The 549,405-nt window shown below is 42.1% G+C and overlaps 9 protein-coding genes and 1 long non-coding RNA gene across 29 annotated transcripts; 3 read left to right on the top strand and 7 right to left on the bottom strand.

Annotated features, from left to right (window-relative positions):
• Positions 1-44,221: 44,221 nt before the first annotated feature.
• adam9 (ADAM metallopeptidase domain 9) lies at positions 44,222-134,203 on the bottom strand. 3 transcript variants are annotated; one of them, XM_024418380.2, is made up of 23 exons: positions 133,767-134,202; positions 124,104-124,207; positions 120,366-120,424; positions 103,647-103,725; positions 88,192-88,268; positions 79,150-79,366; positions 78,986-79,051; positions 75,751-75,822; positions 73,708-73,877; positions 73,270-73,351; positions 65,023-65,156; positions 64,597-64,768; positions 63,582-63,674; positions 59,033-59,228; positions 58,711-58,816; positions 58,397-58,580; positions 58,036-58,116; positions 57,835-57,940; positions 57,333-57,474; positions 55,592-55,670; positions 48,294-48,323; positions 46,963-47,030; positions 44,222-46,868 (listed from the first exon to the last, which is right to left on the bottom strand). In XM_024418380.2, exons 1-23 carry the CDS (start codon positions 133,849-133,851, stop codon positions 46,808-46,810), a joined length of 2,463 nt encoding a protein of 820 aa, XP_024274148.1. In that variant the 5' UTR covers positions 133,852-134,202; the 3' UTR covers positions 44,222-46,807. The 3 variants fall into 3 exon arrangements, with proteins under 3 accessions (XP_024274148.1, XP_024274149.1, XP_024274150.1); XM_024418381.2 differs by lacking the exon at positions 48,294-48,323 and having other exon boundaries at positions 133,767-134,203; XM_024418382.2 differs by lacking the exon at positions 124,104-124,207.
• A 518-nt stretch (positions 134,204-134,721) lies between these two features.
• LOC112248923 lies at positions 134,722-141,095 on the top strand. Its single transcript, XR_002953290.2, has 4 exons — positions 134,722-134,821; positions 138,367-138,482; positions 138,582-138,698; positions 140,907-141,095. It is a non-coding gene; the product is annotated as an uncharacterized LOC112248923 (long non-coding RNA).
• Positions 141,096-141,831: 736 nt separating this feature from the next.
• On the top strand, positions 141,832-156,938 carry nudt18 (nudix (nucleoside diphosphate linked moiety X)-type motif 18). 5 transcript variants are annotated; one of them, XM_024418378.2, is made up of 4 exons: positions 141,832-141,984; positions 154,811-154,872; positions 154,979-155,192; positions 155,516-156,938. In XM_024418378.2, the coding sequence occupies exons 3-4, from the start codon at positions 154,991-154,993 to the stop codon at positions 156,115-156,117; spliced, it is 804 nt and encodes a 267-aa protein (XP_024274146.1). In that variant the 5' UTR covers positions 141,832-141,984; positions 154,811-154,872; positions 154,979-154,990; the 3' UTR covers positions 156,118-156,938. The 5 variants fall into 5 exon arrangements, with proteins under 5 accessions (XP_024274146.1, XP_024274144.1, XP_024274142.1 ...); XM_024418374.2 differs by lacking the exon at positions 154,811-154,872 and adding an exon at positions 145,847-146,030 and having other exon boundaries at positions 141,833-141,984; XM_024418377.2 differs by lacking the exon at positions 141,832-141,984 and adding an exon at positions 145,898-146,030.
• On the bottom strand, positions 156,852-169,497 carry fhip2b (FHF complex subunit HOOK interacting protein 2B). The gene is made up of 17 exons (XM_024418373.1): positions 169,323-169,497; positions 168,264-168,342; positions 167,900-168,069; positions 167,710-167,814; positions 166,245-166,364; positions 165,786-166,001; positions 165,477-165,673; positions 162,786-162,903; positions 162,607-162,683; positions 161,304-161,496; positions 160,915-161,087; positions 160,546-160,686; positions 160,234-160,324; positions 159,975-160,118; positions 159,603-159,743; positions 159,401-159,501; positions 156,852-157,783 (listed from the first exon to the last, which is right to left on the bottom strand). The coding sequence occupies exons 1-17, from the start codon at positions 169,371-169,373 to the stop codon at positions 157,657-157,659; spliced, it is 2,244 nt and encodes a 747-aa protein (XP_024274141.1). The 5' UTR covers positions 169,374-169,497; the 3' UTR covers positions 156,852-157,656.
• A 702-nt stretch (positions 169,498-170,199) lies between these two features.
• On the bottom strand, positions 170,200-276,215 carry si:dkey-220o5.5 (actin filament-associated protein 1-like 2). Of its 5 annotated transcripts, none has more exons than XM_024418371.2 (17): positions 275,714-276,213; positions 239,694-239,808; positions 225,600-225,728; positions 212,927-213,010; positions 212,708-212,790; positions 199,509-199,605; positions 198,908-199,137; positions 197,679-197,855; positions 197,010-197,102; positions 196,780-196,870; positions 186,621-186,832; positions 184,547-184,656; positions 184,211-184,331; positions 183,659-183,743; positions 172,401-172,567; positions 171,368-171,478; positions 170,200-171,198 (listed from the first exon to the last, which is right to left on the bottom strand). In XM_024418371.2, exons 4-17 carry the CDS (start codon positions 212,991-212,993, stop codon positions 171,172-171,174), a joined length of 1,671 nt encoding a protein of 556 aa, XP_024274139.1. In that variant the 5' UTR covers positions 212,994-213,010; positions 225,600-225,728; positions 239,694-239,808; positions 275,714-276,213; the 3' UTR covers positions 170,200-171,171. The 5 variants fall into 5 exon arrangements, with proteins under 5 accessions (XP_024274139.1, XP_024274140.1, XP_024274137.1 ...); XM_024418372.2 differs by having other exon boundaries at positions 239,694-239,805; XM_024418369.2 differs by lacking the exon at positions 239,694-239,808 and having other exon boundaries at positions 275,714-276,215.
• Positions 276,216-277,139: 924 nt separating this feature from the next.
• Positions 277,140-357,188, bottom strand: LOC112248918 (dematin). 7 transcript variants are annotated; one of them, XM_024418364.2, is made up of 18 exons: positions 356,959-357,187; positions 318,919-318,977; positions 317,361-317,504; positions 310,296-310,348; positions 308,139-308,219; positions 307,627-307,764; positions 306,737-306,781; positions 298,645-298,789; positions 298,493-298,537; positions 298,193-298,342; positions 296,944-297,083; positions 296,703-296,808; positions 289,076-289,140; positions 286,343-286,391; positions 281,403-281,410; positions 281,163-281,228; positions 280,709-280,789; positions 277,140-279,882 (listed from the first exon to the last, which is right to left on the bottom strand). In XM_024418364.2, exons 3-18 carry the CDS (start codon positions 317,371-317,373, stop codon positions 279,769-279,771), a joined length of 1,299 nt encoding a protein of 432 aa, XP_024274132.1. In that variant the 5' UTR covers positions 317,374-317,504; positions 318,919-318,977; positions 356,959-357,187; the 3' UTR covers positions 277,140-279,768. The 7 variants fall into 7 exon arrangements, with proteins under 7 accessions (XP_024274132.1, XP_024274130.1, XP_024274131.1 ...); XM_024418362.2 differs by having other exon boundaries at positions 307,609-307,764; positions 356,959-357,185; XM_024418363.2 differs by lacking the exon at positions 356,959-357,187 and adding an exon at positions 334,793-335,013 and having other exon boundaries at positions 307,609-307,764.
• A 16,974-nt stretch (positions 357,189-374,162) lies between these two features.
• On the bottom strand, positions 374,163-379,858 carry rsph14 (radial spoke head 14 homolog). The gene is made up of 6 exons (XM_024419504.2): positions 379,449-379,858; positions 378,761-378,863; positions 377,813-377,931; positions 376,753-376,978; positions 376,263-376,399; positions 374,163-374,716 (listed from the first exon to the last, which is right to left on the bottom strand). The coding sequence occupies exons 1-6, from the start codon at positions 379,645-379,647 to the stop codon at positions 374,478-374,480; spliced, it is 1,023 nt and encodes a 340-aa protein (XP_024275272.1). The 5' UTR covers positions 379,648-379,858; the 3' UTR covers positions 374,163-374,477.
• A 1,985-nt stretch (positions 379,859-381,843) lies between these two features.
• dok2 (docking protein 2) lies at positions 381,844-397,560 on the top strand. The gene is made up of 5 exons (XM_024418360.2): positions 381,844-381,998; positions 387,722-388,030; positions 388,757-388,868; positions 395,567-395,742; positions 396,153-397,560. Exons 1-5 carry the CDS (start codon positions 381,939-381,941, stop codon positions 397,143-397,145), a joined length of 1,650 nt encoding a protein of 549 aa, XP_024274128.1. The 5' UTR covers positions 381,844-381,938; the 3' UTR covers positions 397,146-397,560.
• A 1,689-nt stretch (positions 397,561-399,249) lies between these two features.
• Positions 399,250-403,208, bottom strand: kazald3 (Kazal-type serine peptidase inhibitor domain 3). Its single transcript, XM_024418359.2, has 4 exons — positions 402,288-403,208; positions 401,550-401,710; positions 401,154-401,301; positions 399,250-401,020 (listed from the first exon to the last, which is right to left on the bottom strand). The coding sequence occupies exons 1-4, from the start codon at positions 402,808-402,810 to the stop codon at positions 400,932-400,934; spliced, it is 921 nt and encodes a 306-aa protein (XP_024274127.1). The 5' UTR covers positions 402,811-403,208; the 3' UTR covers positions 399,250-400,931.
• Positions 403,209-452,374: 49,166 nt separating this feature from the next.
• Positions 452,375-522,742, bottom strand: grin1b (glutamate receptor, ionotropic, N-methyl D-aspartate 1b). Of its 4 annotated transcripts, XM_024418357.2 has the most exons (21): positions 522,060-522,742; positions 517,483-517,617; positions 516,011-516,187; positions 479,530-479,592; positions 478,769-478,866; positions 478,271-478,392; positions 477,467-477,641; positions 476,138-476,282; positions 475,765-475,851; positions 471,234-471,372; positions 470,973-471,100; positions 470,217-470,381; positions 469,964-470,082; positions 467,636-467,748; positions 467,217-467,365; positions 462,998-463,155; positions 462,607-462,768; positions 462,224-462,333; positions 461,758-461,903; positions 457,928-458,038; positions 452,375-453,734 (listed from the first exon to the last, which is right to left on the bottom strand). In XM_024418357.2, the coding sequence occupies exons 1-21, from the start codon at positions 522,306-522,308 to the stop codon at positions 453,669-453,671; spliced, it is 2,817 nt and encodes a 938-aa protein (XP_024274125.1). In that variant the 5' UTR covers positions 522,309-522,742; the 3' UTR covers positions 452,375-453,668. The 4 variants fall into 4 exon arrangements, with proteins under 4 accessions (XP_024274125.1, XP_024274123.1, XP_024274124.1 ...); XM_024418355.2 differs by lacking the exon at positions 457,928-458,038; XM_024418356.2 differs by lacking the exons at positions 457,928-458,038; positions 479,530-479,592.
• Positions 522,743-549,405: the final 26,663 nt, after the last annotated feature.

Genomic DNA, 549,405 nt, shown 5'->3' with positions numbered 1-549,405 from the left:
GTTCTCAAAGATGATCTTAATTCAACTATCTTATTGACATAATTAAAACCAGATGTAAAGTATTTAACTTAACACTGAAAACGTTTTACCACCCTGAAAGTAATTCAATTAAATAAAAAGGTTTATCCACATTTTTTTTGGAGTGGCAGCGGCCCGCCACTGCTAAATTAATATCGGGAAACACTGGTAATTTTGTCAAAATGAAATGTTAATACTTTCTTGGCAACAGGGCAATTTCTCAAGCAATAATTTTGCTAGCACTGTCTGGGAGTGGTCTGAGTGATGAGGGGAAAACAAAATATTAGCAGACAGGTTTGGAAATCGTATTGGTCTATTAAAGGGGAATTTCACCCTGGGGGAATCAGGGCTTGTTTTCAAAATGCTGAGGCATTTCTAGGTCAGTGAGTTGCTCAGGAGCAGTGGCAATTCGTCATTCAGTGCAGGTACCCCACCTGGTTTGAGCCCTACCTGTTTAGCAAATAAATAAATAAACAAAGCAGCATTTTTTGGCATTAATTTGTGTTACATATCTGTTTGCAAACATTAAAGAAAAAGACTAATACTCCTAGAGTTAATAAAGCTGCATACAAACATGGTCTCTGAGTAAGGCAGCTCCAAAATGCAGGTGTTTCAGCTTAGCTCAGTGCTTTCTGTGGTAGAGTGACAGGCAGCAAAAGCACAGAGCGTAGGCGTTGGTAATCTTCTCTAGTTGCATAGTGATTGAATCAGTGTTCTCACTCAAGGGGACACTACATCACACTACACTACATTGTATGGTAATCATACAAGCCACCCCCCACTACAGTTTAGTGACTTGAAAGGTTGTAAATTCCTGGAAGGAACCCTCTCCCCCTTTGGACATGTAGTATTGAGAGATTTTTCCCAGCTGTCAGGTTAACATTAAATATTGTGAAACATATGTGATTAAACATGAAACTATTTTTGAAAAAATGTAATATGAAATTAACTTTCTAAATGAGAGTATGGCTTTTCATATAAAGATTAACTAGTCAGTGGCCATGTTCATGTGAGCATAGACATTACGTCGGTGTCAAGGAACCGTCCTTTTCTTCTCCAGAATATAAAACCACCAGTGACGAAATAAAAAATGTATGCCAAAAGAGACTCAACCATTCGAGACATCTGGCTTGCCTAAGACCACGCAAACCACGGTGTAAACTAAGGTTGCAAATGGTTAAACTCCGATTTTTCGAACAGTACAGAATAAGAGCAATTCTTAAATGTATAATTACTAGTCTGCGGCTAGAAATGACGTAAATCTCGAATGAGAATACTGACAACCGCCGAAGCATCTATTCTAGGAGTACATTTCGAATTCTAACCACCTACAACAACGACAGACTGACTTCTGGGGGAACACAACCAGACTTTCCTTCGACTCTCTCCAGCAGATGGACCGGCGAACACAGCGAGAGACAACAAGACATACTCGTAAATATGTAAATTGCAACTAAAATTTTCAAATGAGTGGTTGTTCATGTAAAGTATTAGCAATTTCTATGAGTGTAGTTATAAGCTAGAAGTTTCCCGCTCTTGAGGTCCACACCCCCTTCCCTTTGTCTACCAAGCTCTCATATCAGCTTAGCACACTAGAGACTTTTCTATCATTGTTAGTAATCAATATCTGTTATGTAATTGTGTGTGATTATTTAGTTAGTAAATAAATAATTAAGCCAATGTATATGGCTGATTCATTATGGAAACTAGGGTTCGTGCAGATATCTGAATGTCATACAATTCTTGGTTGAGACTGATAAAAGGTAAAGAATAATTAATGACTGATCGATGACTGAAATGTAAGAGTTAATTCGGAAGACGTAACTCCTTAAACTTAATCCGTGGAGCACCAGGTTATTAATGAGTTAATTGTTGCATATTATAATTCAATCAGGTAGTCAATTAAACGCTATTTTATCAAATCGATTACTTAATGTCATCACATTAAGGATACTAAAGACAACACCACATAAGCCTAATAAAATACTTCAAAACAGTAGGCTAACTGCATATCGGTCTCTCACTGTGTGGTGACTTAAGTCCCTCTTTGCCATGCAAATGAACTGAATCCCAAAAACACATTTCCACTGCATTTCAGCCCTGTCCCAAAAGGACTAGCTGACATGTCAGTGATTCTCTCTTTAACACAGGTGTGAGTGTTGACGAGGACAAGGCTGGAGATCACTCTGTCATGCTGATTGAGTTTGAATAACAGACTGGAAGCTTCAAAAGGAGGGTGGTGCTTGGAATCATTGTTCTTCCTCTGTCAACCATAGGTACCTGCAAGGAAACACGTGCAGTCATCATTACTTTGCACAAAAAAGGCTTCACAGGCAAGGATATTGCTGCCAGTAAGATTGCACTTAAATTAACCAATTATTGGATCACCAAGAACTTCAAGGAGAGTGGTTCAATTGTTGTGATGAAGGCTTCAGGGCGCCCAAGAAAGTCCAGCAAGCTCCAGGACCGTCTCCTAAAGTTGATTCAGCTGCAGATCGGGGCACCACCAGTACAGAGCTTGCTCAGGAATGGCAGCAGGCAGGTGTGAGAGCATCTGCATGCACAGTGAGGCGAAGACTTTGAGGATGGCCTGGTGTCAAGAAGGGCAGCAAAGAAGCCACTTCTCTCCAGGAAAAACATCAGGGACAGACTAATATTCTGCAAAAGGTACAGGGATTGGACTGCAGTCATTCTCTCTGATGAATCCCCTTTCCGATTGTTTGGGGCATCCGGAAAAAAGCTTGTCCGGAGAAGACAAGGCGAGCGCTACCATCAGTCCTGTGTCATGCCAACAGTAAAGCATCCTGAGACCATTCGTGTGTGGGGTTGCTTCTCAGCCAAGGGACTGGGCTCACTCAAAATTTTGCCTAAGAACACAGCAATGAATAAAAGAATGGTACCAACACATCCTCCGAGAGCAACTCCTCCCAACCATCCAGGAACAGTTTGGTGACGAACAATGCCTTTTCCAGCATGATGGAGCACCTTGCCATAAGGTAAAAGTGATAACTAAGTGGCTCAGGGAACAAAACATCGATATTTTGGATCCATTGCCAGGAAACTCCCCAGAACTTAATCCCATTGAGAACTTGGTCAATCCTCAACAGGCAGGTGGACAAACAAAACCCCACCAATTCTGACAAACTCCAAGCATTGATTATGCAAGAATGGGCTGCCATCAGTTACAATATGTCCCAGAAGTTCATTGACAGCATGCCAGGGCAGATTGCAGAGGTCTTGAAAAAGAAGGGTCAACACTACAAATATTGACTATTTGCATCAACTTCATGTAATTGTCAATAAAAGCCTTTGACACTTATGAAATGCTTGTAATTATACTTCAGTATTTGATAGTAACATCTGACAACAATAAAAGACACTGACATGCTGACCAGACTGGACACTTCGCATGCGCGAGCGTTGAAAAATAAATGTAGAAATCCATGTTATTCAATTAATGCGCCAATGAGCGTCTGCATTGCCAAGGGCTAAAATAGGAAGGACTTCTATTTGACGCAGATCGCGCTGCAAGTCCTGCCTCTCCCATCTCCTCATTGGTTTATAGAGGCAGGTACCCTGATTGAAAGACAAACTGTTTTTCCAGTTGTCGTGGTAATAGTGAAAGTTTATGTAAATATGAAAGTATAGATGCCAATCACCATATAAGTTCAAAGACGAAAAAAGCCTGGAAGGAGGTGAGGACTAGAAACGATTTGGTTGACCATTATGTGTGGATTAATTGTTGGAGTAGAGGACCTTGTGCATTTCAGGTAAAACAACCTAATGTTTTTTCTCAGGACAAATTAGCTAGCAACAGCAAGCTAGCTAAATAGGACAAATTAGCTAGCATGTGCAAGCTAGCTAGCTAAATTGCCATACATGTTTAATGTTTTTCGACCTGTCCACAAATGAAATGTAATTGGTTTAGAGTTTGTTTTGATATTTTAACCTGCGTGTCGTGATCGCGTTTGGTGTGGGGGGACAAAATACATTTATGCACGAGGGTGCACGCGCGCAGCCGGTTTGGGTTCCGTGTGAGGCAGCAGACTTTGTGAAAGTTAATATTTGGGTAATTCTCAAAACTTTAGGCCACGACTGTACAGTTAAGGCGTCATCTTATCTGAACTAACACTTCTGAATTTCTGTCGGTGTGCATTTTTAAAGTGATGAACAAAGGCCCATCTTGTCGCAGCTCGTTTGCTTGCACTTGCTTATACTTATACCATTTAACACGGCTCTAAGATCAAACAAATTTACTGAACATAAATGTAATGTTTGTGTATTGTTCAAAAGTCATGCCAGCATTCGTTATTATTGAAGGAAAATGCAGTTCTTATCGAGTTATACAAATCCAAAAGGAGCCAGTAAAAAAACATTTAAACTAAATCAGCCATGGTTTTTAAAAAGAGAGTAAATGAGGCTGAATAACTTTGATACCAGACAAGGCTCCGCTGAAAGCCAGGTGTAGCGGTGGTAAGGATTCACACCTTGGGGCTGAAAGAAAAGCTCCACTGTCAGGACAGCTTTCTGTAGGCCTTAACAGTTTGTGGGCACCCTTTGTCATCATTATTGTGCAATTAATGTATTGTTTAGTGTTGTGTTGTGTCTTTTCTTGGCATGCATCTAAAATACAGGTTGAGTGTGGCACCATGATTTACATGCTAAAATCACCACTGCCCAGGAGGAACCCTATGACAGCTTCCGGTGTATTGGTTGGAGGGGGGGGGGGCAGCATTTCGCTTAGTGTGATCAGTATCACATAGAGCCTATGTTACTGTGCATGGTATATGGTTGTCCTTGTTTGATAGGGCAATTGGATGTCTTTCAGTGACATTGCTAAACACACAAGCTGACACATTTCTCCAGGCTCTGAAAAACTACAACTGGGGTGGGGCATTGCGTCAAGCTCTGGCCCCTTCCCTCCCCAAGGCAGAATTTTTTTAATGGGGGCGTACACTAACAATCTTTTGGGCTAAACTGAAACTGAGCAGACAATGGCTTCAAGTGATTCCTCTAAACAAGGGTTGACAGTGGTTATGATTATGCAAATGGATGCATTCCAAAATCATGAAATTATAGGCATGACGCAAGAAAGGATTCCAAACAAACAATTATTGGCTATGCAGCAAGCTAAGTTTAGTAGCTAACAGTGAGTGAGGAGAAACAATACAACAATTTAACTGTTGTAAATCTCAAACTGATACTACTATAAAAAAAAATATATGCCTGTTAAACATGGCTGTAGCTAGATACTAACTACCTACTTACCTAGGTACATTTGTAGGGTCTGTTCACTGTGCAAAGGTTCAGGTTATGCCATATTTCTTCCTATTAGGCTACATATTGTTCTAAATGCAATCTCTGTGCCTACGTACTTTCACTAGTCTACCCTAATGTTGTTATGCTTGCTCAGTCTTACAGACTACAACGTGTGGTGCATGGGATTCTTTCTGGAGTGGATTCTTGGGAGAGAAACATAATTCCTTTTCCTGCATGTGTCATTGTAGCAAAACTGTATCCTGTGAACTGTATCCCTCTTGATGGACTGGACATGCTGGACTTCAAGCAGAAGATGACTCGAGAGGACCTGAATGTCAGCTTGATCATGACAACACTCCAACAGCTTTACAAGTGTTCCCTGAACATAATGTGTTTCTTTGGAATAGCAATTTCATCATGACCACCTCTCCCCGTCATCTGCTGACAGATGTTATCAGTTATCTTAGCTACAGCTGTGATTTAACACCAGATGTGATTTAACCAAAGATTTACTGGCGATGCAGTCTTGGTCCTCGGCGTAGACTGACGGATTACTTCATGAAGCAACAAAAAAGCTTTTTAATAATTGAGCATTTTCTAAAATTCAAAATGGACACCCTGCAACTGGACACGGACATTGAGACTCCAGTTTCCACTAATCGAAGACAAAGACTGCGTCGCCAAGCTAAGGATGGTAGAAAATTCTCTGTGCTACAACAAACAGGGCCTATCCTGTAACTCCCAGTATTTTTTGAGTCATTAAATATTATACACTCCTGTATTTTAGATTGCCAAATCAACATTTGGATATATCTGAAACCAACATCTTGTTGATGGTACAGCTCACATAAATACACTGCTCAAAAAAATAAAGGGAACACTAAAATAACACATCCTAGATCTGAATGAATGAAATATTCTTATTACATACTTTTTTCTTTACATAGTTGAATGTGCTGACAACAAAATCACACACAAATCATCAATGGAAACCAAATTTATCAACCCATGGAGGTCTGGATTTGGAGTCACACTGAAATTTAAAGTGGAAAACCACACTACAGGCTGATCCAACTTTGATGTAATGTCCTTAAAACAAGTCAAAATGAGGCTCAGTAGTGTGTGTGGCCTCCACGTGCCTGTATGACCTCCCTACAGCGCCTGGGCATGCTCCTGATGAGGTGGTGGATGGTCTCCTGAGGGATCTCCTCCCAGACCTGGACTAAAGCATCCGCCAACTCCTGGACAGTCTGTGGTGCAACGTGGCGTTGGTGGATGGAGCGAGACATGATGTCTCAGATGTGCTCAATTGGATTCAGGTCTGGGGAACGGGTGGGCCAGTCCATAGCATCAATGCCTTCCTCTTGTAGGAAGGCATTGATGCCTTCCTCTTGTAGGAAGGCATTGATGCCTTCCTCTTGTAGGAACTGCTGACACACTCCAGCAACATGAGGTCTTGAATTAGGAGGAACCCAGGGCCAACCGCACCAGCATCATGATCTCACAAGGGGTCTGAGGAGCTCATCTTGGTACCTAATATGAGGATTCTGTGTTATGCACTATAGCCCGTTACCATATATGTGATTGAATATTATCTGCTGTTGGCTTGTGTGGATGTATGTATGTGTTTTGCAACATAGCTGACTTGAAACATTGTCAACAGTTTCAGGGCCATGGGCCTTTCTCATGATGGAAAAATACAGAATAACATGACAGGAACTGTGCAATGAGTTGGGGGGGGGAACATTCAGAACGTAGTGTTTGCAAGAACGAACTGTCTTCTGTTAGATAACAGGAGCCAGGTGCGAGATAACGGTATCAAGCATGAGCGCATAGATTTTCTTCACAGCAACAGTTACATCTATCAACTGAAGCGCTTAGGGGGCTGGGACCAGCCTCTGCGCCAACAATCAACAATAGGCTGGGTGAGTTTAAACCACGCCCAGTCTCTACTCTGACAGGCCGGCTCGGAAGCAGGAACTATTTCTGTCAGGGTATATTTATAATATCTTTGTCAAGAACAAGTCAGTTCTCTGTTTGCCCTGCGAGGTGGGACAGAGAGCCCGTATATACGAAAATTGCATTTACCACTTATTGCTTAGCTAATAAAAAACACATTGTATACAATCTGTGACTCATTGTCATATTTGTCCTGATACCAGATTTGAATTGACGCAACTCCAACACTAATGGCAATCAGGCTACCTCTGGCGAGCACATGGAGGGCTGTGCGGCCCCCCAAAGAAATGCCACTCCACACCATGACTGACCCACCGCCAAACCGGTCATGCTGGAGGATGTTGCAGGCAGCAGAACGTTCTCCACGGCGTCTCCAGACTCTGCCACGTTTGTCACATGTGCTCAGTGTGAACCTGCTTTCATCTGTGAAGAGCACAGGGCGCCAGTGGCGAATTTGCCAATCTTGGTGTTCTCTGGCAAATGCCAGGGCTGTAAGCACAACCCCCACCTGTGGACGTCGGGCCCTCATACCACCCTCATGGAGTCGGTTTCTGACCGTTTGAGCAGACACATGCATATTTGTGGCCTGCTGGAGGTCATTTTGCAGTGCTCCTCCTGCTCCTCCTTGCACAAAGGCAGAGGTAGCAGTCCTGCTGCTGGGTTGTTGCCCTCCTACGGCCTCCTCCACGTCTCCTGATGTACTGGCCTGTCTCCTGGTAGCGCCTCCATGCTCTGGACACTACGCTGACAGACACAGCAAACCTTCTTGCCACAGCTCGCATTGATGTGTCATCCTGGATGAGCTGCACTACCTGAGCCACTTGTGTGGGCTGTAGACTCCGTCTCATGCTACCACTAGAGTGAAAGCACCGCCAGCATTCAAGTGACCAAAACATCAGCCAGGAAGCATAGGAACTGAGAAGTGGTCTGTGGTCACCACCTGCAGAACCACTCCTTTATTGGGGGTGTCTTGCAATTGTAATTGCCTATAATTTCCACCTGTTGTCTATTCCATTTGCACATGTGAAATTTATTGTCAATCAGTGTTGCTTCCTAAGTAGACAGTTTGATTTCACAGAAGTGTGATTGACTTTGAGTTACATTGTGTTGTTTAAGTGTTCCCTTGATTTTTTTGAGAAGTGTATATTCTGTCAATCGATAAAGGCAGACACATTGAGGTTTGATCAAAAATAACCATATTTATTTTATGGTGCTTTATCCAGCTTCGGTACACTGGCAATGGTGTTTGACTTGGTGGGCTGTGGAAGCCGAGTGCTTAGGGGGAATGGTCTTGTCCCGTCTGTGGTGTACAGCCAGCTGGTAAGACTGCCGAAAGTGGTGTAGGGCTCGTAGATCTTAACCACAAACTGTTTGGACCTCTCGCAGAAGATTCGCTGGTAATGCACGTCCACTGGAAAGACATGGTTGTGTTGGTACCGTTTTACACTTTTTCTGGAAGGGACGTAGGGCAACACACCATTGTTGGTAAAGGTGTCAACCGATTGGGAGCGTTTAGGGACAATGAGGGACATTGGCAGCTACTTTTGAGAGGAAAGATCATTCAACAAAGTGAATGGGCTGGGGGCTGCAGAAGGTGTGAAAAGTCTTAGTAGTGCAGTTCTTAAACCGTATGTATTTATTAACTTATTTTTGGATAAAAAACGTTCCCGTTTTAAACAAGATATTTTGTCACGGAAAGATGCGACTATGCATATAATTGACAGCTTTGGAAAGAAAACACTGACGTTTCTAAAACTGCAAAGATATTATCTGTGAGTGCCACAGAACTGATGCTACAGGCGAAACCAAGATGACATTTCCTGTTTGAAATTCCCCAGATTTTGAAAGCGCTGTGTTCCAATGTCTCCTTATATGGCTGTGAATGCGCCAGGAATGAGCCTACACTTTGTCGTTTCCCCAAGGTGTCTGCAGCATTGTGACGTATTTGTAGGCATATCATTGGAAGATTGACCATAAGAGACTACATTAACCAGGTGCCCGCTTGGTGTCCTCCGTCGAAATTATTGCGTAATCTCCAGCTGCGTGCATTTTTCCATTTGCTTCAGAGGAGAAACCCAACTGCCACGAATGATTTATCATCTAATAGATATGTGGAAAAACACCTTGAGGATTGATTCTAAACAACGTTTGCCATGTTTCTGTCGATATTATGGAGTTAATTTGGAAAAAAGTTTGGCGTTGTAATGACTGAATTTTCGGGGGGTTTTCTTCGCCAAACGTGATGAACAAAATGGAGCAATTTCTCCTACACAAATAATCTTTTTGGAAAAACTGAACATTTGCTATCTAACTGAGAGTCTCCTCATTGAAAACATCCGAAGTTCTTCAAAGGTAAATTATTTTATTTGAATGCTTTTCTTGTTTTTGTGAAAATGTTGCCTGCTTAATGCTATGCTAGCTAGCAATACTCTTACACAAATGCTTGTGTAGCTATGGTTGAAAAGCATATTTTGAAAATCTAAGATGACAGTGTTGTTAATTTAAGCCCACCCAACACGCAGACGTCCCATCTAGCCATCAGCAAATGCAAATGCGCTACGTCAAATGCTAATAGCACTCGTTAAAACTCAAACGTTCATTAAAACACACACATGCAGGGTACTGAATTAAAGCTACACTCGTTGTGAATCTAGCCAACAAGTCAGATTATTAAAATGCTTTTCGGCGAAAGCATGAGAAGCTATTATCTGATAGCATGCAACACCCCGAAATACCTGAAGGCGACGTAAACAAAATAATTAGCGTAGCCGGCGCTACACAAATAGCAGAAATAAAATATAATACATTCATTACCTTTGACGAGCTTCTTTGTTGGCACTCCTATGTGTCCCATAAACATCACTATTGGGTCTTTTTTTCGATTAAATCGGTCCATATATACCCAAAATATCCATCTATGGAAACTGTGTGATCCAGAAAAAAAAACACTGTTTCAAAACGCCAAGTCATTTTTTTAAATGAAAAAAGTCGACGATAAACTTTCACAAAACACTTCGAAATACTTTTGTAATCCAACTTTAGGTATTAGTAAACATTAATAATCTATCAAATTGATCACGGGGCGATGTGTATTCAATAGCTCCACGTCTTCAAATCATGTTCGGAAATCTCTCTTCCAAAACTTCCTGTCGGAGACCGGAAGGAATGGGGTCTCTCTAACTCGTTTGACCAAGAAACAACGCCCAGGCAATTGACAAGACTGGCGACATCGTGTGGAAGCTGTAGGACTTGCAATCTCAGCCCCATTTAATTTGCTGTCCCATAGACAATACATGCAAGTGGCGCATTGATATTTTTTCCAGTTTTCGGTGATCAGTTTTTCTTGCGCTTTTCGATGAAACACACGCTCTGTTATAGTCACAGCCGTGATTTAACCAGTTTTAGAAACGTCAGAGTGTTTTCTATCCACACATAATAATCATATGCATATACTATATTCCTGGCATGAGTAGCAGGACGCTGAAATGTTGCGCGATTTTTAACAGAATGTTCGAAAAAGTAAGGGTTAGGCTTAACATGATTTATCCTGTTTATGGCTGCGATCCCTGTACAGGGATCAACATCAGGGGAAATTTCAGAGTTACAACTAAAAATACAACTTCGTAACATTAAACATTCTTGAAAATGCAAGTGCCTTGCACCCTTCAAAAGATTAGAATCTTGGCAATCAAACTACGTTTTCCAATTTAAAATAGCTATTACAGTGAACAAATACCATGCTTTTGTTTGAGAAGAGCAATCAAAAACAGAAACATTTTCCGCCATGACAGTTTTTACACATTCACTTCTGAAGGTAAAATGACTTACATTCTGATATCTTGCTCTTATTTCTCTTCCTGAGGGTCCCAGTGATCAAATGAAGTGCTGTTTTCTTTGATAAAATCCATTTTTATAGCCTAAATCGAAACATTTTGTAAACCGTTTGTGCCGTGAATTCCATCTCTATCAATTTTTTACGGAGCATTCGACGTGATTACACACCGTAAACAATCGTTTATCTAGTCATGGTTGGTTTCAGTGCATTCCTCTGGATGTTTGCAACACAGCCAAACTCCAGTGTTTTTTTGCGGGGAGTATTGACCGAAGTGAACTGATTTGAAGACAACGAGCAATGACTACCTTACGCACCAATTATTTTAGCGAAGCTTCATTGATTGACTGTATTTCTGCCCAATGACCACTGATCTTCTTGAAATCTAGCTGGGTAGATAGCCAATGAGGTGAGGTAAACATCAGTATGTAATGGTTTTGGGTTGGACCACCATTCCTTGTTTGTAATCGCAAGCGTAAGGAACTCCATTCTCGCCTTGACGATCAGAGGAGTTGCTGTAAGGCTTTTTACGTGCAGCTGTATTTCGGAAAGTTGTATTTTCAACGATTTCATTGAAGATATCATGGCGAATAAATCAGGAAAAGCGAAGTCAAAGTCTAAAGTGAAAGTGAAAAAGTGAGACAGATTTTTTGTTTGAGGAATCTTGGAGTGTTAGGATTCAAACAAACTGAGGAGCTGTTTCTGCAAGGACAGGACGTACTTCTGGACGGGTAAGTGCTAATGCCGTTTTCTGAAATATAAAAAAATATATAAAAATTGCAATGAAATGTGTGGTTTGTTTGTGTGTGTTGGTTTGTTTGGGTGTGTGTGTATATATATATATATTTTTTTTTCTTCCCCATGTCAGATTATATTTTCCATTTTTTTTTCAAATGGAATGGAGTAGAACAGCAAACCTGCTACTCCTCTCCATTTACATATGAAATAGCCATTGGGTGCTGTTGGGGGAGGGCAGGCCCACAACAATGGCCAGAATTGAATGGAACAGCACTTTACCTTAGTGACTGTTCCCTCTGCTCTATACAATACATATGTTTATTTTATGTGATGATAAAAGGCTCATACAATACAAACATTTTTTTATGTTTTCTTTCACAGTGATAGTGACTCCGACTGGGAGCCCCCGGTGCCAAGCTGCCCGCACTACCTCTGCCCCCAGTGATGTTCATATGCCACAGTTCATTACTGCAGGCATGACTGTGCCGCAGGGCCAAAAGGGCACAGCATGGAGGCGTCGTTGTGTTCCGTTTGCCTCTGCTATGGGACATGGCACAGGCAGCAAAATATTGAGTCGGCACTGTTTTTAAAAAATATTTATTTTCTAATAATTTTTTTGTGTGTGTTAGAATTGCTTTTTGATATGTTGTATATAGTTATTTGCACTGTTGTATATAGTTATAGGTCATTTCACCAATTCGGCCACTTGGGTACATTTGGGCAACTTGTGTGGGACACCTGGGTGACTTCATGCTAAATGTCATGTAGCTCACCCATTCCTGATGTTATCAATCGAAACTTTGACAACTACATTTGCTCTCGTGTTATCCATCAAAATTATCTCCAGCATCCTATTCTAGTACATGTGAAAGATGCTACAACAATAAAAAACAGAACGTATGCTCTTTTCTTTCACCAGATCTACTGTGTTATATTCTCCTACATTCAATTAACATTTCCACAAACTTCAGAATGTTTACATTCAAATGATACCAAGAATATGCATATCCTTGCCTCTGGGGCTGAGCTACAGGCAGTTAGATTAGGGTATGTCTTTAGGCGGAAATTGAGAACAAAGGGATGCAGCCATAACAGGTTAATATCAAACTTGTATGCCATCTGTACATACGAATAAAATGGTTACATTAAGAGCCTAGCTGGTTAGCCACAGAAAAAGTGAGCAGCCTTCCCGCTAGCCATGATTGGCTGAGATGAGTGGGCTGGACATGCCGAGAGTTAAGTTTGGATTGGTCTGACACATAGCACGCATCTGTCTATTGGCGCTGGTCAGTATGTTTAGGTAATCGTGTCAAACGCAGCTTTAAAATAAGAAATTCCACATTGTAAAACTGCATAAACCTAATGTCAAGTTAAAGTGTAATGTTAGCTAGCTAAGGTTAGCTTACTGGCTCGCTATCTAACATTATGTGTATGCTCTCCACTTTCTGGAGAACTCTCCACTTTCTGGAGAACCGAGTTTTGAAAGTGGAATTCTAGTATGATAGCTAAGGAGATGGAAAAAACAACAGTCTGGATAACATCGTAAAACTAAGGCAACCATGCATGGCATCACACAGGAGAGGCGTCCAACCATGATGTATACTGGTAAGATTCAGATATTTCACGTTTCTAATTTTGACAGAGTGGTTTAATTTCAAGTGTACTGTTAACAAATTAACATTAGCTGGCTGGGTCGCTAGCTAACGTTGTGTATGATCATATTCTTTGCATCTCAGACACATTTGCTTCTCTAGTTATAGCCATAGAATCTGGTTGGTTAGCTACCTGTATTCATGCAGGGTAGTAACGTCATGAGTTGTGATTTTGGTCCATTGTTTAGCTAGCTAGCTACATATCTTAACAAATTTTGACAAAGTATCTTAATTTCAAGTTACAGTGTACTGTTAAGCTAGCTAGCTAACATTAGCTGGCTGGCTTGCTAACTAACGTTACGTCATGCATTGGGATTCCTTGTTTACCTAGCTAGCTATCTATCTAGCTAAAGTTCTTAACAAAAGACTCACGTCTTAGTGTGCCAGAGCGCAGAATAACTGATGCCTTTTTGAAAGCGCAACACCCGTTGAATATGTCTGGTGTCAGTGAACTTCGTCAACAAAGCATTTTTCAATTGTTGCCAACAGCAGTTACAGTCACCAACGCTCTGGATAACATGAAAAAAGCCTAACCAGCTCTGCTAGGGCGAGTAAAACGGTCAGAGTGGGGTGTTCTCTCATACGTGTCTGGACGTAGCTAGCCAATGTCAGCCAGTTAGCTTAGGTGCTTGACTGTCGTTGTGAGGTCAGAGCTCTTAGAACAACCCTACTTATTGGCCAGAGCGTCCAGTGTGCGCTCTGAATGCGAAACCACAGATAAAGTGAGTAATGTTCAGTGAGCTTTTCTTTCTCTCTCTTAGATGTCTGGAAGTAGCTGGCAAGTTTGTACAGAACTGGGATCAACCCTCAAAGAGATGAGTGTGGCTAAGGCTTAAGAGGGTGTGAACAATGCTGAATGGGTGTAGACAAAGAGGGGCTCTCCTCTCCAATAGTAGTACCAAAACATTGAAAGACGGTTCTCTCAATAACGAGTTGATCAGCTTTCAAAGCATAATTTCTTTCCCATTGTTTCCTCAAATGTAGTGTATGATAACCATTTTGTAGCTCTGAGTTTCTACTTTTATCCAATATAGAAAAACTGAAATTCAAATGTTGCTACATAAGACCGAATACAGGTGGTGAGTCACATATGCTGGGCTAATTATTGTCGATATGTTAAAGCTGTATCTACTACCCCCCAGAGACAGAAAGATCCCACTCTGTAGGAGCTGGATTCCCTGAGAACACCCCACTCCTCCGGGGGTAAAGGGCCTTACCTTATGAACACTCTTGGGGTCCTCTAGCCATGAATAGTACATCTCCTCCACATAATTGGAGCTTGTTCCATTGAGGAAAGGCTCGGCAGCCACAGGCGCGGTGTAGCACCTAAATGGCTGAAAAGTCCTTGGTACAGCCACACGCCTCTGCTGTGAAAAGTTCTGAGCAGTCTGAGAGGCTGTCAGCGGCCGCAGCCGGGCAGCGCAAGTCCTTAAGCGATGCATCGCAGTCCTTTAGCACACAACTCGCCTGTCTCTCCAAAACAATCACAGAGTGGGATGGAGACTCCTTTCACTTCAACCAAACTGCAGTCAAATGATCCACAGGAAAACTTTTTCCAGGGGGCCTTTGGTTTTCACTTGTCAGCGGTGTTTGTTTCCTAACCTGCAAAAGATTGAGAGGTTGTGTGATTATATAGGCAATGTGTAATGAGTTAACAGAGTGAAATGGACAGCCTGATGCATAAAAGAAACAGGGTAAAGCAAACATGTCACAGCCAGCACCTGCATATACACAGAGTAATGACAACTGTCAATATTAAATTGCATTATTGGTTTTAAGGGAATGAAAGTACTATTTAATGAGTGTCATCATTGATCCTCCAGGGATATGAATACTGCATGCACAATGTTGAACTGTGTTATGTTTGCTTTACTGATCAAAGAGATGACTGAGCGCTCTGGTTAATGCGAGTGTTGGCAATGTTAGTCTAGTATGTGTTTTTGTAGCATCAGAATCTTCATTACTCATGACAACATACACAGGTTGGGCTCAACTATGCCGGTGCAGCTGGATGTGAACTGTTGGGCATTTGCAATAATACATGGCCAATTTAAGCAGTGAGTTGTGTAAAAATAGTAATATGCGGGTGGGCTATGAAGGACACAGGGATTCTTATGTTTATCTGATCGCTAAAGTGTGTTATTCTAGACAGAAACTGATATATGTTTGTCTTATCATAAGCAGGATAAATTGATGGAAGGGTAATCAGTCAGTGTAACATTTATCTGCCTGCTTATTTTCATCATAAAATTGAGGCAACTACTCCCACCTCAAATTAAATACAGGAACCTGCTCACATGAGTGACAAGCTAGCTGCATGCTTAGCTAGCTAGCTACTTCTTGACAAGTTAGATATCATGTTAGCTAGTATGGAAATAGCTTGAGAGAACATGTTGTGTAAACAAAAAAAGGTAGTTAAGAACCCATTTTAACAATATATATGTGGTCTTCCTGTATCTACAAGAACATGTATCCCTTCCTGAAGCTACACCTATGTTTTGAGCATATCCATACTTGTAACCTAACATAGCAGGACCACTGTGAAGCAGGCGAGAATAACTAGGTACTTCCGGGTCATGGATTTTTAGAATCCTTCAGAATAAAATTCTTGACCTGTGTACTTAGTAAATTAATAATTAGGGTGAAAATTATGGAAAATGTGCACAATTATCGATATATTTTATACTAGTTATCATAAAGAATAATTTAAAGTATATGATAAGCGATAAATATTTTTTTAAGTATTTTTTTTGGTGTGAAAATTGTGCATATAGGCTCTGTATTTAAATATAATTAAATACAAAAATTCTACAAAAAAATAACTTGTTGATGCCTTTGAATTCATTTTTAGAAACACAGGTTTTGCCAGTCTGTGGCTTCAGGCTAATGTGATGGTGCCTGGAGAGCCGGCCAGCAGCGGAGAATATCCTCTCCACACTTGCAGAGCCACTGGGGATGTGTAACACCATTTTTGACAGTCTTGCCAGGCTGGACAAAGATGAAGATTATTTTTCTATAGGTAGGCCTAAAAGAGATTTTTAGGCAAAATAACTAAATCAAAACAGAAATCTCCTTGAACGTGGGAATACGCCAGGCCTAATGGGCCAAAATCAATAATGGCCTATTGTATAGATAATAGAACAAAACATTTGTTTATAAAAATAGTTGCTACAATGACAATTATCTACCCACCTAATATATTTTAGCATGCGCAGGTAGTAAGTACACCATCATACTTTTGGGATAAGTGTCTTTTCAGATCCCACAATGATTCTTTAGTTGTGGACTCTCTTGCTCTTTTGTCCTCAACTTTGTAAGGTCGCCTGGATATAACACCTGTGTGTTTTATCAGTTTCTTTATGAAAATATTTAGCGAACTCCATGACTGTGGCTAAAGCAATCTAATTCCACCAGCATGCGTTTCCAACCCCTAGCTCTGCACAAGGTGAAGGTAAATTGGCAAAAATATTTACAATCTGACAGCTAAGATCGCTCAATTACAGTATGAAAGAAAAACATTTAACTTGGAACAACTACCCCACCTAGTGTCCATTTAAAAGCACAACTAATGATGGAATTGAACTCACCCCTAGGTGGCCCATAAAGGGTGGGAAATCAGCTGAAAAGCAGTTAATTTGGCAAAATGGACTCTGAATATATGGTTTGTTGCTGTTGCATTTTATTGTGTTGTAACATGCGGTTGGCTACCTGCAAGGCCTGGGAAAGGATAAGATAGTTGGTTGTGGGTGATTGGTGTTGGCCTATGTATTATAGCCAAATGAAGAGTTTCTACTAGAGGTCGACCGATTAAATCGGAATGGCCGATTAATTAGGGCCGATCAAGTTCTCATAACAATCGGAAATCTGTATTTTTGGAAACTGATTTGGCCGTTTAAAAAAAAAAATCTTTATTTAACTAGGCAAGTCAGTTAAGAACACATTCTTATTTTCAATGACGGCCTAGGAACAGTGGGTTAACTGCCTCGTTCAGGGGCAGAATGACAGATTTCCACACAGTCAGCTCGGGGGATTCAATCTTGCAACCTTTAACGGTTAACGAGTCCAACGCTCTAACCATCTGTCTCTCATTGCACTCCACGAGGAGACTGCTTGTTATGCGAATGCAATAAGCCAAGGTAAGTTGCTAGCTAGCATTGAACTTATCTTATAAAAATCAATCAATCATAATCACTAGTTAAACTAGTAATATCGTCAACCATGTGTAGTATCTAGCGTGTCCTGCGTTGCATATAATTGATGTGGTGTGTATCGTTGCTCCAATGTGTACCTAACCATAAACATCAATGCCTTTAAAATCAATACATAGAAGTATATATTTTTAAACCTGCATATTTAGCTAAAAGAAATCAAGGTTAGCAGGCAATATAAACCAGGTGAAATTGTGTCACTTCTCTTGCGTTCATTGCACGCAGAGTCAGTGTATATGCAAAAGTTTGGGCCGCCTAATTTGCCAGAATTTTACGTAATTATGACATAACATTGAAGGTTGTGCAATGTAACAGGAATATTTAGACTTATGGATGCCACCCATTAGATAAAATACGGAACGGTTCTGTATTTCACTGAAAGAATAAACGTCTTGTTTTTGAGATGATAGTTTCCAGAATTGACCACATTAATGACCTAAGGCTTGTATTTCTGTGTGTTATCATGTTATAACTAAGTCTATGATTTGATAGAGCAGTCTGACTGAGCGATGGAAGGCAGCAGCAGGCCCGTAAGCATTCATTCAAACAGCACTTTTGTGCGTTTGCCAGCAGCTGTTTATGACTTCAAGCCTATCAACTCCCGAGATTAGGCTTGTGTAACCGATGTGAAATGGCAATCTAGTTAGCGAGGTCCACGCTAATAGCGTTTAAAACGTCACTCGCACTGAGAATTGGAGTGGTTGTTCCCCTTGCTCTGCAAGGGTCGCAGCTTTTGTGGAGCGATGGGTAGCGCTGCTTCGAGGGTGGCTGTTGTCGTTGTGTTCCTGGTTTGAGCCCAGGGAGGAGCGAGGAGAGGGACAGAAGCTATACTGTTACACTGGCAATACCAAAGTGCCTAATAAGAACATCCAATAGTCAAAGGTTAATGAAATACATATGGTATAGAGAGAAATAGTCCTATAATTCCTATAATAACTTCAACCTAAATCTTCTCACCTGGGAATATTGAAGACTCATGTTAAAAGGAACCACCACTTTATATGTTCTCATGTTCAGAGCAAGGAACTTAAACGTTAGCTTTCTTACATGGCACATATTGCACTTTTACTTTCTTCTCCAACACTTTGTTTTTGCATTATTTAAACCAAATGTTTCATTATTTATTTGAGGCTAAATTGATTTTATTGATGTATTATATTAAGTTAAATAAGTGTTAATTCAGTATTGTTGTAATTGTCATTATTACAAATAAAATATATATTTTTTAATAAATTGGCCGATTAATCTGTATCGTTTTTTTTTTGGTCCTCAAATAATCGGTATCGGCGTTGAAAAATCATAATCGGTCGACCTCTAGTTTCCACTCTATAAATTGATGTGTTTCGGTAAAAAAGTGTGTTTCTTAAACATAAAGACAAAAATGTCTATACCTTTCAGCTCTTTAATACTAGGGTTGGGCATCGTAACACCATCAAGGGATTTACACTATTACCAGCTTAGTACACAAGGGGGCGCCCAAAAAATGCCAACAAGCCCGTTGGGCATATATTACCAGAATGCTAACAAAATTAGCACAATAGCGAATTTCCAAGGAGGCTGTTAGTTTGATATGCTAACGAGGGAATCCAGCTCATAAAGTTATACCTATAAGTAGAAGCTATTTAAATGTAATTTTTTGGTAATTTTGGACATTTACAAGCGAATGTGAATGAGAGATAATATGCAAACGAACAATGATTTGACGCATTAATGGCTCTCCAGCAGCATGTCTACAACCTGTGTCTAATGTTTAGGTCTATCAAAGAAAGCTACATTTCCTAATGTTTTGCTTAAAGTTAATCTTGCAATTTACCTGAGAAAGATAGGCTGGCTACACCGAGAAAAATAACAGAAAGGTAGCTACACATCATTCAGAGCCCCGTCTGCTGATAGAATGCAATTTGTGAATAGTTGTGAATTGAGTTTAGAAGTACAACTGAAGCACAAACTTAGTCTGATGCCGAGCAGAAATTGCAAACACTTAAAATCAACATTTACAAAACTCAGCAAGACAATTCTGCATTAACACGACTCCACCCCACAGGGCCGACATCCCCGTTATTTGCAAGAGGAAGTGACGCAGGTACAGAGGACAAAGAGCCGGATGCCTGGTCAGGACCTGGAGAAGGCGAGTGGGACAGCTGCCATTACCGTCAATACTACTCGCCAACGTGCAATCATTGGACAATAAATTAGACAAGGTACGAAAACGATTATCCTACCAACGGGACATCAAAAACTAATATCCTATGTGTCACGGTATCGTGGCTGAATGACAACATGGATATTCAGCTATCAGGAGACACTGCACCGGGAAGATAGAACAGCACACTCCGGTAAGACAGGGTGGGAGAGGGGTGGTCTGTGCATATTTGTAAACAACAGCTGGTGCACGAAATCTAAGGAAGTCTCTAGATGTTGCTCGCCTGAAGTAGAGTATATTGTGATAAATTGCCAGCCACACTACTTGCCTAGAGAGTGCTCAGCTATACTTTTCGTGGCTGTTTATTTACCACCACAAACAGATGCTGGCACGAAGACTGCTTATTTCCTTATACAGCTGACTGAATGCAAACAGGAAACCACTCAGAGGCAGAGCTCCTAGTGGCCGGAGACTTTAATGCAGAGGAACTTAAATCAGTTCTACCAAATTTCCATAACATGTTAAATGTGCAACCAGAGGGGAAAAAAAATTCTAGATCACCTGTACTCCACACAGAGATGCGTACAAAGCTCTTCCACACCCTCCATTTGGTAAATCCGACCTCAACTCTATCCTCCAGATTCCTGCTTACAAGCAAAAATGAAAGCAGGAAGCACCCGTGACGGTCTATAAAAAAAGTGGTCAGATGAAGCAGATGCTAAACGACAGGACTGTTTTTGCCATCACAGACTGGAACATGTTCCGGGATTCTTCCGATGGCATTGAAGAGTACACCACATCAGTCACTGGCTTTATCAATAAATGCGTTGAGGACATCGTCCCCACAGTGACTGTACGCAAATACCCCAACCAAAAGCCATGGATTACAGTTATCATTCGGACTGAGCTAAAGGGTAGAGCTGCCGCTTTCAAGGTGAAGGACTCTAACCCGGAAGCTTACAAGAAATCCTGCTATGCCCTGCGACGAACCACCAAACAGGCAAAGCGTCAATACAGGGCTAAGATTGAATCATACTACACCGGCTCCGACGCTCATCTTGTGGCAGGGCTTGCAAACTATTACATACTACAAAGGGAAGCATAGCCGAGAGCCACCCAGTGACAAACATACCAGATGAGCTAAATCACTTCTATGCTCGATTCAAGGAAAGAAACACTGAGGCATGCATGAGCATCAGCTGTTCCGAAAGACTATGTGATCACGCTCTCCATAGCTAACGTGAGTAAGACCTTAAAACAGATCAACATACACAAGGCTGCGGGACCAGACTACCAGGACGTATGCTCCGGGCATGTGCTGACCAAATTGCAGGTGTCTTCACTGACATTTTCAACATATCCCTGATTGAGTCTGTAATACCAACATGTTTCAAGCAGACCACTATAGTCCCTGTGCCCAGGAACACAAAGGTAACCTGCATAAATGACTACAGACCCGTAGCACTCACGTCTGTAGCCATGAAGAGCTTTGAAAGGCTGGTAATGGCTCACATCAACACCATTATCCCAGAAACCCTAGACTTCACCCCAAATTGCATTACAGACAAACAGATCCACAGATGATGCAATCTCTATTGCACTCCACACTGCCTTTTCCCACCTTGCCAAAAGGAACACTTACGTGAGAATGCTATTCATTGACTACAGCTCAGCGTTCAACACCATAGTGCCCTCAAAGTTCATCACTAAGCTAAGGATCTTGGGACTAAACACCTCCCTCTGCAACTGGATCCTGGACTTCCTGACGGGCCAACCCCAGGTGGTGAGGGTAGGTAGCAACACATCTGCCATGCTGATCCTCAACACTGGAGCGTGCTCAGTCCCCTTCTGTACTCCCTGTTCACCCACGACTGCATGGCCAGGGACAACTAACACCATCAAGTTTGCAGACGACACAGCAGTGGTAGGCCTAATCACCGACAATGAGACAACCTATAGGGAGGAAGTCAGAGACCTGGCCGGGTGATGCCAGAATAACAACCTATCCCTCAATGTAATGAAGACTAAGGAGAGGATTGAAGACTACAGGAAAAGGAGGACCGAGCACACCCCCATTCTCATCGACGGGGCTGTAGTGGAGCAGGTTGAGAGCTTCATGTTCCTTGGTGTCCACATCAACAACAAACTAGAATGATCCAAAAATACCAAGACAGTCGTGAAGAGGGCACGACAAAGCCTATTCCCCTCAGGAAACTAAAAAGATTTGGCATGGAACTTGAGATCCTCAAAACGTTTTACAGCTGGAACGCTGTAAAAGACTCCTGAACAGGTAATCAAATGGCTACCCGGACTATTTGCATTGTGTTCACTAAGGTCTACCCGTTGTACTCGGCGCACGTGACAAATAGACATTGATAAGTTTAACTTGATATACATGGAGACTTGATCAAGCTAGACCGATTGACTACCTCCTTGTCTCTCTCGAATCAAAATGTTTAAAAAAAAATATTGATAGGAGAGCATGCAATCTGATCATCTAATTGGCCTTCACATAACTCACAGAAATTCCACGCGGACGGGGATATCGGACATTTAAGGAAAGTCTACTGGAGGACAATTTATTCTTAACTAGGACAAAATCATTTATAACTGCATTTTTTTCGGTACAATATAAACTCAGCAAAAAATAAATGTCCCCTTTTCAGGACCCTGTCTTTCAAAGAGTTTGTAAACATTCAAATAACTTTACAGATCTTCATTGCAAAGGGTTTTAAAACACTGTTTCCCATGCTTGTTCAATGAACCATAAACAATTAATGAACATGCACCTGTGGAATGGTCTTTAAGACACCAACAGCTTACAGACGGTAGGCAATTAAGGTCTCAGTTACGAAAACATATGACACTAAAAGAGGCCTTTCTACTGTGCTCAGATCAGTGCTCAGATCAGTGCTCAGATTGTCCACAATAGGCTGAGAGAGGCTGGACTGAGGGCTTGTAGGCCTGTTGTAGTAAGGCAGGTCTTCACCAGACATCACCGGAAACAACGTCACCTATGGGAACAAACGCCAGACAAGACTGGCAAAAAGCACTCCTCACTGATGAGTTGCGGTTTTGTCTCGCCAGGGGTGATGGCCAGATTCGCGTTTATCATCGAAGGAATGAGCGTTACACCGAGGCCTGTACTCTGGAGCGGGATCGATTTGAAGGTGGAGGGTCTGTCATAGTCTGGGGTAGTGTGTCACAGCATCATTGGACTGAGCTTGTTGTCATTGCAGGCAATCTCAACGCTGTGCATTACAGGGAAGACATTCTCCTTCCTCATGTGGTACACTTCCTGCAGGCTCATCCTGACATGACCCTCCAGCATGACAATGCCACCAGCCATACTGCTCGTTCTGTGCATGATTTCCTGCAAGACAGGAATGACAGTGTTCCGCCATGGCCAGTGAAGAGTCCGGATCTCAATCCCATTGAGCACGTCTGGGACCTGTTGGATCGGAGTGTGAGGGCTAGGGCCATTCCCCCCAGAAATATACGGGAACTTGCACGTGCCTTGGTGGAAGAGTGGGGTAACATCTCACAGCAAGAACTGGCAAATCTGGTGCGATCCTTGAGGAGATGCACTGCAGTACTTAATGCAGCTGGTGGCCACACCAGATACTGACTGTTACCCCCCTTTGTTCAGGGACACATTACATTTCAGTTAGTCACATGTCTGTGCCACTTGTTAAATTGATGTCTCAGTTGTTGAATCTTATGTTCATACAAATACTTACACATGTTAAATTTGCTGAAAATAAATGCAGTTGACAGTGAGAGGATGTTACTTTTTTTTGCTGAGTTTATGTTCAGCAAATCCCCTTGTTTGGGGGTACCTTTAAATGTACCTTCAGAGGTCATTCAATTCAATATTCATCATATTACGCACTGGATCTTTAAAAAATACAACTTTTGCATTACCCTGCAGTTTACCTATAAAATGGTGAAGTAGACATACTTGGTATTCTTATCACAAAATATATAAATGAGCGCTCCACAATGAATTTCAATAAACAAGATCCTGCAACCATGGAGAGTTAAATACCTGTCTATTTATGGAAAAATTACACGGATTAACTCCATAGTCATATCATAACTCGGATTACTCACTTATGGCGCTGCCTACTCCTGATGATTCGTTTTCCAATCACACAAGTAAAAAATATTTCGCTTCAACTGGGATGCTAAACCAGACAAGAGCGTGTCTATCTATAATGAATATGAAATGGGTGGGTTGAGATTATTAAATATAAAAGCAATAAACCTCTAAAAGCTTCACTTATACAAAAGTTTTACCTGAACCCAAAATGGTTCTCAAGTAGATTACTGAGAGAAATAATCCATTGTTTAAAAATTGCCCTTTCGTGCCGCTTACCACATCTCATTTTCGATTAATTGAAAATGAAACCTTTACAAAATATCTCCTTTTCAAACAAGCATTGAAGAGCTTGTTACAATTTCACCCCCCTGAAAAGATAACAAATATTATAGTTGAACTCAAATGTGCTGGTTGAAAAAAAACTATTTATGGAAAAGATGTTTGAAAAAACTATTCTGTTTTTAAACGATATTGTAAATTGGAATGGTAGAGTTGTCTTTTATGGAGTTACCGGAATTGTATGTGACGGTCTGCTCAATCCAAGATAACCAATTGATTAGAGGATTACTCGAAACATGGAGGAGTTCGTGGCAGTGGGAGGATGTAGGGAACTGGTCTGTGTGATTCAAGGATCAAAACTGACGGAGGAATACAAATAGCATAAATAGGACGGTTGAGGTGCAACACTAATAAAAATGATATTTTATAACAAATGCACTTTCTCCAGCGGTGGAAAGCGGTCAGAGTTTCTCTGTTAATTGAGCGATTCTTGCTATAATATGGACTTGGTCTTTAACCAAATTGGGCTCTCTTCTGTATTCCACCTCTACCCTACAACACAACTGCTTGGCCCAACCACAATAAGGAAAGAAATTCCACAAATAACATTTAATAGAGAAATGAAAACAATGAAATGACATACGAATGAATCATGTAGTAACCAAAAAAAAAAGTGTTAAACAAATCAAAATATATTTTATTTATGTGATTCTTTCAAGTAGCCACCCTTTGCCTTGATGACAGCTTAGCACACACTTGGCATTCTCTCAACCAGCCTCATGAGGTAGTCACCTGGAATGCATTTCAATTAACAAGTGTGCCTTGTTAAAAGTTAATTTGTGGAATTTCTTTCCTTCTTAATGCGTTTGAGCCCATCCGTTGTGATGTGACAAAGTAGGGTTAGTATACAGAAGATAGTGCTATTTGGTAAAAGACCAAGTCCATGTTATGGCAGGAACAGCTCAAATAAGCAAAGAGAAATGACAGTCCATCATTACTTTGAGGCATGGTCAGTCAATGTGAAAAATGTCAAGAACTTTGAAAGTTTCTTCAAGTGCAGTCGCAAAAGCCATCAAACGCCAGCTATTATGAAACTGGGTCTCATGATGAAACTGGACCGCCACAGAAAAGACCCAGAGTTACCTCTGCTGCAGAGGATCAGTTCATTAGAGTTACCAGCCTCAGCAATTGCAACCCAAATAAATGCTTCAGAGTTCAACTAACAGACACATCTCAACATCAACTGTTCAAAGAACAGATTCTCCCTGGTCTGATGAGTCCAAATTTTAGATTTTTGGTTCCAACCACCGTGTCTTTGAGAGATGCACTGTAGCTGAACAGGTGATCTTTGCATGTGTGGTTCCAACCATGAAGCATGGAGGAGGTGGTGTAATGGTGACACTGATTTATTTAGAATTCAAGGCACACTTATCCAGCCTGGATACCACAACATTCTACAGCAATACGCCATCCCATCTGGTTTTTGCACTTGGTGGGACTATCATTTGTTTTTCAACAGGACAATGACCCGAAATACACCCCTAGGCTGTGTTAGGGCTATTTGACCAAGGAGAGTGATGGAGTGCTGCATCAGATGACCTGGTCTTCACAATCAACCGACCTCAAACCAATTGAGATGGTTTGGGATGAGTTGGACTGCAGAGGGAAGGAAAAGCAGCCAACAAGTGCTCAGCATGTGTGGGAACTCCTTCAAGACGGTTGAAAACTGACTTCCTCATAAAGCTGGTTGAGAGGATGCCAAGAGTGTGCAAAGCTGTCAAGGCAAAGGGTGGCTACTTTGAAAACACTCAAATATATTTAGATGTGTTAAACACTTATGGGTTACTACAGGGATCCATGTGTTATTTCATAGTTTTGATGTCTTCACTATTATTCTACAATGTAAAAAAATTAATTTAAAAAACTCTTGAATGAACAGTTGTCTAAACTTTTGAGAGCTATTGTATATTTATGTACTATTATAGACAATTGTATGCTGCTTTTGTTGTTAAGGGGAGTGAGGTGTTTCCACAAGTATAGGGTATAAAAGGATGCATCTGTTCAATTTGTTTTTCTTTATATGTCCAATAAAAATATTAGGGATGCACGATAAAAAAAATAAGTTTTTATATATATTTTTTAATCGGTGAACATATTGGAATTGGCCGATAATAGCTAAAAATGCCAAAATCGGTATCGGCCGATTTTTAAAAACAGATGTCCCAGCTGCCATGTATATAACGTTGGTACATGACGTAATAACAGCACGTAAAATTTTGCGTTGCACATGCACAGCATTCCTAACCAAGTCCACACACTGTCTGCTGTGTGGATCGCGCAGTCATTTGGAGAAAAAAAAATTCAGCAAGACAACTCAAAGGCGAAATCCATTAAAGCCAACATAATGGAATTCATGCCCTTGACAATCAACCGTTCTCTGTCGTAGGTGATGTTGGTTTTCGCCAACTGGTCGAGCACCGGTACACACTACCAACTGGGCTATTTTTCAGATGTTGCCCTACCGGAGTTAAACAGTAACTGTGTCACTGCTATTAGCTTCACAACATATATACTACGGAACGCTGTTTGCGTCTTTGTGTGTCAAAAAAGATAAAGTAGCACTGTCAAAGCTGTGCAAAAACATCTGCAAACAAGCAAACACCGCCCACAAACCATGTGTTTACAATACCGCGTTGGTAATAAAGCATAATTTGTTCGATCGCAACTTCTGGGGTAGCTATTTTTAGCTTGGTACCTAGCTAGCACCAACACAACCAGCCTGAAAACAATGACCTACAGAAACTGCAGTAATTTTCATTATTCTTAGCAATGATTTAGGAATCCTTGTGAGTAAGTATTAGCTAGGTTGCCACTTATCGCTCACCTATTGAAATTTAACTTCAGTTCATGAAAATAAATAGCTGGCCAGCTACTTAACCCTGTTGCCCAAAGCTAATGTTATAAGAAGCCAGCTAGCTTCATCTGGCTAGTGAGGGTTAATGAACCGAGTTAAGTGTTGTGAAGCTAGCCACAATGAGGAATTTGCGGTTAGCCTTCAAATGCAATTCTTGAGGTGGAGTAACTCTGCAAGATCACGGTCAAACCTGTTTTTAATTTTCTTTATGGGGGCATGTTTGTTAACAATACCACTGAAAATATAAAAGGTCCAAGCTGATAATATAACATTTAACAGAGGCCAGTTCATGAAGGAAGGCTTGCTCATTAAAGTTTGACAAATCAGAACAGGTTGTTTCACTGAGCAGCCATTACGAACACAGGCTGTAAAACAGTGATCACTAAAGTCATTACAGAAAACAGATTATTGTTTTAATCAGATTAACTGATTATTTGTGAGGATAACATCGAGGTGAGTAGCCTTTTCTGAGTGTTTGGAGTCAACCAGTGCTCCAACCAGTGCTCCCGCACATTGGCTAACCGGGCTATCGGGCTATGTCCCACCACCCGCCAACCCCTCTTTTTACGCTACTGCTACTCTCTGTTCATCATATATGCATAGTCACATTAACCATACCTACATGCACATACTACCTCAATAAGCCTGACTAACCGGTGTCTGTATGTAGCCTTGCTACTGTTATTTTCAAATGTCTTTTTACTGTTGTTTTATTTCTTTACTTACATCCACACCCACCTTTTTGTCACACATTTGGTTAGAGTCTGTAAGTAAGCATTTCACTGTAAGGTCTACACCTGTTGTATTCAGCACACGTGACAAATAAACTTTGATTTGATTGGTAATAATCTGAGAAATATTCAGGGAGTCCCATTGCTTTAAGACTTGGTCAGGTGGTTTAAGCATGTCCCAGTTTAAGTCACCAAGCAGGACAAATTCAGACTTAGTGTAAGGGGCCAGGATAGAGCTTAGGGCAGATAAAGTACAGGCCAGTGCTGATGGAGGACGATAGCACCCAGCAACAGATAAGTTATTTGAAAGTTTAATGCAGAAAACCAGCTAATCACATTTTTAGTGTACAGACTTGGTTGAGACAACCGAGCACTGAAGGTGATCCTTTGTAAAGATTGCCACTCACCCACATTTGGAATATCTGTCTTGCCGAAAAAGGTTATAACCAGAAAGGTTAACATCAGTATTCAAAACACTCGTCTCAGTAATGACCAACACATCTGGATTGGAGCTGTGAACACACTTTCAATTGATCTATTTTAAGTAATAAGCTTCTAGTGTTAACGTGCAGGCCCAAAATGAAAAACATACAGAACAGTGTAATACAAATGGGCTAAATAACAATGGGATTTAAAATGTATAATAATAGCAATATTATACATGTTTTGTTATTTTAATTACTGTTAACCATAACTCCAGTAATCTTTCATTTTAATTCTGTTAAAAAATATGTCAATGTTATAATATTATTTGTGATATGACTATTCACTTTGATAGTTAAACATTTCAAGTCTGCTAACATTTCCTAATAAAATGTTATGTCGGCCATTTGTATATCTTTTTTAATAATCTTTGCGTGACTTATATTTTGAAGGGAAATCGCCAAGGTCAGCGCTTTATTCTTGCAAGGTCTTGCTATGACCTCTGAGAAGCCAGCAAGAATAAGCAAGTGTAGAATGACGCCTACGCAGAGTCCCTACTTCCGTTTTTCAGTGGAAACGGAAGTTGTAAAATACTTAAGAGATATTAGAGAAATGAGATAGATATCACATTGGATATGACAGGAGGAACATAACGCCTCAGCTAGCAGACTGTTGATCAATCGCGTTCACATTGTCATGCTGCGTCAGAACATCGTCACGCACTCACTTCTCAAAGTCAGGCTATGGATCAAGAAACCTGCCCATTTTTCTCAAAAGTAGGTAATGTCACGCCCAATTGACTGCCATTCCCTCCTTGAACGAGAGCTCGCCTAGTCTCGGAATCTCCCAGAATGCACTGCTCAGCACGTGGCCGACGCATGGGCAAAGTAGACAACGGGGCGGGGGCTTGTATGATTAAAATTAAGTTTCCCTATCTCCTCAAATGTATCTCTGACAGCAACCCTGAAAACCGGATGTTAGCGCTTTTGTGGAACCGCATAGGTTACCATACTTCAAACATTCTCCCCTTCATCGCCCAATGCGAACCCGCCCAAGTTCTTTTCTGAGGAGCCTACTGGTTCTCTAAACGAAATCCCGGTTAAAAATAGGACCAACATGTACCAGTCGTCCTGCAAAACGTCAATCACTTTATCCTTTAGACGTTGGTTTCCAAAAATATTTCTAGCTAACAAGCTAGAAACTGCTTTATTCTCACAACTGTTGGTCTGTAACTTCATATGAGTTATATAGTCTACTAGATAACTTGACTAAACTATTAAACAAAGGGGAAGGACCTGCTTCAATTACATTCTCACTCACACCAGATAGCTAGCTTGCTAACTATCCAGCTACTACGCTAGCTAACCAACGTCGTTACCTAGCAAGGTTGTAGCCACTAACTATTACCGTTAGTTATCTACTATGACTGACCACAACACATAACGTGTGAATGTTTCTAATTAAAAGATAATTGGAAAATGTGGAAAAAAAATATGACTTTGCTAGGCTCTTTTGATTCGCTAGTTTAGCTAACGTTAGCTAGCTAGCCAACTCCTCGAGAAACGCTAACGTTAGTTAAGCTAACGTCCTTTATGGCAGTGACTGCCGGGCCGACAATGTTCCTCTTTCAAGCAACAAAAGCACTTAATTCAAATATCCAGACGTTTAAAGATTTAAATCACGGCTCACCAACTCTGTTCTGCCGCGTTGCCCTCTGTCTTAATGGAAATGACAGCGAGTAGCAACACCAAAAGCAACTGCGGTGTGAGAGTCGAGACACCTATGTGAAGCTAGCCACAATGAGGATTGGCCACAGTTGTGCAATTTGCGGTTTGCCTTCAAAATAAAAGTTCCTCTAAGAAAGTGATGCAAATGATTAGAAAAAGTGGAGTCATTCCATATTTGGACTAGAATATGCTGAACAAGGTTGGAGTGTTATATAAATTCAACAAAATATAATTAGTTAATTTGACAAAATAAATCACACTGTGGCTGTGACTTCAGATTTGCATTGTGGGCATACTATTTCACTGCACAACCTTACCTATGGATTGTGACTCAATGAAAATAGTTATAATTATACTCAGTGACACCCACAGAACACAACTGTGAACAATTTACACAAACATCAGCGTTGTAGCTCTTATTGTCTTACTGTTGATGTGGGAAAATATACTCCCCAGTCAGAATTATGTTCATTTGACATTCATTTTGCACTGTACAGCATTACCTATGGATTGTGGATGAATGAAATGGGGTATCAGTGCCTGGTTTCCTCCAAATGTGACGATTGGCAGTCAGACAAAAGAGTTCCATCTTGGTTTCATCAGACCAGAGAATCTTGTTTCTCATGGTCAGTCCTTTTCTCCAAGCGGGCTGTCACGTGCCTTTTACTGAGGAGTGGCTTCAGTCTGGCCACTTTACTGTAAAGACCTGATTGGTGGAGTGCTGCAGAGATGGTTGAACATCTGGAATATTTTTTTGGTACCCTTCTCCAGATCTGTGCCTCTACAAAATTATGTCTCAGAGCTCTAAAGACAATTCCTTCAACCTCATGCATGGCTTGGTTTTTGCTCTGACATGCACTGTCAACTGTGGGATCTTATATATCAATTGAATTTACCACAGGTGGACTCCAATCAAGTTGTAGTAACATCCCAATGATAATCAATGGAAGAAGGATGCACCTGTGCTCAATTTCGAGTCTCATAGCAAAGGGTCTGAATACTTATGTAAATAAGGTATTTATGTTGTTTATTTTTCCCAAAAATCAAAAAACCTGTTTTCGCTCTGTCATTATGGGGTATTGTGTGTAGATTGAAGAGGACATTTTTTTTATTTAATCCATTTTAGAATAAGGCTCTAACGTAACAAAATATGTAAAAAGGGAAGGGGTCTGAATACTTTCTGAAAGCACTGTACATAACTGACTGTACCATCAGTGTCAATCTCGAAAAAGTTGTAAATTACTGGAGGCCTGTGCTACACAATGCTACAACCATTAACACTATAAATCCCCAACATGTAAGCTAACATTGACCGAAACCAACTAGCCTAGGGCTAGCTAGAGCCCAGCCAAGCTAAATTCAGTAAGCATCAAGTATGAGGATTCTGTGTTATGCACTATAGCCCGTTACCATATATGTGATTGAATATTATCTGCTGTTGGCTTGTGTGGATGTATGTATGTGTTATGCAACATAGCTGACTTGAAACATTGTCAACAGTTTCAGGGCCATGGGCCTTTCTCATGATGGAAAAATACAGAATAACATGAAGACAGGAACTGTGCAATGAGTTGGGGGGGGAACATTCAGAACGTAGTGTTGTGAGAACAAACTGTCTTCTGTTAGATAACAGGAGCCAGGTGCGAGATAACGGTATCGAGCATGAGCGCATAGATATTCTTCACAGCAACAGTTACATCTATCAACTGAAGCGCTTAGGGGGCTGGGACCAGCCTCTGCGCCAACAATCAACAATAGGCTGGGTGAGTTTAAACCACGCCCAGTCTCAACTCTGACAGGCCGGCTCGGAAGCAGGAACTATTTCTGTCAGGGTATATTTATAATATCTTTGTCAAGAACAAGTCAGTTCTCTGTTTGCCCTGCGAGGTGGGACAGAGAGCCCGTATATACGAAAATTGCATTTACCACTTATTGCTTAGCTAATAAAAAATACATTGTATACAATCGGTGACTCGTTGTCATATTTATCCTGATACCAGATTCGAATTGGCGCAACTCTAACACAAGCTAGCGAACTGTTAAACGTTATTTCTGTACAAATATCAACACTTTACCACATTTTATTGTCACATCGCAAATATGAGCTAAAACAATGTTTAAAAAAGGACAAAAAGTTCAGACGCCAGCAGTCTAAGGCACTGCATCTCAGTGCTAGAGGCGTCACTACAGACACCCTGGTTTGAATCCAGGCTGAATCACAACCGGCCGTGATTGGGAGTCCCATGGGGCGGCGCACAATTGGCACAGCGACGTACGGGTTTGGTCGGTGTAGGCCGTCATTGTAAATAAGAATTTGTTCTTAACTGACTTGCCTAGTTAAATAAAGGTGGGACATTTAAAAAAATATTTTCTTACATATAAACCATTATCAACCTAGCACACCTCCATTAATTACAATGGGGAAAATACCAACAAGTTTTTCACTCGATTAAAACTCTCTCCAATGGCCTTCAAACATCACCAAACTTAAGGACTATGTAATTAACCATGTTACCTCAATATTTTGAGAGTCATATTGCACTTTTGTACATTACAAACCTGAATTAACAGAATAAAATGATGAGAGAGAAAAGTTAGTGTTTAGTAGTAGGCATTCTCCAAGATTGAAGAAGAACCTCCAAGCAAAGCAGTATTGCCAACTCCACAGTAAGGAAAGTAGCTACTGTCTGTCCTAAAAGTCACTAAATGACATCACATAATTTGCATAATTGGCCATGTGTATGTAATTGTAATGGAAGCTGTAGGAGAGAGGAATAATGTCGTGGGAGAGACAAAAAGTGAGTAAAATACACCCTAAATATGTTTAGAACTGCAAATGAACTTTCTTCTGTCGATTCTTGTTTTATTTAATGTCACAATTCCAACCCTCTGGCCCTAATTCAGGTTAATTTTTTTAAATTTTTTTATGTAAGGCAGGGCGGGATCAGACAGTGGCAGCTTCCCGGGTGCGTGAGGGTGGGGCCCATGGCAGCACCTGCTGCTCGTTGAGAAGAGTAAGAACAATACGTGCTTTCACGTCAGAGTCTCCAAAAGTCTCCAATAAACACCAGAAAAAGTCGCTAGATTTTTCGCTAGTCACTTTTTTGAAAATGTGTCGCTAGAGGGGTCTGAATACTCGCTAAGTTGGCAACACTGCCTCCAAGACCTCACAATCTCACTAAAGCTCCCATTTGACGTCACAGCTCCCCCTAGTGGCACTAATCATATACATTATACCTAGGAGGCCTAGAAAATGATACAAGGGATGGCCCCATAAAATAACAAAAATATAACAAAAATATGACAAACATTCAGTGCAGATACATTCTCCATAATGTCCATCCTAGTATTCTAATTTCTATACTGCCAAAGTAATACGTTTATGTGGGGAGCTGGGGGCCACCAAAGCCTGTGAGCTCCACCACCTTGCGGGGGCTGCTAGGAGGGGTGTTACACAAGTGGTGACACCCACAGTTAACACAAATATTAGCGTGTTTAGTATTATCCATTTGGTTCAAATTCAATTATGGACTTTTATTTTATAGGTGCATTGCAAATCCCACTATTGGGGTTAATCCTTATTGTGGCTATTTTAACATAGTGCTACACAACGTCAAGTGGAGTTGACTTCGGATTTGTAGTCCACCAACACTTGAGCCAGACCAGAAATGGCCAAAAATTGGGATTTGAGTTGCAGAGTCACTGAAAGAGCCTTTTCGTGAGAGTAGTGATTAAACAATGCAATTTCACACTCAATTCATGCAAATACAGTACCACTCAAAAGTTTGGACAACCCTACTCATTCAAGTTTTTAAAAATGTGTTTTTACTATTTTCAACATTGTAGAATAATAGTGAAGGCATCACAACTATGAAATAAAACATATGGAATCTTGTAGTAATCCAAAAAGTGTTAAACAAATCAAAATATATTTTATATTTAAGATTATTCAAAGTAGACACCCTATGCCTTGATGACAGCTTTGCACACTCTTGGAATTCCCTCAACCAGCTTCATGAGGAATGCTTTTCCAACAGTCTTGAAGGAGTTTCCACATATGCTGAGCACTTGTTGGCTGCTTTTCCTTCCCTGCGGTCCAACTCATCCCAAACCATCTCAATTGGGTTGAGGTCGGGTGATTGTGGAGGCCAGGTCATCTGATGCAGCACTCCATCACTCTCAATCTTGGTCAAATAGTCCTTACACAGCCTAGGGGTGTATTTCGGGTCATTGTCCTGTTGAAAAACAAATGAAAGTCCCAACAAGCGCAAAAACCAGATGGGATGGCGTATCACTGCAGAATGCTGTGGTAGCCATGCTGGTTAAGTGTGCCTTGAATTCTAAATAAATCAGTGTCACCAGCAAAGCACCCCCACACCATCACACCTCCCCCTCCATGCTTCACGGTAGGAACCACACATGTGGAGATCATCCATTCACCTACTCTCTGTCTCACAAAGACATGGCTGCTGGAACCAAACATTTAATCAGACCAAAGGACAGATTTCCACCGGTCTCGTGTTTCTTGGCCCAAGCAAGACTCTTCTTATTATTGGTGTCCTTTAGTAGTGGTTTCTTTGCAGCAATTTGGCCATGAAGACCTGATTCTCGCAGTCTCCTCTGAACAGTTGATGAAAACTTAACTAATTGAAGCATTTATTTGGGCTGCAATCTCAGTTGGAGTAAACTCTAATGAACATCCTCTGCAGAAGAGGTAACTCTGGGTCTTACATTCCTGTGGTGGTCCTCATGAGAGCCAGTATCATCATCGCGCTTGATGGTTTTTGCGACTGCACTTGAAGAAACTTTCAAAGTCCTTGACATTTTCCAGATTGACTGACCTTCATGTCTTAAAGTAATGATGGACTGTCATTTCTCTTTGCTTATTTGAGCTGTTCTTGCCATAATATGGACTCGGTCTTTTATCAAATGGGGCTATCTTCTGTAAACCACCCCCACCTTGTCACAACACAACTGTTTGGCTCAAACGCATTAAAATGAACTTTTAACAAGACACACCTGTTAATTGAAATGCATTCCATGACTATCTCATGAAGCTGGTTGAGAGAATGCCAAGAGTCTGCTGTGATAACATGCGTCTTGGTGAGAGGTGTAGGAGTCAGGCGCAGGAGAGCAGGGATGTCTGAGAAGCGTGTTTAATAATATAGTCCACCAATCCAAAACGGCACAGACAAAAATCCCAAAACTACGCTCTCGAATACTCAGAAACTCGTGCAAACGCACGGAGGAACAAACACAGTTCCGACACTTTACATACACGTGCGTAATAGCGAACAAACATCAAATACAATCGAGCGCAATACACACAAGTCAAATCCTGCACGAATTACGGCAGGTAACAGGTGCCCTATATACCCACAGAAATCAAAGCAATTGAAAACCAGGTGTGAAAAGGAACACAGACAAAACAACCAGAAAAAGAAAAAAGGATCGGTAGCGGCTAGTAGACCGGCGACGCCGAGCGCCGCCCGAACAGGGAGAGGAGTTACCTTCGGTAGAAGTCGTGACATCTGCAAAGGTGGCTACTTTGAATAATCTCAAATATAAAATATATTTTGATTTGTTTAACTTTTTTTGCTTACTACATGATTCCATATGTGTTATTTCATAGTTTGAATGTCTTCACTATTATTGTATAATGTAGAAAATGGTTTTAAAAAATCATGAAAAACCCTGGAATGAATAGGTGTGTCTAAACTTTTGACTGGCACTGTATGTACAAAAAGTATTTCAGAAGATTTTGTGCTTTTTTGTGTGGCTTAATTCGTGTGAAAATACACACTTTTTTGTGTGTGTCACGTCCTGACCTTAGTTCCTTTTGTATGTTTCTATTTTAGGTTGGTCAGGGCGTGAGTTGGGGTGGGCATTCTATGTTTTTGTTCTATGTTTGGTATTTCTATGTGTTTGGCCTGGTATGGTTCCCAATCAGAGGCAGCTGTCAATCGTTGTCTCTGATTGAGAACCATACTTAGGTAGCCTGTGTTCCCCATTTTGGTTGGGTGTTTAATTTTCTGTTTAGTGTTTTCTGCACATTACAGGACTGTTTCGTTTTTTTTTTTTTAAAGTTTATTCACATTGTTGTTTTGTATTTCAGTGTTCAGTTAATAAAATCATGAACACGTACGACGCTGCGCTTTGGTCCACACCGCAACCGGACCAAGCAGTGTGGTAACCAGGAGCAGAGGGTTCTGGACTCCTGGACTTGGGAGGAGATTTTGGACGGTAGGGGACCCTGGGCACAGGCTGGGGAATATCGCCGCCCCCGGGAAGAGCTGGAGGCAGCCAAAGCCTGAGCGGCGGCATTATGAGGAGTTAGCACGGTAGCGCAACAGGGGAGAGAGGCAGCCCCAAAAATGTATTGGGGGGAGGGCACACGGTCTAAGTCAGGTAGGAGACCTGAGCCAACTCCCCGTGCCTACTGTGGCGAGAGGTGGACCGGGCAGGCACCGTGTTATGCTGTGAGGCGCACGGTGTCCCCAGTACGCAGGCATAGCCCGGTGTGCTACATCGCAGCGCCTCGTATCGGCCGGGCTAGAGTGGGCATCGAGCCAGGAGAAATGAAGCTGGCTCAGCGTATCTGGTCTCCAGTGCGTCTCCTCGGCCCGGGGTATATGGCACCAGCCCTAAGCACGGTGTCCCCGGTTCGCCAGCACAGCCCAGTGTGGTCTGTTCCACCCCGCCGCACTTGCCGAGCTACAGGGTATCCAGCCAGGACAGGTTATTTTTATTTTTTTACACCTTTATTTTATCTTTATTTAACTAGGCAAGTCAGTTAAGAACACATTCTTATTTTCAATGACGGCCTAGGAACGGTGGGTTAACTGCCTCGTTCAGGGGCAGAAAGACAGATGTTCACCTTGTCAACTCGGGGGATCCAATCTTGCAACCTTACATTTAACTAGTCCAACGCAATAACGACCTGCCTCTCTCTCATTGCACTCCACAAGGAGACTGCCTGTTGCGCAAATGCAGTAAGCCAAGTTAAGTTGCTAGCTAGCATTAAACTAATCTTATAAAAAACAATCATAATCACTAGTTAACGGCACATGGTTGATGATATTACTAGATATTATCTATTTGAAATATCCAATAAATGTCGTTCCACTTCATGATTGTGTCCCACTTGTTGTTGATTCTTCACAAAAAAATACAGTTTTTTATCTTTATGTTTGAAGCCTGAAATGTGGCAAAAGGTCGCAAAGTTCAGGGGGGCCGAATACTTTCGCAAGGCACTGTAGGTTGGAATAATACTGTGAAATTAGCATAATTCACTTTTAGTGTAAGAACTGAAAGACCACCTGAAATTACATCTTGCTTGGCTGGGTGTTTTTTTGTATTTATTTTTTACCATTAACAAAGAGTTATCCCAATACGTTGCATGGACTCACTCTGTGTGCAATAATAACGTTTAACATGATTTTTGAATGACTACCTAATCTCTGTACCCCACACATACAGATAATTGTACCTGAGTCGAGCAGTGAATTTCAAATACAGATTCAACCACAAAGACCAGGGAGGTTTTCCTATGCTTCGCCAAGAAGGGCAGCTATTGGTAGATTGGTCAAAAAAAAGAAAAACAGACATTTAATATCCCTTTGAGCATTGTGAAGTTATAAATTACACCTTGGATGGTGTATCAATACACACAGTTACTACAATGACACAGGTGTCCATTTCCTATTTTTTATATACAGTTGAAGTCAGAAGTTTTACATTCACCTTCGCCAAATACATTTGAACTCAGTTTTTCACAATTCCTGACATTTAATCAGAGTAAAAATTCTCTGTCTTAGGTCAGTTAGGATCACCACTTTATTTTAAGAATGTGTCATGTCAGAATAATAGTAGACAGAATGATTTATTTCAGCTTTTATTTCTTTCATCACATTCCCAGTGGGTCAGAAGTTTACATGCACTCAATTCGTATTTGGCAGTGTTGCCTTCAAATTGTTTAACTTGGGTCAAACGTTTCAGGTATTCTTCCACAAGCTTCCCACAATAAGTTGGGGGAATTTTGGCCCATTCCTCCTGACAGAGCTGGTGGAACTGAGTCACATTTGTAAGCCTCCTTGCACGCACACACTTAAGTTCTGCCCACAGATTTTCTATAGGGTTGAGGTCAGGGCTTTGTGATGGCCACTCCAATACTTTGACTTTGTTGTCCTTAAGCCATTTTGCCACAACTTTGGAAGTATGATTGAGGTCATTGTCCATTTGGAAGACACATTTGCAACCAAGTTTTAACTTCCTGATGTCTTGAGAATTTGCTTCAATATATCCACATAATTTTCCCTCCTCATGATGTCATATATTTTGTGAAGTGCACCAGTCTCTTCTGCAGCAAAGCACCCCCACAACATGATGCTGCCACCCCCGTGCTTCATGGTTGGGATGGTGTTCCTCGGCTTGCAAGCCTCCCCCTTTTTCCTCCAAACATAATGATGGTCATTATGGCCAAACAGTTCTATTTTTGTTTCATCAGACCAGAGGACATTTCTCCAAAAAGTCAGATTTTTGACCCCATGTACAGTTGCAAACCGTAGTCTGTTTTTTTTATGGCGGTTTTGGAGCAGTGGCTTCTTCCTTGCTGAGAGGCCTTTCAGGTTATGTCGATATAGGACTCGTTTTACTGTGGATATTGATACTTTTGTACCGGTTTCCTCCAGCATCTTCACAAGGTTGTTTGCTGTTGTTCTGGGATTGATTTGCACTTTTCGCACCAAAGTACATTCATCTCTAGGAGACAGAATACGTCTCCTTCCTGAGCGGCATGACGGCTGCGTGGTCCCATGGTGTTTATACTTGTGTACTATTATTTGTACAGGTGAACGTGGTACCTTCAGGCATTTGGAAATATCTCCCAAGTATGAACCAGACTTGTGGAGGTCTACCATTTTTTTCTGAGGTCTTGGCTGATTTCTTTGGATTTTTCCATGATGTCAAGCAGAGGCACTGAGTTTGAAGGTAGGCATTGAAATACATGCACAGGTACACCTCCAATTGACTCAAATTATGACAATTAGCCTATCAGAAGCTTCTAAAGCTATGACATTTTCTATCATTTTCCAAGCTGTTTAAAGGCAGTCAATTTAGTGTATGTAAACTTTTGACCCACTGGAATTGTGATATAATTCACTGTAAGTGAAATAATCTGTCTGTAAACAATTGTTGGAAAAATTATCTGTGTCATGCACAAAGTAGATGTCCTAACTGACTTGCCAAAACTATAGTTTGTTAACAAGGAATTTGTGGAGTGGTTGAAAAACTAGTTTTAATGACTCCAACCTAAGTGTATGTAAACTTCCGACTTCAACTGTATTTATTTAATTTTATCATAATGCACTTTTAGTGTAAGAGCTGTTTGAAAAGACCGCATGAAATTACAACTTGCTTGGGTGGGTGTTGTTTTTTTTTTACCATTAACAAATAGATTTCCCAATAGGGCACAGACGACCGGTTCCAGTAAGATAATTCTCAATGTAATCACCCGTTGTGATAATAAATATTAACGATAGCGATATTACTGTGCCACAAACATTTCATTTTATCCCGAGATTGCAAGATTATTTGCATGTTGATGTAGTGCCCATCGGTTATGAATGTTTCAGCCTCTGTTGAGAATTCATGTTCTTACCATCAGATGCTGGTGCAAAGAGCACCAAAAAACGACGCTAACCATGAGCGTTGTGGTCTGCATCGTTCAATCACAGAGCAGATACAAGTCACGTGATCCGCGAGCGAATGCATACGTGTGCGTCACTTGCATCTAACCCGTGATCGGATACAGCAGCTATTGCACTGTATAATGTGCTCGCCAACAGATCACGTGACTTGCATCTGCACTGTGACTGGACAACAAAGATCTCAATGCAGTGTGAGAGGAGTCGTTTGTTTGCCTCCTAACTCCGATAATGTACACTACACAGTTTTGTTGTACCCTATTTTTAAAGGCGATTTCTAATCATTTGAATTAATGATTCACCCCAGAGACTCGGAAGAGAAAAGGTTGAGAACCCCAGGTCTATGGTCCAGAAGACTACAGATACTGTGGAACTACTTTGTGAAAAGCAGAGCGTAAGATTCATATGAGAAAACTATCATTGCACACAGCTATATTACAGTGCCTTCAGAAAGTATTCACCCCCTTGACTTTTCCATATTTTTGCTGTGTTACAGCCTAAATTTAAAATGGATTCAATTGAGATGTTTTGTCAACGGCATACACACAATACCCCATAATGTCAAAGTGGAATTTCACTATGTTGAAAGTATTCGCCCCTTTTATGGTAAGCTTCAGGAGAAATAAAGCTTAACAAGTCACATAATAAGTTGCATGGATTCACTCTGTGTGCAATAATAATGTTTAACATGAGTGTTGAATGACTACCTCATCTCTGTACCCCACACATACAGATAATTGTACCTTATTTGAAAAACAGTTTAAACAAAGACCAGGGAGGTTTTCAAATGCGTCGCAAAGAAGGGCACCCATTGGTAGATGGGGGGGGCGACATTTAATATCCCGTTGAGCAATTATTAATGACACTTTGGATGGTGTATCAATATACCCAGTTACTACAAAGATACAGGCGTCCTTTTCCTAACTCCGCTGCCGGAGAGGAAGGAAATGGCTCAGGGATTTCACGATGAGGCAAAAATGAAATTGTTGCAAAACTGCAAACCCAGCCTACAGTGCCTTCAGAAAGTATTCACACCCCTTGACTTTTCCAGCATTTTGTTGCGTTACAGCCTACATTTTAAATGGATTAAATGTAGATTTGTGTCACTTATCTACACATAATACCCCACAATGTCAAAGGGGAAATAAGTTTTTAGAAATGTTTACAAATTAATAAAAAATGAAAAGCTGAAATGTCTTGAGTCAATAAGTATTCAACCCCTTTTTTATGGCAAGCCTAAATAATTTCAGTAAAATGTGCTTAAGAAGTCACACAATACGTTGCATGGACTCACTGTGTGCAATAATAGTGTTTAATTAACATGATTTTTAAATGACTACCCCATCTCTGTACCCCACACATACAACTATCAGTAAGGTCCCTCAGTCAAGCATTGAATTTCAAGCACAGATTTAAGACCATGGAGGTTTTCCAATGGTTCACAAAGAAGGGCACCCATTGGTAGATGGGTAAAAAAAAAGAAGCAGCCATTGAATATTCCTTTGCGCATGGTGAAGTTATTAATTACACTTTGTATGGTGTATCAATACACTCAGTCACAACAAAGATACAGGCGTCCCTCTTCACTCAGTTGCCGGACAGGAAGGAAACCGCTCTGGGATTTCACCATGAGGCCAATGGTGACTTAAAAAGATACCGAGTTTAATGGCTTTGATAGAAAACTGAGGACGGATCAACAACATTGTAGTAACTCCACAATATTCACCTAATTGACAGAGTGGAAAGGAAACCTATACAGAGTATAAATATTCCAAAACATGCATCTTGTTTGTAACAAGGTACTGAAGTAATATTTTCCTGAATACAAAGTGTGATGTTTGGGGCAAATCCAAAACATTACCGACTACCACTCTATATTTTCAAGCATAGTGGTGGCTGCATCATGTTATGGGTATGGTTGTAATCTGAATGGAACTAAACACAGGCAAAATCCTAGAGGAAATCCTGGTTCAGTTTGCTTTCCACCAGACACTAGGAGACAAATGAACCTTTCAGCAGGACAATAACCTAAAACATGGCCAAATCTACACTGGAGTTGCTTACCAAAAAGACAGTGAATATCCCCGAGTGGCCGAGTTACAGTTTTGACTTTAATCTACTTGAATATCTATGGCAAGACCTGAAAATGATTGTATAGCAATGATCAACAACACATTTGACAGAGCTTGAATAATTTTGAAAAGAATAATGGTAAAATGTTTCACAATCCAGGTGTGGAAAGCTCTTAGAGACTTATCCAGGAAGTGAGCTGTAATCACTGCCAAAGGTGCTTCTACAAAGTATTGACTCAGGGGTGTCAATACTTACACTACATTCCACAATCATGGGCAATAATATGGAGTTGGTACCCCCTTTGCTGCTACAACAGCCTCCACTCTCCTGGGAAGGCTTTCCACTAGTTGGAACATTTCTGCAGGGACTTGCTTCCATTCAGCCAAAAGAACATTAGTGGGGTCGGGCACTGATGTTCGGCGATTAGGCCTGGCTCGCAGTTGGCATTCCAATTCATTCCAAAGGCCTTCGATGGGGTTGAGGTCAGGGCTCTGTCCAGGCCAGACAAGTTCTTCCACATCGATCTCAACAAACCATTTATGTATGGACTTCGCTTTGTGCACGAAGGCATTGTCATGCTGAAACAGGAAAGGCCTTTCCCCAAACGGTTGCCACAAAGTTGGATGCACAGAATCGTCTAGAATGCCATTGTATGCTGAGGCGCTAAGATTTCCCTTCACAGGAACTAAGAGGCCTAGCCCGAACCATGAAAAACTGCACCCAGACCATCACCTCCACCAAACCTTACAAGTTGGCACTACGCATTGGAGCAGAGTTCTCCTGGCATCCGCCAAACCCTGATTCGTCCGTCAGTCTACCAGATGGTGAAGCGTGATTCATCATTCAAAGAACGCGTTTCCACTGCTCCAGAGTCCAATGGCGGCAAGCTCAACACCACTCCAACTGACGTTTGGCATTGCACATGGTGATCTTAGGCTTGCATGCCATGGAAACCCATTTCTTGAAGCTCCCGACAAACAGTTATTGTGCTGATGTTGCTTCCAGAGGCAGTTTGCAACTCGGAAGCGAGTGTTGCAACCGAGGACAGGCGATTTTTACGCGCTACAGCACCCGGCGGTCCTGTTCAGTGAGCTTGTGTGGCCTACAGTACCACTTCGCTGCTGAGCTGTTGTTACTCCTAGACGTTTCCACTTCACAATAACAGCAGTTATAGTTAACCGGGGCCGCTCTAGCAGGGCAGAAATTTGACGAACTGACTTGTTGGAAAGGTGGCATCCTATGACGGTGCCAGGTTGAAAGTCACTGAGCTCTTCAGTAAGGCCATTCTTCTCGCAATTTTTGTCTATGGAGATTGCATGGCTGTGTGCTCGATTTTATACACCCGTCAGCAATGGCTGAACTAGCCGAATCTAGTAATTATTAGGGGTGTCCACATACTTATGTATTTAGACCGCTTCACTTTTTCCACATTTTGTTACGCTACAGCCTTGTTCTAAAATGTATAGTTCCCCCTCCCCCTCATAAATCCAGACAAAAATACCCCCATAATGACAAAGCAAAAAACAGGTTTTTAGACATTTTTTTCAAATGTTTATAAAAACATCTGATAAACCATTTACAAAAGTATTCAGACCCTTTCCTTTGTACTTTGAACACCTTTGGCAGCGATTATAGCCTGGAGACTTTTTGTCCTTACGGAAGGTTCTCCCATCTCCACAGAGGAACTCTGGAGCTCTTTCAAAGTGACCATTTGGGTTCTTGGTCACCTCCCTGACCAAGGCCCTTCTTTCCCGATTGTTCAGTTTGGCCGGGCGGCCAGTGTAAGGAAGAGTGTTGGTGGTTCCAAACTTCTTCCATTTAAGAATGATGGAGGCCACTGTGCTCTTGGGGACCTTCAATGCTGCAGACATTTTTTTGGTCCTCTTCCCCAGATCTGTGTCTTGACACAATCCTGTCTCGAAGCTCTACGGACAATTTCATCGTCCTCATTGCTTGGTTTTTGCTCTGACAACTGTGGGACCTTGTATAGACAGGTGTGCGCCTTTCCAAATCATGTCCAATCAATTGCATTTGACACAGATGGACTCTAATCAAGTTGTAGAAACATTAAGGATGTTCAATGGAAACAATTTCAATACTCATAGCAAAGGGTCTGAATACTTACGTAAATATCATTTATATTTTTTTAATATATACATACATTTGCTAAAATATCAAAAACCTGTTTTCACTTTGTCATTATGGGGTATTGTGTAGATGGGTGAGAAAAACATGTAATACATTTTGAATTCAGGCTGTAACATCATCTGGAATAAGGGGCATGAATACTTTCTGAAGGCACAGTATATGGGGAAATCTTGTTTGATATCATGGAATAACCACACACATTCAGCAGAGTGAGAAGGCACAAGGGCCTTCTCAGTCATTAATATCATAGACATGCTTTTAGTACAAAGCTTAAAACACAATGTTATACATTTAAATGATGGCTGCATTTATGTGAGTATGTGGATTTTTATTTCATATGCATTACAAAAATCACCACCACCAATTAGTCCAATCAAGGCAGTCATGACTTTCTTTGAATCACATGGTGTCAGACATTTTCACTATTGCCAGCTATCACATCATCATAATCATATACAGAGAACCTGGAAGATTTAGGAAATGCAGTTCTATCAGGCCAATCAAATCATTTTCACATTCTGCAAACATAAAACATGAAATGTCAACCACATACGTACATGATCCTCAAACAAACTTCTGTTAAAAGTCTACTTCAGCATGTAGCCTACACATGACACATGATGACATTTGTTCTTGAAGAAGTCAGTCTTTATTGTGGCAAAGGAAGTTGGTTGTTGTATGCACCATTAAAGAGGTGGGAGGATTGCCATATTGCTATAGGATGCCTCAGTAACGTTTATGCAGGCAGTGTCTTTCAAATGTCTGAGACAGGATGCTTCTAAAGCCACTTGACCTGCCTCCTTCCAGTCATTGGAAAATCATCATGTCCGAATATACAGTAAACACATTTCAGAATGTTCACCAGTTTTCAATGCATAGGCCATTGACCTCGATATAGTTTCTCAAAATGCATACATGGCATGATCACATGAAAGGTTACATAGCCCTTAAATATTGACTTATTTTATGTAATATTTTTTTCAAACAAATCAGGGATACAACAAAACCAGTCAAATAAAATGGACACACATTAAAGTGGCAATCAGCAGCTGAAACAATTAAGCGAACAATGGGTATATATCATTAATTCATAAGTCAAAAAATGTGTGTAGCTTGGGTCTAAGGAAATTCCATAGCGACAGCTTGCGAGATAAGTCATGTACTAATGAGTAGTACATTTTGGGGCTCCCAAGTGGCGCAGCGGTCTAAGTACATTTTGGGGCTCCCGAGTGGCGCAGTGGTCTAAGTACATTTTGGGGCTCCCGAGTGGCGCAGTGGTCTAATCCACTGCATCTCAGTATGAGAGGTCACTACAGACCCTGGTTCGATTCCAGGCTGTATCGCAATCGGCCGTGATTGGGAGTCCCATAGGGCAGCGCACAATTGGCCCAGCATTGTCCGGGTTAGGGTTTGTCCAGGGTAGACCGTCATTGTAAATAAGAATTTGTTCTTAACTGACTTGCCTCGTGATTGGTCACTGTTTGCATCGCAGAAAAGTGAATAAACTATTAAATCCAGTTTTTAGATGCTACCTCCCACCTCCTCAAATCAAAACCAATTCTGGATTCTATATTGCGTTCTCATTTTGTGTGAACACATGTCTGTGTTTCACACCTGTCTGTCAAGCTAATCAGCCACGGAATATAGGCACCCTGCGGGAAGTTGAGGAAATTTGCACGCACAAAGCGACAACAAAACATTGGCATCCATATTAGATTTTGATTTGGGGAGGAGGGGGGGGGGTAAGCATCTAAAAATGCAATTTGATAGTTTCTTCACTGCTCGGCGATGCAAACGGCAACCTATGAATCAGACCCGTCTACCGATTATGGATGTCATTTCGGACGCCGTCACGCATGCTACTAGCATGTACGTTCATTGGACCATGGATTATCTCACAAGCTGTCGCAACGGAATGCCCTTAGACCCGGCTTATTAATCAAATTATTAATAAAGGTGTCTAAATTTGGGCAATCCATTTTGGGGGGTAATGGCTAAATTGGAAAATATAAGTATCCTATAAAATGTATTGAATAGAAGAACTGTAACCAAGGGACAGGCTATGAATATCTGTATTGGGTCACCAAAGGCAGAAACCATTTATCCGTCAAAAGGTCCAGGTATAATCTCGCTCATTATCCAATAGGTCCACGATATTGTCTTAATTTCCAAAAGGTGAAAAATGAAGATGGATATCCAGCATGGTTTTCAAGCTAAATTAACAGCAACATAAGATTAAGGTTGTAAGAGCAACATTATTGTATTGTATGGGACACACTTATAAGACAACTAATTCAAACCAGATTTAATACTGCAAAACTTTAAATATCTGAGGGTTATCAAGTGATGAAAGGCTGCATATTACCATTAACCAAGTGAAAATTTAAAAAAAGTTATGTTAAACTCATGTGGCCTGAATCTGATAAAAGCATCTGAGTCGTCAAAACTGTCATCAGGGAATAAAGAACACAAATCATCATACAGTAGGACCAAAGAGAGGGTAAACTGCAGGCAGTATGATCCAAACCAGGTACATTTCTGCAGTATCAGTTAAGCCGGCGCATGGATTTACATTCCCACCAGCACCATCAGATTTGTCTAAAATGTTAATTAAAATGTTTTACTTAACCAACACAAACTCCCCACTATGATCATCAAGGGCTTGTGTGTCATCATCTTGACATTCCTATGACAGTTGCTCAAGGTGAAGTGAAGTGCAATTGGTAGCAGCGGTCTTATGTAGCCAAACATCATCTCTGCTTCTTGCAACAACAACAAAAAAGACACCTTGGAGTGGATCAGAAACTGGTCCGGTTCGTTTTACAACTCTGTATTGCAGGTGTGCCTCAAGTGACTGCATTTCCTGTGTGGATTTTGGCTGTCCGCGTTTCCATGGGCTAGACTGGGGGTGGGGGCGCAGGTCTTTGAGGCACAAGTTGTGTTGCAGCAGGTGTTGGTCTAAGAGAAAAATAAACAAACATTTGTCAATTGAGGGCTGACACTTACATCATATAAAAAGGTAGGCCTAGTAAGTAGTAAGTACAATCTTTACTTTGAGTAGGGAGGAGGTGGTCTGACAGCATAAGACGGCACAGAGACGGTCCTGCTCGTCTGCACAACCTGCAATGAACAAATATCACACTCAGTGGAAGGTAACACCAAAACAACTTCAGCATAACAATTGTGAGCCTATGTATCGGGTGCAGGTAATGGCAGCTGTGGGTGGGTGTGAGGGTTAGGAATCATAATTGAGGAAAGATTGTAATGCAGGGATGAATACATGAGTAAACTCACTAAATAGTAGGACTCTCCAAACTAACATTCAATAAACATTCAATAAATGCAACACCCTCAAAACACCTATTATTTGTCTATTTCAAGTTTACTAACATATTTGACTCTTATGTGAACAAAAAACTCCATTCTACCAAGATGAACAGAAAGTCTGCAATTGAAGTGAATAAATGTCTATATCCTGCTTTGAATTTGCACTGAAAATGTGCAGCTATTTTCCACCACAGACAGAAGAGGTGTAAGAGAGACAAAAGGTAACGGAACAGAAAACCAATAAACACAAAGCAACTTGCTGTGATCTAACCACCAAACCTGGGTCAAATATAAAAGTCAAATACTTCCAAATGAGGTGCGCTTGTTTTGGCTTTGACTGTACACTTTTGGGACTATTCCATTGGTATAATTGTACCAGGCAAACTAAATAATGTGCAGCTCAAGCACTTTAAATGATTTTTAATGTATTTTTAAAGATGTTCTATATTTTATTATACAGAGGAGAGATAGTGGGAAAGATAGATGTAGTGTGTGTCACAAAGGCATTGTGCCAGATTCGAACCCATGCACATGTGCAAACGGGTGTTGGTGGCAGCGGCACTAACTGCTAGATCACCCCAAACATGATAACTGAAAGTATTTTACATTTGTACGTGACCCAGGTCTGCTTACAACATTGATTAGTATGGGAGTAAATTACTCAGGTTAGGATAGAATAGGACAGCATGCGCCCTACAGCAGAACAGCGGCAATTCAAAATTCCTCAGTTGAAAAGGCTATACTGAGCCACGTTGCATTACTGCTGTGTTTCTGCCACTCCAGTGGGCTGAGAGAGAATCCTCTATTTAAGTTGGGTACAGTAGATGCCAAAACATTTAGCATGTATAGTTACATAAGCACATTCATCATTTTAAACTTTTCTATAGAAGAAAAGCCCAGAATAACACAGAAAACCCAGAATATTTGAGTGGTGTTCAAATATTTGTGTTGTGTCTTATTCAGCAGAGCCCCAAAGATTGGTAGAAAAGAAGAATAAAAGGGAATACAGAAGCAATGCCCCACAGACCCTCTTAAGAGCAAATGTGATTATTTTACCTCCTCTGGTGGTAATAACTGAGCTTGGTGCTTTACATGGGGAAAGAAGAAGGAGCCTCGTCATTACCAAACAAAGAATCCATCAATCAGTCTGCGTCACAAATGGCACCCCATTTAGTGCATAAAATTTGACCAGGGCCCATAGGACTCAACCAAAAGTTGTGTGTGTAGGGACCCTGATCAAAAGTAGTGCACTATGGAATAGGAATTAGGGTACTATTTGGGACTCAGATTAGGTCTATGACTTTCAAGACAGTGAAATATCACCAAGACCTGGTCACACACTCAAGTGACTAAAAACATAAATAGTGGTTCCAGTAAACATGCCTCAACTTAACATAATGTTGCAACAATGGACTCCGTACATGGTAAAAGAGGTCGCTTTCAGCAGGGGTAGGAATCGGTTCAGGGAACAGAATCGAAAAACGGAACAACGTTTTTTTTCAAGTAACAGAACCAGAACCGAGGACGAAAGCGATCTATTCTGTTACAGAACAGAACTGTTATTTTAAAAGAATGGGAATCAGGTAATAACGTTTTTTCACGTTCTGCAACAAAGTGCCTATGCAAAGCCCTCACTGTCATTAAGAAATTTATTCCAGTGTCTTCGAAAACTCTAGCAGCATTATGGTGTAATGTAATCACATCAAATATGTCACGTGCGCCGAATACAACATGTGTAGGTAGACCTTACCGTGAAATGCTTACTTACAAGCCCTTAACCAACAAAGTAGAGTTTTCTTAAAAGTAAGGTAGTATGTACATATAGGTAGGGGTAAAGGGACTATGCATAGATACGAAACAGCGAGTAGCATCAGCGTAAAGGGGGGGTGTGTAAGCAAATAGTCTGGGTAGCCATTTGATTAACTGTTTAGCAGTCGTATGGCTTGGTGGTAGAAGCCGTTGAGCCTTTTGGACCTAGACTTGGCGCTCCGCTACTGCTTGCCATGAGGTAGCAGAGGACAGTCTGACTTGGGTGGCTGGAGTCTGACAACTTTTAAGGCCTTCCTCAGATCGCCTGAAATAGAGGTCCTGGATGGCAGTCCTGGATGGCAGCTTGGCCCCAAATCAAATCAAATTTATTTGTCACATACACATGGTTAGCAGATGTTAATGCGAGTGTAGCGAAATGCTTGTGCTTCTAGTTCCGACAATGCAGTAATAACGAGCAAGTAATCTAACTAACAATTCCAAAAAAAACTACTGTCATACACAGTGTAAGGGGATAAAGAATATGTACATAAGGATATATGAATGAGTGATGGTACAGAGCAGCATAGGCAAGATACAGTAGATGATATCGAGTACAGTATATACATATGAGATAAGTATGTAAACCAAGTGGCATAGTTAAAGTGGCTAGTGATACATGTATTACATAAGGATGCAGTCGATGATGTAGAGTACAGTATCAACGTATGCATGAGATGAACAATGTAGGGTAAGTAACATTATATAAGGTAGCATTGTTTAAAGTGGCTAGTGATATATTTACAACATTTCCCATCAATTCCCATGATTAAAGTGGCTGGAGTAGAGTCAGTGTCATTGACAGTGTGTTGGCAGTAGCCACTCAATGTTAGTGGTGGCTGTTTAACAGTCTGATGGCCTTGAGATAGAAGCTGTTTTTCAGTCTCTCGGTCCCAGCTTTGATGCACCTGTACTGACCTCGCCTTCTGGATGGCAGCGGGGTGAACAGGCAGTGGCTCGGGTGGTTGATGTCCTTGATGATCTTTATGGCCTTCCTGTAGCATCGGGTGGTGTAGGTGTCCTGGAGGGCAGGTAGTTTGCCCCCGGTGATGCGTTGTGCAGACCTCACTACCCTCTGGAGAGCCTTACGGTTGAGGGCGGTGCAGTTGCCATACCAGGCGGTGATACAGCCCGCCAGGATGCTCTCGATTGTGCATCTGTAGAAGTTTGTGAGTGCTTTTGGTGACAAGCCGAATTTCTTCAGCCTCCTGAGGTTGAAGAGGCGCTGCTGCGCCTTCCTCACGATGCTGTCTGTGTGAGTGGACCAATTCAGTTTGTCTGTGATGTGTATGCCGAGGAACTTAAAACTTGCTACCCTCTCCACTACTGTTCCATCGATGTGGATGGGGGGTGTTCCCTCTGCTGTTTCCTGAAGTCCACAATCATCTCCTTAGTTTTGTTGACGTTGAGTGTGAGGTTATTTTCCTGACACCACACTCCGAGGGCCCTCACCTCCTCCCTGTAGGCCGTCTCGTCGTTGTTGGTAATCAAGCCTACCACTGTTGTGTCGTCCGCAAACTTGATGATTGAGTTGGAGGCGTGCATGGCCACGCAGTCGTGGGTGAACAGGGAGTACAGGAGGGCTCAGAACGCACCCTTGTGGGGCCCCAGTGTTGAGGATCAGCGGGGAGGAGATGTTGTTGCCTACCCTCACCACCTGGGGGCGGCCCGTCAGGAAGTCCAGTACCCAGTTGCACAGGGCGGGGTCGAGACCCAGGGTCTCGAGCTTGATGACGAGCTTGGAGGGTACTATGGTGTTGAATGCCGAGCTGTAGTCGATGAACAGCATTCTCACATAGGTATTCCTCTTGTCCAGATGGGTTAGGGCAGTGTGCAGTGTGGTTGAGATTGCATCGTCTGTGGACCTATTTGGGCGGTAAGCAAATTGGAGTGGGTCAAGGGTGTCAGGTAGGGTGGAGGTGATATGGTCCTTGACTAGTCTCTCAAAGCACTTCATGATGACGGATGTGAGTGCTACGGGGCGGTAGTCGTTTAGCTCAGTTACCTTAGCTTTCTTGGGAACAGGAACAATGGTGGCCCTCTTGAAGCATGTGGGAACAGCAGACTGGTATAGGGATTGATTGAATATGTTCGTAAACACACCGGCCAGCTGGTCTGCGCATGCTCTGAGGGCGCGGCTGGGGATGCCGTCTGGGCCTGCAGCCTTGCGAGGGTTAACACGTTTAAATGTCTTACTCACTTCGGCTGCAGTGAAGGAGAGACCGCATGTTTCCGTTGCAGGCCGTGTCAGTGGCACTGTATTGTCCTCAAAGCGGGCAAAAAAGTTATTTAGTCTGCCTGGGAGCAAGACATCCTGGTCCGTGACTGGGCTGGGTTTCTTCCTGTAGTCCGTGATTGACTGTAGACCCTGCCACATACCTCTTGTGTCTGAGCCGTTGAATTGAGATTCTACTTTGTCTCTGTACTGGCGCTTAGCTTGTTTGATAGCCTTGCGGAGGGAATAGCTGCACTGTTTGTATTCAGTCATGTTACCAGACACCTTGCCCTGATTAAAAGCAGTGGTTCGTGCCTTCAGTTTCACACGAATGCTGCCATCAATCCACGGTTTCTGGTTAGGGAATGTTTTAATCGTTGCTATGGGAACGACATCTTCAACGCACGTTCTAATGAACTCGCACACCGTATCAGCATATTCGTCAATGTTGTTGTCTGACGCAATCGAAACATCTCCCAGTCCACGTGATGGAAGCAGTCTTGGAGTGTGGAGTCAGCTTGGTCGGACCAGCGTTGGACAGACCTCAGCGTGGGAGCTTCTTGTTTTAGTTTCTGTCTGTAGGCAGGGATCAACAAAATGGAGTCGTGGTCAGCTTTTCCGAAAGGGGGCGGGGCAGGGCCTTATATGCGTCGCGGAAGTTAGAGTAACAATGATCCAGGGTCTTTCCACCCCTGGTTGCGCAATCGATATGCTGATAAAATTTAGGGAGTCTTGTTTTCAGATTAGCCTTGTTAAAATCCCCAGCTACAATGAATGCAGCCTCCGGATAAATCGTTTCCAGTTTGCAGAGAGTTAAATAAAGTTCGTTCAGAGCCATCGATGTGTCTGCTTGGGGGGGATATATACGGCTGTGATTATAATCGAAGAGAATTCTCTTGGTAGATAATGCGGTCTACATTTGATTGTGAGGAATTCTAAATCAGGTGAACAGAAGGATTTGAGTTCCTGTATGTTTCTTTCATCACACCATGTCACGTTAGTCATAAGGCATACGCCCCCGCCCCTCTTCTTACCAGAAAGATGTTTGTTTCTATTGGCGCGATGCGTGGAGAAACCCGTTGGCTGCACCGCTTCGGATTGCGTCTCTCCAGTTAGCCATGTTTCCGTGAAGCAGAGAACGTTACAGTCTCTGATGTCCCTCTGGAATGCTACCCTTGCTCGGATTTCATCAACCTTGTTGTCAAGAGACTGGACATTGGCAAGAAGAATGCTAGGGAGTGGTGCACGATGTGCCCGTCTCTGGAGTCTGACCAGAAGACCGCTTCGTTTCCCTCTTTTTCTGAGTCGTTTTTTTTTTTTTTTGGTCGCTGCATGTGATCCACTCGGTTACACTGGTTGTAAGGCAGAACACAGGATCCGCATCGCGAAAAACATATTCTTGGTCGTACTGATGGTGAGTTGACGCTGATCTTATATTCAGTAGTTCTTCTCGGCTGTATGTAAAGAAACCTAAGATGACCTGGGGTACTAGTGTAAGAAATAACACGTAAAAAAACAAAAAACTGCATAGTTTCCTAGGAACGCGAAGCGAGGCGGCCATCTCTGTCGGCGCCGGAAGTACAAGTGATGTACTGGGCCGTACGCACTACCCTCTGTAGCGCCTTGCGGTCGGATGCCGAGCAGTTTCCATACCAAGCGGTGATGCCACCAATGAGGATCTTTTCAGTCTCACAACTGTCTTGGTGTGTTTGGACCATGATAGTTTGTTAGTGATGTGGACACTAAGGAACTTGAAGCGCTTGACCCGTTCCACTACAGCCCCGTCGATATAAATGGGGCATGCTCGGCCCTCCTTTTCCTGTAGTTCACAAACAGCTTCGTCTTGCTCACATTGAGGGAGAGGTTGTTGTCCTGGCACCACACTGCCAAGTCTCTGACCTCCTCCCTGTAGGCTGATCGGTGATCAGGCGTACCACTGTTGTTGGCAAACTTGGTTTTGGAGTTGTGCGTGGCCACGCAGTCGTGGGTGAACAGGGAGTACAGGAAGAGACTAAGCACGCACCCGAGGGGCCCCCATGTTGAGGATCAGCGTAGCAGATGTGTTGTTGCCTTCCCTTACCACCTGGGGGCAGCCTGGCAGGAAGTACAGGATCCAGTTGCAGAGGGAGGTGTTTAGTCTCAATGTCCTTAGCTTAGTGATGAGATTTGAGGGCACTATGGTGTTGAATGCTGAGCTGTAGTCAACGAACAGCATTCTCCAGATAGGAAAGAGCAGTGTGGCGTGCAATAGAGAATGCATCATCTGCGGACCGGTTGGAGCGGTATGCAAATTCTAGTGGGTCTAGGGCTTCTGGGATGATGGTGTTGATGTGAGCCATGACCAGCCTTTCAAACAATGTTGACCTGTTTAAAGGTCTTACATTGGCTACAGAGAGCATGATCACACAGTCATCCGGAACTGCTGGGGATCTCATGCTTGGTTCAGTGTTGCTTGCCTCGGAGCACAGAAGGCACTTAGCTTGTCTGGTAGGCTCGCAGCACTGGGCAGCTCGCGGCTGGGTTTCCCTTTATAATCCGTAATAGTTTGCAAGCCCTGCTACATAAGACAAGCATCACAGGTGGTATAGTAGGATTCAATCTTCCTCCTGTATTGACGCTTTGCCTGTTTGATGGTTCGTCGTGGGGGCATAGCGGGATTTCTTATCAGCGCCCAGATTAGTGTCCCAGATTAGCGGCAGCTCTTGCCTTTAGCTTGGTGTGGATGTTGCCTGTAATCCATGGCTTCTGGTTGGGATATGTACGTACGGTCACTGTGGGGACGATGTCGTCGATGCACTTATTGATGAAGCCGGTGACTGATGTGGTATACTCCTCAATGCCTCCCAATGAATCCCAGAATACATTCCAGTCCGTTCTACCAAAACAGTCCTGTAGTTTAGTGTCCGCATCATCTGACCGCTTCCGTATTGACCGAGTCACTGGTACTTTCTGCTTGAGTTTTTGTTGTAAACAGGAATCAGGAGGATATAATTATGTTAAGATTTGCCAAATGAAGGGTGAGCGAGAGCTTTGTACGCATCTCCATGTACATATCTTCTCCTCTTGTTGCACGTGACATGCTGTTAGAAACGGATTGAGGTTTTCCTGCATTGAAGTCCTCAGCCACTAGGAGCATTCTTGTTAGCTTATGGCCTTATACAGCTCGTTGAGTACGGTCTTAGTGCCTGCATCAGTTTGTGGTGGTAAATAGCCAGCTATGAAAAATAGATAAACTCTCTTAGTATATAGTGTGGTCTACAGTTTATCATGAGACTTCCTTAATATTAGAGATTGCGAACCAGCTGTTATTGACAAATACACAGACTACCCCTAGTCTTTCCAGAGGTAGCTGTTCTGTCTTGGCGATGCATGGAAAACCCAGCCAACTGTATATTATCCATGTCCTCACTCAGTCAAGACTTGTTGAAACATAAGATATTACAGTTATTAATGTCCCGTTCGTAGGATAGTCTCAAATGGAGCTCATGCAGTTTACTCTCCAGTGATTGCACGTTCACTGTTGGACAGTAGGTAAAGGCGGATTATCCACTCGCGGACAAATTCTCACCAAGCACCCAGATCTGCGGCCCGTGTATCGGCGTCTCCTCTTCATGTGAATGACGGATTTGGGCCTGGTCCAGAAGGAGCAGTAAACCTTTCACCTTTGATTCATTAATGGAACTGAGAGTCATGATCAAGGGCTAGCTCTAGTCCAACATTAGTTAAGCCAACGCTCTGAAGTTCAAAGACATTCAAAGTTCCTTCATAGAAGCCGCTCTCTCCGTAGGTATAATTCCGTGGGTCTAATTCAGACTTGGCATGTCATAACATCAAGATGCCCAGCGCTTCATACACAGAGCGCTCCTCGCCAGCAAAATTTCAGTCACACCCTATGCAAAACACTTGTCTGTCCAATGCATGTACATAGCTTTCCCGCTCCATAGCAAGCTGATCTATCCATTGGTGAAATAATTGAATGTCGAACTAAGTGAACAAACAAAAAAATTATTTAAAAAAGGAACGATATAAACATACTTTTTTGGTGTTTAAACCGTTTCAAAATGGAACAAAAAAAGAATGGTACTGTTCAGAACAAAATGATTGGAAAATTATTTTGGTTGCAACCTCTGCTTTTCAGACAACCTGGTGCATAGCCCGTTTAATGTTTCTCAGTCAAAGACAGACAGATGATGAGATACAGGGCGAGAATCTACTAGACTCAACTCTGTCATTTATGGGTTAGTGAATTATTTTTTACATTTTTGTGGTTTTAAAGATTACATTCATGCCACCATGAAACTTTCATGGGGAAAGTTTGGTGACTGAGACTCACTCTGTCTTTGACACTGGTGTTGGGGTTGGCTCTCGGAGGAGGGCCTCGGCTAGTGTTGGCTTGAGGTCTGCTGTCGGCCCTGTGCACAGGAGGTAAAAAACAAACAAGTATTTCCTATTATCAAGTTTTGTGTTAATTTCAGATACAAATGCAAGATATAGATCTGTCATTCTCAGTAGCTAGGTTTCCATCCGATTGGCAACAGATTTTCATGCAAATATTCTAGAATCTGCATAAAGAAAATATGAGCATTTTCCCACCAGTGGTATGTTTCCACTAAATAGACTTGTTGCGGATAAAAATCAGTGTGTGATGAAGAAGTTCACACATATTTTACTTTCACACTCAGGTTTTCTTGTACAGAATAAACATTTAAAGTTCAATGTGTTTCCAACGCGTTTTCAACTGTACTGATAGTTTTGTAACAAAATCTATTGCATTAAATAGCAAATGTGCCTACTCTGGTCTTGGCACCTGCGCTCTAGTCAACAGCTTGCAGATACAGTGCGGGTATGCTGTGAGGGTTGGCTAGTCTACATGACAAGATTATTATGGATAAGAGCGAGAATATTTTTATTTGTCAAACGGCAGTCAAGCATCGGTCACCATGTCACCAGTAGAAGACCCTCAATATTTGTAGGAAAGCGGCATTAAGCTCATCACCGTGCCACCATGTCGAACGAACAAATCATCTGTCGGCATTAATAAAATTATACCGAAACTTCCTGTTTCCATCACAGCTGTCGTGATTATGTTTTTAAACGACATGACTTTACTCGCTTAAAAATTGGATGGAAACGTGGTTAGTGACATCAAGTCTGACAAGCGGTAGATCTGTTCTATGTGTAATATTTGTATGCTTGGCCTTGCTTCCCCATATCTTTCGTATTTGTTTCTTTGTAGCATCAACTTCAAAAACTAAAAATATATTCTTTGTTATTGAACACATATATCACAGTGGTTTAGATGGTACAATGATTCTCTACACTTGCTTGTTGTGTCACGTAAGCTGGAATCAGGCAGAAACTTCAGAATTGTTGAAACCAGTAATCGTCAGAGCTAAATTCTACATATTGCGTCTTTAAAATAAGTCAAGGGCAATCATGAAATAAATATGGTGTATATGGCAAAAATTCAGAGTATAGAATAGAATAACATTTGGGACGCTGTTAATGGAATTTATATGTTTAAATGAACGATTAGAATATTCCACCCTGAAACCATATACTTGTATGAAATTGATTAGGATCATAAAATTATTATTAATGATATGTGTAGTTTTAGTCAGAATTAGGGTAAAACAACATAATTGTACAAAATGTCTCTATAGTATCTTAAACAGACTGTCTGAGCAAAGTTCAGTGCCGACCTTGGCTAGGGGCCACAGAGATTTGGGAGAGGGCAGGGAGTACTTCTCACGGCCTCCCCAATCTTGGGGGAGGACAGGGAGTGCTTCTCACGGTCTCCATAATATATGTCGGCTGGGTAGGGAGACAGTATGTGCGTAGGATACCTTCTGTTTGTGTGTGAAAGTATGTGCGTAAGTATAAAATGAATGGTTTTGTACAACGAACTGGCGCTCTCGTGAATATTTTTTTTTGCTATCATAGCTGGGCCTCCGTCTGTTTCATTCAACCAGTATCTTACAAATCCCTGGGTCGCAGACCGAGTAGTTTAATTGAATTGGGTTATGAAAATTGAGAACATATTTCTCATAAACAGACAGTTGAAGTGGACTCACTCGTAGCCCTGGGATCTTTTCCTCCTGCAGAAGCGCCTCTGCAACTCATTCCTCCTGAAGAAGACGAAGAGGCCCAGCGCCATCAGAGGCAGTACCAGAAAGAAGAAAACCAGCAGCCCATCCCTTGTGGCGGTGTCTTTGTCTGTAGGGGGTAGGAACCAACAGTCAGGGGTAGGGACCAGCAGTCCTAGTCAACCTGTCTAACAATACTGTACTTGAATGTATCCTGGGAAATAACATAAACTGACAAGGTCTTGCATCTCAACTGGCTTCAAGTAGCGTCTTATTGTCCTCTGTGAAAAATCTATTTTTAATCTGGACAGGTAAGACTAAATGAGTAAATTCTCAAAGGCCATATTGCTTACACCCATTTGGTATCCAAAACACACAGATGTCTTCAGATTATAGCAGGTAGATTAGGAGAAGAAGAATATTCTTTGGACTATGATTCAGATGCGCCCATGGAGTCTGCTCTGAGAGGGCCTTTGTGCTGGTCACTCACCGTTCCACGTAGGGCCGCTGTCCACGCTGCCGCCGTAACCTTTAGCTTCGCAGTAGGGCGGTGCCCAGCCGTTCTCACAGTGGCAGTTCCTGTTGCTGTTACACACCTAAAAGCGGAAAAGGCAAGCGTATTAGACAAAGCCCAGACACCTGTAGGACACACCCCGGGAGACGATTAATTTAGTAGTAGTAAATGACCTACCCCGTGACTGTGGCATTTCTTCTGGATATCACAGTCGTAGTTGAGCACATCGGCGCTCCGACAGTCGTAATTCAAACAGACCTGTGGAGCGATAACGTGAGAAGTCGCTTAGCTAAACGCTCCTACGAGAATGGAGAACGGCGTACCTAATTCTGTACGCAGACCCAAATAACTGCAACTGGGCTTTGCAACTACTGTATCGCCTGGAAATGGTCTCTAACAAAGATAAGACTATGGAATTGAATGGAATGTATTTGGGTGAAAAAAATTATACAATGTACAATGGCTCCCCAGAGGATAGCTCCTAAAACCAACCCATTTCCAAAGTGGTCCTGCAACTGGTTCGACTGGCACCTCTTACCTTGTTCTCCCCACACTTGGTCCCCTCGTTCACCATGCCAGGGTCTGGAACGTCCGAACCCAGCAGAAAGTCAACACCCCAGCACTTGATTCCAGCGATGGGCGTCTGGATGATGGAGGGCTCTATGCCAAAGACGGTGACTGACTGGACGTTCTCACACTGTAGCTTCCCACACATGGCATTCCTATACAGAGTGACAGACAGGTGCACACACAAGTACACATTTTCCTCATGCCGTCATCATACATTGTTGACAACTGTATTTGCTGACGATTATACATTGACAAGAATGCAAGTCACAGAATTTGTCTGACCTGCTCTCACACTTCTTGTAGCCATTGTTCTGGTAGCCGCAGTTTCCAAAACGATCCCCCTTGGAGTTGACATCTTTGAAACACACCTCTGGGGCAGCCTTTGCCTCTGTACAACAAGTGGGAAATGGATGAATTTACAGTACAGTGTCCATTGATTTATTTGCACTGATTTGTCTATAAATATTGTACTACCAGGAGAAAGAGAGTAGGAACAGCAGGGAGAACAATTGTACCACTAGAGGGCACTCATATGCAATTGTTCTGGACATTGTGATTTAGAAGGCAGCAGAATTCCTCTTATGCAGAGCAAAGGGGAACTCACTTGGGCCAAAGATTGCCCGGCATTGTCCATCGTAGTGCTGGCACTTCCCATTGTAGCAGTAGGCCTTATCCACTTTGCAGGGGTGGCCATTCTGCTTGAAGACGTCGCTTGGACACAGTGCAGATGAGCCGTTGCAGTACTCCGAGAGGTCGCACTCATCATTGCTACCTCTACACACTGAGCCCCCTGGCAAATACTAAGAGAGTAAAGGCATCACATGAACAGTGTGAATATCAGACCTGGGTTCAAACAGTTCAAACTAACTTCAGTACTTTAGCTGGGCTTGACTGAGTTTGCCTGCTGCAATGAAAGTAAATGAAATAGTTGCAAAACTGCAAACCCAGCCTACAGTGCCATCAGAAAGTATTCACACCCCTTGACTTTCCCCACATTTTGTTGTGTTACAGCCTGAATTTTAAATTGATTAAATGTAGATTTGTGTCACTGATCTACACATAATACCCCACAATGTCAAAGGGGAAATGTGTTATTAGAAAGGTTTACAAATGATTAAAAATGAAAAGCTGAAATGTCTTGAGTCAATAAGTATTCAACCCCTTTCTTATGGCAAGCCTAAATAAGTTGAGGAGTAAAAATGTGCATAAGTCACATAATACGTTGCATGGACTCACTGTGTGCAATAATAGTGTTTAATTAACATGATTTTTAAATGACTACCCCACACAACTATCTGTAATGTCCCTCAGTCAAGCAGTGAATTTCAAGCACAGAATCAAGACCAGGGAGGTTTTCTAATGGTTCACATAGAAGGGTAGATGGGTAAAAAAAAGAAGCAGCCATTGAATATCCCTTTGCGCATGGTGAAGTTATTAATTACACTTTGTATGGTGTATCAATACACTCAGTCATTACAAAGATACAGGCTTCCTTCCTAACTCAGTTGCTGGAGAGGAAGGAAACCACTCAGGAATTTCACCATGAGGCGAATGGTGACTTAAAAACAGTTACCGAGTTTAATCGCTGTGATAGGAGAACACTGAGGATGAAGCAACAACATTGTAGTAACTCCACAACATTAACCTAAATAAAAGTGAAAAGAAGGAAGCCTGTACAGAATACAAGTATTACAAAACATGCATCCTGTTTCAATAAGGGACTAAAGTAATACTGAATTATTTTTAGCAAAGAAATTAACTGTTTCTCCTGAATATGAAGCATTATGCTTGGGGCAAATCCAATACAACACGTCACGGAGTACCAGCCTTCATATTTTCACGCATGGTGTTGGCTGCATCATGTTATGGGTATGTTAGTCATCGGCAAGGGCAAGGGAGTTTTTTTTAATATACAAATAAACGGAACAGAGCTAAGCACAGGCAAAATCCTTTCCAACAGACACTGGGAGACACATTCACCTTTCAGCATGACAATTACCCAAAACACAAGGCCAGATATTCCCCCGGAGTTGCTTACTAAGACAACATTGAATGTTCCTGAGTGGCCTAGTTACAGTTTTGACTTAAATTGGCTTAAAAATCTATGGCAAGATTTGAAAATGGCAATGATCAACACCAACTTGAAAGAGCTTGATTTTTTTTTAAAAAGAATAATGGACAACTATTATAAACTCAACAAAAAAAGAAACGTAAATTTTTCAGGACCCTGTCTTTGAAAGATAATTCGTAAAAATCCAAATAACTTCACAGATATTCATTGCAAAGGGTTTAAACACTGTTTCCCATGCTTGTTCAATTAACCATAAACAATGAATGAACATGCACCTGTGGAACGATTGTTAAGACACTAACAGCTTACAGACGGTAGGCAATTAAGGTCACAGTTATGAAAACTTAGGACATTAAAGAGGCCTTTCTACGGACTGTGAAAAACACCAAAAGAAAGATAACCAGGGTCCCTGCTCATCAGCGTGAACGTGCCTTAGGCATGCTGCAAGGAGGCATGAGGACTGCAGATGTGGCCAGGGCAATTAATTGCAATGTCCGTACTGTGAGACGCCTAAGACCGCCTTACAGGGAGACAGGACGGATAGCTGATCATCCTCGCAGTGGCAGACCACGTGTAACAACACCTGCACAGGATCGGTACATCCAAACATCACACCTGCGGGACAGGTACAGGATGGCAACAGCAACTGCCCGAGTTACACCAGGAACGCACAATCCCTCCATCAGTGCTCAGACTGTCCGCAATAGGCTGAGAGAGGCTGGACTGAGGGCTTGTAGGCCTGTTGTAAGGCAGGTCCTCAACAGAAGTCATCGGCAACAACGTAGCCTATGGGCACAAACCCACCGTCGCTGGACCAGACAGGACTGGCAAAAAGTGCTCTTCACTGACGAGTTGCGGTTTTGTCTCACCAGGTGTGATGGTCGGAGTCACGCTTATCGTCGAAGGAATGAGCGTTACACTGAGGCCTGTACTCCGGAGCAGGATCGATTTGGAGGCGGAGGGTCCGTCATGGTCTGGGGCGGTGTCTCACAGCATCTTCGTCATTGCAGGCAATCTCAACGCTGTGCGTTACATGGAAGACAGCCTCCTCCCTCATGTGGTACTCATCTTGACATAACCCTCCAGCATGACAATGCCACCAGCCATACTTCTCGTTCTGTGCGTGATTTCCTGCAAGACAGGAACGTCAGTGTTCTGCCATGGCCAGCGAAGAGCCAGGATCTCAATCCCATTTAGCACGTCTGAGACCTGTTGGATCGGAGGGTGAGGGCTATGGCCATTCCCCCCCAGATACTGACTGTTACTTTTGATTTTCACCCCCCTCTTTGTTCAGGGACACATTATTCCATTTCTGCTTGTCACATGTCTGTGGAACTTGCAGTTGACAGTGAGAGGACATTTATTTTTTTGTTTAGTTTACAATCCAGGTGTGCAAAGCTCTTAGAGACTTACCCAGAAAGACTCACAGCTGTAATCGTCAAAGGTGATTCTAACATGTATTGACTCAGGGGGTTGAATACTTACCTAATCTAGGTACAGGTGCATTCATGAAGTATTCAGACCCCTCCCCCCTTTCCACATTTTGTTACTAATAGCAGTATTCAAAAAAATAAATACATCTACATTAAATCTACACACAATACCCCATAATTACAAAGCCATATTTACATAAGTACTCAGACCCTTTGCTATAAAATATGAAATTGAGCTCAGGTACATTCTGTTTCCATTGATCATCCTTGAGATGTTTCTACAACTTGATTGGAGTCTACCTGTGGTAAATTCGATTGATTGGACATGATTTGGAAAGGCACACACTTGTCTATATAAGGTCCCACAGTTGACAGTGCATGTTGGAGCAAAAACCTAGCCAAAAACCTAGCCATAATGTCGAAGGAACTGTCCGTAGACAGGATTGTGTCGAGGCGGAGATCTGGGGAAGGGTACCAAAAAATGTCTGTAGCATTGAAGGCCAAGAAAACAGTAGCCTCAATCATTCTTAAATGGAAGAAGTTTGGAACAGCCGAGACTCTTCCTAGAGCTGGTTGCCCGCCCAAACTGAGTAATCGGGGGAGAAGGGCCTTGGTCAGGAAGGTGAACAAGAACCCAATGGTCACTGACAGAGCTCCAGAATTCCTCTGTGGAGATTGGAGGACAACCATCTCTGCAGCACTCCACCAATCAGACATATATTTAATTAAGCCCTGAGCGCTCTGGAGCAGGTTCTCAGACTGGGGGGAAGGTTCACCTTCCCTCAGGCCAATGATCCTAAGCACAGTGCCAAAACAACGTAGGAGTGGCTTCGGGACAAGTCTCTGAATTTCCTTGAGTGGCCCAGCCAGAGCCCGGACTTGAACCCAATCGAACATCTCTGGAGAGACCTGAAAATAGCTGTGCAGCGACGCTCACCATCCAACCTGACAGAACTTGAGAGGATCTGCAGAGAAGAATGGGAGAAACTCCCCAAATACAGGTGTGCTAAGCTTGTAGCGTCATACCCAAGAAGACTCAAGGGTGTAATTGCTGCCTAAGGTGCTTCAACAAAGTACTACTGGCTCTGAATACTTATGTAAATGTGATATTTCTTTTATACACACATATTATATATATATATAAAAAATGTTTTTGCTCCATCATTATGGGGTATTGTGTGTAGATTGATGAGGGAAAAATAAATGTAACCAATTACAGAAAAGCTTTAATGTAACAAAATGTGGAAAAGGTCAAGGGGTCTGAATACTTTCAGAATAAACTGTATATTAGTGTTTTATTTTCCATAATTAAAAAGTTTGACATTTTCTTCCACTTTGACAGAGTATTTTGTGTAGATCGTAGACATCGTAAATCAATTTTAATCGCACTTTGTAACAACAAAAGGTGGAAAAGTCGAGAGGCATGAATACTTTTTGAAGGCACTGTATTTAGCAAATTAGGTAGACGAAAGCAAACGCTAAAAGTATTTGAAAAAGCTTAATCGTATTTAATTATCGAAGTATCTGGTGAATATTGCTGCTGTTCAAATGCCTGTCCCTAAGTTGTAGTTCATGTAAAAAAAAAATGGTTGACTTGGTTTTTAATACCAAATAACATAGACAGCAGTGCTACACTAAATGGAAGTTACCTGACAATTTTTACAGCACTCTCCATAAGCACACTGTGCTCCACCCTTGAGCTTGCAGGTCTTGGCTTCACAGCACGGGTCCTTCTCACATTCCTGTAGGGGGAGAAACAAACACCATCAACAATCAGTGAGCAGGAGGCCACCATCACAGACTATTACGGCATTCTTCAAAAACTGCTGTAGTCCGAAACGGCACCCTACTCCCTATATCAGGGATCGTCAACTGGCGGCAGTAGTTCTGAATGGGGTTAAGGAGAAAAAGAGCTAAATGTGGCCTTAATTAGCTGGCTTGCTTAGCTATCTAGCTTCTCTAGGCTACTCCAGTCAATTCAGGCACTGTTATATGGGATGGTAAATAACATTGTGGCTGCTACAAGTTAGCTAGTCTTGGCTGTAGCCGATTATCATCTCACGCTCTATGTCTCACTCTCTATATGTTTTTTAAAGTAGTCAAATGTCCCATATTCCTAGCACGCCTTGTGACTTTACAAACTTGTTGAATACATTATGCAGTATGTTTTGTTTGTGTTTTAGATGATGTTGTGACCAGTAGAAATTAATGGTAAATAATGTATTGTGTCATTTTGGAGTAACTTTTGCATAAGAACATATTTCTGAAAACTTCTATATTAATGTGGATGCTACCATGATTACAGATAATCATGAATGAATCTTGAATAATGATGAGTGAAAAAGTTTGAGGTCATACCACCAAGATATGCGAATCTCTAACCATTCCCAATAACAGGGGAGGTTAGGATTTTTGGAGAGTATGATATTAATCCCTCTAACTTTCTCACTCATCATTCATGATTATCTGTAATCATGGTAGCACTTTAGAGCCCTGTCTATGGGCCTATCATCATATCAGGGTTGGAGTATATTCAATTTTAATTTAGTCAATTCAGGAAGTAAATGGAAGTTACAATTCCTATTTTTCAGTTTACTTCCTGAATTGACTTACCTGAAATGGAAATGATACCAACGTTGCACCATATCACTTTGTAACGGTCACCTTGTCTGAGCCACAGTCACACTCCTCTCCCATGTCCACCAGTTTGTTGCCACAGTAGGGGGCGCTGTAGCCCTCTTCCGGACGCGGGATGTTAAGCAGGCAGCTTCCCCCCGTGTTCAGGATCATCTTCTCAAAGTCGTCGGCGCTGCAGCTGCTGAAGTTCCGCGAGCCACTGAGAGGGAGTAAGAGACAGAAGAAGCTGGGTTAGTACCAGGATATGTGATGGTGTAGAGTGAAGTTTCCCCGAGACGACACTGATGCATTTTCCCCACTAATGGTTAAAGCTAGGATTGGGGCTGGGGAAGCTGATCCCAGATATGTTCTTTGGGGAAACTTTGCACCACAGCAATATTTGACCCTCCTTATGTAAGGACAGATCAGATGGGAAAAGTGGTGAAATTAGTCTGAGGGTCGAGGAAAACTCACGTGGCGCCCGAGTTCATAATACAACTGGTGACCCCGCAGTGGCAGTTACGCTCGTTGTCGTGGTTCATGCCCAGGTTGTGGCCCAGCTCGTGGGCCACGATGGACGCAAAGGACGGGATGTTGTTGTTGGTGAACTGAAGGCAGAGAAAGACAAAGAACACTCATTAGAAATCAAATGAGGGCTATAGGTTTAAACAGCGTGGACACACAATTGATACATCCCAAATGGCACCCTATTCCCTATATAGTGCACTAAATTTGACCAGGCTCTGGTCAAAAGTAGTGCACTACATAGGGAAAAGGGTGCCATTTGCGACACACACCCTGCCCATCTTCACTCTAATCGCGTGTAAGACCAGTTCAACTTGACTTGGGTGTTAAGGGCTGTCCACACCAAGGATGATAACTATAACAATAACGAGTGAACAAGAGTGTTCACACTACAACGGTAACTACAAAATCAGTTGAGAACGATAACGAGAGCCAACGTTTGGATCACTTTCAGAGATTCTTTCCCTGTCCCTCCGACGATAAAACATTGACATCCAATCAAAAACGCATTCTATTGAAGTGTTCTTGGTTGTAGGTGCGCGAGGATGCTCGAAGAGGAGAGAGTGGAGTCAATAGTGGATCTTTGATTCTTGCACGTTGACAGGTTAATATTTTTAGCACTAATAATCTTCTTAATTTGGCTACACAACTATAGCCTCTATCTTCCAGCGGTTACAGTGCGCAATAGACTAACGTAACCTCACCCCATTCCGTACAAATGTGCGTAACTCCGACATTCAAACGAGGCTGCATTGAAAACTAAAATGGGACTGTAGTGACTGTGTTGGCATCGAAATCCGGGGTGTGAACTACGTTTCGATTCAACGTTGATTGACATGGTAATGGACTAACAGTATTGGAGAAAAGATGAGAAAACTGACCCCTCTGACACTGTACGTTACATTGTGACGTGTCACTACGTAACGTACAGCTCGCATTTGCAACTCATTTTGTGCCGTACAGCCTCTTTCCACCAGGGGTAGCCGTTCTCTCGCAGTTTAAAATCATGCTTAACCATATACACTTGTAAGAAAACTTCGTTATTCATGATTTTTGTCTAAATTAATATAATTATTGCTAATATTAAACTAATATTTCATGACAAGGGGGCCAATTGCATTTTTTTGCACGTCATTACTGCGAGCCATCATGGCACTCAAAAGCCGGAACAGCTGCAGTTCACTTGTGAGGCTAACGTTTGCGCAGCCATAAATCCCTCTTCAAATTCGACACACACCTTCAAAACAGGTCCGTGATGAAACATTACATAAACTCTTGATGTTTTATTTACATTTTAAAGTTGATTAGTTGGACAAATCGGGTGAAAAAAACCCGTTTCTTCACACAACATATTTCCCCCTTTCAAGATCACTTCGTAGCATTCGCTCCCCACCCGACATTTTTAGCTCATTGCCTTCTTGAATTATGCAGAGATGGGCATCATGAAGGTCTCGTCATTCATTTTGTTGGAAAGGTGAGAAATTGTGCTTTACAATGGCATTGATATTACAGTTGATCTGGAAGTATTACGTTTTTTGGGGCGCAAAAATAAGGTCAATTGTACGGACCAAGGCAATGTGCAAAAGTGAGTGAGTTTACGTTATAAGCTACGGCCGCAAGCCTCTTTAGTATGTGCACGTTATTCGAATATACGAACTGATGTGAGTATGAATTTCTGTGGCCCAAAAATAGGCCTATTTTAACATTGAAAATGTTTTTCTCCATTAAATTGAAATATCCATATGACATTGTTACTTACAAGGATATACCATGACATTTATAATGATTAATTTAATAAAACAAACTTTTAAATGTAGTTTTTAAAGACATGCGCCCCATTAAAAAGCCTGGTAGCCGTCCGGTAGCCTTCAAGTGTGTAGCTTGTTGTTTATCTTGGCCAATCAAAGCAGCAAAGAGTCTCAATGTGTAATAAGTGTAGTGAGAGTTCACTAATGCAATGCCAGACGGAATAAAATTACGGAGTTAAAAGTTAGCGAAATGAGAAAGAGTAGACTACAACGAGCAAACCTTCAGGTAGGCAGCTGTTTTATTTGAATGGGGTTAAGGTCTCCATTGGCTACTCCAGTTAATATAGGCACTGTTATATGGGATGATAAATGACATTGTCTGCTACAAGTTAGCGGGTCTTGGCTGTAGCGTCTCACTCTCTGCCTCCGTCTGCTCGCTCCCATCTCACTGGGCACCTTTGCAGCAATAGTGTACCAGGTTTTTCCTCACGTAGCAATGCTCAGGTTAAAAACATCCATTTAAAAAAAAAAAAACATGTATTTTGAAGATCAGGATATCCAACAAAAAATCATGATACTATTCGAATTGTGAAATTATTTACAATCCTCATCCCTACTCCGTTCTCGTGAAATTCCAGGAAAAGCTATAGGCTACAAAAGCCTTAGGATGTTTATTTCATGTATTTTTTTATTCTAGTCCTAATAGCCTTCACATGGAGAGATGCAGGCTTGCTGCTGTTAATTGCTGAATGTAGGCCAAATGAACTGTCGGGGATCACTTTTGGCAAGGGATAACATTTTTGCAATGGAAATGGTTGCACAGACAGAGATGAGCAGAGTGAAAAAGAGCCAAACAAATTGACAACCAGCAGAAAAATTGAAATCACTTGCAAACCACTTGAGCAACGAGGAAAGCAATAACGTAAAAAAAAGGTGGAGACTTTCCTATAGTGTGGATGCTCGCCAACGTTTTATAGTTAAATTATACCTATCATCCTTAGTGTGGATGCTCGCTAACGTTTTATAGTTAAATTATACCTATCATCCTTAGTGTGGATGCTCGCCAACGTTTTATAGTTAAATTATACCTATCATCCTTAGTGTGGATGCTCGCTAACGTTTTATAGTTAAATTATACCTATCATCCTTAGTGTGGATGCTCGCTAACGTTTTATAGTTAAATTATACCTATCATCCTTAGTGTGGATGCTCGCTAACGTTTTATAGTTAAATTATACCTAATCATTATAGTTATCATCCTTAGTGTGGATGCCTGCAAAAAATAAAGGCGTCAGTTTCTATATGATGAAAGGCTGTTTAGTATCTATCGAACAAGAAGAAACTACGCAGAGACATGCACGGAGTGTGAGGTGAGGATATTAAAGGAATACTACACTCAAAAACTATATCTGTTAGTATTTTGGTCATTAGTCCACTGTTAATGCAATCCCCCAAAATGTTGCATGTCAGCAGTTAAGATGGAGCACTTTCAGTACAGAGAAATAACAGGTATGATGATGTGTTTTACATGACATGATGCATTTGGGAGTAATCAGTGGAGTCCCAAGGGAGGAACTGTTAACTCGAAACACAACGACAAGGTTCCAGTTTAACAAACTTTACTATACCATATGAACACACTACAAGGTAGCCATCGCACTTCAGGCTAGGTCCATCAACAGCAAGACTTCCCGCGCAGGTGCACACTTGACAGAGTGATGGCACCATAATAACAGAAATATAGGGATACTTAAAACATGAACTAAACAATCTCCCACTTTTCTTTAAAGACAAATAAAACATGATTAAATGTCCAAGATTATTCAAGTTCCCCATTACAAATCCGTTGTGTGACAAAGTTTTTATTTGTTTTACTCAAGCTGCCACTTTCCATTACTGAGAGCTTGTAGTAGCACAAGACTGGATTGTCCTTTTTTAGTCAGACAGTGGTCGACCATAGCATCCGCTGGATTCTCTGTGCTTGAATAAGTTCCTTGATGCTGCTAATCTCAAGATTAAGTCTTTTCTCTGTGACAGACTTGGTTAACTTCACAGCATCAAATAATGAGTAGTTGTCAGTGACACAAACTACAGGTAGAATGTGCCGTTTTGTCTCATCAGTGGTAAGCTCTGAGAAGAGAGCTACCCTCACCACCTGGGGCCCCAGGTGGTGAGGGTAGGCAACAACATCTCCACCCCGCTGATCCTCAACACTGGGGCCCCACAAGGGTGCGTTCTGAGCCCTCTCCTGTACTCCCTGTTCACCCTCCAACTCGATCATCAAGTTTGCGGACGACACAACAGTGGTAGGCTTGATTACCAACAACGACGAGACGGCCTACAGGGAGGAGGTGAGGGCCCTCGGAGTGTGGTGTCAGGAAAATAACCTCACACTCAACGTCAACAAAACTAAGGAGATGATTGTGGACTTCAGGAAACAGCAGAGGGAACACCCCCCTATCCACATCGATGGAACAGTAGTGGAGAGGGTAGCAAGTTTTAAGTTCCTCGGCATACACATCACAGACAAACTGAATTGGTCCACTCACACAGACAGCATCGTGAAGAAGGCGCAGCAGCGCCTCTTCAACCTCAGGAGGCTGAAGAAATTCGGCTTGTCACCAAAAGCACTCACAAACTTCTACAGATGCACAATCGAGAGCATCCTGGCGGGCTGTATCACCGCCTGGTACGGCAACTGCTCCGCCCTCAACCGTAAGGCTCTCCAGAGGGTAGTGAGGTCTGCACAACGCATCACCGGGGGCAAACTACCTGCCCTCCAGGACACCTACACCACCCGATGTTACAGGAAGGCCATAAAGATCATCAAGGACATCAACCACCCGAGCCACTGCCTGTTCACCCCGCTATCATCCAGAAGGCGAGGTCAGTACAGGTGCATCAAAGCTGGGACCGAGAGACTGAAAAACAGCTTCTATCTCAAGGCCATCAGACTGTTAAACAGCCACCACTAACATTGAGTGGCTGCTGCCAACACACTGACACTGACACTGACTCAACTCCAGCCACTTTAATAATGGGAATTGATGGGAAATGATGTAAATATATCACTAGCCACTTTAAACAATGCTACCCTATATAATGTTACTTACCCTACATTATTCATCTCATATGCATACGTATATACTGTACTCTATATCATCGACTGCATCCTTATGTAATACATGTATCACTAGCCACTTTAACTATGCCACTTTGTTTACATACTCATCTCATATGTATATACTGTACTCGATACCATCTACTGTATCTTGCCTATGCTGCTCTGTACCATCACTCATTCATATATCCTTATGTACATATTCTTTATCCCCTTACACTGTGTATAAGACAGTAGTTTTGGAATTGTTAGTTAGATTACTTGTTGGTTATTACTGCATTGCCGGAACTAGAAGCACAAGCATTTCGCTACACTCGCATTAACATCTGCTAACCATGTGTATGTGACAAATAAAATTTGATTTGATTTGAAAGATAACATTGTCAATTCCATCCGCAAGAGCAAGAGTTTCTCCAGCAAGTGTGCTTCGGACAACCCTTCTTATCCTTCTTGACTGCCAAAAGAGGTGAGAATCTTCCTCCTTCACCCATTAACATGATTAGATGTCCACCTTGTGTGCCCTCCATCTGTAAGGTTCCCTAGGGAAGCATCACTGAAGACAACTCGTTTCAAAGTCACCTTTTCCAACAAGCTGAAACTTTAAAGTCACTTGTTGTAATTTCAGTTTACGAACAACTTTGTTTGTCTCATGAATGGTTTGTACAGTGGCGTGTTTTGTGTTAGATGCCAAGTTGCAACCATCAAATATCAGGTCTACTGTGTCTAGCAACCCATAGGACAATTTCTATCTTTGACCTCAATTGATCAGCTTCAATTCCACAGAGAGGGGAATTCCTTTGTACGGCTCTTGAAGAATCTGTGGATGGGTTGAAGATTCTTGATATAGCTCTCCTGGTGCATCAGTATTGCTCCATCAACTGTAATAAACTCTATGCCAACACAACAAAAGTGCTCCTCACGGCCGACCTGGAAAACAGCTTTGAGGTGTGGAGTCACAGTTGTAGCAAAGGTCTGTGAGCTACCCCTGATAAAGTCATCAACATGACAGGCAAGTACTCCAGTCACATTGCAGTCTTGATCAAGCCAATAGAAGACAGCAGGATCCACTTGTGACATTTTTCCACCTCTATTCAGCATTGTTGCCTTGACTTTGTTGTACCAGTAGAGTGATGCATCTGCCAGGCCATACACACACGTTTTTAGTTTCCACAGTGTTCCTTCGCTCTTAGCTTCAGGCGGAGGTTGGATGTGAATGTCCCTTGACAGCTCTGTTCCCTGCAAAAATGCAGATTTGATGTCTATGGGAATTAAGTTTACATTTTTTCTGGCAGATCACTGTCATCAGCAAATCGGAGTGACTCTGAGGCGCATGTCGGTGACTCTTTTGGGAGTTCTTTAGCAGCCAGCTCCTCAAAACCTCTAGCCACTAGACATGCTTTAGGCACTATTCCAGTTAAGGATTCTTTAAGGGTACACATCCACCTTGTTGAGACACATTTTTGGCCAATGTCTTTGACTTCCTCAAACACTCCAATTTTTCCTCCAATTACTAAGCTCATCTAGCTTTGCTGAGTCAAATGACACGTCCTTTGTTTCAAGAACATCATCATTTGAATGTCATTCTGTTTTTCTCTATTTTAAATTGGTTCAATTCTGAGATTATCTACAAGTGACAGGTCAGCTGACCCTGTTTTACCAGAAAGTGTAGCTGGCTCAGAGTACTGCATGTTGTACCAGTTCTGGTGTTTTCCTTTTGCTTTTCCTGCTCGTCCAATGGTGGTTGCTGTATGTGGAATACCACTTTCTCTGTCCATGTATTTAACAGTTTGTCCAGTTTTCAGATTGGAACAACCATGTTGTCTTAACACGTGGCTGTTGTTGAATGTTTTCCTCATTTGAACGCTCAACAATATTATCTGTGGCATGGTTGAAGGGCTCTGCTCCATTTCCTGTGGCAGTTTCAGTGTCCATATCATTGGACGTGACATCTGGTAGGTTTGTGTCTGTTACGGTGTCCTTTTTGTCATTTTCATTAGGAGACTGATTCTCAGCAACAGCCCCTCTATCTTGTTGATCATTTACTTTCCGCAATCTTGAGTGATGCACCCTGACAATGGTGCGTCCGTGCCTCACAAATATACCCACACCATCTTGGCCAATGACTACTCCCGGTCCTTTCCACACTTGGTTTCCAGTTTCATACTTCTCATATTTACATGGACTCTGTGTGATGTCTTTGTCTAAAATGTTTACACAATTGTGGCCTGAGGTAGTAAGTTCAAGAGTCACTGGTTGTTTAAACATCACTGCCTTGTCATTTTTTATGTCTAGTACAGCCAATCTGTTCTTGAGGGAAGCTTTGCATAATAGTAAGGGGATATCTGTAGGGACCACCTCTGTTTCAATGTGACACTTAGTCTGAACAAATTTGCTGGTATCGTAGCTCTCTTGGTAGAATGGACAATTCCCCCATCTCCAAATTTGAAAGCTCTGTTGCTTGGTGTGTCAATCATATTGTGTACTTCTTTCATATTTAGTTCACTGACATAGCTATCAAGCCATTTTGCACCACACACTGTCCGTGTACATGCAGTATCAATCACAGCAGATTCTAAAGATTCAACTATAAAAATCTCAGTATCAGAAGCAGATTCGTTTGAAAACAGTGTAATGTTACACTGCTCTATCTCTTGTGTTTACACTGCTCTTCCTCTGTTAGTTTAACTTGTTCATTTTTATGAGGACAGTCTTTAACCCAATGATAAGTGCTTTGACAAATAGCACATTTTGAGCTTCCATATTTGTTCAGCGGATTTGTGCCGGGCAATGGCGCCCTCTTCTGGTTGTCTTGAGAACGTGACTTGTTGGTGCCTTTTCTCTGCTGCTCAGTGTAATATGCTGCATCACTCACTTGCATTCCATCTGTTATTGGCGCGACAGACGTCTTCACCAAAAACAATTTTTAGTACCGACTTCATTGATGCAAAAGTCAGCACAGTACAGTCAAAGCCAACTGTTTCTCCCTACCATATAGACAGGCCGTATCTAGCAACTTGAAAACTAACACCGCATCCGGGAGAACCATGTCGTACTTGCGCATCCTATTGTACCTCTGTTCGAAATCAATGATGTAGTCTGTCATTGCAACCGAAATATCTCTCGTAACACTGTCAATGTTTGAATATGCCTCGTAGGCACGGTCTTTCTCTTCTTTAAGAAATACAGAATCCAGTGCTCTGGATTCGCACTCCAGGCTAGGTCCATCAACAGCAAGACTTCCCGCGCAGGCGCACACTTGACAGAGTGATAGCCCCGTAATAACAGAAATATAGGGATACTTAAAACATGAACTTAACAGCAACTTACTGCGTTGATCCCTCCCCCGTGACTCCGCGAGCAGACAGTGCTGACAAAGGCCATCCCAGCAGTGCCCCCAAAGCTCTTCTTCCTGGAGAGACAAAACATACAGAGAGACTATGTAGCGAGAGACATAATAAACCCAGTGAAAAATTACTATTTTGTCTCTCCTGGGCCCATGTTCATCAAGTGTCTCAGAGTAAGCTGCCCATGTAATCTTACTTATTATGATCGTAAAGGCAAGACTGGTCCTAGATCAGCACTCTGACTCAGAGAAGCTGAATATGAACCCTGTATTCTATGAAGTTAAAGGATAACTACACTCAAAAATGATTAATACCATTTTTTTTTTTATGTCAGTAGTTAAGTTGAAGCACTTTCAGTAGAGAGCAAAAACTATGATGATGTATAATGCCTCATATGATGCAAAACTGTACAGGGACTCACAGAATGAGCTGGGCGCTGTCGTGGCGTCGCCGTGGCACCAGCTCCTTCTCCCTCCACTGCACAAAGCGGCTGAGCACCTCCCCGGCGCTGCCCTCAATGCTGATGGGGTTCCTGCTGGTCCAGATGTCCAGGCCCACCAACACCACACGGATGTTTAGCTCCATGTACATCTGCATGTTACAGAGAAATGGGAAGAGTGTCACAAATTGAGGCAGATCTATAGACACATCTAGGGTGTCATTTTCGTGCAAAAAAATACTGTGTCATGACGTGGCCATCCCCCTCACCACCCCTCTCTCCCTCCCAGATTCCTGGAGGAGACTCTCCTCAGGGCCAGGTAGTATAGAGAGAGAGTTTCACAGTAGAACAAAGGAACTTCTTCTACGTCACAGAACTTGAGAACTGAACCAAATCCATGTTTTGGAGAATGTGTAAACGGTCGGTGGAGAAGACAGCTACGACCGGTCTGTTTCGTTTCATGTTGTGATCTCATGGAAAACGATACAGCCACATTACCATAACTCTGTTTATACAGGAGCCTCCGTTATGAGGTTCGCATCTAATTATTGTATAAAATGAATGAGTAAAGATGAAACTATTTGAAATTATGTAACGTGATTTTAAAACGTTAATGTGAGAGAATTGTATTCCCTTTAAAGTTAACTAAGTCATTGGCCCGCCCCATGAGCACAGACATTGATCTGGCGTCATGGGACAGCCCTTTTCTACTGTTTTCCGAATAAATCCTCTTTAGACCATGCGTACCTCGGTAAGCTGAGGGGGCGAAGGTTTGAGTAGAGACCACAAAAAACTTCAGTAGAAGCTAAGGTTGTAATGGTTGTTGAATTCCTAACCAAACCATGTGGAGCATTGGCTACACTGGTGGAAATCGTTAAACTCAGACTATTGATACCGACAGAATAAGAGCAAATCTTCGATACTAATTACTAGTCTGCAGCTTGGAATTATGTACCATGGAATGCGAAGATCGACAACCGCCGAAACATCTATTCTATAAGAACATTTCTGAATGGGACTCTGAAGAATCCATTCTAACCACGAAAGACTTCTTGGAAGCAGATGGAGAGAGGAGCGGATGAACTTTCCAACAGAAAGACGGACGATTCCAACAGAGATCTCTGACGACACACTGAGCGTAAATATATATTGATTGCAATGATTCCCGAATGAGTGAGCGTTCATGTACAAAGGGTTAGCATTTCAATTTTTAATTATCAACTTTGTAGTGACTCGTCTTTCCCGCCCTTCTCAGTCCACACCCACTTCCCTTTGTCCATCAAGCCGTCATATCAGCTTAGCCCACTAGAGAACCACCCCTATCATTTCCTTTGAACTATATCTACTGTTTGTTTATGCATTTATGTGATTATTTAGTTAGTAAATAAATGATTAAGACAATTTATGTATGAATGATTCATAGTAAAGGCTGGGTTCGTGCAGATAACCAACAATTTACGACGTTTGGAATGAGACCAACGTGAGGTAAAGAATAATTAATTAATTAGAAGACATATCTGAAGTTATATTAGGAAAATTATAACTTTGTAATCTGAAGATTTTCCTTGGTCCCCCGACTTTCTAGTTAATTACATTTACATGATTAGTTTAATCACATAATATTTGATAAAATAACAGTCTTCACTTTAATGATGCCAAAGACATGACAACTGTTAACATTTATCTTGTAGTGTGATCAAGAATTAAAATGATATTTTTTTTTACTATACTAGCATTTATTAAACTTAATAGTTAAAAAAAATAGATATCCCCTCTATATAATGCAGATTGTTAAAGAAAAGTTTCAATCACACTGCCAGATTATAATGAGGTTTATATTATGTTTTGCACTATGCACAATTCCTATGCAATATGAAACAATCTATGAAGAAATCATTGCTGTATATTCTTGGAATTGGCTTGTTTGGTATTGCAAACGTTGACTGCAACTCATACCATACTGTGTCGGAGGGTATTTGACCCTGATTGAGCACTTGTAGTATGCATACTTTTTTGTATACTTACACTGTCAACGTAGTTTGCAAGATGAATCATCTCGTCTCGCACTGCAGTCTCATTCCCGTGCATGTAGGTGAACTGTAGAGGGAAAGGACAGAAGTAAGCATTGGCTAGAGTTTCCTTTAGGCCTCATTCAAAACGTTTAAAACAGACTGGACCAAAAGTTCTTAAGCCCAATGGATGTTTCAATTAGCCTGGGCATCATGTTTGTGCAATCATGCCACTCCTTGTCATATCTTTGGCATTTGGCAGAGAGTGTAATGATAGCAAAAATAGGTCTGATACCAAAGCTAGAATTCACACAGGCCATCAAGAAATGAATTTAAGGGTTTTTTCTTGATCAAAAAGGGGATTAGGTGGTGGACGTGGTAATGGGTGCGGTCGGCCAGTCGCTGCAACTGAATTTGCTCCGGGCCCTTGGCAAGAAAACTTAAGGCCCCCACCTTGGCGAAGTTGAGAAACGCTCGCATTTTTAAGCCAATTCACTGAAATTTTACACATTTCTCCATGGAGCTGAGAAAATATTGCAGTTTTAAAGCTAATTGCTGTGTTCTGATGCGCAAACATTTTAAATTCTCCCCGTCTAGCTTTAATTTTGGTGATAGTTCTCAAATAAACTCTGCAAAAAAAGAAACGTCCTCACTGTCAACTGCGTTTATCTTCAGCAAACTTAACATGTGTAAATATTTGTATGAACAAAACAAGATTCAGCAACTGAGGCATAAACTGAACAAGTTCAGTCCTCATGGACTGCACCAGATTTGCCAAGTTTTGCTGTGAGATGTTACCCCACTCTTCCACCAAGGCACCAGCAAGTTCCCAGACATTTCTGGGGGGGAATGGCCCTAGCCCTCACCCTCCAATCCAACAGGTCCCAGACGTGCCAAATGGGATTGAGATCCGGGCTCTTTGATGGCCATGGCAGAACACTGACATTCCTGTCTTGCAGGAAATCACGCACAGAATGAGCAGTATGGTAGGTGGCATTGTCATGCTGGAGGGTCATGTCAGGATGATCCTGCAGGAAGTGTACCACATGAGGGAGGAGGATGTCTTCCATGTAACGCACAGCGTTGAGATTGCCTGCAATGACAACAAGCTCAGTCCGATGATACTGTGACACACCGCCCCAAACCATGACGGACTCTCCACCTCCAAATCGATCTCGCTCCAGAGTACAGGCCTCGGTGTAACGCTCATTCCTCCGACGATAAGCGCGGCTCCGACCATCACCCTGGTGAGACAAAACCGCAACTCATGGGTGAAGAGCACTTTTTGACAGTTCTGTCTGGTCCAGCAACAGTGGGTTTGTGCCCATAGGCGATGTTGTTGCCGATGACTTCTGTTGAGGACCTGCCTTACAACAGGCCTACAAGCCCCCCGTCCAGCCTCTCTCAGCCTATTGCGGACAGTCTGAGCACTGATGGAGGGATTGTGCGTTCCTGGTACAACTCAGGCAGTTGTTGTTGCCATCCTGTACCTGTCCCGCAAGTGTGATGTTTGGATGTACCGATGCTGTGCAGGTGATGTTACACGTGGTCTGCCACTGCGAGGATGGTCAGATGTCCGTCCTGTCTCCCTTTAGCACTGAATGGACATTGCAATGTATTGCCCTGGCCACATCTGCAGTCCTCATGCCTCCTTGCAGCATGCCTAAAGCACATTCAGGCTGATGAGCAGGGACCCTGGTTATCTTTCTTTTGGTGTTTTTCAGAGTCAGTAGAAAGGCCTCTTTAGTGTCCTAAGTTTTCATAACTGTGACCTTAATTGCCTACCGTCTGTAAGCTGTTAGTGTCTTAACAATCGTTCCACAAGTGCATGTTCATTAATTGTTTATGGTTCATTGAACAAGCATGGGAAACAGTGTTTAAACCCTTTACAATGAAGATCTGTGAAGTTATTTGGATTTTTACGAATGATCTTTCAAAGTTAATTGTATATTTAAAAAAAATACAGATCTCATACTACCCCCTTCACAGAACAGAGCAAAATGGCTCTAACCAGATAAGAGGAGCCGTATCTCAGACTGGCCAATAAAAAGCGAAGATTAAAAAATGTGCAAAAGAACACAGACACTGGACAGAAGAACTCTGCCGAGAAGGCCAACATCCCAGAGTAACCTCTTCACTGTTAACATGGAGACTGGTGTTTTGCGGGTACTATTTAATGAAGCTGCCAGTTGAAGACTTGTGAGGCGTCTGTTTCTCAAACTAGACACTAATGTACTTGTCCTCTTGCTCAGTTGTGCACCGGGGCCTCCCACTCCTCTTTCTATTCTGGTTAGATTCAGTTTGCGCTGCTCTGTGAAGGGCGTAGTACAGTACGAGATCTTCCCTTCTTGGCAATTTCTTGCATGGAATAGCCTTCATTTTCCAGAACAAGAATAGAAGAACGAGTTACAGAAGAAAGTTATTTGTTTCTGGCCATTTTGAGCCTGTAATCGAAAACACAAATGCTGATCCTCCAGACTCTCAACTAGTCTAAAGAAGGCCAGTTTTATTGCTTCTTTAATTAGGACAACAGTTTTCAGCAGAGCTACTATAAGTGCAAATATTTTTTCTAATGCTCAATTAGCCTTTACATTTAAAAAAAAACTTGGATTAGCTAACACAACGTGCCATTGGAACACAGGAGAGATGGTTGCTGATAAAGGCCCATGTACACCTATGTATATATTCCATTAAAAAAAAAAATCAGCTGTTTCCAGCTACAATAGGCATTTACAACATTAACAATGTCTACACTGTATTTCTGATCAATTTGATGTTATTTTAATAGACATTTCTTTTGCCTTTCTTTCAAAACAAGGACATTAAGTGACCCCAAACTTTTGAACGGTAGGGTACATTATCTTATCAACATAATGTCAGATTTGAGTAGTTTAAGTTTACACTGAAATCGTTCTTCCATAAAAATAAAATACAAATAAATTGTTTTGTTTTACACTGTATTGATTAAGCCAGCCCAAAAACACAAGTATGTGTAACTGCAGTCCAATACGGCGACCGAAGTTTGGGCGAGTGGGTGTATGGAAAGCGAATCAGCTAATTGGACAAATTTGTTGTTACTCAAGACGGTTTTGTGGTGTAAGATGTGGAATTTAAAAAAAAACACTTCTCAATCAAAACCGCTTTAAACACAACCACATCCACTGCTTTCCAAAATGTACTGTTGAGGGAAGAGATTTTAAATGATGCAAAAAACACAGTCTAGGTTTATCAGTTGTTGGACATTCACTCACCCTCTCATGATCCACCACCAGGAGCAGCTCTACATAGTGTGGCTGGAGAAGCACTGCCCGCTTTCTCTGAAGGGAGAGAAAGCACATACAGTACCATAAGCAGAAAATCAGCACTAAGGCACAGGCACACTTAGCACGCACACATACACACTGTGGTAACTCACCCTGAGGAGGTGGCTGACAGGCTGTTTGTGTGTGTCAGAGTGGGTGTGATGCTCTGAGTGGTCCTGTTCAGATGGGGCTAGTTGTTCCGTGTGTGGAGTGCCACACACCAGCGGCTCCGACACCACGTCCTCCAGCCGGTACACTAGGTGCTGGAAGTCCGAGGAAGACACCAATGGCTCAATCCCATAGCTGGAGTTGTCCATGAGGAGCACCCCTCTGAAGGTTCAAACACAAAAGGCTGATCACACCAGAGTCATAAGGGGTCAATATTATTCATTATAAACTAAATGCTGATTGGTTAAAAGGCTGTGGGATATCAGATCGTATACCATGGGTATGACAAAACATGTATTTTTACTCTTCAAATTATGTTGGTAACAATATTATAATAGCAATAAGGCACCTCAGGGTTTGTGGTATATAGGCAATTTACAACGGCTAAGGACTGTTTCAAGGTACTCTGTGTTGCATCCTGCACAAGAACAGCCCTTGGCCGTGATATATTGCCCATATACCACACTCCCTCGGGCCTTATTGCTTAATTACACCATGGCATTGTTAAATACTCATTTCTGATTGGCTTGAATGGCATTCGAGTGTCCATTTTTTCCCTATAATGCATGGTATATCAGCATGGTAGAGAATTCAATGGCGATAGTTAATTGTTACATGTTCAATGTTTGAGCTGTTTTTGAATGCAAAAGTCAAAATGAAAACATTGGCATTGTTTAAGTAGATGTTCATAATAGCAAACAAGGACTGATATTTGGTTAGCAAAACTAGCAAGTATGTTTCTTTGGTTACCAGGGCAACTACTGCAGCTATATAGTAATCTCTCAAGCAACTTCAGTGGATGTTAACAAGTCTGGGTAGTCCCTCCCCGTTTCAGTTAGTTTAGTAGGGGAATGGCACATACATTTAGAACAGAATAATTGGCCATTTTAAGAGGAAGGATGGTACAGGTTCTTTCCTAAAGATAATCAACTAACGGTCATTTAACTAAAATACTAAATGTTCCACACCCACAAAATATTGCATAAACTGGCTTGTCCCTGCTGTGATACGAAAGCATGAAAGCATGATCATATGGTGTGTGTGAGGTAGGTGAAAAAGACACAAAAAAAACAGCTTGAAAACTGAGCCTGTTAATTACAATTTAGGCCAGGCACTACAAACTGAAATTACATTTTTGCCTCTACCTATACATTATGAGATTTGTTGGTATTCTGGTCCATTAATATTAGTATTTTCAAAAAAGTACACATTAAAAAAAGGTCAAACACTTGATGAAAATGTATATTTTCTTTAGTTAATCATACTATCACCAACAGTGTAATGAATGTTAAACATTTTAAAATGGACATCAACTCAGCAAAAAAAGAAACGTCCCCTTTTCAGGATCCCGTCTTTCAAAGATAATTCGTAAAATTCCAAATAACTTCAAAGATTCTTGAAATCTTCGGGACTGACTGACGTTCATGTCTTAAAAGTAGTGATGGACTGTCGTTTCTCTTTGCTTATTTGAGCTGTTCTTGCATTAATATGGACTTGGTCCTAAACCAAATAGGGAGATATTCTGTATACCAACCCTACCTTGTCACAACACAACTGATTGGTTCAAACGCATTGAGGAAAGACATTCCACAAATGAACTTAACAAGGCACACCTGTTAAATGAAATGCATTCCAGGTGACTACCGCATGAAGCTGGTTGAGAGAAAGTCAAAAGTGTGCAAAGCTGTCATCAAGGCAAAGGGTGGCTACTTTGAAGAATCTCAAATATTTGATTTGATTTGTTTAACACTTTTTGGTTACTACAGGATTCCATGTGTTATTCTCATAGTATGATGTCTTCAATATTATTATTACAGTAGAAAAAAGCCTTGAATGAGTATGTGTGTCCAAGTTGCAACTGATACACCACACACACAAAAGTTTGGGGTCATTTAGAAAAGTCCTTGTTTTTGAAAGAAAAGCAATTTTTTTGTAAATGACTATTGTAGCTGGAAACGGCACATTTTTTATGAAATATCTACATAGGAGTACAGAGGCTCATTACCAGCAACCAGCACTCCTGTGTTCCAATGGCACGTTGTGCTAGCTAATCTAAATTTATAATTTTAAAAGGCTAATTGATCATTAGAAAACCCTTTTGCAATTATGTTGGCACAGCTGAAAACTGTTGTGCTGATTAAAGCAGCAATAAACTGGTCTTCTTTAGACTAGTTGAGTATCTGGAGCATCAGCATTTGTGGGTTCGATTACAGGCTCATAATGTCCAAAAACAAAGACTTTCTTCTGAAACTCGTCAGTCTATTCTTGTTCTGAGAAATGAAGGCTATTCCAAGCGAGAAATTGCCAAGAAACTGAAGATCTCGTACAACGCTCTGTACTACTCCCTTCACAGAACAGCGCAAACTGGCTCTAAACAGAATAGAAAGAGGAGTGGGAGGACTCGGTGTACAACTGAGCAAGAGGACAAGTACATTAGTGTCTAGTTTGAGAAACAGACACCTCACAAGTCCTCAACTGGCAGCTTCATTAAGTAATACACACAAAACACCAGTCTCAACGTCAACAGTGAGGAGGCGACTCCGGGATGCTGGCCTTCTAGGCAGAGTTCCTCTGTCCAGTGTCTGTGTTCTTTTGCCCATCGAAATCTTTGCTTTTTATTGGCCAGTCTGATATATGGCTTTTTCTTTGTAACTCTGCCTAGAAGGCCAGCATCCCGGAGTAGCCTATTCACTGTTGACGTTGAGACAACATTAACAATGTCTATATTTATTTTATTATATTATTTTTATGGACAAGGACATTTCTAAGTGACCCCAAACTTTTGAACGGTAGTTTATATATTCTTGGATTAAATTGTTGTTTTTCTTCTCATCAATCTACACACAATACTCCATAATGACAAAAGCAAAAACAGGTAATTATTTTGTGCAAATTATTATATAAAAATATAATTTAAAAAAGAATAACATTTACATAAGTATTCAGAGCCTTGACTCTGTACTTTGTTGAAGCACCCTTGGCAGTGATTACAGCCTCGACTCTTCTTGGGTAGAACGTTGCAAGATTGGCACAATTGTGGAGTTTCTACCATTCTTCTCTGCAGATCCTCTCAAGCTCTGTCAGGTTGGATGGGGAGCATCGCTGCACAGCTATTTTCAAGTCTCTCCAGAGATGTCCGATCGGGTTCAAGTCCGGGCTCTGGCTGGGCCACTCAAGAACATTCAGAGACTTGTCCTGAAGCCACTCCTATATTTTCTTGGCTGTGTGCTTAGGGTCGTTGTCCTGTTGGAAGGTGAACCTTCGCCTCAGGATGAGGTCCTGAGTGCTCTGGAGCAGATTTTCATCAAGGATCTCTTTGTACGTTGCTCTGTTCATCTTTGCCTCGATCCTGACCTGTCCCTGAAAAACATGTTGCTTCCCCGTAAGGATGGTGCAAGGTTTCATCCAGACGTGACGCTTGGCATTCAGGCCAAATAGTTCAATCTTGGTTTCATCAGACCAAAGAATCTTGTTTCTCATGGTCTGAAAGTCCTTTAGGTGCCTTTTGTCTGCTTTAATTACACTAGTAGCTAGCGCATCTTGATCATGTGTTGTTCCTTCTCTCTTACTCGAAGCAATCAGTAACAAGGCAAAAATTCAGATTGAGGCCTTCAATCAAACTGAGGACAGAAATGTGCGCACCAGGTCATGGCTTCTTGCATGCTTGGCTTTGAGATGTAAGTCAACAATACATTTTGGAAAAATAATATGAATTGCCATATTACGCTTAACTCATTGTCAGGAAGAAGAGACAACTAGTAGACAACTGGCTCATAATGATGAGGTCCCCAGTCTAGACTGAAGATCATAGTTAGTTGATTTGTTTGAATCAATTGTGTTGAGGCTTGGCTGGAGAAAAATCTTGTATACTCTCTAGGAACAGTTGGCCACACATTTAAAGGTAGATTTAGTAGGCCTAAATCCCAGTTTATGCTAGGTACATTGTTTGTTTATATAGCATTCATACAAGGCAGAAAGATTGTTTCCTTGCTGAAAAATATGTAGAAAGCCAGTTTCAGTGAGAAGCATAGCAACATCAAGGCAACTTTGTAACAGGTGTCCCCGTTTTTCCAAAGCCAAACCCGCCCATTATCTGCTGAGATGCAAAAATATAAAATGTTTTCAGTAACTGATTTCAGTACCCTAATGTTTTTTCTGATTGTTTCTCAAGGACTTCCAAAGTTCACCCAAAAAGGCAATAGTTCTAAACTGGGTTTGATTTTGTCAATTTGGTTAATTCTCTTGTAAACATCCATTGGTTGAAAGCTCATTGCTCAGTTATCACTTAGAATGTTTAAAGGAACTACAGAATTTACATGAGCTAAGGTCAACGTTCCCATAAAGTGGTGGGGAGAAGTCTACCGTCTCCAGAAGCGTCTTCACCATTCATTTTGTGTATTCAGGTTCACGTAAACATTTAGTATTGATAGTTATAACTGATTTCAGGATTGTATATCGATTCGCTCTCCTTAAATATTTGTCATCTAATATATTAGTTTGAGTCTCTGAATTGTTTACTCAAACTTTTCAGGGCATAAAAACTACAATCGGTGTCCTGAATTAGCCTAGTGTGCATGTGCGCCCAGCTAGATCTCATTTTCCCCGGTTTTCCCCTGACTAAATTAGCTGGTTAGCTGAAAGTTTAAATCCTCATTGCCAAACTTAACTTCAAAACTCCTTTGCTAGTTATACAATCGTGTAAGTAAAACAATTGCTGGAAAGAAACTTAAATTATTTATTGTTTTATTGAATAGTCATGAATGGTTCGAGCTATCTGTTGTGTCATAAGACAACAGTTGCTACTTAACACAGATCCAAGTTCAGTGTTGAGATACACTGGTGTCATCAGCGTAGGGTTAGCTGGGCATTTCTGACTTGTCTTGGAACTGTGGCAACGGGCAGCCTCTCCCCCGCTTGGCTCAATGGGACATGTAGTGATTTTGCCAACACAGCCAGATATGTACAATCGTGTACCCTTAATCTTTTTTAAACTGACTATCGTATTTGTTAATTAAATCATTGTTGATTAAATCATTAGTATAATGAGTCATTCAAGACTGGGTTGGGGTTCGTTCCTTGTTCCTTTTCAATCATTGGTGAAATTAGCATTCTGACAATATATTTAAATTATTCAAAAACCTTTATTAATGCAATTGCAGACAGAAGTTGACAACAGGAACATACGCATGTTTCCGAGTAAGTTCTGAATAAAATAAAAGGTCAAGTTATTTTATTAAACCCGAAGTCCAGCCCTAGCGATGTCACTGGGGTCTTATAACCCCTCCCCTTCTATTAATACAACATAAGCATAATCAATTATTATAAAACATCAAACATATGGATAGCCCCTATCATGAACCCTAGGTGAACCTCTTTCAAATGTCACGAGTTAATTGACATGATAAAACTCTAGAGAGCCAAAGACTACAATAAACGGCTAAATTGCTTCTGTGAAAGGGTCCACAGAGCTACTCCTCACCACTCTACGACGTTCACATTTCTCTCATGAAAATGTTTGCTCGTAAAAAGATCAAGCAAACAATTTATTTGGGAAGAATCCAGTCTTTGCTCTTTTCTTCATTAGCATGCTGATGATTTAAAGATTTATTTGTATCTGTTGAGACATTGAATCCATGGATCCCGAGTGACCCTTCGGTCTAAGGCACTGCATCTCAGTGCTTGAGGCGTCACTACAGACACCTGGATTCGAACCAGGGTATCACAACCGGTCGTGATTGGGAGTCCCATAGGGCGGCGCACAACTGGCACAGCATCGCCCGGGTTTGGCCGGGGTAGGCAGTCATTGTAATTAAGAATTTGTTCTTAACTAATTTGCCTAATTAAATAAAGATTAAATTAGATTTACTCTGTTTAGTTCTCTATGAGAAGCAAGTTCATTTAAAGGAAAGGTTCATCCATTTTGAATGTTATATTGTTTTTGTGCATCTGAGTGATGTTCTATCGATTCCCTGGGTCATTTCATGTGTATCCGAGTTATTGGCAGTCAAGCAGGCAGAAATCCGTCTCTCACTACACTGGAAATTAAAACCTCTTGAAGCCTAGGGGGCAATATTTTTATGTTTGGAAAAATAACGTTCCCAAAGTAAACAGCCTATTTCTCATGACCAGATGCTAGAATATGCATATAATTGACAGATTAGGATTGAACACACTCTAAAGTTTCCAAAACTGTAAAAATATGGTCTGTGGGTATAACAGAACTGATATTGCAAGCGAAAGCCTGAGGATAATCCAATCAGGAAGAGCCTCTTATTTTGAAACGTCTGTGTTCCTATGCGTGCCTGTCCTCCATTTAAAGGGATATCAACCAGATTCCCTTTTATGTGGCTTCCCTAAGGTGTCAGTCTTTAGACATAGTTTCAGGCTTTTATTTTGAAAAAATGAGCGTGAAGGATCACATTGCGTAAGTGGAGAGGTGGGGGCTCTCAGAGTGAGTTGGTGCGCAATTGAGTAAACTGGCCATTGTTCCTCCCGCTGTTATGGAAAAAGCTACACACTCGGTTGATATATTATCGAATATATATTTTAAAAACTACCTGAGGAATGATTATAAAAAATGTTTGACATATTTCTGTGGACATTATGAAGACTATTTGGAATTTCCGTCTGCGTTGTCGTGACCGCTCTTTCCTGTGGATTTCTGAACGTAACGCGACAAACAAATGTCGGTATTTTGGGTAAAAAAATAATCTTTATGGAACAAATGGAACATTTGCTGTGGAACTGGGAGTCTCGTGAGTGAAAACATCCGAAGATCAAAAGGTAAACGGTTAATTTGATTGCTTTTCTGATTTTCGTGACCAAGCTTCGTGATACTTAGTGTACATAATGCTATGCCAGGCTATCGATAAAATTACAAACGCTTGGATTGCTTTCGCCGTAAAGCATAATTTCACAATCTGAGACGACAGGGTGATTAACAAAAGGCTAAGCTGTGTTTCAAAATATTGCACTTGATTTCATGAATATGAATATTTTCTAGTAATATTATTTGACTGTTGCGCTATGCTATTCAGCGGTTGCAGACGGAAATTATCCCGCTACAGGGATTGGTAGCGGCCGGTTACGACAGAGCCTGGGCGCGAACCCAGTCTCTGATGACACAGCCGGTGCTGCAGTACAGCGCCCTTAACCACTGCGCCACCAGGGAGGCCCCAATGTTGTATTTTTGTTGAAAAAATTAGTACTAATGTTGGGTTTTTGAGCTAACGCCCAATAGACTCCCATTCATGCCTTGAAGCTCCTTGTCCCAGAATGCACGGCGTGGCCCATTGACGTAGCATGGCAACGTTTCCGATCTCCTCAAACGTATATCTGATGTTGCGAATGTTAGACTCCACTCGGCACATTGATATACTGATTGAACATGGTGAGATTGTAGACTCACAAATTAATAGCGCAGTTTGTTTCGCTGATTTTACCACTAGCTAGATACTTTACATTTTGATATTGTCTTTGGTATTATTGTGTGTAGCTACATTTGCTAGCAAGCTAGTCACCTAGCCAGCCCATAGAGAGAGCATTGCAGATTTTGTAGTCAACCTGAGCTGCAGATTTCCACAATGATTTTCCATGTTGCTACCAACCTTATTATAAAAACGGCAAAAATGAAACTTTTGTTCAACACTCCTTCCGTGGTCTCCAACTGCTCTTAAACGCTAGTAAAACCAAATGCATGCTTTTCAACCGTTCGCTGCCTGCACCCGCACGCCCGACTAGCATCACCACCCTGGATGGTTCCGACCTAGAATATGTGGACATCTATAAGTACCTAGGTGTCTGGCTAGACTGTAAACTCTCCTTCCAGACTCATATCAAACATCTCCAATCTAAAATCAAATCTAGAGTCGGCTTTCTATTCCGCAACGAAGCCTCCTTCACTCACGCCGCCAAACTTACCCTAGTAAAACTGACTATCCTACCGATCCTCGACTTCGGCGATGTCATCTACAAAATAGCTTCCAATACTCTGCTCAGCAAACTGGATGCAGTTTATCACAGTGCCATCCGTTTTGTTACTAAAGCACCTTATACCACCCACCACTGCGACCTGTATGCTCTAGTCGGCTGGCCCTCGCTACATATTCGTCGCCAGACCCACTGGCTCCAGGTCATCTACAAGTCCATGCTAGGTAAAGCTCTGCCTTATCTCAGTTCACTGGTCACGATGGCAACACCCACCCGTAGCACGCGCTCCAGCAGGTGTATCTCACTGATCATCCCTAAAGCCAACACCTCATTAGGCCGCCTTTTGTTCCAGTTCACTGCTGCCTGTGACTGGAACGAATTGGAAAAATCAATGAAGTTGGAGACTTTTAGCTCCCTCACCAACTTCAAACATCTGCTATCTGAGCAGCTAACCGATCGCTGAAGCTGTACATAGTCCATCGGTAAATAGCCCACCCAATTTACCTACCTCATCCCCATACTGTTTAGATTTATTTACTTTTCTGCTCTTTTGCACACCAGTATCTCTACCTGTACATGACCATCTGATCATTTATCACTCCAGTGTTAATCTGCAAAATTGTAATTATTCACCTACCTCCTCATGCCTTTTGCACACAATGTATATAGACTTTTTTTCCCTACTGTGTTATTGACTTGTTAATTGTTTACTCCATGTGTAACTCTGTGTTGTCTGTTCACACTGCAATGCTTTATCTTGGCCAGGTCGCAGTTGTAAATGAGAACTTGTTCTCAACTAGCCTACCTGGTTAAATAAAAGGTGAAATAAAAATAAATTAAATAAATTGTTAATACACAAAGTAACCAAAAACCTGATCTAATTGGCATATCCATAATGAGTTTGCAGCAAATCTTCAGCAAACAGAATGTTTGGCACAAATTTGCCGCAACAGTTTGCCACAAAACTCATATTTTTACATGCAAATTAGCTTACCCCAAATTTGCGGCAAATTGGCAAAAGACTGGCCAGAAACCTGTTTTTTTTTGGTAAGGGTTACCTTAGTCCAAAGCAGATACTCATGGCCACAGATGATCCCTCCACGCCCTCCACATAGCCCCGATAGTGACAGTGATCCTGCGGAAGGGATAAAAGAGAATGGCGGCTCAGTAATGTCTTAAAGTGTCAAACAACCACATGTATCAAGAGATGCTATAGGGGAGATGCTAGAAGGCAAAGATGACACCCGGGCCCCTACATGAGGTAATGTCAACCTGGCAAGGCCATTGTCAGTGTTACAATTGACTCAAATTGCATTGCAAGTTATATCATCGTGTTAGCCACAGTCAATTTAAGAGCCTAATTTCTTGTGACAGAAAATGTGAAATCTTTGGGTGAGGTGATGAATCTTTATTTGGTGCAGCATCAGGCAAGCGTGTCACTCAATGTTGACGATTCAAGATGGGGCTTGACGTGGAGGTAAAGATTTGGTCCTGAGTTCATGTCGAGGTTTGCAAATAAATGAGGCCTACTTCTAACCCATGCACATATTGCAGAGCAATGTCCTTTCAAAGTTAGAAATTATTTTAAAAAGTCCACTGAAATGGTTTCACGTGAATTGACAGTATTGTAGGGGTTAATTGAGGTCCAATTTAAATAACACCATTAAACATGTTTGGCGTTTGTCTGTAATCTCCCCCTGGCTATCTATAGGGAAATGCTGTGTCCTATCCCTTTAAGCATTCTTGGCAGCACCCTGCTCTCTTACAATAGCATTAGCTAATTGTCTTAGCCTTGATGCCCAACATGTAGAGAATTAGAACTCTGGGAGCTCACTGAAACAAAGTAAAGTAACAAAGGTTCAGAGAGTTTCCTCTGAGTATAGGGCAATCGGATGGTATGGTAGACCCATCAATAATTCTGTCCATATAATCTTAAAGGCAAAACAGATCCTAGATCTTACACAGACACTTTAGGGATATACACATGACCAAATGTATCAAGACACATTACAAAATCATGGGCATTAACATAGAGTTGGTCCCCCCTTTGCTGCTATAACAGCCTCCACTCTTCTGGAAAGGGTTTCCAATAGATATTGGAACATTGCATGGTTTCTAGGCTAATGGTGTTGATGTGAGCCATTACCAGCCTTGCAAAGCAATTCATGGCTTCGGACGTGAGTGCTACGGGTCTGTAGTCATTTTGGCAGGTTGCCTTTGTGTTCTTGGGCACAGGGACTATGGTGGTCTGCTTGAAACATGTTGGTATTACAGACTCAAATCAGGGACATGTTGAAAATGTCAGTGAAGACACTTGCCAGTTAGTCAGCACATGCCCGGAGCACACGTCCTGGTAAGCCGTCTGGCCCTGCAGCCTTGTATGTGGACCTGTTTAAAGGTCTTACTCACGTCTGCTACGGAGAGCGTGATCACACAGTCGTCCGAAACAGCTGATTCTCTCATGCATGCCTCAGTGTTGCTTGCCTCGAAGCAAGCATAGAAGTGATTTAGCTCATCTGGTAGGCTCGTGTCACTGGGCAGCTCACGGCTGTTCTTCCCTTTGTAGTATGTAATAGTTTGCAAGCCCTGTCACATCCGACAAGCGTCGGAGCCGGTGTAGTATGATTCAATCTTAGCCCTGTATTGACACTTTGCCTGTTTGATGGTTCATTGCAGGGCATAGCGGGATTTCTTGTGAGCTTCCGAGTTAGAGTCCCGCACCTTGAAAGCGGCAGCTCTACCCTTTAGCTCAGTGCGAATGGCTTCTGGTTGGGGTATTTACATACAGTCACTGTGGGGACAATGTCCTCGATGCACTTATTGGTAAAGCCAGTGACTGATGTGGTGTACTCCTCAATGCCATCGGAAGAATCCCGGAACATGTTCCAGTCTGTGATAGCAAAACAGTCCTGTAGTTTAGCATCTGCTTCATCTGATCACTTTTCTATAGACCGAGTTACTGGTGTTTCCTGCTTTAATTTTTGCTTGAAAGCAGAAATCAGGAGGATAGAGTTGTGGTTGGATTTACCAAATGGAGGGCGAGGGAGAGCTTTGTATGTGTCTCTGTGTGTGGAGTACAGGTAATCTAGAATTTCTCCCCCTCTGGTAGCACATTTAACATGTTGATAGAGATTTGGTAGAACTGATTTAAGTGAATAACTGATGAATTTACAAACGCTCAACATCCTGTTAAAATATGGTTGTGTCAGTAAAAAGCGTAATTCAATTGTTGCCAACATCAGTCACCAAAGCTCTGGATAACATGAAAACAGCCTAACCAGCTTTGCTAGGGTGAGTAAAATGGTCAGAGTGAGGTTCTCTCATTTGTGTCTGGAAGTAGCTAGCAAGCTAGCCAATGTTAGCTTGGGTGCTTGACTGCCATTGTGAGGTCAGAACATTCGGATCAACCCTACTCATCGGCCAGAGTGTCCGGTGTGCATGCTCAACGCTCCGAGAGCGAAGCGCTTTGGATTTACGAACGGACAATATGACAGCACAGTTGCAGTCACCAACGCTCTGGATAACATAACAGCCTAACCAGCTCTGTAAGGGCGAGTAATGTTAAATGTGAGCTGTTCGAGCATTTGCATCTGGAAGTAGCTAGCAGGTTAGCTTGGGTGCTGTTAGTACAGAACGCTCAGATAAACCTTTAAAAAGAAGGGTGGGGCTAAAACTTAAGAGGGTGTGAACGATGCTGAATGGGTGTAGACAAAGAAAGGCTCTCCAGTAGTAGTACCAAAACATTCAAAGGCCGTTTTCTCAAAAGTGAGTTTACAAGTTTATCAACTTTCAAACCAAAATTATCTTCCCATTGTTCCTCAACTGTAGTGTATGATATTCAATTTCCTAGCTCTCTCTCTACTTTTATCCAAAGTAAAAAACTATTTCAAAATTTGGTTACATAAGACCGATTTGAGCCGGATGGTCACATTTCTTACTTCCTGTGACTCGCTCCGTGTAAGGTTTGTTAAAATAACAAAACAATACGAAGGTTAACAAATCACACGTAGAGCAGAATTTTCCCTCTCAATTCTTTGACTTCATTTAAAAATGTTCTCATTTGTATCGCATTTTCACTAACAAATGTTAAGACTATCAAAAAGATTGAGAGCTGAAATACTAGAATTGGGGTGCCCAATCAAAAACACATTTTGACCAATGGGTAAAATAATATGGTCGTTGTGTCGATAATCCTCTAAGACTAATGGTCCAAACCTCATGTATTGAGCATAATCCGTATTTCAGAGGAAAAAAAGAATAATGCACCATGTCAGCTGTGTTGGATTCTGTGCAAGAATTAAAGGCTACCTGACAAGCTCACTTTCCCGTTACACTAATCTTTCTTCTTGAATCCGCAGGACAAACTATAAAAAGGTAAGATGGATATCGATTGAGACATTACTTGTTGCATTTTAGTATATGCTTTTCATATTAGAAATTCCTGTAATTCTTAGATTTCTCACAAAAACAAGAGTATCTGAAATTTCAACGGAGCACTGAGCGTATACCAAGCTTCTTAATTAATTCAGCTTGTGTCATGCACATTTCGACCCACAAAAACAACTTTGACCACAAAATGTAAAATCCTCAAAAGTTGTTTCAAGAAACTTGCACTGTCAGAGCTTGGTGTTTATTATCAGATGGTTAAGAAATTAGGTGACGAAATCTGACTTTTTGGATATAATGTTAATGATACAGTATGTTAGAGAAAGACCCCACTGAAAAATATGAATAATCATATTTGTCTTGGTAAAATGTATAACATAAGGAAGTGAAGTTACCACCAAAGTGTGTTTTCACCCACTCTGGGTAGACATCATACTATAGCACACTGACAGTATCCAACACAAACATCTATTTCTTGATCCTGATCAACCTTGTCCTACTATTTCGCCCCAGATCCAGTGACGAGAAAATACCCCCTTAAAATTCATGACTCTGGTTTGCCGACAACTTCGAAATCAGACTCATTTTTGTGGCACAAAAAAAAGTCAGTCGTAGAGCAGGGAAGACATTGCTAATTTCTTATGTGCATAGTTATGGAATATGTGAGCTATATCAAGGGAAGGGATCCAAGTTAAAGCATTACAGGAAAATCCCCTCTTTTCCAGACATCCTCCATTGACTTCTTCCCAGTAATACCAAAACAAAAAGTCCTCCAGCATGGCTGAGGAAAATGTATTGTATAATAAAAATAGTATATCAGAATATAGTAAGTATAGGCCACATTCACATTTTGTTCACAGGAGTGTCATTTTTAAACTGCCAAAGTGAAAAGCTCCTTATTTAGCACTATACACCATTTGTCTAAATCTCTGCACTTTGACATGTTTAAACAGAAAGGACTGAAAAATATCCTCAAAAAAACTCTAGTCGTATGTTGCAACTGAGAATGTCACATTGCGCCATGGCCCTGCCCAGTGTCTGTGAGAAGGTTCTCCAGGTGTTGATAATAGGAACAGCCTTCTACAACAGACAGAATATGGCAATTTTTGTCATTCTAGGCTCTTGCTAACATTTTCACGACAGTCTGCACAATTAGATTATATCGCTCATCTGCCGATGCCCTTATGGCTCAGGAATCATAATTTGGTTGCATTTGAAATGTAGGCAATGGCATTCATGGAGGCATCAAACAGACCAGTTCCAACATAGGCTTGATGTAGAATTGAATGAGATTGGCAATACAAAAAAAATGATAGGCCATTTCTTGCCTCCTGCTGTGAACAAAGGAACATGTGAGACTCCCGATTGTCAATTACAATAACATTTGACTGACTTGTTCACAACAGTACTGATTTTAATCAAAATATTTAAGTGTGTTTCCTGTTACTCAGCATTTGTCATTAGACAGCGATGTCACAACATGCCAGTACGACCATGAGCCTTTAATCCAGATCCACAAATCCCCCTTTCTGATAGGCTCCCTGGGGATCCTGAGTCAGACGGGGGATCATGACAACCGGACAGCACAGCCTTCTACAGTCCCACCCTCTAGGGGTCAAACAAATGCCAAAGAGTCTACAAAAGTCCTGCCCCCATCTCTGTAATGTCTTGTGATATACTGTTAACATGGCAAGATTACCATCTCTGTGACCTTCTCAATGTAAAACAAATGCAGAAGATGGACGTCTTCACACACCACCCATATTTCATCTGTCTAGCCAAAAAGGAGAAAGTGCTGGGGATGGTCTAGTTCTATTCTATTTCCCTCTCCATCATTTCTTCAGTGTATTGATCAATAAAAGACTACACATTTAAAACATGTTTTATTTAAAATGAAATAGTTTAAAGGCATTCCTGACTGTACAGTAGGTCTCTCTGTATGCCAGACGGTTACATCATCTTCCCAGAACTGCTGCTCTTAGTCATGATTTTTGTGAGCTAAGTTTGGACTCATTATGAATATGCAGAGGGGGAAACCAGTGCTTAAAGTAAGAACGCGCTATACGCTTTCTTCTGCAAAATGCATACATTTCCACAAAACATAGCTGATAACAGTACTAAAATGTCAGCGTCATACAGGAAGTAAAACAGAGTCAGCAGTAAATTGTGTGGAGGACAACTGAATGATGACGTGATGAATGTGTGTGTCTTTAAACCCAAAACAACTCCCTTCCTCCATCAGAATGGGAGTTGCTTCCGCCTATTCATCGCCTATTCATCTTCCGCCGACTCCATCCAAACAGGAAATTAATAGTGACGCACCAATATTACATTTTTGGCCGATACCGATATTTTCCTTGCCAAAAAAAACAATAGCTATAACCGATATTTAAAATTTTAGAGGCTTTTAAAGCATTTTAGGACAGTTAAATAGTCACACACACACGGAAGCAGCGGTCTAAGGCACAGCATCTCAGGGCAAGAGGTGTCACTATAGTCCCTGATTCGAATCCAGACTGTATCACATCTGGCTGTGATTGGGAGTCCCATAGGGCGGCGAACAATTGGCCCAGCGTTGTCCAGGTTTGGCCGGGTTAGGCCGTCACTGTAAATAAGAATTTGTTCTTAACTGACTTTCCTAGTTAGAGGTTAGACACACCATATTGACCAAAAAGTTATTTTGGCATTTACGTATGTCCCCATTTCTTTCACTTACTTGCTGTGCTGTTTCGTTGTTAATTTGTTCAGTTGTTTCATTCTCAATCAGGATTTCTATGGAACACCGTTTGGGTCTTTGCATGTCAAAAAAGATACATTAACAATAAGCTTGTTGACCAATCAGGACCTGAATATGACTGCACATAATTTAACACGTTCATACATTCTTTACGTAGTTATTACACATTGATTACACTATCAATTGTATTTCAGGTGTCTCGCTGGTGCTGGTCATAAAAAGTTTGTTAGCTCATAGATGCAAAGAATGTTCTCCAAAAACATAGCAAAACGACATCTGTTTCAGTAGCTACAGTGCCTTGCGAAAGTATTCGGCCCTCTTGAACTTTGCGACCTTTTGCCACATTTCAGGCTTCAAACATAAAGATATAAAACTGTAGTTTTTGTGAAGAATCAACAAGTGGGACACAATCATGAAGTGGAACGACATTTATTGGATATTTCAAACTTTAACAAATCAAAAACTGAAAAATTGGGCGTCCAAAATATCTTGGGTATTGAGTAGAGGTCGACCGATTATGATTTTTCAACGCCAATACCGATTATTGGAGGGCCAAAAAAAAAGCCGATACCGATTAAAATTGGAAGATTTTTATATACATGTGTAATAATGGCAACAATACTGAATGAACACTAACATTAACTTAATACATAAATAAAACCAATTTAGTCTCAAATAAATAATGAAACATGTTCAATTTGGTTTAAATAATGCAAAAACACAATGTTGGAGAAGTAAAATTGCAATATGTGCCATGTAAAAAACTTAACTTTAAGTTCCTTGCTCAGAACATAAGATATAAAAGTTGGTGGTTCCTTTTAACATGAGTCTTCAATATTCCCAGTTAAAAGGTTTTAGGTTGAAGTTATTATAGGACTATTTCTCTCTATACCATTTCTATTTCACATACCTTTGACTATTGGATGTTCTTATAGGCACTATAGTATTTCCAGCCTAATCTTGGGAGTTGATAGGCTTGAAGTCATAAACAGCGCTGCGCTTCAAGCATCGCAAAGCGCTGCTGGCAAATGCAGGAAAGTGCTGTTTGAATGAATGCTTACAAGCCTGCTGCTGCCTACCACCGCTCAGTCAGACTGCTCTATCAAATATAAAATCAGACTTAATTATAATATAATAAACACACAGAAATAGGAGCCTAGGTCATTAATATGGTCAAATCTGGAAACTATAATTTCGAAAACAAAACGTTTATTCTTTCAGTGAAATACGGAACCGTTCAGTATTTCATCGAACGGGTGGCAACCCTAAGTCTAAATATTGCTGTTACATTGCACAACCTTCAATGTTGTCATAATTATTTAAAATTCTGGCAAATTAATTACGGATTTTGTTAGGAAGAAATGGTCTCCACACAGTTTGTAACGAGCCATGTGGCCCAAACTGCTCCATATATCCTGACTCTGCTTACACTGAACGTAAGAGAAGTGACACAATTTCCCTAGTTAATATTGCTTGCTAACATTAATTTATTTTAACTAAATATGCAGGTTTAAAAAAATATATACTTCTGTGTATTGATTTTAAGAAAGGCATTGATGTTTATGGTTAGGTACATTTGTGGGCCGAATGTGCTTTTTTCGCGAATGCGCTTTTGTTAAATCACCCATTTGGCGAAGTAGGTTGTGATTCGATGATAAATTAACAGACACCTCATTGATTATATGCAACGCAGGACAAGCTAGTTAAACCAGTAATATCATCAACCATGTCTAGTTAACTAGTGATTATGTTAAGATTGATTGTTTTTTATGAAAAGTTTAATGCTAGCTAGCAACTTACCTTGGCTCCTTGCTGCACTCGCGTAACAGGTGGTCAGCCTGCCACGCAGTCTCCTCGTGGATTGCAATGTAATCGGCATCCAAAAACGCAGATTACAGATTGTTATGAAAACTTGAAATCCGCCCTAATTAAATCCGCTATGACGATTAATCGGTCGACCTCTAGTATTGAGTAGACTGTTACCCCATTTCATTGATACCCAATCCTTAGGTAAAGCTGTACAATGTGAATGTCAATACACACAATAGGCTGACTGGGGAAGTGATTTCACAAGGTCATGCGAAAAGAGCTACAACGCTAATATTTGGGTAAACTCTTCACAGTTGTGTTCTGTGGGTGTCACCGAGTAGACGGATACCCCATTTCATTGCTTCACATTCCAATCGTGTTTAACATTATCTAGTCTAAATATGGCATGATTCCACCAATTGTAACCTTCATCACTTTCAAAGAGGTACTTTAATTTTGAAGGCAAACCACAAATTACACTATTGTGCCTAATCCTTATTGTGGCTAGCTTCACGACACATAACCCGGTCAGGTCGAGCCTCACAAGCAAGCTGCCTGCTTATAACATTGGCTTTGGGCAACAGGGTTAAGTAGCAGGCTAGCTATGTATTTTCATTAACTGAAGTTCATTTGGCGAACAACAAGTGGCTACCTAGATTCCTAAATAATTTCTAAGAATAATGAAAACGACTGCAGTTTCTACTGGGCATTGTTTTCAGGCTGGTTGTATTGATGCTAGCTCGGTACCAAGCTAAAGCTAGCTAGCTACCCCAGAAGTTGCGGACAAACAAATAATGCTTTATTACCAACGTGGTATTGTAAACACATAGCTCGTGGCCGGTGTTAGCTTGTTTGAATAATGTTTTTTACAGCTTTGACAGTGCTACTGATAGTAGTGGTGGAGCTTGGCGTGCATGTGCAAATAGTGTTATTGCCAAATAGTGTCATTTGACGTGTATCTTTTTTGACACGCAAAGACCTAAACGGCGTTCCATAGTATGTCGTGAAGTTAATAGCAGTGACACTATTACTCTAACTCCGGTAGGGCAACATCTGAAAAATATCACACTTAGTAGTGCTCGACCATTCACGAAAGCCAACTTCAACCACGACAGAGAACGGTTGATTGTCAAGGGCAATGAATTCCATTATCTTGGTGTTAATGGATTTCGCCTTTGAGTTGTCTAGCTGAAATTCTTGCTCTTTCAAATGACTGCTTGATCCACAAAGCAGACGTTGTTGGCTAGGTTAGGAATGCTGTGTGGCAGGTGTAGTGAAACATTTTACGTGGCATCATTACCTCATGTACCTACATTTTATAGGTATGCACGTCAGCTTTGACATCGGCGTTAAACTAGACATCGGGACGATACCGATGCTGGCATTGTTAGCTAATATCGGCTGATTCCGATATACCGTGCATCCCTAGAAATGAACGCCAATTAATTAGTAGATAGAACTATTTCATTGTACCTTCACGATCCTGACAGCAGGGCTGTAACAGTCTTGTAGTGCAGAGGAGACCCAAGTTCAACCCAGTCGGTCTCATACAAATAGGACATCCAATCAAAAAGACTAAGAATTCATTGTGGATGGTTGTACTGAAGTGACTGTTTTTATCGGATAGTATGATACTTTTAACATGAGTTTCTGTTTTAAAGAAACATAGTTATCCATTAAATCACACAAAAACAGGTTGGGTAGAAGAGGCCATTTCCACAGCACACGTTTCTATACAAGGCAGTCGCAAATCAGTCAATAAAAAGCTATGAGAAAGAAGTGCATTTGAGAGATGTTAAATGGGTGATACATTGTCAGTGCCCTGTTGGGTTAGGTGATGAGCATACCGATATTATCATATATCCATGATATCACAATAAATGATAAATGATAGTCAGGTCCAAAATTATTGGCACCGATTATAAAGATGAACAAAAAAGACTGCATAAAATAATTAATTAAAATACTGAGCTAAAATGTATTTTTATTATACTAATACAATTGCTCATGAAAACAGCTCTTTGGCCACACATACCAGTGGTGGGTTTTGGGTTGAAAAAAACCCATACCTACTACAAAACATGGTGGTGGATATTTGATGTTATGGGGCTATTTGGCTTCCACTGGTCCTGGGGCCTTTTTTAAGGTCAACAATGGCCTCATTAACTTTTTCCAGTATCAGGACATTTTATCCAAAAACCTGGTTGCCTCTGCCAGGAGGCTGAAACTTGGCCACAAGTGGATCTTCCAGCAAGACAATAACCCCAAGCACACATCAGAATCCAAAAAGAAATTATTAATTGACCACATAATTAACATTTTGCAATGGCCATCTCAGTACATAAGCGCAGACAAAGCATATCAAGGTTCTGGTAAGATGATGTTTGGAGGAATGGTCTAAAATCCCTCCCAATGTGTTCTCCAATCTCATAAAACATTATAGAAAAAGGCTCAAGGTATTCAAAACAGATGTATTAGTTAAATAATATAATTTCCCAAATGTTTTGAGCATGCAATATAGCTCAGTATCTGTATTATATATTTGTGCCAATAATTTTGGACCTGACTGACTGTGCATGTACACACACACACACAGAGTGTACAAAACATTGGGAACGTCTGCGTTTTCCATGACAGACTGACCAGGTAAAAATCTATGATTCCTTATTGGTGTCACTTTTTAAATCCACTTCAAATCAGTGTGGCTGAAGGGGAGGCGACATGTTAAAGAAAGATGTTTAAGCCTTGAGACATGGATTGTGTGCCATGGAAACCCATTTGAAATCTAAGATTTCCCTTCAGTGGAACGAAGAAAAAACTCCAAAGACCATTATTCCCCCTCCAACAAACAATACAGTTGCCACTATGCATTGGGGCAGGTAGCGTTCTCATGGCATCCGCCAAACCCCGATTCAGACTGCCAGATGGTGAAGCGTGATTCATCACTCCAGAGAACCCGTTTCCACTGTATACCTCCACTACACTACTTTGATACACATCCGTAGGGATTAAGTAGTGAGTATAAGCAATGCCCACTGAACGAAATGTGGGTATACGGATTATACCGGAGTCTACAACACTGGCCCTTCGCGTTTTACAAAAAGTGCACTCCTACATGAGTGCGCTGGTATTATGGTTTCTGTCCTTTCAGAATCAAAAACCTGTCACACAATGAAGGCCTATTGGTTCACCACTGTGCAAACATGTCTATAATAACAGATAGGCTGTTAAGATATTCATGTTTCAAGTAAGGAGTATATACAGGTGCCTTCGGAAAGTATTCAGACATTCACTTTTAGCACATTTTGTTATGGTACAGCCTTAATCTAAAAAGGATAAAAAATAAAAAAAACCTGAGCAATCTGCACACAATACCCCATAATAACAAAGCAAAAATAGGTTGTTCAACATTTTTTCAAATGTATTAAACAGAAATACCTTATATAAATAAGTATTCAAACCCTTTGCTATGAGACTCGAAGTTGAGCTCAGGTTCATCCTGTTTCCATTGATCATCCTTCAGATGTTTCTACAACTTGGATTCCACCTGTGGTAAATTCAAATCAAATTTTATTTGTCACATACACATGGTTAGCAGACGTTAATGCAAGCGAAATGCTTGTGCTTCTAGTTCCGACCATGCAGTAATATCTAACCTAACCATTTCACAACAACTACCTTATACACACAAGTGTAAAGGAATGAATAAGAATATGTACATAAAATATATATGAATGAGTGATGGCCGAACGGCATAGGCAAGATGCAGTAGATGGTATAGAGTACAGAATATGAGATGAGTAATGTAGGGTATGTAAACATTATATAAAGTGGCATTGTTTAAAGTGGCTAGTGATACATTTATTACATCAATTTTACATTATTAAAGTGGTATGTTGGTTAGTATGGCTGCTGCCAACATAAGTCAGTATGCTGGCAGCAGCCACTCAATGTTAGTGATGGCTGTTTAACAGTCTGATGGCCTTGAGATAGAAGCTGTTTTTCAGTCTCTCGGTCCCCGCTTTGATGCACCTGTACTGACCTCGCCTTCTGGATGATAGGGGGGTGAACAGGCAGTGGCTCGGGTGGTTGTTGTCCTTGATGATCTTTATGGCCTTCCTGTGACATCGGGTGGTGTAGGTGTCCTGGAGGGCAGGTAGTTTGCCCCCAGTGATGCGTTGTGCAGACCTCACTACCCTCGGGAGAGCCTTACGGTTGTGGGCGGAGCAGTTGCCGTACCAGGCGGTGATACAGCCCGACAGGATGCTCTCGTTTGTGCATCTGTAGAAGTTTGTGAGTGTTTTTGGAGACAAAACAAATTTCTTCAGCCTCCTGAGGTTGAAGAGGCGCTGCTGCACCCTCACCACGCTGTCTGTGTGGGTAGACCATTTCAGTTTGTCCGTGATGTGTACGCCGAGGAACTTAAAACTTTCCACCCTCTCCACTACTGTCCCGTCGATGTGGATAGGGGGCTGCTCCCTCTGCCGTTTCCTGAAGTCCACAACCATCTCCTTTGTTTTGTTGACATTGAGTGTGAGGTTATTTTCCCGACACCACACTCCGAGGGCCCTCACCTCCTCCCTGTAGGCCGTCTCGTCGTTGTTGGTAATCAAGCCTACCACTGAAGTGTCATCTGCAAACGTAATGATTGAGTTGGAGGCGTGCATGCCCACGCAGTCGTGGGTGAACAGGGAGTACAAGAGAGGGCTGAGAACGCACCCTTGTGGGGCCCCAGTGTTGAGGATCAACGGGGTGGAGATGTTACCTACCCTCACCACCTGGGGGTGGCCCATCAGGAAGTCCAGGATCCGGCTGCACAGGGCGGGGTCGAGACCCAGGGTCTCGAGCTTAATGACGAGTTTGGAGGGTACTATGGTGTTAAATGCTGAGCTGTAGTCGATGAACAGCATTCTTACATAGGTATTTCTCTTGTCCAGATGGGTTAGGGCAGTGTGATTGCTATTGCGTCGTCTGTGGACCTACTGGGGCGGTAAGCAAAATGGAGTGGGTCTCGGGTGTCAGGTAGGGCGGAGGTGATATGGTCCTTGACTAGTCTCTCACAGCACTTCATGATGACGGAAGTGAGTGCTACGGGGTGGTAGTCATTTAGCTCAGTTACCTTAGCTTTCTTGGGAACAGGAACAATGGTGGCCCTCTTGAAGCATGTGTGGACAGGAGACTGGTATAAGGATTGATTGAATATGTCCGTAAACACACCAGCCAGCTGGTCTGCGCATGCTCTGAGGACGCGGCTGGGGATGCCATCTGGGCCTGCAGCCTTGCGAGGGTTAACATGTTTAAATGTTTTACTCACGTTGGCTGCAAATGAAGGAGAGCCCACATGTTTTGGTAGCGGGCCGTGTCAGTGGCACTGTATTGTTCTCAATGCGAGCAAAGAAGTTGTTTAGTCTGTCTGGGAGCAAGACACCGTGGTCCGCAACGGGGCTGGTTTTTCTTTTGTAGCCTGTGATTGACTGTAGACCCTGCCACATACCTCTCGTGTCTGAGCCGTTGAATTGCGACTCTACTTTGTCTCTACACTGACGCTTAGCTTGTTTGATTGCCTTGGAGGGAATAACTACACTGTTTGTATTCGGTCATGTTTCCGGTCACCTTGCCCTGATTAACTTCATTGGGATAGGGGGCAGCATTTTCACTTTTGGATGAATAGCGTGCCCAGAGTGAACTGCCTCCTACTCAGTCCCAGATGCTAATATATGCATATTATTATTAGTAGTAGTATTGGATAGAAAAAAACTCTGAAGTTTCTAAAACTGTTTGAATGATGTCTGTGAGTATAACAAAAAAACTCATATGACAGGCAAAAACCTGGGGAAAAATCAAAACAGGAAGTGGGAAATCTGAGGTTTGTAGGTTTTGAACTCACCCCTATTGAATACACAGTGGGATATGGGTTATTTTGCACTTCCTAAGGCTTCCACTAGATGACAACGGTCTTTAGAACGTCATTTCAGGCTGCTCATGTGAAGGGGGGCCAGATGGGAGCTGTTTGACCAAGGGGTCTGCCTGCAGCCTCATTCTCAGTCACGCGCTTTCACTTGAGAGGTAGCTCTCGTTCCATTGCTTTTCTACAGACAATGGAATTCTCCGGTTGGAACATTATTGAAGATTTATGATAAAAACATAGTAAAGATTGATTCTATACTTATTTTGACAAGTTTCTTCGACCTGTAATATAACTTTTTGACTGTTTCGTCCGAGTGGACCAGATCGCGCATTTGGATTTGTTTACCAAACGCTCTAACAAAAAAAGCTATTGGACATAAATGGACATAAATGATGGACATATTCGAACAAAACAAGCATTAATTGTGGAACTGTGATTCCTGGAAGTGCATTCTGATGAAGATCAAAAGGTAAGTGAATATTTATAATGCTTTTTATGAATAATGTTGACTACCCAACATGGTGGATATTTCTCTGTCAGGTTTGGGCTCTGAGCGCCGTTCTCAGATTATGCTTTTTCCGTAAAGTTTTTTAAAAATCTGACACAGCGGTTGCATTAAGGAGAAGTGTATCTAAAGTTCCATGTATAATAGTTGTATTTTCATCAACATTTATTATGAATATTTCTGTGAATTCATGTGGCTCCCTGCAATATCACTGCATGTTTTGGAACTACTGAACGTAACACGCGAATGTAAAATAAATAAGATTTTTGGATATAAATATGAACTTTCCCGAACAAAACATACATGTATTGTGTAACATGAAATCCTATGAGTGTCATCTGATGAAGATCAAAAGGTTAGTGATTAATTTTAACTCCATTTGTGCTTTTTGTGACTCCTCTCTTTGGCTGAAAAAATGGCTGGGTATTTCTGTGAGTTGGTGTTGACCTCCATAATCGTTTGTGGAGCTTTCGCTGTAAAGCATTTTTGAAATCAGACGCTGTGTCTAGATTAATGAGAATTTTATCTTTAAAATGGTGCCTAATACTTGTGCGTTTGAGAAATTTGATTTATGAGATTTCAGTTGATTTGTTTTTGGCGTCCTACAATTTCATTGGTTGTAGGCGAGGGGTTCCGCTAGACAGGTTAAAAGTAGTGGTTCGCTCTTTCAGCTTTTCGCAAATGCTGCCATCAATCCACGGTTTCTGGTTGGGGAATATTCAAATAGACTGGACATGATTTGGATAAGGCACAAACACGTCTAAGTAGTTAAAACGCTGTCAGTTACACTCCAAACTTTAGGTCACACTATTACTGCCTGCAGATGATATTCCGCTGAAACTAGGCAGCACGCATGTGAATATATTTCACATGCTTTGCAATGGTGTAGGGTAATTTATGCATGATTTCACGATGTACTACATAATTGATCAGTTATAAGGCTTAAAAATCCTTCTTTAACTTGTCTCCTCCCCTTCATCTACACTCATTGAAGTCAATTTAACAAGTGACATCAATAAGGGATCAGACTGACCAGATGAAAGCTATGTCATGGAAAGAGCAGGTGCTCCTAATGTATACCACAATACTTAACAAGGGCATATCATTGATATGAAAATATGGATATCGCCAAGCCCTAGTACCCCTAGGTTATATTAAATGGTCTTACCTGCATTGGAGGTCTGTTGGTTATTAGAGATCCATCCTTGGCATGTGTATACACAGTGAAATCCTCGGGGAGCAGTAGCCTTCAAAACAAAACACACGCTGCAGTTACACCCTCTGTCAGGAATTACACATCAGAACATAAGTATCAGGGCCGGGCAAATAGTCAACATCATAAACTCTGATTAAAAATGTATGATCATTTTAAATGAAGTAAAATTGTGAGATTTGCTTTACCTGTTATATTTTGTTGTTGTGGTAGTTATAAAGCAGTTAATATTTACTTGAACCCTCAACTTTATCCATATTTTATGTTACAGCCTTATTCTGAAATGGATTCAAATGTTTTTCCCCTCAATCTACACACAACACCCCATACAAAGCAAAAAAAAGTAGAGATTTTTGCAATTGTATTAAAAGTTTAAAAAAATGTAATATAACATTTACACAAGTATTCAGCCCTTTACTCAGTACTTTGCTTAAGCACCTTTGACAACGATTACAGTCTCAAGTAGGACGCTACAAGCTTGGCACACCTGTACAGTCGTGGCCAAAAGTTAAGAATAACACAAATATAAAATTTTGCTGTCTCAGTTTGTATGATGGCAATTTGCATATACTCCAGAATGTTATAGAGAGTGATCAGATGAATTGCAATTAATTGCAAAGTCCCTCTTTTCCATGCAAATTAACTGAATCCCCCCCAAAACATGTCCACTGCATTTCAGCCCTACCACAAAAGGACCAGCTGACATGTCAGTGATTCTCTCATTAACCCAGGTGTGAGTGTTGATAAGGACAAGGCTGGAGATCACTCAGTCATGCTGATTTAAGTCAAATAACAGACTGGAAGCCTCACAAGGAGGGTGGTGCTTGGAATCATTGTTCTTCCTCTGTCAACCATAGTTACCTAAAAAGGAAACATGTGCCATCATCATTTCTTTGCTCAAAAAGGGCTTCATAGGCTTTCTCGGGCGCCCTGAGGCCTTCACATAATTGAACCGCTCTTCTTGAAGTTCTTGACAAACCGATAAATGGTTCATTTAGGTGCAATCTTACTGGCAGCAATATGCCAGTAAGATTGCACCTGAATCAACCATTTATCAGTTTGTCAAGAACGTCAAGGAGAGCGGTTCAATTGTTGTGAAGAAGGTCTCAGGGCGCCCAAAAAAGTCCAGTAAGCGCCAGGACCGTCTTCTAAAGTTGATTCAGCTGCGGGATCTGGGCACCACCAGTACAGAGCTTGCTCAGGAATGGCAGCAGGCAGGTCTGAGTGCATCTGCACAAACAGTGAGGCAAAGACTTTTGGAGGATGGCCTGGTGTCAAAGAATGGCAGCAAAGAAGCCACTTCTCTCCAGGAAAAACATCAGGGACAGACTAATATTCTACAAAAGGTACAGGGATTGGACTGCTGAGGACTGGGGTAAAGTAATTTTCTCTGATGAATCCCCTTTCCGATTGTTTGGGGCATCTGGAAAAAAGCTTGTCCGGAGAAGACAAGGTGAGCGCTACCGTCAGTCCTCTGTCATGCCAACAGTAAAGCATCCTGAGACCATTCATGTGTGGGGTTGCTTCTCAGCCAAGGGAGTGGGCTCACTCACAATTTTGCCTAAGAACACAGCCATGAATAAAGAAGGGTACCGACACATCCTCCGAGAGCAACTTCTCCCAACCATCCAACAGTTTGGTGACGAACAATGCCTTTTCCAGCATGATGGAGCACCTTGCCATAAGGCAACAGTGATAACTAAGTGGCTCGGGGAACAAAGCATCAATATTTTGGGTCCATGGCCAGGACACTCCCCAGACCTTAATCCCATTGAGAACTTGTGGTCAATCCTCAAGAGGCAGGTGGACAAACAAAAACCCACAAATTCTGACAAACTCCAAGCATGGATTGTGCAAGAATGGGCTGCCAGCAGTTAATTGACAGCATGCCAGGGCAGATTGCAGAAGTCTTGAAAAAGAAGGGTCAACACTGCAAATATTGACTCTTTGCATCGACTTCATGTAATTGCCAATAAAAGCCTTTGACACGTATGAAATGCTTGTAATTATACTTCAGTATTCCATAGTAACATCTGACAAAAATATCTAAAGACACTGAGGCAGCAGACTTGGTGAAAATTAATATTTGTGTCATTCTCAAAACGTTTGGCCACGACTGTATTTGGAGAGTTTCTCCCATATTTCTCTGTAGATCCTCTCAAGCTCTGTTAGATTGAATGGGGAGCGTCGCTGCACAGCTATTTTCAGGTCTCTCCAGAGATGTTCGATCGGGTTCATGTCCGGGCCACTCAAGGACATTCAGAGACTTGTCCAGAAGCCATATATTGGACGACCACAAGTCCTCGGTTCTTGCAACGTATCGATTGGTTAACATTTTTTAAACATATATTTTTCCATATATGGACACATCCTATGTGTTTTAATCAAATCAAATATATTCACTGAGCTTGTCTGATTCTTTAAGCTCAGACTTGCGCTATGTAAAATATATATATATTTTAAAGACAGCAAGTGACTGACTATCACCCGTTGTCTGTCTCGCTCTCCTCCCTGCTCCAGCGACCACCACAGAACATCAAAGTGTTAAACGCGCTGTCCATGTTGCTGAAGCTGGAACCTAATTACAGCCATTTGTGACTGAAAAGTTGTTACCGAAATCTCTAATTTGTTTGGGAAAAATACTCCTTATTCTCTCAACTCTTGCCCAGTTTACGTGATACATGTATGCGTCTCATGCACGTGACCAAAGACATATAGCATGGGAATAGTATTACTAGAGAATGTTGGTAAGGTAATTATTAGGGATGCACAATATATAGGTGAACATATCAGAATTGGACGATATTACCTAAAAATTCCAACATCAATATCGTCCCGATGTCTAGTTTAACGCCGATGTGCAAATCTGATGTTGAACCTGACGAACATACTTTATATAGGTATGCACATGACATAATGATTCCACGTAAAATGTTGCACTAGATGTGCGACACAGCAATCCTAACCTAGCCAACGATGTCTGCTGTGTGGATCGAGCAGTCAACAAGTCAAGCACTCATTTGAAAGAGTAAGAACATTTCAGCGAGACAACTTAAAAGGCAAAATCCATTAACACCAAGATAATGGAATTCATTGCCCTTGACAAGCAACCGTTCTCTGTCGTGGGTGAAGTTGGCTTTCGTGAATGGTCGAGCACTACTAAGTGTGATATTTTTCAGATGTTGCCCTACCAGAGATACAGTAATAGCGTCACAGCTATTAGCTTCATGACATACTATGGAATGCCGTTTGGGTCTTTGCGTGTCAAAAAAGATACACGTCAAATGACACTATTTGACAATAACACTAATTGCACGTGCAAGCCAAGCGCCACCACCACCACCAGTATCCCTGTCAAAGCTGTACAAAACATTCTGCAAACAAGCTAACACCGGCCACGAACGATGTGTTTACAATACCACTTTGGTAATAAAGCATTATTTGTTCGACTGAAACTTCTGGGGTAGCTTGCTGGCTTTAGCTTGGCACCTAGATAGCACCAATACAACCAGCCTGAAAACAATGACCATTAGAAAATGCAGTCATTTTCATTATTCTTATCAATGATTTAGGAATCCTTGTGATTAAGTATTAGCTAGGTAGCCACTTGTACACCTATTGAAATGTATTTTCATGAACTGAAGTTACATAGCTAGCCTGCTACTTAAAACCTCTTGCCGCTCAGATCCCTTTAGCGGGATAATTTGTGTCTACATCCGGTGAATTGCAGAGCGCCAAATTAAAATTACTGAAAATATTACAATTTTCATGAAATCACAAGTGCAATACACCAAAACACAGCTTAACATGTTAATCCAGCCGGCGTGTGAGATTTCAAAAAGGCATTACAGTGAAAGCAAACCATGCGATTATGTGAGTACAGCTCTCAGCAGACAAAACATTAAACAGCTAGCAGCAAAGTAGATTGGTCACGAAAGTCAGAAAAGCAATAAAATGAATCACTTACCTATGATGATCTTCGTATGTTTGCACTCACGAGACTCCCAGTTACACAATAAATTTTCATTTTGTTCGATAAAGATTCTCTATATATCCAAAAACCTCCATTTGGTTGGCGTGTTTTGTTCAGTAATCAACAAGCTTGTGCGGTCACGACGGGCAGACGAAAATTCCAAATAGTATCCGTGAAGTTCGTAGAAACACGTCAAACGTTTTTTATAATCAATCCTCAGATTATTTATTGTAAAAACAATCAATAATATTTCAACCGGACGGTAGCCTTTTCAATAGAAGAGAGAAAGAAAAGGTCTCACTCCCGGTGCACGCGCATGCACAAATCTGGAGGACATCTGGCTATCCACTGACGCGATGTGATCATTCTCGCTCATTTTTCAGAATAAAAGCCTGAAACTGTCTACATACTGTTCACACCTTGTGGAAGCCATAGGGAAAGTAATCTGGTTGATATCCCTTTAAATGGAGGATAGGCTTGCAATGGAAAAGAGTAATTTCAGAAAAACAGCACTTCTTGGATGAATTTTCCAAAGGTTTTTGCCTGCCATATCAGTTCTGTTATACTCACGCACAATATTTTGACAGTTTTGGAAACTTTAGAGTGTCTATCCTAATCTGCCAATTATATGCATATTCTAGCTTCTGGGCCTGAGAAATAGGCAGTTTACTTTGGGCACGTTTTTCATCCAAACGTCAAAATACTGCCCCCTAGCCTAAAGAGGTGTTAGGTGTTGTGAAACTAGCCACAATAAGGATTAGACACAATAGTGGAATTTGCAGTTTGCCTTCAAAATAAAAGTACCTATTTGAAAGTGATGAAGGTTACAAATGGTGGAATTGTGCCATATTTAGACTAGATAATGTTAAACAAGTTTGGGGTGTAAAAGCAATGAAATGGGGTATCCGTCTACTCGGTGACACCCACAGAACACAACTGTGAAGAGTTTACCCAAATATTAGCATTGTAGCTCTTATCGCGGGACTGTGTGAAATCACCTTCCCAGTCAGCCTATTGTGTGTATTGACATTCATATTGCACTGTACAGCTTCATCTAAGGATTGGGGATCAATGAAATGGGGGATCAGTCTACTCAATACCCAATATATTTTTTCCCAACGTCCTCAGAGTTATCAGATTCCAAAACATCCACGCAGTATTGTTTTTCCTTCGGAATAATGTTCAATACACATAGGTTGACAATAAATGTGGATCAATTCACATTTGTTTTAGAGTCCCGCAATTAGAGCTACGACGCTAATGTTCTCTGGATGTCAGTGAGTAGCCTGATAACCCATGGCATTGATCAACAATCCATAGCTAAGTCTGTACAGTGAAATAAGTATGCCCCCAATGAAATTCTAAAGTATAATACATCCAGTATGATTTCAAAAGATAAGTAAAATGAACAAATTGTCTTTTGTTGATTTCATATAACAAAAGTCCAATCTCGTTTGGCATGATCTATTCAATTATGGCAATTATTTCACATTTTTATTTTGAAGGCTAACTGTGAAGTCCACTATTGTGGCTAATCCTTATAGTGGCAAGATCACATAGATTGGTCCGTTCACCATTAATCAAATAAGAACTGTCGTATAAATTAGGGTTATTTTAGATGACATCTAGTTATATAGTTAGCTAGCTAACTATAGCTACTGAAACAGATGTCATTTTGCTATGTTTTTGGGGAAGAACAATGTTTACATCCATGAGCTAGCTAGCTTTTTTTTAATGACCAGCACTGTAGGTGCGCGAGACAACTTTACCAGCATCATAGCATACGTATCAATGAATCGTTGTGACATATGAAATATGAGTGAGTGTAATCAATAAGTAAAAATGTATGAACGTGTTAAATTATTATGTGACCTGCAGTTAGTCAGGTCCTGATTGGTCAAATAGTGTTATTTGACGTGCATCTTTTTTGACGCACAAAGACCCAAATGGTGTAGAAATCCTGGTTGAGAATGAAACGACTGAACAAATTAACAACGAAACAGCACAGCAAGTAAGTAAAAGAAATGGGTTTTGATTATGTTTTACTGGTAATGGGGACATACGTAAATGCCAACAAAATAACTTTTTGGTCAGTGTGGTGTGTGTAGCCTTTATTTAACTAGGCAAGTCAGTTAAGAACAAATTCTTATTTACAATGACGGCCTACCCCGGCCAAAACCAGACGACGCTGGGCCAATTGTCCTACAGGACTCCCAATCAAGGCTGGATGCGATACAGCATGGATTCGATTCAGGGACTGTAGTGACACCTCTTGCCCTGGGATGCATTGCCTTAGACCTCTGCGTCCGTGTTAACTATTTAACTGTACTAGAATGCTTAAAAGGCCGCTAAAATTTTAAATAATCGGTATCTGGGATTTTTTGGGACAAGGAAAATGTCGGAATCGGCCAAAAACGTCATATCGGTGCATCACTAGTAATTATTACTCCAGAATGTCCGTATTCCCGAGGACGATCCGAACGGGATTTGTTTTTAAAAATAAATAAATTGACAGTTATGAAGGAAGCCTGGAGGTTTTTATTCTAGGCACGAAGATAGTATTTCAACATGTCCAGGTGATCAAGTTAAACAGTCTTGATTCCCAAGTTTCTAAACCATTTTTCCTATAGTGTCACCATAATATTTGAATTGAGGAAGTGTGATCATAATCATTACGATATTTTAGCGATCCGCAGTACGTCCTAAATGCCCCCCCCCCCACATGTAAAAAGCATATGCGCAGCACTTCAAACAAAAAATTAAATTCAATTAATCAAAATAATTTATTGTTTTCTTGCACAAACCTCGAGCAACACCTGTCAAACTCAAGACATTTCTCTCAAAACAGAGATTTCGATTTGCACCGGATTTAATACTATCAGAGGACATTGGCGTTTTCCAAAAAACAGTAGGTTATTCTGTCTGGAATTGTTTCTCTCCTGCCATGTAAAAATTACTGACATGGCTTATTCGGACAGCACTAAAATTACTGATGTTGGATTTTGTGCTTGTGCACATAATTACATTACCTGACCTCCCCTAGCACAACTCATCCCACCCGGAAAGGGCACAATAGGGCCCGACCTATAGCCAGGGGCGGTCTTTGCCATTCTGCTGCCATGGGCAAGACCAAAAAATTCCAGCCCTGTAAAACTAGAATAGTGCAGTAGGCAAAATTACATTGAAAAGATGTCTAAAATACATATTTTCCAGACGTTGAAGTTAAGTTCAATTTAGGTTTTCAATTAAAGTTGAAAAGCTATTTTCCCTATGTTAAAAATATTTTCCACATGCTTAAAAATATATACTTTCTAGACACTGAAATCAGGTTAATTTTAGGTTCTAAATTAAAGTTGAAAAGAAGTAATTTATAGATGTCTATGGTTGGACCAAATCAAGGCTGTTCCAGACCAGACAAAATCTGAACCAAACATAAATGTCTATGATTGGTTCAGTTTGGTCCGGACCTAAAACCAATGTCCGTGGATGTGGAAATCAAGGCCGGTCCGGAACAAAAAAATACAACTCGACTGAAGAAATAGCGGTCAACCAACAGCCTATCGCCCCATGCGACTAAATGGGGTCTGCCCTAGTTGTCTTGGCTGTGTGACTACAGTCATTGTCCTGTTGGATGGTGAACCTTTGCCCCAGTCTGAGGTCCTGAGCGCTCTGGAGCAGGTTTTCATCAAGGATCTCTCTATACTTTGCTCTGTTCATCTTGCCCTCGATTCTCACTAGTCTCCCCAGTCCCTGCCGCTGAAAAACATGCCCACGGCATAATGCTGCCACCACCATGCTTCACCGTAGGGATGTTGCCAAGTTTCCTCCAGACGTGACGCTTGGCATTCAGGCCAAAGAATCTTGTTTCTCATGATCTGAGTCCTTTAGGTGCCTTTTGGCAAACTTCAAGTGGGCTGTCATGTGCCTTTTACTGAAGAATGGCATCCTTCTGGACACTACCATAAATGCCTGATTGGTAGAGTGCTGCAGAGATGGTTGTCCTTCTGGAAGGTTCTGCCACCTCCACATAGGAACTTTTGAGCTCTGTCAGAGTGACCATTGGGTTCTTGGTCACCTCCCTGACCAAGGCCCTTCTTCCCCGATCACTCAGTTTGGCCAGGTGGCCAGCTCTAAGAAGAGTCTTGGTGGTTTCAAACTTCTTACATTTAAAGAATGATGGAGACCACTGTTTATGGAAACCTTCAATGCTGCAGACATTTTTTGACACAATCCTGTCTAGCTCTGTGGACAATTCCTTCAACCTCATGTCTCAGTTTTTGCTTTAACATGTACTGTCAATTGTGGGACCATATATAAACAGGTGTGTGCCTTTCCAAATCATGTCCAATCAATTGGATTTACCACAGGTGTACTTGAATCAAGTTGAACATCAAGGATGATCAATGGAAACTGGATGCACTTTAGCTCAATTTGAATCTCTTGGCAAAGGGTCTGAATATGTAAATAAAAAGGTATGATTTTTTATTTTAAATACATTTGCTAAAATAAAATAAAAATGCTTTTCAGGATGTTTTATTTATCAAATTTTAGAATAAGGCCGTAACGTAACAACATTTGGAAAAAGTTAAGAGGTCCGAATGTACTGTATACTGTAGTCAAAGTTACATTTAGTAAAATAATTGCTCCGATAACATTGACATACTACTGTTTAAACCTTATTACACTGAACAAAAATATAAACGCAATATGTAGTGTTGGTCCCAAGTTTCATGAGCTGAAAGAAAAGATCACAGAAATGTTATATTCGTACAAAAAGCTTCCCTCTCTCAAAAGTTGTGCACAAATTTGTTTACGTCGCTCTTGGTGAGCATTTCTCCTTTGCCTCGACAATCCATCCACCTGACAGGTGCGGCATATCAAGAAGCTGATTAACAGCATGATCATTATACAGGTGCACCTTATGCTAGGGACAATGCTGCCCTACCAAGCAAAAAGGCAAACTGCTCATTCGGTCAAAAATGAGTTAGCATGTATTTAATGTTGCAAAAATGACTTAATCATGTGGAGACGTATCCTGCCTCGTATTTTGTTTTGGAGAAAATGGGGGTCATGTTTGCAGTAACTGCATAACGTTACTTTAAAACCAAGGTAAATAAAAGCAATTTTTCCTCAGTTCCACGCTACAGTATGAGCAGTTACTGCCTTTTTGCTTGACAGGATAAAGTGTCACTAAAATGAGCAGTTTTGTCATAACACAATGCCCCAGACGTCTCAAGTTGAGGGAGCGTGCAATTGGTATACTGACTACAGGAATGTCCACCAGAGCTGTTAGATAAGTTGATGTTAATTTCTCTACCATAAGCCACCTCCAATGTCATTTTTGAGAATTTGGCAGTACGTCCAACCGGCCTCAACCGCAGACCATATGTACCCACGCCAGCCCAGGACCTCCACTTCCGGCTTTTCACCTGCGGGATGGTCTGAGACAAGCCACCCGGATAACTGCTGAAATTGTGGGTTTGTTAGAAACCGTCTCACGGATGGATACTCATCTGCGTGCTTGTCTTCATTACCAGGGGTCTTGACCTGACTGCAGTTTGTCGTCATAACCGATTTCAGTGGGCAAAAGCTCACATTCGATAGCCACTGGCCGGAGAAGTGTGCTCTTCACAGATGAATCCCGGTTTCAACTGTAACCAGGCAGATGGCGTTGTGTGGACGAGCAGTTTGCTGACGTCAACGTTGTGAACAGAGTGCCGCATGGTGGCGGTGGGTTATGGGCAGGCATAAACTACGGACAACAAACACAATTACATTTTATCGATGGCAATTGGAATGCACAGATATAGCGTGACTGAGGCCCAATGTCATGCCATTCATCTGCCGTCATCACCGCATGCACAGCCCCATTTCGCAAGGATCTGTACACAATTCCCAGAGGCTGTAAATGTCCCAGTTATTCCATGGCATGCATACTCAGACGTCACCCATTAAGCATGTTTGGGTTACTCTGGATCAAAGTGTATGACAGCGTGTTCCAGTTCCCAACAATACCCAGCAACGTCATACAGCCATTGAAAAGGAGTGGGACAACATTCCACAACCAACAGCCTGATCAAATCTATGAAAAAAGAGATGTGTAGCACTGCATGAGGCAAATGGTGGTCACACCAGATACTGACTGGTTTTCTGATCAACACCCCTTCCTTTTTTTTAAGGAATCTGTGGGAATGCAAATATGCATCTATTGGTCAGTCATGTGAATTTGCTAAATTTGGGCATAATGAATTCATTTCAATTGACTGATTTCTTTATATTAACTGTAACTCAGTAAAATCTTGGAAATTGTTGTTTATATTTTAGTTCAGTGTACTTTGGATGTGGGGCACATTATCAGAAATTACTACATTGACTACATGTTTATACACTCTCCTACTAGAATACCACAGTATAAGCAGACTAATAATTGCGCACAGAAAAAAATGAGGCATTGTTGAAGTTTTAAATAAGCTTTGAGTATTTAAAAAAAAAGTATTTGGACGATAGCAGCATGTTCATGAAGTCCTCTCTGGGCTGGAGGGGAATAAGTGGGAAGAGAGAGCCAATGACCGTAAAGGGGAACCCCTTCCCTTGGAGCACTTCTTGGGGGAACACAAAAGTTAACTGAGCAAAGCTTGGTTTTATTTTTTTTGCCTGATTCGGTTTGCCGTTTTACCCGATTTCCACTCTCACGGTCAAAATCATACTTATAAAAACAACCAAATTGGATGTGCTTAAACCACATCAGGAGACCACTTTTGAAGTCTGTGAAAAATAGAAGAAATAGCATTTTTGGGTGTGCGCACCAGCAAGAGAATGTTGTTTGGTTCGCACTGCAGCATTTTCGAAACAAATGGCCACTGGATTTATGCAAATAATCATTACATAATTCTGCCAGGAAGGCATAGGATACTTTAGGATACTAGTTAACATTTAAATGAGTTTTTTGGGGAAAGCCTTTCAATCTCTACCAGGGTTATCATTAGAACCTTCACTAACGGCTACACAAAAAGCAAAAAGAGTAGACATACGCACGCAGACGGGGATTCCGGTGGTATCTCAGAATTTTGCAGGAAAAAACAAAATCACTAATGTATTTTGTTTATGTCTTATGATTACCTTGGGCAAAATAATTACTTTCCTAATAAGTTCAATACATTTAGTTGACTTCTTGCCAAGTTCAATTCATTTTTTAAAATATTGTTGAAATCCGTTTGCATTCTCTGCAACACCGATTTTAATGGGCTATATAGAGTACCAGTCAAAAGTTGACACCTACACATTCAAGGTTTTTATTTTTTATTTTTACTATTGTCTACTTTGTAGAATAATAGAAGACATCAAAACTATGAAATAACATATGTAATCATGTGAGAAAGTAGCCATCATTCTTGAAAGTAACCACCCTTTGCCTTGACAGCTTTGCACACGCTTGGCATTCTCTCAACCAGCTTCATGAGGGAGTAACCTGGAATGCAATTCAATTAACAGGTGTGCCATGTTAAAAGTTAATTTTTGGAATTTATTTCCTTCTTAATGCATTTGAGCCAACAAGTTGTGTTGTGACAAGGTGGGGGAGGTATACAGAACATAGCCCTATTTGGTAAAAGACCAAGTCCATATTATGGCAAGAACAGCTCAAATAAGAGAAACGACAGCATCATTACTTTAAGACATGAAGGTCAGTCAATTAGGGAAAAAAATCAAGAACTTTTAAAGTTTCTTCAAGTGCAGTTCCAAAAACAATCAAGCGCTATGATGAAACTGGCTCTCATGAGGACCGCTGCAGAGGACAAGTTCCTTAAAGTTAACCGCACCTCAGAATGCAGCCCAAATGAATGCTTCAGAGTTCAAGTAGACATCTCAACATCAACTGTTCAGGGGAGAATGTCCCTTGGTCTGATGAGTCCTTAATTTGAGATTTTTGTTTCCAACCGCTGTGCCTTTGTAGGTGAATGGATGACTTGGTCAGGTTAGTTTTACCCTACCGATGATGTGTTGTTGCAATATTAATAGTAAGGTAAGACTACCACATCGACATCATACATGAGTTCATGTGTGGTTCCCACCGTGAAGCATGGAGGTGGTGGTGAGATAGTGCTTTGCTGGTGACACCGTCAGTGATTTATTTAGAATTCAAGGCACACTAAACGAGCATGGCTACCACAGCATTCTGCAGCGATATGCCATCCCATCTGGTTTGCGTTTAGTGGGACTATAATTTGTTTTTCAACAGGACAATGACCCAAAACACACCTCTAGACTGTGTAAGGGATATTTGACCAAGGAGAGTGGAGTGTTGCATCAGATGACCTGGCCTCCACCTTCACCAGACCTCAACCCAATTGAGATGGGTTGGGATGAGTTGGACCGCAGAGTAAAGGAAAAGCAGCTCAGCATATATGGGAACTCCTTCAAGACTGTTGGAAAAGCATTCCAGGTGAAGCTGGTTGAGAGAATGCCAAGAGTGCTCAAAGCTGTCAAGACAAAGGGTGGCTACTGAAGAATCTCAAATATAAAATATCTTTTGATTTGTTTTAACACTTTGTTACTACATGATTCCATATGTGTCATTTCATAGTTTGGACGTCTTCACTATGATTCTACAATGTAGAAATAAAGAAAAATCCTTGAATGAGTAAGTGTGTCCCAACTTTTGACTGGTACTGTATATCTGCCGTTGATATGGCAATGTAGGAGGATAGAGTACTTTAGAGCAGCCAGGAGCGTGTCTTTGGTAATGGGACGAAGGGCACTCTTTGAAAACAAGAGAAGAACAAGCAAAACGCAGGTACAAGCAAAATGTAGGTACAGTAATGCATGTGAATAATGAAAACACATTAGGGGAAAAAAATGAAAATATTTCAACGCACGCTCAGTAGACCCTTTAAAAACCCTTTATTCATAGGCTACTTTTGGCTGATGATGAGGATAAAAAGACGCACCTATGTGATGCTGCTAAACCAGCCTTGATTAAGGGGAGGATAGGCTGTGATTGGTTTTTAAATCAATATAAACGAAAATGGGGGGAAAGCAATCGTTTATCAATATTCAAAAAGGCACTCGCACATCTGAGCAATTTTTTTTTTACAGGTCATGGTTGAACAAGATGAAGGAAAAAGGAAACCGCACACTGCTCTTGATAGTATCTCTGATCTTTAATAAGCTTACGTTTCGGCTTTTATCCAGCTCTGACGAAGGCCGTGAGGCCGATACGTAAGCTTATTAAAGATCAGTGATACTATCAAGAGCAGCGTAATGTTTATCAATATGAATTTCACTGGCCCAAAAGGCACATCTTTCCTTCCATGGGAACTGTGCATCATGGTTGGATAGGCTGCACTTCCTCGCTCAAAATCCATGTTATTATCAACTGCGTTACCGTTAAGACCTGTTTTTTGTGGCTCTTAAAACATTCACATTCGTGTAGCATGAAATTGTCACTTTTGCGCTCGTTTTTAAGGACACACATCAAATATTGTCACCCCTCCCACCTCGCAATAGCAGACAATTAGCATACGCTCTTTGGCAGGGTATTTTTTTATGAACAGAGCCTATAAGAACAGAACTCTATCATTTAACTGCATCTGTAACTTCTGGCCATGTCCTTGGCTGACAACAACTGAGCTGACAAACTTAGGCCACTGGATATTTGTCTCCTAAGCAAGTAGTGATAACAACTGGAAATTTGTCAACTCTGCATTTCTCTGTCAAAGTGCAAAATTTCAGAAAACCCTCAAGTTTCCCGTGGGGGCAGCTCTGCAAAAGACAAACTACAAGTGTACCTTTGGATTCCGATATCACTATGAGGAAAGCATCACTGTAGCTTTAACAGACTGGTAGTAGAGCACTGTGCCTCTTAGCTATGCAGTGTGCAGGATAACATGGCATAATGGACCTAGCCACAGACCAGCCTAACGCAAATTAATTTGGGGGCTGCTCTGCAACTTTTATAGATGGAACAGAAATGCTGCGGTGTATATTGAATTGCTTCATAAACCATTCCCTTCAAAAGGTCTAATGGGCTGCAGGCCGAGTTGACCACGCGTAGGCCCTTGCACTCATCCCTGGTCGGGAACAACCTGTCACATCACTTGACAGGGGTGCTATTGGACAGTTGCTGAATCCCAAAATCAACCCCTAACCCCTGGTTACTCCTGCAGAAATAATCATAGATATGGTCATTACTGCACCTTGACTTCTAAATAAGCTAGGTTGAGTTTAACATATTGCTAATACTAATTATGAGAGAAACACGACAGAATAGTGGCCGAGTGCCTCTGACCAGAATATCGTCCGCCAAATTCTGTTTATTTTCCAACAAATCCTACATGTAGGGGATTGGGGGCTAGAGATTGATTTTAAATCTGTGTGTGATACTGCTATACTAAAACCCTGTCAATAATCATCTGCATGACTGTTGTTAAAGATATTTAAGGAACACCATTACATTTAATCACTTTAAATTAGATACACAATTTCGACAAGTAGGCTTGGGCTGTATACCGGGATATTTGGAAATAGCCACGGGAAGGTATTTTTTAAATAAATTGCAATATTTGTAGATACTTTAAGTAAATACCTGCTGTCAATTTGTGCAATATGTTAGGAGATAAAGTTTATCGCGTTCTTCATATCACCCGTCACAAACTTCATAACGAAAAATCATTGGTAGTCCCAGTCACGTGGTGTTTGTTAACAAGCACACAACGACGAGATCGGAGCCTTGTGAGTCACTCACTGTTGATCACCTTGTGAGTGCTGCACGAGTTAGAATATGGAATTCACAACTAAACATTTGCCAGCTAGATATCTTATACCTATTAAGTTAACTGTCAAAAATGTTCTAACTGCTCTACAGTTGTGCATTTGGTTAGCTAATTTAGTAGCTAGATGGCGACCGAGCTAAGTGGTTAGCTTCTTCGAAAATCAAGCTTATTTTGGTAACAGCAAAGAATCCCCTCCTGGATCAAGAGCCTTGCTGTCTAATACACTGCTCAAAAAAATAAAGGGAACACTTAAACAACACAATGTAACTCCAAGTCAATCGCACTTCTGTGAAATCAAACTGTCCACTTAGGAAGCAACACTGATTGACAAATTTCACATGCTGTTGTGCAAATGGAATAGACAACAGGTGTAAATTATAGGCAATTAGCAAGACACCCCCAATAAAGGAGTGGTTCTACAGGTGGTGACCACAGACCACTTCTCAGTTCCTATGCTTCCTGGCTGATGTTTTGGTCACTTTTGAATGCTGGCAGTGCTTTCACTCTAGTGGTAGCATGAGACAGAGTCTACAACCCACACAAGTGGCTCAGGTAGTGCAGCTCATCCAGGATGGCACATCAATGCGATCTGTGGCAAGAAGGTTTGCTGTGTCTGTCAGCGTAGTGTCCAGAGCATGGAGGCGCTACCAGGAGACAGGCCAGTACATCAGGAGACGTGGAGGAGGCCGTAGGAGGGCAACAACCCAGCAGCAGGACCGCTACCTCCGCCTTTGTGCAAAAAGGAGCAGGAGGAGCACTGCCAGGGTCCTGCAAAATGACCTCCAGCAGGCCACAAATGTGCATGTGTCTGCTCAAACGGACAGAAACAGACTCCATGAGGGTGGTATGAGGGCCCGACGTCCACAGGTGGGGGTTGAGCTTACAGCCCAACACCGTGCAGGACGTTTGGCATTTGCCAGAGAACACCAAGATTGGCAAATTCGCCATTGGCGCACCGTGCTCTTCACAGATGAAAGCAGGTTAACACTGAGTACATGTGACAGAGTCTGGAGACGCCTATTAAATACTTTTTTCTTTACATAGTTGAATGTGCTGACAACAAAATCACACAAAAATCTCCTGAGGGATCTCCTCCCAGACCTGGACTAAAGCATCCGCCAACTCCTGGACAGTCTGTGGTGCAACGTGGCGTTGGTGGATGGAGCAAGACATGATGTCCCAGATGTGCTCAATTGGATTCAGGTCTGGGGAATGGGCGGGCCAGTCCATAGCATCAATGCCTTCCTCATGCAGGAACTGCTGACACACTCCAGCCACATGAGGTCTAGCATTGTCTTGCATTAGGAGGAACCCAGGGCCAACCGCACCAGCATATGGTCTCACAAGGGGTCTGAGGATCTCATCTCTGTACCTAATGGCAGTCAGGCTACCTCTGGCGAGCACATGGAGGGCTGTGCGGCCCCCCAAAGAAATGCCACCCCACACCATGACTAACCCACTGCCAAACCGGTCATGCAGGAGGATGTTGCAGGCAGCAGTACGTTCTCCATAAGAATATTTCATTCATTCAGATCTAGGATGTGTTATTTTAGTGTTCCCTTTATTTTTTTGAGCAGTGTATTTGTTTTGTACATGATGCAAACTGTGTGTAACATGTTTTATTTACTTGTATAACTTAATGATCTGGGATATCTGTCCTGCAAATAGTTGGGTCAGAGGATGGATAAAATGTACGCAAAGCGCTTGTTAGTATTTAGTTAACATTCTCCATTGGATGTGTACTTGTTAGCGTTGCTAAGCTTTGGATTAGAGGATCAGTGGGGTTTGAAAATAGCGCCCCTTGTATTCAGTGCTGGTATTAACGAATATCCCAGTATGGAGCAAGGTCGGTATGAAGGTATGACAATCTGGATACCGCCTAAGCCTATCTACAAGAGAAGACAAAGGAGAACATGGGAGGGCAATACGTACTCATTCTTCTCCAGGACAACAACGTGCTCTTTCCCCATGGCACTGATGATATAGGACACCTGTAAAAGCAAAGACAACTGGAGTCATTTCAATGCTGGATTTGGATGGACAAACAAAGCGGAGTGGCAGGGTAACTCAGTCATTGGGTGCATTCATTAGTGCACACCGTAGCAAAACATTTTGCAATGAGAAACACGCTGCAACAACAAGTATTTCTTATCGAAAACATTCAGGCTAGTACCTCCCTGTTTCAGGCAATTTGCTTTCAATTGGTTCCTAGTGAATGAACCCAGTACTTAGGTGTGTAACCAACAGACCCCAGAGGAATGAAAGCAAGCAAGTAGTACTTGGATGCCTGTCGATGTATAAACATGGGCTATATGACTCAACAATCAAGGAAAACCAAATAAAAGCAAGAACAAAGCTATTTGTAGATGTCTTCAAGATGCTGTCATTGAAGCTGAGAAAATAGAAGGCAGTGCCCTCGGTCTGGAGTCAGAATTTCTTAATAGGTTAAATGCTGTCTAGCCTAAAAAGGACATTGACAGTGCCTCAGAGGCACTGTGTGTTGTGAAACCCTGTGAAGAGACTAATTTTGACACAGTTATTCCAGTGAATCAGAATCGTCTCTTGGTTACAGATTAATCACTTTCATCGAGGCGCAAACCCTCGAGATGCATTTGAAGGCTGAAAACAGTAAACACTGGTCATCTTGAATGCTCCACCAACAATTTAATAGTTCTTATTTTTTTGAAAGTGTTTTGGTCAATAGACCTTCATCAGGGTTTACAGAGGCTGCGTCCCAAATGGCACCCCATCCCCATTCCCTACATAGTGCACTACTTTAGACCAGGACCCATAGGGCTCCGGTAAAAAGTAGTGTACTATATAGGGAATAGGGTGTCATTTGGGAAGCAGCCTCAGAGGCAAAACAGATGGTTGAACTGTGTAATTGTGCCACTAGTCTCTGACCTTTTAATCATGACATTAGGAGGCTGCAGAGAGGAAGACCAGTTGTAACTGGAGGCAGATTAGTTAGTTTAGTTCTGCTGATGCCAGTCAGTCAGTGCAAGCGTGTGTGCTTGTCTGAGTGAGTGAGTGAATTAGTGACAAAAACATATCTTTCCTTGTTGACAGAGGTAGATGATGAGGTTGGGGTAGGGCAGGGAGATAAGGCCAAAATATAGTATGGTATTTTTCAAATATGATGGTATTTTATGTTTTTGATTAATAAAAGCTCTAAATTTGCTTTATGAGTAGTGTGTGACCCTACAGTGGCAACACATATTCTAAATGATTTCAAATGGGTCTTTCTCCAGTCGGATTGTTTTATATTGTTCAATTCAACCTAAAACCTAAAATAATTTCCTGCATTTCCATCAATTTCTGCACTCATTTGAAACCATTTCCACACTGCCACGATATGGGTAAAAATACTAGGCCTTAGTTTTAACCAAATGTTGCAATTGCGATTTAGATCAAAACACTTGGGTGAACTTATGTAATCATGGAAATAGAATGTTTATTTTAATTCTATAGTTAAAATATAAATAATGGTGGGCACTTTGATTGGTGTTGTTTGACATGACAACAAATGAAAATACCATGGCCACAGGGTAGGATCCAAAGTGATGTTCAGTGTTTCCTAGGGGACCCTATAAATATTTGGCCAAATTAAATCTTTATTTACATAGCCAACATATTCACGCTTCGCCTATTCCTCTTTGATTTAGAAGATACTGTTGCACAAACAACATGCTGATTTAAGCCTCCACCAGTACTGGTATCAGGCTGTATTAGCTAGTTACGTTTGCTCTGACACAGTACTTTTATTAGCTAGTTAGGTAACTGGCGATTAGCATTAGTGGCTGACATGATTTAGCTTAACTTGCTAAGAAAATACGAACTTGTTGTTTGCAGGAGTAAGAAACACAATCTAATATTGTAATTATAGAACGCTTATGGATTTATATTGTCATCGACATTGTTGCATTGACCATGCAGAATGAAATAATGTGTCTCGTGGTCAAGCAACAACAAGTGTGTGTGTATGTGTGTGTGTGTGTGTGTGTGTGTGTGTGTGTGAGAGAGAGGATTCAAGTAGTGGAGTAAACTCTAACCATGGACGTTACACACAGCGTATCACATTTAACAAACCAAACATTCAAATACCGTTATAGAAGGTGAAGTAAAAACCCAAACCGGTCTGTGCATAAATACCAGTATATAGTAAAATACAGTATACTGCCCAGCCCTAGGTTGGGTGTAGGGGACCAATAAAGACAGGGCCAGGTCTGCAGCTGTCAACTTGATTCACTGGCCTTGTATTTACTTGGAAGACCATCATTGTAAAAAAAAAAAAAAAGTTCTTAACTGACTCGCCAGGTTAAATTTAAAAAATATATACATTTTAAAAAATACTCTAGAAAACAGGAGAAAAGCCCTTGTTTGTTTGTGCCATATAGCAGGTGTGACATGAGGTGGAGGCTAACCACAGGTGTTGGTGCTTTTTCAGACTCCTCCTACCCCCCCATAGTGTGTAGGCATCTGTTTCTCACAGATGGTTCCTGTGAAAAATCCACAGCACGGCTGGAGGGAGAAGTTTTGGGATAGGCTAGAGGTGCTCTGGACTGGTGTTCTAGATGCTGTCAATTCCATTCCTTCAGCCATTTTGAGGCTGACTGACATTCCCCTAGCACTGTCTAGCACCCCCCCCCCAGTGCCTTCTAGTCCCAGGATAACTGAGGCCAACACCCATCCAACCATCCACACACCACAGCCAAAAACTGATATTCACCCTCTCATCTTCAACCACCCAGGGTTTATGACTGCAATGCCTTGAGTTAGCAAATTCACCATATTTTAGGGAGTGGGAAGAGATAGACAAGATGACAGAGAGGGTAGAGAGAGAATGTGTCACAAGGCAGTAGGCCAGGTTCGAACCCATGCCGACCGCTAGAGGCTAGACCATCCAAGCCATGCAAATTAATAAACTCCAGTCACTTATGTAAGGGTGCACATACACTACATTTGAGTCATTTTTAAGAGTGGCTTACAGGAGGAACTAGGATTGAGGAACTAGGGTTAAGTGCCTTGCTCAAGGGCAGAGATTTTTCACCTAGTAGGCTCGGCGATTCAAAGTCCATTCCAGCACAAAGATATGACAGAGCTCTTTTGTCTGAACACACCCTCAAAACTTTCACACTCCTTCATACGAAATTCTCACATTTCACCCACTCCTCAAAGTCTCTACGAAAGGGGGGCTGTCTGTTTGGAAGGCAACATGCTCCAACACGCTATCCAGGAAGGAAAAGCAGCTAAGAATACACAACCATAGTAAAAACTCTGGTTCATCCACTGTCTTGAGAGTCTAGAACATAAAACCAGCGACTCCCAGAATTCTCGAAGATGTGACATCACAGACAATCTACAAACAAAATGTGGAGGATGGCTTTTCAGAGTACAAATACTGTAGAGTTCTTTCTTATGCAGAGTTTTCAGAGGTCAGAGTGAATAGGAAGTGGCAGTGGGCTACCTAGAAATATTACCACGCTGACATTTCCTGCCAGAGTTGTTAGAGAGCTGGAGAGGAGAGGGAGAGACAGGGATCCCAACACAGGGAGGGAAGTCAGGAGGAAACTAACTCACTATCAGCACCACACACACTGATAAACGCTGACAGCAAGGACTGAACAGCAGCAACAATGCTTTCTCTCTGTATGTATTGCCGTGGTTTACCTGGTTAGAATCTGAACTATCCATGTCTCTCCTCTGCTTCCCAAAGCGCTTGGGTATGGTGACTTCATATGAGGAGAACTGCGAGGTCTGATGCGATGCTGACCCTACAAGAGGAATAACACCATTATGACTGTTATATTGTGCATAGTATTGCAATAGATCATCAACAGACAGTTACATTAGTCATTTCAGAGGACCATAACAGTAGTCAAAAAGCAGTGTGGTATCAAAGCAGTCATACCTTAGAAATACCACTACATTGCCAATGTGAGAAATATTTTTCAGTCTACGCTACTGTATATGGTCATGTTTATAGCAAATAATTTATTTTCATTCAACTGCTACGTGACCTGAGGCTGTGTGAGTGAGAGACCACTGTTTCACTGGAGGCTTGAGGTCAGGGCAAAGAGCAGGGAAAAATACAGGCATCTTCCATCCCCCTCACAGTCAGGAAAACTGCTCTCTGAAGACAGAGATAGAAGTGCTGATGATGCTAACCCCACACAGTCTCTCCGGCTGCCCGACGTCAAGCATACGTTTGGGCCTGGTTGCCAACACTGCGCTGGCTCACAGCCTGGCCCCTCCTGTGTGAGTGTCCTTCCCAAACACAAAAGGACAACTGACTCTCTTACTTCTTCTCACCTGAGCTGCCTTGTGGGGTGGCCTATAGAGAATGAGTCGTAGAACAAATAGTACTATAAATATTTGCTCAAACTTAACATCTAGCAAATTGATTAATTATTCTTTGAGTTGAAAAACAACAGATTATATAGTAGGCAGATGTACCATGTCTGGTTTTGGGAAAATATTGGTAGATCGTCATCTTAGTTCGGGATGAGAGCAATCCTACACGGAGATACACTTTGTGAGAGATGGACAACAAACAATTACAATCTCTTCAAACAGTAGACAAATAATTTCTGTTGTAGAGATTAGCAAGAAAATAGGTATTCTTTCATTTATTCTGTCACCTGGCTTGTGGGGGTCATTGGTGTTTCCTGAAAAGCTAAATGGAAGGAAAATGCCACACAATCACATAGGGCTACATGATGTACAGTAGAGTCCCAACACTCCGTTCAAGGAAAGGCTAAACTCACTGACAGGGAAAGATGTTTGTAATTAAACAGTGACACATATAAGCAGCTGAGCCCCTAGGACATGTTGCTCAGTTTACAAAAATACTGGTGGATAACAAACATGTGCATAGGGCCTACAAACATGAAATAGGGACTGTTATATGACATATCCTATTCGTTAATGTTAGGCCAAGATGCTGTTTTCCAAACTCTCCAGGTTATATGACAACATAAAAGACAGTGGGTTGTGTGTGAACAGCAGACAGGAATATGATGAGCCTGGTCAACAATAACATTACTGTCTCTTTGGTTCTTTTGTCTAGTAAAGGCCAATGGGTGTGTGGAGATGTAACTGTGTAGTGAAACTCCGCCGGTCACACTTTCCATGGAGTGTCACCTCGTTGCTTCGTGTGGGTTGAAGCAACGGGCCAAGGTTCCGGTCTAGAATCACGGTTTTGACTGCTCCTACAGTCTTGCGTCGGTACTGCACTTTAACTGATGCCCAGTCTAGAAAAACAATTTCCATAGATGGCCACATAGTTTATCTGACTTCCCTATCTTAATATACATTTTCTTCTGTATATTTTGTGCACAAAGGTGATGACTAGATTTATTCCCCATCACTCACAGCCGAAGATATTAACATTTGATAATCAGCCCCAGGCTGTGTCACAACCAGCAGTGATCGGGAGTCCCATAGGCCCAGCGTCGTCCAGGTTAGGGGAGGGTTTGGTCATCAATGTAAATAAGAAAGTTAACTGGCTTGACTAGTTAAATAAAATAAAAAGCCAATGTCTGCCATGTTTTTGGACAACGGAATGTTATCACGGTTCACGCTGCTCCCTGTGCGCATTGAGTGCTAGTGCATGTGAAGTTGTTTATATGCAACTCGGATATAGCCGGCCCCTGAATCGGCATACGCAATCGAGAGTAGACTACGTTGAAAACAATCTCCAGTTCTTCATACCTCAGTGGGTTGGAGGGGATGGTGAGTTCTGTGTTGACGAGTAAAAATGGCAACCTTGTCACATCCTATTGGAGTGTACATCTGTGCTGGATTTTGGAACAATCTACATCTCAATTACTCAACATCCTTACAGGTTTTGAAACGATCAAATTGCCCAGACTGGTGGTTGCATCTTGGACACAAAAAAAAACAACTAACCAAGATCAATGTAACATACAGTAAGGGCTTTGTCCCTGCTCAACACACACTTACATAACCACAACATGCCACTAGGCTTGGTTTATTTGTCACAGAAAGGGGACCTTCACCATTAAATTAATTTGCCTAGCTACGGCCAAACTCTACGCCACACCCATGAACGTTAGTTTCTTCTCCACAATGAGTATTGATCTAGGTACCTCCGACCCTTCAAATGTGAACACTTTGGGGCCATCCGGTTGGTTCAGAAACCAATGGGTTAGGCCAGAACACGTGGGTAAAGCAATGGTTTGAAAATTTGTCATTGGCTTTGAAACTCTGATTGGTTAGACAATCCAATCGCTGATTACTTTTTTTTTTTTAATATACATCATCCCTCATCACCCCTTACAACTTCAATGATGGCAGTCTAACACAGAACCCAAACCGGCTACACGTGTGCGCCATCGTCCATAAATTTATTTTGTCCCCCACACCAAACGTGATCATGACACGCAGCTTAAAATATCAAAACAAACTCAACCAATTATATGAATTTGGGGACCGATCGAAAAGCATTAAACATTTATGGCAATTTAGCTAGTTAATTTGCACATGCTAGCTAATTTGTCCATTTTAGCTAGCTTGCTGTTGCTAGCTAATTTGTCCTGGGATATGAACATTGAGTTGTTATTTTACCTGAAATGCACAAGGTCCTCTACTCCGACAATTAATCCACACATAAAACGGCCAACCGAATCATTTCTCGTCATCTCTCTTCCTTCCAGGCCTTGACTCTTGACTTTATATTGCGATTGGCAACTTCCATAAATTAGGTGCATTTACCGCCACTGACCTCGTTCGTCTTTCAGTCACCCACGTGACTATAACCAATGAGATGGGACGTGGGTACCTGCTTATATAAACCAATGTTGAGATGGGAGAGGCAGGACTTGCAGAGCGATCTGCGTAAGAAGTAGAACTGATTCTATTTTAGCCCTTGGCAATGCAGACGCTGGTTGGCGCGCACGAGCAGTGTGGGTGCAAAAATTTAATGATATAGATTTCTACATTTATTTTGCAAAACGACGCGAGCAATGTAGTCAGCCTGTAAGACTAAAGTATGTAGCGAACGACAGAGCAGCGGAAGAATAAAGTGTGAGTCGTCAAGCTATAAATGAATTCCCTGCATCTAGTAAATTAACAACTGTATGGTAGGCCGATTAGCTCTCTATATCATCACAAACACTGTCCCTACACACTTCCAGTCCCTGCTCACTCCAGTGCCCATGCCATCTGTCCATCCAATGATATTATCTGACTTTATTGATAGTTTTTCCTGCGACAGTGTTTCCTAAAAGTAATAGCTGAACACTCCCATGACCCACCACCACTTCCTGTTGAGGATGCGTCCCAAATGGCATCCCACTCCCTTTAAAGTACAATACTTTTGACCAGAGCCCTCTGGACCCTGGTCAAAAGTAGCACACTATAGAGGGCCATTTGGAACACGTCTCAATGGGCATAGTCGTGTCTGGCTTTGAAGCAAAAGTGGCATTAAGTCCGCAACAAATGAAATTGGCACATTTAGGGTAATATTGAGACAGATAATATTGAGACGGAATATAATATTGAGACGGATGTAGGCTAGACAGAAGATCCGATCCGTTTGCTTACAGCTGCACTAGGTTCAGACAGGCCTCCTGTTTAGATTAAGACACTGCGGAGCTGGCACTTGACATGGCTCAGAAAACGTATCCGAATTGTCCCATTATCCCCCAAAGATTGAACGACGGCAGTTTTCTGGAAAAACTAGCACTTTGTCATCATGCTAAGTAGCAGAATCCACAGCAGCCATTTTTGGAATGGCACTAGAACATAGCGTTGAACAACAAAAGGATAGTCAGCCAATCAAATACATTTTATTTTGACATTTCCACAGATGTAGTCCGCACGGAGCCTGATTGGCTGACTATACTTTGTAGATCAACCCAATGTTTTAGTGCAGGGGTCTTAAACATTTTCTTGCCCAGGGACCCCCTCTCCCTGGCAAACCGGCAACCACCATCAAATATTAGTCAAAAATAAACAATTCCACGTCTTTTATCATCAGGTGAATGATAATAGCAAGGAGAAGTAATCAACATATTAAAATGAATAGATTTGGTAGACAGTGTTGGGGAAGCTACTGTAAAAATATAGTTTAACAAGCTACCAATTACTTCACACTGGAAGTTAAGCTACAATTAAGAAAATATACTTAAATTTTTTACATTTTTAAAGTAGTTCACTACATTAAACTTTTGTGATAAATTCTTAAATCTAAACGTGAAATATCAAAAATACTATAAATTGCAATAACAGATCACACTGGAATATGTTAAAATAGTGTAATTAAGCCTATTAAAACACAAACGGTTTCAAGTGACAATTAGGCAGGTCTGAAGCAGTTTAAACAAAGGTTAGCCATGTGTTTGCAAAAATGTATGTCCAAGTCAAGAAAGCGTACCAGCAGCACTTGCCACACTGGTAGCCTATTCGCAGGTGCTTTTTCAAAGCCTATATCAGATACTCCAGTGAGTAATTGGCTCCAATGAGTAATTTGCTCAACATTATTGCAGAGAAGATATTCCCTTTTCTACTGTAGGTATGGAATTCAAAATGTTTTAATTCAGTTGTTGCTAGCAATATTCATTAAAAAAACATACACACATTTTCTTGTGGACCCCTAGCCCCCGGTTAAATACCCCTGTTCTAGTGCCATTACAAAATGACTGCTGTGGCATCTGCTACTTAGCATGAGGATGAAAAGTAGGGTTGGGAGATATGGCCTGAAAATCCTCAACATTTCTTCCAACTTACAGGCAAATCACAATATATTTACAGTACCAGTCATTCAATTGTTTCTTTATTTTTACTATTTTCTACATTGTATAATAATAGTGAAGACATCAAAACTATGACAAACACATACAGAATCATGTAGTAACCAAAAAAAAGAAAGTGTTAACCAAATCCAAATATATACTATATTTGAAATTCTTCAAAGGAGTCACCCTTTGCACACTGTTATTTCATAGTTATGTCTTCACTATCATTCTACAATGTAGAAAATAGTAAAAATAAAGAACACATACCCATTCAAGGATTTAAAACTTTTGACCAGCAGTGTGTGTGTGTATATAGAACCAGCATGGATTGAAGTATGAATTGGATTGAGCAATGAAAGCCCCACCTTTATTCCGTAGGCTTGGATCTGCACTATGCAGCTGTTGCAAGAGCACATTTTTCACTGGCTGTCCACTGTTTTCAAAAACAATGATTGATAGGCAGCTTAAACTTCTTGAATTCAACCCATTATTGGGTTCAAATACACATTTAGATTTGTGAACAGCCATCCACAACAAGCACAATCCGTAAGGCGCAAATAGCTAAATGAGAGAGCAGCAGAGTGATTCACATCAATGCGCTATGTAGATATCAATATTAAGTGATATCAGTATCGCCGTAGACTACACCATTGCAGTCATCCTTACCTCAGAGTTTATTGAAGTTGGATAATCTTTGGATGCCGACAGCAGTCGCAACTTTGGAAGACATAGCTTGGACTCTAGCCTACAACTGTTATTTTCCCACAATCCATCAAACCCATTTGGTGCGTCATCATAGTGGTCTCTGACTTGTGGTAAGACTTGCTCAGGTGGAACAAACTTAAACTTGCGCCATTTTTCAATGCTGATTTGAATGTCATTGAGAAAACAGAATTTAAAAGTAATCCTCTAGTTTTTCAAAAGTATTTGTAATCTTATTACAATATTTTTTGCTGGTAACGTAGTTACCGTTCTTCGGTAATCCGTTACTCCCCAACCCTGATGCTCCTAACAGTACTTAGTACTGCAATGCTGTACGCAACAAGCTGAGCATTCATTTTCCAGAATCAAGGTTCATTGATACTCTCGTTTTAGTAGTATGCTCTGCACACAATGAGTTGTGTGACATAAAAAGTATCGTTAGAAAGGTTAACTTCCATTTTACAGTAAAATAATGTCTCAATGTGCTTCATTGACCGATTCTGTTAGACCAAACCTCAAATAGCAAGTTGAAACAGCTTGTCAGAGAGGAAGAATTCCTCTCATCATTGTTGTTGTGAGTGGCAGGGGCTTGGTGTGTGCGTGTAAACAGAGAGGAAGAGGCAAGCGAGAGGTTTCACTCTCCCTAAAATCTTTCCAAAACAATCCCAATGCATTTATATGGGTTTATTTTGGACCTAAGCTTGTCGCCTGCCTTAGGGACAACAATTCCTATTGTTAGGGCGGAGACATATGCATCTCATCATTATATACAGATACCTCGTGTAAATGGGAAGGTACACACAGCACAGAATGAGCGAAGGAGATAAGACATCATGAGTGAAAAAAATCTAACTATAACAGCGTTAATTCTTGCAACACAGGAATTTGGAATACCGTGAAAAAACAAATTCTAATTAATCTAAGTAATTCAATATAAATCACCCAGCCCTAACAAAGAGGGAAGTACATTTCTTTTTTTACAGTCTTTCAATCTTCTCTGTTTAACAGTTGGGTTAATGGGACATTTCAATGCCATTTCTCAACCCTGGATAGAGGTACGTTTTCCGACCCATATCTCGCGCCATCTCCACTGTGTGTTAATCTAAACAGGAGGCTTGTTCAACCCTAGTGCAGCTGTAAGCAAGTGGGTTGGATATGCTGGCTAGATGTAAGTCCTTATAAAAGGTGGTAAGATGGTTAAGTGTGTACACAACCCTGTCCAGGCCAACATAGCAAGCTTGGTAATATAGGCCTAAGTGCTGACAGTAGCCTACAGACTTGAAAGTGGACTAATATCACACCTAACCAAGATAACTGTTGAAACTGTTCACTTGTGGGAGTTTGTTAGCTATATCAGGAGTCTTCAACCTTTTCTTTTCCAGGGACCCCTTCCCAGGCAAACCGGCAACTCAGGGACTGTATCACACTTCAGCAAAAACATTAATGTTCCAGTCTTGTCTATACAGGTGAATGACAATGGCAAGGAGAAGTAACTAACATTTAAAAAAAATAGATTTGGTAGACAGTTGGAGAAATATATAGAGTTAACCAAGTTACCAATTACGCTACACTATATATAGTTTACTTAGTTTCTTTGAAAAAGTAGTTCACTACATCCAAACTATTTTCTGATAAATTATCATATCTAAATCTAAAATAAATTACATAGACTATAAATTGCAATAACAGATCACTCTGGTGTCAGGTGTTAACAGAATGTGTAATTAAGCCTATTAAAATACAAACATGGTTTCAAGTAACAATTAGGCAGGTTTGAAGCCCAAAAATAAAAAGGAAATTGCCTACTCACCCAGATCTTATTTTATCAAAACAAATTGAATGCAGTTCCAGTATTTAGCTACACCACTACAACATAAAATGTATTAACTACTGAAAACAATTGCAAGATTTGAATTTAGTTCAACTAACACCAAGCTACTGCAAAGTGTAGTTATATTACAAGTTGAACTACATGCAGTTTACTACTACAACACCGGTAGACAGTTTATTTTGACCTCCCCCATAATTGGAAGTGTAAACTAACATATCTTTCTAACTAATAGGCTAACTCAAAACACATTTTCACTGAGAGCAGCTGTTGAAACAAAGGTTACCCATGTGTTGCCAAAAATGTATGTCCAAGTCAAGAAAGCTTATCAGCAGCACTTGCCACACTGGTAGCCTATTCACAGGTGCTTTTTCAAAGCCTATGTCAGATACTCCAGTGAGTAATTGGCTCAAATGAGGCTAATTTGCCCAATATAGAGTTGATAAATAAAGTTGACATGATTAGAAATAATATATTATCCTATTTTCTACTGTATGTATGTATGCAATTCAAAATAGTTGTTTTTCTGTTATTGCTAGCGATATTCATAAAAACATTCAAATAAAAATATTTTTTGCGGACCCCCAGTTGAATACCCATGAGCGATATGATTGGGTTTATGAGGTTTCAAAGCTTTTGATAGCCTTGGGCTACTATAATTGTACCAATGACACATGGCAATACTCATAAGGCCTTGGTGGTTAATTAAGGTGTTACTAATATAAAACAGCAGTGTAATTTAAAATAACTTGATTCCACTAATTAGGGACTTTTCTTTTAAAGGTGAAACACCAATTCCACTATTGTTGCTCACGCTAATGCTGTAACCAACACACTGGTCAAATAATGACGTCTAGGAAGTAGAAAGCTCATGGTAGCGTAGTTAGCACTTCTATTACTAGACTGGGCCAACTACTTCCATTACTAGACTGGGCTGTGTATCTGTCTGGATTGAGAAAACATTCAAAGCACGTGCAGGGATGTAGTTCAATTGTGTGCAACTGCAGCCCGCAATTCGGGGTGCTCCTGCATGTGGGCATTTATGAATCTGCAGGAACACCCTCGCGCATCCCATTGGTTCCTTCATAAACTCTCCGCCTCGTGCACAACATCTTCATGCTGGTGTGACACTTTTGAATGTGGATCAAAAGGGAAATAAAAATAACATTAACCACCGTGTAACGGAGTCCTCTTTGCTAGCGAGTGGGAGCGATACCGATAGACAGCGTCCTTCGCTCCCGCCTTAACAGGACTACTGGAAAACAGTGCCCGAAAGGCGGGGACGAAGGTCACCCTCTTCCGGTCGCCCCCTGCCTCTCGCTAGTACAGCAGGCAGGGGCAGGAGCGACACTGTGCTAGCTTACTAGGTAACTAGCACACGGTGTCTCCCCCGCTTACCGCTAACTACGCAGGTATACATGAGGCACGGGCGACACGTGAGCTAGCTAACAGTACTAGCAGACAATGTCACCCTCGACCCCCACCTACTGTGTACCAGTGTCCTCCTTAGGAGTAGTTGGCTAAGCTAGCACAATATCATTCGCTAGACAGGCAGGGGCACTACCAGTGTGTAGTAGATATAGCTAGTTACCGTCTTGTCCCCCCTCCCCCTCTTCTTCTGAGGTGTATCAGCGGTTGGCATCCAACATTATGGTGCATTAGCGTCTACTGTAGTGGACCGTCCATGTACTAGTGTCATAGCTTAACAAGTTACCAATATTAGTATAAAGAGGGGTTCCTACAGATGCAGGAACGCCCCTAATAGCGGGCTGCAGTTGCACCCTTCTCATATAGTTAGCCAAATTCTAGAATCCCTCTTGCTACATAAGTAGCGGTCGTTACCACATTAACAAAGTAATAAACCACGACTATTACCCCTCTTAAAATTATGAGCCAAAAGCAACATTTTATATATACATTTTTACGATAGACAAATTTGGACTTTGGGACTGTGCTATCGACTGGAAACCTAGAATATCCGAGAAGGAAAGCCGCTCGGGCTATGTTGTAGCCGTTACTCGCCATAATTTAACGTTCACTCACCCTCGCTGCAGTCGCCAAGCCCATTGAGTAAAGCGATGACACAAATTGCTTTAAAGCACGGATGGGACAATAATGGCATACCCATGTTTATCTAATTGTCAACAAAATATCGAAGTAGGGATCTTCTTATCCAGGCGTTGCCTTCCAAGCAATTACGAAGTGCCTTCTCCACATTCTGTAAAAATCCTTTAGACAATTACCTTGCCATATCGTAACAACTATTGCTAGCTCACCAACAAGCAACTGCTTTACTGCTGCTGGCTTTGGCTCTTTTCAGACGATAGATCTAGCAGGATCGCATGATCAGTGACTATAATAGTGAAAAATAATGCAGATTTACTAATCTTTTTTAATCGAGTTTCGTTTTAGATCAAATGAGTCCTAATGTCATATCCAGTAAACCCGAATAGAATGGATAAAACAGCGCATGCGTGTTGATGCGTCAGACTTTGTAGTGCGGTCGTCACTAGCTGCCAGTAAGTCATATATCCCTCCCATTTATAACCCATAACGCTGATCTCAAATGAAGACCAAAAAGTATGTTTTTTCTTGAAATTTTACGATATACACTTGACTTTGTGGCTGTGTTATCTAGTGGAAATCCCTAGGCGCGTACCAACCAAAATAACATAGCTCGTCTGTGACAGTTGCATGCACTAAATTATGCACTCCTACGTGCATAATATAACTACTATTAAAGGTTTAGGTAACAGTGATCCTGGAGTGTCGCTGGCACTTGATAGTTTTGATATAACCAACCTGAAAAACCAGGTGTGCTGAATTTAGGCAATTAGAGAACTGATCAATAAGCCCAGTTTGTCTGGTGCGTTACTTAGTTGGAAGAAAACTGCAATACCTGCGACACTCAAGGAACAGGGATGCCTACCACAGAAATATCTACGTGTTTAGTAGGACCAGTTCTTTGTTGCTTGTCCCTTGAACTCAGCCAATGGCTGAGCAGAGCAGATGTCAGAGACATTTTCTGATTCTCCTGCCGGTTTCCCCTAGATATCACAATCACAAAGTCATAATTGGCTACAGGAATGTACTGTTTGGTGAGTTTTAAAATCAGATTTTAAGGAGATCATTTGTAGAAATGGGCGGGGTTTAGCCATAATTATGACTTGTGGCAATGTTAACTAGTGACGTCCTTCGCTGCCTCCTTTTTTGTCTTTATTTATTAACAAACATTAACAAAACAAAAGAGGAATAGTCACATGCAAAAACGCAGACATAACATTCATCACATTGCCAGGAATCCTACACAAACAAATCATATTAATTAATAATACTACAGGTTGATTGCGTTGTTTTTCATTTAGATAAAGTAGTCCCATATTGTTTAAATTAATTTACAAAGTGAATCAGACAATTTGCATTTGTGAATATGAAATGTACCCATTATTATTAGCAGTTGAAATAAATATACATCCATATCAATATCAGAATTTCTGAAATAAATCATCAAAACAATTAAATTGTTTATGTTCTGTTTTCTTTATAACAAAGTTGTGTATATCAATCCAAAAATTCTACTATAAATATAGAAATCACACAGTATCAAAATTCAGCTTGACTCTTTCCTAACAGGTTTCACAGGATACATTTAATGTAACATTTTAAATGAAACTTCCTTTACCTTGTTACTGATACAATATTTTTTAGGAATCTTCCATTCTTTAGTCAAGTGATTTTTTCTTTTTTTTCTTTCATCTTTATTTAACCAGGTAGGCCAGTTGAGAACAAGTTCTCATTTACAACTGCGACCTGGCCAAGATAAAGCAAAGCAGTGCAACAAAACACAGGGTTACACATGGGATAAACAAGCATACAGTCAATAACACAATAGAAAAATCTGTATACAGTGTAGGCAAATGAAGTAAGGAGGTAAGACAATAAATAGGCCAATAGTGGTGAAGTAATTACAATTTAGCAATTTACACTGGAGTGATATATATGCAGATGAGGATGTGCAGGTAGAAATACTGGGTAGCAAAAGAGCAGAAAAACAAAAACAAATATGAGGATGAGGAAGATAGCTGGTTGGATGGGCTATTTATAGATGGGCTGTGTACAGCTGCAGCGATCGGTAAGCTGCTCTGACAGCTGACGCTGAAAGTAAGTGAGGGAGATCTAATTCTCCAACTTCAGTGATTTTTGCAATTCGTTCCCGTCATTGGCAGCAGAGAACTGGAAGGAAATGCGGGCAAAAGAGGTGTTGGTTTTGGGGATGACCAGCAAAATATACCTACTGGAGCATGTGTTATGGGTGGGTGTTGCAATGGTGACCAGTGAGCTGAGATAAGGCAGAGCTTTACCTAGCAAGGACTTATAGATGACCTCTAGCCAGTGGGTTTGGCGACGAATATGTAGCGAGGACCAGCCAACGAGAGCATATAGGTCTCAGTGGAGGGTAGTACATGGGGCTTTGGTGACAAAATGGATGGCACTGTGTTAGACTGCATCCAATTTGCTGAGTAAATTGACATCGCCGAATTCAAGGATCAGTAGGATAGTCAGTTTTACAAGGGTATGTTTGGCAGCATGAGTGTTTCGAAATAGGAAGCCTATTCTATTTTTAACTTTGGATTGGAGATGCTTAATGTGAGTCTGGAAGGAGAGTTTCCAGTCAAGCCAGACCTAGGTATTTAGAGTTGTCCACATATTCTAAGTCAGAACCGTCCAGAGTAGTGATGCTAGTCGGGTGGGAGGGTGCAGGCAGCAATCAGTTGAAAAGCACGCATTTCGTTTTACTAGCATTTAAGAGCAGTTGGAGGCCATGGAAGGAGTGTTGTATGACGTTGAAGCTCGTTTGGAGATTTGTTAACACAGTGTCCAAAGAAGGGCCAGATGTATACAGAATGGTGTCGTCTGTGTAGATGTGGATCAAAGAATCACCAGCAGCAAGAGCGACATCATTGATATATACGGAGAAGAGAGTTGGCCCGTGAATTGAACCCTGTGGCACCCTCATAGAGACTGCCAGAGGTCCGGACAACAGGCCCTCCGATTTGACACACTGAACTCTATCTGAGAAGTAGTTGGTGAACCAGGTGAGGCAGTCATTAGAGTGTTGAGTCTGCCGATGTCAATCACCATATACTAAGAGTCAAAAGCCTTGGCCAGGTCAATGAAGACTGCTGCACAGTACTGTCTTTTATCAATGGAGGTTATGATATCATTTAGGACCTTGAGTGTGGCTGAGGCACACCCGTGACCAGCTCAGAAACCAGATTGCATAGCGGAGAAGTTACGGTGGGATTCGAAATGGTCAGTGATCTGTTTGTTCACTTTGCTTTTGAAGACTTTAGAAAGGCAGGGCAGGATGGATATAGGTCTGTAACAGTTTGGGTCTAGAGTGTCACCCCCTTTGAAGAGAGGAATGACCGCAGCCGCTTTCCAATCTTCAGGAATCTCAGACGATACGAAAAAGAGGTTGACAGACTAGTAATACGGGTTGCAACAATAGCGGCAGATAATTTTAGGAAGAGAGGGTCCAGATTGTCTGGGAATTAGTGCTGCAGGATGCACATTTCTGTTTGAAAAGCTTGTTTACAATGAGATATAAACCAACCTAGATAATCCTTCTGCTGTGGACAATAAAACCCAACCACATAACCTAGCAAGAGGATGAAAAGTAGGGTTGGGCGATATGGCCTAAAAATCATCTCAATTTTTTCTAATTTATGGGCAATTCACAACTTAGATAAACCTTTAGCTTTGGACAATAAAACCTGAAATTATAATGAAATATCTCTCAGTAACCAGAGGTTCCATTTCTTTGTTTTCTCAATTGAGTACCACAGTATAAGTTATAATACCCATAAAACCAAATGTTTTTTTTCACCATACATTTTTCCATCTGGGATTTTAGAACTACTTCATACCAGTGTTGCCAATTTAGCGACTTTGTCGCAATATTTAGCGAGTATTCAGATCCCTCTAGCGACACATTTTCAAATAAATCAACTAGCAACAAATCTAGCCACTTTTTCGGGTGTTATTGGAGACTGAAGTGAAAGCACATATTTTTCTTACTCTTCTCAACGAGCAGCGGCTGCCGTGGGTCCCACCCCCATCCCAAAGCACTCACAAGCGGCTCAGTCCAACAGCAGCAGTCCCTCCCAGCTGCAGTCAGAGCAGGAGATGTTCAACCCTCCGCGTCCAGACTGCAAATGAATTGCGCATGCGGGAAGCCACTGCTGGCTGATCCCGCCCTGGCTTACATTCAGGGCGGGATGTAAATGTAAAATGTTTGTCTAAAATAATTCATTGCACAAAAACAAATCACTGCATTTGACTCACACACCCTCAGTCACTTACTCACCTTGTCCACTGTGTGTGTGGATCTGTGACATAAGCTAAACATGTCTCAGTCTAAACTGTACACTCAAAAATACAGAAATGAGTGGGAATCAAACCCTGAATTCAACGGCTGGTTGAAGCCGTTTTTGGGGATGATACACGGGCATATTGCCTGTATTGTAAGGCTGATTTCTATGCCAAACCGACCGTGGACAATGTGTTTTCTGTCCAGATAAATATTGTGATACAGCATTGAAAAGACCTACCACTGACCAAATGTCTCTTTGTTTTCCAGTCCCAACCGGAGCGCATCCTCAGACCAGCCGGTGCATGGACATCCTGTGCCAGTGTGATCCGAGCGCGAGCGTCCAGTTGTGGAGACTACAGCACATCGAGCCTATGGATTGACAGGTCAGTAACTCATCAAGTATGATACAATATTGTGTAAAACATTGAATTTGTAAATGTATCAACATTTTTACTTCATGTCCCCTTTTCGCAATGTTTTAGACATGAGGTGTAATATGCGGAACATCAGGCTCACACCACAAGAAGCAGTGCATGAGCAACTCCACCTTCAGCAAGGAGATCTGCTGGAAGTGGTGTACTCGCTCTCTCACTCTGGGGGTAAGACATCAATTTAAAAACATCACAGTTAAAGTTAACTACATTACTTCAGTTGGCTGCTTTGAGCAAAACTTGTATGTAATATAACCTATTATGGGAGCATAGTGTGTGTGTATGAACTATGAAAACAGGTACTGACAGGAGGAGCAATATGAGTCGGGCAGAGGTCATCATGCTGGATGGGGATGGTGGTGGAGGCTTTGGTGGTTCACACAATAAAGAAGCAGTGTCCCTTCCAGTGAAGTGGAGCTGACCTTGGACCTGGTGCCAGTAAGGATGGTCTCCTTGATATAGAAATCCTTCAACTTCAATGCCTCTTCAATGTTAAGGTCCACCGCACCATCGGGAGACTTGACGTCCACCACTGCTGTGGTGCCCACTAGACCATCCGGTGAGGCAACCAGGATCCCAGGGGGGATCTTCGAGGCTATTCCATGATCTTCAATTCGGAGCTCTAGAAAGAGGCCTGAGTTCCCGACTTGGAATTCGATCACTGAAAACGTATTTTTGCAGTCGGAGCTCCCTGTCTTGAACTCACTGAAGTCAGAGATTTCCCAGTTCTGAGTTTCCAGTTGTTCTTAAAGCGGCAGAAGTCATGCTGGATTGACAGGATGTCCAATGTATTCAACCTTTTCTGGCCCATGGTGTTGCATGTGAATGTTTATCCTTTTAAAGCTTGGAAATGAGACCCTTAAACCCAGACTTGGACCACACACCCTTTCCACTGAATAGCAGGCTAGTGATAGCTTTGCAACACAGTTAGTTATTGATTCCTTCCAAACCACTCATTGTTAAATTTGCAATTTCCAACTTGTTGTGTAATGTTTATGTCCAATGGCTGACGAGCAATGATACGTTTATCTATAATTTCTCTTTATGTGACAAGGATTGAAAAGGATTTTCCAATAGATTCATGATGACGGGTTGTCTAGCTTGCTAGCTAAGATTTTGAAAGTATGATGTTGATATGTTCAGTCAAATCAAAGCAACGGTAGATAAGTGATTTGACGTCATTTCATCTGTAGCCATTGACTTTGAGCCTTCTTGGATGGGCACTTCTAATGTAACTCTATGGCAGCACCTTCGGCCACCCCTCATAGCCTGGTTCCTCTCTAGATTTCTTCCTAGGTGTTGGCCTTTCTAGGGAGTTTTTCCTAGCCACCGTGCTTCTACACCTGCATTGCTTGCTGTTTGGGGTTTTAGGCTGGGTTTCTGTACAGCACTTTGAGATATCAGCTGATGTAAGAAGGGCGATATAAATACATTTGATTTGATTTATCTGGCAGTCCGACTAACAAGGGTTTGGAGGATGCCTGGAGAATGCTACCTGCCCCAAAGCATAGTGTCAACTGTAAAGTTTGGTGGATGAGGAATAATGGTCTGGGGCTGTTTTTATGGTTCAGGCTAGGGCCCCTTAGTTCCAGTGAAGGGAAATCTTAACGCTACAGCATACAATGACACTCTAGACGATTCTGTGCTTCCAACATTGTGGCAACAGTTTGGGGAAGGCCCTCTCCTGTTTCAGCATGACCATGCCCTCTCCTGTTTCAACATGACAATGCCCCTGTGCACAAAGTGGTGTCCATACAGAAATGGTTTGTCGAGATCGGTGTGGAAAAACTTGTCTGGCCTTCACAGAGCCCTGACCTCAACCCCATCAAACACCTTTGGAATGAATTGGAATGCCAACTGCGAGCCAGGCCTAATCGCCCAATATCAGTGCCCGACCCTACTAATGTTCTTGTGGCTGAATGGAAGCAAGTCCCCGCAGAAATGTTCCCACATCTAGCGGAAAGCCTTCCCAGAAGAGTAGAGCCTTTCTCCTATAGAGCTCAATTTTTATGGAATGGTCTGCCTATCCACGTGAGAGACGCAGACTCGGCCCACAAAATGCGCTGGCTTGGCTACCTAGAACTTTTCATTCCACATTATTGATGGAAATTATATTTTTTAATTACAGGTGCATACTAGATGATGCACCCTGCATAAAGCAAGCTCAGCCCTATTTGTTCTATTGTCCAATTGCAGTTGTTGTGCAACCCCCTGCTCCTTTAGTCTCAAATTCATTCAACAATTACAAGATTGCTGTAGTTCGACAGGTCTTTCATCTGCCCTCGGGTTTCAAGTTGGAAAAACTCATAGCCCACTGAGTGTTTTACAATGTTATGGTTGGAAAACTGTCCAATAGAGACCTTTCACTATTTACAGGAGTTCAGCGATCCATACATCAGAACCAGCATCATGCCACTATGAGGCTGAACAAGAATTGTTCCACTGCACCAGGTTACAGAGGGATGACACATTCACTCGACATCTAGACTGAGTACACTTTTACAGTCATTCCATGTTTGCTTCATGCATTATCATCCTGTAAAATAAAGTTAATTTTGTACATGCTCTTGGTTTTCTTTACCTTTACATTAGTAAATGTTGCATTACATTGACATTTTTTGTTGACTTATTCTTATCTCTTTTCGTTTTGTTGGTGATACTTTCTGTAGTCCGATCTTTTTGGTCCAGACTATGATCTACTATTAATGTTTAGGGTATTTCATGTACATGCATTGCCTAAATTAGTGCTGAAGAAAAATGGGTGGTACAGTAGTAGCTAGCTACAATGCATGGATGACTCACAGTATTGCTATACTATGTAAACAGAGGAACTCCCAAGAAAGAAAAATGGTTAACTTCAGTGAGGTAAGGAAATGTTCAGCCTTAAATACATTTGATTAGCTAGCCGATTTCGAGTTTTGTTCGGCTTTCTATGGGCCGAACAATGCTAAATAACGTTAGCTATGCTAACCAACATTAGTTTCTACTTGGTAGCCACAAGATTGTAACGTTTCACAGGTTACAGTTGTCTAATATGTTACTCGTTTTAGCGTAGACGGGTTGTTATAACGTTTTGAAATGTGTGTGATGATTTATGCGCACTATGCATGATGTTAACGGCAAACGATGTCGGAACTCCACACGTCTGTGCTTGTTAGCTACTGTGCGAGTTATCCCGGAAGAGCTTGCTGGACCTGAAAGTGCTGGGGCGGTCCTTTGTAAAAACAATAGGTCATGATTCGTTCAAATCGAAACCGGGATATCCAACCAGTGTAGGGTGCCGCCTTGAAGTCTGAGGCACAGACTCAATATTAGCGTTTCTTGCAACACATCAGAGCCTCTCAACTAGTCAAGGACGTAAAGAGGCCGATGTTAGTAAGATTAGCTGAGCTCACCTGTCAAGTAAACACGCCAGCCGAGTCCGACGGTCAAAGTTGATGTCACTTCAGTGAAGGTAATTGGTATAAATACCACCAAATGTAATTTCTAATTGTTACTTTGGTAATGTCGAGACGTTAATTTGCACACCCATTCAACAGCGACATCAAAACAATGCTGAATGGCTGTCCTAGCTACAGTAGCGCACCTACGATGTTTTTAAATATACCAGATGGTACAATGTAGTGTTTTATAGGGGCATCCATAATAATACGGCGCACCTGGAGAAATTAGGGTCACGTAACTTGCTCAAGCCGACAGTTTTGACCTTGTCACACGTGTATTCGAACCAGTGAACTTTAATTAGGATACTGGCCCACTGCGACAAGGCTGGCTTGCCGCCGGAAAAGCGATACTTGCATGCGAAATTTTAGCCACTGAATATTAATTAACATGTCATTGGCAATATCTGTACAAGGAAAGATTTGTCAAAGGGTAAAATCTACTAAACTTAGTCCACTCTGTTAGTAACCGATTATAGTTTTGGAAACGGAACTGTATTGAGATCAAATGTTTCGTCGAGAAAATTCGCAGAATTTCGGCCAAAATCCATCTTCTTTCCCACTGCCGGTCACTGGGCTTCCTCTTACCACCATATTTGGTAGTGAGTGGAAACGCCAACCGGATGCTTCACATTTATACATCCAGTGAAATGTCTCATTATAAACTGGGTGGTTCGAGCCCTGAATGCTGATTGGCCGACAGCCGTGGTATACCACGGGTATGACAAAACATTTATTTTTACTACTCTAATTACGTTGGTAACCAGTTTATATTAGCAATAAAGCATCTTGGGGTTTTGTGATATGGCCAATATACCACAGCTAAGGGCTGTATCCGTTGTGCGTAAGAACAGTCCTTTAGCCGTGATATATTGGCCATATATCAAACCCCCAAGGATGCCTTATTGCTTAATTGTTTGAAAGGGATAATCAACAAGGGGATATGCAGTCTATGGAAAATAATGAACTACATGGAAAGTGCGTTCTAAGACCCGCTGGCGGAGTGGAACTGACCTTCCATGGAGTTGCATTATTTTCCAGAGTACACATAGAGCCCCGAGTTGATTATACCCTTTAATACCATGGCTATAATTTAACATTTGCCAGTAGAAATGTGTTCATCATCCACTGAAGTACATAGCACGTTTACTAGATGGCTAAAGTAGTCCCCATGGTAACCAAACAGACTTGCTAGTTGAACTAACCAATCGATCAGTCCAAGCTTGCCACTGACAATCAAATTCGACAATGCCAATAATGTTTTCAATTAGACTTTTTCAAACGCTGCTCAAACATAGAACATTAAGAATTAACTCTAGCCATTGAAGTATACAAATATAGCGTGTGTTATAGGATGTTATACCATGGCATTGTTGAATACTAATTTCTTATTGGCTTGAAGGGCATTCTAGAGCGTGCATTATTTCCCTATAACGCATGGTATATCGGCACAGCAGAATTCAATGGCTATAGTTCATTCTTACAACATTTCGTTTGAGCTGCTTTTTAAAGCAAAAGTGTAATTGAAAACATTGGTTTTGTTGAATTAGATTTTCATAATAGCAAGCTAGGACTGATGGTTTGGTTGGCCCAACTAGCAAGTGTTTGGTTACCATGGCTACTACTGTAGCTATCTATTTAATTTGCCAGCTACTGCAGTGGATGTTGAACAGATTTCTAGCAGCAAATGTGTTTATCACTTTTATTCCATGGCTATAATTTATCAACAAGGGGCTATGCATTCTATGGAAAATAATGAACGACGTGGAAGGTGTGTTCCACAACGTGCTAGCTGATGTCAAATTTATTTCTCAACTCCTAATATTGAGCAAATTACTCATTGGAGCCAATTACTCAACGGAGCATCTGACATAAGCTTTGAAAAAGCACCCCCCGGTAGGCTATCAGTGTAGCAAGTGCTGCTGGTAAGCTTTCTTGACTTCAAATCAAATCAAATCAAATTTTATTTGTCACATACACATGGTTAGCAGATGTTAATGCGAGTGTAGCGAAATGCTTGTGCTTCTAGTTCCGACAATGCAGTAATAACGAGCAAGTAATCTAACTAACAATTCCAAAAAAAAAAACTACTGTCTTATACACAGTGTAAGGGGATAAAGAATATGTACATAAGGATATATGAATGAGTGATGGTACAGAGCAGCATAGGCAAGATACAGTAGATGATATCGAGTACAGTATATACATATGAGATAAGTATGTAAACCAAGTGGCATAGTTAAAGTGGCTAGTGATACATGTATTACATAAGGATGCAGTCGATGATATAGAGTACAGTATCAACGTATGCATATGAGATGAACAATGTAGGGTAAGTAACATTATATAAGGTAGCATTGTTTAAAGTGGCTAGTGATATATTTACATAATTTCCCATCAATTCCCATGATTAAAGTGGCTGGAGTAGAGTCAGTGTCATTGACAGTGTGTTGGCAGTAGCCACTCAATGTTAGTGGTGGCTGTTTAACAGTCTGATGGCCTTGAGATAGAAGCTGTTTTTCAGTCTCTCGGTCCCAGCTTTGATGCACCTGTACTGACCTCGCCTTCTGGATGACAGCGGGGTGAACAGGCAGTGGCTCGGGTGGTTGATGTCCTTGATGATCTTTATGGCCTTCCTGTAGCATCGGGTGGTGTAGGTGTCCTGGAGGGCAGGTAGTTTGCCCCCGGTGATGCGTTGTGCAGACCTCACTACCCTCTGGAGAGCCTTACGGTTGAGGGCGGTGCAGTTGCCATACCAGGCGGTGATACAGCCCGCCAGGATGCTCTCGATTGTGCATCTGTAGAAGTTTGTGAGTGCTTTTGGTGACAAGCCGAATTTCTTCAGCCTCCTGAGGTTGAAGAGGCGCTGCTGCGCCTTCCTCACGATGCTGTCTGTGTGAGTGGACCAATTCAGTTTGTCTGTGATGTGTATGCCGAGGAACTTAAAACTTGCTACCCTCTCCACTACTGTTCCATCGATGTGGATGGGGGTGTTCCCTCTGCTGTTTCCTGAAGTCCACAATCATCTCCTTAGTTTTGTTGACGTTGAGTGTGAGGTTATTTTCCTGACACTTGGGCATGGTTTATAGATAGGGCCATGCCTCATTCATTAAACATTAGCTTACTTTCTGTATCATCTGACTCTTTCTGCCAACTGACACACACCTGTCACCAACCTAAACAAAAATGTACCTTTTTTTCTTGAGCTTACTGAGTATACACCTGATCTTTCCATGAGACTGACCAGGTGAAAGCTATGATCCCTTTTTGATGTCACTCATGAAATCCACTTAAATCAGTGTAGATGAACAGGAGGACAGGTAAAAAAATATATTGAGAATGTGGGTCATTGAGAATGGGGCAAGGAAAAATATTTAAAGTGCCTTTGAACGGAGTAGGGTAGTAGGTGCACGGTTTGAGTGTCAAACTAACGCTGCTGGGTTAAGTTTCCCTTGTATCATGAATGGTCCACCACCCAAAGGAAATCCAGCCACCTTGACAACTGTGGGAAGCATTGGGGTCAACATGGGCCAGCATCCCTGTGAAATGCTTTTGACACCTTGTAGAGTCCATGCCCCAGTGAATTGAGGCTGTTCTGAGAGCAAAAGGGGGTGGGGGGTGCACAACTCAATATTATGGTGTTCCTTATGTTTGGTATACTCAGTGTATGTCCTAATGTTACAATAATTCAGTGAAAAGCATTAGCTGACACACCCAAAAATGTTTGGAGGTATTGATTAACAGAAGATAAACTGAAAATAAATGCTCCAAAAATGTTATGAATAAACCAACATTTTGAAACGGTGAGTGAGATGTACCCATTAAATTGTTGGGAGCATAGATGGGATGTGCAACTTTCTATGCATCTCTTTGCAGGGACCAGGCTTGTCCTGTGGGGTCACCTGCAGTTATGAATGTGAACAATGATGTGGAAAAGCTTTTAAATGGTGAAGGACTAGAAGTGAACGACGAGTTCGATTCGGCACCCGCAGAGGTCCAAGCAGTTGCCTTGAGGAAAACGATAACCTACATCGTCAGCGCTGTCATCTTCAATGAAAAGGTAGTGAGCAATGAACTCTGTAAGGATAAGGGATTAATTCACCAAGCTAAAGAGCTAAGTTAGTTAATTAGGTCACTTACTAACCTGACACGTTACTATTCTATCATGCAGAAGTCCACATGGCCTAAGGACATTAGACTTCTAGGGCCTTTTACTAAAATAAATGTACAGTAGGAATTGATACCCCTTGACTTAACACATTTTGTTGTTACAGCTTGAATTCAAAATAGATTTCTCACCCATCTACACACACATACAATACCCCAGAATGACAGTGAAAACATGTTTAGAAATTAACACAGAATGAAATACAGAAATAATTGACATAAGTTTTGATTTGTGTTCACGCCCCTTTGCTATGACACTCCAAATTGAGCTCAGGTGCATCCATATTCCTTTGATCATCCTTGATGTCACACCAAACTTTGAGTCCACCTGTGCCAATTCAATTGTTTGGACATGATTTAGCAAGACACACCTGTCTATATAAAGTCCCACAGTGCACATCAGAGCAGAAACTATACCATGAAGTCCAAGGAATTGTCCATAGATCTCAGAGAGAATTGTGATGAGGCATATCTGGGGAAGGGAATGTCGAGTCTTTACTATCATTACATTTTAGACGTTTTTATCAAAGATTATCTATAATTAGTATTACGCGATCTAAATGATTAATCATGTAACTAAGTAACTAGGAAGTCGGGGCACCAAGGAAAATATTCAGATTACAAGGTTATAATTTCCCAATATAACCTTTCAGATATTTTCATATCTGATGAATAGTCTTCTGATGAATTATTTACGTTACCTCACGTTAGTCTCATTCCAAACGTCGTAAATTGTTGGTTATCTGCACGAACCCAGTCTTCACTGAGTCACCCATATCAATTGTCTAAAATCATTTATTTATTACTAAGTAATTCACAGAAATGCATAAACAAACAGTAAATACGTTTACAAGAAATGATAGGAGAATGTGCCCTAGTGGGCTAAACCGGCATCGCTGCTTGTTAGACAAAAGGGAAGTGGGGGTCGACCAAGAAGTCAGAGTTAATTATAACAATTGAAATGCTAATCCTTTACACCTGAACGCTCACTCGGGAACAATTGCAATCAATGTATATATTTACGCTCAGTGTGTCGTCTTGATCTTTGTTGAAAAGTTAGTTTCTGTCCTCCCTCTGTCTTGGTTAGAGTGGATTGTTCAGAGTGACATTCATTCATTTCGTTATCAAATCAAATCAAATTTTATTTGTCACATACACATGGTTAGCAGATGTTAATGCGAGTGTAGCGAAATGCTTGTGCTTCTAGTTCCGACAATGCAGTAATAACGAGCAAGTAATCTAACAATTCCAAAAAAAACTACTGTCATACACAGTGTAAGGGGATAAAGAATATGTACATAAGGATATATGAATGAGTGATGGTACAGAGCAGCATAGGCAAGATACAGTAGATGATATCGAGTACAGTATATACATATGAGATAAGTATGTAAACCAAGTGGCATAGTTAAAGTGGCTAGTGATACATGTATTACATAAGGATGCAGTCGATGATGTAGAGTACAGTATCAACGTATGCATGAGATGAACAATGTAGGGTAAGTAACATTATATAAGGTAGCATTGTTTAAAGTGGCTAGTGATATATTTACATCATTTCCCATCAATTCCCATGATTAAAGTGGCTGGAGTAGAGTCAGTGTCATTGACAGTGTGTTGGCAGTAGCCACTCAATGTTAGTGGTGGCTGTTTAACAGTCTGATGGCCTTGAGATAGAAGCTGTTTTTCAGTCTCTCGGTCCCAGCTTTGATGCACCTGTACTGACCTCGCCTTCTGGATGGCAGCGGGGTGAACAGGCAGTGGCTCGGGTGGTTGATGTCCTTGATGATCTTTATGGCCTTCCTGTAGCATCGGGTGGTGTAGGTGTCCTGGAGGGCAGGTAGTTTGCCCCGGTGATGCGTTGTGCAGACCTCACTACCCTCTGGAGAGCCTTACGGTCGAGGGCGGTGCAGTTGCCATACCAGGCGGTGATACAGCCCGCCAGGATGCTCTCGATTGTGCATCTGTAGAAGTTTGTGAGTGCTTTTGGTGACAAGCCAAATTTCTTCAGCCTCCTGAGGTTGAAGAGGCGCTGCTGCGCCTTCCTCACGATGCTGTCTGTGTGAGTGGACCAATTCAGTTTGTCTGTGATGTGTATGCCGAGGAACTTAAAACTTGCTACCCTCTCCACTACTGTTCCATCGATGTGGATGGGGGGGGTGTTCCCTCTGCTGTTTCCTGAAGTCCACAATCATCTCCTTAGTTTTGTTGACGTTGAGTGTGAGGTTATTTTCCTGACACCACACTCCGAGGGCCCTCACCTCCTCCCTGTAGGCCGTCTCGTCGTTGTTGGTAATCAAGCCTACCACTGTTGTGTCGTCCGCAAACTTGATGATTGAGTTGGAGGAGAGTGTTGAACAGGGAGTACAGGAGAGGGCTTGGGGCCCCAGTGTTGAGGATCAGCGGGGAGGAGATGTTGTTGCCTACCCTCACCACCTGGGGGCGGCCCGTCAGGAAGTCCAGTACCCAGTTGCACAGGGCGGGGTCGAGACCCAGGGTCTCGAGCTTGATGACGAGCTTGGAGGGTACTATGGTGTTGAATGCCGAGCTGTAGTCGATGAACAGCATTCTCACATAGGTATTCCTCTTGTCCAGATGGGTTAGGGCAGTGTGCAGTGTGGTTGAGATTGCATCGTCTGTGGACCTATTTGGGCGGTAAGCAAATTGGAGTGGGTCAAGGGTGTCAGGTAGGGTGGAGGTGATATGGTCCTTGACTAGTCTCTCAAAGCACTTCATGATGACGGATGTGAGTGCTACGGGGCGGTAGTCGTTTAGCTCAGTTACCTTAGCTTTCTTGGGAACAGGAACAATGGTGGCCCTCTTGAAGCATGTGGGAACAGCAGACTGGTATAGGGATTGATTGAATATGTCCGTAAACACACCGGCCAGCTGGTCTGCGCATGCTCTGAGGGCGCGGCTGGGGATGCCGTCTGGGCCTGCAGCCTTGCGAGGGTTAACACGTTTAAATGTCTTACTCACTTCGGCTGCAGTGAAGGAGAGACCGCATGTTTCCGTTGCAGGCCGTGTCAGTGGCACTGTATTGTCCTCAAAGCGGGCAAAAAGTTATTTAGTCTGCCTGGGAGCAAGACATCCTGGTCCGTGACTGGGCTGGGTTTCTTCCTGTAGTCTGTGATTGACTGTAGACCCTGCCACATACCTCGTGTCTGAGCCGTTGAATTGAGATTCTACTTTGTCTCTGTACTGGCGCTTAGCTTGTTTGATAGCCTTGCGGAGGGAATAGCTGCACTGTTTGTATTCAGTCATGTTACCAGACACCTTGCCCTGATTAAAAGCAGTGGTTCGTGCCTTTAGTTTCACACGAATGCTGCCATCAATCCACGGTTTCTGGTTAGGGAATGTTTTAATCGTTGCTATGGGAACGACATCTTCAACGCACGTTCTAATGAACTCGCACACCGTATCAGCGTATTCGTCAATGTTGTTGTCTGACGCAATACGAAACATCTCCCAGTCCACGTGATGGAAGCAGTCTTGGAGTGTGGAGTCAGCTTGGTCGGACCAGCGTTGGACAGACCTCAGCGTGGGAGCTTCTTGTTTTAGTTTCTGTCTGTAGGCAGGGATCAACAAAATGGAGTCGTGGTCAGCTTTTCCGAAAGGGGGCGGGGCAGGGCCTTATATGCGTCGCGGAAGTTAGAGTAACAATGATCCAGGGTCTTTCCACCCCTGGTTGCGCAATCGATATGCTGATAAAATTTAGGGAGTCTTGTTTTCAGATTAGCCTTGTTAAAATCCCCAGCTACAATGAATGCAGCCTCCGGATAAATCGTTTCCAGTTTGCAGAGAGTTAAATAAAGTTCGTTCAGAGCCATCGATGTGTCTGCTTGGGGGGGATATATACGGCTGTGATTATAATCGAAGAGAATTCTCTTGGTAGATAATGCGGTCTACATTTGATTGTGAGGAATTCTAAATCAGGTGAACAGAAGGATTTGAGTTCCTGTATGTTTCTTTCATCACACCATGTCACGTTGGCCATAAGACATACGCCCCCGCCCGTCTTCTTACCAGAAAGATGTTTGTTTCTGACGGCGCGATGCGTGGAGAAACCCGTTGGCTGCACCGCTTCGGATTGCGTCTCTCCAGTGAGCCATGTTTCCGTGAAGCAAAGAACGTTAGTCTGATGTCCCTCTGGAATGCTACCCTTGCTCGGATTTCATCAACCTTGTTGTCAAGAGACTGGACATTGGCAAGAAGAATGCTAGGGAGTGGTGCACGATGTGCCCGTCTCCGGAGTCTGACCAGAAGACCGCTTCGTTTCCCTCTTTTTCTGAGTCGTTTTTTTTTTTTTTTGGTCGCTGCATGTGATCCACTCGGTTACACTGGTTGTAAGGCAGAACACAGGATCCGCATCGCGAAAAACATATTCTTGGTCGTACTGATGGTGAGTTGACGCTGATCTTATATTCAGTAGTTCTTCTCGGGTGTAAGTAAAGAAACCTAAGATGACCTGGGGTACTAGTGTAAGAAATAACACGTAAAAAAACAAAAAACTGCATAGTTTCCTAGGAACGCGAAGCGAGGCGGCCATCTCTGTCGGCGCCGGAAGTACCGAAGTACCGTACACCCATTATAGAATGGGTGTTTCGCGGTTGTCGTTCTTCGCGGTCAATGATACCGAATTCCTAGGTGCAGACTAGTAATTAATATCAAAGACTTGTTCTTATTCTGTTGGTATCGATAGTCTAAGAGTTTAACCACGTGGTATGGTTAAAAGATTCAGCAATGGTCTGCAACCTTTGTCCCCTCGTAATGGAGGAAAACATGGTCTGATTAGAATTTCTCAAAGTTGGTTGTATTCAAAATTGCAGAAAAGGGCTGTCCCAGGATGCTTGACACCAACTGGGCTCATGGGCGGTCCTCTGATTTAGTTAAACTCAAAAGGGAATTGGAGTTTCCTTCATTACAGTCCGAAATCACATTACACAATTTTACAAACAGTATCATACTCATTCATCTTATACAACAATTAGATGTAAACCTCATGAGGCTATTATATAAACATAGTTATGGTAATGTGGCCACACAGTCTCCCATGAGCTTCCCCAAGTTGTAACAAACTGACTAGTTCGTAGCCGGATTCTTCACCGATCTTTATTTTTTCTTTAAATTTGACCCCTTTTTCTCCCCAATTGTTTTTTTTAGTAGCTACCATCTTGTCTCATCGCTACAATTCCCGTACGGGCTCGGGAGAGACGAAGGTTGAAAGTCATGTGTCCTCCGATACACAACCCAACCAAGCAGCACTGCTTCTTAACACAGAGCGCATCCAACCCGGAAGCCAGCCGCACCAATGTGTTGGAGGAAACACCTGGCAACCTTGGTTAGCGCGAACTGCACCCGGCCCACCACAGGAGTCGCTGGTGCGCGTTGAGACAAGGATATCCCCACCGGCCAAGCCCTCCCTAACCCGGACGACGTTAGGCCAATTGTGCGTCGACCCACGGACCTCCCGATTACGACAGAGCCTAGGTGCGAACCCAGGGTCTCTGGTGGCACAGCTGGCGCTGCAGTACAGCGCCCTTAACCACTGCGCCACCCGGGAGGCCCTTCACCGATCTTTTATACCTTCTCCGGAACATAAACGTTGTTTGGATCTCAAGTTCTGAGGTGGAAGAAATTCCTTTGTTCTCTATGAAACTTCACTCTCTCTATACTGTGTGGCCATGAGGAAATCATCAGGAATTTACAACCTCTCTCTGACCACAGTCTAGTTGAAGGAGGAAAGGGGGAGGCAGGGAGAGGGGGATGGGGCTTGCTGTACCCAAAGAGGGCAACTTCATGACAGGTATAAAACAATTTCTAGAGTGTTGAAAGTTTCCAAGGACTCAGTGGTCTCCATCATTGGGAAATGGAAGAAATGTCAAACTACTTTGCCTAGAACTGGACATCCAACCAAACTAAGCAACTGGGCAAGAAGGACCTTGGTCAGGGAGGTGACCAAGAACCCAATGACCGAACTACAGAGTTCTTTGGATGAGATGGAAGAACCTGCCAGTAATAATCATTTAGTTATCCCAAAATATGATTTGGTACCTAGCCATGCAATATCATAAGGTACCGCCTTCATTACCTTGTTTAGGTAGCTAATTGGATCCCAGGACGGGGTAAAATGTACATCTGTTTTCCACTTTTGCAGACAGCTGCAGCTAGCTTTTAAGCTTTGGTAGTGGCGCACTGAATAATTAAAGCTAGTCGGCAAAGCTTTGATCAGCAAGGATATCCAAAAATGGCTGGGTGCTGCCAAGAGCAAAAACTGAGGACCATGGTGATGCCGAGTAGCCTGACCAGAGGTTGAGGAGAGCAGCAAATGCAATACCCACCCATTCCCCTCGCTGCCTGCTGATCAACAAGATCGAAATGAGCCATGGCCTAGCACCAGCAGCATGAGGGTAACAGCACAACAAACACCTGCACCTCCGTTACCCCAGCCACTAGCATCTGACAACATCTGTGAGGAGCCAGCACAGGTTTGTCTCGACACTTACCTGTGCCACATTTTCAGTAGAAAGCTCCTGGTTCAAGAACAGAGTGGCTTGAATATTCCCGCAAGGCAGATGTTGTTATCCTCGGCTCCAATACTAATTTGGATAGAGCTTCACTCAAACTGGCTACTCAAGTTGGAAACATGCCAATGACAACACTAAAGGGCGGGGAAACATTCCTCTTTAAAAAGCATGTGAAATGCATGATTATGAGAAACATGAAGCGCAATGGAAAGAAATCCCCTCTGAAAACTGAGCAGCTAATGAATTATTTCAGGGATTGTGGACCTTGGGAGTTTATTGCAGTAAATGAGCGTCCTTTGGGAAGGAGTTTGGATGCGATTGACTGAGGAGGAGGAAGCAGTAACTTTTGAGAAAAGGCAAGGAACTTGCAAAATCATTTAGCACAATTTCACGTAATACAATACATCATGACCTTCAGAATGAAATCATAGCTCGCAAGATTGTCAGAGGAAATTGGTGAATTGTGGTATACATTGAAAGTAGATGGAACCAAAGATCCAACTGGATGTGATTAACATTTCTATTGTTATTCGATCTGTAGAGGCAAATAGTGTGCGAGAGCGGTTGCTGCCAATGGCAACAAGCAAACAATGTGATTCTTTATCACTTACTAACCTTGTTCTCAGAGCTAACAAATGTTGGCCTCAGCATTAAATATTCTAAGTCAATGCTACGACAGGGTTTAGTGTGATGTCCGTGAAACACGGGGTTGTGCAGAAAATATTGCAAGATCAATTGAATCACTTAATGCCACGTGATAACTTTCAATCATAAACTGCATTTGAAATGGGGTGCACGCTAGGTCGACTGAGGCGGCAGAATGCATTTTTCAATGTGTGTAGCTCCCTGTACAAATTATTTGGGAAACCCACGGCTGCTGCACAGCACACTGGGGGAAACTTAAGACTACTTGATCAGAGATGCTCTGGCCACCTCGGCACAGTGTCCATAATTTTGAAATCAAGTGACCGTGAAATCAAGTTAACAGCTCTGTAAAATCGAGTCTACTCACGTATATGGCACAGATGTGAGACTTGAGGCCAAGGCTTATTGTAAGCAGCGATAGAGCCAAACTTTGAGTTTATTGCTAACATGACTTTCAATTCTGGGGCTCCATTTCTGAACACAGCAACTGATCTGCACGTCGGTGTCAAACTTGTCCAAGTGCGTTGAAAAACTCCAGTGTGACAATGAATTTGAAAACTTTTGGGAGGCATGCCAGGAGGGCATGAGCACCTCAGCTCCAAGTAAACAACAGAGACTGATGAGAAACTCTGGAAGAGTATGTAGTTGAATGCACAGTGGGTCAGCATGATTATGGAGACGATAGGGAGTGTAAACTTTTTTTTTTTTCAGTACTTTGGATGCCGTGCTGGGGGAAATGTCATCACGATTTATTGAAGGAAATAGTCAACTGGTGGAAGATCTGTCCCATGGATCCTGATACTTTTTGGATGTGAACAAGGTCAAGCCATTGTTGGATCTAACCAAAACTGAACCAGTGGAAGCAGAGTTTGTGGCTCGCACATTCTTGCAAATGGAAATCGCAACCACTGCCAGCCAGCAACAGCAAATGGACGCTACAAACAGGCTGACCACACTACTCACGTGTGCAAGCGTTGTAAAATATATTTAGAAATCTGTTCAATTATTGCGCTCGCAAGCGTCTGTGTTGGCAAGGGCTAAAATAGAAATCGGTTCTATTTCTGACACAGATCGCACTGCAAGTCCTGCCTCTCCCATCTCCTCATTGGTTTGTAGAAGCAGGTAGAAGCACCCACATGCCATCTCCTCTTTGGTTATAGCCACGTGGGTGACTGAGATGAACAATTTCAGTGGCGGTATTGCACCCAATTTATGAAAAGTTGCCAATCACAATATAAAGTCAAGAGAAGAAAAAGCCTGGAAGGAAGAGATGACTAGAAACTAAATTTGACAAATTAGCTAGCAAGTGCAAGCTAACTAGCTAAATTGCCACACATGCTTTTTGACTTGTCCCCAAATTAATAATTGGTTGAGTTTGTTTTGATATTTTAACCTGCGTGTCATGATCGCGTTTGGTGTGGGGGGGACAAAATGCACGATGCTGCACAGAAATGTTTGTACATTTGACCAGAAGTAAAACCAATCTACCTTGTTTTATTAGAGCTCCCCATGGATTTAACATGCCCCCTCAGGAATGTCATTCTGGAGTAAAGTCTGCAAGGGGTATGAAGTGTTCCTGGTACTGTTTTCACATATTTTTTTTTTAAAGACATCTCATTACACTTTTTATCAAAGTGCATCCTATTGTGTGTGACACCTGTATTTGCAGAATGAGGTGCTCATGGTGCAGGAGGCCAAGGAGAATTGCTACAAACAGTGGTACCTTCCAGCTGGCCGTATGGAAGAGGGAGAGAGCATTGTGGAGGCCATGAGAAGGGAAGTGAAGGAAGAGGCAGGATTCGACTGCAAACCCATTACCCTGGTTCTGGTCCAAGAACAGGGGCCGCAGTGGATCCGATTCGTTTTCTTGGCGGAGATTACAGGTAAAATAGTGTATCCACGTATTTCAGCTTTTCATACAAATAGCAGGCTTAGTTGTGCTCAGCTTATATTCTTCAAGAATAAGTGGGTGGGTATATACACACCTTTCAGCCACACCTGTTGCAGGTGTATAAAACCAAGCACACAGCCATGCAATCTCCCTAGCCAAACATTGGCAGAATGGCCTTACTGAAGAGCTCAGTGACTTTCAACGTGACTTCCAACAAGTCAATTTGTTAAGTTTTGAACTTCTTGTATTCCTCAGGAGTCGGCAGCATTGATTAGTTACTTTTCACTGCTGTTCCTGCATATTTTCCTCCCTTAGGAGGCTCCCTGAAGACGATGGCAGAGGCTGATGCAGAGTCTCTCCAGGCTCAGTGGTGGGACCAAGACTCCCCACTCACCTTGAGGGGTCGTGACATCCTCAGACTCATCGATACCGCCCTGAAATACAGAAAGAAGCCCTGGCATCCTGTGGCTCACCCTATAGACATGTGCTGCCATGTTGTTGTACAGCGACTTCTCCTCACTTTCAGCAGCTCTGATGGGGTGCTTTGGCTCCTTTTGGGCAACATTAAGGACCTGCACCTCCCTGTGGCCGTGTCTGTGAAAACCCACACAGTCACATGGGCGGCCAACACATTGGTACAAGAGGCCATGCCCTCCTCCTACTACGACCTCAACGTCAACACAAGGGGAATCCTGGGATTACAGCACAATGGAAGGGTCCCTGGGAAGACAGATGGACTCTGCTTCAACACAGTGGTGTCTTTGGAACACACTGGGGAGGGGCCACACACCAGTCAACCACCACTGATCGAGAGCCCTCGCTTTCAGTGGTACAAAGTGGAGAATCCTCAGCTAAGAGACAAGATTCAACAGAGAATAACTACTGGGTCCTTCCTTCCAGTGCATAGTCTCTACTAAGGGAGGTGGTGAAATGACATCCCAAAAACAACACTTTTTACTTGAAGATGATTTTGGGAATACGTGGGGCAAGTACCTGTCTGAGCGGCCAAAAGACATATGTACCCTTGAGAGCAGACATTACAACGTTTATCAATTTGTACGTCATTTAGCAAACACTCTAATCCAGAGCGACTGACATAAGCGAGTACATTTGGACTTTTTCATACTGGTCCCCCATGGGAATCAACCCACAACCCTGGCGTTGCAACAGCCACACAGGACCACCATTCCGAAAACTGCTGGAAAAGATTGCAAAAAAACTTTTCAGAAATAATTTGAAAAATGGACTGCAATACAGAATAGGGTCAACCTTTTGATCAAACGTTCAATCAAGTCTGCTATTATTCAAAAACTACATTCAGCTACCAATCATGATCTAGCTTCATATGATCCATTTTAGATAAGCTGCATGAAATCTAATACCAATGCAGAAAAATCAAACTACTGTTATGACAGGTTGACTCAGCAATATGATGTTGTGGCTTCTGACAGAGTATGAAGCAAAAATAATCTCTTCAGCTATCACATTGTAGGAGAGGGACGCAAACTTCAATGCAGATACTCTCAGCATTATATTTGGTTGCACTGCTGCTCATGTTGCTGAGTCTATTTAAAATTCAAGCTAAATACTTTGAGGCTCATCTCAATTGTTAAGTTGCATGATCATACTTTACAAAGGATTGTACAGAGACTGATGTTTAAAACAATGTATTAAGACCGATGTTGTGACCCTGGTCCACATAAGACACCAGACAGAAATAAAACGTGAGAAAAGGCAAGCACAGGTTAGTGTTTTTTGTCATGAAAGCAACTCCAGAGTGGTTGCTAGCTGGCACAGCCACAAAGTACAAATCTTTTAAACCTAAACTTGTATTAAAACATTTGCTTTTTGGTATTAATTTATTTAGACTTTGTACCTGGCCCATCTAGCGGAAACCGCTCAGTTCTGCCTCCAGGATGGGCTCATCGCCATGCAAACAGAAAGTATCAATAGTTAAACTGGATGACGAACAGTTTTAGGTTGTTCCAACCAGTCTCACAGCCCAGATGATCATGTATCAAGCTTCATTAAAAGTGCTGACCCAGGATCAGTTTAGTCCATAATGAACATGATCCTACATATGCACTATGAACACCAGCTCAATCCTCATTCTAATATCTCAGGAACCAGGGATAGCCTACAGCAATCTTATATATGCAACTGTTACAAAGACAAGACTTGATTTGACCGACTGCATACATTACTTCCAGGTGTGATAATTTGCTTAAGATAGTCATTATGTAACAAGCAAAACATTTCAGCATTTACAATAAACTTAAAAATGGAGATGAATCTTACACATTTGCTATTCTCCTAAGTACCAATGCTTCATCTTTGGAGAACAATTAATGTCCTTGTACCTCCGGTCATCTATGGCTTTGTTTACTCGTGCAACCAACAGAAGTAAGCAGCTGTGACTGGTGTCGTCCGTCTGACTGAGTGTTCCGTTCAAGGATTCACAAGGTGTCAGTGTTCTGCAAGTTTGTGTTGTTGGCAGGAAGTTTGACAAAGGCAATGGCTGCCAGCTCCTTACAAAACTCCTCCAGGATGATCACTCCCTTAAGCAGGGGCATGTGATCCACTCTGGGGAGGCAAGATCCACACAAAATCATTGTCTGCTTCTCACGAGGGTGATTTTTGTTATTAGGAAGAACACATGTATTGGTGTAGTGGCCGGTCAACGCACATGAATGGCATTTACACCTTTTTTATATTGCACAAGTGTTTTACGCACATATTGCATTGAAAATATAACTTCATTCAGCGTGCATGGTGATCAGGTTAACCACTACATCACATTCAGGATGCACACACTTACCAAATAATTAATTTCAACTAATATATACAGTGTGTAGTCAGACCCCTTTTCCACATTGTTACATTAGCCTTATTCTAAAATAGATTTTTTTTTTAAGCGAAAAAAAAAAGGTCCTCAATCTACACACAATACCCCATAATGACGAAGCGAAAACAGGTTTAGACATTTGTAAATGTACTAAAAATAAAACTTATTCAGACCCTTTGTTATGAGACTCAATTGAGCTCAGGTGCTCCGAGACAGGATTATGTTGAGGTACAGATCTGGGTAAGGGTACCAGAAACAAATTGTCTGCAGCATTGAAGGTCCCCAAGAACACAGCGGCCTCCATTCTTAAATGGAAGAAGTTTGGAACCACCAAGACTCTGGCCAGCCCAGCCTAACTGAGCAATTGGGAGAAGGGCCTTGGTCAGGGAGGTGACCAAGAACTCGATGGTAACTCTGACAGAGGACAGAGTTCCTCTGTGGAGATGGGAGAACCTTCCAGAAGGACAAGCATCTCTGCAGCATTCCACCAATCAGGCTTTTATGGTAGAGGAGCCAGACAGAAGCCATGCCTCAGTAAAAAGGCACATGACAGCCTTTAGAGTTCGCCAAAGGACTGACGATGAGAAACAAGATTCTCTGGCCTGAATGCCAATCGTCACGTTTGGAAGAAACCAGGCACTGCTTATCACCTGGCCAATACCATCCCTACGGTGAAGTATGATGGTGGCAGCATCATGCTGTGTGGATGTATTTCAGCAGCAGGGACTAGGAGACTAGTCAGGATAGAGGGAAAGATGAACGGAGCAAAGTACAGAGATCTTTGATGAAAACCTGCTCCAGTGTTCTCAGGACCTCAGAAGGGGGCGAACGTTCACCTTCAAACAGGACAACGACCCTAAGCACAGAGAAAAGACAATGCAGGAGTAGCTTCGAGACAAGTCTCTGAATGTCCTTGGGTGGCACAGCCAAAGTCCGGACTTGAACCAGATTGAACATCTCTGGACAGACCTGAAAATAGCTGTGTAGCAACACTCCCCATCCAACCTTACAGAGCTTGAGGATCTACTTTGAAAAATGGGAGAAACTCCCCAAATACAGGTGTACCAAGCTTGTAGCGTCATACCCAAGAAGACTCGAGGTTGTAATCGCTGCTTCAACAAAGTACTGAGTAAAGGGTCTGAATACTTACATAAAATGTAATCAGTTTTTATAAATTAGCACAAAAAAAAGGTATAAAAAAGTTTTTGCTTTGTCATTCATTATGGGTAGTGTGTAGATGAGGGAAAAAAACATTTAAATTCATTTTAGAATAATGCTGTAATGTAACAAAATGTGGAAAAAGTTAAGGGGTCTGAATACTTAACAAATGCACTTTGTTTCTCTATGGCACTTACCCAGACTCCCCATCAAGGCCCATCAGCTGCCTTCGGACATGCACAAGCTTCTCTGTGAAGTTTGGGATCACCTCGATCCTCTGCATCAGTTCTCCTATCACCTGTCAAACCAGGAGAAACATAATTAGGAATGTATTTGTGAAAACTATAGCTCTGTAAAACCTCAAAGACAAGGAAGGAGGTGAGTGTAGTGGTCACCCACCCTGATGAGCACAGAGAACAGGGAGCGGGCTCCAGGGGCCAGGATGATGTAGGGGTCCAGCAGGTACTCATGGAGGTGGGGGTGAGGGAACACGGCCAGCCTGGACAACACAGATGTCACCTGGAGGTTCAGCTCATAGGGCTAAGAGAGAGAGAGAGACACACACACACACGTCACAAGTGAGGGGATGTTTGTGACTAAACACAGCACTCATGGTGGTCACTAATGTATTATGATGACTATGCAATAATTGTACCATATACAAAACACAATTATACTGAAAGTGCGCCACCTTGAGAGCTTGATTGCAGACATGCAAAACATTTTGGGATAGTATCAACATTTGGACCAATGAACAAAATACAAAGCTACCTGCTCAAGGATCCGGCCTATTCTGTCAAACAGGACTTTGAGGAAGTGGCCTTCGAAAAAGTCAGAACTGGATACAGACAACTCGGTTGGTTTGAGGGACTCCGGCCAATCCCAATCGAGCAAGAATGCAGTGCACTCTTTAAACTAGATGTAAAAAAATAAAACAAAATCTGATGTTTTGCGTCAGATCCGAGACCTCAATTTATGCAATTATGCTACTCGTGGCAATGACTTTCACTACTTGAAGTTCTCCGCTCACCTGCTCATGAGCATCATGGACATAAGTTTCATATCGGGCACCTTGGACATGTTGAGAGGTTTTTGCTTCTTGAGGGACCAAACACAGAAAACTGCAAAACAAAACGACAGTGTAAAGTTTAAAAACTGTAAAGCGAATTATAGCTGCTAAAATACAAAAAGTAGTTCCTTTATGAGAGATGTCTGATCAGTTTTCTTTATGACCCGAATGAGGGGATGAATGTTGTGCCTAGACTCAATTAACCACCAGTAATAAAATTAACTGCATAGAGAAATGTGTCCGTGTTCTATTTCATTCTGTGTTTAATGGCACCTGTTTACAATGTCCAATGCTTGAGTTTGCCCACTGCAGCGATGTTCTCTGATGAGCTGTGGTCGATGCAGAAGCTGCTCTGAGCTGTTGAATTCATCCTCGCCGTACATGTCAGTGAAGAAAGGGTCCTCCTCTAGTTCTCTGTTCAGGTACAGGGGGAACACACAAATATATGGATAGTATAGAAGCCATTCCTGAGTGGTATTGATGACTGTATACTACATTTGGTCTGTCATGAACTAGTCATAGTCATGATGAACTATGCAATTCACACAATTACAATGGCTCATAACAACCTTGATTTTTTATTAGCCCCTACAGAGAGGTCATCTGTCCATTGGAGCTCAACCTCTGGATGAGTTAACTCACTCGTTCTCCTCCACGGGATCAGTGTCAGTGAAATGCCTGCAATCATCCCCTCCCCCCAGAGTGCGTGTCAAGTAGCAGCGGTTCTCCAGGTTCCTCAGGACCAGGTTGAAGAGAATTTCCCTGTGAGGCTTCTGTAGAAGCGCTTCAAACAGGAGCAGAGTAGTGATACTGATCTAGGAGGCAGAGAGAAAGTACAGCACATGTCACCAGCAGTAACCAGAAATAACGCTGGTACTTTCTTAGTGTTGTATGCCAAAAGAAGAACAAGGGAATACAAATAGCTTAACTATATTCATAGTAGCAACATGAGAGATGTGAACTCCAGTTGTCTTGTCTTTAGTCATGTTCAGCCTTTACTGAGGGCTACAGTAGCAGCATCTTCAGCTTACCTCATCGGAGATGTGGTCACAGTGCTCTATAAGTTGATAACGCAGCACATGACTCTCTGTGTCCAAGCGCTGCTCGCTCTGTGTTTGTCTGCCTAGGAGGAACGAGACCAGCTCTTCCACCATGGCAGGGGATTGGATGTGACGCACCGAGCAGCACAGCAGCGCAGTGTTCACCAGCACGCCCATCTCAGACCTAAAACACAAACCACTGTTTAATAATAGTCCATATGTCCCAGGTACAGTGCATTCGGAAAGTATTCAGACCCATGGACTTTTTCCACATTTTGTTACAGCCTTATTCTAAAATGTATTAAATAATTTTTTCCCATCAATCGTTATACAATTAAAAAAACAAATACCTTATTTACATAAGTATTCAGACCCTTTGCTATGAGACTCGAAATGGAGCTCAGGTGGATCCTGTTTCCATTGAACATCCCTGAGATTTTTCTACAACTTCATTGAGTCCACCTGTGGTAAATTCAATTGATTGGACATGATTTGGAAAGGCACACACCTATCTATATATAGTCCCACAGTTGACAGTACATGTCAGAGCAAAAACCAAGCCATGAAATCGAAGGAATTGTCCATAGAGCTCTGAGACAGGATTGTGTCAAGGCACAGATCTGTGGAAGGATACAAAATAAATTCTACTACATTGAAGGTCCAAAACCAGTGGCCTCCATTCTTAAATGGAATAAGTTTGAAACCACCAAGACTGTTCCTAGAGCTGACCGCCCGGCCAAACTGAGCAATCGGGGGAGAAGGGCCTTGGTCAGGGAGGTGACCAAGAACCCAATGGTCACTCATGACAGTGCTCCAGATTTCCTCTGGAGATGTGAGAAACTTCCAGAAGGACAACCATCTCTGCAGCACTCTATCAATCAGGCCTTTATGGTAGAGTGGACAGACAGAAGCCACACTTCAGTAAAAGGCACATGACAGCCCGCTTGGAGTTTGCCAAAAGGCACCTAAAGACTCTCAGACCATGAAAAACAAGATTCTCTGGTCTGATGAATCCAAGATTGAACAAAGTACTGAGTAAAGGGTCTCAATAGTTATGTCAATTTGATGTTTTTTTTTTTTATAATAATTTGAGAAATAAAATTTAAAAAACTTTTTGATTTGTCATTATGTGGTATTATGTGTAGATTGATGAGAAACAAAACTATGTAATCCATTTTAGAATTTTGCTGTAATGTAACAAAATGTGGAATACGTGAAAGGGTCTGAATATTTTCCGAATGCACTGTATATGTACAAAACCCCATTGGAGAAAATGTAAGTGGGGGTCACTTACATTTGGAGCAGCTCATGCTGTAGAACACCGACAAGCCAGCAATGGTGAATTTCTTTGGCTAATTTCACAGCGAGGCTCTACAAAAACAGCAAATATAATGTACTCGACATCCTCTCTTGGTGGAAACTCAATTAAATAGTCAAGTATTTCTGCTTTTTAATTATTATTATTTTTGTTACCTTTGGTGCCTCCCTCATCAGATGGTCAAGGAAGTCCAGCCAAGCGAAAAAGTTCTCCATGTGCTCACTACCAGGAAACGACTGGCTTTCCTGCATACCGCTCTGAGAGAATGGAACACTGCACAAAACATCAGGTCCATTACTAAATCAAAACAAGATGATAACTCTACAAGTAAGGTTGTGGGGCTTGCTTTAGCTCTAAGTATTTTTGTGGTAATGGAAGAAGTTTAAAAGTTTTACTTTACTGCTTTAAAACAAAGCAGTTACATAGTCAAATTTTGTAAAATAATTGGTCTCATTACTTTGATAGATGATAATCAACCTTATTATTTTGGATTGTGGGGCAGTTAGATCATAAAAATGTCTAAACTACAGTTGTTGCATTTGACAACTGCAAGACAGGACAAAGTGATCTGTCAGAAGATGGGAATAAAAGGAAAGATCAAGTGGACAACACTTAGGAAAGCAAAGCAACTGAATCATTCATTATGTGGGTTTCAGATAAATAGATCCACGATTTACTTTTGTAAAATGTGTCATGTAAATTAAGTTTGATTTTAGTTGAATGATAATTTAATGAACGATTAATTTTTCTGAGTGACTTGTTTATTTTAGCAGTTTGTTTGACCTGTTGGGTGTAATGAATTCTACAGCACCTCTGGTGTCTCTGGAGATGTATTCTGACCAACAACAGTCTGTCCTATATGAGTGCAGTTAAAAATAGATCATGCTACAGACAGTAAAAAATAACTAATAATAATTACCACATTTAGAACTGATAATTGATCACATGGTGCAAGATTTCATGTAATTAATTGATTATTGAACATTATGATGGACACAGCTTTGTAGAACCAAAACATAAACAGCCCATCTGCAAAATTTGGGGTGCTGCAGTTCGAACGATAATGAACTTATCACCCATATGGTAGTCAAGCAATGCATTCCGAGTCATTCAAAATTTAGTCCGGTTGCGGTCACAACTAGACCTTGTTTCAAATGTACCAAGAAATAATCTTATTTGTATTAGATGTCGACAAATTAATCAGAATGGCCGATTAATTAGGGCCGATTTCAAGTTTTCATAACTAGTCCAACGCTCTAACCACCTGCCTCACGAGGAGCCCGCCTGTTACGCGAATGCAGTAAGAAGCCAAGGTAAGTTGCTAGCTAGCATTAAACTTAATCACTAGTTATAACTACACATGGTTGATGATATTACTAGTTTATCTAGCGTGTCCTGCGTTGCATAAAATCGATGCAGTGCGCATTCGCGAAAAAGGACTGTCGTTGCTCCAACGTGTACCTAACCATAAACAACAATGCCTTTCTTAAAATCAATACACAGAAGTATATATTTTTAAACCTGCATATTTAGCTAAAAGAAATCCAGGTTAGCAGGCAATATTAACCAGGTGAAATTGTGTCACTTCTCTTACGTTCATTGCACGCAGAGTCAGGGTATATGCAACAGTTTGGGCCGCCTGGCTCATTGCAAACTAATTTGCCAGAATTTTACGTAATTATGACATAACATTGAAGGTTGTGCAACGTAACAGGAATATTCAGACTGATGGATGCCACCCATGCCACCCAAAACAAGGATGGATGCCACCCTTGTTTTCGAGATGATAGTTTCCGGATTCGACCATATTAATGACCTATGGCTCGCATTTCTGTCTGTTATTATGTTATAATTAAGTCTATGATTTAATAGAGCAGTCTGAGCAATGGTAGGCACCAGCAGGCTCATAAGCATTCATTCAAACAGCACTATCGTGCGTTTTGCCAGCAGCTCTGCCGTTTATGACTTCAAGCCTATCAACTCCCGAGATTAGGCTGGTGTAACGCTGTGATGTGAAATGGCTAGCTAGTTAGCGGGGTGCGCGCTAATAGCGTTTCAAACGTTACTCGCTCCGAAACTTGGAGTAGTTGTTCCCCTTGCTCTGCATGGGTAACGCTGCTTTGAGGGAGGTGGTTGTCGTTGTGTTCCTGGTTCGAGCCCAGGTAGGAGCGAGGAGAGGTGCAGAAGTTATACTTTTACACTGGCATTACTAAAGTGCCTATAAGAACATCCAATAGTCAAAGTTATATGAAATACAAATTGTATAGAGAGAAATAGCCCTATAATAACTATAACCTAAAACTTCTTACCTGGGAATATTGAAGACTCATGTTAAAAAGAACCACCAGCTTTCATATGTTCTCATGTTCTGAGCAAGGAACTTAAACGTTAGCTTTCTTACATGGCACATATTGCACTTACTTTCTTCTCCAACACTTTGTTTTTGCATTATTTAAACCAAATTGAATGGGTTTCATTATTTATTTGAGGCTAAATTGATTTTATTGATATATTAAGTTAAAATAAGTGTTCATTCAGTATTGTTGTAATTGTCATTATTACAAATAAAAACTTTTTTTTTATATATCGGCCGATTAATTGGTATCGGCTTTTTTTGTCCTCCAATAATCGGTATCGGCGTTGAAAAATCATAATTGGTCGACATCTAATTTGTATGCCAAACGTACATTGTTTAAAGCACACTTTTACAAGTTTCACAAATTACAGAGCCAATAAGCCCCTTGTGGTGAACTGAACGAGAGGCTTGTAGAATCATGAGTATTTTGTGCTTCCAGTACATTGTTCGCCAGTAAGGGCTCACGCATTCTCTGGGCCACTAAACTCACTTCCAGTGGGTCTGGGGGAAACTGTGGATGTCTGCAGGCTCCAGCGTAGCCGGGAGCTGGCTGAAGAGCTCACACAACCTCTCAGCTAGTAGCTGACACAGTGGGGTGCTTTCAGCCAGGCACACAGCAGTATCTTCCTTTGGTATGCTGACAAGGAGCAGCAAGCTCTCAAATGCTTTCAGTGCAACTCTGCTTTTCTGAACAAGGAGACAAAGAAAAACGTGGCAAATTATTGATAGAGTGTTCATTTACAAGCCTCAAATTCATGAATTATGTATTGGTTTGTAAAATAGTCCTTGCTGAACACACCTGGCTTCTGCTCAAGTGGACCAAGACATGGATGAGGCCTGCATTGGCTGGGAAAATAGTTGAGGGAGAGTCAGTGGGTGAGTGCTGTTGAGGACTAGAGGTGGAGGCAGGGTCGGAAGCTGTGGGGTAATTGGAAGACACAGTTTCTCCACTTCTCCCTTTTTCTGTATCCTCAGAGGTAGAAATAGACCTCTTGGAGTGATTATCCTTTTTAATCTACATGACAAGTAAAACAGTGTAAAAAATAAATAAATACATCAATCATACATTTCATTGCATCATCTGAAGTAATGTCAATCAACTACATCTAGTCAACTACTGTCAAACTAATGACGTGATAAAGTACTACTACCACTACTTTTAATTTTTGAACTTCTACTATTCAGTATGCCCCTTGCCTACACATGTTTAGTGCTTGAAAATGCACGACCAAATCAAAAAGGTTGAATTTTAAAGTACCTCTAAAATGTAGTTGAGAACATACGGATCTTGTTTCACCCTGGAGCAAACAACAAACATAAACTGAGCCTCCTCTTTCTCAGTCTGCGATCCCGGAAGACCACACAGACGAACCAGCTTCTGTTGAGAGCAATGTCAGGAATTTTGGGAGGACAATTTTACAGTTCAGGAAAGCACATTTAAAAATCTCACTTTATCTTGGTAAAGAGACAACGATAGATAATAGTATTTCACAGAATGAGGTGGTAGCCATGCTGGTTAAGTGTGCCTTGAATTCTAAATAAATCACAGCCAGTGTCACCACCAAAGCACCCCATCACACCACCTCCTCCATGCTTCACGGTGGGAACCACATATGCAGAGATCATCCGTTCACCTACTCTGCGTCTCAAAGAAACGGCGGTTGGAACCAAAAATCGCAAATTTGGACTCATCACACCAAAGGACAGATTTCCACCGGTCTAATGTCCATTGCTTGTGCTTCTTGGCCCAAGCAAGTATCTCATTCTTATTGGAGTCCTTTAGTAGTGGTTTCTTTGCAGCAATTCAGCCATGAAGGCCTTATTAATGCAGTCTCCTCTGAACAGTTAATGTTGAGATGTGTCTGTTACTTGAACTCTGTGAAGCATTTATTTGGGCTGCAATTGCTGAGGCTGGTAACTCTAATGAACTTATCCTCTGCAGCAGAGGTAACTCTGGGTCTTCCTTTCCTGTGGCGGTCCTCATGAGAGCCTGTTTCATCATAGGGCTTGATGTTTTTTGCAACTGCACTTGAAGAAACTTTCAAAGTTCTTGAATTTTTCCTGATTGACTGACCTTCATGTCTTAAAATAATGATGGACTGTCATTTCTCTTTGCTTATTTGAACCGTTCTTGCCATAATATGGTCTTGGTATTTTACCAAATAGGGCTATCTTCTGTATACCACCCCTACCTTGTCACAACAACTGATTGGCTCAAACGCTTTAAGAAGGAAAGAAATTCCACAAATGAATTTTAAACAATGCACACCTGTTAATTGAATTGTATTCCAGGTGACTACCTCATGAAACTGGTTGAGTTAGAGAATGCCAAGAGAGTTCAAAGCTGGCTACTTTGAAGAATTTCAAATAAAATATATTTTGATCTGTTTAACATTTCTTTTGGTTACTACATGATGTCTTCACTATTATTCTACAATGTAGAAAACAGTAAACATCAATAAAACGTTGACCGGTACTGTATATAAATAAGGTATTTATTTTTTTATACATAACCAAAAATGGCTAAAAACCTGTTTTCGCTTAGTCATTATGGGGTATTGTCTGTAGATTGAAGTTTATTTTTTATTTTTAGAATAAGACTAATGGAACAAAATGTGGAAAAAAGGTGTATGAATAGTTCCTGAATGCATAGTTCCTGAATTTCCAACAGCCATAGACATCAACATAATGACAAACAATAACCAGAACGAATGACTCCTTACCTGGACTGGCCTATACACATTGAGGATGTGAAGCATTGGCTTCTGGATTTGTACCAGGATCTTGGAGAAGAACACCAGGACCTGCTGGTTCATTCCTGGGGGGTACTGGCAGGACGAAGAGATCAGTGTCGAAGAGAGGGTTATCAAAACGTACCACACATGACAACATTTTACCTGCTGTGTGTGGTACCTGTGCTTTGCCTAGGGTGCAGAGGGTCTCCAGCAGTTTGTGCTGTAGGAGGTACTCCATACAAGGGCCCATCTCCTCCTGCCCCTGTTGGGCCTCTTCGTAAACTAAGATATCCAGCATCTGCTTCAATCGCCATGGGATGTCTGTCTGCTTTACAGGCCTCGTTTGACCTGGAAAAGCATCACAGTTGAATGCACTCTCAACATAGGCCATTATGAACACATGCCGAATATGACAGCAGTATTAAAAGGAAATAGACCCTCTGCCGACAAGTTAGTTCGCAATGTAACTCAGGCCAAGTTCGCTTGGTGGCACATCTGGGGTATTCAACATTTTCTTAATTTCAACAGTGTCTCAATCTCACCAGTAGTTTCAATGTAATAATTGGTTATCCCTTTCCAGTGGTCCACGAAAGAGTCCAATAAATTTACTGGCGGCTCCCTCTAGAAAATAGAAGATTGGAAACATGAGATGATTTCAGCTCAAAGAATGTGTGCCTAAATAATTATGTCCTATCCAGCACAAAACATATTCCATTGATCAGTTGCGCTTCGTCCTGTCTTGTATGAGCTTGTCACTCTACCCATCCCCCAAGAAAGTTGCCCACTGATGGAATGTGGTATCATATGTCTGTGGAATTCCACTTGAGCAAATATGGAGTCAGGTCAGTCTAGTCCATAGAGAATGTTAGAGGTCTCCAGTGGCCAAAAAGCTATAATAGCATGGCAAAAGCCAATGAGGGCTTCCACTACTTTAATGTCGTTAACTGGTTGTGACTTCCAACTTCTTTGGCTGATCTCTCCTGGTGATTATGTTGGAGTCATGTCCAACCGGGTCATCAGGAGGTATCAGCCAATCGTGAAGAAGAAAATTGCCTACTTGTTTTCACAGGCGCTATAATATCAGAGATACAAAGATGAGTAATCTATCTATCTATCTATCTATCTATCTATCTCTATGGGATAGCTGGAAATCTTTATCAACAAACATTTCAGACGCCATGCCATATGTAGTTTTAAGGTAGCAAGCTAACGTTAGATACTTGCCGAATAATTAACACGTATACACAACTTCATAATAACATTGGCATTATTCAAAAAGCATATTACACCAAATAAATTAATCTAGATAGCTTGCCACCATCTTGTTAGCTAGTATTGACTACTTGGCTAGCTAGCTAACGCGTTGGATTAGACTGCAACTTGTTATTTGGCGCTTCATTTAACTAAATGTTAGGTCTGTAAATAGTTAACTTTTAGCCGCTAACTAACTTTTTTAGCCGTTGGCTAACTATATATGGGACAAAGTCAAAGAAAAATAAAGTTAGCTGCTGCTAGCCAATTAGCTTACATCATACAGTATCTACCCAGCTAGTTAAATCCAGGAAGTGGAGTACGAAAAGGGCTTGTCAACCAATACTTACGGTCTCCAACGCCTGTTGAAAGAGATGTGTCAGTTTACTTAACATATCCATTATTTTTCGTCGAATTAATAAAAAGTTTTACAAAATATGGTAAACATTTTTCCGTTTGCTAGCTCCAAATACGATATTGCCACAGATAGAACAACTAGCCAGATGTTTCACCGGATGTATAAATGTGAGGCATCCGTTTGGCGTTTCCACTCACCACCAAATATGGTAATGAGAGGAAGCCCAGTGGCGGGCAGTGGGAGGAGATTCTGCTCATTTTCTCTCCAATACTATATTTGATCTCAGTACAGTTCTCTTCCCAAAACTAAAATATGTTACGAACATTGTGGACACAACAGTTTTTTAGACTTTACCCTTTGCCAAAGTTTAAACATTTATGCATTGTTTAGGAGGAGTGCAAGGGCATTTCAGTGTGGGCGTTCCCTAACAGAAATATGCAAATACATACTATAAAACGCCAACAGGATCTCGCTAATGGCTCTGCTCACCGCCATGCTTGTTCTACCCTCTATGATTAATTTGCTCCCATTGGAAACGACAATGGGTTAGTTATTTTTTTTTTAAATCTTTGATATAGCTGACATGACTGAGATTCCCTAATAAACACTCCACTTCCATACAGCTATGACTTTCTCATATCAGGTTAGAAGAACTGTTAAATGTTTAGGGTCACTTGTATCGAAATGGCATATTTTTAGGGAGTCCTGACCCATGTTGTTGTTCTTGTCAGTCATTGGCTCGCCTTGACTAGGGGGGAATGTGTACTCCCAAAGGCATATTGCCAGCCTCAGATGATGATTTCCAGACAAATCACACTTTCTTTTACCTGGCCTTAACACATTGTTAATCAGAATCATAATATACAGTGTTTACAGATGGTTTATACACACTTTTATTTTTCTCATGACCAGTTTACTATATGAAGTCATCTGATAGTCAACTAACTGTTAACTGTTTTTTTATGATTGCATTCAACATGGAGAAACAAGCAACTACACTTCCACAATGTACATTTATCCAAAACATTTTCCCCCAGAAACACTTTATTGAGCAAACACAGATGTTTTAATTACTGTTTTATTACCACAGTTGTCAGTTTACAGCAAATAGTAGGCCAAACTAACATTTAATACACAAAGTCTCTATTAATAAAAACATGGGAACATTACAATAGATGTCACTGTATCACAACATATTTCAGGAATGTAAAACATCTCAGTGATACTAAGTAAAAAATATCATGGTAAAAACACTTTATAAAAAGATATCTGCAACTATGTTTAAATTATACCACAGAACTGTATACGGTGAACATGACTTCAATTCATATCCATATATAATGTATTTTTCATGAGTTCAACATTGTGTATTTATTGTAACTCAATTAGTGATGAAAACAGTGCAAAGTTAAGTCTGATGAATTGCAATACATACATAGACAAATTAGACAATACAAACTGTTATTTAAGAAATGAAAGAAGAAAAAACAATGAAAGTGTTACACCTCAAACTGAGAGACATTCCTGAGTTCCTGGGTCAGGCTTTACAAGGTTTTCAATTGAATTACCCTCACAGGAATCTCTTATTAATGCAGCTGTTTTAATGGAGAAACAAGCCTGTTTATCGAAGGGCCTGTCGCAAATGGCACCCTATTCCCTATATAGTGCACTACTTTTCACCAGACCCTTATGGGCTAAATAGAGAAAGGGGTGCCATTGGGGAAGCAAGTATAGTGTATTGTATTATCATCAAGATGGATGACATTTCTAATGACAAAAATGTTTGGTAGAAAATAGGAAATGTATACAAGATAATTGTTACCGAAACAGCTAGTATAGTACTAAGTAGAAGGCATTGTCTCCCACTCCTACAAAAATAATGAGAAAAAAAGAACACATGGTACATTTAATTGAACAATTATACTTACTTATATTCCTTAATTTAATTGTCTTGATATGATTATCTCATTGGGGCAGAGTGATGTTCATAATAGATTCCTTTTATCAGATTATCACACCATTTAGTCCAAAACTTACCTTCTTTCTCTGAAACACCTTGCCATGCTCAATAAATAGGGCAGATGGGGCTCTTTTCAGTGAGTTTTTAGCGGAGGCAGTCCTTCGCAGTAGTGGGGTAAAAAACCCACCCTGTGGAGACAAGGCCAATAAAATGAGCACAGACCTTAGAAAAGACCCATGGTGGCAGGAGCATGGGGGCCACAGTAGTCAACTTCACCACAATATCAAAGTGACCCAGCCAAGAGGATATAAAACACATACTCCAATACAATGACGTACTGGTAAGAAGAGTAGTAGCAGGTGATTCCTTTTTCTTCTTCTTGGAGCTTACCAAGTTCTGATATGCTGATTGGTATTGTTGAGTTGGATTTGTTTACAATGTGTCAAACAACTTTGGTCAGCCAACTTTGGTCACCCTTTCAAGCTCTGTAGGAAAATTATTTATTTGAGGCTAATGATAGCAAAGACCTCATCTTTGAACTGCCCCTATGGTCATTGTATCTAAAGAGGGGGATAGCCTATTTATGTGCACTGTATGCTAATTGCTTCTCAACACACAGGCATCTGTACAAACGAGGGGGAAAGGCATTTTACACAGAGATTATGTTAATGTCAAGAATGGAATAAAGGGAGAAAATGTGTCCAACCTACAACAGGAGAGAAGATTAAACATTTCCTTGAAGTTTTCCCCCTGATTTATTAACGAGTCACCTTAATAATTAGACAAATTCTGTTTGGATACCATGTCACATTATGAAGCCTTATGTATTTTCAGTTAAACACACCAGTGTTGTGTTGAACATTCTGAACAGCAAGTGGCAGCATTGTGCCACAAAACTTCTCAGAGAAGGAGTGCTGATGTCAGATTTTTAAAAATCAATTTTAGATCAAAATGAATAAGATAACATGGACAGGTGAAAATGTGGGACCAGATCCTACATCAGCACTTCTAGTCTGAGACACTTTATGAATATGTGCCCTGGATATTTTCATGGATAAGACCTCTGGATGGCATAACAGGGTTGTGGGTGGCAGTGTAGAGTTGTGTTACCTGTGCCCGTTCTGTACAGAAGGCCAGAGACTGTCTGAAGGAGGTACATTTGGCGGTCTTCCCTGCAGTGATGAGGTTCATCTCTGACCCAGCTCTCAGCTGTACCCTTCTCTTCCCAGTCAAGTCCAGTTTCTGAACCCCCCGCTCCACCTCACACGATTTCCTACCTGTTACAGAGCAGTCACTGTCACAAATCTGGATTAAATACCTACGTTAAAGACTATATATATATAGTCAAATATATATATATATAGACTATATATAATATGCCAAAGACTCGAATGATGGCAGTTTTGTTGAGAGGAAAACATGATATCATGTGTTTCTAAGAAGCCCTTACAAGGACCTTCTGCCATGAGGCGAGATCCTGCTGCCATGACCAAACCACCAGAAACGACGGCTTCGCATCAGCACTCTCCATAGGAGCATTTCCCTCCACAACTCCAAGAAGGAATCCAAGCTCACTTCTTAATAGTGAGCAAGAACTGGAGTAACTGTGGCAGTACATTCCCTCTTGGCCTGCACACTCTTTTCAGCAGTGTTCACATGTCCCATATCTTCAGAAGCCTTGTCCTAGATCTGTTTGTGCTACCATGTCAACTCCTTGTGATGTCTGAAAGCACAAACAGATCTGGTAACAGGCTATATCTTCAGGCCTCAGCACTTCAATAACCCATAGCCCGGGGGTGTTATATGAATTAGTCCCAGACTTTTCTTCTTTTAACTAAACTGCTCAAACTTAACAAAAACAGGGGGGGGGGGTAGACCAGAGTAACTGTGTTCCCACCACTATAATTATAAAGTGCTATGCATTTGTGTCTGTGTAGTGTTTTACATTGATGCAACAGCACGCAACTGCAACATAAAACTATGGGATGATGGAAAATTCTGTTCAGAGAATCTGTTATAACATATCATTATGTAGACACTTTTATAATGCAAGCCAGATGTAGTGGACTTGTTTCACTTAAAAGTCAAAAACTTTAATGCAGGAGAATGATAATAATATCCAAAGTTACATATTCTTCCCTAATCATATTCTTTGCACAGATTTGGGGAATAACCTCCATACAAACATCTTTAATTTTCTATTTGGCTCCCGTTCTGAATAACAGATGGAGTGGCAAAGAGATTGGACAGAAATTGGTCTTAAAGTACATATTGATGTGAAATCTAGGCAAACCCTCGTCTCTTTGCATTTCGAATGTGGAATACAATATGTGTTCGGTACAAGCTAGTAGCCGGCTACCACCAAGTACTCTACCTTGCACGTTAGAGACTGCTGCCCTATGTACATAGAGTCATTGAACACTTGTTCACTTGAATAATGTTGGCATACTGTTTAACCCACTTTATATGTAAAAACTGTATTCCAGTCAAACCTCAAACCTATACACATTTTCTATTCAGATACCATTCACTCTAGTCCGGAAGCTAATTTGCTGCAATTCTATCCATTTTGACATGGGGTTTTGTACTGTGTATTGAAATCAAATCAAATTGTATTGGTCACATACACATGGTTAGCAGATGTAGCAAAATGCTTGTGCTTCTAGTTCCGACTATGCAGTAATATGTAAAAAGTAATCTAAAAATTTCACAACAACTACCTTATGCACACAAGTGTAAAGGAATTAATAAATATAAATATATGGATGAGCGATGGCTGAACGGCATAGGCAAGATGCAGTAGATGGTATAGAGTACAGTTGTCACGACTTCCGCCGAAGTTGGCTCCCCTGCCTGTTCAGGCGGTGCTCGGCGGTCGTCGTCACCGTCCTACTAGCCGCCACCGATCCCTTTTTCGTTTGTCTTATTAGTTTCACCTGTGTTTCTGTTGTTTGGTTTAATGAGCTTCCCTATATTTAGTAGGTAGACCCTCCCTTGTTTTGTGCGGGATTGTCTTTATGTTACGTGTGTGCATTTTAGGTAGAGGTGGATTTATTTTCTTAACTTGGCACCCTGTGTTTTTGGGGTTTTCACATTGTATGTTCGCACCCTATATTGTTGGGCTTATCATTTTGTGTGCCGAAGTAAAGAGCACTTTTCCCCAGTGGAACTCTCTGCGTCTGATTCCTTCACCCACCTAGTCCCGCGTGACAGAATCCCGCGTGACAGAATCCCGCACCGCATATGGAATCAGCAGGAGCAGCCGCACCTCCTCTCCCATCGATGGAGGAAAGGGTCCTCCATCATACCAGTGTTCTCCACAGGATTGGTTCTGCAATGGATCAAATGATGGAGAGGATGGATCGATGGGAGAGGAGTGGCCTTCCCACCTCATCTTCACCACCCCCTTCTCCAGCACCTCCTGTTCCTGCTACCGCATCCGGGGCTCTTCGGCTGGCGCTCTCGGGAGTATGATGGAAGGGCGGCGGGGTGTCGGTGTTTCCGCCTACAACTGGAAATGTACCTGGCGACCATTCGTCCTACTCCCTCCGGAGAGGAGAGCGTGAGCGCCCTCGTCTCCTGTCTGACTGGACGAGCCCTAAAGTGGGCCAACGCAGTGTGGAATGGTCCAGACTCGGCGAGGGATCATTACCCAGAGTTCACCCTCCGATTCTGAACGGTATTTGACCACCCACCAGAGGGTCGTGCGGCGGGTGAACGGCTGTTCCACCTGCGTCAGGAGACAAGGAGCGCGCAGGACTTTGCCCTGGAGTTCAGGACCTTGGCCGCAGGAGCAGGGTGGAACGACAGGACCTTGATAGACCATTTCCGATGCAGCCTCAGGGAGGATGTCCGCAGGGAGCTAGCATATCGGGACACCACCCTCACGCTGAATGAGCTCATCGACATGGCCATCCGTCTCGACAACCTGCTGGCACCCGCGGGCGTTCGGAACATGGCCTGTCGTTTCCACCTTCCAGCCCTCCTGCTCCTATCCCTATGGAGTTAGGAGGGGCGGCTTCGAGGGGGACCGGAGGAGGAGTGTCCTCTTGCACCAGTTGTGGTCGGCGAGGACACAGGGCCGACCGGTGCTGGAGGAACTCGTCTGGGAGTCGGGAGGGCAGGCGGAGCACTACTCGATCACCCCAGGTGAGTCAGCACCAGACTCACCCTGAGCTTCCTGTCGGTCATATGTATGTGTTAACCTCTTTCCCTGGGTTTTCTCCCTCTCTACAGCATAAGGCGCTAATCGATTCAGGCGCAGCTGGGAATTTCTTGGATCGGGGGCTCGGGTTAAGGCTAGGGATTCCCCTTGTGTCGTTAGACCTACCTTTCCCTGTGCACTCCTTAGATAGCCGACCATTAGGGTCAGGAGTGGTCAGGGAGGCTCCGGTGCCGCTGGACATGGTAACGCAGAGTCATAAGGAGCAGATTAGTCTGTTCCTTATCGATTCACCTGCGTTTCCAGTGGTGTTGGGAATTCCCTGGCTAGCTCAGCACAACCCGGTGATTTCCTGGCGACAGGGGGCTCTTAAGGGGTGGTCAGAGGAGTGTTCAGGCAGGTGTATAGGAGTTGCCATTGGTGCGACTACGGTGGAGAGTCCAGACCAGGTTTCCACCGTGCGCATTCCCTCTGAATATGCTGATTTGGCTATCGCCTTCAGTAAAAAGAGGGCGACCCAATTACCACCCCATCGTCGAGGGGACTGCGCGATAGACCTCCTGGAGAACGTTGCACTTCCTAGGAGTCACGTGTATCCATTGTCCCAGGAGGAGACAGTAGCTATGGAGACATATGTTGCTGAATCGCTGGGACAGGGGTACATTCGGCCCTCCGCATCACCCGTCTCCTCGAGCTTCTTTTTTGTGAAGAAGGAGGGAGGTCTGCGTCCGTGCATTGATTATCGAGGTCTAAATTCCATCACAGTGGGGTTTAGTTACCCACTACCTCTCATCGCTACGGCGGTGGAATCATTTCACGGGGCGCGCTTCTTCACAAAACTGGACCTGAGGAGTGTGTATAATCTGGTGCGTATCCGGGGAGATGAGTGGAAAACCGCATTTAGTTCTACATCTTGCCATTATGAGTACCGCGTCATGCCATATGGGTTGAAAAATGCTCCAGCCGTCTTCCAATCCTTCATAGATGAGATTCTCCGAGACCTGCTCGGGCAGGGAGTGGTAGTGTTCATCGATGACATCTTGATCTATTCTGCCACACGCGTGGTGGCGCATGTGTCTCTGGTGCGTAAGGTACTTGGGCGACTGCTGTAGCATGACCTGTATTGCAAGGCGAAGAAATGTGTGTTCTTCAAACAGGCCGTCTCCTTCCTGGATTATCGTATTTCCACCTCCGGGGTGGTGATGGAGGGTGACCGCGTTACAGCCGTGCGTAATTGGCCGACTACGACCACGGTGAAAGAGGTGCAGCGGTTTTTAGGGTTTGCCAATTACTACCGGAGGTTTATCTGGGATTTTGGTCAGGTGGCTGCTCCCATTACCTCACTGCTGAAGGGAGGACCGGTGCGCTTGCGTTGGTCAGCAGAGGCGGGCAGAGCTTTCAGTCGTCTGAAGGAGCTGTTCACCAATGCGCCCGTGTTGGCACATCCGGACCCCTCTTTAGCGTTCATAGTGGAGGTGGACGCGTCCAAGGCGTGGGTCGGGCCGTGCTGTCCCAGGGCTCGGGCGTGCCACCCAAGCTCCACCCCTGTGCCTTCCGGCGGAGCGGAACTATGACGTGGGGGACCGGGAGTTGTTAGCTGTAGTCAAGGCTCTGAAGGTGTGGAGACATTGGCTTGAGGGGGCGAAACACCCTTTTCTCATCTGGACTGACCATCGTAATCTCGAATATATCCGGGGAGCGAGGAGACTAAATCTGCGTCAAGCTAGATGGGCCATGTTTTTCACCCGGTTCCGGTTCACCATCTCGTACCGGCCAGGCTCCCAAAACACCAAAGCCGACGCGCTGTCCCGCCCCTATGATACCGAGGAGCGGTCCGTTGAGCCAACTCCCATTATTCCACCTTCATGTCTCGTGGCACCGGTAGTATGGGAGGTGGACGCGGAGATAGAGAGGGCCTCAGGGTTAGAAGCGGACCCCCCTAACTGTCCAGCGGGGGCTCAGTACGTGCCGAGGGGGGTCCGGGATAAGCTAATCCGTTGGGCTCATACTCTCCCCTCCTCGGGTCATCCTGGCATCGAGAGGACAGTGCGGAGTCTTAGAGGGAGATACTGGTGGCCCACGTTGGCTAAGGACGTGAGATTTTATGTCTCCTCCTGCTCGGTGTGCGCTCAGAGCTAGGCTCCTCGGCACTTGCCTAGAGGGAAGTTACAGCCCCTCTAGGCAAGTTCCACAACGGCCGTGGACACACTTATTGGTGGACTTTCTTACCGACCTTCCCCCGTTCCAGGGAAGTACTACGATCCTGGTCGTTGTCTATCGGTTTTCTAAGTCCTGCCGTCTCATCCCGTTGCCCGGTCTCCCTACGGCCCTGCAGACTGAGGAGGCAGCCTTGTTTACCCATGTCTTCCGGCACTATGGGGTGCCTGAGGACATTGTTTCTGATCGGGCCCCCAATTCACATCCAGAGTTTGGAGGGCGTTTATGGAGAGACTGGGGGTCTCGACCAGCTTGACCTCGGGTTTTCACCCCGAGAGTAATGGGCAGGTGGAGCGCGTAAACCAGGATGTGGGCAGGTTTCTGTGGTCATATTGCCGGGACCGGTCTTGTGAGTGGGCGAGGTATGTTCCTTGGGCTGAGCTCGCTCAGAACTCCCTCCGCCACTCCTCAACGAACATGTCCCATTTTGAGTGTGTGTTGGGTTACCAGTCGGTCCTGGCCCCATGGCATCAGAGCCAGACAGAGGCTCCTGCGGTAGAGGAATGGGTACAGCGCTCCAAGGATACCTGGAAAGCCGTCCAGGAATCGCTAAGGTTAGCGGGAGAACGGCAGAAGAGGAGCGCTGACCAGCACCGCAGTGAGGCCCCCGTGTTTTCACCGGGGGACAGGGTCTGGCTCTCGACCCGAAACCTGCACCTCCGCCTGCCCTGTCGGAACCTGGGGCCGCAGGGTGTGGGGCCGTTTAAAGTCCCGAGGAGAATAAACGAGGTGTGTTACAGGTTACAACTTCCTAGGTATTACCGTATTAACCCCTCGTTTCATGTGTCTCTCCTCAGGCCGGTGGTGGCTGCAGGAAGGTGAGGTTCCTGAGGTCCCTCCGCCCCCTCTGGACATCGAGGTGTCCCCGGCGTACACAGTACGTGGCATTATGGATTCGAGACGCCGGGTGTGGGGCCTACAGTACCTCGTGGACTGGGAGGGGTACGGTCCAGAGGGTTCCGGTGGGGGACATTTTGGATCCTTCTCTCCTGAGAGACTTCCACCGCCTCCACCCGGATCGCCCGGCGCCTCGCCCTCCGGGTCGTCCTCGAGGCCGGTGGTGGCGCGCTGCGGAGCCGCGCGTCAGGAGGGGGGTACTGTCACGACTTCCGCCGAAGTTGGCTCCCCTGCCTGTTCGGGCGGTGCTCGGCGGTCGTCGTCACCGTCCTATTGTCTTTATGTTACGTGTGTGCATTTAAGGTAGAGGTGGATGTATTTTCTTAAATTGGCACACTGTGTTTTTTGGGTTGTCACGTTGTATGTCCGCACCCTGTATTGTTGGGCTTATCATTTTGTGTGCCGAAGTAAAAAGCACTTTTCCCCAGTGGAACTCTCTGCGTCTGATTCCTTCACCCACCTAGTAACACGTGACAACAGTATATACATATGAGATGAGTAATGTAGGGTATGTAAACATTATATAAAGTGGCATTGTTTAAAGTGACTAGTGATACATTTATTACATCCAATTTTTTATTATTAAGTGGCTAGAGATTTGAGTCAGTATGTTGCCAGCAGCCACTCAGTCTGATGGCCTTGAGATAGAAGCTGTTTTTCAGTCTCTCAGTCCCCGCTGTGATGCACCTGTACTGACCTCGCCTTCTGGATGATAGCGGGGTGAATAGGCAGTGGCTCGGGGGGTTGTTGTCCTTGATATTTTTGGCCTTCCTGAGACATCGGGTGGTGTAGGTGTCTTGGAGGGCACGTAGTTTGCCCCCGGTGATGTGTTGTGCAGACCTCACTACCCTCTGGAGAGATTTACGGTTGTGAGCGGAGTAGTTGCCGTACCAGGCGGTGATACAGCCCGACAAGATGTTCTCGATTGTGCATCTGTAAAAGTGTTTTTGGAGTGTTTTTCTTCAGCCTCCTGATGTTGGAGAGGCGCTGTTGCGCCTTCTTCACCACGCTGTCTGTTGGGTGGACCATTTCAATTTGTCTGTGATGTGTATGCCGAGGAACTTAAAACTTTCCTCCTTCTCCACTACTGTCTCATCGATGTGGATGGAGGGAGGTGCTCCCTCTGCTGTTTCCTGAAGTCCACAATCATCTCCTTTGTTTTGTTGACGTTGAGTGTGAGGTTATTTTCCTGACGACACATGCCGAGGGCCCTCACGTCCTCCCTGTAGGCCGTCTCGTCGTTGTTGGTAATCAAGTCTACTACTGTAGTGTCGTCTGCAAACTTGATGATTGAGTTCGGAAGCGTGCATGGTCACACAGTCATGGGTGAACAGGAAGTACAGGAGAGGGCTGAGAACGCACCCTTATGGGTGGAGATGTTGTTTCCTACCCTCAGCACCTGGGGGCAGTCCCGTCAGAAAGTCCAGGACCCGGTTGCACAGCGTGGGGTCGAGACCCAGGGTCTCGAGCTTAATGACGAGTTTGGAGGGTTCTATCTTGTTAAATGCTGAGCTGTAGTCGATGAACAGCATTCTTACATAGGTATTCCTCTTGTCCAGATGGGTTAGGGCAGTGTGCAGTGTGATTGCGTCTTCTGTGGACCTATTGGGGCAGTAAGCAAATTGGAGTGGGGTCTAGGGTGTCAGGTAGGGTGGGCATGATACAGTGAGGGAATAAAGTATTTGATCCCCTGCTGATTTTGTATGTTTGCCCTCTGACAAAGATATGATCCGTCTATAATTTTAATGGTAGGTTTATTTGAACAGTGAGAGACAGAATAACAACAACAAAAATCCAGAAAAACGCATGTCAAAAATGTAATACATTTATTTGCATTTTCATGAGGGAAATAAGTATTTGACCCCCTCTCAATCAGAAAGATTTCTGGCTCCCAGGTGTCTTTTATACAGGTAACGAGCTGAGATTAGGAGCACACTCTTAAAGGGAGTGCTCCTAATCTCAGCTTTTACCTGTATAAAAAGACACCTGTCCACAGAAGCAATCAATCAATCAGATTCCAAACTCTCCACTATGTCCAAGACCAAGTAGCTCTCCAAGGATGTCAGGGACAAGATTGTAGACCTACACAAGGCTGGAATGGGCGACAAGACCATCGCCAAGCAGCTTAGTGAGAAGGTGACAACAGTTGGTGCGATTATTCGCAAATGGAAGAAACACAAAAGAACTGTCAATCTCCCCGGCCTGGGGTTCCATGCAAGATCTCACCTAGGGGAGTTGCAATGATCATGAGAACGGTGAGGAATCAGCCCAGAACTACACGGGAGGATCTTGTCAATGATCTCAAGGCAGCTGGGACCATAGTCACCAAGAAAACAATTGGTAACACACTACGCCGTGAAGGACTGAAATCCTGCAGCTCCCGCAAGGTCCCCCTGCTCAAGAAAGCACATATACATGCCCGTTTGAAGTTTGTCAATGAACATCTGAATGATTCAGAGGACAACTGGGTGAAAGTGTTGTGGTCAGATGAGACCAAAATGGAGCTCTTTGGCATCAACTCAACTCGCCGTATTTGGAAGAGGTGGAATGCTACCTATGACCCCAAGAACACCATCCCCACCGTCAAACATGGAGGTGGAAACATTATGCTTTGGGGGTGTTTTTCTGCTAAGGGGACAGGACAACTTCACCGCATCAAAGGGACGATGGACGGGGCCATGTACCATCAAATCTTGGGTGAGAACCTCCTTCCCTCATCCAGGGCATTGAAAATGGGTCGTGGATGGGTATTTCAGCATGACAATGACCCAAAACACACGGCCAAGGCAACAAACGAGTGGCTCAAGAAGAAGCACATTAAGGTCCTGGAGTGGTATAGCCAGTCTCCAGACCTTAATCCCATAGAAAATCTGTGGAAGGAACTGAAGGTTCAAGTTGCCAAACGTCAGCCTCGAAACCTTAATGACTTGGAGAAGATCTGCAAAGAGGAGTGGGACAAAATCCCTCCTGAGATGTGTGCAAACCTGGTGGCCAACTACAAGAAACGTCTGACCTCTGTGATTGCCAACAATGGTTTTGCCACCAAGTACTAAGTCATGTTTTGCAGAGGGGTCAAATACTTATTTCCCTCATTAAAATGCAAATCAATTTATAACATTTTTGGATTTTTTTGTTGTTATTCTGTCTCTCACTGTTCAAATAAACCTACCATTACAATTATAGACTGATCATTTCTTTGTCAGTGGGCAAACGTACAAAATCAGCAGGGGATCAAATACTTTTTTCCCTCACTGTATGATCCTTGACTAGTCTCTCAAAGCACTTCATGATGACAGAAATGACAGAGATGGTCGTTTAGCTCAGTTACCTTAGCTTTCTTGGGAACAGGAACAATGGTGGCCCTTTTGAAGCATGTGGGAACAGCAGACTGGGATAGGGATTGATTGAATATGTCCCTAACACACCAGCCATCTGGTCTGCGCTGTCTCTGAGGACGCAGCTAGGGATGCCGTCTGGGCCGGCAGCCTTGCGAGGGTTAACACGTTTAAATGTTTTACTCAAATACTGTATTCTCGACATTGCTCATTCTAATATTTCTGCATTGCATTTTAGTTACTGTTTATACACACCAAATATTATTTATTACTGGACACAGCTCAATCTATTATATCTACTACTGCACATATCATTATTAGCATATCTTGTCTAAATTCATCCGGTGTATATACATATAGATTGCATTTGGATTTCTATTACAGTGCTATTTGTGTTGTTAGTTGGATTCGTTCTGACATTTCTTGATTTCTTGTTGTGTTTTTTAATTTGTATTTTATTATTTGTGTACTTTTACTACATTGTTAGGAGCTAAGAATGTCACTGCATCTGCTATAACATCTGCTGAACTGTGTGTGTCACCAATAAATGTTTATTAGATTTGACTATAGTCTAGTGCAGGGATGGGCAACTGGCGACCCACCCCCCTTTTGAAGGCCCTCAGGCGAGGTCTCAACTTAACTCAACTCAACCTTGCAAGTTAGAATAGTAGAATACACAAGGTGCAATTTCAAAATTTGGTTGTGTATCATCAGTTTTTCTCTTGTTATGTCAGTCACTGATAGTCAGTCAATTAGCCCATGCCAGCAAACATTTTTTAGATTGCTGAATTAGTTTAGTGGCCAGCCACTGCAGCCCTTCATGATGAGTTCAGTTTTTTGTGGCCCCCAGCCCCATCAAAGTTGCCTATCCCTGGTCTAGTGCCTGATAAATTGCAGGATATGTCCAAATGGCCAAATGCAACATCGAGAGCATCCTGACTGGTACGGCAATTGCTCGGCCTCTGACCGCGGGGCACTGCAGAGGGTAGTGCATCACTGGGGCTAAGCTGCCTGCCATCCAGGACCTCTCCACCAGGCGGTGTAAGAGGAAGGCCCTAAAAATTGTCAAAGGCCCCAGCCACCCAGTCATAGACTGTTTCTCTCTGCTACCGGATGGCATACCGGAGTGCCAAGTCTAGGACAAAAAGGCTTCTCAACAGTTTTTACCCCCAAGCCATAAGACTCCTGAACAGGTAAACCCTGACTATTTGCATTGTGTGTCCCCCAACCCCCCTCCCCCCAACCCTTCTTTTTACTTTGCTGCTACTCTCTGTTTATCATATATGCATAGTCACTTTAACTATACATTCATGTACATACTACCTCAATTGGGCCGACCAACCAGTGCTCCAATACATTGGCTAACCGGGCTATGCATTGTGTCCCACCCACCACCCGCCAACCCCTCTTTTAGTCTACTGCTACTCTCTGTTCATCATATATGCATAGTCACTTTAACCATATCTACATGTACATACTACCTCAATCAGCCTGACTAACTGGGGTCTGTGTGTAGCCTCGCTACTTTTATAGCCTCGCTACTGTATATAGCCTGTCTTTTTACTGCTGTTTTATTTCTTTACTTACCTATTGTTCACCTAATACCTTTTTTGCACTATTGGTTAGAGCCTGTAAGTAAGCATTTCACTCTAAGGTCTACCTGTTGTATTCAGCGCACGTGACAAATAAACTTTGATATGTCTGTGGTGTCTCCTACAGAGGAACACCTGAAGGGGTGAACATTGAATCCGACTTACTGTGAAAGATATCAGTGTTGCTGTAGTTGACTGAATCCTTCGATGACACTGAGTCTCCCCTGGCGACGTTATGGGAATTCTGGAACTGATGAGAGCAAAACAAAGGAAATCCGTTGAAATATCAACAGCTAACAGTAGGTCCATCAAAGTCACACTGGCTTCTTTTGACTGTTGTCAACTGTACAGTTTACTACAAACAGAAATGTACGCCTATGACCATCACCTGACCGTGTCCTTATTCAAGTCTGAAGGTAAAAATTCTCTCTTGACCCTGGACACACAATGTATTAGGCTGGAATTCAAACCAACAAAGAATAACGAACTGTGCACTACAATAGACTTCAAAGGCAATTTCCCAGACATTTGTGGAGATCCCTTTCATAAAATCAAGATTCAAGCATAAAGCACCTTTAAAAGTTCATTAACCTGCATTGGTTTAAATCCCAATCTCACAGAACCCAGGTGAAGAGAATGGTAGCAAAGGAGTTAAGTCAGAACAAAAAAATGTCCCTATACAACATATCACCCCCCCACCCCGAGAATGGGCCGTACCATGTGCTCCAGTATGGCCGTGTTGGAGTAGATGGGTTGTGAGCGGCCGCTTCCACTGTGCTGGTGAAAGGGGTCATCTATGTACATGTTTGAGGTTGGGAACCTTTGCTCCTTCAAACCACTGATGGTTGGGGGAAAAAAATTAAAAACATTGTTCTAGGTCCGTATGTATCAAGTGTCTCAGAATAGGAGTGTTGATTTAGGATCAGTTTAGCTTTTTAGATCACAATTAATAAGATTAAATGGACCGGGGAGAGCTGATCCTAGATCAGCACTCCTACTCTGTTTTGTAGATCCAAACCAAGGGATCTAGTGATCATCATACACATTTATTACCTGAGGGCTCCAGCAGGCTTTGAGTCATATAGAGAGTCAGCCTGATCCTGGCTTACACTCCCGTCCTGTAGGAGCTGCAACCACTGCTCTTTCTCATCTGCACAGCTGGCCTGGACAGAGACATGGACGAACACAGAAAGAGAGGGATAGAGAGAAAGAAGACGGAGAAGGGGAGTTTCAACAACACACAATGCTCTGTTCCAGGAATTAATTGGTGAATTTTGAATTTTGATTTTGGAGTTTTTATATTGAATATAAACCTGTGGGAAATAACTTGATCACCTTTGGTAGTCATCGCATAATAACAAGCTTTTTTTTTAAAGTTTTTGAAGTGTGAAATATCTTTCCACTATGATCTATATTAACTATACTGATGTAAATGAATCGGCAGGTAGCCTAGCGGTTAAGAGTGTTGGGCCAATAACCGAAAGGTTGCTAGTTTGAATCCCTGAGCTCACTAGGTGAAACATCTGTTGATTTGCCCTTGAGCAAGGCAAAACCCTAATTTCTCCTGTTTCAACATACCCTAATTTCTCCTGTTTCAACATACCCAAATCTGCCGTTCGCAAATTAATTTTGTCCCCCCCAAGCTAAACGTCACGACACAACCAATTATATTAATTTGGGGACTGGTCGAAAAGCATTAAACATTTATGGCAATTTAGCTAGCTAGCGTGCAGTTGCTAGCTAATTTATCCTATTTAGCTAGCTTGCTGTTGCTAGCTAATTTGTCCTGGGATATAAACATTAGGTTGTTATTTTACCTGAAATGCACAAGGTCCTCTACAATGACAATTAATCCACACATAAAATGGTCAACCAAATCGTTTCTAGTCATCTCTCCTCCTTCCAGGCTTTTTCTTCTTTGGACTTTATATGGCGATTGGCATCTAACTTTCATAGTTACCACGATGACCGACCAAACTCAGTTCATCTTTCAATCACCCATGTGGGTATAACCAATGAGAAGATGGCAAGTGAGTATCTGCTCCGATTATCCAATGAGGAGATGGGAGATGCAGGACTTGCACCGCGTTCAGTGTCACAAATAGAAATTACTTATATTTTAGCGCTTGGCAATGCAGATGCTCATTGGCACGCGAGAGCAGTGTGGGTGCAATAATTGAATAACATGTATATTTAAATTTATTTTGCATGCGTGCAACGTGAACGGTGTGGTCAGCATGTAAGTCGCTCTGGCTAACATGCTGACCAGACCGGACACGTCACGTGCGCGAGCGTTGCAAAATAAATGTAGAAATCCATGTTATTCAACTATTGCACCCACACTGCTCGCGCGCGCTAACGAGCATCTGCGACGCCAAGGGCTAAAATCGAACTCCTTTCTATTTCTGACGTAGGTCACGCTGAAATTCCTGCCTCTCCATCTCCTCATTGGTTTATAGAAGCAGGTACCCACGTGCCATCTTCTCATTGGTTATACCCATGTGGGTGATTAAAAGACGAACTGTTTTGCCCGGTAGTCGTGGTAATACTATGAAAGTTTAGATGCTGATCACCATATAAGTTCAAAGATGAAGGAAGGAAGAGAGATGACTAGAAACGATTCGGTTGGCCATTTTATGTGTGGATTAATTGTCCGAGTAGAGGACCTTGTGCATTTCAGGTAAAATAACACCTCAATGTATATATCCCAGGACAAATTACCTAGCAACAGCAAGCTAGCTAAATTGGACAAATTAGCTAGCAAGTGCAAGCTAACTAGCTAAATTGCCATACATGTTTATTGCTTTTCGACCTGTCCCCAAATAAATGTCATAGGTTCAGAGTTTGTTTTGATATTTTAACCTGCATGTCGTGATCGCGTTTGGTGTAGGTGGACAAAATTCATTTATGCACGATAGCACACGATGGCGCACCCGGTTTAGGTTTCCGTGTAAGAGCATCTGCTAAATTACTATAAAATAAATATAATAAAGTCATAGTGATCCATGAACTATTCCTGACCCCGTTATTTCTGCATACAGTCTAGTCTGTCTATATCCTTACCAAGGAGAAAGGGTGATGTTAATCTGTCTGTACCTAGGGGGGACTTCACCCCCGGAGCCCTTACCTCCAGTACTGCCACCTGGTCTCCGTGTTGGACCACAGTGATGCGGTAGGCCTGAGGTGTGTCGGGGCCAGGTCGAACCTGGCAGCCTTTCAGCTGCACCGTGTACTGAGGGCACTCTTCACAGCCCTCGTCTCGGAACATTTTCAGCACCCCGCCCTGTACCTGGCACAACAGGCTCTGCCACTGGCAGTTCATCAGCACATTCAGGAACCCTGCAGCCCAAACAGGAATGGGGTCAAAGGTCACGAGAGTCTTGAGATCGTGCCAGACCAGGCTATCATCTAACTATTATGGTCAGGACTGTCTGGCACTAACGCCTATGGTCAGAACTGTCTGGCACTAACGCCTATGTTCAGGACTGTCTGGCACTAATGCCTATGATCAGGACTGTCTGGCACTAACGCCTATGGTCAGGAGTTAGCAAGACAGCACAAACAGATCCAGCGCAGGCTACCAGACAGAGGGCGGAAAAAGAACACATGACAACAGAAATAAACTGTTTGGTGGGAAATTTCAACCTGGTCTGAGGTCAAACTCTTACACAAAGATGACAATATCATACGGTTTGTACATTTCTTTGGCCATTATGTGTTCTCTAGTCATGAAGTTCAAACCCAAATCAATGGACATTGAAAATAAGTCACCATGAAGAGGTAGCTATGCATGTATGTGGTGTGACTTCCATCACCTTCTCTATCCCCAGTTATCTAATTGTACAATCAAGGCTACAAACAAGCTGGGCAGGGCCTATGGCTGTGTCTGAAATGGCTCCACATTCCTTATAGAGTCCCCTACTTGTCACACTGGTATAAAGGATTTGGAGACAGGCGTAGGAATACATAACAGGGGTTTTAATACACCCAAAACAAACACGTATACAGACCACTGGGATGTACCCAAACAAAAGAGCGAGGGTAAACCTCATAGAACGACACGAGACCCTTAATACACAAATGATGCAGCACAAAAGCTGATACAACTCACACGACCAACAGAAATGGGAACAATAATTGACAATACAAGGGTGAACAAAAGGCACACTTATACAATTACTAATCAGGGGAGAATGGGTACCAGGTGTGCGTAATCAAACAGTTCAGTGACACCTAGGGGGCAGTGACATAGACCTCCGGAACTAGTGTACAGAATGAGCAGCAGTACCGGGGGGATCCGTGACACTACTGTTGACCAGGGCCCATAGGGCTCTGTTCAAAAGTAGTGCACTATGTAGGGAATAGAGTGTCACTTCAGACATAACCTATTGTAATGTGTGCGCTGAGATTGAGTGTTTTAAGGGAGTGAGTGTTTTAATAAATAAACATAACGTAATACAAAACAAGACAACACACAGATATGACACTGGAACAGAAACAATGACGCCTGGGGAAGAAACCAAAGGGAGTGACATATATCAGAGTCCAGGTGTGTGATGACGCGCGGGTGCGTGTAATGATGGTGACAGGTGTGCGACATAACGAGCAGCCTGGTGACCTCGAGGCCGGAGAGGGAGCACACGTGACACCTATATCTAAAACCACCAAATTTGTACCCCCCAAAAACAGCAACAAAATATATAATAATATAATTAAATATAATGTTGGCCTGGCACAGTTCATGGAGTTTGCTAACCTGTTGAGGACACCTCCAGACTCTAATGGTGCAAAAGGTGACAATCCAATTCCCCAGGAATCCCCCGTTCACAATGAGCCAGTATTACACCAACAACGTGCCTGTTATGACTTAAAGCTAGACCAAACAAGGTTAACAATACCACACTTCATCACAGCAGTGACGTGCGGTAAGGTCTGAAACCGGGTAGGCACTTTTGGTATTTATCGGTGTCATGCCGTTGGCTTGGGGGTAGGTTTATGACAGTCATAAATACCTCTTCTCCCCTTTTTCCTCTCTCTACCCTACTGATGTTACATTTGCAAAACCCTTGGTTAACATAGAGATTCTGGGAACCTCAGAAGGTGGGGGGAAATGAACTATATTCTGGTAATCCGACCAATTGAACATATGCGGTGGTACTTAATGAATATGATGTCAGTTCGGGTTGTCATCTGAGACATTCTCATCAATGATAATATGACATAAACTCTACAGTGGAAAGTCTACACATCAGAGTTATCGGATTCACATGGAATTGTTAAATTATTCAACTTTTACAATTTGGAAAAATATTCTGTACCATTTTATTTTGTTACATTACATAGTTTTTTTTACTATAAAATAGTTGTGTCTTAACTGTGATAAGGGCTCGGGAAATAAGAGTATTGTCTGCTAAAGCAAGCGCCACTACTGAGGTTACTGCCTTTTTGAAGATTGTGTTCCACGATATAATATAACCAGTTTATATTACGGTTTCAATAAATCTATCTGAAATGGTACTTGTTTTTCTATTGACCGAATATACACTGCAAAAAAAAAAACTAGCCCTAACCTTAACTCTAAAAACATGTAAAGTGTTGGTCCCATGTTTCATGAGCTGAAATAAAAGATCCCAGAAATGTTCCAAATGCACAAAAATATTATTTCTCTCAAATTTTGTGCACAAATGTGTTTACATCCCTGTTAGTGAACATTTCTCCTTTGCAAAATAATCCATCCACCTGACAGGTGTGACATATCAAGAAGCTGATAATGGGGACAGTCCCCATTTTTGGTGGCCTGTCCCCGGCTGGAGCTGTCCCCGGAAATGTCCCCGTTTTTAACTGTGCATTAACCTCTTGCAGCTAACCTCTTGTAGGGGGCACTATTTTTATGTTTGGAAAAATAACATTCCCAAAGTAAACAGCCTATTTCTCAGGACCAGATGCTAGAATATGCATATACAGTGGGGCAAAAAAAGTATTTAGTCAGCCACCAATAGTGCAAGTTCTCCCACTTAAAAAGATGAGAAAGGCCTGTAATTTTCATCATAGGTACACTTCAACTATGACAGACAAATTGAGGAAAAAAAATCTAGAAAATCACATTGTAGGATTTTTAATGAATTTATTTGCAAATTATGGTGGAAAATAAGTATTTGGTCAATAACAAAAGTTTATCTCAATACTTTGTTTATATACCCTTTGTTGGCAATGACAGAAGTCAAACGTTTTCTGTAAGCCTTCACAAGGTTTTCACACACTGTTGCTGGTATTTTGGCCCATTCCTCCATGCAGATCTCCTCTAGAGCAGTGATGTTTTGGGGCTGTTGCTGGGCAACACGGACTTTCAACTCCCTCCAAAGATTTTCTATGGGGTTGAGATCTGGAGACTAGCTAGGCCACTCCAGGACCTTGAAATGCTTCTTACGAAGCCACTCCTTCGTTGCCCGGGCGGTGTGTTTGGGATCATTGTCATGCTGAAAGACCCAGCCACGTTTAATCTTCAATGCCCTTGCTGATGGAAGGAGGTTTTCACTCAAAATCTCACGATACATGGCCCCATTCATTATTTCCTTTACCCGTACGGATCAGTCGTCCTGGTCCCTTTGCAAAAAAACAGCCCCAAAGCATGATGTTTCCACCCCCATGCTTCACAGTAGGTATGGTGTTCTTTGGATGCAACTCAGCATTCTTTGTCCTTCAAACACGACGAGTTGAGTTTTTACCAAAAGGTTATATTTTGGTTTCATCTGACCATATGAGATTCTCCCAATCTTCTTCTGGATCATCCAAATGCTCTCTAGCAAACTTCAGACGGGCCTGGACATGTACTGGCTTAAGCAGGGGGACAAGTCTGGTACTGCAGGATTTGAGTTCCTGGCGGCGTAGTGTGTTACTGATGGTAGGCTTTGTTACTTTGCTCCCAGCTCTCTGCAGGTCATTCACTAGGTCCCCCCATGTGGTCTTGGGATTTTTGCTCACCGTTCTTGTGATCATTTTGACCACAAGATCTTGTGTGGAGCCCCAGATCGAGGGAGATTATCAGTGGTCTTGTAGGTCTTCCATTTCCTAATAATTGCTCCCACAGCTGATTTCTTCAAACCAAGCTGCTTACCTATTGCAGATTCAGTCTTCCTAGCCTGGTGCAGGTCTACAATTTTGTTTCTGGTGTCCTTTGACAGCTCTTTGGTCTTGACCATAGCGGAGTTTGGAGTGTGACTGTTTGAGGTTGTGGACAGGTGTCTTTTATACTGATAACAAGTTCAAACAGGTGCCATTAAAACAGGTAAGAGTGGAGGACAGAGGAGCCTCTTAAAGAAGAAGTTACAGATCTGTGAGAGCCAGAAATCTTGTTTGTTTGTAGGTGACCAAATACTTATTTTCCACCATAATTTGCAAATAAATTCATTAAAAATCCTACAATGTGATTTTCTGGATTTTCTTCTCTCATTTTGTCTGTCGTAGTTGAAGTGTACCTATGATGAAAACTACAGGCCTCTCTCATATTTTTAAGTGGGAGAACTTGCACAATTGGTGGCTGACTAAATACTGTTTTGCCCCACTGTAATTGACATATTAGGATAGAAAACACTCTAAAGTTTCCAAAACTGTCAAAATGTGGTCTTGTGAGTTAAACAGAACTGATATTGCAGGCTAAAACCTGAGGGAAATCCAATCAGGAAGTGCCCCTGTTTTTGAAACCTCTCTGTTCTTAAGCATCCCTATTGCCCATTTAAAGGGATATCAACCGGATTCCTCTTTCTATGGCTTCCCTAAGGTGTCAACAGCCTTTAGACATAGTTTCAGGCTTTTATTTTGAAGAATGAGCGTGAACGACCACATTGCGTAAGTGGATAGGTGGGGGCTCTTAGAGTGAGTTGTGCGCAAAAGAGAAAGGCGGCCATTGTTACTCCCGGTCCTAGTTAAAAGCCAACTGTCCCGGTTGATATATTATCGAATAGATATATGGAAAACACCCTGAGGATTGATTATAAAAACCGTTTGACATTTTTCTGTGGACATTATGGATATAATTTGGAATTTTTGTCTGCGTTGTAGTGACCGCTCTTTCCGGTGGATTCCTGGGCATAACGCGCCAAACTAACAGAGGTATTTGGATATAAAAAATGTCTTTATGGAACAAAAGGAACATTTGTCTAACTGGGAGTTTCGTGAGTGAAAACATCCGAAGATCATCAAAGGTAAACTATTAATTTGATTGCTTTGCTGATTTTCGTGACCAAGTTACCTGATGCTAAGTGTACTTATTGTTTTGTCGAGCGATCGATAAACTTACACAAACGCTTGTAATTGCTTTTGCTGTAAAGCATAATTTCAAAATCTGAGACGACAGGTGGATTAACAAAAGGCTAAGCTGTGTTTTGCAATATTGCACTTGTGATTTCATGAATATGAATATTTTCTAGTAATGTTATTTGACTGTGGCGCTATGCTATTCAGTGTTGCTGATGACAATTATACCGGATCCGGGATTGGTGGTTCAGAGAGGTTAAAAACAGACCGCAAAGTGAAATAATATTTTACATGGCAAGAAAGACCGTGCAGCAGAGCCTACCGGTTGACGTTTCAATCGCGTTGTGCTTGTTTTGCTCGCTATAGCAGCTTCATTCACACTCTTCTTCTTCTACTAACTACTTGCTTGCGCTAGTTTTAGAGAAAGCTGCTGTGGAAAACACCAGAAGCTAGCAAGTGTCAAGTGAAACCACATCACCTAGCCAGGTAAGTTACAATCGTTTGAGACACTAGCTACAGTAGTGATGTATATAATGTCACAATTTATTATATTGATAGATGATCTGCACTATAAGGTTTTAAATAGGCTATGCTAGCTAACGTTAACTATGTAGACTAGGTTAGCTAGCTACTGTTATGGTAGCTAGGTTATAAAACATTCACATGTAAACATGCAGCGGACGGGCTATTTTGAATATATGATTATATTAAATTAATGCGATATATGAGAATATTTATTTGTAGATTACAATTTTAATTGTGTGAAAATGTATTTTGAAATTTTTATGCATAACATCGGCATAATGTTTTCTGTTAGAGAGTGGAAAGGAAGGAGAGGATGAAGACTGGATAGGAAGAACTGTGAAGGAGATATTTTTATTTATATTAATTTTAATTTAAACTTTATTTAACAAGGCAAGTCAGATAGAGGAGGAAATGTAAAGATATGATTACAGAGCCTGCCAATTTATTATTCCAAACAATGTTTTTGAAAGAAAATACAAAAATGAGGCAACCAATGGGAATCTGTTAACCAAAGTATTTTATCTAATAGTGTACTATTTATTATTAAAGATTGGAGAGGAAGGAGAAGATAGTGGAAAGGAAAAATTAAGGGAGTAAAAAGAATGAAGCGATTAGAGTGTTGAAGAGTGAGGTGGAAAGGTAAAGAGAAAGAAATGAAGAAAGAGAAGGAAGACGAGTGAAGAAAAGAGGAGAAAGATTTGAGGAGAAGAAAAAGTTAAGAGTGTAAGGAGAGTGACTCAAGGAGAGTGAAGAAGAGCAGACGGAGGAGGTACAATGGCTCTTTCCAAGAAACGGAAATGACATTTTAAAGGCAACATGATGAGAGAATTTCCATTTATACACTCAGGTCAAGACGATAGAATGGTTCACTGCACCCTTTGTAATTCCCCTTTTCAATTGGCAGCGGGGGAGGAACGACAGTGGTAGAACATCAACAGACGAAAAAGTATAAAGCCTCTCTGATTGCCCGTGTTAGTATGCCCTCTGTCACCACAATCTTCAAGGTAGAGCCTTTCCAAGAATAATATGATTTAGCTGTGCAGGAGGGTGTCTTTGCATACCACACTATGCGACACAATCATAGTTACAGATCTATGGACAGCAGAGCACAACTGACACTGAAGCTTTATGAGCCAAAGTCTACATGTGCTAGGACAAAATGTGAAACAAAACTGCTTGATTTTGTTGAATTGAAAGGAGAAACAGCAGAGGAAATGGCAGCTGAGGTCCTGATGGTCATCCCAAATTTTTACCTGGAAAACAAAGTCGTGGCATTCTCTACCAATAACACAAATACCAACTTTGGAGGACTGAATAGGCTGGGGTGGTTCAATGTCCATACCAAAGTTAAAAATGCTCTGCAGCGGGAGGTGATTGGCTTAGGTTGTCCTGCCCACACCATTCATAACACGGCCAGAACAGCTTTGGATATGATTCCCCTTCATGTTGAGTACCTACTCACAAAGATATTTGGATATTTTCATATTTTCACCGTCAGAGTAGAAAGACTGAAGAGCTTTTGTGAATTTGTTGGCCAGAAGTACCATAACATTTTAGGACACAGCAATGTTCGCTGGCTGTCCATGCTCCCTGCTCTAGAAAGAGTACTGAAAATGTACGTGCCATTGAAATCATTTTTTCTTTCTGAAGACAAAAGCCCTGTTGTCCAGCGAACAATGTTCGAAGATCCACTGACTGAACTTTGGCTGGCCTTTGTCCATGGAAACCTGACCGTATTCAGTGACACGATCAAGATGCTTGAAGGCTAGGACCGCTGTGCGGTGGAGTCAGCTGCAATTCTGGGAAACGTTGAGGCAAAATTTACTGCAAGACGTGATGACAACTTCATTCCAGTTTTGGTCAGAGGACTTCTCAAAGAGCTAGAGGAAAATGGAAAGAGAGCTTTCTGAAAACATCCCAATCATTCTTCACTATGGCTGTGAAATTACTTGCGAGAATGGGGAAAGCACACAGATAATCTATAAGATTTACATTGTCTCCTTTAAAAAGGCAACCTCAGTGTGAAGAGATTCAGAAGGCAGCAGCCACACTGCAGAAAAAATGCTCCAATGTGACCATCAATGAGGATGCATTGTTTGATGAGGTTACTGGCCTGCAAGAGTTCCTAAAGGGGGGATCGCTTGAAGAATGGAAAACATCTGAGACACCGCTTAGTCAAAGATGGGGCAGGGTGGTTACACACTTCAAAGAGAATGACATCCCACACACTAACCTGGCTAGATTAGCGTCTGTTGTCATGTGCTTACCTGGAAGTAATGCACCAGTCCAGAGAGTGTTCTCCCAAATGAATGATATATGGACAGCAGTAAGAAATAGGTTCACTGTTCCTACCATCAAGGCCATGCTTATTGTGAAGACAAACTTCAATCTCCCCTGCCAGGAGTTCATGGAGAAGCTGGCCAAAGACAGAGCAATCCTGAAGAAAATACATTCTTCTGAGAAATATACAGATTAGGTTGGTATAAATTTATTATATAGTTACCAATCTCATCATCATCTTATTTCTTTATTATTTTGTAAAGTATTTCACATATACTATTGTTTCTGTTTTTCCAATTTTGCTCATGCTCTCTTCTGCTCTTATTCTACCCAGACTACAGGACCACTGAATGGTTGTTCAGATTGGACAGTTCTGTCTTGTCTGTAGTGTTTCTGTAATATAGTTGTTTTCTCTGTCTGTCACAGTGTGCCTGTTAGACTAAATACATGCAACTGGAATTGTCCCCCTTTTCTATTTCATAGTTAATAACATTAGATATTTGAATGATATATTGACCACCGAACTGGAAATGTCCCCGGTTTTTAATTCCAGAAATCTGGTAAATGTATTGTTGAATGCTATTGGTAAGTTGTTCAAGTCGCAGTAACCGGCGTTTGTCCACCGCTTTTACTGGTGGAGAACAGCAGGCAGGGGAAGCAGTAGAGTCGGCTGCTAGCAGCGAAGCCACAGAGCCAGCTTATCCGTTGATACCACTCAGATTGAAATGATCGTGTATCTTCTGTCCCTTTCTTTGATGTAGGTCAGGTGTTGAACTTCCATCTCTTATCACACCCTGTTTCACTAGAAAATACAACTTTGAAAACGGTTTCAGATGCAATATGTTATCCATCCTGATCAGCTTACAGTACCATAGCTATCAGCAAAACTAACGTAACCGTCAAAAGGCAGCAGATGACTTGTGATGTCCGTAGGCAGGAGCGAGCTCTGCCTATCCTCCTGCCTTTCCCATTACTTTGTTCACACCAATTCGCATGCATGCAATATGCGTGTATTATTTGAGTGCAATGAAAATGAATGAGACATATTGACACATGAAAAGGCAGCGAAGCTCTCTGCCCGCCTTTAAGCATCCGTTGGTTGTCAGTATAAAGTAGACACACATGCGCAAGTCATGTCAATGCCTTGAATTGAGTTTGAAGGGCTTGAGAAAGTCACATGGCGAAGCATGGCAAATTTGGGAAGTACTGTACACAACATGCAACGATTTCAACAATTTGAATGAGTTACAGTCAATTGAAATAAATTAGGTCCTAATCTATGGGTTTCACATGACTGAGCAGGGGCATAGCCATGGGTTGGCTTGGGAGGGCATATGCCCACTCATTTGGGAGCCAGGCCCACCCACTGGGGAGCCAGGCCCAGCCAATCAGAATTAGTTTTCCCCCATAAAAAGGGCTTTATTACAGACAGAAATACTCCTCAGTTTCATCAGCCGTCCGGGTGGCTGATCTCAGACGATCCCGCAGGTAAAGAAGCCGGATGTGGAGGTCCTGGGCTGGCGTGCTTACACATGGTCCGCGGTTGTGAGGCCGGTTGGACGTACTGCAAAATTCTTTAAAACAACGTTGGAGGCGGCTTATGGTGGAGAAGTTAACATTAAATTCTCTGGCAACAGTTCTGGTGGACATTCCTGCAGTCAGCATGCCAACTGCATGCTCCCTCAAAACTTGAGACATCTGTGGCATTGTGTTGTGTGATAAACTGCACATTTTAGAGTGGCATTTTATTGTCACCAACACAAGGTGCAACTGTGTAATGATCGTGCTGTTTAATAATCTTCTTGATATGCTACACATGTCAGGTGGATGTATTATCTTGGCAAAGGAGAATATTTGTGCACAAAATTTGAGAGAAATAAAGCTTTTTGTGCATATGGAACATTTCTGTGATCTTTTATTTCAGTTCATGAAACATGGGACTAACACTTTACATGATGCGCTTATAATTGTGTTCAGTATAGTTCAAAAATTGATATTATCATGCAGAAAAAACATACAATGATTATTGATCAAATTTATATTTACTTACTTTTCATTACAGTTCTTTTTTCATTCATTTTCACATTTAATACTGACCGCACTTCACTGCTTCACGGAGTCCTCAGTGACTCATTCAGTCCCTACGAAGCAACTTAAGATGGAGCTATTGATAGTCTTTGAAACAGAGCAGCATTTGTTAATGTTGACAAATGGGGGAATTGGCTTACCTTTATCCTTCATTTCCACACTGCTGGGAGCAGAGGGCAGCGCCAACATTTTCTCTTCATCCGAGTCTGAAGTCTGAATGACTGTGCTTGACTGCGAGGGAAACAACACATGAAAGGGCAGCATTGAAAGAAAACCTGAGCCACCTTATTCAGTCAAATTGAGTTAATTTAATGTTAATGTTAACTAGGGGCAGGAGTAGCTTTAATTCTTATAGTGGCAGAAGACTTACCCTGCAAGAGTCCAGTCTGTCACATTTGAGTAACAAGGAGAACCTTTGGGACTCGGGCTCATAGTAGGAGGAGCCCTTCACCTCCTCAATGATCTAGGGGACCAGCCGGACAACCAGTAAGAATTGAAAACACATTACACACAACATTTTTTGGTGCAGTTTCCCAAACACAGATTAAGTCTAGTCCTGGGCTAAAAAAAAGAAAAAGAAAGATTCATATTTTTAGCCCAGGACTAGACTTATTCTTACAGGACTATGCTTAATCTGTGTCCAGGAAACTGCCCCATAACACCTACAGCCATACCCCATAACAAACATACCCTATATCTCCCAATCCTACTGTCCATTTCTCCTATCCTGAAAATAACCTGTTAACAACTGCCATTTATCTCAGATAGGCTAAGGCATGCCTGTTTGGACAATCATGGGTATTACACATCCAAAAAGGCATTTCCTCTTACCCCTCCCTTTGCTCTCTTTCAGTCAATTGCTGTGTCAAACCGTGGGACTATAGCTGCCATGTCTGAGCCAGAACGGCCCATAGGGCAGGAGCCCTCTCCTGTTTCTATAGTATGAGGCAGTTTGATGTACATGTACACCCCTTGGACAGGACGCTAGTCTATCGCAGTCCTCTGTGGGACTATGCTGTAATGACAAACACCTCCAAACCTTCCTCCATTCCTCCGCCTGGTGGCAGCTCTGGAAGCCCATCACCACTGTGTCGGAACCAGTCACAACTTTGAGCTCATGCTGCATCTTCTTGTTGTGCTTGGACTTGTAAACCACCTGGCAGCCCCGCAGGTCGAGCTCCAGCAGCGGGTAGAGGTCCTTGGCACATTTGTAGCACTGTGATTCAAAATAGGAAAAGGATACCTGAGCTTGTTGCAGGTGTGTGGGAGTAATTTAGCAGCCACTCTTATCCAGAGTGACTTACAGGCACAATTAGGGTTAAGTGCCTTGCTCAAGGGAACATCGACAGGTTTTTCACCTAGTCGGCTCTGGGATTCGCCCCAGCAACATTTTGGTTACTGACCCAACACCCTTAAGCACTAGGCTACCTGCCCCTCCACTTGTAGCACTAGAAGCAACTTGAAACAGTCAAATAGGATGAACAATTTATGGGCTATTCGGTAAATAAAAAGCATGAGCTGGCGCACACCCAGAGAAAAATATTTAGTGTAGAGGTGCTGACTAATGGTGAATAAACTGTAAGCCATAAATTATTGGGTAAAAAACACCAACGTTACAGCATCAATGTGCCTTTTTCAGGGTAATGTCATGAATGCTTGAACCAAGTTATGTTATGTTGCAATTAGTGCAACCAATGACAATAGTGAGGGATGTGTCGTAATTGCTAGGTTGATCAGAATGAATTTTAGCGAAACTGTTAAAAGACAACAGTCCATAGCATATTGAATATATTATGCCATTGTTATCATTAGTATTAGCATAACATCAGCATCAACATGCATCAACATTCATCGTTTCATTTAATTTCACCTATATATTTAAATATTTCCAATTTCATTTAATGTTTGTGTAACAGTTAATCTTTTGGTTCAACCATAATGCATAATAAGCATCATCAACAGGGGGAACATACGCTGATAAGCTGTAGAAAGAATACATTAATTTACAAGACCTGTTCACAGAAAATATAATTGGTCATAAGAAGGGTCTGAGATCAGTCAATATTCAGACCACTAGGGGTCAATGTTTTTTTATTCTGTGAATACTACATAAAACAGAGCCATACAAACCCTTCCTTCCTTCCAGACATTTCAAGGTTAATGCATTTTTACGGCTATAGTAAGCTACATGGATGAAACATGTTCAAACACGTTTGTCGACACCTAGCAGATGATCGTACAGTGTTTTGTCCTTAGGAATGTGCTTACCAACAGCAGATTGTTGCGGACGAGAAAGAGTTGTTTGGTCCATTGGCCCAGCCATTTTTTCCTCCACAGGTAGCCACAGATGCGTGACTCAGAAGTAGGCCGCAGACAGGTCTGGGAGGCACTCCACTGGATGTAGTGGGCCCGGTCCTTCACAAACTCCTCATCTTCCTCACCGTATGACTCGTAGTGACTGCTGTCTGAGTCACCTTTGTCTGGAGAAAACACAGACACTCACACGAGCACACATGTACACACAGATGATGCATTTTAATTTTTTTGACACACCTGTTTGACACCACTTTTCAGAATGTGGTAAAAAGAGATACGCTGGGTTTTTACGTAGATTAAAATCCACAGTACAAAACTGTGGAAGTTCGAAGGTTTGAGGATGAAAAATAGTACAAATAGAGAGAGAGAGAGAGAGAGAGAGAGAGAGAGAGAGAGAGAGAGAGAGAGAGAGAGAGAGAGAGAGAGAGAGAGAGAGAGAGAGAGAGAGAGAGAGAGAGAGAGAGAGAGAGAGAGAGAGAGAGAGAGAGAGAGAGAGAGAGAGAGAGAGAGAGAGAGAGAGAGACTGCTGTATCTAATGACTTGTTGAGCATACCTGTGGAGGGATTGTCTGGAACAAAAGGCTCAGCCTCCTCGTAGCAGTCCTCATCTAAACCTTCTGGAGGTTGGGGGGGTACCGCCGGCTCCTGGCTCTGACAAGTGGTAATGACAGAGAGCCTTCATGACTCACAGGACTGTAGTAGGGCAGTGAGACATGACCTGATCCATGGCTACGTTCCAAATGGCACCGTATTCGCTATATAGTGCACTGCTTTGGACCGGGGCCCATAGATGGGGAATAGGGTGCCATTTGAGACACAGACGAGATCTATCTGTGCTTCCAAGCCTTCGCAATAGGGCTGTCAATTGGTCTAACATTTTTTACATGTATTTTTCCATATATGTTTGAATAAAATCAACTATATGTAGGTTACTTTGCCTGATGCTTTAAGCACTGCACTTAAAAATCAAGACACACAAATAAATAAAGAGGGAGCCAGAGATTAATATATCCTAACCAGAAGAAAAATATCTGTTCCCGACCCTCCTCCCGCTGCCTGCTGCTGCTGCTAGCCTTCACAGATTCTGCCATTAACCTCCTGAAGTTGCCGGTAATAGGCTACACCAGCAGTCGGCAACCTTTTCCATTTGGAGTGCCAAGTTATGGTACCATTTCTACTAATCTGCGTGCCAGTTATGATTTTCATATGCACATTTTCGTGGAACAGTTTAATTTAATTTATAATAAAGTCTTCATATCTCAAAATCAATATCATGTGGTTAAATAAAAATAATATCTAAATGAAAATGATACAAATCTAAAAGTAACTTCTATTGCCATTGCCAATATGTAAAAATAGCCTACATAAAGCTAAAAAATAAAAACATTGCAGCCAGCAGGTAGAAAATATCCAGATAAAAATAAATATCTTATAAAATTACATAGGCTATGCATAGCCTGTCTGCAAGGAACTTGAAATTTTGTTTCAACTATTAACTTGGGTCTGGCCTGCTAGCAAACTAGCAACATTGTATAAACTATTCTGGGCCTTTAGTGCTTGTGCCAGTGAGTTCCGGACAGACAGATACAGCTGTATGCTATTTAGGATAAAAAATAAATCAGGTAGGCCTTTTTTATGACATTTCCAATGGATCAGAGCATGACATTTTTTCACCTTTCATGCTGAGTGGTTATTGAAAGTGAGAGAGCTGGATTTTTTCTCTCAAATAGGCTACGTTGAGGAACTATTGTCATTCTCAATGAATCTAAAAACAGACTTTGTTTACTTACTTCAGCGGTTGTTGATTACTTACATTACTTTGAGAAGCTAAGTTAAGACAATCAGAAATAGTATCAGATCCCCAAATGGGCTCATTTATAAGCCTACATTTGCGTGCAGGCCAGGTAGCCTAGACCTAGTTCTATGCGTAATCAGGAGCATGTCCTTACTCAAGATTGACAGCCAAACAAAAGACAATGGACAAATTGACAACTCGTAAATGGAATGAAATAAACCAAAACTTTTCCCTCACAAGTGTATCATAGGCTGTGTGTTCTACAGACATGTCAAATCCTACAATGGCAATGGTAAGACTGTGTCGTGACTTTACTTTCATTAGTCTGATGACTTTACACTCGCAGCTGCAGCATGGCAATGTTCTGGTCTAGTCTGGGAGTTTGGTTTATTTTCTTCACCTCGTGTAGAGGTTCCAAGTTCCAACCATTTCCAACATGTAGCGACCACTCTACGCTTTTCTGGTGTAATGTTAATTTCAATACCAATTGTTTTATGCACTCTCTGGAAATGGGCGGTTCCGTCAGGCTGACATGCTCTTAGAACTCACTCGAGGCAACTTACTGTGCACAGTTTATAGAAGACAAATTATCTTATGGCTCCTAAAATCACATTCCTATATTAACAGAAATACTTTCATAATTTGTCATATTTCAATATTTCATATACAATGTTAAGGATGGAAACTTGACAGATAAAGGGCATATACTTTTCAAGTTACAGTATATCCTTTATAACCTTTTTAATGACATCACAAAATAAAAACCAATATGACATTAGTTTTCTATAGATCATCTCTGACCATTCCCCACTTTCTTATGTTAGAAGACCTCTCTGGATCTTCTCTGCTTTAATTTAGGACAGGTTGTGAGCTGTCAAACCCGGCCCAGTTCCCTCCTCCCCTCTTCTGTGGGTGAGAGAAGGTCTGGTTACTGTCATCCATTGCCAAGCTGATCTGACCCATTCTGATCCTCACAGGACAATCATGACAACTGTAATAATAATAAATTAAATGCATTAAGAAATTACCGTAACCAAACAAACATTTTAGATGAGAAATGATGGTAATTATCGATAAATGTACTACTGGTGATACTGGTATGCCATCACCGCGGACTCCGCAATGGATTAGTCCACTCAGACAGGCGTGAATCACACAGGTGTCTCTTGTGCCATATTTTTTTTAAAATATATATTTGCCACTGCTTGACTAAGAATCTTGGTGGGCCAACAACCTATCAACCAAACAATCGACCAGTCGACTAAATGGGGCCAGCCTTACTTCGCACGCTAATAGAATACATACAAGTAATTGCCAAAATAAAGGAAACACGTTGTCACGCCCTGGCCATAAGAGAGGCTTGTCTGATTTCTGTATTTTAACTGTAACTCAGAAAAATATTTGAAATGGTTGCATGTTGCATTTATATTTTTGTTCAGTATAGTATAATCCATCTGCATTTCATACATGTATTCACATGTAAATGCTAATTGAAGCTTTTTTAAATTATTAATAAAATTCAAGTTTAAAATCAGAAGCATTGTAAAGCTAAATGTTTCATAGCCGACATTGAACACATTCTTTATGGGAATTACAGTGCATTCGGAAAGTATTCAGACCCCTTGACTTTTTCCACAATTTGTTATGTCACATCCTTGTTCTAAAATGGATTTAAATAAAAACAAGTCCTCATTAATTTACACAAAGCGAAAACAGGTTTTAAGATTTTTTTGCAAATTTATTGAAAATGAGAAACAGAAATACCTTATTTGCATAATTATTCAGACCCTTTACCATGAGACTTTTCAGCGGCAGGGACTGGGAGACTCTTCAGGATCGGGGTAAAGATGAACGGAGCAAAGTACAGAGATCCTTGATGAAAACCTGCTCCCCTTGAGTGCTCAGGACCTCAGACTGGAGCAAAGTTTCACCTTCCAACAGGGCAACGACCCTAAGCACACAGCCAAGACAATGCAGGAGTGGCTTTGAGACAAGTCTCTGAATATCCTTGAGTTTCCCAGCCAGAGCCCAGACTTGAACCCGATCTAACATCTCTGGAGAGACCTGAAAATAGCTGTGCAGCGACGTTCCCCATCCAACCTGCCAAAGGTGCTTCAACAAACATCCGCACTGAGCTAAAGGGTAGAGCTACCGCTTTCAAGGAGCGGGACTCTAACCCAGAAGTTTATAAGAAACCCCGCTATGCCCTCCAACAAACCATCAAGATCGAATCGTACTCGCTCGTTGGATGTGGCAGGGCTTGCAAACCATTACAGACTACAAAGGGATGCACAGCCGCGAGCTGCCCAGTGACACAAGCCTATCAGTCAAGCTAAATTACTTCTATGCTCGCTCCGAGGCAAGTAACGCTGAAACATGCATGACAGCATCAGCTGTTTTGGATGACTGTGTGATCACGCTCTCCATAGCCAATTTGAGTAAGACCTTTAAACAGGTCAACATTCACAAGGCCGAAGGGCCGGACAGATTACCAGGACTTGTACTCCAAGCATGCGCTAACCAACTGGCAAGTGTCTTCACTGACATTTTCAACCTCTCCCTGTCTGAGTCTGTAATACCAACATGTTTCAAGCTGACCACCATAGTCACCATAGCTGACCACCATAGTCCAAGAACACTAAGGTAACCTGCCTAAATGACTACCAACCTGTAGTACTCACATCTGTAGCCATGAAGTACTTTGAAAGGCTGGTCACGGCCCACATCAACACCATTATCCCAGAAACCCTAGACCCACTCCAATTTGCATACCGCCCCAACAGATCCACAGATGAAGCAATCTCTTTTGCTCTCCACACTTCCCTTTCATACCTGGACAAAAGGAACACCTATGAGAGAATGCTATTCATTGACTACAGCTCAGTGTTCAACATCATAGTGCCCTCAAAGCTCATCACTAAGCTAAGGACCCTGTGACTGAACACCTCCCTCTGCAACTGGATCCTGGACTCCCTGACGGGCCGCCCCCAGGTGGTAAGGGTAGTTAACATCACATCCGCCATGCAGATTCTCAAAACGGGGGCCCCTCAGGGGTGCGTGCTCAGTCCCCTCCTGTACTCTCTGTTCACTCATGGCTGGACTGCCAGGCACAACTCCAACACCATCATTAACTTCTTATGGCTGCAGGGGCAGTATTGAGTAGCTTGGATGAAAAGGTGCCCAGAGTAAACGGCCAGCTCCTCAGTCTCAGTTGCTAATATATGCATATTATTATTAGTATTGGATAGAAAACACTCTAAAGTTTCCAAAACTGTCAAAATATTGTCTGTGAGTATAATAGAACTGATATTGCAGGCAAAACCCTGAGTAAAATCAAACCAGGAAGTGGCTTGTATTTTGAAAACTCCATGTTCCATAGCCTGCCTTTGCTCCATTTAAAGGGATATCAACCAGATTCCTTTTCCTATCGCTTCCTCAAGGTGTCAACAGTCTTCAGACATCGTTTCAGGCTTTTATTTTGAAAAAATGAGCGAGAACGATAACATCGCGTCATTGTATGGCCGGGTGCCAGCAGCGTTTTGTATGCGTAACAGAGTTTGGGCTGCCATTGCCTTTCCCTCTCCTACTGATAAAGACAGTTGCGGTTGATATTTAATCGATTATGTATTTTAAAAACAACCTGAGGATTGATTATAAAAAATGTTTGACATGTTTCTGTGGACATTACGGAAACTATTTGGAATTTGTCTGCGTTGTCGTGACCGCTCGTTCCTGTGGATTTCTGAACATAATGCGGCAAACAAACGATGGTATTTTGGATATAAAAATAATCTGTATGGAACAAAAAGAACATTTATGGTGTAACTGGGAGTCTCGTGAGTGAAAACGATTAATTTGATTGCTTTTCTGATTTTCGTGGCCATGCTACTTCATGCTAAGTGTACAATAATGTTTTGTCGGTTGATTCGTAAACTTACACAAACGCTTGGATTGCTTTCGCTGTAAAGCATATTTTCAAAATCTGACATGACAGGTGGATTAACAAAAGGCTAAGCTGTGTTTTCCTATATTGCACTTGTGATTTCATGAATATAAATATTTTTAGTAATATTGTTTGAATGTTGCGCTATGCATTTCAACGGTTGTTGATGACAATTATCCCGTTAACTGGATTGCAGCCATAACAAGTTAAGTTTGCTGATGACACAATAGTGGTAGGCCTGATCACGACAACGATGAGACAGCCTTGGAGGAGGTCAGAGACCTGGCCGTGTGGTGCCAGGACAACAACCTCTCCCTCAACGTGATCAAGACAAAGGAGATGATTGTGGACTACAGAAAAAGGAGGATCGAGCAAGGCCCCATTTTCACCTATGGGGCTGTAGTGGAGCAGGCTGAGAGCTTCAAGTTCCTTGGTGTCCACATCACCAACAAACTATCATGCTCCAAGCACACTACGACAGTCGCGAAGGGGCTACGACAAAACCTATTCCCCCTCAGGAGACTGAAAAGATTTGGCATGGGTCCTCAGATCCTCAAACAGTTATACAGCGGCACCATTGAGAGCATCCTGACTGGTTGCATTACTGCTTGGTATGGCAATTGCTTGGCCTCTGACGGCAAGGCACTACAGAGGATAGTGCGTAGGGGCCAGTACATCACTGGGGCCAAATTGTCAAAGACTCCAGCCACCCTAGTCATAGACTGTTCTATCTCCTACCGCACGGCATGCAATACCGGAGCGCCAAGTCTAGGTCCAAAAGGCTTCTCAACAGGTGCTACTCTCAAGCCATAAGACTCATGAACACCTGAACATCTAATCAAATGGCTACCCAGACTATTTGCATTGCCCCCCCCTCCTCTTTTACACTGCTGCTATTCTCTGTTTATAATCTATGCATGGTCACTTTAACTCAACCTACATGTACAGAAAGGAGTCTATAGATATAGGATATTTTGCCTTTAAATGATTGTGCTGTAGCACAAAGTGTTTCTACTTCATTCAGCTGAGCTCTAAACCTCCTCTTGGAAGTAAATGAGGAAATGAAATGTCTAATTTGAAGATATTTAAAAAGAAATCTTGGCACATTGAATTCACTGCAGAGCTCTTGAAAGGATTTCAGTGTAGTGGTTTTCTGATGAAATAGGTCTGAAAAGGTCCTGATTCCTAGAGTATGCCAAAGATTAAAGTTGGCATCATTCATGGCTTTTGGCAAGTCTGGGTTGCATACTATAGGCGAGTGAGAACATATTTGGGAGGAAATGCCCAGGTATTTCTTGCAGTCCCTCAACGCTAGTAGGGTGCTGTAAATCACAAAGGTTTTGGCTATGTTGCCCACTTCACTAAAGTTATTAATGAATATAATTGAGCTTAGGAGCAATGAACCACAGGATTGGGCTTCTATCTGAATTCACGTTGAGTCTTTTTGTGATCCATGTTAGCATGTTGAGGATTTGGGCAGACCAGTAGTACAATTGAAGGGAGGGAAGGGGAAGACCACCTTTAGATTCAGGTTTTGAAAGAGTGGAGAACTTGATCCTAGGTTTTTTATTGCCCCATATAAATTTGGCTGATGCTTAGGTTAGTTGTTTTGAAAAAGGAAATCGAGAGATAGCATGGGAGCATTGGAAATAAATAGTTCAATCTAGGGAGGATGTTCATATGGATGACATTAATTCTTCCGACTAAGCTAATTGTGAGGGAGATCCAGGTTTGGAGATCGTTCTTGATTCGATCCAGGAGTGGAAGATAATTTTCCTTGAAAAGGCTATTCAGATCTGGTGTTGAAACCCCTGTGTCTTCCATTGGAATGGACAGTGTGTCTTCATAGAGCTAGTGAGTGTAAGATTGAGAGGGCAAACAGTGGATTTCTTAAAAGTTTTCTTATATTCTGAAAACTTAGCATACTGAGCAATTGTGTCTAAAATGGGAGGGATTTCTCAGGGTTGGATATGTAGAGCAAGACATCATCCGCATGGAGAGAAATCTGCAGAAACACCCATAATACTTTGATTGCTCCTTATCAACTCTGCCAGAGGCTCCACCCCCAACAAGTAGAGCAGGGGGGACAGAGAGCACCCTTGTCTTGTGCCCCATCCCAAAGGGAATCTGTCAGAGTTCAGGGCGTTAATAGTCACCATGGCATTTGGATGAGAGTGTAGGGACTTAATCCATTTAATAAAGTTTGGGCCCATATTGAACTTTTCTAAGACTGAGAACAGAAAACTCCACTCCATCCTGTCAAACGCCTTCTCAGCATCCAGGGAAGCCAGCAGGACAGGGGTCTTCTGTGCGTTTACTTGATCAATAATATCAAAAAGATGGCAAATGTTATCAGAAGAGTACCTGTCTCTAATAAATCCAGTTTGGTCCACTTTTATTATTTTGGGAAGAAGAGTGTTTAGTCTTTTGGAGAGCAATTTGGTAATTATTTTGTAGTCGAAATTCAACAAGCTTATGGGCCGGAAGGACGAGCAGGATAGAGGGTCCTTGTCTTTTTTGAGCAACACTGTAATGTGAGCTGTGTGCATAGAGTCTGGGAGAGCTCAGTTTTTGCAAAAATCATCCAGCATTGGCATGAAAATAGGGCTAAACTGGATGCCAAAAAGCTTTGTAAAACTCTCTGGGGAATCCATCTGGGCCTGGGGACTTACTAGGTGGCATGGAGGTAATTGCCTCCAGGACCTCCTCAGGAGTGAAGGGGGAGTTGAGATCTTCTTGGTTGGTCTCTGCTCTCTGTTTAGGTAGCGAAATTCCCTCAAAGAAGGAATGGAGTTCTGCCTCCGTATGTTTTCTCTCAGAAGTATATAGTTTGCAGTAAAAATCATGAAAAGTTAAATTGATCTTTTTTGGGTCATGTGACTTCGTCCTCTGCTGTTCGGATAGCCATGATTGTACGCTCTGACTGCTCTTTTTTTAATTGGTAAGCAAGCAATTTACACGGCATATTGCTAAACTCATGGTATTTCAGTTTAGTAAAGATTTTTTTATATTTTTTATCTCCCGGCTATAGTCCAAGTTCAGTTTGGCTTTGGCTGCTTTAGGGTGACTCTAGGAGGTGCTCTCTGAGGATAGTTTATTTACTTTTTTACAGAGTTCCAGCTCCCTCTCAAGATCTAGCATGTGTGCTTCCATTGCTTTTTTCTTAGAGGAAGCATATACAATTAGATTACCTCTTAGTATGGCTTTGGCAGCTTCCCATATTGTGGCCGGAGAAACAGGAGAGTCTTTTTTGTCTTGTGTGTAGTTGTCTATCCATGTAGTTACCAATGTATAGAACGCTTCATTTGATAACATGGAGGTGTTGAATTTCCAGCTCTTTGACCTCAGAATATTTTTGCAGAGGTCAAAGCGGAGGTGGACAAAGGCATGATCTGAAAGTGCTATGGGTTCGATTGTACACGTGGCTGAATTTTTGAAAATCTTTGGGATAAAAATGTAATCTATACGGGAGTAGGTGTTATGGACATTAGAGTAGTATGTATATTCCATAGATGAGCTATTAGTCTCTCTCCAGATATCTATCAGTCTCCAGATAGCTATCATCTCTTTAGTAAGAGAGTTCAACATCTTTGCAGATCTAGGATTTGTGGAGGGGACTTGAGATTATTTGTCCAGGGTTGGGTTGAGGGTACAATTAATATCTCCAGCCAGCACTCCAAAGGAAACAGAATGCTCATTGAGCAGGGATATCATTTTTGACATGAAAGCAGTAGTATCTGTGTTAGGGGCATATATGTTTAAGATAGTAATTGGTTGCCCATACAGTGACCCAGTTATCAAAATAAATGTCCCCTCCGGATCAGAAATGTTTTGATAAATTATGAATGGAACATTCTTATGGATAAGTATGGCTGTACCTCTACTGTTTGACTTGAAAGATGAGAAATACACCTGTCCCACCCAAGCTCTGCGGAGTTTGGCATGTTCGGCATCACAGAGGTGTGTCTCTTGTAATAGCGCAATGTCTGTTTTTACCTTTTTTAGAGCACATAGTATCTTTTTCTGTTTTATTGCATGACCTAGACCATGGCAGATCCATGTCAGTATATTTAAGGTACTAGTCATCATCATCAAACAGTAATCGAACTCTAGTGCAAGTCATCTCTGGGTAAAGGTGGATAATAGTTACAGCTGCTATCACATAAAATAAAAATAAATGGTGTACATAAAAGGACAATCTCTGAACAGCCCAGCCGAGTTCCCAAACAACTCGACACATCCCGTTGGATCTATTACCCCCACGCTCAGTCTCAATTCTGTGTTCAGAATTAACAAAAGAAACCGGGAACAGTTAGCAACGCACAACATCTCCCCCTCCCCACCAAAGAAATGCCTCATCCTCTCCGCCCCGCATTGAGTGACAACGTAGCCCCCGCCCAGACCACATTAAAAAAGAGGAAGAAAATAAAATCAATAGCCCAGCCTACATATACCTCCTCCAAAGGACATAGGGCTAATCGTTTGGACCAAATAAAACAGAAATGTTGGGGAAAATCCTGAAGAGGGATCTATAGGATAAGTCGTTCGTTTTTATTAAAACGTAATATCAACAGGATAAGACCATAGGCATAAAATTGACACATTGAGCTTCTCGTTAGGTCTGTAAATGTGTCGTAATCGACAGCCTATGAATGGTGGAGGCTTATGTGAAAATGATAACTACAAATAATAATAATAATATTATTAATAATAAAAAATGGGAAATAAAAGTAGGCTGAAACGTTAGTAGGCCTAGGTTAGGCTATAGAGCCTATCCCTCTCAGCTAAAAGAAAATAAATATAAATTAGAAGGCTATAATGACATCTTTAGATGGTCTTTGGATGGCAGCTATATGTTGTCTTACCTCCTTTAGTAATAACAGTAATCACTTTTAGTCATTGGTCCATTTCTCAGTGACCAGGATTGTCCTTCAAAAAACGTTTTGCCTCTTCGGGAGTTTTGAAGTGTCGCAGGGCTCCTTGGTGAAGAATCCTGAGCTCGTTTGGGTATTTGAATCCCCTAAAGATGCTTCGGTCAACGGAGTATTTCTTCACCTCGTCAAACTCTCTGCGCTTTTGGCGTATTCCAGCTGACAGGTCCTGGTGTAAAGTGAGTTTGGCATTTCCCACTGTAATGGTGTTGATTTTCGCCACCTGTAGGACTCGTTCCTTGTCGGTGAATCTCAGGAAACGTATGGTGATTGGGCGCGGTGGTTGTCTGGCTGCTTGGTGGGGGCCTCAGTGCTCAATGGGCCTGTCAGTGGACAGGTGGAGCCACTCAGGAAGTTTGTCTTGCAGGTAGTGGGTCAGTGGCATGTTTCCCTCTTATTTTTCACCCATAATTAACAGAACACAATTACGACAGAGTGCGAGTTTGGCATTTGTTGGGCCTCGGTGGGGGGTCCTCTTGCTCCTGGCTAATGGCGCTAGCTTTTTCTGAAGCTAGCTGTTTCTTGGAGGCTTTTTCCGCCGCTAATGCTTGAGTCCGGGTAAAAAAATGTTACCTGCAATGTCGCCTTTTTTAGCCGTCATCACATTTTGACTAAAGCTAAAGGAGCTAAAGGAGTTTCAACTTGAAGTGGAGGTAAGATTAAGAATTGGAAACTACTTGTGTGGAGCTCGTGTGGCTTGTGTGGCCGTTCATGCGGCCATCTCGTTCAAGGGTCACATGATCCCCATTATTTTTTTTAAAGTTATTTTTTAAATAATAGCACATTTATTTTAAATTGTATTTTTTCTTACCCCTTTTTCTCCGCAATTTTGTTGTATCCAATTTGGTAGTTACAGTCTTGTCTAATCACTGCAACTCCCGTACGGACTCGGGAGAGGCGAAGGTCGAGAGCCGTGCGTCTTCCGAAAAAACCCAACCAAGCCGCACTGCTTCTTGACAATGCCCACTTAACACGGAAGTCTGCCGCACCAATGTGTCGGAGGAAACACCATACACCTGGTGACTGTGTCAGCGTGCACTGTGTCAGGCCTGCCACAGGAGTCGCTAGTGCGCGATGGGACAAGGGGAGGCCAAATGGGGATAGGGGAGGCCAATCCCGGACAATGCTGGGACAATTGTGCGCTGCCCATTGAGTCTCCCGGTCGCGGCCGGCTGCGACAGAGCCTGGACTCGAACCCAGAATCTCTAGTGGCATAGCTAGCACTGCGATGCTGTGCCTTAGACCACTGCGCCACTCGGGACACCCTCACCTTTTCATTATAACGTTGGAGGAAATATGTTCCAATATTATATTCCTATTCTTTTTTTTAGGGGGTACATCAGCTTTAATATTGCAGGTAGAATGTAGCTTCCATCAATGTAATTGTCTGCATCACTTCCAATCCCCCATATATTTTTTAGCAAATACGTTCCTATAGTGTTTGAGGAACTTGTTTGCTGGCCTCATAAATGCTAGCTAATATTTCGCTACGAAAGTGAAAGAGAGTCTTAAGTGGATTTGCGAGAGAATTATGGGCAGAGTTTGATGGTAAACACAGCAGCCTCCTATGGGTTCTTCAAAAGTGCTCTTTCTCTTGGGGTTCTGGTCCGACTTCCTGCCTGTGTGTGTGCATGAGTGTGTCTGTGCGTGCGTGCGTCCACAGAACGGAAGGCTACCGCTGAGCTCATGGTCTCTGGGGGGTTCTGACTCAGACCGTCGGACTTCCTCCTCTCTTCTTCTGTGTGGGTATTCTATCACTCCATCTCGTAGACAAATGTAATTGCGACATGAACATCCACTTCCTCTACTCTGGCTCCATCTCCACCAATGGCATCATTGATGAAGAGGAGATGGCCTCTCGCATAAACAGAGCATTTCCTCTTTCGCTGATACTACCCCTGGTTCCCTCAACCGTTCATTCCCACTTTGATCCTCAGCATAAACCCTGATTATGAATCCCCATGCTGGGATTCTCTGTGAACCTGTCAATAGGCCGGAGGAGGCCGTAGGAACAGAGTTCCATACAGCAGAGGAGAAGGGAGGCTCAGTTTACAGTGTCTGAGCTGATTATCTCCGGAGTAGGCTACACCCTTTTTGTTGTCTATTTTGGGTTGCTCCCCCTGCCAACATGAAAAAGCCCCCGTTCGAGACAGTAGCGTGCCCTCTGACCTTTTGTACTCCTCAACCCTCGACGAGACATGCCTGGACCTCACCAAACCTCAGCAGGGCCAGGGACTCTCTCATTAGCAGCCCACATCACAGACTGCCACCCCCTCGTTCCCCTCATGCCCATCAGCTACTAATGCTGCATGGCCTAGAACTTTCCCTTGTCATTATGTTCACTTGCTCTAGCAAAGGCCCTGTAAAGAAATGCTGTCACTGGATCTTTACCTCCCTGCTGCAACTTTCTCCCCCAGTCATCTGAAGAGGAGCACAGGACCCAGAGTATCTTCGTCCCACCTGAATTTACTCCCAACATTCAAAAATGTCTGCCGCGTCACATAATCAAAACGGTTAACTAGTGCTGCAGATATTTTTTTGTGACACAATAACAGTTCTCTGAATTTAGAAAGCAAACCTATTCTTACAATGTCACACAGGCATGTGTTTCCCTTTTAGTTTAAATATTTTATAAAGCAGGCCAAATGAGTCCTGTGAATGTTCGTCTCACATTCTTGTGTGATAAAAGCACACTAAATTGTACCTGAGGCAGATAATTACAACATCTCAGGACTCCAACAACAAGACACCCCTTTTCACATATCTGTCCCAACACAGTTGAGCAGCCCTATCTTAAATGGCCAAATGTCCAGTTGATTTCAAATGCAATGGAAAAAATATCACAAAACCAAAGATACACATCATCAACTATAATGTATCACATATACCCAAAATATCCTGGCAACTGTGTAGCTCTGGCCAAGCTCATTAGTGCATGTTTTTGTTTTGAATCCAGTCACTAAACAAATTGGTGAATCATTTTGTCTATGGAGTTCAATACAGGGAGTTAGTGGAGGAATGTGCACTTAACGCCCTGGACCAGAGCTAGCAACAGCCATGGCAGGTGTTATGATAAGCACTTACCCCTTTCCGTAGCCATTCGGTAGAGGCAGAGGACAAGGTCTCCTCGGCTGAGTCCGGGTCTGGTCCTGACTGGAGCAGACCAACTGGGGGTAAAGGTCACAGCCAGGTCACAGGTTAAATGTCAGATATCACAGGAAATTGCACCTGTATCACCTCCACCTCAATAAACCAGTGACAAAATCAAATGCACATACTGAGGAGAGAAATGCATTCATGTACCTGTGCCTGACAGCTGGGTTTCCCTGAGATCATTGCTTGGGGACCCTGATGGACAGCTCATGATCATATACTCAGCATCCTCAACTGGAACACAGGAATACAGACACACAAAATATCTCAATGGATGGGTCATCAGATCTAAGTACTACTTCTGGTCAGATGTTTCCAAAATATGTCAGTATCCAGAATTCCAGCTATTCAAGACTCTATTTGACAGTTTGTTCATATTCTTTGGGCCATATACTGAACAAATGTATGGTGCATCGATTCCTCCTTATTAACCTTGTGTAGCACCATGTGATAAATCATCCACATATTTTTATTCTTCAGGCAAACATGGGCCTGTCTCTTAAAATGATAAAACAGACATATGTTGCATCCCAAACAGCACCCTATTTGCTTTATAGTGCACTATTTTTGACCAGAGCCCTATGTGCCCTATATAGTTCCTATGTGCAGGGGGCCAAAAGTAGTGCACCATAAAGGGAATAGGGTGCCATTTGGGATGCAGACATGGTCCACGGAGTTTAGATGACTGCACTCAGGCAGATTCATCTCTTGGCCAGAGATGAGAGGCTAGGTCCCAGACACACTTCCCATGATTCTGCATGGGAGCTGGAAAAGACTTGGAGCGTCAGGAATCCTTCTGGTTGCGCTACAAGAAGCGTGCTCTGTCATCCATGGCCCAGATTTCCTTCCACACCGACACAGTGTGCCAGCAGATTAACAGAGACACAGCAGTACTTTACAAGGACAGCGGAATCTCCTATTAAATTAAGCAGATATCTGAACTATGTTGTCATTACAGCCACTTCCAGATACAACAGTGTGTTTATTGAATGGTCAGATGCATGATGATTGCATTCTAATTAGCATCAGAGTAGGTAAAGGTAGCAAGAGTGGCAACAACAGTAGAATAGTAGTTAGTATTGTTTTGTTAAAAGGGTGGTTAACTAACATTTGCTTTTGGGCAACACAGAAAGATTGGCTACTCCTGGAATCAACCATAAAACACTGCCCAAGGTCGAGTTAGCTGGAGAGGCGTTGTTGATGGCCTATGCTCCACATGGGACAATGAACCTACATGTAAAGTGCCAAGTGAAAGTCTACACACCCCTTGCACAGTCTTCACATTTGCTGCCTTAAAATATTATCTAAAAATTATAGTTTTTTTTCTACAGATCTTCACAACTGTTGGTAAAAAAAATAAAAAAATAAATGTAGTTTTGTGATTGACTTAAACAAGAAAATTGCATTTGAAAAAGGTCAAGTATTTGCTATGAGCCAATGGGGTAACTTAGGTAGCCACAGGTTGTTTTCCCCACAGGCTATTGAGCCCCACAGTGGACACGTCAAAATTCCCATAAAACTTAGCGGTCAAACGCAGAAATGGTTCCAATCGTTTTTTCACCATTCATTTTATCCATTGTGGATTTTAGAAACACTTCAAACATTGTTATGAATTTTATATTAGAATATATAATGTGCAAAAACTCATATCATATCTCATTAACCCAGCATCAATAACCCAGCACCCAGCATAAATAGCCCAGCAGTTTTCAAAGAAAGCAATCCAACTAAGTGACCCAATATCTGCAACCCAGCAGTTTGGTCAACCAAACAACCCAGCATTATTAGTGTAATATGGAGTGAATGCAATGTTGTTAATCCTTTTTTATTTTCAATGATTGTGCTGGCAGCATCATGTTATGGGTATGCTTGTCACTGGCAAGGACTGGGGAGTTTGTTATGCTTAAAAGAAACATGAAAGCCCAGGTAAAAAGTTACAGGAAAACCCACATCAGTATTCTGAAAACCTAACCCTTGGGATAGGGATTTATTTTTCCACGGGACAATAACACATATGTTTATGCAAACGAAACACCAGAATGGCTTTCCAAGAGGTGTTGAATGTTCCTGACAGTCTCAGCCCTGACTTAAAACTGCTTTAAAAAATCAAAGACAAGGTGTAATATTGCTGTTCATTAGTGATTCCCAACCAAATTTACGGAGCTTGAGCAATTTGACTAAAAAGTTTTGTTGCCTTAAGAGTTGTGCAAAATTGGTAGAATCGTATTCCAAATGATTCACAGTTTTAATGTACGGAACCCCTTAAGGGACAACTAGAAAACAATTATTTTGTGTTCCCCCGCAAAATGTTTTGCGTTTCCTCACAAAAATGTATTGTGTTCCATTGCACAATGTTTTGCATTCCCTCGCAAAAAGTTCCCTCCCTCGCAAAAAGTTAGCTAGCTACTAACCTCGTACCCAGGCTATTATTGTCTTGTAATTTCACAATTAGCTAGCTTGTATGATTATATAATTTCTAGCACAGCCAACTATCTAGCTAGCAAGCTATATGAATGATGCACTGAAATTAGCTACTCGAGGGGATCACTATGGTAGCTAGCTATGGCTATTCTCAAGAACAAGTAAGCCCCTTTCTGAGAAGCATGTCTGGCTGATCAAGCTTTCTACTCAATGCATTCTCAATGAGCGCTGATTTCATCAAAAGTTCATTACAGTGGCTTGGAAATTCAATGACATTTCAAAAGGAGGCAAATAATGAATTGATTGATAAGTTTGGTACTAAGAGTGACTTTATATGCAGTATAACATTAGCTAGCAAGCTAAGACCGAGGGGAGACCCCCGGATTTTAGCTAGCTAACGTAAGCATTGCTAGCTATTTTTTACTAACTTTGCTAGCTATTGACTGTAATGACAACATTACCATTTGTCTCAAGTAAATGTGATGAGATCATAATGATGGCTAAGTTCTTTCCTACTAAACATTTTGTCATGGTTCCACCTGTCACCAGAGGGCGGCATAGACCGTCCTAGAGACATTAATGACACTCAGGTGTGTCCTATTTACTCATTATGATTTCCCTGTTAAAAGAGGTGTGTTTTCTATTGTCCTTTGCAGAAGCTTGAATTGTTCACCGTGCATTGTAGTTTCCTGAGGGAGTTTGAGACTTAGTGTTTGTTGTTTTTTTCAAGTGTACTGTGATCCTGTGGCTACCGTTTCTCAGTAAAGTATTACGTTTATCCTTAACCACTGATTCCTCGTTTGGTCTCTTCTCTGCACCTGGGTCCAACCTCACCACGTCACAGCAAGCTTCTGCCTCAACATGGACCCAGCAGAGATCACCCACATCCAGAATGCTACAACCCACCAAGGAGCACTGCTGGGGTGGCAGCAAGAACAACTCTCCCAAATATCAGAGACCCTACGGGAACTTACAGATTCCCTCCAACCAAGGCCCAACCCCAACACAAGGAGGAGCCAATGCCCAAGTCTCATCGCCCAGTGCTACAGGCGTCACCATAGTTCCTCCAGGGAACCTGCACCGGGACCAAAGTTCCGAGCCCCTGAGCGGTATGACGGCCACCCAGGAGGATGCAAGTGATTCCGCCTACAGTCCTCCTCGTTCCACACCGATCATGCCATGATCGACTACATCATCTCTCTACTCTTGGACAAGGCCCTGGCGTGGGCAATGGTGGTGTGGGAGAAGCCACCATCCTGCAGCTCCATATTAGCCTTCACTACCGAGTTGCGACAAGTTTTCAATCACCCAGTTGGTGGAAGAGAAATGGCAAACAGACTGTTCAACCTCCGCCAAAGTGTCAGACCAGACTTCGATCATTGAGTTCTGCACTCTTGCCGACGAGTGGGTGGAATACTGAGACACTGGTCACCGCTTTCCACCAGGGTCTGTCTAACTCCATCAAGGATGAACTGGCCGCTCGGGAACTGGGAGAGGACCTCGAGTCCCTGATAACGCTAGCCATCAGGGTTGACAACCACATCCGAGAACGTGTGAGACAGCGCCTTTTTGACACCACCACCGTATCCCGGTTTCCAGAGCACCCCAAACTCAGCACACATCTGAGCCCACAGGAACGTGACAGGTGAATGCGCGACGGCTGCTGCCTCTACTGCGGAGGGCTCGGCCATCTCCGTTCTACATGCCCAGAGTTGACGGGAAATCCCGGGGCTCGCTAGGACAAGGGGAGACCCTGACGAGCTATGCAGTTGCACCCCAGCTACCCGGTCAATGTCTGACACTACCCGCAACCCTCCATTTGGACAACCGTCAGCACCACATTCAATCCTTCATGGACTCCGGGGCCATGGATAATTTCATCGACCAAGACATCGCCAAAGAATTACAAATCCCCTGCATGAAATGTCCCATCCCTCTGCAGATTCAAGCCCTCGATGGACGCCCCATCGGCTCCGGCCAGGTGGAATATCAGACCAAGGCCATTCTACTGCAGGTTGGAGTGAACCACTCAGAGACTTAGTTTTAAAAAAAATCATTGCTCCTGAGAACCCCCTTATCCTAGGGTACCCCTGGCTAGTGCTACATAATCCACTATTCTCCTGGTCCACGGGACACCTACTAGACTGGGGTAAGAACTGCCAGACTAAATGCCTAAGACCCCCACCAAGAGCCTCGTGGTGTTCCCCGGCATCCATTGAAGACGAAGATTTTTCCGCTATCCCTCCCGAGTATTTCGACCTCCGGGAGGCCTTCAGTAAGAGGCAATCTGCCACCCTCCCTCCTCATCGTCCATAAGACTGCGCCATGGAACTTCTACCCAACTACGTTCAGGGGTCGCTGGAGGCAGGTTTAATTCCCTCCTCTACATCCCCAGCTGGTTCTTAGTGGGAAAGAAGGATGGAGGTCTGTGTCCCTATACTGATTAAAGAGGGCTGAACAAGATCACGATTACGAATCGTTACCCCCTATTCCTGATGTCCGCCGCCTCGGAATTGGCCCATGGTGCCGAATTCTTCACCAAACTGGACCTCCGCAATGCTTACAATCTGGTGATATTCAGGGAGCGAGATGAATGCAATTCTGCCTTTTACACCCCGAGTGGCCAATATGAGTATTTAGTCATGCCCTTTGGATTATCGAACTAGCCGGCAGTCTTCCAAGCATTGGTCACACTTAGGGATATGTTGAATCGGTTAGTCTTTGTTTTACCTCAACGATATCTTGATCTTCTCCAAGATCCTTCTGGAACACATCCTGCACGTCTGCCAAGTCCTGAGAGGCCTCCTGCAGAGTCAACTATACATAAAGATAGAGAAGTGTGAGTTCCGTGTATCCCAAGTTTCTATCCTGGGCCACATTATCTCTACCACCGGTATCCAAATGGACCCCGTAAAGGTGAGGGCCGTCACCGACTGGGCCCAGGTGTTAGTGTCGGGCACAGGAGTGGAGCAAGGAGGATCGCGCTCTGATCCAGGTGCTGCAACATCGTAAAATGAACACCCCGTTTCAGCCTCTTGTTCAACTTTGGTGCGGTGGCAGCGTGTCTCACGGCCCTAACTCGCAAGTCCCAGAATTGTTTGTGCTGGACCCCCGAGGCTGACAGGGCATTCGGGGAGCTCTAGGTACGTTTCCTCTCCGGACCATCCGGATCCTACCCATCCTTTCGTGGTAGAGGTCGATGCCTCGGACACTGGAGCAGGGGCGGTCCTTTCACAGTGGAATGAAGGGGACAAGAAACTGCACGCATGTGCATTTCTCTCCAAGTGGTTCTCAACAGTGGAATGCAACTATGATGTAGGCTACCGGGAGCTCTTGGCAGTTGAGTGGCCCTTGAGGGGTGGGAGACACTGGTTGGAGGGGGCACCTCATCCTTTCGTATTCTGGACGGACCATAAAAACTTGCTCTCCATTCAAGATGGCGTAGCAGTGCAAACGGTGTTTGCCGTTCTCCCGTGTAAATGTTGTATTTATTGTCTTTTTAAAATATATTTCAATTTATTTTCATTTATTTTTAATTTGCTAAATTGGCCTATCTATTGCCTTACCTCCTCACGCCATTTGCACACACTGTATATAGACTTCTTTCCTATTGTGGTATTGACTGTACGGTTTTTCATTACATGTGTAATGTTGTTTGTGTCGCACCGCTTTGCTTTATCTTGGCCAGGTCACAGTTGTAAATGAGAACGTGTTATCAACTGGCCTACCTGGTTGAATAAAGGTGAAATAAATATATATATATTTTTTTAAAGAAGCTAAGAGGTTGATAAATAAAACCCTTACCTTTGAAGATCTTCTTCTGTTGGCACTCCAAAAGGTCCCAGCTACATCACACATGGTCCTATTGTTCGATAAAGACCTTTTTTATAACCCCCAAAAACTCAGTTTAGCTGGTGCGCTTCATTCAATAATCCACCGGTTTCCCTCCTTCAAAATTTATACAAAATAAACCAATAAACCAATTACCAATAAACTTATCCAAACAAGTCAAAAAACGTTTATAATCAAACCTCAGCTACCCTACTAAATATATAAACAACACAATTTAAGACGGACAATCGTTATTGTCTTTACCGGAGATAAACATCTAGTGGAAGCCCTAGGAACTGCAATCTGGGAGGATTTCGCCTCATAATAAACATGTTAGACATTGAAAACAGTGGTAGGCTGAATTATTTTTTGGGCGTGGTTTGTCCTCGGGGTTTCGCCTGCCATATCAGTTCTGATATACTCACAGACATTATTTTAACAGGTTTAGAGTGTTTTCTATTCAAATCTACCAATTATATGCATGTCCTAGCTTCTGGGCCTGAGTAACAGGCAGCTTACTTTGGGCACACTTTTCATCCGGACGTCAAAATACTGCCCCCTAGCCCAAAGAGGTTAATGAAGCTGCCAGTTGAGGCCTTGTGAGACGTATGTTTCTCAAACTAGACACTCTAATGCACTTTTCCTCTTGCTCAGTCATGCACCGGGGCCTCCCACTCCTCTTTCTATTCTGGTTAGAGCCAGTTAGTGCTGTTCTGTGAAGGGAGTAGTACACAGCGTTGTACAAGATCTTCAGTTTCTTGGCAATTTCTCACATGGAATAGCCTTCATTTCTCAGAACAAGAATAGACTGACGAGTTCCAGAAGAAGGTTATTTGTTTCAGGTCATTTTGAGCCTGTAATCGAACACACAAACGCTGATGCTCCAGATCTCAACTAGTATAAAGAAGGCCAGTTGAATTGCTTCTTTAAGCAGCACAACCATTTTCAGCTGTGCTAACATAATTGCAAAAGGGGTTTCGAATGATCAATTAGCCTTTTAAAATGATAAACTTGGATTAGCTAATACAACGTGCCATTGGAACACAGGTGTGATGGTTGCTGATAATGGGCCTAATATTCCATTAAAAATCAGCCGTGTCCAGCTACAATATTAACTTAACAATGTCTACACTGTATTTCTGATCAATTTGATGTTACTGAAATGGACAACAAAATGTGCTTTTCTTTCTAAGTGACCCCAAACTTTTGAACAGTAGTGTACATATCGTTAGCAGATGTTAATGCGAGTGTAGCGAAATGCTTGTGCTTCTAGTTCTGCCAGTGCAGGAATATCTAACAAGTAATCTAACAATTTCCCTAACAACTACCTAATACTCACAAATCTAAAGGGATGGAATAAGAATATGTACATATAGATATATGGATGTGCAATGGCCGAGCGCCATAGTCAAGATGCAATAGATGGTATAAGATGCAGTACATACAGTTGAAGTTGGAAGTTTACATACACCTTAACCAAATACATTTAAACTCACTTTTTCACAATTTGTGACATTTAATCCTTGTAAAAATTGAGGTCAGGGCTTTGTGATGGCCACTCCAATACCTTGACTTTGTTGTCATTAAGCCATTTTGCCACAACTTTGGAAGTATGCTTGGGGTCATTGTCCATTTGTTAGACCCATTTGCGACCAAGCTTTAACTTCCTGACTGATGTCTTGAGATGTTGCTTCAATATATCCACATAATTTTCGTTCCTCGTGATGCCATTTATTTTGTGAAGTGCACCAGCCCCTCCTGCAGCAAAGCACCCCCACAACATGATGCTGCCACCTCTGTTCTTCATGGTTGGGATGGTGTTCTTCGGCTTGTAATCCTCTCCCTTTTCCTCCAAAGATAACGATGGTCATTATGGCCAAACAGTTCTATTTTTGTTTCATCAGACCAGAGGACATTTCTCCAAAAAGTACGATCTTTGTCCGCATGTGCAGTTGCAAACCATAGTCTGGCTAATTAATGGCGGTTTTGGAGCAGTGGCTTCTTCCTTGCTGAGCGGCCTCTCAGGTTATGTTGATATTGGACTTGTTTTACTGTGGATATAGATACTTTTGTACCTGTTTCCTCCAGCATCTTCACAAAGTCCTTTGCTGTTCTAGGATTGATTTGCACTTTTCGCACCAAAGTACGTTCATCTCTAGGAGACAGAACGCGTCTCCTTCCTGAGCAGTATGATGGCTGCGTGGTCCCATGATGTTTATACTTGCGTACTATTGTTTGTACAGATGAACATGGTACCTTCAGGAGTTTGGAAATGTCTTACAAGGATGAACCAGACTTGTGGAGGTCTATAATTTTTTATCTGAGGTTTTGGCTGATTTCATTTGATTTTCCCATGATGTCAAGCAAAGAGGCACTGAGTTTGAAGGTAGGCCTTGAAATACATTCACAGGTACACACCTCCAATTGACAATTAGCCTATCAGAAGCTTCTAAAGACATGACATCATTTTCTGGAATTGTCCAAGCTGTTTAAAGGCAGTCAACTTAGTGTATGTAAACTTCTGACCCACTGTAATTGTGATATAGTGAATTATAAGTAAAATAATACGTCTGTAAACAATTGTTTGAAAATTACTTCTGTCATGCACAAAGTAGATGTCCTAACCGACTTGCAAAAACTATAGTTTGTTAACAAGATATTTGTGGAGTCGTTGAAAAACTAGTTTTAATAACTCCAACCTAGTGTATGTAAACTTTCAACTTTAACTGTATGTCTTGGCTTATTTTGTAAACGTTTTTTATTATGTTTATTTCATTAGCTGTTGTATTTACAATTTGACTTTTGAACACTTGTTTTTTTTACTTGTCTTGTCTCAACTCCTGTACGGACTCGGGAGATGCGAAGGTCGAGAGCCTTGCGTCCCCCAAGCCACACTGCTTCTTGACACAACGCACATCCAACCCAGAAGCACCAATGTGTCGGAGGAAACACCGTACACCCAGCAACGTGGTTAGCGTGCACTGCGCTCAGCCCACCTCAGGAGTCGCTAGTGCACGATGAGAAAAGGATATCCCTGCCGGCCAAACCCTCCCTAACCCGGACGACGCTGGGCCAATTGTGCGTCGGCCCATGGGCCTCCCTGTTGCGGCCAGGTGCGGTGGAGCCTGGGCTCGAACTCAGAATCTCTGGTGGCACAGCAAGCACTGCGATGCAGTGCCTTAGACCACTGCGCCACCCAGGAGGCTACTTGTTTTTCTTTTTGATAAATAAAAGCATGTTAATTAAAACTTATTAGGGCTGCAATCCCGTTAACGGGGTTGATATGACAACAGCCAGTGAAAGTGCAGAGCGCCAAATTCAAACAAGAAATCTCATAATTAAAATTCCTCAAACATGCATGTATCTTATACCATTTTAAAGGTAATCTTGTTGTTAATCCCACCAAAGTCTCAGATTTCAAATAGGCTTTACAGCGAAAGCACCACAAATGATTATGTTAGGTCACCGCCAAGTCACAGAAATATTCAGCCATTTTTCCAGTCACAAAAAGCACAAATAGAGATACATTTAATCATTAACCTTTGATGATCTTCATCAGCTAACACTCATAGGACTTCATGTTACACAATACATGTTTGTTTTGTTCGATAAAGTGCATATTTATATTTTAAAAATCTCTCAGTGTACATTGGCGGGTTATGTTCACTAGTTCCAAAAACATCCGGTGATATTGCAGAGAGCCACATCAATTTACAGAAATACTCATTATAAATGTTGATGAAAATACAAGTGTTAGACATGGAAATATAGATACACTCCTCCTTAATGCAACCGATGTGTCAGAACGGCGCTCAGAAAACAAATAGATATATCCGCCATGTTGGAGTCAACAGAAATCAGAAATAACATTATCAATATTCACTTACCTTTGATGATCTTCATCAGAATGCACTCCCAGGAATCCCAGTTCCACATTAAATGTTTGATTTGTTCGATAATGTCCATCATTTATATCCAATTAGTTACTTTTGTTAGCGCGTTTGGTAAACAAATCCAAAGTCACGAAGTGCGTTCCCTAGCTGCAGACGAAATGTCAAAAAGTTCCATTACTATCCGTAGAAACATGTCAAACGATGTATGGAATCAATCTTTAGGATGTTCTTAACATAAAACTTCAATAATATTCCCACCGGAGAATTCCTTTGTCTTCAGAAAAGCAAAGGAGCGCGAGCTACCTCTCATGTGAAATGCGTGTGACCAGCATGTGACTGCTGGCAGACCTCTAACTCAATCTTCTCTCATTCTCTCCCCCTTCAGAGTAGAATCCTCAAACAAGTTTCTAAATACGGTTGACATCTAGTGGAAGCCTTAGGAAGTGCAACATAACCAATGTGTATATTCAATAGGGGCTGAGTTGAAAATCGACCAACCTCAGATTTCCCACTTCCTGTTTGGATTTCTTCTCAGGTTTTTGCCTGCCATATGAGTTCTGTTATACTCACAGACATCATTGAAACAGTTTTAGAAACTCAGTGTTTTCTATCCAATAATAATATGCATATATTAGCAACTGGGACTGAGGAGCAAGCAGTTTACTCTGGGCACCTCTGGGCACCTTTTCATCCAAGCTACTCAATACTGCCCCTGCAGCCATAAGAAAGGGAGAGGGGAGCTGGGGCAAAGGCAAGATGTGAGTATCAGGATAACTACATAAAGCCAAAGATAGTGGATCAATTAAGATACTTTAGTTCAATCAGGCCGTTTACCATTGCCGATTTAAAGGGGTGGCTCTCCCATACACACCAATGTGATAGCAGCTGCATCTGGTCTACTTACACTAAACACAAATATAAATGCAACATGTAAAGTGTTAGTCTCATGTTACATGAGATGAAATCAAAGATCCCAGAAATTGTCCATACGCACAAAAAGCTTATTTCTCTCAAATGTTGTGCTCACATTTGTTTCTATCCCTGTTAATGAGCATTTCTCCTTTGCCAAGACAATCGCTCCACCTGACAGGTGTGGCATATCAAGAATCTGATTAAACAGCATGATCATTACACAGTTGCACCTTGTGCTAGGGACAATAAAAAACACTATAAAATGTGTAGTTTTGTCACACAACACAATAGCACGAATATCTCAACTGTAAAATCTTTGAAGTTGTTGCATGATGTATTTATATTGTTGTTCAGGGAAAGGGAGATATCTAGTCAGTTTTACAACTGAATGCATTAAACTGAAATGTGTCTTCCACATTTAACCCAACCCCTCTGAATCAGAGAGGTACGGAGGGCTGCCTTAATTGACATCCACGTCTTCACCGCCCAGGGAAAAGGACAGCAGGGGTTTAGTCTAGATTACATTTCTAAAAAGTAGGCACATGTTTAGTAGGACACAACTTTGCCATTGTTACCATGTCATCAAATTTACCTAAGACAGATGGCAATGTTGTCATTTGCTAGAAAAGTTTGTCAAAAATAGCTAGCAATGCTGACATTAGGTAGCTAAAATCCAGTGGTCTTCCGTCAATCTTAGCTAGCTAGCTAACATTACACAGCATCTAAAGTCAATCTGGCAACAACAAAATGATGACAAAAGGTTTTCCTACACTCTTAGAAAAGAAGGCTCCATCTAGATCCTAAAATGGTTCATTGGCTGTCCCCATAGGAGAACCCTTTCCACAGAGGGGTCTTACATGGAACCCAAAAGGGTTCTACCTGGAACCAAAAATGGTTCTCCTATGGGGACAGTCGGAGAACCATATTGGAACCCTTTTTTAAAGAGTGTACTAATTATTTGCCTCATTTTTAAATGTAATTGTACTTTCAAACCACTGTTAATGCACTTTTGATTAAATCAGCACTCCTTCAAAATGCATTGAATAGAATGCTTAATTAATCGGACTTGCTCCTCGGATAAGGGTTTGCTTGTTCTTTAGAATAGCCATAGCTATTAGTCAGTATATGATTCATATATTCAGCTTGCTAGCTAGATAGTTGGCTGTGCTAGAAATTATATAATCATGCCAGCTAATTGTTTCAATGCACCTTCCAAATGTGAAATTATAAGACAAAAGGACACTTATATTGAAAAGGCTGTTCCTTTATGTCCTCTTTATTTTGAAGGTTGCTAGCTAGCTAGCTAATCTCGTTCCCAGAGACTTCCGCCCAAATACGTTGTGCGCAATAGCCTGTGGAGGAGGTTACTAGCTAACAAACTTTTTGCGAGGGAACGCAAAACATTTTGTGCGGGAACGCAAAGCATTTTACGAGGGAATGCAAAGCATTTCACGAGGGAACGCTAAATAATGAGCTATTTTTTGTTGTGTCCCTTCAGGTGTTCTGTAGTAATGGCTGCCAAAGGTCACCAAGTATTCTCTGGGGTGTGAAGACATATGCAATAAAGACATCTTCTGTCTTTTTTAGTTAATTTGGAAGATTTTTCACTTGAAAATGTGGAGTAGGTTGTGTAGATCTACAGGAAAAAAAATCAAATTGAATCTCCTTTTAAACTTTATTTTAAGGCTCCAAAATGTGAAGACTGTGCAAGGGGTGTGTGTAAGCTCACTAGGTACTGTAAATAAGTAACAACAACAGTGTCCTACCAGGGGTGTCTTGCAGCTTGGACAGCAGCTCTGAGATAGACTTCTTTTGGGCCTGAGCGATGTAGCTGAGGTTCTCACTGTCCAGCACCACCAGGAAGGAGTGCAGATCTGTGATCAGACGGTTCAGCACTGCGGACACAATAAGGGTGTATTCATTAGTGCACAGGAAAACGTTTTGCAATGAAAATGATTGTTTATTGTTGGACAAGTTCATGTTAGTCCCTCCCCATTTCGTCTGTTTGCTTCCATTTGGTTCCTAGTTTTTACACCCCAGACGTCAACAATGGCTCAATCCCAATACTCCCCCTTAGCCCTCCCCCTCTGGTGTGTGGGCCGCATCGAGTCGGAGTGGTGTTCCAATACAACTTTGATCGAGGAGTAGTGCCATTTCAGCCCTCTAGTTGGCCCTCCAAACCAAGCAAATCGAGATGCAGACTTCCTATCGAGTGGTTATCAAAACCCCCATGATGCTCTACGACCTAAGATTCTATAGTTGCTTCAGGAAGATGGATGACAAAAAAATTAGGATGGAAGAAAATGTAAGTACAAATTCATAACGAATCATGTACAAAAAAATTATACAGTTAAGAGGAATATGTTAGTTAATGTAAAGACAAATGATTCTCCATATTGTTTGGTAATAAAGTTAATTTACGAAAATAGCTATTTAACAAGCAAGCTAACTAGCTAACGTTTGCCAACTAGCTACCGGTATACATTTATCTTTAAACAGTTGAAGTTGGAAGTTTACATAAACCAAATACATTTAAACTCAGTTTTTCACAATTCCTGACGTTTAATCCTGTTAAAGATTCCCAGTCTTAGGTCAGTTAGGATCACCACTTTATTTTAAGAATGTGAAATGTCAGAATAATAGTAGAGAAAGTGATTTATTTCAGCTTTAATTTCTTTCATCACATTCCCAGTGGGTCAAAAGTTTACATACACTCAATTAGCATTTGGTAGCATTGCCTTTAAATGTTTTAACTTGGTTCAAACGTTTCGGGTAGCCTTCCACAAGCTTCTCACAATAAGTTGGGTGAATTTTGGCCCATTCCTCCTGACAGAGCTGGTGTAACTGAGTCAGGTTTGTAGGCCTCCTTGCTCGCACACGGTTTTTCAGTTCTGCCCACAAATGTTCTATAGGATTGAGGTCAGGGCTTTGCGATGGCCACTCCAATACCTTGACTTTGTTGTCATTAAGCCATTTTGCCACAACTTTGGAAGTATGCTTGGGGTCATTGTCCATTTGTTAGACCCATTTGCGACCAAGCTTTAACTTCCTGACTGATGTCTTGAGATGTTGCTTCAATATATCCACATAATTTTCGTTCCTCATGATGCCATTTATTTTGTGAAGTGCACCAGCCCCTCCTGCAGCAAAGCACCCCCACAACATGATGCTGCCACCTCTGTGCTTCATGGTTGGGATGGTGTTCTTCGGCTTGTAATCCTCTCCCTTTTCCTCCAAAGATAACGATGGTCATTATGGCCAAACAGTTCTATTTTTGTTTCATCAGACCAGAGGACATTTCTCCAAAAAGTACAATCTTTGTCCGCATGTGCAGTTGCAAACCATAGTCTGGCTAATTAATGGCGGTTTTGGAGCAGTGGCTTCTTCCTTGCTGAGCGGTCTCTCAGGTTATGTTGGTATAGGACTTGTTTTACTGTGGATATAGATACTTTTGTACCTGTTTCCTCCAGCATCTTCACAAGGTCCTTTGCTGTTGTTCTTGGATTGATTTGCACTTTTCGCACCAAAGTACGTTCATCTCTAGGAGACAGAACGCGTCTCCTTCCTGAGCGGTATGACGGCTGCTTGGTCCCATGGTGTTTGTACTTGCGTACTATTGTTTGTACAGATGAACATGGTACCTTCAGGCATTTGGAAATTGCTCCCAAGGATGAACCAGACTTGTGGAGATCTACAATTTTTTTTCAGAGGTCTTGGCTGATTTCATTTGATTTTCCCATGATGTCAAGCAAAGAGGCACTGAGTTTGAAGGTAGGCCTTGAAATACATTCACAGGTACACACCTCCAATTGACAAAAAATAATGTCAATTAGCCTATCAGAAGCTTCTAAAGCCATGACATCATTTTCTGGAATTGTCCAAGCTGTTTAAAGGCAGTCAACTTAGTGTATGTAAACTACTGACCCACTGGAATTGTGATGCAATTAATTAGTTAAAGTTAAATAATGTTTGTAAAAAATTGTTGGAAAGATTACTTGTGTCATGCACAAAGTAGATGTCCTAACTGACTTTGCTAACAAGAAATGTGTGGAGTGGTTGAAAAATAAGTTTTAATGACTCCAACCTAAGTGTATGTAAACTTCCGACTTCAACTATATGTGGGCGTTTGACATTTGTATGAATTGTAAATGGTCTTATTTCATGTTTTACTGACTCCCGAGCAAATCAGCAAACCAGGCTGTCATCTTGTGTAACCAGTGGATTCAAATATCCTAGCTAGTTAGCTAACTAAAGCATCTACTAGAAATGTAATGTACAATTTTGTTCTTTATTGTAGTAATGTAACGTTAATTGAAGATATTTGCCAATGCAGCTAACATAACAGTTCCTAACTCTTGCTTATTGTGGAGGATAAAAATGCCTGTATGCTTTGGACCCTAAAATATTTGGTATAAATATTAGATCAGAACAGCAGTTTTATTTGTTCTAGCTACAATTATTCTCCTGGTAATGACTGAGTGAAGGAAATGCGGCTGTTACATGTCAAACTGTTATGGAGTGAAAGTACTGCATCCGTAGGCTACTACTCCACATGAACCACAGGCAGAGGATGGGTACATTACAGGCACATTGTTGTTCTGCTGTTCTCATTTGTTACTCATTTGTTAAGTATGTATTTGTTGCATGAGAAATATAAAGGAAATATATTACTGCCTCCAGTACAGGCATTGTGAAAAACACAAGGCTCGTTGTCAAAGAATTGCGTGGTATCTGTTGGAAGTTTCTGATGTGCGGGAGTGATGTAGTGATGTCCCATTCCCTAGGCCAGGGGTCCCAAACTTTTTTGGCCGCCGACCCCATTTTGATATATGAAAATTCTCAGGACCCCAACCATGTGAAAATTCAATAATTAACAGCCAATGTTTACTTTTATATTTGGGGTTATGGCAGTCAATTGAAAAACATTCTAACAGTATTTCAGATTTACTCAACTCACCATCACATACTTTTAATGTGGGGCTATAACAGTCAATTTCAAATTAGTCTGACATAATGTCCCTTATCTCACCACCACTAATGAGACGGGTGTGCTTGATGCATGAAGCGTACTAGCTTCTCAAAGTCAGGGGGCATGGTCGACAGTACATACCTCATCTCTGCTTTCACATCCATATTTTATCGATATTTGGTTTTAATGCAGACGAGAGCACTGAATCCAGCTTTACACAGATATGAGCTGGCAAAGGTTACCATGAGTTTTAATGCTCAGATGGAGACAGCAGGGTATTCCCAAGCCTCGGCGTGCATCTTGGTAAGCGTGAAATAGAATATTGTCTTGCTCTGAGCCTAAATTTCCACATAGTTTTGTGAGCAGGTGTGTGGATTTGCAATCAAGTTACCTGCTGCTGTATACTTTATTTCAGAGTTCTGTGCTCCACTCTGTTGCAGGCATTTTCTCTCAGTGTATCATACAATGCGTTCACATGGCAGAGGGAGACACATTCATAACTAGAGTGCAGAGGCCTGTATGCCATCCCAACATATGTGCAAAAGCCCACTATTCGATCCCATGGAATCTGTTTTTTGTTAATATAGCCACACAGCACACTGAACATCCCCTGTGCCGTTTAATGCTTGGGAATCGTGAGACAGAACAATTCGTTCTCGGGAATAGCATCCCCCGACATGTATAGTGAAAAAAAGTCAATGCATTGTCATTTTGGCCATCACAGGGGAGTTTTTAGTCATTCAGTCAGTTTCCTCTTGATTGCTAGCAATAGCATAAATTATTTGTTTAACAGTGTTATCTGACAAAGATATTGATGTGAGTTTATGTGCCTCTGCCTCCACACACATCAATTTTATTTAGATTTTTAAGGTTAACCCATTTCAATGATTTTGAGATACAAAGACGATATTATATGTATATTTTTAGTTGTTTTCAGGATTTTGCTAATTCTCTCTCGACCCCAGTTTCATATCAGGTGACTCCACATGGGGTTGCGATCCCCGTTTGGGAACCACTGCCCCAGGGCCCACTTAAGATGTAACCGGGCCCTTGCCTTCAGAAGGTCCAAGTCATTAATGGCGCAATCCCAATACCTGCTACTTAGCCCTCCCCTTGTTTTTGAGTGTCCCTCGGTGGGGGAGTGGCAATCGAAAACAGAGCAACTAGTGGTAGAGAAATAAGGTCAGTATTCATATAGTGTCTCAGTATTCATAAGGGCGCGGCCTCAGCTTCATTTATAAGCGCATGCGTTGATTTTTTATTTGTACTTGTACGCTGATTTGTCCTACATGGTTTGCATTCACCGGGTAGCTGTTAATGCACCGGTGACTTTAGTAGCCTTGTAGCCTGTATTTAGAGGCTCTAATACGTCTTTATATTTCTTAAAGTTGTCTCAAGATGTTAATGGTTTCTATTTATAAGCAATTATCCTTTCATCTAGTTGATTTATCTTATGACAATTTTGTTGTGGTGATACACCTTTACTTTGACGTATAACTTGCATTTGTTTGTTTAGGAATTTCGTCAGAACCCTTTTGTAATATTATTTATGCATGTTTATCACAATGTCTATAAATTCATTGCTTGAATATGAATTGCTTATTGGTTTAAATATTGTTGATCAAATATAATTTACTGGCCTTTTTGTCCCTTTTAGGAACCATGGCTGGACATTTTGTTGAAAATAAAACAATGGTTCCTCTAAAACTCCTGGCTCCTGAAAGGGATTGTGTGGCTCTATTTCAACTGCAAATCTATTTTAAATGGCCCTTCGAGACAGATAGAGCTAGCAATCACAGAGTACCTATGGAGATCAGGAGTTCGGACCCCAATGATGTCCTCCAGAGTACCATGGACATGGCTGGACAGGTACACCAGTAGGCCAAGATGACCCCATTCCTCCTGGAAGCTTGTCTCACCTAGCACATAGGGGACTCCAAAAGCAGGTGGTGCCTCTTAAGAGGCATATGCACCCCCTGGCTCTATGGGATAGGAAGTCAGCGTCTAACAGCATCCCATACTGAATGAAGTCGCACTACAAAGAGTAAAAATTCAATTGTGACAAGGACTTAAACTTCACAGAGCATGCCTCAGTCACAGGACAGTAGACATTACTCCACTTGCAGTCGTGCCTCCCTGAAAGACCAAAAAACTAGTATTCTGGAGGAGAAACAAAATAGGGATAAAGTTGAGGAAATTAAAAGACAAATTGCATGCACAATGCCTTCAGATTGATGCTTACGCCAAAGCAGCTCAAATACTATAGGAGGCAGCAACAAGGGAAAGGAAAATGATTGCTAGGAAACTAAAATTTGAGAGGTGAATCCGCCAAGCAGAACTTGACCTCTCGTCACCTGAGCTTGTGTGCAGCTTCATTCAACATAACCTCTTGGAGGATGAAGTAGCCTCTGCTCCTAGACTGTCAACATGTCAATCTAGCTATCTGGCTAGCCCTCACTACCCCCCCCCACCCCCTAGCTCCTGCTCAAGATGCTACACTAACTCATCCTCAACCTCTGCTAGCCGCTAACCATGCTACGCTAGCTCCTCAACCTTTGCTAGCTCCATCTGACAATGAGCTAGCTTCCCTCAATCTCTGCTAGCTCCTGGCAATGCTACTCTAGCCCATCTCCAACCTCTGCTAGGCCATGGCCATGCTAGCCCCTCTCCAACTTCTGATAGCCCCTGGCAATGCTAGCTCCTCATACGCTAGACCCAGGTCAAGCCGTGCTAGCTCCCCGTCAACCGCTAGCATCTTGTCAAGCTCCGCTAGCTCCTGAACAAGCCCGCTAGCTCTCCCCTCAACCGTTACCCCCTGGTCAAGATGCGCTGGGAAACACCATGGTCCACTTCAAGCTCATCACAAAGATCAGGATCCTGGGACTGAACATCTCCATCTGCAACTGGATCCTGGACTACTAGACAGGCCGTCCTCAGGTGGTGAGGGTAGGCAACAACACTTTTGCCACGCTGACCATCAACATGGGGTCCGCTCATGGGTGTTTGCTTAGCTCCCTCCTGTACTCTTTAGCCGCGCATCACTCCAACACTATCATCAATTTTGCTGACGACCTGATGGTGGTAGGATGATGAGGCAGCATATATGGAGGACGTCCAAGACCTGGCAGTGTGGTGCCAGGACAATAACCTCTCCCTCAAGACAAAGGAGATGATCGTGGACTACAGGAAACGGAAAGGCAAGCACACCCCGATCCACATCAATGGGGCTGTAGTAGGGCTGTCCCCCCCCTTGGTCGACCGAGAGTCGTCCTGTTCTTTGGGACAATCGATTGGTTCAACTTATTTTTCCATATATAGACAGACACAACTTTTGTGTTTGAATAAAATCAACTACATATGCACTGAGGTTGTCTGATGCTTTAAGCAAACTGTTTGATTCAATATTTAAGACACACAAATGACTCAAGAAAGAGCTTGATAGTCACACTATGCGAAGAAAAATGACAGTGAGTGCCTGTGTGACAGGCGCAAGTTGTCTCGCACTCCTCCCTACTGCAGCGAAAAGGCACCCCAGCACAGCAAGTGTTAATGGCGCTGTCCGTGCTGAAGCTGCAGCATCATTTTAGCCAAGTAGTTTCTTACTTGTTTCTGACTGTTAACGAAATTACTCATTTGTTTAGGAAGAACATTCCCTATTCCCTCAACCCTTGCTATTTTTATGTGAAACATGTAAGCATCACATGTGACCAATAGGGCCTGACCTATAGCCTATCATAATCACATCAATAAATTGGTTATAACAAACTCCGAACACAGTCATGTCGACAGCAAAATGGATGAGGAGGACGTGAAAAAGAAACTCGAAACGGGTGAATATTTATTGGTTACTCAGGAGGGAAAGCGGAAGTCAGATCTGTGGAAGACATTTGAATTAGTTGTGTAAACTACTGGAGATGAAGAAAAATAAGGGTATAGGATCACGCGTTGCATGAGTATTATGTGTGCCAAACAGTTGTTGTTAGATTACAATATTATAATATTTTTCTGACCATTTGGAACAGTGTAAACAACACTAAATAAATAAGTGTCCTAAAGAGTCTTTTCTATTGGAAAAATATCTAAAATCTTTATTAAGGCAGACTAAGAACACGTTTGCAGTTTGTTTATTGTTTAGGCTAATTATTCAAAGCTACCTTTTGTTATTTAATTGTAAACCTAAAACGCTTGATTGCATTTCAAAGCATGAATGTATGTGATTGCATGAACAAATTAATGATTGATTGATTGATACAATAGCCTATAATGAAATATAGGCCAAAGTAAGTTACAGTATTAAGACTTAGCAGGATGCACTCTTAGGCCTACAGCTTGTTGGTGGTGATACAAGGCTACTATACAAAGCCTACTAATGATAAGGACATGACTTACTTTTATAAAGATGACGATAATAATAATTGTAACAATAACAATAAGAAGGAGATCAAGAAAAAGTAGGGTATAGGAGCGAGAGCTGTGTGCATATTATGTGACAAACAGGTGCTATTCAATCCCAATATTACTTTTCTGCCTGTTTGGAGCAGTGTGAACAACACTAAACAAATTACAAGTAATGTATCTGTTCTAACAAGAAAACAAGTTGTAACGCCTTTATTACAGCATAGCAAATATTTAAAACAGACAAATCTGTGAAATTGCTTTATCCAATATATTTGCCATTGTATGAGGAATGGTGCTCATGGAATCATTAGGCTTTTAAGCAAACACTCAAACAGGCAACAGAAGCAACTTCTGTCTTATTTCTATGGATATATACATTGCATTCGGAAAGTATTCAGACCCCTTGACTTTTTCCACATTTTGTTAGGTTACAGCCTTATTCTAAAATCATAAATCTACACACAATACCCCATAATGACAAAGCGAAAACACGTCTCAGTATTCCGTATTCAGACCCTTTGCTATGAGACACAAAATTGAGGTCAGGTGCACCGTTTCCATTGATCATCCTTGAGATGTTTCTACAACTTGATTGGAGTCCACCTGTGGTAAATTCAATTGATTGGACATGATTTGGAAAGGCACACACCTGTCTATATACCATCCCACAGTTGACAGTGCATGTCAGAGCAAAAGCCGAGCCATGAGGTTGAAGGAATTGTCTGTAGAGCTCCGAGACAGGATTATGTCGAGGCACAGATCTGGGGAAGGGTACCAAAAAATGTCTGCAGCATTGAAGGTCCCTAAGAACACAGTGGCCTTCATTCTTAAATGGAAGACTCTACCAAGAGCTGGCCGCCCAGCCAAACTGAGCAATCGGGGGAGAAGTGCCCGATAGTCACTCTGACAGAGCTCCAGAGTTCCTCTGTGGAGATGGGAGAACCTTCCAGAAGGATAAAAGGTACTGCAGTGTGTTAAACCACTGCGCCAGTTGGGAGCCCAATGTGTATTGTATGTTGACTTTGACATGTTGTGGCTTTCGAGTGCCTTGTTTTCTATTCATACACATATTTCATTAGGGATTATATATACACACACACTACCGTTCAAAAGTATGGGGTCACTTAGACATTTCCTTGTTGTTGAAGGAAAAGCACTTTTTTTTTGTCCATTAAAATAACATCAAATTGATCAGAAATACAGTGAGACATTGTTAATGTTGTAAATGACTATTTTAGCTGGAAACGGCTGATTATTTATGGAATATCTACATAGGCATACAGAGGCCCATTATCAGCAACCATCACTCCTGTGTTCCAATGGCACGTTGTTAGCTAATCCTAGTTTATAATTTTAAAAGGCTAATTGATCATTAGAAAACCCTTTTGCAATTATGTTAGCACAGCTGAAAACTGTTGTCCTGATTAAAGAAGTAATAAAACTGTCCTTCTTTAGACTACTTGAGTATCTGGAGCATCAGAATTTGTGGGTTCGATAACAGGCTCAAAATGGCCAGAAACAAAGACCTCTCCTGAAACTCGTCAGTCTATTCTTGTTCTGAATAATGAAGGCTATTCCATGCAAGAAATTGCCAAGAAACTGAAGATCTCATACAACGCTGTGTGCTACTCCCTTCACAGAACAGTGCAAACGGTCTCTAACCAGAATAGAAAGAGGAGTGGGAGGCCCCGGTGCACAACTTAGCAAGAGGACAACGTTAGTGTCCAGTTTGAGAAACAGACGCCGCACAAATCCTCAACTGGCAGCTTCATTAATTAGTACCTGCAAAACCCCAGTCTCAACAACAATGGTGAAGTTATATGATTAGTGAGAATTAGGTAGACTTAAAGGATTATTGTTCAACCCCTATGAATTAAACTTGAATATGACAACTTTCAGGATTAATCAAACCACTATTTTTTATCCATGACATAGACTGACCATGTGAAAGCTATGACCCCTTATTGATGTCACCTGCTAAATCGGTGTAGATGAAGGGGAGGAGACGGGTTAAAGAAGCATTTTTAATCCTTGAGACAATTGAGACATGGATTGTGTATGTGTGCCCTTCAGAGGGTGAATGGGCAAGACAAAAGATTTAAGTGCCTTTGAACGGGGTATGGTAGTAGGTGCCTGTGTTTTTCAAGAATGGTCCACTTCCCAAAGGACATCCAGCCAACTTGACACAACTGTGGGAAGCATTGGAGTCAACATGGGCCAGCATTCGTGTTGAACACTATTGACACCTTGTAGAATCCATGCACAACGAATTGAGGCTGATCTGAGGGAAAAAGGGGTTGCAACTCAATATTAGGATGGTGTTCCTAATGTTTTGTACACTCAGTGTATTTCATGCATAAAGGCTCTCCAAACCAGTTTTTTAAATTATTCATACATGCTTTCCTAACCCAAATATTTGCCTAAATAATCTACAAGATCAGATTTTTATTTATTTACGCCTTTCCTACGCACTTACGCCTTCCTACGCACTTATCTATGCCTTTCCTACGCACTTCTCAGACTTACCTTAAGCAGGTGCGTAACGAGCTTTGCAGGCATGGTTCACTTGCCTGCACTGAATAACTCAACTGATGAAAATCATCCCACTTGCTGGCCAACACATTTTCTTGTGGAGTTTTCAATCAATAGGTTATTCAGTACATTTATCTAAAGCCATCCCTTTCAATTTGGTGTATCTTTTAATTTGAATGTTCTCACCCGACTCACTAGAGTATAGGGAGAGAACGATTCAGAATACTAGGGATCAATTAAAGAAAACCATGTAAATACATGCATATCCGTAAACTTTCCAGCACCAATTGGTAGATTTAAAAAATACTCTGATCTTGCATATTATTTATTGTTAAGAATGTATTGATGAATAATCCTGAAAGTTGCCATATTCGCCTCCCAGGTGGCGCAGTGGTCTAGGGCACTGCATCGCAGTGCTAGCTGTGCCACCAGAGACTCTGGGTTCGCGCCCAGGCTCTGTCGCAGCCGGCCGCGACTGGGAGGTCCGTGGGACGACGCACAATTGGCCTAGCGTCGTCCGGGTTCGGGAGGGTTTATCCTTGTCTTGTCGCGCACCAGCGACTCCTGTGGCGGGCCAGGCGCAGTGCACGCTAACCAAGGTCGCCAGGTGCAAGGGGGTTTCCTCCGACACATTGGTGCGGCTGGCTTCCGGGTTGGATGCGAGCTGTGTTAAGAAGCAGTGCGGCTTGGTTGGGTTGTGTTTCGGAGGACGCATGGCTTCCGACCTTCGTCTCTCCCGAGCCCGTACGGGAGTTGAAGCGATGAGACAAGATTGTAACTACTAATAATTGGATACTACGAAATTGGGGAGAAAAAGGGGGTAAATAAAAAATTTAAAAGAAAGTTGCCATATTCAATTGTTCAATCCATTAAATATTGGAAGGTGAGAAAAGTGTACAAAATCTACCCTAATAATCCTCACTAAACATGGAACTGTGATGACAATGTAAAGTTGTCTTTAACCGTGTGCAGGCTCCAGGTTTAAACTGCTATGTATGGCCTGCATTCCATAATGATTCAAATAGGCTACATGTCCCAAAGTATTGCACAACTTGTAATACATTAGCCTAATATGATCCACTATTGCTAGCGATCCTCAGGAACAACTACATGAACGTGACAGAGAAAAGAACGGTGAACTAACAATGTAATTGAATAATGCAAAATCTAAGGAAACTAGCACTAAAGTGACAGTTCTATAACTGATAGTTGTTCATATTTAACGATACATATTGTTATAAGTAATTCAGTGAAAAGTCCGGGCAAATAATTCAAATGTTCAAGAAATCATAAATCAACTTGGTAGTGTCATGACTGTCGTATAAGGATCAAATGGTTCAGATTAGCTTGGCAAGGGTTGACAATAACCAGACCCTCTCCCACCCGCAAAGAAGGGGAGGGGGGAACTGCCGGGTTGACAGCTCACAATCAGTTGTAAATTAAGCAGCAGAGGACTCTCTCTTTACCCTCCAGTATTGGATAAAGGAATGTCCTTTGTCTCCAGAGACTTGTGCCCGCACAAAACTCTAACGTCCAAAAAGTGAATACCGGAACAATATTTCTAACATAATGTGGGGAATGGTCAGTTGGGAACTACGGAAAACTAATGTAATATTGGTTTTCGTTTGATGTCATTAAAAACTGTATGGACTAAATACTGTAACTTGGAAAGTATATCCACTTTATCTGTCAAGTTTCCATCCAATACGTTGTGCATATAATAAAAAATATGGAATGCGATTTTAAGATGTATAAGCTCATCTATCTCCTATAAACTGTGAATAAGTAAGTAGCCTTGCCCCGAGTGAGGTCGGACAGCATGTCAGACAGACGGAGCCATCCCCTTTGGCCAGAATGCATAAAAAGCCTTGGTAACGAAATTAACATTACACCAGACAAGCGTGGAGCGGTCGCTACACATCTGAAATGGTTGGAACTTTGAACCTCAACACGAGGTGGAGAAAATGAACTCACCTATCAGACCAGGACATCGCCAGTCTGCAGCTGTGCGTGTAAAGTGGTTCAAACTCTGATTATCCACATAGGTGGAGAAAGGAGAGAACTCCCCTCTCAGACAATCACTGGTACGGCTAAGAAGTTCCACGGAAACCAATGGAGACCGGACAACTAAGGATATTCAAATCAAATCAAACTTTATTTGTCACATGCCGAACACAAGTGTAGACTTTACCGTGAAATGCTTACTTACAAGCCCTTAACCAACAGTGCAGTTCAAGAAGAAAATATTTACCAAGTACTAAAATAAAATAAAAAGTAATAATAAAAGTAACACAATAAGAATAACGAGGCTATGTACAGGGGGCACCGGTGCCGAGTTAGTGTGCAAGCATAGTTGAGGTAATCTGTACATGTAGGTGGGGACAAAGTGACTATGCATGGGTAACAAACAAACAGCGAGTAGCAGCAGTGAACAAAAGCGAGGGAGGGAGGGAGGGGTCAATGTAAATTGTCCGGTGGCGATTTTATGAATTGTTCAGCAGTCTTATATTTTGAGGTTAGAAGCTGTTTTGGTCCTAGCCTTTTGGTCCTAGACTTGCCGCTCCGGTACCAGAGAAAACAGTCTATAACTTGGGTGACTGGAGTCTCTGACAATTTTTTGGGCTTTCCTCTGACACTGCCTGTTAAGTAGGTCCTGAAATGGCAGGAAGCTTGGCCCCAGTGAAGTACTGGGCCGTTCGCACTACCCTCTGTAGCGCCTTACGGTCAGATGCCGAGCTGTTGCCATACCAGTCGGTGATGCAACCGGTCAGGATGCTCTCGATGGTGCAGCTGTAGAACCTTTTGAGGATCTGGGGACCAATGCCAAATCTTGTCTCCTGAGGAGGAAAAGGTTTTGTCGTGCCCTCTTCACGATTGTCTTAGTATGTTTGGACCATGATAGTTCGTTGGTGATGTGGACACCAAGGAACTCAAAACTCTCGACCCGCTCCACTACAGCCCAGTCAATGTTAATGGGGGCCTGTTTGTGACCTCTTGTTGTCACGAAAAGGCCGCCCTTGTGACCTTTATGGACAATCAGAGCCTTACACGTGAGACCCAACCAAACCCTTTTCCAAGAAGGCTTGGTTTTCGAGAGAGATAGATGACCGAAGGCATTCACACATAAATACAGTCATGATTTCTTACTCCAAACGGCAGTGGTTCGTGTGCAAAGTAAATGATAACTGTGAGAGTAGTTTCCAAATGCATCAACAATAAGTCTCTTTCTACCCCTCTCTCTTTTGGTAAACAAGCAGTCATGTTAGTCCGCTAGGGACTTTTTCCTCATGTATTAGGTGTGTGTTTGTTCTGTGTTATTATTTAGTAAATACATAGTTAAACCAATGTGTAGTACTGAATCATGAGTAAGGCTGTGGTTTTTACAGATCCAAGAAAGGTTGACTGTTCAGAATGATAAGGTTATGATTAATATGTTGACAGTTCTATGGACAAATCCTGATGAGTTAATTGTTACATGATACCATTAAATTGGGTAACAATCAAACATAGCGGATTAAATAAGTACTCAGATTAATGAAAGTAAAGCCACGACAGTAGGTTTAGCTCTATACTATAATTTGTGCATGGCTACAGAAGCCTATAGCTTGGGTCTCCAAATGTTATAAGGTCAGCATTTTATAAACTTCACTGTGGAAAAGGTGATATGTTAATATGCTTCACTTTGCTGTCATATTTCTAAAACAATTAATTTATATTTAAATTCCCCTTATCCAAACAACTCTCATTTACCTGGTTCTTATCAATCAATAGAGCTTATCAATTTCTAAATTACAGTGAATTGTGTGGTGGTTTCAGCAGCATCATCTTGGTAAGGCAGGATTTACACATTCAAACACACACCACCAGTCCACGTGAAGGGTTAACAGTTTATTCTTTATCAGGTACTGGCAGTGTTCCTGATATACACAACTCAAACAAACCAAGTAAATATTGTCGTCACCAGTGGAAGGTCCTCCACTCTGGTCTTTGGCTTTCACTCCATGTTGAGATCTTCAGTTCGGTTATACCTCTTTCGCTACCATATGCTCAGTCTCGCCAATAGTCTCCGTCACCTGCTGAGGGTCAAAGGAAAGACAAAGAAAGCAAACCCAGGGCGCGGTTAAGTAGAGGCCCTGAGTGGTTTCACCAGTCTGCAGTTTAGTCTCGAATTACAACTGGAGACAGATGTGGCTGTTCTGCTGCAGTCTGGAAGTTTCCCCTGAGCTGTCCCTTGTCTTGCCTCTGGGGAATACTTCCCATTGCTGTCCGTGGTCCTGGCAGCCAGAAAACACAGAAACCTCGTCAGGTTGCTCGAACTTATTCATTGCTTCATCGCATGTAAAATTGGTGGAATTATGAGGGAATTAAGTCATGGTCAGAATATGGTGGATCTGTAGACACCTCCACTACACCTTAATTTATTTAATGTCCAGCCCAAACTAATAGCAGGTGAATAGCATGCTATTTTAAATGCTTAAGTTCAAAGTAAGAATACGGGTAGAGAGAAAAGTGCATAAAAAGGGAACTACATTCCATTTATGCATGCTTACCTCGGATTGAAATCTCCCCTAAGAGACTTACCTAAAAAGATTCACAGCTGTAATCGCTGCCAAAGATGTTTCTAATATGTATTGACTTAGGGGGGTGAATACTTATCTAATCAAGATATACAGTGCTCTCCTTGATTGTTGGCACAGTGAATATTTTTTGGGACTGATACAATGACTATAAGGTTAATGTGCCATTTGTCTGCTTTAATTTGGAGGTCTTTTCATCCACATCGGGTGAACCGTTTAGAAATTACCAATATTTATCTGTCTGTAACTTTCTCACTCATAAATATTTACGATTCATTCACGACTTATCTGTAATCAAGGTAGCATCCAGATTAATGTAGAAGTGTTTAGAAACACATTATATTGTTATTTACAAAAAAAGTGACTCCAAAACAACACAAATGATTTACCATTCAATTCTATTTGGGCACAAAATAATCTGAAACAACCAAAACAAACAGAAAATGCATCGAACACGTTTGTAGAGTCACAATCACAAACTTGATGTAATCATTGCGCGTTAGGAATATGGTGTGAAATATAAAACCTTTGACTATTTTAATACACATAAACTCAGCAATAAAAGAAATGTCCATTTTTCAGGACCCTGTCTTTCAAAGATAATTTGTAAAAATCCAAATAAATTCACAGATCTTCATTGTAAAAGGTTTAAACACTGTTTCCCATGCTTGTTCAATGAACCATAAACAATTAATTAATGAACATGCGTACAGACGGTAGGCAAATTAAGGTAACAGTTACGAAAAGTTAGGACTCTAAAGAGGCCTTTCTATTGACTCTGAAAAACACCAAAAGAAAGATGCCCAGGGTCCCTGCTCATCTGCGTGAATGTGCCTTAGCCATGCTGCAAGAAGATGGCCAGGGCAATAAATTGCAATGTCCATACTGTGAGACGCCTAAGACAGCGCTACAGGGAGACAGGACGGACAGCTGATCGTCCTCGCAGTGGCAGACCACGTGTGACAACACCTGCACAGGATCGGTACATCCGAACATCACACCTGCGGGACAGGTACAGGATGGCAACAACAACTGCCTGAGTTACACGAGGAATGCACAATCCCTCCATCAGTGCTCAGACTGTCCTCAATAAGCTGAGAGAGGTTGGACTGAGGGTTTGTAGGCCTGTTGTAAGGCAGGTCCTCACCAGACATCATCGCCTAAGGGCACAAACCCACCATCGCTGAACCAGACCGGACTGGCAAAAAGTGTTCTTCGCTGACGGGTCACGGTTTTGTCTCACCAGGGGCGATGGTTGGATTTGCGTTTATTGTTGAAGGAATGAGCGTTACACCGAGGCCTGTACTCTGGAGCGGGATCGATTTGGAGGTGAAGGCAATCTCAATGCTGTGCGTTACAGGGAAGACATCCTCCTCCCTTATGTGGTACACTTCCTGCAGGCTCATTCTGACATGACCCTCCAGCATGACAATGCCACCAGCCATACTGCTCGTTCTGTGTGTGATTTCCTGCAAGAAAGGAATGTCAGTGTTCTGCCATGGCCAGCGAAGAGCCCGGATCTCAATCCCAATGAGCACGTCTGGGACCTGTTGGATCGGAGGTTGAGGGCTAGGGCCATTCCCCCCAGAAATGTCCGGGAACTTGCAGGTTCCTTGGTGGAAGAGTGGGGTAACATCTCACAGCAACTGGCAAATCTGGTGCAGTCCATAAGGAGGAGATGCACTGCAGTACTTAATGCAGCTAGTGGCCACACCAGATACTGACTGTTACTTTTGATTTTGACCCCCCCTTTGTTCAGGGACACATTATTCCATTTCTATTAGTCACATGTCTGTCGAACTTGTTCAGTTTATGTCTCAGTTGTTGAATCTCGTTATGTTCATACAAATATTTACACATGTAAGTTTGCTGAAAATAAATTCAGTTGACAGTGAGAGGACGTTTCTTTTTTTGCTGAGTTTATAAGTGAATTTGTCCCAATAGTTTTGGTCACCTAAAATGGGGACTATTTACAAAAACTGCTATAGTTTCTAAACTGTTCACCTGATATGAATGAAAATACATTCAAATTAAAGCTATCATTTCAAATCCAAAGTGCTGGACTACAGAGCCAAAATAAGAAAAAAATGTCCCAATAATTACGGAGGGCATTGTATTAGTATTATTAAAAATGTGTCCTCCAGTATTTTGTGTAGATCGTTGACAAAAAATGGCAATTAAATCCATTTTAATCTCCACAATAAAATGTGGAGAAATCCAATGGGGTTGAATACTTACGATATGCACCGTGTGGCCAAAAATAACTAGACTCAAGAATATAGACGAGCTATGTGACTATGTGCTGATACTGTATGTGTGATGATGACAATGTATTTTTATGTAGAAAATAATCAAAAGGGAATGGAGCAGAGCTTCTGTTCTAGCCCAACAGTTCTGCCACCACAGAGCTGCAGCCTGCAGTATGTGGGCGCTGCAATCAGAGGCCCTTTGTGCTGCAGTAGTCCCATTATCTCTCTACGTGTTAACAAAAAGAGAAAATGACGTGAGGGGTTCGGGTCTTTCTACTCTGAACTGCCACTGCAACATGGACCACATAAAACAAGTCCCTTGTTATGTCCTCAATAGTTTTTAAATGGCTTCATGAAAAGAACGCCTTTTTGCCTGGGCGGCATTGAGGATTATTAGTCTTGAATGAAGCCGTCTCACTCACTAGCTCAGTTGTTTTGATTCATAATTCATGCATCACTCCAGGCAGGCACACAGTGAAAAAACAAAGTCAAAGAGTTCCTCTCATAGTGGGAATTACATAGAGACCAAATACATGCAGGGCAATCATCATTTTTCACAATGTCCTCCAACTATGCCACTCTCTTTAACTCCTCTGTGTTTGTTTTTCCTGTAGGAATCAATGCTTTACAATGATGCTTTGTTTCATGATGCCCCCCACCTTTGCCAGCAGCTCTTTGTTCAAAAACATAGTTCTTTCATATACAAGGTCACGTGCACAGTCACAATTATTATTGAGACAACATACATTAATAATCTAGTAATCTTAATCTAGTAAATCTTAATTGCCAGCAGAGAAATCAAACCTTCAATGTGGTATTATACTAACCCTCTGCGATAAAGTGCTTCTATTGTTACCTCATTGGTGTGAACTGCACATAATGACCTTCAGACAAGACAGATTCGACAAGAAAGCGCTAAAACCAAGTCACTAAACAAATACTGTCTGTTAACCTGGTGGCAATGTTTAGCTGGTAGGGCAAACAAAGATTAAAGATGTAATGTGTGACAGCCTCTGGCTCTTTTGTACCTGATCTTAGGCAGCAGGCTCTGAGGGCCTATATAGTGCACTACTTTTGACCAGGGCCCATGGGGCAAGTCTCCCTAATGACATCTTCTCATATGCCCCCCGCGCATGCGGTTCTTCACTAATAGCCTAAACTTTCTATTACCGCAGTACCCTACCCTATGTAAAGGAATAGAAGGGTGATTACTTTGTCTTTGCATGGAGACTAAGGGGATCACAGAGATATACACTGAATATACAAAACATTAAGAACATTGCTCTTTCCATGACATAGACCAGGTGAATCCAAGTGAAAGCTATAATCCCTTATCAATATCACTTGTTACATCTACTTAAATCAGTGTAGATGAAGGGGAGGAGACAGGTTAAAGAAGGATTTTTAAGCCTTGAGACAATTGAGACATGGATTGTGTATGTGTGCCATTCAGAGGGTGAATGGGCAATACAAAAGATTTAAGTGCCTTTGAACGGGGTATGGTAGTAGGTGCCAGGCACACCGGCTTGTGTCAAGAACAGTTTCCCGTGTGTATCAAGAATGGTCCACCACCCAAAAGACATCCAACCAATTTGACACAACTGCGGGAAACATTGGAGCCAACATTGGCCAGCATCCATGTGGAACACTTTCGACACCTTGTTGAGTCCGTGCCACGACAAAGTGAGGCTGTTCTGAGGGCAATAGAAGGTTTGCAACTGCACCAAGTGCCATGCTGGAAGACCAAACTCAGTCTGTTGAAAGTCTTCCAATCCTCCACATGGCAAGCTGTGTTTTGCTACCAGAAAGATTGACCATTATTTAGTTTGTCTAAGGACAAAGAAAATGGAGGCTGTAGGAGAAGCTATTCAAGTAAGTAAATATATGTTTAAAGTTATCAAAAACAATGTATTATTAGCTAGCTTGCTACAAAAATGTAGCGTGCAGCTGCTAACATAATGATTGCTAGATAGCTAACATACATACTGTATAGCAGATGTTCGCTTAATTCACTACCGGGCCACACAGAAAGGATAAATAATGCATTTTTAATTTTCTTAATTGGTAAAATAAAATAAAATGAAATACAATTTTAGGCTATTTGTGCAGTCATTACATTGAACTTGGTGCAGTCTGTTGGTCCTTTTCTCACCACTCTAATATCTCTGCCACAACAGTTTACAGATTTTGAACTCGAGTAATGCGCGCACGGAAAGTTCATCACGGTCTGCGTGAGCGGTGTTGCCCGTCAACTTTGTACTAGCTAGCTACATTAGCTGACATGATTAAAAACAAACAAATGTCGCTGGAGAGCTTCTTCGGAAGGGGTAAAGGAGATAAAAGGCCCAACAACAATGTCGATAATACAGAGACAGCAGAGCCTGAGACTGCAAAAAAAAGAAAACCCCATTCAATAGAAAATACCTTAACAGTGCGACATATTCAACCTGCTCAACGAACTCAATCTGTCACTTCAGGGGAGAATGACAACTGTCTTTAAGTTGGTAGATAAAGTGGCTACATTCAAAGCCAAACTGGAACTGAGGGGACGGCAAGTGGACAGGGGCATATTTGACATGTTCCAAACATGCAGTGATTTTGGCAGAGACTGGGCCGTCCTTCTCCCAGCTGGTGCGAAATGTTTTAATATTTAAATGTTTATTTCACATTTATTTAACCAGGTTGGCCAGTTCTCATTTACAGCTGCGACCTGGTCAAGATAAAGCAAAGCAGTGCGACAAAAACAACACTGAGTTATACATGGGATAAAGAAACGTACAGTCAATAACACAATACAAAAATCTGTATACAGTGTGTGCAAATGTAGTAAGATTAGGGAGGTAAGGCAATAAATAGGCCATAGTGGCGAAATAATTACAATTTAGCAATTAAACACTGGAGTGATAGATGTGCAGAAGATGAATGTGGAAGTAGAGATACTGGGGTGCAAAGGAGCAAAAAAATAAATAACAATATGGGGATGAGGTAGTTGGGTGGGCTATTTACAGATGGGCTGTGTACAGGTGCAATGATCGGTAAGCTGCTCTGACAGCTAATGCTTAAAGTTAGTGAGGGAAATATAAGACTCCAGCTTCAGTGATTTTTGCAATTCATTCTAGTCATTGGCAGCAGAGAACTGGAAGGAAAGGCGGCCAAATGAGGAGTTGGCTTTGGGGATGACCAGTGAAATATACCTGCTGGAGCGCGTGCTACGGTTGGGTGCTGCTATGGTGACCAGTGAGCTGAGAAAAGACGGGTCTTTACCTAGCAAAGACTTAGACTGTAGATGACCTGGAGCCAGTGGGTTTGGCGACAAATATGAAGCGAGGGCCAGCTAATGAGAGCATACAGGTTGCAGTGGTGGGTAGTATATGGGGCTTTGGTGACAAAACGGATGGCACTATGATAGACTACATCCAATTTGCCGAGTAGCGTGTTGGAGGTTATTTTGTAAATGACATCGCCGACGTCAAGGATCGGTAGGATAGTCAGTTTTACGAGGGTATGTTTGGCAGCATGAGTGAAGGAGGCTTTGTTCCGAAATAGGAAGCCGATTCTATATTTAATTTTGGATTGGAGATGCTTAATGTGAGTCTGGAAGGAGAATTTACAGTCTGACCAGACACCTAGGTATTTGTAGTTGTCCACATACTCTAAGTCAGAATCGTCCAGAGTAGTGATGCTAGACAGGCGGGCGGGTGCCGGCAGCAATCGGTTGAAGAGCATGCATTTAGTTTTACCTGCATTTAAGAGCAGTTGGAGGACACGGGAGGAGTGTTGTATGGCATTGAAGCTCGCCTGGAGGTTTGTTAACACAGTGTCCAAAGGGCCAGAAGCATACAGAATGGTGTCGTCTGCATAGAGGTGGATCAGAGAATCACCAACAGAAAGAGCGACATCATTGATATATACAGAGAAAAGAGTCGGACCGAGAACTGAACCATGTGGCACCCCCATAGAGACTGCCAGAGGTCCGGACAACAGGCCCTCCGATTTGACACACTGAACTCTATCTGAGAAGTAGTTGGTGAACCAGGCGAGGCAGTCATTTGAGAAACCAAGGCTGTTGAGTCTGCCGATTAGAATACAGTGATTGACAGAGTCGAAGCGTTGGCCAGGTCGATGAAGACGGCTGCACAGTATTGTCTTTTATCGATGGTGGTTATGATATCGTTTAGGACCTTGAGCGTGGCTGAGGTGCACCCAGGACCAGCTCGGAAACCAGATTGCATAGCGGAGAAGGTACAGTGGGATTCTAAATGGTAGGTGATCGGTTTGTTAACTTGACTTTCGAAGGCAGGGTAGGATAGATATAGGTCTGTAACAGTTTGGGTCTTTGAAGAGGGGGATGACCGCGGCAGCTTTCCAATCTTTAGGGATCTCAGACGATACGAAAGAGAGGTTGAACAGGCTAGTAATAGGGGTTGCAACAATTGCAGGGGATAATTTTAGAAAGAGAGGGTCCAGATTGTCTAGCCCAGTTGATTTGTAGGGGTCCAGATTTTGCAGCTCTTTCAGAACATCAACAATCTGTATTTGGGTGAAGGAGAAATGGGGGAGGCTTGGGAAAGTTTCTGTGAGGGGTGCAGAGCTTTTGACCGGGGTAGGGGTAGCCAAGTGGAAAGCATGGCCAGCCGTTGAAAAATGCTTATTGAAATTCTCGATTATTGTAGATTTATCGGTGGTGACAGTGTTTTCTAGCCTCAGTGCAGTGGGCAGCTGGGAGGAGGTGCTCTTATTCTCCATGGACTTTACAGTGTCCCAGAACCTTTTGGAGTTTGTGTTGCAGGATGCAGATTTCTGTTTGAAAAAGATAGCCTTTGCTTTCCTAACTGCCTGTGTACATTGTTTCCTAACTTCCCTGAAAAGTTGCATATTGCGGAGGCTATTCGATGCTAATGCAGTATACCACGGGATGTTTTTGTGCTGGTCAAGGACAGTCAAGTCTGGAGTGAACCAAGGGCTATATCTGTTCTTATTTCTACAATTCTTGAATGGGAAATGCTTATTTAAGATGGTGAGGAAAGCACTTTTAAAGAATTACCAGGCATCCTCAACTGATGGAATGAGGTCAATATCCTTCCAGGATATCCGTTGACAGCGATCACTTAGCTTCGCTGTCAACGGAGTTCGAGTGTGACTTCCCAACCGCCAAAGACCCACGAAGTGCGAAGGAATGGGTCCGCAACCCATTTGTGAATGTCCCAGATGAATTGTCCATGTCCATGCAGGAAGCTCAACTCATTGAGGTTGCAAATGATGGTGGCCTTAAAAGTATGTTTGAGAACTTAATCTCTGCCGACATCCTGGATTAAAATCAAGGCTGAATATCCTGAGATAGCCACAAAAGCACTGAAAACATTGCTTCCATTTCCAACATCCTATCACTGCGAAGCGGGATTTTCCGCAATGACGGCAACAAAACGAAAATAAGGAGTAGACTGAAGATAAGGAACACCCGAAGGGTGTCACTGTCTCCCATCACCCCTAGATGGGACTCAGAGCTCCCATTGATTCAGCGACATGGTGAGTTGCAATGTTTTTATTATATGGTCTCTAGAGAAAAATATGCACTGTTTTTATAATATCATCACGTTAGACCTACTTAAACTAAAATGTTATGAAAAGCAGCTATACTAAACATATAGGCCTAATTGTTTATATGAGACCGGTCCGTGTTGCAAAAAAAGGTTGGGAACCACTGCTGTATAGCTCACCAGTTTACAAACTTCATATTAGCTAGTTAGCTATCTTGATGTATTTATCGTTGTAACTCTAAATGCATTTGGAGCTAGGTCGCAAACAGCCATGGAAGAGGGTGAAAGGATTAGCTAGCACTTCCAGCTGTCAGAGAAGCTAAAGTATAGGAGTGTAGTATAGACTCTGGATAGGGCAGGTAAATGTGTGGGACATTATGAAACTATTCTCTAGTTCCAGTCCCTGGCGAGGAAAAACTGAGGACAGAGAAATCTAGCAACATAATATTCAGGGCTGTCTAATTTGAGTATAATACAGCCTGTTTCTTTGTTATGTTTTATGTCGTTATACACAGAGATCTGTCAAACCCTGTCTGTAGAAGAAGAGGTCCCAATGAATGCCCCAAGAGAATAAGGGAACATCCTTGTATACCATGGCTTATATGTTAGCAAAAATACAGTTTAAAAGTCACACAATGTATAAACTTATTACAACTGGAACAGGCCAGCCCTGCTGGGTGTGCAGGCTTCTGTTCCAGCCCAGCACTAACACACCTGATTCAATATAGCAAACCTAATTAGTTAATTTTCAAGTGTTCTATTGCTGGGCTGGAACAGAAGTCTGCCGCCCCACCTTTACATACGAGTTAGATACTTGTACACTTGATATGATGATATGAAAGCAATGATATGAAAGCAACTTAAGTTAACTATTATTCAATATGAACTGTTGATTGTTCATGTTGATTAATCACAGATCACAATCCTGCAATAAAGAGGGGAAGGGAATCTGTTTCTAATTTGTCTGTGTTTTTTGTTCAGTCATTAGCTCTCCAATTAATTTTATTTGATTGTCACAATCAGAGGCCAAATTGAACTCCACACTGCATTGCCTTCCGCCTCTCCAATGTTGTAACAATATTAACATCCACAAGTCAATAACTCACAAAATTTAAACCTATGTATGCTGCAAAATATGTATAATTAAAATTAACCTTGTAATTTCGTGATTCTAAATTCTTTAACCTTCGCATTCCTGTCTTGAAGAACCATCTTGGACTCTTCTTTCAGGCTTTTCTCACAGACAAATTGAGCCTCAAGCTCTTTCTCTTTCTCCTTCAGCACTATCGTCAACTTGTTGAGTTTTGATCTACCTATTGATCTGATTGGTTACTGATCTGATTGGTTACTAATAATATTATTTAAAATCCCTCAAATTGTGTCCCATATGTGTTTAGACACGGTGACCATTTACGGCTACCAAGTGGCTATTGTGGCTAATGCCCGTGTCCAGAACCAAGCACCAGTTAGCCTCGAGCTAGCATCAAGCTAGGCCCATCTCCCGGCTAGCAAATGAAGTACACCAACTACAATACCTCTCTTGCCAATTGGCCTGGACCCTTTGTCGACAAGGAGCCCCGCCGATTTATAACGACTGGTCTTCTCTAGTAATTCGGCCAATGAGCTCTCAACCGGCCTCTGCGTGCATCATGGATGTCGGTGAAGACCCATCTGATAGCCCCGGCCCACTAGCGCCCTGAACACCGTGTCTCCTGCTCACCTAGCATAGTAACGACTACCGAATGGCTCCCTGTTTCATCTACTGCTGCTCATTGGACCCTATGATCATTCGGCTACACAGCTGATGCCTGCTGAACTGTTCATTAACACTGTACTTCATTTTGCCTCCAGAGATGCAACCTCTCTCATTGTGACTCAATGCCTAGGTTTTCTCCACTGTACTCGCACCCTACCATACCCTTGTCTGTACAGTCGTGGCCAAAAGTTTTGAGAATGACACAAATAATAATTTCCACAAAGTTTGCTGTTTCAGTGTCTTTAGATATTTTTGTCAGATGTTACTATGGAATACCCTTGTTACAGGTATTTCATAAGTGTCAAAGGCTTTAATTGACAATTACATGAAGTTGATGCAAAGAGCCAATATTTGCAGTGTTGACCCTTCTTTTTCAAGACCTCTGCAATCCGCCCTGGCATGCTGTCAATTAACTGCTGGGCCACATCCTGACTGATGGCAGCCCATTCTTGCACAATCAATGCTTGGAGTTTGTCAGAATTTGTGGGTTTTTGTTTGTCCACCTGCCTCTTGAGGATTGACCACAAGTTCTCAATGGGATTAAGGTCTGGGGATTTTCCTTGCCATGGACCCAGAATATTGATGTTTTGTTCCCCGAGCCACTTATGGCAAAAGTGCTCCATCATGCTGGAAAAGGCATTGTCCGTCACCAAACTGTTCATGGATGGTTGGGAGAAGTTGCTCTCGGAGGATGTGTTGGTACCATTCTTTATTCATGGCTGTGTTCTTGGGCAAAATTGTGAGTGAGCCCACTCCCTTGGCTGAGAAGCAACCCCACACATGAATGGTCTCAGGATGCTTTACTGTTGGCATAACACAGGACTGACGGTAGCGCTCACCTGGTCTTCTCCGGACAAGCTTTTTTCCGGATGCCCCAAACAATCGGAAAGGGGATTCATCAGAGAAAATGACTTTACCCCAGTCATCAGCAGTCCAATCCCTGTACCTTTTGCAGAATATTAGTCTGTGCCTGATGTTTTTCCTGGAGAGAAGTGGCTTCTTTGCTGCCATTCTTAACACCAGGCCATCCTCCAAAAGTCTTCGCCTCACTGTGTGTGCAGATGCACTCACACATGCCTGCTGCCATTCCTGAGCAAGCTCTGTACTGATGGTTCCCCGATCCCGCAGCTGAATCAACTTTAGGAGATGGTCCTGGCGCTTGCTGGACCTTCTTGGACACCCTGAATCCTTTTTCACAACAATTGATCCGCTCTACTTGAAGTTTTTGATGATCCGATAAATCGTTGATTTAGGTGCAATCTTACTGGCAGCAATATTCTTGCCTGTGAAGCCCTTTTTGAGCAAAGCAATGATGACGGGCACGTGTTTCCTATTAGACCATGGTTGACAGAGGAAGAACAATCACCACCCTCCTTTTTAAGCTTCCAGTCTGTTGAGTTTGAACTCAATCAGCATGACAGAGGGATCTCCAGCCTTGTCAACACTCACACCTGTGTTAAAGAGAGAATCACTGACAGGATGTCAGCTGATCCCTTTGTGGCAGGGCTGAAATGCAGTGGAAATGTTTTTTGTGGATTCATTTCATTTGCATGGCAAATAGGGACTTAGCAATTAATTGCAATTTATCTGATCACTCTTCATAACATTCTGGAGTGTATGCAAATTTCCATCACACAAACTGAGGCAGCAGACTTAGTGAAAATTAATATTTGTGTCATTCTCAAAACTTTTGGCCACGACTGTACATTATGCCCTGAATCTATCCTACCACGCCCAGAAATCTGCTCTTTGTATTCTCTGTTCCCAACACACTAGATGACCAGTTCTTATAGCCTTTAGCCGTACCCTCATCCTACTCCTCCTCTGTTCCTCTGGTGATATAGAGGTTAACCCAGGCCCAGGCGCTCTCATCTGTTGATTTATGTAACCGTAAAAGCCTTTGGTTCATGCATGTTAACATCAGAATCCTCCTCCCTAAGTTTGCTTTATTCCCTGCTTTAGCACACTCCGCCAACTCTGATGTCCTAGCCATGTCTGAATCCTGGCTTAGGAAGGCCACCAAAAATTCTGGAATTTCCATCCCCAATTACAACATTTTCCATCAAAATAGAACTGCTAAAGGGGGTATCTACTGTAGAGATAGCCTGTAGAGTTCTGTCGTACTATCCAGGTCTATGCCCAAACAGCAGCATACCACCCTGCATACCACTGCTGGCTTGCTTCTGAAGCTATGCAGGGTTGGTCCTGGTCAGTTCCTGGATGGGAGACCAGATGCTGCTGGAAGGGGTGTTGGAGGGCCAGTAGGAGGCACTCTTTCATCTGGTCTAAAAAAATATCCCAATGCCCCAGGGCAGTGATTGGGGACACTGCCCTGTGTAGGGTGCAGTCTTTCGGATGGGACGTTAAACGGGTGTCCTGACTCTCTGAGGTCATTAAAGATCCCATGGCACTTATTGTAAGAGTAACCCTGGTGTCCTGGCTAAATTCCCAATCTGGCCCTCAAACCATCACGGTCACCTAATAACCCCCAGTTTACAATTGGCTCATTCATCCCCCTCCTCTCCCCTGTAACTATTCCCCAGGTCGTTGCTGCAAATGAGAACGTGTTCTCAGTCAACTTACTTGGTAAAATAACAGATAAATAAAAAACAGTTTGAGCTTCTACTTGTAAACATCCATCTCTCCAGAAATAAGTCCCTCACTGTTGCCGCTTGTTATAGACCCCCCTCAGCTCCCAGTTATGCCCTGGACACCATATGTAAATAGATTGTCCCCCATCTATCGTCAGAGTTCATACTGTTAGGTGACCTAAACTGGGATATGCTTAACACCCCGGCCGTCCTACAATCTAAGCTAGATGCCCTCAATCTCACACAAATTATCAAGGAACCTACCAGGTACAACCCCAAATCCATAAACATAGGCACTCTCATAGATCTCATCCTGACCAACTTGCCCTCTAAATACACCTCTGCTGTTTTCAACCAGGATCTCCATGATCACTGCCTCATTGCATGCGTCCGTTATGGGTCCGCGGTCAAATGACCACCCTCATCACTGTCAAATGCTCCCTAAAACACTTCTGCAAGCAGGCCTTTGTAACTGACCTGGCCCGGGTATCCTGGAAGGATATTGACCTCATCCCGTCAGTAGAGAATGCCTGGTTGTTCTTCAAAAGTGCTTTCCTCACCATCTTAAATAAACATGCCCCATTCAAAAAAATGTAGATCTAAGAACAGATATAGCTCTTGGTTCACTCCAAACTTGACTGCCCTTGACCAGCACAAAAACACCCTGTGGCATACTGCGCTAGCATTGAATAGTCCACGCGATATGCAACTTTTCAGGGAAGTCAGGAACCAGTACACAGAGTCAGTTAGGAAAGCAAAGGCTAGCTTTTTTAAACAGAAATTTGCATCCTGCAGCACTAATTCCCAAAAGTTTTGGGACACTGTAAAGTCCATGGAGAATAAGAGTACCTCCTCCCAGCTGCCCACTGCACTAGGAAACACTGACACCACTGATAAATCCACGATAATCGAGAATTTCAACAAGCATTTCTCTACGGCTGTCCATGCTTTCCACCTGGCTACCCTAACCCCGGCCAACAGCTCTTCACCTCCCACAGCAACTGCCCCCCCCCCTGCTTCCCCTTCACCAAAATCTAGACAGCTGATGTTCTGATATAGCCGCAATATGTGGATCCCTACAGACCAGCTGGGCAAGACAATCTGGACCCTCTCTTCCTAAAATTATTACACTGTGTTAACAATCCTCCAAACAAGCTTCAATGCCATACAGCACTCCTTCCGTGGCCTCCAACTTCTTTAAATGCTAGTAAAACAAAATGCATGCTTTTCAACCAATCGCTGCCCCCACCTGCCCGCTGGACTAGCATCACTACTCTGGATGGTTCTGACTTAGAATATGTTGACAACTATAAATACCTAGGCGACGTAATTTACAAATTAGCCTCCAACACTCTACTCAGCTAATTGTATGCAGTCTATCACAGTGCCATCCGTTTTGTCACCAAAGTCCCATATACCACTGCGACCTGTATGCTCTCGTTGGCTGGCCCTCGCTACAAATCCATCGCCAAACCCACTGGCTCTAGTTCATCTATAAATCTTTGCTAGGTAAAGCTCCGCCTTATCTCAGCTCACTGGTCACCATAGCAACACCCACCCGTAGCACGCGCTCCAGTTCTCTGCTGCCAATGACTGGAATGAATTGCAAAAATCACTGAAGTTGGAGACTTTATCTCCCTCACTATCTTTAAGCGTCAGCTGTCAGAGCAGCTTACCGATCGCTGCAGCTGTACACAGCCCATCTGTAAATAGCCCATCCAACCAACTAACCACCTCATCCCATATTTGTTTTTCTGCTCTTTTGCACACCAGTATTTCTACTTGCACATCCTCATCTGCACATATATCACTCCAGTGTTAATTGCTCATTTGTAATTACTTCGCCACTACGGCCTATTTATTGTCTTACCTCCTTACTTCATTTGCACACACTGTAAACAGATTTTTGTATTGTGTTGACTGTATGCTTGTTTATCCCATGTGTAACCCTGTGTTGTTGTTTTTGTCGCACTGCTTTGCTTTATCTTGGCCAGGTCACAGTTGTAAATGAGAACTTGTTCTCAACTGGCCTACCTGGTTAAATAATGGTGATTAAAAAAATCATGTAGCCTAAATTTTCTGGTTTGGATGATTGTGTTACGCTGATGCACTTCCGTGAATGTCTGAACATTCCAAAATAAACTGCATCCCAAAATAAACTGGTCATATTCAGGACATAATGTTGTAAGGACTGTTTGAGCCAAATCTTTCTGTGAAAAAAACAGTGTTGCCAGCTCAAATGCTGACTGTTGCATCAATCGAAATGGGATGTTATAAATAAGCTTTCTAATCACACCGGTTTGAGCATATGCTGCAGGGACCACTGTTGAATGATCACACCCATGTGTTGGTACGCTTCAAAAGGCTAGAAGAGACCCAGCTTTTGTCAAATTAACATCATATTTCACATTTCGTAGCAGATTAGGAGAATTTAGGCAGAAGGTTAGGAGAATTAGGTTAAGGTTAGGAAATTAGTTATGGTTAGCTAAACCCCCCCCCCCAGGACTCCTTTTTCATAGACCTAGATTACAAGGTTGCATTAAAGACAAGATTGTTTTTATTGATCTGTTGTCAGTGTCAGTAGAGTAGGCCCAGGCTATCATCATATTGAAAAAGATTCTGCTATGTTCTCCAGTCATATAAAGTGTAGTAGAATTGCATGAAATATTTATCAAATGCGACATTTTTCCCCTGCAAAGGAAATGTATCTGATATAGCCTATAAACCAATGCCACTAAGGGTTTTTAGGAATAGTAGGCATACATTTGTCTGCATATGCAAGGATAAAGGTATGCAATCCTTTCTTATATAGGTGAATTTTTATGGTGAAAAATTGCTTCCTAAAAACTTTAAACTCACATGACACATGCTAATTGCTAGACTACAAGCTATCTAGCTACAGTTGAAGTCGGCACTTTACATACACCTTAGCCAAATACATTTAAACTCAGCTTTTCACAATTCCTGACATTTAATCCGAGTAAAAATTCCCCGTCTTAGGTCAGTTAGGGTTACCACTTTATTTGAAGAATGTGAAATGTCAGAATAATAGTAGAGAATTATTTATTTCAGCTTTTATTTCTTTCATCACGTTCCCAGTGGGTCAGAAGTTCACATACACTCAATTCATATTTGGTAGTGTTGCCTTTAAATTGTTTAACTTGGGTCAAACGATTTGGGTAGCCTTCCACCAGCATCCCACAATAAGTTGGGTAAATTTAGGCCCATTCCTCCTGACAGAACTGGTGTAACTGAGTCAGGCCTCCTTGCTCGCACACGCTTTTTCAGTTCTGCACACACATTTTCTATAGGATTGAGGTCAGGGTTTTGTGATGGCCACTCCAATACCTTGATTTTGTTGTCCTTAATAAGACATTTTGCCACAACTTTGGAAGTATGCTTGGAGTCTTTGTCCATTTGGAAGACCCAATTGCGACCAAGCTTTAACTTTCTGATTGATGTCTTGAGATGTTGCTTCAATATATCCACATAATATTTCCTCCCTCATGATGCCATCTATTTTGTGAAGTGCACCAGTCCCTCCTGCAGCAAAGCACCCCCACAACATGATGCTACCACCCCCGTGCTTCACGGGTGGCTTGCAAGCCACCCCCTTTTTCCTCCAAACATAACGATGGTCATTATGGCCAAACAGTTCTATTTTTGTTTCATCAGACCAGAGGACATTTCTCCAAAAAGTATGATCTTTGTCCCCATGTGCAGTTGCAAAGCGTGGTCTGGCTTATTTATGGCGGTTTTGGAGAAGTGGCTTCTTCCTTGCTGAGCGGCCTTTCAGGTTATGTCGATATAGGACTCGCCTTACTGTGGATACAGATACTTTTGTACCTGTTTCCTCCAGCATCTTCACAAGGTCTTTTGCTGTTGTTCTGGGATTGATTTGCACTTTCCGCACCAAAGTATGTTCATCTCAAGGAGACAGAACGCATCTCTTTCCTGAGGGGTATGACGGCTGCGTGGTCCCATGGTGTTTTTACTTGCATACTATTGTATGTACAAATGAACGTGGTACCTTCAGGCGTTTTGGATATTAATTGCTCACAAGGATGAACCAGAATTGTGGAGGTCTACAATTTTTTATCTGAGGTCTTGGCTGATTTCTTTTGATTTTCCCATGATGTCAAGCAAAGAGGCACTGAGTTTGAAGGTAGGCCTTGAAATACATCCACAGGTACACACCTCCAATTGAATCAAATTATGTAAATTAGCCTATCAAAAGCTTCTAAAGCCGTGCCATCATTTTCGGTCATTTTCCAAGTTGTTTAGAGGCACAGTCAAGTTAGTGTATGTAAACTTCTGACCCACTGGAATTGTGATACAGTGAATTATAAGGGAAATAATCTGTCTGTAAACAATTGTTGGAAAAATTACTTGTGTCATGCACAAAGTAGATGCCCTAACGGACTTGCCAAAACAATATTTTGTTAACTTCTTGGTGACAGGGGGGCAGTATTGAGTAGCTTGGATGAATAAGGTGCCCAGAGTAAACTGCCTGCTACTCTGTCCCAGATGCTAATATATGCATATTGTTAGTAGTATTGGATAGAAAACACTCCGAAGGTTTTAAAACTGTTTGAATGATGTCTGTGAGTATAACAGAACTCATACGGCAGACAAAAACCTGAGAAAAATCCAACCAGGAAGTGGGAAATCTGAGGTTTGTAGTTTTCAACTCTTTGCCATTCCAATATACAGTGTAAATGGGGTCATATTGCACTTCCTAAGGCTTCCACTAGAGGTCAACAGTCTTTAGAATGTTGTTTGAGGCTTCTACTATGAAGGGGAGCTGAATGAGAGGGGATTGAGCCAGGTGTCTGGCAGAGTGCCACAGGCTCGTGACGCATGGTCACGAGAGAGTTAGCTCTCGTTCCATTGCTTTTCTACAGACATAGGAATTCTCCGGTTGGAACATTATCGAAGATTTATGATGATAACATACTAAAGATTGATTCTATACTTAGTTTGACATGTTTCTACGACCTGTAATATCACTTTCTGAACTTTTCGTCAGACGTTCGGCTGGACCTGCACGCGCGTTTGGATTTGTTTACCGAAAAGGAGAAGCTATTTGGACATAAATTATGAACTTTATCGAAAAAAATCAAACATTTATTGTGGAACTGCAATTCCTGGGAGTGCATTCTGATGAAGGTCATAAAAGGTAGGTGAATATTTATAATGCTATTTCTGACTAATGTTGACGACAAAATATGGTGGATATCTTTTTGGCTGCTTTGTCTGAACGCTGTACTCATATTATTGCATGGTTTGTTTTTTCCGTAACGTTTTTTTGAAATCTGACACAGCGGTTGCATCTGTAAATTGATGTGGCTCTTGCAGCAGAACTCGGAAGCAGTCTTGGGAAAAGAGGGTGGCAAAGAAGGTAGTTGCAAACATAGGATCTGTGCTCCAGTATTATCTTAGGGAGTTCTTCTTTACTATCCCCATGAGAAGGACTGTCACCAGGAAGGTATACATTTCACTAATTGTGGTTGTCCCAGCCACTCCTGGCTCTCTCTTCTCCTGTAGCTCCAAGGCATAGCGATTGGTCTCTGCTATGTCTCCCACCAGCTCCTCTGTCAGAAACAACCTGAAGCACTCTGCCTCAGATGGAAATGGCAAGGGGTTTTGCACTCCAGATTGGGACTCATCAACGCAAACAGCAGGGCCAAAAGGGGTGAAATGGCTGGCAGCCTTCCAGCTACCACAGAACTCCTGTACTTCATCCACTGTCGGTCTGCCTCCATCACCACCAGCATCTTCAAAGGGAACAGGGACTTTGTCAGTGGACAAGGGGTCCTCAGATTCAGGGTTCTCAATGGCTGGGGGGCAGCTCCTCACTGTCACTGTCAGAATCTAATTCCTGACTTTCAGACTCATTGTCAGAATTTTTTTAAATCTCCAGAATTTCCGCATTTGTGAGTTGTCTCCTTTTGAAAGACATTGCTAATGCTACAGCTTAGCTCACTAGCTATATACATAAACAACAACACTGAATGGCTCAGAGTGGGAGTAAGAGGTTACTTGATTAACTGCCTGCACACGCCATTTGTATCAATAAATCACTATCAGAAAATGTTTTGTGTGGTAATTTATATATTTACAGTTTTTTTCACGTTTTTCAAGTACCGGTGATAAATCATGCATACCGATTCTTGCATAGATTGTAATGGGCACATATTATGTGTGTAAAACACTTTTGAAGGTTGTACTGATTATGATGAGCTAAGCTAATTCCAGCTATGTGTGTGGAGCCATGTTTGTTGACATACAATGCATTCTTGGTTTCAAGTAATCGCCTGTCGGACCAAAGATGCTATAACAAAATGAGGTGAGTAAGGGTTCACTCATTTTTTGAGAACTTCAGGAAGTGAATGGTGGGATGTGAACGATGGTAGACAACACACCCCTTCAAAATGCATACTATAAACAGACCAAACTCATCTGGTCTTCTCTTATTATCTTTGGGTTCTGTGAGGGAAAAAAGCATGGCGGCGCACTGAAACTAATTGTCGGATTACTTTCGATTTCTAGAAAGTGTTTTCCTCAATTATTTTGATCAATGGTGAGCTCACCAGTGATGTGATTAATTATAAATAGGAACTGCTATTAGCTAATTCATATTGTAGTTTGTCAGCCGAGAGTTATATAAATATGACCGCTTGTGTCTTTCCTCAGTTAGCGCTAGGACAAATGTAGCCTACATTTTCCCGGTTTGGATGATTGTGTTATGCTATAGATACTTCTGTGAATATCTGAACATTGCATCCAGAAATAAACTGCTCACATTCTGGACATAACTTTGCAAGGACTGTGTTTGCGTAAATAGTTTCTGAAAAAAGTGTAGCCAGCTCAAATGTGGATTGTTGCGAAACTGGCTGCCCTAAATAAGCATTCTAATCACATGGGTGTGATCGTATGCTTCAGGGTCCACTGTAGAATGATCACACACGTGTGAAAGGGTTAAATGTCACACATGAAACCATATTTTCACATATTAAATGTTGAGTTCAAATGTTAACACCACCTTTTCACATGTGAGGAGAATGACATGTTTTCACCTCACGTGTGAATTGCAGTTTCACATGTGAGATTTGCGGTTTCACATGGGAAAATCAGATATGCAGTTTCACATGTGAAAAACATTCACATATGAAAATCTCACATGTAAAAATTCAATCAATTGAAAATCTAATTTCTAATGTTCAGGTTCACACGTAAGAAAGCATACAGTGCATTTGGAAAGTATTCAGACCCCTTCACTTTTCCCACGTTTTGTTAAAAATCTAAAATGGATTTTTTTTTAATAATCTCAATCTACACACAATACCCAATAATGACAAAGCAAACACTGTTTTTTAGAAATGTTTACAAAATATTATATTTACATAAATATTCAGACCCTTTACTCAGTACTTTGTTGAAGCACCTTTGGCAGCGATTACAGCCTTGAGTCTTCTTGGGTATGACGCTACAAGCTTAGCACACCTGTATCTGAGGAGTTTTCTCACATTCTTCTCTGCAGGTCCTCTCAATGTAAGTACTGACGCTGGAGAAGAAAAGCAGGTACGGGGATTTGAACATTTAATGTGGAACAGACATCGAACAGGACAGGAACAGCGTCAGAACCAGGTAACAAAATGACAAACGAACATTGATCTTGAATCGGGGAACAAAGCTAGGGAACAGACAAATGTAGGGGATGGAAATAAACACAAGTGATTGAGTCCAGGTGAGTGCAAGGAATTGCTGACGAGGGGAGCAGGTGTGCGTAATGATGGTGGCAGGAGTGCATAATGCTGGGGAGACTGGCGCCTTTGAGTGCCAGGGAGGGAGAGCGGGAGCAGGTGTGACACTCAAGCTTTGTCAGGTTGGATGGGGCTAGTCGCTGCACAGCTATTTTTAGGTCTCCAGAGATGTTTGATTGGGTTCAAATCCGGGCTCTGGCTAGGCCAATTAAGGACATTCAGAGACTTGTCCTGAAGCCTTGGCTGTGTGTTTTAGGGTCTTTGTCCTGTTGAAAGGTGAACATTCACCCCCTGTCTGAGGTCCTGAGCGCTCTGGAACAGATTTTCATGAAGAATCTCTATGTACTTTGCTCTGTTCATCTCTCCCTCCATTCTGACTAGTCTCCCAGTCCCTGCTGCTGAAAAATATCCCCACATGATGCTGCCACCGCCATGCTTCACCGTAGGGATAGTGCCAGGTTTCCTCCAGACGTGACAGTTGGCATTCAGGCCAAAGAACTCCATCTTGGTTTCATTAGACCAAATAATCTCTTTTCTCACAGTCTGAGAGTGTTTTAGGTGCCTTATGGCAAACTCCAAGCGGGCTGTCATGTGCCTTTTACTGAGGCCTGATTGCTGGAGTGCTGCAGATATGGATGTCCTTCTGGAAGGTTCTCCCATTTCCACAGAGGAACTCTAGAGCTCTGTCAGAGTGACCATCGGGTTTTTGGTCACCTGCCTGACCAAGGACCTTCTCCTCTGATTGGAGGCCACTGAATGATGGAGGCCACTGCGTTCTTTGGTGACCATCAATGCTGGTCACCAGATCAGTACCATTTCCCAGATCTGTGCTTCGACACAATCCTTTCTCGGAGCTCTAGGGATAATTCCTTCGACCTCACGGCTTGGTTTTGCTCTGTTATGTGCTTTTCCAAATCATGTCCAATCAATAAAATTTCCAAAAGGTTGACTCCAATCAAGTTGTAGAAACATCTCAAGGATAATCAATGGAAACAGAATGCACCTGAGCTCAATTTTGAGTCTCATAGCATACTTATGTAAATAAGGTATTTCTGTAAAAAATATATATATATTTTAAAAATTAGCAAAAAAAAAGAAAAACCTTTTTGCTTTGTCATTATGGGGTATTATGTGTAGATTGATGGAGAAAAACACTCTAAGCACACACCCAAAACAACACAGGAGTGGCTTCGTGACAAGTCCCTGAAAGTCCTTGTGTGGCTTCCTTCTTTTCACTCTGTCATTTAGGTTAGTATTATGGAGTAACTACAATGTTGTTGGTCCATCCTCAGTTTTTGTCTATCACAACCATTCAACTCTGGTACTGTTTTAAAGTCACCATTGGCTTTACATTTATCCCATTTTAAATTCAGGCTGCAACATAACAAAATGTGGGAAAAGTCAAGTTGTGTGAATACTTTCTGAAGGCACTGTATGTGAGCTTAGTTCAACTGTCGTACCCCATCAGAACCCAAAATATAAGCTTGTTTAACTCTGTCTTTAAACAAATGAAATGCAAACAGCCTAAAAATATGGTTAAAACTATCATTTTGATATCATGGATAGTCAGTACATAGCAACTAACTGTGGCACGGAGTACACTTTTAATGTTTCAATGAAGGATTGCCGCTTCCAACACCTTTAATAGAGTAATAGTGTTATTATATGGTAATAGTGTTATTTTATGGTGTAACAATAATGTTTGTACGAACTTTAACCCAGGTGCAGAGAAACACAGCAAGCAGAGGTAAGGATAAATCCAGATCTTTTACTTCAGAGTCTTGACAGAAACAAGGCAACCGCACAAGAGCACACTAATAAAACATGAGGCCTAAGCACAGATACAGGCCAACTGAGGAACCTAAATAACATGGCAACCAGGTGAACAGAGAAGTTCATTAAACACAGGTGAATCTAATAAGTAATAATCAGGGTAACCTGGAAACTAGAAAACAAGGTAAGAGTGCCCTCCAAAGGTAACCTATGGAAACAACAATCAAATAAAACAGAAGCTGTGACAAAATGGTGCAATTCTATTGGGAGTGAGTTACTTTTGTTCCATTAATATCAAGAAAAACTTCTGAAGTCGAGAACAAAATTCTTGATATTGCAAACAAAAATAATGATATTGAAAGCTAAAAAACATAAACCCCAATGTTTTGATAGCAAAACAAAATATTGCAACAAAATATTTTGTAAATGTAGTCAGGTTTCCATCCAATATGCAGAGCCGGGCGGCCCTATACAATCACTACGCAAAGCTGCGTAGGGCCCCTCAAATTATGCAAGGGCCCTGTATCCCCCTCGTGTCAAATCAGGTGTCAATGTTTATAACTTAGATGAGAGCATGAAACGGAACTATCCTTCTGGTCACGAAAAGAGAAAAAAAAAACGAGTGAATTGTAGGAACAGCAATCAGGTAAACTTGTGTTCTCTCCTCTCCATGTTTGATGTCAGCAAATAACAGTAACATTAAGTTGATTTGCTAGCTTGCAGTGCATCTCTCTCTAGTCTGTCTGTCTTGCTAACCCAGCTGGGCAGTGCATCTCTTGGTCTGTCTGTGTCTTGCTTGCTTGCCAGCCACTTCCAGGGCTGTGTTCTGTGACTTTTTGTCTGACAAAAGTGAGAGTGAAATACAACTATTTATTATGTTTGATAAACGCCAATGGGCAACGGTGTTTAAAAACTGCAGCTCGGAAAAGATAACTGCGACGCGTGTAAACATGCGTTCATATGCGCGTGCACGAAATTAAACTCTCTCTTCAGCAGCAACCTCTGTGGGGACCAGTTGTCACGCCCTGACCTTCGTTATCTTTGTTTTCTTTATTATTTTTGGTTAGGTCAGGGTGTGACGAGGGTGATATATGTGTTTTTGGCCTGTCTAGGGTTTTTGTATGTTCATGGGGTTTTTCCAGTCTAGGTGTTTCTATGTCTATGGTTGCAGAGATTGGTTCTCAGAGGCAGCTGTTTATCGTTGTCTCTGATTGGAGACCATATTTAGGTAGCCACATGCCTTGGATAGTTTGTGGGTTATTGTCTATGTATAGTTGCCTGTGTCAGCACTCAATGTTTGCAGCGTCACGTTTGTTTTGTATAGTATGTTAAGTGTTCTTCGTTCATTAAAAGAAGAAGGTATTCTAATCACGCTGCGCTTTGGTCTCCTTTATACGACGAACGTGACACCAGTCCAGACAATATATGGGCGTGATGGCACTCCTCATAGGCGCACATCATTTTCAAACAAGACAAAGACTATCTAAACTCAGCAAAAAAAAAAAAAACGTCCTCTCACTGTCAACTGCGTTTAATTTCAGCAAATTTAACATGTGTGAACATAACAAGATTCAACAACTGAGACATAAACTGAACAAGTTCCACAGACTAACAGAAATTTAATAATGTGTCCCTGAACAAAGGAGGGGTCAAAAATAAAAAATAACAGTAAGCTGCATTAAGTACTGCAGTGCATCTCGTCCTCATGGACTGCACCAGATTTGCCAGTTCTTGCTGTGAGATGTTACCCCACTCTTCCACCAAGGCACCTGCAAATTCCCGGACATTTCTGGGGGGGAATGGCCCAAGCTCTAACCCTCCGATCCAACAGGTCCCAGACGTGCTCAATGGGATTGAGATCTGGACTCCTCGCTGGCCATGGCAGAACACATACATTCCTGTCTTGCAGGAAATCAAGCACAGAACAGGCAGAATGGCTGGTGGCATTGTCAAGCTGGACGGCCATGTCAGGATGAGCCTGCAGGAAGGGTACCACATAAGGGAGGAGGATGTCTTCCCTGTAACGCACAGCGTTGAGATTGCCTGCAGTGACAACAAGCTCAGTCCTATGATGCTGTGACACACCGTCCCAGACCATGACGGACCCTCCACCTCTAAATTGATCTCGCTCCAGAGTACAGCCCTTAGTATAACGCTCATTCATTCGACGATAAACGAGACTCCGACCATCACCCTTGATGAGACAAAACCGCGACTCGTCAGTGAAGAGCACTTTTTGCCAGTCCGATCTGGTCCAGCGACGGTGGGTTTGTGCCCATAGGGGACGTTGTTGCAGGTGATGTCTGGTGAGGACCTGCCTTTACAACAGGCCTACAAGCCCTCAGTCCAGCCTCTCTCAGCCTATTGTGGACAGTCTGAGCACTGATGGAGGGATTATGCATTCCTGGTGTAACTCGAGCAGTTGTTGATGCCATCCTGTACCTGTCCCGCAGGTGTGATGTTCGGATGTACCAATCCTGTGCAGATGTTTTTACACATGGTCTGCCACTGTGAGGACGATCAGCTGTCCGTCCTGTCTCATTGTAGCGCTGCCTTAGGAGTCTCACAATACAGACATTGCAATTTATTTCCCTGGCCACATCTGCAGGGTCCTAAAAAAGGGACGTTTCTTTTTTTGCTGAGTTTCATCTCTCAGTCAAGTTTTACTCCAGACAACTCTGGACTAATGCAAGATGGAAAGCAATGGATTTACATTGACTACTGATTTATATATTGATTCACTGGGCAATATGGATGCACATCCATCAGTAAATAATAACCATCAAGTATTCAGCCAAACATAGCATAAATAGTATTTCATATTTGAAAATGTATTGAAAGGAAATCTGGGGGAGCCAGTTTGAATGGGCCTGATGCAGTTGATAAAATTAATAATAGTATTGCTATCTATAATTTACAGGTGCTATTCTGACATTTGTCAGTAGAGGAGATGCTGGATCATCTGCCAGTACAAGCAGAAACTCAGTAGATCCACATCCAGCCAGTACGAACACAGACCCAGTACAACCGGCTTCAGCAAATACTAACACAGACCCAGCACTGGCAACTTCAGCAAGTACTAACACAGACCCAGGTGAAGTACAGGCAGCCTCAGCCAGTACTAGCACAACCAGAGGTGTACAGCCAGCATCAGATACAAGCAGCTCAGACCCTAATAGAACAGTTGCTGCTCCACCAAATTACCCAGCAGATTGGCCCCCAGTCTTAAAATACATTATGAGGACTGAGTTAGTGTGTAGAGGTCCACTCAAACCAGGACTGGATTTGTTTTACCCTCAAGGCAAGTCTAGAAGAGGTTTCCATTCAGGCCTAATTACAGAGACAGCTGTCAAATGGGGAAAAGATTACCAGGAGCTGGCTTTCATACTCAATCAAAAACAACGCTGTGTATTGTTTTTGTTGAAAGCTCTTTTCTACAAAAGACTGCACAATCATAAAGGAATGTGGGAATGACTGGTCAAATATCAATGCCATTCTGAAACACCATGAGGGTAGTCCTGAACACACCAACAATATGATTAAGTGGAGAAAACTTGATCTGCGCCTAAGTCGGTGACAGACTCTTGACCAGAATCAAATGACAATTTTGGAGGCTGAAAGAAAGAGATGGTGGGATGTCCTTACTAGAGGTCGACCGATTATGATTTTTCAACGCCGATACCGATACCGATTATAGGAGGACCAAAAAACAAAGTGTTGGAGAAGAAAATAAAAGTGCAATATGTGCCATGCAAAAAAGCTAACGTTTAGGTTCCTTGCTCAGAACATGAGAACATATGAAAGCTGGTGGTTCATTTTAACATGAGACTTCAATATTCCAAGGTAAGAGGTTATAGGTTGTAGTTAATATAGTATTTATAGGACTATTTCTCTCTATACCATTTGTATTCCATATACCTTTGACTATTGGATGTTCTTATATGCACTTTAGTATTGCCAGTGTAACAGTATAGCTTCCGTCCCTCTCCTTGCTCCTATCTGGGCTCGAACGAGGAACACATCGACAACAGCCACCCCCGAAGCAGCGTTACCCATGCAGAGAAAGGGGAACAACTACTCCAAGTCTCAGAGCGAGTGACATTTGAAACGCTATTAGCGCGCACCCCGCTAACTATCTAGCCATTTCACATCAGTTACACCAGCCTAATCTCGGGAGTTGATAGGCTTGAAGTCATAAACAGCTTAACTAGTGATTATGATTGATTGATTGTTTTTTATAAGATAAGTTTAATGCTAGCTAGCAACTTACCTTGGCTTCTTACTGCATTCGCATAACAGGCAGGCTCCTCGTGGAGTGCAATGAGAGGCAGGTGGTTAGAGCATTGGACTAGTTAACTGTAAGGTTGCAAGATTGAATCCCCGAGCTGACAAGGTAAAAATCTGTTGTTCTGCCCCTGAACAAGGCAGTTAACCCACCGTTCCTAGGCCGTCATTGAAAATAAGAACGTGTTCTTAACTGACTTGCCTAGTTAAATAAAGGTGTAAAAAATAATAATAATAATAGGCCAAATCGGTGTCCAAAAATACCGATTTCCGATTGTTATGAAAACTTGAAATCGGCCCTAATTAATCGGCCATTCCGATTAATCGGTCGATCTCTAGTCCTTACACGTTTAATAAGTATCACCCAGTCTCTGGCTGAAAGAAACCTAGCATTCATGGGTTCATCAGACAAACTCTTCCAACCAGATAATGGAACCTTCCTAAAGGAGGTTGAATTACTGGCTAAATTTGACCCCGTTATGGAAAATTGAAGATGGAGAGACACATGCTCATTACCTTGGGAAGTGCAAATAGAATGCACTGATACAGATTGTGATAGACAAGATTCTGGATGCAATAGTGACTCAAGTAAGAGACTCAAAGTACTTCTCCATTATCTTGGACTGTACACCTGACATTAGCCAGGAGCAAATGTCAATTTATTCTGAGAAGCGTGGCTTTAAAGGAAAAGCCAGAGATCAAGGAGCACTTCCTCTGCTTTGTGAATGTTGAGGTTACAACAGGCTTGAATCTGTCCACTGTCATCTTAGATAAGCTGAACGAGCTGAAGATTCCATATGAAGATTGCAGAGGGCAAGCTTATGATAACGGGGCCAACACGAAGGGCAAGCACCAAGGAATACAAGCCAGACTGCTAAAAAAAAATCCCAGAGCTGTGTTCGTCCCATGTGGAGCACCTACTCTAAACCTTGTCATTGCAGATGCTGCCAAATCTTCAAAAGATGCAGTTGGGTTTTTTGGGCATGTGCTCCTCACCTTCTTTTCAGCTGGCATACAAAGATGGAGTGTTTTGAAAAACACGGGAACATAAATGTGAAGTCATGGAGTGACACAAGATGGGAGAGTAGGCTCCAAAGTGTTCATGCAATCAGGTATCAGGCCTCTGAGGTTTGGGAGGCTTTACTGGAAGCCAGACAGACGGTCAACGATCCTGTGACCAAAGTGGAGGCACAAGCACTTGGGTCCTACCGCTTCTTGATTTGCTGTGTCATATGGTGTGAGTTACTGACAATGACAAACAAGGTAAACAAGCACCTCCAATCCGCCTCAATGCAGTTGGATATCGCAGTGAATTTGATCTCAAATGCAAAGGCCTCCCTCATAACATACTGGGAAACTGGATTCTCTGAGGCCCAGACAACAGCCAAAAGCATTTGTGAAGAAATGAATGTGGAGGCTGTTCTGAAAGAGAAGAGACTGGGAAACAGCAAGAAGCATTTCGGCTACGAGGCTCCTGATGAATCAGTGACTGATGCACTGAAAAACCTTGAAGTCAACTACTTCATCACTGTAGTCGACTCTGCTGTGACATCCATGGATGAGAGATTTGAAACTCCTCAACCAGGTGAAAACCAAATATGGAGTGCTGTTGAACTTCAGCACTGCCTCTCAGATGTCCAGTGAATCTTTAAAGGCTCACTGCATGGAAGTTGAAAACACTAACCTTTAGAGATGACTGTGACATCAGTGGAATGGAATCTGGCACGAGCTTCAGAATTGACCTGATCTGCCATCAGATAAGATGACTGCCATTGAGCTCCTTTCTCTGTGAGAAAAACCTAGAGGAACTCTATCCTAACATTTGGATAGCCCTAAGAATTGCAGTCACCCTACCAGTAACAGTAGCATCGGCAGAGAGGAGCTTTTCAAAATTAAAACTCATCAAAAGCTACCTGTGGTCTTTCATGTCACAGGAACGTTTGAGCGGTCTGGCCACCATGAGCATAAATCATGACGTGGGGAAACGCATGTCCTATGATGACGACATTGATGATTTTGCCTCAAGAAAGTGGAGAAGATTAATATTTTGATGGTATGATTTTAATTCAATCATTTAAAATGTTTAAACGCAATAACATATAAGATTGTATGGCAGAAGTGCATTTGTGTAAATGACTGCTTAACTATGTGACATACTTTCTCAATTTCTTCCAGACAGTCCAGATAGACTGGTACCCATGCTGATGCTGAAAATGCCCAACCTGTAGAGGGAACCAAAGTTAATCACACAGCTGTATAGGTTTTATTTTACCATTTTCAGACATATAGCTGCAGACATAGCCTAAAGGCTTATGTTTACATTATATAGCCAAAGCTAATCACATAGCTGTATAGGTTTTATTTGACTATTTTAAGACATATATTTGCAGCCATTTCCTATAGGCTTATGTTTGTATTGTATAGACAAAGCTAATTATATAATATTGTGAGGACTGGACTAGGGATGCACGATATATCGGTGAACAAATCGGAATCGAACGATATTAGATAAAAATGCCAACATTGGTATCGGCCCGATGTCTAGTTTTACATCGATGTGAAAAACCGATGTAAAAGCCGACGCGCATACCTATATAACATAGGCACATGACATAATGATGCCACGTAAAATGTTGCGCTACATGTGCAATACAGCATTCCTAACCTAGCCCACAAAGTCTGCTGTGTGGATCGAGCAGTCAACAAGTCGATCAATCATTTCAGCGAGACAACTCAAAGGCGAAATCTATTAATGCCAAGATAATGGGATTCATTGCCCTTGACAATCAACCGTTCTCTGTCGTGGGTGATGTTGGCTTTCACGACTGGTCGAGCACCGGCGGAACACACTAACGTTGCCAAGTGCGCTGTTGTTCAGATGGTGCCTTACCGGAGTTACACAGTAATAGCGTCACTGCTATTAGCTTCACGACATACTATAGAACGCCATTTGGGCCTTTGAGTGTCAAAAAAGATACACGTCAAATAACACTATTAGACGGTAACACTATTTGACGCGTTAAATAAGCTTTTAATTTGACACGTCAAATAACACTGTTCTATTATAGAATGTTGTGTGTTCTGAATTTGCACATGCAAACCAAGCGCCACCACTACTATAATGGCACTGTCAAAGCTGTACAAAAAAGTCTGCAAACAAGCAAACACCGGCCACGAACAATGTGTTTACAATACCGCGTTGGTAATAAAGCATCATTTGTTCGACCGCAACTTCTGGGGTAGCTAGCTAGCTTTAGCTTGGTACCTAGCTAGCACCAATACAACCAGCCTTAAAACAATGACCAGTAGAAACTGCAGTCATTTTCACTATTCTTAGCAATGATTTAGGAATCCTTGAGAGTAAGTATTAGCTAGGTAGCCACTTGTTATTCGCCTATTGAAATTGAACTTCAGTTCATGAAAATAAATAGCTAGCCAGCTACTTAACCCTACATAACCCTAACCCAAAGCTAACGTTATAAGCAGCCAGCTAGCTTCATCTGGTGAGTGAGGCTTGACCTGACCGGGTTATGTGTTGTGAAGCTAGCCACGATAAGGATTATGCACAATAGTGGAATTTGCAGTTTGCCTTCAAAATAAAAGTACCTATTTGAAAGTGATGAAGGTTACAAATGGTGGAATTATGCCATATTTAGACTAGATAATGTTAAATACGGTTGGAACGTGAAGCAATGAAATGGGGTATCAGTCTACTCGGTGACACCCACAGAACACAACTGTGAAGAGTTTACCCAAATATTAGCGTTGTAGCTCTTATCGCAGGACTGTGACTGTGTGAAATCACCTCCCCAGTCAGCCTATTGTGTGTATTGACATTCACATTGCACTGTACAGCTTTACCTAAGGATTTGGGATCAATGAAATGGGGTAACAGTCTACTCAATACCCAAGTTATTTTTTCCTAACATCCTCCTCAGAGGTATCAGACTCCAAAACATCCACGCAGTATTGTATTTCCTCAGGGATAGTGTTCAATACACATAGGTTGGCAATAAATATGGCTCAATACACAGTCCCGCAATAAGAGCTACAATGCTAATGTTCTCTGGGTGTCACTGAGTAGACTGATACACCATGTCATTGATTCACAATCCAAAGGTAAGGTTGTACAGTGAAATAAGTATGCCCCCAATGCAATTCTACAAGTACAAAACATCCAATTTGATTTCAACAGATTTTTGTCAAATGAACTAATTGTTATCTTTTGTTGATTTTATATAACAACATTCCAACCTCGTTTTGCATAATCTATTCAGTTATGGCATAAATCTAATACTTGTATTCATTTGCATCAGTGTCAATGACATACTTTTATTTTGAAGGCTAACCGCAAAGTCCACTATTGTGGCTAAACCTTATTGTTGCTAGCTTCACATAGATGGGTCCAACCACCATTAATCAAATAAGAACTGTCTTATAAATTAAGGTTATTTTAGATGATGACACCTAGCTATATAGTTGCTATGCTTTTAGGGAAGAGCATTGTTTGCATCCATGAACTAGCTAGCTTTTTTATGACCAGCACTGTAGGTGCGCAAGACAACTTTACCAGTATCATAGCATACAGTATCGGTGAATCGCTGTGACATATGAAATACGAGTGATAGTGTCGTCAATAATAACAACGTAATAACAACGTACAAATATTATGAACGGGTTAAATTATTATGTGACGTGCAGTCATATTCAGGTCCTGATTGGTCAACAAGCTTATTTGACACATCGAATAGTTTTATTTCACATGTACCTTTTTTGAAATACAAAGACCCAAACGGCGTTCCATAGAAATCCTGGTTGAGAATGAAACGACTGAACAAATGAACAACGAAACAGCACAGCAAGTAAGTGAAAGAAATAGGTTTTGATTATGTTAGACTGGTAATGGGGACATATGTAAATGCCAACAAAATAACTTTTTGGTCAGTGTGGTGTGTGTGTAACCTTTATTTAACTTGGAAAGTTAAGAACAAATTCTTATTTACAATGACGGCCTACCCCGGCCAAAACAGGACGATGCTGGGCCAATTGTGCGCCACCCTATGGCACTCCCAATCACCGTCGGATGTGATACAGTCTGGATTCGAACCAGGGACTGTAGTGACACCTCTTGCACTGAGATGCAGTGCCTTAGACCGAGTCCATGTGTGTGTGTTAACTATTTAACTGTAATAGAATGCTTTAAAAGGCCGCAAAACTGTTTAATATCGGTTATCGGTATCTGGGTTTTTTTGCAAGAAAAATATTAGATATCGCTATCGGCCAAAAATGTCATATCGGTGCATCATTACCAGGCAGCCGAGCCAAAGCTCAGTGTTATTTTATTATTTTCAACATTTATATTTAACACAATTTCTTATTTATGTTAATGTTAATATTCACTTATCTTAAGATTCTATAGAAAATATTATATTCAATAAATATAGTTTGTTTATACCTCATTCTGTTCTGTATACACTACCGGTCAAAGATTTTAGAACACCTACTCATTCAAGGGTTTTTCTTTATTTTGACTATTTTCTACATTGTGGAATAATAGTGATGCAATTTTTTTTGTAGTAACCACGTTTCCAACCTTTTTATGTGAGTAAAATACTTTGGATAAAACATTTCATGACAGGCCTGATGGAAACAGAACATTTATTTTTGTGAGACAACCATCAGTATAGTTGAAAAGGTAATGGAAACCCATTTAACTTGTATGTTTTATTCAGTACATGGGAATTTAACCGCAAAAGGTTTTTTTCTGTGCACTATGTCATCATACACATCTTCAGAAGAGGGAAAAACACACATGAAACTACACACGTGTCTGAAAACCACGTTATTTTCAAATGTGGTGTTTTTTGGAAGGGGAAACATGGGCTAGTATTCATAAAGTATCTGAGTAGGAGTACTGATCTAGAATCAGTTCCCCCCTTATCCATGTAATCGTATATATTATGATCTAAAAGGCTAAACTGTTCCTAGATCAGCACTCCCACTATAAATACAGGCCCTGAAGGATTGTTCACTGAAACCATCCCAGAGGTGTACAAAGCTTGAGGAAAACTTATTTAATTTGCATTGAGATCACTGGCCCTGTTGTTTCTGGTCTTCAAAGTAGGTGACCATTCATTTCAAACCACACAGAGAGACCATTGACAGAATATGCTAAATCAGTGTTCTTTGAAGTTCATTATACATAAGTCATGTTTTCAAGTGGGAGCTTTTCAACTATATATTTACAAAACTAATGCTGCTTTAAACTGGTGGCATTTTTCACATTTAAACCTCCACTCCACAATGTAGAATAAGGGACTAAAGCAGTGGTAGTCACAAAAATGTCTGAGGGAATCACTTTTGTAAAGCAAAATCACTGGGCGACCTGCCATACCATTCAAAGAACAGGGTCTGGGGGGGTGTCACAAAGTCAAATTGACACAGACGTTATATTAAACGGATTTATACATGATATTTAAGATTCTATTAACATGGACCATCAAGCTATTTCATTATCCAATTCTCTATTTTAGGACAATTGGGTATCAAAAACAAATGTGCAATATAATTTGATGAATCTTTAGAATTTGACCTTATTGCCATTATTTCAATCAAAGTTATAGCACAAGATACACTACCGGTCAAAAGTTTTAGAACACCTAGGTGAAGCTGTTTGAGAGAATTCCAAGAGTGTGCAAAGCTGTCATCAAGGCAAAGGGTGGCTATTTGAATAATCTCAAATATTGTAACGTTCGTCGTTAAGGGTAGACCAAGGCGCAGCTTGATTTGAGTTCATCATATTTTATTAAAATGTGAACCAGCAAAAAAAAACAATGAACAATACAATGAACAATACAATGAACGAAAAGCTTTGTCATGAAAAAATACATGCAACCAAACAAAGACAAGATCCCACAACTGAAGGTGGGAAAAAGGGCTGCCTAAGTATGATCCCCAATTTGAGACAACGATAGACAGCTGCCTCTGATTGGGAACCATACTAGGCCAACAATGAAAAAGAAAACATAGATATACAAAAACTAGAGTACCCACCCTAGTCACACCCTGACCTAAACAAAATATAGAGAATAAACAGGGATCTTTAAGGTCAAGGCGTGACAAATATAAAATATATTTTGATTTGTTTAACACTTTTTTGGTTACTACATGATTCCATATGTTATTTCATAGTTTTGACGTCTTCACCATTGTTCTACAATGTAGAAAATAGTGCAATATTATTTTTTAAAACTTGAATTAGTAGGTGTTCTAAAACGTTTAACCGGTTGTGTGTGTCAAATCAGGTAATGGCAAATTTCTGTCTGAAGGAAGTTTGGTTTGGAGTGATTGAAATACATCAGAAAGCTATTGGAAAGTTCAGAAAAACATCAGGGATGATCATCAAACAATCTTATTTATGATCGTTTGTGGAGAATCAGTTAATTTCCCTCAGTTATTCTGCACAGCTTGTGTCGTAGGTGGAAACAGAAGACATGTACGTGTTCCTGAGAGTCCTGGCTTTCAGGGATGTGGTTATAGTTGCTAATAGCTCCTTAAATTCCAGAGCCAAATTCATAGGAAGGAAACGATTTTGAGATGCGCCAGAAGCGCCCGCTTTGTTTGTCCCAGCCGCTAATAAGGCTACTCTGGGGTTACTCACATAACCAAGGTTCTATGAACTAAGCGGCACATTCAGCTGACTGAGAAAAACACAACACATTATTTTTGATTACACGCAATGACTATGCCTGGGCTAAAGCTATGGTAGGACATTCATGTGTTGTTGATGTAAAGCTATGAAAAGTCTTCAATGGTGACAGAAGAGTTCCTGCTCTGTTGTGCCTAGTCTCTAAATGAGGGACTCTGTAATGGGGTCGGTGGAGTGGGTTGAGGTGTGTGTGTGTGTATGCGTGCTCTTTAGAAGCAGCAAGATGGTGAAAAGTAGATGTGTCTTAATGAGGAATGTTGATCTCCTAAATTAAAGAGGTCTCTATCCTACCATCAACACAACATCCTGTTCCTGGGCTGCTATGGGCTTGGCACTGCAGCCTTTGAAGTTGCTGTGTGTTTGCCACACATATGTACACATGATCAAAACTGAGATCAGCAATATATACAATCTGTGGCTATGGGGCAATGGCTGACAGACTGTCAGCTTTGGCATGATGGCTTTAAGCTTTACACAATCACCTACCTTAAGAACAATTCACTCAAGCTGTGTGAATGTTGAATTTCATGGGTAAAGTCTATTTCTGGTCAAGACTGAAGAAAGGCTGAAGTGTTTAATGCCACCCAAATACAATGTGTGTGCGAGAGAGAGAGGGACAGAGAGAAGACAGAATGTGAGTGGGTGAGTGTGTCTTGCAGCTTGTCTGTTTTGGGTGGAGAGCCTGCGCTTGTTTTCCTTTTCATCCAGTGGTGACCAGATAATGACAGCAATTGGGTAGAAGGAAAGCGGTGAAGAGAAAAAGCTGCTCTGATTAGCATTTGTGGAGCAGTGAAAGAGATGCAGGCCATGTGTCTGGTCAGGATGTAATATTATCCATGATGTAATTTTGTTTCCAAACAGGGTGAGTTTGGGAGCACTGAAAGCTAAATAAAAAGCCTGTTCATTCAAGGTAAAACAAGTTGCTTCAGTGCTTCTGAGAACTCCTTTAACTCCTTGAGAATTTAAATGGGCCAGACTTTACCCTTAAAATAAACAATCCTACTGTTTTTTCTCTCTGGAGATTTCGTAGTTGTTGGGAAAACAGAGTAGGGTATTTCCGATTGCTTTTCATCCGCTATTCCATGATAGAAACCACTGAGTCACATTATCTCACTGAAAAACACGATGGACTCAGGGTCACTCACATGAGCTCTTTTTTTGGACTTCCATGGCGCCAATAAAACTTTCTGCATTAGCCAATGAGTCCAGTGTCACTCAATTCCAAATAGCTAAATTCATGGACTGATTATTAACTGTTGGCCTAATTAAGCAGGTGGTGCGCACTGACGTTAAACAGGAAGAGCAGGGCTCTACTATCACATTTCTCTTCGCTACATTTTGTAGCATTGCGGCTGCACTGTTGCGCGCAAAGAAAATGCCACAACGTGGAAAAAATGTATATGCATTTATGTAATATCATAATAATATATAGGCTAGTAGCCTGCGTTATATCCCAATCAGTTCACCTACTTGAAGACCTAATGGTTATGCATATAATAAGAAAGTGATAGCCCCTAAGGCACGCCAGGTAGGCTAGATGTTGATCAAAATTAATACAGCTTGGAAGAGAATTTACTAGAACGTTTAAACCTCATACAATGAAGTATGCCGTGTGACGTATCCTGGTAGCCTAATTAACAAAAACAAATCGGTGCAATGAATGCCCATGGTTAGGTATTGCTGTCTGTATTTATTGGATAAATGGATAGTCCCCTTGCATCCCACTGATGTTCAGCCTACCTTTTTGTTTGTCCATCCCTGGAAATGCTCAAAGCGTCCCTGGGAAGTTTATTTTCCCCCCGATATCATAGCTGTGTCCAATATGAGCCACAGTTCTCTCCGACGACAATATCTTAGCTTGATGTTCTATAGGTTGAGGTGATGAGACTAGGCTAGTCAACAGTGAAACTCCAGCTCAACTCGTCGACCAGCAAAAACCATAAGAAAAGTCACTCCCCTTCTCACTATTGCAAAAAATCGACATAAAGCGACCACTAGGGGCGGGGGACCACTGGGGAGGTGGCGTGTGTGTGTGTGTGTGGGTCATGCACCCCCAAAATCTGAGGGAGCACAAGTATGTGAGGATGGCTAGGGGATGATATCCTGAAGTTGGAGAATTTTGCATTTTTCAAACACCTGAAATAGCTTTCCCTGCAATCTAGAGCGATAATCATTATGCTTAATTCTATGTCAAAAATATATGTATTGTTCTACATTTCTAAGCATTCCTCTTCAGCTGTTTGTATCCTCCTGACTGGTGTTGTTTTTTTTTTTTTTTTTTCGGGGGCAAAATATGCTTCTCTACATCTCTGCTAAAATCTGGGTAAAAGATTGAAAGGAAGGTTATGCTTATTCAGTACATTTAGTAATTGTTTGCTTTTCTAAAGTCTACCACTTTTGCCAGCAGGTTTGCCAGCTAAAATAGTTAGACAAGCAATCTACTCTAACTTTATTGATAGCCTGAAATGGCTTATTGGTACCTAGTTATGAGGTTGGAAGATTGGGAACCTATCTGGGCTAGCTAAAGCCAACTTCAGAAAATGTATAGGTGGCTAGTGGCTAATTACAAATCTGAGGGGGCAGGTGCCCCCTATGGGCATGACGCGTGTGTGCATGTGCGTGTTAAGTAAAGATAAATGGATAGTTCACCCAAATGACAAAATTACATATTGGTTTCCTTATCCTGTAAGCATTCTATGGACAAGGTATTACAGCAATCCTCGCTTTGGTTTGGTTTTGTTTACCTGTTTTCTTTTGTGCATTTGTGGCACAAATCCAATAAAAGTCCATGGGAACAACATAAGCATTTTCACACTTCATGTTCAAATCATTGCTATAAGTAACTTAATTGAGGTACAAAAATCATGTTATTTAATACTTTAGGATGATTTGGACATGAAGTGTGAAAACGTGAATATTTTTCCCATTGACTTCCATTGGATATGTGCCACGAATGCTACAAAGTTAGTATTTGAAACAGTGGCCAGGTAAACAAAACCAAAGCATAGACTGCTTACAGGGTAAGGAAATTCATGTAATTTTGTAATTTGGATAAACTCTCCTTTTAAGTTAAGGCCAGACATAGCAAAAATGTTTCAATCACCCTTACTGGAGATGCCAACGACCAACAATATATAGCCTACACAAAGATGGAAAATACATTTTCCTCAAACCAAAAAATGCATTTTATTTCCACTCACCATTGATCATTTCAGTCCTCTTTCACCTTAGTTTAAATGAGAAAATATGCTTGTGTGCATTCATTGCTGTGTATGTTTTGCACCCTAGTTGCATCAGAATACACAAAACAATGTACAATATCTGAGCTCAATCTTGCAATGGTACTAATCAATCATATACACTTTTGTCATTATATTAGTTATCAAATCAGGTTAATCTAAAACTACATTTTAAAAAAACTCAGTATTTTAATGACTTACAGATTCAAAAAACCTAGGAAGTGAGGTACACACCAATCACTCTAACTCAATATTTCCTTAAATGTTTTCCCCAGCCCACTTTCACATACAAAACATGAAGATAAGCTTAGATGATGCTGTGACAATGTCTTAACTACCATGAGAGTGCTTGATACAGTGAGAGCATTTGAAAGCATTATGAATAGGGTGTATCCTCAGTCAGGTATCCCATTGGTAAAGATAATGTCATCAATATTATATACTGGAGCATGGAATCTAGAAGATTGTCTATTACCCTCACCATCGAGTGAACAGTTTCCAGCTCAAGGGCTTGTTCATAATGCAATCCTTCCGGGCCCCTTGTCTTTCAAAAAACACAGGCAGAACTAAAACCAAAAGCAAAGCAGTCACAAAGTGGATATGTGCAATGACCACTCAAAAATGTTCTTAGATAGAATACACTGATGCTCCATGGTTGACTTTCATACATCCCTAGTTGGGGCTCTAGAGGCACATGTGTGCCAACTCAAAACATTTTGTGACAGTGTCTTTGCTACCACCTCACCTGATGATAAGAAAAATGACTGGAGTGAGGCCTGACCAGGACCTTAACAGGCTCCACACTGTAACTATGTCCCAAATGGCACAATATATAGTGCACTACTTATAGTGCACCTAAATAGTGCACTACTTTTGACCAGAGTCCTATTGGCCCTGGTCAAAAGTAGTGCACTATATACCATTTGGGTGCCATTTGGGAAGAACTCGACTGTAGCATTCAAGGCACAGGGAAAGTGGACAGAAAGGCTGGCCTCTGAGTCCTTTAGCCTACATCCATCCAAGATTTGTTTTTGTTTTTTTGTGCCATGACATTGTCAGTTAGGGGGTATAAGAGGCCACACCTCCACCCGGCCACTGCTTCAGTCCAATATGGAGGTTGATGTGGTCATAGCGGAACACAGGAAGCAGCCCCTTGTGTCTCTTGCTCTCAACTCCTTCTGTTCCCCCAGTGGTGACCCTCCTAGTCCATTGTCCTCCTGTCCTCATTCCAATGTAGTGCATTTGTAAGGGAGGTGGTTATCTTCCTTCTTTTTAATGATGAATGTGTTTATTTACCCTACATTCTTGTATTGATACATGAAAGGATTTTTTATCTAATAAAAAATAGCTGTACATTATTTGGTCACAAAAGCAACATGTCTAAAACCCTTCTGGAGTGGTGTACAAACTTGATATATATAAACAGGGCAGTGGCCAGTGTTGTAAAGGTAAGCGTCCAACAAGATTTTGAAGCTAACTTAGCCTATGAATACTCCTTAATGTTCTCACCTTTTAAAACAGGAAAACTGCACTTCATCCAACATACCAGTAGTAAAATAATAAGAGCACACTTTTTTTTCAAGTGGGCAATATGTACTGTTTAGACAATCATTCAGTAAGAAACCTATATTGGCTATAAGTCGTGGATGATTTTGATAATTTGTATGTTTGCATGTCTGGATAGGGTTAAGATGCAGACATCTTGGAGGTAAGGTTTTATGTTCTATAAATCTACACCTGATGTGTAGAGTGACTGAGTCTGACAGATTGTATTGTGCATCACAAATGGCACCCTATTCACTGTGTAGTTCACTACTTTTGACCAGAGCCTTATGGGAGCCCTGTGGGCCCTGGTCAAAAGGTTTGTACTACATGAAAATAAAGTACCATTTGGGACACAATAGTCTCTAAACCAGCACACCTTAAAAAACTTTAACTATTGATTTACAAATGATTGATTTACACTTCAAATTGTTATTTATTTAAAAAAATAAGTGGACTATTCAGCTTAGTGCAATGTTTGTATTTTGAAATAGGGAATTTTTCAAGGTGTATTGAAATTGAGGCATCCATCTAGTGCTCCAATTCTATAAACGAAAACATTTTATTGGTAGTTTAATTAATAAATCGATATGGCTTCACATGTGGCAGTGCTCTAGTAACTGAGAATTAGCCACCCATAACTTTGATTAACAGTAAAACAGCTTACTGTAGGTATATATGTGGGCAGTCCAATCTAACTCTATTGGTGGGCCTGTCAGTACAGACCAAATGCAAAGACTTCATGAAATCTCTACTTGGCCCAAGCCTCTGTCCTCTTATTAGGTTTCTTCTCTGCTGCTGCAACTACAATTCAAGAGTATATGAAGGCTCTGACCCTTTATAGAGTTGTTATAGAGTTGATATAAGGAATGGGGATTCAAAGCATCCGATTTGGCAAAGATATGACATACATTAATTTAATCTCCCTTCCTGGGTTGTTGCATTGGACAGTTTATGTTTATCTAATTCCCCAAGGAAGTGTGGTGGCTTTTGATGTGTAGGTAGGTCTCCTCACTAAAAAAGGGAAACCCTCTTCTTCAAGTCATTCCGCTTCCAGAGGGAGAGGCGATCAAATTCCTCAATGGGCATTCCAAATAAATTCTGGAATTCCTCCATGGACAGATGCCTCTACAAAGGAGATGGCCAGATCATATATCAGACACACTTCACAATCTACAGGTAACTGCCAAAATAATGAAAATGCAAGTAAATGATGATACAAAGTATTTTGAAAGCAGGTGCTTCCACACAGGTGTGGTTCCTGAGTTAATTAAGCAATTAACATCACATCATACTTAGGGTCATATATAAAAAATGCTGGGCAGGACATTATTTTGTCTACCATGGCTATGCCCCCATAGGATGACAATGGCTCCATCCACAGGGCATGGGTGGTCACTGAATGGTTTGATGAGCATGAAAATAATGTACACCATATGCCATGGCCTTCTCAGTCACCAGATCTCAACCCAATTTAACACTTATGGAAGATTCTGGAGTGGCCCTTGAGACAGTATTTTCCACCACCATCAACAAAACACCAAATTATGGCATTTGTCCTGGAAGAAAGGTGTTGCATCCCTCCAATAGCGTTCCAATCACTTGTAGAATCTATGCCAAGATACATCGAAGCTGTTCTGGCTCGTAGTGGCCCACTTATTAAGACACTATGTTGGTGTTCTCTTTATTTTGGCAGTTACCTGTACATGCTCCACATCACAAAACCTGCTCTGGGGTTAAGTTTCCCCAAGGTACAGATCTAGCATCATCTTCCCCTCCCCCAATCCAAACCTTAACCAATAGTGAAGAAAAGGCAAAACTGACCCAAGATTAGCAACAAGAGGCACCCCTACACCCAAGGCCCTAACTGTAACTAATGTATTAAACGACCTGGCCAGCGGTTTGCACAATTAAGTTATTCTAGAGATATAAAGCAAGGGAGTACTGATCCTACCTCCAGTCTCATCCTGTCTACTCCTGGTGGGAGTTTATTCCTTCTCCTGTGGGTCACTAGGAGCATTTCATATGGATATATCTATGGAAAAATTGGTCAGCCATCTCAGAAGGAAGGTCAAAGCCATAACTCTGCATCTATAGAGGCTTATACTGTCAGCACAAAGCTTGCCATTGGATGTGTCCCAAATGGCACCCTTTCCCCTACATAGTCCACTAGTGCACTATATAGGGAATAGAGTGCCATTTGGGATGTAAACATTAATGTACAGTATCTACAGATGTCCTTCTGAATTGTAAAGATATGGATAGGTTTGTAGCTGACATTAAAGACTGCTTATTGTACTTATGCAATTCTAAGAATAGTGGAAAAACAGAGATCAACATTAGGGAAAAGACATTTCTAGCATTTCAAGTCTGATCAGAAATGGATGTCAAACAGCAGACGTCCTGACCTTCTCAGCCAGCACACTTGGCAGTGAGTTTCCCCTGTCCATTCTTCCTCTCTGAGAATCTCCATTCTAAATTACAACAGCACAACTGTTAACATGTTACACACAATGAACTAACCATACACAGTATTCACATCAGTGTAAATCAAGATGGCAAAATGTTTTGATCCAAATGTAGACAAATGGCTCTCGACACAAGATTAATATCATGTTTTCAGATGACATTGGTACAAACATTCTTACCTGGAGGCCTGTGGAGAAAGAGAAATGCTGCGTTAGAATGTGCTTGACATACAGTCCACTGTTTCATGCTTTAAATGCTTACATACAGATGTCGGATAATAAGATGATCACTCTTTCTTGTGGAGAATTGTCCTGCTGCATCAGGACATTCAAATGAGCCTCATGATTGCATACAAATGATCAGTTCTCTTTATCTCCATGCGGGGGTGGTCGAGTCATTGGGATCACGCCTGCTATCAAATAATATTCTCTCTCACTCGCTCAAACGCTAGGCCTAGGTCCTATTACTGCAAGTTTCAAATGTACAGTGCATTCTGAAAGTATTCAGACCCCCTTCACTTTTTGTTACGTTAAAGCCTTATTCTAAAATTGATAAAATTGTTTTTTCCTCATCAAACTACACACAAAAGATTTTTAGAAATGTTAGTAAATTTATTACAAATAAAACCCAGAAATATTACAAAAGTATTCAGACCCTTTACTCAAAAAAAAAAAATTGGTTACATACACATGGTTAGCAGATGTTATTGCGAGTGTAGCGAAATGCTTGTGAAGCACCTGTGGCACCGATTACAGCCTCGAGTCTTCTTGGGTATGACACTACAAGCTTGGCACACCTATATTTGGGGAGCATCTCCCATTCTTCTCTGCAGATCCTCAAGCTCTGTCAGGTTGGATGGGGAGCGTCGCTGCACAGCTATTTTCAGGTCTCTCCAGAGATCTGGCTGGGCCACTCGAGGACATTCAGAGACTTGTCCCAAAGCACTCCTGCGTTGTCTTGGCTGTGTGCTTAAGGTCATTGTTCTGTTGGAAGGTGAACCTTCACCCCCTGTCTGAGGTCCTGAGCACTCTGCATCAAGGATCGTTCTGTACTTTGCCCCATTCATCTTTCCCTCGATCCTGACTAGTCTCCCAGTCCCTGCCGCTGAATAACATCCCTACAGCATGATGCTGCCACCACCATGCTTCACAGTAGGGATGGTACCAGGTTCCCTCCAGACGTGACGCTTGGCATTCAGGCCAAAGAGTTCAATCTTGGTTTCATCAGACCAGAGAATCTTGTTTCTCATGGTCTGAGAGTCTTTAGGTGCCTGTCATATGCCTTTTACTGAGGAGTGGCTTCCGTCTGGCCACTCTACCATAAAGGACTAACTGGTTCTCCCATCTCCACAGAGTAACTGTGGAACTATGTCAGAGTGACCATCTGGTTCTTGGTCACCTCCCTGACCAAGGCCCTTCTCTCCCAAATGCTCAGTTTGGTGGGGAGGCCAGCTCAAGGAAGAGTCTTAGTGGTTCCAAACTTCTTCCATTTAAAACTGGAGGCCACTGTGTTTATGGGGACCTTCAGTGCCACAGATCTTTGCTTTGACACAATCCTGTCTTGGAGCTCTACAGACAATTCCTTCAACCTAATAAGCTTGGTTTTTTGCTTTGACATGCACTGTCAACTGTGGGACCTTATGTAGACAGCTGTGTGCTTTTGAAAATCATGTCCAATCAACTGATTTTACCACAGGTGGACTCCAATCAAGTTGTAGAAACATCTCAAGGATGATCAGGATGCACCTGATCTCATTTTCGAGTCTCATAGCAAAAGATCTGAAAACGTATATAAATAAAGGCATCAGTTTTTTATTTTTTTTATACATTTGCAAAAATGTCTAAAAACCTGTTTTTGCTTTGTCATTATGGGGTATTGTGTGTATATTGATGAGGAAAAACAAACATTTAATACATTTTAGAATAAGGCAGTAACGTAACAAAATTTGGAAAAAGGGAAGGGGTCTGAATACTTTCGAATGCACCGTACAAAAATGTATTTGAAATGCAGCCATACACATTATATAGCTTAATAACACAAAATAGATATTGGTCTCAAGTAGGCTATGACATACAAGTGTGAATTGTGTCCTAAGGTTATGAATGAGCTGTCAAAGGTTTGTTCAACCATGGCCTGTGGTGGTCTAGTGGTTAGTGGCGATGCCTTCAGTGCGCACATAGGTCTACCATGTCAGCATGGGTTTGATTCTGGCACAAATAACTCAAACCCCCTGATACACTTTTTAGTTACACATTTCAAATATGGACAGTCAGGGATATTTTACCCCTGATCTTGGTAAGAAATGACCAAACACACACCAGATACTTTTGGATAACATAAATAGCAAACAAATAAAATAATCACAGTAGGCTTACTAGGTTACACCAATATTTCCATTCATAGAAAGTGTTGGGTAAATAGCCACAGTAGAGGAAATCCTTTGTCAAATACTTGTCAAATACATAAATCACCCTTAGAACAACCGTCCTTTTTTGAACAGACTGATGACAATACCAATCAGAGGGTGAACATATCTTGAAAGACTGGTTGCAAGCAGGACTAAGGCAGAGGGGAAGAGGCGGAGTGAGAGTGCTCACTCTCGCACAAAATCTGTCCTGAATAAGCCCAATGTGTTTATATGGGCTTAACATGCAGACCTAGAGACTTATTGCCTGCCTTCCTTTCCTGCCTTTTGGACAACAACTCCCATTGTTAGTGCGGAGACATGAGCATCTCGTAATTTTACAGATCTCTGACTAAGGTAAACACTGACATCTTTTAGGGAGCGGTAATGAGGTGACCAATAATGGTTGCAATTGAGATCAGCTGTGTGGGTGAATTTAGCACATATTGATGGTTTAACGGGACATCAACTGGCGATAATCTAGTTCCATCGATTGGTTGCAATAGGCCCTTGTTATTTAATTATATTCCAATAGGGTACATTTTGTATGCTATGCTTCATTGTCACATAATAAAATGTGTAAAAAAAACAATAATAGGCTACTGTTTGTTTCCCTGGCTGAGTTGATTTGGGTAATCATTTGTTTGACAGATGTACGCCTACTGTAGAACGATAAACTTTCCTCGGTGTGGATGCTTGCCAACATTTTATAGTTAGGCTATGTATAATTTGCAGAGGTGGGTAGAGTACTGAAATTCTGTACTTAAGGAAAAGTAGTGCTACTTAGATAGTAATTTATTCAAGTAAAAGAAACTAACTACTCAAGTATAAAAAAAAGTATCCGGTCAGAAAACAACTTAAGTACTAGTTACAAATTTAGTTTGCATTTTTTATACCTTATGGTAAACTGTGACAGCAAACAAATAGGGCAACAACTTTGTGCAATTGATTTGACATTAATTTATTATTTAATCCTGCCAGCACCATCTTGCAAACGTCCTCCTGCACAGGTAGTCTCCAAATAAGACTGTCAAAGTCTGTAGACTGTACAGTTTCAATTACAGTCTTATTCAAAGTTCACTTAAAATCTATCAATGTGATCAATTTCATAAAAAGGTCAATGGTACGAGACATTGGAATCATTTTATATTTTCAATAGCATTACTGAAAATGTATTTCCCAATATAATTTCAAATACATATGTGATGGGTGTTTGACAACTAAAAGGATTTACACCAAGTGTGATGTTTCATTTTTCACTCAGAATGAAATAAAGGAGGATCAGGTATGTGTTGCAACAGTCAAACAAGAATCAATATCGAAATACTAGGGTAAAGATACCTTGATAGAAAATAACTCAAGTAAAAGTCACCAGTAAAATACAACTTGAGTAAAAGTCTAAAAGTGTTTGGTTTAAAATACACTTAAGTATCAAAAGTATAAGTAAAAGTATAAATCATTTCACATTCCTGATATTAAGAAAACCAGACAGCACGGTTTTCTTGTTTTAAATTTACGAGTAGCCAGGGGCACACACATCATTTACAAACAAAGCATTAGTATTTAGTGAGTCTGCCAGATCAGAGGAAGTAGGGTTGACCAGGGATGTTCTCTTGATAAGTGCGTGAATTGGAAAATGTTTCTCTCCTGCTAAGCATTCAAAATGTAACAAGTACTTTTGGGCCTCAGGGAAAATGAATGAAGTAAAAAGTAAATTATTACCATGCAGCTAGATCATCCGGTCAACCAATGCTGACTCTGGCATATGTGTGCCAGGGTCAGCGGCTGCAACTGCACACAGGCACTGAGGCAACCAACAATTTATTCTGCCTATTCCCCTTTACTAAAAATACATCTACCCCTACAAATATGTCAATTTATTATCATCCACATAAGAATTCACGAGACGAGCTGTAGCCTGCACCTAGCCTACATTGGCTAATATGGTGGAAATGACAAGATTATGATACAATACTTTTATTGCATCAAATGGTTGTTTTATGCAACATAATAGAGGGTTCTTATAACTATATTGTGTCTGTGTGAACTGAAAGTGGGCCTCTGGGAGATAACACTGACAGGAGATTTAAGATGTCTTTGGGGATACCGCATTCCAGAGCATGAGTTAATGTTTCTGTTCTATATGGTACCAGGGAGAGATTGCTCCAGTATGGAGTTTGGGGGGCAGACACAGGTCTCTACACAATGAGAACTGTTTTTACAGGATATACTGTCTGCTGTGAATTATAAGTATCTTTCATACAAATCTTAACCTTGTGACCCATTCCATACATCTGTTGAGTGTCATGTAGACTGAAGGAGGATGCTGTGGCTCAAACAAGCTCGTTGAGTTCTCAGTAATCACCTCCAGCGGTGATTACCGACCAGCTCCATTACTGCAGTAATTAAATAATAAAGTTTGATTGTTTTGAAGAAATCTAAAAGTCTCCTTTTGATTACAATAATTCCACCACACTACTTGAACGGACTCCCAGTGGACTTGTAATCTAAGTTATTGTTTAGCCTACAAACACCGCTTCCAGCTGCTCCCTGGCGGTGATTCTAAAAATTCATTCAAATTCTCCTTCTGCAGGACTTTTTTCCTCCTGTGACTAGGTGGGTCATACTAAGATCCGACATCTGTATGACTGGTTGGGTTCTGATATTGTTACAGTATAGGAAGTCAACCAATCATATTGAACCACCAGGCCTTACCTGGTCCTCCTTTGTCACTGTCAGATTGGGTGAACTCGGCAGACTGGAGCTACACGCAGAATGGAACAAACCATTAGAAGTGCTGTGAGAAACACTGGTTTTGGTGTTAGTCAATTTAGAATAACGCTATGAACTTCAGTCAGCAGCGATATAATGTCCAGGGCCCGGTTTCCCGACAGCGATGGAAAATAGGTTCACGAGTGTTTTAACAATGCATTTTTCCTCCAATGGCCAAAGATGTAGCATCCATTTCCCATAAGACCACGCAGAGAGAATATTTGTGCATTGTTGAGACCTGTGTCGATACCGATAGGATCAAAAGAAAGGAAGCAGTGCTTTCGGATCAGCGTTCTCCCTTTCCAATCTTAACTTAACATTAGAAGTATTCCACAACACTGCCAACAGATTAGCTCCTAGAGAGATATTATCTCCTATGGCTACGAACATTGAGGTGGCTTATTCTAATGATTACCCTATAGTAATGCACTAAATCAAGATTTGGCGCAATTTCATCATGAAATATATTGAGGCAAACATTACAGACAGTAGCATACAATTAGCAAAATAAAACTACATTGAATTAACATGAAATTGTATTCAACATCATTTGAAAATATAGGTCTATTGGATGTATCTTTTAATACAGTCATCTCGGTTTTCACCGTCTTTATATCTTTCGCTGCAAAGAAATGGGCCACTTCGTATTTGTAGTCACTGTCATATTCATTCTGAAGTTATTGGAGGTCACAGAAAGACAAAGATTTTGTGTTTAGCGAAGATCTTCTGTGTATAAAGTGATGTGGAAGGGCAAAAAAGCATCTAACAACATACACTGCTCAAAAAAATAAAGGGAACACTTAAACACCACAATGTAACTCCAAGTCAATCACACTTCTGTGAAATGAAACTGTCCACTTAGGAAGCAACACTGATTGACAATAAATTTCACATGCTGTTGTGCAAATGGAATAGACAACAGGTGGAAATTATAGGCAATTAGCAAGACACCCCCAATAAAGGAGTGGTTCTGCAGGTGGTGACCACAGACCACTTCTCAGTTCCTATGCTTCCTGGCTGATGTTTTGGTCACTTGAATGCTGGCGGTGCTTTCACTCTAGTGGTAGCATGAGACGGAGTCTACAGCCCACACAAGTGGCTCAGGTAGTGCAGCTCATCCAGGATGGTACATCAATGCGAGCTGTGGCAAGAAGGTTTGCTGTGTCTCTCAGCGTAGTGTCCAGAGCATGGAGGCGCTACCAGGAGACAGGCCAGGAGACGTGGAGGAGGCCGTAGGAGGGCAACAACCCAGCAGCAGGACCGCTACCTCTGCCTTTGTGCAAGGAGGAGCAGGAGGAGCACTGCCAGAGCCCTGCAAAATGACATCCAGCAGGCCACAAATGTGCATGTGTCTCCTCAAACGGTCAGAAACAGACTCCATGAGGGTGGTATGAGGGCCCGACATCCACAGGTGGGGTTTGTGCTTACAGCCCAACACCGTGCAGGACGTTTGGCATTTGCCAGAGAACACCAAGATTGGAAAATTCGCCACTGGTGCCCTGTGCTCTTCAGATGAAAGCAGGTTCACACTGAGTACATGTGACAGACGTGACAGAGTCTGGAGACGCCGTGGAGAACGTTCTGCTGCCTGCAACATCCTCTAGCATGGCTGGTTTGGCGGTGGGTCAGTCATGGTGTGGGGTGGCATTTCTATGGGGGGCCGCACAGCCCTCCATGTGCTCGCCAGAGGTAGCCTGACTGCCATTAGGTACCGACATGAGATCCTCAGACCCCTTGTGAGACCATATGCTGGTGCGGTTGGCCCTGGGTTCCTCCTAATGCAAGACAATGCTAGACCTCATGTAGCTGGAGTGTGTCAGCAGTTCCTGCAAGAGGAAGGCATTGATGCTATGGACTGGCCCGCCCGTTCCCCAGACCTGAATCCAATTGAGCACATCTGGGACATCATGTCTCGCTCCATCCACCAATGCCACGTTGAACCACAGACTGTCCAGGAGTTGGCAGATGCTTTAGTCCAGGTCTGGGAGGAGATCCCTCAGGAGACCATCCGCCACCTCATCAGGAGCATGCCCAGGCATTGTAGGGAGGTCATACAGGCACGTGGAAGCCACACACACTACTGAGCCTCATTTGGACTTGTTTTAAGGACATTACATCAAAGTTGGATCAGCCTGTAGTGGTTTTCCACTTTAATTTTGTGTGTGACTCCAAATCCAGACCTCCATGGGTTGATACATTTGATTTCCATTGATCATTTTTGTGTGATTTTGTTGTCAGCACATTCAACTATGTAAAGAAAAAAGTATTTAATAAGAATATTTCATTTATTCAGATCTAGGATGTGTTATTTTAGTGTTCCCTTTATTTTTTTGAGCAGTGTACTAAGCTGTTGTAAAAGTGGTCTGAGGCAGCCATTAAATAACAAGTGTTTTCAAAAGCAACTTTAGTGATGATGGTTTTGAGAAACAGCTTGGAGATCTAACAATGCTCCTACGGAGGTTCAAACGATGAACATAGCCTAAACATGCTTTTGTGAAACCGGGCCCTGGCAGGTGTTCACAAAGTGTCTCCCAATAGTCCTGATCTAGGATCAGTTTTGTATTTTAAATCATAATGAAAACATGTATGGAGAGTGGGGTTCTGACCCTAGATCAGTATTCCTACTCTGAGACGCTTTGTGAAAACTGGCCCAGATGCTTTGCACCCTCTACTCACCCTGGTCTGACCACTCCTACTGGTTGCTCGGAAATGTATGTTTTTGGAGGCATTGGAGGATGACCCTAGGAATGTAGATCACATGTATGTCTATCAATATCATAGGTACTGCATTGTATAATCAAGGAGCGATGATATTGAATACTGTATTTTATACAACCCATATCTTCACTTGGCCACTTGAGGCCCCGGGGTAAAGTTTCCCCTATGTACAGATCTAGAATCAGCTTCCCTCCACCAATCCTAACCTTAACCTTGAGAGGGCTAAATGCAAAACTGATCCAAGATCAGCATCTAGGGGCAACTTCACCCTACTCCGAGCACTGGAATATATTTTTATTTAACCTTTATTTAACTAGGCAAGTCATTTAAGAACAAATTCTTATTTACAATGACGGTCTACCAAAAGGCAAAAGACCTCCTGCGGGAACGGGGGCTGGGATTAAAAAATAAATAAAACATTTCAAAAATAACATTATAAATATAGGACAAAACACACATCACGACAAGAGAGACAACACTACATAAAGAGAGACCTAAGACAACAACATAGCAAGGCAGCAACACATGACAGCACAGCATGGTAGCAACACAGCATGGTAGCAACACAACATGGTAGCAGCACAAAACATGTTACAAACATTAATCGGTACAGACAACTGCACAAAGGGCAAGAAGGTAGAGAAAACAATACATCACGCAAAACAATTGTCAGTAAGCGTGTCCATGATTGAGTTTTGAATGAAGAGATTGTGATAAAACTGTCCAGTTTGAGTATTTGTTGCAGCTCGTTCCAGTCGCTACCTGCAGCCAACTGAAAAGACGAGCGACCCAGGGATGTGTGTGATTTGGGCACCCTTACCTGCTGATCTATAAATTATGTCTCCGTAATCTAGGATGGGTAGGATGGTCAGGGTTAGTTTGGCAGCTGGGGTGAAAGAGGAGCGATTACGATAGAGGAAACCAAGTCTAGATTTAACTTTAGCCTGCTGCTTTGATATGTGCTGAGAGAAGGACAGTGTACCGTCTAGTACTTGTACGAGGTGACCTCAAGCTCTAAACCCTCAGAGGTAGTAATCACACCTGTGGGGAGAGGGGCATTCTTCTTACCAAACTACATGACCTTTGTTTTGGAGGTGTTCAGAACAAAGTTAAGGGTAGAGAAAGCTTGTTGGACACTAAGAAAGCTTTGTTGTAGAGCATTTAACACAAAATCCAGGGAGGGGCCAGCTGAGTATAAGACTGTATCATCTGCATATAAATGGATGAGAGAGCTTCCTACTGGCTGAACTATGTTGTTGATGTAAATTGAAAAGAGCGTGGGGCCTAGAATTGAGCCTTGGGGTACTCCCTTGGTGACAGGCAGTGGCTGAGACAGCAGATTTTTTGACTTTATACTTTATACTCTTCGAGAGAGGTAGTTAGCAAACCAGGCCCGAAGACCCCTCAGAGACACCAATATTCCTTAGCCGGCCCACAAGAATGGAATGATCTACTGTATCAAAAGCTTCGGCCAAAATATACCCAGCTAACAACTTAATGTTCCCTCTAATGTTTAAGTCTCCAGTTTTCTGTTAGTTAGGGGAACATTGTATCTATATTAGCAAAAACCTTCTGTGAACCTTTTTAGCATGTTTTGGTGTTAAAGTTAGGAGAACATTCCCTTAATGTCAAGCAGAACTTATCTAGAACATGGTTACAATGTTCACAGAATATACTGTACAACATTAATGTTCTAGCTGCGTTTTATGGGACGTGGCAAGAACATTCATGTGTCCCACCAAACGTCCCACCAAACACACACAGGACATTGGTTGCCATGTTCTCACAATATTAGATACACATTTTCTAGACATGTTCCATGAGAACATTGCAAGAACATTCCTGTGTCCAGTTTTCTAAGGGTTAGGAGAATATTCCATCAACATCCCACCAAACGTACACAGAATATGGTTGATAAGATATTAATGTTCTAGACACATTTCATGGGAACGTTGCAAGAACATTTCTGTGTATCAGGACGCAGCTTGAAGGTCCCAAAGAAGCACCCCCATGTTACTGTTGCCAAGCCCCTAATTGGTTAACCACTGATCCAATCACAGCTGTTTTTGTCTGTTGGCAAGTTCAGGGATACTCATACACACAGTGTTTTAAATGTACATATTTGACACACTTCGACAACATTGTGCATGTTCATTAATATAGTAATTATTATTCAACATGTTCTCACCTGGGATTTGAACTCAACCTCTTGGTTTAGAGCATTTTCCTCCTACACCACCATGTCTCTGTCAATTATTGATTTGATTGACTTGTTTCCACAATTTAAGGACTTTCTGTATCGTTATCTAAGGTTGGTGGGGCAAATTAACCTGTTTTAATGATACACCTGAACAGTGGTGACCTCTTGTTTTCAAAACAAGAGGGGGCTTGCCTATTTTACCATTAATAAGTGTCACATATCAGTTTGCAAACCATGTATCATTGAGTTAATAAGGCTGCATACAAACATGGTCTCTTTTTTGTTTTCTTGATTAAGGCAGCTCCAAAATGTAGCCTAGCTCAGTGCTTTCTGTGGTGGTGGGGCAAGCCAGCAGAAAATACAGAGTGTCACGCCGTGATTGGCTCAGTGTTCTGTCACTCATGGCGACACTATGTCACCTCCAAGTCTATGGGTAGAGGTACAAAATTCTAGCCCCTTGGGTGCTACCATAGGGTTACATTAGAAGTGCTCATCCAAAGCTCAAGGTCATTAGCCACACATGAAATTATGTCAAATCACGTTATATGTACAGTAGCTTTGATTGGACTGATCATGTCAACATCATACTTTCAAAATCTTAGCTAGCAGTCATCATCATGAATCAAGTAGACAATCTACTGGCAAATCCTTTTTAATCCTTGTCATATGGCGAGAAATAATGAATAGACATTATAGATAAAACGTATTGGTGCTCATCGGCCATTGGACATAAACATTACACAAGAAGTTGGAAATTGCAAATTCAACAATGAGTGGTTTGGAAGGAATCAGTGACATTGGCTAACTGCTAGAATTACAAAGCAATCACTTGCCTGCTATTCAGTGGAGTGGCTGTGTGGTCCCAAATCTGGGATTAAGGGTCTCTTTTCCAAGTTTAAAATGATAAATATTGGCCATGCTGTCAATGAAGCATGATTTGTGCCGCGCTCAAAACAACTGTTAACTCGGAACTGGGAAAACTTGACTTCAGTGAGTTGAAGACAACTGGGAAGTCTGGAATAAATGAGCTCCGACTGGGAAAATACGTTTTGAACGGTCATCCAACTCGGAATTGTAAATCTCGGCCTCTTTCTAGTGCTACGACCTGAGAATCAATGGCATCATCATGATTCAACCTTGTTTTTTCCCCGAGTTCCCAGTTGATTTGAAAGCACCGTAAATCCAGAGAATACCAGACTTTGATGTCAAAATTTGCTCACAAAAGACCAACATGCCACCTTCCTGTTCAAGTGAGCACAGCACAACAAGGTGAGTCCAAACATGTATTGTATGCTGCTGCATAAATTATGTAATATGCTAGGGAGATATGTATACTGTAGCTAAGAAAATAATACTAAGTGTATGTTGTGTAGTTTTTTTAGACGTTTTTGCAAATGTATTGAAAATGAAATGCAGATATCTAATTTACACAAGTGTTCACACCCCTGAGTCAATACATATTAGAATCACCATTGGCAGCGATTACAGTCGTTTGGGGTAAGTCTGGATCTTACAATATTTTGCACATTACTCTTTTTTTAAATTCTTCAAGCTATGTACAGTTCCTTGTTGATCATTTTCAAGTCTTGCCATAGATTTTCAAGCCGATTTAAGTCAAAACTGTAACTAGGCCACACAGGAACATTATTTGTCGTCTTGGTAAGCAACTCCAGTGTATATTTGGCCTTGTGTTTTAGGTTACTGTCCTGCTGAAAGGGGAAATTGTCTCCCAGTGTCTGTTAGAAAGCAGACTGAGCCAGGTTTTTCCCTCTAGGATTTTGTCTGTGGTTAGCTCTATTCTAATTCCTTTGACCCCCCCCCCAAAAAAAATCCTTAGTCCTTGCCGATGACAAGCATACCCATAACATGAAGTAGCCACCACCATGCTTGAAAATATGAAGAGTGGTACTCAGTGATGTGTTGTGTTTGACCCAAAGATAATGCTTTGTATTCAGGACATAAAGTACATTTCTTTGGAACATTCTTTTGCAGTTTTACTTTAGTGCTTTATTGCAAACAGGATGTTTTTGGGGGGAAAAAACTACAGATTTCCATATTTTCTCTGTCATTTAGGTTAGTATTGTGGAGTAACTACAATGTTTATTTGCCATCCTCAGTTTCCTCCTATCACAGCCATTAAACTCAAACTGTTTCAAAGTCACCATTGGACTCATGGTGAAATCCCTGAGCAGTTTACTTCCTCTCCAGCAACTGAGTTAGGAAGGACACCTGCATCTATGTAATGACTGGGTGTATTGATACACCATCCAAAGTGTAATAATAAGTTCACCATGCTCATATTTCTGCTTTTTAAATTACCCATCTACCAATAGGCGCCCTTCTTTGCAAGGCATTGGTAAACCTCCCTGGTCTTTGTGGTTAAATCTGTGTTTGAAATTCACTGCTCGACTGAGGGACCATACAGATAATCGTATGTGTGGGGTAGAGATGAGGTAGTCATTCAGAAATCATGTAAACACTATTATGGTACACAGTGAATCTATGCAACGTGTTATGTGACTTGTTTTTTACTCCTGAACTTATTTAGGCTTGCCATAACAAAGGGGTTGAAGACATATTGACTCGAAACATGTCAACTTTTCATTTGACATGTGTCGTCTGAGATTCCCAAAGATTAAAAAGCAGCTGCGGTCATCCCCCTCTTCAAAGGGGGGGGGGGGCACTCTTGACCCAAATTGCTACAGACCTATATCTATCCTACCTTGCCTTTCTAAGGTCTTCGAAAGCCAAGTCAACAAACAGATTACCGACCATTTCAAATCTCACACTACCTTCTCTGCTATGCAATCTGGTTTCAGAGCTGGTCATGGGTGCACCTCAGCCACGCTCAAGGTCCTAAACGATATCTTAACCGCCGTCGATAAGAAACATTACTGTGCAGCCGTATTCATTGATCTGGCCACGTCTTTCGACTCTGTCAATCACCACATCCTCATCGGCAGACTCGACAGCCTTGGTTTCTCAAATGATTGCCTCGCCTGGTTCACCAACTACTTCTCTGATAGAGTTCAGTGTGTCAAATCGGAGGGTCTGCTGTCCGGACCTCTGGCAGTCTCTATGGGGGTGCCACAGGGTTCAATTCTTGGACCGACTCTCTTCTCTGTATACATCAATGATGTCGCTCTTGCTGCTGGTGAGTCTCTGATACACCTCTACGCAGACGACACCATTCTGTATACTTCTGGCCCTTCTTTGGACACTGTGTTAACAACCCTCCAGGCAAGCTTTAATGCCATAAAACTCTCCTTCCGTGGCCTCCAATTGCTCTTAAATACAAGTAAAACTAAATGCATGCTCTTCAACCGATCGCTGCCTGCACCTGCCCGCCTGTCCAACATCACTACTCTGGACGGCTCTGACTTAGAATACGTGGACAACTACAAATACCTAGGTGTCTGGTTAGACTGTAAACTCTCCTTCCAGACCCACATCAAACATCTCCAATCCAAAGTTTAATCTAGAATTGGCTTCCTATTTCGCAACAAAGCATCCTGCCAAACATACCCTTGTAAAACTGACCATCCTACCAATCCTCGACTTCGGCGATGTCATTTACAAAATAGCCTCCAATACCCTACTCAACAAATTGGATGCAGTCTATCACAGTGCAATCCGTTTTGTCACCAAAGCCCCATATACTACCCAAAGCCCCATATACTGGCCCTCGCTTCATACTCGTCGCCAAACCCACTGGCTCCATGTCATCTACAAGACCCAGCTAGGTAAAGTCCCCCCTTATCTCAGCTCGCTGGTCACCATAGCATCACCCACCTGTAGCACGCGCTCCAGCAGGTATATCTCTCTGGTCACCCCCAAAACCAATTCTTTCTTTGGCCGCCTCTCCTTCTAGTTCTCTGCTGCCAATGACTGGAACGAACTACAAAAATCTCTGAAACTGGAAACACTTATCTCCCTCACTAGCATTAAGCACCAACTGTCAGAGCAGCTCACAGATTACTGCACCTGTACATAGACCCACCTATAATTTAGCCCAAACAACTACCTCTTTCCCTACTGTATTTATTTTATTTATTTATTTATTTTGCTCCTTTGCACCCCATTATTTTTATTTCTACTTTGCACATTCTTCCACTGCAAATCTACCATTCCAGTGTTTGACTTGCTATATTGTATTTACTTTGCCACCATGGCCTTTTTTTTGCCTTTACCTCCCTTATCTCACCTCATTTGCTCACATCGTATATAGACTTGTTTATACTGTATTATTAACTGTATGTTTGTTTTACTCCATGTGTAACTCTGTGTCGTATGTATCGAACTGCTTTGCTTTATCTTGGCCAGGTCGCAATTGTAAATGAGAACTTGTTCTCAACTTGCCTACCTGGTTAAATAAAGATGAAATAAAAAATGTACAGATATATATTTTTTTAAATTAATTTGTAAAAATTTCTACAAACACTGACATTATGGGATGGGATATTGTGTGTGTTGGCCAGTGACACAAATCAATTTTAAATGCAGGCTGTAACACAACAAAATGTGGAAAAAGTCAAGCGGTGTGAATACTTTCTGTAGGCACTGTATACTCTGAGAACATGGAAACCATGTTCTGTGTGTAAGGTGGGATGTTGATGGAATATTCTCCCAACCCACAAAAAACTGGACACAAATGTTTTTGCCAACATTCCATGAAAAGTGTCTAGAACATGAATATCTTATGTTCTGAGAACATGTCTACATGTGTATGTTTGGCTGTCCTTTGATGGAATACTCTCCTGATCCACAGAAAACTGGACACATTGTTCTTGCAATGTTCTCATTTAACGTGCCTAGAACATTGTCAGAAACTAGCTGTGAAGGCGGATGAGCGATATGCTTTTACAGGCTAGTCTGTCTGGCATGTCAATGTTTACTTACAGAATATAAAAGGCTGTCACGGAGAAGAGAAGATGCAGGACAAAGTCGGGGGTGGATGATTTTCGTCCCTAATGCCACACTATTCCCCATATAGTGCACTACTTTTGACCAGGGCCCATGGTCAAATGCAGTACACAATGTAGGGAATAGGGTGCCATATGGGGGACACAAGTGATGTTGTAGGTGGAGGAAGTGTGGAATCTTTACCATTTCTACAAAGAATTTTAAATGGAGCATATGTGTGATTTTGTGTTTCTTTCTCGTTTCCACCACACTCACAAGGTCACAATCTAACACAGTGTTAGTCAACCCCTGCACTGGGGATTAGCACTGGTTACCTGGGATGTTGCTTGTTGGTCAAACAAGTTAAATTGTTAATATAAGTAGTCCTTCGAGGAAGAAGGACCTTAGTTTCCTGGTCTCTTGAACATAAAAGGTTGATAAACATACTTTCACGGATACATAGTGAATCTGCCTCTCTCTTACCCATGTTCATTGCTGTCCGGTCAGGCAGTGAGCGAGTTTTCCTGCGGATGGGCACAGCTTTATCCAGCTCCTCTTTCAAGATTATCTTTCCCAAGTTCGACTGAATCTGCAGGGTAGACATATAGAATGTCAAAAGGTTTTCAAAGCAACCACTAACATTGAGTTACACTTAAGAAAACACTTAAGCGTGTTCAGTAGCCAAATTTGGGAGAATTTGTTACAAAAAAACCCTGTTCCGTACTTTGTTGAGCTCCTGCTTCTGCAGTTGCCGTAGTCCCCACATATCATCGGACAGGTCTCCATTGTCATATTCATCGTCCTCCTCATCCCTCTCTCCCTCCTCCCTCCTCCGGGACTCAGCCTTCTTCCTCCACTCTGTCTCTGTGGTAGAGGGGAGGCAAGTGTTAGAGGAAACCCTGGTACTACTAAGCTCTATTACTCTATTACTCTCCACTACCAACCCTAACTATACCTCCTCATTGAAGCTTAGTAGCTCATCAGCGGCCCGGCGTCGGCAATGTTAGCAGCCCACTGCCAATTTTAGCCATCAGCTTTACAGCGGTAGCCGACACTTCAGGCTAAGAGCAGCATTAACTGGTGGAACTGCTAAGGATGGTCGGTGTGCTGTTGTGTTGCTAGAGGCATGCCACCATGACCGATATCAGTTTACTGTACCTACAACGGTGTGCTGCCTCATAGCCACCAATGTTTTATAAGTGCTTGCTGGCTGGAATCGTTCACAATTAGGGTTGCAAAAGGATGGTATAATACTGGAAACTTTCAAAGTTTGCCAGTAAACTAACAAAATATTTCTAGATTTGGGGGAATTTTATAAGATGACATATCTTATAAAACCTTTTTGGGTACTTGAGATTATCACAGGCATCTGTAATTATCTTTGGCCTTATCACATGTAAAGTATATAACATTTTAAAATACAATTATTTAAAAATATAAAACTGAATTACAAAGCTGTAAAACATTATTCTAAATATAAACCATCAACTTATTGAATACGATTGGTGTTTAATATGAAGGTTTCAACATGAAGTGTCTTTTATATTTTTTTTTACACTTTTATTTTACTACCTCAATGTGTTTTGTTGTAAATGTTTTGGCACCAAACTGGTGGGATTTGTAAAAAAATAAATTAAAAAAAAGTAAATGCATGAAAGAGTTGCAGAGTTAATAAAAAAGCATCCCATTACTGATTAGATGCTTTTTTCATTAAATTAGGCTATTTTCTCTTGAACCATATGGTCTATCCACCAGAAACTCATGGACCATATGGACACAGATATTCAAAAAAAATTATACTATATATGAATACATTTTTTAAAAGTTATTCAAGTATAAATTACCTAAATTACCATAGATTACCTGTCAATTAGCAAAATGACAGAAGATTACAGTTACTTTGTTAAAATACCGGTAGCTTTGCAACCCTATTCATTACTATTCACAGTTGTGATTAATAGTGTGAGACATACCAACTGCAGCCAGGGAGGGGGGGCAGGGCCAGTAATCTGTCTCAATCTTGGAGGGTTTGTTGGGATCAGGTGGCTGGGCGGCAGGGAATTTAGATGACTCAATGATGAGATCCTCTATGTGTTTCCCCTGGGGGATGGATGCTAATACATCTAGAGACACACACAAACGCAAGGATATATACAGTAAATGTGCACAGAAAAACATCCAATGTTACCTCTTAAAGTCAAATATTATGCCAGTATATACAGTAAATTACTAAACAGTCAACACACAGACATCAATTAAGTTGCATGAAATACCTTGTTTGTAAATTGGTGGCTTCTTGTATATATTCATTCCATTATCTGCAATGAAAAGATAAAATGAAGTCCCAGATGAAAAGCAAAGCACCCTGAGAGGAGAAGGGTGCAGAGAAGAGAAGGAGATAAAGTGTGCTGATGGATTACAATACCTGGCCTGTGAAAGTGCTGTGTGGGGAGCTTGGTGGCGGTGTCTAATACAGAGCTGGTTTTGAGCTGGAGGTTTGAACCTGCTGATGACCCTCCAGGTGACTCCCTGCTATCCAGCCACTCCCTGGGATCCTTGAAAAGAATGGTCTAGGGACACGAGATTAACATTACCGTCCGGATCCTAATTGATATTCAAACCGTAACCCAAGCACATATTGGGAAAGTGCATGAAAAGGAGGGTTCTGTGTACATTAGATTTCATCCCTGAGTGAAGAAGCCAGTGAGGTCACAGCAAACAATAAGAGTGTAACAGATGCTCATTGTTCCCATGGTAACTGCTTTTTGCAAACATGCTTGTGTGGAGTCGTGGGCTTTTAGACAATGGATGGGTCTAATCCTGGATGCTGATTGGTTAAAACTGCATTCCTGCCGGTGTCTTTTCCACAAATAAAAAACCTGTTGAAATACCTATTTGAATCAAAGATGGCGTTGCAGTGGGATGTTTTGATTGTCTTGTCCCATCCCTTGTATATATTGTTTCCTTCTTCGTATACATTTAGTATATATTTTTAATCTAATTTTTCCATCTACGGACTGAACATACTATCCTGCAACCCGCCTCACCCTATGCGGTACAGATCTGCTATTTTTATACTTTAGAACCGTAACCCCCTTCAAGCTAGCCAGCTATAGCTAGTAGTCAGTTAACCACTGCTAGTTAGCCAGCACCGTTAACTGGGACATCTGCCAGCTTCAGCCCGGTCAACTTTCTGCCAGCCAGCACACCACGATATCAACCCAGAGCATATCGGACTGCTTTTCTCCACCATATCTCCGGATTCCAACCGCAAGCTCTGAACCTTTACTTTGGATCATCGCAGTTAGCTAGCTGCTATCCAAGTGTCTACTCTTGGCTAACATCTCTGTCCCGAAGCAAGCACCAGTTAGCCTGGAGCTAGCCTCGAATCTCCCGGCTAGCCGAATAGATCTATAAAGAATTCCTGGGCTTCAATTAACTCTTTGGCCAATTGGCCTGGACCCTTTGCTGCCGACAAGGAGCCCACCAATCCATCACGTGTGGTCTACTGACGTACCCGTCCGAGGGGGTTTTTGTCCCGAAGCAAGCACCAGTTAGTCTGGAGTTAGCCTCAAGCTAGGCCCATCTCCCGGCTAGCCTGAAGAAATCTATCAGATAATCACTGGGCTTCAATTACCTCTTTTGCCAATTGGCCTGGACCCTCTGCTGCCAACACGGAGCCCACCAATCCATCATGACTGGTCTGCCGACGTAACAGTCCGAGGCGGTTTCAACAGGCTCCCCCGTTACGACGTCCCCCTGAGGACCATCTGCTAGCCTGCTGCTAGCTGTCTGAATCTGTCTGAATCTCCGTGCCTCCAGCTCGCCTAGCTACTCACTGGAACCTGTGATTACTCGGCTACACACGCCTCTCCCTAAAGTCAATATTCCTTGTCTATTGCTGTTCTTGTTAGTAATTTTTGTCTTATTTCACTGTAGAGCCTCCAGCCATGCTCAATACGCCTTAGCTGTTGTTCCACCGCCCACACATGTGGTGACCGCACCTGGCTTAAATGGTGCTTCAAGAGACAAAACCTCTCTCATCGTCAGATGGCTTACCTCCACTGTACTCACATCCTACCATACCCTTGCCTGTACACTATGCCTTGAATCTATCCTTCCGTGCCCAGAAACCTGACCCCTTCACTCTCTTTTCCCGAACACACTAGACAACCAGTTCTTTTAGCCTTTAGCCATTCTCTTATCCTACTCCTCCTCTGTTCCTCTGGTGATGTAGAGGTTAACCCAGGCCCAGCAGCCACCAGCATAACTCCCATTCCCCAGGCGCTCTCATTTGTTGACTTCTGTAACCGTAAAAGCCTTGGGTTCATGCACGTTAACATTAGAAGCCTCCCTAAGTTTGTTTTATTCACTGCTTTAGCACACTCCGCCAACCCGGATGTCCTAGCCGTGTCTGAATCCTGGCTTAGGAAGGCCACCAAAAATCCTGACATTTCCATCCCTAACTATAACATTTTCCAACAAGATAGAACTGTCAAAGGGGGTGGAGTTGAAATCTACTGCAGAGATAGCCTGCAGAGTTCTGCCATACTATCCAGGTATGTGCCCAAACAATTCAAGCTTCTTTTAAAATAACCTTTCCAGAAACAAGTCTATCCCAGTTGCTGCTGGTTATAGACCCCTTCAGCCCCCAGCTGTGCCCTGGACACCATAAGTGAATTGATTGCTCCCCATCTATCTTCAGAGTTTGTACTGTGCTCATGGGGCGGGCCAATGATTTAGTTAAACTCCAAAGGGAATGGGACATGCTTAACACCCCGGCCGTCCTACAATCTAAACTAGATGCCCTCAATCTCACACAAATGATCAAGGAACCTACCAGGTACAACCCAAACTCCATAACCATGGTCACCCTCTTAGATATTATCCTTACTAACTTGCCCTCTAAATATACCTCTGCTGTCTTCAACCAGGATCTCAGCGATCACCGCGTCATTGCCTGCATGCGTAATGGGTCCGCGGTCAAACGACCCCCCCCCCCCATCACTGTCAAACGCTACCTAAAACTCTTCAGCAAGCAGGCCTTTCTAACCGACCTGGCCCGGGTGTCCTGGAAGGATATTGACCTCATTCCGTTAGTAGAGGATGCCTGGTTGCTCTTCAAAAGTGCTTTCCTCTCCATCTTAAATAAGCATGCCCCATTCAAAAAATGTAGAACTAAGAACAGATTTTGCCCTTGGTTCACCCCAGACTTGACTGCCCTTGACCAGCACAAAAACATCCTGTGGCATTCTGCATTAGCATTGAATAGCTCCCGCGATATGCAACTCTTCAGGGAAGTCAGGAACCAATATACACAGTCAGTTAGGAAAGCTAAGGCTAGCTTTTTCAAACAGAAATTTGCTTCCTGTAGCATTAATTCCAAAAAGTTTTGGGACACTAAAATACATGGAGAATAAGAGCACTTCCTTCCAGCTGCCCACTGCACTGAGGAGCGGAAACACTGTCACCAATGTCGTGACGTGGCCCTCTTTGGGTATAGCGTGCCTTCCCCCCCTCTCTCTCTCTCTCGCCTACACCCAGGCTGCTGTTATCTCAGGTTGTAAATTCCTGGAGGAGACTCTCTTCCTCATGGCCAGACAGTATAGAGAGAGAGAAAAGGTTTCACAGGAGAACAAAGGAATTTCTTCCACATCACAGAACTTCAGAACTGAACAATATTCATGTTCTGGAGAATATATAAACGGTCGGTGAAGTAGCCAGCTACAAAATTATCCATTTTGTACAATTTCATGAAACTCATGAGAGACAATACAGCCACATTACCATAACCCTGTTTATACAAGTGTCTCAGTTATGAGGTTTGCATCTAATTGTTGTATAAATGAATGAGTAAAGATGAAACTATTTGTGAAATTATGTAATGAGATTTTAAACTGTTTAATGAAGGAAACTCCAATTCCCTTTGGAGTTTAACTAAATCATTGGCCCGCCCCATGAGCACAGACATTGATCTGGCGTCATGGGACAGCCCCTTTCTGCTCTTCCGAATATAACCCCCACTTTGGGAATTCATCTTCAGACCATGCTTCTCTCAATTACGAGGGCTAGGGTTTGAGTGTAGAGACCAGGTTACCTTGATAACCACGAGAGGGCTAAGGTTTCAGACCATCTTACCTCGATAACCGAGAGGGCTAAGGTTTGAGTGGATTGCTGAAATCTTAACTATACCGCGTGGTTAAACTCTGAGACTACCGATACCGACAGAATAAGAACACATTTTTGATACTAATTACTAGTCTACAGCTTGGAAATATGTACCCGTTGAACGTGAAGGCCGACAACCGCCGAAACACCTATCTATAACAACTATTGCTGAATGTTACTCTGAACTATCCATTCTAACCACGGCAGAGAGAGAGAGGGCGGACAAACCGAGATCACGACGACACACTGAGCGTAAATATACATATTGATTGCAATTATTCCCGAATGAGTGAGCATTCATGTGCAAAGGATTAGCATTTCAATTGTTATAATTATCAACTTTGTAGTGTCTTACCTTTCGCTCCCTCCTAGGTACCTTTGTCTAACAAGCCGCCATGCCGGTATAACTATCATTTCCTTGTAACTATATCTATTGTTTGTTTGTTTACGCATTTCTGTGATTATTTAGTTAGTAAATAAATGATTTAAGACAATTGATGTATGGATGATTCATAGTAAAGACTGGGTTCGTGAAGATAAACCAACAATTTACAACGTTTGGAATGAGACTAACGTGAGGTAAAGAATAATTAATTAATTAGAAGACAGGTTGATCAGATATTAAAATTATTACTTTGTAATCTTAACATTTTCCTTGGTGCCGTGACTTCCTAGATAATTACAGTTACACGATTAGTTCAATCACGTAATAATAATTACAGAGAATTTATTTGATAAAAATAAGTCTTCAGTTTAATGATGCCAAAGACACGACACCACCGATAAATCTATGATGATCGAGAATTTCAATAAGTATTTTTCCCCAGCTGGCCATGGCTTTCCACCTGGCTACCCCTACCCCGACCAACACCTCAGCACCCCCTGCAGCAACTTGCCAACCCCCCTCACACACTTCTACTTCACCCAAATTCAAACAGCTGATGTTCTGAAAGAGCTGTAAAATCTGGATCCCTACTAATCAGCTGGGCTAGACAATCTGCACCCTCTCTTTCCAAAATTATCTGCTGAAATTGTTGCAACCCCTATAACTAATTCAACCTCTCTTCCGTATCGTCTGAGATCCCCAAAGATTGGAAAGCTGCCGCGGTCATCCCCCTCTTCAAAAGGGGGAGACACCTTAGACCCAAACTGTTACAGACCTATATACATGCTGCCCTGCCTTTTTAAAATCTTCAAAGCCAAGTTAATAAACAGATCACTGACCATTTCGAATCCCACCGTACCTTCTCCACTATGCAATCTGGTTTCCGAGCTGGTCTTGGGTGCATCTCAGCCACGCTCAAGGTCCTAAACGATATCATAACCACCATCGATAAAAGACAGTACTGTACAGCCGTCTTCATCGACTTGGCCAAGGCTTTCAACTTTGTCAATCACCACATTCTTATATGCAGACTCAACAGCCTTGGTTTCTCAAATGACTGCCTCGCCTGGTTCACCAACTACTTCTCAGATAGAGTTCAGTGTTACAAATCGGAGGGCCTGTTCTCCGGACCTCTGGCAGACAGTCTCTATGGGGGTGCCACCGGGCTCAATCCTCGGGCCGACTCTTTTCTCTGTATACATCAATGATGTCGCTCTTGCTGCTGGTGATTCTCTGATCCACCTCTAACGCAGACAACACCATTCTGTATACATCTGGTCCTTCTTTGGACACTGTGCTAACAAACCTCCAAACAAGCTTCAACGCCATACAACACTCCTTCCGTGGCGTCCAACTGCTTTTAAATGCTAGTAAAACTAAGTGCACGCTCTTCAACCGAATGCTGCCCGCACCCTCCTGCCCAACTAGCATCACTACTCTGGATGGTTCTGACCTAGAATATGTGGACAACTACAAATACCAAGGTGTCTGGTTAAGACTGTAAACTCTCCTTCCAGACTCACATTAAGCATCTCCAATCCAAAATGAATTCTAGAATCAGCTTCCTATTTCGCAACAAAGCCTCCTTCACTCATGCCGCCAAACATACCCTCGTAAAACTGACTATCCTACCGATCCTTGACTTCGGTGATGTCATTTACAAAATAGCCCCCAACACTCTACTCAGCAAACTGGATGTAGTCTATCACAGTGCCATCCGTTTTATCACCAAAGTCAAATATACTACCCACCACTGCGACCTCTATGCTCTCGTTGGCTGGCCCTCACTACATATCCGTCGCCAAACCCACTGGCTCCAGGTCATCTATAAGTTTTGCTAGGTAAAGCACCGCCTTATCTCAGCTCACTGGTCACCACAGCAACACCCACCTGTAGCACGCGCTCCAGCAGGTATATTGCACTGGTCATCCCCAAAGCCAACACTTACTTTGGCCACTTTTCCTTCCAGTTCTCTGCTGCCAATGACTGGAACGAATTGCAAAACTTTCTGAAGCTGGAGTCTTTTATCTCCCTCTCTAACTAAGCATAAGCTGTCAGAGCTGCTTAACCATCACTGTACCTGTACACAGCCAATCTGTAAATAGCATACCCGACTACCTCATCCCCATATTATTACTTACCCTCTTGCTCTTTTACACCCCAGTATCTCTACTTGAACATCATCTGCACAAATATCTCCAGTATTAATGCTAAATTGTAATTATTTTGCCTCTACGGCCTATTTATTGCCTACCTCCCTACTCTTCTACATTTGCACACACTGTACATAGATTCTTTCTATTTTTCTTTTGTGTTATTGACTGTACGTTTGTTTATGTGTAACTCTGTGTTTTAGTTTTTGACGCACTGCTATGCTTTATCCTGGCCAGGTCGCAGTTGTAAATGAGAACTTGTTCTCAACTGGCCTACCTGGTTAAATAAAGGTTAGATAAATAAAAAATATTTTTAAAAGTACTCTATTCCATCTTATTGCGCAAACCACTGTCTCATCAGCACAGCCATGCAATTTATATACTAGATCTACACCGTAAAAACAGACATTATTTTCAATTTCTTTTAAACTAGCATTTGGTTTTCAACAGTGGAGATTTGTAATAACCTTGCTGTCTGTCTCTGCCATTTGTAACATTGTTTCAATATTGAAATTCGATCTCCAGCTGTCCTATGGTAATGAACATGTGGAGACGAGACAGTGTCACACCCTGATCTGTTTCACCTGTCCTTGTGATCGTCTCCACCCCCTTCAGGTGTCGCTTATTATCCCCGGTGTATATTTCCCTGTGTTTCCTGTCTCTCTGTGCCAGTTCGTCTTGTTTGCCAAGTCAATCAGCGGTTTTCCTTGCTTCTATATTTTTCCCCAGTCTCTTTTGGTTCTAGTCCTCATGGTTTTGACCCTTGCCTGTCCTAACTCTAAACCCGTCTGCCTGTTCTGTCTTCAAGTCTGCCTATCCCCTTGTACAGTTTGGACTCTGATCTGGTTACTGAACCCCTGCCTGAACCCCTGCCTGGCCTGACCTCGAGACTGCCCTTTGTCTGGAACTGTGTCTGCATTTGGATCTCGCCTTGTGTCCTTATACATCGGCAGGCTGGAAGCTTTTCTCAGTCAGTCGAAAACATGAATCGGCATAATTTTTATGGATATACAGTATAAAAAAAATTCAATAGAAAAACACAAAATGCAGCTGATTTGCTGTCATTCCAGCTTCAGTTTGAAATAATTGTGTTTGCTGTGTAGTTGGCTCTCTCTTCTGAGCAGTGGCTTGGCAAAATCACACATCATTAGCTCATTGTAATGGATAATAATTTGAAAACAGCTTAAACAAACGCAAACGCAGCTACCTTGCTGTTATTCTGGCTACACTGTTTGACGTGACTGTGTTAGCCACAGTTGGCTAGCTAGCAAGCAAGGGGTAAGAACTTTGGCAGCCATCATGGCAAAGGAACATTTAGAATGAACTACTTAGAACAAAAAGTCTTAATGACTGGGTCGTGTCTCTGGCGACCGAACTGATAGAACGAACAACCAGCCAGCTTGGGTAGCAACCCTAGATTTGTGTTGGGTAATAGTATGAATAAATTAATGAAAATAACGTATTTAATGAAAATATGTCAATCATTATTGGAATATGTTGGTAACACGTTGTATAAAAGCAAGAATGTTCTCGAAGCCGGTGTTTAGAGGATAAATTGGCACGGTTCGAATATATCCTCCAAATACCTGCTCTGGGGGCATTATCACTTAAGTGTGTTTTTAACCATACCAGTGGAGCACAAAACCTTTCAATAACGATTCCATAATTATAAACAGTAGGTGTGTGTGACCGTATGAGAAGGAGATAGGAGAGGAGATGGAGCTCTTTATGGGGTACTGGGCAGTGGACTGACAATTAACAGCTCAAATGATTCCTCATCCGAGAGCACAGACCCCATCCATCCATCTTACCTCAGGAGAAGCCGGGTGGGAGAATGAACACGGAGACATGGACCTCTGAAGGAGAGAAAAGAAACAGAGGGCTGTTTGATCAGTTGAATTTTCTCCCTAGGCTGCATTCTTCTTTGTGGGCTTAGTGAGACATAGACATTGTTTGACAGACAGTGTTACAAGCCTAATCGGGTAGAGTCAGTTTTGACAGATAAAGGGAAATGACAAAATCTTATCACATCACAATTTCTAGAAAGCCCTTACTGAGTTCCATTGATCTCTGTAATAAGTCTGTGTCCCACATAGCACCCTTTTCCCTAAATAGTATAGGGCTCTGGTCAAAAGTAGTGCACTATATAATAAGGTGCCAATTGAGGCTCAGCTAAGTGTTTGCATGGGAGAGAACACTACACGCAGGTCAAACAGGCTAAATGTACCTGCCCTGCATTTCAATGGTGCAGCTAAGTGTTTGCATATATATATATATATATATATATATATATTTTGTTTGACGGATATGCATACGCGAGTATATATTAATGCATACATTGTATATAGTCTATATATAGTGGAGTTGTATACTATCACACACAGAGTTAATAGGACAAATATTAGAATCACTTAACTAGTCAAACAGGTTAGCTAAAAAAGTGTAATCAATGACAATTATATTATGTTTGTCTTGATAGAACACCACTTGTGTCGTAGTAGGACAGACAAAAACTCATATGATCTTTAACTGTTAATCATATAAATACATCCTGAATACAATAGGGCCATTCCAAACAAGAGAAGGATATCCACGCCTTAAACCTTAATGGTAAACCATTAGGATAGAGAGGAAACCCTTAGCGCTGTAATATGATGGAGGGTGGTGTGCTGTGCCCTATGACCTCTCTGCTTCGGGGCACCTCCGATAGTTCCAGAGGCGTGTAATTGAAATGGGGTTCGTAGATCATTAAGTCCGGCCTCTCGATGTCCAGTATCGCCTTGTCTTTGGGGATGGCTGCCAAGTCCTTATAGCCAATGACCTGATTGTCCATTTTGGCCTGGAAAGCGGAATATAAGAAGAGGGAGAACATGACATGGGATTGCATTGTCATGTGAGGTGTGTGTGTGTGGTCTTGTTCTTCTATCCTTGTGGGGACCTGAAATCCACCAAAGTCCCCACCAGGATAGTAAAACAAAACAAAAATTCTCCATGCGAGGATAAAGGCTATTTTCAGCTTAGGGGTTAGGTTAAGGGTTCAAATTGTTGTTAGAATTAGGGTTAGGGTAAGGGTTAGGTTTATGGTTAGGGGTTAAGGAAAATAGGATTTTGAATGGAAATACTTTTTAGGTTCCCACAAGGGTGTGTGTGTGCGTGTGTGTGTGTGTGTGTGTGTGTGTGTGGAGGAGTGGCTGCCTTATGGTGCAGACTCACTGTGATGGCCACGGCTAGGGATCCTGGGATGCTGATACCACGCAGGGAACACACACTCCCAGGTGAGGTCCGGGCCAGCTGCTGCTTCCAAACACACAAATTGTCAAAGGTCACAGGGTTTGACACACAGCAACAACATTGAGATTGTGGCTCAGTTAGTAGAGCATGACACTAGCAACTTCCGGGTCATATGCACTCACTCTGGATACAAGTGTTTGCTACATGGCATATACAGTACCAGTCAAAAGATTGGACCCAACTACTCATTCCAGGGTGTATCTTAATTTTTACTATTTTCTACATTGTCGAATAATAGTGAAGACATCAAAACTATGAAATAACACATATGTAGTAACCAACAATTTTTTTAAACAAATCTAAATAGATTTTAGATTTGAGATGCTTCACAGTAACAACCCTTTGCCTTGATGACAGCTTTGCACGCTCTTGGCATTCTCTCAACCAGCTTCATGAGGTAGTCAACTGGAATGCATTCCAATTAACATGTGTGCCTTGTTAAAGGTTAATTTGTGGAATGTCTTTCCTTCTTAATGCGTTTAAGCCAATCAGTTGTGTTGTGACAAGATAGGGGTGGTATACAGAAGATAGGGCTATCTGGTAAAAGACCAAGTCCATTTATGGCAAGAACAGCTCAAATAAGCAAAGACATGACAGTCCATCATTACTTTAAAACATGAATGTCAGTCAATCCGGAAAATTTCAAGAACTTTGACAGTTTCTTCAAGTGCAGTCGCAAAAACCATCAAGCGCTTTGATGAAACTGGCTCTCATGAAGACCGCCACAGTAAAGGAAGACCCATAAATACCTCTGCTGCAGAGGATAAGTTCATTAGAGTTACCAGCCTCAGAAATTGCAGCCCAAATAAACGCTTCAGAGTTCAAGTAACAGACACATCTCAAAATCAACTGTTCAAAGGAGACTGTGTGAATCAGGCCTTCATGGTCAAATTGCTGTTGGAAAAAAATAAACACTACAAAAGGACACCAATAATAAGAAGACACTTGCTTGGGCCAAGAAACACAAGCAATGGACATTAGCCCAGTGGAAATCAGTCCTTTGGTCTGATTAGTCCAAATTTGAGATTCTTGGTTCCAACCGCAGTGTCTTTGTGAGACGCAGAGCAGGTGAACAGATGATCTCCGAGTGTGGTTCCCACCATGAAGCACGTAGGAAGAGGTGTGCTGGTGTGGGGGTGCTTTGCTGGGGATACTGTCAGTGATTTATTTAGAATTCAAGGCACACTTAACCAACACGGCTACCACAGCATTCTGCAGTGATATGCCATCCCATCTGGTTTGCGCTTAGTGGGACTATAATTTGTTTTTCAACAGGATAATGATCCAACACACCTCCAGGCTGTGTAAGGGCTATTTGACCAAGGAGAGTGATGGAGTGCTGCATCAGATGACCTGGCCTGCACAATCACCCAACCTCAACCCAATTGAGATGGCTTGGGATGAGTTGGACCTCAGAGTGAAGGAAAAGCAGCCAACAAGTGCTCAGCCTATGTGGGAACTCCTTCAAGACTGTTGGAGAAGCATTCCAAGTGAAACTGGTTGAGAGAATGCTAAGCGTGTGCAAAGCTGTCATCAAAGCAAAGGGTGGCTATTGGAAGAATCTCAAATATAACATGTATTTTGATTTGTTTATTTCATAGTTTTGATGTCTTCACTATTATTCTACAATGCAGAAAATAGTTAAAAAAATAAAGAAAAACCCTTGAATGAGTAGGTGTGTTCAAATTTTTGACTGGTATTGCACCATACTTTATTACTTGATATGAAAAAATATATGAACATTCACGTTTGTCCATTTTTATAATTTATTTTTTACATATGGTTCTTCATCTGTAGGATTCTGTGTAACATAGATCGACACACTTAACTTATACTGTTTCCAGATAAATAGTCTGTGAAAACTTTACTAGTTGGGAAATTGAACTACCTCTAAAACATGTATGTGCACTCTAATTTGCCTTGCTTCCCATCTATATTGCTAGGGAAAAAATGCCAAATCCACTAACATTTCTTCTCCTCGGTGAATGTATGAATGTGACATATAGAAAAGCATAATTAAATTCTGTATGATTCGTCAGGCAACGCTCTAATACCAACTACGATCAATAAAAACCATACCTTTGGCATCATTTTATAGGATGACAAAAAAATATTCTCTTGATGAGGCTTCACTGAAAGAAAGAGAGTCAGTATTAAACAATGAGAGAGATGATCATAAAATAGAGGGACATAAAAGTTGCAATTCAATCATGCCCACTCAGTGGCAAGGACAATTGAAACATCAATTCACAAAAGTGTCACTCAAACGAGTACCGAGCAAATCATCCTTGAAATGTGTTAAGAGTGAAGTGCCATTGGACATTGAACAAGGCATTCAGAGAGATCATTGGTTGCTCATAGTACCAGTAGTAGTTCTTTATTAGTCCCAAATTGCACAATGCAGTGCCCATCACATTGCTGTATAATGTGTCTATATATACTACCGTTCAAAAGTCACTTAGAAATGTTCTTGTTTTTGAAAGAAAAGCACATTTTTGTTCATTAAAATAACATAAAATTAATCAGAAATACAGTTGACATTGTTAACGTTGTAAATGACTATTGTAGCTGGAAACCGCAGATTTTTATGGAATATCTACATAGGCGTACAGAGGCCCATTATCAGCAACCATCACTCCTGTGTTCCAGTGGCACGTTGTGTTAGCTAATCCAAGTTTATCATTTTAAAAAGGTTAATTGATCATTAGAAAACCCTTTTGTAATTATCTTAGCACAGCTGAACACTGTTGTGCTGATTAAAGAAGCAATACAACTGGCCTTCTTTAGACTAGTTGAGAATCTGGAGCATAAAGCAGAAATTGCCAAGAAACTGAAGATCTCCTACAATGCTGTGTACTACTCCTTCACAGAACAGCACAAACTGGCCCTAACCAGAATAGAAAAAGGAGTGGGAGGCCCCGGTGCACAACTGAGCAAGAGGACAAGTACATTAGAGTGTCTAGTTTGAGAAACAGACGCCTCACAAGTCCTCAACTGGCAGCTTCATCAAATAGAACCTGCAAAACACCAGTCTCAACGTCAAACAGTGAAGAGGCGACTCTGGGATGCTGGCCTTTTACACTTTTTTGGATACTACATGATTCCATATGTGTTATTTAATAGTATTGATGTCACTATTATTCTACAACGTAGAAAATAGGTATAAATAAAGAAAAACCCCGGAATGAGTAGGTGTGGCCAAACTTGACTGGTATATACACTGAGTGCACAGAAATATAGGAACACCTTCCTAATATTGACTTGCACCCCCTTTTGCCCTCAGAACAGCATTAATTCATCGGGACATGGACTCTACAAGGTGACGAAAGTGTTCCACAGGGATGCTGGCCCATGTTGACTCCAATGCTTCCGACAGTTGTGTTAAGTTGACCATTCTTGATACACACGGGAAACAGTTGAGCGTGAAAAACCCAGCAGCATTGGAGTTCTTGAAGGCACTTCAATCTTTTGTCTTGCCCATTCACCCTCTGAATGGCACCCATACACAATCCATGTTTCAATTGTCTCAAGGCTTAAAATCATTCTTTAACCTGTCTCCTCATCTTCATCTACACTGATTGAAGTGGATTTAACAAGTGACTTCAATAAGGGATCATAACTTTCACTTGGATTAACCTGGTCACTCTGTCATGGAAAGAGCAGATTTGTATACTCAGCGTGTGTATATATACGGTTGAAGTCAGAAGTTTACATACACTTCGGTTGGAGTCACTCGTTTTTCAACCACTCCACAAATTTCTTGTTAACAAACTATAGTTTTGGCAAGTCGGTTAGGACATCTACTTTGTGCAAGACACAAGTCATTTTTCCAACAATTGTTTACAGACCAATTATTTCACTTATAATTCACTGTATCACAATTCCATTGGGTCAGAAGTTTACATACACCAAGTTGACTTTGCCTTTAAACAGCTTGGAAAATTCCAGAAAATTATGTCATGGCTGTAGAAGCTTCTGATAGGCTAATTGACATCATTTGAGTCAATTGGAGGTGTACCTGTGGATGTATTTCAAGGCCTACCTTCAAACGCAGTGCCTCTTTGCTTGACATCATGGGAAAATCAAGGAAATCGGCCAAGACCTCAGAAAAAATTGTAGACCTCCACAAGTCTGGCTCATCGTTGGGAATAATTTCGAAAAGCCCGGAGATACCACGTTCATCTGTACAAACAATAGTACGCAAGTATAAACACCATGGGACCACGCAGCCGTCATACCGCTCAGGAAGGAGATGTGTTCTGTCTCCTAGAGATGAATGTCCTCTGGTGCGAAAAGTGCAAATCAATCCCAGAACAACAGCAAAGGACCCTGTGAAGATGCTGGAGGAAACAGGTACAAAAATATCTATATTCACAGTAAAATGAGTCCTATATCTACATAACCTGAAAGGCCACTCAGCAAGGAAGAAGCCACTGCACCACAACCGCCATAAAAAAGCCAGACTACGGTTTGCAACTGCACATGGGGACAAAGATCGTACTTTTTGGAGAAATATCCTCTGGTCTGATGAAACAAAAATATAACTGATTGGCCATAATGACCATCGTTATGTTTGGAGTAAAAAGGGGGTGGCTTGCAAGCCAAAGAACACCATCCCAATCATGAAGCACGGGGGTGGCAGCATCATGTTATGGGTGTGCTTGCTGCAGGAGGGACTGGTGCACTTCACAAAATAGATGGCTTCATGAGGTAGGAAAAGTATGTATGTGGATATATTGAAGCAACATCTCAAGACATCATGTTAAAGCTTGGTCACAAATGGGTCTTCCAAATAGACAATGACCCCAAGCATACTTCCAAAGTTGTGTCAAAATAGCTTAAGGAAAACAAAGTCAAGGTATTAGAGTGGCCATCACAAAGCCCTGACCTCAATCCTATAGAAAATTTGTGGGCATAACTGAAAAACCGTGTGCGACAAGGAGGCCTACAAACCTGACTCAGTTACACCAATGCTGTCAGAAGGAATGGGCCAAAATTCACCCAACTTATTGTGGAAAGCTTGTGGAAGGCTACCTGAAAAGTTTGACCCAAGTTAAAAATTTTAAAGGTAATGCTACCAAATACTAATTGAGTGTATGTAAACTTCTGACCCACTGGGAATGTGATGAAACAAATTAAAGCTGAAATAAATCATTCTCTCTACTATTATTCTGACATTTCATATTCTTAAAATAAAGTGGTGATCCTAACTGATCTAAGATGGGGAATTTTTACTCAGATTAATTGTCAGGGAATGTGAACAACTTAGTTTAATTATATTTGGCTAAGGTGTATGTAAACTTCCGACTTCAGCTGTATGTGTATATATATATATATATATATATATATACACACAGTGGGGCAAAAAAGTATTTAGTCAGCCATCAATTGTGCAAGTTCTCCCACTTAAAAAGACGAGAGAGGCCTGTAATTTTCATCATAGGTACACTTCAACTATGACAGACAAAATTAGATTTTTTTTCTCTCCAGAAAATCACATTGTAGGATTTTCAATGAATTTATTTGCAAATTATGGTGGAAAATAAGTATTTGGTCACCTACAAACAAGCAAGATTTCTGGCTCTCACAGACCTGTAACTTCTTCTTTAAGAGGCTACTCTGTCCTCCACTCGTTACCTGTATTAATGGCACCTGTTTGAACTTGTTATCAGTATAAAAGACACCTGTCCACAACCTCAAACAGTCACACTCCAAACTCCACTATGGCCAAGACCAAAGAGCTGTCAAAGGACACCAGAAACAAAATTGTAGACCTGCACCAGACTGGAAAGACTGAATCTGCAATAGGTAAGCAACTTGGTTTGAAGAAATCAACTGTGGGAGCAATTATTAGGAAATGGAAGACATACAAGACCACTGATAATCTCCCTCGATCTGGGGCTCCACGCAAGATCTCATCCCGTGGGGTCAAAATGATCGCAAGAACGGTGAGCAAAAATCCCAGAACCACACAGGGGGACCTAGTGAATGACCTGCAGAGAGCTGGGACCAAAGTAACAAAGTAACACACTACGCCGCCAGGGACTTAAATCTTGCAGTGCCAGACATCTCCCCCTGCTTAAGCCAGTACATGTCCAGGCCCGTCTGAAGTTTGCTAGAGAGCATTTGGATGATCCAGAAGAAGATTGGGAGAATGTCACATGGTCAGATGAAACCAAAAATATAACTTTTTGGTAAAAACTCAACTCGTCGTGTTTGGAGGACAAGGAATGCTGAGTTGCATCCAAAGAACACCATACCTACTGTGAAGCATGGGGGTGGAAACTTCATGCTTTGGGGCTGTTTTTCTGCAAAGGGACCAGGACAATTGATCCGAGTAAAGGAAAGAATGAATGGGGCCATGTATTGTGAGATTTTGAGTGAAAACCTTCTTCCATCAGCAAGGGCATTGAAGATGAAACGTGGCTGGGTCTTTCAGCATGACAATGATCCCAAACACACCGCCCAGGCAACGAAGGAGTGGCTTCGTAAGAAGCATTTCAAGGTCCTGGAGTGGCCTAGCCAGTCTCCAGATCTCAACCCCATAGAAAATCTTTGGAGGAAGTTGAAAGTCCGTGTTGCCCAGCAACAGCCCCAAAACATCACTGCTCTAGAGGAGATCTGCATGGAGGAATGGGCCAAAATACCAGCAACAGTGTGTGAAAACCTTGTGAAGACTTACAGAAAACGTTTGACTTCTGTCATTGCCAACAAAGGGTATATAACAAAGTATTGACAGACTTTTGTTATTGACCAAATACTTATTTTCCACCATAATTTGCAAATAAATTCAATAAAAATCCTACAATGTGATTTTTCTGGATTTTTTTTCTCTATTTTTTTCTGTCATAGTTGAAGTGTACCTATGATGAAAATTACAGGCCTCTCTCATCTTTTTAAGTGGGAGAACTTGCACAATTGGTGGCTGACTAAATACTTTTTTGCCCCACTGCATATACCCATTGGTTCTTGAAGAGTAACTTATACCTCATGATCTTAGTTCAATTGTCTTACCCCATCAAAACCCTCTATCTCTTGATAAGAGTTCAGATTATGACACTGATAAAGCTGCTATCCTTCAGGCTTACAAGCTGTTTTTTCATATCCGTCTGTTTGTCATTCCTGTTGTGAGAAAATACACATGGTCTCTTTGTGTCCTAAGTTGAAGCATATAAAATGAGAGAGAGAAAAAGCTATTTATTCTTCTGGGAGCACTCTAGTCCATTAAGTCTATGGTTGGGACTGGTGTATCTCCTAAACAAGATTTTGGATCAGATGTGTATGAATCCTTTGTTTCAGATAGGTTCGTGTCTCTGCAGAGCGGCGATGATGTTAAGCAGCCGGTGAAGATACTGCAAGACACTGGGGCAGACCAGGTCTTCATTTTGGTGGGTGTTTTGCTTTTGTCTGACTAAAACAAGGCGTGGAGATGGGTTGCATGGAAGTTCCTTTGTATAATGTGGAACTCGAGTCTGATCTTATTTCTGGATCCGTTGTCATTGGAGTGAGGCCTAGCCTACCGGTGAAGGGGTCTCATTCATTTTAGAAAATGATTTGACTAGAGGGAAGGTCTTGCCAAATCCTGTCGTTATTAAGGAATCCAGAGTAGAGCAACCTGATGGGTTATCAGAGAAGTACCCTAGTGTTCCCAGCATGTGGCGTTATACGTGCTACGTCTAAGAAAGGCACCAGGAGCAAGTCTATAGTTGAGGAGGATGTCAGCGATCACACCATGGTTGATTTGTCTGAGACAATTATGGGTGATTCTGATTTCAGTAAACCTCCTTAGTTGACTTCTCCTTTGAAAAAAACGAAAAGTGAATGACTTTGTAGGACCGCTGAAGGAAGAGAGGGTTCCTACAGTTCACACTTCAATGTCAAAGAAGCAGCTGATTGCTAGACAGACATACTTCCAGAGGAAAAGTTTGATGAAGAGAGAGTGTGGGTTACTTTGACAGAGATGGTGTTCAAATGAGGAAATGGCATTCTTGCGCCACATCTCAGCAAGAAGATTGGCCCAGTGTATCTCAAATTGTTGTTCCAGTTACAGTTCGACAAGAGATACTGAGTTGGCTCACGATGGTAGCATAGCAGGCCATCTTGGCGTCAACAAGACATATGAACATCTTTCACTCGTTCTCTCCACAATCAGGATTGAGACACATCAGTAGCCAGTACAACTCAGATCCTCTGCAAACATGTCTGACAAGCCAGATCTCGCTGAAGTCACAAACTTCGACAAGACCAAGTTGAAGAAGACCGAGACACAAGAGAAAAATCCCTTGCCCACCAAAGAAACCATCGAACAGGAGGAGCAAGCAACAGCATGAAGCCCAATCCTCTGCTATGCACTGTACATTCCACAAGCATAGCCTTTTTCACCTCTTAGCTGTGTAACTGTGTAACCCAAAACCTAAGTTGCATTGTGATTGGACAAAAGCAATGACTGTACAGCACCTCCCTAGAACATTTTGACCAATGTTATTGCGAGTGTGGCGAAATGCAAAAAACTACCCAATACACACAAATATAAATAAAGGAATGGAATAAGAATATATACACTGAACATATAAATACAGTTGAAGTAGGAAGTTTACATACACCTTAGGCAAATACATTTAAACTCAGTATTTCACAAATCCTGACATTTAATCAGAGTAAGAATTTCCTGTCTTCGGTCAGTTAGGATCACCACTTTATTTTAAGAATGTGAAATGTCAGAATAATAGTCGACAGAATGATTTATTTCAGCTTTTATTTATTTCATCACTTTCCCAGTGGGTCAGAAGTTTACATACACTCAATTAGTATTTCGTAGCATTTCCTTTAAATTGTTTAACTTGGGTCAAATTATGTCAATTAGCCTATCAGAAGCTTCTAAAGCCATTTTCTGGAACTTTCCAAGCTGTTTAAAGGCACAGTCAACTTAGTGTAGGTAAACTTCTGTCCCAGTGGAATAATCGTTGTGTAAAAAATTGTTGGAAAAATTACTTGTGTCATGCACAAAGTAGATGTCCTAACCGACTTGACAAAACTAGAGTTTGTTAACAAGAAATGTGTGGAGTGGTTGAAAATTTTTTAATGACTCCAACCTAAGTGTATGTAAACTTTCGACTTCAACTGTATATTTGTAATATGTCTTACAGAGCCTTTCCATAAGTCCACTCAAGTTTCTTCAACTGTCTTCTGACAGCGATGTTGATGTTGTGCTGTGATGCCAGCAGATTCCAGACTGCATTTGCCGCTCGCCCATCATCTTCAACCAAGTCGATGGTTTGAATATTCTCGCTGGAATTTGAATACAATGTAAAAGTGATGACCAGCAGGGTCAAATAATATAAACAGTGGTTATAGAAGGTGTAACAGGTCAGCACCTTAGGAGAAAATGTCAGTTGGCTTTTTATTGCTGAGCATTCAGAGGTCAAGACAGCAAGTGTGTGAGAGAAAATATTGAAACACAAAGTAACGTGTTTATGAGTTCCGATAGCCAATCTATTATGCAACGATTAGTTTAACAGTCAGACTATTGTAGGTGTGAAAATTCCCCCCAACAAACAATACCCTACCTGCGTGTGGTCAACTATTTCAGCACCGTTTCACGCTGCTCTGAGACAAGCATGGGGACTGGTCTTGATAAATCAATGACATTTTTATTTTCACTTCATCTCCGTTTGGGTATTGGTTAGACTACAATTAGGGTGTGTAAATGTTAGGATTATTTTGCTCTTAGTGCTGTAGCCTACTCCCGACCGGTCACGTTGTACAGCGCCATATTTTCCTAATGGAAACCCTGAGGGTTTTGTTTTTCTTGGAATAGAAACACCATAATAATAATAAAATTAATTTAGCAAAATTTCTTCAAATCAATCCCATACACTACCTTCTTACAAAAAAAGGTTTTAAATTCTCTAGTACAGCCAATATTAAAGATTGTCGAATGCTTCTCAAAGATGCCCACTGGTGGTCAAACTAGCACTAACTAGCATTAATGGCAACAATGGCTGCCATAGAATTCTGCTGCAGCCCCGCACGGTGTGCTGCAGTGTGATTTAACTTCACAGGAAGAACCAGGATTAACACCTTTAGTTGGCTCTCACTATTTGATTTCAAGAAAAACAAATCGCTTTTCTCGATCATTTTGGTTTGCATCCTGTTTTTAATTAAGTATGGTGTGGGTTTTTATTTTGTTTGCCTCTTCTTGGGAAAATTTAGTGGGCTCTCATGGTGGGTTCTAGTTGTTGTTGCTAGTCAACTTTCAGTGGACACCCTCATGAGTGTCTTTCAGAACCCATCCTAAAACCCCACCTGTTTCGTTTTGGTTGTGGTCAGTGACTTAGTTCCACCTTCTGTTAGAGCAACATTATTTGGTTTTCTTGCTGGGGAGTGTAAAAATGTAACAACTGCAGATTTCCCCTTTAAATGGATACTTCTGGATTTTGGCAAGGAGGCCCTTTATCTATCAGATGAACTTGTGGATACCACTTGTATGTCTCTGTGTCCAGTATGAAGGAAGTTAGAGGTAGTTTTGCGAGCCAATGCTAACTAGCGTTAGCGTAATGGCTACAAGTCTATGCGTATCTGCTAGCATGCTAGTAGATACCCATAGCATAGACTTCCAGTCTGAGTTAATAACTTAAAAGTTATGTTTCGTAGGACCATATCTATAAATGGCATACACTTTTCTAAATAACAGAAGTCTTACCTCAGACAAGAAAAGGAATCATTTCTGTCACTTTGGGGTTATTCATCCCAAGCTCTGACCTAGAAGACAAAATAGAAATGTGATTATATAACAAATTGCTAAATATTCTCAGATTTGGGGTATTCCTATTATTTTGTGATATTTATAGCTTTTGAGAGTAAACCAGCAAAGTATATTAAGAGATTTAAATATATACCGCCTTTTATAGTCTAATTTTGTAGTATGGTTTAGAAAAGCAACTCAGAAAGACAGACACCCTCGTCATAGATACGATGGAACCAGGTACACATCTAGGATCAGAATCCACTCCCTCAATTCTAACTTTAAACATGAGTGGTAAAAATGCAAAAGTGACCCAATATCAGCGTCTATGGAGAACTTCACCCTACTCGACTAGTTCTGACAATGGAGTCTTTCCCCATTGGTCCATGATGGTTCAATAACACCAGAAGACCCTAAATACACAACATAGCCTGTTCTCTCAATGGGAATTCACCATTTATCATCTGATCAAATACTGATCCCATTGAAATAACTCAGAGTTAGAGATAACAGAGACAAGCAAAAGACATCAGGTCGTATATATGCACTGAGCAAAATATGCTATTATTTTGATATACAGTACTGTAGAAACCTCTACTAATCACTACATATAGCATACATTATGCACAGTTATGATTGCAAAGTACAAATCCTTTTAAGTCATTTCACATGCCATGGTGAGAATATCAGTTGGTACAATGGAAAGCAATCCTAACCTTAACCATTAGTGGGGGAAATACAAAATGGACCCAACATCTGTGTCTAGTAGCAACTGAAGAGCATGCAGTGGAGATGCTGGTTCCAGATAACCAATGGGATTTCACAGGAGACATGGAGGTGGTGTTCTGTAACATTTGTCTTTGGGATTCTCTTTCAAACTAATGCTTAGGATCAATCAATATGGGGATCAAGTGTCTGGTGCTCCAATTTTCCTTTGTGGCCATCCACCCTCCCCAAATAGAGGGCAGCCATCGCATCTGCTAAATTACATTGTTGGTTTTAAAATATTAGAACATTCCAGAGAGACAGGAGGAATTATGGCCATAATCCACAAAAACTATAATAAAATAAAAACGTATTTGTTACATATGCCAAATACAACAGCTGTAGACCTTACCGTGAAATGCTTACTTACGAGCCCTTAACCAACAATGCAGTTCAAGAAATAGAGTAAAGAAAGTATTTACTCAATAAACTAAAATAAAAAAAATGATATAAAAACACAATAACTGCCTTTCTGAAGACAAACAATGTATACAAAACTGTATACGAAACACTTCAGTCTGGTTTTAGACCCCATCATTGTACTGAGACTGCACTTGTGAAGGTGGTAAATTACCTTTAAATGGCGTCAGACTGAGGCTCTGCATCTGTCCTCGTGCTCCTAGACCTTAGTGCTGCTTTTGATACCATCGATCACCACATTCTTTTGGAGAGATTGGAAACCCAAATTGGTCTACACGGACAAGTTCTGGCCTGGTTTAGATCTTATCTGTCAGAAAGATATCAGATATCAGTTTGTCTCTGTAGATGGTTTGTCCTCTGACAAATCAACCTTAAAGTTCCTCAAGGCTCTGTTGTAGGACCACTATTGTTTTCACTATATATTTTACCTCTTGGAGATGGCATTCGGAAACACAATGCTAACTTTCACTGCTATGCGGACGACACACAGCTGTACTGTTCGATGAAACATGGTGAAGCCCCAAAATTGCCCTCCCTGGAAGCCTGTGTTTCAGACATAAGAAAGAGGATGGTGGCAAATGTTCTACTTTTAAACTCGGACAAAACAGACATGCTAGTTCTAGGTCCCAAGAAACAAAAATATCTTCTGTTGAGTCTGACAATACATTTTAATGGTTGTACAGTCATCTCAAATAAAACTGTGAAGGACCTCGGCGTTACTCGGCAGGTAGCCTAGTGGTTAGAGCTTTGGACTAGTACCTGAAAGGTTGCAAGATCGAATCCCTGAGCTGACAAGGCTCCTAGGCCATCATTGAAAATAAGAATTTGTTCTTAACTGACTTGCCTATTTAAATAAAGGTTAAATAAAAATGTATTTTAAAAAAAACTCTGGACCCTGATCTCTCTTTTGACGAACATACCAAGACTCTTTCAAGGACAGCTTTTCTCCATCTAAGTAACATTGCAAAAATCAGAAACTTTCTGTCCAAAAATGATGCAGAAAAATGTATTCATGGTTTTGTCACTTCTAGGTTAGACTACTGCAATGCTCTACTTTCCGGCTACCCGGATAAAGCACTAAATAAACTTCAGTTAGTGCTAAACACGGCTGCTAGAATCTTGACTAGAACCCCAAAATGTGATCATATTACTCCAGTGCTAGCCTCTCTACACTGGCTTCCTGTTAAGGCCAGGGCTGATTTCAAGGTTTTACTGCTAACCTACAAACTGCTAACCTACATGGGCTTGCTCCTACCTATCTTTCCGATTTGATCTCTGCCGTACATACCTACACATACGGTACAGTCACAAGACGCAGGCCTCCTAATTGTCCCTAGAATTTCTAAGCAAACAGCCGGAGGCAGGGCTTTCTCCTATAGAGCTCAATTTTTATGGAATGTTCTGCCTATCCATGTGAGAGACGCAGACTCGGTCTCAACCTTTAAGTCTTTATTGAAGACTCATCTCTTCAGTAGATCCTATGATTGAGTGTAGTCTGGCCCAGGAGTGTGAAGGTGAACGGAAAGGCACTGGAGCAACGAACTGCCCTTGCTGTCTCTGCCTGGCCGGTTCCCCTCTCTCCACTGGGATTCTCTGCCTCAAACCCTATTACAAGAGCTGAGTCACTGGCTTACTGGTGCTCTTCCATGCCATCCCTAGGAGGGGTGCGCCACTTGAGTGGGTTGAGTCACTGACGTGATCTTCCTGTCCGGGTTGGCGCCTGCCCTTTGGGTTTGTGCCGTGGGGGAATTCTTTGTGGGCTATACTCGGCCTTGTCTCAGGATATTAAGTTGGTGGTTGAAGAAATCCCTCTAGTGGTGTGGGGGCTGTGCTTTGGCAAAGTGGGTGGGGTTTATATCCTGCCTGATTGGCCCTGTCCGGGGGAATCGTCGGATGGGGCCACAGTGTCTCCCGAACCCCTCCCATCTCAGCCTCCAGTATTTATGCTGCAATAGTTTGTGTCAGGGGGCTAGGGTCAGTCTGTTATGGCTGGAGTATTTCTCCTGTCATATCCAGTGTCCTGTGTGAATTTAAGTCTCTCACTCTCTCTCTTGCTCTGGCCTGATGACTCTCTCTCTCTGGCCTGATGACTCCTTGCTGTCCCTAGTCCACCTGGTCATGCGGCTGCCCCACAGTCCTGCCTGCGGCTATGGAACCCTGACCTGTTTACCGGACCTGCTACCTTGTCCCAGACCTGCTGTTTTGAACTCTCTAGAGACAGCAGGAGTGGTAGAGATACTCTGAATGATCGGCTATGAAAAGCCAACTGACATTTACTCCGGAGGTGCTGACCTGTTGCACCCTCTACAACCACTGTGATTATTATTATCTGACCCTGCTGGTCATCTATGAACATTTCAACATCTTGGCCATGTTCTGTTATAATCTCCACCCGGCACAGCCAGAAGAGGACTGGCCACCCCTAATATCCTGGTTCCGCTCTAGGTTTCATCCTAGGTTCCGGCCTTTCTAGGGAGTTTTAACTAGCCACGTGCTTCTAAACCTATATTGCTTGCTGTTTGGGGTTTTAGGCTGGGTTTCTGTGCAGCACTTTGTGACATCAGCTGATGAAAGAAGGGCTTTATAAAAATGTCTGATTGAATAACATAACAATAACAAGGCTATATAGAGGGGGTACCGATACCGAGTCAATGTGCGGTGGTACAGGTTAGTCAAGGTAATTTCTACCTGTAGGTAGGGGTAAAGTGACTAAAGATAATAAACGGTGAGTAGCAGCAGTGTAAAAACAAAATGGGGGGTGTCAATGTAAATAGTCTGGGTGGCCATTTGATTAATTGTTAACTTGTTTGGGATAGGGGGCAGTATTTTGACGTCCGGATGAAATGAGTGCCCAAAGTAAACTGCCTGTTACTCAGGCACAGAAGCTAAAAAAAAAAGATGTCTGTGAGTATAACAGAACTGATATGGCAGGCAAAAACCAGAGGACAAACCACCCCCCCCCCCAAAAAAAAGAAATCAGCCTATCACTTTTATTATAAGGCGAAGTCCTCCCAGATTTCAGTTCCTATGGCTTCCACTAGATGTCAACAGTCTTTAGAAAGAGTTTCAGGCTGGTTTTTGGAAAAATTAGCCAGAAATTGAAGTTTTTCTAGGTGGCTCCCATTTTGGCTGTAGTGCTTCCAAGCGCGTGAATGAGAGCGCGTTCTTTGGTATTTTTCTCCGGTAAAGACAATAACGACTCTCAGTCTTAAATTTTAGCATTTATTTACATATTAGGTACCCTAAGGTTTGATTATAAAAGTTGTTTGACTTGTTTGGAAAAGTTTATTAGTAATGTTTGGGATTAATTTTGTATGCATTTTGATGGAGGGAAACTGGTTGGATTATTGACTGAAGCTCGCCAGCTAAACTGAGTTTTTATGAATATAAAGTTGGACATTATCGAACAAAACGACCATTTGTGATGTGACTGGGACCTTTTGGAGTGCCAACAGAAGAAGATCAAAAGGTAAAGCATTTATTATATCGCTATTTCTGACTTTCGTGTCGCACCTGCCTGGTTGAAATATGTTTTTCATGTGTTTGTATATGCGGGGCGCTGTCCTCAGATAATCGCATGGTGTGCTTTCGCCGTAAAGCCTTTTTGAAATCTGACACAGTGGCTGGATTAACAAGAAGTTAAGCTTTATTTTGATGTATTACACTTGTGATTTTATGAAAGTTAAATATTTATAATATTGTAGTTTGAATTTAGCACTCTGCAATTTCACTGGATGTTGTCAAATCTATCCCGCTAACGGGATTCGAGCTTAAGGGATCCCTAAGAGGTTTAAGCAGTCTTATGGCTTGGGAGTAGAAGCAGTTAAGGAGCCTTTTGGACCTAGACATTGCTCTCCGGTACCACTTCCCATGCGGTTGCAGAGATTCGAGTCTTTGACTTGAGTAACTGGAGTCTTTGACAATTTTTTGGGCCTTCCACTGACACCGTCTAGTATATAGTTTCTGGATGGCAGGAAGCTTGGCCTCAGTGATGTACTGGGCGTACGCACTACCCTCTGTTGTGCATTACAGGTTAGATGCTGAGCAGATGCCATACCAGGCGGTGATGCAACCAGTCAGGATTGATGATGATATAGCTGTACATTTTTGGTATTGGTCCCTAGATCATCAAAAAAATGCTGAGGGGGTAAAGGTGTTGTCATGCCCTCTTCACAACTGTCTTGGTGTGTTTGGACCATGATCATTTGTTGGTGATGTGGACACCAAGGAACTTGAAACTCTCGACCCGCTCTACTACTTGATCAGCAATCATTTTCCTGAAGTCTACGAGCAGCTCCTTTGTCTTGCTGACATTGAGGGAGAGGTTGTTTTCCTGGCACCACACAGGCAGGTCTCTGACCTCCTTATAGGCTGTCTCATCGTTGTCAGTGATCAGGTCACTGTTGTCTTCAGCAAACGTAATGATGGTGCTGGAGTTGTGCTTGGCCACACAGTCGTCGGTGAACAGGGAGTACAGGAGGGGACTAAGCATGCACACCGGAGGGTCCCCATGTTGAGGATCAGTATGGCAGATGTGTTGTTGCCTACCCTTACCACCTGGGGGTGGCCCATCAGAGACTATGGTGGTCTGCTTGAAACATGAAGGTATTACAGACTCGGTCAGGGAGAGGTTGAAAATGTCAGTGGAGACACTGTGCAAGCGCATGCTCCGAGTACACCTGGTAATCCGTCTGGCCCCGCAGCCTTCTGAATGCTGACCTGTTTAAAGGTCTTGCTCACATCGGCTACAGAGAGTGTGATCACACAGTCGCCCGGAACAGCTAGTGCTCACATGCATGTTTCCCTTTGTAGTCCATAATAGTTTGCAAGCCCAGATGGTTCATCTGAGGGCATAGCGGGATTTCTTATAAGTGTCCGGATTACAGTGCCCCGCTCTTTGAAAGCGGCAGCTCTAGCCTTTAGCTCGGTGCGGATGTTGTCTGTAATCCACGGCTTCTGATGAAGCCAGTGACTGATGTGGTATACTCTTCAATGAATCCTGGAACATATTCCAGTCTATGCTAGCAAAACAGTCCTGTAGCATAGCATCCGCGTCATCTGACCACCTCCATATTGAGCGAGACACTGTTACTTCATGCTTTAGTTTTTGCTTGTAAGCAGGAATCAGGAGGATAGAATTAAGGTCAGATTTGACAAATGGAAGGTGAGGGAGAGCTTTGTATGAGTCTCTTTGTGTGGAGTAAAGCTGGTCAAATTTTTTTCATCCTCTGGTTGCACATGTGATATGCTGGTAGAAATGAGGTAAAATGGATTTAAGTAGTGGTGATCATCAAATATCATATTATTCCTTATAAACCAGTGCATTATTCACAGCAATCTCAAACAGATGAAAATGCGACAATCTTGAGCTATGTTGAAAAACAAATCCTGAAAGTGATATCTTGTTGACAAATACTAGCAATCACTTCTGAATAGCTCCTGTGGACAATTCTCACATATGATGTCTCATGATGGCAGACGTGATAAGAGAAAAAGGCAATACTGTTGATAAACAGCTTGCAATGGAGACTGTTGCCTGGGGCATAGTTACTGTATCAATAGGAGAGGGAGTGTGGAGGAATGGGCTCTGAAGTGTGTGGGCACAGGCAGGCTTGTACGAGGTTACGTTTCCCCATGTGTGCTGCTCAATGCATGTGTAGGTGACTGATGTTCATCCCAAATGGCGTTAAATGGCACCCTACTTCCTACATAGGGCTCTGGTCAAACGTAGTGCACTAAGGAACCTGGTCAAAAGAAGTGCACTATATAGGGACTAGGGTGCCATTTGGGACACATTTAGAGACATGTGCCTCATCTGCCATGCTTGCATTGTTTTGGCATTGATTTGGATCGCAATGTGTTCTGCAGAGGCTTTTCCTGCTCAAATTGGGGAGGCCTTTACACAGCAAACACCTACAGTACCCAGCTCACAGAGAGGGTGAGTCAGCCTTTTAAAAACCTTGAATTCACGACAAGTTTGCATTTCTTGCTGTGCAGGAAAATTCTCAGCAACAAAAGAGTGATCAAATTAAGATCCTACGTTTCATAAGGGGGCATGAGAAAGCAGCTATGCAAAATAGTGCATCCACTTAACCAACCCTCCCTTCTTCCCCTGCATAGAAAAAAACAACAATAAGGACACAAGCATTTTTCTGCATGGTTGTACTCCTGTTTTAGTTGTTGTTTTTCATAGTGCATTTTACAGTCTTAACAATGATACATGTATTGAGATGGGATGTTGTGTTCTGCGGAAGGCAATTGCTCGGTGAACAGGGGAACTTTTATCCTTTCATTTTACTGTAACGGTCACCAATAGCGCTCTACAAGGACAATGATGATGCTTTCACAGTTAATATAGTACGTGTATTCGTATTGAACCGTTCGGCACAGGGTCCATGGTGCACGGTTCGGTACGCACTGTGAACCGAACAATACATTAATTTGTATATAAAAATGGCGTATAAAGGAACGTGGGAAAAATATCCACATAGTAATAAAGTTGTCTTTGAAAAAAGTTGTTTCGTCTCGTATGCAGCTCCGCTCATTAGTTATAATCCTCCAGCGAGAACAGAGCTGAGACCTTCGTAGCAGCAATTAGCTTATGAAGGAATTAGCAGTTAGCTAAATGCAAAGGAGCAATTTGGCAAGCATTGGCGAGCCAGAACTAGAAGACCGTTCAGGTACCATTCAGGTCTGCCGTCTGGGAACATTTCGGTTTCCCTGTAAACTATAACAGGCATTGCCAACGAGTGGTGGATAAAACTTCTACAACATGTAGGCTCTGTTCATTGCCGATAGCCTATTCGAGTGGTGGATAAAACTTCTACAACATGTAGGCTCTGTTCATTGCCGATAGCCTATTCGAGTGGCAATGTGAGCAACATGACTACTTATTTGCGCCAACATCACCCCAAAGTGGCAATCGGTGGGACTATGGGTGGGAAATATTTACGGCAACCACTTCTCCCCACACACAGCTTTCAGGCAACAATATGAGGCCGACTCCAGTAGGGCTAAAGAAATCAACACAGCGATAGCAAAATTCATAGCGACAGATATAAGACCCTTCTCTGTGGTAGAGAATGCGGGTTTCAGAAACATGTTTAAAAAGTGGTCGTGCCACGCTTCACTATTCCTTCCTGTACACATTTTGCCCAGACATATAAAAAACAAAATAACAACTTGAGAGCGAGTTGTCAGAAACGCGGTCTGTTGCTCTAACAACAGACAGTTGGACATCTAGAGCTACAGAACGCTACCTTATTGTAAATGCAGTTGCATTAGCTGGATTGGGGCAACATATAGGATGCTTTGCTCACGTTATTAATCTAGCATCTCAAAAATGCAATGTCAGTGAATCCAATCTCTCACCTCCTAGCAAAGATCAGGAAGGTGGTATACTTCTTTCATAAAATAACAACTGCTGCACATGTTTACAAGACAAAACAGCAGATGCTGGAGCTGCCAAATCACAAACTAATCCAAGATGTCCCTACTAGATTCAAATTCAAGCCATGACATGGAATTCAAGCCATGACATGGTCGAGAGATACCTTATTTATTTATTTATATTTATTTTATTTCACCTTTATTTAACCAGTTAGGCTAGTTGAGAACAAGTTCTCATTTGCAACTGCGACCTGGCCAAGATAAAGCATAGCAGTGTGAACAGACAACACAGAGTTACACATGGAGTAAACAATTAACAAGTCAATAACACAGTAGAAAAAAAGGGGAATCTATATACATTGTGTGCAAAAGGCATGAGGAGGTAGGCGAATAATTACAATTTTGCAGATTAACACTGGAGTGATAAATGATCAGATGGTCATGTACAGGTAGAGATATTGGTGTGCAAAAGAGCAGAAAAGTAAATAAATAAAAACAGTATGGGGATGAGGTAGGTAAAAATGGGTGGGCTATTTACCGATGTACAGCTGCAGCGATCGGTTAGCTGCTCAGATAGCAATGTTTGAAGTTGGTGAGGGAGATAAAAGTCTCCAACTTCAGCGATTTTTGCAATTCGTTCCAGTCACAGGCAGCAGAGAACTGGAACGAAAGGCGGCCAAATGAGGTGTTGGCTTTAGGGATGAACAGTGAGATACACCTGCTGGAGCGCGTGCTACGGATGGGTGTTGCCATCGTGACCAGTGAACCTTGAGCAGACAGTTGCGGTGTTTTCTACACTGACGGATCAAGCTGTGAGGAAGAATGTCAAAGATATTGTGACTTTGTCTGAAAATGACATAAGACTAGCAGAGGAAATTATCAAAGTGTGCAAACCTCTCAAAACAGTCACAACACTGATATGCACAGATTATTCCATCAGCATCCATCGTCCTGCCTATGAAAACAATGATCCTGAAATCAATGGTGGCATCTGATGAAGATGAACCCACAGTAAGGAATGTCAAGACTGCTATCAGAGTTAACCTGGAGCCTAGATATGCTGACCCTGGTGTCCAAGACTTCTTACACAAGAGCACCGCTTTGGACCCCCGGTTCAAGACCCTTCTGCACCTGGATGCTGCTGCTCGTCTGAGAGTCTACAATGAACTCACAGCAGAGATTGTGACAAATATACAACAGGTACAGTAATGAATTTACTTTGTTAATGTGACATTTATTATTTTATTAATAAGTGATAACAATTAATTATAAAGTAATAATTGTAATTGTCAAAATAGTGTCCGATATACAGTGGGGCAAAAAAGTATTTAGTCAGCCACCAATTGTGCAAGTTCTCCCACTTAAAAAGATGAGAGAGACCTGTAATTGTCATCATAGGTACACTTCAACTATGACAGACAAAATGAGGAAAAAAAATCCAGAAAATCACATGGTAGGATTTTTAATGAATTTATTTGCAAATTATGGTGGAAAATAAGTATGATCTAAAGAAAAACTTGAACATCTGATATATATATATTTTTTCAAGTAACCAGTCTCAAGTGGTCCTATTTTGTTTAAGACACTGCTATGTGACTTAATTTTGATATATGCTGCCGGACTATGCACTTTTGTTGAAGTTCTGTTATAAATGACTATTTTTTTTAATGTTATAAGGCAGGCACTGCTGTTTTTTGTTGTCCCTTTGTTTCCATATCCTCCTGGGAATTCAAGATAGCCATATTGACTATTATAATAAATGGAAAATCTAAATACAAATTACAAATTTCTCAGGCATTTATTTTGTCGATGTATCGAAACCGTACCGAACCGTGACAACACTGTACCGTATCGTAGCAAACTGAGTTTTGTGAACCGTTTCACCCCTATTAAATTCCCTTCAACTAACAAAAGCTAATCCAAGAGGTAAACTACTTCCTCAAAGCAGCATTTGATTAATTTCACATCACCTCTGCTAAAGCTCTTTGATGATGGCAACATGGTGATGGCAGAGAGCTGTGAGAAAGGGACAGGCAAGACCAGGCGGAAGAAAGGACCACCTCTCTCTGTGGGACTCAGAGGATGGATGACTACAGGGGAGCTGGCCCACTTGAGTCGTATGTCTTTCCCCCTTTTTGAGGCAAATGTCAGGGCCTGACAAGGCCTGACAAGGGCCTGGTAGTTTGTGACGCCCTCCAACCCGGGTCTCTCTTTTCAACACAAGCCTCCAAACACAGTGCTCAGGGATTAAATCGGGCCTGCACTGAGCTGCCCATTGTGTTTTCTCCAGAGCTGCACATTACATAGATTTATTGACGGCCAGGTGGGGGGTATGAGCCTGGTGTTTTCCCTCCAAGTCAATTGTCAATAGCTTGTGTTCAGTTTTTTTCTGCTGACTGCTCTATTCAGCACAAACACTAAACAGGGCCAGTTTCAAGTGCAAAGGGCCAATGGGTTGACTTTTATGGGGGCATCTCTTTTCTGTGATTGTTTTAGGGGGTGGTGCCTGTCAGTGAGGGTAATTACTATCACTCAATGCACGCAACTATCCGACAAAGGGGTGAGAACTGAGAAAAGTAGGGGATACTTCAAGTGAAGACCACAGGAATGTTTGCCCAATAAAGAATGAGAGATTCCATTACATAGAAACGAGAAAGAGGGAATGGGAAACCAACAAATCACACATCATCATCCAAACCTGACATGGTTTTCTAAGTCCTGATTACAGATACATCTCCAACTTGAGGCTGAATGACGAGCATGCCTGCCAGTAGAATAACCGGCCTCGTTTCTTTGTCACATGAAGCATGTTTGATGTTGACTAGATGTGAGGCAGTTAATTTGGGTCGTAAGGACAATAATGGTGGCTTTCTCCAGTCTAGTCATAAAAGCTTGGTGCACTTGACTGAGCAGCAGCAGCAGAGAAAAGAACACTGCTGCAATATCTGCACTAGAAGATGGAAATCTAATCAAAAACGGAAAAGGAAAGATTATGACCTCGCCAGTGTAATCCACCGTGTTGATATAGGCCTAGAGCTTGCTAAGAACAAAAATGCATGCTGTTGTAGGGGCTAATAGTCTCTGACTATGAGAAAAGTCTCATCACTCACAACACATCAGAGGCAAGTCTCTGTTTGTGGTGTAGGCTTGTTCTGTATTCTTTCATATCTAGGTCAATTGCATTAGTAAGATATTTTCTAGTGTTTTTTTTACTTAATCTCCTACAATGCGTCAGCATTTATAATCCAAGTGATTTTCCTACATTTATGTCCCACTCGATTGTTATAATTGAAATTTGCAAAAGGCGAGTGAATCAGTTGTATGGGCTGAAAAGTCCCACTCCCCTCAGTCTGGCCCCATGTCAGGGTATGTCCACGGCCCTAGACTTTTGGGCTTTTTTGGGGCCTCAGAGATGGAAACATAAACTACTGATGACACGGGTGCAAAGTCTGACAGTGGAAAAACAGAGCTCCCATAGCCCATCTACACTTACACTGGCAACTGATCTGGTCTGACGCATTACTGCAAGGGTAACGGGGTTATCAAAATCATGTCATAAACAACCCAACAAGATACAGTATCCAGACCTTTCTGTTGCAAGCATATTTGAGGTAATATTATCATTCAGACAAACCATGATTGCACTGGTAGATGCAACACATTTTATGCTCTATCCAGACAGGGGTACAAATGAGAGAATTGGTATCCATGATTCTGGCTTGTCTCGGAAAGTATGTGTACCAAGGAAATCCTGAGTTGTGACACCCACTGGTATTGACAAGGTACAGAGTGCTCTGTATCTGTGTTTATTGGTGTCGTTGTGAACAACCTCAGAGTCTTCCTTGAGAGAAACACACTTATCTCAGCAAAGCAAGATCAGCCTACACCCAGTTGGCCTGTTCTCGTTGCCGTGGCAACGCTCTCCGGATTGGCTCCGTCAGCCAGCAAAAGTGTTCACATCACCTTGGCCTGGCCTCCTTTCATTCTGATGGCACACATGTGCTCCATATGCAAACCAGCTGCACTCATAGATAAGGCATTAGTCTGGCTTCCATGAAACCACAACGACGTAGGGCTCTTGAGTAACAGCAGAACGATAGACAAACTCAATAAGAACAGAGAACAGACAACATACTTAAATGTGACAATCGCACGCATGTACACACACCAACACGCACACACCTACAGACTTCAGAAAGAATTCATACCCACTTGACTTATTCCGCATTTTATTGTGTTACAGTCTGAATTCAAAATGGAGGAAATAATTTTGTATATTTTGCGTTGTGCTTTAGGTTTAAATTCAGGCTGCAACACAATAAAATGCAGATAAAGTCAAGGGGTGTGAATACTTTCTGAAAGCACTGTATGTAGAGTACACATGCACAGACACCCTAATGAAAAAAACACGTGACATTTGCTGATTCACATGTGAAAATTGCATTTAAATGGCTATTTTCACATGTTGAGCTTAAACTTCACATGTGAAACCATATTTTTTACGTGAGGAGAATAACATGTTTTCACCTCATGTGAAAAACAAATCACATGTAAAAGTCACATTTGCGGTTTACCATGTGACTTTTACATGTGATTTGTTTTTCACATGAGGTGAAAACATGTAATGACCATCGTTATGTTTGGAGGAAAAAGGGGGAGGCTTGAAAGCTGAAGAATACCATCCCAACCATGAAGCACGGGGGTGGCAGCATCATGTTTTGGGTGTGCTTTGCTGCAGGAGGGACTGGTGCGCTTCACAAAATAGATGGCATCATGAGGGACGAAAATTGTGGATATATTGAAGCAACATCTCAAGACATCAGTCAGAAAGTTAAAACTTGGTCGCAAATGGGTCTTCCAAATGGACATACTTCCAAAGTTGTGGCAAAATGGCTTAAGGATAACAAAGGCAAGGTATTAGAGTGGACATCACAAAGTCCTGACCTCAATCGTATTGAACATTTGTGGGCAGAACTGAAAAAGCGTGTGCGAGCAAGGAGGCCTACAAACCTGACTCAGTTACACGAGCTCTGTCAGGAGGAATGGAACAAAATTCACCCAACTTATTGTGGGAAGCGTGTGGAAGGCTACCCGAAACGTTTGACCCAAGTTAAACAATTTAAAGGAAATGCTACTAAATACTAATTGAGTGTATGTAAACTTCTGACCCACTGGGAAAGTGATGAAATAAATAAAAGCTGAAATAAATCACTCTATTATTCTGACATTTCACATTCTTAAAATAAAGTGGTGATCCTAACTGATCTAAGACATGAGATTTTTACAAGGATAAATGTCAGGAATTTATTTAAAACTGAGTTTAAAAATATTTGGCTACGGTGTATGTAAACTTCCAACTTCAACTGTAAAAAATAATGTTAAATTACAGATGTGGTTCACAGACGTGTTAAGTTTCAAATGTTAATTTTTCACAAAAAAAAAAATTCCCATGTGACATTCTTTTCACACTACTACATCTGGTCTCTCGTCTAGGGACAGACCAGGACCAACCCTGCTTAGCTTCAGAGGCAAACTAGCAGTGGGATGCAGGGTGCTATGTTGCTGGGAAAAGGTCTGGGTAACATATCCATAGCATTTTTATTTAATTGCAATATCTTTTTTTTTTTTACTGAATTTATTTTTTTGGCTTTCGCATTTAAAAACTATTGCCTTACAATATTTTGTTTTGCTGTCAATACTTTTTGGTTTATGTTTCGCTTTTAATATTATTTTGTTTGCAATTTTATTCTCGACTTCGGAAGTTTTGCTTGATATTAATGGCACAAAAGTAATTCACTCACTAGAAGATTACACCATATTTACATTTTTTATTATTTAGCAGACGCTTTTATCCTATTAAAAGGTGTTTAAAGCGTCAATCGTTAATTGAAACATTAACAGTGTTCTCCCTGCCACAGCTTCTGTAAAAAGTTGGGGGATGGGATGGACAAATGCAATCATTCAAATCCATAGACTACGCTATAGATGCAATTACCGATAACAAAAAATATAGTTTTAACCATGTTTTTAGGGTATACAGTGTTTTTTTACATTTACTTTGTTTACATGTGAAACTGCAAATTAGATACACAGCTAAAAATCAAATTTGCCGTTTCATATGTGAAAATCTTAAAATCTTGCAAGTTCACGTGTAAAAACAACAATCACGTGTAAGTTTTTCAACATATCAAACTTTTTTTACACCCCAATTTCGTGGTATCCAATTGGTAGTAAATACAGTCTTGTCTCATCGCTGCAACTTCCGTACAGACTCAGGAGAGGCTTAGATCAAGAGCCATGCATCCTCTGAAACACAACCCAACCAAGCCACACTGCTTCTTGACACAATGCACATCCAACCCGGAAGCCAGCCGCACCAATGTGTCTGAGGAAACACCGTACACCTGGCGACCTGGTCACCGTGCACTGCGCCCGGCCCGCCATAGGAGTTACTAGAGCACGATGGGACAAGGACATCCCGGCCAGCCAAACCCTCCCTAACCTGGATGACGCTGGGCCAATTGTGCGCCGCCTCAGAATCTCTGGTGGCACAGCTAGCCTTAGGCCCTTTGTGATTGTTTTTCACATGTTAAAATGCATATCTGATTCTCACGTGAAAGTTAACATGTGAAACAGAACATTTCACATGTGAAACTGCAATTTGAGTCGAAAACATGTTATTCTCAACAGTTGTGAAAATGTGGGGTTAACATGTGAACTCTAAAAAAAATTGAAAATATGTTTTCACGTGTGAAATTTCATCTCAACATGTAAAAACAGCTATTTTCACATGTGAAACTGCAAATGTTGCTTTTTTTTGTAAGGGTATCCACATCCCCCTTCTGTCACACCTCTGTGAAGCATTGGGTGCTGTTGTGGTTATATCCTCTAGGTCTGATGGTGTTTTGATTGGAGGTTAACTTTACAGTATCCTATTGGTCAACCACTCAGATTTTCAATCCAAACAACTCAGATGTTATAAAAGCATATTAGATTAATTTTCTCTTTCTCTTTGTTCCTCACCTGCTCTGGTGAGATACACAATGGCTAGGCTATGACTTCTCTCTTTCTCTCCCTCTCTGATCATGGCTAGATTAATAATGCCTTGTAATGCTGATATTGCCTTCTAACTTAAGCTTCATTCATGCCTTGTATAAGGTAATCATTTATTTTACAATTATATTAAATATCTGCCTTTGATACAGTATATTCAACTCTGAGACCTTTCTTGATACTGTAGGTTATTCCTGTAACTCACCAAGGGTCCAGCTCAAGGGTTAAAACCAGTTCAGGACACAAAACTGGAAACTGGAAAATCAAGAAATGATTTGAGGAACAAAACCTGAACCGAAAACAAATATGATCTATACTGTTCCAGAACAGAAACCTTATTTTAAAAGCATGGGAACTGGTTAATAATGTTATTTTATGTTCCAGGCATTTTTTTCCAGTCCCACAAAAATCGCAACAAAGCGCCTATGCAAAGCCCTCACTCTGTCACTCAGAAATGTATCTGCCTGTCAGCGTCTGCCTGTCAACTGGAAGTCTTTGCCAGAGGGTGTGCGTGTGTGTGTAGGCTACCTTCCCCTCCCCTCTGAAGCATAGGTTACTGTAGTCTACTGATGACGTTACAAGAGTAATTCAGAAATTAGGGAGAGATGTTTAATTAGAGAAGAATGGATTGACTTTTTCAATGCTAGGTTAAGGATACTATAGTTATCACATTTCACGTTGGATTTATTAACTACAAAAAGTTAAGAAGTGTTTTTCATTCTAGTGCTGCTTTGCACACACAAGCTTGTTAGCTAGCTAGCTAACATTTGCTCTGGTACAACGTTAAACCAACTCAGAAGATCAAGGACATTCAAAGATCCTCCATAGAAGCCGCTCCTCTGTAGGTATAATTATGTGGGCTTAATTGCGATAACGCATGTCATAACAAGATGCCCAGCGCTTCATGAAATGCTTCATCCATCCTGTCTTGCTCTCTCCTCACCCTCAAAATTTCAGTTGCATCTCGCGGCCTACACTGTGACTGGCACTGATTGGTGAAGTAATTTAATGTCGAGCTAAATTTAAAAAAAGTATATTTCAGATCTTTAAAAAGGAACGATATAAAATGTTACTTTTTGTTGGTTTGAACCGATTCAGAACTTTATTTTGTTGGTCGGAAAAGTGGTAGAGAACAAAACAAATGGTTCTGTTGAGAACTAAACGACTGGAAAAGGATTTGTCCCATTGGGGCAAAAAAGTATTTAGTCAGCCACCAATTGTGCAAGTTCTCCCACTTAAAAAGATGAGAGAGGCCTGTAATTTTCATCATAGGTACACTTCAACTATGACAGAAAAAAGGAGAAGAAAAAAATCCAGAAAATCACATTGTAGGATTTTTAATGAATTTATTTGCAAATTATGGTGGAAAATAAGTATTTGGTCACCTACAAACAAGCAAGATTTCTGGCTCTCACAGACCTGTAACTTCTTCTTTAAGAGGCTCCTCTGTCCTCCACTCGTTACCTGTATTAATGGCACCTGTTTGAACTTGTTATCAGTATAAAAGACACCTGTCCACAACCTCAAACAGTCACACTCCAAACTCCACTATGGCCAAGACCAAAGAACTGTCAAAGGACACCAGAAACAAAATTGTAGACCTGCACCAGGCTAGGAAGACTGAATCTGCAATAGCTAAGCAGCTTGGTTTGAAGAAACCAACTGTGGGAGCAATTATTAGGAAATGGAAGACATACAAGACCACTGATAATCTCCCTCGATCTGGGGCTCCGCGCAAGATCTCACCCCGTGGGGTAAAAATTATCACAAAAACGGTGAGCAAAAATCCCAGAACCACACGGGGGGACCTAGTGAATGACCTGCAGAAAGCTGGGACCAAAGTAACAAAGCCTACCATCAGTAACACACTACGCCGCCCGGGACTCAAATCCTGCAGTGCCAGACGTGTCCCCCTGCTTAAGCCAGTACATGTCCAGGCCCGTCTGAAGTTTGCTAGAGAGCATTTGGATGATCCAGAAGAAGATTGGGAGAATGTCACATGGTCAGATGAAACCAAAATATAACTTTTTGGTAAAAACTCAACTCGTCGTGTTTGGAGGACAAAGAATGCTGAGTTGCATCCAAAGAACACCATACCTACTGTGAAGCATGGGGGTGGAAACTTCATGCTTTGGGGCTGTTTTTCTGCAAAGGGACCAGGAAAATTGATCCGAGTAAAGGAAAGAATGAATGGGGCCATGTATTGTGAGATTGAGTGAAAACCTCCTTCCATCAGCAAGGGCATTGAAGATGAAACGTGGCTGGGTCTTTCAGCATGACAATGATCCCAAACACACCGCCCGGGCAACGAAGGAGTGGTTTCGTAAGAAGCATTTCAAGGTCCTGGAGTGGCCTAGCCAGTCTCCAGATCTCAACCCCATAGAAATCTTTGGAGGGGTTGAAAGTCCGTGTTGCCCAGCAACAGCCTCAAAACATCACTGCTCTAGAGGAGATCTGCATGGAGGAATGGGCCAAAATACCAGCAACAGTGTGTGAAAACCTTGTGAAGACTTACAGGAAACGTTTGACCTCTGTCATTGCCAACAAAGGGTATATAACAAAGTATTGAGATAAGTATTTGGTCAATAATAAAAGTTTATTTTCCACCATAATTTGCTAATAAATTCATTAAAAATCCTACAATGTGATTTTCTGGATTTTTTTTCTCATTTTGTCTGTCATAGTTGAAGTGTACCTATGATGAAAATTACAGGCCTCTCTCATCTTTTTAAGTGGGAGAACTTGCACAATTGGTGGCTGACTAAATACTTTTTTGCCCCACTGTATATATAATAGATATATAGACTCACCTGCCAGAACAGTCTGAATTCTTCAGGAATTGCTTCTACAAGTCGGAAATGTTCCACAGGGATGTTGATCCATGCTGATGCGATAGCATCATGCAGTTGCTGCAGATCGGACGGTGGCACACCACCGCCATCAGCCTGTACTGTGGATACCAGGTAGGATGGTCCATGGACTCGTGCTGCTTCCGCCAAATCCCGACTCTGCCATCAGCATGACGCAACAGGAAACGCGATTCGTTAGACCAGACCAGGCAATGTTTTTCCACTACTCAATTGTCCAGTGTTGCTTATTCTTGCCTTTAGCTGATAGTATGGTCTTCTGCTGCAATAGCCATCCGTGACAATGATCGATGAGTTGTGCTTTCCGAGATGTGGTTCTGCACACCACTGTTGCACTGCGCCGTTATTTGTCTGTTTGTGGCCCAGCTGTTAGCTTGCATGATTCTTGAATTTCTCCTTGGACCTCTCTCATCAACTGCTGCTCACTGGATGTTGGTTTGGGGCACCTTTCACGGGAAATCCCTAAACACTGTCATGCATGAAAAGCCCAGGAGGGCAGCCGTTTCTGAGATACTGGATCTGGCGTGGCTAGCACTGAGATTCATATCACGCTCAAAGTCGATCAGGTCACTCGTTTTGCCAATTCTAACATTCAATCAAACAGTAACTGAATTCCCCGATGCCTGTTTGCTTGCTTTATATGGCAAGCCATGGCCATTTGACTCACTGCCTGTAGGAGCAATCCATTTTCATGAACTGGGTGTTGTACCTAATAAACTGGCCAGTGAGTGTACATCAAATATTACTTCACTACAGAAAATGGTGAACTCCTAGCGATATGTGACTCGTTTCAGGAAACTAGGCCACTACTTCACAGAGCCATTTGAACGTAAACCTTTTTTTACACGTTAACATCCATGTGCCTTAATAATAAACTTGTACGCCATCTGTAAATACAATTGTTAAATTATGAGCCTTGTTGGTTAAACCATAGACGAAGTCAGCAACCTTCCCACTAGCCATGACTTGCTGAGATAATGAGTGGGCTGGACATGCCGAGAGAGGAGTTCGGATTAGTCTGCCATAGAAGCTCAGTTGGTAATCCTGTCGATTTGATGATTTTTTTAAAATATATTGTGTAGTGGAGCTACATAAGTGTGGCTCTCCACTTTCTGGAGGATCAAGTTTTGAAATCAGTGGAATTAGAGTATGATAGCTAAAGAGATGGAGAAAACACCTGTCTCCGGATTACATCTTCAAGCTAAGGGCAAACATGGCATGGCATCAGTGACAGGGAGACACATCCATCATGCATGATGATGTACACAGGTAAGATAGTGTAGCTCGTTTGAAATTAAACAACTCTCTGTCAGAATTTGAAATGTGTAATATCTGAATGTAGCTAGCTAGACTATCTAAGTGTACTGTTAGCTAGCTAGCTAGCTGACATTAGCTGACTGGCTCCCTAGCTAACGTTACGTGCATGCTGTTACTATTCGTATCCCAGAGCCATTTGCTTGGCTAGTTAGAGCCTAATGTTAGCTAGCTAACATTGAACCTGGTTGGTTAGCTACCACTACCAGCAGATTAATGCAAGGCATAGTAATGTTCAATGTTGTTTAACTAGCTAATGTTAGCTGGCTGGCTCGCTAGCTAATGTTACGTGTATGATCTTACACATTGTTTACCTAGCTAGCTACATGTCTTAAGCTAAAGTGTACTGTTAGCTAGCTAGCTAGCTAACTTTAGCTGTCTGGCTAGCTCCCTAGCTAATGTTACGTGTATGATGTTATTATTCGTATCCCAGAGCCGTTTGCTTGGCAAGTTAGAGCCTTATGTTAGTTAGCTAACATTGAACCTGGTTGGTTAGCTCCCAGCAGATTCATGCAGGGTAGTAGTGCCAAAACATGTTGTTATGTTCATTGTTGTTTAACTAGCTAATGTTAGCTGGCTGGCTCGCTAGCTATTACATGACGTGTATGATCTTACACGTTGTTTATCTAGCAAGGTTCATTGTTTACCTAGCTAGCTAGATGTCTTAACAAAAGACTCCACTATGCAAGTAACCATTTAGGGTGCGTTCGTAAATTCAGTCTAAGTATGCCAGAGCACAAAATAATTGATGAATTTACGAATGCACAACACCTGTTGAATATGGCCGGTGTCAGTAAACATCGGCAAAAAAGAGTAATAAAATTGTTGCCAGCAGAGCTGGTTAGGCTATTTCATGTTATCCAGATGTAACAGTTTAGCTTCCATCCCTCTCCTCGCCCCTACCTGGGCTCGAACCAGGGACCCTCTGCACACATCAACAACAGCCACCCTCGAAGCATCTTTACCCACCGCTCCACAAAAGCCACGGCCCTTGCAGAGCAAGGGGAACAACTACTTCAAGGTCTCAGAGCGAGTGACGTCACCAATTGGAATGCTAGTAGCGCGCACCCCGCTTACTAGCTAGCCAGTTCACCTCCTCCTTTTCCGCAGCAACCAGTGAAACAGTATAGCTTCCGTCTCTCTCCTCACCCCTACCTGGGCTCGAACCAGGGACCCTCTGCACACATCATCAACAGCCACCCTCGAAGCATCGTTACCCATCGCTCCACAAAAGCCACAACCCTTGCGGAGCAAGGAGAACAACTACTTCAAGGTCTCAGAGCGAGTGATGTCACCGATTGAAACGCAACTGCTCCGCCCACAACCGTAAGGCTCTCCAGAGGGTAATGACGTCTGCGCAACGCATCACCGGGGGCAAACTACCTGCCCTCCAGGACACCTAACCACCCAATGTCACAGGAAGGCCATAAAGATCATCAAGGACAACAACCACCCGAGCCACTGCATGTTCACCCCGCTATCATCCAGAAGGCGAGGTCAGTACAGGTGCATCAAAGCAGGGACCGAGAGACTGAAAAACAGCTTCTATCTCAAGGCCATCAGACTGTTAAACAGCCATCACTAACATTGAGTGGCTGCTGCCAACATACTGACTCAACTCCAGCCACTTTAATAATGGAAAAATGTATCACTAGCCACTTTAAACAATGCCACTTAATATAATGTTTACATACCCTACATTACTCATCTCATATGTATATACTGTACTCGATACCATCTACTATGCCGTTCTGTACCATCACTCATTCATATCTTTATGTACATATTCTTCATCCCTTTACACTTGTGTGTATAAGGTAGTTGTGTTGAAATTGTTAGGTTAGATTACTCATTGATTATTACTGCATTGTCGGAACTAGAAGCACAAGCATTTCGCAACACTCGCATTAACATCTGCTAACCATGTGTATGTGACAAATAAAATTTGATTTGATTTATTAGCACACACCCCGCTAACTAGCTAGCCATTTCACATCGGTTACACAGAGCTAAACAAATATATTGGCCAGAGTGTCAAGTGTGTGCTCTGAACCCTCCAAGAGCGAAACGAGATGGGTGGGGCTAAAGCTTAAGAGGGTGTGAACGATGCTGAATGGGTGTAGACAAAGAAGAGCTCTTCACTAGCTACCAAAACACCCAAAAGGCAATTTTCTCAAAAAGTGAGTTTACAAGTTGATCAACTTTCAAAGCAGAATTACTTTTCCATTGTTCCTCAAATATGCAGTGTATGGTATACCATTTTGTAGCTCTGAGGCTCTACTTTTATCCAATGTAAAAAAAACACAATTTAAAATGTTGCTACATAAAACCGATTTGAGCCGGTCGGTCACATATCATTAGGATCTTGTGGATTATAATTTTAGATGTCCGGTCTGGCGCGGGTGAGTTGCATTTTGGAAAAGTCCACATGGGAATATATAGTCTAATGTAGTCTAATGTAGAGGAATGTAGAGGTATCCTTCAGTGTTGTTTACCCGCTGGTCTATAGAAAGTATTGATTGTTATATATCAGAGAATCAAGTGGAATTATCAAATACATGCAACCAATCATTTTGAGCTATGGAAAATCAACCCACTTCAATTATTTGGCTCAAAAGGCTGATATAAAAAGGCAAGAAAGGTCTCACATTTGATTCCACTAGGGATTCAATACTTCCGTACTGGCAATATATTGGCATGCATAAGGAGAATTGCGACACAGCAAACTAGCTATGCCTGATACGACTGTGTAGTCCGAACTTTAGTTATGTGAAGTTCAATATGAATTCACAAAGTGATTTCTACATGATGCACAGCAGGATTTGTTAAAGCAAGGCACAAATTGGCTCCAAAGTGATTTGTCTGCCTTGGATACAGATAGTGGGATGGATGCACAGTCAGTCCAACCTACAGGTGTGGTGTGCACATCTACGTCACTCTCTAGAAGCTCCCAAAATAGGTACATAGGCTAAGCCCAAACAGTCCACAAAGCATTGTTGCGATTTCTGTAAAAGGGAAGGGCAAACAGTCAGGCGCCGCTGGAATCTTGGAAAAGGAAATCCTCCTGCACATTTCAGGCAGCCTGCCGGCCCACAGAGTACAACCAACTATCCAGTTAGATTTTGCAACTCGTCATAGAAGCGATAATTTTATGATTTTTATTTGGATTCCCATTAGCTGTTGAAGAAGCAGCAACTATTATTCCTGGGGTCCACACAAAACATAGAAAATGACAACATACAGAACACTATGACTAAAGAACAATGACTATTTTAAAAAATAAGAAAAAGAAAATACAGAAAATGGATAATACTAATCTCAAACATTCAAGTGCTTTCATGTTGCAGCTAAATAATGTGTGTGTGTGTGTGTGTGTGTTCACAGTCCGCATTGTTTCTTGAGGTGTTGTTTAATCTGTTTTTAAAACCTGATTTTATTGCTTGCCTGAGATGTGATTAAAGAGAATTCCAATGCTCTATACAGTACTGTGAGTCTCCCAGCCTCTGTTCTGGACTTGAGGACTGTGAAGAACCCCCTGATTGTATGTCTTGTGGGGTATGTAGGAGTTTTTTCAGCTGTGTGTTAACTTGCTGAAAAGACAATTCAGTACTTTCAACACGTCAATACTTCTTACAAAGACCAGCAGTCAATCTCTCCACCACTCTGAACCAGGAGAGGCTGATATTCATGTTAAAACCTCTACAGGATCGGAGTCCCCCCCCCATGGGACGGTTGAGCTAATGTGCTCTGATGTGATTAGCATATGGTTGTAAGTAACAAGAACATTCTTGTTAATCTAACTGCACTGTCCAATTTACAGTAGCTATTACAGTGAAATAATACCATGCTATTGTTTAGTAGAGTGCACAGTTATGAACTTGAAAATGTATTAATAAACCAAATTAGGCACATTTGGGCAGACTTGATACAACATTATGAACATAAATTCAATGGTTCATTGGATCAGTCTAAATCTTTGCACAAACACTGCTGCCATCTAGTGGCCAAAATCTAAATTGCGCCTAAGCTGGAATAATACATTGTGACCTTTCTCTTGCATTTCAAAGATGGAAAAAAAAACGGCATGTTTTTTTCTTTGTATTAACTTTTACCAGATCTATTGTGTTATTTTCTCCTGCATTAATTTCACATTTCTACATACTTCAAAGTGTTTCCTTTCAAATGGTATCATGAATTTGCATATCCTTGCTTCAGGTACTGAGCAATAGGCAGTTAGATTTGGGTATGTCATTTTAGGCGAAAATTGAAGAAATTGATCCGATCCCTAAGGGAAAGCAGTGGTGAAATACAGAATTGAAAGATGTGAGAAACGTCTGGTAAGCAGACTTCACATCGGCCTGATTATAAACATGTTGCCATGAAATATCAACATCTTAAAGCACTCACAATTACTTTTATTAAATATTCTACATTTAATGCTACTAATCACTCCCATCGGTTCATTTCCAGCTTCCAAAGAGAAGTGGAAAATTAGAAAGTGGTCAGTATAAAGTATACCTGTATTAGCCACATTATTCAAAGAATTTGTAAAAATATTATCAATATGGGTGACAGATGAACTGGTCACTCTTGTGGGCTTATAAAATGAGGGGATACAGATAGCTGGAGTATAATGTATTTAAAAAGTCAGATGTCAGTGAGTGGTTCTCACTTTTAAATACGTTTATATTGTAATCACCCAAAACAAAACAAATGTTATTTTAGTTATTAATCAAATCCAGGGTTGATGCAAGGATATCAATGAAACTATCAATGACAGAATCAGGTAGCCAATAGATGCATTCAATTAACACTTTTTTTACCACCAAAAAATAAACAGGAGGGAATTTCTATAAGAGATCAACATCAATGTTATCAGATGTAAATGTGAGGTCATCTCTTACAAAGAATTGAAAATATGTTTATGAACAAAAATGGACACCTCACACTTTTGAGGTTCTACAGTGGTGAACAGCATTATGTCATAAAGCACATATGTCATAAAGGAGACATGTTATAAAGCATGGTTGTCTCTTGAGGCAACAATGTTTCTGAAAGGGCAACAATGTAAAATTCATGATTGAGAGAAGACAAATAATGAACAAGGTGGTCATGATTTTTAGGAAGACTGCAAATGTTCAAATGAAAAGAAGAAAATAATGGAATTAGATAAACTCCTATACAGATTACTATAATGTTAAGCAATTTAACAATCACAAGTGATAGACTCATCTCTGGTAAATCTCAGGAATTTTTTTATCTGGATCAACATAGTCATTATATTTACTGTTTTATTCATTAATATCTAATGGCTTAAAGACCATGTTATCAGGGTTGATATCCTGCCCAACTAAGAGAGATACAGTTAGAATCATCCAGAGAATAGAACAGAAACATAGAAATGCATGCCGCACATGTCCAAGACAACCATACATCTGTGATAGTTTTGTCAATAGGGGTGCACTTCCTATAGAATGCACATTGACACAGTCCACATAACACCACTAAAGACTTCAGAGGGTTAGGACAGAGCAATGTGTATTTTTGGTCATGAGGTTAGGTGAAACATGAACAAAGATGAATAAATATGTTTGTGTGTGTGGGTGTCTAATCAGTTGACTACAGCTGAGTCACTTGCCATAGGTCTACGAGAGGGGGGGTGAACGACCAGCTGATCGTACTTCAGGTATGCGATGATCTCTTTTAAATAATTCAAATTAGTTGTGGCAGCAGTTCCTTTCTTTTGAGAAGTACGTTTTCGGAGAAGTCTTCATTGATGAAGAATTTGGTTCCCTTCAGGCAATTTTTTCCCCCAAGGTGGCCCAGCAGTAAGACGTGTTTTTGTCCCATGTAAATATTCAGTCGTTTTCATTTTAGAATTAAATATACCTTCCTGCAACCCGCCTCACCCAATGTGGTAAGGATCTGCAATTTTTTTAGACCTTATAACTAGAGGTCGACCGATTATGATTTTTCTACGCCGATACCGATTATTGGTGGACCAAAAAAAGCCAATACTGATTAATCTGCCATTTTTATTTTATTTATAATAATGACAATTACAACAATACTGAATGAACACTTATTTTAACTTAATATAATACATTAACAAAATCTAGCCTCAAATAAATAATGAAACACATTCAATTTGGTTTAAATAATGCAAAAACAAAGTGTTGGAGAAGAAAGTAAAAGTGCAATATGTGCCATGTAAGAAAGCTAACGTTTAAGTTCCTTGCTCAGAACATGAGAACATATGAAAGCTGGTGGTTCCTTTTAACATGAGTCTTCAATATTCTCAGGTAAGAAGTTTTAGGTTGTAGGAATTATAGGACTATTTCTCTCTATACCATATGTATTTCATTAACCTTTGACTATTGGATGTTCTTATAGGCCCTTTAGTATTTGCCAGTGTAACAGTATGAACACGTGAAATCTGACATGTTGGCTGGATTCACAACTAGTGTAGCTTTAATTTGGTATCTTACATGTGTGATTCAATGAAAGTTTGATTTTTATAGTATTTTATTTGAATTTGGTGCCCTGCATTTTCCCTGGCTATTGGCCATGTGGGACGCTACCGTCCAACCTATCCCAGAGAGGTTTTAAGTATCTCTAATCCAAAGTTAATAAATCTAAAATCAGATTGCAAAAATCACTGAAGTTGGAGACTTAGATTTCCCTCACTAACTTTAAGCGTCAGCTGTCAGAGCAGCTTACCGATCGCTACAGCTGTACACAGCCCATCCAACCAACTACCTACCTCATCCCCATAGTTGTTTTTCTGCTCTTTTGCACACCAATATTTCTACCTGCACATCCTTATCTGCACATATATCACTCCAGTGTAAATTGCTCAATTGTAATTACTTCGCCAATATTGGCCTATTTATTGCCTTACCTCCTTACTTCATTTACACACACTGTATACAGATTTTTCTATTGTGTTATTGACTGTACATTTGTTTATCCCATGTGTAACTCTGTGTTGTTGTTTTTGTAGCACTGCTTTGCTTTATCTTGGCCAGGTCGCAGATGTAAATGAGAACTTATTCTCAACTGGCCTACCTGGTTAAACATAGGTGAAATTAGAAATATAAATAAATAACTTGGCTCTCCAGAGAATCTCCTCCTTGTCTTTAAACCTGAGCAGTTTCACCGCAATAGATCTGGGCCGTCCATCTGGGAAGAAAGTACCATTGCTATTGCACTCCCTCTCCATCTCATTGAGTTTAGGGTCCAGTTTGAGTTGATCTGCCAGGAGTTTCTTGGCCTTGACCTCTGTGTCATGCCAAGTTTTAGTCTTTACGTCCTCAAGTCTATTTTTCACCTCGATTGGTTTTCGAGGTGGTCTACTTTTGGAAGTAGTGCTTGTCAAGTGTTGTTTGGAAAATTGCAAAATCCTCAGACATGGTTTTGAATGCGGTCTGGCTCATGACATTCGCGCCCTTTAGCTCCTCTACCTCCACCTGCGTAAATTCCAAACTGTGTGTAAATTCCATTACATCCTTAAACAGATCACCAACTGTTTTGTTGGTAGAATCCATACAGAGTTGCAGGAAGGACTTCAAGTTATTTTCCTGCAGATCGATTGTTGGTCCAATAGTTCATGGAGTGTAGTGCTTGATACGTATTTCTCTTCCACATTGAGCTTTACAGCGTTTTTCTGTGTAGTATTAGCCACGCTACAAGCTTGTTGTAAGCTAAAATTAGTTCGCAAACACAACCCACACCCGTCTCCCAAAAACAAGCTCCGCCAGTGAAATGGCAAACACACTCAAGCAACACACACTTGATCACACATGCACCAGTACGATAAACAGAGAGAAACAGGAGAATGGATGGATCCTGTATGGATCCTGGCTGCACTTTAATAAACAAGCGGGAGATTATCAACTCGCAAATGACTGCTGTGGATACACGCAGTATGTGGGGGCAGTAAGCCAAAACACTGGTCAAAGATGCTTGGGAGAGACCGTGGTGGGAGCATTCGCTTACCCACTGTGGGTGCTGACATGTATCGTGTTGAATCATTTGCGTACATAGACACACTGGCTTTGTGTAATGCTAACGGTAGATCGTTAGTAAATATAGAAAACAGTAAATGGCAATCCAGCTCCATTATGGAATATCACACTTTACATGTTTTACGTTAGAGAAGCTTCCATTAATGAAACCCCCGGTGTTCTATTAGATAGATAGCCTAACATCATATCATGGATAGAGAGCTATAACACATACATTTTTTCTATAACAAATTGTCAATAACATTGAAGGCTGCAGTGAAATATAATAATACATCTCCCGCAATCTTCTTATATCAATTTATTTCAGCCAAGGATTAGTCATTTATGTCAGCACAGTACATATTGAGTGTTCTTCCCTATAAGCGTGCTGAATGTCAGTTGTTGAATTGTTCACAGAGAAATAGCATTGTATCTGGTCAAACACAATATTTTCCATAAGTTTGCTAAGAACTGGCAGCAAGCTTATTGATCGGCAGTTAGAGAAAGCAAAGGTAGCTTTACCATTTTTGGGTAGTGCAATGACATTAGCTTCACTCCAGGTCTGTGGACAAACACTTTTTTCTCCAGGCTCAGATAAACGATGTGGCAAATAGGAGTGTTAATATAGCCTTCTACCATCCCTAATAGCTTTCCATCTAGTTTGTCAATACCAGGTGGTTTCTCATTATTCATGGACAGTAATAATTTTCCACTTCTCCCACACTAACTTTACAAAATTCTAAAATCACCATGCTTTTATTCCATTATTAGGACTTTTTGCATGAATATGATGGCTCTTTTCATTAATTATTTTAAGGTTTGCAACAAATCGAGATATTTAATGAAATTGCGATCCATTCTGATTTCGACATTTGTCACATTGGACCACATGCTGACACAAACCAATCACGGGCCGGCAGGCTAAGGAGGAGGCTTGCGCCCTCATGCCATTGACATTAGGGTTGACTCTCGGGCAGGATGAAAACCACTACATCGACCATGGTCCTTTGCTAGTTACGAACACTTTTACCATGATCCTTAATGATGTTTTTGGGAACATTCAGCCCTATTCAGCAATTATGGCACACTTCAAATTGCGAGTTTTCTATAGGAATACACAGATGACGTCAGCGCTATCACTATCTACTTGTTTTAATGTCTATGGTTTAGCCACATAATTTTTCAATTTACAAAATATATGCATGACCAATGTCAGAGCAGCATAGACTAAAACACAGTTGTTGTCCTTGATGATCTTTTTGGCCTTCCTGTGACATCGGGTGCTGTAGGTGTCTTGGAGGGCAGGTAGTTTTCCCCCATTGATGTGTTGTGCAGACCGCGCAACCCTATGGAGAGCCGTGCTGTTATGGGTGGTGCAGTTGCCATACCAGGCAGTGATACAGCCCGACATTATGCTCTCAATTGTGCATCTGGGGGTGATCCCTTTGCTGTTCCCTGAAGTCCACGATCATCTCCTTTGTTTTGTTGACGTTGAGTGAGGTTATTTTCCTGGCACCACACTCAGAGATTACCACCTCTCATTGTTGGTAATCAAGCCTACTACTGTTGTGTTGTCTGCAAACTTGATGATTGAGTTGGAGGCGTGCATGACCACGCAGTCATGGGTGAACAGGGAGTACAGGAGAGGGCTGAGCATGCACCCTTGTGGGGCCCCAGTGTTGAGGATCAGTGTGGCGGATGTGTTGTTACCTACCCTTACCACTTGGGGGTGGCCCGCAGGAAGTCCAGGATCCAGTTGCACAGGGTCCTTAGCTTAGTAATGTGCTTTGAGGGCACTATGGTGTTGAACGCTGAGCTATAGTCAATGAATAGTATTCTCACATAGGTGTTAATTTTGTCCAGGTGGGAAAGGGCAGTGTGGAGTGCAATAGAGATTGCATCATCTGTGGATCTGTTGGGGTGGTATGCACATTGAAGTTGGTCTAGGGTTTCTGGGATAATGGTGTTGATGTGAGCCATGACCAGCCTTTCAAAGCACTTCATGGCTACAGATGTGAGTGCTTCGGGTCGGTAGTCATTTAGGCAGGTTACCTTAGTGTTCTTGGGCAGAGGGACTATGCTGCTTAAAACATGTGGGTATTACAGACTCAGACAGGGAGAGGTTGAAAATGTCAGTGAAGACATTTGCCAGTTGGTCAGCGCATGCTCGCAGTACACGTCCTGGTAATCTGTCTGGCCCAGCGGTCTTGTGAATGTTGACCTGTATTAAGGTTTCTCACATCGGCTGCGGAGAGCGTGATCACACAGTCTTCCAGAACAGCTGGTGCTCTCATGCATGTTTCAGTGTTATTTGCCTCAAAGCGGGCATAAAAGTAGTTTAGCTCATCTGGTAGGCTCGTGTCACTGGGCAGCTCTTGGATGTGCTTCCATTTGTAGTCTATAATGGTTTGCAAGCCCTGCCACATCCGACGAGCGTCAGAGCCGGTGTAGTACGACTCGATCTTAGTCCTGTATTGATGCTCTGCCTGTGTGATGGTTCGACGAGGGCATAGCGGGATTTCTTATTAGCTTCCGGGTTAGAGTCTCACTACATGAAAGCGGCAGCTCTAGCCTTTAGCTCAGTGGGGATGTTGCCTGTAATCCATGGCTTCTGGTTGGGGTTCGTATGGTCACTGTGGGGGCGACATCATCGATGCACTTATTGATGAAGACAATGACTGATGTGGTGTACTCCTCAATGCCATCGGAGGAATCACGGAACATATTCCAGTCTGTGGTAAAACGGATTTAAGTTTCCCTGCATTAAAGACCCCGGCTACTAGGAGCGCCGCCTCTGGATGAACGTTTTGTTGTTTGCTTATGGCGGAATACAGCTCATTCAATGCGGTCTTAGTGCCAGCCTCAGTCTGTGGTGGTATGTAAACAGCTATGAAAAATACAGATGAAAACTCTCTAGGTAGATATCATGAGATGCTCTACCTCAGACGAGCAATAGCTCGAGACTTCCTTAGATATTGTTCACCATCTGTCATTTACAAAAATACATAGTCCACCGCCCCTTGTCTTACCATATGCCCCTGTTCTATCCTGCCGGTACTGAGTACAACCAGTGTTGTCGTTCAGCCACGAGATACCATAAGATATTACCGTTTTGAATGTCCAGTTTAATCTTGCGCGTAGGTCATCGATTTTATTCTCCAAAGATTGCACGTTTGTTAGCAGAATAGAAGGAAGTGGGGGTTTATTCGATCTCCTACGAATTCTCAGAAGGCAGCCCACCCTCTGGCCTCTTTTTCTCTGCGTCCTCTTCACACAAATCCTGGGGATCTGGGCATGTTCCCGAGAAAGCAGTTTAAAGTTTACGTTGGGCTCGTCAGACTTATTAAAGGAAAAAAAGGATTCTGACAGTCCGTGGTTGTCACGCCCTGACCTTAGAGAGCCTTTTTATTTCTCTATTTGGTTAGGTCAGGGTGTGATTTGGGTGGGCATTCTATGTTTTCTATTTCTTTGTTTTTGGCGGGTATGGTTCCCAATCAGAGGCAGCTGTCTATCGTTGTCCCGGATTGGGAATTATACTTAGGTAGCCTTTTTCCCCAACTGTGTTTGTGGGTAATTATTTATTTTCTGTGAGTGTTTGTGTGCGCCACGGTTGCGTCACTTTTGGTTTCTGTTTACCTGTTTTTTGTGAAGGTTTCACTTCAATTAAGGATGTGGAATTACATGCACGCTGCACCTTGGCTCATTTATGACAGGGAGTTTGAAGACAGTGAACGTGACAGTGGTGAGTTATCGCAGTCCTGATGTCCAGAAGTTATTTTTGGTCATAAGAGACAGTAGCGGCAACATTATGTACAAAATACGTTTTTAAAAGATGTTACAAACAACGCAAATAAACAAACAAAAAACAATTGGTTGGGGACACGTAAAAAGTCTGCCGTCTTCTCCAGTGCCAATTCTGCTTTGAAAGTTGATCAACATTAAACTCACTTTTGAGAAAACCGTCATTCAATGTTTTGGTGCTACTATTGAAGAGCCCTTTGTCTACACCCATTCAGTATTGTTCACACCATCTTAAGCCTTAACCCCACCCATCTCTTTTTGGGTTGATCCAACAGTTCTGTACTATCTTGCCAGCTACTTCTAGACATCAGAGAGAGAACAGCTCACTGAACATTACTCACCCTATCTGTGGTTTCGCGTTCAGACCACACAGTGAACGCTCTGGACAAATAAGTAGGGTTGTTCCGAAAGCTCTGAAGTCACAACTACAGTCAAGCACCTAAGCTTAATGAGAGAACAACCCACTCTGACAATTTTACTCACCCTTGCAGAGCTGGTTAGGTTTTTTTCATGTTATCCAGAGCGTTGGTGACTAACTGTGCTGCTGGCAACAATTTAATTACGCTTTATTGCTGACGTTTACTGACACCGAACATATTCAACGAGTGTTGAGCTTTCAAAAAGGCATCAGTTATTCTGCGCTCTGGCACACTAAGACGAGAGACTTTTGTTAAGAAATTTAGCTAGATAGCTAGGTAAACAATGAATCCCAACGCATGACGTAACATTAGTTAGGAAGCCAGCCAGCTAAACGTAAACTTTAACCTCTCATCCAGTGAAAGTGCAGGGCGCCAAATTCAAACTACAGAATTCTCATAATTAAAATTCCTCAACCATACATGTATCATACATTTTAAAGATACACGTGTTGTTAATCCCACCACAGTGTCTGATTTCAAAAAGGCTTTACGACAAAAGCATACCATGCGATTGTTAGGTCAGTACCTAGTCACAACAAAACAGTCCTTTTTCCAGCCAAAGCGAGGAATCACAAAAAGCAGAATTAATCACTAACCTTTGATCTTCATCAGATCTCATAGGACTTCATGTTACACAATACATGTATGTTTTGTTCGATAAAGTTCCTATTTATATCCAAAAATCTCAGTTTACATTGGCGCGTTATGTTTTGCCTCCAAAACATCCAGTGAAAGTGCAGAGAGCTATGTCAATTTACAGAAATACTCAAATGTTGATGAAAATACAACTTATGCATGGAATTAAAGATATACTTCTCCTTAATGCAACCGCTGTGTCAGATATCAAAAAAGCTTTACGACAAAAGCATACCATGGAATAATCTGAGTACAGCGCTCAGACCAAAACAAGCAATACAGATACCCGCCATGTTATGGAGTAAACAAAAGTCAGAAATAGCATTGTAAATATTCACTTACCTTTGATGATCTTCACCAGAATGCACTCCCAGGAATCCCAGTTCCACAATAAGTTTGCACATGGCCTTCTGGCAGACCCATGACTCAATCAGCTCTCATTCTCTCCCACGTCACAGTAGAAGCATGAAACAACGTTCTAAAGACTGTTGACATCTAGTGGAAGCCTTTGGAAGTGCAATATGACCCCACAGACACTGTATATTGGATAGGCTAAGACTTTAACTTCTTGGATATAGGGGGCGCTCTTTTAATTTATGGATTAAAAACGTGCCCGTTTTAAGCGTAATATTTTGTCACGAAAAGATGCTCGACTATGCATATAATTGGCAGCTTTGGAAAGAAAACACTCTAACGTTTCCAAAACTGCAAAGATATTATCTGTGAGTGCCACAGAACTCATGCTACAGGCGAAACCAAGATGAAACTTCAACCAGGAAATGGGCAGAATTTTTGAGGCTCTGTTTTCCATTGTCTCCTTATATGGCTGTGAATGCGCCGGGAATGAGCCTGCCCTTTCTATCGTTTCTCCAAGGTGTCAAGCATTGTGACGTATTTGTAGGCATATCATTGGAAGATTGGCCATAAGAGACTACATTTGCCAGGGGTCCGCCTGGTGTCCTTTGTCTAAATTGGTGCGTAATCTTCAACTGGAGGCATTTTCCATTGAGATTCAGAGGAGAACGCACACTTCCACGAACGATATATCATCGAAGAGATATGTGAAAAACACGTTGAGGATTGATTCTAAACAACGTTTACCGTGTTTCAGTTGATATTATGGAGTTAATTTGGAAAAAAGTTCGACGTTTTGATGACTGAATTTTCTTTTTTTTTGGTAGCCAAACGTGACGCACCAAACGGAGCGATTTCTCCTAAACAAATAATCTTTCAGGAAAAACTGAACATTTGCTATCTAACTGAGAGTCTCCTCATTGAAAACATCCGAAGTTCTTCAAAGGTAAATGATTTATTTGAATGTTTTTCTGTTTTTTGTGAAAATGTTGCCTGCTGATGCTAACGCTAAATGCTACGCTAGCTATCAATACTGTTACACAAATGCTTGTTTTGCTATGGTTGAGAAGCATATTTTGAAAATCTGAGATGACAGTGTTGTTAACAAAAGGCTAAGCTTGAGAGCTAGCATATTCATTTCATTTCATTTGCGATTTTCATGAATAGTTAACGTTGTGTTATGCTAATGAGCTGCCGGGATAATTACACTCCTGGATACAGGTTTTTTTCGTAGCTAAACGTGATGAACAAAACAAAGCGATTTGTCCTAAACAAATAATCTTTTTGGAAAAACTGAACATTTGCTATCTAACTGAGAGTCTCATTGAAAACATCTGAAGTTCTTCAAAGGTAAATTATTTTATTTGAATGCTTTTCTTGTTTTTGTGAAAATGTTGCATGCTGAATGCTACGCTAAATGCTACGCTAGCTATCAATAATCTTACACAAATGCTTGTTTTGCTATGGTTGAAAAGCATATTTTGAAAATCTGAGATGACAGTGTTGTTATTAACCTACAAACCTCAGATTTCCCACTTCCTGGTTGGATCAGGTGTTTGCCTGCCATATGAGTTATGTTATACTCACAGGCATCATTCAAACAATTTTAGAAATATCAGTGTTTCCTATACACATCTACTAATAATATGCATATCCTAACATTTGGGCCTGAGTAGCAGGCAGTTTACTCTGGGCACGCTTTTCATCTAGGTGTGAAAATACTGCCTCCGACCCCAAAGAACTTGAAATTAAAATACTTTGTCAAAATTAGAGTGGAGTCTTTTGTTAAGATATGTAGCTAGCTAGCTAAACAATGGACAATAATCACAACTCATGACGTTACTACCCTGAATGAATGCAGGTAGCTAACCAACCAGGTTCTATGGCTATAACTAGTCAAACAAATGTGTCTGAGATACTAAGAATAAGATCATACACTTAACGTGAACTGAAACACTCAAATCAACCTATAACATTGTTTTACATGTTGATGCTAGGTAACCTTGTTGAACATGACATTATGAAATACTTTTAGAACATAATATTAGACGTTGAGTGCCTAGTACCAGCTTAGATAGATGTGGCCGCAACCATATTGAAACAACGTCATGGGAATGCGTCCGCGCGCCTACTGTCCTACTGTTCATGGCTTTTTGATAAAGACTAATCAAGAAGAATACAAACTATAAGCTAATACTACCAATTTGAGAGGGAACAATAATAAAATACTCACAATCATGTTAACAAGCATATATAGTCCGGTCAAAAATACACTTTGAGCTCATTCAGCTGTATGTTACATTAGTGATTTTCACATGGGCAGGGGCATCGGATCTACTGTTAAATGCATTATATCCCACAATAACAAAGCAGTTAGCTAGAATAATATAAATCTGTATATTTCAGTCAAAAACCCACTTGCACATGTTTTCGTGTTCATTCAGTGAGCAAGTTCTAGCTGTGTTAAACATTACAGTAGTTTTGACATGGGCATCAGATCGTACTGTGTTAGCTAGCTTTTTGGATCACTTTGACTAACAGCAAACAAGGTTATTAAGCTAACTGCATGGTAATACCAACAATAATAAAGTCACTTTTACAGGAAGATTGTGGAAACTATGCATAAAACAGTATTCAATATCATTTGCAGTGAGGGACTTAAGATGTGCCAAACCTGGGAGAGGATAGCTAGCTAGCTGGGCTAGAAAAAGCTGTCTAGAAATGGAGTATTCAGTCAATGCAAGTTAGCTAGCCAACTAGCTAGGTGTCTGTTCTGAAAGTGTTAGCTACAGATACAGTGGGGAGAACAAGTATTTGATACACTGGCGATTTTGCAGGTTTTCCTACTTACAAAGCATGTAGAGGTCTGTAATTTTTATCATAGGTACATTTCAACTGTGACAGATGGAATCTAAAACAAAAATGCAGAAAATCACATTGTATGATTTTTAAGTAATTCATTTGCATTTTATTGCATGGTGTTTAAATCAAATCAAATTGTATTTGTCATATACACATGGTTAGCAGATGTTAATGCGAGTGTATGAAATGCTTGTGCTTCTAGTTCTTACAATGCAGTAATAACCAACGAGTAATCTAACCAAACAATTCCACAACTACTACCTTATACACACAAGTGTAAAGGGATAAAGAATATGTACATAAAGATATATGAATGAGTGATAGTACAGAATGACATAGGCATGATGCAGTAGATGGTGTAGAGTACAGTATATACATATGAGATGAGTGATGTAGGGTATATAAACATAGTGGCATAGTTTAAAGTGGCTAGTGATACATGCATTACATAATGGCAAGATGCAGTAGATGCAGCAGTTTAAATGAGTACAGTATATACAGTGGAGCAAAAAAGTATTTAGTCAGCCACCAATTGTGCAAGTTCTTCCACTTAAAAATATGAGAGAGGCCTGTAATTTTCATCATAGGTACACTTCAACTATGACAGACAAAATGAGAAAAAAAATCCAGCTTCATGAAACTAGTTTCCATGGCCGAGCAGCCGCACATAAGCATAAGATCACCATGTGCAATGCCAAGTGCCGGCTGGAGTGGTGTGAAGCTCACCGCCATTGGACTCTGGAGCAGTGGAAATGCGTTCTATGGATTGATGAAGATGGAAGAATCTGGGTTTGGTGGATGCAAGAAGAATGCTACAGTACCTGCCCGAATGCATAGTGCCAACTGTATCTTAACGCTACAGCATACATTAACTTTCTAGACGATTCTGTGCTTCCAACTTGCAGCAACAGTTTGGGAAAAGCCCTTTCCTGTTTCAATATGACATGCCCCTGTGCACAAAGTGAGGTTCATACAGCAATGGTTTGTCAAGACCGGTGTGGAAGAACTTGGGCTCCCGAGTGGCACAATGGTCTAAGATACTGCATCTCAGTGCTAGAGGTGTCACTACAGACCCTGGTTCAATTGCAGGCTGGATCACAACTTGCCGTGTTTGGGAGTCCCATAGAGCGGTGCACAATTGGCCCAGTGTCGTCTGGGTTAGGAGTAGGCTGTCATTGTAAATAAGAATTTGTTCTTAACTGACTTGCCTAGTTAAATAATGGTTTAAAAAACTTGACTAACCTGCACAGAGCCCTGATCTCAACCCCATCGAGCAACTTTGGGATGATTTGGAATGCTGAATGTGAGCCAGGCCAAATGGCCCAACATCAGTGCCTGACCTCACTGAATGGAAGCACGTCCCTGAAGCAATGTTACAACATCTAGTGGAAAGCCTTCCCAGTAGAGGGCTGTTACAGCAGCAAAGGGGGGACCAACTCCATATTAATGCCCATGATTTTGGACTGAGATGTTCGATGGACAGGTGTCAACATACTTTTGGTCATGTAGTGTATAAGATAATGCATACATATCAAATCAGCTATATGCTTTTATAAAAAGGCAATTGAATGATTTAGAGCAAGAAGTCATGGCCTGGGATACAAGCTCGGTTAAAAGCTGAAGCTTTCTAGCTGCTTCATAACATTATTTCAAGAGCCTGGCTAACCATTGAATGGGACCTGTACCGATCTCTCCATCGCTTATGTTGTTATGTAAAAGCATAGAAAATGTCTCGCATAATCCATCCACCCCCATGCACAACAGTACATCGACGATTCACGACTTTACATCGACTTACCATTGTCTATTTATTAGGTCAAAAATAGTAACACAAGTGATGTAAAATTTGTGAATTATACCTATAAATTGTTGCATCTCCTATAGTAGGCTCTTGTAACATGTCTGCATGATGTGCGCCTCGGCGACCTGTATGACAAGCAGCAGTATCCCATTAATCCGAAACTGGGTACCACAATCCGCACCCAATGTCAGAATGAGAATTCTGAGCTAAATGTAATGTCAGTCTCCTGCAAAATAATATGACAGACTATACTGGCTATGCATGATAGACACATTTGATATGGACACAAAACATAAAAAGCGCTCTCGCACCTGAAAATGGTCCTCTTCCAGATGATCAGTTTCCTTCCACAGTTTATTAAAGCAGACAAATGTATTCCCTTTTCATTAAATTGTATTACCAAAAAGCTACAAAAAAGTTCTCGACGCAGTAGTTTCACCTAACAATATTTGTGTCCAGCAGCTATGCCTGGCAACGGACAAGCTGAGGCTGCTGTGACTGATAGCAAGCTAGTTTTTCGATGCTCCCCCCCTCGCGCCGCTGGTCCAATCCACTTTCAGTAACGGGGGGGATTTGCTGTAGCTGTAGTCTGAACATGACATCGCACTCTAATATTGGCATATGGCGCGTGCTTGAAATATCGACCGATCGTCACAAATAAATGTATACCGATCGTCACAAATGTCGAAATGGCAACTGTTGCGCAATGTATCCTTTCATACATTCTATCATTTGCAAAATAATTGTAACAGATGATCCTCAACACTGCACCTTGCCACATTACAAAAAGGTAAACACCGAAGCAAAATAATCTCATGATATTGATTTCTATCACTTGATTTCTATCAAATAGGAGGTTCTTATATTTGTCCTGTTTCACTGAATGGACAAATGTGAGATAGAAATGTAATTTTTAATGTCACAACAACCCCGGAGAGACTGGGGTCAAGGCTAGGTATTAGCCATTACTGACAACAATCCTGGAATAATTAGAGTTAAGTGCTTTAGTCAAGGGCAGATCGACACATTTTTCACCTTGTCAGCTCAGGGATTCAAACTAGCAACCTTTCAGTTACTGGCCCAAAGCTTTAACCACTAAGCTACCTGCCACCCAATGAGATGTATGTAATGCTCAGCTATATGTCCATGAGGTCAACATTACTTTGTTAGTTCGCAACAATTGCTTTGGCAAAAAGTCCTTATAGATTTAAAAAATAACAATAAGATCTATGCACTTTTGTCATCATTTGACACGACTTCTGCCGAAGTCGGTCCCTCTCGTTGTTCGGGCGGTGTTCGGCGGCCGACGTCGCCAATCTTCTAGCCATCACCGATCCATTTGTTTAGTCTTTTCTCACACACTTGCTTTTCATTCCCTCATTACCTGTTGTGTATTTAACCCTCTGTTCCCCCCATGTCTTTGTGCGGTATTGTTTGTTGTAAGTGCTTGTGCACATGTTTGACTGGTGCGTGACTGGTTTTGTACCCATTTATTTTGTATTCTGAGGCTGTTGGTTTTATTATTAACCTTCTCCGGCTACTACCTAGTTCTGCTCTCCTGCGTCTGACTTCCCTGCCACCAGTTATGCACCCCTTGCATCATTACGTTATTTAAGGTAATTTTCTTTCAAATCAAAGGGTAGGGTATATTTTATTAAATTAAGTCAGATGTGTGGAAACACCTGTTTCTATGTGTTTCATTTTAAACTGTAGAAATGTAGTTGTAGGCTACTATTTCATTTACACGCTTTTTTGAATATAATTTTGAAAGACATTAGGGGCTCAATTTTAACAAACCTAACGCAATGGTAAAGCAATAGGTCTGGAGGTGTATCAGAATTTTTTTTTGTATTTGCACAGACGGAATTAGGAGTGCAATACCTGGCAGTGGTGAAAAATTAGCTGGGTTTTGATGAATAAACAAGTTGTAGGTGTGAGGGGGGCTTGGCCCCTCACTGGCCAATCAATGCATTCCATGGCTTAATACTGCATGTGTTTCTTTCAAATTATGTAAGTTATTGACAGTCTTTGCATTTGCATCACTCTAATTCGGCTGGGGTCATGAATATTCTCATCCTCTTCCATTGTGGATTGGTACTACAGTTTATTAAATAGTATAGGCTTTAGTAACGAGTATTAGCAACAGTAAAACAAAAACATCCAAGGTTCTATTTTAACAAACCTAACGCAATGGTAAATCTAAGTTTTTGGTGGTAGTGCCATAGGTCAGGGTTGTGTCAAATAGCTAGCGGTGGCACAGATGGTCTGATTTTGATGAACAAATCAGTTTTAGGTGTGACAAGGGCTTGGCCACCCACTGGCCAATCATTTATTTGTCTCAAGTTCCGTAGGTTAACAGTCTTTGCATTGTCAGCTACAATTCATCTGGGGGCACTTAATATTCTTGTCCTAGTCCATTGATTTATTTTTTCTTAATTTAACTAGGCATGTCAGTTAATAACATTCTTATTTTACAAAGACGGCCTATCCCAGCCAAACCCTCCCCTAACCTGAACAACGCTGGGCCAATTGTGCACAGCCCTATGGGACTCCTGATCACGGCCGGTCGGTTGTGATACAGCCCGGAATCAAACCAGGGTCTGTAGTGACACCTAGCACTGAGTTGGCGTGCTTTAGACTGCTGCGCCACTCGAGTTTCCACCACTATTTGGAAGTAATTTACTGTCATAAAGAGGAAATGCACGTTTAGGTTCCACTTCCGAGGAATGACGAAGGCTACTTATACATATTCACGAATTCGGTGTGGGAATTTCCACGTGGAGTTGATAAACATCAACAAATAGGGCACTGACAGCTGCTGTAGCTACAGTATCTTGCTAATGTTACAGCGCCTTCAGAAAGTATTCACACCTCTTGACTTTTTCCACATTTTGTTGTGTTACAGCCTGAATTTAAAATGGATGAAATTGAGATTTTTTTTGTCACTGGCCTACACACAGTACCCCATAATGTCATGGTGAAATGATGTTTTTCGAAATTTGTACAAATTAATAATAAAATGTCTTGAGTCAAGTATTCAATCCCTTTCTTGTGGCACGCATAAATAAGTTCAGGAGTAAATATTTAAATATCTAAACAAATCATATAATAAGTTATATGGACTCACTCTGAGTGCAAAAATTATGTTTAACATGGTTTTATAATGACCGCTTCAGCTCTGTACCCCACACATTATCTTTTAAAGTCCTTCAGTCGACCCGTACATTTTAAACACAGATTCAACCACAAAGACCAGGGAGGTTTTTGAATTACGCCACAATACTGACATAATGGACAGAGTTAAAAGAAGGACACCTGTACAGAATAAAAATACTCCAAAGCATGCATCCTGTTTGAAACAAAGCACTAAAGTAATAGTGCAAAACATGTGGCAAAGCAATTCAGTTTTTCTCCTGAATACAAAGTGCTATATTTGAGCCAAATTCAACAAAACACATTACCGAGTACCACTCTTCATATTTTCAAGCATAGTGGTGGCTGCATCATGTTTTGGGCATGCTTGTAATCATTAAGGACTGGGGAATATTTAAGGATAAAAAAATGAATGGAATGGCGCTAAACAAAAGCAAAATCCTAGAGGATAACCTGGTCCAGTCTACTTACCACCAAACCCTGGGTGTCACGTTCGTCATATGGATCGGACCAAGGCGCAGTGTGGTATGCGTACATTCTTTAATAAATTAAGCATGAACCCTGAACAAACTAACCAAAATAACAAAACGACACATGAAGCTATACAAATGAGTGCTGACAGGCAACTACACATAGACAAGAACCCACAAACACCAAAGGGAAATGGCTACCTAAATATGATCCCCAATCAGAGACAACGATAAACAGCTGCCTCTGATTGAGAACCATATCAGGCCACCATAAACATACAAAACCCCTAGACAATACAAAAACTAGCGTGCATCACTGCATAACACGGTGTCTGACCAGTCACATGCTCCCCACGGTAAGCACGAGGAGTTGGCTCAGGTCTCCAACCTGACTCAGCCAATCTCCTCGTGTGCCACCCCCCAAAAAACTTATTGGGGCTGCCTCTCGGGCTTCCGTGCTAACCATGTCCCCTCGTATCGTCGCCGCTCCTCCTGCGCTATCTCCCCCTGCTTCCATGGCAGGTGATCCTTTACTGCCAATATATCCTCCCACGTCCAGGATCCTTTACCGTCCAAATTCTCGTCCCATGTCCATGATGTCTGCTTCTCCTGAACACGCTGCTTGGTCCTTTTATGGTGGGTTCTTCTGTCACGTTCGTCGTATGAATCGGACCAAGGCTCAGCGTTGTATTCGTACATTCTTTAATATACTAAGAATGAACACGGAACAAACTAACCAAAATAACAAAACGACACATGAAGCTATACAAATGAGTGCTGACAGGCAACTACACATAGACAATAACCCACAAACACTTAAGGGAAATGGCTACCTAAATATGATCCCCAATCAGAGAAAACGATAAACAGCTGCCTCTGATTGGGAGCCATATCAGGCCACCATAAACATACAAATACCTAGACCTACAAAAACCCTAGACAATACAAAACCCCTAGACAATGCAAAACCCCTAGACAATACAAAAACTAGCGTATCCACCCTAGTCACACCCTGACCTAACCAAAATGTAAGGAAAAAATATATCTCAGGTCAGGGCGTGACACTGGGAGATTAATTGACCTTTCAGCAGGACAATAACCTAAAACACAAAGTTAAATCTACACTGGAGTTGCTTACCAAGAAGACAGTGAATGTTCCTGAGTGGCTGAGTTACAGTTAGACTTAAATCTGCTTGAAAATCTATGGCAAGACCTGAAAATGCTTGTCTAGCAATGATCAACAACCAATTCGACAAAGCTTGAAGAATTAAAAATAATAATAATGGACATGCTGATTGCAGGAATGTCCACCAGAGCTGTTGCCAGAGACTTGAATGTTCATTTCTCTAACATAAACCATCACCAACATCATTTTAGAGAATTTGGCAATATGTCCAACCGATCTCACAACCGCAAACCACATGTAACAAAGCCAGCCTAGGACCTCCACATCCGGCTTCTTCACCTGAGGGATCGTCTGAGACCAGCCACCCAGACAGTTGATGAAATTGCGGGTTTGCAGAACCGAAGAATTTCTGCACAAACTGTCAGAAACCTTCTCAGGGTAGCTTATGTGTGTGCTTGTTGTCCTCACCAGGGTCTTGACCTGAATGCAGTTCGAAGTCGTTACGGACTTCAGTGGGCAAATGCTCCTCTTCGATGGCAGCTGGCAGGAATAAGCTACGGACAACAAACTCAATTGCATTTTATCAATGGCAATTTGAATGCACAGAGATACCGTGATGAGATCCTGAGGCCCATTGTCGTGCCATTCATCCATGCCATCGCCTCATATTTCAGCATAATAATACACGGCCCCATGTCGCAAGGATCTTTACACAATTCCTCTAAGCTGAAAATGTTCTTCCATGGCCTGTGTCACGTTCTGACCCTAGTTCTTGTGTTATTTGTTTGTTTTAGTTGGTCAGGACGTGAGTTGGGTGGGCATTCTATGTTTTGTGTTTCTAGGTTGGTTTTCTGTGTTCGGCCTAGTATGGTTCTCAATCAGAGGCAGGTGTCGTTAGTTGTCTCTGATTGAGAATCATACTTAGGTAGCCTGGGTTTCACTGTTGTTTTGTGGGTGATTGTTTCCGTGTCTGTGTTTGTTCGCCACACGGTACTGTTTCGGTTTTGTTCACGTTTATTGTTTTGTATTTCATTGAGTGTTAAGTTTATGTTTTTAAATAAACAACCATGGACACTTACCACGCTGCGCATTGGTCCTCCGATCCTTCTCGCCTCTCCTCTTCAGACGAAGAGGAGGAAAACCTTTACAGCCTGCATACTCACCAGACATATCACCCATTGAGCATGTTTGGGATGCTCTGGATCAACGTGTACAACAGTGTTCCAGCTCCCGACAAATCTAGCAACTTTGCACAGCCATTGAAGAGGAGTGGTAGCCACAACCAATACCCGGATCAACTCTCTGCAAGGGAGATGATCACACCAGATGGTCACACCAGATGCTGACTGGTGTTCTGATACCCTTTTTAAGGTATCTGTGACCAAAGATGCATATCTGCATTCCCATTCATGGGAAATCCATAGATTAGGGCATAATTTATTTATTTCAAATGACTGATTTGCTTATATGAACTGTAATTCAGTCAAATCTTTGAAATTGTTAAAATAGGCTGCGGTACAGCAAAGCCAAGTAAGCTCGTGCTCATGGTTCTCACAAGGGATGTGAAATGATAGTCTATAATGACTTTGCTCATGACCATGCACACTGCAAATAAAATGTAATATGTAAATAAGTTCCTTGAACTTTCTTTTGTGGGTGCCTTTTCATTATCTGGATAGACACTTGTGGTTTCTAGCTTCTGTCACACCCTGATCGGTTTCACTTGTCGTTGTGCTCGTCTCCACTCCCCTCCAGGTGTCGCCCATCTTCCCCATTATCCCCTGAGTATTTATACCTGTATTCTCGGTTTGTCTATTGCCAGTTCGTCTTGTCAGGTTTAACCAGAGTGCTTTCCTGTTATCCTGTTTCTAAAGTGTTTGTTTCCTAGTTTTCCAGGTTTTGACCATTCTGCCTGCCCTGACCCCGAGCCTGCCTGCCGTCCTGTACCTGCCTGACTCTGACCTGATAACCAACCTCTGCCTAACCTGACCCGAGTCTGCCTGCCTGCCGTCCTGTACCTGCCTGACTCTGACCTGATAACGAACCTCTGCCTGAGAACTGTACTATCCGCCTCCTGTGTCCGCATATGGGTCATATCCTGAGTCGTGATAGTACGAACTGGCCATGACTGATCCAAGCAGACTCAGACCAGCTCCACAATGCTGTCTTCCAGCAAGGAGCCACCATTGGAAGACACAAGGAGTTACTGCAATGCCTTATGGAAGGACTCCATACCCTGGCAGAACGACATGACCATGCGTTCAATACATTGCTGGAGCGATTCCGCGGATTCCCCTCAAGGCAGCAAGCCACACCAGTAACTCCCCAGACTCTCAGCAACACCACCACCAGCGGCGCTTCTTCCTAGCCTACCCCAGTGTCCCGAGAAACCCTCTTACCAACTCTGGAGTGCTACGCTGAAGATTCTGGAAACTGCCGGCCTTTCTCTCCCAGTGCTTCCTCACCTTCGAGCTGCAGCCTTCGTCGTTCCCCTCGGGCCACTTGAGGATAGCGTACCTTATAATGCTGATGTCCAGGAGGGCAATCGCCTGGGCTACAGCGGTATGGGAGCAACAGTCTACCGTCTGCCTCAGTCTGGAGGAGTTTGTGGCAGAAGTACAGAAGGTGTTCGATTCTCCATTGTCCGGGTGAGAGGCTGCTCGTAAACTGCTCCAGCTACGTCAAGACTCCCGTAGTGTGGCAGACGACACAGTGGATTTTTGTACGTTGGTGGCTGAGAGTGCCTGGAACCCAGAAGCATTGTTAAACATGTTCACGGATTATCAGAGTTGATCAAAGATGGGCTCACAGCCCAGGAGCTGCCCATGGACCTCGACTCCCTCATAACCTTGACCATCCGGATCGATGGGCGGCTAAGAGAATGAAGCAGGGAGAGGGAATCTGTTCCCTGTCGCCCTCGATTCCCACCTTGCCTCCGAGGAATCCCGGAAACCCACAAAGTAATTTCTGAGAGAATCAGATGTCACCCGAGTGCTCACGGGAATCTGAGAGGTTGGTCGACTCGCCTCCTTTAGATCCCAAGCTACTGGCAAGGGCTCGATAGTCTCTCGGTGAACGTTTACTCAGACTGAACACCAGGAGCTGTCTGTATTGTGGGACTACAGGACAATATATTTCCTGTCCATTAAAAAGACCTGGCTCATCAGTAGGTACGATGAGCCGTACAGGGATTTTGGGATATTCATGGCTCCAGAAGCACAATCCCCTGATCGACTGGACTACTGGTTCTATCGTGGGTTGGAGCCCGTTCTGCCATGCTCATTGTCTTACGTCGGCCCAGCCTGCCCGGCAGCGCTTCATCTCTCCCTCCGCATTGACCCTACAACTGCGCCATTGACCTTCTCCTGGGGAGCAGCTTTACTCCCTGTTGGGTCCGGTGACCAAGGCTATGGAGGAGTACATTGAGAACTCTCTCGCTGCAGGATGTATTTGTCCATCGGCCTCTCCCGCCGGCGCAGGACTCTTCTTTGTGGAGAAGGGCAAAACTCTGCATGCATGTATCGACGACAAGGGCCTTAATGACATCATGGTTAAAAAACGTTACCCTCTAGCACTCATCTCCTCGGCTTTCGAACCTCTTCAGAGAGCGACCATCTTCTCAAAGTTGGACCTTCGGAAAGCCTACCATCTGGTTCGGATACGGGAGGGAGATGAGTGGAAAACTGCCTTTAACACAGCCAGCGGGCACTATTCGTACTTAGTTACAGTGGGGAGAACAAGTATTTGATGCACTGCCGATTTTGCAGGTTTTCCTACTTACAAAGCATGTAGAGGTCTAATTTTTATCATAGGTACACTTCAACTATGAGAGACAGTTTTTCAAAAACAAAAATCCAGAAAATCACATTGTATGATTTTTAAGTAATTAATTTGCATTTTATTGCATGACATAAGTATTTGCTACATCAGAAAAGCAGAACTTAATATTTGGTACAGAAACCTTTGTTTGCAATTACAGAGAAGGGGTGCACATCTTTGTTTTTGCCTTAGCATTACACAGCTGATTCAAGTGATCAACTCATCAAGCTTCAAGTGGTATTTATGTATACATTTGTGATGCTATCCTTGATATGATCCTTCTGTTGTCACATGCTAAACTTGCACGTGTGTGCACATGCATCTATCTATCTATCTATCTATCTATCTATCTATCTATCCAATGTTATCATGATTTGTTATAAGAGATATTATTTGGGACTGCCTCATGGGAGAATTCAGACATGTATAAAGGCTACCTGTGTCCTGCATAACTTCATGAGAACCAGGAGGGGACCTGCAGCTTGCCGCCGTGTGTCAGAGGAGAGGTCTGCTACTCTGCAGGATGTTGGAAGGATGGGGGCCAACAACACAGCACAGGAGACAATCCGTGTGCGGGAGATCATCTCCAATTACTTCTTCGAAGCGGGTGCTGTTCCCTGGCAACACCATAGACTACAATATGCACAACCAAAGACTCTTTTTTTTCCCCTTCTCACCCACGTTACAATAAGAGTATTCATTTACTTAGCTATGTCAACTGCAGTTATTCAATTACCAGTTTCTCACCTTTTGATTTCTACTTCTCAGGTGAGGGTGCCAACATCCTGTGCTGTGTTGTTGGCCCCGATCCTTCCAACATCTTGATATTAAGATGGCACCAGAGAAGAAGGCTGACGTTTTACGTGTCCCCAACCAATTGTGTTTTTATGTTTTGTTTCTTTGTGTTTGTAACTTATTTTAAAATTGATTTTGTACATAATGTTGCCGCTACCATCTCTTATGACCGAAAATAACTTCTGGACAGAACTGCGATTACTCACCACAGACGGGCAGAATACTTTTTTATCTGTCACACCCTGGTCTTAGTATTTTGTGTTTTCTTTATTATTTTGGTTAGGCCAGGGTGGGACATGGGTTTATTATGTGGTGTGTTTTGTCTTGGGGTTTTTGTAGGTATCGGAATTGTGGTATAGTGGGGTTGTCTAGAATAGTCTAGTCTATGGCGGTCTGGAGTGGTTCTCAATCAGAGGCAGGTGTTTATCGTTGTCTCTGATTGGGAACCATATTTAGGCAGGCATATTCTTTGAGTGTTTGGTGGGTGATTGTTCCTGTCTCAGTGTTTGTTTGCACCAGATAAGGCCGTTTAGGTTTTCACGTTAGGTTTCTTGTTTTGTATTTGTTTGTGTTTCCATCTTTATTAAAGATGTATACAAATAACCATGCTGCATTTTGGTCCGCCTCTCCTTCACCGCAAGAAAACCGTAAACATTATCCTTTAGCGAGTCTGATGAGCCCGACGTGAATGATATACTACTCTCCGGGAACAGGCCCAGATCCCCGTGATTTGCATGAAGAGAAGGCAGAGAAAAGTTTGGACTGCCTTCTGAGAATTCACAGGCGATCGAATAAACCCCCACTTCCTTTCATTCTGCTAGCAAACGTGCACTCTTTGGAAAATAGAATAGATGACCTATGCAGAAGATTAAACTACCAACTGGACATTCAAACCTGTAATATTTTATGCTTCACGGAGTATGGGATGAACGATGACACTATCAACATACAGCTGGCTGGTTATACGCTGTACTGGCAGGATAGAACAGCAGCGTCTGATAAGACAAGGGACGACGGACTATGAATATTTGTAAATAACAGCTGGTGCACGATATCTAAGGAAGTCTTGAGCTATTGCTCGTCTGAGGTAGAGTATCTCATGATAGGCTGTACACCACACTATCTACCCAGAGTTTTCATCTGTATTTTTTAAAGCTGTTTTACATACCACCACAGACTGAGGCTGGCACTAAGACCGCATTGAATGAGCAGCATTCTGTCATAAGCAAACAAGAAAACGACGCTCACCCAGAGGCGGCGCTTCTAGTAGCTTGGGACTTTAACCCCTGCGCAAGGAACCCGCTAGCGGGCTGAAATTCCACAACATACGGTGATCGTTACATAAATAGTCATATTAAACATTCATGAAAATACAAGTGTCTCACATGTATCGGAAGCCTAGAATCTTGCTGATCCAACTGCGTTGTCAGATTTAAAAAAAGATTTACTGCGAAAGAATACGATGCGATTATCTGAGCATAGAGACCTATACATTTAAAAAAAACAATTTAACCAGCACAGGGGTAACATAATCACAAACTGCATTAAAATATATAGTTTACCTTTGACGATCTTCGTCTGTTTGCAAAGTCAATAGGTCTGAATACTTTCCGAAGGCACTGTAACAGCACATGCTCCATCTTTTCATGTTACAGCCTTATTCTAAAATGGATTAAATATACTTTTTTTCTCAGCAATCTATACACAATATCCCATAATGACAAAGTGAAAACAGGTTTAGATATTTTTGCAAATGTATTAAAATAAAACCAGAAATACTCAGAAATATTCAGACCCTTTGCTATGAGATTCGAAATTGAGTTCAAGTGCATCCTGTTTCCATTGATCATGCTTGAGATGTTTCTACAACTTGTTTGAGTCCACCTGTGGTAAATCAACTGACTGGACATGATTTGGAAAGGCACACACCTGTCTGTATAAGGTCCCACAGTTGACAAAGCATGTCAGAGCAAAAACCAAGCCATGAGGTCGAAGGAATTGTCCGTAGAGCTCCAAGACAGGATTGTGTCGAGGCACAGATCTGGGGAAGAGTACCAAAACATTTCTGCAGAATTGAAGGTCCCCAAGAACACAATGGCCTACATCATTCTTAAATGGAGGAAGTTTGGACCCGCCAAGACTCTTCCTAGAGCTGGCTGCCCGGCCAAACTGAGCAATCGGGGGAGAAGGGCCTTGGTCAGGGAGGTGACTAAGAACTCAATGGTCACTCTGACAAAGCTCTAAAGATCCTCTGTGGAGATGGGAGAACATTCCAGAAGGACAACCATCTCTGCAGCACTCTACCAATCAGGCCTTTATGGTAGACTGGCCAGATGGAAGCCACTCCTCAGTAAAAGGTACATGTCAGGCCACTTGGAGTTTGCCAAAAAGCCACCTAAAGACTCTCAGACAATGAGAAACAAGATTCTCTGGTCTGATGAAACCATTATTGGACTCTTGGCCTGAATGCAAAGCGTCACGTCTGGAGGATACCTGGAACCATCCCTACGGGGAAGCACGGTGGTGGCAGCATCATGCTGTCGGCATCTTTTTTAGAGGCAGGGACTGGGAGACTAGTCAGGATTGGGGGAAAGATGAATAGAGCAAACTACAGAGATCCTTGATGAAAACCTGTTCCAGAGCGCTCAGGACCTCACACTGGGGGCAAAGGTTGACCTTCCAACAGGACAACGACCCTAAGCACACAGCCAAGACAACGCAGGACTGGCTTCGGGACAAGACTCTGAAGGTACTTGAGTGGCCCAGCCAGAGCCCATTCTTGAACCTGATCGAAAATCTCTGGAGAGACCTGAAAATGCACTTGCAGCAACGCTCCCCATCCAACCTGAGCTTGAGAGGATCTACAGAGAAGAATGGGAGAACCTTCCCAAATACAGGTGTGCCAAGCTTGTAGCTTCATACTCGATGCCGTAATCGCTGCCAAAGGTGCAAAGAAAGTACTGAGTAAAGGATCTGAACACTTATGTAAATGTGATATCAGTTTTTTTAATTGAATAAATTAGCAACAATGTATTTTCTTTGTCATTATGGGGTATAGTATGTAGATTGAGGTGGGGAAAACAATTTTATCAATTTTAGAATAAGGCTGTAACGTAACAATGTGGAAAAAGTCAAGTGGTCTGAATACTTTTCGAATGCATTGTATATTGCTGTAACTATGTTGACGAGAGAAGGCTTGAAGTGAGGGATCATTGAGGTTAGACAGGGTTGGAGGGGTTTGGAAAGGATTTTTGCGATGGGGGAGGGTCTATTAGAAATTAGTAGGGACCTTTTTTTATTTTTTCACAAGTACTGAGTTAGGTAGGATTTAGAAATGTGGAACTAACGTTGTAAACCGCGATTGACCACACTCCAGCACAGTAGATGGCGGCATGCACCTTTAACGTTTGTTTGCGGACTGCCATGATATCATAGAATAAGAACTACTACTACTACTACTACTACTACTACTACTACTACTACTACTACTACTACTACTCATGTGTGGCTTCTGTCATAGCCACCAGCATTTCTTTAGGAACAAGCTAAAAAACGAGTCCAAATCAGAGGGTGAAGTTCCGCTTTAATTAGATCAGATAGGTGTGTTGTAACTTTTACTAAATACTGACTTTAACATATATTGCTAAGAATGTGAGAGCAATGGAAGTCCTAGTGGGCTTCAAACCCAATGATGATGAGCACGAATGATGACCACTCTAACCACTGTCCCAATAAGGGTTATCTCTAGGCTATGTGCTTATTGGGCCAGTATAGTTAGGGCCCAGTGAATGTTTTTGTAACGTTCTCATGAAACGTGCCTTGAACATTAATATCTTGTTTTGAGAACATGTCAACCATGTTCTGTGTATGTTTGGTGGGACATGGATGGAAAATTCTCCTAATCCTTAGAAAACTGGACACGAATGTTCTTGCAAACGTTACCAAGAAATGTGTGTAGAACATGAATATATTTTGTTGTGAGAACATGGTAACCATGTTCTGTGTATGTTTGGTGGGACGTTAATGGAATATTCTCCTAACCCTCAAACTGGACACATAAGATGTTCTTGCAACGTCCCATGAAACATGTCTAGAACATTAATATTGTATATTCTGAGAACATGGTGACCATGTTCTGGGTATGTGCTGTTTGATATTAAGAGAATGTTCTCCTAACTCTAATGCAAAGACATGCTAAAATGGTTCTCAGAAGGTTTTTGCTAACATGGATAAAATGTTAGCAAAAACAGAAAACTGGACACTCAACATTACGGGTAACAATACAAGCAGGTAACAATACAAGTCCTCTCTCCCTATAATTATTCGCTGGGCTGGAACTGGGTAAAGTTCATGATGCAGTCAAACTTAAAAGGAAATTAAAAAATTGTTCTACTTAATATTCAGCATCTCCAGCAACATCAACATACAGTGAGCTCCAAAATTATTAGGACTCTGTATGCCAGCACTTTGTATTTGAAATGATACACTTGGAGGTTAAAGTGCAGACTGTCGGCTTTAATTTGAGGGTATTTTTATCTATTTCGGGTGAACCGTTTAGAACCTCCTTGTTGTTCATAGTCCACCTATTTTAGGGGACCAAAAGTATTGGGACAAATTCACTTACAGTGCATTCGAAAAGTATTCAGACCTCTTGACTTTTTACAAGTTACAGCTTTATCCTAAAACTTTATCCTAAAACTGATTAAATTGTGTTTTATTCCCTCATGAATTTACGTACAATAACCCAATTTGACTAAGCTAAAACAGGTTATTCAAATTTCTTGCAAATTAAAAAAAATATAAAAAACTGAAATGATATTTACATAAGTATTCAGACCCTTTCCTGAGTACTTTTTTTGAAATACCTTTGACAGTGATTACAGCCTCGAGTCTTCTTGGGTATGACGCTACAAGGTTGGCACATCTGTATTTGCCGACTTTCTCCCATTGTTCTCTGCAGATCCTCTCAAGCTCTGTCAGGTTGGATGGGGAGCGTCGCTGCACAGCTCTTTTCAGGTCCCTCCAGAGATGGATCAATTCAGTTTTATTTTTTATTTTATTTCACCTATATTTAACCAGGTAGGCCAGTTGAGAACAAGTTCTCATTTACAACTGCGACCTGGCCAAGATAAAGCAAAGCAAAGCAGAGCAACAAAAACAACAGAGTTACATATGGGATAAACAAACGTACAGTCAATAACACAATAGAAACATCTGTATATAGTGTGAGCAAATCAAGTAAGGAGTTAAGGCAATAAATAGGCCATAGTGGCAAAATAATTACAATTTAGCATAAACACTGGAGTGATAGATGTGCAGATGATGATGTGCAAGTAGAGAATACTGGGGTACAAAAGAGAAAAAACAAAAAACAATATGGGATGAGGTAGTTGGGTGGGCATTTACAGATGGGCTGTGTACAGCAGCAGTGATCGGTAAGCTGCTCTGACAGCTGATGCTTAAAGTTAGTGAGGGAGATATAAGTCTCCAGCGTCAGTGATTTTTGCAATTCGTTCCAGTCATTGGCAGCAGAGAACTGGAAGGAAAGGCGGCCAAAGTAGGTGTTGGCTTTGGGGATGACCAGTGAAATACACATGCTGGAGCACGTGCTATGGGTGGGTGTTGCTATGGTGACCAGTGAGCTGAGATAAGGTGGGGCTTTACCTAGCAAAGACCTATAGATGACCTGGAGCAAGTGGGTTTGGCGACCAATATGTAGCGAGGACCAGCCAACAAGAGCATACAAGTAGCAGTGGTTGGTGACAAAAGGGATGGCACTGTGATAGACTACATCTAATTTGCTGAGTAGAGTATTGGAGGCGATTTTGTAAATGATATTGCCGAAGTAAAGGATCGGTAGGATAGTCAGTTTACTAGGGTATGTTTGGCAGCATGAGTAAAGGAGGCTTTGTTGCGAAATAGGAAGCCGATTCTAGATTTAATTTTGGATTGGAGATGCTTAATGTAAGTCTGCAAGGAGAGTTTACAGTCTAACCAGAATCCTAGGTATTTGTAGTTATCCACATATTCTAAGTCAGAACCGTCCAGAGTAGTGATGCTAGTCGGGCGGGCGGGTACGGGCAGCAATCGGTTGAAGAGCATGCATTTAGTTTTACTAGCATTTAAAAGCAGTTGGAGGCCAAGGAAGGAGTGTTGCATGGCATTGAAGTTCATCTGGATGTTTGTGAACACAGTGTCCAAAGAAGGGCCAGAAGTATACAGAATGGTGTCGTCTGCGTAGAGGTGGATCAGAGAATTACAGCAGCAAGAGCGATATCATTGATATATACAGAGAAAAGATTCGGCCTGAGAATTAAACCCTTTAGCACCCCTATAGAGACTGCCAGAGGTCCGAACAACAGGCCCTCCGATTGAAACACACTGAACTCTGTCTGAGAATTAGTTGGTGAACCCGGCGAGGCAGTCATGGCCAGGTCAATGAAGATGGCTGCACAGTACCGTATTTTCACAGTACTATATCGTTTAGGACCTTGAGTGTGGCTGAGGTGCACCCATGACCAGTTTGGAAACCAGATTGCATAGTGGAGAAGGTACGGTGGGATTCGAAAATGGTTGGTGATCTGTTTGTTAACTTGGTTTTTGAAGACTTCAGAAAGGCAGGGCAGGATGGATATAGGTTTGTAACAGTTTGGGTCTAGTGTCACCCCCGTTGAAGAGGGGGATGACCGCGGCAGCTTTCCAATCTTTAGGGATCCGACGATTCGAAAGAGAGGTTGAACAGGCTAGTAAAAGGTGTTGCAACAATTTTGGCAGGTCATTTTAGAAAGAGAGGGTCCAGATTGTCTAGCCCAGCTGATTTGTAGGGATCCAGATTTTGCAGCTCTTTCAGAACATCTGCTGTCTGTATTTGGGTGGGGGGGGCCTTGGGCAAGTTGCTTCGAGGTTTGCAGAGCTGTCGGCCGGGGTAGGGGTAGCCAGGTGTAAAGCATGGCCAGTCTTGGAAAAAATGCTTCTTGAAATTCTTGATTATCGTAGATTTATCAGTGGTGACAGTATTTCCTAGGGAGGAGGTGCTCTTATTCTCCATGGACTTTACAGTGTCCCAGAACATTTTGGAGTTAGAGCTACAGGATGCAAATTTCTGTTTGAAAAAGCTAGCCTTGGCTTTCCTAACTGACTGTGTATATTGGTTCCTGACTTCCCTGAAAAGTTGCATATCGCGGGGGCTAATCGATGCTAATGTAGTACGCCACAGGATGTTTTTGTGCTGGTCAAGGGCAGTCAAGTCTGGAGTGAACCAAGGGCTATATCTGTTCTTAGTTCTACATTTTTGGAATGGGGCATGCTTATTTAAGATGGTGAGGAAAGCATTTTTAAAGAACAACCTGGCATCCTCTACTGATGGGATGAGGTCAATATCCTTCCAGGATACCTGCTTTTTAAAATTTTATTTCACTTCTTATGGTATAGGGTCCTTTTGTTTGATTCCATCCATATACAGTGGGGAGAACAAGTATTTGATACACTGCCGATTTTTGCAGGTTTTCCTACTTTACAAAGCATGTAGAGGTCTGTCATTTTTATCATAGGTACAGTTCAACTGTGAGAGACGGAATTTAAAACAAAAATCCAGAAAATCATATTGTATGATTTTTAAGTCATTCATTTGCATTAATGGACTATTTTGTGTATGTCCATTACATGAAATCCAAATAAAAATCCATTTAAATTACAGGTTGTAATGCAACAAAATAGGAAAAATGCCAAGGGGGATGAATACATTTGCAAGGCACTGTAGGTGTCACTTGTTAAATCCACTTCAATTCATGTAGATGAAAAGGAGGAGACAGGTTAAAGAAGGATTTGAGACATGGATTGTGTATGTGTGCCATTCAGAGGGTGAATGGGCAAGGCAAAACTATTTAAGTGCCTTTGAACGGGGTATGGTAGTAGGTGCCAGGCTCACCGGTTTGTGTCAAGAACTGCAACGCTGATGGGTTTTTTCTCTACAGTTTCCAGTGTGTATCAAGAATGGTCCACCACCCAAAGAACAACTTGACACAATTGTGGGAAACTTTGGATGCAACATGGGACAGAATCCCTGTGGAACACTTTTGACAACTTGTAGAGTCCAGGGTGAACTGAGAGCCAGAACTTGTGGGGCCAAATAAAATCACCCACGGACCATCAGTTGGGAAACCTCTATACAGAGGAGCTGAAACTTGCCACTGTGCTCAGTTTTAATCACATTAATAGGATAGATGACACAGACATGATGAATAAGAGGTGGGTCTACTAGTCTGGTAAATGTACACCAGCAGACATTTACATTAAGGAAGTGTGAGTGTCTGTAGTAGAAGAAGGACTGTGTGTGTGGTGTATCTGGGAGAGCACATGTGTGCCTGTGTGTGTCAATGTGTGTGAGGGAGAGAGAATAGGGGGAGGAGCGAGGGAGAATCAGATAATGAGAGGTATTTGTCTCTTCTTCCCTTGCTCTCTCTTTCTCTCAGGGGGTCCAGGAGATCACGCGGATGGCAGTGGCTGCTGCCCGGCAGATGATGGAAGCTGGGTGATTGAGTCTTGTCTTTAATAGTGGCAGGTGTTCCAGTAGCTGTTCCCGAGCGCATGGGGCTTCAGCCAGGGTGGTGAGGGCACGCAGCGCGTTAGCACACACAGCTCTGTCCTCACTGCCCACCAGCTCCAACAAGGGGGGAATGGCACCTGCCTTTAAGGCCTGGTACTTCCCTGTGGAAGACAGAGGGGAGAAGTGAGCATGAGTGAGTTAATGATGAGGTTGACACTATCTGTTGAGACATTGACGCTTCTGCATTAGGGGAAATAGCACCACTGACTGCCCCACCGTTGTTGTTATTGTTTTGTTTTGTTGACTAAGAATAGATGTGGAGCATCACGCAACGTGGTGAAAAAATAAATCTGTATATATTCTGCTGTTCTATCACATGTGCAATGATGTCCAAGGAAAAAAAACTGTGCTCGTTGTTTGCAGTAACTTCCTTGTTGTTGTAATATCGCAAATGGACGTGGCAGTTTTAAAATCTAAGTAACATAATAAAAAAATTCCCCATCAAAACCCTTCAGTTGAAGCTAGAGATATGGGAGGTGTCTCAATCCACCACATCCGCCCATGTCGGCCTTCCCCATCTGCGGTGGAAGGCAAAGGTTGGCTACTTTAACTTCTTGACGCTACCCATCCCTTATCCCTTAATTGTCATCAACAACCGCTGAATAGCATAGCGCCTCAGTCAAATAATATTACTAAAAATATTCATAATTCATGAAATCACATGTGCAATATTGCAAAACACAGCTTAGCCTTTTGTTAATCTACCTGTTATCTCAGATTTTGAAATGATGCTTTACAGCGAAAGCAATCCAAGCGTTTGTGTAAGTTTATCGATTGCATGACAACAAAAAAATATGTGCTTTTCTTTCAAAAACAAGGACATTTCTAAGTGACCCCAAACTTTTGAACGGTAGTGTATGTAGGGACTCCTTCAAGACTGCTGGAAAAGCATTCCTCATTGAAGCTGGTTGAGAGAATGCCAAGAGTGCGTAAAGCTGTCATCAAGGCAAAAAGAGTGGCTACTTTTAACAAATATTTGTATTTGTTTAACACTTTTTTGGTTACTACATGATTCCATATGTGTTATTTCATAGTTTTGATGTCTTCACTATTATTCTACAATGTAGAAAAGAGTAAAAATAAAGAAAAACCCTGAAATTAGTAGGTGTCCAAACTTGACTGGTACTGTACATTAAACTACTACCAAGGTCTTATAAATCTAATTTCAGATGTTTTCTACCTTATGCATGGATTTGATAGACGTATGCAATGTATTTTCACTGTTATGAAAATAACTAATGGTATGCGCATGCAGCAATTCATAAGGGCATGCAGCCATTCACCCCATCTTGCTTTAAAACGCGCAATACATTACAGGGAACAAGCACGTAGATCTCATGCACTAAATGATGGCAGGTTTGAATGTAAGGATTCTGTGGGTTTTTCCGCTGGGAGAGCACTGTAGATTGTTTATTATGCATGTTTGAGCGATACATTAACACAGAGTCCAAAACGGGAAGTTAAAAAAATAACGAGGTAGTTTTGAACCCTCCAGAATGTCTCTATAATGTAAGTTCCCTGCAACATAGGCTTATCTCTATGTTGTTAACATTGTTCACATGCAAACTTGCGCCCTAACTCTAAACTATTACTTAAGACAATATATATCTAAAATATCCTTTCTTTCACATCCATTCCCCTCCTTACCTTCAGTGATAATAGCTGTGTTCATAATAGTCCCAGCAGCACTGGCAGTCACTCCTGGGTCACAGTCTGATAGCAGCTTCACCAGGATTGGGAGAACTCCCTCCTCACATACCTTGTGCTTTCCTTCTGATGGAACACTAACAGGGCAAACAGGGGTCTTCAAATGGAATCATAACTTAGTTCAAAGCAAGCTTTTTCCACTTACATTAATTGATTTTCATTTTGCATGCACATATTTTTTTTTTCTTTTTTTTTTCTACATGACACCTATCATTCATGAATATTGAAAGCCTCAAATTCCAAATATTTAGATTTGTAAAAAGTATTCTTTCCTGTCAGTAAGTAGAGCATGGCTGCGTACCAAATGGCTCCTAATTACCTAATAAGGCACTACTTTGACCTGGGCCAATAGAGCGCTGGTCAAAAGTAGTGCAGTATGTAGGGAATAGGGTGTCATTTGGAACATATCCATGTTTGTGCCTCTGCTCACCTGATGCCCAACATGGCGGAGGCTGCGGCCCGGCGGATGTCAGCGGAGGGGTGAGAGAGCTGGTTTCGCAGCATGGGAACTCCGTCACTGGCCAGGGCCGGCAGGGCATCCACCCTCACACAGTAGCTGAGAGTGGCCAGGATAAGGGCCCGGATCTCCTCCTGCTCAACAGGCAGCTTCATCACCAGCCGGGGAACCAGGCCCAAAGTTACGATACACACTGCACCTGACCAGGAGACAGAAGGTCATAAGGTCATAAGGCCCTAAAACATGTCCATCATCTAAGGATTTGGATTCTCTTTCATTGAATCACTTGTTTCGTTAATAATTGTTACATTTAGAAGATCTTATAAGATCAAAACGTCGGCAAAAAATAGTAATTAAATTGTTGCCAGCCGCACAGTTACAGTCACAAACACTCTAGATAACATCAAAACAGCCTAACTAGCTCTGCTAGGGCAAGTAAAATGGTCAGAGTGAGGGGTTCTCTCATTTGTGTCTGGAAGTAGCTTGCAAGTTAGCCAGTTAGCTTGGGTGCTTGACTGCAGTTGTGAGTTCAGAACACTCGGATCAACCCTACTCCTCAGCCAGAGCGTCCAGTGAGCGAAACGCTCTGAAATTACAAAATGACAATCTGACAATGCTCTGAATTTACGAACGCCCAGAGCGCACTCTTGCACCCCAGATTGAATTTACAAATGCACCTTTAATAACACACACAAAGTTGTAAAATGTCTAGCTAGTAATATTATGCTAACAAGCTAGCAAGAACATCAACTTCCGGTAGACAGGCGAAGAGCCCGTATGCTCAACTGAAAGGATACCATTTGTTTACAGTATACTAAAAGGAACGAATAGCATATAGTATGTAGTATATACTCATTAAGTATGTAGTATACAGTATATTAGTATGTGTATTCGGAACACAGCTATAGTGTTTGAATAGTGTCTAAATCAAAATACATCCAAATGTCATGTGTAATGAGTCCTTCAGCTTGCCTGGAGTGTCACTGTAATTGGGGCAGCTGAAAACCAAAGACTAAAGCCTAGGCATACGTACCTGCAGGAAACTCAGCCACCATCTTCAGTGCACGATGCATGTTTTTACGACAGGCATCAACTGGCTCGTCTAGAAGATCAGACAGTGGAGCCACCACATCCCACGTGAGGAAGGCTTCTCTAGGGACATACACTTGTGTCACTCACACCAATCGCCACCCAACCCAAGATTCCCTCCACTCATTTGCAAGTCCACAAGTTTAGTCGTGTCTACTATTTATGGGTGTGAAATAAGTACCCCAAAAAATGTTTTACTAAGGATTGTTTCCTCATCCAGATAACTTGCCATACAAAAGTTGACTGTTGCAGAGATACTTGATATAATGACAAGATGCTTGTGTCGCCGCCCTAACAATGGGATTCGTTGTCCACAGAGTGGAACGGCAGGATGTCAAGCACATCTCTTTGGATTGATGGATAAACCTTGTTATTTAAATACTTTTTGAATATGCGATGAGAGGTGGTGATGTCATCTGCCTGTATTCAATGGAGAGTGAGATGCTATGCTAACCTCATGAATATGCATAGACATTTCAAATTTCAACTGGGACAACTCAAAACTAAAGTGTTTTTTTCTCAAAGTGGCTGAGATGTCAGGTGCATCACACTTATATAAGTACACTCGTAGCAACCTAAGAATTACAAAACATATATTAGATCAAATAAGCCTCACGTATCAATAAAGCAATACATTTTTTATCTTGACTAAATTTGACACTCTCATTGCCCCCATACAAAAACTCTTCACTTGTTTAATAATTAATGATCTGCTTAACATGGACATATTTTGGGTGGAGTAAACGACCTCGCTTCACCTCTTCCTCTTTGGCTGTGGTCATTGACATTGTTGGTAAAACCATATTGTACTAGGCTGCCACCTACTGTCTGCAGTAACCATAGCATTGACCATTGGGTAGACCAAATGATTCCTGGGAATGGGATTGCTCACCTCCCCACATTATGGGCAGCTAGTAGGTAAAAGACTTTTGTAGTTTTGATTCTCACTGAGCTGTCTCTGTCTTGCAGCAGGACCTTCAGCCTCTCCAAACAGCCTGAAACAAATTCACAGAGGATATATCTAGTTTGGAAACATTTACTTCCCGCTGGTTAAGAGAAGGCTTTGTGAAGAATATAGCCCAAATAATTTACAGCACTCAGAAGGATACGCCTTGTTGTCCCCTTTTGTTGACTATTGTGCGATTAACAGGCACACTTCTAGCTTCTAGATGTTGTGCGTGGGTACGAACTGAGTCCACGACAAAGATATTCGTTCAGGCGGTCAGCTTCCAAGGTAAATAATACAGAACCGTCTTATTCGGAGTGTAAGCTAGTAGGGCTAGCTATCTCGGTTACAGAACGGGGAGATCCAGCGTCCATGCAGTGAGATTACCAGCCAACTAAATTAACAATGGGCAACCGTGGGAACATAACAATTGTGAACAGTCCTGCGTTGTCTAGCTAATAACACGTGTGTATAGCTGCCTTATGCAGGTTAACGTATTATCTCCCAAAACCATTACAATGCAAGATTTGTGACTCGTGAAACAGATGCAGCAATTTAAAAATGAGATTCCACAAATGTTTTGTTTAAGAAAGCAAGGATTTTATACAATGCAATAATGGCATATGCATCTTACCTTTGTGAATAGCCTCATATGCCCTCTTTGGGTCATGAACCAGGTCGCATAGGGCTGCAAGAGCTCTCTGTCGTATGCACAGCTGTGGATCTTGCAGTTCCAGAGAGAGCCGCGGAAGGGCTCGGTTGCCGAATGCAACAGGTGCTTGAGTCGGGTCAAAATGCGGGGGCAATTGCTCCGAAATCCTTGTGCTAGCCATACTCTAACAAAATAAGAATTGTTATTTTTAAACAACTGTTGATTATATCTAACCTTATATCGCTATATTGTAACAATAAGCTGCCTGTCACTAGTTGTTTGCCAGCGAGCAGAACAGTTATTTAGCTACTCAGCGCCACTGCTTCTCACTCCACCAATCGTTGCTTAGTAACTAGCTATCTGTACACAATACACTTACCTTTCCCCCTTTTTTTCCCATTTTTTTTTAACAGGGTATATATTTGTTGTTAGTAATATTTCACTAGTTGTTTGAGTCAAAAAAAAGGTGATTAACATAAGTACAATACATTACATCACATTCCCCTTTCCCGTCCTTCTCAAGCTTGTGCGTTTCTATACGAAAATTACCTTAGGCAGGCCTAGACCATTACCTACAATACATCTCTTTCACTGACCTTATTATTATCGAATTTTTTATTATAACAAAACAAAACAATAAAAATGTGTTTATTGGTTTCATTTGTTGCCCTTATTTTAATTGTCATTGACAACAGGGCCTCTTTCCAGAACAACCAGTAGCCTATCACAAAGAACATGTTTTCCCTGACCAATACAGGTGATGTATGTCAGTGGTTCCAAAAATGTGGGGCTGCCCACATATATATATTTATAAACTGGGTGGTTCGAGCCCTGAATGCTGATTGGCTGACAGCTGTGGTATATCAGGCCATATACCACGTGTATGACAAAACATTTATTTATAATGCTCTAATTATGTTGGTAACCAGTTTATAATAGCAATAAGGCACCTTGGAACAGCCCTTAGCCGTGGTATATTGGCCATATACCACACCCCTTCGTGCCTTATTGCTTAAATATATACAGTACCAGTCAAAAGTTTGGACACACCTACTCATTCAAGGGTTTTTCTTTATTTATACTATTTTCTACATTGTAGAATAATAGTGAAGACATCAAAACTATGAAATAACACACATGGAATCATGTAGTAAACAAAAAAGTGTTAAACAAATCAAAATATATGTTATATTTGAGATTCTTCAAAGTAGCCACCCTTTACCTTGATGACAGCTTTGCACACTCTTGGCATTCTCTCAACCAGGTTCACCTGGAATGCTTTTCCAACAGTCTTGAAGCAGTTTCCACATATGCTGAGCACTTGTTGGCTGCTTTTCCCCAGAAATGTGTTATTCAAATGTCACATGAATACACATTAGACATGGCAAAATGTATAGAATTGCAAGAAAATTAGCTTTAAACTGCAAAAAAAAAATGCACACCATGACAAAATGTGTAGAATTGCAGAAAATAAGCTTTACAACTGCACCAACAAGATGGGTGTGAACAGTTTGTGTCAGGAACAGTGCTTTTTCCCATAAAAATAGATGTGGCGCGCACGCAGGGCGAGGAGCAGGATGTTCCCTAATGCTGGAAAGGTGGGCCCGAGTGAAAAAGTTTGTAAACCCCTTACAGTTTTTTGCTAACATGACCCAAATATGGCCAACAAGTCTATTTTGCATTTATTCAAATGTTGCTTAGATGATGGAAAATGGACACAGGAAGGATGCACTAATTTGACCACAAAGTCAGACGGGCTGTGAAATGAAAATAATTGTACAGAATTTACTAAATGTAGCCTATACCAATAAGGCTATAAGAATATATGATTTTTTGAGCCATCCTGCTACACCAATTACATTTTACTTATGAATGGTGACACTTGTACATTTATCGTACTCTTGATATTGTTTTTATGGAACATGCAAAACATGTAATATGTAACATTCAAAACAATTGCGCCTCTTGTGATTGAGAAACAAGAGGTTCACACACCAAAAGGCCACACACACACACACACACACACACACACACACACACACACACACACACACACACACACACACACACACACACACACACACACACACACACACACACACACACACACACACAGGGTGGCAGGTAGCCTAGTGGTTAAAAGAGTTGGGCCAGTAATCGAAGGTTGCTTTTTCAAATCCCCGACTAGGTGAAAAATCGTTGATGTGCCCATGAGCAAGACAGTTAACTCTAATTGCTCCTTTAAGTCGCTCTAGACAAGAGCGTCTGCTAAATGACAAAAATGTACCACACACACACAGTGTTTTAGTACTGAACTGCTGTGTTCTGTGATGCAGCTGCGCATACAGGAAGTCAACATGACAGGGAACTTGAGGTGTTTGCGTCATTTGTAGATAAATACCACAAGCAGGGCGTTGTGTTGAACATAGAGATAAAAGTGGAGAGGAGTAGGGGCAACAGAGCTGGTCCACCATGGAGGAGGACATCAGGAAGAAAGGAATGCTCTACTTACAGCAACATAGGTTTGGCAAGGTAAGATCTGCCACAGCTCCTTTGTAGCACTCTCCTCAGAGTCTCTATGTGGCCTGAACACACTATTAATATGTGTTGCTTACTCACACACATAAACTCAATGGCTTCTGCCTTCTCGATATCATGAGCATAAGTCATCCATCAATCTAATAGTGGTATTGTTATCATGTAAGAAACAGCTGCTAATTGATCGAGGTTGTGAAATCATCTACACTGTAAAACAAAAATATTGTTGTTTCAAGTAATTATTATTTAGTAAATTGTTCCACAGCCTTTTTTTGGTTTACTCCACTTTTTGGTCCGAGTGTTACCTGAACAAAAAAATAGTTGGCCCAAACTTGACAAAACGTAGGCAAAAATTCAGCCAACTTAAATTTATGTTTGCTCAAATTGCCTCAAATGTTCATTAAACTACAAATTATTATTTGTGCGTCTAACCTAAAAAAAAAGCTGTGGAATTAGCTATACAAACCCACAGTGTTTTTAACATTAAAACAGAGTAAAATGCCCCACCAAAATTAGACAACTATACAGAAAACCCCAAAATTGCTGAAATAAATGAATCAAAACAATGATGAGAGAATAGTCAGATGAACTGATAATTGACAGACATGGTGGCGTAGCAGGAAGATCTAAATGCCATGTGAGTTCAAATCCCAGGTTAGGACATTTTTAATAAAATAATTACTATATAATTGAGTATGCACAATGTAATCATGTATGTCAAAGTATGTACAATGTGAAAGTTAAAAGCACTGTGTGTGTGTGTGTGTGTGTGTAACCAGTTGCACAGCCTTTTTTAGTTTTGATGCCAAAATAATAATTTATAGTTGAATGAACATATGAGACAAGTTGAGCAAACACATACAGTTGAAGTCGGAAGTTTACATACACCTTAGCCGAATACATTTAAACTCAGTTTTTCACAATTCCTGACATTTAATCCTAGTAAAAATACCCTGTTTTTGGTCAGTTACGATCACCACTTTATTTTAAGAAAGTGAAATGTCAGAATAATAGTAGAGAGAATGATTTATTTCAGCTTTTATTTCTTTCATCACATTCCCAGTGGGTCAGAAGTTTACATACACTCCCTTGGTTCACTCCAGATCTGACTGCCCTCGACCAGCACAAAAACATTCTGTGGCGGACAGCACTAGCATCGAATAGTCCCCGCGATATGCAACTTTTCAGGGAAGTCAGGAACCAATACACGCAGTCAGTTAGGAAAGCAAAGGCTAGCTTTTTCAAGCAGAAATTTGCATCCTGTAGCTCTAATTCCAAAAAGTTTTGGGACACTGTAAAGTCCATGGAGAATAAGAGCACCTCCTCCCAGCTGCCCACTGCACTGAGGCTAGGAAACACTGTCACCACTGATAAATCCACGATAATGGAGAATTTCAACAAGCATTTCTCTACGGCTGGCCATGCTTTCCTCCTGGCTACCCCAACCCCAGCCAACAGCTCCGCACCCCCCGCAGCTACTTGCCCAAGCCTTCCCAGCTTCTCCTTCACCCAAATCCAGATAGCAGGTGTTCTGAAAGAGCTGCAAAACGTGGACCCGTACAAATCAGCTGGGCTAGACAATCTAGACCCTCTATTTCTAAAATTATCCGGCGCCAGTGTTGCAACCCCTATGACCAGTCTGTTCAACCTCTTTTTCGTATCGTCCGAGATCCCTAAAGATTGGAAAGCTGCCCGCGGTCATCCCCCTCTTCGAAGGGGGTGACACTCTAGACCCAAACAATTGTAGACCTACATCCATCCTGCCCTACCTTTCTAAAGTTTTCGAAAGCCAAGGTAACAAACAGATCACTGACCATTTCGAATCCCACCGTACCTTCTCCGGCTGTGCAATCTGGTTTCTGAGCTGGTCACGGGTGCACCTCAGCCACGCTCAAGGTACTAAACGATATCATAACTGCCAATTATAAAACACTATACTGTGCAGCCATCTTCATCGACCTGGCCAAGGCTTTCGACTCTGTCAATCACCATATTCTTATCGGCAGACTCAACAGCCTTGGTTTCTCAAATAACTGCCTCGTCTGGTTCACCAACTACTTCTCAGATAGAGTTCAGTGTGTCAAATTGGAGGGCCTGTTGTCCGGACCTCTGGCAGTCTCTATGGGGGTGCCCCGGGGTTCAATTCTCGGGCCGACTCTTTTCTTTGTATTTATCAATGATGTCGCTCTTGCTGCGGGTGATTCCCTGATCCACCTCTACGCAGACAACACCATTCTGTATACTTCTGGCCCTTCTTTGGACACTGTGTTAACAAACCTCCAAATGAGCTTCAATGCCCTACAACACTCCTATTGTAGCCTCAAACTGCTCTTAAAAACTAGTAAAACTAAATGCATGCTTTTCAACCGATCGCTGCCCACCTAGCATCACTACTCTGGACGGTTCTGACTTAGAATATGTGGACAACTACAAATACCTAGGTGTCTGGCTAGACTGTAAACTCTCTTTCCAGACTCATATTAAACATCTCCAATCCAAAATTAAAGAATCAGCTTCCTATTTTGCAAAACAAATCCTCCTTCCCTCACGCTGCCAAACATACCCTCGTAAAACTGACTGTCCTTCCGATCCTCGACTTCAGCAATGTCATTTACAAAATAGCCTCCAACACTCTACTCAGCAAACTCAGTAGATGGCACAGTCTATCACAGTGCCATCCGTCTTGTCACTAAGCCCCATATACAACCCACCACTGCGACCTGTATCCTCTCGTAGGCTGGCCCTCGCTACATATGCGTCACCAGACCCACTGGCTCCAGGTCATCTATAAGTCATTGCTAGGTAAAGCTCTGCCTTACCTCAGCTCACTGGTCACTATAACAACACCCACCCTTAGCACGCGCTCCAGCTGGTATTTCTCACTGGTCATCCCCAAAGACAACACCGAGTTTGGCCGCCTTTCCTTCCAGTTCTCTGCTGCCAATGACTGGAACGAATTTCAAAAATCGCTGAAGTTGGAAACTTATATCTCCCTCACTAACTTTAAGCATCAGCTATCTGAGCAGCTTACCGATCGCTACTGCTGTACACAGACCATCTATAAATAGCCCATCCAATCTACCTACCTCATCCCCATATTGTTATTTTTATTTACTTTTTTGCTCTTCCGCACACCAGTATTTCTACTTCATCATCTGCACATCATCATCTGCACATCTATCACTCCAGGGTTCATTTGCTAAATTGTAATTACATTGCTACTATGGCCTATTTATTGCCTTACCTCCTCACGCCATTTGCACACACTGTATATAGACTTTTTCTATTGTGTTATTGACTGTACGTTACTTTTTTACCATGTGTAACTCTGTGTTGTTGTTTGTGTCGCACTGCTTTGCTTTATATTGGCAAGGTCGCAGTTGTAAATGAGAACTTGTTCTCAACTGGCCTACCTAGTTAAATGAAGTTAAATAAAAAATCAATCAATCAAACAAATTAGCATTTGGTAGCATTGCCTTTTAAATTGTTTAACTTGGGTCAAACATTTCAGGTAGCCTTCCACAAGCTTCCCACAATAAGTTGGGTTAATTTTGGCCCCATTCCTCCTGACACTGGTGTAACTGAGTCAGGTTTGTAGGCCCCCTTGCTCGCACACGCTTTTTCAGTTCTGCCCACAAATGTTCTATATGATTGAGGTCAGGGCTTTGTGATGGCCACTCCAATACCTTGACGTTGATGTCCTTAAGCCATTTTGCCACAACTTTGTAAGTACGCTTGGGGTCATTGTCAATTTGGAAGACCCATTTGTGACCAAGCTTTAACTTCCTGACTGATGTCTAGATACAATATATCCACATAATTTTCCTGCCTCATGATGCCATCTATTTTGTGAAGTGCACCAGTCCCTCCTGCAGCAAAGCAGCCCCACAACATGATGTTGCCACCCCAGTGCTTCACGGTTGGGATGGTGTTCTTCGGCTTGCAAGCCTCCCCCTTTTTCATCAAAACACAACGATGGTCATTATGACCAAACAGTTCTATTTTTGTTTCATCAGACCAGAGGACATTTCTCCAAAACGTACGATGTCCCCATGTGCAGTTGCAAACCGTAGTCTGTCTTTTTTTATGGCGGTTTTGGAGCAGTGGCGTCTTCCTTGCTGAGCGGCCTTTCAGGTTATGTCGAAATAGGACTTGTTTTACTGTAGATGTAGCTACTTTTGTACCTGTTTCCTACAGCATCTTCACAAGGTCCTTTGCTGTTGTTCTGGGATTGATTTGCACTTTTTGCACCAAAGTACATTCATCTCTAGGAGACAGAACACGTCTCCTTCCTGAGCGGTGTGACGGCTGCATGGTCCCATGGTGTTTATACTTGTGTACTCTTGTTTGTACAGATGAACATGGTACCTTCAGGCATTTGGAAATTGCTCCCAAGGATGAACCGGACTTGTGGAGGTCTACCATTTTTTTCTGATGTCTTGGCTGATTTCTTTTGATTTTCCCATGATGTCAAGCAAAGAGGCACTGAGTTTGAAGTTAGGCCTTGAAATACATCCACAAATACACCTCCAATTGACTCAAATGATGTCAATTAGCCTATCAGAAGCTTCTAATGCCATGACATCATTTTCTGGAATTTTCCAAGCTGTTTAAAGGCACAGTCAATTTAGTGTATGTGAACTTCTAAGTGAATTATAACTGAAATAATCTGTCTGTAAACAATTGTTGGAAAAATTACTTGTGTCATGCACAAAGTAGATGTCCTAACCAACTTTCCAAAACTCTATTTTGTTAACAATAAATTTGTGGAGTGGTTGAAAAACGAGTTTTAATGACTCCATCCTAAGTATTTGTAAACGTCCGACTTCAACTGCAGTTTCAATTTGACAGAATTTTAGGCCAACAATACTTTTCTAGTTCAGGTAACACTTGAGTAAAGTTGAGTAAATAAAAATATGGCTGTGGAACCAGTTACTTAATAATAATACTTTGAATCAACTTGATTTTTTTGTACAATATAGCTAACCCTCATCAAGAAAGACAGTATAATGATGTTGCCACACATGACTGAAGAGAGAGTGTTAAATACCCTGCTGTGTTGTCCAGACTTTGCCAGCTTGTAGTCCAAGAACTCGGAAATGAGTTAACTCTGGTTCGTTCAGTCATCCCTATGGTGAAAATTAATAGGGAAAGAATGGTGGTATAAGTGGTATAAGTCTTTGTTTAGTTAAACCAGGGGGAATAACCTATAGTTAAGGTCAATTTCCTGTCAGGCTAGACTTTCCTGATGTGTTTGTATTTGCTCCAGGAGTAGTATTGCGGGTCTCAGACCAGTCTCGAAATCCCTCATAGAGGGTTTTGTTTTAATGTTGCAATAGCAGCAGTAGCAACCAATCTGCGAAACCCATCTCCACTGTGGTAGACTGAATCAATCGCATTTCTTTGTTGTAATTGCAAAATATTTCATTTTTTAAAAGGAACTTCACAGAGCAAAGCATCCAAGTTATTCCCCTCGACAGTATTGAGCAATGCCATATGAAGAGCAGTGTTGACAATGGATTCACTTTATCTTCCTCTTTTCACCTGCTGAACCAGTTGGATACTGTCAAACCTATTCCAGGCTATAGGAAGTGAAACTAGTAATAGGGCTTACCAGTAGCCTCATGAAACAAGCAGAGACATCCCTTAAAATATGAATATTGGCCTTCTGTGCCTCTGTTGCTGTCTGACCCCATGCTTTGTCTACTCCCCTACAGAAATGGAAAAAGGTCTGGTCGATCCTGTACAGGGAGAGTACCTGCTCCATCTCACGCTTGGAGTTCTTTGAATGCAAAGATGGTGCGAGCACCCTGGAGAAATCAGACAAAAACCTCCGCAAGCAGCAGGAGAGCAAGAAGGTGATCAAGCTAAGCGACTGTATCCGGGTGTCAGAAGTGGACATGGAGGGCTCCCCGAAAGACTGTGGCCAGTTCCATGTGGAGACTGCAGACAAACTTTTTGTGTTTGCTGTGGAGATGGTCGAGCTGGACGACTGGACACAGAAACTGTGCGAAATTGCATTCCCTGTACGTTCAGTCAGATCCCTTGTTCTGTCAGGTTTGATTCTGCTTAAAAGTAGAGGTATCGCACTTTATATGATCTGCATGTCCAGTTCATGTACAGTTCAACATAGGGCTGGGGACCTAAATCATAACTGATATGCAGTAAACATACATACAGCAATATATAACATTACACTTAGGACAACAGATATGACATTACACTTCAAAATATTTTTGAAAAGCAAGCAGATAACTCAGGAACTCAAAACTGTCACGCTATATAGAAAAAAATACTCTGTCACACACTGACTTCTGAGAGTTGACACTACCATCATGTGATGAAAAAGAGTAGCAGGGTTTACCAAAGAAACCCACTAATTTTAGCTGTTTTTAGCTGACTGTTGAAGAGTAATGTCTCACTCAGCTTGTGTTTTGAACTTAGTTAACAGTCTCTCCCTTATATGCTTTGTATTAGCAAAATACAATTCAGGAGGAAAAAAACAGTGCCAAAGCAGTAGCTAGCCCGCATTATCCATCATCCAACTAACACTGGTGAAACAGCAGGTACAGATCTAGTGCTTAGTACACAAGTGAACACTGCTAAGTACACAAGGGAACACTGTTATTATTACGCACAAGCACAACCAACAATACAAACATTCCAAGGCCCTGCAGTCTGTTTTCTTCTTCCAATATTTGGAAATGTGGACGTTCACAGTATGTTTATGATGGTATATTTGACCAATGCAGATGAACTGGGGTGAGAAAGGAGGGATGAAACGTAACAGTATGCAGCGGTCAAAGGAAGATGCTGCAGAAATGGGGATGGAGGACAACTCTCTGTACAGCAGAAGAGACAGTGGTAAGTCTTGCTATTTACCCCATGAAGGAAAACAAAATAATTTTATATAGCAAGACACATACACCCGTGCATGCATGCAAGCACACACACGCACACGCACACACACTCACACACACAGGCACACACACACACACACACACACACACACACACACACACACACACACACACACACACACACACACACACACACACACACACACACACACACACACACACAGGACATTCTCAGATAACTGCAGAGAAAAGTGTCACTGATACTGTATGTCTACATACGTAGCACTTGCTGTGGCCCACTGTATTTAATACAGCCTTGAGCTCTTTCAGGTCATGGGACACTGTTCTTTGACATTCATCTAATGTCTTGTAAATGAGATGATAAAGGTGCCTGACGTGACTAAACTCATCACTACTCTGATCAGTTACTGGAGTGTATACTGGAGTGTATACAGAGCTCAAGTTGAGGAACCTAGGGCTTTAAATAAGTAAGTCATATTGGGGTGTAGACATTGGAGCATTACAGTAACAGGACTTCAGATGATTAATTTGAATAAAGGAAGTGCTTCTTTATATTTTCCATTTGAGGTAAATGTTCAAAAAACTTGACTATACGGTATATAAAATAAAATAAAATATAAATGTCAATATATAATATAAAACCAAACTGCATTTTGTAATACATTTTCTGTGGCCTCTTACACACAGACACATTGTGTACATCTCTGTCTTATTTTGACTGTTATACATAGTGGAAAATTGTGACATATTTTCCTGTCTTGTGGTTGATGAGCATTGCACCACCAGTGTCCGCATGTTTGCACATTGACCACTTACTTATCAGTCAGAAGAGTTACATCCTGTTCTCTACTGTTTTCTGTTCTCTCCATGTCTTAAAAGTACAATGAGGCACTGACTTTTGACATATACATTTGATCTGTTAAATATCACATCCTTTCAACCAACAACATTTAGGGCTGATTTCTCAGACATAGGTGAATAGAAGCCCTGGACTAAAAAGCTATTTCAATGGAGATTCAATGGAGACTTAATCTGTGTCTAGTTTTTAGCTATGTTTTTCTCATCCTGGATCTTGGATATTCTTGTCTACAACTGGCAGTTCCATATTGATAAAAACTAGAACAAGATGTGTCCTTAGCAGCAACATCGTAATAGCTACAGCATTGTGGCAGTGATTTGAGTTAAGTATACCAGTATGTCTATTTCTGAGGGGCTGTAACCTATGTGCGGTCAATTATTAGTAGATGCACATGAGGTAAACCAGAGCCTGCGTTTGAGATCACAAGCTTAACAACTTCAGCATGCAACTTTCAGCTGACAGGCCTGCAGCCAGTGTATCGTTCTGAGGGTAAAACACACACTCTGATTCAGATTGTCTATGGTATTTACTGTTGGATTAAAAAAATGTAACAGGATCTCTGTGTGTGATATGAATAGGAATATCTCCACTGAGCTGATCGTAGCCAGATACTGTATGAGCCAAAGCAAGAATAGTTGTATAATGTGAAATTAGTGCTTGGGCTTCAAAAATATTTTTTTCTATCAGCATTACACAGTATATGTAGTAGTCATGGCACCTTGAGTTGAAATGTCTGCAGTGACTGTGTAGTCATCCATCCTGAATTCTCTGTTTTTTTATTTCATGTGCCATTTTCAGTCATGCAATCCCATGCCTCTCATAAACAAACAGCAAATGCATGTGGTGCACCAGGCAGAGGAAGCAACTCCTCAACCTCAACCTTCTGAAACAAGCACCTGGGAAGATATTAACCCAAAAACCAAAACACTTATCCATAGCATTTTTCAGGGCCACGCTTAGTTCAATGTGCCTCCAAATAGACCTACAGACAGACTGCAAAGTATCACATGACCTGAAGGCAATGTAGAACGGAACATTTTTTTTAAATAAATTCGGGTGAGAAACTGGTTTAGTGGTTTAGGCTCATCCACCAGTGGCAAAGAGGTGGAGCTGAGCTACTGTATAGAGAAGTCAGCGAGTTTATTTTAAGAACAGGGTATTTCTGTCAGATAGGGCTTGGATGTAACAGGAAGTCAATAGGCCTTCTCTCTTTTTGTTGGTTGAGGAAGTCCTGAGAGGTTACAAGCCAGTGCATCTTTTCAACGAAACATCCTCTACTCAGTGCAGCAATATATCTGTGGCTTACTAAGACATATTTTACAAACATGCTGCTCTGCTCAGCTCTGTTACAGAGTCTCTCTCTCAGGTGCTGCTCAAAGGCGCTACAGTGAAGATCCAGCTCAGTCAAGGGTGCTTTCAAAACATGACAAACGGATCTGTAAAAAAATGCAGCAACCCAATGGTTTTCAATGGGAGCAGTGCGTTGGGGGAGGGCCTAGGTTTGTGGTGTGCTGTCAATCAGAAAATTTGCCAAGATATGTCCGTCACAACCAATTAAAAATGTAGAACACCGTTTCTTGCTAACTATTTCTCCCCACCCTACTAAACCGCTGCGTTTGACATGTCCCAGCTAGCAATGAGGAATCGGCCCAGAAGCGGCCCTCTTCTGGGGGGCCAGAACTGATTGAATCGGCCAGGAATCGGGTGTCGGACTCGGCCAGGAATCAAAATAAATGACTGCCCAGAATCAGCCCAAGTACATCGGGCCGTGTCCGTCTACCGGAATTCAGACGAATTTGCTGGCATCTTACCAGAATCCCCCCAGAAGCGGCCCGATTGCTAATTTAAATAAATGTAACAAAATTACCCGATTTAGTAATTTTAAATATTACTATTATTCATTTTATACATACAAATATACCCATCCACAAAAAAAAAACATTTTGTGTTGAAGGAAACACCATACACTTGGTGAACGTGTCAGTGTGCATGCTCCTGGCCCGCCACAGGAGTCGCTACAGTGCGATGGGACACAGCAACAATGACAAAATATGGAAAAATAAATCATAAAATGTTAATTATATAAAGCATATGTAATCATCTGCCAGAGAGTAGCCCTAATCGTCCCGAGCCCCAAGTTATACATTTGGGCCAGATAACTCACACCGGAATCGGCCCGAGCTCAATCCTCGCATCCTAGCCATAAGTAATACTCAGGCCACATGAGTAGTAAGTAATACTCGGGCCCAGACTCGGGCCACATGACGTTTGACTCTCAGCCGAGTGCACCTACTCTCAGCCGGAATCGGCCCAGATTCACTGTGCTAGCTGGGGTGTTTCATGCATTTTGGTTTGAAGGCACCCTAAAGGGAAGGGATAGTGATGGATGTGACAGGTTTTCACAAGTGTCGGTTTTCATACTTTTCATCCATGAGTGGAAAGTATTTTCTTTGAAACCATGCTAACACATTGTGAGTCTGATCTACAGTATATTCAAACTCTCATTACATTAGCTGTCTCTAAAGGGATTTGGAAAATGTACGTACAGCACCTTCAGAAAATATTCAGACCCCTTGAATTTTTCCACATTTTGTTAGGTTACAGCCTTATTCTAAAATTGATTCAATTGTTTTTTTCTTCTCACAATACCCCATAATGACAAAGCATGATGTATGATGCTGCCACTACCATGCTTCACTGTAGGGATGGTGCCAGGTTTCCTACAGATGTGACGCTTGGCATTCAGGCCAAAGTTAGATTCTAAATACATGGCACTGTGTAGGTCTAGGATTGGTAATGAGAATGCATTCCACTTTTCTCTCACTTAAAGACTGTTATCCAAGTGAATGGAAAACAGGAGTAATGTGCCTCTGGCTGTGACTGGGATTTGATCTCCCTCCCACAGAGCAACTGACAAAGTGCAGTGCTCTCCCCCATAGCTTATGTTCATTGCACCGACTGTAACTTGGCTTGTTTCGTTCATAATGGGAACCACAGTAGCAGTGGGGAGGGGGTCCAGCACTGGAATGATTACTTTACAACTGGAATTTTGGGGGAAATCAGTTAGCCTGCAGTACAATATGCTAGGACCTGACAGAGAGTCTGGTGTTGTTTAACTCTGCACTGTACAGTTGCGGCCAAATATATTGTCACACTTGCACTTTTCTAAAATAATTCACTATTTCTTCGAAAAAAAACATTTTTAAAAATTAAATAAAACCTGTTATTAGATTTTCAACATTGAAGAACCAATTACATTTATGGAAACTTAAGTTTACATTTTTGATTGAGAAAATAAAGACAAATGGCATGGACAAAATTATTGCCACTCCCAGGCTAGTACTTGGTTGTGCAGCCTTTGACCAAGATAACTGCAGACAAACACTTCTTGTAACCATCAATGAGCTTGCTGCACCGTATACTGACAATTTGCCCCACTTCTTAACAACAAACTGCTCTAATTCTTCAAAATTTGAGGGATGCCCTCCACCAACTGCTGTTTTCAGATCTCGTTATAGCTTTTATATGTGATTCAGATCTGGACTCTTCGCTGGCCACTTCATATCCCTTGACTTATTCCACAATTTATTGTGTTAGAGTCTGAATTCAAAATTGATTAAATAGATTTTGTTTGTCATCCATCAACACACAATACGCCATAATGACAATGTGAAAACATGTTTTTAGAACATTTCAAATTGCAAACGTATAAAAAACGAAATACAGAAATGTAGTTTTACAGAAGTATTCACACCCCTGAGTCAATACAATACATGTTAGAATCACCGTTGGCAGCGATTACAGCTGATGAGTCTTTCTGGGTAAGTCTCTAAGAACTTTGCACACCTGGATTGTACAATATTTGCAAAACATTCTTCAAGTTCTGTCAAGTTGGTTGTTGATCATTGCTAGACAGCCATTTTCAAGTCTTGCCATAGATTTTCAAGCTGAATTAAGTCAAAACTGTAACTAGGCCACTCAGGAACATTCCATGTCATCTTGCTAAGCAACTCCAGTGTATACTTGGCCTTGTGTTTTAGCTTACTGTCCTGCTGAAAGGGGAAATCGTCTCCCAGTGTCTGTTGGAATGTAGACTGAACCAGGTTTTCCTGCTTAGCTCTATTCCGTTTTCTTTTATCCCCCCCAAAAAATCCCTAGTCCTTGCCGATGACAAGCATACCCATAACATGATGCAGCCACCACCATGCTTGGAAATATGAAGTGTGGTACTCAGTGATGTGTTGTGTTGGATTTGCCCCAAACATAACACTTTGTATTCAGGACATAAAGCTAATTTCTTCGCCACATTTTTTTGCAGTTTGACTTTATTGCCTTATTGCAAACAGGATGCATGTTTATAAAAACAATATCAAAAAATTGTTCAGGCATCCTTCTTTTCACTCTGTCATTTAGGTTAGTATTGTGGAGTAACTACAATGTTGTTAATCCATTCTCAGTTTTCTCCTATCACAACCATTAAACTCTCTAACTGTTTTAAAGTCACCATTGGCCTCATGGTGAAATCCCTGAGTGGTTTACTTCCTGTCTGGCAACTGAGTTAGGAAGGATGCCTGTATATTTGTAGTGCCTGGATGTATTGATACACCCTCCAAAGTATAATTCATAACTTTTTTTTTTACCCATCTACCAATAGGTACCTTTCTTTGCAAGGCATTGGAAAACCTCTCTGGTCTTTGTGGTTGAATCTGTGTTTGAAATTCACTGCTCAAATTGAGGGAACTTACAGATAATTGTATGAGTGAGGTACAGAGATGAGGTAGTCTTTCAAAAATCATGTTAAGCACTGTTATCGCACACAGAGTGAGTCAAATGTATTATGGGACTTGCTAAACACATTTTTACTCCTGAATTTATGTAGGCTTGGCATAACAAATAGGTTGAATACTTACTGACTCAAGACATTTCAGCTTTGAATTTTGTATTAATTTGTAAAAATGTCTTAAAACGTAATTCCACTTTGACATAATGAGGTATTGTGTGTAGGCCAGTGATACAAGATCTCAACGGGTCAAGGGGTGTTAATACTTTCTGAAGGCACTGTATGTCATCATGGTAACCAAATTCCAACATAGACAAACTTTGTATATAATGTCAACGCAACCAAATATCAACATTTGAAGGACAGTTTGTAAAAACTAATCATTTGTATGTTGGATTCACATCTCCATCAACCAAGAATGTACGTCAAAGAATAGGACTAAATCAAATCAAACTTCATTTAAAGTGCATTTAAAGCTTGATTTGATTTAGTCCTATTCTTTAACTTAGATTTTTGTTTGAGATGGAGACGTGATCCAACAAATCCAGTAGTGTAGTGGAGGGCAAATGCAAGTAAGCACAGTTTACCCCTGTTTTTTTTGCCAAGTTTACCCACAATTTGCAGAAAAATACATTTAAAGTATAGGAAGAGTGACTTTTTTCCCTGCACTGGCGTTCAGTGAATTTTTTACCACTACATCACTGAACATATCAATTATTAATTTGTAGACACATTGGAATTAAAGCCAGACTAAGTCAGTGGCACAGATTGAACTATTCAAGCAAAAGATACAACTCCTTCATATGTTGATATTTGGTTTCATTGACAACCAAACACAATGCAATATCACTTTTGATAAATACTATAAAAACTGTATATGGGTTTACATACTTTTATCACTAGGTGTAAAAATCCATGTGTAATAAGGACACTGCAATTTGAGTCAGTGTGATACTGTTTGCGTTGAGTTAGAGGAGAGTGTCTGTCTGTTTCCCAGACTGTCTGTCTGTTACATCCTGTCTGTCTGTTGTCTGTTTCCCAGCATTGAAGGAGTTTAGGGTGGTGGTGAGGAGGACGGAGGCAGCAGAGCGCTGCAAGCTGAGAGGCCCCTATGTTCTACGGACAGACTTCGACAGCCTCCTCCTCAAAGAGCCCAAGTCAGGAGAGGTTCTTTTCACCTGGCCCTACCGCTACCTCCGGAGGTTCGGACGGGACAAGGTGACCTTCTCATTAACTGTCAACTACAAAAGCCCAGTAATCACAGCAACATCTAAAATCTCAACAAATCTCTCTTGGAATGGTTGAGGATAGGGTTGTAAAATTCTGGTAACTTTGCCAGTATTCCAAGTTTTTCAAGAAATCCTTGTTGGGGGATTCCTGGATATCCCGCTTTTTCCCTCCTGATTTCACTAATCTTCTTACTGTGACTTCTGGGAATTTTGGGCAATTTTTGCAACCCTAGTTGAGGACAATTATTTTAGTGTTAAAGAAAGGTGACCCAAATACAGTACAGTCTTTAAATAAAGCACAACGAGGTTTCTCCCTATGAGTGAATAGCTGATAATTATATGTAAGAAACTTTCCTTCAGAGTGAAGTTTTAACCAATCTCACACAAATTTCTTTACAGGTGACATTTTCCTTTGAAGCTGGTCGCAGATGTGACTCTGGCGAAGGTAGCTTTGAGTTTGACACCAAACAGGGCAACATGCTGTTCCATGCCCTGGAGTCTGCCATCAACCTCCAGAGGAGTGCAGGCATACCCCTCCGACAGGCCTCAGGAGGCCAGGAGATGGACCCTGGGCCCAGGCTCCTGCCAGCAGGGGAGCTGGGTGTTTACAGCACCGTCAATGAAGGCCTGCAGAGGGATGGATCATCTCCCCCACACCTCCCCCAGGCCAAATTGGAGCCCCCCATGGAGAAACTCCTCACCGGGGTCAAGAGCCTGACACTGGACACCAGAGGCATTCCCTGCAAGAACCAGGTGAAGAACATCTCCAGCTGCCCTCTGATGAACAGCGAGAGTCAGACCTACTCTGAGATCAACATGCCTCTGGAGAGGAGGCAGCAGGAGGATAAGCCCTCCCTCAGCCTCAGCGCTGGACCCAACCACTCCTCAAAGGACTCAGACTACTCTCTCCCCTTTGACACCATTGCCAAGAACCTGATGGCAGACATGCTGCTTAGTGTCCACCTCCCCCTGGGGATGGAGCCGCAAGGCTGTGAGAGGTCAGGCTGCCAGGGGGACGATGCTCCAGATCCCCTCTATGACAGCATTGATGAGTTGGCCATCCGATCAGGCCTAAGTAGGTCTGAGGGCACTAAAGTCAGATACACAAAGGCAGAGCACATCTATGATGAACCGGAGGGCTGTGCTGCAGCTATAGCTTTGGAGCCCAACTGCCCCACCTCTGTTTACGATGACCCCGAGGAGGTCAGAGGTCAGGCATGGAAAATCATGGGCACCATAGTTGACCCCAATGGCCACGAGTATCCATACAACCCTCACGTTGACGACTATGCTGTCCCCAAGCCACCTAAGAGAGCTTTTCCGCCGGATACACCCCAACATGAAGAGGAGGAAAACTCTCCGTATGATAACGTGAGGGTGAAAATTAACTAATGTGAAAAAAGAGGGTCCCCACATCAAAGATGTCATCATGAAAAGATCTGGGATACTGTGTGAGCCCATTGTAAACCTGAATTCAGAGGATTTCTCAAGATTTATTGACTACTGTTCCCTGATGCTTCATAAAACCACAATGCCCAACATATTTTATTTTAATCGTGGTTTATCATATACCCAATTTCTGCTGTGAAGGCCTTGAATACACAATAACTACAATAACCTACAATAACTTATATATATATGTTTTACACTGTATGCTGTTGTACAGTCTTTGGCCAGCAGGAGGTACCAACACAGCTTGACTCCAAGTTTTCTTTGTAAGTACTTTTTAATCTTTGAAGCAGGATGTTTTGTATAACAAAGTTACCTAACTTGTAAATCTGAAAATAAATGTGATCTTTAAGTCCTATGGATTTTGATACCGAATCTGTCTGCTCAGCATCTATTTAAAAAATATAATTAGTAAGGGGTAAAAGTTCTGGAATACATTTGCATTATTTGAATCTCTGGAAAAGTATTTCCTGATGCTTTTCATGTGGTAGAAGTACAATGTGCCCCAGAGAAATCCTGTATTATCCTGTATATTGTACAGTGGCTTGCGAAAGTATTCACCCCCTTGGAATTTTTCCTATTTTGTTGATTTACAAACTGTAATTAAATTGGATTTGAATTGATATCACTTGATTTAAACAACATGCCTACCACTTTGAAGATGCAAAATATTTTTTATTGTGAAACAAACAAGAAATAATACAAAAAACTGAAAACTTGAGGGTGCATAAGTATTCACCCCCCCCTTCCCCAAAGTCAATACTTTGTAGAACCACCTTTTGTATCAATTACAGCTGCAAGTCTCTTGGGGTATGTCTCTATAAGCTTGGCACAAAGGCAAGGCAAAACTGCTCCAGCTCCTTCAAGTTGGATGGGTTCCGCTGGTGCACAGCAATCTTTAAGTCTGGATTGAGGTCTAGGCTTTGAATAGGCCATTCCAATACATTTAAATGTTTCCCCTTAAACCACTTGAGTGTTGCTTTAGCAGTATGTTTAGGGTCATTGTCCCACTGGAAGGTGAATCTCCATCCCAGTCTCAAATCTCTTGAAGACTGAAACAGGTTTCCCTCAAGAATTTCCCTGTATTTATCATTCCTTCAATTCTGACCAGTTTCCCAGTCCCTGATGATGAAAAACATCCCCACAGCATGATGCTGCCACCATCATGCTTCATTGGGGGGAGGGTGTTCTCGGGGTGATGGGAGGTGTTGGGTTTGCTCCAGACATAGCATTTTCCTTGATGGCCAAAAAGCTCAATTTTAGTATCATCTGACCAGAGTACCTTCTTCCATATGTTTGGGGAGTCTCCCACATGCCTTTTTGCTTATTTTTCCTTTAAGCAATGGCTTTTTCTGGCCACTCTTCCTTAAAGCCCAGCTCTGTGGAGTGTATGGCTTAAAGTGGTCCTTTGGACAGATACTCCAATCTCTGCTGTGGAGCTTTGCAGCTCCTTCAGGGTTATCTTTGGTCTCTTTGTTGCCTCTCTGATTAATGCCCTCCTTCCCTGGTCTGTGAGTTTTGGTGGGCAGCCCTCTCATGGCAGGTTTGTTGTGGTGCCATATTTTTTCAATTTTTTAATAATGGATTTAATGGTGCTCTGTGGGATGTTCAAAGTTTCTGATATTTTTTATAACCCAACCCTGATCTGTACTTCTCCACAACTTTGCTTGGTCTTCATGGTGCCGCTTGCTTGGTGGAGCCCCTTGCTTAGTGGTGTTGCAGACTCTGGGGCCTTTCAGAACAGATGTATATATACTGAGATCATGTGACAGATCATGTGACATTTAGATTGAACACATGTGGACTTTATTTAATTAATTATGTGACTTCTGAAGGTAATTGGTTGCACCAGATTTTATTTAGTGGCTTCATAGCAAAGGGGGTGAATACAGATGCACGCATCACTTTCAGTTTTTTTTCTTTCTTTTTTTTCTCTGAAACAAGTAATTTTTTTTCATTTCACTTCACCAATTTGGACTATTTTGTGTATGTCCATTACATAAAATCCAAATAAAAATCCATTCAAATTACAGGTTGTAATGCAACAAAATAGGAAAAACGCCAAGGGGGATGAATACTTTTGCAAGGCACTGTATATTTTCTTGCTTTGTCTCCTAATTCCTGCTACCTTTCAAGGAATGTCAATTTCCCTACTTTATTTGCATCACTAAACCATAGCTCGGAAATAAAACAGGCCCTGAATGTTTATTATGTTTTCCACCCGGGTGCTGTCTGTGACTGTCAATCAAGCCAAGTAGCTATGTTTCAAGCAGACCTGAACTGCTTCCCTCAAACTTTTTTGCTTTCCTCCTTTGCCAGTAATGTATTTTCAGTGGACAGGATATTAGACGAGCTCGAGGGAACTGAAAGCCCCATGCCCATCTGAGCCTCAAACAATCCTCTTGATATCTAAAAGTTTTCCATACAGTTAAAAATAAATGGATTCCAAGAGTTGGGGAGTTACTCCTTGACTGGGGTTTTCCTCCAATGATGGGCTCTGCTTGAAATAACACAGCAAAAGAAAATGGAAGCAAACAAACAGGGATATTGTCTGGTTATTTCAAGAGTAGGGGTCCAGACCATGGCTTTGATTTACACCAGTATGACTGTAATTACTTTAACAGTCAGTGTTGCTGAAGGGACTTTGGCACGCAAATACATGCAGAGACTGTTTGTGATTACTGTTTTTCATTTATTGCATATTTCTTTCTTCTGGGAATGCAATATGTAACAGTAACAGTAACAGTATGTAGTAAGCCATCACCGCTTCAAAATGTATGCATTTTACATTTAATTTGTCAATACAGATTTTTTTTATCCAGATGAAAGCATAAATAATTTGGAAAAACATATATCCCCTTTGAGATGATTTGATATATTGTAATATTCAGAAGTAGTATAATATAACAAATCTTTGTAATATGTGTTTATTCATATTCATAATATATTCATAATATTCTTAGTCTGATGTTGCTTCCTTTGCGTAGATGTAGTAGGAATGGCTATATTTAGATCAAGTCCAAGGTAGTCCATAATCTCTTATAAAAGGAAATAGAACCTTGTTGACACAAGAACAAAGGAGATGGTGTTTCTCTTCATGTCTAAGCTGCACAAAAACATTAAAACCATCTGTGGGCTTCTCTCCACCATGACCAGAGCTGGGCTTGGCTTACTGACACATCTGCCCAAGCATTACAGCGATAGATAGAAACCTATAAACCAGCTAAATGTACATTCCAGTTCTGAGACACAACAATGCACCTAGACATTCCACATAGAGTACATCCAGTTGCACATATTGGTTGCACACATGCCAGGTTCATCCTGAGGGGATGGCTAAACCTTTTACCAGACAGTAACAGGACAACCTTCCTGCACTTTGGAATGTAGACTTATAGTCACAAGGAAAATGGTTTTGAACAGCTTTTGAACAAAGACACATTCATTCCTTATGCTTTCAGTACTATATAGTGTACAATATAGACTTCAGGAATGATCAGACGCTTCCATAATCAACTTCCACACATATTCACCTATGCTTTTGTTATATATCACGTTCACATCTCCACTTTCACCATCTTGACTACAGATGTAGAGATGAAAACATGGGGTTAAGCTGAACAGTTGTACAAAATCTGCGTGTGCAACACTACAACAATTGTGAAGACTTTCAGGATGCCATCAGCACCTCCGTTAGTGAGGGCTGATTCTTTACAACGGAGGACATCACTAGTAGTAATCCTCATCATACTCTCTCTCCGAGTGGTCATACTCCAACATTTCCGTCACATTCTCCGTCAAGTAGACGGACATCTCTTCTGAAAAAGTATTAGATGCGGTTATTAGCCTACGTAGTATCGTAACCAGAGGAGTCAATCTCACGTCTGTCATTTTGAGAGATTTGTGTGACGGCTGAAGAAAAATGAAATAAAGCTCTAGAACTGTCATTACCTGGACCTAGAACTCCTAACACAGCCATTGCAGAGATACTGCCGAGCTCGTTCCGAGCGACACAGCGGTAGGTGCCAGCATCGGCCAGGCCAGCTTTCTCGATCTGCAGCCAGCTAGAGAGCTCATACTTCAGGGGACCACCCCGAGACTGTCCAGCACAGCGCAGACAAAGAACATGTTTAAGCATAGCCTATTGTTTAGGACTGAATGAATGAATGTACATAATTCTATGACGCAATATATAAAATGAAATACCAAGGACCTATGCATAATCCACCCAATATTTCTGCATCATCCAATAAGTAAGTATGTTGATGGAAACATTAAAGAATATACTAAGGAAACAGCAGAGGATGGTTTTCGAAGCATTGATTGAAGCCTCTAAACAAGGTTCACCTGGACAGATATGTGTGGGTCATCTCCTGGAAGAATAATGTCTCTGCCATCCTTCTTCCATTCAATCATTGCCATTGGAAAGGCAAAGACCTCACAGAGGAACACCATGCTACTACCCGTAACATTCACCAGGTTCTGGGGTGGGACCTTGATGATCGGCACTGAAAAAAAGAAGAGGTAGAGTTGGGGTGTTTACGAGCCAATTCCTCTCTCACACAGCTCCTGAGCAGCAAGCTTGACTCCTGGAACTGGTTAAAACAATACATCTTTCTTAATGCCTGTGCGGGAAGTACAGGCCAGCCCCAAAATCCTCAAACCTGGGGGTGGAGTAAAGATTCCTCTGGATCAGTCTCAGTGAGTTCTCTTGCTACTCTGTCAGAAAAATCTAAGACTGGTGACAGGAAACCACTTTGCCCTAATCCATATTTCATGCACTCTTTCTGATTGACTCATTGTCTGTGTCAGTTTTTTTTCCCACGTGGCAAAGTGTTACATGGAACAATAAAGTGTGTATTGTATGCAAAATTATCACGTTAATGATTATTTCGCTAGCAGATTGATTGAATAGGTTTTGTTTCTGTTTTGGCCATGATGTTAGTTTCCCCAAGTCATCTTTTGTCTACTGTCTGGCAAATTTAATCACGGTTTATGAGCAATAACTGTAGATGAGTAAATGTACACTGACTGAGACAGTACTAGGCGCAAATCAAAGCCATAGCATCATAATAAGCGATTTACCTGTTTTGCATGGACCTTTGCGCTTTATCTTGAGTGATGAATTTGAGAAGTACGCTTCTTTAAACTGACAATTGTTCATGTACGTTCTGTCATCGGAACCACAGAGCGCATCTTGCGATTGACAGACGCACTGCGGCTCCGCAACTTCTCCATCTCCAACATCCAAATCGTCAATTTTGCATTGAAGATCCGTCCCACAGAGACCGTAAAACACATTAATGTCGCCAATATCACACGTCTGCCCCTCTAGATTTCCACACTCTTGGCAGCAACCACAACTGTCCAAAATGAGCCCAGCCCTGCATTCTTGTGCCACGGGACACAATTCAGGTGAGCACTCACCACAAGCAGTTACATTTCTATCAAACGGATCCTCAAGCCTATCATAATATAATGGATCGATAACGTAATCTAATGGGTCTATACGTTTGTCAATGTCCTCATCAAACTTGTTCGGGAAGCTTTCACAAGTTCTCATGTTCAGCAAAAGCATAATTCCGCAAAGTATTATGTCCCATGGCATTTTGACTGACTGTTGGTCTTCTATGATTTTTTATAGCACTTTTCGTTACAGCACTTTAGCAGAAAAATATAATCCACTATAGGTCTAAAAAATCATTATACAGTCCACTTCAAAGTATATCCTTTCATTTCCGATATGAAACTTCCAAATACATTCCAATGGTTTGATTGGGGTTGTTCAACAACTGTTGGACAATATTTCTCCCGAAGATCGCTGAGAATGCACAGCCCAGTGCTTTACAACAAAAAACAGAATGTCATTCAACAAACCTGCATTGTAGCCTAGATTTAGGAAAAATATGATGACGTTTTAAAGCATCCAGCAATTTCCAAGAACAGTGAGAGAAGGAACAGGAGGTTATCGGTCTATACAGTAATAATGACCAATGATTTGATGGCAACGCCCACAGACCCAGGGAAAAGTAGTTTTATATTAGATATTCGGTTTTCTCTCGCCAATTGAGCCAAGCTATGAATAATAAATTCTGAATTAGGGGAGAGCAATTGAAAATCCCAAATAAAATAGAACAAGAGTAATAAAAACAGGCCTGGAATTGTCTCCATCCTCCACTGATTCAGAATATAGCATTTCCATTGTCATGGTACACTTTGTTCATAGTACCTTCAGAAAGTATTCATACCCCTTGACTTCTTCCACATTTGGTTGTGTAACAGCCTGAATTCAACATTTATTAAATTGTTTTGTTTTTTCTCACCATTTGCCTTGATGACAGCTTTGCACACTTTTGGCATTCTCTTTGGCCAGAATGCCAAGCATCACGTCTGGAAGAAACCAGGCACCACTCATCACCTGGCCAATACCATCCCTACGGTGAAGCGTGGGGGTGGCGGTATCATGCTGTTGGGATGTTTTTCAGCGGCAGGGACTGGTAGACTAGTCAGGATCATGGGAAAGATGAACGGAGCAAAGTACAGAGAGATCCTTGATGAAAACCTGCTCCAAAGCTCTCAAGACCTCAGACTGGAGCGAAGGTTCACCTTCCAACAGGATAATGACCATAAGCACAAGAAAATGCAAGAGTGGCTTTGGGACAAGTCTCTGAATGTCTTTGAGTGGCCCAGCCAGAGCACAAACTGGAACCCGATTGAACTCTGGAGAGACCTGTAAATAGCTTTGCAGCAATGCTCCCCATCCAACCTGACAGAGGATTAAGAGGATCTGCAGATTGGAGAAACTCCCCAAATACAGTTGTGCCAAGCTTGTAGCATCATACCGAAGAAGACTCAAGGCTGTAATCACTGACCAAGTTGCTTCAACCAAGTACTGAGTAAAGGGTCTGAATACTTATGCAAACGTGTAAAAAGTTATTTATTTTTAATAATTTTGCAAAACAAAAATATTTTTTTCTTTGTCATTATGGGGTATTGTGTGTAGATTGATGAGGGAAAAAAAACAATTTAATCAATTTTAGAACACGACTGCAACATAACAAAATGTGAAAAAATATTGAATATTTTCTGAATGCCTTGTATATGAATACACTATATACATAAATGTATGTGGACAGCCCTTCAAATGAGTGGATTCGGGCTATTTCAGCCACACCCGTTGCTGACAGGATTATAAAATCAAGCACGTAGCCATGCAATCTCCCTAGCCAAGCATTGGCAGTAGAATGGCCTTACTGAAGAGCTCAGTGACTCAACGTGGCACAGTCATAGGATGCCACCTTTCCAACAAATCAGTTCTTCAAAAATCTGCCCTGATAGAGCTGACCCGGTCAACTGTAAGTGCTGTTATTGTGAAGTGGAAATGTCTAGGAGTAACAACGGCTCAGCCGTGAAGTGGTAGACCACACAAGCTCACAGAACGGGCCGCCGTGTGCTGAAGCTCGCAACGAGTAAAAAATTGTCTGTCCTCGGTTGCAACACTCACTACCAAGTTCCAAACTGCCTTTGGATGCAACGTCAGCACAAGAACTGTTTGTCGAAATGGGTTTCCATGACCGAGCAGCCGCACACAAGCCTAACATCCCCATGTGCAATGCCAAGCATCAGCTGGAGTAGTGTAAAACTCACCACCATTGGATTCTGGAGCAGTGGAAATGCGTTCACTAGAGTGATGAATCACGCTTCACCATCTGACAGTCCAATGGACGAATCTGGGTTTGGCGGATGCCAGGAGAACGCTACCTGCCCGAATGCATAGCGCCAACTGTAAAGTTTGATGGAGCTGGAACAATGGTCCGGGGCAGTTTTTCATGGTTTAGCCTGGGCCCCTTTGTTCCGGTGAAGGGAAATCTTAATGCTACAGCATACAATGACATTCTAGACGATTCTGTGCTTCCAACTTTGTGGAAATTTTAGGGGGAAGGCCCTTTCCTGTTTCAGCATGACAATGCTCCCGTGCACAAAACGAGGTCCATACAGAAATTGTTCGTCAAGATCGGTGAAAAAGAACATGACTGGCCTGCACAGAGCACTGACCTCAACTCCATCAAACACGTTTGAGATTAATTGGAACGCCGACTGTGAGCCATGTCTAACCAACATCAGTGCCGGACCTCAGTAATGCACTTGTGGCTGAATGGAAGCAAGTCCCTGCAGCATTTTTCCAACATCTAATGGAAAGCCTTCCCAGAAGAGTGGAGACTGTTATAGCAGCAAAGGGGGGACCAACTCCATATTAATGCCCATGATTTTGTAATAAGATGTTTTCTGTAAGTCTTCACAAGGTTTTCACACACTGTTGCTGGTATTTTGGCCCATTCCTCCATGCAGATCTCCTCTAGAGCAGTGATGTTTTGGGGCTGTTGCTGGGCAACACGGACTTTCAACTTCCTCCAAAGATTTTCTATGGGGTTGAGATCTGGAGACTGGCTAGGCCACTCCAGGACCTTGAAATGCTTCTTACGAAGCCACTCCTTCGTTGCCCGGGCGGTGTGTTTGAGATCATTGTCATGCTTCATCTTCAATGCCCTTGCTGATGGAAGGAGGTTTTCACTCAAAATCTCACAATACATGGCCCCATTCATTCTTTCCTTTACACGGATAAGTCGTCCTGGTCCCTTTGCAGAAAAACAGCCCCGAAGCATGATGTTTCCACCCCCATGCTTCACAGTAGGTATGGTGTTCTTTGGATGCAACTCAGCATTCTTTGTCCTCCAAACACGACGAGTTGAGTTTTTACCAAAAAGTTCAATTTTGGTTTCATCTGACCATATGACATTCTCCCAATCTTCTTCTGGATCATCTAAATGCTCTCTAGCAAACTTCAGATGGGCCTGGACATGTACTGGCTTAAGCAGGGGGACACGTCTGGCACTGCAGGATTTGAGTTCCTGGCGGCGTAGTGTGTTACTGATGGTAGACTTTGTTACTTTGGTCCCAGCTCTCTGCAGGTCATTCACTAGGTCCCCCCGTGTGGTTCTGGGATTTTTGCTCACCGTTCTTGTGATAATTTTGACCCCAAGGGGTGAGATCTTGCGTGGAGCCCCAGATCGAGGGAGATTATCAGTGGTCTTGTATGTCTTCCATTTCCTAATAATTGCTCCCACAGTTGATTTCTTCAAACCAAGCTGCTTACCTATTACAGATTCAGTCTTCCCAGCCTGATGCAGGTCTACAATTTTGTTTCTGGTGTCCTTTGACAGCTCTTTGGTCTTGGCCATAGTGGAGTTTGGAGTGTGACTGTTTGAGGTTGTGGACAGGTGTCTTTTATACTGATAACAAGTTCAAACAGGTGCCATTAATACAGGTACCGAGTGGAGGACAGAGGAGCCTCTTAAATAAGAAGTTACAGGTCTGTGAGAGCCAGGAATCTTGCTTGTTTGTAGGTGACCAAATACTTATTTTCCACCATAATTTGCAAATAAATTCATAAAAAATCCTACAATGTGATTTTCTGGATTTGTTTTCTCATTTTGTCTGTCATAGTTGAAGTGTACCTATGATGAAAATTACAGGCCTCTCTCGTCTTTGTAAGTGGGAGAACTTGCACAATTGGTGGCTGACTAAATACTTTTTTGCCCCACTGTATACAGTATCAGTCAAAAGCTTGGACACACCTACTCATTCAAGGGTTTTTCTTTATTTTTTCTATTTTCTACATTGTAGAATAATAGTGAAGACATCAAAACTATGAAATAACAACGGAATCATGTCGTAAACAAAAAAGTATTCATATATTTTTTATATTTTATATTTGAGATTCTTCAAAGTAGCCACCCTTTGCCTTCATGACAGCTTTGCACACTCTTGGAATTCTCTCAAACAGCTTCATGAGGTAGTCACCTGGAACGCATTTCAATTAACACGTGTGTCTTGTTAAAAGTTAATTTGTTAAAGCCTATCAGTTGTGCTGTGACAAGGTGGCCCTATTTGGTAAAATATCAAGTCCATATTATGGCAAAAACAGCTCAAATAAGCAAAGAGAAATGACAGTCCATTTTTACTTCAAGGTCAGTCAATACGGAACATTTCAAGAACTTTGAAAGTTTCTTCAAGTGCAGTCGCAAAAACCATCAAACGCTATGGATGAAACTGGCTCTCATGAAGACCGCCACAGGAAAGGAAGACACAGTTACCTCTGCTGCAGAGGATACGTCCATTAGAGTTCCCAGCATCAGAAATTGCAGCCCAAATAAATGCTTCACATCTCAACATCAACTGTTCAGAGGAGACTGCGTGAATCAGGCCTTCATGGTCAAATTGCTGCTAAGAAACCACTACTGAAGGACACCAATAAGAAGAAGAGACTTGTTTGGGCCAAGAAACACAAAAGCAATGAACATTAGACTGTTTTTGTGAGACGCAGATGATCTCCACCTGTGTGGTTCCCACCGTGAAGCATGGAGGAGGTGTGGAGGTGCTTTGCTGGTGATTGAGATTTATTTAGAATTCAAGGAACATTTAACCAGCATGGCTACCACAGCATTCTGCAGCGATGATCTATCCCATCTGGTTTGCACTTAGTGGTAATATCATTTGTTTTTCAACAGGACAATGACCCAACACACCTCCAGGCTGTGTAAGGGATATTTGACCAAGAAGGAGAGTGATGGAGTGCTGTATCAGATGATCTGGCCTCCACAATCACAGACCTCAACCCGATTGAGATGATTTGGGATGAGTTGGACCGCAGAGTGAAGGAAAAGCAGCCAACAACTGCTCAGCATATGTGGGAACTCCAAAAAGTCAGTTGGAAAAGCATTCCAGGTGAAGCTGTTTTAAAAATATATATATACATTTCACCTTTATTTAACCAGGTAGGCTAGTTGAGAACAAGTTCTCATTTACAACTGCGACCTGGCCAAGATAAAGCAAAACATTTCGACACATACAACAACACAGAGTTACACATGGAATAAACAAACATACAGTCAAAAAATACAATCGAGAATGTCTATATACAGTCTGTGCAAATGAGGTAGGATAAGGGGGGTGAGGCAATAAATAGGCCATAGTGGCGAAATTATTACAGTATGGCAAATTAAACACTGGGGTGATAGATGTGCAGAAGATGAGTGTGCAAGTAGCGGTACTGGGGTGCAAAGGAGCAAAATAAATCAAATAAATAACAATATGGTGATGAGGTAGATGATCTGCGAGCTGCTCTGACAGCTGGCTCTTAAAGCTAGTGGGGAGATATGAGTCTCCAGCTTCAGTGATTTTTGCAGTTCGTTCCAGTCATTGGCAGCAGAGAACAGAAAGGAAAGGCGGCCGAAGGAGGAATTGTCTTTGGGGGTGACCAGTGAAATATATCTTCTGGAGCGTGTGCTGCGGGTGGGTGCTGCTATGGTGACCAGTGGGCTGAGATAAGGCAGGGCATTACCTAGCAATGACTTATAGATGACCTGGAGCCAGTGGGTTTGGCGACGGATATGACGCGAGGGCCAGCCAATGAGAGCATACAGGTCGGAGTGGTGGGTAGTATATGGGGCTTTGGTGACAAAACGGATGGCACTGTGATAGACTACACCCAATTTGCTGAGTAGAGTGTTGGAGGCTATTTTGTAAATGACATCGCCAAGGATCAGTAGGACAGTCAGTTTTACGAGGGTATGTTTGGTAGCATGATGTAAGGATGCTTTGTTGCGAAATAGGAAGCCGATTCTAGATTTAATTTTGGATTGGAGATGCTTAATGTGAGTTTGGAAGGAGAGTTTACAGTCTAACCAGACATCTAGGTCTTTGTAGTTATCCACATATTCTAAATCAGAACCGTCCAGAGTAGTGATGCTGGACAGGTGGGTAGGTGTGGGCAGCGATCGGTTGAAGCGCAGGCATTTAGTTTTGCTTGCATTAAAGAGCAGTTGGAGGCCACGGAAGGAGAGTTGTATGGCATTGAAGCTTGTCTGGAGGTTAGTTAACACCATGTCCAAAGAAGGGCCAGAAGTATACAAAATGGTGTCGTCTGCGTAGAGGTGGATCAGAGAATCACCAGCAGCAAGAGCGACATCATTGATGTATACAGACAAAAGAGTTGGCCCGAGAATTGAACCCTGTGGCACCCCCATAGAGACTGCCAGAGGTCCGGACAACAGGCCCTCCGATTTGACACACTGAATATCTGAGACGTAGTTGGTGAACCAGGCGAGGCAGTCATTTGAGAAACCAAGGCTGTTGAGTCTGCCGATAAGAATGTGGTGAAAACAGCTGCACAGTATTGTCTTTTATCGATGGCAGTTATGATATCGTTTAGGACCTTGAGCATGGCTGAGGTGCACCCATGACCAGCTCGGAAACCAGATTGCATAGCAGAGAAGGTAGGGTGGGATTCAAAATGGTCGGTGATCTGTTTGTTAACTTGGATTTTGAAGACCTTAGAAAGGCAGGGTAGGATAGTTATTGGTCTGTAGCAGTTTGGGTCTAGAGTTTCACCCCCTTTAAAGAGGGGGATGACTGCGGCAGCTTTCCAATCTTTGGGGATCTCAGATGATACAAAAGAGAGTTGGAACAAGCTAGTAATTGGGGAGGGGTTGCAACAATTTCGGCTGATAAATTTTAGGAAGAAAGTGTCCAGATTGTCTAGCCCTGCTGATTTGTAGGGGTCCAGATTTTGCAGCTCTTTCAGAACATCAGCTATCTGGATTTGGGTGAAGGAGAAATGGGGGAGGCTTGGGCAAGATGCAGTGAGGGGCGCAGGGCTATTGACCGGGATAGGGGTAGCCAGGTGGAAAGCATGGCCAGCTGTAGAAAAATGCTTATTAAAATTCTCAATTATCGCGGATTTATCGGTGGTGACAGTGTTTCCTAGCCTCAGTGTAGTGGGCAGCTGGAAGGAGTTGCTCTTTTTCTCCATGGACTTTACAGTATCCCAGAACTTTTTGTAGTTAGTGCTACAGGATGCAGATTTCTGTTTGAAAAAGCTAGCCTTTGCTTTCCTAACTGCCTGTGTATATTGGTTCCTAACTTCCCTGAAAAGTTGCATATCGCGGGGGCTATTCGATGCTAATGCAGTACGCCCCAGGATGTTTTTGTGCTGGTCAAGGGCAGTCAGGTTAAGAGAATGCCAAGGATGTCCAACGCTGTCATCAAGGCAAAGAGTGGCTTCTTTGAAGAATCTCAAATATAACACATATTTTGATTTGTTTTAAACTTTTTTGGTTACTACATGATTCCATATGTGTTAATTCATAGTTTTGATGTTTTTACTATTATTCTGCAATGTAGAAAATAGTCAAAATTAAGAAAAACCCTTGAATGAGTAGGTGTCTCCAAACTTTTGACTTGTACTGTATATACACTAGAAATGTCCTTGTTTTTGATATATATATACTTTTAAGTCAATTAAAATAACATCAAATTGATCAGAAATACAGTGTAAACATTGTTAATGTTGGAAATTATTTTTGTTGCTGGAAACGGCAGATTTTTTATGGAATATCTACAAAGGCATATAGAGGCCCATTATCAGCAACCATCACTCCTGTGTTCCAATGGCACATTGTGTTAGCTAATCCAAGTTTATAATTTTAAAAGGCTAATTGATCATTAGCTAATACAACGTGCCATTGGAACACAGGAGTGATGGTTGCAGACAATGGGTCTCTGTACGCCTATGTAGAAATTCCATAAAAAAATCTGCTGTTTCCAGTTACAATAGTAATTTATAACATTAACAATGTCTACACTGTATTTCTGATCAAGTTGATGTTATTTTAATGGTAAAAAAAATAGCTTTTCCTTCAAAAACAAGAACATTTCTAACGACCCCAAACTTTTGAATGGTAGTGTATATTTACAGTACATGTGTGGATTGTTCTCCATCTACCCCTAATTCAGAATATAGCATTTTCCTAGTCATAGCATGCTTTGTTCAATAGCTATTGACGAGAATATATATCCACTGAATATCCAATATTAAATTAATTTTACCTCGCCCTTTCGATGTCTCTAGGTCCAGGGTCTCCAGCTGTGTCTCTCTATCACGCTTTGTGTCTTCACCCAGCCTGGTTTCATAGATTAATTCAAGTTTATCTGGGACACCCAAATTAGTGTGATATGTTAAGTTGGTATGGTTACATAAGACAGCTGGTTACTTAGGACAACAATACAAGTAGGGTGGTTGGTCAGGGAGGATGGGTGAGCGTCTAACATGGGTGGGTGTCTAGCGACCCGATGGTTGCGAGTTCAAATCTCATCAGGATTTTAAAAAACATTTTTGCTAATTAGCAACTTTTCAACTCTATACTACTTTGAGCTACTTTAAACTACTTAGCATGTTAGCTAACCCTTTCCCTAAGATTAACCCTAACCATATCCTTAACCCTAACTCCTAAACTTAAGCCTAACCTTAACTCTAACCCCTACCCTACTTAACGTTAGCCAGCTAGCTAATGGTAGTCACCTAGCTAGAATTCATAACATATCATATGTTCTGCAAATTCATATTGTACGTTTTTAAAATTTGTAACATAGAATATTACTTGTAATTCGTAACAGATCATACGAAATGGCTGATGGACACAAACGAATACATACCATACAAAATGTAACATTTCATGGAGTATCTCAGATTTACGAAAGAATACAAAATTCTCTGTGACTAAGTTGCAGAACCCCATCCCCCGCACTGCCCTACTAGTCTGGACAGAAGGGCTAGATGGGATGACTAAGAACAGCCTTCAAATGCATCTGTCAAGCTGGCGAGCAACACATTGTGCTAAATGTTGTCTCTCCTTTAACCACACTTACACACCACATCCATCGACACTGAACAAAAATATAAACGCAATACAGGCCAACTTGAAGGCAGAATATATTACAAATACAAATAGGGTACCGATGTGTTAAAATCATTCTTTGTAGGATGTCTCAAAGTTTTGATTGAAATATGAGATGCATTTCACATTGTGTTCAGGACCAACTGACACAAGGTGGCAGCACTGCCACTGATGAGGGAGAGGGGCTTTGAGCTCAAGTAAATGAACTAGTAGACTACTACCCCAATGACCGTATTAATTAACAGGCTTTCCAACTTACTTAATAGGGCCTATTGATTGTAGGCTAGGCTACCTCTGTTTTGAGGTTCATCAAGTTATGAACAAGTCAGTTTTATTACACATTCAAACAATAGCCTATAAAGAAGCTAATCATTCCAATATTTCATATGTTACAACATGTTATTAACATGATGTTAAACATTCTATGTCTATTTTTAAACTATAAGGCAATTGCTACCTTTCTCTACAAGCCAATGTAGGCCTAGTGCACAATGCCAAGACTTTGAGAGGGCACTGATAGACAATTTCAATACCATGTTATTCATTCTGTGTGGAAAGGAAACCTATTTTGTAGCCCATATGTGACACACACATACAGCATCAATTGTTCTTAATTAGCCTACTACATTGTAATTAAACTTGTGCCACTTTCAGCACTTGGTCTATTTTAGGCGTGGCTTTACAGTGCAGAATAAATGGAAATGTGAATTATGCAAATCTTAATCACGATAAGGCATTAAATGAATTTTAATTGTGTAAAAGTAATTCAATCCGACAGAAAATCCCAACAGACTTGAATTTTTAAAAGCATGGTAAATGGTTTTCCTACAATTTCCTCCATTTGAAAAAAGAGCATGTGTTGTCAATTTGGCTGTAGGTTATCATCATGATATGGAATAGGCCTAGCCAGGGTGCCAGTCTGTCAAAGGGAGTGTTCAAGAGAGCAGTGACAAACTTGGCACCCAGGCTGGAATAGGCTTAGTTGTATTGCCCATGAAAATAGAATTACAATGCAATGTTAGCCATACTGAGTTTACCCATGAAGGTGCAGTCAAATTGCTTTGGTCTGATGGGCTTTTCCCTTTATACTAATTATATTTCTATGGTAGTGCCTTCAGTCCTCGATCTCCTGGTCCCTCCACATAGCTTATGTAGAGCTCTCATCCTGGTCTTGGCAGATGCGTGTGATGACGATGCAGTGGTAATTCTAAAGGAGAAGCAGTACCATGGCTGTTAGGGCGAGGATCACTAAGTCTCCCATCAGTCTCTGCCTTAGTCATCTCCAACCTACACAAACCCAAGCGTTTCCTATGAGATCTGCAGAGTTGCACAGAGCAGAAACAACCTCACGGTTAGATTGGGGAAATATATTTTAGGGAAATGTTCACAGATGTTTGTATTACCAGATAGCCTAATCGTGAATGGAACTAAAGGAGCATCCACAAGTGCTTATCTGAATTATTCTTGGTTCCTGTTCTTGAGCACCCACAGGTGTGCATGGTCCTTGGATATGCTTTTGTTCCGACCCTGTAGCCTAGTAAAATGCTAAATTAATCAAGGGCTACATCTACTTTAATTCAAATCAAATCAAAGTTTATTTGTCACGTGTGCTGAATACAACAGGTGTAGTAGACCTTACAGTGAAATGCTTACTTACAGGCTCTAACCAATAGTGCAAAAAAGGTATTAGGTGAACAATAGGTAAGTAGAGAAATTAAACAACAGTAAAAAGACAGGCTATATAGAGTAGCGAGGCTATAAAAAGTAGTGAGGCTACATACAGACACCGGTTACTCAGGCTGATTGAGGTAGTATGTACATGTAGATATGGTTATAGTGGCTATGCATATATGATGAAAAGAGAGTAGTAGTGGCGTAAAAGAGGGGTTGGCGGGTGGTGGGTGGGGACACAATGCAGATAGCCCAAAAAAAACAATGCAGATAGCCCGGTCAGCCACTGTGCGGGAGCACTGGTTGGTCGGCTCAATTGAGGTAGTATGTACATGAATGTATAGTTAAAGTGACTATGCATATATGATATACAGAGAGTAGCAGCAGCATAAAAGGAGGGGTTGGGGTGGGGGGGCACACAATGCAAATTCTCCAGGTAGCCATTTGACTACCTGTTCCCAAGTCTTATGGCTTGGGGGTAAAAACTGTTGAGAAGCCTTTTTGTCCTGGACTTGGCACTCCGGTACCGCTTGCCATGCGGTAGTAGAGAGAATAGTCTATGACTGGGGTGGCTGGGGTCTTTGACAATTTTTTGGGCCTTCCTCTGACACCGCCTGGTGGAGAGGTCCTGGATGGCAGGCAGATTGCCCCAGTGATGTACTGGGCCGTATGCACTACCCTCTGTAGTGCCTTGCGGTCAGAGGCCGAGCAGTTGCCGTACCAGGCAGTGATGCTCTCGATGTTGCAGCTGTAGACCCATGCCAAATCTTTTTAGTTTCCTGAGGGGGAATAGGCTTTGTTGTGCCCTCTTCACGACTGTCTTGGTGTGTTTGGACCATTCTAGTTTGTTGTTGATGTGGACACCAAGGAACTTGAAGCTCTCAACCTGCTCCACTATAGCCCAGTCAATGAGAATGGGGGCGAGCTTGGTCCTCCTTTTCCTGTAGTCCACAATGATCTCCTTAGTCTTGGTTACGTTGAGGGATAGGTTGTTATTCTAGCACCACCCGGCCAGGTTTCTGACTTCCTCCCTATAGGCTATCTCGTCGTTGTTGGTGATCAGGACTACCACTATTGTGTTGTCTGCAAACGTCGTGGGTGAACAGTGAGTACTGAGCACGCACCCCTGGGGAGCTCCAGTGTTGAGCATCAGCGTGGCAGATGTGTTGCTGCCTACCCTCACCACCTGGGGATGGCCTGTCAGGAAGTCCAGGATCCAGTTGCAGAGGGAGGTGTTTAGTCCCAGGATCCTTAGCTTAGTGATGAGCTTTGAGGGTACTATGGTGTTGAACTTTGAGCTGTAGTCAATGAATAGCATTCTCACGTAAGTGTTCCTTTTGTCCAGGTGGGAAAGGGCAGTGTGGAGTGCAATAGAGAGTGCATCATCTGTGGATCTGTTCGGGCGGTATGCAAATTGGAGTGGGTCTAGGGGTTCTGGGATAATGGTGTTGATGTGAGCCATTACCAACCTTTCAAAGCACTTCATGGCTACAGACGTGAGTGCTACGGGTCTGTAGTCATTTAGGCAGGTTGCCTAAATTTGCGTTCTTGTGCACAGGGACTATGATAGTCTGCTTGAAACATGTTGGTATTACAGACTTAAACAGGGACATGTTGAAAATGTCAATGAAGACACCTGCCAGTTTGTTAGCACATGCCCGGAGCACACGTCCTGGTAATCCGTCTGGCCTCGCAGCCTTGAAAAACAGGTTCAGCCCCTGGTTCGACCGTGATCTTGCAGAGTTACTGGACCTCAAGAATTGCATTTGGCGAAAGGCTCGACACACGCATACTCAGGCTGACTGGCTCTCGTTCAGACAAATGAGAAATAAGTGCACTCAGGCTATACGGAAGGCCAAAGTTAGTTACTTTAAGGAGCAGCCCCGCTACAAAGTTTCTCCCTGCAGGCAGTCCTGAGTCCGAGGTGCTAAAGGAGCTCCTTAAACTTGACCTTGCCCCTAAACTTGCCCTGTTTATCAAAATTGTTGGAAAAACTTGTCAATAATCAACTGACTTGGCTTTCTTGATGTCTGTAGTATTCTCTGTGGTATGCAATCTAGTTTCTGCTCAGGTTATGGATGTGTCACTGCGACCTTAAACGTCCTCAATGATGTCATCATTGTCCTTGATTCTAAGCAATGTTGTGCTGCTATTTTTATTGACTTGGCCAAAGCTTTTGATACAGTAGACCATTCCATTCTTGTGGGCCGGCTAAAGAGTATAGGTGTTTCTGAGGCATCTTTGGCTTTGTTTGCTAACTACCTCTCTCAAAGAGTGCAATGTATAAAGTCAGAACATCTGCTGTCTCAGCCACTGCCTGTCACCAAGGGTGTACCCCAAGGCTCAATCCTAGGCCCCACGCTCTTCTCAATTTACATCAACAACATAGCTCAGCCAGTAGGAAGCTCTCTCATCCATTTATATGCAGATGATAAAGTCTTATACTCAGCTGGCCCCTCCCTGGATTTTGTGTTAAATGCTCGACAACAAAGCTTTCTTTAGTGTCCAACAAGCATTCCCTGCCCTTAACCGTGTTCTGAACACCTCCAAAACAAAGGTCTTGTGGTTTGATAAGAAGAATGCCCCTCTCCCCACAGGTGTGATTACTACCTCTGAGGGTTTAGAGCTTAAGGTAGTCACCTCATACAAGTTGTGGTGGTTAACTTATTTGGGACTGGGGGGTACTCAGTATTGAGTAGCTTGGATGAAAAGCGTGCCCAGAGTAAACTGGCTGTTACTCAGGCCCAGATGCTAGGATATGCATATTATTAGTAGATGTGGATAGAAAACACTCCGAAGTTTCTAAAACTTTGAATGATGTCTGTGAGTATAACAGAACTCATATGGCAGGCAAAGATCTGAGAAAAATCCAACCAGGAAGTGGGAAATCTGAGATTTGTAGTTTTTCAAGTGATTGCCTATCCAATATACAGTGTCTATGGGGTCATATTGCACTTTCTAATGCTTCCACTAGATGTCAACAGTCTTTAGAACGTTGTTTTGGGCTTCTACTTTGAAGGGGGAGTGAATAAGAGCTGTTTGAATCAGGGGTCTGGCAGAATGCCATGAGCTAAGTCACGCGTGTGGCCGTGAGAGCGAGCTCCGTTCCTTTTCATTTCTAAAGACAAAGGAATTGTCCGGTTGGAATATTATTGAAGATTTATTATAAAAACATCCAAAAGATAGATTATATACAGTGGGGCAAAAAAAGTATTTAGTCAGCCACCAATTGTGAAAGTTCTCCCACTTAAAAAGATGAGAGAGGCCTGTAATTTTCATCATAGGTACACTTCAACTATGACAGACAAAATGAGGGAAAAAAATCCAGAAAATCACATTGTAGGATTTTTTATTAATTTATTTGCAAATTATGGTGGAAAATAAGTATTTGGTCACCTACAAACAAGCAAGATTTCTGGCTCTCACAGACCTGGAACTTCTTCTTTAAGAGGCTCCTCTGTCCTCCACTCGTTACCTGTATTAATGGCACCTGTTTGAACTTGTTATCAGTATAAAAGACACCTGTCCACAACCTCAAACTGTCACACTCCAAACTCCACTATGGCCAAGACCAAAGCGCTGTCAAAAGACACCAGAAACAAAATTGTAGACCTGCACCAGGCTGGCAAGACTGAATCTGCAATAGGTAAGCAGCTTGGTTTGAAGAAATCAACTGTGGGAGCAATTATTAGGAAATGGAAGACATACAAGACCACTGATAATCTCCCTCGATCTGGGGCTCCTCTGGTGACCTAGAGGCCAGCAAGGGAGCACACGTGACAGTTCTTAACTGTCAAAAGGTTAAATAAAAATAATGAAAAATGAAAAATTTGCAAATGGACTTGAAAACGGGTGGTAACTACACTAAAAAAATATATATTAGAGTTAAAGCACAGGGAAAGAAAAGAACGTGAACATGCTGCCAGACAGCAAGAACAGGAACGTGAGCATGCCATTTAATTAAGAGCGATAGATCTGGAAACACTCCAAATCCAGTCAGGCCATCCTACAACCTCAACAGAGTTTGATCTTGGTCGGAACACCCGGCTTGTACCACTTCTTTTTTTGTTGTTGCAGTCCATCCAATTGAAAAGTGCATATTCACATACAGTACATAACATGTGTTCTAGACTAGCAGCATGTAAGATAAACATGCACAATAATACAGGATACCCTTACAAATGTTCACTGCAGATGAAATGCTGTAAAAATGCTGTACAATTAAATAATGGTTGTTTCATGATATATGGATTGCTTACTGTGTGTGTTGGCTTCTAATGCTAATATTTTCTGTGTTAGCTAAATGCACTGTTTACTGTGTTGCACATTTTCTTCTGTTCCACTGAATGCGGTTTGGATGTTCTATTATGACTAACTACATTTATTTTCAGATTTTAAACAAATAACACGTAAGCCTATGTCTTTTATTTCAATATCCTTCTACAATCCACCTGGATTTACAAAACCTTATTTTTTATTTCCATTGATAATTTGTCCAAAATTATTACACATGAATTTGACCCTGAAAATAGACCATTATATTTTTCCTTACAACTTTTAAGCAATTAACATAACGCAAAATTGGATTTTAATTTCAGTAGCTATAAGGAGGTAGGCATATCAGTTCCAGCTAAAGCAATGGACTGTTTGTTGTTTCACTACCCCGTACAGTAGGTGGCAGCGGTATACCTATAGGTGTAATCTGCCATAAAACCATAAAGAAGAAGAGGCAGAAGTTCCAGCTAAAACTTTGATTGTGCCTCATGGCAGCAATAGATCTCTGCGCTCAAGCAGCCTGCTAGAGCGCGTCGTCAATTAAATGATAATGCCGGAGAAAGCCAGGGTTTGGCGAACATATTGGCACAGTGTTGTTAGGCACGAGACTAAGTCGAGGGCCGGCAAACCGTGCCAATATATCGTCCAAACACCGGCTTTGAGGACATTATCACTTTTATACAACAGGTTACCAACATATTCAAATAAGGATTTACATATTTGCATGAATGTTATTTTGATGAATTTATTCATAGTAAATGTTCTAAATGTTCTATTGCCATACTGGCTGGAAACATTCTCATCCCTTGCTTGATAGCTAGCCAACTACGGCTAACTTAGTCACATCAAACAGTGCAACCAATATAACAACAAAGTACTGGCATTTGCATAAGCTGTTCATTTGGATACATCCATAACAATGAGCAACAACACACAGCTAACACAATCACTTCAAACTGAAGCTGGAAAGACTGTACACCAGCTGCAGTTTCAGTTTCAAGTTTTAATGTCACGTGTACAAGTACAGTGAAATGCCTTTCTTGCAAACTCAAAACCCAACAATGCAAGAATCAATAAAAAAGCACCTGAGAAATAAGAATTTGAAATATGATATACACAATAAAGTAAGTAAGGCCAGACAAAACTGATTCACTGTTTAACGGATTTTCCCCCCAGAAAAGTGAGGCGAGCGAGTGAAAAAAATAATAATAATTAGGTGGATAAGTAATAACAGTACTTTACCACATTGTTCTAGACTATATGGACATGAACAATAGGCAAAATATTCAATTTCAGACTTATTTTCAGATTATTAGTATGAACATTATTCACATAGGATGTCTAACAGAATGCAATATTCTATCATATTCAAAAATTATTGGGAAGTTATGAATGTATTATCAGTTCATTAATCTGCTTAAATTGTATAGCCTAACAAATTTTTGTAATCAAATTAAAATGTTGATACACCATAATGAGTTCATTACCTGACTGCATCTCTAGAGCTTAGGCATTAACAAAATATTCATACTAATATGATTAGGCCTCCTCCACCTGATGATCTGCACGAAGTGTGTGCGTGCCATTGGCGATGTCCTTTGCTGGACATGCTAGCTGTTCTCGGTGGCGCATCATCACTTCAAACGCATTCCGTCGTGGTGTTATCGGTTGGCCTATTAATACTGGTAGTACTGATAAAATGTAAGTTATCAATCGCAAATCACCCAGCTGACACACTTCGATTTCATCAATCATTTTGTCTTCAATTTGGTTGTCCAACATACTTTCAGCTTTCTCTGCGTCTTTGCTGATGAATGCCCTGACCAATCAATTGGTTAAATTACATTGTTGTTTTGTCTATTAATATCTTCTAATAGATCTGAAAATGATGCAAAAAACATGAATTTAACCAATGTTTGTTTATAATGAGGGACGTCCCACATTTAACCTGGAAACATAAATTGTATGAATTTGCACTGGCTTCAGCCATGACCGCGTGAGAGAGAAATGAAACATCTGCATGTCGCCTGCAGGTGAGAGCGTATGGGGGGTGATTCATGCCAGAATTAACCTCATGAAGCTACTGATACCTTTCACCAAGTCACCTAACCTCTTCCTAGCGCCATAAAATAACGCCATGAATTAACATGGACTGTCAATGGAAACAAGTTAGTTTCTAAGGCGTCAAACGTTCACGTCACGTGACACGTCATGTAGATGTGCACGTTGCGTAACGTGTCAGTATGCGGGTAAGTTTATTATGAATGATCTTACCATGAATGCCTTAACGTCTACATGTGTTACCCGTTAGTTTAAGTGTCTGTTTAGTTCATCAATTTCATTTGTCGATTTAGCTAAAATAGGCCTATCATCTCAATGCAAAAATTATTAGGCTAGTTGATATCGCAGCTACCATTACTGTGTAGATATGCCTATTTCTTGCATCAATACAAACACAAGGGCTTCTTGGTAGCATAGTGGTTAGTGTTGGGCCAGTAAACATTAGATTGCAAGACTGAATCCCAAAGCGGACAAACTTTTTGTCGTTTTGCCCGAGCAAGGCAGTTAACCCACTGTTCCCTGAGTGACAAATACGCAGATTTTGATTAAGGCAGCCCCCCGCACCTCCTCTGATTCAGAGGGGTTGGGTTAAATGCGGAACACATTTCAGTTGAATGCATTCAGTTGTACAACTGACTACAGTAGGTATCCCCCTTTCATTTTCTTTGTTGGGGGTAGACTTGGTCTCTAGTGGGGCATTCAAAACTCGGAAGTCAGCCATTTCTGATCTTCCAACTTCAGTGCGTTCAAGACAACTGGCAACTCTGAAAAAACGAGCTCAGACTGGGATTTTTGTTTTGAACAATCATCCAACTCGGAATCTCTGGCATCTTTCTCTGACCTGAAAATCACCGATGTCATAATTTGACCTCGTTTTCCCCCCACTTCCCAGTTTACCGGTCACCATGCAATCCTTTCATAAATTTCTGTGGAGATGTCTTATGGTTAAAAGCAGGGTTCATATTGAGGGGGTATGTGAGGATATAGGCCTTGTTATAGAGATGTACAAAAAGCATAGGCCACCACTTGTTAGTCTAGCCATAGTGAAAGCAACGGTCCAGATTTTATAAAGTGATGTAAGGCTATAACAAAGATAAACTCCACTATTTCTGCAGTCTACTAGCCTATCGAAGTTCTTGCGCAGCCTTTAACATCCCAGGAAAATGTGGCTGGTCAATTAAATGCTCTGCAATGTAGAGCTATGCCCAATACCAAAAATGATCGGTATGGGTATATGCACAGACTAAATTTAACAAATAAAAGCATTTATTATTCAGGAGAATCCCATTGAATCAGCCTATTCATTTCAGTGCAGTTGTGTTCTTACGCATATTCTTAAGACTAACAGAACTGAAAACACACCAGCCTGTTTCGATCACGAAGAAGCCCTAACATTTAAGATGTTTGTCATTGATTTAGCCCACAATTGCCTACAGATTTGATACACATGAAGATATATTTAATCTGGAATTGACAAACAAAAGCCTGACTAGGATCCTGACTTTCCCCCACGTCATATTACCAATTAGGCTAAATGTATTTCTATTAATTTGCATAGGCTAACCATTGTGATTAATGTTAATTAACATCTTCTGCTTTTTATGAATATACAGGCATCAGGGTTAACATATCATTAACTGCCCCCCACACACACACATTGTTACTTACCTTACAGATCACAAAGTGAACTAATTTCCACTCCATTCATATGCAAATACAATTCATTCATACACTGGCTTGTCTGGCTGGCATGTTTTCATTTTAAACAGGCAGTCCCTTACCTACACTGAAATAGTTTTTGCCCTCAATTATGATTTTAAAAAACCTAGTTCATTAGTACACCCTTGTGGTTGAATATATATCTATTGTATGTCTTATGATACAATTAGCAATGTTGAATTAACAAATACCATCAAGGGATACGATACACAATAACAAAAACCTTATGAAACAGGTGTGAAAATCAATCTAGCACTATTTTACATTTAAATACATAACCATTGATATTTGTTTGGTAGATGTGTCAATTTACTTTCAGATTTTTTTGTACACTCACTTGGCAATCAGACTGAAATACAGACTTCTGGTGTGGAATAGAGAGGAGGTGGGTCTTGTGTGGATGGGAGGTTCTGCCTGTCACTTGTTTTTCAACAGGCAGTGGACTCTAAGAGGGAAACTGCAGTCCAGGCACTGCTGCCCTCTTTGTTCTGAGTGTTTGCAGTGCTAGTGTTTTTAGCTTATCTGTGCAGCTCACATTATGTGCCCAGTATGATAGTTGTCTTGCTCTTTCTAAGCAAATAATGACAACTTGACAATAACAGTTGCTGATGTAATGAAAAGTTGGAGGGTGGTTGGTAATGGAGGACATCAGGAGGATCCATGTCTGGGTGTTTGGCAGAATCCCTATGTCCTGGAGAACAGGAGCAGAGTAAAGGGAACAAGGTAGGAGGCAGATGTAAACAAGCAAACACACATCAGGTATGTAAAAATAGTTATTGAAATATTTAATTTAATGTTTGATGAGACATGCAATAATGTTAATGGCAGACAGAAAGGATACCAGTCTAATATTTGATGTCAGTGGGTTTGGTAAGGGATGGTCCCTGGAAAACATAGAGATGAGTTGTGAGAGAAACTCCAGGGTGGTGTCATGACCACTTGAGTCATACACCTTAATCAGTGTCTGCTGCAGACCTACTGTAGGTTGTAGTGCCACCCTCCTCCACCCAACCCCTCCGTACCTACCTGAATGTAGTGGTTACTTAACGTGACCCAATGGTTAGCCTTGAGATTTGGAGAAACCCCTGAGCCAGCGCTGGTATTGCTGAGAGCATGGCGACGCCGCCCAACACGAGGCAGCAATAGTTATCAGGGATTTTTATATTCACCTTAACGGATGTTGACCCCAGCTAGGAGCGAAAGAGCACCAAGCTTTCCCGGGTCTAGTCTTCCTTTCTTCCAAGCCAAGTCATTCACCCAGATGTCAAAGCACTTGGTCCCCTTGATTCTTCTCAGGTAGCTCCTCCTCATGCGCCCTGTCCATGTTCAGTCTCACCTTGATTGGAAGAAATAAATGCAATTATATTTCATATTATTATAAATACATCTATCTAGGAAGGCCAGAAAATAAATTAACAGCGGACATAAATTTTCACCTGGTCAAAAACCTCCACTTCCTTCTCAGTCCGTGCCTGATGGTGGTCTTCGAAGGTGTTCTGATCTGGTTCAAAAAACACTGCTGTGTTGTGTGAAAAGATAATTACCTTCAGATTGTCCTTCCACCATTCCTGGTACCCGTCAAGGGACTTTCCCATGGCAGTCCTGTTGGTCCGTTCATCCAAACGTGGAGTCACCATACATCTACACATTCACATTATATATAAAAAACTCACTGTACTATCAGTGTCAATTTCGGGGGGGAAAAAACCTCTACATTACAGGACGCCTATGCAAAACAATGCTACTGTAAACTTCCTGGTCCCGTCCCTCTAGTCAGTGATTCACCACAGGAAGGAGTAATGGATGTATAGTTCATTTATTTCCAAAGCTGCAATCATGGGACACACACACAGTATGGATGAATGATGAGTAGTCAACGGGATAGAACACTCCCACAGCAATTCTCCATAGATCTGCTCTATAATATACAAACAAAAGAACAATTGAAATGTCTATCAAAGTCATTGTGATCATGCAGTGGATTTAACCATTTCTAATTTACTATGATAAAGATATTGCTTCCATGTGTAATCTCATATTCACAACATCAGAATAAACTATCATCCATTTTAGCATTCAAAATATATCAAATGAACCTGAAAAATTACTCAACGTCACAATAACATGTAAAGAGTGCCTTAATTGACGCCAAACCAACAATTAGTTACTAATAACATAAATTGCTAATGTACGATGTAAAATGTGGATTTTATGATGTAATGTCAACTTTATAAATTTCTATCCCGGACCATTCCATTTTCAACTCACCAACAGCAATTCTCCATAGATCCGCTGTGGATTACCCAGAATCCCATATTTTTATCACTGAGTGTATTAGACAATGTAAACACACTAATCCACCAGGAGGTGGCATAAGTTAATTACACCATTACACTACAACCATTACATTAAACTGACATGGACTAAAACCAACTAGGCTAGAGCTAACTACTATAGCGTTTAGCCAAGCTAAATTTGGTTAGCTAAATCATCAAGCTAGCAAACTGTTAAACGTTATTTTCGTACAAATATTAACACTAACACATTTTATTGTGACATCACATATTTACATATATTACATAAAGTAAACTGAGCCTTTGTTCATAGAAAATAAAACAATTTGGATCTAAAACATGGAAAAAAAGTACAGAAAGTTTGGACGCCATGTTAATCTTGTGACTACCCATCCCGGATCCGGGAGAATTGTCAACAACTGACACTAAGTAGCATAACGCAACGGACAAAAAATCTTACTAGAAAATATTCATATTCATGAAATCACAAGTGAAATATAATTTTGTTAATCACCCTGTCATCTCAGGTTTTGAAAATATGCTTTACAGCCAAAGCAAGACAGGCATTTGTGTTAATTTACCGATAGCCTAGCATAGCATTATGCCTAGCTAACAGCAGGCAATCTGGTCACGAAAATCAGAAAAGCAATCAAATTAAATCGTTTACCTTTGATGAGCTTCGGATGTTTTCACTCACGAGACTCCCAGTTAGATAGCAAATGTTCCTTTTTTCCAGAAAAATTATTTTTGTAGACAAAAATAGCTCCATTAGTTCTTCACGTTTAGCTGAGAAAACTACCGGAAATTGCGGTCACGACAACACCGAAAAATATTCCAAATTAGTTTCATAATATCGACAGAAATTGCGGTCACGACAACTCCGAAAAATATTCCAAATTAGCTCCATAATATCGACAGAAACATGGCAAACGTTGTTTATAATCATTTCTCAAGGTGTTTTTCAAAATATCTATTCGATAATATATCAACCGGGACAGTAAGACCGGGTGGAAAAATGGCTACCTCTGTCTTTTGCGGAGAAATACACAAAGAGCCATCAGGTGGACACTGACGCAATGTTGTCGCTCAGGCTCATTTTTCAAAATAAAAGCCTGAAACTATGTCTTGTGATACTAGACACATTAAGGAAGCCACAGAAAAAGGAATCTCGTTGATATCCCATTCACTGCTCAATAGGGAAGCATAGGAAGGGACTCTTATTTAGAAACCGCTGCGTTCCTGATTGGATTTTTCTCATTCTTTTGCCTGCAATATCAGTTCTGTTATACTCACAGACAATATCCTTACAGTTTTGGAAACTTTAGAGTGTTTTCTATCCTAAACTGTCAATTATATGCATATTCTATTTTCTGGTCCTGAAAAATAGCCCCTTTACTTTGGGAATGTTATTTTTCCAAAAATAAAAAAATGACCCCTAGATTCAACAGGTTCTTGTTCATGTAAACCTTACCTCAATAAATTAATACTGGAACATTGGTAGCCAGGATGAGCTATTTCAAATCAAATCAAATTGTGTCACATGCGCCGAATACAAGTATAGACTTTACTGTGAAATGCATACTTACAAGCCCTTAACCAACAGTGCAGTTCAAGAAGTTTAAGAAAATATTTACCAAGTAAACTAAAGTAAAAAATTCAATAAATTCAAAAGTAACACAATAACATAACACTAACGAGGCTATATACAGGGGGTACCTAGTCAGTGTGCAGGGGCACAGGTTAGTCATTTGTACTTGTAGGTAGGGGTGAAGTGACTATGCATAGATAATTAACAGTGAGTAGCAGCATTGAACAAAACAAATGGAGGGGGGGGTCAATGTAGGAGTAGCAGGGTGTCTTGTAATAATTGCATAAGGATGCAAGTTAAACACGTCATCTTTTGTTTGCTTGTTTTTTTAATCGATTTTTTCTAAAACCCTTACCCGGACGACACTGGGCCAATCGTGCGCTGCCCTATGGGACTCCCAATCACGATACAGCCTGGAAACAAACCAGGGTCTGTAGTGATACCTTTAGCACTGAGATGCAGTGCCTTAGACCGCTGTGCCAATCAGGAGTCCCAAGCATGTATTTTCTGTTAGTCCTGTCAACGTTGAGTGATCACACATGCCTCAGCACACATAGGTTGCTTTGCCCGCTTGCAAATGTGTGCTGAAAGTGGGGAAGTTTCATAGCGGTTAGGGTTATTTCTGAAAGTGTAGGCTCGTTCCTGGCGCATTCACAGCCATATAAGGAGACATTGGAACACAGCACCTCCAAAATCTGGGGCATTTCCTGTTTGAAGTTTCATCTTGGTTTCGCCTGTAGCATCAGTTCTGTGGCACTCACAGATAATATCTTTGCAGTTTTGGAAACGTCAGAGTGTTTTCTTTCCAAAGCTGTCAATTATATGCATAGTCGAGCATCTTTTCGTGACAAAATATCTTGTTTAAAACGGGAACGTTTTCATCCAAAAATGAAATACTGCCCCCAGAGTTTCAAGATTAACTCATCATCACCAATACATTTTATTTTTCACAGATATCCACGGAACCACGACTGCAATATAGGCCTACTCTCAGATAAAAAAGGTGCTATCTACAAACTAACAGGATTATTCCGCTGTCCCCATAGGATAAACCTTTTTGGTTCCAGGTACAACCCCTTCTGTGTCTAGATAGAACCCTTTTGGGATCCATTCCACAGAGTCTTCTACATGGAACCAAAAATACCTACCTGGAACCAAAAAGTTCTCTCATTTGGTGATAGCCAAAGAACTCTGTTTAGCCTGTTAAGTTTACACCATTTCATTCTGTACTCAAACATCTGCCTGGTATTCAAGATAACATGCAACATAGCACCACCACCTGTCAACCTCTGCTCAGACTTAAATCGCAGTGCTCCAAGAACTTCCACCATGAGTGACTGTAGTATCCTCAAATGGGCAAAAATGAGAAACAAGAGGCACCCCACACTCATTTCAGATCCCAAGGGGTCTTTATTTTCATACTCTATGCTCTCACTCTCATCACTATCTCCTTTGCCATCTTATCAAGTCTTTACTTGGAACTCCATCCATACACACACACACACACACACACACACACACACACACACACACATACATATAGCATCTTGCTTACATTTTTCACATTTTAGGTATCCAGCTGAGGCCTTAGATGGATCATGTTACACTGAGATGGCACAGGGGTATATATACAGTCATTTTTAGTGTGGTGGCAAAGTAGTTGAATGGGAGAAGAGGATGTGGTTACTTGTGGAGGGAGAACAGTGAGGGTGGTGGGTTGAGCACCTGCAGTGAAGCTGATTGGTTGCTCTGGCTCATCCCATCTTGACTAAAAGAAAGAGATTTAGAAATTAGTTCGACATTGCCATAGTTCAACAGCTGAAGCCGTCATTAACATATTCCCAGAGATAGCAATATATTCAGTATTCACTGAATTAAGTAGCCTACCAATCCCCATTTACAATTGTATTCATCAATTAAATAAATGATACTATAGCACATTCAATTACATTATATTTGTAGACTATAGACTACTCCTGTATCTACCTTGTGCAATAACGTAATCATTGAATGAAATAGCATACCCATCCACATTTACAATTTAATTGATCTATTAGATAAATAATACTAGCAAGCACATACAGTTGTTACATTGTTGTAGAATAGGCTACTACTGTATCCACACTATATTATTATACCGTTGTGACATTGTCAGGCATGATTTTAGGTCTTTGATCGAAGTTGCATGTTTTCCTCGTTTCCCTTCAGTGAAAAGTAGTTGTTTCATTTACAATTGAATTAATCCATTAAATAATACTAGCACATCAAATTACGTTATTGTACACTAGCCTACTCCGCTATCGACACAGTAAATTATATTGCCTACGTGCATTCGACAATATGTTATCAACAAAACAATAATTTCAAATGAAACAAATTTGCCTTAACACAGCACTACTCCTAAATATTTCCTAACTATATCACAACTTAAATATAGACTACTTATTCTTCAATTGGATCAAGAACATCTTGGTAATTATTTTCATCATCTCGAAAAAGGAAACTATCTGGGGCAGACACTCGAAAATTGCTTCTGCCGCTTGTAAAAAAACAAATGAATGTCTGTGTCGCTGCCGAGCTCTCAAATACCGTGCCAGTCTCTCATTCTATGAACGGTCACTGCAATCCGGATTTATTGGGATGTCCTTACCCTAAACACTAAACTTAACCAATTTACATGTGTACTTGATAGAGGTATGGACATCCCAAGGAACCTGAATAGCACGGACCCTCTGGGAAAGTCTATGAAATGCTCTATTCGAAGGAAGGGACATCCCAAGGATCCCGAATAGTAACTATAAACTCTGAAGGCCATGGACACTCTTATTGGTTGTCTGATGTGGAACTGGTAACAACACAGTCTGTGATTGGCTAACAACATTTAGATCTGTATACAGCGAGATAAGATAATGTCACGTTCTGACCTTTATTTCCTTTGTTTTGTCATTATTTAGTATGGTCAAGGGCGTGAGTTGGGGTGGGCAGTCTATGTTTGTTTTTCTATGATATGGGGATTTCTATGTTTCGGCCTAGTATTGTTCTCAATCAGAGGCAGGTGTCATTAGTTGTCTCTGATTGAGAATCATACTTAGGTAGCCTGGGTTGCACTGTTTGTTTGTGGGTAATTGTCTATGTTAATTGCTTGTTTCAGCACAGTTCGCATTAGCTTCACGGTTGTTATTTTGTTTATTGTTTTTGTATAGTGTTTCAGTGTTCAGTGTTTTCTTTATTAAAATTCATGATGAACACATACCATGCCGCATTTTGGTCCTCCGATCCTTCTCGCCTCTCCTCTTCAGATGAAGAGAAAGCAGATGATCTATAGATTGGACATAATCTTTTCTAGGCCTTTAGCGATAACTGAAATACACAAATCGTAGGCTACACTATAGTTCAAGGTGGCTACTTCGAATTGTCTGCTTTCACGGGATTTTTTAAAACATTTATAACATGTATGGTTGCGATTTAATTCATATAAATATAACAAGGCACATTATGACTTCCATTAACACGCAATGCAGGCGTCACTCAGACGTTAGTAAGGCGTTGGTATCATGTCATGTAAGTTAGATGCGTAACGCAGGAGTCACGCAGATGTTAGTAAGGTGTTGGTATCGTCATGTCAGGTGGTACGGTTGCCTAGGCTTATATATGTCCCTATTCACCCCCCATGCGAGCGTGTGTGTTTCACTGTCCAATCCAAGGCTCAAACATGATCTGAGCGTGTGATCTGAGGCTGTTTGGGCATCAACTTGGGAAAGCCTCAAGGGAGAGCGGACAGTGCATTATAAACAAAGAGCCGCATATATTGGCCAAAAAATAACACATACAATATTTTTTCCGGTGTGTGGAGAAAAGTGAGGCAGGGCATCCTACTATATACAGGAAATATTTTAAAAGTTCCAATACCATATTTACATGTGGAGGGATACTGGAGTGATGGAGGTAGATATGTATAGGGGTAAGGTGACCAGTCAACAGGGTATAAGATAAACAGAGTAGCCACAGCTTACATGTGAGTGGGTGTGTGGGTGTGTAGAGTCAGTATTAATGTATGTGCATATTATGTGTGAGCAGCGGCGGTTCTAGCTTGTATGGCTCCCGGGCGAACACCCCCGCCCCCCTTCAGCACCAAAAAAAAAAAAAAAAAGCACCATTCTGCATAAACTGACATTTTTATTCAGACATTTGAAACAACACAAATAAATAATCATAACCTTTAAAACTATATAAATATATACAAAAATAAGAAGAAAAAATATCAGAAAGCAGTAACAAAGACAAATAGAAACAAATTTGTGTTGATTTGGCACCTGAGCATCAATGCATTACCCATCCCCCAACACTGTCAACCAAGAGTCAAGACTAAACCAATTCACCTTGGTGGTGTGCAAACTGGTTTTACATTATTCTTAACGATTTCGCACAAACCAGAAAAAAATGCAACAATATGTCTGTGAAACTATATAGTCACAGTATTATGAATGAATTGTGGTTTATTTGGTAGCGTTTCGTAGTGTGACTGATTTGACTAATTACATTTGTACTATACAAAGTTAGAGGTGCTCTGTTTGATAGTTTCCCCCACTCCCCCTACCTCGGGCTTCCAGTGGGGAGACTTGAGGTCAACCTACCCCCGTCCCCTCCCCATCTCGTACTTCTGAGTGGGAGACCTTCCCAGGCAGTAGCCTGCCTAGCTCACAAACTAGAATCTGGGCGCTCATTCCGGTCCCACACGTGAGCGATAGAAAACCAATCGTGCAAATGTCACCATTCCGATTTTTTTGTGAGGGTGCCCGTGCCACCCCCAGCAAGATGCCGCCCTGGGCGGCTGCCCATGTCGCCAATACCTAAATCCGTCACTGTGTGTGTTTGCAAATGATGGAGTGAGTGTTAGTGTATGTGTTTGAGTGACAGTCTGTGTGAGTGTCTATGGCCCTGTGAGTGTACGTAGAGACTACAAATACTGAAACAAATGTCAAAGATACAGAGTAAACATGCTTTGTTCAGTATATGTGTGTATCTGAGTGAGATAGAGAGGGGGGAGAGAAATGATGATTAGCAGCAGCACGTTCAGCAGCACGCAACCATGTTGCAACGTCTGGGCCATGGATCGCGTGCGGCAGACAATGGATCGTTGGGACCCCCACTACAGAAGGTCCCACTGTCTACCCCTCTTTCATCTGGTCCCAGTGGGATTAGACTCGCGCCCCTGAGGGAGTATGATGGGACAGCTACAGGATGCCAAGGGTTTCTACCCCAGCTGGAGCTCTACCTGTCGACCGTCCACCCGGCTCCTTCGGGGTGTGAGAGCGTGTCCGCCCTCGTCTCCTGCCTCTCAGGCAAAGCCCTGGAGTGGGCCAAAGCCGTATGAAGTGAGGGAGACGCGGCGTTGGACCATTACACAGAGTTCACCCGCCGCTTTTAGGCAGTGTTCGACCACCACCGGGTCGAGCAGCGGGTGAACGTCTGTTCCACCAGAGGCAGGGGACAAGGAGCACTCAGGATTTCGCCTTGGACTTCCGGACCCTAGCCGCCAGCGCTGGATGGAATGACAGGGCACTACGTGGTGCCTGAGGACACAGTTTCTGATCGGGGTCCCCAGTTCACGTCCAGATCTGGAGAGCATTCATGGAACGTCTGGGGGTCTCGCTCAGCCTCACCTCAGGTTTTCACACCAAGAGTAACAGCAGGTGGAGAGAGTAAACCAGGATGTGTGTAAGTTTCTGCAGTCATATTGCCAGGACGGTCCGGGGGAGTGGGCGGCGTTCATCCCCTGGGCAGAGATTGCCCAAAACTCACTCCGCTACTCCTCCACTAACCTCTCTCCTTTCCAGTGCGTACTGGGGTATCAGCCAGTTCTGGCACCATGGCATCAGAGCCAGATGGAAGCCCCTGTGGTGGACGAATGGTTAAAGCGCTCGGAGGAGACTGCCCATGTGCACCTACAATGGGCCGTGAGGCGGCAAAAAGCGATCGCCAACCGCCACCGCAGCAAAGCCTCGGTGTTTGCACCGGGGGACCGGGTCTGGCTCTCGACCCGAAACCTGCTCCCCCGCCTGCTCTGCCGGAAGTTGGGTCCGCGGTTTGTGGGGCCAATTAAAGTCCTGAGGAGACTGAACGAGGTATGCTACAGGTTACAGCTTCCCCCAGATTATCGTATTAATCCCTCGTTCCATGTGTCTCTCCTGAGGCCGGTGGTGGCTGGTCCAGGATGCTGAGGTGCGGGAGGTTCCTTCGCCCCCTCTGGAAATCAAGGGGGCCCCGGTGTATGCTGTTCGAGCCATCCTGGACTCAAGGTGTCGGTCGAGGGGCCTTCAGTAACTCGTGGAGTGGGAGGGGTACAGTCCGGACGAGAGATGCTGGGTGCCGGTGGAGGACGTCCTGGAACCTTCGTTGCTGCGGGAATTCCACCGTCTCCTTCCGGATCGCCCTGCGCCTCGTCATCCTGGTCGTACCCGAGGTCGGTGTCTGTCTTTGTCTTATCACACCTGGCTTCACTCAATCAATTACTTGTTTATTATTTAACTCTCTGTTCCCCATGTTGTGTTCGTGAGTGATTGTTTATTGTAATTCGGTCCGTATTTGTGGGCTATCATTTATTGCCTTGTATATTTGTATTTTTTTTAGTAAAGTACTTTGATTTCTCATATCTGCTGTCCTGCGCCTGACTCCCAACACCAGCTACACATAGGACCCTTACAGTGCTTCACAGTTGGGATGGTGTTCTTCGGCTTGCAAGCCTCCCCATTTTCCTCCAAACATAACAATGGTTATTATGGCCAAACAATTCTATTTTTGTTTCATCAGACCAGAGGACATTTCTCCAAAAAGTACGATCTTTGTCCCTATGTGCAGTTGCTAACCGTAGTCTGGCTTTTTTTATGGCGGTTTTGGAGCAGTGGCTTCTTCCTTGCTGTGCGGACTTTCAGGTTATGTGCATGTAGGTACTTTTGTACCTGTTTCCTCCAGCATCTTCACAAGGTCCTTTGCTGTTGTTCTGGGATTGATTTGCACTTTTAGCAACAAAGTACATTCATCTCTAGGAACGCATCTCCTTCTTGAGCGGTATGATGGCTGCGTGGTCCCCTGGTGTTTATACTTGCACACTATTGTTTGTACAGATGAACGTGGTACCTTCAGGGGTTTTGGAAATTGCTCCCAAGGATGAACCTGTGGAGGTGGAGGTCTTGGCTCATTTATTTAGATTTTCCCATGATGTCAAGCAAAGAGGCACTGAGTTTGAAGGTATGCCTTGAAATACATTTACAAATACACCTCAAATTGACTCAAATTATGTCAATTAGCCTATCAGAAGCTTCAAAAGCCATGACATAATTTTCTGGAATTTTCCAAGATGTTTAAAGGCACAGTGAACTTAGTCTATGTATACTTCTGACCCACTGGAATTGTGATACAGTGAAATTATCTGTTAACAATTGTTGGAAAAATTGCTTGTGTCATGCACAAAGTAGATGTCCTAACCGACTTGTCAAAACTATAGTTTGTTAACAAGAAGTTTGTGGAGTGGTTGAAAAATGAGTTTGACTCCAACCTAAGTGTTGACTCCAACCTAAGTGTATGTAAACTTCTGAATTCTGATACGATGGGTACGGGGCAATAGAAGATGAACACCAGAGGGGCTAATGACTTTGGAGATGGGGAACTGGCCGATAAGCGGGGGGAGAGTTTGTGGGATTCCACCTGGAGGGGCAGATCCCGGGTGGACCTTCTGCCCGAGATGATGCCGGGGTCCAGTGGTGATCGTCGATACCTGGAGGGTTTTTGGGATTCCACTTGGAAGGGCAGATCCCGGGTGGATCTTCTGCCCGAGATGATGCCGGGGTCCGGTGGTGATCCGCTTGTCGTCGATACCTGGAGGTGGTCTTGAGGAGGGCCTACCGGGCTCTCCTCCAGGAACGACGACAGCTGCAGACAATCATCTGGGAAGAAGGTATGCTGACCTCTTCATCCTGCCCAGGGAAGAGTAGGGGCTGATGCCCCAGGGAACACTCAAAAGGTGATAGGCCTGTGGCAGTGTACGAAAGGGTGTTGTGGGAATATTCGACTCCACACAAGCTGCTGGCTCCAGGTGGTGGGGTTGGTGGAGACCAGGCAGCGCAAAGTAGTCTCAAGGTCTTGATTGGCTCGCTCCGACTGGCTGTTGGACTAGGCGTGGAACCTGGAGGACAGGCTGGCCGACGACCTAATAAGGGGGCAGAACGCCTTCCAGAACTGGGACGAGAACTGAGGACCCCGGTCGGAGACCATATCAACAGGCAGTCCATGGATCCGGAAGAGGTGCTGCACCATGAACTGGGCCGTCTGCTTGGCAGAGGGAAGCTTGGGGAGAAAAATAGTGGTCGGCCTTGGAAAATCGATCCACTACGGTCAGGATGGTAGTGTTGCCATCAGGCGGAGGCCTGAGACCTGTGACAAAGTCCAGAGATGTGAGACCAGGGATGGTGAGGGACAGGCAGAGGTTGGAGTAGACCAGCCAGAGCTTGCCAAGGAGTCTTGTTCTGTGCACAGACCGTGCAAGAGGCGACAAATGCGGACACTTCAGGAACCATGGTAGGCCACCAAAAGCATTGTCGCACAAAAGCCAGGGTCTGCTGGGCGCGCGGGTGGCAGGCAAGCCTGGAGGAATGGGCCACTCCAGGACATCCGGTTAACTGAACCCCCCCACTGGGGTTCGGCTGGGAACACTGTGCTTCCCGAATCTGCTTCCCTATTCCCCAGCTGAGTGCCGTCGCCAGGCACGAGGTGGGAAGGATGATCTCAGGTTCTGGGACAGTAGTCAATGGGGCTATAGCGGCGTGACAGCACATCTGGCTTGACATTCATTCGTCCCGGGCCGGTAGGAGAGGGAGAAGTTAGAGCCCACCTAGCCTGCCTGGAATTGAGGCACATGGTGGTGCAGAGATATTCCAGGTTCTTGTGGTCGGTCCACACGATAAATGGATGATAAATGGATGTTCCGCCCCCTCCAGCCAGTGCCTCCACTCCTCCAACTCCATCTTCACCACGAGAAGATTCCCCACATCATAGTTCCTCTCCGTGGCGTTGAGGCGGTGGGAGAAGGCGCAGGGATGCAACTTGAGGTCCAGGGCAGACTGCTGGGACAGAACAGCCCCCACTCCAACATCCGAAGCATCGGCCTCCACCACAAACCGGCGGGACGGGTCAGGATGAACCAAGATGGGAGCTATGGTGAAGCGGTGTTTGAGATCCATGTGAACGGAACCTTCGGAGAGGTGAGTGCAGACATGGGGGGAAGCCAGGGTGCTGTAGCCCCGGATAAAGTGATGATAAAAGTTGGCGAAACCCAGGAACCACTGTACTCTGGACGTAGGCTGGGGCCAATCCACCACCGCTCTCACCTTCCCGGATCCATCTGTACGCTCCCTGCAGCTATGATGTAACCCAGGAAGGGGATGGTGGACGATGGAATTTGCACTTCTCTGCTTTTACAGAAAGCTGCTTGGAGAATCTGTTGGAGAATCTGTCGGACGTGGAGTGTTCTTGGGTGGAGCAGGAGAAGACGAGGATGTCATCGAGGTGGAAGATGATCCGGTTCAACATGTCATGGGGAACATCATTAACCAGAGCCTGGAACACAGCAGGGGCGTTGGTAAGGCCAAAGGGTATGACCAGGTACACATAGTGGCCGCTGGCCGTGTTGAAGGCAGTCTTCCATTCGTCACCTTCCCGTATCCGCACCAGGTGTTAGGCGTTCTGTCGGTCCGGCTTGGAGAACACATTGGGACCTTGGAGTGGCTCGAAGACCAAGAAGATGATAGGTAGTGGGTAGCTGTTCTTCGCCGTTATGTCATTGAGACCTCTGGAGTCGATGCACGGGAGCAGGGTTTTGTCCTTCTCCACAAAGAAGAAGGACGGATGAACCCAGCAGCTGGGGAGTCCTCTATGTAGGTCTCCATAGCCTTGGTCCACGGATCTGGCATAGAGTACACTTGTCCCCGGGGCGAAGTGGTGCCTGGGAGAAGATCAATCCCGCAGTCATATGGTTGGTGCGGCGGAAGCGAAGTGGCCCGGGCCTTACTGAACACTTCCCGGAGGTCCTGGTACTCCGCAGGAATGGCAGAGAGGTTCGGGGCTACTTCCGAAGCCCCAGGAAGACGTCCCGGGACAGGCTGTAATGACTTCCAGGCAATGGGTGTGGCAGAACAGGCTCCAGCCCATGATGGCACCGGCAGACCAGTCAATGAGGGGACTGTGTCGCTGGAGCCAGGAGAATCCCAATATCACGGGAACCTGAGGAGACTTAATGAGCGGGAACTGGATCGTCTCGCTGTGGTTCCCTGACACATGTAGGTTGATGGGGGTGGTATTGTGGGTGCACCGGCCTATAGAGCGCCCATCCAGTGCTCTAACATCCATGGGAATGGAGAGGGGCTGAGTGGGGTTATCCAGCTCGGAAACCAGGGTAGCATCCATAAAGTTCTCATTGGCCCCAGAGTCGATGAGGACCCGAAAAGATCTTGACTGGTTCCCCCACAGCAACTTGGCATGAAAAGGGGTGTGAGTAAGGGGAGGGGAAAAGTTATCCGTATGGCCCAAACAGAGTACTTGCTCCTACCGGTGAGCCTGGTCTTTTAGTGGACAGGTAGAGGCGAAATGACCAGTAGTCCCGCAATACAAGCAGCTCTTAGTGTGAAGCCTGCATAGTCGTTCAGCTGGAGACAGCCTAGCTCTGCCTAGTTGCATGGGCTCGGGAAGAGGTGAATCGGCAGACTTCGGAGACTCTCGGGGAAACTCTGGTTGCCTCGGGTTCTCTCGGCAACGGAGCCGTCTGGGACTTCTGGGATAACTCGGAGGCAAGGTGGAATCCTTGGACGGGCGAGTGAAATCGAATCTCCTCTCCTTCCTTCCCGCAGTCACCCATCGATCCGGTTGGTCAAGGCGATGAGCGAGTCGAGATCCATCGGTAGTTCCCGGCCAGCAAGCTTGTCCTTTACTTCCTCCGAAACTCTGTGCAGGAACATGTCGAACAATGCTTCCGGGTTCCAGGCACTCTCAACTGCCAACGTGAGGATATCCACTGATATCCACTGTGTAGTCTGCCACCCTTCCGGGCAGCCTCTCTCCCAGACAATGGAGCATCAAAAACCTTCTTTACCTCTGCCACAAACTCCTCCAGACTGGAGCATACGGCCAACTGTTGTTCCCATACTGCCGTAGCCAAGGCGAGAGCCCTCCCGGACATCTGCGTGATGAGGTATGCCATCTTAGAGTGGTCCGAGGGGAAGGAGGAGGACTGCAGCTCAATGATGAGTGAACACTGAGCGAGAAACGCCCGACAGGTGCCCGACTCTCCATCAAAGCGCTCCAGGTGAGGTAAACGGTGTTCCCAGGAAACCGGGGTGACGGCGCTGTTAACAGCTGGGTTACTGAGGGGCTGGTGGGCTACATAGTAGACAACCCACATAATTGCTCCAGCAATGTGTTTAATGCTTGGTCGTGAAGTTCGGCCAAGTTATGGAATCCTTCCAGAAGGCCACGAAGCAACTCCTCGTGCCTTCCAATGGTGGCTCCTTGGGAAGAGAGGGCGTTGCGGAGCTGGTCTGAGTCTGCTGAGTTAATCATGGCCAGTTTGTACAATCACGTTTCAGGTATGACCCAGATGCAGACAGTGTCAAAGAAATAAAAGTGTATTTCTAAAACAGGGGCAGGCAAACGACAGGTCAAAGGCAGGCAGGGGTCAATAATCCAGTAAGGTGGGGTAAGGTACAGAACGACAGGCAGGCTCAGGGCAGGCATCGGGAAGGACTAGAAAACAGGAGCAAGAAACAGGCAGGAGCAGGGGAACAAACACTGGTAGGTTTCACGAACAAAACAAACTGGGAACAGACAAACAGTGAACACAGGTATAAATCACAGGGGATAATGGGGAAGATGGGCGACACCTGGAGGGGGTGGAGACACACAAAGACAGGTGAAACCGATCAGGGTGTGCCAATGACAGACACATACCTTTTGAACAATGTAATATTTTATTATCGCCTTATTGCCTCTTTATTCATACTTAAATTTTTGCATTTAACTTTTTTTTAAGACTACCAAGCTGTCCTCAATTGGGGAACCTTTGTCTGGGACAATGTCCTCAGGATTATGGAGTGGTGTGTTCATAAAGGTTTTTGAATATTTTAACGTGATTTAATGATTAAGCAAAACTTTACCATTTAGGAGGAGTTAAACATTTTCATTATTCAACTGTCAAATGTTGATGTTTCAGATTGATGACCAATTAATTAATGTCCCACTTCAATATGAAGAGACAGAGGAGCAAACATGACTTTTCTACCACTTTTAGTAGATTTGACTGTTAAATATATTTTATTGTGTGTTAGCTCATGTCCTGCATTCTAACATTATGCCAATCGTTATTTTTGTAAAACACTGTTAATGCTGACAGTAAGTGTCATGAAAAGCCAGAAAACTCAGGAGGTTGATGTGTTGCGGGCTCTTTGGAAAGTCCCGAAATATACCCCTGAGCCATGTTGGAGAACGACGCAAAGTGGTGTGGGCGCTGTGCTTTGGCAAAGTGGGTGGGGTTATACCCTGCCTGGTTGGCCCTGCCCGGGGTTATTGTCGGACAGGGCCACAGTGTCCCCCAACCCACCCCTGTCTCAGTCTCCAGTATCTATGCTGCAATAATCCATGTGCTGGGGGGGGGCTAGGGTCAGTCTGTTATGTCTGGTGTAATTCTCCTGTCTTATCTGGTGTCCTGTGTGAATTTAAGTATGCTCCCTTTAACTCCCCCTCCATAGGACCTCAGCCCAAGGATGATGCCTCAGGACTACCTGGTCGTGCTGCTCCAATTTCAACTGTTCTGCCTGCGGCTAGGGATCGCTGACCTGTTCACCAGACGTGCTACCCTGTCCCGGACCTGCTGTTTTCGTCTCTCTCTCTCTCTACAGCACCTGCTGTCTCAACCTCTGAATGCTTGTCTATGAAAAGCCAACTGACATTTTACTCCTGAGATACTGGCCTGTTGCACCCTCTACAACAACTGATTATTGGTAGATCCTCATCAAGGACCTCTGAGGACAGAATGCGATCTGTAGCGTAGTAACCCTCTTGAAGGGTCATGTGATTGGTCAGATCTGCAGTGAAGAGAATCAGCGCATTACAACTTTATCAACACCTGCACAGGATTGGTACATCTGAACATCACACCTGCGGGACAGGTACAGGATGGCAACAACAACTGCCCGAGTTACACCAGGAATGCACAATCCCTACATCAGTGCTCAGACTGTCCGCAATAGGCTGAGAGAGGCTGGACTGAGGGCTTGTAGGCCTGTTGTCTGGTGAGGACCTGCCTTACATCACCAGCAACAATGTCGCCTATGGGCACAAACCCACCATCGCTGAACAAGACAGGACTGGCAAAAAGTGCTCTTCACTGACGATTTAAGGTTTTGTCTAACCAGGGGTGATGGTCGGTCGGATTCACGTTTATCGTCGAAGGAATGAGGGTTACACCGAGGCCTGTACTCTGGAGCGGGATCGATTTGGAGGTGGAGGGTCCGTCATGGTCTGGGGCAGTGTGCCACAGCATCATCGGACTGAGCTTATCATTGCAGGAAATCTCAACACTGTGCGTTACAGGGAAGACATCCTCCTCCCTCATGTGGTACCCTTCTTGCAGGCTCATCCTGACATGACCCTCCAGCATGACAATGCCACCAGCCATACTGACCTCTTTATCCTGCCCAGGGAAGAGTAGGGGCTGATGCCCCAGGGAACACTCAAAAGGTGATAGGCCTGTGGCAGTGTACGAAAGGGTGTTGTGGGAATATTCGACTCCACACAAGCTGCTGGCTCCAGGTGGTGGGGTTGGTGGAGACCAGGCAGCGCAAAGTAGTCTCAAGGTCTTGGTTGGCTCGCTCCGACTGGCTGTTGGACTAGGCGTGGAACCTGGAGGACAGGCTGGCCGACGACCTAATAAGGGGGCAGAACGCCTTCCAGAACTGGGACGAGAACTGAGGACCCCGGTCGGAGACCATATCAACAGGCAGTCCATGGATCCGGAAGAGGTGCTGCACCATGAACTGGGCCGTCTGCTTGGCAGAGGGAAGCTTGGGGAGAAAAATAGTGGTCGGCCTTGGAAAATCGATCCACTCCTGTCAGGATGGTAGTGTTGCCATCAGGCGGAGGCCTGAGACCTGTGACAAAGTCCAGAGATGTGAGACCAGGGATGGTGAGGGACAAGCAGAGGTTGGAGTAGACCAGCCGGAGCTTGCCAAGGAGTCTTGTTCTGTGCACAGACCGTGCAAGAGGCGACAAATGCGGACACTTCAGGAACCATGGTAGGCCACCAAAAGCATTGTCGCACAAAAGCCAGGGTCTGCTGGGCGCGCGGGTGGCAGGCAAGCCTGGAGGAATGGGCCACTCCAGGACATCCGGTTAACTGAACCCCCCCACTGGGGTTCGGCTGGGAACACTGTGCTTCCCGAATCTGCTTCCCTATTCCCCAGCTGAGTGCCGTCGCCAGGCACGAGGTGGGAAGGATGATCTCAGGTTCTGGGACAGTAGTCAATGGGGCTATAGCGGCGTGACAGCACATCTGGCTTGACATTCATTCGTCCCGGGCCGGTAGGAGAGGGAGAAGTTAGAGCCCACCTAGCCTGCCTGGAATTGAGGCACTTGGTGGTGCGGAGATATTCCAGGTTCTTGTGGTCGGTCCACACGATAAATGGATGATAAATGGATGTTCCGCCCCCTCCAGCCAGTGCCTCCACTCCTCCAACTCCATCTTCACCACGAGAAGATTCCCCACATCATAGTTCCTCTCCGTGGCGTTGAGGCGGTGGGAGAAGGCGCAGGGATGCAACTTGAGGTCCAGGGCAGACTGCTGGGACAGAACAGCCCCCACTCCAACATCCGAAGCATCGGCCTCCACCACAAACCGGCGGGACGGGTCAGGATGAACCAAGATGGGAGCTATGGTGAAGCGGTGTTTGAGATCCATGTGAACGGAACCTTCGGAGAGGTGAGTGCAGACATGGTACAGGATGGCAACAACAACTGCCCGAGTTACACCAGGAATGCACAATCCCTACATCAGTGCTCAGACTGTCCGCAATAGGCTGAGAGAGGCTGGACTGAGGGCTTGTAGGCCTGTTGTCTGGTGAGGACCTGCCTTACATCACCAGCAACAATGTCGCCTATGGGCACAAACCCACCATCGCTGAACAAGACAGGACTGGCAAAAAGTGCTCTTCACCGACGATTTAAGGTTTTGTCTAACCAGGGGTGATGGTCGGTCGGATTCACGTTTATCGTCGAAGGAATGAGGGTTACACCGAGGCCTGTACTCTGGAGCGGGATCGATTTGGAGGTGGAGGGTCCGTCATGGTCTGGGGCAGTGTGCCACAGCATCATCGGACTGAGCTTATCATTGCAGGAAATCTCAACACTGTGCGTTACAGGGAAGACATCCTCCTCCCTCATGTGGTACCCTTCTTGCAGGCTCATCCTGACATGACCCTCCAGCATGACAATGCCACCAGCCATACTGCTCGTTCTGTGCATGATTTCCTACAAGACAAGAATGTCAGTGTTATGCCATGGACAGCAAAAAGCCCGGATCTCAATCCCATTGAGCATGTCTGGGACCGGTTGTTTCGGAGGGTGAGGGCTAGGGCCATTACCCCCAGAATTGTCTGGGAACTTGCAGGTGCCTTGGTGGAAGAGTGGGGTATCATCTCACAGCAAGAACTGGCAACTATGGTGCAGTCCATGAGGAGGAGATTTAATGCAGCTGGTGGCCACACCAGATACTGACTGTTACTTTTGATTTTGACCTTTTGTTCAGGGACACATTATTCCATTTCTGTTAGTCACATGTCTGTGGAACTACTTCAGTTTATGTCTCAGATGATGAATCTTGTTATGTTGCTACAAATACTTACATGTTAAGTTTGCTAAAATAAACGCAGTTGACAGTGAGAGGACATTAATTATTTTGCAGAGTTTAGAAATGTTATGAACAATGTTTTCAATATCCCACTTTGTCCCTTGCAATACTTGTTACAGTGCACTCTTAGAAAAGCTGAATAACTATTTTGGAACCATTTTTTTCTAAGGTAAATAGCCAGGTTATGATGAGGTCTTCTTAACCATGACCAGTAGGCAACATAATATAGTGGTCAGAATTATGACCAGCTGGTTCTATAGAGGTCACAATTATGACCAACTTGTCATTTGGTGTCCAGAAAAAGACGGCATATTCTGGTCAGTAGAAAGACATAAAATAAATACTTTTTTCTATCAGTTTAAAACCAGACTAAGACAATCATGTTTTGAACATTTAGTGTATGTCTGTAAAATGGTAACATAAAAATAATAATATATATACTCAAATATACTACTGATGATGACAATTATTATTGTACTTCACATTAATTTTAAAAATAATTTACTGCATGTAACACATACAATCAAGGTTTATTGGTCGCGTACACATATGACCAGATACCACAGCAGGTGCAGCGAAATGCTTGTGTTTCTAGCTCCAACAGTGCAGTTATACAACATCAATAAAATAACATACCAACTCGCAAATAATGCAGAAAGAAAAAACAAGAAAGAAATGCAACCCCTATACAGTAAACACCTATTAAAAATTAAGTTGCTGGGGTATTTTTGAAGGGTCACACTGCTCTGCTAAAATTGCATTGGCCAATACAGTACCATAATACCGAATACAAATACAGTATTCAAACCCCTTGGCTTTTTCAACATTTTGTTACGTTACAGCCTTATTCTAAAATGGATTAAGTTGTTTTTATTCCTCATCAATCTACACACAATACCCAATGATGAGGAAGCAAAAACAGGTTTTTAGAAATGTTTGCAAATGTATTATTTTTTTGGTTGAAATATCACATTTACATAAGTATTCAGACCCTTTACTCAGTACTTTGTTGAAGCACCTTTGGCAGCGATTACAGCCTTGAGTCTTCTTGGGTATGACGCTACAAGCTTAGCACACCTGTATTTGTGGAGTTTCTTCCATTCTTCTCTGCAGGTCCTCTCAAGCTCTGTCAGGTTGAATCGTGAACGTTGCTGTACAGCTAATTTCAGGTCTCTCCAAAGATGTTCGATCGGGTTCAAATCCGGGCTATGGCTGGGCCACTCAAGGACATTCAGAGACTCCTGTGTTGTCTTGGCTGTGTGCTTAGAGTTGTTGTCCTGTTGGAAGGTGAACCTTCGCCCCAGTCTGAGGGAGCAGGTTTCGTCAAGAATCTCTCTGTACTTTGCTTCGTTCATCTTTCCCTTGATCCTGAAAAACATCCCCACAGCATGATGCTGCCACCACCGTGCTTCACTGTAGGGATGGTGCCAGGTTTCCTCCAGACAAGACGCTTGGCATTCAGGCCAAAGTGTTCAATATTAGTTTCATCAGACCATAGAATCTTGTTTCTCATTGTCTGAGAGTTTTTAGGTGCCTTTTGGCAAGCTCCAAGCAGGCTGTCATGTGCCTTTTACTGAGGAGTTGTTTCCATCTGGCCACTCTACCATAAAGGCCTGATTGGTGGTGTGATCCAGGGATGGTTGTCCTTCTGGAAGGCTCTCCCCCCTCCACATAGTAAATTTTGAGCTCTGTCAGAGTGACCATTGGGTTCTTGGTCACCTCTGTGACCAAGGCCCTTCTCCCCCGATTGCTCAGTTTGGCCAGGCGGCCAGCTGTAGGAAGAGTCTTGGTGGTTCCAAACATCTTCCACTTAAGAATGATTGAGGTCACTGTGTTCTTGGGGACCTTCAATGCTGCAGACATTTTTTGGTACCCTTCCCCAGATCTCTGCCTCAACACAATCCTGTCTCGGAGCTCTACAGACAATTCCTTTGACCTCATGGCTTGGTTTTTGCTCTGGCATGCACTGTAAACTGTGGGACTGTGAAGACAGAAGCTGGAGACGAGAAGCAAGTACAGGAAGTGAACATTTTAATGAAACACGAACAGAAACAGAATACAGACAGCGTCTGGACAGGGGAAAACAAAAACGACAATAATGCTGACACAGGGATGAAACAAAGGAAAGCACAGATGTGTGTAATGATGGTGACAGGATTGCGTAATGAAGGGCAGCCTGGTGCCCTCAGGGCCTGAGAGGGGAAGCGGGAGCAGGCGTGACAGGGACCTTGTATATACAGGTGTGTCTAATGCCTGCTAAACGTTATGTTTCTTTCATTTGATGGCATTGTGAAAGATGTCTTCAGTGATCACACGTTTGATAACACATAGGATAGGGTTTTAATGGGTAGAGCAAGTGTATTGCCAATGTGAAAACAGTGTAAGGTACTATAACTTCTTCCATTTACTGTAGCATACTACATTCAAAGGGCAATTTTAAAACAGGGTCCTGAATTTCTTTGCTATTGTATTAACTGGTTGTTAAAATAACTAAATTGAGAAGATATCATTGTTGTGTTTTGGTGATTAAGCCAATGTACTCATTATATTTCACAGTACACTTACAGGACCTTCAGAAGGTATTCATTCATTTACGTACAGTACCAGTAAAACATTTGGACATACCTACTCATTAAAGGGTTTTTCTTTATTTTTACTATTTTCTACATTGTAGAATAATAGTTAAGACATCAAAACTATGAAATAACACATATGGAGTCATGCAGTAACCAAAAAAGTGTTAAAAACATCTAAATATATTTCATATTTGAGATTCTTCTAAATAGCCTGTCAGGCCCTGATCTGTTTCACCTGTCTTTGTGATTGTCTCAACCTCCTCCAGGTGTCGCTTATTTTCCCCAGTGTATTTATCCTTGTGTTTCCTGTCTCTCTGTGCCAGTTCGTCTTGTATGTTTCCAAGTCAACCAGCATTTTTCCCGTTCTCCTACTTTTTCGAGTGCTCCCGGTTTTGACCCTTGCCTATTTCTGGACTTTACTTGCCTGCCTGACCATTCTGCCTACCTTGACTTACGAGCCTGTCTGCCACTCTGTATCTCCTGGACTCTGATCTGGATTTGACCTTTTGCCTGTCCAGGACCATTCTCTTGCCTATTCCTTTGGATTAATAAACATTGTAAGACTCCAACCATCTGCCTCCTGTGTCTGCATTTGGGTCTCACCTTGTGCCTTGATAAGCCACCCATTACCTTGATGACAGCTTTGCAAAATCTTGTCATTCTCTCAACCAATTTCACATGGAATGCTTTTCCAAAAGTCTTGAAAGAGTTCCCACGTATGCTGAGCACTTGTTGGCTGCTTTTCCTTCACTCTGCGGTACAACTCATCCCAAACAATCTCAATTGGGTTGAGGTCAGGTGATTGTGAATGCCAGGTTATCTGATGCAGCACTCCATCACTCTCCTTCTTGGTTAAATAGCCCTTACACAGCCTAGAGGTGTGTTGGGTCATTGTCCTGTTGAAAAACAAATGATAGTTAAGCGCAAACCAGATGGGATGGCGTATCACTGCAGAATGCTGTGGTAGCCATGCTGGTTAAGTGTTTCTTGAATTCTAAATAAATCATTGACAGTGTCACCAGCAAGCATCCCCACACCTCCTCCGTGCTTCATGGTGGGAACCACACTCGGAGATCATCTGTTCACCTACTCTGCATCTAACAAAGACACTGCAGTTGGAACTAAGAATCTCAAATTTGGACTCATCAGACCAAAGGACAGATTTCCACCGGTCTAATGTCCATTGGTCGTGTTTCGTGGCCCAAGTAAGTCTCTTCTTATCATTACTGTCCTTTACTAGTGGTTTATTTGCAGCAATTCGTCCATGAAGGCCTGATTCCTGCTGTGTCCTCTGAACAGTTGATGGTGAAATGTGTCTGTTATTTGAACTCTGTGAAGCATTTATTTGCGGTGCAATCTGTGGTGCAAGGTAACTCTAATGAACTTATCCTCTGCAGCAGAGATAATTCTGGGTCTTCCTTTCTTGTGGCGGTCCTCATGAGAGCCAGTTTCAACATGGCGCTTGATGGTTTTTGCGACAGCACTTGAAATCTTCCGGATTGACTGACCTTCATGTCTCAAAGTAATGATGGACTGTCGTTTCTCTTTGATTATTTGAGCTGTTCTTGCCATAAAGGGTACTTGTTTTTTTAGCAAGTAGGGCTATCTTCTGTATACCAACCCTACCTTGTCACAACACAACTGATTGACTAACGCGTTACAAATGAAAGAAATTCCGCAAATTAACTTTTTAACAAGGCACACCTGTTCATTGAAATGCATTCCATTTGACTACCTCATGAAACTGGTTGAGAGAATGCCAAGAATGTGCAAAGCTGTCAAAGGCAAAGGGTGGCTACTTTGAAGAATATAAAAAATATTTAGATTATTTATTTATTTATTATTTTGTGTTATTTCATCATTTTGATGTCTTCACTATTATTTTACAATGTTGAAAATAGTAAAAATAAAGAAAAACCCTTGAATGAGTAGATGTTTCCAAACTTTTGACTGGTTCTGTAAGTATTCACACCCCTGAGTCAATACTTTGTTGAAGCACCTGTGGCAGTGATTACAGCTGTGCGTCTTTCTGGGTAAGTCTCTAAGAGCTTTGCACACCTGGATTGTACAATATTTGCCCGTTATTCTTATAAAATATCTTCAAGCTCCGTCAAGTTGGTTGTTGATCATTGCTAGACATCCATTTTCACGTCTTGGCACAGATTTTCAAGCCAATTTAAGTCAAAACTGTAACTAGGCCACTCAGGAACATTCCATGTCATCTTGATAAGCAACTCCATTGTATATTTGGCCTTGTGTGTTAGGATATTGTCCTGCTGAGTGGTGAATTCATCTCTGTGTCTAATGCAGACTGAACCAGGTTTTCCTTTAAGATTTTTGCTGTACTTAGCTCTATTCCGTTTCATTCATCCTAAAAAAAACTACCTAGTCCAAGCAGACCCATAACATGATGAAAATATGAAGAGTGGTACTCAGTTATGTGTAGTGTTGGATTTGCCCCAAACATAATGCTTTGCCCCAAACAAAGTACATTTTTTGTAGTTTTACTTTAGTGCCTTATTGCAAACAGGATGCATGTTTTGCAATATTTTTATTCTGTACATGCTTCTATCTTTTCACTCTGTCAATTAGGCTAGTATTGTGGAGTAACTACAATGTTGTTGATCCATCCTCAGTATTCTATCACAGCCACTAAACTCTCTAACTGTTTTAAAGTCACCATTGGCCTGTATCTTTGCAGTGACTGGGTGTATTAATACACCATCCAAAGTGTAATTAATAATTTCACCATGCTCAAAGGGATATTCAATGTTTTTTTACCCCCATCTACCAATAGGTGCCCTTCGTTGCGAGGCATTGGAAACCCTCCCTGGTCTTTGTGTTTGAATCTGTGTTTGAAATTCACTGCTCGACTGATATACCTTACAGATGCAGTAACTGTATGTGTGGGGTACAGAGATGAGGTAGTCATTCAAAAATCATCTTAAACACTATTATTGCACACAGAGTGAGTCCATGCAACCTATCTGACTTTTACTCCTGAACTTATTTAGGCTTGCCATAATAAAGGGGTTGAATACTTACTGACTTCAAAACATTCCAGCTTTTCATTTTGAATTAATTTGTAAAAATGTCTAAAAACAAAATTCCACTTTGACATTCTATGTGTAAGCCAGTATTGTGTGTAGGCCACTGACACATATCAATTGAATCCATTTTCAATTCAGGCTGTGAATACTTTCTGAAGGCACTGTATATTTTTGATCAATGGTTGTGTGGTGAAAGATGACTACAAACACAATTAATGCACAATAAAAGGTTTTGAACGTATGACTGTCTGTATGACTGTCCACGTTATAACTGTTAACAGTTTGGAGTTTTGCACTAAGAGCTTTGAACATTCCCCACGTACTTGTGAAAATAGTACCAAAGCAATTTTTAAAAATGTATTACATTGTAAAAGATGTCTTCAATAATGACATGTTTGATCACACATGGGATAGAAATGATGGAAATGTCATTGCTTACTGTGAAAACAGTTTAATGTACTTTAATTTACAGTGTTGTAGCATACTACATTCAAAAGTCAATTTTGAAATGTGTCTTAACCTTTTTGCTATTGGATGAACTGGTTGTTAAAATAACTAAATTGAGAATATATTGTATCAGTATGTTGTGTTTTGGGGATGAAACCAATGTACTCATTATAGTTCACAGTACACGTATAATGAACAAAAATATAAACGCAACATGTAAAGTATTGGTCTCATGTTTAAGGAACAAAAATAAAAGATCCCAGGAATGTTTGTCAAATTTTGTGCACAAATTTGTTTACATTCCTGTTAGTGAGCATTTCTCTTTTGCCAAGATAATACAGGTGTGGCATATCAAGAAGTTGATTAAACGGCATGATCCTTACACAGATGCACCTTGTGCTGCGGACAATAAATGACCACTCTAAAATGTGCAGTTTGGTCACACGACCCAATGCTATATATGTCTGAAGTTTTGAGGGAGGGTGCAATTGGCATGCTGACTACACGAATGTCCACCAGACCTGTTGCCAGATAATTGAATGTTCCTTTCTCTACCATAAGCAACATTGTTTTTGAGAATTTGGCAGTACTTCCAACCGGCCTCACAACCACAGACCACGTATAACCACGCCAGCCCAGGACTTCCACATCCAGCTTCTTCACCTACGGAATACCTGAGACCAGCCACCCGGTCAGCTGATGAAACTGAGGAGTATTTCTGTCTGTAATAAAGCCCTTTTGTGAGAAAAAACTCATTCTGATTGGCTGGGCCTGGCTCCCCAGTGGGTCATGTGAAATCCATAGATTAGGACCAAATGAATTGATTTAAATTGGCTGATTTCCTTAAATGAACTGTAACTCAGTAAAATTGTTGAAATTGTTACATGATGCGATTATATTTTTGTTCAGTGTACATTTTGGGTCAATGGCTGTGTGGTGAAAGACGTCTACAAACAAAATGAATGGACAATGAAAGGTTTTGAATATAAGACTGGCTGTGTTACATGTTTTACCAGTTTGGAGTTTTTAAGAGTTTTGAAAATTCACCACATACTTGTGAAAATAGTACCAAAGCAGTAAAACAAAATTCATGGAAACAGAGACCTACCCTTTGCATGGCACTGTGCGCAAAAGCGGACTCGCAACAAAATGGTGTGGTCAAACAGTTTGGTCACATTTTGTCAGCTCATGTGGAGACCTAAATGGTACTTCAGGTCAAAAAGCCATTGAGGAGAATAAATCCGGTTTTAAAACTGGACCTCCTCCATCCTTGGGAGCATCTTTGTTGAAATAACAATGAATTGAGTGAGATTAATAGTTATAGCCTATACCTTATCATTGCATCAATATAATAAAATAGAAAGGCTATGTTAGCATTGCATCAATACCCACTCAATAGCAGTGTGTCCTTAGTTAACTAGTTGCTTTCCTGGAAAATGTCTTCCATAGGCCTACATGTAGATCTAGTGGGCTATATGCTACCTTTATTGTTTAGGCTACTCATCAAAGGTTTAATAAATGAAAGTGTGTCCAAATAGCATTTAATATATCAGACATTTTATTAGTACAACTGATTTCTATTACAAACAGATATTATAATGTATAGTCATTATTCACACAATATAGGAATGATATTCAAAGCACATTTGGTAGTGATTGATAGTTACGTTATAGTAACTTACTATATCTTAAAGGCCTGCAAAATTGTAATTTTACATTAAAATAATACGGAACTGTGTTGTTGAATATGTTTTGAGTCACCTGAAATGATAATTGAACACTTTACTCACAGTCTGTAATTCTATCACACAATCCAATGTAATCTGTTTTCCCAAGCATTGCAACTACTGAACTTTCTTGGCTAACAGAACAGACATTTTCACAGCCTAAATAAACCCAACTCTTTCAAGTTACAATTCCGAATAAACACTCTGTTTTGAGAAATTAGATTATCAAATATTTCTACCTCAATTTAAACTTCATTAATAATTATTATACTTACATAATCATTTAGGTATATTTTCAGTATCCATGAGAACATTGACACAACCATAGCTAAACTTCCGATCTCTGGTTGATGGCTACATTGTTATAAGTAATAATTCATATATTTTCCCACATTATTTCACTTGAATGATAAATGGAACACCTATACAAAATTTAGCCTGTCAATACTGAAACCATAATAAAACATTAAAAAAATTATTCCAGACAGATCAATTCATGTCTCTCTCTAAAACCATCAACATTTAAAACGAGCCTATTGCACAAAAACATATTTTCGGCCCATAAAATACAGGTATAGTAACAGTTACAGGTATATATTTCACATTCTTAATTTCTCACAATTATGAGCAAAGCCCTCATGTTGATTGTTTAAAGGCCCAGTGCAGTCAAAAATGTGATTTTTCTCTTTGTTTTATATATATATATATATCCACACCATGTGGTTGGAATAACACTGTGAAATTGTGAAAATTAAGATAATGTCCTTTTAGTGTAAGAGTTGTTTGGAAAGACCACCTGAAATTTCAGCCTGTTTTGGTGGGATGGATGGAGTTTTGGCCTACCTGGAGGACATCACCAGGCGGTAAATTAGTTAATAGACCCATAAGACAGAGAGTTCCAGTTTTCCGCTCCTCACTCAGACCACTCCCAGACTGTCCTAGCTAAATTCTTGCATGAGAAATTGCTCTAAGAAGCAATTTTTGTTTATTTTTGACAATTTTTAATTAAAACAATCACAGTATTGTAAGGTACTTAATTGTTACCCAGAAATTATTTGATATTGAGATAAAAACGGCTGCATTGGATCTTTAAGACAAAAGTGCTAAACAGTGTTTCAGATCTTGAGTCAGGAACATGCCAGGATACACTTGAGCTACACCGAAGGATCTCTGACAGGTTTTTGCAGGAAACAAACTTTTTTACAATATATCATTTTTGCAATTAATCAATTTGCTATTGACAGACTAAATGTCGGTGTAAATGCAGTCTGGAAAATAGGAAAGGGTAAGAGTGAGGGATTTTATTAATCTAATCTCACATATAAAGCAAAAATACAGTGATATAGTGAAATATATTATTATATTAGAAATACAAAGTAGTATAAGTCATTAATTTATAGGGTTAGCCACACAGCTACAACAGCCATCTTAGCCGATTACCAGAACGCCCCTAAGGTTGACAGAACATGATTATATATATATATATATATATATATATATATATATATATATATATATATATATATATATATATATATATATATATATATATATATATTTATATACACATATACATAATATACACACCACAATAATATATAAATCATTACAGGATATTTTGAGCCAAAGAGAGACAATCACTGTCAGTGCAGTTTAGGCTCAAAACATCCAGAAATCATGTACATGTCACAATATCCTCAATAATGTCATGATATAAAAGAGACTATGTAGAGAGAATACAGTGTCTTCAGAAAGTATTCACACCCCTTGACTTTTTCCACGTTGTTGTGTTACAACCTGAATATAAAATTGATTACATTGAGATGTTGTGTCACTGGACTACACAATATCCCATAATGTCAAAGCGGAATTATGTTTTTAATTTTATTTTACAAATTAAAGAAAAATGATAAACATGACATTTCTTCAGTCAATAAGTATTCAACCCATTTGTTATAGCAAACCTAAATAAGTTCAGGAGCAAAAATGTGCTCAACAAGTCACATAAGTTGCATGGACTGTGTGCAATAATAGTGTTTAAGATGATTTTTGAATGACTACCTAATCTCTGTACCTCACACATACAATTATCGGTAAGGTACCTCGGTCGAGCAGTGAATTTCAAACACAGATTCAACCACAAAGACCAGGGAGGTTTTCTAATGCCCCACAAAGAAGGGCACCAATTGGTAGATGGGTTTTGAAAAAAAGCAGACATAGAATATCCATTTGAGCATGGTGAAGTTATTAATTACACTTTGGATAGTGTATCAATACACCCAGTCACTACAAAGGTACAGGCGCCCTTCCAAACTCAGTTGCCAGAGAGGAGGGAAACAACTCAGGGATTTCCCCATGAGGCCAATGGTGACTTTAAACAGTTACAGAGGTTAATGGCTATGATAGGAGAAAAGTGAGGATGAATCAACCACATTGTAGTTACTCCACAATACTAGCCTAATTGACAGAGTGAAAAGAAAGAAGCCTGTACAGAATTACAATATTCCAAAACATGCATCATGTTTGTCCTTAATACAAAGTGTTATGTTTTGGGCAAATCTAATACAACACATTATTGAGTACCACTCTCCATATTTTCAAGCATCGTGGTGGCTGCATCATGTTATGAGTATGCTTGTAATCGTTAAGGACTGGGGAGTTTTCAGGATAAAAAAAATAAACAGAAGGGAGCTAAACACAGGCAAAATCCTAGAGGGAAACCTGGTTCAGTCTGCTTTCCACCAGACACGGGGAGGTTAATTCACCTTTCAGCAGGACAATAACCCAAAACACAAGGCCAAATCTACACTGGAGCTGCTTACCAAGAAGACAGTGAATGTTCCTGAGTGGTCGAGTTACAGTTTTGACTTAAATCTACTTGAAAGTATATGGCAAGATCTGAAAATTGTTGTTCTAGCAATGATCAACAACCAATTTCACAGGGCTTGAAGAATTTTGAAAAGAGTCATGTGCAAATGTTGCACAATCCAGGTGTGGAATGCTCTTAGAGACTTACCCAGAAAGACTCCTAGCTGTAATCACTGCCAAAGGTGCTTCAACAAAGTATTGACTCAGGGGTGTGAATACTTATGGAAATTAGATATGTTTGTATTTCATTTACAATACATTTGCAAAAATGTCAAAAAACATGTTTTCACTTTGTCATTATGGGGTATTGTGTGTAGAGGGGCGAGAAAAATGTATTTTTTAATCAATTTTGAATTCAGGCTGTAACAAGACAACATTTGGAATAAGGGGTATGAATACTTTCTGAAGGCACTATATAGGCTATATAGAGGCTTGATGTTGACTGATAAATTGATTTGCATTAATGACCATGTAACACTGTCAAATCAACAAATGTTCAAGAAAATTGCTCTCTACAACAACATAGCCTACAGCACTAGTGGTTACCAGTCTATTTCTGTTGATGGCAACTCCTACACCGATGTCATGCCAAAGACTTTTGGCTCAGAAAGATTGTAGTATTGTTGAATGCTGAGAATAGTCTGCCACGCAATCACTGCTGTACTACCACTGAGAGAATGAAGTAAATTAACACATAAAAGGGGCTAAGACATCTATAGCTAAAGAAAGGGATTGCAGCTGATATGAGTGCTACAATGGACAAAGTGTGCTTAACTCGGATTTACACTTAGATTCTAGCATAGCTGTATGCTGCTAATTTATAAATTGACAACTTGTCCATTGTTATTGCCCCACACTACACCGCATTAGCTAATGCTAACAAAAACCTGTCGATAAATGGAACACAGGAAAACCTTACAATGTCAAATAGTTCTAACTACAGTGGCCTAAATGTTCGAAAAGGTTCGTCTAAATAAGTGGAGGTAGTAAGACATTGACATCACAAAATACTCTTAAACATGATCTATTAAATCTATCGCTTATTGAAATCAGAAACACAGTGCATGACGATGTATTGCGAATGACATGATCAGAAAATGTATATATTTCTTGTTGTTTCACACGTAAAGTACACAACTACATGACTCTAGCAGGCAGATTATAAAAATAAACCTAAAGCTATCATTGTGCTGGGTCAGGCCTCTGTGTGTGAAAAAACAGGTGGTTTGGCTCCATTGTGAATTGGCACAGTTTGTCAGTGGGATGTCAGCTATCCAGTTCCTGCCTGTTGTGTTTGGTGGGGAATGAGCAGAACACATGTTCTATGTGGGTAGATAGAGAGCAGGATGGGCAATGGCTCAGGTGGCGTAGCAGCAATGGACCAGCTTCTGTCTCCAAACCAGGATCCTCTCTCTCATTTCAGTCCTCTCATTTCTCTCTCTCAATCTCTCACACCACCGTGCTGACAGAGGGGTCTGACAAGTTGAGCTGGCCTGTGATGTCCGTGGGATAAGGCTGCAGAGAGTATGGGAAGAATACAAAATAGAACAAATTATTTCATCTGTACTCACATCATATATATTCACGGTGCATACAACACAACAAATGTTATGTAACATGATTATGTCATACATTTCATCAAGTCCCCCCTCAAGGCAGTGTTTGCCTGTGATTCGGAATGGTTGTTTGGACAGATCAAGCTCAGCACCGCAGGGACCCTATGAACTGTGCATGCTGATCAATAAACAAAGCAAGGTCACAGATGTGAGACTAAGCTACAGTGTTGTTGCCAAGTAACTGGATTTTTTCCCCGCTGTATGGTATTGATTTATACAGAGACGTGTTGTCCCAGCCCATTTAGCATATTTTGCCTGCAAGTGTAATATGGATTTTCAAATGAATGCTAAATGTCATACCCTGACATTTTGGAGCACAGAACACAATTTATCATCAGTGATGGGAAGAATTTTCAGTTTGGTGTTACAAAGGGTCTATGAAAGGGCCTATCCTCAGTTACCATGGAAACTGACATGATAATATCCAGGCACAGATGTTTTTGTCCTGCTGAGAAATAGTTAATTTCACCACGGATTACCAATTACCATCGTATAAAAGTGATTATAATGCTGTCGATGAAAGACATGAAGCTTAAAAAAAGTTTTATTGTGTCAAGTATTCTTGTTGTGACCAAGAAATCCTTAAAGGAAATGTAAAAAGTTGACATGATATTCCACGAAAATGAGATTGTACCAAGGGTACAACGTTGTGGAACGTTATGATAGAGATAATCTACTGTATGTAGAATAAACATGCCTTTCTGACATGTAGAATAAGGAAACACATCAGTTTTATTCATGGCATTTCTATCTGCGACGTTCAACAACATTTGACTACTGAGCATGTGTGACCTCACTGTTTCCAATGCCATTACAATTTTAGGTACAGCTTCACATTCCGAATCATAGCTCACAGCACCTCCTGCCAACAGACAGGCGAACAGCATGACAACAGTCTACACCAGTGTTTCCCAACCCTGGTCCTCGTATACCCCAACAGTACACATTTTTAGTTTAACCCTGGACAAGCACACCTGATTCCACTTGTCAACTAATCATCAAGCCCTCAATAAGATGAATGAGGTGTGTTTTCCCAGGGCTACAACAACAATGTGTACTGTTGGGGGTACTCCAGGACCAGGGTTGGGAAGCACTGGTCTTCTCCACAACAACCAAGGAGGTGGAAAGAAGCAGTGTGGCATATGGTGTGGATACCGATACTCACAATCCATTTGAAATCCATTTATAAATAAACACTGATATAAAATAATAGGATGGTTACAACAAAAATAAATGGGTCAATTCCAATAAAAAGTGTAGGATTTTTTTGTGGGTAGTTTTAGGCTACCTATTTTTATCACTAAATAATAATACAAAATTAATATAAAAATAAAATTGGATTGATTGTCTACAGAGACAGGGCTCGGGAAGATTGACAAACTGCTTTGGATGGCACAACCTGGAGGCAAAAAGTAAAACAAAATAAACTGTTTTTGAAATGACTAAAATGTTCAGCTGACAATACCAATGCTCAACGGACTGGAATACACTCCAATCCTCTGTCTAGACTTTGTAGCCTGGTGCTCCAAGTCTGTTTGTGCTTCAGCCAAGTAAGTCCTCTCTGAGTTCATCCATTGTCACACCAAACATGTATGGCATCACAAAGAGTTAGCTACGGCACACCAGGCTATTATAAAACTACATTCAGTATGAATCCTGCTACAGTAACCATATTTACAGTATTCATGTGTCCATATACAGTTCTAGGACTCATGGAACAAACGTGTTGAGCTCTGGGTAATCTAGTATAGAAATGATTGTCATTAAATGACCAAGTATTCAACATAAAAACGTTTGTTTGAGATTTATCATCAGGACAATACGCAATCCACAAGGACATAAATGGCATGCATATACAGTGCCTTGCAAAAGTATTCATCCCCCTTGGCGTTTTTCCTATTTTGTTGCATTACAACCTGTAATTTAAATGGATTTTTATTTGGATTTTATGTAATGGACATACACAAAATAGTCCAAATTGGTGAAGTGAAATGAAAAAAATTACCTGTTTCAGAAAATTTAAAAATAATAATAATTGAAAAGTGGTGCATGCATATGTATTCACCCACTTTGCTATGAAGCCCCTAAATAAGATCTGGTGCAACCAATTACCTTCATAAGTCACATAATTAATTATATAAAGTCCACCTGTGTGCAATCTAAATGTCACATGATCTGTCACACGATCTCAGTATACATACATCTGTTCTGAAAGGCCCCAGATTCTGCAACACCACTAAGCAAGGGGCTCCACCAAGCAAGCGGCACCATGAAGAACAAGGAGCTCTCCAAACTGGTCAGGGACAAAGTTGTGGAGAAGTACAGATCAGGGTTGGGTTATAAGAAAATATCAGAAACTTTGAACATCCCACGAAGCACCAATAAATCCATTATTAAAAAATGGAAAGAATAGGACACCACAATAAACCTACCATGAGAGGGCTGCCCACCAAAACTCACAGACCAGGCAAGGAGGGCATTAATCAGAGAGGCAACAAAGAGACCAAAGATAACCCTGGAGGAGCTGCAAAGCTCCACAGCAGAGATTGGAGTATCTGTCCATAGGACCACTTTAAGCCATACACTCCACAGAGCTGGGCTTTACAGAAAAGTGGCCAGAAAAAAAGCCATTGCTTAAAGAAAAAATAAAGGCATGTGGGAGACTCCCCAAACATATGGAAGAAGGTACTCTGGTCAGATGAGACTAGAATTGAGCTTTTTGGCCATCAAGGAAAACGCTATGTCTGGAGCAAACCCAACACCTCCCATCACCCCGAGAACACCCTCCCCACAGTGAAGCATGGTCGTGGCAGCATCATACTGTTGGGATGTTTTTCATCGGCAGGGACAGGTAAACTGGTCAGAATTGAAGGAATGATAAATACAGGGAAAATCTTGAGGGAAACCTGTTTCAGTCTTCCAGAGATTTGAGACTGGGACGGAGGTTCACTTTCCAGCAGGAAAATGACCCTAAGCATACTGCTAAAGCAACACTCAAGTGGTTTAAGGGGAAACATTTTGGAATGGCCTATTCAAAGACCAGTCCTCAATCTAATTGAGAATCTGTGGTATGACTTAAAGATTGCTGTGCACAGGTGCAACCCATCCAACTTGAAGGAGCTGGAGCAGTTTTCTTTGAAGAATGTACAAAAATCCCAGTGGCTTGTTGTGTCAAGCTTATAGAGACATACCCCAAGAGACTTGCAGCTGTAATTGCTGCAAAAGGTGGCTCTACAAAGTATTGGCTTTGGGGGGGGATGAATACTTATGTACGCTCAAGTTTTCAATATTTTGTCTTATTTCTTGTTTGTTTCACAATAAAAAATATTTTGCATCTTCAAAGTGGTAGGCATTATTTCAAGGTTGTAAGGCAACAAAATAGGAAAAATGCCAAGGGGAGTGAATATTTTCATAAGCCACTGTATTATATTATATCTCTTTTCATTCCTAGCAGCATTTGTTGATTGAAACACTACTACAAGTAAATATTGTTTGGTCAAACACACTCGACAGGAGATCCCTTAAAATGGAAAGTCTGTGGAAAGAAAAGAGAATGTAAAGTCTGTTACCCGGTGCATTTGGCTTTTTCTTGGCCATTATTTTTGTCATGAAAGGAAACAAACACACAAAATGTGACACACACAAAGGAAGGTGCAGCACAGACCAATCAGTGATAGGAGACAAACAAACATACACAACTAAAAAGGAGAGCACAAACCAAAATGGTGTCTAGTTTAGCCACAGGAGAAAGACCAGCATAAGAACTAGCACTTGTATCCCTTTGCATAGTAGTCATTAAAAACACCTTTTTTTATCAAAGAAAACGAAAGCCCTTAGCTTCAGACTGCCTACTCATGCTCATATCGATTTCCTTCTTTTGGTTTTGGACAAATGTCTCGATGGTTTATCGATGACTGACTGACAGACACGTGGCCATGACTGTAACTCCATGTGTGAGGGTGACTGACACCAGCCTGGAATGAAACGTTTTGCGAGAAGAGATGACAGAAGAGAGAGAAAAAAGGATGAGGTAAAGGAAGAGAGGAAGAGAGAGAATTACAAGGGAGGGTGTAATTTCCTTCAACTCCTTACCGTGTCTTTGGAGGACCTACGTCTCTTGATGTTGGAGGCCAGGTTGGTACTGATGGACCTAAAAGAGGTTTTCTGTTTGGAGTCAGGCTCTGCTCTATCACTTTTCCTATCCTAAAATAAATATATATGTAGAAACATTATTGGTGTTCCCTGATGAAGGAGTGTGTTTGGTCTCAGTGCCCCCCCACACACACACATTACTACATTACTGTACACCAAAACTGCAGAGTAACTTGCAGAGTAGTTACACTACTCTCTATTTCAATTACCAGCTTTAATATGGTTCCGTATCTCATGTCCACTTTCTGTCTACACCCAATGCCATGTGGACATATAAAGTATCCTAGAATTGGAGCCGGGTTACTATTAAAATCTGGGTATATTTCTCCTGGCTACTTTTTGAGGACTGCCTCGGATGGCATGGCACAGTAAAATAAGAACCATCCATGGTTATTTTACTTCAAGACCAAAAGCAAAAGCGTGAGCAAAAGAAAATGAGCTAAAACGAATGCAATAAAGACAACAATAAGGCAAAGCAAAACATTTTTAGGGGGGGGGGCTGGTTATACAATGATCAGTAAGAACAGTAAGGTCCCTTTGCGTTCTACCACCACTAGCATAATGGCGTTTCTCCCACGACAAAGAGAGCGATGAAGACTAAGAGGAGCAGGGGAAGTAAATTTTGGTAGTGGGTGTGACTTCAACCAGAAAACATGCAGTGCAGGAAAACCAAAAGGGATACAGTATGTAGAATGAGTGGTATGATGTCGAACCTATAGGCCAGCACTGTCCCACATGAACTTGTGTCTTCTTGGTGGCTATAATCCCCTAATAGTCCTTGACTCCTCAAAAAGCATGGACCAGTTCAATTCCACATAACAGATAAGGGAGTCTGATTGTAAATAGCTAAATACTGTATATTGCTTTGTGATTTGTTTTAGATGTCTAAATCATTTGGAACATTCTTTTCACGTTTTACCCTTTGAAACACAGTATATCAGTATATTCAAGAGATTATTACATCCAGGATATCAACAACAACAGTGAAATCATTGCAGAATCCCCCTTTACAATCTCCACAATTGTGTTCATCTCCTTTTCATTGCAACCTTCTCAGACCGTTCACCATTGAATGAGGTTGCTCAACAACACCGCCTTCTTCAGAGGGCTGTCTGGAATCGTTTGAAATGCTAATACAGCCCGAGGACAGGCGACTAGTCATGCATTTCAAATATGGGGAGAAATATAGTTGGTCGAAAAGCATACAGTACATGTAGTGCACCTGAAATTAGGACACGTTTTTTAAAATATGGACATGTACACCCTTCATACATTTGGCTTAGAGTATAAATCACACATAAATCAATAATACATCATTCAGTCAAAAGCAGTGCATCCATCTTTTAACATAATGAGAATTTGTACAGTATTCATTTGACCTTACAACAATACACAGTGGCCCAGTGGATATGTCCCAAAACAAATATTAGCCGGCCTTGCTTGTGTTTTTCGCCTTCCATAGAAAACAATACCGAATACAACATCTAAAGGAGATCTATTTAGACTTGTTTACCTCACGGCTCAGTAGTCGAAAGAACAAGACAATTTGTCAAAGCTTCAAAGAGCAGTAAGTGCTCTCTCCGTTGAACTGAACAAGGAAATGCTTTTACTGTTGTCACAGCCTGATCTATTTGACTTGTCCTTGTTTTTGTATGCACCCCCCTCCAGGTGTCGCCCATCTTCCCCGCTTATCCCCTGGGTAGTTATACTTGTGTTTTCTGTCTGTCTGTGCCTGTTCGTCTTGTTTATTCAAGTCGACCAGCGTTTTGTGTCTCAGCTCCTGCTTTTTCCAGTCTCTCTTTTCCCACCCTCCTGGTTTGACCCCTGCCTGTCCTGACTCCGAGCCCGTCTGCCTGACCTTGAGCCTGCCTGCCGTCCTACACCTTTGCCCCTACTCTGGATTATCGACCCCTGCCTGCCTTGACCCATTGTTTGCCTGCCCCTGTTGTTACAATAACACAGTCTACACTTGGGTCTTACCTGAAACCTGATAACTGTACTATTGTAATTGGGGGCCCTATAGTAATGGTCCTATGGCTGGTAGTGTGTGGGAGTGCCCGACCCAATGTTATGGCCTCTGGCACAAGCAGGCGAGGACTTGCAGCAAAATTCACCTCATTGTTGTCCATTGAGATAGAAAACACTTCAAATGAAACTGCTATTTTTATTATCTTCCCCAAACAGCTTGCATCAGTCTAAACAATCTGTCAACACTGAAAATCAAGTTTATTTTGGTGAGAAGTTATACACAGGCATCTAATGTTGGTGCCTCTGCTTTCAACTGGTAGTGTACCCCGAATATAGTACTCACAGATGACAGAAAGTTAAAGGCCACTAGCTTTGGTCCCATCGCGAAATGACAACAAGTTGCTTCTGGTCTGCAACTACTAGAGGAAAGCATACTAACGCTTTGGACCAGAGAACATTTTCATGAAATGAGATTCACATTAGCTGGTCCCACTTGACACAATCGTCAACGTAATTAAGAAATATATAGCTCAAGTTCAACCTTCACATTTTACAACCAATTAGACCATGTTTAGAAAAAAAAGGTTTCTCTAAACTGTTGGAGGGTTTAATCAGTGGCTGGGAGCATTGCATGCTACTACAGAGTCTTATATGGCTTGTTTTGTTTAGCTTGAGTTGGGTCGGTGATCACCAGTACATAGTACCGGCACCTTGAATATCGTCTTAAAAAAATATCATGAGCACTGGCACCTATTTCAGATCCACTTCAAGCACTGGCTTGTACAATATGGATTATATGGTGTGTCAACCAAAGCTAGCCCGCTAAGCCTTTCAAGACACAAAAGGCCAAAGTCCTGTTACTTTCCGATCCCCCTTTACAAACAGTACATGGACATGATGTGCGTCAAGAGAGACCATTGACCAGGAGATGCTTGGCTGCCACCCGTTGTGCTATTCAGTAGCCTAGCCCTTTAGTGAGAGAGCTGGGCCCAGTGTGCATCTGGCTGACTGTACAGCAACATCAGAGCTTCCTGGTGCCCCACTGCACTCACCCGGGGTGCACTGCCCCGGTGCACCCCCCCACTGCACTCCCCCACTCTGCCCTTCACAGAGAGAGAGGGGTGGGGGAAGGGGGTCATCATACCCTCCAGCCAGGGGACCGGCCATGTCCTTGTGCGCTCAGACACACAGCAGCAGAAGACGAGGATAATGAAATCAGTCCTTTCACAGGTGCTGGGGAGTGTGCTGTACGTATGCATGTGGAGCTGCAAATATCCTCGCAGCTGTTTGTTACATTCATGTTTTGGGAGGGATTTTTAGCTTGTCTGGTAGGCTGGAGTGCAAAAAAACATGGATCTCTCCTTATAAGCCATTTCCAAATTTAGAGAAGTAGTATGCAGCCAGCTCAATTTCTATAATACTGTAGTACACCCAACTAGCTCTGTGGAAGGTTATAATTGAACTTTTTCTAATCCTGTCCATATGAATCACTCACCAATGAATCACTCGCGGTTACCTGCGACAATTTCAAAATACATGGAAAAAAGGTAGAATAATTACTGAATTGGCGAAGGCAAAGAATTTAATTAGATTTCAACAACAGACTATAAGTCTATCCCCAGTTAAGTTTATTATTATTATTTTTTTTACAACCGCTTACCGGATTTACTAAGATCCCCACTGGCCGCATTAGTTAGATCCAGATGTGGCTTGCGAGTTGCGAGTTTGAGACCCTACTCTACAGGATGTTGTCTGATGTGCTGCCCTGTTGGGGCCTGTGTGTGAAGACGGGCAGATCATACCTGTAGGTTCTTCCTCCATACGTTGACCGCAGCGAAGGCCAGCTGCATCTGCTTCCTGCGGGCATCTTTGTGGCGCTTATACGCAATCTCAATAAAGATGAGGAAGATTCCAGCAACGATACCCCCAGCAACCAACATGAACACACCTGTTAGGAGACAATGTGGACATGCCAACCTGTTACTTTACTGCCTGCGGTGCACAGGCCATACTATTAACCCAAGTCACCAGTGGCCCCTGCGTCCTCCATGGAGAACCATTTTGAGCACAATGAACCTAATGACAATAATCTGTCAAACTTCTGCAGATTAAGAAATACCTTCACACCAATTTGAATACCTACACACCTGCTATAGACTAACGTTCTGGCTCACATAAGGGGGGGCTACTTCCTTACACACCGGTTTACTATTTGCATTTCCTCTCATTTCTGTATCATTATGGACTAAATTGGAGAACCGTACATACCTGCCATGTTCTCAAAAGTGAGGGTGGCCGGGGCATTACTCCTGGAGTCACACTCCTGGTATCTCACCCAGGTTTTATCTAGTTCCTCCATGAACCCATTCTCATGAGAGCTGTTATGGGAGAAGAGCCAGATCATACTTTAGGTTAGGTCTCAAACAGTAAATACTGACACAATACATAGAGTATACTATGGGGTGGTGTCCTGGACACACATTAGGCTTAGTGCTGGACTAAAAAGTTACAGTATTTCAATGGAGACTCTCCATTGACCATGCTTTTTAGTCTAGGACCAGGCTTAATCTGCATCCAGGAAACCACCCTTATTATAATATTGTATGGTAGCATGTTGCTTCAATAGTATCTTGTTGCTGGCCAATATTCACCTAAGAATGGACAGGGAAACGTTTTGCTTCCAAGGGCTGTCCTTCCTCATGCCTATGCCGAAGCCGGAGCGGAAGAACAGCTCTCCCGTTGTCACCAAGTCACACTTCTGTGATGCCTCAAACTCCAGGACGGCAGAGTCCCAGATGAACGCGTGCAGTTTGCTGAGGGAGGGAGGGACACGGACAACAGGGAAGAGGAGGAATGGATTGAATGAGTGTACGAAAATGCACAGTAGACAACCACATCATGTCATTATTGTCTTCCTCGTACTATTGCTCACCTGGGATAGCATACATACTGTACATTCAGCATTATGGCCTCCCCCATTGGAATTTTCAGTGTATTAAACCCCCACCCCCATCCTCTGGTGCTACCCCAGCTGTTGCTCACTTGTCGCGCACAGCTTGGATGGCCTCAGCAGCGCTTTCGTAGTTGTGCTTCTCCATGTGGCGGTACATGGTGCTCAACTCCACTTGGCGCCGGAAGTAGATGTCCACCGAACTCTGCTTCACTGTGGCGTAGATGAACTTGTCTGATGGGTTTCGCAGCTGAGACACAGAGACACAAACAGAGCCACAGCAGTCAGTCATCCTCCATGACTGTCCTTTACATGCGCTTTCACCCATAAAATATCTGCACTCAATGAATGTTGCTGTTGCTTATTTCCCCAGAATGCCATCAGCATTTCTTATCATTTTAAATTCATCTCAATCTTTCATTGATCCTAGGTGCATCAGGTGCATCTATTTTTTATATGTGTGTCTTTGTAATCACTGATGATGCTTGTGGTGATTTAAACAATTTCCCAAGTTGGGATCAATAAAGTACTACTACTACTCTACTCTACACTCCCTATACTGCCGACTTTCAATAATAGCTTTTCACCCAAGGTCTATTTGGGCCCTCTCTAAGAGTTCCTATTACCAAGAAGACTAAAATGAAGGAGAAGAAAGAGAGACGATTTAGCGAAAGACCGCCATCTTGTTAGCATTAGTCTTAACTCCAATGGGAATGCTAACCGTTCATTTTTAATAGGCAGCGTGGTGCATTCTGGGTCAAGGAGTGCATAAAAGACAACAGGGGGTACACATGGGTTCGCATTGCTAAAATTGCATTGCATACAGTACTGTAATGCGGTAAAATACAGTATACCATTTATGTAGCATAAGCTTTCATACAAAGTGACAACAGTGAGTCCACATATTCTCATATGTGACCCAAGTGGGAGTCAAACCCACAACTCTAACGCTGCTAGAGCCACACTTTTACGAACTGAGGCACGTACAGAAGAACTACAACAATACCATAATAATTCAATCAAACGTTGAATCTTAAATAGCCGCCTCTCCCTTTTTAATAGCAGGACAATGGCACACATTTCAGCAAATAAACCTGTTTAAAAAAAACACCGGTCTAAATAAATTGTTTACAAGGTTAACATGAATTACCATGAGTTGTTTACAAGGTTTATTGTTTGATTTGTTACAATAATCCTTTTTTATCGGCAGAAAGAAACTGCTAACCATTGGCTACTAACAGCTGACAACTGCTAGCTAACTGGCAAGCACAAAAACAGTCAACAACTTCGGGAGTACAGACCCCAATAAATGGTCCGATCGCCCCCAAATGGTGAATGAGAATAATGATTATGCTAAGGAAGTTTTTTATTTGAAATAAAGGAATACTAAGACAAAATAAATGTGATACAGTGTGTAAACTACACATTAGTGCAGGAAATGAACAAATTTAGAAAAATGCTGGAAGTGAATGCTGGAATTCAACAATTAAATATGCAAATGAGCAAAATATGCTAAATATGCATTAAGGAAATAGACGCCTGGCTCAAATAGAAGCCTGTCTTTAATATCCACCTGTTTAGTCCAGTGATTTAAGCAAATACTCTGGCTCTTCCTTTCCTATGGCAATCCTCACGAGAGCCAGTTTCATCATAGCGCTTGATGGTTTTTGCGACTGCACATGAAGAAACGTTCAAAGTTCTTACAATTTTCCAGATTGACTGACCGTCATGTCTTAAAATAATGATGGACTGTTGTTTCTCTTTGCTTATTTGAGCTTATTTGAGCTGTTCTTGCCATAAAATGGACTTATATATACCACCCCTATTTTGTCACAACACAACTGATTGGCTCAAACCCATTAAGGAAAGACATTCCACAAGTTAACTTTTAACAATGCACACCTGTTAATTGAAATTCATTCAAGGTGACTACCTCATGAAGCTGGTTGAGAGAATGCCAAGGGTGTGCAAAGCTGATATCAAGGCTAGGGTGGCTACTTTGAAGAATCTCAAATATAAAATATATTTTTGATTAGTTTAACACTTTTTTGGTCACTATATGATTCCATGTGTAATTCATAGTTTTGATGTATTCACTATAATTCTACAATGTAGAAAATAGTACAAATAAAGAAAAATCCTGGAATGAGTAGGTGTATTTTAAATACTGTATATTATTTAGTATATGTAAAGACAAGATTAAATCAAGAATAGTCTGATGGGTGACAATATTAGCCTATCAACTGTGAATTATATATTTACCGGGAAATTTGAGGCATTATCAAGTGCTTGTTAAATTGTGAATGAGAGACTGATCAAGTGTGTCCAGACTGTGCAAAAAAACTAAGCAGAGCTCATGCTTTTAATGCAACTTTTTTCAAACCATCAATCAGGCAAGTGCACAGATAGGACTCTACCTGTGCACATGCCCCTTTTCCCTTTCAGTCTCTAAAGCAACCTTTTGTTTTGGTATTTTGGTATTTCACGGCCCTGAGTACAATACAATACTGTAAAATTAATGAGAAAAAAATACGAAGATGTATGATTGCCATCCTCATGAGCTGACCACCCTCCATCAGGCCAAGGATGTGGCATGCAATGACACCAATCCAGACCAAATACTCACAACAGGCTTGATGCAAACGAATGCCTGCTAAACATTATGGTACTTTAATTTATTTAATTTGATTACGGTACACACATACTGAGTTTACCAAACATTAGGAACACCTTCCTAGGGATGCTGGCTCATGTTGACTCCAATGCGTCCCATAATTGTGTCAAGTTGGCTGGATGTCCTTTGGGTGGTGGACCATACACACAGGATACTGTTGAGCGTGAAAAACCCAGCAGCGTTGCAGTTCTTGACACAAACCAGTGCGCCTGGTTCTTAATGTTTTGTATACTTAGTGTATGTTGTAATTATATCTGAACAATGCATACACATTGATGCAAAAGTAGCTAAGATGGGGAGAGGTCTGTCCATAATAAAGCGCTGTTCTACCTTCATAAGAAATGCTATCAATAAAGCAGGTCCTACAGGCCCTAGTTTTGTCACACCTGGACTACTGCCCAGTCATGTGGTCAGGTGCAACAAAGAGGGACTTAGGAAAATTGCAATTGGCCCAGAACAGGGCAGCTCAGCTGGCCCTTAAATGTATGTGGAGTGCTATGTTGAATGCACGGAACTGTCTGTTTGAACTACTAGCACACAGCTCAGATATCCACGGATACCCCACAAAACATGCCACCAGAGGTCTCTTCACAGGCCCCAAGTTCCGAACAGACTATGAGAGGCGCACAGTACTAAATAGAGCCATGAGTACATGGAACTCTATTATACTTCAAATATCTAAAGCAAGCAGTAAAATCAGATTTTAAAAAACAGATAAAAATACACCTTATGGAACAGTAGGGACTATGAAGACACACATGATAAAATACGCACTATACACACACGTACACATGGATTTTGTGTTTGGATTTTGTGTTTGACATGTGGTAGTAGAGCAGTGGCCTGAGGGCACACACTTAATGTGTTGTGAAATCGGTTTTTAATTGTATATAACTGCCTTAATGTTGCTGGACCCAAGGAAGAGCTAATCGGAGTCTACAGTGCCTTTCGAAAGCATTCAGACCCCTTGACTTTTTCAAAACTTTGTTACATTACAGCCTTATTCTAAAAATAAATAAAAAATGTAATCCTCCACAATCTACACACAATACCCCATAATGACAAAGTGAAAACAGATTTAGATTTATTTTTGCTAATTTATTATTATTTTTAAACAGAAATACCTGATTTACATAGCTATTTTCCGACCCTTTGCTATGAGACTCAGATGCATCCTGTTTCCATTGATCATCCTTTTTTCTACAACTTGATTGGAGTCCACCTCTGGTAAATTCAATTGATTGGACATGATTTGGCACACACCTGTCTGTATAAGGTCCCACCGTTGACAAAAACCAAGCCAGGAGGTCGAAGGAATTGTCCGTAGAGCTCCGAGACAGGATTGTGTCTAAGCACAGATCTGGGGAAAGGTACCAAAACATTTTGCTCCAGCATTGAAGGTCCCCAAGAACACAGTGGCCTCCATCATTCTTAAATGGAAGAAGTTTGGAACCACCAAGACTCTGGCAACTCGGCCGAGATTTGGCCACTCGGCCAAACTGAGCAATTGGGGGAGAAGGGCCTTTTTAACCTGCGTGTCGTAATCTCATTTGGTGTGGGGGGCAAAATAAATGTATGCACGATAGCGCACGCACACAGCCGGTTTGGGTTCCGTGTTAGTTTGTGTGTGTGCTCACCCTGGGGTCATTGATGCCGGTGATGCGCTCCTCAGGCCGGTCCAACACTAGGAAGGCTGCCAGATTGGCTGTGTAGGATGCCACAATGATCATGGCAAATCCAGCCCACACCATACCTAAGATCCTTGCTGAAAAGCTCCGGGGTGCTCCTACAAACACAATCACAAACACAAACATAGTCACTCAGTTAACAGCAGCCAATTTCAATGTCCACTTGAATAGGTAGTCTACAAAGATCCTATTGAATTACTATATACTGTATGTTTCTATTAATAAATTACAATATTCTATACAGTATATAATTCTACGAGGTAGTCTGCATCTGAAGTGAAAACCTATTCCTATATACACTTGGTGCTATCTAGGGATTAGGGTACCATTTTAGACACATACATAGACTTAGGCCAGTGGATATTTACCTTCTCCTATCCCGGAGTTCAAAAGGACCCCCCAAGAGAACCACATGGCGGAGGATAAGGTGAGGGCGTCCTCTTCTTCTTCTTCGCTATTCACTTTAAACCTTCCAAATGGGCTGCGGTGCACACAAGACACATGTGAGCTCAGGTCTCTTTCAAGACACCAAACCTCCAACCTTTCCCACTGGATACAAACTGGTTGAATCAACGTTGTTTCTACGTAATTTCAACAAAACAATATTTTTCCTTCTGAACACAATGTGGAAAACTGATTGGATATGCAAAAAGTAATCGACATAAATCCAATGACAAGATTCAAATCTTTGTTGAATTCACTTTGAATTGACGGTACAGAGTCAATGTGCGGGGGCACCGTTGTCGAGGTAATTGAGGTAATATGTACATGTAGGTAGAGTGGGGGGCAATGCAAATAGTCTGGGTAGTTATTTGATTATATGTTCAAGAGTGTTATGGCTTGGGGGTAGAAGCTGTTTAGAAGCCTCTTGGACCTAGACTTGGCACTCCGGTACTGCTTGCCGTGTGGTAGCAGAGAGAACAGCCTATGACTAAGGTGGCTGGAGTCTTTGACAATTTTTAGTGCCTTCCTCTGACACCGCCTGATATAGAGGTCCTGGATGGCAGGAAGCTTGGCCCCGGTAATGTACTGGGACGTATGTACTACCCTCGGAGGCCGAGCAGTTGCCATACTAAGCAGTGGTGCAACCTGTCAGGATGCTCTCGATGGTGCAGATGTAAAACCTTTTAAGGATCTGAGGACCATTGCAAAATCTTTTCAGTCTCCTGAGGGGGAATAGGTTTTGTCGTACCCTCTTCGCGACTGTCTTGATGTGCTTGGACCATGTTAATTTGTTGGTGTGGACGCCAAGGAACTTGAAGCTCTCAACCTGCTCCACTAATGCCCCGTCAGTGAGAATGGGGGCGTGCTCGGTCCTCATTTTCCTGTTGTCCACAATGATATCCTTTGTCTTGATCACATTGAGGGAGAGGTTGTTTTCCTGGCACCACACAGTCAAGTCTCTGACCTCCTCCCTGTAGGCTGTCTCATCGTTGTTGGTGATCAGGCCTACCATTGTTGTGTCATCGGCAAATTTAATGATGGTGTTGGAGTCGTGCCTGGCCATGCAGTCATGAGGGAACAGGGAGTACAGGAGGGGACTGAGCACGCACCCCTGAGGGGCCCCCGTGTTGAGGATCAGTGTGGCGAATGTGTTCTTACCTACCCTTACCACATGGGGTGGCCCGTCAGGAAGTCCAGGATCCAGTTGCAGAGGGAGGTGTTTAGTCCCAGGGTCCTTAGCATAGTGATGAGCTTTGAGGGCACTATGGTGTTGAATGCTGAGCTGTAGTCAATTAATAGCATTCTCACATAGGTGTTCCTTTTGTCCAGGTGGGAAAGGGCAGTGTGGAGTGCAATCGAGATTGCATCATCTGTGGATCTGTTCAGGCGGTATGCAAATTGCAGTGGGTCTAGGGTCTCTGGGATAATGGTGTTGATGTGAGCCATGACCAGCCTTTCAAAGCATTTCATGGCTACAGACGTGAGTGCTACGGGTCGTTAGTCATTTAGGCAGGTTACCTTAGTGTTCTTTGGCACAGGATGGTCTGCTTGAAACATGTTGGTATTACAGACTCAGACAGGGAGAGGTTGAAAATGTTAGTGAAGACACTTGCCAGTTGGTCCGCGCATGCTCAGAGTACATGTCCTTGTTATCCGTCTGTGAATGTTGACCTGTTTAAAGGTCTTACTCACACGGCTGCGGAGAGCGTGATCACACTGTCGGCCGGAACAGCTGATGCTCTCATGTATGTTTCAGTGTTACTTGCCTCGAAGTGAGCATAGAAGTTATTTAGCTTGTCTGGTAGGCTCATGTCACTGGGTAGCTCTCAGCTATTCTTCCCTTTGTAGTCTGTAATAGTTTGCAAGCTCTGCCACATCCGACGAGCGTCAGAGACGTTGAGCTGACATCTGTCCCCAGTGGGATGTCAGTGCAGTTCTTTATTTCACGTGCCTGGGTTGTGTTAAGTTTCACTTGCCACAGACATAAACAATTATTTCAGCTGTTCATTACAAATGCATGGGGAACCTGTGGCATAGGAAAGGTATGGGGAATTTCCTGATCCTATGTGGCTCAATTGGTTAAGTATGGCACTTGCAACGCTAGGATCATGTGTTTAATTCCCGCTGGGGCCACCAATATGAAAATGTATGCATGACTGTAAGTAGCATTTGATAAAAGTGTCTGCTAAAAGGCCTATATTATTATTAATGTGATCAGGTTATTACTGTACACAGACATGTCGTTGTTTTACCTGAACCGGTCTAATAGGTAGAGCATCACCGCCACCACATGGACCGATAGACCCACCAGCAGCCACAGGGTGCTCTGAAAGGGCTGCATGAACGAATCCAAAGTACTGCGTGGTATTTCCTACAGTCAAACAACAGCCAGTGACTCATTCATTCTACTGTGAGTAGTACTATACTGGGTCATAGTTGTAGGAAGAAAACAATAGCTTCAATGGGTGCCTGTCTGAGCAGCGGGAGTAAGAGCAGAGAGCATACCTTTTTCACGAGGATGGTAAGCCCCTGGTACTTAAAGGGTTTTGAGAACTCGATGTACTGGGCGCGTTCGTTGTTGATCGTGAGCGGAGCCACAATCATGTCTGCCAGGCCACCCAGGAGTTCTCCCATCATGCCGTTCCACTCCTTCTTGTTGCTGTTGTTCACCTGATATAGAAAGAGAGGGGCATCCACTGTACTCTACATACTTAATTGACATTTCCAAACCTGATTGATGCTTGGATCAGCCAAAAACTGTTTGATCACAAATGTGATCCTACAATTACATAAGATGTTGGACTTAATTGCACTTTAGCATTATGCACATAACCTGTACATGTACCCTTATATTATTGCAGTTATTAGCAAAGATTTTGCAGACTGGCCAATTTTTTTTATATCCATTGATTATCTGTTGTTATTGTTTTTCAATTGGTGATTTTGTCTAGAAAAACATTGTCCTTTCGCAGCCTACACAATATACAGACAAAATACAATCAAATCGAATGGACTAGTCTGTCATTTGTTGGTCCCAATAAAGTAATTAAATATGAACTGTGGTGAAGGTGGAATATAACACCCAAGAATACACATTGATTGGCATTTCATATGTGGTAGTCCACACTATACCACACATGTAGCCAGTACTGCATTTCTCTGTGTGATAATAAACATTACCTTGAACCTTGAGGATGGTATTCCATAGCACAAGGGGGGTTCGGTTCTAAAGCTGCAGAACCATATGATCATCTTACTTACCCGCTCCTGTGTACCAAACTTCCCATCAGCCACCAGATGAACCTCATAGGTGAAGTTCATGGTATCCGCTAGTTTAATCAAGAGGTCAATGCAAAAGCCGTAGCAGCATTGGGGTACTATAGGCTGTCCTATAAGGGACAAACGACAAACACAAAATCAGCTGAAAAAACTGATATTGAGAGCAAATCAACATATACAGCCAATACAGACAGACACGAAACTGAACTAGTACTTGTGTATATCCTGTGGCTGTCTTATTACCTGGTATGGTTCCATTGGGGCCAGTGCATATAACTTTTTGGACATCTTTAAGTCCATTAACAGTTTTCTCTTTTTGGCAAGTTCCGTCACTTGTTGTGGGTTGGACATAGACAAATGGCTCCTGATGAATGGTTACTATCTGTGAACAATAGAGAAGGGCAAGTATGGCGCCAACACATTTTGGCACACAGACATTCAACACAAGGAACAAGTGCTTGGGTGTATGCATTAGTGCACACCGTAGCAAAATAAATTGCCACAGAAAACATTTTCAACAGAAACAATTGGACAAATTCAGGTAGGTCTCTCCCCGTTTCTAGCCATTTGGTTCCTAGTGAATACACCCCCGGTTATGCAAGACCAGGGCGGTAGCTGCACATGAGCACACCAAGGTCCAGACCTCAGTTTGTTCTACTTAATGTTGAGAGTTAGAGTAGTAGGTGTAACTTCTAAACTTGTTTTTTCTCTTGATGTACAGTATGTCACTCACCGATAGTCACTCAATGAGCCCATCTCATAAAATGTTTTAGATTGGCAAGTTAGTCTAGTTAGTCTTGCCAGCTATCTAAACCATTAGTAATCATTACCAACCAGGCATGCAGGGCATGTGCCCAGGGGTCCAGATCTTTAGGGGGCCCCCATTGATTTTGTTAGTCCCTGTCACTTAGATATAATATTAACATGGCATAAGTCATGGCAAAATGTGTAGTATTGCAGGAAATTAGCTTTAAAACGGCACAAAAAAAAGTAATGTAAAGCAAACTCATTTGTTTAAATTTTGCTAAGGGGCTTTCCAAAATAGGGGAGGGTTGTCAAACTTATTTTTTTTGCTTTGGGGAGGGTTGTGTGTTTTTTTTATTTGGGACATGGGAGTGTAGTGCATTATTTTGCCTGGTTTACAGGATCAAGTTGCAGGTTTTACTATATAACTAGCCACATTTCCTCATCTGCTTGCATGCACCTCCCCTATATCAAGGTGTTTTGGTTGTCCCCTTATGCACTACGCTTTTCCGTGTGCTAACTTTTACTATAGCACAGGTCAGTATAGTCTACCAGTCTAACGATCCATCCTGCCCTCTATCATAGTGACAGATCTGGTATAGGCTAACGAGCAATCATACCAAACATAAAAGCATTCAAAGCTGCATACAATTTCAATATGAAACCACAAGAACAAATAGGACTACCTAAAAGGCAGCAGAGATGCAAGGTGCATCATTGCGCATGAAAGTAGACATGACAAACAGCTCAACAAGCTCCCCTATTGATTTTGTTTTTGGGGCAATAAAATTGCAGACTAGCCTACAACACCACAATGCAATGAATAATTTAATTCTTGTTTTCAAGCGAGTACTAACTTCTACTCTAGGTTACAGTAAAAATGTCAGTTGAATAATGGCAGATTGTGATTTACATGTTTCATTCGATTTGGATCAGGTACAGTAGCAGGTCAGTCTGGCTGTATTTTTACTTCTGATTATGCATGCGCTGTCAGTTGCAGATCATCATTCTCCCAAGTCATCGTGTAATAATGTGTCCACATATGCTCCCGCAGGCCAATTTATTCAGAAGAGCTTAACACACGCTCTGCCTGCTCTCCAATCCGAGTGGATATTCTTTGTTCACATAGAAGCTAAAGCTTCAATATGGCCTTAATATTTATAATTAAACTTGTAAAATGTATTACCTTTTATATGTGCCAGAAACACAACCAGTCACACATTTTTCATCTGAGTAGGCTACTTCAAATGTGTCCTGTAGGCCTGTACATGTTCATCACAAACATACATTCCAGCATCTTCAAAATGGCTTGACATTAACAGGGTCAGATAAAAAAAATGTCACATCATGAGAAAGCAGCCAGTTTATTAGGCTACAGATGAAATAAGTTATTATTAACTTCACAGGGTGGTGAAAGTGCACAGGGATGATGTTGATGCTCCTTTCAATAAATATCTAGGGTTTTATTCTGGCGAAATGATGACCGATGCTTGGCTGCCATTTGACAAATAGAAATCATCTCGTACTTTTATCCATAATAATCTCATCATGTAGTAGGCTGTACCTACGCTGTATCTGCAAGCTGTTGGCTAGAGCGAACATACCAATACCAGTGTAGGCACAATCGCTATACCTATATACAACCATCAGTAGGCCAAAATGCTAATATATTTTATATTAATATCATACAGCGGGCAAGCCTATAGGCCTATGCATCCAAAACCCTAATGAATTTAGAGCTACAATCTCTGACAGCTGAACCTTGATGGGGACAATTATTGTTCTAGGAAAGTAGCCTAAAAACAAAACAAAAAAATAGGCTATGAAGTTTTGCATGTGCTACACATCGTAACCCAATGAATAGTGTTTTTATATTTTGTTATAATCTGTTTTTAAAGACACGTAAATGTGGCTAATTTGGCCAATATCCCTCGTTGGCTGCGCCAGGTCGGTTCTGAATGCATATTAATGTCCAGTAAATTTCTCAAATGTCAGGTAAATTAAAATATTTACTGTCATGTTCACTGGCGCCACAGGGAACTCTGAAATGTGCATGTTGTTTTTATGCAGATTTTAGAATATTTGCATGAAATTCGGTCACCAATTGGATGGAAACCTAGCTATATACACCCAAAAGAGCCTGGCAAGTGTACTAGTCCTGTGTCACATTGATTATGCCTGCACATCATGGTTCGCCAGCAGCCCCAAACATCTAAAGAATAAGCTACAGACCAGACAAGATTTGTACTTAAAATCTCCCTTAATACTCATCTGGAGGTTGAGCATTTTTTGTCTGTATCTCTGTAATGTGTCTGTATCTATGTAATTGTATATGTATTTATGTTTAAAAAAAACAGACATTATTGTGCAATCTCGGTCACTTAAAAAATATTTGTGTATATATATATATATATATATATATATATATTTATATATACACGTCTTTTTTAACTGATGAAATCAATCAATCCAAATGACTCAAGAGGGAGCCCCACGGCACTTGATTTGAGCTGGGTTCGGACTTGCCGCGCTGGAAAACCAGGGAGTTTATTGAAAGTTCCAGGAATTTTGCAACCCTAGTTGCACCATTGTTCTTACATAATATAACCATATGCAATTTCAGTAGCACATGTCTTAGAGTGATGGACTGTCCCATCCCCGCGGCCTCAGCAACAGATTAGTCCACTGAGACAAGCGCGAATCAGGCGGATGTCTTGTGCACCATGAAAAATATATACATTTGCCATTGCTCAACTAAAGAAATCTCAGTCGACCAAAATTGGGTCAGCCCTAGTAGGGAGGGATGTTTTTTTATTTTTTTATTGTCGAGATTGACATAGTCTATTATTATGGTGTTGAACAGGCAAATCGTCATTTTGAAGTGACCAAAATATGCTTTGTTCATTGGTTGTGTGGTGCACAGGCACAGAAACCTGTTGGTGGGAAAATTTGTTGCATATATTTTATATAATTATAATTATGGCATCAAAATGTGGAAAATCATTGCCTGCAGCTGCTTCTGATCATAGTGTAATGAAACAGTTAGGGGGAGTGATCTCTCCGGGGTGGTCAGCAAACCCTCAACCTTCTGGCCCAAAAAGCATGCTCAAGTGGAAAAGTTGATATCAACGTTTAGAAACATAGGGTTGCTATATTTATTGTTTGTGGTTGTAAACATTGTTTTGAGGCAATTTTATGAGAGGGAGGATGTTCAATGTATTTAACAATACAAGGGGAGGGTCATGTGAAAATATTTGTAATGTTGGGCAGAGGGGTGCATTTTTTTATGACACCTTGAGTTGGACCAGTACCCCCCCCCCTCAGTAAATATAAATCTGTCCCTAATAAAATACTTTTTATGCTAACAGATCCCTCTGTACATTTTCAATTATAGTTTTTAATCCCTGTCACATCCTGATCTGTTTCACCTGTCCTTGTGACTGTCTCTACCCCTCTACAGGTGTCGCCCATCTTCCCTTGTGTATTTATACCTGTTCTGTTCAAGTCAAGCAGCGGGTTGTCTCTGCTCCTGCTTTTCCCCAGTCTCTCTTTTTCTCATCATCCTGGTTTTGACCCTTGCCTGTCCTGACTCTTAACCTGCCTGCCGTCAGGTTCCTTGGCCTCTACTCTGGATTATCGACCCCTGCCTGCCTTGACCTGTTGTTTGCCTGCCCCTGTTGTTACAATAAACATTGTTACTTCACACAGTCTGCACTTGGGTCTTACCTTGATTACTGATAATCCCGGTGCTGAGTTAATGTGTAGAAACAAATTGTATAGCTAATAGGCTATGTGTTTGTAGAATGTGTAGAGGTGTAGAGGTGAATGAAGCTTCGGCAACCAATGTGATAATGCCAGGGTTAATTTTTGCTCGTTTTTGCTGTTCTCCAAATAGCATTTTAGAGTTAAATTAAATTGAACTTCCCAAAAATGTCTTGGGGGGGGGGAATAAAGCCCACTTCCCCTCCCCCTCCAGACCTCACTAAAACTCAGATCCTGACTACGGCCATGTGCTGGACGTAGTAGCTACCTTTAGTCTGGTAGACATCTGGTATCCTCTTGGCTTCTCCGTCTCTCCTCCTGGCCAAATGATCTTCCTCTGCGGATTCATCACCACCTACAAAACCAAAGAAATTGAATGGCTAGTATGGGAAAAAGTAATTCAGACAGTACAATCATATGGCATATGGCTAATTTAATTGGGCTAGTTATTTCACCTCTATGTACAAACCACCCCAAATGTTAATGTTCCCCATACAACTTGGTTTTATACATTTGATAATAACACAAGCACAAAATGATAGCACCAAGGCATAATTACTTAATTTAACACTTAATTTAAAAAATACTGTATTGTACAAATACAACTGGTAACATAAAACATTTAATAAAACCCCCCGTACTTGGGTGCCGTTGAAAATGCCCACTTGCACCAGCCTGGTCTTTTGGTAGTTGAGGATGCTGTAGGTAGCAAAACGCCTGTCACCATCGTCATTAAACTCTATGCGTCCTGTCAGGCCATCTGGGTACTTGGATGACATCAGCACTCTAGAGTCCAACGGGGAGATCAGAGGGATGGCATCATCAGACAAATCATCCCAATATGACATGATGGGCTTGGTTGATGAGAGGGGGTGAGATGGGAGATTGAAAACAATGAGGATGAAGGGCGGAGGGTGGGGGTGGGGGATCTTTTTGGAACTATAATGCAATGCATTTCGAATTAAGTGTGTGTTCGTAAATTCAATCTGGAGTGCCAGAGTGCGCTCAAAGTGTGTTCTGTGCATTTGTAAATTCAGAATGTTGTCAGATTGTCCATACATAAATTCATAGCATTTCGCTCTCGGAGCGTTCAGAGCGCACACTCAACCCTCTGGCCGAGGATTAGGATTGATGCGAGCATTCTGACAACACAACAGCAGTTAAGCACCCAAGCTAACTGGTTAAGGTTGGCTAGCTTGCTAGCTACTTCCAGACACAAATGAGAGAACACCTCACTCTGACCATTTTACTCGCCCTAGCAGAACTGGTTAGGCTGATTTCATGTTATCCAGAGCGTTGGTGACTGTAACTGTGTGGCTGGAAACAACATTTACTGACACCGGCCATATTCAACGGGTGTTGAGCATTTGTAAATGCATCAGTTATTCTGCTCTCTGGCACACTCAGGCGAGAGTGCTCTGGAATCGGAGTAGATAGCCAAAGTGAATTTACAAACGCACCCTAAGTCCTCTGATGTAAAATCCTCTATCCCCTTAATTCTGAGTTCTGTCTATGTAGTCTTGCCAAAAGCCAGACACTACATTTTGGAGGCAAAGGAAATGCAATTCGAGATGTACCCACCAAGGCTAGCCCAACCCGACTTGAATTTGACCTGTATGGCCCTAAATGCCAATGGAAACTAAGCTTAATTTCTCAGAGAATGCACAATGAGACAGGGATGATTTTCAGGGGTCTGACTTGGTCCACTTCCAATTAGAACTGCTCAGAAAGGAGGTCTTGTTTTCAGACTGCCCTCCCTGCCCTCTCTCCCAGCAACCTCAGGTGCCTGGGCCAGCATGTTCAGTTTTATGTTTTGGCCCTTGTCTTATACTGAGGACCATACAGGACCGTTCTGGTTATATTCTGGTTATTTCAAGCTGACTCAGACCTACTTCTGACTGTGTGCAAATAAACAAAAACAACAAAAAAAGTGTTTGTTTAGTTACTCTCACTATTACTTGTGGCCTTACCGTTTGAAGAGCGGTCCAGTCCTCCAGATGTTTGTGTTGCCTACACAGCCGCGAGGCGGTTCTGTGATGTTCTCCTTCTCAAAGAGCTCCTGGATGGACTGTGCCACCACAGCCACGGCATCGTTGATATGCGCCGACTCGTTCTTGCCGTTGATGAGCTGAAGGCCGAGCAAGCCTGACCAGTCAACAAAATCACAGTTTTAGAGAAGCACTCGACCCGAGATGGCTAATATTAGGCCATGAACATTAAACTTGCTTATATAGAAACAACAAGTACCTATTAAGGATAGGAGTTAGGTTGGGGATGATACTGTACAGAACATGGGTTAGGGCAAAGTGAGCATGTTGAAGTGAAGGTTATGTACAGACGTGTCATACATGTAGCCAGGCAAAAACAAAATGCAGTTGTAGCTTACCATCGGTTTTCTGTTACACTTCAATGTGGGGGTAGCAACACACTTTCTAAATTAGCCCATGAGAGCCAGACACTCATATTAACGTGAATTCAAAGCAATGTAGATTACCAACACCTCTATTTCATTTGTTGTCTACTGAAAAAAACACACAAACTAAAAATGGAACAAACAAAAGATGTTAGACATTTAAAGCACAGTACAATGAGAAATAACTTGTTTTAAACCTTTAAACAAACAAATGTTTAAACGTTCAAACATTCAATGTATTACACACCACACTGATTAGCCGATGAGGATAAAACATTTGAATAATAAAGCAATGTGACCAGCATGACCGATCTGTCACACAGTCTGTGAGAGAGGCATAGGGTATAGGAGCAGGACATACCATCTGGTGCTTCACTCAAAGCTTTACCAGACATCTCCCTCTCTCCAACCAGCCACACGTAGCCAGAGCCCGTCATGTTGAGCTGGCGGGCAGCTTTGTAGACCGACGCCGCTTCGTCCTCGCTACAGTCAGATACACATCATTACCACAATGGCAGCTCCAGTCAATCTCCAGTGACTACACCAAGAGTACAATACATGTCAATGTTTATTTTGCTCGGTGCAATAAATGGTTAGTTCATCCAAAATGTACAGGACCACTACTGGCCAGGGTACCAATAACATAGGGACACAGTATATTTGTGTTTTCATTATTAATATATTATTATTATATTAATATGATGTAATATATACTGCATGTATGTAACCTGTATTACTATATACTACTACTGTATAATGATGTCATCGAGTCCTGCTGGCCTCATAATAAAGACATGTGTCTGTGTGGTATATGAGGTTTAGAGGTATAGTGTAGTGAGGGATGTAGATGGGAGCTGACCTGGCAGAGAGGATGATGACGCGAGCCTCCAGGTCCTTGGCCTCCAGCAGCATGGATGTCAGGTTGGTGTCTTGGCTGAACAGGAGAACTTTCTCTGCCTGCAGTTAGGGGACAAAATTAGCAAGGAGGAGAAGGACTCAGCCCTGAACCATGCTGTCTTCAGCTCCTCTTTTTCTTTTTTTGGGGGGGGGGGTGGAAGAAATGGAAAAAAGGTTCCAAGATAATCTGTTTAACTGAAATAAAGCTGGTAGGAAAAATTGTTCTGCATTTGTGCATGCAAACTGAGGGTTATCAAGACTCCAAAGAGGAACGTGCAAGTTAGAAGTAGAGAGGGAGAAGAAGATTGATGCAACTGCAAATCAAAGTGGTGGAGGAAGGGAGGAGGGTGGTGGTGGTTTCTTTCCCAAAGAACAAAAGAAGAAGGAAATGCTGCAGAAAGGTAGGAGGTGCCATCTGGATTGTGCCTGTCCCACACGTCCAGATCTCCACAAACTTTGTCAATGTAATAGACTTGCAATCTCCTTGGTTTGAACACATGCAACCCTTTACACAAAAATAAAAAAGGTTGGAGGGGGCATTTCATTTTGCTGAAAATATACTAAAAACCCATTCTCGACTGAAATCATAAAAGAAAATGTAAAAATACGTGCTACCAGGATAAGGATATCTCTGGAATCGGTTGTTGACTGTTTGACTTTCTAGTTTCTAGTGGCTACGTTCAGAGAATTGGTGGGCGGCGTGCATTGACCATGCAAGTATACCTTGGGTCCTCGCTTGTTGTCATAGGACAGTTGGTCGAGGTTTTCATAGTTCTTGTTTTTATTCTGATGAGTAATGTGCACAGAGAAAATATGCAGACACAGAAGGATATTATAAACAGTTATAAATGGTGTGCAGTAAAGCATTCCAACAAATCTCCACTTTTCTGCTTCAACTTGGGATTCCCAACACTGGGGCTTGCAAAAACATCAAAGGCCTGCTCACAGCATCACAGATTCCTTAGGTTTTAACTGTCTGACACAGGCATGCTCCACCATGGTGTTGTGGGAACCAAAAATATCCCCCAGCGACATTGCTCATTCAGTAGTCTATAGTCATTCTCAAATGGAAGGCCAATGGCAAATGCATCAAGTTCACCAACGTATCTAACTGAAACAGCATTAATATCTAAATGTAGTATAATCAAATAGGACTGTAGGAAATGTATTAAGCTAATAGATTTTCCGGAAAAATTACATCTTAGTGTTGCTCTTGGAAGTTCTATTCATTAGTATATTTTACTAAATATCCAAATTATGTTTCTCCCTTATTCCTCTTGAATTATTATTTTAAAAACTGTATGTTGATATAATACAATATGGCATGCAGATGGTCTGTCTAGACACAAAGCGCCCTTAAATATCCCTTAAATAGTCCCTTAAATATCCATTAAATGCCTCAAGGTTTGGGACCAGAGTCTTGGATCTTTGGATAAATTAGCTAAATATAGTGTGTATATACTGTGTACATACAGTATATTGTGTATATACTATATATTGCGTATATACAGTAGTATTTCATTCCAATGGTATAAATAGGTCTGAAGATCCATAGCTTTAAAAGCTGCTCAGGTCTACAATGTAAACCCAATGATCTACACAAAAATAAATATAGTCTATATCTGTCACGAGTCCAACCAAGGGTGTTTCCCCTTCCCGGGCGGGTGGCGCTCGGCGGTCGTCGTCACCGGCCTATTAGCTGCCACTGATTGTTTTTCCTCCCCCTCCTTGTATGTTTAGTGGTAGCACCTGTGTATGTTTAATTAGTTTGTCTTTATTAGACAGCCGGCCCGCCTGGTTGTTGTGCGGGATTATTTCAATGTAACCTTCGGCTCTGTTGTAGAGGTACGTGTTAGTGCCTGGTCGTGATTTTTTCCATTGTACATTTTGATTCCCTGTGTTTGGGAACGTAGCTTTTGTGAGCACCCTGTGGTGCGTTGGTGCTATTAAAAGACGCACAGCATTGAACTCTCTGTCTCCTGCATTTGACTCCACACCCACGACACCCGGAGCATTACAGAATCCCGCACCTATCAAATTGAATGGAGTCAGCAGGAGCAGCAGCCAACCCTCTCCCATCGATGGAGGAACGGGTTCTCCACCACACCACCGTCCTCCATCGAATCGGAACCGCGATGGATCAAGTGATGGAGAGAATGGACAGATGGGAGAGGAGTGGTCTCCTCTCTCCACCTTCGGCACCCACGGTTCCGGACTCCCCATCTCCCGACTCCAGCACCCTCCGTCTGACGCTACCGAGGGCTTATGATGGAGCGGCGGCGGGTTGCCAGGGGTTTCTGCTTCAGCTGGAGCTATACCTGGCCACCATCAGACCCACTCCCTCAGGAGCAGAGAGGGTGAGTGTCCTCATCTCCTGCCTCACGGGTCGTGCTCTGGAGTGGGCGAACGCAGTCTGGAATGGCCCAGACTCAGCGCGGGAGCACTACCCAGAGTTTTCCCGCCGCTTCCGTGCCGTGTTTGATCACCCTCTAGAGGGCTGAGCGGTGGGAGAACGACTATTTCATCTCAGGCAGGAGAGGAGGAGCGCCCAGGATTAGGCGCTGGAGTTCCGGACCTTGGCAGCCGGATCTGGGTGGAACGACAGGGCCCTTATGGACCACTACAGTTGTAGTCTCCGAGAGGACGTCCGCCGGGAGTTAGCGTGTCGGGACACCACTCTGTCACTGGATCAGCTGATTGACATGTCCATTCGACTGGATAATCTGCTGGCTGCCCGCGGGCGTTCAGAGAGGGTCCTGTGCGTTCCACCACCTAGCCCCTCCGCTCCCATTCCAATGGAGTTGGGAGGGCTGCGCCGAGGGGTACCGGAGGAGGAGGCCTTCCCTGCACCATCTGTGGTCGGAGAGGACACACGTCTGATCGGTGCTGGGGGGGTCCGTCTGGGAGTAGAGATGGCAGGCGGAACGCTTCTCGGTCACCCCAGGTGAGTCAGCTTCAAACTCACCCAGAACCCCCCTGTTGGCCACATGTTTGTCTTAACCTTTTTCCCTTCACTTTTTTCCCTCTTCCCAGCATAGGGCGCTAGTCGATTCAGGCGCAGCTGGGAACTTTATGGATCGCAGACTCGCCCTTAAGTTAGGGGTTCCGCTGGTGCCGATAGATTCTCCTTTCCCCGTGCACTCCCTAGATAGCCGGCCATTAGGGTCAGGGATGGTCGGGGAGACCACGGTCCCACTGGACATGGTGACGCAGGGGAATCATAGGGAGCGTATCAGTTTCTTTATTATTGATTCGCCTGCGTTTCCAGTGGTGCTGGGGACTCCCTGGCTGGCCCGGCACAATCCTAAAATTTAGTGGAGACAGGGGGTTCTCCAGGGGTGGTCAGAGGAGTGTTCTGGAAGGTGTTTGGGAGTTTCCATCGGTGCCACGTCGGTGGAGAGTCCAGACCAGGGTTCCACGGTGTGCATTCCCCCCGAGTATGCCGATTTGGCAATCGCTTTCAGTAAAGTGAAAGCGACTAAATTACCACCTTATCGACCGGGAAGGGATTGTACGATAGATCTCCAGGTAGACGCTGCGCTTCCCAAGAGTCACGTGTACCCGCTGTCCCAGGAGGAGACGTTGGCAATGGAGACATATGTCACGGAGTCGCTGGGACAGGGGTACATTCGGCCCTCCATTTCACCCGTCTCCTCGAGTTTCTTTTTTGTGAGGAAAAAGGAGGGAGGTTTGCGTCCGTGTATCGATTAGAAAGGTCTAAACGCCGTCACAGTGGGGTATAGTTACCCTCTACCTCTCATCGCTACGGTGGTGGAATCGTTCTACAGAGCGCAGTTCTTCACAAAACTGGATCTCAGGAGCGCGTATAGTCTGGTGCGTATTCGGAAGGGAGACGAGTGGAAAACCGCATTTAGTACTACATCAGGCCACAATGAGTACCTCGTCATGCCGTATGGGTTAAAAAATGCTCCAGACGTTTTTCAATCCTTTGTAGACGAGATTCTCAGGGACCTGTGCGGGCAGGGAGTGGTTGTTTATATCGATGACATTCTGATCTACTCGGCCACTCACACCGCGCATGTGTCTCTGGTGCGCAAGGTGCTTGGTAGACTGCTGGAGCATGACCTATACGTCAAGGCTGAGAAATGCGTGTTCTCTAAACGAGCCGTCTCTTTTCTGGGATATCGCATTTCCACCTCGGGGGTAGTGATGGAGGGTGACCGCATTAGGGCCGTGCGTAATTGGCCGACTCCGACCACGGTAAAGGAGGTGCAGCGGTTTTTGGGTTTTGCCAACTACTACCGGAGGTTTATCCGGGGTTTTGGCCAGATAGCGGCTCCCATCACCTCACTGCTGAAGGGGGGCCCGGTGCGGTTGCAGTGGTCAGCAGAGGCGGACGGAGCATTCAACAAGTTGAAGGCGCTGTTCACTGATGCGCCCGTGTTGGCGCATCCGGACCCCTCTCTAGCATTCATAGTGGAGGTGGACGCGTCCGAGGCTGGGGTGGGTGCCGTGCTATCACAGCGCTCGGGTACGCCACCAAAACTCCGCCCCTGCGCTTTCTTCTCAAGGAAGCTCAGCCCAGCGGAGCGTAACTATGATGTGGGGGACCGGGAGTTGCTAGCGGTGGTTAGAGCTCTGAAGGTGTGGAGACACTGGATTGAGGGGGCTAAGCACCCCTTTCTCATCTGGACCGACCACCAGAATCTGGAGTATATTCGGGCAGCTAGGAGACTTAACCCACGTCAGGCAAGGTGGGCCATATTCTTCACCCGGTTCCGGTTTACTTTGTCTTATAGACCGGGCTCCCAGAACGTAAAGGCTGACGCACTGTCCCGCCTTTACGACACGGAGGATGGGTCCACCGAACCTACTCCCATCCTTCCCGCCTCAAAGCTGGTAGCCCCAGTGGTATGGGAGGAGGACTCGGACATCGAGCGGGCGTTACAGGCTGAACCCGCGCCTCCTCAGTGTCCAGCGGGGCGAAGGTACGTGCCGCTTGGTGTTCGGGACAAACTGATTCGGTGGGCTCACGTCCTACCCTCCTCGGGTCACCCTGGGGTGACGAGGACAGTGGGGAGCCTTCAGGGGAGGTATTGGTGGCCTACGTTGGCTAAGGACGTTAAGGGTTATGTCTCCTCCTATTCAGTGTGCGCTCAGAGTAAGGCTCCTAGGCACCTTCCTAGAGGGAAGCTACAACCCCTCCCCGTTTCACAGCGGCCATGGTCACATCTGTCCATAGATTTCCTGACCGATCTTCCGCCGTCTCAGGGGAACACCACGGTTCTAGTGATTGTGGATCGGTTCTCTAAGTCCTGCCGTCTCCTCCCGTTGCCCGGTATCCCTACAGCCCTACAGACTGCGGAGGCGTTATTCACCCATGTCTTTCGGCACTACGGGGTGCCGGAGGACATCGTTTCTGATTGGGGCCCCCAATTCACGTCTCGGGTATGGAGAGCGTTCATGGAGCGCTTGGGGGTCTCTGTCAGCCTGACCTCCGGTTATCACCCCGAGAGTAATGGGCAGGTGGAGAGAGTGAACCAGGAGGTGGGTAGGTTTCTGCGGTCGTATTGCCAGGATCGGCCAGGGGAGTGGGCACGATACATTCCCTGGGCTGAAATGGCTCAGAACTCACTACGCCACTCCTCTACTAACGTGTCCCCTTTTCAGTGTGTGTTGGGGTACCAGCCGGTCCTGGCACCATGACATCCGAGCCAGACCGAGGCTCCTGCGGTGGAGGAATGGGTACAGCGCTCCAAGGAGACCTGGAGGGCCGTCCAGGAATCTCTACGACAAGCGAATGGACGGCAGAAGAGGAGTGCTGACCGCCACCGCAGTGAGGCCCCCGTGTTTGTACCGGGGGACAGGGTCTGGCTCTCGACCCGAAACCTACCTCTCCGCTTGCCCTGCCGGAAGCTGGGTCCGCAGTGTGTAGGGCCCTTTAAAATCCTGAGGAGAATAAACGAGGTGTGTTATCGATTACAACTCCCTTCCTATTATCGTATTAACCCCTCGTTTCATGTGTCTCTCCTCAGGCCGGTGGTAGCTGGTCCCCTGCAGGACAGTGAGGTGCCGGAGGTCCCTCCCCCCCCCTCTGAACATTGAGGGGTCCCCGACGTACACGATCCGGGCCATTCTGGACTCAAGACGCCGGGTGAGGGGCCTGCAGTACCTCGTGGACTGGGAGGGGTACGGTCCAGAGGAGAGGTGCTGGGTACCGGTGGGGGACATGTTGGATCCCTCCATGTTGAGGGATTTCCATCGCCTCCATCCGGATCGCCCTGCACCTCGTCCTCCGGGGCGACCTCGAGGCCGGTGTCGGCGCGCTGCGGGAGCCGCGCCCCAGGGGGGGTGTACTGTCACGAGTCCGACCAAGGGTGTTTCCCCTTCCCGGGCGGGTGGCGCTCGGCGGTCGTCGTCACCGGCCTATTAGCTGCCACTGATTGTTTTTCCTCCCCCTCCTTGTATGTTTAGTGGTAGCACCTGTGTATGTTTAATTAGTTTGTCTTTATTAGACAGCCGGCCCGCCTGGTTGTTGTGCGGGATTATTTCAATGTAACCTTCGGCTCTGTTGTAGAGGTACATGTTAGTGCCTGGTCGTGATTTTTTCCATTGTACATTTTGATTCCCTGTGTTTGGGAACGTAGCTTTTGTGAGCACCCTGTGGTGCGTTGGTGCTATTAAAAGACGCACAGCATTGAACTCTCTGTCTCCTGCATTTGACTCCACACCCACGACACCCGGAGCATTACAATATCTATGTGTGAAGCTAATCATACATGATTTATACGTATTAATGACATATTAGTCTGGCGTTGCTATACCTCCAAAATCACGTCAGTGTCACGCCTCCCTTGGAGGTATGGAGAATTTTGTATTGCAAAAAGGTTTGAATGGTCCGCTGGCTCCCAGCCCTCCCCACACGCCCGTAGAAGGTGTGCTGTGTGTTATGTGTATCACTGTTTTCCGTCCGGGTAGTTGTAACCTATGCTAGTTTCAAGTGCTAGTGTGGCCGACAGTCTGCGATTTAAATTTATTGAAATTGAAAGTGGATTACACTGGTAAAGTCAAACATCACATACTTTTAATGTGTGGCTATGACAGTCAATTGCAAATGTATCTTATCTCACCACCACTAATGAGATGGGTGTGCTTGATGCATGTCGCGTTGGAGCTTCTCAAAGTCAGAGGGCGTGGTCGACAGTGCACACCTAATCTCTGCTGTCACATCCAACCTGGATTGATGTTTGGTTTTAATGCAGACGAGAGCACTGAATCCAGCTTCACACAGATATGAGCTGGCAAAGGGTAGCCTACTATGAAGGGTAGCCTACTATGAGTTTTATGGTACTTTCAAGACAACTGGGAACTCAGAAACATACGAGGTCTAATCATAACACCAGTGATCTTGATGTCGGAAAGTCAGAGGTCTAGAAAGAGGCCCGAGTTCCCGAGTTGGAATTCTGAGTTGGATGACCTTTCAAAAATAATTTTCCCAGTCGGAGCTCGTTTCTTTTCCAGTTCCCAGCTGTCTTGAACGCACTGAAGTCGGAAGTCAGACATTTCCGAGTTTCCAGTTCTGAGTTCCCAGTCGTTCTGAATGCGGCATTAATGCTTGGAGGGAGATGGCAGGGTATTCCTTTTGAGTCAGGAACCATAACTGCTCTGTAGTGACCCCTGAATGTGATGTCTGCAACATTCAGTCACATGACAGCTCGATCATCTGATTGATTTCACTTACCGGCATGTCAACTGATCCAGGATTACAGTCAAATGGATTGGGAAGCAGGTCCCAAAGTGCTCTTCCAAGTCTTGGAGGTGAGCAGTCATCGCTCGTGTGAGACACTTACTGATGCTGTTTTCTGTTATTTTCTTTTCATTACACAGAAGGTCAACCAAGTCTGTTTTTGATTACATCCACTGTGACAACAGTTCCTCTCTCAATTCTAAAAATATTTCCAACACCCCCTTTCAATAACAATCCAGGCTTGGTGTGAAATAGAACATTGTCATGCTCCGATCCAATATCTCCACATAGTTTTGCAAACAGGCTTGCGCTGTGGTTTGATGTACATTCGAAGTTATCTGCTGCAGTATATCTCTGAGTTCTGTGCTCAGCTCTTTTGCCGCCAGTTGCTCTTGGTGTATCATGCAATGCGTCCATATGGCATTGCCTTCATGCCATAGACGGAGCCCCATCTGTGAAAAAGCCCACCATTCGATCCCATATGGAATCTGGTTTTCGTCAGTATAGCCACGCAGCACATTGAACATTCCCTATGCCGTTTCATGCTTAAGAATCGTAAGACATAACAATATGTCCTCGCAAATAGCAACCCCCAACGTATAGCAAAACAAAAGTCAATGCATGGGCATCTCGGCCCTCACTGGTAACGTCCATTTTGAGAGCATAAGCTGGGGAGTTTCTTAGTCGTTTAGAGTTTCCTCTTAATTACTAGCAATAGCATAAATTATTTGTTTAACAGCATTATCTGAAAAAGGTATTGATGTGAGTTTCTGTGCCTCTGCCTTCCCACACACTGTTTTCACCATTTCAATTGTGTCCGGTAATATCAAAGTCTCTGCAATAGTATGTGGTTTCATACTATAGTGTGCCTAGCCATTTATTGTGGGAATGATTCAAGTGCAATGGTCAAGTGCGGCCTTTTCCCATGATCTAAGGTTTGAATAATTTTCATTTTGTTTTTTTCGGTTAACCACATTACAATGATTTTGAGATACAAAGACGATATTATGATATATGTATATATTTTTTTGTATTTGGGAAATTCTCCCACTACCCCATTTTCATATCCCTAGTTTAGAAACCGCTGGGTTAAGGTAATGGTTTTGGTTAGGGATGTCCCAAGGATCCCGGATAGCAAAGAACCTATGCGAACCGAACGAGTGTGCTCGCATACTCCCTTAAAATACCTTTGCTTCAAAAACAGAAAAAAATAGCAATATTACTGTTTGTCCATCTTGAGACACCGTAGCCAGTATACACTTCCTCAAAATAGTCAGAATTAATCTAGGATAACTCAAGAAATCTGTCATAAATGTTCACGATTTTGCAGAGATCTAAGTTGTGCAAATCTAACTAAGATGATAGTGCAGTATTTCTCTAAATAAAAATGTGCATAAACGATTTGTCTCTCGTTGAATGATTACAAACACTTAATTGAAGAATCCCTACAGTTGACCAATCAACGACGAAGGGGCGTAAACTTCGGCTACCGACTTCAGCTTGTCTCGAGAAAAAATGTTGTGTGCAGGAACAGCCGGGATTTTTTTTTTTACAGAAGACCAAAACTAACAAAAACATCACAAAATGTTGTCATAGTATATGCACGAACTGTTCCGAACTGTTTCGGATGGGAAGCATGTGTACACCTTATACAACTGGGAACTCTGAAAAATACGAGGTCAAATCATGACGTCAGTGATCTTGAGGTCAGAGCTCGAGAAAGAGGTTCAAAGTTCCCGTGTTGGATGACCGTTCAAAGCGATTTTTCACAGTCAAAGCTTGTTTTTTCCCAGTTGTCTTGAACGCACTGAAGTCAGAAGTCGGAGATTTCCGAGTTCCAAGTTCCCAGTTGTTTCGAATGCAGCATTAAAGACGATTTATGGTCATGTGTGATGTTAGGTTTGATACTGAAGCTCTGAGGCATGCATCTCTGAGGCATGCATTGAAATCGCTAAGCAGCTAACTTTGAACCAGTGTGCATATGTGTATCACTTTATCAGAAGTACATCATCAATGATGTCCGAAGCTTTTTGGTGAAATTTGGTGAAAGCGCCGAAGCCTTCAGAAAGCCTTGATTTCCCATCACTAGCATCTGCATTGGCAGTACAACATTTACTGCAATGCGGCTTCTGCAGAAGTCAGGGCATTCATACTTCTTTCGCTTTTGGGGAGCAGAGCAGATCTGTTGTGAAGGAAGTTGTCAAGGAAGTGAGTTTGTGTTTATGCAGGATGTACTGCCCCCACCTCCCATCAACCAATCATGTCAATGCAAAGCTATACGGAGCTCTCTGCATTGTTACAAAATTTGAGTTTAAATTTTTAATTGTTTTATTTCACCTTTATTTAACCAGGTAGGCTAGTTGAGAACAAGTTCTCATTTGCAACTGCGACCTGGCCAACATAAAGCATAGCAGTGTGAACAGACAACACAGAGTTACACATGGAGTAAACAATTAACAAGTCAATAACACAGTAGAAAAAAAGAGAGTCTATATACATTGCGTGCAAAAGGAATGAGGAGGTATGCGAATGATTACAATTTTGCAGATTAACACTGGAGTGATAAATGATCAGATGGTCATGTACAGGTAGAGATATTGGTGTGCAAAAGAGCAGAAAAGTAAATAAATAAAAACAGTATGGGGATGAGGTAGGTAAAAATGGGTGGGCTATTTACCGATAGACTATGTACAGCTGCAGCGATCGGTTAGCTGCTCAGATAGCGAATGTTTGAAGTTGGTGAGGGAGATAAAAGTCTCCAACTTCAGCGATTTTTGCAATTCGTTCCAGTCACAGGCAGCAGAGAACTGGAACGAAAGGCGGCCAAATGAGGTGTTGGCTTTAGGGATGATCAGTGAGATACACCTGCTGGAGCGCGTGCTACGGATGGGTGTTGCCATCGTGACCAGTGAACTGAGATAAGGCGGAGCTTTACCTAGCATGGAATTGTAGATGACCTGGAGCCAGTGGGTCTGGCGACGAATATGTAGCGAGGACCAGCCGACTAGAGCATACAAGTCGCAGTGGTGGGTGGTATAAGGTGCTTTAGTGACAAAACGGATGGCACTGTGATAAACTGCATCCAGTTTGCTGAGTAGAGTGTTGTAAGCAATTTTGTAGATGACATCGCCGAAGTCGAGGATCGGTAGGATAGTCAGTTTTACAAGGGTAAGTTTGGCGGCGTGAGTGAAGGAGGCTTTGTTGCGGAATAGAAAGCCGACTCTTGATTTGATTTTCGATTGGAGATGTTTGATATGAGTCTGGAAGGAGAGTTTACAGTCTAGCCAGACACCTAGGTACTTATAGATGTCCACATATTCAAGGTCGGAACCATACAGGGTGGTGATGCTGGTTAGGCATGCGGGTGCAGGCAGCGAACGGTTGAAAAGCATGCATTTGGTTTTACTAGCGTTTAAGAGCAGTTGGAGGCCACGGAAGGAGTGTTGTATGGCATTGAAGCTCGTTTGGAGGTTAGATAGCACAGTGTCCAAGGACGGGCCGTAAGTATATAGAATGGTGTCATCTGCGTAGAGGTGGATCAGGGAATCGCCCGCAGCAAGAGCAACATCATTGATATATACAGAGAAAAGAGTCGGCCCGAGGGTTGAACCCTGTGGCACCCCCATAGAGACTGCCAGAGGACCGGACAGCATGCCCTCCGATTTGACACACTGAACTCTGTCCTCAAAGTAATTGGTGAACCAGGCAAGGCAGTCATCCGAAAAAGACTACTGAGTCAAGAATATGATAAGAATATGGTGATTGACAGAGTCGAAAGCCTTGGCAAGGTCGATGAAGACGGCTGCACAGTACTGTCTTTTATCGATGGCGGTTATGATATCGTTTAGTACCTTGAGCGTGGCTGAGGTGCACCCGTGACCGGCTCGGAAACCAGATTGCACAGCGGAGAAGGTACGGTGGGATTCGAGATGGTCAGTGACCTGTTTGTTGACTTGGCTTTCGAAGACCTTAGATAGGCAGGGCAGGATGGATATAGGTCTGTAACATTTTGGGTCCAGGGTGTCTCCCCCTTTGAAGAGGGGGATGACTGCAGCAGCTTTCAATCCTTGGGGATCTCAGACGATATGAAAGAGAGGTTGAACAGGCTGGTAATAGGGGTTGCGACAATGGCGGCGGATAGTTTCAGAAATAGAGGGTCCAGATTGTCAAGCCCAGCTGATTTGTACGGGTCCAGGTTTTGCAGCTCTTTCAGAACATCTGCTATCTGGATTTGGGTAAAGGAGAACCTGGAGAGGCTTGGGCGAGTAGCTGCGGGGGGGGTGGAGCTGTTGGCCGAGGTTGGAGTAGCCAGGCGGAAGGCATGGCCAGCTGTTGAGAAATGCTTGTTGAAGTTTTCGATAATCATGGATTTATCGGTGGTGACCGTGTTAACTAGCCTCAGTGCAGTGGGCAGCTGGGAGGAGGTGCTCTTGTTCTCCATGGACTTCACAGTGTCCCAGAACTTTTTGGAGTTGGAGCTACAGGATTCAAACTTCTGCCTGAAGAAGCTGGCCTTAGCTTTCCTGACTGACTGCGTGTATTGGTTCCTGACTTCCCTGAACAGTTGCATATCGCGGGGACTATTCGATGCTATTGCAGTCCGCCACAAGATATTTTTGTGCTGGTCAAGGGCAGTCAGGTCTGGAGTGAACCAAGGGCTATATCTGTTCTTAGTTCTGCATTTTTTGAACAGAGCATGCTTATCTAAAATGGTGAGGAAGTTACTTTTAAAGAATGACCAGGCATCCTCAACTGACGGGATGAGGTCAATGTCCTTCCAGGATACCCGGGCCAGTTCGATTAGAAAGGCCTGCTCACAGAAGTGTTTTAGGGAGCGTTTGACAGTGATGAGGGGTGGTCGTTTGACTGCGGCTCCGTAGCGGATACAGGCAATGAGGCAGTGATCGCTGAGATCCTGGTTGAAGACAGCGGAGGTGTATTTGGAGGGCCAGTTGGTCAGGATGACGTCTATGAGGGTGCCCTTGTTTACAGAGTTAGGGTTGTACCTGGTGGGTTCCTTGATGATTTGTGTGAGATTGAGGGCATCTAGCTTAGATTGTAGGACTGGCGGGGTGTTAAGCATATCCCAGTTTAGGTCACCTAACAGAACAAACTCTGAGGCTGATGTTGACATGCATGAAACCAAGGCTTTTTCGATCACAGAAGTCAACAAATGAGGGTGCCTGGGGACATACAGGGCCTGGGTTTACCTCCACATCACCTGCGGAATAGAGGGGGAGTAGGGTGCGGCTAAAGGATATCAAAACTGGTCGCCTAGAGCGTTGGGGACAGAGAATAAAAGGAGCAGATTTCTGGGCATGGTAGAATATATTCAGGGCATAATGCGCAGACAGGGGTATGGTGGGGTGCGGGTGCAGCGGAGGTAAGCCCAGGCACTGGGTGATGATGAGAGAGGTTGTATCTCTGGACATGCTGGTTGTAAATGGGTGAGGTCACCGCATGTGTGGGAGGTGGGACAAAGGAGGTATCAGGGGTATGAATAGTGGAACTAGGGGCTCCATTGTAAACTAAAACAATTATAACTAACCTGAACAACAGTATACAAGGCATATTGACATTTGAGAGAGACATACAGCGAGGCATACAGTAATCACAGGTGTTGAATTGGGAGAGCTAGCTAAAACAGTAGCTAAAACAGTAGGTGAGACAACAACAGCTAATCAGCTAGCACAACAACAGCAGGTAAAATGGCGTTGACTAGGCAGGGAGGGTCGGATTAACTACACACAGAGCCTGAGTGCGGCTGGGGCCGACAGATAAAACATAAACAAGCAGAATGGAGTACCGTGATTAATGGACAGTCCAGCATGCATCAGCTATGTAGCCAAGTGATCAGTGTCCAGGGGGCAGCGGTGGATGGGGCAGGGAAGCTGGACTGGTGAGTACAATGACTAAATAGCTTGTAGCTAGTTAGCTGGTTAGCTTCTGGAGGTTCTTGAGTGTGTTCTAAAAATTAAAAATAATAGCGATTCCGTATCACATTGGGTGAGGCAGGTTACTGGAAGGTATAAACAAATTAAAAATCGAAAAGAGATTGAAAGTAAATATGGGTCCAGTGAGTGTTTGGGACGCAGCGATTCAGACGGTTAGCAGGCCTGTGCTAACAAGCTAACAGTTAGTAGGCCGGGGCTAAACAAGGTAGCAGTTAGCGGAACGGGGCTAAACAAGCTAGCAGTTAGCGGACCGGGGCTAAACAAGCTAGCAGTTAGCAGGCCGAATTAGCAAGCAAGGAGATAGCAAGGGCTAGAAAGTTAGCCTTTGGGGGGGCGTCGCGATGGGGTGAGTCTGTTTATGCCTCTTCATGCGGTGACATCGATAGACCGGTCGTGGGTCCGGATATTGTAGCCCAGGAGTATGCTTCGGTGGTAGCACAGGAGCTCTGGCCGGGCTAGCTTCAAGCTAAGTGGGTGGAAACGCTAGCCAGGAGTAATCATCCGGGGTTGCGGTTAGCTAGTTAGCTAGTTGTGAAGATCCAGTTGAAAATGTTCCGTTTGCGGTGGGAATCCGGTGGGAATCCGGGGATAAAAAATAATAATAGGTCCGTTATGCTCTGGATAGAGTCGCATTGTTCGAACTGGCGAGAGCTTTCCGAGCTAAAGGTTAGCTGATGACCGGTTAGCTGAAGACCGCTAGCAATGGTTTGCTGACTGATAGCTGGTAGTTAGCTGGCTAGCTTCAGTTGAGGGGATCCGGATCCGAAGTAAATATAAATACTTCAGAAAAAATAGCAACATTGGGTGAGGCGGGTTGCAGGAGAGTATTTGGAAGTTGAGGTTTAGCATAATGTTTTAAAAGATATGCGAAGAAAAATATGTTTAAAAAAAAAACAATATATACGATATATACAAGGGACACGACACGACAAGACGTCCGACTGCTACGCCATCTTGGAGAACCTCCAGTGGTGCATGGAGATGCGTTACGGAGCTTGATTTGACCTCCACAAGCCTCTGAAGGCTCCACAATTGTTCCACACCCTGTGTACAGAGCCTCTGGGCTGCATTTTTGTTTTAGACCAAGCATGAATCGGCTTTAACTGAGCTGCTAGCTAGCTAGCTAATTTTACACACTGTTTAGCTAAGCTTAAATGTCATCAGCTAGCTAACTTCCTATTTGTTAGCTATCTTGATGTAATCATTGTAAATTAAAAACAGTCTCCAAATGCATTTGTAGCCATGGAAGAGGGGGAAATTGCAGCTCCAGCTATCAGTAAAGAGAGAGTGGCTGTGTGCAGTAATAAGAAGAAGAACAAAAGATGGCAGTGTTGAATGCCTTGTGACTGACTAAATAATAGTACTATTACGCTGACCTGCTCACTCGTGGGCAACAAGATTCAAACTGGATAATACCTCAAAACAACAAGTCAGGCTAGAAAATGTTATAGACAAACACTACCAATGCAGTCAAAACAAAAACATGGCTGAGATTAAACACTGAAAGAATGGAGAACCAAAGTCAATTTAAAAAAAATAAATATGAGCCTCTTTGACTGACACAAATGATCTATTTTCACCACCCTGTACAGTAAGCATGGAAACCGAACTGCTAAAATCTAAAATTATAAATTAAGCATGCTTAAGTTCAAATCAAATAAAAAATGTATTTGTCTCCTTATTGTGAAATGCTTACTTACAAGCCATTAACCAACAATGCAGTTCAAGAAATTGAAAATATTTACTAAATAAACTAAAGTAAGAAAATAAATAAAAAGTAACACAATAAAATAACAATAATGAGGCTATATACAGAGGGTACTTGTTAGTCGAGGGAATTTGTACATGTAGGTAGGGGTAAAGTGATTATGCATGGATAATAAACAGCAAGTAGCAGCAGTTTGAAAACCAAAGGGGTGGAGTGTCAATATAAATTGTCCGGGTGGCCATTTGATGAATTCAGCAGTCTTATGGTTTGGGGGTAGCAGCTGTTAAGGTGACTTTTGGATCTAGACTTGGCGCTCCAGTACTGCTTGCCGTGTGGTAGCAGAGAGAACAGTCTATGACTTGGGTGACTGGAGTCTTTGACAATTTTTGGGCCTTCCTCTGACACCGCCTGGTATATAGGCCCTGAATGGCAGGAAGTTTAGTGCGTACGGCCCAGTGATGTACAGGGCCAAATGCACTACCCTCTGTAGCACCTTAAGGTCGGATGTCGAGCAGTTGCCATACCAGGTTGTGATGCAACCGATCAGGATGGTGCACGATGGTGTAGCTGTATAACCTTTCGAGGATCTGGGGACCCATGCCAAATCTTTTCAGTCTCCTGAGGGGTGTTGTTGTGCCCTCTTTACGACTGTCTTGTTTGGACCATGATAGTTTGCTGATGATGTGGACACCAAAGAACTTGAAACTCTTGACACACTCCACTACAGCCCCGTCGGCCCTCCTTTTCCTGTAGTCCACGATCAGCTCCTTTGTCTTGCTCACATTGAGGGAGAGGTTGTTGTCCTGGGACCACTGCCAGGTCTCTGACTTCCTCCCTATAGGCTGTCTCATCGTTGTCGGTGATCAGGCCTACCACTGTTGTGTTGTCGGCAACCTTAATGATGGTGTTAGAGTCGTGCTTGTCCACACAGTCGTGTGTGAACAGGGAGTACAGGAGGGGACTAAGCATGCACCCCTGAGGGGCTCCAGTGTTTTGGATCAGCGTGGCAGATGTAATGTTGCCTACCCTTACCACCTGGGTTCGGCCAATCAGGAAGTCCAAGATCCTGTTGCAGAGGGAGGTGTTTAGTCCCTGGATCCTTAGCTTAGTGATGAGCTTTGTGGGCACTATGGTGTTGAACGCTGAGCTGAAGTCAATGAACAGGATTCTCACACCGATGTGAGTCATTTAGGCAGGTTAGTGTGTAAAGATATACATGAGATGAAGGCAAGCCTTAAAATGAGCCTTGAAATAAGTGATGAGAAAGCCACGACACTGGAAAAAGAAACAAAAAAGCTTCAGGGTACAGTCAATGTAATGAAAGCTGATGTTAATGAATTTAAAAGAGAGAGAACGTTGTTAAGATAAACCTAACTTGATATATAGACTACATCAATACGCGGAAATCTGGTGCTTACCAAAATTAAAGAAAATGAAGGTGAAGATCCATAGATTCTGGTGAAATAATTTATGTTTCAACAGCTACAGATCCCAGACAGCCCTGTCGACCAAATTAAACTCAAACTGGTACATCGTTTTAGACAGAGAGGACAGGGATACGAGCGCCCAATTGTTGCCAAATGTGCATCCTTAAAAGATGAAATAATTGTTAAAACCCTGGGAAAAAGACTTGCAGGCTTTAAAATTGGCATGAACAATCAGTTCCCAAAGGAAATCACAGAACGACACAGAGTACTGTATCCACTCTCCAAAGACAATAGACTTAAAGGGAGACGTGTAGCTCTTGTAGTCGACAAGCTATACATTGATAACCAACTATTCAGAGACACCAAGACCACTTCATGGTTATTCTAAATAAAATGGAACATCCAACACTGTTAATGATTGTCGTAAAAAATAAACAGAAATAATCAAATAAAGCAATTACTAAATAAGTTATAAATACACTATACTATTCAAGTTAGGGAATGTTGTAAAATACTTTGTGTTCATTTTTTATGTATAGTATTTTTAAATAGATAAAAGATAGGAAAATTCCTTAAATAATAAATCCCGAAATACAAGTAACTGGAACACAAAAGTGGAGCTGGAGAACATGGCTGACGTTTTACGTGCTCCTAACCGATTGTGTTTTTATGTTCATGTTTTTGCGCTGTTTGTAACTTATTTTGTACATAATGTTACTGCTACCGTCTCTTATGACCGAAAAAACCTTCAGGACATTCAGGACCGACGTGAACGACATACTGGCCCAAATCCCTGTAATTTGTGTGAAGAAACGACGGAGAAAAAGAGGACGGAGGTCGGGCTGCCATCTGAGAATTCGTAGGCGATCGAATAAACCCTCCTGTCTTCCGTTCTTCTAGCTAACGTGCAGTCATTGGAAAATAAAATCGATGACCTATGAGGAAGAATAAACTTAAAGATATAAAACTGTATTTTTTAAAGATATAAACCTGTGAAGAATCAACAACAAGTGGGACACAATCATGAAGTGGAACGACATTTATTGGATATTTCAAACTTTTTTAACAAATCAAAAACTGAAAAATTGGGCGTGCAAAATTATTCAGCGCCCTTAAGTTAATACTTTGTAGCGCCACCTTTTGCTGCGATTACAGCTGTAAGTCGCTTGGGGTATGTCTCTATCAGTTTTGCACATCGAGAGACTGACATTTTTCCCATTCCTCCTTGCAAAACAGCTCGAGCTCAGTGAGGTTGGATGGAGAGCATTTGTGAACAGCAGTTTTCAGTTCTTTCCACAGATTCTCGATTGGATTCAGGTCTGGACTTTGACTTGGCCATTCTAACACCTGGATATGTTTATTTTTGAACCATTCCATTGTAGATTTTGCTTTATGTTTTGGATCATTGTCTTGTTGGAAGACAAATCTCCGTCCCAGTCTCAGGTCTTTTGCAGACTCCATCAGGTTTTCTTCCAGAATGGTCCTGTATTTGGCTCCATCCATCTTCCCATCAATTTTAACCATCTTCCCTGTCCCTGCTGAAGAAAAGCAGGCCCAAACTATGATGCTGCCACCACCATGTTTGACAGTGGGGATGCTGTGTTCAGGGTGATGAGCTGTGTTGCTTTTACGCCAAACATAACGTTTTGCATTGTTGCCAAAAAGTTCAATTTTGGTTTCATCTGACCAGAGCACCTTCTTCCACATGTTTGGTGTGTCTCCCAGGTGGCTTGTGGCAAACTTTAAACAACACATTTTATGGATATCTTTAAGAAATGGCTTTCTTCTTGCCACTCTTCCATAAAGGCCAGATTTGTGCAATATACGACTGATTGTTGTCCTATGGACAGAGTCTCCCACCTCAGCTGTAGATCTCTGCAGTTCATCCAGAGTGATCATGGGCCTCTTGGCTGCATCTCTGATCAGTCTTCTCCTTGTATGAGCTGAAAGTTTAGAGGGACGGCCAGGTCTTGGTAGATTTGCAGTGGTCTGATACTCCTTCCATTTCAATATTATCGCTTGCACAGTGCTCCTTGGGATGTTTGAAGCTTGGGAAATCTTTTTGTATCCAAATCCGGCTTTAAACTTCTTCACAACAGTATCTCGGACCTGCCTGGTGTGTTCCTTGTTCTTCATGATGCTCTCTGCGCTTTTAACGGACCTCTGAGACTATCACAGTGCAGGTGCATTTATAACGGAGACTTGATTACACACAGGTGGATTGTATTCATCATCATTAGTCATTTATGTCAACATTGGATCATTCAGAGATCCTCACTGAACTTCTGGAGAGAGTTTGCTGCACTGAAAGTAAAGGGGCTGAATAATTTTGCACGCCCAATTTTTCAGTTTTTGATTTGTTAAAAAAGTTTGAAATATCCAATAAATGCCGTTCCACTTCATGATTGTGTCCCACTTGTTGTTGATTCTTCACAAAAAAATACAGTTTTATATCTTTATGTTTGAAGCCTGAAATGTGGCAAAAGGTCGCAAAGTTCAAGGGGGCCGAATACTTTCGCAAGGCACTGTATCTTATGCTTCACTGAGTCGTGGGTGAATTACGACATTATCAACATACAGCTGGCTGGTTAGACGTACGCTGTATCGGCAGGATAAAACAGCGGCGTCTAGTAAGACAAGGGGTGGTGGACTGTGCGTATATGTAAACAAAAGCTGGTGCACAATATCTATGGAAGTTTCGAGGTTTTGCTCGCCTGAGGTAGAGCATCTCATGATAAGCGGTAGACCACACTATCTACCTAGACAGTTTTCATCTGTATTTGTCGTAGCTGTCTACATACCACCACAGACTGATGTTGGCACTATGACCGCACTCAATGAGCTGTATTCTGCCATAAGCAAACAGAAAAACGCTTATCCAGAGGTGGCGCTCCTAGTGGCCGGAGACTTTAATGCAGGGAAGCTTAACTTCTTACGGCTGGGGGGAGTATTGAGTAGCTTGGATGAATAAGTTGCCCAGAGTAAACTGCCTGCTACTCAGTCCCAGTTGCTAATATATGCATATTATTTGTATATTTGGATAGAAAACACTCTGAAGATTCTAAAAACAGTTTGAATGATGTCTGTGAGTATAACAGAACTCATAGGGCCAGGCAAAAACCTGACAAAAAATCCAACCAGGAAGTGGGAAACCTGAGGTTGGTCGATTTTCAATTCATTCCCTATTGAAGATACAGTGGGATATTGGTCATGTTGCACTTCCTAAGGCTTCCACTAGATCATGGGTGTCAAACTCTGGCCCGTGGGCCAAATTTGGCCCGCGGGGTAATTATATTTGGCCCGCGAGACAATACCAAATTACTACTAGAGCTGGCCCGCCGGTATTATACAGCGCATTCACTACTAATACTACGAATCCCATAATGCTCTGCTGTTTTTGCGCGCCAATCAGGACAGGACCCAGAAACGCTCTCTCCTCTGTGACAGTAGTCATAGCAACATAGACGCTACAACTGTCAGCGAGCTAACCCTTCCCAAAAATGGCGAAAAGAAAGGCAGAAAACAGGAGCTTTCTGGACAAGTGGGAGGCAGAATATCTGTTTACATATGTAAAAGACAAACCTGTTTGTCTTGTTTGTGGAGTCAACGTGGCTGTAAGTAAGGAGTACAACATTAGACGACACTATGAAACGAAACACCATGACATATACAAGGACCTGGACATGACTCAAAGGAGCCAGAAAGTAGAGGAGATGAAAAGAAGTTTGGTTTCACAACAGAATATGTTTAAAAAAGCCACAAGGCTAGTTATATAGTGGCAGCAGAGATCGCAAAATCAGCCCGGCCCTTTAATGAGGGAGAGTTCATGAAAAAGTGCATGATGAAGGTTTGTGACCTCGTATGCCCAGAGAAAAAACAAGCATTTTCAAACGTGAGCCTGAGCAGGAACACAGTAGCTGATCGCACATGTGATCTTGCCACCAATCTGTATGACCAGCTGATGGAAAAGGGAAAAGATTTTGTTGCGTTCTCCCTCGCTGTGGATGAGAGCTGCGACGCATCTGATACTGCTCAGCTGTCAGTCTTCATCCGTGGAGTGGACTCAAATCTGTGTGTTACGGAGGAGCTATTAGGATTCAAATCAATGCATGGCACAACCACAGGAAAGGAAATCTTTGAGGAGGTTTCCAAATGTGTAACTGAAATAAAGCTGCCGTGGGATAAACTCGTTGGATTAACGACAGATGGTGCGCCAGCCATGTGCGGTAAAAAGAGTGGACTGGTGGGCATGGTTCGGGAGAAGATGCGGGAAGAGAACTGTGCAGGTGAGCTAACTGTTTACCACTGCATCATACATCAGGAAGCACTGTGTGCCAAAGCCCTAAAGATGGAACATGTTATGACCACAGTAACACAGGTAGTTAACTTTATAAGAGCCAAAGGTCTAAATCACCGCCAGTTTAAATCTTTTCTGGAGGAGTGTGGTTCGGAATACGCAGACGTGCCGTATCACACAGAGGTGAGATGGCTAAGCAGAGGAAAAGTACTGAACAGATGTTTCGAGCTGCGTGAAGAAATATGTCAATTCCTGGAAACCAAAGGGAAGGATACAGCAGAGCTCCGGGAGCAAAAGTTCCTGTGTGAGCTGGCCTTTCTCTGTGACATCTCGAGCCATCTCGATGCGCTGAACCTGCAGCTTCAGGGGCGGGGGCGCATCATCACAGACATGTACGCTGCAGTGAGGGCCTTCAAAACTAAACTGTGCCTGTGGGAGAATCAGATGCTGCAAGGAAACCCTTGCCATTTTCCCTGCTGCCAATCCATAAAAGCACAGATCTCTACCGCCGTGTTCCCATGCGCACAGTTTGCTGAAAAACTCAGTGTTCTCGCCGCTGAGTTTAGCCGGCGATTTGCCGACTTCGATGCCCAGGAATGCAAGTTTGAACTGCTTAGTAATCCCTTCGCAGTTGATGTGGAAAATGCACCAACCAACATCCAAATGGAGCTGATTGAACTCCAGTGCAACGACACGCTGAAGTCAAAGTATGATGCTGTGGGCGCCGCACAGTTTCCACGGTTCATCCCTGACACAATGCCTCAGCTCCGCACCCAAGCTGCTCAGATGCTCTCCATGTTCGGCAGCACTTATCTATGCGAGCAACTTTTCTCCTCGATGAAGATGACCAAAACAACTCACAGGAGACGTCTGACTGATGAACATCTTCGCTCGATACTGAGGATTTCTTCAGCTCAGAGCTTGAGCCCAGACATTGATGAACTAGCATCCAAGAAGAGATGCCAGGTATCTGGCTTGGGCACATCAGATTAGACCAGTGTGCAATAATTAACGTTTTCTTTATGCACTTTTTCTTGCTACAAGGCATGGGCTTGAATGGTTGATTGATTTATTATCATTTTATTTGTAAAATTATTAGCCAGTGGAAAAAGTTTATTTTGGTATTTAAATCAGAAGGCTGCAAATAGAAAAGAGGCATACAATTTTTATTTAAATGTTATTTATTTAATAAATGAATGCCATTGATGTGTTTTTTCATTTGAAATTCGATTTTGCATGTCTCCACTATTAAATTATATATTGTATGGTAATAAGCGATGCTTGTTCCATATTCAATGTTAAAGCAAAACTTGTTTGGGTCCATATTAAAAGGTTAATTTGTTCAATGTTGGCCCGTGACTTTGTTCAGGTTTTACATTTTGGCCCACTGGGTATTTGAGTTTGACACCCCTGCACTAGATGTCCTACAGTCTTTAGAACCTTGTTTGATGATTCTACTGTGAAGTGGGGGCGAATGAGAGGGGAATGAGTCAGGGCTCTGCCAGAATGCCTTGAGCTCGTGACACTCGTTCACGTGAGAGTTTGCTCGTGTTCCATTGCATTTCTACAGACAAAGGAATTCTCCGGTTGGAACATTATTAAAGATTTATGTTAAAACATCCTAAAGATTGATTCTATACTGTCACGATAGTCGTATGGAGTAGACCAAAGCGCAGCGTGGTTAGAATACATTCTTCTTTATTAATGAAGAACACGAAGAACACTTAAACAAAAACAACAAAACGAATAAGACGAACGTGACCGCTATATAAACACTGTGCTAACATGCAACATAACATAGACAATAACCCACGAAATACCCAAAGAAGATGGCTGCCTAAATATGGTTCCCAATCAGAGACAGCGATAAACACCTGCCTCTAATTGAGAAACAATCTAGGCAACCATAGACCTACATAAACACCTAGATGGAAACAACCCCATAAATCTACAAAACCCCTAGACAGTACAAACATCCTAGATTAAGGCAAAAAACACATATCACCCATGTCACACCCTGACCTAACCAAAATAATAAAGAAAATAAAGAATACTAAGGTCAGGGCGTGACATATACATTGTTTGACATGTTTCTACGGACTGTAACGGAACTTTTGGACTTTTCGTCTGCTCGTGCGTTATGAAGTTGGATTACTGGGCTGAACGCGCTAAACAACAAGGAGGAATTTCGACATAAATGATGGACATTATCGAACAAAACAAACATTTATTGTGGAACTGGGATTCCTGGGAGTGCATTATGATGAAAATCATCAAAGGTAAGTGAATATTTATAATGTTATTTCTGACTTCTGTTGACTGCACAATATGGCGGATATCTTTTTGGCTTGTTTGGTCTCTGAGCGCCGTATTCAGAAAGCTTTTTTGAAATCTGACACAGCGGTTGTATTAAGGAGAAGTGTATCTAAAGTTCCATGTATAACACTTGTATTTTCATCAACATTTATAATGAGTATTTCTGTAAATTGATGTGGCTCTCTGTAAAATCACCGGATGTTTTTGGAACTAGTGAACATAACGCGCCAATGTATACTGAGATTTTTTTATATAAATATGAACTTTATCGAACAAAACATACATGTATTGCGTAACATGAAGTTCTATGAGTGTCATCTGATGAAGATCATCAAAGGTTAGTGATTAATTCTATCTCTATTTCTGATTTTTGTGACTCCTCTCTTTGGCTGGAAAAATGGCTGTGTTTTTCTGTGACTTGGTGGTGACTTAACATAACCGTTTGTGGTGCTTTCGCCGTAATGCCCATTTGAAATTCGGACACAGTGGTGGGATTAACAAGAAGTGTATCTTTAAAATGGTGTGAAATACTTGTATGTCTGAGGAATTTTAATTATGAGATTTCTGTTGTTATGAATTTGGCACCCTGCACTTTCATTGGCTGTTGTCATATCGATCCCGTTAGCGGGATCTCAGCCCTAAGAAGTTTTAAATCCGTTTTGCCACATTTCGATCAGCACGTTAAATGTGCAACCAGAGTGAAAAAAAACTCTAGACCACCTTCATTCCACACACAGAAATGAGTACAAAGCTCTCCCTTGCCCTCCATTTGTCAAATCTGACCATAATTCTATCCTCCTGATTCCTGCTTACAAGCAAAAAATTAAAGCAGGAAGCACCAGTGACTCGGTTTATAAAAAAAGTGGTCAGGTGAAGCAGATGCTAAGCTACAGCACAGTTTTGTTAGCGCAGACTGGAATAGGTTCCGGGATTCTTATTATGGCATTGAGGAGTACACCACATCAGTCATTGGCTTCATCAATAAGTGCATCGATGACGTCGTCCCCACAGTGACTGTACGTACATACCCCAACCAGAAGCCATGGATTACAGGCAACATCCGCACTGAACTACAGGCTAGAGCTGCCGCTTTCAAGGAGCGGGACTCTAACCCGAAAGCTTATAAGATATCCTGCTATGCCCTCCAATGAACCATGAACTTGTCGGATGTGGCAGGGCTTGCAAACCATTACAGACTACAAAGGGAAGCACAGCCGAGAGCTGCCCAGTGACACAAGACTACCAAATGAGCTAAACTACTTCTATGCTCGCTTCGAGGCAAATAATACTGAAACATACATGAGAGCACCAGCTATTCCGGACAACTGTGTGATCACGCTCTCCGCAGCTGATGTGAGTAAGATGTATAAACAGGTCAACATTCACAAGGCCACGGGGCCAGACGGATTACCAGGACGTGTACTCCGAGCATGCACTGACCAACTGGCAAGTGTCTTCACTGACATTTTCAGCCTCTCTCTGTCCAAGTCTGTAACACCAACATGTTTCAAGCAGACCACCATAGTCCCTGTGCCCAAGAACACTAAGGTAACCTGCCTAAATGACTACCGACCCGTAGCACTCACATCTGAAGCCATTAAGTGCTTTGAAAGGATGGTCATGGCTCACAACAACACCATTATCCCAGAAATCTTAGACCCACTCCAATTTGAATACCGCACCAACAGATCCACAGATGATGGAATTGTTTTTTCACTCCACACTGCCCTTTCACACCTGGACAAAATTAACGCCTATGTGAGAATGCTATTCATTGACTATAGCTCAGCGTTCAACACCATAGTGCCCTCAAAGCTCATCAAATAGCTAAGGATCCTGGAACTAAACACCTCCCTCTGCAACTGGATCCTGGACTACCTGACGGGCCGCCCCCAGGTGGTAGGTGTAGGTAACAACACATCCGCCACGCTGATCCTCAACACAGGGGCCCCTCAGAGGTGCGTGCTCAGTCCCCTCCGGTACTCCCTGTTCACTCATGACTGCACGACCAGGCACAAATCCAACACCATCATTAAGTTTGCTGATGACACAACAATGGTAGGCCTGATCACCGACAACGACGAGACAGCCTACAGAGAGGAAGTCAGAGACCTGGCCATGTGGTGCCAGGACAACAACCTCTCCCTCAATGTGATAAAGACAAAGGAGATGATTGTGGAACACAGGAAAAGGAGGACCGAACACGCACCCATTCTCATCGACGGGGCAGGTTGAGAGCTTCAGGTTCCTTGGTGTCCACATCACCAACAAACTAACATGGTCCAAGCACATCAACACAGCTGTGAAGAGGGAACAACAAAACCTATTCCCCCTCAGGAAACTAAAAGGATTTGGCATGGGTCCTCAGATCCTCAAAAGGGTCTACAGCTGCACCATCGAGAGCATCCTGACTGGTTACATCACTGCCTGGTGTGGCAACTGCTCAGCTTTCGACCGCAAGGCACTACAGAGGGTAGTGCGTCCAGCACAGAACATCACTGGGGCCAAGCTTCCTGCCATCCAGGACCTCTATACCAGGCCGTGTCAGAGGAAGGCCCTAAAAATTGTCAAAGACTCCAGCCACCCTAGTCATAGACTGTTCTCTCTGCTACGTCACGCCAAACGGTATTGAAGCACCAAGTCTAGGTCCAAGAGGCTTCTAAACAGCCTCTACCCCCAAGCCATAAGACTCTTGAACCTCTAATCAAATGGCTACCCAGACTATTTGCATTGTCCCCCCCCCACCCATTCTTCTACGCTGATCCTACTCTCTGTTATTATCTATGCACAGTCACTTTAATAACTGTACATAATACCTCAATTACACCAACTAACTGGTGCCCCCACACATTGACCCCCTGTATATAGTCGGGATGGGGGGAAGTTTTAGCGGGTGGAATATTGGAGGACAATCAGAGGTTTATTTAGTCGCAACTACAGTATTCTTAACAGTGCAAATATCATGGTACAGCTATACGGACACTCAATTATCATGGTACTCCTTAATGCTAAGTTTACAAACATATATTATGGTAAGTACTGTATAATCCAAAATTGTATCTCATTATGGTAAGTGGTGAAATAAGTATAGCAAGTTATAATTGTAATGGCTTTACATAAGATAATTAGAAAGGACGATCAGTCTTTTCATTGCTAAAAGAGAATGAATATAATATCTATCGTTTACAGAAAACTCATTCTACACCTTTAGACAAAATTGTATGGGAAAAGAAGTAGGAGGGCAACATATATTTCTCCCATGGGCAAAGAAACTCAAAAGGAGTAACGATATTAATTAACAATCATTTTGATTTTGTTCATACAGATCCGCAAGGAAAGTGGATCCTTTTAAATATGCTATTGGACCATAAACGGATTTGGCTTATTAATCTATATTGTCCAAATAATTATATTTAAAAATATATATAATAATGTATCAATCTTACAGGCAATACATGACTCAATTATTATGGTAGGTTTTAAGTACCTCAATGGACAGTAGAGGAAATCACACTACAAACTATCACCCTCATGCACTTAAGCAAATTACGAATATTATGGCTATATTAGAACTAGTGGATATACAACATGAAGTCCTTAAAAGTCCTGACCTAGTGAGATATACATTAGTAGTCAAAGGTTTGGACACACCAACTCATTCAAGGGTTTTTCGTCATAGCGCTTGATGTTTTTTGCGACTGCACTTAAAAAACGTTCAAAATTCTTGAAATGTTCCGCATTGACTGACCTTCATGTCTTAAAGTAATGATGGACTGTTGTTTCTCTTTGCTTAATTTGATCTGTTCTTGCCATAATATGGAATTGGTCTTTTACCAAATAGGGCTATCTTCTGTATACCACCCCTATCTTGTCACAACACAACGGATTGGCTCAAATGCATTAAGGAAATACATTTGACAAATTAACTTTAAACAAGGCACACCTGTTAATTTAAATGCATGCCAGGTGACTACCTCATGAAGCTGGTTAAGACAATGCCAAGAGTATGCAAAGCTGTCATCAAGGCAAAGGGTGGCTACTTTGAAGAATCTCAAATATAAAATATATTTAGATTTGTTTAACACTTTTCTGGTTACTACATGATTCCATATGTGTTATTTCATAGTTTTGATGTCTTCACTATTATTCTACAATGTAGAAAATAGTCAAATAAAGAAAAACCTTTAATTAAATGAGTAGGTGTGTCCAAACTTTTGACTGGTACTGTACATGGCAGAGGTTCAATCATGCCAGTCGTCTTGAATACTTTCTTATGTCATTTTTGACTGGCACTGAAAGTTAAAAGAATGTTGATATGGGACAGAATGCAGTCAGACCATCAAATAATTGGTATACACATTACTCTTACATAATTTCCACAAGTGTGAGGATATTGGAAATGTAATTAAAGCCTAATGGATGACAAATTGTTTTTAACCAAGACAGAATAATTTATAACTGACTTTGTCCTACATAACATAGGTACAGCAGATCCCCTTTTTGTATGTGACACTTTTAAATGTGCCTTTAGAGGCCATGCAATTCAATACTCATCTTTAAAGTAAGAACAATATAGGTCAAAAGAGATCATCTTAAAAAAGGAAAAAGAGGAAATAACAGTACAGATACAAAGCAATAAAAGCTGTAACATAGAGGCAAAGAATAAGTTATAGGAAAAACAAAAAGAAATGAAGGAACTTATTCAAGACAAATCAAGCGTAATATAATTACGCAATAAATCAAATCAAATAATATTTGTCACATACACATGGTTAGCAGATGTTAATGCGAGTGTAGCGAAATGCTTGTGCTTCTAGTTCCGACAATGCAGTAATAACCAACAAGTAATCTAGCTAACAATTCCAAAACTACTACCTTATAGACACAAGTGTAAGGGGATAAAGAATATGTACATAAAGATATATGAATGAGTGATGGTACAGAGCAGCATAGGCAAGATACAGTAGATGGTATTGAGTGCAGTATATACATATGAGATGAGTACGTAAACAAAGTGGCATAGTTAAAGTGGCTAGTGATACATGTATTACATAAAGATGCAGTAGATGATATAGAGTACAGTATATATGTATACATATGAGATGAATAATGTAGGGTATGTAAACATTATATTAGGTAGCATTGTTTAAAGTGGCTAGTGATATATTTTACATCATTTCCCATCAATTCACATTATTAAAGTGGCTGGAGTTGAGTCAGTGTATTGGCAGCAGCCACTCAATGTTAGTGGTGGCTGTTTAACAGTCTGATGGCCTTGAGATAGAAGCTGTTTTTCAGTCTCTCGATCCCAGCTTTGATGCACCTGTACTGACCTCGCCTTCTGGATGATAGCGGGATGAAGAGGCAGTGGCTCGGGTGGTTGTTGTCCTTGATGATCTTTATGGCCTTCCTGTGACATCGGGTGGTGTAGGTGTCCTGGAGGGCAGGTAGTTTGCCCCCGGTGATGCGTTGTGCAGACCTCACTACCCTCTGGAAAGCCTTACGGTTGTGGGCGGAGCAGTTGCCGTACCAGGCGGTGATACAGCCCACCAGGATGCTCTCGATTGTGCATCTGTAGAAGTTTGTGAGTGCTTTTGGTGACAAGCCGAATTTCTTCAGCCTCCTGAGGTTGAAGAGGCGCTGCTGCGCCTTCTTCACGATGCTGTCTGTGTGGGTGGACCAATTCAGTTTGTCTGTGATGTGTACGCCGAGGAACTTAAAACTTACTGCCCTCTCCACTACTGTTCCATCGATGTGGATAGGGGGGTGTTCCCTCTGCTGTTTCCTGAAGTCCACAATCATCTCCTTAGTTTTGTTGATGTTGAGTGTGAGGTTATTTTCCTGACACCACACTCCGAGGGCCCTCACCTCCTCCCTGTAGGCCGTCTCGTCTTTGTTGGTAATCAAGCCTACCATTGTTGTATCATCCGCAAACTTGATGATTGAGTTGGAGGCGTGCGTGGCCACGCAGTCGTGGGTGAACAGGGGTACAGGAGGGGGCTCAGAACGCACCCTTGTGGGGCCCCAGTGTTGAGGATCAGCGGGGTGGAGATGTTGTTGCCTACCCTCACCACCTGGGGGGCGGCCCGTCAGGAACTCCAGTACCCAGTTGCACAGGGCGGGGTCGAGACCCAGGGTCTCGAGCTTGATGACGAGCTTGGAGGGCACTATGGTGTTAAATGCCGAGTTGTAGTCGATGAACAGCATTCTCACATAGGTATTCCTCTTGTCCAGATGGGTTAGGGCAGTGTGCAGTGTGGTTGAGATTGCATCGTATGTGGACCTATTTGGGCGGTAAGCAAATTGGAGTGGGTCTAGGGTGTCAGGTAGGGTGGAGGTGATATGGTCCTTGACTAGTCTCTCAAAGCACTTCATGATGACGGAAGTGAGTGCTACGGGGCGGTAGTCCTTTAGCTCAGTTACCTTAGCTTTCTTGGGAACAGGAACAATGGTGGCCCTCTTGAAGCATGTGGGAACAACAGACTGGGATAGGGATTGATTGAATATGTCCGTAAACACAACAGCCAGCTGGTCTGCTTATGCTCTGAGGGCGCGGCTGGGGATGCCGTCTGGGCCTGCAGCCTTGCGAGGGTTAACACGTTTAAATGTTTTCCTCACGTCGGCTGCAGTGAAGGAGAGTCCGCATGTTTTGGTTGCAGGCCGTGTCAGTGGCACTGTATTGTCCTCAAAGCGGGCAACAACAAAAAAGGCCAGAGGGGGTGTGGTATATGGCCAATGTACCACGGCTAAGGGCTGTTCTTATGCACGAGGCGGAGTGCCTGGACACAGTCCTTAGCCATTGTATATTGGCCATATATCACAAACCCCTAAGTTGCCTTATTGCTATTATAAACTGGTTACCAACATAATTAGAGCAGTAAAAATAAACGTTTTGTCATACCCATGGTATACAGTGTGATATACCATGGCTGTCAGCCAATCAACATTTAGGGCTCGATGTCACGACCGTCGTATGAATAATTGGACCAAGGCGCAGCGTGAGTAGAGTTCCACATTTTAATGATAGTTGAACTTCCAAAACAACAAAGATATAATGATCGTGAAATACACAGCACACATAGGCACTCATACAAAACAATATCCCCCATAGCAGGTGGGAAAAAGGAGACACTAAGTATGATCCCCAATTAGAGGTAACGATTATCAGCTACCTCCAATTGGGAACCATACACACACACCAACATAGAAATATAATACCTAGAAACCCCCCTAGTCACGCCCTGACCTATTACACCATAGAGAACCCCGAGGGCTCTCTATGGTCAGGGCGTGACACTTGAAACACCCAGTTCATAATATAAAAATAAAGCAAACTGGATGGAATATGGGAAAAATGCACCAAATAATTGTTTAGTCTTCAACATATAAATGCTACCAAAAATAATTTACAGAAACTTGTTACAAATGACAGAGTGATCCATGATTCACCAAACTATATTTTGAAAGAGGAAGCAAAGTACTTTCAGCATATGTTTTCATTTCAGTCTCCTCCATTTCCACTAACTGAAGTTAATTGTAAGGATTTTTTCTATTAATAGTGTCAAATTAACAGCTATACAGAAAGACTCATGTGAAGGCCTAATTACAGAGGAACATCTAGATGCAATTAAAGCCTTCAAGTTTGGGAAAACTCCAGGGCTGGATGGCATACCAGTTGAGGTATATCCAGTATTTTTCGATGAACTCAAAGGTCCGTTATTAACATGTTTTAACCACTCCTATAAAAATGGTAGACTATCAAATACTCAACAAGAAGGTCTGATTTCACTATTACTGAAACAGGACCCAGATGGTAAATATAAAGATCCAGTCCACCTAAATAAAAAATGGACCTCTTACACTTCAGTGTTGTGATGCCAAAATCCTAGCAAAATGCATAGAGTATTATCGGATATTATTCATCCTAATCAAACAGGTTCTTTACATGGATGATACATTGGAGATAATATAAGATAAGTACTGGAAACAATAAAACACTATGAAAAATCTGGGTAACCAAGCCTGGTATTCATAATTGACTTTGAAAAGGCATTTGATAAAGTACGACTGGAATTTAAATATAAATGCCTGGACTGTTTTAATTTTGGAGAATCTCTTATACAATGGGTTATGTATAGTAACCCCAGGTGTAAAGTAGTAAATAATGACTACTTCTCAGAAAGTATAACATTTTCAAGAGGTGTAAAACAGGGCTGTCCATTATTGGCATATCTATTTATTATTGCCATCGAAATGTTAGCTGTTAAAATCAGATCCAACAATAATATCAACGGGATAAAAATCCAGGGCTTAAAAACAAAGGTGTCATTGTACACTGAAGATTCATGTTCTCTTTTAAATCTGCAATTTGGATCCCTGCACAGCCTCATAGAGGATGTAGATAATTTTTCTAACCTATCTGAAATAAAACCGAATTGTGATAAGTGCACCATATTACGTATTGGATCTCTAAAAAATACAACTTTTACATTATCGTGTTGTTTACCAATAAAATGGTCCGACAGTGAAGTGGACTTACTCTGTATTCATATCCCAAAAGATAGAAAGGATCTTACGACATTACATTTTAATAGAAAGTTAGACAAATTAGATAAGATCTTGCTACCATGGAAAGGACAAAACCTGTCTACTTGTGAAATAATCACCCTGATTAATTCTTTAGTCACATCCCAGTTTATCTATTTACTTATGGCCCTGCCTACACCTAACAATTTGTTTTTGAAATACTATAAGCAAAAGATATTCCACTTTATTTGAAATGGCAAGTCAGACAAAATTAAACAGACCTTTTTATAAAATTAATATGAATTTGGAGGGCAGAAATTATAAAATATTAAAGCATTTGACCTCTAACGAAATTCTTCAGTCATAGACAAACTATACTTCTATCCGAACTGGTTCTCCAGCAGATTAGTAAGAATGTCTCAAAATTTAATTATCTACAAAATATCACTATTTTTAAAACGAGCCATAGAAAGTTGGTTGCAATTTCAGTTTAATCCACCAGAAAAGACAGAACAAATATTATAACAAATATTATGGTTAAACTCAAATATAATAATTTATTTTTAAAAATAAATTATTTTTGAAAACAATGTTAAAAACGGTATAATCTTTGGAAATTATATCATAAATAGGACTGGTGGAGTTATGTCACACATGCAGTTAACAACAATATATGGAAATATGTCTGCTCTATCCAAAATCACAACCAACTGATTGAAGAATTACCTCAAAAATGGAGGAGGCAAGTGGAAAAGGGAGAAGGTAAGGAACCTGTCTATCGGCCCTGTATTAAATACCAAAATTGGCTAAAGAAAACTGTAATGAATCAAAAAGTATGACAGTTTAATTTAAGGGCAAAAGAATTGACAGCTGCACTATACAGGTTGCAAAATAGTTGGAAGGAGATTTTCAATGTACCCATTCCAAAGCAAATGGTTTATGAACTGAGACACAAAATGACACTGGATTCAAACACTTACATTTTTCAATTTAAATTATTATACAAAGTTTTTGCAACCAATAGAATGTTATATATACATTATGGGGGATACAACCATCCCAGCTCTGCAGATTTTTCTGTGAAGAGACAGATCACTGCCCATATTGTAGCTTGTTTTTGGTAGCAGGTTCAGGAATGGCTGAAAAAAAATGCAACATTTACTTGGAGCTAACTCTGCAAATAGCAATTCTCTGTGATTTGCTAAGTCATATTCAATCGATCAATGATATAATAATAATCTTAGCAAAGGTGTGGTATCTTTAATTTACAATCTGTATAAACTAAGAAAATAGAAAGGTTCAGAAACATTACAGCACAGTGGAAAAATATATAGCAGTTAGAAATCGAAGCGGGATGGTCTTTAGAGATAGATGGAAGGGGTTGAGGGTAGCTGGAAATTAAAACAAATAAAAGATAACTAACGTAAAATATACTGTCTGTGAAATGTATGTAGTGTGTGTAAGCTGGAAGTGGAAGTATTGTTGTGCTCTAGTTTACTCCAATTAGAGGAGAGGTGGTAGGGTTAGGGGAAAATAATATAGAAGGAAAATAAAAATAAGAATATACAGTACCAGTCAAAAGTTTGGACACATCTACTCATTCAAGGGTTTTCTTTGTCCTACTCATTCAAGGGTTTTTCTTCTTTTATACTATTTTCTAAATTGTACAATAATAGTGAAGACATCAAAACTATTAAATAACACATATGGAATCATGTAGTAACCAAAGAAGTGTTAAACAAATCAAAATATATTTGATATTTGATATTCTTTAAAGTAGCCACCCTTTGCCTTGATGACAGCTTTGCACACTCTTGGAATTCTCTCAACCAGCTTCACAAGGTAGTTACCTGGAATGCATTTCAATTAACAGGTGCACCTTGTTAAAAATTGATTTGTGGTATTTCTTTCCTTCTTGATGCGTTTGAGCCAATTATTTGTGCTGTGACAAGATAGGGGTGGTATACAGAAGATAGCCTTATTTGGTAAAAGACCAAGTCCATATTATGGCAAGAACAGCTCAAATAAGCAAAGAGAAACGACAGTCCATCCATACTTTAAGACATGAAGGTCAGTTAATGTGTAAAATGTCAAGAACTTTGAACGTTTTTTAAGTGCAGTCGCAAAAAACATCAAGCGCTATGATGAAACTGGCTCTCATGAGGACCGCCACAGGAATGGAAGACCCAGAGTTAATTCTAACAGACATATCTCAACATCAACTGTTCAGAGGAGACTGCATGAATCAGGCTTTCATGGTGAAATTGCTGCAAAGAAACCACTACTAAAGGACACCAATAAGAAGAAGATACTTTCTTGGACTAGGAAACACGAGGAATTGACATTAGACTGGTGGAAATCTGCCCTTTGGTCTGATGAGCACATTTGAGATTTTTGGTTCCAACCGCCATGTCTTTGTGAGACGCAGAGTAGGTGAACGGATGATCTCCGCATGTGTGGTTCCCACCGAGAAGCATGGAGGAGGAGGTGTGATGGTGTGGGGGTGCTTTCCTAGTGACACGGTCTGTGATTTATTTAGAATTCAAGGCACACTTAACCAGCATGGCTACCACAGCATTCTGCAGCGATACACCATCCCATCTGGTTTGCGTTTAGTGACCCAACACACCTCCAGGCTGTGTAAGGGCAATTTGAAAAGGAAGGAGAGTGATAGAGTGCTGCATCAGATGACCTGGCCTCCACAATCACCCGACCACAATCACCGGACCAATTGAGATGTTTTGGGATGAGTTGTACTGCAGAGGGAAGGAAAAGCAGCCAACAAGTGCTCAGCATATGTGGGAACTTCTTCAAAACTGCTGGACAAGCATTCGCTAAGGTGTATGTAAACTTCAGACTTCAACTGTATATATATATTTAAAATAATATATATTTACAATAAATATATGTATTTACAATATATATACACAAATAAAGTAAGAGTGCAGGCTAGTGGATAGGCCAGGTCATTTTGTTGGAGGACATTATGAAAAGATTCTCTATTTCCAGTCCCTAGAGGGGAAATCTCTGAGGACAGAGAGATAATAGCAAAATAATATTTAGTGCTGTCAAATTTGAGTATAATGAAGCATGATTCTTTGTGATATTTTCTGTCCTCAGATATGGAAAGCTGTGAAAGCTCCCAAGAGACTAAGGGTATATCCTATATGCCATGGGTTATATGTGTAGGCCTACCTACGCAGTGGTTTAAAGTACTTAAGTAAAAATACTTAAAACTACTTACGTCATTTTTGTGTGGTATCTGTTCTTTACTATTTATATTTTTTACAACTTTTACTTCACTAAAGAAAATAATGTACTTCTTACATACTTTTGGGTGTCAGGGAAAATGTATTTGTTACATTTTGAATGCTTAGTAGGACAGGAAAATGGTCCAATTCACACACTTATCAGGAGAACAACTGGTCATCTTTTACTGCCTCTGATCTGGTGGACTCACTAAACACAAATGCTTCATTTGTAAATTATGTCTGAGTGTTGGAGTGTCCTCCTGGCTATCGATAAATACATAAAAAATAGAAAATTGTGCCATCTGGTTTGCTTAATATAAGTATTTTGAAATTATTTATACAGTACTTTTACTTTTGATACTTAAGTATATTTCAGCAATTACATTTAACTTTTGATACTTTTGATACAAAGCAAGGCATTTGATTGGTTTGACGTCTTGTGAGGCATCACTGGTTTACACCGGGTATCCGAACCCTCTTTACCTTATTTCTGCCACGGAACTTCCTGGTTCACGCCGAGACTAATGACATAAAAAATTATTAAGGTATTAATAAAAAATAATGTTGGCTTAAAATAAGGCAAATATAAAACTGTACAGTGGCCACAACCAAAGTCTCATTAACCAGGAGATCCTAATATTGCAAGTTTCATAATGCTATGTTGTGTAACTATAACTGGATAAGATAGTAGATTAGATAGATAATATAGATTGATATCTGGATTAAATTTATAGTTTTTTGTATACCAAAGGAAACAAAAACAGCTATTCTAAATTCCCAATCTGGCCCTCATACCATCATGACCACCTAATCATGCCCAGCTTCCAATTGGCTCATTCATCCCCCCACCACTCCACCACTATTCCCCAGATCGTTGCTGTAAAATAGAATGTGTTCTCAATCAGCATACCTGGTAAAATAATCTTCAACATAAGAATTCTCTCCAAATATACAGTAAATAATCCACAATCATTAGACACAAAAAGAGCAACCAAGGCCTAACAAAAGTACAAATGTACATCCCTCAAACAATCACATTCCTTAAGCAATCAATGCAAATTCCAATGATGGGATTCCAAACACAAAGAAATGCAAAAATACTCATAACAACACTTAAACAAAAACAGCAAAGTCATACCTGCTATCATGCTCCATAGTTTTGATGCATCTCTGGGCATTTTTTAGGGTAACTACACCTCACTGTGTCCCATCAAGATGATTTTAGTGCTTTGCTGTGACAGCTACCATAAATGTTTCCCCCATCAGGTCTATTTCCATTTTGTTGTGGGCAGATAGACAAGCAACCCAATTTTAACTAACAAACAGGAAAAGTTCCATTCTTTCAAATGCAGACTGCACACAACGCTACACAACAAAGACTGGAAATTCAGATACCGGTAAGCAACATATAAGAAGAGAGCTTCTTTTTTTTTTTTACAAGAGGTTTTCAGATTCTATAGCACTAAATGTGAACACAAACGCCATTCGTCCATAAAAAATGTATACCTCCAAAAATTCAGAATTATGGATGAAAACCATAGTTATCTTACCTCAGCAAAAAATAGTCAACATTTATTCCAAGACTTAGGCACAATTTAACAGAAACCAAGATACTGTTGGAAGAAGATCTAGTAGCTAATTGAACCATGTGAAAATCCTCGATTTTTTGCATAGCCCCAGGTTAGGTCCCTCATTGCGCTCCTGTTGTGGATGGACACATTTTGACTATGGTAAAAGTAATGTGAAATGAGTAGAAAATACAGAGTTTTGCCAGATAGCCACTTAGGACGCTGTTGATGCCTCTAGCATAAACAAAATGTTAGCTAATGTTACAAATGGGGGAAAAAATGTGCTCACGTAACAGAAAATAAAAATAATTACAAACAGTACATAGAGGACCTTTGTGATACTGAATGCAAGTTCGACGCACAAGAGTACAGACGCACAGACAGACGGACGGACAGACAGATGGACAGACAGTGTTGTGGAACATGGCGTCTGGGCCCGGCAGTCTCACCTTGGTCTCCCTCTCCTCCAACAGGGTCTCCAGCCTCTTCTGGGCAGCGCGGCCCTCGTGGTCGTCGCTCACTATCAGAATGATGTGGTTCCAGCGGAACTCTCTCATCATGTCGAACCACACCTGGGCTTGGTGGGAGTAGGGGGGCACGGTACGCAAGAAAGACAGGTGGATGCTCTGGAGGAGAGATACACAGTAGAGGGAACAGTGTCTCTCAACCCCTCCTGTCTCAGCCTCCAGTATTTATGCTGCAGTAGTTTATGTGTCGGGGAGCTAGGGTCAGTCAGTTATGTCTGGAGTATTTCTTCTCTCTCTCTCTCTCTCTCTCTCTCTCTCTCTCTCTCTCTCTCTCTCTCTCTCTCTCTCTCTCTCTCTCTCTCTCTCTCTCTCTCTCTCTCTCTCTCTCTCTCTCACCTGCTCTCTCTCACCTGCTCTCTCTCACCTGCTCTCTCTCACCTGCTCTCTCTCTCTCTCTCTCTCTCTCTCTCTCACCTGCTCTCACCTGCTCTCACCTGCTCTCACCTGCTCTCACGAATTCTGAATGCTCGGCTATCAAAAGCCAACTGACATTTACTCCTGAGGTGCTGACCTGTTGCACCCTCTACAACCACTGTGATTATTATTATTTGACCCTGCTGGTCATCTGTTTGTATCGTTTGAACATCATGCACTGTTATAATCTCTACCCGGCACAGCCGGAAGAGGACTGGCCACCCTTCAGAGCATGGTTCCTCTCTAGATTTCTTCCTAGGTAACCTTCCTTTCTAGGGAGTTTTTCCTAGCCACTGTGCTTCTTCATCTGCATTGCTTGCTGTTTGCGGTTTTAGGCTGGGTTTCTGTATTGCACTTTGTGATATTGGCTGATGTAAAAAGGGCTTTATAAATACATTTGATTTATTGATTGAATGATTGATTGGTTGATTTATTGATTGATTGATTGAACAGGTTAGCTCAACGGAGGCAACACAGAGCCCAACGTGTGGATATTGTGTTGGTTGAAAAAACGATTTACCATGTTGAGGACCTGTGCTGTCACTTAATTCTAAAAGCAGCAGCTTCAAGCATTGCTTCAAAGCATTAATAGACCTTTGATGTTTTTCTCTAATGTATTTCTCGTGGGAAAATGTGTCAGAGTAGGCCTGAGAAAATCCACATATTCGAAAGTGCATACAAAAACAACATCACAGGAGACAAATGACAGTTACAGAAAAATGACAGTGAATAACTATAACAGACAGATTCGAGTGGAGCTGGAATTTCAATATTTGACTAATAAAATTCTCCCATGTAGCACATAGAGACCCCGCCCTGCTGAGTGAAGTGGTGAAGCACTGGGATATCTGTCTGTTAACCACACTACCACTAGTCTGATTGTAGGTATAAATAAAACAACATATCATAGATCACATTGTGTGTGTGTATCTGTGTGTCTATGGGCTTTGTCCGTGTGTGTGTGTGCGTGCATGTCTCACCTTGTCCGAATAGATGGACATGCGGGTGGTGAGCCCAACCACAGGGATACGGTAGAACCCTGCGGTGTAGGACACGGGTGTGGGGGTCAGATGGTCATTCGATTGAGGCGGGTGGCTCACCAGAATGGCATACACCTGTGTACAGAATAGGGATCATAAGATACAAACAGATACAGGATATGTACTTGACGTGTGCCCAGGGATAATGAATAATACAGGAGAATCATATCTTTCTACATCAGCATACACACACACACACATGACCATGTACATCAGAACACACGACGCAAAGGCAGCTTTTGAAGCTGATTTTTGGAGCTGATTTACTGCAATTCTACATCTGTTCAGGTGAACATCATCAGTAGGCTAATTAATGTCAGTGACCCAGTGAAATATTTGCACATTTTAAGTAAGTAACTGAGAAGAGTGTAGATAAAGTAGGCCTACAAGGACATTTTGTTATCACACAGTAGCTGACCCATATAAATTGCATAATGCATGAGCCAAAGTGCATCACAAAACATGTCTCTTGAATATGGAATAAATAGGCCTATAGAGAAATCTCTTGTTGATGCTCTTTGAGCGTGTGTGTGTATATTAGAGAGAGAGAAAGATCATTTGTTTTGAGAAAACGAGAGAGACAGCATGCGCATCTGTGTATGTCTATCATGTGTGCGCCCGCACGCGCGTCACCACTGGCATTATAATCTGTGCTGTCACTTTGGCTAGTGGGCTATAATCTTCCTCTACATCACTGTATAATGCTGCCCTACCCGACTACCCGTGCTTTACTCACAGCAACAAAGCAGCTGCCAACCCGTGTGCCTGCTGACGCCATGTTGGCCTAATTTTCCTTTGGAAGACATGACATGGCCTCATGGTTTCAAAGCAATGCCATTAGCTCAGGTTATCTAGCACCACTTTTATTCAACCTTGCTCCGATGTTATCCCGTCATTCAAAATAAAAAGTCTGGGGTTTATCCTCCATTGAATAAGCCACTACGTTAAAATCACAGCCCTTGAGTTTGTTTTGGTTAATCCACTGGTGTGCACTCCCATCAAAAACCGGGACTCCCTAAAAACACTCCACTTCGATACAGTTATGACTGGAATGGACTTTTCGTAGCAGGTTATGAGAGCATTTTAGCTAACCCTAACCTCAACCTTATTCTCCTAACCTGCTACATTAATTATCCTAACCTACTGCGTAAGTTCTCCTAACCTGCTATGAAAAAGTAACTTATAGAAGTGGCATGTTTTTAGGGAATCGATCAAAAATCTGTTATCTGGCCAGCTAGACTATTGAACATGGCAGCTGAAGCCTAATGCTTATTCATTCACAAATTGAATAAAGGAGAGGCTGTTTAATATCTATCACGATCACCCTAATGGATTGTATAAGTTCCAAATGCCAAAGCTACTCTAGGCTTAGCCTACTGCAAAAATAGGCTTGCAATTAGGCTGAGTAGACTATGTCTTGTTGAATAAATGCAGGTTAATCAAGAATTGGAGCACGTCAATATTATTTCAATTCATAAGCAGCCTAATGCATACAGTTGTTGTCATATTGACAAAGTAAATTATTTAAAGGCTATAGGCTAATGTGAAACGATGGGAATGGGAATTTAAAAAAGGAATGATTGTCATTCAAGTTACTCAAGATCTAGAAACCCAATCCCAATAATATCTAAGTGTGCACTCGTTCAGAACATCCCACAAATATAAAATAATTGGATTGGTGGAGGCACAGTCACATATTTTCCACCATATTTCTCACTGAGGTGCTTTTCTGATTGGTATGATCCAAAATTAATCTATGGTTCATTAAACCTATTCTATTGAATTTGTTTGAAATCAAATAATGAATGTGGCAGATCAACGTGATTTTTGCACTTAATGAAAGCTTCTAAAATGCTTTCAACACCACACGCGCATTCACATTGCATAGTGGTGGGCGCAATGCAGTGGTGTTTGTTCTTTTGGGATACCCGTAGGAGTGAAAGTCATTCCAGGTAATGTGTGTTTTTTATTTCCATTAAAAAAATGTATGCTTACTGTATATTTTCACTACCAGCACGGAATCGTAAAAGATATCTACATAAAAAGATTGGGGCGGCAGGTTAGAGCGTTGAGCCAGTATTCGAAAGTGTTGCTAGATCGAATCCCCGAGCTGACAAGGTAAAAATCTGAACCAAGGCAGTTAACCCACTGTTCCTAGGCCATCACTGTAAATAAGAATTTGTTCTTAACTGACTTGCCTAGTTAAATGAAGGTAAAATAAAACAACTGTGGTACTAAAAAATCTGGAAAGGTTTCCATTGATGAGATGGTCACCATTTAATTACAATATTGTAAACAGTTCATTTGAAAGTGTTTGGAGTCATTATTTCATGTTACGGAACCAACTTAATATTAATACAGTATCTTGATAAACATGAAATTGATTGCATTGCTTGTAACCCAATTGAAGAAATTTGGATAGGTAATTTCAAAGTGAAAAATCTACTTGGTATCTAATGGGTTGTAAAGTCCCTTTTCAGGACCCTGTCTTTCAAAGATAATTTGTAAAAATTCAAATAACTTCACAGATCTTCATTGTAAAGGGTTTAAACACTGTTTCCCATGCTTGTTCAATGAACCATAAACAATTAATGAACATGCACCTGTAGAACGGTGTTAAGACACTAACAGCTTACAGATGCTAGGCAATTAAGGTCTCAGTTATGAAAACTTAGGACACTAAAAGAGGCCTTTTTACTGACTCTGAAAAACACCAAAAGAAAGATGCCCAGGGTCCCTGCTCATCTGCGTAAATGTGCCTTAGGCGTGTTGCAAGGAGGCATGAGGACTGCAGGTGCGGCCAGGGCAATAAATTGCAATGTCCGTACTGTAAGATGCCTAAAACAGCACTACAGGGAGACATGATGGACAGCTGATCATCCTCGCAGTGGCAGATCACGTGTAACAACACCTGTACAGGATCGGTACATCAAAACATCACACCTGCGGGACAGGTACAGGATGGCAACAACTACTGCCCGAGTTACACCAGGAATGCACAATCCCTACATCAGTGCTCAGACTGTCCACAATAGGCTGGACTGAGGGCTTGTAGGCCTGTTGTAAGGCAGGTCCTCACCAGACATCACTGGCAACAACTTCGCCTATTGGCACATATCCACCATCACTGGACCAGACAGGACTGGGCAAAAAGTGCTCTTCACTTATGAGTCGCGGTTTTGTCTCACCAGGGGTGATGGTCGGATTCGCGTTTTTGTCAAAGGAATGAGCATTACACCGAGGCCTATACTCTGGATCGGGATCGATTTGGAGGTGGAGGGTCCGTCATGGTCTGGGGTGGTGTGTCACAGCATCATCGGACTGAGATTGTTGTCATTGCAGGCAATCTCAATGCTGTATGTTACAGGGAAAACATCCTCCTCCCTTATGTGGTACCCTTCCTACAGGCTCATCCTGACATGACCCTCCAGCATGACAGTGCCAACAGCCATACTGCTCGTTCTGTGCATGATTTCCTACAAGACAGGAATGTCAGTGTTCTGCGAAGAGCGAAGAGCCCAGATCTCAATCACATTGAGCACGTCTGGGACCTTTTGGATCGGAGGGTGAGGGCTAGGGCCATTTCCCCCAGAAATGTCCGGGAACTTGCAAGTGCCTTGGTGGAAGAGTGGGGTAACATCTCACAGCAAGAACTGGCAACTATGGTGCAGTCCATGAAGAGGAGATGCACTGCATTACTTAATGCAGCTGGTGGCCACACCAGATACTGACTGTTACTTTTGATTTGGACCCCCCTTTGTTCAGGGACACATTATTCCATTTCTGTTAGTTACATGTCTGTGGAACTTGTTCAGTTTATGTCTCAGTTGTTGAATCTTGTCATGTTCATACAAATATTTACACATGTTAAGTTTGCTGAAAATAAACACAGTTAACAGTGAGAGGACGTTTCTTTTTTTGCTGAGTTTATATTAGTTTGTATTTATGTTATTTATTTGGTTTAACCTAAGGGGAAAGATAAGTTGAGTGTTGAAAGAAATAGGTTGCAACTTGAAATATGGGTTTGGCATCGAATCATACGTTTGGTTTAAAAAATGTATTTTTTCAATTGAGAAAACCTCTCATCTAAATAGTTTTTTTACACTGGAACAGTCATTTCCTTTCAAATCAGTAAAGGGAAGTGAACAAGTGCACACTTTGGGAGGAAGGAGAGATAATTGGGACATTTCTCCCAGTCTCCCCAAGGAATAAACTGCAACAATTGAAACATTTATGATTTTTTTGTGTTTATGCTCCTCTTTTCAACACACAGGCTCTGCCAGACAAACATCCTACTTACTGTAAAGCAAAATAAACATGGCCCAATTCTCTCTCACTCTCTCTTTATCAATGTAATTTTAACAAACCACTCAAGCTGCCATCCTCGCACCCAGATGTTGACTTTGCACACTGGCTTGTGTCTCCCCATAGGGGGTTTCATGAGTAGTAAACATGGGTATCAAAACACTGTGAGAGCTATACTTCCATCATACATAGGCTGAAATTATATTGCTTACCTGGTTCGAGATGAGGTCCTCGCAGACGGAGAGAGCCATCTGAATTGCATTGGGTTTATGAGTGACAGAGATGGCGTTCATCTTGAACTTATCTTTCCCATACAGCGTGTTTGCCTGGGTGACGGCGTCCTTGAACACCTGTTCATACCTCTTCTGGCTCAGGACCGCTCCGATATTGACAATCTTGGGTTCACATCCACCACCCGCACAGGAGCAGGAGATGAAAAATGCAAGCAGAAATACACGCATTTTGACATCGACACAGCTGCCAGACCGAGTCTCCTGTTGAGTGGATGTGCGTCGTAGCCAGCCCAGCTAACCGATCCGCATGGATCACGCGTCCTCTCGACCCTGTGCTAACAGCAATACCAGTGGAATGCAATTACATTAGTCCGCCCTGTCGAGGTATGTGCATCATGAGTTTTTTCTCCAGCTGATCTCTAAACCTGCATTACACTCCCATAAAAAAGACAATAATACATTTGCTTTGTGGTGGGTAAATCCTGTTGATTTTCATTGACGCAAAAAAAAAAATACATATATTATTGGCCTACAAACAGTTTTGGGAGAGCTTGTGTTTCTTTGTCTTTGAGAGATGCATGTCTCCTTGTCACGACTCCCGTCCGAGGTTCTGCTTTGCTGAGGATCCAATGACCTGATGCTCAGCGCGAGCGGCTGTCCTTGGTCCTGAAATCGTGCCCGCGCAGCGACGCGCGTACCCACCACTCATTCCGCTTGACATCGCTTTCGCGTTCTACTTGAACGCTCTGGCTACATTTGAATTAATGCAACTAAACATCTACAACTGTCAGGGGATGTTTTATATGGATTTTGAGGACGGGTTGACTAATATAGTAATACAACAAAAAAATATTGTCAATGTTTTAAACTTTATGCCGCTTTTAAGCCTAAAAAGCCTGTATAGGTTGCAGTAACGTTTTAGTAGGATATACTGTTGTATGATAATGTAGGACTACAAATAATTAAAAAATTACAAAAAAAAACAATATAGAATTTATCAGATGATGGTTAGCCTGTTCTAAAGGCTACATTGTGGGCCTACAGATTGTGTAGCTCATATGGACCATTTTCATGTCCAGCACCAAAAGATATCCTCTCAATCAATAGGGTTAATTCGTTGAGGGATAATGATAATTACACAGATATAATACTGATATAATTGTTTTGTTATTAAATTCATTCATTATATCAGGCTAAAAACGTTCATTGTGTGTAGTATAATAAAACACACTGTGGGGCTATTTGGTCTACCTAAACAAAGAATCAATAGAATCCCTATTACAGATGGCTGGAGAGCTCCAGAAGGGTAGAACCAGATATGGCTCTGTGTAGAACCATAAGCACTGAGAAATTCAAGAGAACCTGGTTACCAAGGAAACAAGCATCTCTGGCTATGGTGCACAGTTTCCCCCAATGCCAGCCTAAGTTGCAATTATAGCAAAGCTTTGGGTATGGGGCTTTGGGGAAAAAAAATGTCATGAAGAAGGCGTGTAATAATTTTAATAGGCAACAAAAATAATATTATGGCAGTGGCCTTTCCAGTGTAGTGTAAGAATCAGGAGAACACACAAGGTCATGCATGCAGATGTATTCACACAGAAAATGCGTAACACTGATATTGCATTTACATTACATCACTACCAGAGGTCCCATGCCCTGCCTTCCCAGTGCTAGATAAATCCAGGAGACACTTATGGCAACAGTTATTATTAAACACCACACTCCATTTTAAAGGAGAGATTGGAAGACATTTCCCCCCAGGGTTGAGCGAGCCTTAATTTTGAGCATTAATGCATTTGCAGCATGGAACCTATCCTTCATGTAATGTGATCTTTGATATTGTTTTATTCATATAGGTTACAGTTGTAAACACACAGGCAGAAACACAGGCACACTGGATTCACACCACGCACATCTTGACCTAGCCTCCTTCTGGGGCAGGCAAAATATTTCGCTTTTGTTTCCACCTGATTATCCGCTTAGATGGTTAAATGGTTTTCTGGGACTGGTGAGCCAAAGGCCCGACGAGCCCATGGATGGGACAGGGATCATTAGATAGCACAACAGCATCTATAGACACACTGGGGATCTATGATCATGCAGATAAAAAGACATGACAGCTGAACCCATTGCTGCCCTAAACTGCTCCAGGCTCTAACTCACTGCAGCTATCAGCAGAGGAATTCTCTCTCTCCGTCTCGGCTCTCTGTGTCAGTTTGTATCACACTACCATGATGCACATTTAGAAGTATTTATTACTTGTAGTATAAAACCATTGCTGTGACAATAGCTGTACATCATTTTTTCAGCACTGCTGTAGTTGAAAAAGACAGCTTGTGAATTAAACTTTCCTATGTTACTGTGGATGCTGTAAAAAAATAAAAAAAAATAAACTGGAAAAGTGGAGTGCAGGAAGAAACAAAGCAGATTATGCACGGCATAAAATCGACAGTAAATAGTCGGATTGGAAATGTACACTTCATTTGCTTTATTTGTGGCATATGTTCTCTTCATGCATAATTGACAAGCATACCACCACGTTAAAAAGCTCATCCCAAACATCTGTTTGATTATGCTGAAGTGCCCCTAATGAGAATCCAGGTTCTCACAACTAGGGGTGAATTTCAATTGTATATCCTTGATTCCTTGTGTCCTCTCTCTCCTTGCCTCCTTCTCAAAATGCATTGGAGGAACCTCATGCCTTCTCCTCCAATGCATTTTGAGGAGGTGAGGAGAGGTGGAGAAGATTCAAAGAAGTGTAATTGAGATTCAGCCTGGATCTCACAGAAGAGAGAGGAATAGCGTCCGCAATCTTTAAAACAGATATTACCATTGCCAGGGAGAGAAGAAATTCATTTGGATGTTCTTTTTATCATTTATAACATACACACATTTTCCTAACTCCGAATAGGAAGTAAAAAAATATTGAAGCACAACAGAAGTCCTAAAAGCGTGTTCTTGGATATGCATACAAACGTAAACTTGCTTACGACACAGGCCTCTACTCTCAAGTGAAGCATTAAAAGTGCATTTTGAAACAAATAAGTCACTCTAAATTTATATTACTTCATTTGCCTGCATTTAGTGGTACCACTGGATACTTTTGAGTAAAATGTTGAAATATGTTTTTTCGCATTTGCATTTTACTGAGGCTAGTTTTGAGCCTTAAAACAAAGACAAACATGCACAATGACTATAAGACATACATTTACTTTCTTATTGATATTGACATTGGGTGAACAGCATACTCTGTGCCAGAGTGATATATTTAGCACCAGAGCAATATGGTACATTTCTATAGCTGTATGTACTGTACTTAACCAGAAGCGTAACCACATGAACAATCAATTACGTAACATGCTGCATGTACTGTGTGTACTGTTTGTAGCTCAGAAGGAAATCACAACTCCCTGTGATACTGTATGCTGTCGTCTATCTAGACAACAGTGTTTCGGGAAAATAGCTCCCTCTGTTGGAGCTGCTACAGAAGTTTCCAGCATTTGGAATGTCACCTAGATGCTGATCTGGGTCCGTTTTCAATTTCCCCCACCAATTATCAAGGCTAGTATTGGGGGAGAGGAAGATGATCCTAGATCTGTACCTACAGACAACTTCACCCTGGAGCACATTTGGACATCAGCAAAGTGAACATGTAAAGGACAATACATTTGGTTGCTTTATCTCCATTTACAGAGACACATTTACATAGCAACTCTAGCACCATTTTAAAATCAACACACTTCAACTTAACATGAAAATATCATTCAACCTCATCTTTCAATAAGACCTCAAGAAGCTATTCAGCTATTCATCTTCTGACTGACATTGAATAGATGGAAGACTGGCATAGGTGTTGGACCAGTACTGTACATAATGAGTCCTCAAGGTTGTGTTTGACAGATGACTTGTTGATTTGGTTATTGATGACAAGGTAGGGGACCTTACTCAGTCCCTGGTTGGGATCACTGTGGCAGAAAAGGGCAAGCAACTATTTCAAGAGAAGAGATTTATAACTTCAAGAGAAAAGTAATAATGGGAGAAAATATGTAGTCTACACTGAGTATACCAAACAGTAGGGAAAGGGAGATACCTAGCCAGTTGGACAACTGAATGCATTCAACTGAAATGTGTCTTCGATTAGGAACAACTTATGAGTTGCACCCTCCCTTTTGCTCTCTGAACAGCCTCAATTTGTCAAATCAAATCAAAGTTTATTTGTCAGGTGCGCCGAATACAACAGGTGTAGACCTTACAGTGAAATGCTTCTTACAGGCTCTAACCAATAGTGCAAAAAGGGTATTAGGTGAACAATAGGTAGGTAAAGAAATAAAACAACAGTAAAAAGACAGGCTACATACAGTAGCGAGGCTATAAAGTAGCGAGGCAACATACAGACACCGGTTAGTCAGACTGATTGAGGTAGCATGTACATGTATATATGGTTAAAGTGAATATGCATATATGATGAACAGAGAGTAGCAGTAGTGTAAAAGAGGGGTTGGCAGGTAGTGGGTGGGACACAATGGAGACAGCCCGGTTAGCCAATGTGCGGGGCACTGGTTGGTCGGCCCAATTGAGGTAGTATGTACATGAATGTATAGTTAAAGTGACTATGCATACATGACAAACATGCATGTATGTATATATGACAAAGCAGCAGTGTAAAAAAGAGGGGTTGGGGGGCACATAATGCAAATAGTCTGGGTAGCAATTTGATTACCTGTTCAGGAGTCTTATGGCTTGGGGATGAAAACAGTTGAGAAGACTTTTTTTCCTAGACTTGGCACTCCGGTACCGGAGTAGAGAGAACAATGCGGTAGTAGAGAGAACAGTCTATGACTGGGGTGGCTGGGGTCTTTGACAATTTTTTGGGCCTTCCTCTGACACCACCTGGTGTAGAGGTCCTGGATGGCAGGCAGCTTTGCCCCAGTGATGTACTGGGATATACGCACTACCCTCTGTAGTGCCTTGCGGTCAGAGGCCGAGCAATGCCGTACCAGGCAGTGATGCAACCAGTCAGGATGCTCTCGAAGTTGCTGCTGTAGAACCTTTTGAGGATCTCAGGACCCATGCCAAATCTTTTTAGTTTCCTGAGGGGGAATAGGCTTTGTCGTGCCCTCTTCACGACTGTCTTGGTGTTTTTGAACCATTCTAGTTTGTTGGTGATGTGGACACCAAGGAACTTGAAGCTCTCAACCTGCTCCAATACAGCCCCGTTGATGAGAACGGGGGCGTGCTCAGTCCTCCTTTTCCTGTCGTCCACAATCATCTCCTTAGTCTTGGTTACGTTGAGGGATAGGCTGTTATTCTGGCACCACCCAGCCAGGTCTTTGACCTCCTCCCTATAGGTTGTCTCATCGTTGTCGGTGATCAAGCCTACCACTGTTGTGTCATCTGCAAACTTAATGATGGTGTTGGAGTAGTGCCTGGCCATGCAGTCACGGGTGAACAGGGAGTACAGGAGGGGACTGAGCACACACCACTGGGGAGCTCCAGTGTTGAGGATCAGCGTGTGTTGCTACCTACCCTCACCACCTGGGGGTGGCCCATCAGGAAGTCCAGGATCCAGTTGCAGAGGGAGGTGTTTAGTCCCAGGATCCTTAGCTTAGTGATGAGCTTTGAGGGTACTATGGTGTTGAACGCTGAGCTGTAATCAATGAATAGCATTCTCACATAATTGTTCCTTTTGTCAAGGTGTGAAAGGGCAGTGTGGAGTGCAATAAAGTTTGCATCATCTGTGGATCTGTTTGGGCGGGATGCAAATTGGAGTGGGTCTAGGGTTTCTGGGATAATGGTGTTGATGTGAGCCATTACCAACCTTTCAAAGCACTTCATGGCTACGGACGTGAGTGCTACGGGTCTGTTGTCATTTAGGCAGGTTACCTTTGTGTTCTTGGGCACAGAGACTATGGTGGTCTGCTTGAAACATGTTGGTATTACAGACTCAATCAGGGACATGTTGAAAATGTCAGTGAAGACACCTGCCAGTTGGTCAGCACATGTCCTGGTAATCCATCTGGCCCCGCAGCCTTGTGTATGTTGACCTGTTTAAAGGTCTTACTCAAGTCAGGTACGGAGAGCGTGATCACACAGTCAATCGAAACAGCTGATGCTCTTGTGCATGCCTCAGTGTTGCTTGCCTTGAAGCAAGCATAGAAGTGATTTAGCTTGTCTTTTAGGCTCGTGTCACTGGGCAGCTCGCGGCTGTGCTTCCCTTTGTAGTCTGTAATAGTTTGCAAGCCCTACCACATAAGACGAGCGTCAGGGCCGGTGTAGAATGATTCAATCTTAGCCCTGTATTGAAGCTTTGCCTGTTTGATGGTTTGTCGCAGAGCATAGAAGGATTTCTTGTAAGCTTCTGGGTTAAAGTCCAGCACCTTGAAAGCGGCAGCTCTAAATCAAATCAAATCAAATCAAATCTACTCTTTAGCTCAGTGCAAATGTTGTCTGTATTCCATGGCTTCTGGTTGGGGTATGTACGTACAGTCACTGTGGGGACGACATCCTCGATGCACTTATTGATAAAGCCAGTGACTGATGTGGTGTACTCCTCAATGCCATTTGAATAATCTCGGAACATGTTCCAGTCTGTGATAGCAAAACAGTCCTGTAGTTTAGCATCTGTTTCATCTGACCATTTTTCTATAGACCGAGTCACTGGTGTTTCCTGCTTTAATTTTAGCTTGTAAACAGGAATCAGGAGGATAGAGTTCTGGTCGTATTTACCAAATGGAGGGCGAGGGAAAGCTTTGTACACGTCTCCGTGTGTGGAGTACAGGTGATCTGAATTTTTTCCCTCTGGTTGCACATTTAACATGTTGATGGAAATTTGGTAGAACTGATTTAAGTTTCCCTGCATTAAAGTCTCCAGCCACTAGGAGCGCCGCCTCTGGGTGAGTGGTTTCCTGTCTGCTTATTTCCTTATACAGCTGACTGAGTGTGGTCTTAGTACCAGCATCTGTCTGTGGTGGTAAATAAACAGCCATGAAAAGTATAACTGAAAACTCTCTAGGCAAGTAGTGTGGCCTGCAATTTATCACAATATACTCTACTTCAGGCAAGCAACATCCATCCAGAAACTTCCTTAGATTCCGTGCACCGGCTGGTGTTTACAAATATGCACAGACCCCCGTCTTACCAGAGTGTGCTGTTCTATCTTGCCGGTGCAGCATATATCCCGCTAGCTGAATATCCATGTCATCATTCAGCCACGATTCCGTGAAACATAGGATATTACAGTTTTTGATGTCCCATTGGTAGGATATTCGTGATCGTACCTCGTTTAGTTTATTGTCCAATGATAGCACGTTGGCGAGTACTATTGATGGTAACGGCAGCTTTCCCATTCGCCTTCTCCGGGTCCTGACCAGGCATCCATCCGACTCTTTGTCCTCTGTACCTGCTTCGCTTCCTCTTGCAAATAACGGGGATGTTGGCCCTGTCGGGTGTTTGGAGAATGTCCTGTGCGTCTTGCTTGTTGAAGAAAAAATCTTTGTCTATTCCGAGGTGTGTGATCGCTGTCCTGATATCCAGAAACTTTTTTTTGCTGTAAGATACGGTTGCGAAACATTATGTACAAAATAAGTTACAAATAACACAAAAAAAAACACATAATAGCACAATTGGTTGGGCGCCCGTAAAACTACTGCCATTTCTTGCGGCGCCATTTTGTCGGGGCTTCCGGCGCCATTTTGTCGGGGCAGGGATTCTACAAGGTGTCGAAAGCGTTCAACAGGGATGCTGGTCCATGTTGATTCCCATGCTTCCTACAGTTGTGTCAAGTTGCCTGGATGTCCTTTGGGTGGTGGACCATTCTTGAAACACGGGAAAATGTTGAGTGTGAAAAACCCAGCAGCATTGCAGTTCTTGACATAAACCAGTGCGCCAGGTACCTACTACCAAGGCACTTAAAACTTTTGTCTTGCCTATTCACTCTCTGAATGACACACATACACAATCCATGTCTGAATTGTTTTAAGGCTTAAAAATCCTTTAACCTGTCTCCCTTTCATCTACACTGACTGAAGTGGATTTAACAAGTGACATCATTAAGGGATCGTAGCATTCACCTGGTCAGTCTATGTCATAGAAAGAGCAGGTGTTCTTAATGTTTTTATTACTTAGTGTATTTTTTGCCTGGCATCACTACTCATTGGTGTGGTTTCCTGGACACAGATTAAGCCTAGTCCTGGACTAAAAGGCATGCTCAATGGAGGATATTTTTGTTTTAGATATTTTTTATATTTCTATTATAGATGAGATGACAATCATATTAACCCCGTTCTGGCATAGTTGGTCCAGTAGGACATCATGTACTCAGAGAGAGTACGTGCCTTGGGGAGTAGCTGTACGGTGTGTCGACGGGCTGGCCGAAGAAGTACTGCACATCCTCTGCATGCTCAGACTCCCCCCAACTAGGAATGCAAGTGCCCATGTTGAAGAGATAGGAGTAGGTGTGTGCACCACTGAAAAAAACAGAGAGCAGTGGCAAGGACAATGATGATTACACTTCTTATGTGTAATCAGAATGGTCTGCAGGCAAATAGACAAGAGGTCAGAATTCTCAGTTCTATACAGTGAAGGTTTGGCATATTTGTGAATGGGACTGAATGCTAATTGCGTGTCATATTCTTACTCTTCCTGGTAAGAGGAATTTTCATTCCAACAAATGACTCAATTATGTTCAACTGCTTTGCTGCTGTGAACATAATAGACCGCTGTTACATGTCACACACCTGGCTTCAGGACCAACATCAGGAACCAGAGTCACTTAATATCCTAGCTCTGGTCCAGGTCGTTAGCAGGCGTTCCTCCGCTAAGTAGTAGTGGCGGAACGCGCAATAACACCCTGGACCAGAGCTAATAACAGCCAGGCTTGGTAAGAGAGAATGATAAATAGATTTACGTGGTTTTATTGGCATGTAGATGCAGGGCGGTCTGTGTGGGCACTAGGAAGAGGAAATCTGTCTCGATGTCCGCCACGGTTTTCTTTACAATTGCCTGGTCTGGTTCGGGACCCAAGCTCTGTATGTTTGTCATAAAGAGTCCACAGGTGCCGTTCCTTTTTTCTTGGTAAGAGTAGCAATGTTCAAACAAATCTCTGCTGTTGAAAACCAAATGCTAGTCTATAAATTGCCTGGCTGATCTGATGAGACAGTGTATTGCACAGTCAGATGGAACCAAGCAAATAGGTATTTCAACATCATATATTTAGCGGTGGTAACATGTGGAATAGACACAGGCTGGAGACTCATCCTTTGTTTAAAATCGTAATATACAAAGCATGTTACATTGGATTACATTAGAAGACCTTTATTATCCCAAGCATGGGAAAAATCTATTTGCATTTTAAGCTTCACAACAGCCCTCTTGCACCAACAGGCCCTGTGTTGGTGCTGCTGGAGCACACCCCAGTAGTGGATGGTGACTTTGTCCTTGACCACCCCGGCAAGTTGTTCCACAATGCAGCTGGTATAGACTACCCGGCTGGCGCCAACAGCATGTCCCTTAAATCAACCAAAACAAAACGTCTACCTCTGTGAGTTTTCAACTTAGTGCTGACTGTATTCCTATTGTTATTGTTGTTTTGAGGATACTAAAATACATATTTCATTTGCAAAGTCATTTTCCCTGGCCCAAGACCCCGAACAGTCCAGTACATGATGAAATCCCCAAATACCTTTGCCGATCATTCAAAGCTGTAAGCATGCATAAATATATATTAGTAAACTATGCTAATGTCAGAACTGTTGTTTTCCACTGAAGGGAGAAGATTAAGGAGTTTCTGGTGGAAAACAACAGTACTGGCAACTGAACCGATAGAACGAACGATCAGCTTGCTTGGGTAGCAACCCTATATTTGTGTCTGGAATAAAATGAAATAATTTTTTATTTAACCAGGTAAGCTAGTTGAGAACAAGTTCTCATTTGCAACTGCGACCTGGCCAAGATAAAGCATAGCAGTTTGACACATACAACAACACAGAGTTACACATGGAATGAACAAAACATACAGTCAATAATACAGTAGAAAAAAATAAAACAAAGTCTATATACAGTGAGTGCAAATTAGGTCAAATAAGGGAGTTAAGGCAATAAATAGGCCATGGTGACTAAGTAATTACAATATGGCAATTAAACACTGGAATGGTAGATATGCAAAAGATGGATGTGCAAGTAGAGATACTGTGGTGCAAAAGGAGCAAAATAAATACAGTATGGGGATGAGGTAGATAGATGGGCTGTATACAGATGGACTATGAACAGGTGCAGTGATCTGTGAGCTGCTCTGACAGCTGGTTCTTAAAGCTAGTGAGAGAGATGGGAATCTCCAGCTTCAGTGATTTTTGCAGTTTGTTCCAGTCAGTGGCAACAGAGAACTGGAAGGAAAGGCGACTAAAGGGGGAATTGGCTTTGGGGTTGACCAGTGAGATATACCCGCTGGAGCGCGTGCTACGAGTGGGTGCTGCTATGGTGACCAGCGAGTTGAGATAGGGCGGGGCTTTACCTAGCAGAGACTGGTAGATAACCTGTAGCCAGTGGGTTTGGCGACGAGTATGAAGCGAGGGATCGGTAGGATGGTCAGTTTTACGAGGGTATGTTTGGCAGCATGAGTGAAGGAAGCTTTGTTGCGAAATAGGAAGCCGATTCTAGATTTAATTTTTGATTGGAGATGCTTAATGTGAGTCTGGAAGGAGAGTTTACAGTCTAGCCAGACACCTAGGTATTTGTAGTTATCCACGTATTCTAAGTCAGAGCCGTCCAGAGTAGTGATGCTGGATGGGCGGGCAGGTGCGAGCAATGATCGGTTGAATAGCATGCATTTAGTTTTATTTGCATTTAAGAGCAGTTGGAGGCCACGGAAGGAGAGTTGTATGGCATTGAAGCTCGTCTGGAGGTTTTAACACCATGTCCAAAGAAGGGCCAGAAGTATACAGAATGGTGTCGTCTGCGTAGAGGTGGATCAGAGAATCACCAGCAGCAAGAGCGACATCATTGATGTATACAGAGAAGAGAGTCGGCCCGAGAATTGAACCCTGTGGCACCCCCATAGAGACTGCCAGAGGTCCGGACAACAGGCCCTCCGATTTGACACACTGAGCTCTATCAGAGAAGTAGTTGATGAACCAGGCGAGGCAATCATTTGAGAAACCAAGGCTGTTGAGTCTGCCAATAAGAATGTGGTGATTGACAGAGTCGAAAGCCTTGGCCAGGTTGATGAATACAGCTGCACAGTAATGTCTCTTATCGATGGCGGTGATGATATCATTAAGGACCTTGAGCATGGCTGAGGTGCACCCATGACCAGCTCGGAAACCAGATTGCATAGCGGAGAAGGTACGATGTGATTCAAAATGGTCAGTAATCTGTTTGTTAACTTGGCTTTCGAAGACCTTACAGATGCAGGGTAGGATAGATATAGGTCTGTAGCAGTTTGGGACTAGAGTGTCTTCCCCTTTGAAGAGGGGGATGACCGCGGCAGCTTTCCAATCTTTGTGAATCAGGCTAATAATAAGGGTTGCAAAAATTTCGGCAGATAATGTTTAGAAAGAGAGGGTCCAGATTGTCTAGCCTGGCTGATTTGTAGGGGTCCAGATTTTGCAGCTCTTTCAGAACATCAGCTATCTGGATATGGGTGAAGGAGAAATGGTGGGGGCTTGGGCGGGTTGCTGTGGAGGGTGCCGGGCAGTTGACCGGGGTAGGGGTAGCCAGGTGGAAAGCATGGCCAGATGTAAGGAAATGCTTATTGAAATTCTCAATTATAGTGGATTTGTCGGTTGTAACAGTGTTTCCTAGCCTCAGAGCAGTGGGCAGCTGGGAGGAGGTGCTCTTATTCTCCATGGACTTTGTAGTGTCCCAGAACTTTTTTAAGTTTGTACTGCAGGATGCAAATTTCTGTTTAAAAAAGCTAGCCTTAGCTTTCCTAACTGCCTGTGTAAATTGGTTCCTAACTTCCCTGAAAAGTTGCATATCACAGGGGCTATTCGATGCTAATGCAGAACGCCACAGGATGTTTTTGTGCTGGTCAACGGCAGACAGGTCTGGAGTGAACCAAGGGCTATATCTATTCCTGGTTCTACATTTTTTGAATGAGGCATGCCTATTTAAGATGGTGAGAAAGGCACTTTTAAAGAATAACCAGGCATCCTCTACTGTCGGGATGAGGTCAATATCATTCCAGGATACCCCGGCCAGGTCGATTAGAAAGGCCTGCTCGCAGAAGTGTTTTAGGGAGCGTTTGACAGTGATGTGGGGTGGTCGTTTGCTCGCAGACCCAATACGGATGTAGGCAATGAGGCAGTGATCGCTGAGATCTTGGTTGAAAACAGCAGAGGTGTATTTGGAGGGTGAGTTAGTTAGGATGATATCTATGAGGGTGCCCGTGTTTACGGATTTGGGGTTATATCTGGTAAGTTCATTGATAAATTGTGGGAGATTGAGGGCATCAAACTTAGATTGTAGGATGGCCGGGGTGTTAAGCATGTCCCAGTTTAGGTCACCTAGCAGCACGAGCTCAGAAGATAGATGGGGGGCAATCAAATCACATATGGTGTTGAGGGCACAGCTGGAGGCTGGTCTATAGCAAGCGGCAACGGTGAGAGACTTGTTTCTGGAAAGGTTCATTTTTAGAAGTAGAAGCTCAAATTGTTTGGGTACAGACCTGGATAGTAAGAACTCTGCAGGTTATCTTTGCAGTAAATTGCAACACCGCCCCCTTTGGCAGTTCTATCTTGTCGGAAAATGTTATAGTTAGGAATGGAAATTTCAAGGTTTTTGGTGGTCTTCCTAAGCCAGGATTCAGACACGGCTAGGACATCCGGATTGGTGGAATGTGCTAGGGCAGTGAATAAAACAAACTTAGGGAGGAGGCTTCTAATGTTAACATGCATGAAACCAAGGCCTGGGGGATGGGAGTGGAGGTAGACACTGCAGGGCCTGGAATAACCTCTACATCACCAGAGGAACAGAGGAGGAGTAGGATAAGGGTACGGCTAAAGGCTAACAGAACTGGACGCCTAGTGCGTTCAGAACAGAGAGTAAAAGGAGCAGATTTCTGGGCAAGGTAATATATTCAAGGCATAATGTACAGACAAAGGTATAGTAGGATGTGAATACAGTGGGGGTAAACCTGTGCATATAGTGATAATGAAAGAGATATTGTCTCTAGAAATAGCATTTAAACCAGGTGATGTCACTGCATGTGTGGGAAGTGGAAATAAATTGTTAGCTGAGGCGTGTTGAGCAGTGCTAGAGGCTCTACAGTGAAATAAAACAATAGTTACAAACCAGAACAGCAATTGACATGGCATGGTGACGTTAGGGAAAGGCATGTGTAGCTGGGTGATCATACAAGTCCAGTGCGTGGCTTCAGGCATCTAGCGGCACGGGGCTAGCAGGCTAACAGAAAGGCCTTAGAGGGATGACGCGATGGAGGAAAGTCTGTTGTGGCCCCCTCGTGTAGTAACATCAGACATCGGACGGATCAGCAGGGCTCCGTGTGGTAAACCAAGCCAATTGGCAAAATATGTATAGTGGCTGAAGAAATATGTTCGAAGGGCCTCTTAAACCAGAAGTCCAATGTGCTTTAGATAGCTAGCAGGCCGCAGATTAGCGGCTGTGCGTTCAGGGGGCGTTAGTTGCTATAATTCCAGGTGGATTTTTTTAATCATAATAAAAATGTTTAAAAAATCTAATAAAAGAATAGGTTCAGAGCTTGGAATCCGGAGATATGGAGAAGAGTAAGTCTGACTAGCTCTGGTTTGACTCGCGCTGTACAGACTGGCGAGAGTTGTCCGGGATAAAGGTAGCTGATGACCGCTAGCAAAGGATAGCTGACTGCTAGCTAGTGGCTTCGGAATGTATTCGATGGGCCTCGTAAACCAACAGTCCACTGTACTCTAGACAGCTAGCATTCAGGGGACGTTAGCTGCGAAGGTTGGAAGGTGAGAAGGTTCAGAGCTTGCGGGGATATGGAGAGAAAAATAGGTCCGGTATGCTCTGGTTGAATCGCGTTGTACAAACTGACGAGAGCTTCCCGAGCTAGAGGTTAGCTGATGACCGTTAGCTGGCTAGTTAGTTGGCTAGTTTATGTTGGAGAGATTCCAGTAATAGAGGCAAAGAAAAATACTTTAGAGAAAAAGCAGGTCCACACCACATTGGGTGAGGCGGGTTGCAGGACAGTATTTTGAAGTAAGGGTTTAGAAAAATCTAAATAGATATAAGAAGAAAAATATATAAAAATATATATACACATGGGACACGACAAGACGAAGGACAAAAACGTCTGACTGCTACGCCATCTTGGCACATCACCACCATCATCACATCAAAATGAACTTGGTCTCAGACCGATATATCCTCCAAACACCGGCTTCTCGGGCATTATCACTTAATTATAGCACAGCATTGTTGAATACTTGTTTCTGATTAGCAAGAAGAGCATTCTAGAATGGACATTAAAACCAAATAACGGGACAGTTGGAAAAGATATTGGGACACCTTGCAATCATGACGCAATATGCGCCTACACATGCAGACCGTATTTGCTACAAAGTTACAGAAAGCTAAAACAACAACTACACAAACTGAAATAGGTTACATTGTAAACGCAGGTCCCACAAGGAAAAAACTTCGCTACCCAGCATTGTTTTTGCAGATACATTTTTTTGGAGCATCTGTTGACCTAACCTGTTGAATGACGAACATGAATTTCTCCTGTCCCCTCCGCCGCTAAACCTGTCATAATCCTCCCACGTTTCTACTTTAAGCAGTTGTTTTCAGCAACTGATATATTTTTTAAGTGCTTGTCATATTGGCAGGTTTGCTAGCAAAAACACTTAGTGAGCTTCTAGTCTAGTATTTGATATGCAATGTGATCTCCTCGTAATTAAACGTCAGTGTTGACGAGTGTCCTGACGAGAAGGCAAACTCTTCTAGCTATGCCAGGCAAAATTGGGCATTGTCAGCTCATTGTTATGGATGTATCCAAATAAATGTCAATAGAAAAGGATTCAACAAACGCAAATGCAGCTACTTTACTGTTATTCTGTCTGCAGAGGTTGTGACTGTGTTAGCCGTAGCTAGCAAGCAAGGGATAAGAACGTTGCCTGCGAGCATGGCAACAGAAAATAAAAAATGAAAGACTGGGTCGCATCCATAAATATCAAAAGAATCAAACAAACTACTGTGTCAAACAAACTAAAGAATCAAATAAACTACTGTGACTCCTTGCTGTCCCCAGTCCACCTGGCCGTGCTGCTGCTCCAGTTTCAACTGTTCTGCCTGTGGCTATGGAACCCTGACCTGTTCACCAGACGTGCTACCTGTCCCAGACCTGCTGTTTTCAACTCTCTAGAGACAGCAGGAGCGGTAGAGATAGGCTATGAGAAGGCAACTGACATTTACTCCTGAGGTGCGGACCTGTTGCACCCTCGACAGTCACTGTGATTATTATTATTTGACCATGCTGGTCATCTATGAGCATTTGAACATCTTGGCCATGTTCTGTTATAATCTCCACCTGGCACAGTCAGAAGAAGACTGGCCAACCCTCATAGCCTGGTTCCTCATTAGGTTTCTTCCTAGGTTCTGGCCTTTCTTTGTTTTTCCTAGCCACCATGCTTCTACACCTGCATTGCTGCTGTTTACGGTTTTAGGTTGGGTTTCTGTACAGCACGTTGTGACATCAGCTGATGTAAGAAGGGCTTTATGAATACATTTGATTGATTGACCCAGTCAGACACGTTGATGATTGGCGGCTGAGCCATGTGTTTCTTGTCAAACCTCTGCTTCATGTCACACTGATGCTTCCGCACTAAAGGTCAGACTGGTGGGCGAGATGGCAGTGCCCTTGGTGGGCGGAGTCTGGTGAGGGTTAGCACAAGCTCTGCTGTGACTGTGCCCATTGGACTGACTACGGGCCATTTAGAGTAAAGGTCATACAGCACAACGAGGAACCTTTGATGGTGTGGGACGTTGTGTAGTTCCCCACAGACGTCAGGCTATAGGTGCTCCAAAGCCCCAGATGGCCAGCCCAGATGGCCAGTCCAGGGGCTGTAGAGGGGGAGGGGCAGGAGGGCCAGTCTTCCCACTAATGAGGCATGGTGTGCAGGACCTGATGAGTTCTTTAAGGTCACGATCTATGCCAGGACACCACACCATGTCACAACACTGCTGTTTCAGTTTGACGATGCAGAGATGATCCTCGTGTGCCATCGCCATCACATGACCCGAGAGCCGACGGGATCACTGCACAGTGGCCACGTGATTCAGGCATCACCCCAACATGACAGTTAATTTCCACACGTGAGAATGACTCCAGTTCTGGTGGGACATAGGAAGGCCATCCCTCCTGATGTATAGTCGTGGCCAAAAGTTTTGAGAATGACACAAAAATTAATTTCCAAAGTTTGCTGCTTCAGTGTCTTTAGATATTTTTGTCAGATGTTACTATGGAATACTGAAGTATAATTACAAGCATTTCATAAGTGTCAAAGGCTATTATTGACAATTACATGAAGTTGATGCAAAGAGTCAATATTTGCAGTGTTGACCCTTCCTTTTCAAGACCCCTGCAATCTGCCCTGGCATGCTGTCAATTAACTTCTGGGACACATCCTGACTGATGCCAGCCCATTCTTACATAATCAATGCTTGGGGTTTGTCAGAAATTGTGGGGTTTTGTTTGTCCACCCGCCTCTTGAGGATTGACCACAGGTTCTCAATGGGATTAAGGTCTGGGGAGTTTCCTGGCCATGGACCCAAAATATTGATGTTTTGTTCTCAGAGCCACTTATGGCAAGGCGCTCCATCATGCTGGAAAAGGCATTGTTCGTCACCAAACTGTTCCTAGATGGTTGGGAGAGGTTGCTCTCGGAGGATGTGTTGGTATCATTCTTTATTCATGGCTGTGTTCTTAGGCAAAATTGTGAGTGAGCCCACTCCCTTGGCTGAGAAGCAACCCCACACATGAATGGTCTGAGGATGCTTTACTGTTGGCATGACACAGGACTGATGGTAGCTCCCACCTTGTCTTCTCCGGACAAGCTTTTTTCCTGATGCCCCAAACAATCGGAAAGGGGATTCATCAGAGAAAATGACTTTACCCCAGTCCTCAGCAGTCCAATCCCTGCAGGGACACCATGTTCTGTAAAGGAGAGTAGACGAGATGCACCAACTCCTCTTCACCATCTGAGTAGGTGTGTGGTGAAGGACTAAGAGAGGCAAAAGCTTGGGCTTTTTTTTCACGCCATCATACAGCAGAGACTGGATGGCCCCCATATACATTGCTGAGGGGCTGTAGGTCACCAGCAGGGAGCCAGTTCAAGTGGAAGTGACCTAGGCTCAGGGACGTTGTGAGGAGGCGTTTTAGCTCCTCGATAGCTGCCTGACAGGCCGAAGTCAAGTCCCAAGGAGCGTCCTGCTTAAGAATCTGTCACAGCGTTGACATTATGGAATATTCTGGTAGAAACCTAATGTAGTAGGCGGTCATGCCTCGGAATGATGCCAACTGTGAAGCTGATGTGAGGATGGGCACTACAGCAGAGAGAGATGCTAGTGGATGACACCTGGAATCCAACAGCGTCTATGGCTGATTCTGAGAAATCACAGTTGTCAGTGTTCAGTGTGAGGTGATGGCAGTTGAGGCTGATGAACACCTGCCATTGGCACTCATCTTGAATGGCAGCTTCTGGCCCATGCACCACAATGTCATCCAAGTAGACCATAACACCAGGGCAGCCAGCGAGGATGGTGGTCATGATCTTCTGAAAGCAACTTGGTGCTGAGCTCAGGCTAAAAGCCATGCGCTTGTAGCGAGACCGTCCAGTGTGGGTGATGAAAGCTGTTAAGTTCCTGCTCTCCGGATGAAGAGGAACATACATGTAGCCCTGTCGAAGTTCGAGCTTGGAGACGACGCAGGAGCCATGGAAGTCTGATGTCAGCTCCTCCGTTGTGGGTAGTGGATATTTGTTAGGCACCACTGCTTTGTTGGCTGCTCGCATGTCAACGCAGGTTCTGATGCCCCTTGAATTCTGCTGAACGATCACCACGTTTGACACCCAGGGAGAGGTATCGATGGGTTCGATTAGATTGTCTGTCATGAGGCGTTGAAGAACTTCCTCAACGTAGTTACTGAGGGCCTGGTGGATCCGACGCAGCGGATGAATTACAGGAGGAATCTTGCGGTCCAAGAGCGGTTTGTGTGTGAATGCAGTCATGCATCCCAATCCACTGTACAGATCTGGATACTGTTGGTGCCACAGGTGGACACATGAATAATCTTGCCCCCAAGTCTGACAAAAAAAGTCCAGACCCATGATGTTTGCGCCCTGTTGTTTGACATGACATGAAAGGCCTTGGAACCATATTGTACTGGGAGGTGACGGAGGCCGAAGACGTCTATCTTACCTCTGGCTGTAGCCACAGAGTGTGGTGGACGGAGGCTCCAGAGGGAAGTGCTGGAAGAACTGGTTGTATGTTGCTGCATTTAGCAAAGACACCTTGGCACCAATGTCAAGGAGAGCGGGCACGCAGCTCTCTTTCATCTAGAGAGGGCCCATAGTAAAGTTCACTAAGTGGGCTTCACTATATGGATCACCGCCTGTGTGTTGTGGCTGTCGTAGGCACGTGGTTGCACTGATGATGGTTGCACTGATTACCCAGCAAAGATTTATAGATGACCAGTGGCTTTGGCGACGAATATGTAGCGAGGACCAGCCAACGAGAGCATACAGGTCACAGTGGCGGGTAGTATAATGGGCTTTGGTGACAAAACGGATGGCACTGTGATAGACTGCATCCAATTTGCTGAATAGAGCATTGGAGGTTATTTTGTCAATTACATCGCAGAAGTCAGGGATCGGTAGGATAGTAATTTTTACGAGGGTATGTTTGGCAGCACGAGTGAAGGAGGCTTTGTTGTGAAATAGGAAGCTGATTCTAGATTTAACTTTGGATTGGAACTGTCCAGAGTAGTGATGCTTGTCGGGGGGGCAGGTGAGGGCAGCGATCGGTTGAAGAGCATGCATTTAGTTTGACTAGCATTTAAGAACAGCTGGAGGCCACGGAAGGAGTGTTGTATGGCGTTGAAGCTCGCATGGAGGTTTGTTAACACAGTGTCCAAATAAGGGCCAGATGTATACAGAATGGTGTCGACTGCATAGAGGTGGATCAAAGAATCACCCGCAGCAAGAGCGACATCATTGATATATACATAGAAGAGTCGTCCCGAGAATTGAACCCTGGGGCAACCATAGAGACTGCCAGCGGTCCGAACAACAGGCCCTCCGATTTGACACACTGAACTCTATCTGAGAAGTAGTTAGTGAACCAGGCGAGGCAGTCATTAGAGAAACCAAGGCTATTGAGTCTGCCGATAAGAATGTGGTGATTGACAGAGTCGAAAGCCTTGGCCAGGTCGATGAAGATGGCCGCACAGTAATGTCTCTTATCGAAGGCGGTTATGATATCATTTAGGACCTTGAGCGTGGCCAAGGTGCACCCATGACCAGCTCGGAAACCAGATTGCATAGTGTAGAAGGTACGGTGGATTTGAAATGGTCGGTGATCTGTTTATTAGCTTGGCTTTCAACGATTTTAGAAAGGCAGGGCAGGATGGATAAAGGTCTATAACAGTTTGGATCTAGAGTGTCTCCCCCTTTGAAGAGGGGGATGACCGTGGCAGCTTTCCAATCTTTGGGGATCTCAGACGATACCAAAGACAGGTTGAATAGGCCAGTAATAGGGGTTGCAACAATTTCTGCAGATAATTTTAGGAAGAGAGGGCCCAGATTTTCTAGCCCAGCTGATTTGCAGGGATCCAGATTTTGCAGTTCAGCTGTCTGGATTTGGGTGAAGGAGAAGCAGTGGAGGGTTGGGCAAGTTGCTGCAGGGGGTGCTGAGATATTGGCCAGGGTAGGGGAGCCAGGTGGAAAGCATGGCCAGCCGTGGAGAAATGCTTATTGAAATTATCGATTGTTGTAGATTTATCGTTGGTGACAGTGTTTCCTATCCTCAGTGCAGTGGGCAGCTGGGAGGAGGTGCTCTCATTCTCCACAGACTTTACTGTGTCCCAAAACTTTTTGCAATTGGTGCTACAGGAAGCAAATTTCTGTTTGAAAAAGATAGCCTTAGATTTCCTAACTGACTGAGTATATTGGTTCCTGACTTCCCTGAAAAGTTGCATATCGCAGGGGCTATTCGATGCTAATGCAGAACGCCACATTATGTTTTTGTGCTGGTCAAGGGCAGTCAAGTCTGGGGTGAACCAAGGGCTATATCTGTTCTTCGTTCTACATTTTGTGAATGGGGCATGCTTATTTAAGTTGGAGAAGAAAGCACTTTTGAAGAGCAACCAGGCATCCTCTACTAACTGGATGAGGTCAATATCCTTCCAGGATACCCGGGCCATGTGGATTAGAAAGGTCTGCTCGCTGAAGTGTTTTAGGGAGCGTTTGACCGTGGACACAGTACGTACGCAGGCAATGAAGCATTGATCACTGAGATCCTGGTTGAAGACAGCAGAAGTGTATTTAGAGGGTAGGTTGGTCAGGATGATACCTAAGAAGTATTGAGGCAGTTGAGTCTGTATCACACACAGAGCTGCCAACTCTCACGCATTGGCCGTGAGACATGCATTTGACCCTGTTCTCACAACTAGATGTCGACCGATTATGATTTTTCAACACCGATATCGATTATTGGAGGATCAAAAAAAGCTGATACCGATTTTTTAGAAATGTATTTGTAATAATGACAATTACAACAATACTGAATGAACACTTATTTGAACTTAATATATCAATAAAATCAATTTAGCCTCAAATAAAAAATGAAACATGTTCAATTTGGTTTAAATAATGCAAAAACAAAGTGTTGGACAATAAAGTAAAAGTGCAATATGCGCCATGTAAGAAAGCTAACGTTTAAGTTCCTTGCTCAGAACATGAGAACATATGAAAGCTGGTGGTTCCTTTTAACATGAGTCTTCAATATTCCCAGGTAAGAAGTTTTAGGTTGTAGTTATTATAGGAATTATAGGACTATTTCTCTCTATACCATTTGTATTTCATTAACCTTTGACTATTGGATGTTCTTATAGGCACTTTAGTATTGCCAGTGTAACAGTATAGCTTCCGTCCCTCTCCTCACTCCTACCTGGGCTCGAACCAGGAACACATCGACAACAGCCACCCTCGAAGCAGCATTACCCATGCAGAGCAAGGGGAACAACCACTCCAAGTCTCAGAGCGAGTGACGTTTGAAACGCTATTAGCGTGCACCCCGCTAACCATTTCACATCGGTTACACGAGCCTAATCTCAGGAGTTGATAGGCTTGAAGTCAGTCATAAACAGCTGCTGGCTGAATGGAGAGAGAATATTATCCGCTGAGTTTATAAAACTGTAAAAAGAGTAGGGCTGTTTTATGTACAATGTGTTCGACAAAATTAGGTTGTTGTTACTCCCGTCCCTATTGCAAAATGCAGCCATTTGACCGCATTGTACTTGCATTAGTTAGGCTGCCACAACGAAAAGACAGCAGACAGCCCCACAATGTTTTATCAGGGAAGTTTTGTGGCGACCTAATTTCTAACTAACACTGAACCCAAACCGGCTGCGTGAGTGCTTTTTCGTAAATAAATGTATTTTGTCCCCCTACACCAAACGCGATCACAACACACAGGTCAAAATATCAAAACAAACTCTGGACCAATGACATTCATTTGGGGACAGAGGTCGAAAAGCATTAAACATGTATGGCAATTTAGCTAGTTAGCTTGCACTTGCTAGCTAATTTATCCTATTTAGCTAGCTTGCTCTTGCTAGCGAATGTGTCCTGGGAAATAAACATTGATTTGTTATTATACCTGAAATGGACAAGGTCCTCTACTCCGACAATGAATCCACACATAAAACGGTCAACCGAATCATTTCTAGCCATCTCTCCTCCTTCCAGGCTTTTTCATCTTTGAACTTACATGGTGATTGGCATCTACACTTTCATAGTATTACCACAATTGGCAAAACAGTTCCACCTTTCAATCACCCAAGTGGGTATGACTAATCAGGAGATGGCACGTGGGTACCTGCTTCTATAAACCAATGAGGAGATGGGAGAGGCAGGACTTGCAGCACATCTTGTCAGAAATAGAAAGGAGTTCTATTTTAGCCCTTCGCAACGCAGACACTCATTGGCGTGAGCAGTGTGGGTGCAATAATTGAAGAACATGGAATTCTACATTTATTTTGCAACGCTCGCATCGTGTCAGGTCTGGTCAGCATTCCCTCTAAATTGCTCGAGTGCCTGGTCCCATGGAGTCTTGGCTGATTTCTTTTGATTTTCTCATGATGTCAAGCAAAGAGACACTGAGTTTGAAGGTAGGCCTTGAAATACTTCCACAGGTACACCTCCAATTGACTCAAATGATGTCAATTAGCCTATCAGAAGTTTCTAAAGCCATGACAATTTTTTGGAATTGTTCAAGCTGTTTAAGGCACAGTCAACTTAGTGTATGTAAACTTCTGACCCACTGCAATTGTGATACAGTGAACTAAGTCAAATAATGTAAACAATTGTAGGAAAAATTCTTGTCATGCACAAAGTAGATGTCCTAACCGACTTGCCAAAACCATAGTTTTGAAATGTGTGGAGTGGTTGAAAACTAGGTTTAATGTCTCCAACCCAAGTGTATGTAAACTTCCGACTTCAACTGTGTATTATATATATATATATACACATACACACACATATTTTGGGGAGAAATTGATCCACGGGTCTACAAAACGTGGGCATGTTGCCCATCTCTGCTCTAAGGGCTCTATTTTTGGCAGGTGGTAAGGAGGCGCAAGTGTCAAACGTACTTTAGTTTAGCACTTTCCACTCCTTACGCCAGATTCGGCAATTTACCTGTCTATCAGTTCGCTTGTGTTGAGGTTGTAGGGGTGGAAATATGAGTTGTGTCCTTAAACACGTGCGCCAATATGCCAATTTCAGTCAGCGCAACTAGGGATATCTAAGACCGACCAAAAGCTGGTCTTAGTGGTAACGCAATTGGTTATGGCATTGATTTTGCCAGCAGAGGCGCCTTATGTATTTTATTTTATTAGGATCTCCATTAGCCGATGATAATGGCAACATCTAGTCTTACTGGGGTCCGACATAACAAAAATACACTAGACTTTACAATTTACATACATTTAAAAGCATTAACATGTAGTGTGCATGTGCGCACGCATCTATCAGTTACACATACATGTCAGTACATGCACACAAGTAGGACACATGGGCAAGAGGCGTTTTGCCGTGAGGTGTTGCTTCATTAGTTTAAAAAACAACAAGTTTGCTGTTTACTTGCACTATATGAGATAGGAGTTCCATGCAATTATGGCTCTGTATAATACTGTTAGTTTCCCTGAATTTGTTTAACAACCTGAACCAGATTATAGGCACTAGTTAAGTGAGAAGCTTCATCAGACAGTGAGAAAAACAGTCAATATTCAGGTCCCCAAGAAAGTTGACCTCTCTGTTTACATCACATACACTATCAAGCATTTCACACACATGATCTGTAAACACTTGGTGGACTATAGCAACACCCTAAAATAATAAGTTTTAGATGACTAAGGTGAACCTGCAACCACATGTCCCACGATATCTTCTCTAAGCATTGCAGGGATATAGTGCTGAATTCGGAAGTGCATTCAGAAAGTATTCAGACCCCTTGACTTTTTCAACATTTTGTTACATTACACCCTTATTCTAAAATGTATTGAATACATTTTATCATCATCAATCTACACACAATACCCCATAATGACAAAGCGAAAACATTATTTTTTACAAATAAAAAAATTATAACTGAAATACCTTATTTACATAAGTATTCAGACCCTTTCCTAATTCAGACTCAAAATCAGGTGCATCCCTGATGTTTCAACAACTTGATTGGAGTCCACCTGGTGTAAATTCAATTGATTGGACATGATTTGGAAAGGCACACACCTGTCTATATAAGGTCCCACAGTTGACAGTGCATGTCAAAGCAAAAACAAGCCATGAGGTCGAAGGAATTGTCCGTAGAGCTCCGAGACAGGATTGTGTCGAGGCACCGATCTGGGGAAGAGTACCAACAACAATTCTGCAGCATTGAAGGTCTCCAATAACAGTGGCCTCCATCATTCATATATGGAAGAAGTTTGGAAACACCAAGACTTTTCCAAGAGCTGGCCGCCCGGCCAAACTGAGCAATAGGGGGAGAAGGGCATTGGTCAGGGAGGCAACCAAGAACCCGAGCTCCAGAGTTTCTCTGTGGAGATGGAAGAACCTTCCAGAAGGACAACCATCTCTGCAGCACTACACCAATCAGGTCTTTATGGTAGAGTGGCCGAGCAGAAGCCACTCCTCAGTAAAAGGCACATGACCGCCCACTTGGTGTTTGCCAAAAGGCACCATCTCTACGGTGAAGCATAGTGGTGGCAGCATCATGCTGTGGGGATGTTATTCAGCGGCAGGGACTGGGAGACTAGTCAGGATCGAAGGAAAGATGAACAGAGCAAAGTACAGAATCCTTGAAGAAAACCTGCTCCAGAGTGCTCAGGATCTCAGACTGGGGCCGAAGATTTACCTTCCAACAGGACAACGAGCCTAAGCACACAGCCAAGACAACACAGGAGTGGCTTTGGGACAATTTAATCTATTTTAGAATAACAAAATGTGGAAAAAGTCAAAGGGTCAGAATAGTTTCCGAATGCACTGTATACGTTAACCTCTCCCATAGGCACTCCTGTGTCTTCAGCTACTGCTGTGTCAAAGGAATGATCTAAGTGAGTCTCAAAATTGCCTAATATATGAATGTTATGTTAGAAATAAAGTTCATGAAATCAATAACTTGCTAAGGCTACATTATCAGAGATAAACATAATATGGAAAAGAACAAACAATTCAAGAGAATAAAAATAAAAACATTATTCAGAAGTCCATCAATCAGTTGGTGTGTGTTGCAGGGTTGACGCTATGAACCCACAGGCTTGGCTCGGTCATCCCTTTCAGGCTTTTGGGAGGGAGGGTGGACAGACAATGAGCCTGTCATAGTGGATGCAAGATATGTCCCCATGCACTCTGACAGCTTTCATGGCTGGAATAAGTTCTTTCCTCTTCTGGCGCACAGCTTCAGGATAGTCCTAGACATTCCGCTCAAGTTCTTGGCTCTTTCCAGAACAGCTACCTTGTCCTTGATCCTCAGGAACTTGACCACGATCGGCCTGGGCCGGTGTTGGGTTTCCAGTCCTGTCGGCGGACTCCACCTCACTCTTCTTGTGGTCCATATTCTGTTTCTAAATGATAATTTCCCTCACTTTGTCCTCAGATTCCGTCCAGGTCTGGAGGAGATTCTGCAATTCCATCCACAACAATGTTGTTTCAGGAGAATCTGAGTTCTCTGTCATTGTTATTATGCATTCACACACAGAACTGATGTCCTCACTCAATGACTTACAGATTGCTGTTTAAACTCATCGAGCTAACCCTGGGAAAACTGCTAACTGTTCTTCAGGTCCTGGACCTCTCTGGTCAGATTGTCCATTCTTGTATTAGTTGACTCCACAAGTATTTGGACACAATACTTTAAGCTATTTTGTTATTATAACAACTGCTTGTAGAACTCATTTTGTTTGTTTAAAATATCCTTCACCTTTAATAGACACCCCCCAATGTCCTCAACGGTACTCCAACCGGCTTTTGTCTGTGTCATGGTAGCAACGTAGGCTACGCAGTTACTCCTCACAGTTCCAGAAAGGGCAGATGGAAACAGCAACAAACAGCAGGGATTCAAACAGTCACACTCCCGGGACAATCCGTGGTTCTAGCCTTAAGGGCTGTGGGCTGTGTACAAGCTGCTAAGAAAAGCTTGATAGCTATCTAACATTAGTTAGAATCTAGGCTAGGGTCTGCGCCAACAAGGGAATGAGCTATTTCTCTTGAGCAAAATAGACCTATTGTTCACTGTAATACAGTGAACGTCCTACACTTTTAGCAATTATTTGAAAATAAGTCCATTAATTCATAGTTTTTCTAAAAGAAACACATTTCAATGCATGTACATCAATGTTTTATTAAAATATCACAAACAGCAAATTGAGTGAACCCCTTTTTTTAATTCTCTGAAAATGAATGACTACCTCATCTCTGTACCCCACACATACAATTATCTATAAGGTCCCTCAGTCACACAAAGAATTTCAAACACAGATTCAACCACAAAGGCCAGGTTTTCCAATGCCTTGCAAAGAAATGAAATCCAATCTTATTGGTCAGATACATGTGACCAATACACCCAGTCACTTAAAGAATACAAGCGGAAAGATTTGAAAATGTTCGTCAAACAATGATCAACAACCAACTTGACAATGCTTGAAGATTTTTTAAAAGATGAATGTGAAAATATTGCAATGCTCTTAAGAGACTTACCCAGAAAGACTCACAGCTGTAACTGATGCCAAAGGTGATTCTAACATGTATTGACTCAGGGGCTTGAATCTAATCAAGAGTGTTTTATTTTACTTTTTACAAATGTTAGAATTGTTCTTCAACTTTGACAGAGTATTTTGTATTGATCATTGACAAAAAAAATTAAATAAATTCCAATATATAACAAAATGTTGAAAAGGTAAAGGGGTATATATATATATACACACACACACACACACACACACACACACACACACACACACACACACACACACACACACACACAGTGCTGTCAGAAAGTGTTCACACCTCTTTACCTTTTCAACATTTTGTTATATATTGGAATTTGGAATTTATTTCATTTATTTTTTGTCAATGATCAAACAGGCTGAGATTACTACACACTACTAGGGAGAGAATAGGTTATTTAAAGCAAGTTGCTTTGTTTTATTCACTGCCGATTTGTCTTTAATTTAATCTTTCTTATTGAAACCGTTTGGCATGTCCATGGCTCACACATAATGCATTTTACAGTAGGCCTATATCATTGCGAATCATATGTTTAACAATATATTTCCATAGTGAAGCCATGCTAATACTTAGAACATTGTGGACTGCAAACATGTTAAACATTCTTAGCAAATATGGGACATGTCTGCATTTAGTTACTTAGTTTCTGTAGTCTAATTAACAAACTAAGCTATAACTGACTAACATAATTAGAGTTGATGAAAATACAATACATAAAATACAATAAATACACAACTTGAAGCAACCACATATATAGCCATGGAACACGTTCTGTTTTGCAAGTGAGGAATCACTCCTCCACACACCTACAATTGTTAATTCATCAAAAT

This window comes from Oncorhynchus tshawytscha, unplaced genomic scaffold (genome assembly GCF_018296145.1).
Source record: "Oncorhynchus tshawytscha isolate Ot180627B unplaced genomic scaffold, Otsh_v2.0 Un_contig_766_pilon_pilon, whole genome shotgun sequence".
Lineage (NCBI taxonomy): Eukaryota > Metazoa > Chordata > Actinopteri > Salmoniformes > Salmonidae > Oncorhynchus > Oncorhynchus tshawytscha.
This window is presented reverse-complemented; position numbering and strand designations above follow the sequence as displayed.

Bases quoted from the DNA above. Each gene is read 5' to 3' on its own strand.
- nudt18 (XM_024418374.2), top strand. From the start codon at position 145,881: ATGAATGTGAACAATGATGTGGAAAAGCTTTTAAATGGTGAAGGACTA. The intron at 146,031-154,978 runs GTAGTGAGCAAT...CTGTATTTGCAG, and splicing joins CTGTCATCTTCAATGAAAAG to AATGAGGTGCTCATGGTGCA. The intron at 155,193-155,515 runs GTAAAATAGTGT...TTCCTCCCTTAG, and splicing joins TTTCTTGGCGGAGATTACAG to GAGGCTCCCTGAAGACGATG.
- grin1b (XM_024418357.2), bottom strand. From the start codon at position 522,308: ATGCGTGTATTTCTGCTTGCATTTTTCATCTCCTGCTCCTGTGCGGGT. The intron at 475,852-476,137 runs GTACGGGGGGTT...TTGGTTTTGTAG, and splicing joins GCATTTTCAACGGCACCCAA to GTGGTGATGAATCCGCAGAG. The intron at 470,382-470,972 runs GTAAGTAAGATG...TTTCTATATCAG, and splicing joins AGTTTGGTACACAGGAGCGG to GTGAACAACAGCAACAAGAA.
- kazald3 (XM_024418359.2), bottom strand. From the start codon at position 402,810: ATGCCATGGGACATAATACTTTGCGGAATTATGCTTTTGCTGAACATG. The intron at 401,711-402,287 runs GTAAATCGCTTA...TCTTTTTTTCAG, and splicing joins CAAAGGTCCATGCAAAACAG to TGCCGATCATCAAGGTCCCA. The intron at 401,021-401,153 runs GTAATGACAGTT...ATACTTTTTCAG, and splicing joins GTTAGGAGTTCTAGGTCCAG to AAGAGATGTCCGTCTACTTG.
- dok2 (XM_024418360.2), top strand. From the start codon at position 381,939: ATGGAGGAGGACATCAGGAAGAAAGGAATGCTCTACTTACAGCAACAT. The intron at 381,999-387,721 runs GTAAGATCTGCC...ACTCCCCTACAG, and splicing joins AGCAACATAGGTTTGGCAAG to AAATGGAAAAAGGTCTGGTC. The intron at 395,743-396,152 runs GTGACCTTCTCA...ATTTCTTTACAG, and splicing joins GGAGGTTCGGACGGGACAAG to GTGACATTTTCCTTTGAAGC.
- LOC112248918 (XM_024418362.2), bottom strand. The intron at 298,538-298,644 runs GTATTGTAATCC...TTTTCATTGCAG, and splicing joins ACAGCACTTTCACAGGCCAG to ATAATGGAATGAATATATAC. The intron at 279,883-280,708 runs GTAGGATCAGTA...TCTCCTTTGTAG, and splicing joins TAGACAGGATGAGACTGGAG to AGGCATCTGTCCATGGAGGA.
- si:dkey-220o5.5 (XM_024418369.2), bottom strand. The intron at 213,011-225,599 runs GTAGGACACTGT...CCTGTGTTCCAG, and splicing joins CAAGCTGCAAGACACCCCTG to TTGAGGATGCTGAGTATATG. The intron at 212,791-212,926 runs GTACATGAATGC...CTTTACCCCCAG, and splicing joins AACCCAGCTGTCAGGCACAG to TTGGTCTGCTCCAGTCAGGA.
- fhip2b (XM_024418373.1), bottom strand. From the start codon at position 169,373: ATGGATATGTTAAGTAAACTGACACATCTCTTTCAACAGGCGTTGGAG. The intron at 161,088-161,303 runs GTAAGCTGAAGA...TCTGCCTCCTAG, and splicing joins GTGACCACATCTCCGATGAG to ATCAGTATCACTACTCTGCT. The intron at 159,744-159,974 runs GTAGCTTTGTAT...TCTCTCTCTTAG, and splicing joins TAGGCCGGATCCTTGAGCAG to CCCTATGAGCTGAACCTCCA.
- rsph14 (XM_024419504.2), bottom strand. From the start codon at position 379,647: ATGGCTAGCACAAGGATTTCGGAGCAATTGCCCCCGCATTTTGACCCG. The intron at 378,864-379,448 runs GTAAGATGCATA...AATTTGTTTCAG, and splicing joins ATATGAGGCTATTCACAAAG to GCTGTTTGGAGAGGCTGAAG. The intron at 377,932-378,760 runs GTGAGCAATCCC...GTATGTCCCTAG, and splicing joins GCTGCCCATAATGTGGGGAG to AGAAGCCTTCCTCACGTGGG.
- adam9 (XM_024418380.2), bottom strand. From the start codon at position 133,851: ATGGGTATGCCATTATTGTCCCATCCGTGCTTTAAAGCAATTTGTGTC. The intron at 58,117-58,396 runs GTAAGAGGTGCC...ATCGCTCCACAG, and splicing joins CCAAGTGTGGGGAGAACAAG to GTCTGTTTGAATTACGACTG. The intron at 57,941-58,035 runs GTAGGTCATTTA...TTCCGCTTTTAG, and splicing joins AGAAATGCCACAGTCACGGG to GTGTGTAACAGCAACAGGAA.